We start from the raw sequence: 485,311 nt of genomic DNA, 5'->3' as shown, positions 1-485,311 counted from the left end.
TATATATATAGAAGAGTAGCAACTCTCATGTTCACTCCTGTAGTCGGTGTCTCTGAATAAACTGCTTCAGTACACCAGGTCTTTCAAATATCTGATAGAGATGTCACAAGCATAAATATGAATGTCACATTATTTTAAAATTTATTAAAACATTAAGCTCTTTTCCTTATTGTCACCAACACAATACAGTGTCACAAAGTGCCTCAACACACACATACCTATATGTGCAGTACCTTTAAGACATTATCTAAATATCCAAATTCCCTATCACAAACACAGGATTAAATTTTAGATCCCCTAAACCAGTCAATTTTATCACTATGAGTTTTGACTACAAACAACAAAACTTACCCTTGAATTACCATCTTAAAATCATCATTAAGGGCTCTCTGAAACCCCTTTTCTTCCCTGTCTTCCTCATAAGGCACTCCATGACAGTGGCCAAACCGACACATCAGAACATAACCAACACTTGCAAGTTTTCCTCTGTATAATGAACATTTGTATAATTTGGATAGTAGCCAAATTTGACTCCCTATTAGTCTTTTTAACAAGTCAAAGCAAAGAAAATGATGCCTTTATTTTTAAAGGAGAAGATGCACCTAGAAGGCTGAAAATAAAACCTGCATAAATCTGCAATGAGTCATTGATCCTTTTTTTAAATGTGTGGTGCTGTAACAAACCATTTACAATCTGATTTCACTAGAAATTTTTTTTAAGATGGATGTTAAACAATTTATACTTTCTTTTTGCCAAAATACTGACTGATAGACGCTTAACTTTCCTTTTTTATTTAACATTATCCTATATTTATCTACATGAAAAAGGAAATGTGAATCCCACCTCCTTTGGCCATTTAATAAAGATTAAAATAATGACAGAGGGATGTTTAAAGTAAGTTTCTGTCACCTGCATTTGCAAAGTTTCTTTTTGTTGTATAACAACAAATGGGTATACAAAACATGCAAGAATTCACCATACTATCCTGACTTACCAAAAGTGTTTTAAATTAGTTTTACTTACAACTGTGGGTAGGATTGTGGTACTTATAATACTTGCATTAAAAATTAACTGTACTTCAGAGAAATAGTATGTGGATACTTACTAGGCTTACACAGAGAAATTAAAGCAAATAATATCAATATATTTTCTTGTAATGGCAAAACTAATTTGTCTTAATTTTAAAAGGAACTCTAGTATAGCAAGTTGATCCATTTTCTATTTTTCATACTTCTGAAAAATGTACATCCACAGAGGAAAAAAAATAAAGTAGAGGTTCTGAGTGCAAGGGTACGCTCACTGAGAACACCCGAGTTTTAACACATTCCATCTCTCTCACAGGTCACTTCCCCTCTAGCATTCCATGGTACAGAGCTACCACTTGCACACTGCAGGGGTGTTCTGAAAACACATTGGCAACATTTGGAAACTGGAGGGACAAAAGCCTGTCAACATATTTTGTCTCTCTGCATTATCAGTTTTTAAATACTACTCATTTCAAGTATTATCGTCAATGTGCTTGAACTGAAATATCTTAAGCTTTGTGCCATTAATGATGTTAAGTATTGCTTAACTGGAATTCCACCAACAGTTACACCATGGCTATGTCTTGTGGTGTAACTACAGCTTGTGTAGACATAGCTGGATTGATTTTAATTAGCTACCTTGAGGACTGCTAGTACAGAGCTCTGCGACCTTCAATAGCCATCTGAGAATCTCAGCAGACATCAGGTGTTCTACAGTATTTTAGTGGGTAAATAAACTAGTTTAAATTTGCATCAGGAGTGCGTAAGGTAATCATGCCTTCAGTTCTACATCTCCTGGTTAATTCCCTCACAATTTCTTTTTTGATGTAGTATGAAGGAGTCAGGAAAGCACCACAGGTCTGAAACACATTTCTTTTCCCTGGGTCCTGTAACTGTACCAGGTGGCTATGTTTTATGTCACAATTCCTATTTGAGACTCTTCAGTGTTGGGGACAACCCAGCCCACGCCCACCCCCACAAAAACAAACAAACAAACAAAAAAAAAAAAAAAAAAAAGGAAAATATAGATTTTAAATCAGTGAGTACACTATACTAAATTCTGCAGATATTCTCAAATAAAAGATAAAGTGGACCAAGGTCATGGATCATGTGACATTAAGAATAAGTTAGTAAAAGAGTGATACACAAGGCTATTGTCAAACAGATTTGCAACTTAAAATGAAAAAGTAGCTATCCTGTCTCTTTACATGAAGACAGACAACAATACATTAATATATAAGTTCTTCCCACCCTATCTTCTATCATCCCATGTCTTCAGTTTTTGCTCATTTAAATGGCATTTAAACTGTGGCACTTTATACATCCCAGCTCCCCTGGGTCATGCCTGCTATACAGATTGTTACTCTGCCAAAGCCCACCAAAACATGATCCCCCTCCCAACTTCAGCTCTACACCTTTGCTGTGTCCTTTTCCCAGGCGTGCCCCAGAGCTATCAACTCTGACTCTCACATACGCCATCTTTTACAACTTGTAATTTCACCAGGAAATGAGAATGAAATGCTAAAAACAGTTCACTTATTCACTTTGAGGAGGGGAAAAAAAAAAAAGTAGTATCAAGCAAGTATTTCTTGTTAATATTCTGGTGGCTATAAAAAGTTCATTAAATTCAGATCTGAGGAAAAAAAATAGCATTACTTGAGGCTCATCATAAAATTGGGTGAAATAAGACAAAGGTCTTGTAGCTGTTATCACAAAAACCCTTCTCAGAAGCTTACATCTTCGTTCTACAGGTTCCTAAAATGAAAGGCTTCTATAAGAGAGAGGATATTTTGTTCTTTATGAAAAGAGTAAGCATGACACAAAAGATCCTATCCTGGGACCTTGAAATGTCTGCCTGGAGAAATTAGGTTTAAAAATCACAAATTCAAGGCAGTGAGTCCAAGAATATTGAATGGATATGATACTATAGCAATGGATTTGTGCTACAACATACTGTGGTGTGTTTTTTTAAACTACTGCACCATTTTCAGTTTTCAAGATGCAGTTATAAGTAAAAAAGACTGACAGTTTTGTATTTTTATTATACTCAGATCATCAAAAATGTAGTATACTTATGTAACTCTCACCTCATTAAAATTGTAAAGCTTTGCTTTTTTTCTGTTATCAGCATGATACCACTGCTTCATGCCATAGCTTTTTCTTGAATCCATGGTTTGTTTATGTAATTTCATACACATACTAGAAATGTAGGAAATCTCATGTTCCAACTGCCCTTTCACCATTTCGGTCTGACTGAGAAACACTGACCCAACAAAGGAAAAGAGATTAGAATAGGACTGGAGCATGTAATTTGATAGCTTTTTTAGAAAGCATATGTGGTACTTTGAACCACTATATAATGTTCTAGAAACTAAGCAAGTCAATGGCTTCAGGAATAGGACTGTAAGTAGCAAGAAAGGTAACTTAAGGTCAATGAAGATAAAGCCATGTATATGTTGTTAACAGACAAGAGCTTGCACAAACTTACCCAACCATCAATAACCACAGACAGGTGTGAATAAACAGACATTATAACTACTAAGAGGTTTAATTGCTATGTACAGTCTGAAGAAAGAGATGAAGTTACAGACACAGCATAAATAAGTTATCTCTACAGTATATGTAACTCCAAAGAATTGCCAACACAGACAGTATTTTTTACACATAGACAAGATAATTACATACTGTTTTTAATGCACAGGAGTCTTGAACATTTATTGAGAAACAAATACAACTAATTACTGGGGGGGCGGGGGGCATCCCCAAATTCAAACAAATGAAAAACAGTGTGTTTTAGGACTGGTAAAAGAAAATATATGGAAAAGAAGATCTAGTTAGAAACTGTAGGAGGTCTTTAAAGCAAAATGCCATGGTGAAATCCTAGTAGCTTTGACAAGGTATTAAAGCAGAATGGAACAAGACCAACCCCATCTAAGCACCTCCTTGAAGTCTGTTCTTACAGCCTTTAATCCTGTGAGCAAGGAAGGAAAGATGAAGCGATAAAGAGCTTTTAGGTTTTGCCTTGTATTAAGTAACACACCAGCGATTGGAAAACAAAATGCTCTTTACATAAAGAGGTGAAAGCAAACTACCAGAGCAGATTCAGTAGCCTGGTCAGAAGTCACATAGAAGCAGTATTTTTGCTGCTTTCAGGACAGGCTAACACGTCTTATTGCAGATACTTTGCTGTTAATGTTATATTATTCACTCATGATCAAACGCTCTCTTGCAACATATAACTGCCCCTGGGAAAACACCTTATTGTCTCATATCACAAATATATCCTAACCTTGTGTTTAGTCCTTGGACCTGTTAATGGTTAAAGGAGAGCACGTCTTAAACTTCTTATTGACACAAGCCCCGTGTGACCATCTTTAAATAGGGAAGCCAGCATGTATATTAATCTGGTTTTCAGCTAAACTGCCATCATTTGGCAATGCACTTCTGTGGAAAAACCTTGAAACCTTCCCCATTAAAACTTTTAGATCACCAAGTACAAGGTCTCCAGAAGATAAATTACAAATTGACGTAAACTGGTCACAACGTTACGTTTCAGTTTATACCCAGAAACACCAAACTGCGTAACTCTGGGGATGGTACAGAGGGACTGAGCAGCAGTATCTTTTGTACACTTACTGATAAATTCAGATTATGTTCCCTGACACAGCTATCAAATACTTTAAAAGGCATAATTCCTTAAATTCATACATACCACATTTTATTGACTGGAGTGATGTCTGTATTCAAATAGCAGCGTACAAAATGAATCCTCCCCTCCACCAACTCCCTTGAAGAACCCAGATCACTGGAATCATCATGATTGAGATTGGTAAACAGAACCTATATTTTAAAGAGATATCTTCTCACATTTTAAACTTCAGATTATCTGTCATCTCCAATACATAGACAGAGATATGATGCAGTTTCGCAAGCAGAGAAGCTAACATAAACGCTATGCTATCTCAAAAGGGTGATCTTGTTTCCCTTTTCAAATGTGGCTATATATTCTTGTGTCCTCTTTTCACATTGCCCTTAGCACATTTACACCCATGTGGCATGTTAGAGCAGATTATTCATCAAATGACTGGTGAGGTTTTCTTGGTGGAATTTTTTATCCCCCCCCTTTAATTCTTTAGCTGACTCAGCAAACCAGTGTGACACATTGCATAGCCTCACAAATCCTCCAGCCGTCACTAGAGAAGGAATAGGAACACAACCAAAACCGATGGGGAGTGCAGGATTAGCCATTTTGTTGCTAGATCTTTCTCAGATCAGATTAAGCTGATTATGAAACTGTACTTTTAGCAGCACTGCACAACCTCCTAGCAGGTTGAATGTGTGGGGGCCCTTTCAAGGAAAGAAGAAAATGCACAGAATGAACAGATATTTCTGAGTGTGCTCTGAAAAAGCAGTAGAGTGCACATCACAAAAGAAATGTTTTGGGAGAGAGACCTACATAATTAATTGAGCAGTCCGTGAGCTGTCACTTACAGGTGTTTTGGGGGTTTTTTTGTTTGTTTGGTTTTTGTTGGGGGTTTTTTTCTCCCCCAGAGAAGATACGTTATTAGGTTCCTGCCATCCATCCCTTTACTGCTAGATCTACCCATGTTAAAAGAAAGCTGAGATCATCTGCGTTATCAGAGTATCTGATAACATGCCACTAAACTATGCTTTATTGATTTAAAACAGCTATTTCAAAAGCGACAATCTACAATTCTCTTGATTAAGGTGGAATGAAGTGGATATTTAACAAGTGATTATGAGATGTTCCTGATAGAATGTTTGCCAAAACGAAGTGTAAAACAATATCCATTGCAATAAAAATCCATTGGAACAAAAGCATAAATGTGAGTAAGGAGTGTACATCTCACACCCTTCCAACAGATTTCGGGGAAAAAAACAAAACAAAACAAAACAAAACAAGTTGCTTGGAAAAGGACTATTCATTAACAGTGACAGGAAAAGAAATATACCAAACTATATATAGATGTTCTAGATCTCTCAAACCAATTTTTTTAAGGAATTAAAGATGACTAGGTGAGCATAAATTCTAGATCAAATTCTACACTTCTTCGAACAGAATCAGGCCCAAAGAGCACTGGCCCCTTCTCACACAAGGCTTGGCACCTTGGAAGGTACAAATCCACGAGGCATGAATGTACAGATTCAAAAAATGTACCTTGATGTTCTACTTGATGGCTGGTTTTGAACCTATTTAGGAATCTGTGAGGCTAAGTTAGAGTGCAAAAAAAAGACATTTACAAAATCATACCTGGAAATAGAAATTTAATTACAATTAAAAATCAGTGACAAAAGATAGACTTGTAGCCACTAGAAACATAATTGTAAAATCCATTAGAGCAATCCTGCTACCCAACACAAAACAAAGACAGCAGACAAGCCAAAAATAATTTAAAAGATAGTATTTGTCCCCCAGCTAGAAATAAGAATCTGAAAAGAGGAGATAATCTGACAAAAGCAGGAAAAGCAAGGGACACAAATGTTTGTTGGGTTTTTTTAAAAAACATGATTTGGTTCATGAGCTTCTAGGAGCAGTATGTTTTACAAAGCAAATCTATCAATATCAGACAGCACAGAAGAGACAGAAAGAGACTGGTAACTCTCAAAACTACTTATTAAAAGCTAGGTATATTTTTGTATAAATAAAAGGGGTTGTTTTTTCCATTTTCTCACTTTGCAAAAAGGAAGTTAAACTCTGTTCACATAAGTGCTTTATCTACTTCTGGATATGTCTGAAAAACAGCACCGATAATAAAAATAAAAACTCTAAATTGCTGTTCTGTAAGAACCCAATTGATCAATATTAATACTGTGTCACAGTTACAGGTTTCCAGGGATTTAGTGTTGTAAACCAGATGTAGTGGGAAACAGCCTCATCTGCTGGCTTGAGGAGATACTATCAGGTGTCTATGCATCGTTTAATACTTGCCCTTTTTTTTTCCCCCTCCACTTACATCTCCCATACCTCATACAGTAAAATCTACTGGACTGGGTTTTGAGGTTTTTCTGCTGTTGCATGATATTAGCAACAGCAAAAACATTTACACACACGCTCCTCAGATGACTGGAGATCCTAGATAATTTGTTAAAAGCAGAAGTTCTGAATCTGCTTTCCAGCTCCTGCCCATTAACATAGACAGTCACGTCTAAAGAGATTTCTCAAAGACTTCCTATTATTTAGTTTTAAGTTTCTTGTAATTTTACTGAAACTCCATAGTGTTTCTAATCAGCTATCCCATGGGACTCTTTCAAACATAAGCGTTTGATGGAGATTTTTTTGCTGTTCTTTTTTTTTTGTTGTTTAAAAAGTTAATTAAAAATACTTCTGAAAGAGGATTATTGGAAAATATGCTGGCTTATCTCATTAAACTTTTTATGAGGAAGCATTAGCATTGAAACAATCATGGATAATTTAGTGGGAAACAAAGTTAAGAATGTATATTTTGCTGTCTTTTTGTTTCAATGAGATTAATACACATGCAGTATTAATGTTGACATGTTCTGAGTGACTGATTTTGCAGTCTCAGTATTCTTACAATATTGACTTAAAAACAACCCCCACGCCCCCAATACATATATTCTTAAAGTGTTCCCTCCTCCTTATCTGCTCTTACAGATAAACTGCACTCAGGGCCCTGAGTGCATTAAGAGGCTGTAACAGCTCTGACCAGCCTCCATCCATCTTTCTCTGTAATGCTCCTCTGCAAGCTCTCCCTAGCCCCCCCGAAGTTTAGGTGCAGCTCTGATAGAGCACAGCTGCGTGGCCTTGGATCTGGTGGATAAGCCTGAGGAGGTGCAGCTGTAAGAAGCCACATTTGGACCTCTGCTGCTGGCTCGGGAGCTGCACATCAGCTCAGGTCCTTGCCCCTGCCCCAGCTGTACTCAGGGAGCAAGTGAGAGCGGCTGCTCTGCAAGGGAAGGCAGCAGGGCACAGCGCTAAGGGGTGCAGTCCTACAGTACCTGAGCAAGAGGAGCAGAGCAGGTCTGGTGACAGTCACCAGGGATGGCCCAGGCTGGTGAGTGCCAGGCCACCTGTAGTGAGAGGCAGTCCAAGGTCAAGCCAGGGAGCTAAGTCACCAAGGCAGGGTACAAGGCCAGGCACAAGTGTCTCTTCCTCCTGCAGACCGTCCTTCTTCTACCTTTCCAAACAACTGGTCATTACCTTTATTGCTGTACGTGTCTTACACACGGGTCTCTGTCCTTGCCAAGGCCAGGGGGTCCTACACATAAGTATTTTCCATATCCCTGTGTGGTCTGTTAGCCTCAGGATACTGGTCTAAAGTTAATATAATTTGGTATCCCAAAGTTAAAGCTATAATGACTCTCATTATTCCATTATCTTGATTGCAGAAAGTACTTTAAAGAACACGGGTCACTCAGGTTACTTAAATTACCTTGGCTTCACATTCTATACTTCCTTCAGACAAGACTGATCTCATTCATTTTCAAAGGGCCGATCAGTTCCAGTTCTCATTCAGATCAGAAGGCTCTGCATTCCTGAAAGTTGGGCCACTCTGTTTCAATGTCTATGTTCAGATGGAAGACCTTAGGTGCACAGGAAAAGGTTAAAAGCCAATGGAGACAAACAAAAGGAAAAACTTATAATGGGAATGAGCATACAGATGGCAGTTAAAGATGCACTTAAAAAGTCGAAGAAAGGAATCCAGAAGCAAATAAAACAAGAAACATTCAGAATATCGAAGGCCATAAGCCTGAACTGTTATTTCTGCACGCAAATTGCGTTTCAGAGATTAGTCCTAGAACCTAATTTATTATGATGTGAAAATCATACCATGACTAATTCGTTATCAAGGGCATGACTCTATTAAACACAGTTGTGTAAAGAGGCTTTACAGGAGTCTCTTCAGGAGACTACATATCCACACTGATTCAAAGGGAGAATTGCCATTTCAGGAATAACCCACAGTACCCATCAAAACCTAACTCACCAGAAGTTGCTCACAGCAATTACTCAAGAAAGGAACACAGTCTAACTAGTACTTATCTGTACTCTATATAGCTATATGAGCTATACATATATTAACCTTCTTGGACAACTCAGAATCCCTGAGAGGTGTAAAAACAATTTATTAGAAGATCCTTGTATAAGGATCACTCTCTGATCATTCAAAGTAAAAGGACAAACATACAGATCTTATCCTGTAAACTTTCAGCCTTCCCACGTGTATTCCTTCCAGTTCATGAACATTTCCCAGGAGTCCTTCTGAGTTTTGAGAAGAGTCTGAATTTTGTGGTTACTTTTAGTCTGCATCACCTCTATTGCCCACTCTCCCTCCCCTCATCTGCCTACAAGCACCATTGTACCACACTGAGCTCTTTCTGCAGGGAAAACTTCGCAAGATCAACAACACCATGTTTCAGCGGAATGCCAAGTAAATCCTGCTTATGCATTAGCACTTTACAGAAACAAGAGATCTTTGGAACACAATGAAAGAGCAAAGAGCTAACTGAAAAAATGCCCCACATACATAGACTGATCTAGCAGGAATTTCCTCTTACTAACAGTAGATTTTAGAAGTAATGCTTCATTTCATAACCAAAGATGCTGTGCTTAATGAGATATATTTTCCTGTCTGCTGAGTATTCTTGCTATATCATATTCTAGAAGGACATTATGGTGTAGCTTTGTTATTTTTTTATTATCCATGTACATAGACGAGCTTTACAAGATGTTGAGGATAGTCACAAGATCTTCAAAAGATAGGCAAGTCCAAATACATACTAGGAGTAAAATGAAATTATATCAAACTTTCACAAGCATCATACTGTTCTTTTAGAAAGTTGATTGTCCTTTTTTGCTCTCAAATTTTCAGGCCCACTCCTTCATATTACTGCTGAGATATGTTCACTCTAGCAGAAATGAAGAACTAGAATCTTTGGTTCTAAAAATATTTACCTTTACCAAAAGTAACCATTCTTCTGCCACCAATTTCCTAAAGCAATCAGTCCAAACATGATGTCTAAAGTAAAGGAAGTGTTACTGGGAAGTCTTTTAAATTAAAGCACATACGCAGGAACCCTTTTATATGAATGGGGAGTTTATATAATATGTGAGAGAAAGAACTTTAACCTACTGCTTTATTTATTATTATATTGAGATGTCCACAAAGGCATCTAGTAGACTACATAAAAATAATAAAGATAATCCCACTTCCGAAAAGTATAAACAAAAATGCAAACAGTAGCTCCATAAATAAAGCATGAAGGTAGAAAAAAATTTCCCCCCAGACTGTTAATCATTAAAGTAAGCTCAGCTTTGTCTTATTATAAAAGGGGCAACCACCTTTAGATTTTTTATACATGTTTTTCAGTTCCTCCATTTTTCTGCAGCGCAGTGAAATGTTTGTCAGAACACAAGTTTATACCTGTAAATGGTAACCCTTTACATGTTCTACATAATGAACACTCTCTCTTTAAGTGATAGGCCTCCCAGTCCTCCAAAATGGGGAAAACATTCAACAATTACTGAAAAATGTTGGTGGGACAAGGTGAGAGCCATCACTGACGTGACACACATAGGAAAGGAGAATACTGGAAAACCCAGAGACCAGTTTGATTACAACCACATGAATTCAGATATGAAAACAGCACTTACAAATTTTGGGGGGATAGAGGGAAAGTTAAGAGAAACTCAATGAATTTCAAACAAAAAGATAAATCAAATGCCAGTGAAAGACTTCAGCATGTCCTTGTAGAAAAATGTTAAAAATTGGAAATTAAGAATAAAACAGGAGACAACTGTATTATAAATGAGAAAGACTTACTGGGAAAAAGAGCAAAGGATATGTTTTAGGACTACTAATTCACTGGCAGTTTTAAGTAAGTATAAAATTAGCTAGAGATACAGGCATAAAGTTTAGATGCTGTTGCTGAGAAGGGAACTCCAGCTTTAATTTATTTAGTTAGATGTCTGAAGTATTGGAAATAAAATTCATTTCATCACAACAACATGTTAGATAATTAGTTTATAGGCAATGAACCACACCAGGAGATATGTTACTAGAAGAACAATAACCCAGCACTTCTACTTCAAAAAAGTCAGTCTTCAGAAATATTGAGTAATCATCATAGGAAACAACTTCTGTAAAATATGAAAACATTTTAAAACATATTAGCAGAAGGTATAGGAAAAAATGTGTGTGGCTTTTTAGGATCCTGTTTGATATGTTGGATGAATATGCTATAGCTAACTTTTTTCAAAGCATAATTGTTTGCTGCCCCCCCACCCCACCCCTTAGTTAACAAAGCTGATACCAGATCTCAGGAGTCTCAACTATAGATCCTTGTGAAGTGATACTGGAACAGATAATTCTCTTTGCAGAAATAACTTCCAGGTCATTTAAAATGCTATTGCCGCTAAGAACAGAATACAAAAGGTACATTGCAGTATAGTGTTACGCTTGCCAATCTGGTACAAAAACAAAGGAGCTGTAATAAGGCTGGAAAGAAATGCCTCATAAAAGCTCTGGATTAATCTTCTCTTTTTATTCCAGTGCCGGTTACTGTTCCAGTTCTTATGATTGTTTTCAAGACATGGTGTCTGCCAATAAAGCAAGCATTAATCTTCATTTCGTGTTGATGCAAAGGTTTAGAAAATTTAATGAGAAAAGATTATTTGAAGGACAGAGAAACCACTGAAAGGTGAGAAGGGAGGAGAAGGCAACAAGAAGTTGTCTTGTATGTGCTTTTCTTCTGATTCCTAGTCATGTAAATTGAGATAGATCCACAGCCTGCTCTGGATCAGAGCTAAAAAGCAGCTCTTTAACTTCAGCAAACTTTTGCTCCCAGACTTCAGTTTTCATTCCACGGAGCGTTCAGTGTTCAGTGTTTTAGAACATATTTACAAAAAGAATCAATCTTAAAGGCTTGTGGAAAAAAAAGTCAAATATCTGTTTACTTCAGAAAATACACACAGCTTTCCCAGAATATAACATCAAGATCTACGGTGCACACATACAGTTGTAAGACTATTCACACAGACAGACCAATTATTTTCTTTTCTGGTGAAGTGACTCCCAGAACAGTTAAGGTTTCAGCTATGATTAAATCTTCATTTGATACTTCAGAAACTAAAAGGAGCTCTATGAAGCAAACACACAGGACTCAGTTAAACAGTGCAAGTGCTTGAAATGTTCATCTAGGCCTGAGCCAAAAGGCTTTTAATGTTAAACATGGGAGTAATTCTACTGACTTCCATAGAAGCAACAACCTGCTCTTACTTCAAATATATAGCATTGAGTCATTGAAAAAAAAATCTGAAGATGTCATACTAGCTAAACATCATTTAGTGAAAAGACTAATGATAAAATCAAGTGTTCCATAAATACTGCAGTTCATGATTCTGAATTAAGTTTGTTCAGCAAAACCTCTATCCATCAAAATACTAATTCCACATTAAATGTTCAGCACTACTACTAAATTCAAGTACATATTTAATTACTCTTGACTGGTGTCTTAACATGCAAAGTTCAACCACTTGAAAAAACAGCTCACAAGCCACATCAAAATATTCAGTGCCTTTGGTTTCAGTATCAGCCCATCACACTGAGAGGCAAAAAGTACAAGACAACCCTCTCCCGATGTATTTGTACATCTGTTTCCTGCCCCGGAGGAGAATCCCTTTGACAAAATCCTTGTATCAACCTTTAACATTCAGTCAAGAAACATGTGCATGTGATGACCTCTGGTGTATCCAGAAAAAAAAACCCAAACTCAGCATAATTCCTGGAAGTATCCTGGATTTGGGTAAGTAACACATTATTCTGAGCACTAAATAAAATGTTATCTCATGATACAGATTAGAAGAATTCTGTTTTCATTTATATTTCTGCAACCTTAGAATTACAGTCTTCCTAACAACAAATGATGATCCAAATTCACAGAGTAAGAGAAGGCAAGTCTAAGGAATCAGCTTTTGTTATAATCCACTCCAAGAATATATAAAAGCATAAACAACTGTAGTTTATATTCTTCTCCATCACTCCTGCATGTACCTTTATACAAATCTAACCCTCAGGTTGCACATTTGCAACAGAAACATTCACATAACAGTGTTTTGATGCTAATGATGCTGTATAAATAATATGTAGGGGACTAGTGCAAACTGTCAATTGCATATTCATATCATACATATGTATGGTTGTTAAAATAGAATTGCACATAAAGATGTTGTACACTATGAATACTCATTAGTATTTTACTCACCTATATGTAGCATGTAAAATAAAGCTTAGGTCTTGCAAATAACATAATTTCTAAGTATTTATGAATATTTGTAAATATTTATAAATAATGGGCAACTTCCTTTCCTCCTCAGAGCCCCAGTGGAAAAAAGTGAGTTCTGCGTTGGCACTCAGCATAAAATGAAATAAGTTTAGTGGTCTGATGATACAACAACCTTGCTTCTGTGCAGCATCCTCCTCTGACCTCCTAGAACTACTGCAACAACTGGGGCTCTGTGTTCAGATAGTTTAAGGAGTATTTTATGGTACAACCTACCTTTTCCCTCAGTTTTCTTGTGTGTTAGTTCATTCTTTATTCACATAGCAGAGAGTCCTGGGAATGGCACACAGAAATAGTATCGGTCATCTGAGGTTAAAGTCACTTATGTCAGCTGTGTAAGATGATCGATTTAACAACAGTTTGCATGACTGGGCTCTACACTACATCATCCCAAACATCATACTGCAGTTTTGAAAGCTATATAGTAAAAATTGCCTTATGAAGTTGGTTGTACTTGCTACTACTGAACTACAAATAAAGTTTCTAAGAATCTGTGCTCTAGAAAGTTCATATTCAAAGCTGCTCCATGACAGCATCTACAAAGACTGTATTTATACTTTTATACATGCATTTTTCTTTTTAAAATGTCTTCCATTTCAAAGATGAACTTTCATACTTGGCATATTTCCAAGATTACAAACTTTTTTCGAAGTTGGGTATTTATTTAGCACAAGAGGTTTGCTTGAAACATTATAGAACCATTTTGTGATATAATTTTTCTTCTTCCTACTAAAGCACAACAGAATTATTTTATCAGGAGAGATATTTGCACCTCTGTCTTTCAGATTTGCTGTTTAATTTAACTGAACAGATGTTTATCTTCTTTTACAGTTTTTGTTTCTTTGGATTTTTAAGAACCACTGGGGAGAATAACATACTATATAGCTGCTTCTGCTAATGAGGCTGTACAAATACTGCCATCAATAATCTGGGGGGAAATTGTTTAAAACAATGATAAAATCAAGTTTGTCACAAATCACAATTTAATTTGCATTCTCATTGCTTCCTGACACTTTTTAGAGAACTATTAGTGATCCTGATTGCAAACAAGGGGCAGCTGAATCTCACAGTGCAAAGTGATTCTCCCAAGCAGATTAAAGGTTCTTTCATGCAACTCCATTTCAATTAAAATATATTGCCCCCCCAAGAAGTTACCCAAATTACAAGCTAAAATCAGCAGTTTACTTCTCAATAAAAATTTTACGTAGCCTTATAATGCAAAGCGGAATATCACTTGTTATTACTGGAATAAATTCAGTCCTCAGAAAGAAAACAATGAAAACAGCTGAGCCTATTACTCTTACAGTATAAAAATTATCAAGAATGATTACGGCACCACAAGAAAAAAAATTTAGAAAAAGTAATACGGTGACATTAAAAAGTATCAACCTTACTACTCAAGAGCCAGAATGCCTCTATTAAACCCAAGTCTTCCCACTCTGCCATGGCAATATGCAGCAGCCTGGAGGAATCTCACAAAGCCAAACTGATGACTGTGATGATGCTTACACGGATACAACATAAGGCAGAAATTAAAATGAGATCAAAGTTCTGAGTCACACCCCTTACCATACCAGTAAGAAGAAAGAAGAAAAAAGGTGAAACGAAAAAAAGCCAACATACATGGATTATTGCGAAGTACAAAAAATCTGAAGGTAGCTAAAAATGTGAAAGAAAAATCCATGGTTAAAATAGCTAAGAAAAACAGCTATGCAAAGGCAATGACCTTTTAAGATATATCAGCACGTAAATGAATTCTGGTACTGAAAAGATGAAGATGGTAAAATTGCTAATGTGAGGCAAAAAGCTGGAAGTGTTCAATAAATATCGCCTATCTGTATTTCATAATGGAGATAACTTTGTACTATATGAGGGAAATGAAATACTTTCAAAACACTCATGAGTAAAACAGATCATATCAAGATAATAATTTTTAAGATTTCAAAAGGAAAAAACATAACCACAATCTAGAAAAATGCCCAAGAGAACTGCCTTAGGATATCAGTGGGACCCTGATGTCTACTTTCAATGCATGCGGGAATAACTCGAAAATTTCTCCAGAGTAGGTGTCCCGATATAAAAAAGTAACAACTGATAATTGCAGGAGAGTTAGAACACTTTTAATCATGGATTAAATATAAAAAGGAGGTTAATTAATGAAATATTAATTCACTTCATAATAAGTGTAATTAAAAGGAGAACAACATCCTTAATGCCAGTCAACATGGTTTTATAGAAAAACTACCCCGTTAAACAAACCTGGGGTTTGTCCTTTGTGTGAGTAATTGCAGTAACACTATTTAGGCTTTTATAAGGCACTTCACCTAAAGCACGTGGCATTCTAGACAAAAATAACAGTGAAGAATGCATTACATAAATTAAAAATTAGTTAAGTGAAAGGCCTCATATTTAGCAATTATGTCAGTACTAGGTCTGAAGTAATTTTACATTGTTCTCAGTGAAGTGAAAATCACAGTACTGTCAGTGCTGGAGGAATGGCAAATAATGGTGGGAACGGTGTGATCCAGATCAGTTGGTTCACTGCACTCATTTCTTGAGAGCACATTCTCATGCACATATTAAAAAACTGAATGAGTGTTTGCATAAAGCATGTATGTAAATCCCAGTTAAAAGAAAATTATTTGTGCTCAAATTTAAAAAGCCTAATCATTTTAATCCTTTAAATAAAAAACAGACTTGATTGCAACATAAAGTGCACACAAGAGGCCATATTGAAAGGCTCTTTCATCTTGAGGATGAAAAAATAAAGACATCAATGTTTAGAAATCAAACTAAAACATAACAAATTCCATATTTGAACTTACCTAAGACTAAAGGTAATAGAGCCTCAAACAAATACAGACAATACCCTTACCTCTGGAAGGTTTCCAATCAAAATTATACACCTCTGTATTCTTAGGTGCGAATAATGAGTCAGGGGTGCAATATATAGGGATTGCAGCTCAAAAGCTGTCAGGGGCTATATAAACTAACAGGACCTTCTGTCTCACTTGGATTTTACAACTCAGAAAGACAAATATTACTTGTCTTTGCAGCAAGGCAACATTTCGGAGAAACAGGCAAATGTATGGTTTTTCCTCTATAAATGTTTCTTCCTTCAGCTTTACTTATACAACAGTTAACCCATCCTCATACAAACAGGCATGAGAACAAATATACCCTTCTTCCATGTATTTTTACTGCATCAACAAGGCTGGCATGTAATAATTAATTCTTCCTGTAGAAGAATCCTGTAGAAACCATTCTGTTCTAAATCATCACTGATCAGATGCTGTCAGTCTCGTGTGACAAGTACATAATTTTAAATACGTCAAGATTTTGGCTTGTTTGTTGCAACAGCAGAATGCAGAACTTGCACCTTTTAGGCAAAACACACAAAGTTAATTTTATTTACCTCCTCCAAATAACAGCCTCCCTGGCTTACTACCAAGAGCTCTGTTCCCTCAGAACAGTCTTTGTGCTGTTAGTAGGTCTTTGACATTTTTTTAAAGCAATGGAATGTAGTTCTAGATGTCACAGATACTACAGCGTATTTACTTGCAGCTCAAGTATTTTATTTGCTTCTGTGCGTTTTCTTGAAGCTCCCCAGTTTCCTCCACCTGCTTGTCTGCAGAGTAACTTAAACTCCATGCCTGTAGCTGAAGTATATGAAATTGAACTTGAATTACACTAACAAAAACGTACTGTTCACTGATAAATATCAAACTTGGAGAGAGCATAGGATACTTGAGACATTATACAACGTATGAAATAGCCCATTTAATATGGTAGGATTCATAGATAAGAAGCAATAGAATTCTCCATGGCTGGGAGTAATCCAGGCTCTTCTCTACTCTTACACCGAGACACACCAGGCAGGAACAGAACATCTGAAAAAACCGCTGCACCCTACTTCGTGTCAAACCACACCCAGTAGCTGGAAGTCATACCCTGTGTCCCAAGACATCTTTAATTTGACTTGGGAGTGTTTACTGCTATGTAAAATCCACTGTTAAACTAAAACCTTCATACTACATCTTTTCAGATAGGCTGTTAATATAATGTGCAGCAAGGCCAATTATCTTTCAAATGGAATTTAATCGAAGAGGGCATCTTATCCTTAGCACATTTAATGTTATTCTGTTCAATTACTGAGAAATGTGTCAAATATGCCCCTTAGAGGTCCTAAGGAAATAAATATGCAGTGCAGGTAATTCTATCAGGGAAAATTCTGTCAAGGAAAAAATACTATCTCCCCAAGAGAATAAAACAATGTCATGATAACTGATTTTCAATCTTGTATAATAAAAAGGCAATTTGCCACAAGACCTTTAAGACCCATCTGTTAAAGTAACCCAGAAACTTATTTACTGGAGTGATAGACTAGAATTACTGGAGTGATAGACTAGAAATAGATAATCAATTTTTACAAAGTTTTAATTATTAAGAAAATTGCACTATGCCTTTTATTCAGATTGAACAAATACTACTAGACAAGCCAGCCTCCAAGATAAGAAGTCAAACAGCAAGAAGTAAGCCACAGCTTTTTCTAACGTGAAGAAAAAACCTTTCTATGTGAGCTGGAGTTCTACCCTTTCCAGTTTGCCCAGACTTGCCCCCTCCTTTGCTGTATGTTTTACCATGTTGTTGACACAGTGCAAGTTTTGTTTTGTTTTTTTTCCGACATACTAACACTAGACAAAGCTCTCTTTCATCAAGTATTCAACTGTGCTTAAACACCAGGCTACCAGAAAACCAGCAATGCTAGACACTATGCAGTCTTCTATTGCTAAATTACAAGCCATTGCTTCTTCGAATAGGAATCACAGTATCTCCAAATTGGATCCTTTCCTGGAATATCAGTATGAAGATTCTCCACATAAACCAGCAACACAGAGCTGTGTTATTACATCAAATCCTCTGTATTTGATATTTCTAAACTTGCACCCAACTGGTATTAGAGACACTGACAAACTGAGAAGGAACTCAACATGATGCCAGAAATGGCAGGTTTTTACCTTCCATAAGTCACGGTAGTTACATAGTATTGATGATCAGAGTTTCACTATGGTTTCCTAGATGATTTTAAGTTGCAGTTTTAAATGCAAACTCAACTTCTCAATAAACTCAAGCATTTTTTGCAATAGATCAAATGTTAGAAGAGCACTTTTGCTTCCACTCAGTTTGATACAGCATACACTGAAAAAACCCCCACGCAGCTTTACAGACTACTCAGCTCTACTCAGACAAACAGCCAGCAAGCTTTCCGAAACTAAGCATTTTGTGGTGATCTGATATAAAGATGAATGTTCAGAGTTACACCTTGCTAACTGTGATGATTAGAAATAGCTAGAGAAAGCTTTGAGAGCAGTGTAAAAAGCCTGGGGGAAAAAAAACCAAACCAACAAGTCAAAAGCAGTTTGAGCAAGTCTTTATTGTTCTACTCCAATAACTAGAAATAACAAGACAAACAAATTCCCCAATTCTTTTTTTCAAAATGTTGGGGCATGATGGAATTTAGCCCTCAAATAAATGCATGCTTTGAAAAAGGAAAAATAGTTATTTTTGTGATTTGTGCCTCGCAGCCAAACTTGAATGACCCTGAGAGAAGTCTGTGCAGACAAATCACTGGAAAGATTTATGTGCCGCTTGTTAGATCTGTTTCCCACCCCCCTTCGTGTTATTGCTCTGCAAATTGAGGAATGTTTTAGCAAGTGTTAATCTTGACTAAAATCCATCATAAAGAGTGCTACAATATTGCTTTTTATTACAAATAGCCAAAACTTCTTTGAAAATATAAATGTGTAAAACAATCAACTGACTGTACAGTGCATTTACAGTACACAATCCAGAAAGTAACATGCAGTGTAAAGAACTGCTTTATACATTAGCCCTTGGCCACAAAGAACTTGGCAGTACTACTACAACTTCAATGACTATAGGGTGAAAAAAAAAAATTGAGAGTCTCAGTTACATCTAAGTTTACCACGAGATTGGGATACATACATCATTGTACAAGGAATTGTGATTTTTAACTAGAAACTGTCATCATGTTGTAATTCTTGGAAGGGCTGGATCTGCCAGTTCTCCACTCCTCCTTACAGCTGGTCCTGCTCTCCAGCGGTTTGGCCGCCTTCCCACCGGGCTGGGGACTTTCGTAAAGGACACAGATAGACCCATCTTCACCTATGCGATAGGACACTTCGAAAGGGTCGACCCAAAGAGTTAATTCGCTGGGTAAGAGCTGGAAGAGTCTCTCGTGGCTCAGTCCAATCATCCCCGCTGCCTTTCCTATCAAGGGGTCCATCTTATGGTTGATCCTAATGCACCGGTACCCGGAGCCCTTGGAGGGCACCAGGGGGAACCAGTGGTGCTTGTAGTGCTCTGCGGGAGGGAACAAAGAGGAGCTTTACCGCGGCCCCAGAGCCCCGCCGCCCTTCAGCCCCGCGGAGGCCGCGCTCCGCCGGACACCCCCCTCGCCTCCCTGCCCTCTCCGCGGGGCAGCGGCGGCGGCGACCGGCCGCGCCGAGGAGGCCCCCCCGCCCCCGCCGCGCGGGCTCCCGCCGCCCCCGCTCACCGCGCAGCGCCTCCTGCAGGCACTCCCGGAAGCACCGCAGCTGCTCCTCGCCGATACCGCCGGCGGCCCGCAGGAGGCGGGTGACGAACGCCGCCGCCGTGGAGATCTCGGTTCTCATGGCCGCCCCGGCCGGCGCGCACCTCCCCGCCGCTGCCGCCGCCGCCCCGGCCCACCGCCAGCGCCGCCGCGCCCGCCCCGGCCCGGCCCCCGCGCCTCCGGCCAATGGCAGCGCCGCGCAACAGCCGCGTCGCCCGGCGGCGCCCCGCCCCCGCTGGCAGGACGAGGCCCCATTGGCGGCGGCGGCCGCGGGGCGGGGCGGCCGCGGCGGCCGCGCGCGGTCATTGGGCCGCCGCACGGGCCGGGCCGTGTTTGTTTTGTTGGCGGAGGGGCGGGGCCTGCCCGCCGGGGGCCGGGCCGGGCCACGCCCCCTCCTCTCCCCCGCCCCGGCTCCGCGGCGGGGAGCGGCGAGGCGGGGCCGGGCCCGGGCCGGAGCCTTCCCCGCCGGGCGTCGCGGAAGGGGCAGGAGCAGCGTTTCGGCCGGCAGGAGCCACGCTCGGCCGCGCCGCCAGTGGGAGCGGGCCGGTGGGCGGCCCTGCGGCGCGTCCCGCCCTGCTCGTGCTTGTGTTCCGCCGCCGCAGACGGACCCCCCCCCTCCGGCAGCGGGCGGCCCCGGTGCCTGCGCCTCCGCTCCTGTTCACAGCCCGACGGCACCGACGAGTCACAGAACCATTCAGATTGGAAAAGCCCCTCGGGATCATCGAGTCCGACCCCCAGCCCGACTCTACAAGTCCTCCCCTACCCCACAGCCCCCCACAGCTCATCCAGACGGCCCTTAAAACCCCCCAGGGATGGTGACGCCACCCCCTCCCTGGACAGCCTGTTCCACTCTGACCACTCCTCCCGTGAAACATTTTCTCCTCATGCTCAGTCTGACCCTCCCCTGTTGCAGTTTCAAGCCGTTCCCTCTTGTTCTGTCACTAACTCCCTGTGAGACGAGACCAGCACCAACCTCTCTGCAATGTCCTTTCAGGTAGCTGTAGAGTGAGATCTCCCCTCAGCCTTCTCCCCCTCACACTAAACAGTCCCAGCTCCTCCAATCTCTCCTCACAGGATTTATTCTCCAGGCCCTTCCCCGCTTTCCTCCTCTGCACTCGCTCCAGCACCTCAATATCTCTCTCCTGTTGAGGTGCCCAAAACTGGACGCAATCTCAAGGTGTGGCCTCACCAGTGCAGAGCACAGGGGGACTGTCACCTCCCTACTTCTGCTGGTCACGCTATTTCTAATACAAGCCAGGATGCCGTTGGCTTTCTTGGCCACCCGGGCACACTGCCAGCTCATGTTTTGCTGCTTGTCAATGAGAACCCCCAGATCCTTCTCTTCCAGACAGCTCCAGCCACACCTCCCCGAGCCTGTGGCCATGCAGGGGGCTGTTGTGGCCCAAGGGCAGGACCTGGCACTTGGCCCTGTTGAAGCTCATCCCGTTAACATTGGCCACCAATCCAACCTATCCAAGTCTCTCTGCAGAGCCTCCCTGTCCTCATGCAGATCAACGCTCCCGCTTAACTTGGCTGAATGCTCATGTGCTGTCCTGACCGCACGGTGCTCCCCTGAATGCTGCTGCTCCCACCCATGCCACATGCCCACCCCAGGCTACCAGCAGCCTCGCACGGCCATTCCATTAGTCCTGACCACTCAGGACACCCGCTCCATCACTAACTCCAGTCCAGACAGCTGTCACCGTTATCTTGCCTTGTGCCCTTTTCACGCTTGTTTTTCAAGACCCAATACAAACAAAAGGTAAAAATCTCCCACCATCTCATTTCAGACAGTACAGCTCCAAGGCCAAGGTGCTCTCACATGGCAAAACAGCAAAGAAGTGTTAACAATACCCTAAGCACAAAACCAGTTTTCAGTAGGAGTGATGCAAGAAATTACAGGTTATTTTCAGGAAAAGACATGGTCCAGAAAGCATCAGTTTTGTTTTGAAAGCCTGTTTACCTGTTAGTGGCTAGGAATTTGGCACACCTGAAAAATACATGCAGGAGTTCACCGAATTCTGCTTAGTGCATGGACTACACAGTAAAATTTGTTGTCAAATGTATTTCAGTGAACAGATACGTCTTTGGCCTCAGTATTTAGAGTACTGAGCTACATCTTTTAAGTGAGATAGCAGCCTGAAAAGATTTTCATTGTTAGAAATAAATGCAAGCCTAATGCTCAGTTGAGCATAAAAAGAGCCGTACATACATCACAGCAAGTACCGAGCTTCTCCGCTGGCCCCACAGGTCCCACTGCAGACCTCACCAAGAGGAACACAAATGGCCAGGCTCTGAGCAGCGTTTCTGCAGGGCTATGGAAACGTTTGTGTTGGCACAAACTTTGTATTATTGTGATGAATAAAGGACATGGCTTGTTTGAGACAAGGAACTTTGCCGTTGACTCATTAGTGTCATCACTGCTGAGTTTGAGGAATAACTACAATTCATCTCTTTATGATAAGAGCGTTGTCTTGATGACACGTGTCAAGTGAGTTTCCCCAAGAGCTCCAAGCCAGTAATTCTGTCCATAACCCAAAAGACTCACTTCCTCCGCACAACTGCCAAGTGTCAGCTGAGTTTCACAAGAGTTTCAGGGATGTGGATGCTGACTCAGCCTGGACCTTCCCACCTTCAGTGCAGTGACAATAGTCTTCAGCTATTTTAAAGCTTTTAAAAAGTGGCTGTGCTAGGTATAGCCAAGATTCCTTGAGTTCACAAAAAGCTTCCACTCTAGTTCACAGACTAAACACAATTTTTTTCCCCAAAAAACCTTGAAGTTCTGTACACAAGCGATTCCTCCAATCACTTTTTTCAAGAACAGTGACTAAAGTCAGGAGTTCATCACGAGGACTGCCTGCAGTCATAACTGAACATACTTCTCAAAAAGCAGTCTTCCTTCAAAAGGTCATGCAATGTCCCAACCATTTTTTGTCTCCTTGCCTTATTTAAATACATCTCCTCTCTTCACTGGTTTTGTGTCTTAAACCCACTTTGGGGAAAAAAAAAAAGTTGATTTCCTTATACAGTTGGTTAGGTTCTAAGACTTTATATTCTCTTTTGTTAAAGAGAGCTAGCCGTTCCTTTATTCTTCTCAAGGACTGCCATGAACCAGAGGCCCCTTCTTCAGAGGGATCTCATCTTTGACAAAACTGAGCAATGTCTTGTTTTCCCTACTGCACATATTAATCCTTTTCCCTTTTCTTGCCTGTCAGTTTTAAGAACCTGACATCTACCTCTAGTTCATGAGCTGCAAAAGCCATAGCCAGGGAGTTAAGAGGAGAAAAAAGCCTTGCCTGCAAACTTTTAAAAATTAGATCCAATTTTACTGCTATTTAGAGACTACCAGATAATGTTCATTCATCAGTAGAACTGTGAAGAAAAAAACTCAGTCAGCTACTGTTTTAGCTGTTATTAGCAACCTGTTTAACACAGGCTGACAATTTACAGGAACTTTCCCCAAACCTCTGTTCCTTTAATCTAAGGGTCAAAAGTCATCAAGGCTGTAATTACAGGAGAACAGCTTGTCAGAACCAAACCTTACCCCACACAGAAAGAGTTCCCAGGGGAATGCCCAGTCATCTGCAATAGCAGGACACACAGTTTGTTCATTAACCTATTAGCAAACTGCAGTTCACTCCCAACAGTTTTATTTTTACTAGATTTTGCCATCTGATATGTTGAAACAGTCAAATAAAAATGTCATTACAAGAAGTTAAAGCTTCTTTGGACTCATTCTGTGTAGAAAAGTCTACTTCAAGAAAGCAAGTTCCTATCCAATTTGGACAAAATTATTTGTAACAGTATTAACAACATTAGAACTCATATAGTGCCTCCTTACTTGATGTTACTAAATTATTAATATTTCTTGTCCTCCCTTTCCTATAATAGTAAGCAACTGGAGCAAGACAGAAGGGCCAAGAACCTCAAATGACAAAACTATAGACATTTGTCCAAAACCCAGATACTATCACCTAGTTTGACGCTCCTGCTTCATTGCTTAGCTAAAGAATAATTGTGTGCCATTTTGTAGTCTAACCAAAGACATTTTTATCAAACAAGGAAAAAAAAATCTTAATTCACCTTTTCTTTAGGAAAAGAGGATATTTCTGTGATTTCTCTTACAGCTGTTAGCTCTAGACAACCTTCTCTCATAATCAAGTCGCAGGTCTAGATCACATTAGAACACATTTTCACTGAAGTCCAGTTTGCATTTCAGTACCTCGAACTTTTAAAATTAAGCTTTAAGTTAAAAAAACCCTCTGCTGGTATTTGGGCATGTAAGTAATCCAATTACTTCAGTCTTGTTTTATTCAGTGTTTTGAGAATCAGAACACAAACCCCAACTCTCCAGCCTTGGAGACTTCACTAGTAAAGCAACCCAGGTACACATGGGCTGTATCACCCTACATCTGAGCAGACACAATCATCACTTGCCAGTTGTCACAGAAATAGAAGAGAGTAAACCTGCATTTTCTTCTTTTTTTTAAACTTCATCTAGACTCTTGATCTATTCCTACACAACAAAATTTTACCATTGCTTTAAGCTCTAGGCTTGGTCTGCACATTTTCAGGTACTTATCCCAAACTCTTCATCTTATTCAACCCCTTCCCCTTCATCTGTGAAATACAGGGCTCCCCTACCATATCTACACTGCATCACTTCAAAGCCTCCAACACCCTTATAGCACTATCACAAATGCAGTAACACAGCTACTCATTTCCAGATTCATTAAAATAGCAGACAAAGAAGCACCACTTGCATTGAAGTTATGAAAGTCTTACTAATATTCAGAATAAACATAACATTACTGTTAACAGCACTAAGAACTGTACAAATCCAGAAATCAGATATTAAACTCCATGCTGTAGTGCTAGGGTCTGAATAATAGGTCCCGAAACAAAGTTGACTTCTAGATGAACCTCACACCAAACATTATCCATTATTAATATCTGCTAATTAGTAAAATCTGTATTACCATTAGTGTTAATTATTAGTATCTTATCATTAATGAAATATGTATACTCACTACTGAAAGATGTAGCTTAGACAAAATGTAATTAGTCATGAGGATGAAATGCTGTGAGAATGTGTATCCACCTTTCCTTGTTTAGCCTTGTTCAAGGCTGAGAACCCAAATGTTTGGCCCTGTTAGAAACTCCCTTGGCTCTTCCCCCTGAGCCCTGGCCAGGCTTTGGGTGGAATCCAACAGGAGGATGAAACCAGATGTTTCCACTCAAAACAAAGATGCAAGTTATTCTGGGTTGCTGATTTTTGGTATATAAGGCTGGACCCACTTGCTGCAACTTTAGATATCTCACCTATGGATGGGCATGTTGTGGAGAACTTGCCGCTTGCTGAGAAAGACTCTCCAAATCCTCGCTGCAACCAGGGCTCCCCAGCCACTGTGGGTCTGGATGTTGGCAATGTATGCAAGTGGTGACGTATCTTTGTTAAGCACTATTCTCCCTGTTGTGTAGTAATGATTAGGTGCATTACCTTGCTTAACTGTATGGAGCAATAAGTGTACTATTCTGTATTTTTCTTACTGCTTATTTTCTGTAGTACTTATATTCCTTGATTATTAACAGTAAAACCAGACTACTCTTTTCACTCTGGTGTCCGAGTTTAATTGGCATCCTCAATCAGCAGAACACATGCTTAATTATGCTAAAGAGCTTCCCCCTTCCAAGCTGCATGTGCCCATATGAATATACACACAAATTCCCCATTATACAGTCTGATTTTACTGCCAGTCAGACAAAGTTCTGCTAAAGCCAGGACAGATGTTAAGGGATCTGTTTTTAATTTATTTGTGAGAAACTTAATATTAGAATAGAAAAGCTCTCTAAGCAAGCAAATGAAAGGTAGTTAAAAATACTGCAAGAGTTAAAAGTTAATGTTGTAACACTGCCAGCACAGATCAACGCTTGCTGGATTGAGGTCTGGCACCTGGATCCACGAGTCCTAAGTAGAACATTCAACTGAAATAGGAAGGTAAGAAGGTCTGACTGTAAAAATAAAAAAAAAATGCCACGGTTGTCAAGTAGTGTTAAAAGTCACACTTTGATTTCTTGTGTTCTTGTTGAGTTTTACATTTAAGGCTCAAGGTAAGCAAGCTACAGAAAGACAAAAAGAAATCAATAGATGTATAATGGTTTGACTTTCATCCCCTGCCAGAAAAAGGTGCCACAGGCAGTAGTATTTAAAACTTGAGAAAGGTTTATCAAGAAACTAGTTATTTGCCAGTTATCAAGCCAAATATTTATATAAACAGGCTGTTTTAGGGAGTACTGTGTGTTCCAGTAACAGCACTGGAGGCAGTAACTAAACTATTTGGAAACATGTTAGCAGCACAATTCAGCAATAGCCTTTGAAATATGTTACTTTTCATTAGAAACAAGTTTTAAGTACTCATATACAGAGGGAAAAAACCACAATCTTCTAGGGTTTGTTTGGTTAGGTGTTTTTCATCTGCTGGAAGGTTTTTATGGCTTTGAGGGTTATGAAGCCTCATCACACAGACAGCAGAAACAGGTAAGTTACCACCACTGTTGAAAACCTTGCTTACCACTAGAAACCAAAGTAGTTGAAGCCTTATGCTGCAAAACCTGACCAAGAGTAAACTTTTTTTGATAGAACTAATGTTACAGATACAAAACTATTAGCTGAAACGAGCAGATGCATGCAGAATAATGAAAAGGACCAAGAAAACTGTTCCAAGGGAATAAAGTAACTTCAGAGGGCAGCCAGCCTAGTGGCCAAGAAAACTAGTAAAAAAAGACCACTGACCAGAATTATGTGAGTGGACTTGGGGATCAGGTGATGGACAGTACATTCCAGGAAATCTGACTGTAAGGATATAATTGGGGTGCACAACCTGCTGTAAGGGTCCCTCTTGAGGCACCCAGCTTGAGCTGCTCTGCTGTTGGCTAAATAAATCACTTATTTACTCAGCAGATTGGTGACCCCTCTTCAAGTGGGAACCTAGGGCTGAGCTCCATGGAGGTGGCATCTGTGCAATTCCTAACATGGACTGGGTGACAGCTACATAACTCCTGCCACAACCCACCATACATATAACCTTCTTTCACAGAGAATTTTATAGCTCATCGACGCAGACTTACTTTGTTGTTATTCTCTTCGTCTGCAAGCATCTTTAGCAGGAACACTCAGAGGAGAGGAAAACAGAGTCAGTATCTTGGTTTATCTTGTTTTAAAAAAAAAGCATGTGCGAGTATTCTATCATTCCATTTTTTCTTCAACTTCAGCTACAGAAAAAGGACAAAGTAAAGCTGCAGTTATATCACATATACAGTACATTGTTATTTTAAAAAGTGATAATAACAAAAAACCAGTAATAATAATGGGAGCACAAGCCTATTCATTTTTTTTTAGCATTAAGACCGAGTAAAGTCTAAATCAAATTCCTTGTCAATTACTTTAAGCCTTCAATACATGTCTCTGCAAACATAGACAGCTGAAACAGAGCACTAGAACCTGCAAGCCGAGGTTTTAAACAAAACAAGCAATTTTGGTTTTACTCTATCTCATAGAAGCATCTCTCTCAAAACATAATAAAACCATTCTTAAAAGCAAGAACTACCTTTTTCTTTTCTGACTACAAAGACAAGCATTACATTACCATTGCCACAACAAGGAGTAAAAGAATATTGCAGAACACAACTAATGATATAAGCATCAAATCACTCTATAATTTCCCCTTTTTGGTATACTAATGAATAAAACAGAACAAAATCTTAAGCCATTACCTCTGAAGTGATACACATGTTCTTCCCCTCCACGACTGCCCTGTCTAGATGCATCTGTGCCAACAAGATGCATCTGCACTGCCTGCTTAAGTTCAGAGAGATCACCTGCTCTTACCTTAGAGGATCTGGGATGAGACAGCAGAGCTGAGACCACCGACCCTCAGAGCTTTCTTTTGGCCTTACTGGCTGTTCATAGGCTACTGCTGCTTATGCCAGCACAGTGCATAGAAAAAGCAAATGACAATCGACTAAAACTTTTTTTTGCTGCACATAGAGAGAAACAGAGGAATGAGCAAGAGAAATCAGAATTCTCCAACAGAATTGGAAATATGTCATACTAACAGCACAGTGTTTGTCACTTTGTAAACTGATTTACAGCACTGAAAAATGTTACTAACCCTGCTTTAAAAGTGTGCTGTAAGACTATTGTCTAGTTTACACTTTAAAAGTTTATCGACATATCTGTGACCTCACACCCACCTAAGTTATACAGAGCTTACATCAGCTGGAAAGTACATTTTTCAATCCACTTTATACAGATTTTTAAAACAAACTAAGATATGATTACAAAAGCAAGTTAAGGCAGTAAATTAATAGCAGCTTTTTAGTAGAGAACTTCTACAAATATTGCACTTCCCTGTCACTATTATCTCTTACTTAACCCACTTCATTGGAAAAAAAACCCACAAAAATAACCTACTTAAGATCTCATTTTCTTTGCTAAAGCAACTAAAGTTTTAATCAATAAACAACATGGTTGCTGATGATTTAGCAGAGCAAGTGAAAAATTGCTCTGATCACTACCTTTGCAGCAATACTAATGAGGGCAAATATTACAGGACAAAGTGTCTTTTTTTTGTAATGGGCTGTTTTATAGAATTAAGTATTAGATTAGGACTGCAATTGATACCAAAACACCCGTGGAAAAAACTCTCTAAGGCTCATTTTTGAGTTTTAGAAAGCAGGCATTCTTTATTGCAGCGCTGGGTGCACACACAAATAATTTCACAAAGGTGAGCACACCGATTCTAACACTACACACCTTCTATTGAAAGCATTTCATCCATATTCATTAAATTTCCACTGATTCATTAACATATTCATACTTTTCCTAGAACTAGTAAACATATGCACTAGTACTTTGCACATGCTCACTTCTGTTGGTCTCAACGAGTCGGTGGTCCTCTGGTGGTCTCTAGTGGCAAATTATAGTCTTCCTCACTGGGTCCTTTGGATGAACCTTTACTCTGTGCATGCTCACTTTTCCTGGAGGCTGATTGCCAAAACAGAGTCTGGCCTGGACTTGTTCAAAGCCACAATTTTCTTTGTCCAGACACTGAAGCATCCTGTTATCTACTGTTGGGGAGTCTAAACTGAGAAGTGTACATTTTGTTATTTACAGATAAGCTAATTTGTCCCCTGGTATCAATCCCTCCTTTTCTTTTGAGGGTTATAGTACTTTTCAGCATTATCCCTCATCTTGTCATAGCGCATTTGTAAACAATAACTACACTGGATCATTATATGCGTAATTATACATATTGCAACAATAAATCAACATGAACAATTGTTTTAACCAGGACAAATTGGGTAATCATGAAGTTAGTTTATTCCAAATTTCTTCAAATCCCCATGAGGTATTATCCATGGAAATCCTGTGAAGTTGTTCAGTTTGTTTCCAAATCTCATTTAAGTCCGTGATTATCCTTCCTGACTGATCTATGTACATACAACAACTGGAGTTTATCACAGTGCAAGACTTCCCCTTGAGAGGTCAATAACAAATCAAGAGCCATTCTATTTTGCAAAACCATCTTGGACGAGCTGGTAATTTCAACTTGTTGAGCTTGTATTATATCTATCGCCCTATTTTCTATTTATTCTATTGTTGCTGAAATGTTTATTGTAGTCTTTTGTAGTTCACTTACTCCTAACTATGGGGGAAACCATCTAATAAAGCTGTGAAATATTGTGGGTCTATCCACAATTGCATTATGAGACGACTTAGTTCCTTTGAACAAAGTTCTAATCCACCCTTTTTGTTGATCCAAATTACTAACTATTGTTAGATTAGGAACTACAGCTCCCAAAGTACACATTTCTTGACAATCAGGGGGTAAAACTTTAAGAGCATTATTTCCACACAGCCAAAACCAGCCACTGCCAACTGGGACAGAAAGACCAGAATAATCTGGGACATGTGAAGTACCTGGATGTCAATATGACATTGTTCTATTGCAGCCAGGAAAGCAACCTATAAAAGTTCTCATTTCATTGATTTGTATAATTGCTACATCCATCAATTCTGCATTTGCAACCATCATAGCTAATAGACTTATACCTGGCCCATAAAGACATCAGGCTTTTCTGTAATGGACCTAACAATTTCCATCATAGTTTTGCTCATCATCATTTTCTAAAGGTGTTTCACCAAAGTCTCTGTTCCCCAATGCACTTTATTAGGTTCTTTCCGAGCAATTTCTTTTATCAAGGAGGGTGGAATAATTACTGTCCGGTGGTCATAATGGTCCACCCATTCACCTGCTCCTTGGGCTGTAATTTAATTATAAACTTACCATCCTTTTTATCATACTTGGGTGGTGTGTCTGGTAAAATTATTTATTAATCAGGTACCAGGGCTAGGATGCCTTCTTCTGCAGCCTCCTTTGGAGCTTTATCTGCCAATTGATTACCCAGTTCCAGTGCGGTTTTATCTGTCTGATGGGTTTTACAATGCATAACTGCAATTGTTGTTGGTTTTTGAATGCTTTCCAGTAGTTCTTGGATCTGGGGGACATGTTTAATCATAGTTCCTTGTGCCGATAACAACCTTCTTTCTTTCCAAATAACCTAGTGGGTGTGGATTACCCCAAAGGCATATTTCAAATCTGTCCATATGTTGGCTCCTTTTCCTTCACTCTGGTCTAGTGCTCTCCTGAGGGCTATTAATTCAGCTTCAAGGGTGGTTAGGGCATACCCAGACATTCACTTTCCATCTCAAACAAAGCTGCTTCCATCGGTGTAGAGCTCCCAATCCGGGTTCTCTAATGAGGTGTCCTTGAGGTCTGGTAGACTGGAGTAGACTTCCTCGATAGTCTGCAAACAGTCATGCCCTGATACTCCTTCTACTTGATCAGTCGAGAGAAACGCAGCAGGGTTAACAACTGAGGTAGTTTTAAGATGAACATCATCCTGTTCTAGCAACACCACTTGGTATTTTAACATGTGGCTGCGAGCCAGCCAATGCCTCCCTTTTTGTTCTAACACAGTAACCACCATGTGTGAGACACCTACAGTAATCTTTTGCCCCAGAGTAAACTTGCAGGGTTCCTGGATTAGCAGCACTGTTGCTGCTACTGCCTTAAGACAGCCAGGCCAACCCTGGCTTATATTACCCAATTGTTTGGAGAAATACACAACAGCTCCTTGCTGTGTCCCAAGGAACTGTTCCAGGACACCCAAGGCCATACCCTTTCTTTCACAGGTAAAAAGTTCAAAAGACTGTGTGAGATCTGGTAGTCCAAGGGCGGATGCTTCCTTCAAGGCCCACTTTATTTGCTTAAATGCAGTTCTGCCGTTATCAGTGCAATCAAGATACCCATTGTGGGAATCTTTTAACATCTCATATAGAGGTTTCACCTGTAATCCATAGTTAATGATCCATAGGCAGCACCATCCAACCATTCCCAAGAATGCCTGTAATTCTCTCAAAGTTTTGGGCTCAGGGAGGTGGCAGATGGCCTCTTTGCACTTGATACCAGCTGTCTCTGGCCTTTCAGGACTTTAAATCCCAAATATGTAACAGATTCTTGGGCAATTTGGGCCTTGTCCTTTGACACCCACTATCCACTGATGCCCAGGAAATTCAAAAGGTTTATGGTCAGGGCAAAACATTGTTCCTCAGTCTCTGCTGCAATCAAAATGTCATCAACATGCTGTAATACAGTTCTTTGGTGTTTTTCTTTCCTACAAATTTCCAACTCTTTTGCCCATTGATTTCCAAAGATCGTTGGGCTATTCTTAAAGCCTTGAGGTAAAACCGCCCAGGTATATTGTGTTTCTCTTCCTGTTTCTGGATTTTCCTACTTGAAAGCAAAGAGCTCCTGAATTTTACTGTCGAGCAGAACACAGAAATCTTTCAAGTCAAAGACTGTGAACAAATCCTGTTCCTCAGTGAGGGTTGTTAACAATGTATATGTATTTGCCACTGCAGGATGGATATCCTGTACAATTTGGTTGATTGCTCTTAAATCCTATACCAATTGACAACTTTTCCCATCTGCCTTTTTAACTGGCAAAATCAGGGTATTATATCTAGATTCATATTCCTTAAGTAACCCATATTTAAGAATTTTGTTGCATAATGGATAACAGCCCTTTTCTTGCTTCTAACATTAGGGGAAATTGTTTCAATTTTTCCACAGCTGATCCTGGTTTCGCATCCTCTATTTCAGGAAGATTTTTTCTTTCTCGACTGGTTTTCCTGTAACAATACTGATGCTTGGACAAATTTAAATTCAGGTACAAATATTTTTAACTCCCTATCTTTGAATTTTATTTCTGATTCAAGCCTCTCCAAAAGGTCTGGCCGCAACAGTGGTTTAGGTGCCCCTGGTAGATACAAAAATTGATGTGTCATCCATTGTTTCCCTATTTTAAATCTGAGGGGCTTAAAAAGAGGCCAAGTTTCTGACTTTTTGGTCACACCAATAATCTGGATTTTTTATCACTGAAGTCAAATTGTTTTGTATTTAAACCTGAGTATGTTGCCCCTGTATCATATGTCCCCCCCATATGTATATATGCCCCCTAGATACCCTAGGAATTTAACTGTCTCATTCCCCAGTGTGGTGGTTTAGGCCCTGCTGGGACCAGAGACCACATTGCCATTGTCCCTCCCCCACATACAGCCGGTCGGGGTTGGAAGTTAAGCACAAACCTCGGGGTTGAAATAAGGGAAGATTTAATACAACAGTGTAATAAAACAATCTGAACAACAACAACAATAAACAGTAATAATAGTAAACAAGACAAAAGATATACAGAGCAATACTGCAGTGAACACAGCCAGCCCGCTGCACCTGCTTCTGCGTGGGACCCGACCTCAGCATGGTATGAATAACCCGGCTGGAGATCCCTTCCCCCTGCTTGGGACAAACTTAACCCTATCCTAGCTGAACCAGGACACCCAGTTTAACTGAAACCAGGGGTTTGGCTGGGGAGTTTTAATTCCTCAACCCTCGGCCCCCATCAATCTGAGTTTTCCTACCAATCATAAGTAAGTCTGCCACTGGAATGGGTGCAGACAGGGATATCCAATTAACTGATTGTCTCTTTGGGCACTCATTTTTCTAATGTCCCTTTCCCTTGCAGATCACACACTGATCCCTTCCCAGGAGAATTCTATTTTCCATATTTCCTCCTGTTCTTCATCCTCTCAGGAAACCTCTTCCCCCAGAGGAGGTTTGTGCTTAAGCAGATGCGGTTGCTAAAACTGCAGCATTTTCTGTTAACTGAGATGTTGACATTCCAGACATGCCCTCTACTGTAATTTTCTTCTTACATCTGGTGCTGACTGACCCACAAACAAAGTAGTCAACTATTGATACTATTCATCAATCTACCTGCCCCTGTATTTAGATTCCAGTCTGGCTCTTGTGCTGGCATAAAACGATCTGGACCATCCCTTGTATTTAGCCTCTCTTCCTTCTCCTGAGCTTATTCCAGAACCATTCTCTTTTCCTCAGGCAGGACCCAGCAGACTCCTTCCAATTCATTAAATCTGATACTGAAAATGGCACCTTTATTCAACTGATCTATCCATTCCTACTGTTTGTCTGAGAGGTGCTTCTATGTTCTGAGCATTTCCCCGCCTAGTCCTACCCACCACTGGACTGAAACCTTCCTCCTCATTGAAACTATCCGAGTCACTGCCAATGCTATATGCTGAAAACAACACTTAGGCAATTTCTTATTTTATGCCTTTAGTGCAAATACACCACTTTCACTTAGTGAAAAAAACCTATATATATATATATAAAAATAAAAATATAAAAATATATATAAAAATTAAAAATGTAAAAATAAAAATATAAAGATATATTTATATTTTTATATAAAAAATCAAACCATATTTTTTATACATATCATAATTATCCCACAATGCAAAGAACAAATTCACATACGGCATCTCATTCCATTTTCCTTCACATCACAAAACATTAATTGCAATACAGTATTATAGTTTATATTTGTGTTCTTAGGCCATTTCTCCTGATCATCTAAAGTATGTAAGGGCCAGCAATGATTAAAGAATTCAATCAATTTCTTTCGGGTCCGTCCCCCCCAATCTTTCCAGTGTTTCAATATGCAGCCTAAAGGACCAGCCTTTAGAATTTTTCCATCCTGTGACTGGACAGAACTCATCACAAAAATAACACACAAACTAAAATAGTACAATAACAACACAAACCAATAACCTAACACAGAACTACAATACATAGCTTAGTGTATTGACCCAAAAGGGACTTGGCTATTTGTTTCCAGTTCCTTAAAATACATCCTAATGGACACTTTTTCAAAATATTATTTTTAGATTGTTTTGCACCCATCGCAGTTAAACCTTATTAATATACAAACCAAACAACTGTAATCCAATGCACAAAGTCAGAAACCATGATCCAGTGAACAATGCATGTAATCCAAAAACCATAATCCAACAGACAAAGCACGTAATTGAAAATTACCAAAACCAACAGGTTGGACTCAAACCCACAATATTTAGACAATCAGAACCAGACGGGGATTTGCACCCCTTCAGACAGGGAGATGAACCCTGACTTCCAGACCAACCCAGGTGCACACAACAAATACCCCAGGTCTGTGGGACTATTACATCTCCAACTTATGGGGAAGTACCTGATTTCCAGAAAGAATGCCTTATTTACACTTTTGCACGGGACTTGCTTGGAGCCGTTCGGTCCAGGGATCAGAGATCCTCCCCAAGAATCCCTCAGTGCGTGCTGGAGATTCTTCAATCCCATGGATCCGTCAGGTCTCACAGGCAGGGTCCCATCTGGGTCACCAAAATTATACTGAAAAGCTGGTGGAAGAAACTCTCTAAGGCTCATTTTGGAGTTTTAGAAAGCAGGCATTCTTTATTGCAGCGCTGGGTGCACACACAAATAATTTCACAAAGGTGAGCACACCGATTCTAACACTACACACCTTCTATTGAAAGCATTTCATCCATATTCATTAAATTTCCACTGATTCATTAACATATTCATACTTTTCCTAGAACTAGTAAACATATGCACTAGTACTTTGCACACGCTCACTTCTGTTGGTCTCAACGAGTCGGTGGTCCTCTGGTGGTCTCTAGTGGCAAATTATAGTCTTCCTCACTGGGTCCTTTGGATGAACCTTTACTCTGTGCATGATCACTTTTCCTGGAGGCTGATTGCCAAAACAGAGTCTGGCCTGAACTCGTTCAAAGCCACAATTTTCTTTGTCCAGACACTGAAGCATCCTGTTATCTACTGTTGGGGAGTCTAAACTGAGAAGCGTACATTTTGTTATTTACAGATAAGCTAATTTGTTTTGCAAATGAGTCCTTGGTTCCAGTCCCCTGGTATCACAAAAAAAAAGGACAAATTTTCAGGGCACAACACCCCTTTGAGTCTGCAACAGAAAACCAGAGTTAAGTGCTTTCTGGTCCTCACAAGCATTATGAGTTTACTGAGTAAAAATAATTTCCTTTCCTTACAGTCTTGTGTCTCATATTGCCATGAGCTACAAGCAAAACCACCATTGCATATTTGTAGTTTCATGTTCCTCTGCAGCTATCATGGGATGTCCTCGCAAAGAAAAGATGAAGAATACAAATGACCTCCTAGGACAACAGCCAGGATCCGGGGCTATCCAGGTAACTGGGTGGTTCTTCTGTGAGCCTGTGCCAGAGTACAGTGAAGAGCAGCAGAGCCGGGCGGGTCCAATGGCTGGCAGTGCCGTGGCCATGCAGGATGCACCACTGCCACCCTCCCAGCACGTCGCCTAGTGCCATCCTGCCACGGAAAAGCTCAGGGCAGTGTCAGGGCCGTGCCACGGGACAGGCCGGCAGCCTGGCTCCCAGCAGACCTGCCCTGCCCTGCCGGCCCCGCACACCGTGACACCCCCAGGTGATGCTCACGGCATCGCTAACCGGGCCAGCAGCCGTGCTGAGGCTGCCTCTGGGGCTACCACACGTACCAGGTGCCACCGCCGCCACTCCGCGGCCTAGAGCCCGTGTGCCACCGGCAGGCCGCCCCTCGCCACGACACGCCCTAACGCCACCCGCCGGCGGCGTGACGTCACCGCCCCTTCCCTCGAACCGCCGGCGGGACCAGCCTCCCCGCCGCCCTCCACCTCGGCCCGCACAGCCAATCAGCGAGGCGCTTGCAGCGCGGGTGCCCGAGGCCAATCGCGGGGACGCTTACAGCCAGCCGCTGCGCGCCGGCGCTGGGTTTGACCCTCGGGCGCTGCCGTAGGCCGGCGGCCGCCTCATTGGCCTGGGGCAAGGCCCGCCCGCTGGTGATTGGTGAGCGGCGCGGCGCGCGCGGGGCAGAGCGTGGGGGGGCCCGGCCGGCGGCGCGTGGGCGCGGCCGGGGTCCTCCCGCGGGGCCGTCAGCGGGGCCGGTGCCTCCCCCGAGCCCGCCAGCCCCCCCCGCCATGGCAGCGCAGCTCCCGCTCGGGCCGCGGAAGCGGAGCGGCCCGGTGCTGTGCGGGACGGGCTGGGCCGCCCCTCCGGTAGCGGCGGGCCGCGGCGGGGCCCTGGAGAACGGCTTCCCGCCTCACAAGCGCCCCAAGAGCTCGGGGGCGGCTGGGCCGGACGAGGGGCCGGGAGACCCCTTCGGGGACAACGACGACTTCACGGCGGACGACCTGGAGGAGATCGACATCCTGGCTTCGCAGGCGCTGTCGCAGGTGGCCGCCGCGCCGCGGGCGGGCCCCCCGAAACACGCGTGGGGCGCCGGGGGAGTGAGCAGCGCCGAGCGGCAGGCGGCCGCGGGGCCGCCCCGGGCCGGCGCCGCCGCTGCGGGCTGGAAGCTGGCAGGTGGGTGCGCTGCCGCGGGGCTGAGCGGGGCTCGGTGTAACGAGAGGGAGGCCGGAGGCTCCCCTGCACCGCACGAGGTGTGGGGCTCGCCCGGACTGTCGGGTCAAGGGTGACGTTGTTGCTGTCACCTGGGTTCCTGAAGCTGCCCTGCACTGTCAAGCTATTGAGGGAAATGTTTGTTATCTCTTGAGGCATCGCTCTGGGTTCTCCCACCTGGCCATAGAGCCTCACGGTGATATGCCAGGTGCTCAGAGAGCTACCTGAGAGTCGAAGCAACAAGTCTGAGCGGTCACGTAGCATTAAACCAGTGGTCCAGGGAACCTGTTCCCTGGCAATGTGCGTGGTAACGCGTACCCAAAACGGCGGAACTGCCCCTTAAACGTGTTCAATAAAACAAACGCCTTTCATAAACTTTTAATACGCTTTAAGTATGTTATAGTATCATGCATGTTGGCTTCCAGATTATTTTTTTTTTGCTAACCGTTAACTTTCACTAGTAAATGTGTAACGTATCTCATATTAATAGTAATTTTCAGAGTTACTTTGAAAAAGCATACAGGGTTTTGTTCGTTATTAGAGTACAAAGGGCTTAAATCTTTTAAGTATGTTTCAGCAATGCTAACATTTCTAATATCCAGGTCAAAAAGTTTTCAGTTAACCCTTATTTGTGCAGGGTGCGCTAACTAAAATTATCCTGGAGGAAATTCTGCATTTACTGTGGGTCACCTTACTGTTTTAGAAATGTTTGGGAGGCAGGTTTTCTTCTCTGTTTTGAGGATTGATGCATAAACTCTTAAGTTACTGTGGTGATCAGATGCGTGCAATTTACTTGCTTGTAGGGACAGTATAAATGTTAAGATACTCAGAGATATGTGATGGCAAATAACAGATTCTTGATGTTAAGTCATTTGTGATGTACATACATTATCCGTGCTTCAGAACAGATCTTGGCTTTTTTCTGCACCAGGAAGCAGTACGGAAGATAGTCTGATGAGGGATACGTTCCAGTTTGAAGTACTGCAAGCACAGCATGAAGAAATTAAACAGAAGGTTAGCAATATCTTCCCCTCCCCTCTAAATACCACGTTTTTGGATAGAGCTAACTGAAAGGTGTATAAATTCAGTTGCAAGTATCTCATTCTAATCAAGTTGATTAGTAATCTTTGAAATCCATGGATCTATTAAAAGCATCATGCTAGAAACCACTCTAGTAATATTAAGAGTGAGAGCAGTATTTCATTTCTTGGTCATTTCAGGTTAGCAAATGCTAATTTGTCAGTTTTACTTGTTTCTTATCAAATTGATTCTCCACTGTCCTATCATCTAGTCAGCAAAAGTTGTTTTGTGCAACTTAAAGATTGAGAAAGTAAAGTGACTTTTAAATTGTGTTATGTTACTTTACCTTGTAATAATCCCTTGTGGAAAGATACTGTGGGGAAGAAGTGGGTGCAGAAAAGAAGGTACAATTGCCTATACCAAGTCCATCCCATTTTGGCAGACAGTTTAGGAAGAATGTTAAGACTGGAGCAAGTTTATGGTGGTATTTCACCAGAATAACCTTCTAGCCTCTGGTAAAATTTAATATAGGTACTTGTATCTAATATTGTATAGTTATTTTTTTTAAATGTTTGTGTATTTAGTTTTGGAAACCTTTTAGCATGGAAGAGGCCTGCAGCTTAACAACACATTGTGTCAGGAAGTTTCTTTGATTTTATTTTGACCTTTGCACCTAGTGATTTTCAGAGGATGTGTTTTGTTGGTTGTGAGGGGTGGCAAACAAGGAATAACTTGGGCATAGCACTCACACCTCTATAGACCTTTGTCTCCTCTGTTGTGCTTTCTCCCAGATGGGAGGCTCCTACTCTATTTAGGTTTCTCTCATCACCCTTACCTCTGTTCTCTGAATCTTTCCTCCTGTATTGGGGAAGTTCCCACCTGAACACTGTGTTCAACATGGGGGTACATCATAATTTTACACAGTGGTATATAGGTGTCTTTCTGCGCTTTTTTTTCCATGCTTTTCTGAGTAACACATTTATTATCTCTCCAAGGTCTTGTCTCTGAGTGGTGATGGCTGTTCAGAGAGCGTTAGAGACTATGTATGTCGTGAAGATACTGTCTGGGGGCGGTAGCTTGTCTTAGGACAGTGTTGCTAGATGAAGTATTATAAGTAAATTATTGCTATAATCCAAACAATGAATAAATTATTGATGTGTGTGACTAGAATACTTTTTTTTTAAAAAAAAAAACATAATCACAGAGAAGGGGAAGGAGAAGAATGATCTCTGTCAGATACCAGGATGGTATATGAAGACATGCCTTTGCTGTCATTTCATAATTCTGTTAGAGAAAGCAGTAGCTGAGCCTGATTTAATGACAAAAGCATTAGAAGCAACATTGCAGAATTTCTGAACTGGGTTACAGGAGCATTTTTCTCCCTAGAAAGTATAAATATACCTAATTTTCAACCACATAGTGATATAAATGCATACTTTTGATTATATGCATCCTTTAATGGAATTCATCTATTTGCAGCTGAAAGACATGCAAGATGAAGTTCGTACTAAAAATGGAGAAATTAAAATCTTGCGTGACTCAATGCAGCAGATGGAGAATGCTATGGAGGAACAGAAAAGATCATACATGCTATTGGAACAGCAAAAATCTCAGACCTTAAGTGAAAAGGAAAAAGAGTTCTCCAAAAAGGTTTGTAAATATGAGTTACCTGCATGTCACATGCAGAAGCTAATTTTATGACTTAATGATGTCACAGACCATCTAGTCAAAGGAAGAACATTTGTGTGAAATTTCCAAACAATGTATGCTTTTATTTTCTTCTGTAGAAGAAAACATTTGTAAGAACTTGCTGAGGGTTTTCTTCTTCCAAAATACAAGTAAAATTCAAGTGGTAGAAGTTTTCATTTACTTATTACTGTTTTTTAAGCAATCCCAAGAACACTAAAATTTGCAATGTATTTTAAAATGGAAAAAAGCGACAGAGCAAGCTTTATGACTCTGATCAGATTGCTGTTCCTGTTGCCATCATCTTTCTGAAAGCCCTGAAGAGGACAGTGGCTGCTTTTGTCCGGTTTACTCTGCTGTTAGCAGCCTTGCTGTAGACATGTTCTGCATGGCACTCGGTCTGTCTTAACAAGTCATATGCTTCTTGCCTGAAATTTTCACACTTGGTTCTAAAGTAGTATTAATTGGACTAGCATATATAAAAATGGAGATGTTATGCAGTGTTCACAGTAAGTAGATGGTAATCTTGAAATCTTACGGTAATTCTAGTTGCTCTGCAGTTAAAACACCTCTAAATTATTCCATAACAGTAAAAGTGTCTGTTTAATTCCTCTTTCAGTTACTGTCATTACAGTCAGAGTTGCAGTTCAAAGACGCAGAAATGAATGAATTAAGAACGCGACTTCAGAACTGTGAAAGAAATAAACACGTTACTCAGACGGTTTTAACGCCAAGGTAGGGGTATGGGGAAATTAATTTGCATTCCTTTTTACAATATGTGTGCTTAAAGAGGTTTTTCCTTCTTTGTGTAACTCTTAGGTCTGTTGCCTTTAAAATATAAGTCTGTTGACCTCTGTGGAATTTGCTCAGAAAGATCTTTCTTTGTATCTGACAGAAATGCAAAGAGTTTAAACATTAATGTAAATAGATCCTTGTTTATTGTTTAATAAAATATTTACAAAAGTAGTATTGATTCATCTAAGTCTTTCATTTTTATTTTAGCCCTAAAAAGAATTTTGCAATACAAGTGAAATCAGAAGGATGTTCTCCACAGCCTGGAAAAAGATCTTTTCCTACAAAGGAATCCTTCAATGCTGAAACGTCCACTAGACCGTTGTGTTCTTCAGGAAATCTGGTTGCCCCGACTACTTCAATCAAAGAAGGTAAACCCATATATAGCTTTGCAGTATTTTTAGCTGCATATGAACATTCTGCCTCAGATAAAGATTTCTGTACTACCTGAACAGTTTCAGTAAGTTCACTGTAGAGAAAAACAAATATTTGTTTTATTTTGTTTTGCTTAAATTCCTTTCTGTTTTATACCAAATAGTTTTATACTAAATAGCTATGACTGAAATTTCAATCAGATCATTTTAATTCACAGTTTGGTAATGCCTGTATACCAGATGCCAAGATGTCAACAATGAAGTGGCTATTGGCTGTAATGAAAAACTTCCATTTATCATGTGATGAACTAAAATATCCAAATTTTTAATCTGCCTTTCTCATTGGATAAAGAAGAACGGCAAATAATTTGCTTATTTCTTGAATTGGTTTGCTAGTCAGCTAATGCATCTTTTGTATTCTTGTGGTTTGGGCTTTAAAGTGGACCTTTTGGGGGATTTTATTTTAAAGGGTACATATTTAGCTGTATTGAAAGAAATAACTGAAACAGTATACTTATTTCTTCTATGTGTAGGAGAGTAATTCTCACAAAACTGTATCTTGAAATTCAGTAAAGCTTAGGAAATTAATATATGCCTATATTTGAAGATTGCTACAATATGAAGCAAAAATGGTGTTTTTTTAATAGCAGCTCTGACTGCCATGTTTCCAACAGGAAACACTAAATGGAAGAAATTTGAACATCATTAACTAATCCTTACAGGAAGAGTCATGAAAAATTTGAGAGGTTACTGTCAGTCACAGTATTCAATCTGAAATTGTATGGGCATTATGAACTCCATCAAAAAGAAAAATACAGTAGCCTTAAAGCATTAGTATTGTTATTTTTTCAGCCTCCTGACTCTTCGTTATGATAAGAACATTCAATATGCCTATTTGTTTGAAAAACCCACTTCATTATTTGTCTTCTGAGCACTGCAAGGCTTTTGGCTTCAGTTTCACTAGTAACTGTGACATACATAGGTGACTGAAAGATTATGAAATGCTCAATTTTATTGATTTTTTTTTTTAAATTATTCTTTTATGTTTAACTAATGTAGTCATGTAAATCTCTGCTAGTAGTGGGAATTCAACTTAAGGTATTGGTTTTTTATAAAAGAAAAGTTGAGAGCAATAGCACTGAACAATCTGGAGCATCTGACAGTAAAGGTGAAATTATATTCACTTTTCTAAATCTGAGGAGTAATTCTACTTGCATCACAGCTCTTAACTATTGTTTGATATATCTGAGTTATATAAGGCATGATTTTTACTGGTCTACTCTGTTTGCTTACTATATAACAACTGGCTAACTGAATTTGTGTAAAGGATAGCTACAGAGATATAAGCAATGTAGTTCTTATATTAGACTCATAATTACTGTTTGCTTTAGACAGTAAGATAACCCATCCTGAAGTTGTATCTGTGAAGCACAAAGCAATGGGAAAAAACGGTTCCTACAACTCTGTACCTAAACGAAACGCACGAGGTAACTTTAATTCTGTTAATGCAGAAATAATGAGCATTTCTGAGGAACAGCTCAGATGCCTTTACTAGGCAGCATCATGCAAGGAGCCTGCCACGTACAGTGCCCCTGCAGAGGACAGTGGTGTTCAGCTAGTCGCTTTTTGCTTTGAGTATTCTGATTTTGCAGTAAACCAGTTCAGATTATATTATCATCTTGTATCCTAACAGCACTCTTGTGTTGTTACTCTAGTTAAGAAAAAAAGTTTGCCTGGGTTTTGCTTCATGTAAGGATACAAATCAAGAGGCATCTTATTACAAGGCTGGCTCTTTCAGTATTAATATATTATGCTTCTTATTGTAAACCAATATAGAAACAGGAAAATGTGTGGGATTTTTTTGTTAAAAAAACAATAAAGCAACGTTTACAACAGTCAACACCAAGAAGTCTTCAGGGTACTATTTTATTTCCAATTCAAAATAGAATCACATCACGTAACTTTAATGTCTGGACTGGAACATGGAGGGCAAGTCGCCAGCATAGTTGGGATATATGATCATTTGGCTTGAGCTATTTTGCTGTTATGGGATTGTAATTAAAATATTTCTAGATATAATTTGATTACTACTTAAATCGTATCAAGTTAATTTTTCTGAAAAAGTTATTTTACCATTTAGAGAAAGAAAATTTGTAATGAAAAAATATTTTGAGGTTGAGAGCATTATAAATAAGGCTAATCTTTTGAAATGTTAATTTTTTGTTGTTGTTGATGGTAAAGCTACTCCAAAGACAATTTTGTATCCTTTCAGGTTCTATCTTACTAAATGCACTGATGAAGCAGCCCATTGTCCCTGGGTCATTACTAGGACTCTGCCATCTTCTTAGCAGTAACTCTGAGCCTCCACCTGGAGTTGTATCGCAGCCTAACTATTTGGATACGTAAGTTTTTGTTAAACTGTGTCTGACAAGTTCTTAGTATAGTGGCATTCTCTATACTAAGAAATGCTTGCTCATGTAGGATAGCTTATTCCTTGTCTTAACTGCTGTTTTGCTTAGACTATTTAAAGCAAAATTTGGAACATCATTCTGCATCTTTGATTATCATAGATACTAAATAGTGGAACAAAACTAAGATATAAACTTGTATGTTAGGGGAAGGCACAAAAACATGTTTTATAAAACCTGGGAGTGACTGTTAGCTGCCATGGTTGGCCACTTAAGCACATAAAACTTGCATCGCAGTGAGGGAAGCATATAAATGTGATCATGAGTTAAGTGGGGAGAAAATGTTGAAAATATGATCAAAAGAACAGCAGGCTTTATACCTTTCAAGTCTAAACTACGTTAAATTTGTAATGTACAACATATGTGCAATTTTCTAAGATATATTTATAGTGATGGGTAAAGCATTTTAAATATGAATATTGGATATAAATTATAATAGTTTTTCAGGAGTTACAGTTTAATTCTTTTAATACCTTTTGCTTTTCTGATTTGTTATTTTATTAGTAGTTCTTGTGTTTTGTGAGTTCATAGCAAGGCTCGTGTCTCATGGCCCTTGCCATTTATGCAAGTAGAGGTGGTCCATTTGGCCTTGTAGCTGCAGTTTGACTAGTTAATAGCTAAACTCTTCCCCCCTCCTTCCTCTCTCTCTTTCCCCACCCCCCTCTCTGGCCAAGAAAATAATTTTTTATTGTCCTTGTAGTCCTTTAAAGGCCCCTACACATTACAGATCAGTAATGTACAGATATTTGTTCTTCCCAGAAGCTACCAAATAACATGAGGGGAAGATAATGACAGGTCATCAAAAGCATGAAACTGGAAAACCAAAGTTTCAAATGTAGTTTCAGACAATGGCTTATAGTGAGCTGCTGAAGTTACTCAGCTGTAAGCTCTGACTACTTTGACAGGGCCTAGGAATGCTTTGAAATTGCTCTTCTGTGCAGGTATCTAGGAGTAGGACGTTTTTTCCCCCCACAACTTACATTTTATTTTGGGAACAGACATCCCTTATTACTCTAGCCTTTCTATTAATTGATTCAGAATATAGATAACTCAAATTTCAATTATGTTCTCTGTCTTTTCTTCTGAAGTATTTTCCTTCTTTTAACTTTACTTGGCTAGGAAGTCCACACAACTACCCAGCAGCAGGACAACTCAAGAAGAAATTGCTCCTCTTGTATCCCTGCGAGAAGCTCAAGAACTTGCAGTAACAGGATTGAACTTCATCGCTATGGACGAAGGATTGTCTGAAGGAAGCCCAACAGAAAGCCAGGGAGAGTTCCTGCACCTCACACGCCACAACATCCGAGGTGCCATGCACCTCTTGCCCTTGGTAGAACACCATATTGGCGCATACTGTCAAGCGGTACAATTGGCAGACAAGTCACTAAATAGTTCTTGTGGAAACCATTCAGCTGTTTCTCCCAGAACCAACACAAATATGGTGTCAAGTAAGGAGGACTTCAGGTTGTCTCTTGAAGAAACTGCAGTTATATCACTGGGTATTCTTTATTATTTGGCATTTTATAGCTGGGATGTTGTCCACACGTTGCTATCTACTGAAGTGGAAAAAACTGCTGCTGGAGATGAACAGGTTTCCAAGATGGACAAAAATGTGTTTTGTGATAATAAAGAAGATACCAGGGCACAAGGAGGGCTGCCTGTAACCCCGCAGGATGCTCCCAGTAATGATCAAACTCAGCATTCTTTGTTTAAAAAGCTGCTTCAGGTTTTAGCTTTTTCTGCTACAAGAGGCTCCCAGACTGATAGGATACTGAACCAAAGCCTAAAAGTTTTGGTGAAATTAGCTGAAAATTCAACAATGGACTTGCTAATAAAGTAAGTCAGTAACAGCTTTAAAATTATTTCAGGCTCTGTTGTTTAGCAGTTTTCATCCTCTGTTGAAACAAATTTGTGCAGATGACAGTAGAAGTTTTGACATGTATGAGAATATCACATTTCTCAGATCACCTCTGAGAAACAGTTGGGCATCTTTCTACTGCCTTTGCTGCTAATGGATGTGATAACCACCCTGATCAGTAACAAGATTTGCTTATGATATTTATTTGAAGCAGATGCTGTTGCCTCATTGCATAGCTGTCACTTGAAAGTGAGAAAACTTCTTAAGGTCATATGCAGTTATCTGTAACATTTATTTTGGGTTTTTGCAATTGCTGGGAGATGCCTAAGGAGTGAAAGCAGAGAGTCTGATTCTGGTAGGTAGAATTTCATGCAGAAGTGAGGTATTTCATGTGCTAACAGTCCGATATACACAACCATAGTATGAATTGCACACGGAGTGTCAAATGTATGTTTTTCGGTACACTTTATACTTATGACATGTAAGTTGAGATCAGGCATGTTTTGAATGGCTAAAAAGGCACAAATTGTGATGCTGCGTACAAGAAATAGTGTATTTTCAACTTGCCAGTGCATTTCCCATTTCTAACTGAGTTTTCTTTGAAGTTTTCAGCACTTACTGCGTAGCCAGATACTGCTGCAGTGTCTGTGTCCAGAGACCCCTTTGCCTGCTGTCCTTTTGACCGTGAGACTGTTGTCTATTCTTGCTCAACACCGTATGTTGGTTGCTCAACTTTGTTCTCGTTCAGGTAAAAGACTGCATAACACAGAGAACTGTTATCAGTTGAACGTTAGCATGACTAAAAAGTAATGTAAATAGGCCTTGCTCCAAGGTGTTAAAACCCCAAAAGGCAAAAAGCCTGCTAAGTTACCTGAAAAATTGCTTTCTAGTGCAGAGTTTCATTTATTGTTTGAAGAGTATTTTGTCTTTGTGGTATCTGTCTACATACAGTGCTTTTGATACCCATGTGGATTTTTAAAACTACTTTCCAGATTAATGCTTATTATGTTAAAGGTAGATGAGGAAAAAAGGGCTTTTGAGGAGGTCTGAAGTTTAATTTTTCTGCACTCCTGACATTGTGGAGTTTAGGGATGCGTGACCAATAGTCTTTGTTCAGTTCCTTATGAGTGAAGTAAGACAGTATTACCACAAATGCATATATACAGTTTAGGGATACTAGTTTCTTCAGTGCTGCTTAAGATATCTGAAGTAAAGCAAGAAGTTGAGCCTGTCTCATGAGGCCCAGGATAGCATTCTGCCTATTTTCTGAAATGTTTTCTTGTGCAACAAAATTAATTTTTGTCATGAACAACTGACTAGTTGGGAAAAGAATGAAGTTATCTCTATTTCAGACACCTGCCTCCTTCTTGCACTGTACATGTATATTACATCAAGACCAGATAAATCAGCATCCGAAATGCTTTGGCTTCAGCTGGAACAAGAGGTAACCACAGCTTTGCTCATATGCTTTTTCCTGCTATTTCCAGTTGAGGGAGTAGGAGGAGCAGGGTAATGCACAAATTGTCTGAAAACAAGTTCGTTCTCCAGCTGAAATAAACACCACAAGTATTGGCTTGCAGTAAGGGATTACACTTTAAGAGTAGCAGCTTGAAACTGAATCAGTAATTATTCTTAAAGAGAATATCAGTCATAACAGTCATAGTTAAGGCTCAGGAAAAAAAATGGCAAGAAAGATCCCAGGATGGCTGTGAATTTTCAACGCTAAGCTTTCTTTTGCTTTTAGATTGAAAGTGGAGTGAAAGGCAGCAAGATCTAGGACTTATTTTGATTGTGTTAATTACTTTTGAACTGTACCTTATGAGTTACTATATATAAAAGGTGGTCTGTAGTGATTTAGGATTATATTCATTGTATTCAGTGTAAATCCTAGCTTGCTGTGTAATAATCATGATTATATATAGGAAGAATAGCTTTGGAACTTAATTTGTATTGGTTGTACTGACAGTGGTGACTTGAAGTTCTACTGTTTGTTCCACTTCTGCTTTCATTTGAAAGAATTTTGAACCATTTTCATTATCCCTCTACCTACATTGTCATATTAAATGTAAACATATTTGTATGCAGTGAATTAAGGCCCACTGCACCTCATTAGTCTTTCTCATCAGAAAGTTGAAAAGGTTTCTATGCAAGGCAAATTCTGTGTCTAAAGTTTTACAGGGAAAAAAGAATTTTTGGGGTAAAGAATGACCAACTGTTAAGAAAAAAAAATCAAGAATGTTTGAAACTAGTAATGAAATATCATTTCTACCTCCCTTTATTTGCAGTTTAGTTGTCTGATAATTCTGCAGGAGGCTAGTGCTCATTATAATGCAATCTGTGTTTTTGTAATAGACAGTTAGACTCCTGACATGGTGCATGCGGTGTTCCAGTCCCACGGTTTTATTGCCTGGTACAGACTGCCAATGTAATCTCGAGGTACGTCACTACAGTGGCTGAGTTTAATCTACTCAGAACTTAAAGTTACTCAATGCTGAAATAGCTTTTTTACTGCTTCTTTTTTTAGCTACAATGAAACAAGTGCACTGTAAAGGATCTCGCCTTCTAGGGAGCTTGCTTTTGCTTGCTAGAAAATATTCTGACATTTTTGAAGAGATTAATCAGTAAATTTCATAATGGAATAAGTTTTTCTGCTATAATTTTTGTGTATTGAGGCACTTTTTTCCTCCTGCAGGTGGTTAAAGCACTAATTACAATGCTACATAGACAGTGGATGAAGATTAGAAGATCTGAGAACAGCTTGTGTGTATACAAGGAACAAATTATCCAGTTTTTACGAGATGCTGTTTTACTCTTACACAGCCTTTCTCAGAAAGATAAACTCTTTCATGAACACTGTTTGGAAGTTCTCCATCACTATGATCAAGTCATGCCAGGCATCAGAGCCATTCTCAAAAAGACTCAAAAATTGAGTGCCTGTGAAGGTAAAACAAGTCAAATGATAATGTTGGCTTTTTCCCTGCTGTAGAAATAGAAATTCCACTTCTGTCCCTTTCCCCATTTAACAAGGGCTGTGTACCAAATACCATGGATCGCTGTTGCTCAGACCTCTGAAGGCAGTCCCTAATTGAGTGCTTCTCAATCTTCCTAATACTGAATCACAACTCTGCTGTTCTTTAGTAGTTCTTCTCTCCATAGAAATATGTCCCTACTACCTGATCAAACAAAATCCTATACTCCAGCTCTTTAAGTAGAACGAGCTGCACTATACATTAAAGAAAAAAATCATTATTCCAGTTTTCCAATTAGCATTACACCTTTTCTGCAATTGTTGTTTTTCCCCTGTATCCTTAACATCTCTCTCTATTCTTCCTCTTCTACCCCCAACCTTCCTTCATTACCCAAGAAGCTTCTCTAGCCCACGTCCACGAGGACCTCCCCCTTGCTTTGTGCACTTTTGGTGTCTGTTTCCTAGAGAGTGCTAATCTTGTGAAACTGCCTCTCCTCCTTGTACCTTGATGCCATTTCTTCATTCACTCACAGCATTATTTACGTGTTTGTTGTGGCTCCAACGTGAAGATGGTGCTCTAATGTTGGTAGGGCACTTGCTACAAAGTACCAGGCAAGGCATCTAGTCTTACTCAGAGCCAGAGTGCCAAGTCCTTCATTGCTGGCGTATGTATTGCATCAGTAAGGCAGATCATACAGATCATACAAGCATGCCATTAGAGCGTCCCAAAGTTTTCTAGAACTTTGACTAACACCTTGTCTAGTTGCTTGGGAACAGACCAGAACAGTGTAACAGCTTGTGGTGTTGGTGCACACGTGTGCTTGCAAACCTGCAGTTAGCATTCAGGTTTTTTCTTACTATAGTTTTGTTCTAGTGATTTTTTTTAAAACTAGCTAACAAAAATGAGGTTTTCAACTTAAGTAGTCAGAACTAGTTTCAAAATAAGTGCCCTTTATTGTTTTTCCACTAATAGTTAAATTTAATTGACTGCTGAAGATAGTTCTCTCCTCTAATACCTAAAAAGGCATTAAGAGGGGGAGAAGTTTGTATGACAAAATACATACCTGAAGACCTGTTTGCATGGAACCTTGGAAAAAAATATTTGCTGTAGCCTTCTACAGTCAGTATATTTTAAAATACAAACAGAAACTAGCTATAATTATATCAAGTAGAAAAATAAACATGATTTGTTTGTTGCAGAGCTGATTTTGGATGAATTGTATCCTCCAGAGGCAGAAGATCAAGGAATGGACTCCAGCTAGCCAACATCTAACGAATATCTCTGTCCTTCCTCATCTAAATCACAATAATCATTGCCGGTGTAAATTTGAAATTTAAATCATCTGTTAAATGATAATCTAAAGGTTGCACTCAAATGCAGCACAACTAAGACATTTCTTTGCTGTGATTAGGTGCCATCTAAATGTAGTTGAAAGCAGAGAAATTTTGATCTAAGAATGATACAGCAATGTACTGTTTTGCTGTGCAAAACCATGCAGTGGCTTATGACTGGTTCTGTTTATGAATTTTGTACTTTATGGAATTGCTGTGAATAGAATGGAAATTTCACTATTCTCCATTTTACTGTGACTACAGCTGAATTTATGGTGCTGAATGTGCTGAGATGTTTGGGATCCCTGTGTTCATATGAAAGTCTTTTAAAGATATGTTTGTAGCTGTAACACTTCCCTGCTTGACTTCTGGAATTTTCATGTTGATATTGGAAAACAGTTCACTGTGATTTTAAAAACCTTTCTAAAAAATAACTTTATAGTTGGCAGTTGTGAGCAAGAAATTCAAAGCTCTGTAATGATCACCTGAGCTCACTTATTTATCTCCCATTTCATAAATCTGCCAAAAGTGTAACTATTGAGTTGCCAACTCAAAAAATACTTTGGAAGAGTAAGATGGTAATGTTGAGGAGAGTGAGAGAAGGATATTTAAATGTGTGCAGAATGACTGGTTTTTTTGGTTGTAGTATCCAGATAGGATACACTAACTGCAGTGAAGATGAATGAGCATCTCATTCCTCAGATACAGCACTGAAGATTGAAGTAAGAACAATCCCCTTCACATGTCTGTGACTATCTGCTGTCACACTCAGCTGCAGGTATCAGCTGAACCTTAGACCCTAGAAAGGCAAGTGTGAGTGCTACTAAAATGAGCCTACAAAGTTTATTTCTAAATAATTTGGAAAGCTTTCTTCATTTTTTGACAGATACTTGATTCAGAACAAGCCTGGCTCCAGGAGGAGAGACAGTACTATAGTGGGAAGGAAGCCCTTGGAAAATTGGGAAACATCCAGTTTTCTGGTCACAACCCCCAGAGACTGTGTCCTGCCCTGATGTCCCTGGGCAGAGCGCCCCACTCCAGTGTGCTGAACAAGCTCTTGACTTGGCTTTCAGTTTTGAAGAGAACTTTCCCAGAAACCACCCTGGGAGTAACCAGTGTCATAATCCAGCATCTCCCTAGGTACGAAGCTTCACTCCTTCCTCCCACAACACAGCCTAGGGTTAAGCCTCCTCTTCAAGCAGCAGCTGGCAGAGCTCCACCAGGCATGGCCTGTTTGTTTCTGTAAAAAACAAGCTGCCAACTGCTCCTCTCAGTAACAGGTTTCAAGTCCCTTGTAGCAGCTGGAGAACTGCCATTTTCCTGCCTAAATGCAGCAAGGACACACAGGCACATACAGTATCTATGCTTGCATGGTCACAACCCTAGAACTGCCACCAGGGCACTGGACAAGACATGCTATGGAAGTTTCAGCATGACATAAAACCATTTGACTTGTCCACTTTAAAAAAAAACCCACCCCCCAAAAACCCCAAAATGCAAAACATGGCATTTCCTGGCCTTCATGCCTCAAGAGAAGAGCCCTTTCCTTACTCAAAACCAAAATAACCATTAAGATAATTCTTGAAAAACAGTCCAACAAGCATGAGCAGTGGTAAAGCAGTATCTGTCAGTTAACGTGCTCTGAGTCACTAACTTAGAGCTGTCCTAACAAAGATGTGACTCACAGTATCTCAAAATGCAGTGATCTGCCATCACTTTTCAACTGCTCTATGCCTGCTCTCACCACCTAATTTTTTTAAACATAGTTTGAGTTTATAGAGATAAGATGCATTGAAACCCCTTCTTTGGGTGAATAAGCCAAATGAACTGTTAAGAGGAGTTTGGATGAAAAACCAGTTAAGGAATCCTAAATTGTTGAAGCAATCTGGTTATAAAGACTTGTTTAAAAAATTCTTGGCCTCATTTAAAGGGTGTGTATATGGCAACTTGGTAGAAGTTACTGATAAACTTTATAAACACAGAAATATTATCTGTTGAAAAAATGCTAGGAAATCATCTCTAACTGTTCCCTTCTGGCACTGCATCCCCTCCCATCCACCCACTCTAACAGACAACACCCTAACATGTACATCTACACTCTGTTTTCTTCCTGCTTTTGACTTTAAAGGGGTATAGCCCAGGCTATATACAAACCAACCAGCCCCAGACCTTACACCTTCACTGGTAGAAATGACAGCAACATCATGGTGTTATGAAATTAAGCCATAGCATTTAACAGTGGGGGCATTTTCTGTAACTGAAAAGTTTACGCTTCTAAGGAAAAATGAGGCTGTACTAAAGAGAAGAGACAGACAGATATACTTACAAACTGCCATAATTCATTATTTGTTAAGCCATTTACAATGACCAATCTTCTGTCAGAATTATTGCAAGACTGTACTGACCTGTAACTCTCCTTTTCTTGGGATTAAAGAGATCCAATCATGTATGCAAGAACCAATCACCCCCTGAAAAAAAAACAAGCATTTTTACAGATTATGGGGCTACTGGTTTGCTATCTTCATGACCTAAAAATAACAGAACTCTAGACTGTTCTTATCAGACACTCCCTGAAGAATTCAGAGCATAGCAGCTTTTTTCAAGGCCAGTTTGCATTTTCCCAACATGTTGTAGATAAAATTCCTTTTTAATAGAGGCACAGTTTAATTGTGCAACAACAAAAACAACCACTCATCTTCTATACATGATTATCACATTCCTCAGCAGCAGCCACCCATCTGTTTTCTTGCCCATGGGGATGGCAACCAGGGTCCCCTTTGCTGAAAGCTGACCTAAGTATAGCTGGCTTTTTCCTTCCCAAAGAACTGTGCTGAGCAGACAGGACTAAAGCTAGGCAGGAGATGGATAAAGAAAGCAATCACCTCTACTAGTTTACCCATTACTCAGGCAACTCTATGCAAAAAGGAGGATGATAGCCTTGCTGACTTATATTTTAAGATGTACTGACCCTACCTCTTCAACAGTCACAGCACAAGAGGAGTTACTGTGGGGATTCAAGGACCTGAGGTACTGCATGGATTCAAACACACAGCAGTTTGTTTCTACTAAAGCTATGTACAGAGATAAATTAAATGATGCTTCACTGGCTAAAATATTGAGGGAATTTTCTACAACTTAGTGAATAGTTGAGGTTGGAAGGGGCCTCTGTAGGTCAGTCATCTAGCCTAACCCTGGATCAAAGCAAACTTCCACAGACAAGACAGAGAACTGTTTCGTGTCATGTCAGACCTCAAAGCACATTTTTAAAAACCAAGCTGTAATAGGTGAAAATGGCAAATACAAAATACCTCATCATGTAGCATGCAACATCTGACCTGAGTTTTTATTCATATTAATCCCACTGGTGTGAAGTACTGCTTAAGTTTAGCCTGTGCTAAACTATTAGAACAGTAAGTTATTTAACCACTGAAAAATGTTTTTATGTTAGTAATATTATTTACAGTTATATTAAGGTTAAATGCAGCAGTTCCAATCTGCCTGTAAAGACTCCGTATTATCTGCTGTGAATGTAATAGCAAATGCAAACTTACATTGACAGTGTAAATTGTTAAAGACTACACATAATTGATTATAATTTAGCAGACTGATAAGAAAAGGTGGTCCGTGATCTTTATGAAGACCAACAAACCCACAGTGGCTGAAGTTTATCAACATAATTCCAAGAGTGAGGGCCAACATGTTCAGCACAAAGTTTAACTGCAAACAGCTAGCAGTGTGCTGAGCACATTGTCCCTACAGCAGCTACATGTAAGTTCACCTTGGACTAATCTTAAAGGTTTTAGTCCTAAAGCTTCTACGTGAAATAGTGCTTAAGTGGTAACCTGCTTTTGAAAACATCTAGAGGAAACAGCTTGTTTATATTGTTATTATATTCCAAGCAGTCTCCTAAACAGTGATAATACAGAACAGTCACTTTTTCTGTCTATGCACTAGTCTCACTGGAGGTTGGTATTTTGAGAATGTAGCTGAACAAATTTGTTTTGCTGAAGACCTCCTTTACAGCACAGCTGTGCTGTAACACCTGTCCAGCAGTCTGTAAAGCAGATCCTACCTGATTCCAGGGTCTAACACTGGAGAGTGAACCAGGAAAACCAGCTGCAGGAACAACAAATGAAAAGTCTCCAGTAACTGATTTAAAAGCTATTTTGACTGCAGTAAGGGAAATGGAGTATCAGAGATTAATTTATACATATCTTGACCTGTTCTTCAACACTAGTGAAACAAAAAGTGAAAGGGCCACCTGACTTGTCAGTTTGCAGAAGGAGGGAGAGCACTGAGCCAGAAATGGCATCACTTCTGAACCTGCACAGCACGCTGCAGCCCCAGCACATCCAGAGAGGGCTCCTGCCTCACTGTGCCTGGCAGCGCCTCCCCGCCATCCAGTATTGACAAAAGTAGTTAGCAGTGTCTCCGCCCTAAAGAAATTGCAACAGAAGGACATCCTTTATAACATGGCTAACTCGCCCTTAGTGGAGACTGCCATAAAAAGGTGAAGCAGAGGAGACTATTCCATCAAGACAGATGCCTGAGCTCTTGAAAGGATAAAATAACTTATTTCTTCAGCTTTATCTCACCTCTTAACAGGTTTAACTTGTACACTTTTTCTCCCCTCCTATACAACTTAATTAAAAGCTGTATATCTGATCAGGTTCCTGTGATGCAGGCTATACTAACAAGTAGATGAGGACAAAAAGTAACCAGAGGGAGGAAAAATAGGCCCCAAACCACTGGCTAAAGCAAACCTGGCAAGTTAGCATACATGCCTAGATATGATACTAATTTTCCATACTTAAAAAAAAAAAAAAAAAAAAGGAGAGAATTGCTTGTTTGGCAATAATTGCTATTTTTCCCCTTTTGTGTCCAGCTCCTCCGTGCAACCCTGCCATGGGTTTTACGATGCGTGCCAAGTTCTGTTCTGGAAAGATAGACTCTACCATAAACAACTGCTGATTAAAACATTATGAAAACATAACCAGCAGTATTTCTCACCCAACCCCAAGCTCTCCACATTTTAGTTCATCGGTTTGATCTCCTATATGACATTTTGCTGCAGTTTTAGAATGAAAGTACCTTTGAAACGCTATGTGCTCATTAAAGGAAATCTGAAGGTTTTAAACACTAGGTTCCTCAGACCTGTGCGCAGAGGGAAGGGAAGGCACACAGCTTTTTCCTGAACAGAAGGAAGCTTCTCTGCATGTCACTTCTCAAATTCAGCCATATTGCACAGATGCACCTGCTAAAAAGTCATGGGAAAAGAGAGAGATGAACGAAAAAATAGTGGCAACAAAAACATCAGAAATAACTCTGCAATATCCTGGTATAATTTCTAGCCCACACATTAACTTTTCTAGATTTGGGTTTTTACGAGCATACATTTTGTCTGCTGTTTCCAGTTAACTAACAGGAATTCTGTGAGAAAATGTGAAATAAAATTGGAAGGATCTGTGTTTCACCTTCAACACATTATCAGCCTGCAGCTGAAACGCCAACAAATTCAAGAAGTAACACTACAAAACTACCTGATTATTCCGTGATAAACAACTCTTTCAGAACAAGTTTGGGTGGGGGGCTGAGCAGTTGGGCTTTTTTTTTTTTTTTTTGACAGCTCATTTCCCCCACTCCCCTTTTGTTTTAAATCCTAAATCAGAAATTTAGCTGGCAATTCAAGGTAATAACGATTATATACTGAACACTCTCAACCAATTCAGTACTACTTGGCATCTCACAAAAACCATTCTTGACCTGCCCAAAGAAAATATTTTCTAGTAAAAGACTAATGAGTTCGGGGCATAAACACACACACACACAAAAAAGCGCTTTTGAAAGTTTAACTATTGAAAGTACACAAAAATATCAGCAAAAATGTTTTCGCACAGAGTAGAAAGCATCACCACACACTGAATTGGACAAGTTGATAACTGAGGTATGATATTCAAGACACAAGTCAAAATACATGTTTAGAAGATACTAAACTTTAATTAAATTACAGATAACTTTGAAGTCTACCATCTTGTCTACACTAGACTTTTCAAATATCTTCGGATTTGTCAGCTAATAGATTCAAACTTCATGCATTTCATTTACTCCTTAGGCTAGACAAGGCCTTAGAAGCAATCCTTTTGGATTAGCTTTGAAGCACACTGTCAGAACATCATCCAGGAGCTTATGCTGTCCTTGCTTTACATTTTGACCTGTAATTTTGATTAGGCTTCAGTCTCCACTACCAAAAGTGATATTCATGATACAAGGTGACAAAGTATGCTTGGCAACACTAGCTGTCAAACACAATGAAGTAAAATGTAGCTTTGCAGATACACTCCTAAATACTCAAATTGAGGCTAAGAAAACAAAATCAATAGAATATACTTCAAACACTGCATTTATTACAAAGGTGCATAGAGTTTATGCCATTTCTTTTGAATACTTACATTTAAACTACAAACAACATACAAAGCTAGGTTACAATATGTAGTAAAATCAACAATGATTATCTAGTAAATTCAGTACAACAGAATATTCCACTGTATTTAATTTCACAAAACATTTCTGAAACAAAGGCACTTACAGAATTTTAAAAAATTAACATATACTCTTTCAACAGTTACAATTTTAATTCCATTCCCCCTCCCCTACAGCACTGTGGATAGTTTGACATGAAAGCAACAGCTACTTGGACTGATACATCAGCAGTGCTTAAACTAAATGTTTATGGATCAACTTCTCCATATTTTCTATAACTATCCCATTCTCTTAACTATATGCAAACAAGTTTCAACACACTGTTGGGCAACAACTAAATAAAACTTGGTCCTACACATTATTGTTAATGATGATTAATACACCAATAATGAAAAATCTGATTAAGTGCTCCAATTATGAAGCGAGTGGACCTTTTTCTCTTCCTTCAAGAAGTTTCTTAACTGAAGTAGTAATACTACTAATAAAGTAGTTCCTTGTATATTAATGATTCATCTCTTCATTTGTATACAGTTATCATTAGCATATGTTCACCAAAGGAAAGGTGTAAATTTTCAGGCTCCCTACATTTTCAGGTACCCTATCCCTCATCTCCTCCCACTGCTCCACATACAGTGGTGTTCTGGGCAATTTATTTGGTCTGCGTAACATCTACACCAAAAATTCAGATTTGAGGACTTCCACTATTGTTGCCACTTTACTTTGCTTCTATTTTTGCCTTAGGGATGATGGCAGATGACCGAGACGACTTCTCACAAAACTGCAAATCTTCCTTTCATGACCCAAACATAACCCTTCTAACACTGCCATGAACTGTATGCTTTATCCCCATCAGATGGAGGAAAGGAAAAGCAGTGCAGAGTAACAACCTCATGAAGCTCAGCACTAGAACACTGTACCTGTGCTCACCGGCTGCATCTCACTGGTCAGATTCCATCCAGGCAGCTGGCTAACAAAGGTGCTGGAATAGTCTCTGCCCTCCTTCTATATGAATAAACACAAGCCATAGGATCTATAGCAAGGGAATTATTTCCGCAGCTATTCAGTGCCCTCCCACACATGAAAATTCCAGATTTCTATTCATCCTCCATACAGGAGACACTCTCCATTTTTGGTTGTTCTCACATAACTCCTAACAGTGTAGTGAAGCATTGCCCAATTCTTTGGCTTACAAGGCAGGAAGGAGGAGGAACACACAGATGCAGGCCACACATGCTCTCTGAGTGCCTCTTGGCACCATTTCATGCTATTGACTTCAAGCCTCTTAGAGAGGTGTAACAGAGGGACAAGGTTGTCATGAATCTTAATGCTAAAAACTTCCTACAAGTTTCTTCTCAAATGCCCTGAAGAATATATTGGGGGAAAAAAATTGGAATAACCCGGAAGTAGACTCAAAAAAATCAGGAAAGAAATAAGGCTGCCTTTGACAGCAGCAGTTTCCATCCATCATATGAGGTAACACAATGCCACCATTAATGTTCTTCAAACAGTAACATGTTCCAAATGTAGAATCACAGGACAAATGGCTTAATGGCCTCTCTAAAAAAGTAATATCAGTGTGAAATATGTAAAAATTATTTCGATATTTATGTCACAGTAATACATACAACAGACTAGATAGCTCTACTGAGGAATAACAAATTGTATTCAATGTCAGAAAACATAAAATTGTAGAGGACACTAAAAAAAAAAAGTATCATGATTCATTCAATCAGTACAAGGTGTACAGAGCCAAAAGCCTTCTGAACACCGGTAACAGTCACGAGGATGTCTCAAGATGTTCCATAACTGCAAGCACTATCTTCTTGAAAACCCAGTACCTTACCATGACCAAGCCCCACCACTCTTCCCTGATTTCTCATTCTCTGCTCAGCTTTGTGGGAATGTTGAAGACAAAAGAGAGGTTTAATCTCTACTGTGTGTTGGGCTGGGATTTCTTATCTCCCCTGCATATTATTATTCAAATGCAGACTGAGTTTATAAAGATCTATCATTCCTAGGTTCCTGCCATCTACAGTTCCCACTACAATGACAAACCCTAAGCATTTAAAACCCACAATCTATTTCTGATATTCCATCACTCCTGTAAAATAAATTCCTTCCCTATGATGAGACAGGACTGAACACTGGCAGGTACTTCTGGTTAACATATGGTTAAGGTGCTAATTTTTCTTTCAAACTCATCAACAATATATGACTTCAGTAAGCTTGTCCAATAATACTTGGACAACAAATACTTGCCCAATAATTTTTATGAAGAATTCTCAGGTTTTCAGCTTTTGATCCATTTTGTTCTAGTAAGTGGCAGAGAGTTTGGGTTTGTTATTAATTTCTAGCTATAAATTAAAATGGCCTGAGAAAACACCCAATGAAGGCACAGTTTTTAAGCCTTAAAATTGGGAAAGACAACAAGGAAATTATCAACTCGTGCTATTTAGCACAGAAAAATGCAACTAGTCCAAAGACAACTAAACGTGGTTTGCTACCCCTTACTGAAGCAAATGTGCTTCAAAAAAGGAAAATTCCCTTTTGAAATGTATTACATTGTAGTTTACTTAACAATAGTAACTTCAAAACAAGCAGAACATACATAACGTATCAGGTAGTTTCTTAGAGATTAAGTTTTTATGTTTTAATACTGTGCAAAAAATTGCTACAGCTTTGGGTGTTTGATAATGCTCATATTGGACCATTCCTTTCAAAATTATTGCACAGCAAATATTATTGTGGTTCTTATTTCTGAAGTACTCCTTCTTCATGCTTTTCTCATTGTATGTAGAACAAAATCTCTTTTTGCTTGAGGTATAAATTAACAACTTTTGCAAGAAAAATACTCCTTCCTCGTACTCAAAGCATTTAAAAATGATAGTAACTTTCACTTTACTTGGACAAAAAGATTGCTGTCTTCCAGAAAAATATACTACAGTTGCACGGTGTAAACAGCACAAATCATACTTTAAAAAGTTTTGTATGCATAAGCACAGAAGATGATCTTTTTCAATAGGTGGGCTTCTGAGGATCCACATAAGCAGGGTTGTAAGGGGGCTGGCTGATTGGGTAAGGTGCTCCAGCACCAGCTGCAAAACACAAGAAAAAACAGATTTGTAAAATTTACATTCTGAATTCTGCATGTATAATGGCAACTTCTGTTTTGAGCACATGGTTAAGAGGATCAATTTACCTAGCACCTTAACTGGACTTGAGAACAGTTTGTGTTAACTCAAAGCACCCACATTTCAAAAATAAGATCACAAAAACCTGTTCTTGTGGTTTGGGTTTTTTTGGATGCTTAAGTGAACGTGTGTATTCTGGCAGCCATGAGGACACAGTTAGCCTTCAGAGGAGAACACTGTCTAAAGAAAAGGAACAGATCTGGTCCAAAAAATACAGCCAGTGGAAGTCAGAGATGCATAAACAACAGGATATACCTGATAGTATGCAGAGAAGTGAAACTAAACCACTGGGCAAAAGAAAAAGGGCTAGAGAAAGCATCTTAGGATTCCTTCAAGGAAAATGCTTTCCTGATAAGTGTCAGAGTTAATTAAAAAAATTAAAGGGAAAAAAGTATCCCACCGCTACCAAGCACATTAAAGAGTCTGACTTGCATACTAGAGGTCTATCACTCAGAAGATACTCTCATTTTCTAATATTCAGAAACAACCTGGTCTCAAGTGGCATCTTCATTTTCAGGTCTGCCAAACAGCACAAGTTAGTTCAAATAGCACAGCACCTGATCAGATTCCTGGAACGTGCAAGTGTGGTTATCTTTTGCTGATCTTGTAAAGTGAGTGGGTTTGGCTCTTGCGTGACAGAGCAGGTATTCTCTCCCTTGCATGGGACCTAATTAAGAGATTGCCCCTTGGTTAATAGGCAAGAGAAATAAAGAAGAGCTCTCGCTTTGAGGCATTCTAAACCGGCAACATGGGAAGTGCTTCAAGGTTTTCCCAGAAAACAAGATAAAAATTAAGAACTAACAAACCAGCAACAGTTTGAGAAACCAGAGAGTAGGAGAAACAAAATGACTAGTTTATTGGCTCCTTCACATGACAAAGATGAAGCCAAAGCACTTTGGGATAATCTCATAAAACCCATACCTTCTTCAGAATTTACAACAGAAAAATAAAGTCAACAGTGTTGCCAAGTCAGCGTTTATACACAGGGGGCTGGTTTGCACATTATTATTGTGCAATTTCTAACTGGTTTACAAATGCTTAAGACCATGAACAGCCATTTTATACTTGAGCTGTCATGAAAATCCAAGGGCATTATCTACTATTCAGAACTACATGTTGCTTGTTACTTAGAAGGATGAACAGTGTGGTTTGTAAGAGGGCTTGAAGATCCTAGGACTTTAGCCTCTCTGAACAGCCAGGAACCAATTGTTCAGAGAACAGCTATTATCAGTGGAAGTGGGAGCAATGGCAGCAATAAAGCTCAAGAAAACAGTGCTACAAAAAGAAAAGCAGAAGAAAAAAGATTCCAATAATTCTGTTAGTCATTGGTAAACTTGCCTGAAGTTGGTCAGAGACTCTGTATTCTATAAACATAGTGATGAACTACTAAGAAATGCCATCTGTGTGTAGACTGAAACATCTAGCAAGTATCAGATTAGCAAGAGTATGTAGAAACACCCAACTACTATACCTATGTTAACTGGACTTTGATTTTAATATGACATTTCAGCTGAATTAGTGAAACATTCTAGTGGATCCACTGACAGTCCCACATACCACCAAACTTTGCCAATACAGCTCCAGCTACATCTCCTCTTGCAATCTTTAACATAAAAATGGTGATGGGGAAATTTCAGCAAGAATGAATCACAGCATCCACCATAACTTGAGTTTTACAGAATCTGTTTACATTTACATTAATATAGTCATAGAAAATAATAAATGTAAATAATACAAGAACGGCTCCAAAGCAATTGTCTCTTTAGTTACTTAAGAGATGAAGACACACTGAGCGCTGCCTTACCTGCCATCGTTTCATGATAAGCTGGGGGTCCTGATGGCTGCATAGGGTAAGGGGGAGGATACTGTGCAGGGTACGGTGCTGCTGGCATTCCCGGTTGTGGTTGGATAGCCACAGGCTGATACCCTTGATATGGGGCTACTGGGTAGTTGGGTGGCACTCCCTGTTGTTGGGGATAGGGAGCGTGAACCACTGTAGTGGCAGTAGTGGTGGTCACAACAGCTGCGAGCAAGCAAAAGGAACACAGTTAGTGCTGGTGGTTCTAGGAGATCAGCTGGGACAGACACAACAGTAACGTAAAAAACATTCTCTCAAGATCAATTTCTCCCTTCAAAATCTGGGTAATTTCATTTTCTAAGTTCCACAAAAGATTTAGAAATGCATGCCTCTAAATACCTTTCCATTGATCTCAGTGGCAATGAGAGCCTTCACATACTGGGATAGCAGCCAACTTACCTCCTCCTTTCTCAACCACAAAGAGCAAAGAATTTTTTTCCTGGCCTCTTCAAAAACCAGGAACTCAAGCCTGCAGACAAGTTATCTATCATTTGGTATGAGAAAGGAAAAACTGCTCCTTTTTACATGTTATTTGCTTCTAAGGATTAAAAGCAGATGACTAGCTAAGGAGCTTCCTACCATGACTGCTCAAATCAGTTTCCCTTTATATGTTGTCTACACACTAATACCTCTGTGTGTCAGTAGGTCTTTCTCTAAATGACAGTCAGAAAGGCAAATACACATTAAATAATCAATTTTTGTAGGAGCTGATGTTGGATCATTGGTTCACATCTCTTATTGGAATAAGGGAGTATTAACACTTTCTAATAAACTGCAATAATCTGTTTTCAAGATCTCCTTCCCCTTTATGCCACAATTACAGACTTTGCTCAGGATTACACTGGTACAGTCCTGGGCCTTTGATGTATTCTTCAGGTATATTTTTAGGAGACTGGGAAAAATTTTACATTTCATCCTATCTATCCCCTGCTTACCTAAACAAATAAGCTACAAAAAAACCAACCCCCAACACCCCCCACCCCCAAAATCCACACAATGGGGTGCTGAGGAAAAAGAACTTCTAAATGCTTAGAAAATAGTCTAAAACATCTCTCTGCAACTTCACTTTCTGAAGTAGCTTAAATGCTTATTTTTAACATTTAGGTATTCCAACTTCTGTAGCAGAGAGGTAAGGCAAGATTATTTTCACCTTTTATAGGAACACAATTTTACGGGGCGGGGAGGGGACGGCAAACACCCCAAAACAGTAAGTCTTGTTCAAAGATGTGAAAAAGAAAATAAATATACAGGTACTTACGCCGTGGTCTTCGACATGCTTTATACAAACAGCAACACGAGCAGGTGAGGCACAGAATAATAGTAATTACAATCACTGCACACACAGTAACTCCAATCGCAACAAGGGTTCCAAAACTGCAAAAAAGATACCACCAGAATCAGTAGGAGTCTTTCCCACAAATTTGTTACTTTTTAACCTAACCTTCTGCAGCCAACACATTGCTCTTCCTCCGATTTTTTACTCTATTTCATGCATTTGAGTAAGAAACAAACTGTCAAATGCAGTGCTACATGACATCAAGTCTGCTAAATCAGTGGAAGCTGACCAGCCCCTCTCAAGAGCACGCTCCCCATACGTGAAAAGGACCCACCATGAGTCTTTGACCCCCTCAGTTTAATGTGACCGTGAGTCTTGTTATTTTAGGGCAACTGCATGTCCCTGTATGTATTCCAAAAGTTTAAAGCGATAAGGTTTCAAAACCACTAGTCTGATGACTTCATTTTTCAAGCATTACTTGACTGCTCTGAACACAGAGGTAGGCATGACTGAAATGGAGCACCCCAGACTTTGGGGTGACAGCAAGTTCTTTATATGTTTGTAAGACCTCCCAGGCCCAATCTTGGGACAACCATGGTACTGAGCAGACCTCTCCATGCTGCAGATTCTTGGCAGGCTCCTTGGCATTTGTAAACAGTTGTTTTAGCAGTCATGTTTCACATGGTTTGAAAGATCTTAACTTCTGCCACCTTTACTGCAACAAATAGTATGTTATGCTACGTTACGGGAGACAGAAAGACTGCCTAAACCACCAAAACCTAGTGTAGAAAGGCCAAAGATTACACCAACTTTAAACTCTGTAATGATTATCAAATAGAGGTAGATGTAAAGCTGCTGGAGATAGCTGTTTACCACACAGGGAAGAAAAGGTAACTCTGCAAAGCATTAAATATCCAGTGACAATTCCCTTTGAAGTGTTAATTTACAGGATTCGTTTCCTACAGCCTGCAAACAATAAAGCCCTTCTTCCCTAGAAGTCAAAGACTCCAGCATTTTTATTTCTTATAAAATGCACCACGCATCAGTTCTGGGAACAATTGCAGGAAGTAAGCTTTAATGAACAACATGCTCTCAAGTAACAACTAGAGAGCTGGCTTTATATCCATCCTGTTTTTGCTTCTTGAGAGATTTCAGCTATAGAACATTCTAGGTTTTTTCCTGTTCAGCTTTAAAAGAAGTGACACATCTCCTAAACCTCCAACAATTTTCGCTTGGCTATGAAACAGCCATCAAATGTGAAAATTGTTTTTGAGTATCAGGCTCTGAATGGTTAAATCACTGACATAAGAAAATGTAAATGTTCTACGCCTAGCCCAGAAAGACCTGTCTTCCAGAGGAACTTAACCCTCTAAGCTGGACACTGAACATAATCACTGACAACTAGAACAAGTTCAATTTAAAATGCATTTTTTCCCCCCCTAAGAGAGGATCCATCAATTTCATTCTGTTTCTGCAATAGCTAAAGGAAAAAACTTGGGTGAAATCTCTTTCAAGAATCTGAACACGGATTTTATCTAACTGTATCTAACTTGTGTATTGATTTTGTGAAGTACTAAATGTAATGCTATGGGTTTACTCCTGAAGTACTCTTCTGTGGATCGCCTGGGGTCACTGCACCAAAGCATTACATGTAGAACGGGAACAGGAACTGCTGCAGCCTCCTGAAGTCACAGAAGCCATGTCAGAAACGCTGCCGGGAAAGCAAACAGATGATTGCAACACAGCTGCAAAATGCAAAGATGCATGCGTGCTTTGTCACGTTGATTTGCACCTTTACTGAATGTTTCTCCCATGCTGACTTGCACACACAATGTATTCCTAACCACACGGCTTTTAAGTGCTCCCCCCACCCTCACCAGCATTAGTTTCACTTCAGCACAGTAAGTTCACAACCAGCTCATCTCCATCCAGAAATCCCATTTCTCTCAAGCATAGGATAAAAAAGGAAGATATAAATGCAATTTCAAGGGGTGGGGAGGTGGAAGAGAGATAAACGTGCACAATGATACCACATCCTGAAACACAGGCTGCCTCCTGTCCAAGAAGCCAACAGCAAACATACATCAAGTCAGTTTGAAAACACAAGCTGAATATTTATGTGGAAAGATTTAAGAGCAACCTGTAGAATTTAGATTAATTATACAGGGTCCTTACTAGATACTCACTATATACACTCATACATACACTTGGAGAAGAGAGAAGCGCGCACAATGGATTCATACATTAGACATAACCATCTTGATTGCAATGTTCACCAGGAACAGCATGTGACAAACTATGGACACCTCTAGGAGCTGCAGGACAACAAATGTTAACTACAATTACTACTTGTGGAGTGCCAACAGCATTTTCCTTGCTCTTGTTCCCACTTCTGTATCAACCCCAAGAAAGCTCTCTCACTAGGGAAGTTAACATTTCCATTACACACAATTATTACCAAGCAACATGAGCAGAGCCAACAAAAGAAAAGAGTCCTCTTGGTTCTTCCTCGGGCTTCTTCCCCAGTAAAAGGAGGAAAAAAATTGCTTGCTAGTGAACTATGCCAAATAAAAATATTCTTGTGTCAAGGAAAGAGACTAGGCCTGACAGAGACAACTAAAATTCTCCACTTCTACAATGAACCTCTTGGAACTTTAGGAAGGCTGGAGAAAATCAAATTAACCTAAGACATGGATAAAACAAAGTAGAAAAATGTCTACTCATCAAATACACTAGCACAGCAGGAAACTGGCAGAGAGCCCTTATCTTTCACAAACAAATTCAGTTCTGATATGACAGGAGAGAAAACAACACAAGTACATCTGCAGCCAAACTGGCCACCAACAGATAAACATTCATCTGTTTGAAGTATGGGCTCCATTTGCTTATTTGTAATAGTTTTCTGCTCCCTGTAACACATCTCATGTCACTTTTCTTATTAGAGATGGTAAATAATGGCAAAAGCAAAGCTCAGGAAAAAACCCCCCACCATATCCTTATTTTCACCAAGTTGTTAGAGACATCCTGGGCATTTTTGTAATTTGCCTGTGTGTTTGCTAAAATGACAGGACACATATTTAAAGTACAGGTGTGTCAGGTGTGGTTCTAGAGTGTGGTTTTGTGTTTGTGTGTGTGAACACTGTGATTCAGTTCTACCCACTGAAATACTGTGTGATTACTACAGACCAAAATTATAAGCTTTCAGAAACAGCCCAGTGAGTGAAACAACTGTCAGGAGTTGGTTCTTCCCAGAGTTTTCCAAGGAGTGTACACAACTGGATTACTGGAAGCATTTTTATCACCTACTTTACAGCAGAAGCATAATTTTCCTGCCAGTGCTTGGGCTCATGCAGACTAATGTCCTGAAACGGCAGAAGGTAGCATGACACAGAAAACAAAACAGTATGTGCTATCAACTTGCTGCATCAACACTTTCTCTCAACAGCAAAGGTCTTCAAAAATATTTTTTTTCATAACAATTTCTATTGATAATCAAAACTAGCAATACTCTTTTGGAACATCTGAATTGTCAGGCACTACCTTACTGTAATAATATCTGTTCTTTTACTGCCCAAAGTCTACTACACCCTGAGCACTTCCTGAACATTCAGTAATATCCCAGTAGAACTGCCGAAAAAATCCCGCCAGTAGAACTGCCGAAAAAATCCCGCCAGTAGAACTGCCGAAAAAATCCCGCCAGTAGAACTGCCGAAAAAATCCCGCCAGTAGAACTGCCGAAAAAATCCCGCCAGTAGAACTGCCGAAAAAATCCCGCCAGTAGAACTGCCGAAAAAATCCCGCCAGTAGAACTGCCGAAAAAATCCCGCCAGTAGAACTGCCGAAAAAATCCCGCCAGTAGAACTGCCGAAAAAGCACAGGAAGGCTACCAGGAATAGATGATGTTACTCAAGTGAGGCCAGAATGGTGCTTAGCATGCTTTACTCAGTGAAACAGCTAAGCTTCAGGAGATAAGATATCCCAGATACTATATAAAGGCTCTCTTGCAGTGTGCTAGCTCCAGAAAGCCTATACTCCTTTCTTAAACAATGGAAAGCAATAAAATTAAGCGAGAGTTTTGATGAATCTGTCTAAAAGGACTCAGAAAATATTTGTAAAAAAATATATTCACGAAGATAATTACTGTTAGCATTATACATAAATGAAAAACAACACATGAGGCATTATAGCTTAAGGATTATTCCACTGAATGGTTAACCAAGAAATAAAATAAAAAAAAAAAACAACCAAATTAAAAAACCCACATCTTATCCCCTGCATTCTGCAAACAATGTCAGAGTGCAGAAGTCAGGGTGGCCACAGCATCAGAATGCTCTACTGGCGTCACAGTTTAAACACGGGTTTCCAGACTCCCATGTTATATATACCATAGTCTCTAAATAAAGCACACTCTGTAATAAACAGCTTGAGCTCATTCACTGTCATTTCCTGCTTCCTTCTCTTCACATAAGAAGTAACTTTTGCCAATAATTCAATAGAAAACAAAATTAAGAACCAAAGCTAACAGCAGTTTTACTGCAGCAGTGATAAGCTGCAACTTACAAAATCCATGGGAAAGTAAATATGAAGAGAGAGCTCCCTGCCCTTTCCTACCCCCACCTCTCTCCTTCCTTGCCCTACTCCACTGCTACCCCCTATTCTCTCACCTTTGGAAAGCACTAAATGGCACACGTAAGGAGCATACCTCACAGACTCACCCTACCTTCAAAGTTTTCTAATTATTCAAAACATGTATCAGTTCACATAAAGGGACCTATGAGATTAGTGACTGTTTTACCTCTTTTGGTACTGAATGAGATGCAACAAACATATTAAAATGTGAGAATCAAACCTGGGATCTAAATAGTACTATTTGTAGAAGTTAATTCTTAAAGCAGTTGTTGTTCATATGGGAGATCTCAATCTTAAACACTGTCAAGTGGAAATAAAATGTAAAATGCTTTAAGTGTATTTAAGGCCTTTTAAAATATCCAAGTTCTAATTCCAGTAATATATTTTTAAACTTCCTTAATAGTTTGAATCACTTAAGTTGGCAACGTTTTGTAAACCCTGCTGTAAATAAAGTTTTTGCATATATATGCATTCGTGACAATGGGACACACTGCAAATTTTGTCTTTAAAAAAGAAAAAAATATCTAAATGAACAAGACCACTTAGTTCTGACAGATTAGTTTAAGCAGCCCATTTATTTCGCAAGTTTTAATCCAAGATTTGTTCCATGCTACAAGAAACATGTTGTCAGGGTCCTTTTCAAAAGCATGGCTGCTTTTAAAAACAAACATTTACAAATACAAAGTTGTGGCTGTAACACAGGGTGGTCTGGAAAGACCTCAGAAGATAATTAAGGCCATTCCTAAAAGTCCTTACAAAAATTGAATATATTCATATCATCTTTACTGCTCAAAAAAAGGATACAGTTCCCAAAAGTGTGACAGAATGGTAAATGTCCAGACTTGCCTTGACTGAGGTATAAGGCACTACCTAACAAGTCTCCAGGCTGAGATCCTTTCCTAAGCCCAACATTCTAGTTACAGCCATACAGTGCCACATACTGGCTCTAAAGCTTAGCAGGAAAATAAACAATATAATTTGTTGGGCTTTTTTTAAAAAAGGAAAAGCAATATGACTTCCCAAGCATCTTTCAGAGGGATTCGTTTTCACAGCTTTACAAACAACACACTTCCTCAGTTTACTATTCTAACATGAAGATTCAAAACATAAGAACCATTTTGCTAGATACTCAAAAAAGACATTTACCGTTACACAGAAAGCAAACTCCTGTGAGGTTAATACAGAAAAATATTAGCATGACTTTAACACTTGATAGACTGACCAGCCTATTTTAGCAGAGCTGGGTTTTGAGCCATGGGAGGTTCAGCACATGCAAATCGAATTATTCACCGCAGAGTTAAGTCCAGGTGCAATCACAGCTACTTGCTGGTACCAGCCATGGCCTGCTCCAGCCATTTTACCCAGGAGCCATCTCCCCAAAACGAGATCTTTACATGATCAAGAAGTGTCTAAGAATCGAGGGCCCAGTGATTCCCATGGTGGGCAACAGGAAGCTTAAGATGAGAGACAATATTAAAGCAACAACAAAAATGCCATGGTAAACTGCAAAAGTGTTCCAGAAAAAGAGAAGACTTTTGAGAAGTTTTCTAAATATGTACGGAATGGGTCCTTTTTCTATTTGTTCAAATAGGAAGCTCACGTGGGTTACTTTAAGCCCAAAATAATAAACTTGAATTTCATACACAAAGACCTCTTGAAATAAAGCTAATTACTGGGGTTTTTTAAAAGACACCAACTTCTCTTTTTTTTTTTCCAAGTAACACGTAACAGGTTTAACTCAACAAGTTCTCAAACAGCCTATATAAGAGCATGGCAGGGAGGGAACTTCCTGGAGTTTGTGGTTTTACTCAGACATATGACACCCAGATCCAACAGGTTATTATGGAAGATGTATACAAGCATCTCTTCTTCGTCTATAAACAGTTCACTAATACTAAATATGTCTTATTTACATAAATCCCTTTGTAATGCACACTAAAAACACAATTTTCCAGGAAATCTACACAGTTTGTAGACACTTGATAATAATAGCTACAGGTAACTGGTACATTAAAAATATGCATGTAACAAGGGGAGATGTCAGAGCCGCAGTCAGAGGGACTAAAGTCTTTCATCAACAGTGTAAGAATTAACACTGCAGCTTCATTCAAGTCACAAGACAATTTCAGACAAGTCCATTGGACTGTCAGCATAAAAACTGTCCTTAAACACAATATAAAGCATTTGCTTCTACAGGGAAAAAAAAAAAATGCTCCTTTACCAGCAAAAAGAGAATGTAGATTGATTAGAGGCACAGATATTTAAGGCAACCAAAGTGAGTCAGTTTCCCTCCAATGGTTAGGATCTCAGTTCAACAATGCAGGATGATAGCCCCCACGCTGATTAAAATTTGGGGCCAACTTAAAGGCAATGGGAGGGATTTTTCTGAAATGCTTAACTGAATAGTGATAACAGAATAAGTTTAACTGAAAAAAAATTAAGTACAACAGAAAATTTTCCCCACATAAACAACTGCAATACTATGAGAATTTGCCTCTGTCAATACCATACTAATTCTAAAAAGCAGATTTAAGCAACTGATTAGGAACTTGGCAAAACAGTTTTAACTTTAAAAAAAGATTTTTTTCTGGTAAACTGCAACCTGGTATATGACTTGCCAAAAACAATGAAACTGAAATCAAAGGAAGCTTAGACTAAGTTACACCCACCAACTCTGCTCACCATATAACCCAGCTATTATATGAAACACACCTCTTTCTTTCCCCACATTAATCATATGTGATCACATACATAAAAGTTAGAAACACCGTGTTCAGGCAGGAGCGAAGTTAAAACTAGGTAAATTAATTATCCTGTACTACTATGAACTGACACCCTGCCTCACTCTCCCTCTCTTCAGAAGTATTACTCATCCAGCACAATGAGGATCATCATGGAAAATCTTACTGCACAAGTAAGAACAGACCTCTGCAGTAGAGGCCACATCTGGCTGACCACTACTACTCTTTTTAAATGGCATTTGTCATTAACAAAATGAAAAATCAACAAAATCAACAAATAAACAAATTAACAAAAAAAAAATAATCATAAACCCTCACAAAAGTAACTGATGACTGGTTCCTTCCACAACCTAAAAAAAAAAAGGGGGTTTTAAGTTTACCTCTCAGTGGGATTGAGAACCAGAGATCATGCTAGTAAACAGAGAGGAATATCACATTAAAGATGAATTGTATTACATGTTTTAGTAAAAACAGACTGCCAAAAGACCAATCTTGAACAATGCTAACTTCCTGAAACTCATTTGTCCATTTCACAGAAGACCCCACAACTGCAGTTTCAAAACTGCATTTTCTCCCGTAAAGGAGAGAAATGTTCTTCTCGAAAAGGGTATTTTCCTCCTCCCATAACATATCTGCAACACAACCTATCACAAATACATCTTGCTACCTCTCAGGCCACAGCTATTTTATCGAAGTATATGAAATGGCAGACTTGGAGCTACCTTTAGAACCCACCTGCTCAAACTTTCATAGATCCTACTAAACAACAATCATGGTCTTTTAACCATGTTTTCAGAGAAGGATTCTCTGTTTCTTGGGCTATAGGGCCCTTCTCTAAGGGCTACCCTGCCTGTGGCTGTTTTGAGAAGCTCCATGCAGAGTCAATCTGTGTGTTAAAAACGTACTGGTTTTAGAGTTAACACTGTGTAGAGGCACAGCAAAGCCCACAGTGTTAGAAGAGGGAACACTCTAACCTAGTGAGTACATACAGTCACTGAAGTACACACTCAGAGAAAAAATAACTCCTGAACGTAATCCAGGCGATTAATCTTGCTGTCTCTTTGCATGCTTAGGCCAGGTTGTCTTGGTTTTTGCTGTGAAACAGCCTTTTCTAGTTAGAAGAGCTCTCTTACCCAACCATACACATCTGCCTCCTGAGCCAGGACAACATTTTCCAATCTCTCCTTCCATCTTGGTTTCAGAGTAAATGAACCTGCATATTAAGCCCACTGCCTGAAGCAGGGAGATGAGAAATCATTAATGGCACTCACAACTGCTTTGTCAGCTTTAAGTAGCTTCTTCACTGAGAATACAGTGAACACAAAATCAAATGCTTTATAATGCAAGTTACAATTACAAACTGTGTAAGCTTATATATATATTTACTTTTCAGGCTAGTAAAAAGTATAGTACTATTTTTTAAATAGCTTCAAATCCAAATCTCAATTGTTCCTCAACAAGAAGCAGACATTTCTTGGTGAGATTAGCCTGTGTCTGAATGCAAGCCTCATAGAACAGGCTCTGTATGCCGTTTAACTCACATATTATAGAAAATATTAAAGACCAGTACTGAAAGATAAATCCTTTACTCGTTAAATAGAGGCTGCTTACATTTCTAGAAGTTCTTTTCCAATTTCATAATTTATTTTCTCATCATTTAGCAACCTATTACAGATGCTGGAGCATCAAAATACACTTGTAAATTGAAGTCCCTAATAGTGACAGGGGAAGAGGAAGAGAAATGGGGTATAGTTCAATATCACAGTATTTTTACCTTGTCTGCGGAGAAAACAAATGCTTAGAAACACCTAAACTGAGAGACAACAAATTAGGATAATCACACCTTCCATAGTTAGAAATTCACTGTTTCTGACCACTTATGTATGTAGCAGTCTACTGCAGATGCTGCATTTGAATCAAAAGCAGGCACAAGGACATGGATTTTCTCCATTTCACAAAAAGAGAATGAAGTCACAAGACAACACATTGATCAGTCCATGACAAAACCCGAATAAGTGCATCCCCAATCTAACAAGAGCGTTCTGTCTCTGCCAACTGAAGCTTTCCAGGAAGACTGTCATTCTGCCTCCCTCTTCTCACCACGTAAGGATGAACAGCCTTTTCTCAAGCATTACTGTATCTGTTACACAATCCACTGTAACTTCAAGGCAGAAATGAATTCAGAAAGAGTCCAATTAACTGCATATAAAGACAGTTTGAAGGTTCATTCCCATTTAGAAAGACTGATATCAGCTGCCCCAACTATTTATTTTCTTCTGTAACTCTGATACAGATGTTCTGAATTGCTCCACCTCCTTAAACACTCAAATACTTCACAATTAGTTGAATTGTGTATATGACTCATCTAATTTCCTTTTCCAGTAAGGGTCACTATTGGAAAATTGGCATACCAAGGCTAAATAATCTCGTTACCAATGAAAATTATAACAACTGCTGTTCCAGTGAACCAGTGCTCTGCTTTTTGCAGTTTCTTAAAGCAATAATACTACGTACTGCAGAACAAAAGGGGGGGAAAAATTAAATTAACCTTACTCCTCACAATCCATCTCTGAAACCAAAACAAAGCAGGGGAAAATTCACTAATCTAATTAAAAGGGAAAAAAAAAAAAAAAAAAAGTGAAACAACTTCCAGTAGTAAATCCTTGCAACAACGCATTCGCTACCAGCAGAAATTGTAGAAATTGTGCACGGTCATCTTGCATGCAAGCAAAAGTGGTCACAAATTTAACATGTTTATGCCTACACTCTGACCTAAAAGCTGTGAATGATCTTTAAGGACTGATCAACAACAGAAAAATCCTGAATCTGAGTTAATGCTGACTTTGATAACTTTCGTTAAATGCTTACATTTGCTTCCAAAATGCAGTGTTCTGGGAAGCAAAATCCTTTCAAGTACTTGAAAGCACATTATTAAGACACTCCAAAAGAAATGTAATCTGTTGCTTTAAAATGGCCAAAACAAGAACTGCTTGCACTGTGAATTACACTTGATATGGTTGCCCAAAGTGCCTTGCACCCCTGCCTCAACAGCACTCAATAATCAATATTAATTACTGAAAAATATTAACATTAAAGGACACTAATAAAAAGAAACCTACTAAAACCTCGTGCTTTGCGCTTGCACTTCTGCAGAAGACCTCAGAACACAGCAAAGTAAGCACAAGCAAACTAAAAATTCCTCAGGTAGACACAAAGAAAAACATACACACCACCACTAACCCTTCCCTAACACTGTCCATAGAAACAGAGTGTAATGGTGGCAAGTTTTCCAAGCAGGGAGACACTCCAGCTCACTCAGCCTGGTGGAAAGTCCACATGCAGTTTTTGACAAACCCTCAGAGAGGTGAAAATCCTTTTTTTTCACCTCAGAGAGGTAAGCAGCCAGGACTGATGAGCTACGTGCCAGAGTGGTAACTTGCTCTAGGAATAAACCCAATGCAAGAATGAGGAATTAAATGCTTTCTGACCCTTAATGCCAGGAAACCATCATTTCCTCCTTTTGAAGAGCAGTGTCAAAGGTAGTATTTGAAACTCATGAGAAAGAACAGGGCACTAAATGAAGCTGCCCTTCGTTACCTCTCCTCCTGTTATAAACTGTTCAAAGACTATGCTCATCTTGCTGGGAGACACAGAAATACCTCAACAGACATCAACCCTCCCCTCCACACAGTAAGGTGTTAAATAAACACAGTCATCAAGAAACGATGTAAAAGTTGTCTTTGAAAAGAAGTAGCACGAAAGGGTGGAGTATACCCTGAAGGCAGAAACCAGGGACAACTCTTGCAGAAGGAATACAACTTAGTGCTTTGTTAAAACAACCAACCAACCGCCAAACCAATACCAATCCAAAAAGCAACACAAAAAACCCAACACATACCACACAAAAGCCTGGGCATGTCTGTAATGAAACAGAAACCTACCGGGTGGCCCACTGACTGCAGTCACAAAAGTCCTACTCACTTGCATTCCTGACGTTGAAACACCCTAAATCGAACACCTGAAGTCATTAGTCACTTTGGAAAGTTCTGGGGATCTGGAGTCACATCCGGGTGGCTTTTCAAGGGTGATATTTCTGTGAATAATTGCCATCTTTCTATTAACATTGCCTAACCAGCAAGTTAAGTTTGATGTTAAGTCTAGGCTTTTGCACAACACATTAATATTTCAAAGCTGTAATGTAATTGAATGGGAAAAGATAAATGACCCATTTTCTGAAGGTGAGTGATTTTCTCTTTTTAGACATTCCCTAGCTGAAAACAAAGATAATTAAACTAAAGCAACTTAACCGCTACTTCCCAAATGTTTTCTGCCATTTACAAAGGTACCTTTGTGGACAGTGGGCCTTGGTTGCAATTCCTTTAAGGACTGTGCAGGACCGTTGGTTTGTTTTTTAAAAGACTATATTCGTGCATTTGCTGTGCTTTTAATAACTACGTTTGCTAGCATGGAAAAAACATTTATTGCATTCTATATTTAACCCTTCTTACTCCAGTAGATTCAATATCTCCGCAGCCCCAAAGAGGTAGAAGGTTTTTTTCTCTCTCTTCACTAAAAATGCATCAGGAGTGGACGCCGATTGCGAGATGCGGCCGACGCGGGCTGTACTCCAACCACGCATCTGAAGATCCGTGGCAGCTCCACCAGCCTAGCAGAGAAGGGGCATCCCTCCTCGAAAATATTATCTGCACCAACCGTTTCCTCGTGGCGGACGGCTAGTTCGAACGAGACCCAGGCTCCAAGACGTTCATTTACCCCAGGGCAGCGCTGCCAGGGGGTCCCTCTAGCCACGCTGCCTCCCGGCGCGGGGCGCTCCGCGCAGCCCTCCCGGAGGACGAGCTCGGCCCCCAGTCCCCGGCGCGGGGGCCCTGCGCTCGCACGGCCCCGCTCGCCAAGGGCTACCGCGCCCGCCGAGCCCCCGCCAGCGCGCCGCGCCGCTTACCCCATGCTCGCCACCGCCGCGGGCCGCTCGCCCCGCCCCGCGCACGTCACGCCGCTCGCCCCGTCCCCTTAAGGGCGCCGCCGAGACGGCCGCGGGGTCCCGCGCACCTTCCGCGGGGGCGGGCGGGGCGCGCCGCGGCTCCGCCTGGGGCGGAATTCACCCTCGTCCTCCCCGCGCTGGGAGAGACTGCGGCGTTGTACAGCAGGGCTCGGGTGATCACCAGTATGGCACTGACCTAAAAGAATTTGTTTTGCCCGAGATTGAAACGGAGCAAGAAATATTGACGAAAACTACGTGCAAAAGATGCTAAAAAGACAGGAAGTACCCCAGACAGAAGCAGCTTGTTGTACTGAGCCACTGTGGAGTTAATCTGTCAGTGTGGAAGGGCCTAGAGCAAGCACTGTGCTAAGGCTCCAGAGGACAACCTCCCCTCCGGAGAGAAGAATCCCAGCTATGACTGTCCTGGTCTAAACGGCAGGATCTAACCTCTTCCTCATGTCCCCACATCTCCAGGTGTTCTGACATGTACACAGAGGTCGAGCGCTTCACGTTCTTCACACACAAATATGTTTTCACATTCTGTCGGCACGCACTGGTCACACAACAAAGAACCTCTAAATAAATAACCATTTTAAAAGCTGAGATTTTGCATGGCTTACCTGGGGCCGGAAGGAAAGTCATCATCAGGGTCCGAAAAAAACTGCATGTAATTTATGTTGCTTGAGTCAGACGTCCTGTAGTAAGAGAATTCATCTCAAAAATGGAATTTATGACTTATTCAAGTACCTAAATTCCAAATGCCTATGAAAGGTAATGTACAGTAAGAAGAGAGATTAATTTGTCATCCTCAGAAGAATAATTAAATAGGGTAAAATGATTTGAAAATGCTCAAGAAAACACACTAGTTCATGCATTGATTTGTCCACCTCATTCATTGTTCCCATTTACAGGTAAATTACACTAACACAGATCCCTGACAGAGCCAGATATAGAGCTGAAAGGTCCCTTTAACCATTAAACTGTGTAATTTTGTCATTTGATGACAGAATTATAATCTGCTGTATACATTGTTTGCCTCATACCTTCCATCAAGCAGATTACACTGAAATTGTTGTTCTTCACCAAATTTTAAGAACACATCTGAGCAACAGTATTGAAGCATGCAATCTCCACAGCAGAAGTCGGGACAGGATTTTGCAGGTTGTGCCTCGCCATGACGATCAATATATGCCTGACAGTCCTCACCCAAGACTGAAAAAAAGGCAAAATCCAATAATTGGTTACTAAAGAAATAAGCATATAAAGTCTCTTTCTCATACTGACCAGCTCACCTAGATTAGCATTAAAATATGTTTCAAGTATTTTGGCTGTGCCTTACAAATCAATTATTTCCTTTAGAGTAACGAAAGGCACACAAACTATCTCATCTTTGTTAAGCAGCTCTTCCCAGCTGTTCACACATACATGAAAGACTAAGCTGCATGCAAATATACTTAAAAGATGCCCTGTCTGGTGATACTCTCTTCACTACATCTGCTAGTGGCTACCAAATTACTTTTATAGACTCAAAAAGAAACATGACTACCCAGTTATGTTAAAAATCACACAGAAGCCCTAAAAACAGTTAGAAAAAAACATTAAATTTCTCATAGATATTTGACTTGATGCAAAAGATGCAACACAACAGCATTCACTGTAGATTTGGATTTCCATGTGACTGGGTTGTTTCTACCTTGTTGGTTTGTTAACTTCATGGAATATCCTGAATCTGTTAATCCATGGCATAAAACAGAGATATGTCATAAACCAGAGATTCGTAGGACTAAAATCAGTTGAGTGGCATCTTCCCATTGCAAGCATCAACCAGTGCAGCTACAATGGTAAGGAAATGGAGATGTTCATGTACTAGCATGGATTGCTTAGGGGACATCCTGGGTTTTTCAGCATTGCATTGGGCTGATACATTCCTTAACACCCTAGCTGTTTTCTCTCTCTCTTTGCCCTCTCAAGCTTGAATGACTGCAATGTGAGAATGGTGCATTAAAAGCTTCCAACCATCACATAAAAAATACTTCTCAAAGCTTAAGCAAAAAGCATTTCTCAAGAAGAATCTTTGGCAAGACTATTATTACATTTTTCAGTAAAAAATGCTGCAGTCAGCTGGTTTCTATTCCTCAGTTTCCTTCTTATCACATGATCACCTTAACAAGATAGACCCGGATATATTGCTCCTAAACCACACTCCACCCAACAAGCTCAAATTACTTCAGGTATAGCTGTTCAGAGAAAGCAAACAAGAAGAGGCAAAGACAACAAATCATGTTCCTTCAGAAGAAAAGTAAGGGCTATTTCCTAGAGTATTTAAACTGATTTTGCCATTTGAAAACTCAGTCTTGACCTTCTGGCACCAAGATATACCCGAATATTTCCACCAACATTAAAAAGAAAAAACAAATGTGCTTATGATTTAGATGTTCATTAAACACAAACAAAAAGGATCTTCTACCATACCAATACCACAGTACTTCTACTAATGTGTTAACACATGCTTGTGTCTGGTTCACCAAAGTTTTCCTCTGCAGACACACGTCACCTCTCTCCTTCCTGTATCACCAGTGAGGAAATAATAGGTAGCTAAACTGATTCAAAAATATCTTGTGAAATTACAAACAAAACAAGGCAACCAACAAAATCACTTCCTCCATCTCGCAATAGCGCTACTGCAGCACAATAAAATAACAGAAACCAAAGGTCTAGGGTAGTTCTCAGGAGGCTAAACTGACGCAATGAGGTCCAAGCACACCAAAAAAGAAGAATGTGGCTCATCTACTTTGTTCCTCTCTTCTTCCATCAGCTGTGGCACCCACAAGACTCTTCCAGAGCTCATTCAATTCACCAGCTGATCAGCAGATCAGCTAGGGGTTTGTGGGACTTTTTTTCCCCAGTTGGTTTTCTGCCAGGTTAATGATCCAAATTACCTCAGAGGAGGTCCAGTGTACACCTAACCCACAACAACACAAGGGCAAAGGCTCAGGGAGGCAGAAGTTACTTCCTCTTTTGGTATTCCTACTACTGAGGGGTTCATCCTATCCTGCAAACAGAAGCCCGATGATTTCACACAAGCAGTACTGTAAAAACCCTTTAACAAACTGATCGAGTTCCATCTCAAGAGCAGAGATGCTAAACTATTCCCACTGAAAGTCCCCAACCATTCCAAGAAGAAAACTTCCAACCCCATTTATTCAAGGCCAGCTTGCATACAGTTACTGCTTTAGCTCTGTCACTGTAAGCCAGCTTAAAGATTCCTTTTTCTAGTGCTCACCCTTCAAAGTACTTACACATAAAACTGACCCTTTCAGGCACACTTTAGCTCAGCCTCCAAAGTGTGAACCTTTACTACTCTGACCAAGTTAAATAGCCTCTTGCATATCCACTAAATATTGCACTCACCTTTCCTGCACATTTGTGCAGGATTTCATCCATCAAATGGATGATGCCACTGATGCAATACAATAACAAGAGAGCTTCTCCTTACTGATACTTCACCTGGTAATATCCTATGATTACATTTTCTTTTTCTCAACACATGACAAAGTTGGGAAAGACTAGATGCTCCATCCTTTAAGCACAGTAACAACACAGCTACAAAGAGAGCTGCTGAAAAAAGCCAGTTATCAATGTTAGCACCTGATTGCTCTGTATGGACTCAATTATCAAATCAGTTTATATAAGCAGTGCTGTTTATACAATATGATCACTTAACACCCAAGTATTTATCTTATCTTGCCATAAAAGGCTAAAACGTACTGTGTCAGGGGTGAAAAGGGGAAGGTTTTCAACGGGAGGCATCAAGAGCGCCTGGCAGCCACTCCGTGGTGTTCTCCCCCGAGAGCCCTCCCTCAGGTGTATCACAGCCCTCCTTGGGTGGGTCCACGCAGTCACTAGGGCAGTAAGTGCTGCTGTCTAGCAGCGCACACCGGCGTCACCCAACACCGACCTCCGCTCAGGGTGACTCTTCTCTCGGTGAGCCCCACTGCACCGAAGCCGCGGGCACCGCCCTCGGGCGGGCTGAGGGGCGCTGCCCCAGGCCAGGGGACTCCCCGTGCCGGGGGCCGCAGCGCCGGTGACGGAGGAGGGCGGCAGGAACCCCCAAACCCGCCTCAGAAAGAGACGCCGGACCCGGCCAACCCTCCATGAGGGCCGGACGCCCCCACCGGCCCCGCCCTGCTCGCAGCACCCGGCACCCCCCGCCCCTCAGCCGCCACCCCGCGCTCACCGGCCGCCGGCGGCAGCAGACAGAGGAGGCCGAAACAGAGGGCGCCCCGCCACGTCGCCATGAGGGCGGCCGCTTCCCCCTGGGCGGGAGGGAAAGCGCGGGACGACCCGCCGGGAGAGCGGCCCCGGGCAGCGCCGCCGCGCGGCGGAGGGAGGAGCGGGGAGCGCGGGGTGGAGCCGGCCCCGCGCAGGAGGAGCGGGGATGGAGCTCCGGCCGCAGGGCGAGAGCCAAGGATGCTCCCTCCCAGAGTGTGTTCTCAGGGCACCGCGGAGCTCACCGCCCCAGCACTAGTGGCCAGGCAGCGCCGGGGCCGTCACACGGCTCCCCGGGACCCGAGAGCAGCTGCCCAGCACCGGCCGCATGGTGGCATCGGGCCCTGCCACCAGACAGGCAGCATCGGGGCAATATCTCGTTTCTCCGGCACCAGAGACCAGCAGCCCTGGCACTGGCAGCACGGCAGCGTCAGGGTCCTCCTCTGGCTCTGTGGCACCAGGGACCGGCAGCCCCAGCACTAACAGCCAGGCAGCGGCGGGGCCATGCCATGGCTCCCCGGTGCCCGAGAGCAGCAACCCCAGCACCGCCAACCAGCTGCCATCAGGGTCTTCCTGCAGCTCTCCAGCTCTCGAGAGCAGCAGCTGCTCCAGCCTCAGTGGGCACGCACAGAGATGGGAGCGATCCCGCTTGCAGCGTCGAGCCCCAAATCCTCACAGCTGGCCCAGACACTGACGCGGGAGCAGCCGTGCACCATCCCCATGTGCTGGCCCTGATCCCTCTCCACTGGCACAATAAAGTTGGCCGTTCATCTCTGCCCTGGGAGATTCCATGCTCATTTGTTGTCTTCCTCCTCCCTTTCTCGAGGGGCAGTGTTACGGGCTGGGTCCAGAGGGTTGTCTCCTCCCCAGGCCTTGGCAGCATCTTGCCCAGGGAGCTCCTTGCGGGCTGGCCTTGGACGGCTGCCCAGAGCCATGGCCACATGCTTCGGGCCTTGCTGGCCCCGCAGCCGGCTCAGATTCCCTGGGGAAAGTTCACACAAGCGGCAAAGCTACGTTTCTTCACAAGTTCTGCTCAGTGTCACGTCTGGAGTTGTGACGTGAAGACTGCTGCAGATTGTCTTGCTATGGTAGCCAAAGGGCATTCCCATTGCCCAGTTCCAGGGCCTGTTGCCCACCATGATTGTGGCTGTACCAACTGAAGGCTTCCTTCTTGCAGTACAGGCCAAGAAATCCTTTCGTGTAGGGCTTGCAAACACCTGGTAAGGAATTTACTCCACAGAGCTGAGGGGAGCCAGAGCAGTACCTGTTACTGAGGGCCTGAGTCCCCTTGTACACCCCTGAGGACAAAAAAAATCACATGTGTGATATACGGGAGGGTAACAAGGGGCCGGGGCAATGGGTGTCATCCAAAAGGATTTCCCTCCTCTTGGAGACCAGCAAGTACCTTTCTAGTGCAGGGAGGAGAAAGGACTTGGCTGCAGAGTCACTGCTGAACAGCTCTGCGGAAGGTGGCGGCAAACCAGAAGGACGAATGAGAGAATAATGGTGACCAAAGCAGGAAGGAAATTCTGCCTGGTGACTGTACAGACTTGAACAACCCTCTGCTCTTCAGGCAAACTACTGGTGGTCTCGGGGTGTGTGCGTTAAGGGCCTTCCCGAGAGGCCCTGATGCAGTGTGCAAGTCGACTCCTTCCTGGAGGGAGCAGCTGTCCTCTCGGAGGCAGGCAGGGGAACCAGGGAGACCTGAGGGGCTTTTCTGCCACAGAGAGGCAACGAGGAAGGAAAGCAGGTAGAGAGGCTCCAAAAGAGAGCTCGGCGGCAGCGCTTTGTCCTTCTGTTCTTGACTGCTGTGACTGGGAAGACGCGAGGTGTGGACATGGCCAGAGCAGCTTGTGCTCTGCAGGGGGATAGCGATGGGCGCTCCGAGACACTCCCCAGCACTGGAGCTCCAGTGGAGCTGCCCAAAGAGCTGTGGGCATGCACAGCCCCGCTCTGAACCCAGGGGCTTGTTCCCTGGCACCCTTCACCTCTGTCGGCATCGAGCTCACGGAGCTCCGTAACGCCCAGGTGTCGGAAGGCCGAGCGAAATCTCAGCAAGCCTGGTGAGAAGGAAACCCCAAGCACCAGAGTTCTTCGACTTGGAAGGCGGCTGGTAGAAGAGGATGGCTGAGGCCACTGGGAAGCCTCCAGTCCCTCTCAGCAGTGTCAGCCTGCTAGTATCGTAGAAGGGCTTCTGGGGATGACAGGTTTCTCTCGGCCCTGAACTGAATTTGGCACCTGGATTCTCCAACACTGGACTTTGCATTCCTTTCTTCCTACTCTGGTTGTGCCTCAGGCACCATCTGTTTTCTGTCTGGCTGTCGCAGGTGAATTATTCAGAGAAGTAATCATTGTGGGGTTAACCAGAAGGCTTTTATTAGTGATTAAGCGATGGTCGAGTGGTAATTAATCGATGGTTGAACGAAAAGCAAATGGTAATCGAATGGTGATTAAGCACACATTGAACGGTAATGATTCGAATCATAGAATCATGAAGGTTGCAAAAGACCCTTGAGATCATCAAGCCCAACCATTAACCTAACGCTGCCAAGTCCACCACTAAAGCATGTCCCTAAGTGCCACGGCTACATGTGCTTTGAATACCTGCAGGGGTGGGGACTCAACACTCCCCTGGGCGGCCTGTTGCAGTGCTTGACAAAACTCAGCCCATCCACTCAGCCGGTGCAGATCCCTCTGCAGAGCCTCCTGACCCGCAAACGGGTCAACACTCCCACCCACCGCCTCCAAAGCTGCCCCACAGCCACTTGCACTTTCCTACCCCACCAAGGACAGGCTCACGCTGACTCTGAAAGGCGGTTTATTGCCATGGGAAAAGGCCGTTTCTGCCGTGACTCCCCAGCTTGCGGTCCCGCTGCTTTTTGCTCTGGAGGCAGCGCATCAAAGCTCTGAGGAGTTCAGGGGAAAGATGTCGGGCCACCTGCGACATTTTGGTGCCGGCCTGAGGCCCTGTGCTGTGCCCCGGCCACCCACCGCCTTGGAGCCCAAGCCAGGCTCAAAGGTCGCTTCTGCCCCTGTACCGGGGAGCCCAGAGCCAGTGTCGGGGCTGCAGATGCAGCCTCAGCGGGGCGGCGCGGAGAGGAAGGATCCCCTTCCCCGAGCCGCTGGCAGCGCTCCCGGGGCCGAGGGCAGGAGCAGAGGTTTCCCTTGGCCGGGGCTGGAGCCCTGGAGCCGCACGGCCCGAAGAGCAGCGTTCGGCCAGCAGTGCCCCCCTTGCCGGCTGCCCCGCGGGACCTGCCGTTTGGCTCCGCTCTTGCTGCAGGAGCAGCCGCCCCGGTTACGCGGGTGCCGAGGGCTCGGGCCCAGCCCCGGCACGTCGCACCCACCCCTGTGCGGCGGCGGCCGTCTCGGAGCGGGTGGAGGAGGCCCAACATCATGGCCGTGCGTGTCGGGCCTCGCTGGCCCCGCAGGCCCTTTTGTTTCCCCGAGGGAAGTTCACCCCCACCCCGGGAGCGGGGTCCCTGTCCCCGGGCGAACAGTCTGGCTCGGCACGGCCTGACCGCGGAGCGGGTTCCTCGCACGGCCGCCCGGCGCCGCCGCCCGTCTCCCGGCAACGCGGGCCGCGCCCGCCCGCCCGGCATGGCCCTCGCGGCTCGCCGTAGCGCGGCGGCGGTGGCGGCGGTGGAGCGGCCGGGCCGGCGGTGAGTGCGGCGGCTGCCGGGCCTGGGCCGCCCCGCGCTACCCCCTGCCCGGCCCTGGCAGTGCGGGGCCTCCGCTGGGCTCGGCCGGGGCTGACCCTGCTGCCGCGGGGCTGGCGGCCGGGCACGGGGTTCTCGGGGTTGCGGCCGCTCTCGGGGAGCGTCGTCCCGGTTTTGAGGGGGAGGCGCCCGATTGGGGGGTGCTCCCGCGGCTGGCCGGGCCTTCTGGGCTCTGGGGATTGGGGGCGTGTGTGAGCACGGAGGTGCCGCCGGGTTTGGGGTGTGGGGGAGTGTCTGTGGCTGCAGGGAGTGCTGCCCGGTTTGGGGGGTTTTCTGCGTTTGGGGGTGTCGCTGAGCTCGGGGCATGCCGGCAGCTTCGGGGGTGTTGCCGGCGTTGCTGGTTTTAGGCTCGGTTCCTGGATTTGTGCAGCGCTGCCCGGTATTTCTGGTTTGGGGGTGCTGCCAGGCTGGGGGGGGGCGCAGAGACCCACGGTTGTGATTAACGCCGAGCAGTTTTCCGAGCGGCGCGGGGGCCTGGTCTCCGGGCTGTCTCACTGCCGGCTTCATCCCCGCTGCCCTGGGGAGACTGGGGGGGGGCTTAATCGGAGTTGCCGGACAAAGCTGCGTTTGCTGGCCCAGCTCCTCAGCCCTCCTCGTCTGCCTCCAGTCGGCTCAATTTAAAATCTGGCTGCTGCTGTGTTGTTTATTCTGCCCTTCAGCTGGAAGCTGCGTGCAGTTGCCCAGAGAAAGGAGTTTAACCCGTGGCCAGGCTCAGAGCTGGGTGTTTTTGCCGAGGCCAGTTTTGTGAATCGTACCTGGGAGCAGTGAAGGGGCAGATGTGTGTCCCCTTGCTCTGCCCTTTCTCTGACCTGTTGAAAGCAGCATCTGCTCCAACCAAAAAAACCCTGACACTGCAGCTGTGCCAGCAGTGCACCTCGTACGGCGTCAGTGTGGCCAGGCTGGGCGCCTCGCCTGGGCAGCCTGAATGTGTGGGTACTGAGCTGGCCCCACCTTGGGAAGAGCTGGGGGCACCCCCCCCCCACCCTCGGGTTTTTTTAACTTTTCCTGACAGAGGTGAAATCATGTCTCGCAGAGTAATTTCAGGAGAGCACACGTTGTGCTGTCTGCTCAGCTTTGGTAGTAAATGATGTGTTTCTGTTTATAGTTTAATGGTTTTATTCCTTGTTTTGAGTCTCTGATGCAGATTGTTCAGAACCATTGATCCAGGCTGGTTTTTGTTTTGTTCCTGCGGTTTCACTTGGCGGTGTTGCAGAAGGGACACTGGGCCATGCTGCTCCACTGCTGTATGCTGGGGTGGCCCTGAGGAAAGAGGCTTTAGGAAATCCTTTCCCGAGTCTAGCTGAAGCTCAAGTGATCTTCTGCCACTGGAATTCCTGTGGCACTTGCATCACTTGGCAAGTTCACTCACTTTTCTTGAGTTCACCTTAGTTTCTGCTCAGTATGAGATTGCTGGCAAGCAATTCCCACAATCTGCTCCTGTTGCATCTTCCTGTTGCTCTGTGTGTCACAAAGCGGTTTGTCAGATGACTGTCTAGTGAATAGAGACTCCCAGTGATGGTCAGCTATTAAGGCAATCAAACAGAAGGATGTAACCTAACATTTTAAAGCTGGTTGAAACTAGCAACCTGGATTTATTCTTTTTGTACCTGCACATGTCAGATCCGCTCTGATAGCATCCTTTGCATTCTCCTGATACCAGGAAGGGTCATGAATCTTTAGTCTCATGGTAGGTTTTCACCTGTGAATGTTTCTGCATACTTCTACCTGTGTCTGCTTTTGTCCCTATAAAACTGTCAGTGGAGTCTTTTGCTTTGTAGTCAATGATATTCTTTTGTAGTCCAGTTCATCTGCATTTGTCTCATTCCTTCTCTCAGTCTCTCTGGTTTAGGTAGCAGAATAACCTAATAACCTGTTAAACAGAAGATTAACCAGGTGTATATTCCTATTTTAAAGAATACAGTGTGGGAGAGAAAGGCAGAAGTGTCTCATCAGGACATGAGTGGAAGTGTGATGCAGTTGCCAGTTTTGGTGGTGTTTGGCAGTGATGGTAGCTGCAGCCCTATTCTGGCTCAGGGCTTCTGGCTCGAACTTGGTGCAGAGGTTGCCTGTGTTTCTGGCTTGTTTCTGCTTGCGCCTTTGGTTGGAGTGGGGTCTGTGTGGTTGTCTGGAGTGTGGCATAATGCCTTGTCTGCTTTGGGAAGATTTTGAGCTGTTGGACGGGTGGGACTGAGAGCAGCGTTGGCAGTTAGTTGACTTTTGGCTCCTGTATGAAGTTGTTAGTGCAAGGACTCTGGCTATTTTTTGCTTATCCCTCTTGTTCAATCCAGGTACATCAGTCTCCAAGAAAGGAAGAAGTCTAAAGGCAGCATCCTCCCCAGCAAGTTCTGTTCTAGGCATCTGTCTGTCTTATGTCCACTCTGGAAGTGGTGCCTGTGAAGAATGACGTCGAGAGGTGCTGGGACTGCTTTCTCGAGGAAGAACTACAGGCTGAGCACTGAGCCAGAGAAGTCCAAGGTCACAGGTATGGGCCTGTACGTGCCATGTGAAAGCAGGACCACTGTGGATGGGGTGAGCACCCCTTGCCTCACTTGAGATTAGCTGCCTTCCAGTTGAAGTTACCTTGCTGATGTAAGGTGTGGTGGGGCTGAAGCTGGGTAAATCCCTGAACTGAGATGAGACTTCGTCACACAGCCCTTCCTTATGAGGCTGGAGAAAGTTATGTTGCCTGCCTTTGTCCTGTCTGATTCAGGGACTTCCCCTTCCAGGATTAACAGTTTGTCAAATTCTCAGATTAATCATTTTCTGGGAAATTTTGGTACCTGCTGGACAGTCTGTTTTTTCTTGGACTCGTCAATCCAGCAGAAGGGTGCTTATGAGACCACAGATCTAGCATTTGAGGGCACTCTCGCACCCAGAAATAAAACATGCTGCATCAATGTGACGCAAGGGATTGTTTTGCACAATGAAAGCTAAAGTGAGGCATACATCATTAAAGAGGGCTGTGGGTTAGATGAGATGAGCTGCATTTGCAAGCCTTTCTATGTCAACATCTAGTGCAGGTAGGAGATGTAGGTACTTAAAATGTCCTAGGTATGAATAGGATGTCAGGAATTGCAATAGGGATAAAATTTTTATTTTTATTTTTTGGAAATGAAATTGAATTCCCACTTCTAGCTTTTGAAGTTAGTTTATCTGGAAGCAGCGCAGCAGGATTCCTGAGGATGTAGTTCCAGCTGTGGGGACCAATTTATAACCTCCCATTTGCTATCGTCGAGCAGCTCAGGTTGGAAAGACCCCTTGTTGTGGAGATGCACCCCGTAATGCTGGACTCTAGGGCTCCTAGTGAAGACAGTAAGATGATGAATGGCTTCTTGAAGCTGTGTTTTGCACTGTGTTGATCTGCAAACTTGAACATCATTTTCCCATAGTTACCAGTTTCTTGCTTGTACATGAAATTAGTGTTTGAGTTTACCTCCCGACTCCCTAAGCTTATTTCCTTTCTGTTTTTCACAAGGGATTGTGAACAGCAGGCTGCTGAATGATTATCTGCATCGGGTCTTTACCAATGCTGATGGGAACCAGCCTGCAGCTGCTTACAGGTATCAGACTTCTTCTCATTCACTAGATGGCAAACGATGCTGTATCAGTCCCCAGATATACAGCACTGCGGTGAAAGGAAAGATCTTTTAGTGCCACACAGTGATCTTTGTTAAAAGCACAGCAGCACCGTGTTATAGAGATTACTCTTAACTCGTAGGTCTTGTCCTTTAATGGCTTTTTTAAATTTCAGGGCTTGCTGAGAAGGATTCTTCAGATTTTTTTACATGAAAAACTCCATATACGAAATCACTAGGCAATATTTCTGAAATAGATAAGCAAGTAGGCGTTCACCTTATTGTTCCTGTTCCCTCTTTACTTGTAAGGAAGTGCAAAATACACAGGTTTTAAGTACAGGAAAGAAAAATAGGTCATCAGTGCACTGTAAACTAAAGGCAAGGCTATTACTGGTATATGGAATGCCATACACTTCTCAGGCTGTGGAACTGTTAGTACTTTTATTATTAGGAGTCATGAAATGAGAAGAAACACAAAATTCCTGTTTAGTGTCCATTTTCTTCTATTTGTTTTCAGTTCTCCTTCACCCTGTAGCCTAGAAGATTGTAGCTTTGGATGAGAAAAATTTCCCTTGCACTTAGCTCTTGTGCCAGAGGCAAGTTAGACAGGTTCAGGGCAGGTACAAGTATGGTAGAGTGAGGCAGGCGTGTAGCTCCTGCTGGTTGGTGGTGCTACAGAGTGGCTGGGGTCACATTCCTGGGCTATACTTAGTACTGCCAGCTCAAATGTGAGCTCAGAGGTGCTAAAAATAGCTCTTGGCCCTCTCTGCTCTTGGTGAGCTAGAGTTATGGCAGAGGGGGGAGGCAAAGTGGGTCATGTTACTTTGCCATGAGCTCTCCTGCCAGTGTGCCTTGGAATATTCCATCTGGCTGAGCATTTTGGTTTTCAGTATTTCTAATTTCTTTGCCTGGTGATTAATGACTTGAAAGCAGAGAACTGATAGTTTGTTGGACTGATCTGTCTCTTTCTTCCCTGCCTTCCACCCTTTTCCTTTGACTTGACTATTTGGTAAAAAGCCCAGTAGCAGTCAAATAGGTCTTGAAAATAACATTTGCCATATGAGAGCAACTTTATGGTATGACATTTTCTATTCAGAGGCCTAAATTCCTCACAGAGGAACTCACTGCAGTCATCTCTCTGTCTGTCTGTCTCATACTCTTCTAACCTCCTTCTAGAACTCCTCCTCCATGGTAGCTGCTTGAACTGCTTTGCTGAAGCCACCTTCTGTCATGCCAAGCAAAACCAATTTCTTGATTCCACTTCTGTGCATCTTCACATCCATCAGGCTTTCAAGAGGTCTTTCACCACAGTCTTAGGGAAACCCCTAGTCCTGGGAAGTGGGAAATTGTTCCACAGATGGCTTTGGAAATGGGAAGCAGGGATAGGAGCAACTAGTGACTCTCACAGTAAAAGGAGGCCCTGCTGGGGTCCCTCAAAGACCTGCAACACAACCTGTGTTATTCCGTATATCCTTAGGAGACTTGGAAAGGGAGAGAGAGCATGAGGTGGGAAAGTTCGCTGCTGTTACAAAGCTATTTAGAGCAATGTAAAGGTAAGGTGGCTGTCATAGTGACTGGACAGTGAAATGATCTATGAAACCATGCAAGGAAATGAAAAGTGAAAGTATTGAAAGGGAAACAGCCTCAACGTTGTGCACAAAATGGTGGGCCCTGTGCTGATTTTTACTGTGTAGGAATGAGATTGGGGTAGGGATACTAAGTCAGAAAAAGAAAGTAAGAATTTAGGAATTACTAGGAAAGAAAGGGATGTAGGATAAGGAAGATCGTTATGCCACTGAATAAATTTGTGGTTTACCCTCATTTCGATTATCATGTTTTTCTGGTCTCACCAACTCCAAAAGGGTGTTTTAGAGCTGCAGAGGTTTTGAGGAAGGGTAAGAACAAGTCAGTTATCTGGAATGTCTTTGTACAAGAAACAGCTAAGTAAACTAGCCTTGAAGAAAGAGAACCAGGGGAGGGCAGTATGAGAAAGTTCTCTAAAATAGTGGCCCAAAGGGAGCACATAAGAGACTTCTCCTCCGTATGAAAACAAAATGGTTTTGTCTGTTGTCAGAGAGAGGATGCTGGGCTAGCCTGACCTTTGTCTGAACTGCTTCAGCTGCTGGTGTGGTCTTCTGTTTTGTATTACAAAATACTTGGGGGAAGAAAACTTTGCCAGGTTTGTATGATGTTGACTGCAGCAAAGTTGTGGTCCACAGTTCTTGGTAGTACAGCTGGTTTCTTACTGCCACTGTACCACAGTATAGTTTTCTTACCGCCATAAAATACTCCTGAGCAGACTGAAGACTTTTAAGATCCCTCGTTCACGCTATTTTTGGTCTTTGGTTCAGTCATTGCCCCAACGCAGCAGAAAAATCCTCAGATTCATGACAAGAAACACAGATAGACAGAAATTCCTGGTTCGTGTCTCACAGTGCAGGACTGTGTGGACACATGTGTCTGGGCTGAAACTCTTTAAGACTTGGAGACAAGAGTTTTCTGAATTGCTTCTGTGCATGTTTATTTCCTAGAAAGCACCTGACGTTCCAGAACCTGCAGGAACACCTTGACCGGTTGCTGGCAGAGGAGAGTGGCTCTGAAGACAGTCGAGGTAGGAAACACTGAATATTTGTCCAATTTGTGCTTCTGCTTGTGCTGCTTAATTGGGAGGACAAGTTATATCACGAAAGATAGTTCCCTGAGTGAGTGTTGTTCTGCCCCCTGTGCTCTAATTTATTGTACCTTCAAATCCTGCCTATGAGGGGCTCACCAGATAGCCCTGGAGCAGGTCTGCTTGCAGGTGGAGGCAGCATATTTCTGTGTGAAAATGCCTGGGAAAGCAGTTTTAAAGCACTGATAATGATATGCAGAGCCATTGCTATGACCAGCAGTGTGCAGTGCTATCCTCAGTGGGAAATGCAGAGGCTTGTTGACAGTTTTCACATATTGGTCTCCCCTAGGTACTCACTTTGGGCCTCAGGCTGTTGCCTGTATCCTTGCTAGCCTCTGTTTCCCTGAATGAGTCAGGATGTGGCAGGATACAACCTGGCTCCTCTCCTAAAAAGAAGAATTTTTCTTGCTGTCTGCAGTCAAAGTGTGATACATTGGCCAAACATTTGGCTTATAGTTTGGTGTTTGAATCCTGCTGAAGTAAAATTTTCAAGCAATGTGGAAAACTTAACATATGACCTGAATGCTGCATAGCTAAGACCTTGTGTGTTGCTGTGAAAACTTCCTTTTAAATCTCACTGGTGTCTCCTTTCCTGAGGTTCTCATGGTCTAACATGGGTAACACTATTTTAGTCTTCCTCCACTGTAGCAGAATCCAGGTGCTGTTGTAGTCTAGCTGGAGGCACTCATTGGGTGTACTGTTAAATCCTGCACACCTTTCCCTAACAGGTTTTCTGCAACTCTTGTTTCAGATCAGGTAGCAGAGGGCCGGCTTGGTCCCTCTACTGTGGTGTTGGACCACACAAGCGGTTTTGAGGGGCTCCTCCTGGTCGATGATGACTTACTTGGGGTGAGTGTGATGCTGGGTGCAGCACAAAATGGTCTCCTGGGACTAAAAGCACTCTGGGCTTCTTGGTTTGTTCTTCATAACAGATCCCTGTCACTGGCTTTGTAGCGTGTTGTAAACGGAGTCTACCCCGAAAGCTGCAGGATCCTGGAGGAAATGAGCTCTCCTGGGAAAATGTCTAGCAGTACCCCTAAGTCTCAGCAAGTTCTGAGTAGAACTGTGAGGAAGTAAAAGGATCACCCTGACCCAGGGGTTCACTGAAGAGCTTGGCTAAGCAGAGGAGAGGCCAGCAGCCAGCTTTCCTGTCCCTCCCTCCAGCAGACTGCCTCTTCCTTCCTTCCTTCTGGTCTTCTTTAATGGTGGCAAGAGGCTGAAGCTGAGGCTTTTCTTTCTCCTTTGTTTCCACTAGCTCCCTGCTTGCTCCTTAGCTGATATTCCTCATGCAGAAAATCAGCTGAAAGAATCCACTGGAATTTAATCCTTTCCTACTTTCTGCACTTTCAGCCTTTCACTGTGCACACATGTCCCATGCTCCTGTACTCCTCATTCCCTCCTTTGTGTATCCTTTTTTACCTCTACCAGAGGAGGCTGCCCTGGTCTCCCCTTTGCCATTACCCACATGCTGTAGCTTACCTTGGCTGTACCTAGAACTTACCCTCATATCGGATCAGACTGACGTGCCTGTGAATTCCTTGTTGCTACCTTCATCTCTTCTTCGTGGTCTGTCCAGAGATTGGGAGAGTCAGGAGTTAACAGGATTCAGTTTCTGGGCAGCATGTTATCTGCTAGTCCTGGGCTTTTATCTGGACACCCTGAATCTATACTTTTGTTCTAACTTGTCCAGGATTCAGATGTCTTTCCTGTATAATAGTCACTTTTGTATACCTGTCACAATTCGCTGGGAATGTGTCTGTCACCATGTTGCCCTTGCACTGCTGCCATGCTGCATGCTTCACTGGGGCTCATCAAGTACAGATGAGTTGTGGGGAGGACCTGGATGATTCTCCAGGGCCTGTCAGCTCCAAGAACAGCTGCTGGGATGGGGAGGATGTCCGGTCTCTTCCCTACACTGTGCTTGTGAATAGCTCTCCATGTCACTTTGGTTTTGAGGGCTAGGACAGAGGGAATGAGTAGGGCTGAGCAAAACTGTCTTTTGTCTGACTTTAAAATATCTTTTATTTGTTGGTCCAGGTGATTGGCCACAGTAACTTTGGCTCCATCAGGGCCACCACCTGTGTGTATAAAGGTAAGGAGAAAAGCAGGCGATGCTTTGAGAAGAGACCCCAGGAGGAGTGTGTGAAAGGTTACACAACTAGAAAACTCTTGAATCTAGATCTTGAGCCCCTTCTTCCCCAGTTCATCCACTGTCTTTTCCAGGAAGTCATGATGGAGGGTTGTGTGATGTTGGTGTGAAGAGGTGGGAAGGGAATGCTGGGGCTGTTCCAAAGCTCCTTTGTGTGCCACATTCTTTTCTGTGGGAGCAATCTCAGGTTCTGCTTCTCTAGCCATGAGCCAGGCGACAGGGATTTACTGTGTGGCATCTCTTTTTTGTTCAGGGAAATGGATTTACGAGGTGCTCATCTCCTCCCAGGGACTCATGCAGATTGGCTGGTGTACTCTCAACTGCAGATTTAATCAGGAGGTAGTGTAACTGCTGCACATGGCACAGGGCTGCTCTGTGTTCCTCCACTGCTTTTTAGGTCAGTGTGGAGCATTGCATTGGTGCTGTGCTCCTGTTCGCTGGCGTTTTGTCCCCAGCGCACACACACACGAAACACCAGGTCTTCTGTTTTAAATATATTTACTAGACTCTGGTTTGTGTTCACAGAATGGTGCAAGGTGTGAAAGCCTTGCATGCTGGGTGTGTTGCTGTGCTCCTGCTGCACATAGCCACTGCTGTGTGTTCGTTTTCAGCTGGCTTCTTCTCCAGAGAGTGTGTGGGTCTGCAGTGCTGGCAGCCTGTCTCTCAGGATGGCCCTCAGCAGCTGATACTATGGGGCTTTTTTACCCAGGAGAGGCAGGCTCAGGCCAGCTCTTCTCAGGCACCGGGTGGGATGTTTGATGCTGGGAAGGGCTGTCAGCTGCAGAGTTTCACTAACCTGCCACTGCAACATGTGAGAGGGGAGGTGGTGGGCATCCTGGGGGGCAGCTTTGACAGAAGTTGGAAGTCTAGGATGTGATGCCAGTACTCTTCTGACCCAAAAAATGAGTTGGGAGTGGTGTATTTCTCTGAATCAAAGATCACAGGCCACTGGATTCATTTCTAGAGTGAGGGCTTTTCCCAGGCAGAGCATGTGTGCTGTCAGCTGCTCTCCCTGTCTGGTGGTCTCTCCCTTAAAGCCACTCTTGCAGTGAGAGGCATCCTCTATGCTTGATCTGGTCTAAGTCTCCTCTTTTATACTTTGGTGCAGGAAGGAGTTGGAGATACGCCAGATTCATATGCGTATGATGGAAACAGGGTGCGCAAGTGGAATGTGACTACTACCAACTATGGCAAAGTGAGTAGCTGTCCTCCCAGGAATGGGATGTAGAGTAAGGAGAAGAAAGCAGGTGGCTCCTTCTGCTTGCTGGATTCTGCTGGGCCTTGTGAAATGCCCTCAAGCTGTCCTCACTGCTTCAGTCTGCTCTTGGGGAGGCTGTGTATCAGCAGTTGTTTGTGCTTTAGGGGTGCTATGTGGGTGCTTTGTTTAGCAGCCCTAGCAGACCGATTCCCAGCATAGAGCTGCTGCTGTTGGTCTCTGGAAGGTTCTGGCTCTCAGTAGCACGTCAGAGGATAATGCAGTGTTGGGATAAATGCACGTTTGATCCTGTGCATGTTCCTAGTGCTGGAGGGGAAAAAAGATCCCGATCAGTGGCTTATGTGCAGCTTCCAGAAGTGTCTGAAAATGCAATGTGAGCTGCTGTGAGAAGGAACTCTCTCTTCTTCAACCCTGAATCACGAGGGATTGGCTGGGTTGAAGTCTTTCTTCTGATGTGGGAACATCCTGGATATAAGTTTAACCTTTTCTCTCCCTTTACTGCAGTCTTGGGCAGCAGGAGACATCGTCAGCTGTCTGATAGACCTTGATGAGGGCACCATTGCTTTCTGCTTGTAAGCATCTTTGCCCAGTTCCCTGATTTGTTGATGTCTGTGTGTAACATAAAGGTTTCCTCACTGCTCAGCAGGTGGCTGAGCCCTATTTTTGCACTCTCCCTTTTAAGTTCCTTGGTAGTTCCAGCCTTTGCTTTTTTGCTTTGTGTTCAGAAACCATCTAAATGGGCTGTTGAGTCTCCCAAATTCAGGTGAGAGCATTTGACAGAAAGATGTTCAAGCTACAAAGTCTGGGTAAAGTTTGCTAGGATTTTGGAGGGGAGGGCATCTCTCATGATGCTTCATACTACAGTTGGCTGAGCCACACTGATTGCTTTTGCGGTCAGTGTAGACCTTGCCTGTCCTGGATTCACAGGGAGCTGTGGAAAGGCTGATAAATCTCCAGCCTCCAACTCCCATGAGTTTGAGTAGAGGCCAGCCTGAATAAGAATTGTTCCCTGGCCCTAAACTACAGCCTGCGACAAGTCAGCCAGAATTAAGAGCTGTTAGATGCTCCATGCCATCTTTTAGAGAAAAGTAGATTGAGAGCATTATCCTTCCATTTCCACCAACATCAAATGAATGAGGCCAGAAATGTCATCTGCCTTCAAAACGTCCTGCTGGTTAGTGATCTCGTAAGGATTTGGGTTGCCCTTGAAACCGAGTGAGCTCTGCATGTTGTGCAGACTCCAGTGTCTTGCTGTGCTGTTGAATGGAAATGGGAGTGCTTCCCATGGCTGTTACTCAGCAAAGCTGTGACGTTTGCATGTGTGCCACGTTATGAGTGGCAGGAGGCATGACTGACTGGTGTGTCCATGTGGGCAAGTTGCTGGGAGGGGAATGCAGATACCTGGATTGCCCAGTTGACCTCAAAACCTTCCTACTGTGACTAAAATCTTGTGGGTTGTCTTTCTTTCAGGAATGGCATATCTCTGGGAACCGCCTTTGATAACATCACGAGGGGTGCTGGAATGGCTTACTTCCCTGCCATCAGCCTCTCGTTCAAAGAGTCTGTTGCATTTAACTTTGGAAGCCGTCCACTCCGATATCCTTTAGGTGTGGGAAGAGGAGATCTAAAGGGAGAAGAGCCTGCCCTGAGACCATCTTTGGAAGCTGTAGAATATACATACCTAACTGCAGTTCACTTTCTTCTGTTGGCACTTGTGCAGAGCAGGGCCAAGGAGAGAAGAGCCAGATATCCCCTCAGCTGGATCAGAACTGCAGGGCACACAGACATCAGTGCTGGTCCCCGACAAGTTTCTGAAATGAGATTTGCTTTCAGCTCTGAATCAGCAGCTACTGCTGCAGCTGGAGGCTGCCTGTTCCCAGGCATTGAGATCTTGCAAAGATTTCACTATCTTGTGATATTGTAATCACAGTATATTGTGACTTGTAATGCCGCTGTGCTGCTGAGCCTCTTGGCCACTGGTTTCTACCTCCCAACTGCATGGGACCTCCTGGCATGGTGTTAGCATTGCCTGCTGCCTTCCTGTGCCAGTGCTGAAACCTGCAGCTCCTGTCACAGCAGTCCTGGGTGTGCCTGTTGATAGCTCTAGTGGGGGCTCCTGTTGGTCTTCCTATTGAGAGCAGAAGTGTGGTGTGAAATACTTGCTGCTTGCAATATTAAGGAAGTGGGGATAAGAGCTTGTGGCTTGTTGTCCATTTAGAAGGCACCGTGGTTTGAACTGTGACTGAGGTGTGCGTGGGTATAAAGTAGAATGGAGACATAGTCTTTTCCTTGCACAAAAAAAAAGAAGTCATGAAAGGATCAGATTGCATTTTACCTTAACACTTGCCTACTTATCCAGTGGAAGGTTACCGCCCCTTGCAAGATCCTCCTGTTGCAGACCTAGTGAAGGCTCGCAAGCTGTTAGGCTACTTGAAGAACGTGATCCATATTGGAATAGATGTGACGGTAGGCTGACGTCACTGGGTGGGTCTGCAGGGCACCATGCTGGGAAATGTGGTTCTGCCCTTCTCAGGACATGCTGGCAGCTCAGATGTTTCCATACACCTGAGAGTCTAAATGCTTGTATGCTTTTGCATGGGGCATGCATGTCCCTGGAGCTCTTTGGCTTGCAAAATGGATTCCTGATAGTTCCAGGACTTAACTTTAATCATGCTGGGCTTTTTTGTTCTCAGTTCTGTTAAGTTTCATTCCCAGTATGGGAATGAAATTTGTAAGGGCCAAAACTGCTGGATTTGATTTTTCAGCCTTGAAAGAAGCTTGTTCATGTCCTGAACATTTTCCTGATGTCCTGGTGCAGTGATGTGACATTCTGGCAGGTCTGCCTTGAGAACTGTTTTGGCTGTGGTGCTGTTCGCTAGAAACCATTTTTTTCTGCTAGGGTGAGAGGTGATCTGTTTATCCCCAAAGCATAGGGAACTCTGTCTTGGCTTAAATGGAGGCCTGCTTTACTAGTTTGCCTCCTCTGTAAGGATTCACATTTACAAATTACCATGTACACTTGAACCGTTTTGGAAAAACATTGTCAAGGTGCATGTGTGTGGCTGATAGTAGCTGCCATCTGGACTGCATTACAGCTCTCCAGAGGTGTGGGCCTGGCTGCTTTGCCATCCTAAATTCCATGTTCAAGGTCTTTACTGCAATCAGTCATGGAACAGCAAACAGTGGCTGCTGCAGGCCTCCGGGTCATTCAGTCATTGGTGTATGGGTGGATTGTGCTGGACCCAAGTCATGTGTTTTTCTGGGTTTGTCTTTGCAGGAGGGGAAGCTGGTGGAGAAGGACACATCCATGTGGCAGCTACAGGGAGAACCCACAGTGTTGATTACATTAGCCCACATCTTCAATTATTTCTCACCTCTTATGGTGAGTTTTGCCTGCCCATTGCAAGCTTCTGTAGGTGCCTGGTATTGTGCTTGCAGGGGGAGGTGAATCTCAGCTTTTGCTGGCAAGTGACTGTGCCTTGGAGGACTGTTGACCTGGCTTTCTGTCTGCAGTGCAAGGTGTACCTGGTGGAAGATGTGCTCATGACCTTCCTGTTGAGCATCCTTGAGCGAGGAGGGGCAGTGGAGGCCCATCCACTTATTCAGCAGCTGCTGGATCTCATGTGGCTTCTTATGGAGGTGAGTTGCTTGGGTGCTGGTTCCTCCCCAGGGATCACAGGGAGACTCTGGGAGGTGCTGAGGACAGGAGCCTTCCCTAGAAAATGCTGGTAGTGATCAGCTTCTTTCTCTTCCTGGTGACAAGATCACTTTTTTTATGGTAGACCACCATCTTACCTAGCTCATCTGGCTGCTGCTTCACACCCAGGGAATGAGGGTTGAATGCAGAGTAATTGGTAACGGTGACACTGGCAATGAGCTAACAAGGCATTTCTAAGCTTCTCCCACTGCTAAAGGAACTGGTGATGCTGAATAACTTCCTGCTTCTGAGAACATCAACTTATCAGTAAGAAAGACTTGGTCTCTTGGATGTTGTTAATGCTTATGTGACTGTGGAAGTCTTAAATGCCACCATGTGCTGCAAGCAGTCGATGAGAGTGTGTAGGATGGGGGTGGAAATGGGCACTGCACTCTCACCACCTCCAGCACTGATGGGGAAAATCATCCTCCAACTTTTCATGACCCTTCCTGTCCAAGCTGGATGAGGTCACTCCTTCCTGGGACACTAGTTTGAGGCAGCCTTTGCTAGCCACCGGGAAGCTGGTGCTGCTGGAGCACTGGGGTGGTTACACAGAGCTGATCACTGCTGGGGATCTGCTTGGAGACGGCACAGGGGCGCTGGCGCAGCCAGCTGTCATGAAAAGTTTAATTTAATAATGCCATGACCCCCTCAGGCCCATAATTTTGGAAGTGAATCTGAACACCCTGGTAGGGCTGCTGTGTTTGTAGAAGAGTTGGCTCTCATCCTGCTGCGAGTTGGATTCAAGAAGAGAACCCTTCCATCATCACATTTACCCAAGAGTAGCTTCTTTCCTTTCTGGGCTGGTTCTGCCAACACTGTGTTGGTTAGGTGCAGGGGATATGAGGATGGGTGACTCAGACCAACTGAATAGGACCAGAACTTTGGCTTTTTGTAGATGACTTTCGGGTTGGTGTTACTAGTGCAGGAATTGTTTCACTGTGGCAAAATAATGGCACCAACTTCTGCTTGGGCTCTCTCCTGATGGACAAACACTGGAGGTTCAGAGCACCTGCTTTTTCAGTTCAGAAATGAATGCTTCCTTCCAAGGTCACACTCTGGGAACTATAGGTGTTCCTGACTCCGTGCTGTTGCTGTTCAATGTGTTTCTTATTTTCTCAGGAGTATGAAGTGCATGAGTGCCTCAAGCAGCTGCTGATGTCCCTGCTGCGGGCTTACAGGTTCTCCCCCATCATTCCAGACCTGGGATTACAAGTGAGTTGCACTTCTGAATGCTCAGGAATCTGTGACTAACCAGTTTCTGTTATGTCCCCTTGTCCAGGGTACATGATGTTTTGGATTTTGCAGTTGTTTGATCCAGAGATGGCAGTTCTGTCACGTTGTACCTATTGAAGAGTCATATCCTCTTCTGTAGATGGAGTCACTTTTGCTTCTGCTGTTTCCCTAGATTCACTACCTCCGGCTCACCATTGCAGTCCTGAAGCATGAGAAATCCAGGAAATACCTACTCAGCAATGTTCTGTATCCTTTGTGCCTCTAAGTATCAGTTACCCATGCCCTCAATAATGCAGCCAAGGAGACTTCAAGGATCTGCAGGTTCTGGGAGGCAGAAGCCACCCTGTCTTTGAGAGATCATTTCTAATTTCACATGTCTCCTCTGTCTGTCTGACACCATTCTCTACAAAGTCCTTCTTTGAGGATGGGAAGTAGGGTCATATAGTTCACATCCTACTAACACAGAGGACTTAATTTCTACCTGACTCTGCTCTCTAATGTCCCTAGAGCAAAACCACTTCCAGAGCAGTCCATCTGCCATGTTAGCATTTGGGTAGCTGCTGTGATAACTGTGTGGGGCTTCTCCCATGAAAAGAGGGCTCTGGATATTTCAGAGCTTTGAGTGGTTGTTTGGAAAGGGGTCTCTCACTACAACTCTGAAATGCCCTGTACCTTCTCCCGACATAGCTTCTGTGCTTGCTTTAACTTGGCCACAGCTTCGATGTGCTCCGTTCAGTTGTGTTCTTCTACATTAAGAGCCCGCTGCGTGTGGAGGAGGCTGGTTTGCAGGAGCTCATTCCCACCACGTGGTGGCCAAATCGCTTCACCAAGGAGGTGAGTAAATGCACATCCACTAAGGAAACTGAAGAAATTTTGTGGTCTGCTGTCCCTGTTATTTTCTGGCTGAAGAAATTGGTTGGCCCATGATTCCAGCTGCATTAGTGCTGGTGGGCCCTGCAGAGCTGTGTGAGAGCTGTAGCCTCTCCATTGCCCTATCATCTTTATTGTCTCCTTAGAGGGAATGTCTGGGGTGTGTTGCTCAGGACAGGGCATGAGGACAGTTTTTGATGACAACAGATTTGGAAGGGAACTTCGCAGCATCTAAGGAATTACAGGTTGACTTGGGTGCCCTCAAAAGATCTCCTGCCCTTCTTACAAGGCCAAGGAAGCACTGTTTAGGTGTTCTTCCAGCTGCAGTCACACACTGGCATGTTGTTTCAGGGAGTTTCTGCTCCATTTGACAAGACATTTTCGTCGTACAGTGATCTCCTCCTGATCAGTGTCTGTTCTCCAACCAGGGCAAGGAGAGTAAGGAGGTGAAGGAGGAGAGTGCTGAGGAGAGACTGAGGCGGCGGGCATATGAAAGAGGCTGCCAGCGGCTCAAGAAACGCATTGAAGGTCTGTGAGGAAGGAGGGAAATTGCCAAGATCCCGTATCTTCTGTGCAGCCAGGGGGACCAACCATGGAGCTGTCTCCAAATCCCTTTCACAATCTGAAGTCCAGCTGTGTTCCTGCCAGGCCAGGCTGTGCTGCAGAGGCAGGGGCCAGCCATGACGTTATCTGGTGGAGGGTTATGAGTGCTGGGACCCCTCTGCACAGACCTGCAGCATCCCACCCTGGGGCATGAGCAAACTGAAACGCCCCTTTAGGGGCATTGTTTATCAGCTGTGGATGAGTTTATTGCTAGGTGACAGAGGACAGAATTCTCAGTGATGGGATTGGCTTTTTGCTGTTACTGGTTCTTCCTGGGCCCCCTCTGCTGAGGAGGTGGCCTTTGTCCTGCGGACAGGGTACTGCAGTTGGGGTTAATACGAGTAGTTGCTCTCCCATGCTTGTTTTCTGATGGCAGACATGTGTCCCCATTTTAGTGGTGGAAGGTCTCCAGGTTCAGATTCTGAAGCTGCTGCTGAACAACAAGGACAGAGGAGGGGTAAGTGCTCTGTAGATCTTCTCCACATCACGGGACTTATAAGGCATAGATTTACCACCTGCTTTTCCTCCTGCTAGGGGGAAGCCTCCAGATACATCTTCCTAAACAAATTCCGCAAGTTTCTTCAGGAAAATGCTAGCAACAGAGGGGTAAGTCAGAGGGACAGCCTTCCTGCAATCCTTACAGAGAGCTCTTTGTCACCTTCAGGCTTGCAGCGTTGCCCTTCTTGCTGGGCTTCTTCTAGCAGTTGATGAATTGAGGTCTAGATATGGTGGGGAGTGAGCAGGAGGGAAAAGACCTGAGGCTAGAAACCAGACATCTTATCCACCTTCTATGCAGTGATTTATAGGAGAGCAGTCCTTGGAAACAGCCTTAGGTGGGAGCTGAATGTCCTCCTAAAAGCTCTTGGGGAGCGTGGCTGTGGAGTGCTCTGCCACAGCTGGCCTCTTGGCTTTGGCACCCTTTTCACTGCCCAGGGGAAGACTGTTCCTCTGGCCCTGGGTCAGGTATTGGCCTGCACCTTTAGGAGGTAGGCATCTGCTGTTGCAGTAAACCCTTTCTGCACCTGCACCTCTGTGTTTATGATCAGCCTCACCTTTTGTGGTGGAGCACGTGCTATCTATCCTCCTCTAGGCTTTCTAGAGGTGGAAACTGCTGCCTACTGTCAGGGCTGGGTGCTCTAGCAGTGCTGGAAGCTAGAGATACTTGCAAGACTGAGAACACAAAGTTTCCTCCTGCTCCGTGTGGCCACTGGGACTAAGATGCACTTTCACACCTGCCCTGATGGCTGAACTCTCATTCTTGCCCTAGAACTTGACTGTGTTGTGCCCACCAGAGTACATGGTGTGCTTCCTGCACCGGCTTATTGCAGCCCTGCGTTTCTTCTGGGATGGCCACAAGGCAAAGACCCCTGCTGCACTGAGCAGTGAAGGTAAGGCCTGGAGGAGAAGCTTTGAAGGCATTTCTATGGTTAGGACAAGGTTTGTCTCTTGGCAGTGCTCTCCAGGATGCTGGAAATTTTGTGTTTCTCATGGTGCTTGAGTCTTCTGTCACCGTGTGTCTGTAGTTCCCAGTTGCCCTGGGAAATTCCTGTGTGTGGCTCTATACCAGTTAACATCCAGACCTGGGACTTCCAAAGAGTCACCTGTACTGTTTGCTAGTTCCCCCTGTGTGCTCTGGAGCAGAGTCCAGTATTGGTTATGGATCTGTGGAAGAGCAGCTCAGATCCCATAGTCAAAGTTTAGGGGAAGATAGGTGTCTGGTTTTGTGGTTTCCCAGACTGTGGGATAAAGGGGAAATCAAGTCAGTCCCACCCTCAAACGCTGCCTTGCCTGACTTGCCATGATCTGCTTGACACTCTCGTTTTTACTTTAGGCTGACCCTTTCTCTAGACTTAGTAAGTGCCTTACGATCCCTGTGGGACTAAGTGACAGAGCTGGAGTAGCCAAGTGACGAGCTTTCCCCCAGTGACTGTGGCTGGGAGGGTGGTAGTTCTGGGAGGTTTGTTGTTGATGGCCATCGATTGCTTCTGTTTCTGCATGGATCTAATGCTTAATTGTGGAAATCAGCTCTGCCTTAATGGCTTGTGTTTTTATGACAAGAGTTGTTACTAAATTGTTACACTGGGCCCTGGGGTCTGTCACTAAATGTTAGTCCAGGCTGGGACCTGGGGTCTGTCTTAGGAGGGCTTACATTTCTGCTTGGATTCTGTGCATGGGACTCATGGAAAAAAACAAATTTCCTTCTCTGCTTTAGAAGCGTATGTCCCTCCTCAACTCTTCTATAATGGGAAGGTGGATTATTTTGACCTTCAGCGACTTGGAGGTCTCCTGTCTCATCTTAAGAAGACTCTGAAGGGTAAGTGCTCTCATTTTCAGTGACTGCATCCAGGTCTTGGCTGGAGTTCACCCAAGAGACATCCCAGGAAGGGAGCCGTGGGTAATGAATTGTGATTAAATTTAAGGAGAGGAGACTTGAATTTTAATGAAATGCAAGTTATGCTGAAAAAGACACCATTCCTCTTGCCTGGAGTGTCCTTTAAGTTAACAGTTTACTGTTTATATCGCTGAATGGGGCCTGTGGCTGGTGGAGGGCAGGGGCTACTCTGGGAATATCCTCTGGTGTGATGCTCTTGCTGCACCACAGCCAAGGGCTGGGAACTGTCAAAGCGCTGACCGTCAGCTTGGCTCTGCTGGTTGTGAAGGATGTCCAGGATTTACTTGTTGTACCACTCTGGGCAAGCCATAGCAGCCCTACGTATGTACTGTGTGTTTGTATGCAGCGTGCTACTCTGGCAGTAGACTCAAAGCCTCTGTTTTGGAAGGGTTCAAAAGCCCTTGCTGTTCTGTCAGACTTGGTTGTTCAGGCTTTGTACAGCGTAGCCATCAGCACAGCCTTCCTCTGAGCTGAGAATGGTTTCTGGTCTGAGTCTCAGCCCTAGTGACTAGCACTGAAAAGCTGTCCCATGCTTAAAAAATAGTTTCAGGCCCTGAGTTTCCTTCTCTATGCTAGTCCTGGTTGGCCCTGGTGGTTGTCTTGCAGTTCCTCGGTTTATTCTATTTGTTGCGGGTAGGACCAGGAACAGAAACAGGTCCTGGGTGAGCAGCACCCATCGCTGCTTGGTCTCTGCTGTGTTAGCAAGGGCAGACCTATTCCATGTAAGGAAGCTGAGGGGAAGATGAGCTTGTTCTGATGCAGCATCCAACTTGGCTGGCTGCTTCCCTACTGCTGAGAAGCAGGACAGAGGGTGAGCCTAGGGCTGCATCATGGGAAGCGAAGGGTGACTTCTGCATTCACAGCAGCTTTGGTGTTCTCTGTGTAGATGACCTGGCTGCAAAAGCCAATGTCCTGATCGACCCTGCAGAGCTGCAGGCAGTGACTATGGATGATCTCGATGAAGATGAGGAATCAGCAACATCAGCATCACAGGTGAGCTGTGTACTGTTATTCACCTGCAGGAACCCTGGTGCCAGGGCACCAAGCTCAGCCTCTGGCTAGAAGAGCTTTGCTTTAGATGAAAGTCTGGGTCAGGACTGTAACCAGTCTGTGGGCAACCAGATAAACAGCTACACTTGCATGAAGATCACTGGAAATCAGCAAGATCATGGATGCACCAAGTTTGAGCAGCAACATTTTCTTTGCTCTGCTCTCTCACTGCCCACTGATCTGAATATGCCCTCTCCACTCCATGGCAGCTCTCGGTGCTTGCCTTTGAAAGAGTGCAAGGCAACTGCCAACAGAGCAGCTTCTTGCTGTGCAGATCTGCTGCTCGTATCTGGCATGTATCCTTAGAGGGAGGAATATTCATTTTCTAACCTGGCACTGCTGGCCCAGCCATGATAGGAAGGATATCTGCTTGCCTTCCAGTGGCCACTGCATCCATACCAACATCCTTGCAGGAGCAAGGGAGGAACAACTGACAGCCAAACAGCTAGAAATGTTTTTCTCTTAATTTCCTTTCAGTCTCAGCGTCCCTCTGCTGCCCTGGCCATTGGCGGAGCTCTTGCCAGACCTGGCTGGCTCAGCTCTCCAACCCTGGGCCGTGCCAACCGCTTCCTCAGCACAGCGGCTGTCAGCCTGATGAACCCACGGCGGCCTCTTGGCACCCTGGAGAAGATCAAAGTGCGCACACTAAGTGTGGAGCAGCGGACAGAGGAGGACAGTGAGTACTTCTGCTGTGTGCTAGCGTGGCCCAGGTGGTCCCTGGGAGACTGGCATCTTCCAGCTCCCAGTACTGTCAAGAGGATACTGCCAGCTTTGCTCCTTCCTATTCCCAGGGCATGCTGACACCCACAGGTCCACAGTTAATCACTTTGCCATCCTGAACATGACAGTAGTGATGCTGTCACTCTCTGCCTGTAAGGAGATGCTGCCTCGGTTCCTGCAAGTGCAGTGAGGCTTTGCAGCGAGGTAGTTCAGAGGCAGTTTTAGCCACACTTGCTCTGAACACAGATCAGCTGGAGGATGACATGCACTGTAGCAACACCGTCACTGCTGGACTGGGCCAGACAGGCCTCTGAAGCATGTGCAGGGCTCGAGGAAGCGGGACTTGCATGGCCCGGATCTGTTTGAACAGATCTGGCAGGTCAACCTAATGCAGGCAGTGAATGGTGTGTTAGTGTATCTGGTGACTCACATGGGCTGAGAAGGAGCACTGTGTTACAGAGGCACAGCAGGGCTTTGGCTTCAGAGAGGTGCAGGCAGAAGCTGAGGTGACAAAATGCCTTGTTGAGAACTTCTCTCCTGTGTTGGGGATGCATTGCAGTTGAAGGCAGCCATGGAAACGAGGGTCTCTTACTGGGCAGACCCCCAGAGGAGCCAGACCAGCCCATCACAGAGAACTCCCTGCTGGAAGTCCTGGATGGGATAGTGATGATGTACAACCTCAGTGTTCACCAGCAGCTTGGGAAGGTAAGTGGCACGTGCTACACAGGAATCTGTTCCCCCAATGCCCATGCTTCTATAGTGACTCCCTGTTTTCTTCTTATTTAGTGACTGTGTCCTTTTCCTCTCCCGAACCTGGTGGGGGCTCTGGTTGCATGCTTGTATGTCTAGGGAGAAAAATACCCTCGTTTATTGTTGGAATATGCTGGTTTTCAGATGGTTGGTGTGTCAGATGATGTTAATGAATACGCCATGGCACTGAAAGACACAGAGGAAAAAATCAGCCGCTGTCCAAAGAGGGTAAGTGTCTTTTGGACTCCCAGCTTCCCTCTCTGGTAGACCCTTAGTATCTGGCAGAAAGGATGAAGCACAGTGGGTGATGTCTAGCCTTGGAGCAACCAGTGTCTTGGGTGGGGTAGTAACCCATGCCTGGAGCTGGCAGCTGCATTTCATACTGTGCCAACCCATTGTACCGCTGTCTCAAGGAACAGAGGGACTGAAGCAACCACTTCAACTTCTCCCAGACAAGCTGTTGCAGCTTGCAAACCTCCATATGCTGCTGACACCTTGGAGCCAGTCTCCTGGGGTGGGAACTCTCGAATGCTGGACTGGGGACACATCTGTCCCATTCCAGCTGCTGGAGACTGGGTGTATCTGATGATGCATTAAAAAAGTGTCTGACAGTAGTTGACTCTAAAGCTTCTGCCCGCATTGGACCAGCATCTGCATCAAGCCTCATAGACTGCAGCTGAGACTGATAAGAGCTCTTTATAACACTGATTCCCACTCCCTCCACAGAAAGGCTGCTGACCCCTTTCCCTTCTGCCAGGACTCCCTAGCTAGCCGCAGGGTGGTATTTGCTTTTGCATTGTTTGTCCACAGCTCCGAAAAAGGATGCTATAAATGGCAGTGACATCTGCCCTCACATCTCTGCACTCTTTTTCAGAGAAGAGACATCCACGAGGAACTGCTGAAGAGCCAAAAGGTCTTCTCTGAGAAGCTCAATCACCTAAGCCGACGCCTCGCTTGGATAAATGTCACCATTTATTCAAAGGTGGGCAGGAGCATAATGTGAGGCAGCTCAGAGAAGACTGAGCAAGTGTGCCTCTGTACCTGTGCGGCTTGGCTTAAGTGTCACAGGGGTTGTTTTCCCTGGTGTTGGAACAATATTGGTAATCCTTGGGGCTCATTTTTCCCTTCTCATGCATCAGAGACTCCTTCCTAGGCCTGAATTCCCTCCTGTCCCAGGCTTGGTCCCGTAGTGTTTGTTAGGACACAGCCCAGTCCGTTCTGAGCTGTGCATGGTGCTGTAGGCTTTCCCTTGGGGCATCAGGCCTCTGCAGCTCGGGCATAAGCGTGCATGTCAAAGGGAGATTCAATTCTTAGGGCATATTTAGAGGATAGAGGCTACTGTAAACCATTTCCCTGAGCTGTGCTGTGCGTCACAGGGGGGTCTCACTAGTGCTGTTCTTCCTGAAATCTGCAGGATCCAAGCCTAGGGGTTTTTGTTCAAGTGTTCTCCCCTTCTTCTCTTGGTTCCCATGTAGAGAGAATGAATTCTGCATTTAGTAATGCAGTGACTGTTTGCACAGGTTGTCCCTTTTTCCCTACATTCACCATTTTCCAGGATGAAGTCTCTGATCTGTTTGCTCATGATCAGTTCCACTGTTACGCTCTGCTGATCTCCTCTTCCTGACTTCCCTTGCACATTGCCTTGCCCCATCTCTGCGTTTTTGTACTGGGGAAGACATGTTTCCCTGAACATAGGGTGGCAGCAGGGTCTCTGCATGTGTCCCAGGGTGTAAACAAGGAGGGGAAGAATGGTAGGTCCTATGAGCACGGCTGGTGGAGCTGCAGTGGCTCTGCTCATGAGCGCTTTGCTCGTCCCCTCCTTCACTCCCAGAGCAGGACTGCAAGACACAGTGCTGCGCTGTAGCTCTCCAGATGCATTAGCAAAGCCTCTGCTTGCCAGAAAATAAACCTTTCTTCCCGGGCTGCTCTTGAAAGGCTGAGGGGCATTGCCAGTGTGCATTTCAGGTATCTCTGCCGTGGGCCATGCAGAAACACTAGATGATCTATTAAATGCAGGTACCCACCTCCCATCGGGAGTGTGGTGTCACCTTTCTGAATGAATCAGCAGCATCTGGGAGGGAAGGTTAGAGCCTTCCCTGCCTGTGCTCCTGTCCTGGCCTGCATGGCCCGCAGGGAGAGCAGTTGGCTAGCTGGCTGGGGCTGTGAAATGTGCCCCAGGAGCCGAGCAAGCTTGCTCTGGAGGAGAATGGGCTGCACAGAGGAGCTTGTCTGTACTGCCTGTACCTGCAGGGCTCCGTCTCACAGCCATCACAGGTCCCTGCTGTTTCCCAGTGGAGATGTCCACCCCACGGGCTCCTGCGTCCCTGGGACTTGGGTGTAATGGAGGGACGTATCCGTGTGAGTGTTGCAGGCACTGCTGATGCTGATGGAGAGAAAGAGACTGTTTCTGTCTAGAGGTGAGGTCCTGATCTGTGCTGAGGGTCAGAGCGCAGGAGAGGCTGCTCCTTCCTCAGGGGAATTAGTCACTAGTTTATTCTGAGCTGAGGGAATCAAGGTTGGACGAAAGGGAGCGCTGCATCTTAAAAACACTCTAGTTTTAAAGGAGTTAACCCTGCCTTCAAAACATCCCTGTGGGAAGACCATTTCAGCTTATTTTATTACAACAGTGTATTTATTCATCACGCTGTGGGTAATCGCATCTTTGTACCTTCTTGGTGTAGGCTTTCTTCTAGCTTGGCAGTACCTGAAATGACATTTTGAGGTTATCAGGTCTTAATAAACCTAAATGCAGCTTTCTTTAATGTTGTTTGTACAATTGGTTTTTATCCTGAAAGCAAGAGTTGAGCTGAGATCTGTGTCGGTGTTGAGATAAAGGTGCCTTTCAGTCAGTTTGGTTGATCTGCACTAGTTCAGTCTAATTTACAGAACAAACCCATGTAAATCTCCCAAAGATGGTAGCCACATACTTTAGAAAAGCCACTAAGCAAATGAAATCACTTATCTGCACCTCTGATTTTAATTTCTTTTTTTTTTTAATTAGAAGTGTAACCCTCCTCCGTCTATTTTTATGCAAACTGCTGTTGCTTATGATATTTCTTGATTGTAGGATACAAAATAATATTTCCTCTTTTTGTGGCTTTGCTGGTGCTGATTTTTATAGCTTAAAGTTATGTAGATGCCCTTCAATTTCCTGTTTTTAATTTAGGACCCCCTGAGTTTTGCTTAGAGAACCAAGAGGCCGATGTTCCTCAGGACAGTATATCTGGTTGAATGGCTGGCACAGAATCTGAAAGGCTGTGGCTGTCTATTGCAAAGATCTGAGTTGGTATGAGCTTTCAGACTGTTTGTGTTTAATTCCTACAAAGGACCAGCTTTCTTTCCAGCATTTATGCTGGGTTTGCTAGTGCCTGCCTGCCTTCCTTCAGCCAGTGCAGTCGGAATAAAAACTAGCACACCTTTTTTTGCAGTGAGGCTTCTGTGGTCAGATGTGCCCTACCTTGGTAGTCCTTGAGGGATTTCAAGGCTTGGTGAGACAAAGTCACAGTTGATCTGATGTCACACTGGTGACGGTTGTGCTCTGAGCTTGAGGTTGGTGTAGAGATCTCTGATTGTTCCTTCTACCTGACACTTCTGTGGCTTTATGAAAAGACTGAATGGCAGAGATCTGGTTAATGAATTTAGGGCAGTGGTCTGAGAAATGTCTCAGCCGTGGAGATGTTTCTGAGGTCTGTGTGGTGCTGATTGTTATGTTTTCCCAAAGATAAAACATAACAAAACTGAATGGGGATTGTTGTGTTCTCTCTGGCCAGGAGAAGATGCAGGATGTCTACTGGCTGCTGCGAGTGTGCATCCGCACTATTGAGCATGGTGACAGGACTGGCTCACTTTTTGCTTTCATGCCTGAGTTCTACCTCAGCGTGGCTATGAACAGCTACAGCGCACTCAAGAACTACTTCAGCCCTGTAAACAGCATGGAGGAACTTCCAGGTAAGGGATGGGGAGGCCTTGCTAATTTTGGCCTGATAAAGTCTAGAGCAAGCCACCTCCTTATGTGTGAAGTAATGGTAGCTGGGCATCATCCCTTCTGTGTCCTTTCCTGGTTGTGATGTGCTGCACCAGGATATTGTCTGTGTGCTGTGGGGCAGGCACTGTAGGTACCCATGGGTGGGCCGTGGCCGTTGCTGTGCTCAGGCAGGAAGCCCATGCCTTGCCCAAAGCTGTTGCAGTGTTGGCTGTAGTGGAAATCACTGGCAGCTATGGATTTTGTTTCCAAGGCAGTACCAGGAATGGGCTGGGATGCTGGAAGATGTGATTGCTCCAGCAGTGCGTGCCACTGTCTGCTGGTTTCTGGGTGGGAGGAGATGTGTAGTGAGTGCAGGAATTGGGACTGCTTTTAAATCTGCCTGGGATTTGGATACATTCCGATAGAGATGGCCACCCACTTGATGCCAAGAGTCTGTGTTTAGATGAATTCCCTCTGTGCACGTTCTGTGCTTTTCCTGGCTAAGAGATCTCCCTGAGCTCCTAGCAAGTAGTTCTGTGCTTTCCAGAACCCGCAAAGATAAGAAGAGCTTCTGTTCCCACCAACGAGACATAGCTAGTGTTCACATCATTAAGTGGAGGCTGTGTCTGCTGTTCAGGGAGCAGCAGAATTGAGCAGTAGCAGATTTCTTCAGGGTCTGTAGGCTGGACATGGCTTTTCTGCATAGATCTAGGGTGTTATTTGTGTTGTTCAGCCTCTTCTGCACTGGGCATCTCTCCCTTGCTGTCTCACTCAATTGCATGGTTTTATCTTTCTCTGATTGTTTCAGACTCTGCAGACTGAGGTGAGAGGCTCTGCTGGAGATGAATGTGTTTTCCCAGCTGTCTGTTTTGACAACTAGACACACGACAAAGCTGCAGTTAGATGTAGCAGAAATGAATTCCATGGCCTGCACTGTGTCCACAGGAATGCTGGGACCACAGGGCGGCCCATCAGGCTGTTGGTGTGACCCCTGCTTCCTCCTTCTCTTTGCAGGCTACGAAGAGACCCTGATGCGCCTCGCTGCCATCCTGGCCAAGCATTTTGCTGACTCGAGAATCGTGGGCACGGGTAAAGCTGCACTCCTCTGCTTTGGGGTGATGGTGTTGCAGGTCTGGCCAGTCCCACTGCCAGTGGCTCACCAGACTTCTGCTGGGATCTGTCTGCTCAATCTGTTGAGTGCTTTATGCCTCCATGTACAAAGAGAGGCTGGGCACTGCCCTTGTCTGGTGTGTCTTGCTTATTCCAGGGTTAGGTACATGACCTAGGATACCCTTTTGAGACCAGAACTCATGTCCCAGATACTTCTGTGTCCGATCTGGGGTTATTCCTTAGCTGTCTGAGCATAAGCACGCTCTCACATCAGCTGGGACAGTGTGCCTCCCAAAGTGAGGGTCAGTCCCTCCCAGCCGCTGGTGTTGAGATGCTCCCTGGTTTGCTGCATGTCCTTGGATGCCTGCCCTAATCCCTTCTCATTCCTCCTCAGACATCCGGGACTCCCTGATGCAGGCGTTGGCCAGCTACGTCTGCTACCCCCACTCGCTGCGTGCTGTAGAGAGGATCCCAGAAGAGCAGTAAGTGCTGCCCTGCCTGTTCCCGGGGAGCTGTGGCAGGGCTGGGGTGGTGACAGTGCTGGGTAGGGGAGCAGGTGGGCTGCCAAGCACCGCTGCGGGTCCAGGAGCTGCAGCAGGGTGCTGGAGTTGATTTGGGAGCCTTCTATCACCCTTATACCTGTGGCTTTGTTCTGCCCCGGCTCCGTGGGTCCAACTGTGTGTCCTATTTAATCCCCTGTCCTCAAACCCTTTGGGCTGATCTATGTCCTTGCCTGGCAGGCGGATCTCCATGATGAAGAACCTCCTGGCTCCTTATGAGCAGCGACCCTGGGCACAGACCAACTGGATTCTCGTCAGGCTGTGGCGGGTGAGCAACCTGCATCCCTGCCCCTCTCAATGGCTGGGGCTGGTTGGACACTGAGCATTTCACTTTCCAGTAGCAGCAAAACCCAACTGTTTTTCAGCCTCTAAGATCTTTCCTTATCTCTTTTACCAGGGCTGTGGCTTTGGGTACAGATACACACGGCTCCCACACCTGCTGAAAACCAAGCCTGAGGATGCCAGCCTCCCCAGCCTGCAGAGTGAGTGGGGCAGGGGGTGGGCATTCAGGATTATGATGGGTGGTGAGGGAGGACCAGCCTCTTCCCTAGCAGCTGTCCCTACTATGGGTGAGGCCAGCTGGTGAGATGGCTGCTGAAGTAGAGGGATCTTGGCCAAATATCCAGGCCTGATCTTTGTAGCCAGCATTACCTTTCCTGGACATCCTCAGCCTCTCTGCATTGGCTGGTGACTCTTTTGCATGCTGGAGTGGTGGGTTAGATCCATCACAAGGAGGGATTCTGCCCTTCAAGGGAGAGGAGCGAGGTGCCAGAGCTTTACCCCAAACTGAAAGCCTGGGAGAAGGCTCTCTGATGTCTGCAGCAAGAAGCTGCTGTGGGGAAGAGTTGGCAAGTGTGCCAAGCAGTAGGTACCCTGAGGTACCCAGAGGGAGTGAGTGCCCAGGGAGGCAGGACACTGGACAAGTTGGCAAGGAGGGAGTGTTTTAACCAGGCATATCTCTCAGAGCCTGTCCTGTGTTTGGCACTACAGTTTGATTCTCAGCACTGTTACTGAACCCAGGGGCTCCTTGGCTCTATTGTGGCTGAGAAGGACAGGGGGAGGAGAAAGTTCCTTTCTTGAGCTGAAGAACATGTCCCCAGCTTCACCTTTGCAGGATCTGGGCCTGCCTGGACACATTCCTGACCCCCCTGTCTGCTATGGAGAAAGCTTTGTGCCAGACCTTGCTCCTGGAGAGGGGATGGGGGACAGAGGGTGCTGCAGCCTGACATGGGCAGGTGGCATGTGGAGATGCATACTAAGTCCCGTCTGGTGGGGAGAGCTGCCTGTCTCTGTTTTAACGGCACTCTTGTTCTCTTTCTCTCTCCTGCCTGTGGGTGCCCAGGAGATCTCTCTGTTGCTAGTTTCCAGAGTAAGTTTGTTGTGTGACCCTCTTTTGTCTGGTGAAGTAGCTTTAGAGAGCTCCCTCCTTCCCCTCTTCTGTCTAGAGAGACTTTTCTTCCAGGGGCAAAGGGCTTCACACAATGGTTGTTTTTCTTAGTTACATCCCTGGGCAATGCCAGGCAGGCTGGTACCCACTTGGCAGTCTCTGAGGCTGCATCATGTACCTGCTCTTTCAGCTGTTTTATCAGTGTTACCTCTGGGGTCAGAGCCCTGCCTCAGGCTGTGCCAACCTTGGGTTCCTCTCATCCTTGGAGGGCAATGGGGAAGGCTTGGGACACATGACTGTCCCTGCGCCCTCCTACTACACAAGCCAGCCCTGGAGTGGCTGCCACCAGTCCTGTGGGGCGGTGACCAAGCTGCCCCCATCCTAGGAGCTCTGGATCAGGAGCAGAGTCCCTCAGCTTTCAAGGCCTCTCCCCATCCATCTTCAGGTGGCTCCGCACAGTCTGAGCCTGGAGTGGGCTGGGCTGGCTACTGGGGACTTCCTCCTGGGATTGCTATTTTAAGGCGCAACCAAATCAATAATGAATGCTGATTTAATTGAAGAGGAACAGGGGACTCAGAGGTGTCCTTGAGATGCTGCCCAGGGAAGGAGGAGGAGACGACCCCCCCCACCTTCCCACCAATCAGTCTTCTTCACCTTGTTGGAATTTGAGCCTTGTCAGGGACAATGGGACAAACTGCTGACCTGAAGGAAATCTCTGTTTGTCTGGCTCTGCTTCTGCAGGCCAGTCTGAATAGAGCTTGGGCAAATGGCTCTTGTGTGGTGCTCCAGCCTTATCCTGCTTTGAGGATGCTTCCTTGGAGGACTGTACAGCTGGGGAAGGTGTGCTGGCACTGCCCTGCAATATCCATGAAACACAGAGCACAGACCACCTCATCTCCTACGCTGCCTTTTGCCTGTGCTCACTGATGGTGAGCAATGAGATGGCTGCCTGGCTTAGCCCAGGGAGGGGGAGAGGCTCAGAAAGGCTGTGTGTGTTCCTGCTTGCTTCTGAAGTTGTTCCTTAGCCCTGCTGGCACAGGACAGCTCTCATGCAGGCACGGCTCTGCCTCCATTTTGGCTCCTGAGAGCAGACGGGGGCTCTGCTCAGAGGTGGGGGCAGTTCCGGTCGGTGGCTGCTGTAGGAACTTGTTTTGCTTTCATCATGGCTTGTAGGCAAGGCCAGATGCTGTTACAGCACGCACACGGTGAGCAGCAGCGGTGGCACGGTGCCAGGCCCAGCCTGTCTTGCTTTTACCGAGCTACAGGGTGGTTTCAGATTGCAGCACAGGGCTCCTCTGCCCCAGGCCTTCTGCCCACGCATCCATCAAGCGTTGGAGGGTAGGTAGGTGGGACCATGAGATCATCTAGCTGAGCTGTTATGCAATGTGTGTGAGAGAATTCACCCACATCCCTTTCCTAAGTCCAGCAAATTGCCTAAGCTAAAGAGGTCTTTCAGGAAGAAATCCCATCTAGATTTGACAACACCAGAAGCTTCAGCTGGCATCAGTTGAACTGTCCAAGCCCTTCTGATGGTTCTTCACCCTCAGAAATACATCCATCACTTTTTCTTGATGGAGATGTACCTAACCTGATCTTCTGTCTTCCACTGCTGCTGCTCTGCCTTTCTCTGCTGGGTTAAACTCTGTGCATTACAACATTTTATTCAAAAGTTCTTGTGTACCAGAGTAAACTCACTTCTTGGTCCTTTTTAATGATGAAAAGAAAGTGCAGCCTCTGTGTCTTATTCAGGAAGGGGTTTTGCTTTTTTGAGAGTCCCGGTGTTCACCCTTCCCATGTTTTTAGCAGCCTGGAGGTGCCAGTGTCATGCTGGCTGGAATGCCTCCCTGATCTGCTGGTTACAGAGCCAAAACTTGCATTAGCCTGTTTGCTAGCACTTTGCTTTGGAGGCATGCGAGAGTCCCAGGTGTGCACTGGGGTGTCCTGATGCCTTGCACTCGACCTTATTGATATCCCTTGAATGCAGCTTGCTTTCCTTCTGCCTCACCCTGCAACGTTCCCTTTGGTCCTCTCTAAACACATCTTTGACCAGGAGCAGTTTACCGGTGACGTGAATCACTGCATCCCCAGCCCCATCCCAACAGCCACAGCCACTGAGCAACAGCTGTTCCACATCTACATCTAGATCCTTTCAAAAACCTCACATCAGCATTGGGTGAAACTGCTGTACTTCTGAATCTAGTCTATTTGGGGCTTTCCTCCTCTGTGCTCTCAGCTCTACTCTAAATGCTGCAGCACCCAGAGAACCCCACTGGGCTGCTGACCAAGAAGTCTCACAAGTAGCCCTGTTATAAATCTTCCTGGGTCATTAGCAAACTATAAAGTGCATAATTATCTTCCTGTGATGAAAGTATATGACCCTGCTTCTTTACAATTATCTAGTAGGAGCACTTATAGAAGGCTTCCACTTTGTCTGCTTTATTAATTTTTAACTCTGTCTATTAATGAGCCTCTGCTACTGTTAGACTTTCTCCCATTACTACTTCTTTTAATAATTCTGCTAGAATTTTTTCCTATAGTTGAAGAAACTTTGCATATAGCATGGTTAATCATGGATGTTTCTTCTATGTCTTCTCCTTCTATTACCCCCTTTCTCCTTGTTTCATCAGCTGGTTATATTTATGTTCACTTTACCTTTTACATTTTAACATGTCTTTGCTTCATCCTGGTCTCAGTGAACCTTTTAACCCAAGCACTTGCTGTAGCATTGGGGCTTTCTGGCTGCCTAATAATCTTCTTAAAGAACTCTGTGTTTTTATTCACTATTTCTCTCTCACCTAGATTTTTTTTTCCCCTCTGACTATTTTGCTTACATTTTTGTGGGGAAGTTTCTGTTGTGGAAAGATCGGATATATCTATAACCGCTTGGGGCCATGCTCTGTTGCCCACATTAAATGTATTGAGGTCATAATTTCTGGCCTTGGAAAACCACTGATTTCTGTTCCAAAGACTGATCTTTATCTGCCATAATGAAGGCTAAGCCAAGACTGAGTGGCTTTTGTATTGGGGAGTTACAGGTTCTGGAAATACTAATGGCATGTTATTGCCAGGATCAAGAAAGTGACCACATCAGTGAGTATGTACAGACTCACTATGAAGTGATGTTCCTGCCTGAAATGGCACATGTAGGGTTGTGTCCTTACCCAGGAGGGCAGTGGTAACTGAGACATGAAGGAGGTGGGTGGAAATGCCTCAGCAAAGATGACTATCTTGCAAATGAAGATAAACACAGCACCAGGGCTAGGTTTCTGCATACCACTGATGATTGCCCCATGGAGAACCTCGTCTGGAAACTCATACAAGGGATGAAGCTGCTCTTGCTGTATTCCAGGGCTGGTTGCTTATGTTGCTTTCAAAGAACAGCAGTGATTGCAGCGTCTTTAGATTCAGAATCCTCTTGGGAGCAACAAAAGCTGAGGAACTCCAGCTTTTGTTTCCTGGTGTTAGCTTAAAACCTTAAAAAAAACTACATATCTGTGGAGAAGTTTGACCAGTGGCACCGCTTTTCAATGCTGTTACAAACTGGCACAGTCTTTGCCAGCAGCAGGGAAAGCATTTACGAGCATAGAATTGGAGGTTTGGAGCAAATTCACATCACTTATTGGAAGAAGACCATGAGGAAATAGTCATTGACTAAAAATCAGGCAAAATCAAGTGCTTACAAGCATAAGAGCATCCTTCAAAAAGCCAAATCTGCCTTCAAATGAGGTAAACTTTGGCTGGGAGATTCATGTTGAGATCTGTCCTGACTTGAAATGTTGGTAAAAGAGGCTTTGGCGATGGACCAACAGCACAACCCTCAGAGCTCATCTGTGAAGAGTGGCAGGTGAGCCTTGCCTAGAACTGCTTCAGCACTCAAACACTGGAGGGAAAAGAGAACACAAAAGCTCAAACCTGCAAAAGGACCTTCTAATTCTCTGACTGGGAGAGAAAAAGTAGATTAATTCAGTGTTGCCAGATGTAGATTGGTGAACAGAAGGGAAAATGAGATTAAAAATCAGAGGGCTGTGAACTGAGCATAACCCTTAGATACAGGATTGCAGGATAGGCTCCCTCAGATCTGTCTATGTACCCTCCTGAGAAAAGAGCCACAATATTTCAGGTGTGACCTCCTGTTTTGCCAATTATTAGGCCTAGCATAAAGGACACAGCCAGCATAAAGATGAACCAATAACCAAATTGTATTTGATACAAAAGGGGTCAGTACCTGGGTGAGCGCTGGGGGTACAAACAAGTCAGTCAGATTATACATAATTGACATCAATCCCACTGACCCGAACAACGACACCGCATGACCAACAACGGGTGGAATAAATGGTGACACGCAGTCTCCCATAGAAGGGATGGGAGGCAACCAATTCAACAAGCCAAACACATAAGACCAAGGAAGCCACACACTGAATCTCTACACAGCCCGCATTTACAAAAGCCAGAGCTGACTGGAGCCCAGTCCCAGGGAGGCGGGAGGTCCTTCCCCAGCAGGGAACTCTGCACAGGGCATCCCCCTCACACACAGACACTGCCCCTCCTGCAAGGGGTCCCAGCTTTATCCCTCAGTGGGACACCTGACCTTTGTTACTGACTGCGGGACCCCTGGGGCTCCTTTACCCAATGGCTCTGTCTGCCAGGCCGGCCCACCCTGGGGGGAAGCCTAAAGGGAAACTCACCCCCCCTTTGGGAAGGGCTGTGGGAATCACCCATATGTCAACTTTAATTTGGGGCTTGGGGTTAAACCCCAGCATTTCACTCCCCAGGGCCAAGCAAAGGGGTGACACCTCCCCTTGATCTGCACCTACCTCTTTGTTGTAGCAGGACCCTCATCTGTCCCCTGTTCAAGCTGTAATCCTACAAAACCTGTTCATGGGATGGTGCCCAGACTGTTATTTCCCAGCCAGGACTGATATTTGTGATTATTCTTCCACAGGTGCAGAAGTTTATTCTTGTTGAATATGATTTTTTTCCCCAATCCTCAAGTTTCTCAGGGTGCCTGTGGCACATCGGACAAAGCCTCTTGTTTAGTGTCATCTGCAAATTTGGTAAGGGTGTGCTGTGTCCCATTGTCCATCACTGACAGACAAGACAACAAGATGGGCTCCAGTGTTGACTCCTGGGCATCTCCACTTGTGCCTTGCATCCGGCATGTTCCTGAGGATTTTGAACTATAATTCTTGCAAAAGGGTTATCCGGGAACTGTCATCCTATGGAAATCCTATATCCATCTTGTGGAAAATATCAACTTGATGCCTGCTCAAAGGAACAAATTACACAGCAGCAATTATGAGGAAAGGCAAACAAAACAAAACCAAACCACATTATGCCTTTGTGCAAATCTGCCACGTGCTTGTGGTTTGGATGCTGCATGTGCTTCTGATTCCACCAAAGAAAATCTGGGAGAACCAACAAGGCTCAGGGAGGGATGGCAAAGGGAACAAAGATGTGACAGTTTCTGTATGAGAAGCTGTACAGGCTGAAGCTGTTCTGTTCAAAAGACTATCATAAAGGTGTGAAATCATGGCTATCTGGAGGAATTGACTGGAGAGCAGCATCTAGCTGTTTCTCCCAACAGAAGGAGGGGATTGCAGAGAATAAATCTTATCAAATAAAGCAAGAACAAGCCAAGCTCAAATCCGAATTCCTCCTGCCTCATACAATTGAACTGTGAAATGTTATTCCAGGACACATTCAGTGCTAAAGGGTTACATGGTTTCAGGGGACACTGGGCAAGAAATCTACTGAGGACCACTAAAGACATAAAAAGGACGTCTGGCTTGGACAGTCCCTAAGCACGTGTGGCCAAGGGCTGGGAAAGTACTTTCAGGTGGGAGTAGGACATCAGAGATGTTTGTTGTGATGAAAACTCTCCCAAAGATGTGTTTTTAGGCAGGATCAAAGCCAGGGCAATGGCCTGCCTGGAGTGATTATGCACTGTGAGACGTCAGCGCTTGTCCTCCATAACAACAGAAGCTCATTGCACTTGCTAGTGGGTATTTACAGAATAATTTATCCTGTTCCCGTTTGAGCTGACAGTCTCCTGCCATCCCTCTCTGGCTTTGCTAGCAATGTGCCTGTAGTTGTGCCTTGTTTCTCAATCCCTAGGGATGTGATGGAGGTCACCCTGTGTTTTCTTTGCTCATGCTGGCCTTTTGAGCAGGCTGTGACCCCAAAGACCTTCTGGAGTCACAGCACGGCTTGTTCCTTCTGGGTGCTGCAGTGCTGGTGGTGCCAGAGTTTCTGCCTGCTCTTACTAAGTAATAGCTTCTAGTAGAGGGAAAAGTAGTTACACTGGGTTTTTTCTCCTATATTTGTTAAACCTGCTCAAGTGTCTTTCTCCAAGCCCTGAATTTTAGCCTGTGGTTTGAACTCTAGTACCCTTCCCTTGTAGTGTTGAATGCTTTTGTGAGCCTTTAGCTGACAGTGGGTCCTTCTGCTGGTGAGCAGCATCCATCCTGTTAGTGCCCCTTCCTTCCCCTGCCCATCCATGGGGAATAGTGCCCCACACAGCCCTGACTGTGTTTCCCAGTAGCTGGGTCTGACCCCGTCTGCCCTCTTGATAGTGAAGAAGCCCAGAGGTGAGATGCCACATACCACAGGGCTGTGTCTGTGCTCAGGCTGAACCTAGCCAGGGAGGCTCTCTGCCTGAGCCTGCCGAGGGCAGAGCAAGCCCCAGCTCTGTGCAGAAACCTCTCAGAAGTGGGATTTGTGAGGTACCTTCCTTCCCAGACACAGGCAGACAGGCACGGCCATGTGAGGCCAGGGGTGGCCATGCTGGCTCTGGGCAGCTGCTGCCACACTGGTATCGGGAACAATTAATGCTGAGCTGACCGTGGGCCTCTGCAGAGCTGAGTGGAAGGGCTGCTGAGCTGCAGGGCAGTGTTCCTCTGCATGTGGGCTCTTCCCTGGTTAATTCAGGCTGGCATTGCAAAAAAGTGCTTGGAGGTGTGAGAGGCAAGATCGCTGCTTAGAATAGTCCTTGTACCCCGGCTCCCAGTGCCCTGCCATCTCTGCTTACTGTAAAACAAGCCAGCATTTACCAAGCCCAGGACTGGGCTCCTCACCTGCTCTTGCCCCGTACCCATGGCCGCTGTGGGACCAGGCTGCTGAAGCTGTCGCTGTCTGGTTTCAGAGCCATGTCCCTCCACCTTGCTGCAGCAGCACATGGCAGACCTGCTCCGCAGCGACCGCGACCTGGCCCCCAGCTTCCTCAACAGCGTCCTCAACCAGCTGAACTGGGCTTTCTCTGAGTTCATCGGCATGATTCAAGAGGTGAGTGTGCTGCCCAGGGCTGCAGTGTCCAGCACTCAGTGGGTGCCCATGTCCTACAGGCAGCAAGGTCCAAGACACAACTCTTGGGGTCGAGCTGGGTGGGGGTCATGGCCCTCCTTTTGGGAAGAGGCACCTTGTTAAGCTGTCTCCATTGCTTGGCAGATCCAGCAGGCAGCGGAGCGCTTGGAGAGGAACTTCGTGGACAGTCGCCAGCTGAAAGTGTGTGCCACCTGCTTTGACCTGTCGGTGAGCTTGCTCAGGGTGCTGGAAATGACTGTCACGCTGGCACCGGAGATCTTTCTGGACTGGAATCGCCCATCATCAGAGCTGTTGCTTCGGAGGCTTGCCCAGGTATCATCCTTTAGCGGGGTATGAAGAAGCATCCTCTGAAGGGTCATGGCGGCCCCTCTGCCCTCTCTTCAGATGTGCTGTGAAGTAGCTCCTGCTGCAAATGCTGTAGTACTTAAAACTGCTACAGCAAACTCAGCTGCTACAGAACAGGCGGTGCTCCCTAAAATCTACTGCTCCCCTCTGCGACTAGTCTGGCCACAGCTGATCTCCACCTTTACTGGGAGGGAGGATGACAGCTACTTAAATCTTCCTTCAGAGGGGCTATGGCCAGTTTCTGCCACAGAAAATGCTGAATTCTCCTGTGACTAGCAATGCCATGAAATCTGAACAGGAGGTGTGGTACATCTGAGCAAAGAGCTGTGGAGAGTATAGCAGGCTTCAGAGGAAACATGCCCCTTGGGCCGGCATCTTGGTCCTTTATCCCTCAGTCCTAGAATATGGTACCAAACGCTTCCCTGCTGGGGTGACTGGGACAGCCCTATTCCAACACACAGCACCCTTAGACTCCAGTAAATTAGTTTCTGTTCTGAAGTATGATCAACCCTGGATATCTCTGAGGACAGGCTGCACTTGTACGAGCCAGCCTGGGGGGAAGCAGTCGTATATCTCTTACCTATACTTCAAGGGTGTTGATGCAAGGGTTGAGGCTCAGGGCTCTGAGCAGATGAGTTAAAGCATAGTGGGGTCTGGTACAGCAGTCGTGAGGGAAGTGCTCAGCCTGGGATCCTGGGGTTTCTGTAGGGATCACCGTGTGAGGAGGAAAGTGAGGGGCCCTTAGCAGGTGGTTTTGGCAAGCTGGGGAATAGGCAGCAGAGACCTGCGTGCTGTAGCATCCCCCTCGCGTTCTGGTGCTGCTACGAAGCTATGTCCCAGTGCTGAACGTGCCCACAGAAGGGAGCAGTGTTCTGCTGTTCGTGCATGAGGGCGGCAGAAGAGAGATGCTGCATCTGAGAGACGGTGCTCAGCTTGCAGCGGTGGTGTCAAACCTGGAGTGGTCCCTGCTCGTCCCACTGGGGGGTTGGGTTAGAGCTAATGGTGGCTAATTAAGTGTCTTCACAGTTGATTCCTTCTGTGCTGGTCATAGGCAGAAATCTCTGCCTGTGGCGATGTTCTGTCAAGCAGAGCAGCAGATTGCTCTCTGCGCTCATCCCGTGCTTCAGGGCTGGTAGGTCTGTCCTGCTGCCAGCTCGCTCTTCACAGGCTGTGGCTGTCCTAGGGACTGTAGATTCTGCTTGCCAAGAGCTTTTATCCACAGAAGTAGCTTGGCTTCTGTAGGTGGGATTTGGATTTAGGTGGAAGATGCTGAGATTCAGGTGTCTTGGCCTCAGACTGACTCTTCCGTGGGAGGTTTGGGTCTGGTACAACCACTGTGGTGTGGTGCCACCTCCTTATGTGCCAAGGCCAAGGTAGGTCTGTGCTGTGAGCCTTCCTCTGTGCATCCACCAGCTCCCAGGCACTGAACCCAAGCTGTAAGGACATGCTGCCCCAAAACATGCTCTTTGGATGCTCCTCACAGGAAGGCCCATCCAGAAAATACAAACTCTCTCTGCTTTTCCCTACACAGCTCTTGAACCAGGTGCTGAACCGTGTGACAGCTGAAAGAAACTTGTTTGACAGGGTGGTCAACCTCCGTCTGCCAGGTGAGTCCCTCCATTAACTCTGTCCCGCTGCCTTAAAAACCTGCTGGAGGCCTGCCGTTGGGAAGCAAGGGGTGGCTTGTGCTGGAGGTTGGCACAGGGATGGATAGGATCAGATCTCGTGGCTGGGAAGCCTGTCTTGTCCTGCAGACTGCCACAGAAGTGCTGTCTTCAGAAGACATGTAAATCCTCCAGACGGACGTGAGCATTAGTGCTCTCCCTAGGCCCTTAGCCTCTCTCTGCCCAGCAGCTCTGCTTCCCTCCAGGATCTGTCCTCACAAGGCAGCTGATGCACAGACTTGGCTGTCCATGGTTTTAGTGGCAGCTGTGCTGTGCCTGGGCAGGGAGGGGCCTTGCTAGACACTGCTCTGATGCAGGTTAGGTGGGAGCTGTTTGAAAGGCTCAAAGCCTCAGACAGATTGCAGTTCAGGTGTCGGGCTTGGTTGCTGTGCTCTACATTGAGTAAAGGTGCGCTGACTTGCTGGGGGAAGCCATTCTCAGCAACATCAGGCCTCTTCTTCACAGAGGTGACTGTGGGCAGCTGAGTGGGCCTGTTAGCAGAGACTAGCTCCAGGTGTTGTGTTATGGGCATCCTGTATTTCCCGTATAGCAGCTGGACTTTCCTGCCTGCTAAGGAGGGGACAAACCACCTACTCCTCTTGAGGTCTGGAAGAGCCAGGGGTGCTCCATCGTGAGAGCAGTGCCTGTGGCTGGGGTTTGCATTAGTGGGGAAAACTCCTCTGTCCTTGATGAAACCCATGGCCCCACTGGAGAGCCCAAGTCACAGTTCCTACTTCCTGGACTGCTCCACCAGCAAGTCTGGAAGCAGCGGTACAGCCCTGCTCTGCCTGTCGTGCAGTGGCAGCAGCTCTATCTTTCTCTTTTGCCTCTGCAGGGCTGGAGAGCGTGGACCACTACCCAATCCTTGTGGCCGTGACAGGGATACTGGTCCGGCTGCTTGTGGACACTGATGTTCAGGGGTGAGTGGCTTTTGACTTCCAAAGCATGAAGTCACTGCGTGTGGCATGGCTTCAGGCGCTGCAGTAGTCAGTGCCGTGGGGTGTTGCAGGAGTGATGTGGGTGTGTGGGGACCAAAGGGCAACGAGGCAGATGTGCATGGAGCAAGCAGAAGCCAAAGAGCTGCACCCCCCTGCAACAGCTGCATCCCAGTGCTACTGCTGGGTCCAAAACTCCTTCTTGTGGTGCAGGAAAGCCCTCGTGAGAGGTAGCTATGAGGTGCTGTTCTGACAGCACATGTGCATCCTCCTCCTTGGGATGGGGTCTGGCAGGACAGCTGCTGTTGGAGGTTGTGAGCGCCGCATGTAAAAGCTGTGCTGATGTGGTGACGCAGGCAAAGTGCTGCAGCACAGCGATGGGTGGAAGGGAGTTGGTTCATTAAAGCTTCTTCGCTCTGGACCCATCTCAGAAAGGCATCAAAATGTGTGCAGAGTGCTCTGGCTGCCCAGACCTGTGATGCAAGGTAATGCTGTTTTTCAGATGAAGCAAATCTTGTCTTTATGGTCACCAGCTATTCAGAGAGACAGCACTGAGGGAGTGATGTGGCTGGACAAAGCCACAGCTGACCTGGTGGTTTATGTGTGTCTGTGCCTGCTTTTGCAGAGTTCTGTAAATAGGCTTATTCTGATACCCTCTGCAGCCTTGCCTCTGCTCTCTCCCACTGTCATTTATGGGTGTCTCGCCTGGCCACTGTGCCCCGTAGGGTGCTGCACATTCTGCTTGTTTTCACATTTGGAGAATATGATAGTGTCTGGCTTTGCAGAGCGCAGAGCCCCATCTGGCCAAGCAGCTCAGCCCTGCAGCCAGTCTTTCAGTTGCTTCTTTCAAGGACTCAAAGATGTACACAAATATATCTAATTATATCCTGCCTCCTGTGGCTGCTGCACCAGTCTCACAGCCCCAAGTGTGACAGTGCCAAGAGCTTAGCACAAGGTCATTGATCAGTGGCTGTTCTGGACTGTGAACAGGGGTGGATTTTGCTCGCCCTCAGAATCCTGCTCTGTGGAAAGGGCAAGCATTGTGGATTTGACACGACAACTAGACACTTCTTCCTGGAGGGAAGTGGGGAGCTAATAAAGCAGTTCCCTGCATGCCAGGCAGGATGAGAAGTCCTTTCCTGGCTCCCTGTCCCTTGAATATCTGTCCCAGGCCAGGTCATTTGTAGAGTCAAAGAGAGGGAGGGATAAAGCTCTTTCTCTGGCCCTCAGTTTTGTAAAATCCAAAGAGCACTAGGAAGATGGTAGTGTGATGACAATCACATCCTTCCTAGCCTTCAAGGAGTCCTGACGAGACAAAAAGCTTCCCGACTGTGTCTCCTTTACCTGAAAAGCCAGTTGTGCTTTGGGTTAGTGAAGCCCGGGCAGGTGGTGTCAGAGGGGCTGTACGTTGCTAAGTGTCACCGTCCCCCATCTGCCAGCAGCATCCGCCATGCCACGGGCAGCGGTGGGCTGCGCCGTCACAAACCAGAGGTGCCGTATCCTGTGCTGTGCGGCTGGAGAGTGGCAAGTCTCTGACTGATCTTCAAGGGCTTTGTAGTCACCTCTTTGGGCAGTGGAAAGTACAAATAAATACAGAATGGGGAACGCTGCGGCAAAAGTGTCATGTCCTTATGGTGGACCTAGCTGAGCAGGAGAAGTACAAGGTGGAACAGGGAAAGACATCTATAAAATGCTTTTATGTGATTTTGCAAAGACCTGCACTAAATCTGAGGTTTGATACGTCACTGATCTATAAAAGGCAAGCAAGCGTTGCAGGGGAGTCATTGAGGTCAATCAAGACAAAAGAACTGAGGCTGGTGGCTTGGAGACCCTCTACCACTACCCAAGCAGAGCGGGTGGGCAGCCTGATGGTAGAGGTCAGCATGGCCACAGGCAGAGTACCTCGCTTGGGAGGGAAAACTGAGCCACCCGCCTTCTTTGCAGCACTCTGAATGGAGGACTGGGGTGTGAATGTTGTACTCTGCTTACAGAGTGGTTCTGCTCCATGCAGGTGTGTTGAAAAATAGCAATCAGAGACAGGATGGAGAAAAACAGTAGGTATGAGAGGAAATGCAGAGGCTTTTCTGCTGCCTTTGCATTTGTTGAGGGTTCAGTCCTGGTTTGATCCTGTGTGCAAGTCTCTTGGCACCATCGCCACAGGGTGCTGAAGACTGGGAGGTGCAGCTGGGGTGAGCAGAGCACCACAGGGATGTCCTCCCCACAGTTGCCCAAAAAACAGGGAGATGGTACAGGTCAACAATGGCTGGCTTAGGGCAGGGCGGTGGGAAGTGTCTGTCTCCAGGCACATGAGTAAGAAGATGGTCTGTGGAATGGAAAAGGGGAATTTAAACCTTCCTCAGGTCTGTACACTCCCATGGGAGATGATTGGCATGGGTCGTGTTGCTGCAAGGGTAACTGAAGAGATCTAAAGGATTCTGTAAACGATCCCATCGTGGTTAAAGAAACCAGGCTCTCCAGAGCAGACCATTTATATGAACTCAAGAGAAGACAGCTTTTCTTTTTCCTTTTTTCCTTCCTCTCAGTGCAGCGAGCAGCATAACAGTACGGGCTTTTTCTTTTCCTCAGAAGCACTCTGCCTGGGTATGCTGGAAGCAGGTGGAAGTGTCTTCCAGGTCCCATTTGGTAACTCTGAGATTGCCAGAAATCATTAACAGAGAGAGATTATCCAACCCACATTCGCACATAGGAATTTCTCTGTGGGAATTACCTGGGACACTAGCTGTTACTCTGACTGGTTCCCCATGAGGAGGCTGTGCCCCAAAGGATGAGGACAGGGGACAGGACCTCAAGTGACTTCCTTGGCTTAGCTGTGGTTTTTCTGGTTGCCTCTAACCCATCAAGCTGATGCTGTGCCAGGCACTTCCTTGGAAAGTGCTGCAAGCTTTGCCCTGGGACAGAGGGTACAGGTTCATCTGGGAGCGGAGCAGTGATATCCCATTTATGGGGCCAAAACATTCCAGTGGGGAAGGGTGGGAGTAAGGAGAGCCAGGGCCCTGCCGACTCATCCAACCGCATATCAGGATGCAGTCAGATGCCTCAGCTGCTCCTTCCCCAGCATGGGATGCTCAGCCAGGCATCAAGTCCTCTTGCTACAGACTCCTGGCATCAAACAGAGCCATTAAGTACGAGAAAAGGGAACATTGCCCAGGCAGGGATGTGATGAGACAGTTGATACATCATACACCTTAGTCCCTGGATGGAGCAGGGGACTCTGCTCTTCTCTGTTTTTGAGAGAAGAAATGCATTTCCTCGTCAAGTCCAGCAGGATGGGCAGTGTTGCTCGTGGTGAACCAAAGCTTCAGTCCCCACCTCGTCTGGGCTTATTGACCTTTGCAGCAGGGCCTGGGTATTTCATGGCTTGGCTCCCTCCCTGGGTGTAATGAACTTTGCAAACAGGGGCAGAGGAGATTTAGTTCAGGGCACAGATAGGGAGTTGCTAGCTCAAGCAAGAGACCCTCAGCAGAGTCTTCTAGGTCCCAGGCAGGAGCATGGCAGCTGCCCTGTTTCCCAGCAGAGCAGCTGCCTCTCCCTCAAGGACTTGCCAGGAGGGAGCCAAACCTCAGCAGCAGGCAAGAGCAGGACAGCCTGATGCTGGGGGCTGGGCTTTCTCACCAACAGGCAACAGCTGCTTGGTTTAAAACTATTTTGGCCTCTGCAGTGTTGTTGTGGGACTGCTGGGGCCTCTTGATGTGCTGCCCCCTCCCAGCCCTCGGGTCTGACAGCAGCTGGGCAGCACCTTTGTTGCGTGGAGTCTCAGTGCGTGGCAGCGCCGAGGAGGCAGGGATGCCCGTGTGCTGCCTGTTTGCCAGTCCCTAATGACTGAGCCTTGGTTTTACAGGGAGGAGAGGGAAGGCAGGATCTGCCAGGCTGAGCCAGGAATTGGGCTGAATCATTGGGTCTGCGCCAGAGGCCCTCAGCTGGTATCATCCCCCCGTTTGTCTGCTAAATAATTGAGTGTGTTTTCTATTAAGCCTCCTTTGGAGTGAGCTAATGGAGCGGCATTAGAGCTTGTGTAAGGATCCTGGTGAGAGTGAGCAGCAGGGGAAGGGGTGAGGCCCAAAGGTGAGGTTGTTGGTTCCCTGCTTGTCAGGACACATTGTAATTAGGACTGGGCATATAAATTGGAACAGGTTTTGTGGAAAATGAGTGGCCATCCCCAAGCAGAGATTAGCCATATTATGCTGGGGCTCGGCCACCGCTCCGCTCCTCCAGTGCCTTCCCCAGCCCTGCCCATGGCTGATGCTCTCAGTGTGAGTCTGGAGGGTTAGGGCACGTGCAAGGAGCCAGTGAACTTGTCTGCAGTGCAACCGTACAAGAAAAGATCTAAGCAGTCTTCAAGGTGTATCTTGCAGGGACTTATGCCCAAAAGATAGAGAAGACAGAGGGAAGAGTACTGTGGTCACAGGAACATGGTGGTACCAGTTAGCAGAGCACAGAATGGGGATCCCGGGCCAGAAACAACCACACTGTGCCAGTGGGATGCTGAGCACAAGCCAGCAGAACTGCCAGGCGGACTGGCACTGGGCTGACATGATGTTGGGGTAATTCTGGCTGCATCTCTGCACTGTTCTCCTTTGCACAGCACAGATGGGTGCAGAGGGGCAGACTGGCAGGAGGGAGGAGATGGAGAAGTTCCCTGGGCAGAAGTAACATGTTGATGAGCAGACAGGTGAGGAGGCATGAGGCCAGGTGGAGGAGGCAGGCTAAACAGACACTGTTCAATTGCTAGATGGTTTTGGGGTCACCTCCACTGGAAAAGTCACAGAATATCCCACTCTGCAGGTTCTTAAACTCAACCTGGCCACCCACCTGCATGCTCGAGCACTGCTGGGACCCTGGGGACTGGTCTGGTCCCTGCTGGACATGGTAGTTCTCTGCAGTCCTGTAGGACACTAATTACTTAATCACTTAAACACTAGTGCTCCTTCAGCACATATCGATGAGTGAGCTGTGGTGGAAGGAGGTGCAGGAGTAGAGATTTCACAGACCACTCAGTCTGAAGGAGTCCTTGCTACTTCGCTCTAAAAGCTCAGAAAATGAGTGGTACTCAAGTCTTGCAGTGTGTAATGTATTAGAGTGAGTGTGAGCCAGAGCAGAGAGGAATGACTAGCTCAAATCTAGGTTTCACAGGTAAAAAAGGAGTCTGGCCTTACTGATCTTACAGTTTTTACAAGCTGCTGGCTACAAATGCTATGTCCTGAGGAACAGGACTGCCAAGGCTGGGATCTCCTAGCTATCGGGTACACGCTGGGAAGCAGGAGCAGGCATCGTGCTGGCCAGCACCAGGCTTTGCTGCATCGAGCTCTTTGGAAAACTGTGAGCATCATAAGTAAAGGATCCAGGTCCAAACATATATGTCGTGTGTCCAGCCCCAGCAGAAGGGAACAGAAAGGGACTGGCATGTGAAGTGCCAGGGAGACAGGAGTCAGCATTATCCCCACGTAGGCAGGCACGGGTTCCTGCATGCTGGGAGGCCGTGCTTTGTGCTGACCCATTGCACATTTGTGCAGGAGGCCGGTTTGGCAGCGAGCCGGGGCTGTAATGGTGCAGATGGCTGCCGAGAGAGGACGATGTATTCCTCGGGGACCATCCATTACGTTCCCCACCTCCTGCCTGTCAGGAAGGCTGTGCTCCTGCCTATGATTTTCCTTGCTGAGATGATTTGCCTATCAGGCTGCTTAAAAAACTGTTTCAACAATTCAAACTGCCTTGCCTTGCTCCTTGGAGCAGCAGTGTGGTACAGGGTCCTTTCCAAGCATCAGCAAGGTGTGGAACACAGCAGCAAGATTTTTCCTGGGTAAAGGCAGTGGGGAGCCCTTGGGAGCAGCACTGATACAGACCTCAGATATGCTGTCCCTGGCATAGTGGGACTCAGCCTTCCTGCAAGGATAGAATTGCAGCCAGCCCTAGAAGAGCTCTCCTGGGCTTCTCCAGGCTGGTGTGTCCCCTGAGAGGCCCTCGGGAGCTTTTCTTACACTCTAGTTGGCCTGAGCTTTCCCTGAGCTTCAGTCATTAGCCTCAGCTGAAGCTGCAGGCTTGCAGGAGCACTAATGCCTGGGAAGCTCATGTTGGCACCAGGGAGGGGGAAGGTTTGAGAGGAGACCCACAAGGATGCCGACAGAAGAGCAGCGGGAGGGTAATGCCCACTCCGGGTGCTGGAGCCTGGAGCAGCACTTCACCTTTCCTTTTGGAGAAGGATGTGGTGCTTAGATGTGACACGTGCTCCAGCATGGGCTCGGCACCACCTCAGCAGGCGCAGGCAATGCTTGAGGTGGTGTCTTCAGCGGGTTTGGACATGGGCCCACTCAGCTGGGTCTCTTCTCTTTCCCAGACATTCCCAGGGCGAATTCAAACCATCCTTCCCATGGGGTCCTTGTCTGGGTGCAAAGCCAGGGGATGGCATCGCCTCAGCTCCACCCTCAAGGGGCAGGGTGCCACTCACCTATCAGCGTGACATCGAAGCACCTCATCACCCCCGGGCAGCACCTCAGCATGGCCGGCTCGGCATCCCGGGCTCATCAGGAGCGTTGTGCTAACGCGAGGTGGCAGGGCCAGCAGCCGTGGGTGCGCGGGGAGCAAGGATGCAGGCCATCGGGGCCTGTTGCTCTGCATCCCGTCGCCTTCACCAGCCACTGATCAGCAGCTGCAGGGCACGGGGCAGGGGGGCACGTATCACATGAAGCCGTGCACAAGGTTGGTGTCAGGAGGGGTGCTGGGAGGAGGCGGTTGTCTCAGGATAGCAGGTCTCCCAGACGCTCTCCCCCCCCTTGGATGGGTGGGGGGTTTCTAACAAGTGCTTTGGGCATGGTTGACTTTTTTATGGGAAAAAAGCTACTTGTTTCCTGGCTGAAAAAGTTGAAGGGCAGGTTCTAGCACTGTCCCAATGCCACGGGGCCCTTCCTTTCCCTCTGGTCACAGGGCTGCCAGCAGCTCTTGGGGCTGTGGCAGGGATGCAGATTGGGGAAGGTCTACAAAGGGTCCTACTCACCGTTTGCACTGCCTGGGTTGTGTCTGAGCTGTGCTCCTGCCAGCAGGCTGGCCCCGACATCCCCTGTGCTGCAGGTGACAGCCACATGCTCCTGCTCTGTCTGTGGACAGGACAATGGCTGGCAGATGGGGAAACACCATTTTCCCTCTGTGGGGTCAAGCAGGAGTTATGGGGGGGGCAGAGCTGCTCCCCATGCCGGGGCAATGCAAGGCTGGGTGCTGGGGAGAGCAGTGCAGGCATCCAGTGAGGTGGGGGCCTCCGAGCGCAGGGGGCACCGGGGCTCAGCCAAAGACAGGGACAGTCCGATCCCGGGCAGGTCTCCCCAGAGTGCCTCTGCCCTGCATCTAAAGCCTGCTCGTCCCTTTTGGGGTCTGGATGTGCCCTTGTGTCAGTTGGTGCTGCTCCCTCCCCAGCTCCCAGACCCGCCATCCCAGGGACAAGCCACTGGCTGCTCCTCTCACAGCAGCCCCAGGTCACCAGCTCTGTCTGGGCACATTAACCCCCTTGTCGAGGCCACCCTAATGCGGCTTCATGGAAGCAGAGGCTGTGAGCCTGGTGGGAATCGCCTGGCTCCATCTGCTGTGCCAGTGGGAATTTGGGGCTCCCTCAGACTCCCACTGCTGTGCCCATGGTTTGCAGGGTGGCTGCATGCCGCTGTCCTGCAAGGGCAAAGAGACACTCAGCCCAGCGTGAGCTTAAAAAAATAGGCACTTTTATTCCAATATAACTAGAGAATTACGACCCAAGAGAGGAGAGGATTACTCACATTTATCGATAGGCTTATTAGATTACTGCCTAAATAGCTGTGCTTTAGCAGCGCGTTTGTTTGCCTCAAGGAGAAGCAGCGAAGGAGGGTGGTGCATCCAAGACCTCATCGTCCTTGGTGGCACGGGGAGTTCTGAGCAATGCGGGCCGGGGTTCTGTATCGCGTCACCTAATCCTGCCTTAACTATTTACAGCTTCTCAGGAAGCAAAAGCTTATAACGTTTGCTTGGCTGCATGGCTGGGCAGGTGCTGAGCTCCATCCCTCCTGCGTGGCCATGTTTGGGGAGTGGGCACACACCCCCCCCGTGATGGGGCTGTGCTCCCTGCAGCTCCCAACCAGGGCATGCTGATGGGGACCGGCACAGGCAGGGACAGGACGGTGGCACCACTATCCCTGGGGGCCCTGGCATGAGCAAGAACAGTGCCCCACTTGTCACAGGTATTCCTCAGCCTGGGCGTCCGTGGTGGTGGCATCAGGTCAGGTCTCGTGTGCCCGGGGATGTGGCAGACCTCCAGCCCCAGTGTCACTGTTAGGGAGCTTGGCTGCCCACATGAAGTGGAGGTTTCTCAGGTGTGCTGGGTTCATCAGTGTTACCCTTGTGCTAACGAGGCCGTTGCCAGTGGCTTACGCAAGGAGCACTGATGTGCCCCAGGCCCAAAACCCACCAGGAGCTCATGGTTGAAGCAGTTGTGGGTGATGCCAATCACCCTCATGGGTCGCGGTCAAGCCGGGAATTCGGGGTGCCCGATAATCCTGCTTCTAGCAGTGATGGAGGAGAACAGCTCTGGGGAGGCCCCGGCTCTGCTGCCAGCTCTACCCTGCTACGACACGATGGGGGTGTCTGAAAAGACGGAGCTGATGGATTCCGAGTCTGACTTGAGCTGCAGGACCTTGGGGTGCTTGGGGTCGGGGAAATCCTCGCTGAGGGCCAGGTGGATCTTGCCATTCTGCGTCTCCCGGACGGGCTCGAGGAAGACCACGTGCTTGTTGGCGCTGACCTTGCGGTTCGGCCCATCGGTGGCGGGAGGGGTGGTGCTGAGGATGGAGGACTGGGCGCTGCACTCCTGTGGAGGGCTGAGAGGAGCTGGCTTCTTGCAGCAGCTCAGGCAGCGGCAGGGCGTGAGGTACAAGTACATGAGCACGAGCAGCAGGCTCACGATGCACCCCAGCAGGGTCGTGAGGCCGGTGCTGAAGGTCTCCCCCTCCGGCTTGGGGTAGTGGACCGTCACGTTGACTTCGCACAGCCTGCTGAAGTTGCGGGGGCTGTTGATGGCCAAGCCCACGTAGACCCCAGAGTGCCAGGGCTTGGCCGCCGCGATCCTCAGGCTGCCGTTGCGGTAGACCTCCAGGGAGTGGTTGCTGTTCCCCGGGTGCTTGATGGGCTCGTGGTGAGGGGAGATCCACATGTAGGTGGTGGCCCCGGGTGGCAGGCTGGTGTTGCAGGTGAGCAGGAGGGCCTGGCCCACCATCACAGGGAAGGGCACGGGGTGCACGTCTTCGGGGCCCGCCGAGCAGTTCTCAAACATGTGACTGTATTTGAGGAACTTGATCAGGGACCGGGGCACGTTGTCAGACACCTTGCAGGTGTGTTCCTCGAAGAAATCCTTCACGGAGTTGAAACCTCTCTGCTTCCAGCGCTGGAGCATCAGGTAGAGCGGGCAGCTGCACCTGACGGGGTTGTTGTGCAGGTACAAGCCGTTCCTGATGTTTTCAGGCAGAGCTGCCAGCTCCTCCACGGGGATGCTGCTCAGGCTGTTGGAGGAGAGGTCCAGTGTGCGGAGGCTGTAGTTTCCCAACCCCTGCACTGCGTGGAAGGGGAAGGTGGTCAGGTTGTTCCAGCTCAGGTAGACTTTCCGCAGGCCGCTCAGCTTGGCGAAGGCGTTTTCATCCACTCGCGTAATGCGGTTGTTGTAGAGCAGCAGCTCCTCCAAGCTCACCAGCGCGTCGAAGTAGTGAGTCTCGACAGCGTGCAGGTGGTTGGAGGACATGTCGAGGTGCCGCAGGTAGGAGGCATTGTGGAAAGCCTGCGGAGAAATGTCCTTAATCTGGTTGTGGCTGATGTGGAGAGCCTCGAGGTGCGGGAGGGCAGCCAGCCAGTGGTCGCGGAGCTGCGTGAGGGCGTTGTGGCTGAGGTCCAGTGTGGTGGCGGTGGGCGGCAGCGCCCGGGGAACGCGCTGCAGCGTCTGCCGGCTGCAGCTCAGCAGGTCCGAGGTGCAGATGCAGGCGGCGGGGCAGCTGCGGGGCAGCGGGGTGGCGCGGGGAGCGCGGCCGGGGCCGCACAGCACCAGCAGCACCAGTACCGGCAGCTTTGCAACCTGCGACCAGAGCGGGTCTGCGGCCACCCGCAGGGACATGGCGGGCAGGAGCCCCTGCGCAGCCCGGCCAGGCTCCGCAGGACGCGAGAGGAGGAAAACGTGCCGCGGCCCCCCCCCCCTCCGGCGTCGTCCCGGCGGGGGCTCTACCGAGCATCCACAGACGGCCCTTGGCACTCCGCAGAGGATCCCGACTCCAGCCGCGGGGCTCGAAAAGAGTTAAAGGGCGGCGTCGCCGCGTACCTGCACTCCGGCCGGCCGGGGGCTGCCCGGCCCCCGGGGGCGGCGGGGCGGGGGGCAGCCGGGGCTGGGCATCGGGGGGGCTGAGCGGCTCCGGCGGGTCAGGGCTCTGGTTCGGGCTGGGCGAACGCCTCGCTGCCTCCCGGAGCCGCGCGTCCCTGGAGCGCCAAGTTTCTCGGGGCTCAGCGCCGCCGCGGCACCTCCCCACATGCTCCGGCCGCTGGCGGGGCCCCCGCCTCCCTCCGGCCCCGGCACCCCGCGGCCGGCGCCTCCCGGGAGCCGGGCTCGCTGCCGCCCCGCCGGTCGCTCCCGCCCCTATTTAGCGGCCGGCGGGTGGGCCGGGCGGGAGCCCATTGGTCCCGGCGCGGGGAGTGGTGGCCGCGGCGGTGGCCGTGGCCGTGGCCCTCCCTCGCCGTCCTGCGAGGGGGCAGGGCGAGGCGCAGCCGGCCCCAGCTCTGCGCGGCCGCTCGTCCCCGGGGGCACCCGGAGCCACCCCCCGCCGCCGCCACCCCGGCCTTACCGGTGCGCAGCCGCCGACCCTCCCGCTGGAGAACCGCAACCTCAGCCCTGCGGGGCGGCCGCTGCTCCTTGCCCAGCCTCCGGGAGGACGCTGGAATAAACCCGCCCCATCGGCACCTCTGCGAGCCCTTGGCGGCCCATCCCGCACCCGGGCTGGGAGCGGGATGGCGGTCGTCGTCATCATCTTCTCCCACGCCCCTCTCCGCTCAGCACCCGGTCACAGCCCTTCCCGCCGCTCTCATCCTCACCCCCCACACCGCATGAACTGTCAGGGACCCCCCCCCAGCCCCCCCGGCAATGGGGTGAGCCCAGTGGGGTCCCCACGGCAGAAGGGGTGCCGCAGGCTGCCGGTGAGGAGGGGGCAGCTACGGGGTGAAGGACGCACAGGAATGTCATTGCCCAGAGCCCAGACGCCTTAGTGGGAAGTGGCAAGCGGGGCTGGGGGATTGGTTTCCATTAGGGCAGCAAAAAGCTAATTTGGCGGCTGCGGCTGCCGTGCTCAGGGGGCTGTTAACCGGCTGTGCCCCGGCCCAGGCCCAGCCTCCGCTGCTGGGCTCCCCGCAGCCTGCCCCCGGGGCCACAGAGCCAGCGCTGCTCCTTGCCAAGGGCCACGAACAGGCCACAGACCCGGTGCCTGATGGAGATGCTTGTTAAGGTGCCCTTCATCTGTCCTACCTGTCCCCACTCACGCTTGAAGCCACGGAGAGTCATGCCTGCTCCCTCCTGCCTGCTGTGGGGGCACCTTGAGCCGTCCCCTTGGTGCAGGGCGGGAGGCTGCAGCCCCTGGCAGGAGGCTGCTGCATGGTCTTTCACATTTTACCCTTGTGGTGCTGTGAGGCAGGGTGGTGGGGGCTGCCTTGGCCGCCCTGCAGCTCCCCAGGCTCAGCCGGGCACCGGTGCGCGAGGGCTGCAGCCTCAGCAAGTGCTAATGCACCATATCGATCCTCCGAGCCGCTGAGGGGGCTGGCAGAGGAGGAGGAGGAAGGCTGCTGCCCTTCAGCTGCATTCCAGCACATTTCCCCGTGCTGCCAGGCGTTGGGGAGGGGAGGTCACTGGCTGGGGATGCAGCTGGGTGGCCTTATGACCACAGGGTGGCTTGTACCTAGGGCAAAGGCCTGACTGTGTCCCCTTGCAGGGCCGAGCGTGCGACGGCGGTGCTGCTGGCGGACCCCTGCTTCCAGCTGCGCTCCATCCAGTACCTGCTGGGCCACGCTGAGCCCTCGGCCCTGGCGGCTGCTGCCCCGGCCACGGACAAGCGCCATTTCTCCCTGCACACCTGTAAGTGTTGGCACCGTGCTGGGAGCTGGGCTGTGCTCATCACGCAGCCATGGCTGCGACGGGGGGGACAGGGATGCAGGTGTCTGTGTCCCCTGTGACATGTCCCAGCCCCCCTCAGCCCTGGGGACAGGCATCCGTGGTTCCCACACTGTCTCCCAGCGGTGGCACCTGGGATGGGGCTGTGTCCAGCGCCTGCTTTTGGCAGCAGTTTTTAACACCAGGCTTGCTGCCCTCAGCATGGGGATCCCTGTCCCTGGCACCAGGGCCCCTGTCCTGGCTGGTCCCCAAGGGCCACATTCACCCCACGCACACCTGGTTTGTCCCCACAGACACGGAATACATCAGTGCCGAGGAGCTGGTGAAGGTGGACAAGATGCTGAGCCACTTGAGCGAGGAGTCCAAGCAGGCGGCTGCCACCACGCTGGTGAGTGCCCCCAGCCCGGTCCCCACGCTTGGCAGCAGCCCTGGCTGCCGGCACAGCTGCCCTGGGACACGGGGCTGTCACTGCCAGTGCTAACAGCTCGGTGCCCTCACAGCCCACCAGCGAGGAGGACCTGTGCCCTATCTGCTATGCACACCCCATCTCAGCCATCTTCAGACCCTGCTCCCACAAGTCGTGCAAGTGAGTAACCGTGCAACCCCCACCGGGGCGACTGCCTGCCCCTGGCCCCCCCGTGCCATGCAGGGGGAGCTCATGCTCTTTCCTCCTCTGTCCCAGAGCCTGCATCAACCAGCACCTGATGAACAACAAGGACTGCTTCTTCTGCAAGGCCACCATCACGGGGGTGGACGACTTCACCAAGCCAGCCAGCTCGTAGCGTCCAGCCCCACGCCACGGGCTCCCCCAGCTGAGGGGCCGGCCCCCCCCCACGCTGCCCGGGGCCACGGGGCCCTTGTCCGCAGGGCCAGGACCCAGCGCAGGGCAGGGGGGCTGCAGGGAGGGAGAGGCCCGATGCCAGGCTTCGGGGCCAGCATCCCCCTCGCCCAGCGCCTGGGCCGCAGCAGCCTCTGCCCCACGGGCTGTTCTCAGGGAGGGGCGCCCGAGGCTTTGGCTCCGCAGCAGCCCTGGGGCCGGGGCAGGGGGGGCCGGGCTGGGCGTTCGGGCTGTTAACTTGCCCCTGGCTGGGGGCTGACTTCATGAAATGCAGCATTAAATTATTCTTCCTTATGTGGTGCCCTGAGACATGGGGAGGGGAAGCCAGGCCAGCCCTGGTGAGTGACCCAGTGCTCAGGCCATGCTCAGATGACACTCAGCAGTGGATGTAAATATAAATATTTAATCCAAGAGAGCCGGGAGTGCAGGGCCCACCAGGGGCTGCTACATGATGATCCGTGGCTCTGGCACAGACTCGGCGATGGACTTGTGTGGCAGCACGTTGGCCCCATTGAGGTAGAGCTCGTCGTTGACGATGACATCCTCGCCCAGCACTGTCACGTTCTCCATGCGCACCTGCCCCAGAGAGGCCCTGTCAGCACATGCCCCGGCTCAGGGCTCAGTGCCGCGCTCCTGCCTGCAGGCACCGGCGCATCCCTCCGGCCACAGCCCGAGGAGGCGGGAGGGCAAGAGCTGAGCCCTGATGCCCCGCAGAGGCACCCACGTCCTCACCCACTGCCCCACGGAGCAGCTCCAGCCCACGATGCAGGACTCCAGCCAGGAGTGGGAGCGGATGCGGGCCCCCTTCAGCACAGTGCAGCGTTTGATGCGCACCCCGTCCTCCACCACCACACCGGCCCCGATTGTCACGTTGGGGCCAATGACGCAGTTTGCCCCAATCTTGGCGCTGGGGTCCTGGAAGGAAGAGGGGCTGCGCCGGGGCCAGGAGGGCAGCCAGAGCTCTCGGCACGGCCCATGCCGCTCGGCCAGTGCGGGGACAGGAGGGCACAGCTCGAGGACAGCAGCGAGGACAGCAGTGGGAGGACGTGGAGAGCCCGTGACACGTGCCTGGGGCCGGCGTGCTGGGGGATGGCACTTACCACCAGCACGTTCCCTACGACACCGGGCCCCGAGTGCAGCTTCTCGGGGTGCTGAGCCCGCAGCGCCTGCAGGTACATGCACATGCCCGTAAGGAAGTCCTTCGGCTGCCCGATGTCCATCCAGAAGCCTGTGGGGACAGAGCCGCGGTGACAGCCCCCAGCACGGGGGTGGCAGTGCAGGCAAGACCCCCCCCGCCATGCTGCCTGCACCGTGGGCAGGGCCTTACCCTGCAGCTCCATGGCGTAGAGCTGCCCCTCCTGCGCCATGGCCGGGAAGATCTCCTTCTCGATGGAGGTGGGGCGCAGCTGCGGAGATGGGGCACGGGGCTGAAGCAGGGGGCCCAGCCCCCCAGCCCGGCCCAGCCCGGCCCCCCGGCCAGTACCTGGATGCGTTGCAGGATGCCGGGGTTGAAGATGTAGAGCCCGGCGTTGATCTTGTTGGACACGAAGACACGCGGCTTCTCCACGAAGCGGCAGATGCGGCCGGTGTCAGCCTCACTCACCACCACGCCGTACTTGGCTGGCTCCTCCACGCGGGTCACCACCAGCGAGCCCTCACCGCCGTGCTGCCGGTGGAAATGGGCCAGCGCCGCGAAGGGGAACTCGCAGATCACGTCGCTGTTGAGGACAAAGAAGGGCTCCCCGCCCTCGGCCAGCAGGTCCCGCGCCAGTGCCAGCGGCCCCGCTGCCCGGCCGTGAGTGACGCCGCAGGGACGGGGTAAGCCCAGTGCCGGGGTCCTCCCGGCCCCACCTGTGCCCGTCCCAGCGCCCCTGCTGCTGCCCCCCCCCGGCCCTCACCCAGCCCTGCTGTCCCCGCTCCTTCCTGTGCCTGTCCTGATGTCCCTGGCTCCTCATCCCACCCACCCTGGTGTACTGATCCTGTGGCCCCCAGCCCTACCCACGCCCACCCCGCTGCCCACAGTGTCCCTCAGCCCTGTCCATATCCACACTGTTGGTCATGGCGGTGGCCTCCCTCGTGCCCCCCATGTCCCCCAGCTCTACCCATGTCCCCCACATGTCCCCTCAGCCCTACCCACGCCCACCCTTCTGCCCACGGTGTCCCCCAGCCTTGCCCATACCCACGCTGCTGGCCACGGTGGTGGCCTCCCGCGTGTCCCCATCCCTACCCCACGCGTCAACCTCCCCCCGCAGCCCGCCCCTCTGCCCCCGGTCCCCCTCCGTCCTGCCCACACCCTACCTGTGCCCAGCGGCTCCTTCTCGTGGGACAGGGAGATGCGGATGCCGAGCTGCGGGCACAGGGTGAGCGGCGGGTGTGGGAGGCGGGCGGGGTGGGGTGCGGGGGGCGACAGGGGGACGCGGCCCTTACCCGCTGCTCCTGCTCCCGCATGGCAGCCCCCAGCGCCTCCGACATGTAGCTCACCGCCAGCACCACATGGCTGACGCCGGCCTGCGGGAGCGCGGGTCAGCCGGCGGCGGGGGGGGGGTGCGGGGATGCCCAGCACCGCCCCCCCCGCCGCCCCCCACCTGCCGCAGGGCCTCCAGCTGGTGCAGCAGCAGCGCCTTGTTGCAGAACTCCACCAGCGGCTTCGGCCGGCTCAGGGTCAGCGGCCGCAGCCGCGTCCCGAAGCCGCCCACCAGGATCAGCGCCCGCATCCCCCCGCCGCGCCGCGACACGTCAGCGCCGCGCGCGCCTTCCGCGTCACCGCCGCCACGCCCACACCCGGCTCCGCCACGCCCCCTCCGCGCCCCGACGCCACGCCCACACCCGGCTCCGCCACGCCCCCTCCGCATCCCGCCGCCACGCCCACACCCGGCTCCGCCACGCCCCCTCCGCGGCCCGCCGCCCGCCCCGGGTCCTACCGCCCGCCGCTGCCCCCGCGGCACCGACACCCGCGGCCGGTTTCTCCGGAAAACGCAAGCCCCGGGGCGGCCGTGATGAGGGAAGGGGCAGGGCTGTACCGGAGCACCGCAGCACGGGGCAGGGCTGTACCGCAGCACCGGGCAGGGCTGTACCGCAGCAGACGCCACCCGCGTTCAGATCCTGCCCCAGCCCCCCCCAGCCCCGTCCCCGGGCGCAGAGGCAGGCACGGCACACCACGGACAAAAACAGATCCTTTAATGGTTTTTGGTTCTCTGTGAAGCACAAACAAGGTGATTATTCATGTAAAAACAAACGGGGGCCAAGGCTATGTACAAGCTGTGGAGTCCCGCCGCGGTGGGCCGAAGGGCAGGGGAGAGCCGGCTCCCGGGGAGCCCCGGCCCCGGCCCGGCGAGGAAGAGCGGGAGGCGGCGCTGGGGGGGCCGCAGCGCTCCCCGGGGAAGGGCCCTGCGCTGCGCCCGCCCGGCCAAGGCCAGGCCCAGAGCGGGCTGTGCCGCGGCTGCTCCCGGTCGGTACCTGGGGCTCCCTCCGAACACGTGAGCCCGGCGCCGGGCTTTGACAGAGCTCCTGGCCAGAGAGCCGGTGGGGGGAAGCGGGGGGCTCGGGCGAGCTTCTGAGCGCGGTTCAGGACAAAGCTGGCACTGCCCCAGCCCCCTCCACACCCCTCGGCCGGCCGCTAGCCGAGCACGAACACTTTCCAAGCAGACCGTGCACACACAGAGTCGGCACACATGCTACATGCGAGAATTCCCCAAACAAGCTTTCCTGAAGTAAAAATAAAAATTAAAAAAAAAAAAAGAAGAGCCAAAACAAAAAACGAACTAGCCCGACCCTGGCCTTGCAGGTACCCAGGCAGTTTCTCAGGCAGCCAGGGCAAGGGTGATGCCATGGAACAAGGCAGTGACACAGGGGAGGGAGCAACCGGGGGTCCCACCACAGAAACACAGGGTGATGCAGAGGGGGTACGGTCCGGTACCACCAGGCCACGGTATCAAACATTAATGCCCTCATCAAGGGAAGCCACCGGTAAAGCACAGGCTCAGGGAAGGAGTGCGGGCAGCAGAGCAGGGCCTGGCTGGCTCTTTCACCCACAAACTGGTCATTTATTTCAGGAAAGATGGACTCCGTGAAGCGAAGTTGAACAGTCAGGCAGTGGCACTCCCTGCTCGGCCAGATCCCCCCGCCCCTGCAAAGCCCAGGGAGGAGAAGGGGGGTGATCAGCCCTAACCCCTGCCTCTCCTTCCACCACCCCTGTGCCCGGACCCGCCGGAGGAGTGTGGGCTGGGGGGCCGAGGCCCAGCGGGGGGAAGAGGGCAGCCCTGGGCTGGAGGGACACGCTCACCTGCAACCTGTGGGACCAACATGACGTGAGGGGAAGGGTTGAAATGGTCCAAAAGGCCCCGCTGCAGAGCCGGGGTCACATTAACTGCTACAGATACTATTGCTAGCCCATGAGCTGAGTTCTTGCTTGGTCAGTGGTCCAGGGCTGAGTTACTCTTGCAGATCCCCGTGCCTGCCCAGGCCACCCCCTCAGGTGGGGAGCAGGCCCCAGGCCTGAGCACAACTCCAGGGGTGTGGTGTTCCCTCCTGGGCACAGCTCTGCCAGGGATTGCATTTGGTCATGTTATTTCTGTGTTTGGGTTGGTTATTCACAGTGCCCAAACAGCAGAAAAAGGCAGCATCAAAAGCAAAGCCCCGTTGGCAATACCTGGGGCAGAGCTAGCGACGCCAAACGCAGGGACCAGCAGCTGTGCTGCTCACCATCAGCGCCACAGAGCCTACCGACTGGTCGAGCACCCTTTCCAAATAACTCAGGAGAATTTCAAAGGGAAGGCTCTCCCGGGGGCTCCTGAGGCAGACGGGCTCCTCACGCCACAGCCCTAGCCCCCTCCAAAGAGCCCCGAGCTCTCCTGCTTGCTCTTCCCTACAACCAGGTCCTCCCTCCAGAACGCACACGCGATGAGCAAAGAACCGGGACACCCAACCCCTAGCAGGCATCGAGGGAGCCTCCTCCAGAAGGCAGAGCTAGCGCGGTCAGAACCATCTGGTTGGCATGAGGAGCTCTTCCATCCTGCCTCCCCTCAGCTCTTCTATCCAAGTACATTTAAAAACAATGGAGCAATACAATTGTTTAAAACCAAAGTTGTCCGCTTTTTTCCTGTGGTAGTAGGTGGTCTTGTCTGCTCCTGCCACCAGGACAAGAATAAGAGGCTGTAGCCCAGGGCTACTGGTTTTCCTCACGCATCTGTTCCATGATGTTGATGAGGCTTTCCAGCCCGAATACGTAACCCATGTCGGGTCCGTCATGCACAGTGGGGTCATCGCGGAAGCCCTTGAAGGTGCTGTGAGCAAAGTCAATCATACGCACGTCCACCTTGGGCTGGGCCGAGCAGCCAGGCTCCGTGCCGCCGCCATCCTGAAGGCTCTCCGGGAGAGCGCTGTCCACCCGCTTCAGGCGTGTCTCCGCCCGGCGCTCCACAAACATCCCCGCCCTGCTGTCCTTCCCATCGTAAATGATGAGAAGGGAGCTGGAGTAGAAGCGGTAGGAGGCCTGTCTCTCCAAAACCGCCTTCAGGCTCCGCAGTTTGGCGAGGACAGGCTCAAAGAGGTCCTTGCGCAGCTCAATGCCGTTGTGGAGATACTGGTAGAGGGCATTGCGGAAGCCCTCGATGGAAAGACCGCGTCCATAGTATTTATTCCTGCATAAGTAATGCCCTGTGTCCAGCTGATAGACCTAGAACACCAAAGGAAACGCACATCAAGTGGGAGCAACAGGTGAAGGACAGGCACAGAGCCCCTGGAGCTGACCTGCCCTGACAGGGCAGAGGGAACTCATTCTGACCCCACCACACCCAGGAGGGAGCAAGAAAAACAGCTCTGCCTGCTCCCCAAATCCCAGAGCAGCTCGTGGGTGCATCCCACAGGCACAGGCAGGGTGCCCAAGCACTGGTTCTCTCCCAGGACACCGAAAAGGTGGCTCATCAGTCCGAGCATCCCCAAGAGGTATGGCACAACAGACCCCGAGGCTTGAAAAGCAACGTCTTACAGCAACTCAGACAACCCTCCAGCAGCGGGAGCTGCTGGCACGTACTGTTGTTATTATGTGGCATGTGATTAGTAAGGAGCCCTCATTGCTTCAGAGGCTGTGGGCAGAGATCTGGATTACAAGATCCTTCCATGGGTAGAAAAAAAAAGGAACAACTATTGCCCAACAGCACCAGCAGCAAATCCTTGGGTGCAAGGCCTAGCCACAAGAGGAGAGCAACTTTCTGACTCTCAATACCGTACCAGAAGCAAATGTCAGCTGATGCTGGGACAGAGGGACACCTCCCTCTCTGGGCACCATGACTCCAGCTGAACCCTACCCCACAAAAACAAGGTTATTAGAAAATCCCCTAGTTATCTGTGAACAAAACAGCTCAGATAAAGCAGGCCATCTCAGGAGAAGCAGGTTCCTTTGCTCTAGGCTTAGAAATGAAGTCAAAAACCACGTACCATGAACTCTGGTGTACCCACCTGAAGTGGGAGACTGTAACTCAGTGCTCAGAAGAAAACACTAACTGGGAGGTCTCATGGGGCTGCGGAAAGGAACGGGCAGCACTTGCACTTTGGGATCCCTACCTGCATCCCACACACACGCACGCCCAGGGTGGCAGAAGTGCTCTGTTCACACTTCTTCATCTGCCGAGCAGCCTTCTCCTCAGACGCATCGTCTCCGTGCTGCCTGGTCCCCATCTTCAGATCAAGCACGCAGGGAAGCTTGAAGTGATGCACCACATTCTCCAGCAAAAGGAACTCTGGGAGAGGCGTCAAGGAGAGCTCAGCTGGCAGAGACACCACTCCCCATGGCCACCACAGGCAGGGACTTGGGCCAGCATAAGATAGGGTCAGGCAACAAACAGCAACCAAAGAACAGACAGAACGAACTGTTGGGGAGGTGAAGAAAAAGGACAAAACCCCAAAAGTGGCTCCCAGGCTTTGACAGCTGGTAGAAGAAATGAGCCTGGAAAGTGGAACAGCCAACGGTAAGCAAGGAGATCACATGCAGACGTACTGGAAACTCAGCAGGAGGGAACCGAAGAGCAAAATGCCAGTGTCAGGAAAGACACAGTATGCCAGTAAGAACTGCTGATGCATTAAAGGAGAGCTTGAAGTCTAATCAAATTACCCATTTAACCATATGGACAAACAATACAATCCCCACGGACCAAAAACTCAAGGCTCAAGTGACAGCACAGTGCTGTTGCTATTGGGCTGAACAGCAACACTGCCTGACACACAGGGGGAAACCGGGGAGGCTACAAAGGCAGGAAACGGAGCAGTAAGGGGAACCTCCAATTAGCAGCATGCACAATGGTCAAACCCTCCATCTGAGCACAGCGCCGAGAACAAACCTGAAACAATCAGTGCAGCAGCTTGTCCCAAGCAGGAAAAACCAACCCTGAAGTTTGCCCTAAGCTGCCCTGCAGGGCATGGTTGACCATGTTACACTGAAATGGCAATCAGAGCACAGCTAGATTGAACCTACAAGGAAGTTCAACATTTAGAAAAAAAAAAAAAAAATCAGCTATGTTTGATTTTGAAAGAGGAACTTCATAAAAATAAGGAAGTGTGATTAAAAAGTGTAGGACAGCCAAAGAGAATTACTTCTCTGCAAGCAATTCAGGCTATTTAAAAATAAATGCTGGAAGCTCAAAGCACCCATTTGAGAATAGAAAAAGGAAGCCCACACAGTTAGAATGGTGAAGAATATAGCTATTAAAAGTAAGTTTGTTTCTATGTGAGGAAAACAGCTCCATCAGGTGAAACAAAAAACCCCACAAGCTGGCAAGATCAAGACAAAAGCATGAGGAGTCACTTCCACAGAAAATAACAAATCCATCTTCAGCCATATGAAGAAGCCAGTCAGACCGCTTCAAGAGTTTAAAGACAAAAGTATGAAAGGAGCTACAGGGGAGGGGGGTGAGGTGGGGGTGTGTGAAGAGACCCCCCTAAAAAGAGAAATAAGATTAATATTTTGCTTGTTTGCTGGGAAAGAGCTTAGGGGATTCCCAAGACAAAACTCTCTTTCAGAGTTCAGAGAGTTCTCAACTGAAGTGCCAAGAGAAGAGATTGCATGTCGAACAGAAAATAAAGAGATGTGCAACTCATTCAACACTGCCTTAATACCAGGGGCTACCACAACGCTTATTTACAGAGATCTGGGGAACAAACAGCGCCTGCCTGGTCTTACAGCCAGTTGCCAGCAGGTTCTTCATGTGCAGAGCCATGCTGTTCAAAAAGTGATTCAGAGAAGTGAACACGGAGATGACAAATTTGCTCAAAGTACTAAGTTACTCAAGGTTGCAAAAATGAGGAACAGTTGTGAAAAACTCCACAAGGATCTTATGAGACTGACTTGGCCGTTAAACAGGCAGGCAAAATTCACTAAAGTTTACAGGCAAGATGATAAACATAAGGAGAAAAAGATTCTTAATGTATAAAGCAATGTGTTTTGAGACAACTATTACCAGTCAGGAATGGGATCTTGGGGTAACAAAACAGCATCTAGAACAAGAGAGTATGTTAGGAATTAGGAGGGAGAGGAGAGACAACAGCATTAAACACCAGTGGAAATCTCTGGTTCACCTGCATCTTCCATATTTTGTGCAGTTCTGGTCACTGTCTCCAGAAGGATATAGTAGAACTGGAGGAGGCTCAAGAAAGGTGACAAGGACAAACACAGCTCCCTTCCAAGGGACTACTGGGCAGGTGCATCTGCTGCCAGGCAAAGCCTGACATGAAAAAATACTGTTCAAAACACAAGCCAACGGACAGAAGGCCCAGAGAAGAAAGAAAACGTGGGATCTAGTCAGAAACACGACTCCTGTGTGTCAAACATTGGTGTCACTGCATGGGAAGCTGGAAAGATCAGTAAAAAGAAACATGTAATACAGCTTTGGTTGTGTGAAGGATAGAAAGCCAAAAGGAAATGCAGGCCTAAGCTGCCTCAGGCACAGACGGGTGAGGCCTGGGCAGCAGCAGCAACCTGACACACAGGGTTCTGCTTCCCAAAGGATACTGTAGAGTTTTCGGTCCTTGGACTCCGACCGCATGCGGCTCAGCTGCTGCTTATGACAGCGCAGGCTCCAGGGGTTATAGCTGATCTTTTCAGAGCTCAGACCACTGTTCCCATCCAACATCTGAAATGGAACATCTGAATGGATGTGCAAGTCCACCCTGGGACTCTTCGTTTCCTGGATGCTGCTGTTATAAAGACAGAACAAATGTGCCTGTTAGAATCCACGCATTCTCCAGATACTTACGAAGTCACATCCTCCCCTTGCACACAACTATCTCCTGCTCCTTCCCCTGCTGCACACTTCACACAATACAAACCTTAACAGCAAATCCTCGCTAATACGCTGGGCTACGGACCCACGCTCAAGGATCTGGTCTATCTGACATCTCTGCTGGGTTGTATGGTAATTGACAGAGTAAACAGGAACAGTTGTTTCTCCGGGAGCTCTGGCTGGCATGAGGAGGCAGAGACCCGTGTTCAAAGCACCCTTGGAAGAAACACCTGGATTAATAACCAGGTGGACTGAAGAGTGTTCGAATCTGTTCCACATGCTTTCGTTCCACATCCAATAAGCTGCCAAGGGTTATCGTCTGTGAGAAGCACTTCGCATGGATGAGTTCATCCTGAACACAGTAGAATTTCTGACACAGTTTACAGTGCCACAGTGTGCCGGGCTAGTAAGTGCGAGACAGCCTGGCCACTCCGTGGAAGTGCAAAATTCCCTCAGCAAAAGGAGCACCAGAGCTTAAAGGGGAAGAGAGATTTCCCATTCATCATGCCACCAGCCCTCAGAGCTTTACCTCTCAGTGCTGTCACTGGCCAGGCCAGGTTTTTCCTCCTTGTGCTCAGTGCCGCTGCTTGATCTGTGAAGGCTCCGACGCGAGTGCTTGCGTCGTGGCTGGTCCCTCTCTGGCATGTCATCCTGCTCCAGAGCCTCATTCTCCACGTAGGGATAGGCCACCAGGTTAATGTAGCCATCGCTGTCTCCCTCAAAACAGACAGACACCACACCTGCCAGAGAAACGACATGTCAGCTGTTTCCCAGGGGAGGGAATACACAGCCACGAGCACCCAAATGTTCAACTGGGGAGAGGAAAACATAGCTCAGAGCAACAAAGCAAATCCAGAGCAATGAAAGGAGGTTTAAGAGTACAAGAACCCAACTGTTAGCACAGCACAGAGAAGAAATCCCCCAAACAGTGCTCTGTGTCACTACCTGAGCAAACAGCCAGAAGCAGCGGGGGAAGCTCTGCCACCCACAGGAAATTAAGGACAAAAGTGCAGCTGGTAGGCTGAGGGGAGTGATTATTTCCTTCCAGTCAGTCCTGCAGCAAATGGAGAAAGTCAAGCATGGCCTACCAAGCTGATGAGGGGGGCAAAGTATACAAAAATACATATCTAGCTCATCTGGGTAAGTATCTATGTCCTGCAGAAGCATTCCCGCTGCCGACAAGGACATCACTGGCCAAGGAGGAGTGTGCTTTCTCTGCCAGAGGAGCTCTCCAGCACGTGAGCTATGAAGTAGACAGCTCTGAGGCTGAGGCAACACCTGACACTCTTAGCACAACTCAACCAGTCTCACAAAAGAGATCTGTAATGTCCCGGGGCTTCCTAGCAATAAAACCAGGGGGCCCTGGGAGCAGAACTACCTCAGCCAGGTGCAGAAAGCAGGACCATTTGTGTCCTGTCCAGTTTTACCTTCTGAAGGCTCCTGTAAAGCACCATAGTCCAAGGGAAGGTACAGATCTTTCACAGCACAGACTCTGAATATATCTAGCTGGCCAGCCACAGAGCAGGACAGCTGACACTTCTAGTTAAGGCTGACATCTTCAACTCTGTGACTCCCTCAGCCCTGAAAATGAGGTTATCAGCTCAACTCCTAACTTGCAAGGACAAAAATCTTTCATTGGTTTGTCACCAGTACTGATCATCAACTGAACACCGCAAGGTTTCCTCATGTTTCTGATGAATCATTTGATTCATATATATAGCTGCCAGGAGGATCAGAAGCCAGATGCACCAAATCAAATGATTGATCACAAACGTGAGGAAACCTTGCACTGCTCAGTTGATGCAGGCCATCATGTTACCGTCCTTCATTTTTCCTTATCTGCACTAACAATGCTAACAAGGCTCAGGCAGCTCAACACAACATCACAGCATTTCAGGACTCCAGTATGTCACTACATAAATGCCACTCCAAGGGCTTTGGCTGCCTGGACATGCGCCTCAAGATATCTCTGTGAAAGGGCAATCTTAAAGTAACATCTGAGTGCTCAGACAGGAAACATCGTCCCCAGTATTCCTCTGCCCCACATCAGCAGGAACAATTTCCGGCACTATCAGGAAACTGCGCAAGGCTCTCAGATGAAATCCCACACTGGGGTGGAAGTGCACGTCCTATGCCTTTAGGCTACCAGGAAGTATCCGACTTCAAGAAGACACGTCTACATCTGGACTATCAGCTTCATCAGTTTTAAACCCATCTCCCAAGAAAAGCCTGACATCATACAGACTCTAGTAACTACAGAGGCTTCAGCTGAGATTTCTGATGGGTCGCTAGAACACTGTATGGCCCCAGAGCGGCTTGAGGGTAACAAGAGGAGCAGCCTTTTGGAGACACTATTTTTCATTCATGACCTGCACAGACACAGGTAGGTAAGCTGACACTGCTTCGAGACCTTTCAGCTGCAACCAGATCAAATGGCAAGATCGTGAACAGATGGTGGTCCCAGCTGTCCCTGAAGCACCATCTTCCCAGTGCCAGGCAGTGACAAAGCAGCAGAGGCAACAGGAACGCAGAGTCCCCCAGAAGGCTACCTGCCAGCGTCACCATCCTAATACAGACACACAGAGCTGAAAGCGTATCGAGCTTCTGAAAGATACGGATGAGCTGCTAAACTTCCTACACCAATATAGACACTGGAAAATTCCATTCCTTCAAAGCAGCTGGGGACAAGGCTTCACCTTAGCACTGGGAAAGCAATGCTTCCTGCTTCAGCAGCTTTCTGATACGGGTCCATAAAGGAGATGGGGTGAGGAAGCAATAAATTATGGGACTGGAATGTGCAAATGCTCAGTATGTGATCTAACTTCATTCGCTCAAGGTCAGAGCTGTAATTGACAATAACTTGGTAGTCAGATTACTTCAGTTACACATCCATAACCTTAAAGTTCAAACAAAGTGTCACACTGCTTATTTTTTGTCTAGAAAGAGGAGCACATTAAACTCCTCATGCCTACAAAGAAAAGCTCCCTCCTTTCCAAGTGCTCCTACCAAACTGCTAGCCTGCAAAAGAGAATTAAAAACAACAAATAAAATGACACCAAAAGACAGCAAGCGATCAAAGCTGAAAGAAAAGGAGAGGGCAGGTTCCTCACACATGTCAGTGCATTCTGAAATGACGACAGGCCTCACCTTTGTACTCAGGTGTGAACTCCTTCATTTCTGGGGGCAGTGATTCATAGAATCGCTGTTCTCTGGTAATGAGGGGCTTGCAGACAGTATGGTCGTCGTAGCGCATCATGCTGCTGTGGCCGCCCACCTGGTGAATGAAAGGCTCCAGCAGGACCCCCCGGTCTCCGGATCGAGTGGCGTTCTTGCCATACTTGCCCACTTCCATGGTTTGACAAACACACATTGCGTTGGGCACCAGTTGCACTCTTGGAGCATGGGGAGAGCCACATGGGCTGGGAGGGGCTCAGCAGTGGTCAGGCAGCCACAGGGGGGAAATCCTGGCAATCTGCTTCCTTACAGTGATCTGAAAAAGCAAAGGAGACTCCTGTGAATGGAGGACCACTTGCATTCACTCCCTGTTGGCTCAGAGAAGTCTTTGGTATTTATTTGTATTCATAACTGTTCCTCTTCTGTTCTCTGTTTACATAGCACTTGTTCCAGCATGCTCCTCACCACCTCTTTCATCCTGCAGGTAAACACACCCTATCTCCGAGGCAGTCTCATCTACAGCTTCTCCAATAGCGTTGACAGGGGAAGGAGGAGATATATTTTGAGCCTCCCAACTTTAGAAAGTACTATTTCTTCCCTTTAGTTCATTTTATCAGTAAGACAACATGATAATGGAGCAGTAACTGTGAACTACAGCACAATTAAAACCAAGCCCACACCTGCCTATCAGTAACAGTGACTGACATAAGCAGAACAATCATTTCAAGAATCTCAATTCCACTCCTTATGTCTCTGCATTTTTAACATCTAAACAACTAAATAATTCCTGTTCATCTCCTACTCTAAGACCGTTTCCTCCTTTACTGACTCACTTCTCTTCAAGCTACGACATGAAAGACTCTCGGCTTAAGACAGTCGTTCTGTTGCTGTGCGTATGCTGTAACTGAATGGATCCCACTCGGATTCTCTCCTTTATTACTCTAAGCCCTTCAGGACAACTATTATTTCCTAATGCTTCCACAGCACCTACATGCACAACAGTTCCCTGATCTCTAGAGATAGGCAAGAGAGATCACTAAATCCAAATGAGATTAGAAGTGCTTTGGAGAAGACAGATGCTCTTTTAACATTTGCAGAGTGCCTGGCGCAGCCACAGGACAATAGAAAAGTAAACCATCCAAATTCTCTCCAGATGCTTTGCCCTTTCCAGCTTAGATCACAGCTGCTCCTGAGGCTACTGGGGAAAACACCACAGGATTTCCTCACAGCGATGAGTTACCCAAAGTCTTTGGTACAAGAACCATATGGCGACTAGTTTCTGAGTTCATCAAATTTCCGATTTCTTAGCACAGCCACAGCCAAGGGCAACAATTTAAGAACCGAGGGATCTTGGAGGCCTGAACAAGGGACACAGTTCAAGCTGTTCCTCATCTGGCCACGGGATGTCTCTGCAGTTACACAACACTGCCGAGCTAGGGAAGTTCTGGGTGAACATGAGCTCTTCTCCCTCCCCTCCAATTCAATCATGGAAGAGATGCAGCCCAAGAGATTCAAAAGGAGGGGCAACACTTCATAACACGTTTAACCCAGTCTAACCCCACAGCTCCCCGCAACAGGGCAACGCTTCCCTCCCTGTCTGCACATTCCTGCTCGCTCCCTCGCACTGGATTTTGGGACAGTACGAGTGTATGTACATTTGAGTTGAATCATCTCACTGATCCCATGGAAAACGTTTCCTTTTGCGGTTACATGACCACACAACTACAGCCAGTGTAAGGGGAACAATGTGACTATTTAGCTGGCTTTTAAGGAGGGGGCTGGGGAATAGAAGGAAAAAAAACCAACAAAAAACAACACAGATGGTTCCTCTCTATAGCAATTCATATCAAACTCTCTTCAAGGTATCCTTCAAAGTCTGTCTCCTAAACTCACTCAGAACCTAAGTCATATGACAAAGACAAAAACATGCTGTGGATTTCTCTCCTCCCTCTTATTTGCTTCATCAACAAGAAGAAATTTCAGCAGCAGAGGCTCACTTACGTCATATGTTTTAGTTTGGTTTAATGGCAGTTAATAGCCAAGAACAAGCAATGTGCCAGCATCTGCAAGAGATCAGCACTTCACAGATTTCAGATGAATGCTTTACAGATTTAAGTCTCCCCTTGCTGATGCAGCTTCATCTTGGATTCGGTTTCTTTTATTTTGCCAATGACTAAAGCAGAGCTTTCAGTTATTCCAAACAATGTAGGGGACAAGTTCACACCTTCCTGTAGTTTAAACTTCATGGGACAAGAATCTGTGTGATAACAGTAGTTGCCATACTCAGGAGACACGGATATGACGCTCAGGTCTGGCACTAGTCCCCGTTTTCACTGAAAGCCAATTACAAAACGTCTCAGGGTCTCATGTTTTGCCAGTGACAGAAGGAAGTCCTATTATCTATAGTTTACAGAGGGAGATTATCTAAGCCAACCCATTAGCTTCACACACCTTCACTCGCTTCAGATGGCAATCACAAACACCCAGACAGACACACCCCCGCCCTGCAAGGCCCACACAGACTGTTCCAGCAGTGAGGAGTGCATCACCTATGGGCTACAGGCAGATTTTGGCCATCAGAGCAAGATATCTGGACCCTTTACCTACTTCCAGAAGCTTTCTTTCCTAAAGGTGAGCAACAACAAAGCATATGCCACCTGCATTATTCTGAGGACAGCAGCCACCTGCTCTGCGGAGTCCCTCAAGCCTTCTCCAATGCATGGCCTAGAGAGCCATGAGGTGACTGCAATTGTCCACAAGGCTCTTGGGAAGGCAGCAATGAAAACAGGCTGCAGCCATCAAGAAGTGGCCCAGGCTCACTGCCAAGTACCCCACCACCCCCAAGAAAACCTAACATGACAAGTTTCAGATGTGCAGGCACACTGGGAAGGAGTGACAGCCACAAAAAACATATTCCGTGGCCGTGATGCAAGAGGAGCCAGGCACCAGGTGGGGAGAGAGCCCGAACCCAGGTACAACTACTCATGTACTCATCCACGTGCTCTAAAGAAAACTGTGATATAGACAATATTTTTCCACGTATGAGTGAATGTGAGGAAAAAATACTTTGTGGCAAGTAGCATTGAGACAACATTTTTAAAGAGGAAGCTATCTACAGGACTTGCAAAAAAACACTTTATAGCTCAGATACAGCTTAGTGTTTTCCAGGAGACTAACTCAAAGTAAAGGGTTATTACTAAATATGGACACTATCCACAAATAAAGACAGAAGAAACCCAGCAGTTTCAAACAAATATAAAGCAGAAAACTATTTGAAGGCCTAAATATTACTCACCCTTCCTTTTTAAACAAAGGCATGGGTTCAACTATTTTAGCTGGCTTATAAAACTCACAAGTCCTTCCAATTATACTGTAAAATGCAGTGCACAATCCACAAAACAGCTTGAAGGAGACCAGTTCATCCAAGCAGATCCTTTGGTATCCTTCAACACCACCACTATAGCTCAAACAGCAGTAAGATGTTCAGGCTAGTTTAGCGTCCCTCCTTCCAACAGACTGATCAAGACAGTCAATCCATCAAGGCAGACTCACGAGAGGTAGGAGGTGAGGTTCAGGAGCAGAGTTATTGGTGACTAGAAGGACACACCACATCCCATATTCCATTATCCTCCCCAGTAAAAAACTTCTACTGGAAAATCATTTGCTTTACAATATTTAAGTCTAGATGCCTGCCTGTCAGTGTATCTGCTCCAAATCTGAATGGCACACCTACTGTTCCAACACTTTTTAGCAGGATAGTCATAAAGAAGAGCAGTAAGCTGTACTTTCTTGTAGTAACACACCAGGTATTTCCAAACAAAAGTCAGGAAGACACACAAGGTGATTCTGCTCTTCCTGAGTAAACCCTGCCCTCAATATCAACATTACCCTCCAGGAGGGAATATGCCCCTCCACGAAAACAAATAGTGCTGTGCTCTTGGAGACCCAGAGTACTCTTAAACATTACTGAACCCCGGCTGAAGACTACCGATGTCATACAAGACCACCACCAGCATCAAGGACATGTCTGTTCCTGACAGCCCCAGAGCACCGCCATCCCAGGATGCCAGCACAGCAACAAGGGAGCGGGAAGAGCAGGGATGTCCTCTTTGATGGTGTAACTCAAGGTGACAGGAAAACTAGCCTCAGAGGTCACCATGCACTTGAGAGGTAGGGGCAGAGAGCTGCACTGCAAAGGGTGTGAGAATTACTGCAGACTGCACCATGATGCTGATGTTCCCACTCTTTATAAGCTGTATTGTACAGGAACACTGGCAATGCTTCATGACTCACTAGTAAAGCTATTTTCCAAAATAAAAAAGAACAAACATTTAAAATTGTAATGTATTACACAGTGAGAAAGCTGACTGCATTAAGCACTGTTGATTCATGCCTTCGTTGTAAGCAGCTTGCATGTTCATCTTTCCAGCATCGCCTTGCTGCGGTTCCTCGGATTGTTGCCAGCCCTCAGGACCTGTGGTGCTGAAGGCTAAGGCAGATGGCCACTGACGATTCTGGAGATGGGCCACAGGCAAGGGATAAATACTGACCTCAAGGTCATGAGAAGTTGGACTTTCCCTTAGCAACCCCAAAGCAGTCAGGAGCAGAACACAAGAATACAAAATACCAGTATACCAGGCAAGAGGACTACAGCATTTGGCCAGTGGGTACCTGGTGACTGCTTCTTGTGAGCTAGACTCGTGAGCAGAGAGAAGCAGCAGCAAGAAGCAGCAGCTTGCACCCATGCTGAAAAGCATGGTGTTTTCTAGTCATGCTGGATTAGGTGACCCAGCTTCTACAGAATAAATCCCAGCCTAAGGAAAAAAAAAAAAAAAAAAGCATCTCCTACTGCGCTATGAGATCAGCTTCCCAGCACGAAAGCTGACCCACAGGCCTGAGACATGACTGTCTAGTCAACAGAAAACAGAGATGACCCCTGGGACCTGGGCAGAGAACACAACTCTGCAAGAACCTGCAGCAACATTTAGGACCTAACCAGAAACATTTTGCCAGCCTGATACCCAGGAAGCTAAACACTCTCCTAGCCTACCTGACCACACAACTCTGAATCCCGAGCCTTCCCCTGCATCTTGTCCAATGCTTGAACTGTGACCTCCAAATACACACAGTGTCCTCAGCAAGGCAAATGTGGGTCTTCAGATTGAGGCCAAATAGTAGAATACAAACCGTATGTATGCACCAAAAGCGAAACAAAAGTCTTAGGAAAAGCTGAAGAAAGCCAACTGAGGAAGAGAACACCAGCAGTGAGGCTGGTGGAGGAATGCAATAAACAAGGCCACGGAAAGGACAACAGTCACAAATAGACTTGTTCCACCCTGCACCACAAGCTGAACAAAAGCATGCTTCCTTCACCAGTATTTTTCCTGCCTCAACAACTGCTGAAGTGTGCACAAGGAAAGAGCCTAATCTACTTCAAGATAGAGCTTGATTGAACTTACAGAAAGGACCACATGGAAACTAAAATTAGGCATACCCTATGTTTCTGTTTCCTAGAGATCTGAAGGAAGATATTGTGCTGTACTAATCACAAAGCTTCAGCACTTTTGCCAGTAGCCTGTGAGACCAAGAATCTTCTCCTCTTCCTAAGAAAGGAGCGGAAGTTAAGCCTTTTCAGAGCCTTTTGAAGAAAAAGGCTGAGCTATGCACTTTTAACTGGCTGGAATGCCAGTTTTAATGCCTAGATTAAAACCAGTGCCTAGATCTGGGGTTAAAGAAGGCTTTTTTCTTGGAGTGCAGATTAGCAGAAATTGCAAAGGGCCTTCTGCTGTCATCTATGCATAAAGCATGGCATGCTCTCAAGGAACAACAGGGTACCTGAAGCCCTTGCTGGGGATCTAGACTCAGGGCATAGACAATACCCATTTTCTCATGCTGGCACACTGCAGTGGTAGCTTTTTTTTTTTTTAAGCCAACCCTTAGCACACAACAGTGCATAGGGAATGTCAGTCATGTTTACCAACATATGGAGCAGGTGCTCTGCAACTCTTTGTGAACATCTGTCATGCAGCTGTCTGCGAGTGAGGGTAACCAAAGCTGGGACTCAAATGGCCTCTTCCAGCTTGTATTCCTGTTTGGCCTGATGCTGGAAAAGCTGGCACTACTGCGATAACATCAGGCTGGGGAGCAGGAGAGAACGGCACATAACAGGGATGATATAAGCCGATTTTAATTCCCTTGCTGCTCTTTTCTCTGGGTTTCCACTTCCTCACTGAAGAAATGCAGCCCATTGGCAGGAGGGCACAGGCTGCCTGGGGACCTGCCAGTCCTTGTCACAATATCAGTGCCACTGCAAAGGCGAGGATGGAGGAAGGCCCAACCATCGCCACTCTTTCCTCTCCAGCAGGCAGGGAGGATGAGCAAGAGAGGGGGAGCTGAGCTGCTGAATCCTGCTGCACCTCACCACAAATATACCCTGCCCCAGTAGTAAAGGGCACCTTCCCTCTCTGTTCTGAAGCACTGGCTTCAGACCAAGCCCGAGAGTTTCCATAGCAGCAAGACCTGATCGAATATGTACGTTAACAAAAGGCTGTTTTATCAGTACCAGCCCAGAAGATTTTGGAGAGAGCAGGGTCATCCAATATCAGCTATGCATTTTACAGGAGAGATGGGAGTATGACACATGGTTTCTAGAGAAGAGCTTAGGGAAGATCAATGCTTGTGAGGCCTCATTGCTCAGCTTTCTGTGGGCTAATTTCTGGCTTCTCTTCATCTCATTTACAAAGAGGAAAAAAGTCTCCGCTGGATACAGGTTATTTTTAAACTATTCCAACGCAAACACTGCCATTCAGCACAGCTCTCAGATTCAACAGAGACAGTTAGAAAGGAACTTATTTTCAATCACAAACCAAGAAAGGAACTCATTTTCAGTCACAAACCATAAGGAATCAACCCAACCAACGAAGAAAAGACACTTTGTCAATTCACATTAGTGAAGGGCCTCAGAAAGCTCACCAACAGGATCACTAGCAGAAAACTGCAATCCCTGCATCCATAGAGGGGGGCAAGAAGAAAAAAAATTCACATCAATTCCATTGAAGATTTTTTACTCAAAAACTAACTTGGAAAGAATTTGTAACTCAACTTATAGACTGAATAAGCAGAGGGAACAATTTCACCTCCTGTCTCAAAAATGTTTTGTTTCAAGTTTTCATCAATGCCAGCAATAAAGCATACCTGCTCTTCAGTCAGAGATCTTGGCCTCCTCCCCAACAGGGAGGCTTAAATAAACAGCCACATCCCTGAGGAAGTCCTGAAGGACTGCACAATTATCCAGGTAACTCCACCCAAACACCTCCCCAGTAGGAAGACGATGGAATGACTATGCTGAGTTCAGCATGAGGAGTATGTTCAGGAACACTGCACTTTCATGTCAGCTGTGGGTGCCAAATTCCACCACCTCAACAGCATCAGAAAGCAGGACAGATGAGCAGGTAAACGCACCACGCTCATCTGCTGACACTAAGAGAATGAGTCAGAGCTGGTGATGCCTGTGCTGAACCAAACACACCACGCAGCAATCCACTGCTGGCAGAGAAAAGGAAGGTGCAATTTTGTGGCAACGTGCACAGAGCTTAGCCAGATAGATTGCACTGGGGAGGATGCTCAGAGTCAGAAGAGCAGCCCCACCTAACAGACCAGAATCTGCAACAGTCAGGTGAGTGGCAGTCTCAGGTCTGCACCACAAGAGCGAAGAGAACTGGCACCTCCTAAATTCTTACCTCATCTGCTCCTGGTTAAAAATGCCCCAGAAGTCCTTGCAGGTATCAAGGTTGGAGCCAAGGAAGTCAGTTTGGCCTAATCACCTACACAGAGTACAGCTGGCCCCTGAGCTGGGAAGACGCTGTTGTCATACACGTGTGCAAACACCTCTGGAGCTTGAGCTCCTACTCACACCTCCACACAGACACAACAAGCAGAAATGGCTGTACACCTCAGGCTTGTGTCCCTCAGCTCCTAGCCAGTACAGACACCTGGAAGACTGGTGGGAAGATGGGACAAGATTCTCTCAGCTTGGGTAAGAACCAGAGGAAACCTCCAGCAAAAGCACCAAAATGGCAGAAAAGGAAAGTACTTGTGCAGCAATAAAATCAGGCTTGAGAGGGTGGTTGACAGGAACTGAACAGTCGATGTGCTGCATCTTACACCTGCCACACACAGAAAGCAAAGCACAGAGGCCCAAGCAAGGATTCTACAAGAGGAAAACCAGTCAACTCCCCTGACTCAAGAGCAAGAGCACACGTATACTCCACTTTCAGACCATTATGTGGGCTGCCAAGAAAGAGACAGAAGGGGTGTTTTCTGGCTTTTTGCCCTCCACTATCTCATAAGTTATCCCAAGAAGACAAGGGAAAAACAAAAGAACAAAACCAAGACCTACCCAGAAAAATTAAGTATAAGATCTATTTCAAATTAAAAGTAAAGCAAAAAATTTCCATCTACCTGCACTTCATAATTTGTTTCTGCTTCCAGAATGTATAAAAACATCGAATTAAGGAAGAAAACCTGGGTGAACAGCTAAGCCTCCAGCTCCCTCAGAGAAATGGTAGTCAAAAAGCATACATCAAAAGCTTGGTCTGCACAAGGAAAAAATGCATGCTGATAATTTATCCATTCACCAGGTTCTCTCCAGTTCAGTAAAACAGGGCAGACTGTGGTGGAGACAACTGTTTGTCTTGGTTGTGATCATCCACAATGAAACCAACTCCATCCAAACACCTAACTTAAAAAAAAAAACCAAAAACCAACCTAATATTATTTCTTTTGGCACTGCTGGAGCCCAATCAGTTTCCAATTCATCCTTCAGTTATTTCTTCAGACCACGGTTACACAGGAAATCCTCCGACAGCTGCACCAGCATGAACAGCACCCTCCCACTCAACTCTGCTGTGCTGGTACAACTGTCTGTAGCCTCACCACGACTCAAATTAGGGAACTGATCACAGTTAAAAATAAACCAGCACTTTGTTTTGTTTCTTTTAAGGATTACTTTTCAACCCAGGTCAGATATCCAATCTATTGTGCAGCTGCACAAACAGTTGTATCAGCACAAGGTGCCTGAATTGCTGATGGTTATCCTTGTGCTTAAAGCCAACGTTTGCATTCCCAGCTCACCTCTTATTTCATGGCTGCTGTAGAACAGGATTACTTACTACACTGAACACGTAGGGTACTTTATTGCTGCAGCTTGCAACTGCGTGGAGGGTCTCTTTAATGAGACAAAATGAGGTCACACTGATGTGTATCCTACAAGTAAGGCATGGCTACTGAGCTCCCTTGAGCTGTGTTGCTTGTCCTAAATTATATGTCATTTTTGCAGTCTGCATGCTGGAATAAATATAAAAACATGACTAACAAAGTCACTGATGCGAATGAACAGCTTTGGGCCAAGTTCTAAAACAAAACTCTCCTAGAAGTTGCATAACCATTAACTATCTCGGTGATCTTCCACTCAAACTCAAGCCTATGTAATGTGCAGATTCCCATTGATTTCAAGACTGACATTCAAGGAGTGGGGAATGTATCTGCAGTTTTGGCAACTCTTCAATGGCAGCTGAATTTTAACATGGAAATAATAAAAGAAAGGTGAAAAAACAAAATAAGCACCAAGGAACGATGATATACTAACATGCTGTAGAAATGACCACAAGAGAAACAGACTAAAGGTTCTTTTCACAAATTACCAGCTCAAGTACTGCTTGAAACAAAATCAACTGAAAATACTTCCAAATTTGATGGCTGCCTGGCAACCTACCCGAAAGGACCTGGTTCTCGGCTCTCTGCTTTCAGCTGGTGACAGGTATCCACATCAGACACGCACCATTATGTAAGGCCGTCGCATTGAAAACAAGGCACAAAAGATTGAATAACCATTAAGATTTGACTTCTAGAACAGGGTAGGGGGCATGTTACTGAAACAGCTTCAAGAAATAAGATTTCTATAGTTTGTTGTGTCTGCTCTAGAAGGCAAGAATCAGTCTCTAAGTTGTTCAGCAGCCTTGTTTTGTAGATGTCTTCAAGTAAGTCCATGAGTACGCAGAGATCTAACAAAATCGGTATTTGGCAAATCTTATCCTTTTGCTCTTTAACATGCATCTCAGGGTATAGTTCCCTGACAGCTAAAATAAATCAAAGTCAGCACTCTTCAAACCCATCTTCCCTCCTGAGTCAGCACTGGCACTCACCTGATCCTGCTCAGAAACTAGCCTGGCAAAAAAGTTAAGCCGGAAAAAAAAAAAGTTGTTTTTGCCAATGTGGCTTCCTGAACTGGTTTAGTGCCAGTGCCCAATGAAAGTAAAAGGAGAGAATCATCCAGCAGGGGAAGGGCAGACAGAAAAGCAGCAGTGCCAATTGCATCCAGCTTCCACTGACCTGCAACCACATGCTCAGAGAACAGTCTCACCCTGACTTTGGAGACATGAGTTGCTGCTCCCAGCAGAAAGATCGTTCAACTTTTTCACCTCTCTCCTGACATCATCTTGACACTGGCACCAGCATTCTCGCAGACAGCTAGATTAAGTACTTGATCTGGTCAGAAACTAAAACACCAATACATGAAACAAAAAGCCTTTAGTTTTCAGCTGGATCAGGTCCCTAACAGATATGACCATGAGGTTCAACAATCCCCCTACCACCAAAAGAAGTGAGAAAGCAGGAATCTGTGACTAAAGGCAAGGAAAGAAAAAAGCTAAAGTTCAACATAAGCAACCACAAAGCTGCACTCTTACTCAACATAGACAAAATATCACAACAGGACTATGTAATATTTATGCAAAAAATTTTTTGTACAGAAGATTTAAATTGTACGTTAAAAATCAGCAATCTAATCCTTCATGTTTTAATTTTCCAAAACATACCATTAATACTTAAAAGTGTCCTATTTCCTAAAAATTAAATCTTTAATTCATTTGTTATCAGAATTATTTTCAGAGCAAGAGAGCTACTAAAAATACATAGAGGAGAGTGAGAAACAGCCTGTTGTGATTAACTAGGGCATGACAAACAGCAGCAGCATGTGCAAGCAGTACCGGGGAGCAAAGCCAGGAGGAACAGTGACAACAACATTATACAAACAACACTGATTCATGAACAACAAAGAATTCTTAGAAACTGCTGCCTGGGTTACATCCAAGGCTCTCTTTACCTTGATTAAACTATTAAGAAAGTCATTTCAAAAAGCTGACCACTTTTGCACAACCAACCTTTTTTGGAAGGAAGAGCTGATCCATGTAAAGGGCTTTCTGTAAGAAACCACTGCAGCAGGTACCGTGAAGTGATCCATAATCAAACTGGTTTCAGCAATAACGTATGTAACTTAAGTGCAGGTACTACCCTGAGTAGTTGTCGATCAATATACCAGAGCTCCCTGTGTGCTGTCATACTTGGAAAGGTGAAAGCCTCACCAGATATGTTGCAGTGACACTAAAGGTGACATGAAGCTAGAACTAGTGATTTGTCCCCTGCCTCAGCAGGAAAGAGCTTGTGCCACCACAGCTCCAAAAGCTGCAGGTATGTACATACCCCTCATCTGCTGCAGAGCAAACACTTTGCCATTCACTGGGCACTGCAGTGTGGTGTGAGTTTAATTTAGTGTGAGTGACACTACAGGGTCTTCTCAGAAGAATTTCACTTATTCGTAAGGTACATTTCATGACTTTAGCCTGACGCCTATTTCCTCATGATCAACATCTGTTTTAGCTAGCTCTTGCCATTGCTTGTAGCACCTAACTCTGAATAAAGCGCTGATCAAATAGGGGATTCCTGGAAGACTAGTTTTGCCTTAGAGATGCAGCAAATTCAATTTCTACTTGTCATTTTGCTGCCACTTGAAGGACAGGACACTCCAAGAACAGTCTGGGCTACTTCCATACGCAATTCACTCCTCCAAAATTCAGAGTTAAAGCTGTGGCTGCCTCCTGAACAAGCAAGAAGTTTCCAGCACTACTGTATTTGGACAATCTTGCAAAAAAAGTAGGTGTTTTCAAAGAAAACAGCATGTTCACGGGCAAATGCTACAACAATTCTGTTGCAACAGATCAGAAGCAAGAAGTTTACCTTAATACATACCTGACTCCTGACAATTAGTCACTAACATTTAAATAAATACTTCCAATATCAAATACACACATTAAAGGATATTAAAACATTAAGAAAATTCAGTAAAGCCATCATTTAGGACTGCATTTAGACATTCTCACAATTTTCCAATACAAATAAAATACAGGTGCAACAAACTAAGGCAAAGGTAAAACTGCGGTGAAGCTGCAGAGTGCTAAGCAGAAGCACGTGGTCCCGTTTAGATCAAAGCATGCTCTAAGTGTCTCATGAGTAACAGACTGTATCTCTATAGAGTAAGAATTCATAACGCTGTCACATAAGATTATCAACCCACAGACACACAGCTGTCTTCCGGCAGGTAGTCTCTGCTTCTGCAAACCTGAGGCAGCAGAAGTTTTACAAAGGTCAGGACTCTTGTGGATTCATCTAGATCTATTTTCCACTGCTGTGAGATGAAATATGAAAAAGGGATAGAAATTGATCACAAAGCAGCAGAGCTTCACACAGGGATTGTTTCTCACCCTGCAAAAGGTGACCTCCCAAAGCCTCTGAGTCTCCTCTCCTCTAAGAGGATTATGAATCCTACCCTTGGCAGACCTCTGCCCAGCTACTGGCCCACTTACATTACACATTCATACTATGTCTTGTCTCTTCATTCTTATCAGCACAGAGATATTACAAGAATTTATAAGGTCACTGCTCAAAGATCAGGACTTTAAATGGAACCTCTAATGCAAGCAGGGAAAGCTACAGCCAGTCACATTTGGTGGAGACTCTCCTTTATGGCTGCCACATGCCCAGCCGCAGGTCTGCTTAGTGCAGACCAGTTCAAGCCTATTTGCACATGCAGGCTATCGACTGCCCTTGGAAGCATTTCATCAAGGAACAACCAAAACCAGATCGTCACATGCTAAAAAAACTGGGCAAGTCTAGTAAATGCAGTTCACTGCACCACAGCTCATGCACCAAATCAAAAAGTCTCAGTGAGCACGAAGTCCAGGTGTATTTTCAAGAAGCGAGGAGCAGCAATGCACTGCAAGTACACGTTGGCATCTCAAATGGAAAGCCAAGGAGTAGACTGCAGCAAATTCAATTACATAAATCTTTTTTCACAAACACTAGGAAGCAAGAATTTGAGGACAATTTTTCCGCCATTCTTTTGGTTTTTGCACCTTCTAAGATGACACCATTTGGGAACTTCTGAATGGAATCTATGAAGCAAGTCCTGAATGACCAATCCCTAAACAACAGTAATCAGGAATCATTTCACTTGCCACTTAATAGCACACAGATGTGAAGCAATCTATGCTGTCACACAGGTGAAACCATGCAGTTTTTCTTTCATAAAGTAATCAAGTTAAAATGCATTATGAATTCCATAGTTATGAGAACTGTGAAGACTATACAGAAAGAGAAACCTTAACAGGTTGGAAAACATTGCCAGCAAGGATGCAGAATCTCTGTGGATGGAGATTTAGGATGAGATAAGGCACATACAAGCTAATCCCAATGGACTCAGTCAGTTCTCATTTGTGACAAATGTAAGATTTTCTCAGAAGGGGAAAAAGTATGAGGCTAACACAACAGAAGATCTTCTCACATGCGTCTCTAAGAACACCACATTTCTGGCTGTTACAGACTATGCAGTGCAACAACTAAGTGAAGCCAAGAGTTAAGAGTATTAAACAATAACTGTATAGAGAAGCTACAGGGTTAACCACAGAAGCACAAAAGCCACAAGGAGATAAACCTATGAAGAGTTATTACAAAAAACTGTAAACGCGGAGGAGCTCAAATTATATTCCTTAAGTAGTTTTGATAAAATAAGAATGATCTACAGCTTTCAAAGAGATCACTAACTGAAAGACAAATGTAAGCAGCTTGTGGTGAACTTGGATTTTTAGTATCTGTTCTTAACTTCTGAATTATGATGCTTTTAAACCAGAAAAAAACAGCTTTGATTATTAAAGTCAGTTGTTGCAGATAATTGATTTCCACAGAAAAATCCACAACTAGGACAAAACAGAACTTAATTGCTATTTTTAATTCTGCAGTGACAAAAAACCTCAAGACAAACGTTATGTAAGACCATTAACCTCTTTGCTCATAACTGGCACCTTAATTTAGCACACTACCACACTAGATAGCTTAAACTGAATTCTTAATGCCAAAGCGTACCACTGGCTGCAGCAAGGCAATAATAGCGATAATGGAGACGAAAAAAATTCCAGAGCAAGCATCATACACTGAATTTTGCAATTACAGTTCCTTGGGCACAAGCAGATATACCTGAGCCTGCCCAGCTTTAAAGAAACAGTATTCTTTCCAGATTGATAATACCGAAAAGATTATCAGATGCTCCCTAGTATTTTAGGAACACTGAAAAGAAATCAAAGTACACAGCAGATCTGGACTGACGGAAAACCTCTAGCTCACCTTTTATACTAGAAACTTTTCTTTATACTAGAAAGTAGGTCAATCCCAAAGAGGCTGTAACCTGCTAAAAAGGAAATTACATTTTGAGTGACTGATTTTCTTCCTTACAAACTAACCTCTCAGCTATCACATATACACATACGAGTCAGGGAAACACAAAACAAGGTAATCTTGAAGAACATTCATGTCAATCCTGGCTCCAACCCCCCCCCCCAAACCTTACCCCCAAGACAGATTAATCTTCTACACTGATAATAAGCAAGACTGATGAATTTCAAGCAGACAGCCTCTTAAATACCATCTTCCACCCATCCTTATCGCATTGTGGCAAAGAATGACATTCAGGACAGACTGATTAAGAACCTACTTTCAGAAGCTATTTTCCTGATGTATGGGAAGAGGTCTCTCTATGAATCACCAGTCCATCCTCCTCAGACTCCATTTACTCTTCCAAATTCCCTGATGTGCTTGAATTCATGCTCTCCCCATCCAGACCGTAACATCCCAACTTGCATACAAGAATATTGTGGGAGACAGCATCAAAACACTCAGTAAACTTAAGCTAAACAGCCTCTAGTGCTCTTCCTCATCCACAATCCGATTATTTTATCACAGAAGACAATGAGATGGGTCAGACACGACTTATCTTTGGTAAATCCATACTGACTGTGCCCAGTCATATTCCTTTACATGCCCAGTAAGGTGCACCCAATGGTCCTGACCAACAACTGTCCCTGTGACTGAAGTGAGGCTGACCAGCTTGTAGGTCCTTGGACTATCCTTTGGGTTTATTTTAAAGACAAGTGCAACATTTGCCTTTGTCAAGTGATCTGAGATGTTCCAGCACCTCCATGACTTTTCAAAGATGGCCAAGACTGGCATCACTATGACACAGTCAGCTCAGCACCTTTGGGTGCAGACTATCAGGTCTCATGGACTCACATGGCTCAAATTCTCTCAAGTAATCCCTCACTCTGTTTTCATTTGCTTCTGATCCTGTTTCCTCTTTGATCCCTGCCTCTAAACACAGGGGCCCAGGAGACATTACTACTGAAGACTTACACATAAAAAGCACTGAATATCTCAAGCAAGTTTGTGCCAACCATCACTCATTCAGCAGAGTCTTTGTTTAGCCTTTTTCTGCTGATGTAGAGGTAGAAGTTACCTCATAATTATCAGGGATGTTGTAATAAGTACTGTCCTGAGAGAAAGTAGCTGTTTCCACAATTCAAAGACAGAAATGCAGACTAACATAGCTGAGTTTGTTCTGTCTGTATTCCAGGTTGTCAAAGAAACCACAGGTCTCTCTGCAGGATGTAAAAGCAACTTGCTGGAGAGTTGCATGACCCCATTTTTAAAACGTCTGGCAAAAAAGCCTCCCTCTCACTGTCGGCCAGGCTGAGTGAATTTAGCAAAGGAAGTCGGCTCTGTAAAGAGCAAACTCTAGGTCCTCCTGAAAATCCCTAAGAAACTTTCACGGAGAAGCTTCTTTTCAGCTTTAATCAAGAAGAAAAAGGAACTAAGATGCCAACTAGCAAGACTGCTCTAGGTATAGAAAAGGAGATTCTTTACAATAACTCCATACTCTCATGGTTTTTATATGAGTAATATTCTCAGTGTATCAGATGAGGGGGAACAGCAGGATAAAACTCAAAGCGGCTCTAATGCACCCCAAGAGAAAGGGGAGCCAAAGAACACAAAACGCTTGCAGCCTAGGTCACTGCTGCAGGCTTCTGGCATTGAGCAGGCATCTCATTGTGCCATGCTCACACTGCCAAAGCGATGGCAGTGCCTGCTGTGTCTGAAAGCTAGCACGGAAGTGTAACACAAACAAATAAAAGTACATTTTATCAGACTCCAGAACTCACAAGTCTCCCCTGCCCCCTTCTGGGAACAAGGTGGATTTGAAAGCTTCCAATATCTACTTCCAATGATAAAATTGTTTACTTGGGCAAACAACCAGAAGAAAACCAGAAAGAGCTTTTGCCTCAAGCAAGAGTCCCTTCAGCAAAGACATGGATATTATTAAGTACATCTGCTTCAGCAGCGCAGACAAACTGGATTTTCTTTACCTGTACAGTGAAGCCACTGAATGAAACACATGCCTGCCAGAAAACGGTCTGACAATTCACTACAGCTCAACAGTTATGACTAAGCCAATTCATTTCCCAGATGAGCAATGCAGACTCCCTGTCCTTTATCCCAATATCTCCACTACTTACTTCCCCCTCCTCAAAAAAACAGAAAATATAGCAACTACAGCAAAACTTGCATGATATGCATTAACTGCTCATATACCTTCTCCACAAGTTACAGAAACCACATTCTATTAAACTGCTGAGACGTGACTTAAGCAAAAATCCCTTTGCAGTGACTTGCCATCCCATGTATTTATGTTGTGATCTTAAATGCAAAAGACAAAAAGACCACATTAGGGCCAGAGAAGAAAAACTCTCACCTGCCTCTTCCTACCACTGCTAAGAAATTGTGTTACTGTTTGTCCATGCATTTTTGCATCTCAGTGTGTTAAAAAATTTGCACTTTCCTCTTCACCTCCAGAGCGCAGTCCTGCAATACTCTGCTACTCAGAAAACTTAAGCAGATATTCAGACACTTTTCCCTTGTTTCTGCTTTGCATGTGGGCTATGAGGAGGAAACCTAAGCAAAGACCCCAATCCCACTCCCAGCTGTGACAACGAGAAAAGAATTTCCATAGGAATGGAGCACCACCACTGTTAAGCAGCCATTTAGGATCTGGGAAGAGATATGTTTCTCATTTTGAAGAGACTGACCCTGCAGTAGAGATCCAGGAACTCTATCCAAAGAGCACATTGTGAGCAACAACACGTTCCATGCTCTCCCCTCCCTTTGCAAAGTCAGCTGGTAAGGAGCAGAAGCTGGCTCCAGTACTCAGGAAGCAGCACAAATGTTTTGTTTCCTAGGAATTAGGACAACATCTAGATTTAAACCTATCAAGTCTGAGAGTTATGCATCAAAGCCAAACACAAACTTGCCACGAAGAAACGTCACAAGCAAGTTAATCTCACCCTTAAGGCCTTTCAAAACCAGCATTTTAATTTGGTTCGCTTCAAGCTCACTGTAAAGCAGCTTTACAATTCCTACGATATGCTGTGGGCTGTGACACCACTCTGATCAATCTCCTCCTCAGATCTATACATTGCCCTTTTTCTGAGCTGAGAATTAATTATATGGAAATGAACAGTGTTAGATAAGGGGATTCCAATCAATTGGCTCTCTTAAAGGAACCGAGGACTACAGGATCTCTGCCTTCAAGAAAACTGTAGCAATGACCATTCAGTAGAAAGAAAATGAGCTTGAGTTGTAAAAGCACAAGATCCAAAGAAGCAAACCTCAGTACTACGCCCATCTTTTTCACTTGTGGCCAGAAACAAACACATGCTTAGCCATGGCGTGGGTTCTACCTCAGCCTCTTGTCACCACTAGACCACATCAGAATAGCACCCTGACCTGAGGACATTCTGCCAAGACTGCAGGTGATATACACAAACAGCAGCTTTGAACAAAAAAATTAATACTCTGACTTTAAGACATTGTCTGCATAAGCTCCACCTACCCCTTCATGTAAAGCAAGGCAGTAAGAATAAGCTTCACAGCCTCACGTGATCTGAAATTTCACTACCCAAGAGGACTTTAATCTCACATAACACCAGGCAGAGATATACCACAGCACTTCAGCAGTCAGAACTGAATGTGAGAGCAAATGGAGGGGCACAAGCATTAGAATTTTCTCCTTCTCTGTCTTAAAGTTAAGATAAAGCTGAATAAATATTTTGCTTCAGCTACACTTGTCTTTTTCTACAAGGGGGAAGTTGACAACACCTACATTTGGTGGGCACCAAATGGCATCACACAGTTTTACCAGACAGCCCAGCTTTTGTCTGAACACTGTTAAAACATTTAAAGTCAGGAGAAATACAGCAATTCTTACATCCCTTTGCTGAAGTTTAACAGGTCAAAGTGCTCAGCTGATCTGGTTAAGAGATTATTTAGATGATAATAATAATCTATCTGAGGTCATCCAAATGGAAAGAAAAGAACTAGGAACAGGCTGCTGGTTTTGGTGCTTCCACTGAATGTTTCAATGATCTTGGTCAAACCACTGAGTCCTGCTGTACTTCAGCCACCAGCAAAACAGCATTTCAGAAAGGAACAGCAGGACAGTCAAGTAAACTATCTGTATACTGTTTTGAAGAGACCAGTTTTGGTGATCATTTTATTTTCCATGATCCCCTTGCACTCCATTTCAACTTAGGCTTACCCAATAATTAAATTCTCAATATTTTAAGAATTTGTGGCCTAGTCCATCAACAACTGAATTAATAAAGACTCAAATTAGGACACATCTTTTAAGTGAACGTGGTGCTCCATGGCTGAAGAACCAAACCCTTTAGCAATTTTTCTGCTCAAAAGGCAGAAACAGAAAAGGACAACATAGGAGCACATCAGTTCCACAGAAAGACTTAAGAGCATAAAAGCAAAATTATCCAAACAAATTCACTTCACCCTGGTAAACAAATTCTTGTGCCAAAAGCACAAGGAGCAGCTGTTATCTAGTGGTTTCTTCTGCTAATGTAGTTCTGAGACACTGATATTAAACAAAATTTGGGACTTTCTTAAGCATCTGAAAAAGGTAAGAGAGGCAGAGAAATCCAAGGCAGTCAGATGTACTCCAGATTATACCAATACTCAGGACAGAGTTTAATTTGTGTGAGAAAACTGCAGGTTGCCCTGTGATGCCACATGGACACTCATTTTGGAATAAATATAGCAAGGCTTGTAGAGATAGGTAAAATCTTTTACTAGACCAACTGACAGAGGATGTCCTCCACTCCTGCTGCAACCCCTTCTATTTTTACACTGCTGATGAAAAAAATTAATTCAGCTGGAAAAAGACATATTTTGGGGCGCTACTTTTCTACCTAATCCTTCTTTCCTTGGAAAAAGTGCTGACAGTTCACATGCTAGTCACAATGACAAAAAAGCACTCACATCACTGTCTACCTTATTAATACCACCACCAAAACAAGCTTTATTTTAAAAGTGCGGTTTTACCGCTGTAACTGTATCTACATTAAGGGATTCCACTGGCAGAGCTGCACTAGATAAGGATGAACATGCTGATTAATGCAGCTGTCCCAAGCATTTGTAGCAGAAATGACCTTATAAGCATGTCCACAGGGAGTTAAAGCCACATAATCACGTTGCAAATCCATGCCCCTTACTTGATATGTTTAATTTTCCTAAGCAGATGACTCTTAAGGGTCAGAGGCAAGAAAACACAAGCTATAACTTCCCAACTTGACACTTCTTTATTGTGATTTTTTTCAGTGAGGAAGTACCAAACGAAGGTACACTCATACACAGTACATTCTCTTGTACGGTCAATCCACTAAAAACAGGAAAAAAAGAAAAAAACCAAAAAAACAGAGGAGAAGGAAAGAGCAAAATCTGAGCTCCGTGTTAGGGAAAAAAACCCAGACAACTCAACGTGCTGCAAGAAAGTAAACAATGTCATGGAAATACAGGGGTAAAATGCAACATTCTGGTTTTGAGTTTCTGAACAGGAAATAACGTTTATGTCATAACAAACATATTTTAGACAAAGACAGTGCACTAAAGCTAGTACACAACTTAAGTAAAACATACAATACAGTATCTAATGCCCTTAAAGCTAAGGTAGCAGATTTTGTTTGAAACTAGCTACAACTCTTAAGAAAATTTCATATAAGGATACTCTCACATCCCTTGTGACATTAAAAAAAATCCAATATGGCAAAACATACATGACACACAACTCAGGGTCACAGAGGGGATTCTGATCTGGGCCTCTTGATATCCTCTTACTCTTCTAGGGATCAGCATAATCTGCAAGACTGTCAATCACTCATATTGAAAAATCTTAAAGCTGTTAACATATGTCAGGGTTTGTTTTGTGGCTTGCAGTACGCTCTGGAACATAAAGGGCAAAGAATTAAGAGACACCCCCATAACTGAAAATGAAAGGCAGTCCGAACCTGAGGCTCTCTTCTCAGAAGATACATGAATTGGATGGCCAGTCACAGCTTCAAGCTTGGCAAGATGCTATACATTTTGAAGGGCAAACCCCAAAACTTAGCATTTAAAAATGTCTGCAAAATCATTTTACCAGACCAGGAGCCAGCACTGTCATCCTCTTGTGCCACCTTCTAGCAAACCTCACACTTCCAAGGGATCCAATGTAACTCTGGCTTTGTAATTTAAAAAAAATAAAAAAACAAGAAGGGAGCTCCTAGATGGCAAAGCAGGAGTTCCTGAACACAATTTACCCTACAATATTTCTTAAGCTCCTTCTAAAGGAAAGGGACCTTTAATACTCAAAATCTTTATTATTACTCTCCTACATTATTACTGACACTGGGCAGGAGGCCTCTTGGAATACTCTACCACACCAGCCAGTTCTGTTCTGAAGATTTGAAACAAGAAACTCCTCCTTTTCAAATGAAGAATCAAACAAGTGAAGCCTATATTTAACTTCCTATTCACTGCAGCAGTTGCAAACAAGCTCTTGTAAACACTCTACAGGTCACAAATTTCCAGTATCTTATCTCAATGTTAAGCTGCTGAAGTAGAGCTCAAAGCTCTTTCCAACAGGCTTTCTAGAGTGCCACTTACAACAACTGAGGCCACTGGCTAAATAACAAAGCTCTAAAGCCAAAGCAAAATGAAAATAATTTGTTAAACCTGGTCTATTGTTAGATTGGCTTGAGTCTAATTATTAAATGCAACACAGGCACATATATATATGTATAAAAAATAAGTAAATTACTTTTGCCCCATATGCTAAAAAAGTACAGCACACACTCCTTTAGAAGATAGACAGTCTGTATGTAGCAAGTTTGTTTCTAATAGCAGGTCTGTCTCAAGTGTATAAAAACTACCTTGACTTTTCACACCTTTAATTCTTCTAAAGATATTGCAAGTTCTACAAAATACCAGTCTGCTAAATCAGATGTATTCCCCCACGCCATCCGGGTTACAATACATCATGGGCCATATATAGCTAGGGAAAGCAAATTTACTCTTTTTCTTCTCCAGTTCAACAAAGTGTGGTAACAGGTGCCACAAGAATACCCTCGCATACTGAAAGACACAAACTAACAAGCACTATGGGTAGAAAATAACATGCACTTCTCTTCTTTGAAGGTCATATGAAAACTGAAAATGACAGCAAACCTGAAACAACAGAAACCGCTTTGCGCTCACAGAAGAGTTAACCTGCCAAGCTCACTACTGCAAGACACAGACATTATCAGAACTTTTAAAAGGTTTTGAATTTTCTTCTGGTTGTCATGCCACAACAGGATGAAGTACAAAAGCCTCAAAGTCTGGAAACACTTTACAATCGAACTTGTAACCTTTAATCGCCAGGGTATAGGACAGTATTTTAATCACAGTGAATCAAGAGTTTGGTCTGCTTTTAACTGGTGAATGATACAATACCCTTAACTATTTTAACTAGAAGTATTTGAGTCGAGCTGCATTTACAAATCAGAGTTCATTTTAAAACGACTGGGTTTTGTGATTAGGTGAACCAAGTTGTCAACAGATTCACTGTATTCTCAACCGCTGAAATACATACAGAAGTGTCAGTCCTAAGGATGCTACATTGTAGACTAACAAACAGACCACAGGAACAGAAATACCTGTGATCTTACTTACCTAAAGCTGAGATTAAGGAGAAAAACAGAAACCCTGAGTGCTGCTATTACAGGAAAAAAATACCTGCGTGCATAGAACCTGAAGAAGAGAGTGAAAACTATTCAGATTCCACGTGGTGCAAACCAGTGGTACTTTTTCAGTTTGACTAATGGGAGTTAGAGGTTTTCTCTCAGTTCTGTAAAAGTAAAATATACGTAAAACATGCCTGATAACCCTTATTAGTTCAGACATAGCTTACCTTCAAATGTTAATAAGTGTATTCAGGTCATCACTTGTAAGAACTGTGAAATATTTAAGACCTCAATTACATAAAGAAAATGTCACTTGTACAGCATAAGAACAAACACTTAGAATATTTGGTCCAAATGTGAAATAAAACAAACCATTCCAGTATTTGCAAAAGTAAGGGCATCCATAATCATTTTGTATATGGTCACACTTAATCTAAGCAAATTCTGCCCAGACAAGATTAACCGGATGTGGGTTTTATTGTGGAAGGTGTGGGGGCGTTTATGAAACTATCTAAAAAAACCTGCATATGTAGTGTTTCAACATAAACTAAGCTTCAGGCTGCTTTAACAATCCTTTTTGGACAGACTCAAAAGACTGAAGTTAAAAGGTCTTTTTTGGCCTTTACATTTGTGGAATGAGAGCACCAGCCCCCATGAATCTGACAAGCATATCTTCCTCAGATCTGCCACGTAGCTTTACACACAGATCACAGTTTGGAAAAGTGAACTATACCTTCCCCTAGGCAGCAAGTGTTCTGAGGGTCTTCCAAAGCTCCAGGACTTTACCAGTTTTATTTATAGTCCACAACAGCACTCAAACCAACACAAGAGCACAATTATACCTCATCTTCTGCAATAGCTCCAACATTTTCACTGAAGTTACTCTTTGGTTTGATTCAGCCACTGACTAAGACACAGGACTACGCAGCCCCCTAGGCTTCTCTCCCAAATCCTTCCTTAAATAACTCACTGACATCTGCATTCACTGGTGCACTGATTTTGGTGCTCGAAGCCACTTATCGCCTATAGTTAGCTGTAATGAGATCATGACTGCCTCCCCACACATGCTTAAGCTGCTTAGACAGTACTATCAAAGGACACGGAACAAACAGCCAGCCCTATTTTCTTTGCCTCTCTAGGATTTCTAAACTCACTTTTTGAAATGCTTGACAATACTCTGATACCAACAGTGGACAATGCTAATCAGAATTAAAGATTACATGTATTTTTCATAAATCCACCCAGGCAGTTTAAAAAATGGGGAAAATGCAGCTCAGCACAGAACTATGGGGCAGGGGGAAAAGAAATGTCACAGCCGAACAGGCACTATAAAATAGTTCACCTTTAGATCAGCACTTAAGTCAGCTGTGACAAAGAAACAGGAGCATCCCCTGCAGAGAAGGCACAGCATGTCTCCTCTCCCTACCCCGGAAGGCAGCTGTGGAGCTTGGCATCTTTGGTCATTACCTGTTGCACTTCAAACTAACACAGACCGTTAAGTCACACAGGTCAGGGGCTTCCCACCAAAGTGAACTGTGCGACACAGTCACTGTTTCAACACATGCTGTCTCAAGAAAACAAGGTCATTCGAGTCTGCTGGCAAACAAATACTTATACCACAGCTACTGAGTCATATCTTTGTTGATAAAGAACTGGGGTAAAACAGGTATGCTAGACTTTCTTCCAAATTTAGAACAGCACGAAATAATCCCTTTCAGCCTGGAAGACTATCAAGCCAGCCTATCATCTTTCAGCAAACTAACCTCAGAATAGAAATTAAAAAAAAATACAGTGATAGAGTTCTGAAATCATTGTAAGATAATTCAGTTGCAATTCAACCACCTAAACAGCCAGAACTGCTAGAGCATAAGAGTTAGCCTCCAAATCTTGGAAGCTTAGTCCTTATTACAAAGAACAGACACCAATTTGATTAAAATTTAACAAATATAAAACAGGACTGAGCTTTTCACCGTACTAGTGCACTTACCTGGGTGCTCCTATAGCATCCTCCAAAGATGAGAGCATACCTCCCACAAACCATATCTACATATATTTCTTGAAGGGTAAAATTTCAAAGAAAGAGGAAAAAAGCAAGCAGCTTATTCCTCTTTGCATGGTATTTAAGGTGGCTGCGTATGTACTGTGGGCAAATCAGAAAAAAGTTACCTTAGAGATGTCAGCCAAGCTCTTTCTGTTGAACAGTCACTGGAATATGGAGCCAACCTCTCACAATCAAGAGGGAACAGGACGCCAGAAGCAAGTCAGCCTGGAAGATGTTGTATGGAAACGAGTTAGCAAGTGCTAAATTAGCTTTTATTTAGATCTTTGCCTGCTCATCAATTCAGAGTGTTTGAGAGCATGCTCTCCCTTGAGTCTGGGACCAGAATTCACAGCGAGCTCCTTTCAGGACGCAAATGCTCTCACTCACTCCTCTGGGCCCTGACAGATGCTCTTTACCAACTGTACCACTGGGGTAGAGGGGATCACTGCCCTCAGCTGCCTCCTCCATCCCTCAGCTGAAGGCTGCCAACCGGCAGGTGGAGCAAAACAGGATGCACGCCTGTTCTGGTCCACGAGACACTGATGGGTATTAATGGAGAAAGATTGAAGCGTAGTATTTAAACTGTAGCAACAGAGCAGGCTCTGCTGTAGGCCCTAATACAAGGGAGGTAGCATTTGGCAAAGAAACAGGACAGCTGGTGGAGGAGATAACCTTTCTAACTACAAAAGCTACATCAGAGACAGCTTATCTACCGGAGTGCTCAACCACGTGTAGTAACATCCTACCAGGATAGGCACATTACATCTCATAACCTTTTTTACTGCTTTTATCAGATATGGTTGACACAGATCTTCTACTAATATAATTATGGCAGCTACGCCCATGTTATTTTTGAACAGAAGCAATTGCACCAACGTTAACTACCATGGATAGCGTTATACAGCTAGAGAGGCACCCTATAACAGCAAAGCATATTCCTTTACCCCCAGAGAAGGGGATAAAATCATTTGTTGTGAACGGAACCGACCACATCTTGACAATGGTTATGCAAAATAAAAGCAAGCTTAAAGAAGACTGTCTTTTATACACAGTTAATGCTACTTAAAATGCATATAGATAAGCCTACAGAAATAAAAGAAGGCAAGTGACTTGCACCTTAGTACTATCTGCAGAGTAGTTCTCACCAGTGGGGACTATATAGGAAGCACAGGCACACCAACACACCAATTAAGAGACCTGCATCTACTGAAAAGTACATCTACCCGAAGAGCACACTGGGAAAGCCAGAAATAACAGCTGCTGCCACATCAGAACAGCACAAGCACTGCGTACAGGCGATGCCGGCAAAACGGAAACTAAGCAGCCATGCACAAACACTTCCTCTTCCTCCCCCACCCCCGCTACGACAGCAGCAACAAACCTGAGATTAAACACTCGCCAGCATCCTGCTCTGCATTCCTGTCACGTCAGGAATACAGAAGAGGGAGACTGCTAGCTGCTCCTCTATATAACTGAATGGTTCCTTCAGTTTACAGAAAGTAATATACATACTTGACATGATTCTTGCAGAGATTTCTGTTCCATTTTCTTCTTGTCTTTCACTTCTTTTCTCTATCTCACCCATCTCAGAGCTCACTAGGGACCCCTTGTATTTACTAGCCTTGTTTTTGACAGATTCCTTCTCAAAGACTGAGAAGTCAGAAAAAACAGTTCCTCCTAGGCAAGTCACATTATATAAACAAGCAAGCACAGAGCCACAGCTCTACTGAGTTGCCACGCACAAACTCTGGAAGTCAAGTTCAAATCTAAACCCTGCCCAGCACCAAGACTGATGGTGTGACACTGTCAAACATAAGAGTAAACAAATCAGGCTGCAGTTTTCTGTCAGTACTCACTTTCAAGACTGTAAATCTCAGCATCAACACTCAACTGTGATGCACACGTCTCAAACACATTACAAGCAAATTCTTGAGGGGCAAATTGGGGGAATTTGATGGCAGCAAGTGAAGTGCCTGGGTTACAATGCAATGCCCAAGTAACGGACCAAACAAGGCCTCTGTCAGATTTACAATGGTGTCAGTACCTGCATGTCAACCACAGATGGAAGAAACATACCTCCTTCTAGAGCACAGGCTGTGGATGTTCAAACTTACCACCTACATTTTGTTATTCCAATGGAAACCACACAACAGTGCCACCTCGTACCCCAGGGTGCCAGTCAGAACTCACCAGATACATGACAACCTTTAGACACAGAAGACACAGAGAAATCAACTAAAAACTGAAACCTGACAAGGCAAGTGATCAAACCTTTTTACAAACATTTGGTGATCCACTGAACCAAAGAGACTGTGTCCTGTAAGCAGATGGTCAACAAAGACTCCAACCTTGGACAGGGCTCCTCATCTCACACTAGTCAAGCTCAACAAGGTCACATTTTCAGAGTTTGATAATTTTAACTGAAATGAATAAGCTCCACATATGGGGGAGGGAAGGAGAGAAAAAACTAGGCAGGTCAGATAGGATGAGAACAGCATGCAACTGCATGATTAAGAAGAAATCACAATGCCTGTTCAGAGGGCTAATCAGCTGATTAAGAGTACAGGTACTACTTCAGCCTGGGTATTTTTTGACATTTGAGTGCTTGCTATTCTAAACCTGACTTCTCACTACGTGCAATGCAATACAGAATAACTTGCAGGTCAGTTGACTAACACAATCTACCACAAAAGGGGATCCCAAAACACATCTTTGCTTTCTAGAATATTTTTATAAGGAGGAGATACCCAACGTTATCACCCTGATGAACCACACAATGACACTATTCACAAAAGTAGTATGAAAGAAGCACGGATGCTACTGTTCCAATTAATTTTAAAATATATGTAAATATGTATTTTTAAATTATATTTTTATATAACAATATATAAAAACACATTGTTACAGCATTTCATAATCACAGTGCAGGTTACCACGAACAAGAATAAGACTCCATTCCACCACCAGCCCCACGTTCCCCCAACTGCCCTTGCAACAGCAAAATCATTTAAACACCCTCAAAGCTGGGGAGGAAAAAATAGTCAGTTTGTCTTCAGTTTGATCAGCCCGTAAGTCAGGGAACTCTGATTCCCACCTCTACAAACAGCCCAGCTAGCACCAGTGACAGGACAAGAACCTCCTGTTGGTTGCAGTCTACGCTTACATGAGCTTAAAGTGACTGCAAAGCTACTCATGGAAGGTGGCACAACCAAAACTTCCAGTGACTAGAATTGGATCCTAGAAACTGGCCCCCTTCTCATCTGAACAGTGAATCATGCTAACTTGCTCTTTTTCTATGTAAGAAACACACAAAACTGCCCCAAGGCACCTACTGGATAACCAGAGTAGAAACTAACCTAGGAAAGTCACATGCACTGTTCCAAAGAGGGTCCTACCACATATCTTACTCTTTCCAACACTGTGGTCAGAAATTCCTATGGTAATGATCCCGAATATATCAACATATCATCTACATATACACTCAATGAGCCAAAGATCACTTCCTCTGCTTTCCCAAAAGTCCTTATCAGACAGGAAACAAAGGCAACACCATGAATAGGACACTCAGATCTGCCTAACAGGCTTTAACCAGGATGGCACAGGCTGTTCATCCATGCACCTGGATATGGCTGTGCTGAAAAAGCTGCAGAAGGTATGAAACACTCTCTGATGCTATCAGAAGAAAAATTACCATTAGGACAATCCAGAGCATTGACAAGAGTTTTATGCAGTTGAAACAACAACCCAGTGTTATCTTGCTATATACAGGGTTCAGACTTAAATCTTTTCACAACCTACCACTCTCCTTCCAGCTCCAAAACAAAGCACCTACCTTAGGTCAGTGCTAAACTAACCAAGCCACAGAAAGATATTTCTCAATTGCAATAATAAAGAACTGTTATACAGGATTAGGATGTCTCTAATAGACCTATTTAGGGTTACAATGACAACATCTAATAACCAATATAATTAATTCTAAAACACTTCCGAGGTCCTGACAGAATCTCTGTAAACAGGAAACGAAAGTCTCAGTTCAGTGATATATAACAAGAATACAATGTTTTCTCTGCTGAAAATCTGACTATATGCACGTACGTCAGTCTATCAGCTGCAAATGACAGTTCAATACAAAGAGACTTGCACAAGACATTATAGCATATTATTTTGTGAGACAAGTTACCAGCTAAGTTTACACAAATAGGCCTACCAACTATAGGAATATTACATTAAGAATGAGCAGAGACCCAACCCCACACTGTTCTGGCACCATTCAGTACTTCGTTAGTAAAGGCCAATCTTGGAATTCAGCTTTAGTTAAGGCAGGTGAACCTGAAGGGAGGAAAAGCAGATGAAGCAGAAACAGAGTTTTCTGAAGTGAAAAAGGCAGCACATACTAAAGCATATTGCTGGAACGAAAAATGAGGGCCTTGCTGATTCAGAGCTTTAAGATGGAGGAACATGGAGCGTGGCGCCAGCTTAAATTCAGAGTAGCTGAAGACTGAACAGAGTCAGTACCACCTCTCCTAACCCAAGTCCCACTTGGAAAACCCAGGGAAGGTTGGTTACGGTCCAGGTCTGCAGACCCATGAGCACATCAGCCTCTGAGGACAGCCAGGCGCCTCCCGGTACCCACTGGGGCCACCAGCGTTAGCAGAACCTGCCCACATCCCCTCCTCTGCAGGGACGGCAGCACGCTGGGACGCAGAAAGGGCCCCCAACCCCACCAGCTTCCTCACCATGTTGGTTTCATGTTACCACCGTGGTTTGCCGAGCTCCTTCCTGCACGCAGCTTCTGTGGAAGGGAAAGGCACAAAGGGAGGGGACGCTAGATCTGTTTGCCGGGCAGGGCCTCCGGCGGGGGCAGCACGGCCCTGCCCTGGCATCGTGCTGCCCTCGCTGAGCCCAGCTCCCAGAGCCCTCCCCACGCTGGGAACGACCCTCCCGCCCCAGCTGTGCCCCGTACGAGCCTCGCACGGGGAAGCACCTAGGTCTTCCTCCCCGACAAACACGAGGGCGCGCCGGGCTCCCCCCTTCCCCACCTCACGGGATCGCGCCGGGATTGTCCCCACCACGGGTCCGTCCCTGGCTCCCCCCCGCCCCGGGGCTCGGCCCCCCACCTCAGCCCGACTCTTCACGGGGCCGCGTCCGTGTATTCCCCCCACTCCCCGCGGGGCCGCACTGGGCTCCATCCCCCCCATCGGACCGCACCGGGCTCTTCCATCTCCCTTCGCGGGGCCGCGCCCGGTTCTCCCCTCCCTCCCCTCACGGCAGCGCGCCCGGTTCTCCCCTCCCTCCCCTCACGGCAGCGCGCCCGGTTCTCCCTTCCCTCCCCCACGGCAGCGCGCTCGGCTCAGCCGTGCCGCCCCCTCAGCCTGCTTGGGCCCTCGCTCGCTGCGGCTCACCGGGGCCGGCCCTGCCTGCCCAGCCGGGGGCTGGCGACACCGAGCCCCCCCCGCCGCCCGCTCCCCGCCGTTCGAATCAACAACAAGATGGCGGCGGCCGAGGGGGCGGAGCGCCGATGCCTGGCCGTCATAGCAACCGCGCCATTCAAAGCCCGCCTCCCCACCTCTTGCGGCCATCCAACGCCGTTCCCCGCCCACCGAGGCGATATGAAAACGATAATAGGCCAGAATATCCGTTACTCAAGCGCAGGGCCGCCCCGCCCCTTTCGTTGCGCGACCTGCGTCTGGATGGCCGCGCACGTTAGGCACACGTGACGCTCCGCAGCACCCCGCCTCCTCGCGGGCTGCGCCGTCTCATTGGCTACCCATGGGGGGGCGCTCGGCCAATGGGCGCGGGCCGCGGGCCCTGCTCTGCCGGCTGTGTGAGGCGCGGCCGGCGCCGCTCTTCCCGGCGCCTCCCGCCGCACTTCCCGGGCGCCTCCCGCCGCTCTTCCCCGGCGCCTCCCGCCGCTCTTCCCGGGCGCCTCCCGCCGCTCTTCCCCGGGGCCTCCCGCCGCTCTTCCCGGGCGCCTCCCGCCGCTCTTCCCGGCGCCTCCCGCCGCTCTTCCCCGGGGCCTCCCGCCGCTCTCCCGGGCCGCAGGCCGGGCTCGGGGACCGGCCTCACACCTCAGCCCGGCCGATCTGGCTTCTCGGGGCCTTGGACGAGTGGGGCGGCCCCGGCGGGGCGGCGCTGCCCGCTTGGCGCGATGCATCGTGCGGAGTCAGCCGGGCTAAACTCCGCTTCCCCCGCTGCGGCCTGGCCTCCAGCAGCTCCTCACGCCAGGCTGGCTCCTCAGAGCAGCGAGTGGAATGTGTTTGTGCACCGATCCGGTACAATAAAAGGTTTAATTTCCAAACGGTCACAGTCCCTGTGGGCTCAGGGCAAGGGGACCCCCAGAGTCACAGCGGTAACCCCTCTTCACTGTGACATTTCACAGCTGGCTCCTGCCCTCCTCTTCCTCCTTTTTAGCCACCTACTCCTCCAATTAGTCCCTTTCCCTTTAACCAGCCAGCGCTTCATTTCCCTGGGAGCTGCCAGGGAGATGTCCCATGGAGTGCTCCTTTGAAATTCAAGTAACCCATTTCCCACCTCCCAGGCTGCCTGACTCCTTCAAAGCGCTCCCCCGTTCGCCAGGCCCTGCTAACAATCCTGCAGCATGTTGTGCTTACCTGCGCACATGCTAATTCACTTTTTCTCCCAATTAAGAAACCTGGCCCCTCTGCTGTCCAGCTGCTTGTCCCACCCATTTGCACCTGGGAGTGCTTGAGCAAGGGAGAGCTTGAGGGGGACATGGGACAAAAGTTTCTCAGAATTACCCATGATTGAGTTTTCTTGTCCCAGATCATGTCTCCGCAGAGGACTGTCCTGGCTGGGTCACATCCAGGGGCTTTGGAGATGCTGCTGTGACCAGAGCTCAGCACATTTTTCACAGTGTCAACCCCAGCCTGGGGCTGGTGCTGCCATAACTGCCATCCTGGTTCTGGGTCAGGCCACCCACATACCAAACTGGAGACTGCGCTAATGACAGCCACAGCAGGACAGCCACCAGGACAGCCACTGGCAGGACTGCCTGGCCACAGCACTCCCTACGGCAATCACGGCAGGGGGTGCAATCTTTGCCAACATTTATTGGGTCTGTGCCAGCTGGGGCAGCTCAGGGGCTGTCTGCACCCTGTGGGAGGCGGGTTTGGTCACAGAGGAGGGAACCCCTCCTCCTCCCAGGCCCGAGGGTCACGCCGAGTGTCTGCCAGACCTGGTGTTCTGCCTGGCACGGTCTGCAGGGAGCTGTGGGTCACAGGGAGCTCCTCACCAAGTCACATCACTCAGATCCAGCGCCGTGCCCCAGTCACGCTGTTGAAGAGATAGTCCCTGCCGGTGCCTGGGATGGGAAGCGAAGCAGCAGTCAGCCATTCCCCCTCAGCGCTGCCCAGCGCCCGTCTCTCCTGTCCCCCAGGCCCCTCTGCTCCAAGGGACACAGCCTGAGGCTGCTGAGCCCACAAAAGAGAGCACTCACATGGGTCCTGGGCACGGCCGTCAAACTGCCCCTGTGTGGAGGAGAGGCAGGAGAGGGTGTTGAGAGCCCCAGGGCTCCCACCCACCCTCTCAGCAGGGCACACGCCCTTGCCATCATGGCACACACTTACTGGGCTGCCAGCATGGAGGTGGCCCTGATCCTTCTCATCTCCTCTCTGCTCCACCACATCCCAGGAGCTGCAGAGAGAAGAGGGGGGGTGAGGGGAGGGCATGCTGTCAGTGATGGGCTCCCAACTTCGACCCTGAGGGATACTGCCAGGAGCGGGTTGCTAGCCAGGCTTTGCACTGCCAGCTGTGCCCCATTGAGCTTATCATCCACCTACCTGATCGTCCCCTTACCCAGCCCGTGTGTCCCCTGGCCACTGAAGGGGCCTGCAGCAGAGGCCCTGCTCCCCCAGGCACCACCATCTTTCAGCAATGTCTGATAGTGGCAAGCTGGCCTGCCACCACGTCCACTTGTTTCCCCACATGCCAGCACACACCGTTCTTATGCTTGGAGGATGCTTTGCTGGGCGACCTGCAGCCCAGAGCCTCCCTGCTGCCAGGGCCACCTAGAAGGGCTGAGCCTGAATCTTCTCCCTTACATGGTCACTACAGCCCCAGTGCCACCAAGCACTGTTTCCCCAACCTCACCAGTGGATGCATGGATGCACGGATCCAGCCATGCATCATCACCCCGAGGTGGTTATGCCACTGGAGGTGGCTGTTATCCTGCTTGTGGGCTTGCACATCTCCTCCTCGCCGTGCAGACGCCCGGTGCAGGCTGTGCTGGCTCCAGTGCCTCCTAGGACCCTCCCCTTCACCGTCTGTCACCTCTCATTCATTCTCCAGGTGTGTGCAGCCTGCTCACCTCCTCCCAGGGAGCTTTCCCTGTCAAGTCACGGCTCCCCTGGTGAGCTGCAGTGGCCCCAGCCCTGGTGCTGGGTCCCAGCCCTGTGGCAGGCAGCAGTGCCAGCGCTGTGCCATCCCACCCTGCCCACTGCAGAGTCTGTGCCCCAGCCCGGCCACCACCATGCCTGTCCCCCAGACAAATTGCTGTCTCTGCACCCATGGCTCCCATCAGCACTACACCCTTGCCCTGGGTCAGAGACAGCTCCCCAGCACAGCAGCGCACGAACCACAGCCAAACACAGGGTACATTAAACACCCCCAACACGCTGCATCTCCCGGCTGCCTGTGAGGACACTGTGGGAGCCTGCGCCAACATGCATGGCTGCCCTTTGCCACTGATCCAACCGCCCCGGCCATGCAGCACCCACCTCTTGCCCAGGACCAGCTTGCCAGGGTCTTGGTTACTGCAGGAGGAGAAGGAAGCCATGAGCCCTTGGCCTTGCTTGCGGTGCTATGCCATGCCATGCCATGCCATGCCATGGGGCTCACCTGCACAGCAGGCTCCATGCTGTGCAGCCCAGGGTGGCCAGCAGCAGGATGCCAGAGACAGTCAGCACGGCCACAAACCAGGCCGGCGGGTGCCACACCGACTCTGTCCACGTGACAACCAGCGGCTCCTTCTGCAGTGTCTACAGAAGCGGTGGTTTGAGGAGGCGTACGAGGGTGGGGGTCCTGATAGACCCGGGAGCGCTGCCTGGGCAGCAGGGTCTGCTCACCGTGCGCTGGGTGGTGGTGGTGGGTGGCACCAGGGTGCTCCGGGGGGTGACATGCACCACCAGTGCCACCATGGTGCTGCGGCGGGGGGTACTGGAGCTGACCCACACCTCCACCAGCAGCACAAAGGTGCGGGGCTCAGCCAGGTCATCGGGGAGGTAGAAGAGAGTGTTCCCCTCCAGCCGAAAGCTTCCGTCCTTGTTGCCTGGACAGGAGTGTTTTCTCAGTGCCACATCACGGTGAGGGGCTGAGTTGTGCTGTGGCTTGTCCACTCCTCACCTCCAGTGATGGTGTATGCCAGCACAGCGCTGTCAGGGCTGCCCTGGCATGCCAGGCGGGTGATGGGCTGGCGGCCACCCGACCCAGCCGTGATCCGCAGCTCCTGCACCTCGGGACTGCACACCGGCGGCTGGTCCGGCACTGCCTGTCGGGAGTGGGGGGAGGTGGTATGGCACCTGCGGGGGCTTGCACCCACCACGGTTCACCCAACGGGCTCGCACTTGCACCTGCAGGTGCACGGCCACGTTGCACAGGCGGCTCCGACGCTTTGCCAGGTCCAGGTCGTTGTGGGTATCTGTCAGCCGCACCGTCAGCCTGTAGCTCTTGTGCTGCTGGGAGTCGAGGGGTCCCACCACGCGGATCTCACCTAAGGAATGGTGTGAGCTGCTGGGCACCCGTGGGTGCCACGGGGTGCAGCGGGGGCTGGGGAAGGGGACAGATGCTCACCAGTGCATGTGTCAATGGAGAAAGGCTGCGCCGGACCAGGGCCCCCCTCCAGGCTGTACTCGAGGCTGTCTGGCGGGTAGTCATGGTCGGTGCCAGCCACGCGCCCCACAACGCTGCCGAAAGCCGCTGTCTCCGGCACGGTGAAGGCAGTACCGTTAGGGCACACCGGTGTGAATTCGTTGACGGGCGTCACTGTCACGAGCACGGGCACGCGGGCTGCGTGGCACACAGTGGCTCAGCGTGATGGCACCGCCCTGCACGCTGCAGCCCACACCGGGCTGGGCGTGCTCCCCCTGTGTCAGGCTGGGGGATGCAGGGATGGTGGCACCACCCCTGGGGCCAAGTGTCTCTGGTGCAACAAGGGAGGAACGTTTCCTCAGTGATCTGCTGGTTTTGGGGCTGGGAAGGGGCTTTTCCTACCTCTTCCATGACCTCCCCCATTGCACCCCCCAGGGACACAGGCACTCACTACTCCGTGGGGGCTGTCCTCCCGCCGTCACCACAACGGTGGCCGTGAACTGGAACCCCACAGCAGCCACGGCCTCTGAGTCATAGTCCAGGGTGGCATTGACCTGCCAAGACAGGGTGGGGGGGTCAGGCAGAGTCAAGGTGCTCTGCAAAGCTGGGGTGTCCCACAAAGCCAGGGTATCCCTCAAAGCTGTGGTGCTGGGGGACCAGGAGGGAGCAAGGCTGGGGAGTGGTCAGGCCTTGGGAAGAGTCCCGGGGAGCCCTGGGGTGGGATCCAGCGTGATGGCACATCAGAGGGTCCCCAGTGTCCCACTGGGCTCCCCCAGGTCCAGGCTCACCAGCCACCTGGGCGTTACCTGTGGCTGCTCACCTGTAGCTGTGGCCCCTCCATGCGGAAGCGGGAGTGGGAGGCAGGGGACCCCTCAAGGGCATAGTGCAGAGACGCCTCAGTGCCAGAGGAGTCGGTGCACCTCAGTGTCACGAGGGTGCTGCCAGGGGACACTGTCTCGGGCACCTGGGACCTGTGGCAGGGCAGCCAGCAGCTCAGCTCCCATCCCCCCTGTCCTGGACACGGCAGAGCATCCCCCACACCTCACTCTCCCCCTGAACCGTACACAGAGATGGCTGGGATGCAGCTCGGCGCCTGCCGGTCTATCCCTTGCACTGTGATGTTGAGCGTGGTGGTGGCCTGGTCGGAGGGGCGCAGTGCGTTGTAAGCCCGGACAAGGAGGCGTGTGTGGGCCACTGCCAGCCGGCGGGTGCTGCGGATCTCACCCGTCACTGCGGGAGGAGGCACGGCCTCACACAGGGCACGGCCGCAGGGACAGGGTGGCCCTGGGGAACCATGCTGCCCTGCTCACCCTCGTTGATGGTGAAGAGTGCAGGCGCCACAGGAGCAAGGATGGCATAACGGACATTGTCACCACTAGCACGAACCTGAGTGACCAACTCCAAGGGTCCGGTGCTCTCCAGCACTGTCACGTCCCGCTCTGGCTCACTACAGGCAAAGCAGGCAGCATGTCATGGCCTGCTGCCACCAGCACCCTCTGCCCAGCCAAGCCTCACTCACAGGAAGGTGACACGAGGACGGCGCGATGGCAGCACCTCCACCCTCACGGCCCCACTGCAGTTGTGCCCATGGCGGTCCGTCACCTCGATCTCCAGCCTGAATGTCTGCGGGGCAGCGTCGGGGCGGCCATGGGACAGCCCCGAGTGGCAGCAGGGATGGGGATGGGGATAAGGATAGTAATAAAGATAACAACAGGATGGGGACAGGAACAAGGACAGAGACAGGAAAGGGGAGGGGAGGGAGACAGGGACAAGAATGGGGCTTGGAGCAGGAACAGGGATGGGAGGAGGGATGAAGATGGCGCTGAGGATGAGCTAGAGACCGGAATGGGGATGGGAATAGGGCAGGGATGAGGACTGGGACAGGACTCGAGATGCAGAAGGGGATGGAGCTGGGTATAGGGCAGGGCTGGAGCACTCCTGGGACTGGGGGGAGACGAGACGGGAGCCCTAAGGGAGGAGCAGGATGCAGAGACCTGCTGCCAGTGCCAGCAAGGGCCTAAGCCCAGGTGGGCTGAGAGGAGGCTGTGACAGCCTGGGGACACTGGTGCCCACCTGGTTGTCCTTGCTGGGGTCAAAGCCACTGGCAGGCGCCAGCACCAAGCCCCTGCGAGTGAGCCTGAGTGGTGTGTCGTGGTTTTGGAGCCTGAACTGCAGAGAGATGAGTGGTGGAAGGAGGGTGAACCCCTGCTCCCCGCCTCCCCACCTGGGGTTCAGCCGTCCCCGAGACTGCTCCTGCCTGTGCGGCCTGTGAGCCTGGGGGCAGCTGCCACTCACCGTCAGCCCACCAAGCGTCTGCGGCAGCACCGCGTACAGGGGTGTCCAGGGTGCCACGTCCGCCAGCACCTGCACCACATCTCCCCCTGTGGCACAGCATGGCTGTGGGTGCCCAGTGCCAGCCGGCACCCACGGCCCCTGCTCCTCACGCTTCCCCCGGCTCCTACCCGCGCTGGTGAAGGGGGTGTCACAGCGCAGCGCCAGTTCTGCCGTCACCCGGACAAAGAGCCGCTCTTCCACCTCATCCTCACCGGGACAAGCAGCCCGCAGGATCAGGGTGTACTGGTTCACCCGACGGGCATCAAGCTCTGCACCGGCACGCAGTGTCACCTGCCATGGGGACACGGCACTCAGCAGGGCGCCCACGGGCTCCTGCCCTGCTCCCCGTCCCCCAGCCTCACCTCTGCATGAAACGTGGTGGCGGCCACAGGGTCAGCGCTGATGGCGATGGGGTTGAAGGGGTGGCCAGGCTCGATGCTGTGCAGGGTGACATTGGGGCTGCCGCTCACGTTGCTGCAGGACACGGTCACCTCAGCCACGCGGGTGCCCGGTGCCGCATCCTCGCTGAGGGCCACCACACGTGGCAGGTCGGGCAGGGCTGGCGGGAGACCCCAGGGACCGACCTCGCATCTGGCCAACGCCACTGACAGCTCGCCCAGCCGCGCTTAGGGAGCTCTGCTCCCGCACCCAGGCACCCACGTGGGCACGGGTGTCCCTGCCGGGTGCAGCAGGGCCCAGGGGCACGCCACCCTTACCTGCTGCTCTGACGAAAGTCCCTGCAAAGAGACAAGTGTCACCCCAGCCTGCCGGGTGTCTCCCAGCAATGCCCTGGGGAGCCCCCAGAGATGTCCCTGTGATGCTCCAGGGTTGCACCACTGGTGTCTGGATATGCCCCAACGATGCCCTCAATAACGCCCTGAGGATGCCCCAGCAATGCCCCCTCCCTGCCTGAACCCAAGCAGGCAGGTGCCAGCCCCTCTGCCCATCCTGGGTGCAGCTCCACACACATGGGGACAAATGAGGGGCGTCTGTTCCCTGTCCCCCTCCTCTTCGTCCCCCACCCAGGGTCTGGCAAAAGGGTACCCCCAACGCTGTGAGCCTCAAGTGCCTACCTGAGGCACGGAGGCTGAGGAGGAGGAAGGTGAGGCGTCCGTGCATGTCCATGGCTCGCTGGCTGTTTGGGACAAGCTGGAGCCCGTTGCCAGGGGTGCTGGGCACCACCCCGGCCCAGCGTCACACTGGCCAGCCCCGACTGCCAGCCCGGCCCCAGGGCAGGGACAGGGCACGGCCCCGGTGCCCCCAGGTCCCTCAGCCTCTGCTCCCCGCCTCCCGCCATCCCCTGGCTGGCGCGGGGCAAGCGGGCAGCGATGCTCCGTGGGGTTTCGCCGCCACACCACGCTGCCTGGCCACGCGGCACGCTCGGGAACTGGGAAAATTAGCTGGGAGGTAATTTTTGGCCGTGTTCTCCTTCATTTGCAAGCCAGAGCCGCTTCTCCAGGAATTCCTATTAAGTGCTATTAGCGCCCAATTAATAGGCGCTGGCGGAGCGTGGCCTGGGTGGCCGGGGTCACCTGTCCCTCCTCCAGCACTTGAACTTATTCTGGCAGCCCGGTGGCGGCGGGTGCCTCCGCCGGGACCCTGGCACTGGGCTGCCCTCCCTCCCGCCAAGGCTTCCCGACCCCGGGACCCCCGGTGCCTGCGGGGCGGGGTGCTGCCCACCGGTGCCGCGGGTCCTGCCCTCCCCAGCCGGTGCCCCGGGCCCAGCCTCGCCCAGCGGTGCCCGGGTGGTGCCCGGCGCGGGGCCCCGGGGCGGCGGGGCGGGGCGGGGCGGGGCCGCGGGGCGGCGGTGCCGGTGCCGGTGCGGGCCGGGCTCACGTTACGGCGGCCCCATTGGCTGCGGCGGGGCGGGGCGGTGCCGCCCAGGCAGCGCCGGGAGCGGGCGGGCACGGCCGGGCGCTCTGTCGCGCTCCGCTGCTGCTCTGCCACCGGCACCGCCACCGCCACCGCTACCGGCACCGGCGGGACCGGGCGCGGGACCGGGCCGGGCATGCAGAGCGCCCGCCCGGACGCCTGCCCGGGCCAGCTCGGCGCCGAGCGGGTGAGTGCCGCCACGGACACCGGGAGGGAACGGGGGCCACCCTGCCCGCGCCCCGCCCGGGCATTGCCGTGATGTCAGGGCGCTGGCCGTGACATCAGCGCCGTGACATCACGCGCAAGGCCAAGGCGGCGAGGGGGACGTGGACGTCCGGTGGGACACGGGACACCGGTGGGACGCGGGTGGCGGTGAGGGCACGGCTGACCGTGGGACGCGGGTGGCCAGGGGCCACAGTGCCCAGCCGTCAGGGCGCCAGCGGCACCGCCACCCCGGACCTGCCACCCTGCCACCCGCCTGGGCTGCCCGAGGGGGCTGGCGGTGACAGGGTGGCCCAGCCGGCTCCCCCGGGCCTGCCGCACGCCTACCCAGCTGCCCGCACCGGGTGTGCCGGCGTCCCCGGTACGCACGGAGCGGTGGCACGTTGCCAGCAGGGCTGGCCGAGGGGGTCCCAGCCAGCGGGGACCGGGTTGGGGACCGGGATGGGGACAGAGACAGCCCGGCCAGCAGCTCTGTTGGGGCCAGCCGAAGGGGGCTGGTTAACCAGGACGGGGAGCGATCCCTCCTGCTCGCTCAGCTTCCCGCGGCTCCAGCGCGGAAAGGAAAGCGGACGTAACACCCTGCTTTTGGGTTCAGACAATAGGAATTCAAGAGCGAGGAGCGGCCCAGCTGCGGGAGCCAGCCATCCCTTCCAGCACCCGCCCGGCCACGCTCTGTTCGGCCCCGGCCCCCCACGCTCCCTGGCGCTTCGGGGGGCCTCTGGCCCTGGGCGCAGGCCTGGCTGTACCCTGACGTCACCCGGGGTGTCCCGGCTGGAGGGCACGGGGTGGGTGAGGTGGCCCTGCCAAGGCATGGGGGGAGCGCCCCGCCCCAGCACCCGCGGGTGCCCTGGGGCTCCAGCTGGCCCTGCGCCACCAGCAGGGTCCTGCCGGTGGGGTGTCCCGGCTGCCGTCCCACCGGGGCCAGGGGAATTGAGGGGCTGGCGGGGGGGCAGCGGGGCGCCCGGCTCCTACGTGCCGTGGCCCTGTGTCATTTCCCGCAGGCACGGCCAGGGCTGGGTGCCTGCTTGCTCACCCGACATGCCGCTGCACGCCAGCCGGCTCGGCGCAGGAGCCGCAGGAAAGCGGGGCCCGGGGCTGCAGGCAAGCCAAGACCTGCGCCCCACTCCCCGTTGCATGCCCGGCTCTGCGAGCGAAGCCCCCCCCCGAGCCGGGACTGGGGGGCATGGGGTGGCCAGGGGGTGCGATGGGGGGTGCATAGTGCTAGAAGGGGGAAGCGGGGACGACAGCGCTGACCTGCCCTTTCCTTACAGTGGTGCCGGCGGGAGGCAGGGGCGGCATCGTGGGCGCACATGCCCGGCACGCGGCAGGCGCCACAGCACCCTGGAGGGGCGCTGGGGCCGGCCCCCCGCCCGCCGCGCCCCGGCTCGGCAGCGGACTCGGCCTGCAGCCTGGAGCCGGGGGGCGAGGAGGAGGATGGGGTGTGCTTGGCTGCCCGCTCCCCCCCAGCCAGCGAGCGCAGCCTGGAGTTCGACTCGGGGTACTCAGAGGCGTCGGGGGGCACGTGGCGGGAGGAGGAGGCACCCGTGAGGCGCCGGCACCCGCCGCCCTGCCAGCGGGCGCACCGGCTCTCCGCCGGCCCCGCCGCCCCGCCACCTGCCCCCGCCCGCCGCACCCGCCCTAAATCCACCTCAGACGCCTGCCTGGAGCAGTGGCGGGTGCTGGAGCCCACCGACACGCGGGACTGGACCGTGGCACTGCTGTCACAGAGCCGGAACCGACAGCCCCTGGTGCTGGGTGACAACTGCTTCGCTGACCTGGTGGAGAACTGGATGGACCTGCCCGAGGTGGGTGCCGAACCCCGGCGCCGAAGCCCTGCCGAGCCCTCCCGCCGGCTGGCCAAGCCCCCCGCCTTCCTGCTCAGCCTCTCAGGCAACGTACGCCGTAAGCTGGCCAACATGGCCCGGCCTCGGGGGGCCGAGAGTGCCCGGCCAGGTAGCCGTGAAGCCACCAAGCGTTTCTCCTGCCCGCTGGGGCTCGGGGGGCAGCCCAAGGGCGCCTGCTTCCACCAGTCCCACAGCAACATTGCTCAGCTGGCCACGGACTTCCACCGCTTCACTGCCCTCATGAACAGCCGCAGCCGCCAGCCCATCATCTGCAACGACGTTATTGGCTACATTTAGCCCTGCTCGCCCCTGCCCGCACCCTCCTCCGCTGTAAATAAACCCCGGTTTTGTACGGTACGGGCGCAGCGATGTTTATCGAGGGGGGCTGCCTGCACCCTGGCCAGGCAGGGGCTTTTTGCAACAAGGGCCAATGCATCCTGCTTTTATTGCATGGGGTGGGGTGTGCCAGCTCCTTATTCAGGGTAGGGAGCAGAGGAGAGGGGGACAGGTATCTTCATCCTCAGAATCCTCTCCCTCGCACACATACAGCAGCTCCAGCTCCCGCCATGGTGGCTCCCCAGCATCCTTCAGGTTCTCCGATAACCTGTAGCAGGGAAAAGGAGATTTTGGGAACACAGGCTTGTCCCCCGAGGCTGGCCAGGAGCCCTGGCAGGGCATTAGGCCCCTCTGGGGCGCCTGGCTAGGATGGGGGATGTAGGGGCCAGCCGAGAGGGGCCGGGCAGGGGTCCTGCCACGGGAAGCGCTGCCGGCAGGATGTTTATCCAGCAGCTGGCTGGGAGCTGTGCTGCAGCTGGAGCAGCTCAGGGTGGAAGGAGAGCAGTCTGGCAGCCCATCCTGGGGCAGGATTGGGCCTCAGAGCTGAGGACCTACCTCTGCACTCGCTGCCGGGCCCGTGTCTCTTCATCCCCCTCACTGTTATAGAGCACGGTGCAGCCGTGCAGGAGCATGGTCACGGTCCAGCCATATGTTCTCTGCAAGAGGGGGGGTGTCAGCATCCAGCCCTGCATCCCCCAGGGTGATCCGGCTGGGTGCTGCCTGCACCAGGCTCACCTGCAGCCAGTCCAGCACCTCCTGCACTGTCATGTCCTGCCCGTCTGCACCAACTGCCCGCAGCTCCAGCCGGTCCCAGCAGCTCCACTCTCGCCCACCATACTGCAAGGAGGAGCATGGGGTAGCAGCCGGCACTGGCACCCCACATCCCCACATCCCGGCTGCCCAGCCCCATGAGGCAGGGACTGCCAGGGCATGAGGGCTGGGGGACAGCAGGACAGGAAAAGGGACAAGTCTGGGGGCAGAGGGACAGCAGTACCGCAGGGGGACGGGGGCACTGGGGAGCACAGCCATTCCCCCGGCACTGCAGGGGCCAAGGCTGGTGTGGGGCCGGCGCTGCCCCCAGCCCCGGGCCAGGAAGGGCACACAAAGGGCCATTGAAGTGTTGCCCAGCTCCACACAATCGCCTCTTCTCGTGCCCGTGGCCCCCTGACCCCAGCTCCCGCCCGAGGGGACCGGCGAGGCACCAACCTCATGGCCGAGGGCTGGATGCGGCCCCGCGCCGTCTGGCACGGCTGCCCTGCCATCTGCCCTCGCCGCAGGCAGCGCCTGGTGCTGGCCCCGGCCCTGCTCGGGAAGGGGTGTTCGCACCTGGCTGCTCTCCCCTCCTGCCTTCTGCTCCCTTCTCACCTCCTGCCTTCTGCTGCCTGCAGTTATCCCACCGGGATGGAAAGGGCTTAACCCCATCCTCACCAGGGCAGCAACTACCCAGCGCAGAGGGAATGGCACTGCCCACCCCAGCGCCCCAGAAAGAGGCTGCCCCCATGGTGGGCTCCCCAGGCCCCCCAGGTCACGCCAAGTGGGCCTGAGGGACACATGCTCCCACCACAGCCAAGTGGCCAGGTGCAAAATGTCACACGGGCACCGTCGCCGTGGGATGTGGAGGTGCTGGGCGCTGCTGTGGGGACCGGAGGGCACGGCCAGCCCCAGCAGCATCCTCCACCTGAGGACGGTGCCAACCCGAGGGCACGGTGGCTGGGACGGCACGGGGCTGGGCACCCGCAGGCTGTGGGGGGGCCGTGGGGCAGCCAGGCAGGCCGAAGCGGTGCTGGAGCCGGCGCAAGAGGTGGAGGAGCCTCCCTCCCCCTCTTCCTGCCCCCGGCCCTGGGCCCCCCGGGCCAATCTGGTTCCAATCGGCGCTTCCTGCCGCGCCGGAAGGGCTGCCTCGCACGCCATAAACCCCCAGACAAAGGGGCCTCTATCGCCCAGACGGTCCCAATCTGGGCCTGCCCCCACCCCCGCTCTCCCTCCCCGGCAGAGCGGCTGCAGCCCGGCCCCCCACCGCCACCGGGACCCCCGGCCCCGCTCCCCCCGGGCAGCCCTTCCCGGCCTGGTGCCAGCTGCTCTCCGGCTGCTGCAGCTGGTTTCCATAAGCCAGATGTGCGTGGCTGCCGCAGCCCCCCACACCCTGGCCATGCGGCTCGCCGTGGGGCCCGCTGTGGGGTGGCGGAGCTGCCTCAGCCCCACAGATGCCCCAGAACATCCCGGTTGGGCCCAAACCCAGGGTGAGCTGGACGGCGGTAGCGGCTCGGTGCCAGGGGGGCAGCTGCAGGAAGGAGCGTGTTCCTCGCTGCCTGGCGGCATGCCTGGCCCGCCGTGGCACCCAGCCCCGCTTCCTGAGCCCCATGGCCAGGGCTGCCCCTCCTGCACGGCCACCTCCTTTCCGAGCCCCACAGCAGCTGCTGCTGGGAGCCAGGACACCCCAAGACTCCTGGGCGTCCCCCAGCTGCTCTGCCCCAGGTGAGAGGGTCCTACCCGGTAGGTGTGGGGCGGCAGGGGCTGAATGCGGAGCAGCAGGCAGTCAGACAGGCAGAGGTTGCTGTTGCGGTAGCAGCTGATGTCCTGGCACCCCCACACCAGCTTGTAGACCTCCAGGCACACCAGCCCGGCCACAGCTGCTGTGGTGGTGATGATGGCGGGCACGATCCGCCCTGCGATCCGCTTGCTCTGAGGACAGGAAGGGTGTCACCGGCAGCCTCGCATGGGACAGGGACCCCTGACCCTGTGGGCTGCACCCCTCACCGTCAGCCAGTCGGCAGGGGGGATGCCATAGTTCTCTGCACGCAGGTTGGATGCTGCCGTGATGAAGTCCATGTGGATGTTGTTGTCCTGCAGGGAAAAGCATAGGCACATCAACTTCCTATGGGGACACTGGTGCCCTGTGGGGACAGGCAGCCACCAACCCCCCAAAGCTGAGCAGGGCCGCCTGCCCCGCCCCGGGTACCTTCTCAAAGTGGATGGGCTCCATCAGGGGCACCTGAACCTCCTCACTCCCAACCAGCTCCTGTCGCCGCTGCACCAGGTCCTGGGTGAGGTCTGCCAGCCGCCTGTGGTCTGGGGGCACAGGGACCACTGGGGTAGTACCCAGCACAGCGCCCCCCGTCTCAGTCCAGGTCCTCCTGGGTGCTGGGGCAGGGACGAGCAGCACTGCAGCCCCACTGCCACCAGGCTGGACCTGGGGACATGCCCCAGGGGACTCAGGGGCGTGGGGAGCCTCACCCACAGGCACCTGTGCCTCCTCCTGCTCATCCGTGAGGGGGATCTGGAGCCCCTCTTGGGGCTCAAAGGGCGGCAGGACCACGCTGTGGAGGATGGTCTGGGCGGCCGCCCGGTCACTGCACGGTGGCACCTTGTGTGCTTGGGCAAAGAGGTGGGCAGCAGCCAGGATGTACTCCAGGTGGGTGTCCTGCGGGGGCAGAGTGCCTGGGCAGCCGGGGCGAGCCGCAGGCCCACGGGCCAAAGGCTGCCTGCATTGCCCCGAGGTGGAGATGGAGGTGCCTCTCCTCCTACTCCTCCTCCTGCAGCAGAGCACATGTGGGCTGCCCCCAGCAGCACACTGGCTGACCGAGGGATAGGGACAGACCCAGCCCAGGACCTGGTAGCCCTGGACAGACAATGGCAGATGGAACATGACTATGGTCTGGCATCCACTGTACCCCTGGCACAGGCTCAGCTCTGTCCCCCCAGCACTGTCCCTGGCGGGAGCCCCTGCAACTCTCCCCTGCACTCACATTGTTGGGGTTGAACGTCAGCGGATGGGGACAGCTCCTGTTCCCTGTCCAGAAGGGGACACCTGGGCTGGCTTCCTGGCACAGGGAGAGCACAGTCAGATTTGGGGACACTGTTCCCCTGGCTGCGGTGGCGTGGCCGGCAGAGGGGAGAGGGTTTGGGGAGTGCCAGCCCCATGGGTGTCAAGCTCACGTGGTCTGGGGGTAAGGTGTGCAGCAGCTGGGCGATGGCATTGTGGTAGCGGCTCTGCCAGTGCCGGCGGGCCCAGCGCACACAGTCCTGCCAGTCCCGTGGCCACTCCCACAGGCTGCCCCGTACTTGCTCCACGACCTCCAGGGCCTTCTTGGCCGGCAGCTGCTCCAGAAAACCCGGGTCTCTGCAAAAAAAAAAAAAAAAAGGCACTGCTGCTACTGGCCTGGGAGCAATCCTGTGGGACACCCTGGGTGGGATGTGTTGGTCTGATCTTCCTCTCCCCAGCCCTGGCAGCAGAAAGCAGTGCCCCAGCAGGGCTGGCAGCTGCTTCCCTAGTGCCACCCTCTCAAGCCCACTCACTCCATGAATCGGTTGATGTGTTCTGCAGGCAGCTGGAAGAGTCCCTCAAACTCATCGCGGGCCCACTGCAGAGGGAAAGTGGGAGTTCAGCACTGGGACAGCCCCACCTTGTGCCCCCTGGGACCCCCAGCCCAAGCCCAGGGGCTGGCAGCAGAGCTCGGGCTGCCAGCAGGAAGCAGCTGGGGCTGTACCCTGCCTGCAGCCCGCTGCCAGGCCATGGCCAGAGGGGGAAACGGGAAAGGAAGACAAAGGTGCCAGGACTTCCTTGCTGGGTGCTGGGCCAGTGCAGCACAGCCTACCTGCAGCGTGTGCTGGATGGTGGTGGGGAAGTACCGCAGAGTGCAGAGGGGGAAGGTGCTGTCCTCGGGGGTACCAGCCGGCCCCAGTGGCTTAGTCACAGGGGGCACCATGGCCAGCACATTCCCCCGTGGCCCCTCTGTGCCTGAGTCCAGCAGCGGCGTGAGGCAGCGGTGGCAGCGGCTCTCCAAGTAGGCACCTGTGGGGAGCCAGGGGTGCTGGGGAGCCAGAGGACACGTTCGAGGGTTTGGCCCCTTCCCCCTCACCAGCACTCACGGGCCTCCAGCGTGTCCAGGGCACTGGCAACGCCATCCAGGCACCGGAAGAAGCTGTCCCCGTAGAGCGACTCAGTGGCAGGTCCCACCTCGTACTGGTGAGCCGTCACCCTGACATCGGGGTTCATGCGCCGCACAGCTGTCGCAGCCACCACTGACTTCGGCTTCTGTCAGGGCAGAGAGGGGATGGGCAGCTCACCCCTGCCCCACAGCCCTGGGGAGCCCCCAGAACAGCCAAGACTTTTGGGGGAGCTCATCCCCTGCCTCGTGGTGCCTCACCGATATATCTGCCGAGCGGTAGAGGAGCTGCCGATGGAGGTTGGAGAGGGCAACAGTGTCCATGTCGGTGATGGTGAGGTCCCCACCCGGCCCCGCTGCCAGCCCCATCATGGCAAAGTTTTTCAGCAGCTCGCAGCCGATGGCGCCGGCTCCCACCTGCCGGGGCAGAGCTGCTGCAGCTCCCTCTGCACTGGCCAGCTGCTTCACAGCCTCTCCCAGAGCCGCAGCACCCACCCCGGCTCACCACCAAGAACTTCTGGCAGCCCAGCTGCTCCTGGAAAGTGGCCCCGAAGACGGCGATCTGGCCATCGTAGCGAGAGCCCCTCTGCCAGGACAGAGGAGCCGTGTGAGGGCAGGTGGCCATGGTACCCCGGTGCCCAGGAGGGGCTCGGCTCACGCTCTCACCGGGGCACAGTCCTCCTCCGTCAGCTGTGCAGCCCCCTCCATGGCCAGGCACTCCAGGGCGTCGAAGTACAACCACTGGTCCAGGGGTAGGAACTTCCTCGTGATGGCCTGGGGCGAACGGGCCCGTTGGTTCTGCAGCCAGCGGGGTCCCCCCATACCCCAACCCAGTCCTGCTGCCTGGCCCAGCATCCCCAGGCGGACAGCAAGTGCCCTCTCGTGGTCACCAAACGCCGCCGTACAGCCGTGCAGAGCATGACCGCCGGGACCCCCGGGCCGGGACCCCACCCCACTCACCTTCAGCACCTCCTGGGCTGCCAGAGCCCCGACGATGGCAGCCACGGGGCACAGGTCCCCAGCGCTCACACTGGCGAAGGCTCGCACCATGTCCTCGTCCAGGGGACCCTGCTGCACCCCCAGGCTCCGTGCCAGTTCCAGCACACGCTCGGCGTCCACCTGTGGGCAGAGGGGTGAGGGCAACCCCGGGCAGGGTGGCGAGAGGCCGGGGGTGGCCGGGCAGGGGCAGGACGGGGACTCACCTGTGCCCTGGGCCGGGGCAGGCGGCCCTGCTCCCCGCAGAAAGCGTGCAGGGCCTGGAAGGCAGCGTGCAGGCTGCGGCTGCGTGGCAGCTCCTCAGGAGTCGCCACACGGATCTTGGGCTTTGCCAGCGCCCGGCGCAGGGGCTCCTGCCAGCACAGTGCCAGGGCTCAGGCGAGTGTTTCCCCGGGGCTGGGGCCTGGCACGGTGTGGTGGTGTCCCAGCTTGTGTGACAGCACCGTGGAGCCAAGGGGGGACTTACATAGGAGTGCACCTGAGGCAGCCGAACCTGTGAAACCAGGCCCCCGCAGAGGTAGGGCGAGAAGGAGCTGGTGTCACCAATCTCCAGCCTTGAGGCATCTGGGGATGAGAGGGGGACAGACATCACGGTCACTGCCAAGGACCTGACGAGTTCCCCAACCCTGGGCCGGGGCAGCCGGGACACCCTGGGGGCTCACCCAGCACGCGCACGGGGACAGGCTCCTGGCTGTTCAGCTCCACCATCCCCTCCACGCCAGAAAACGTCACCAGGTCACCATCGCAGAAGAGGTGGCTGCGGCTGTCCTCTGTCCTCGTGTATGTCACCACACCTGGGTTGCCCTGAGGAAGGGAAGGGACATGAGGGTGAGAGACAGGACCCGGGTGGCATAAAGCCACCGGAGGAGGCAGTGGCGGTTCAGGAGAGTCTGCTGAGGCTGCCCTCCTACCTGGGAGATGTGCTGTACGGCAGCACACACCGGGTCCCCTTCTGCTGGGTCATCAACAACAAAGCGCTCCCCAAAGTCGCAGAACAGCTGCCTGGAGAGGACCGATGGGGGTTTTGCTGGAGGAGCCCCGCCAGTGGGATGGAGACACGGGCTGAAGAGCAGGGCTGGGGGCTCCGAGGACAAGGTGACCTGGAGCCAGTGGCAGGACCCTGCGGCAGAGACGCCTTACCCCGCCAGCCCCTTGGCGTCGGCCACAATGAAGCAGATGCCCCGGGCATGGCAGAAGTCCCCAACACGGAGCTGCTCCTCCAGCGGGGCCTCGGTCAGCACCACCACCTGTGCCAGGGCCGTCAGTGGGTGCCACTGTCCCGGGCGTCCCCGAGGCACAGGGGTGTGGGCTTACCTGGAAGGAGGCGAGGAAGGCCTCCGACAGCTCCCCGCTGTGAGCTGTCACCACCACGCCAGGGTTCAGCTCGGCCAGGGCCCGCTGGGATGCCTCGGCACGATTCTGGCCTACATCACCCTCCCCCAGGAGGAACTGTGGGGTGAGCACATGGCAGGGTACCCCGCAGGTTTGGAGGTGCTGCTCACCACAGCAGAGACCTTCATAAGGCCCTGTCCACACTGGTGGGGGCCCTCTGCTGAGGACCATGACATGGGACACCCCATGGGCCCTCCCTGTGACGATGAGGGACACCCAGGCCACACCAGGGACCTCCCACTCCACTCCTTACCAGGACTCCCAACCTGTACCCATTACTGGGACCCCCCCACCCTGTACCCATACCTATATCAGGGATCCCCCAGCTGCACCCACACCCATTACCACGACCTCCACCCTCACCTGTACCCAGTACTGGGACCCCCACCGGTACCTGTTCCCATCACCGAGACCCCTGTCTGTGCCCATACTCATTATAGGGACCCCCATTCATACCCACACCCATTACTGGGAACCCCATATGCACCTGTACCAGGACCTCTACCCATACCCGTACCCAGTACCGGGACCCCAGTCTGTACCTGTCACCTGCATCCGCACCCACTCCCGCCGTCCCCACCCGAACCCATTACAGAGACCGCCGCCCGTGCCCGTATCCGTGCCTGTGCCCGCCGCTGGGCCCCCCGCCCGGCCCAGCCCTTACCTGGTGGGCGCGGTCGGTGGTGGAGGCGGCGCCGCAGTCGTGCAGAACGACGCGACCGGTCCCCGCCAGCACCAGCGCCGCCGCCGCCGCCTGCGCTCCCAGGCCGCGCAGACCCGACACCAGCACCGCCGCCCCGGCCAGCCGCCGCGCGCCGCCGCCCAGCACGTACCTACGGGGCAGGGACCATCAGCAGAGCCCGGGGACCTGCCGCCGGCCCCGGCCCCGGCCCCGGCCCCGGTCCCCGCACGCACAGCTGCCGCGAGTACAGCCCCTCGTCGCCGCTTCCCGCCATGGCGGCCACGCCCCCCGACGAGGCCCCGCCTCTAGACCCTCCTCTGGGAAGAGCCCGTCCGGGAAGGCTCCGCCCCCCGTTCAGGCCCCGCCCCAGGAAGTCGATTCCCGAAGGCTCCGCCCACCGCTCAGGCCCCGCCCCAACCCCGTGCCCGGAAAGAGCCTATTCCTGAAGGCCCCGCCCATCACTGAATCCACGCCCCTGGCCCCGCCCCAGCCCGCCCGCAGCGCACCCGCGAAGGGCTCTGCCCGCCAGGACGGCCCCGCCCCGCGGAGGCCCCGCCCCGGCGCAGCCATGGCGGCGGCGGGCTGGCAGGCCCCGTGGCGGGCGCTGGCCGCGCTGGGCCGGGAGCTGGTGGCCGAGTGGGCGGCGCAGGACGTGCGGGCCGCGCTGTGCCTGGCGCTGCTGCTCTGGCTGGGCCTCAGCCTGCTGGGCGTGCACCTGGCCTGGCGCGCCTACGGTGGGGCGGTGGCCGCGCTCTGCTACCGGACGGGGCCCGTCGCCCGCCGGCCCCCCGGCCCCGGCCTGAGCCCCGGCACCGCCTCCGGGACCGGCCCCGCGCCAGCTCGGCCCCGCGCGCATTCCCTCTCCCCCGCCGGCCCGGCCGGACGCAACGGCGCCGCCGAGCGGCACTGCCCGCCCCGGTGAGTCCCGACCGCTACCGGGCCCGCCGTCGCCACCCCCGCCGCGGCCTTGCCGGCCCCGGCCGTGCCCGCGCCCTCCCGCCTGCACTCCCGGCCCGGTGCGCCCCAGTGAGCGCTCCCCCCCGCCCCGCCCCGCCCCAGCCCAGCGAGCACTCTCCGGGCTGTGCCCCCGGGCCGGTACGGCCCAGCGAGCGGCTCCCCAGCCCCGCGCATCCCGGAGAGTGACCTCCGGGTTGTGCCACCGGCCCAGCGCACCCCAGTGAGGGCCCCCCGGGCCACACCCCCAGACCAGTGCACCCCAGCAGGTGCCTGCCTGCTTGCACCCCTGGACCAGCACACCCCAGTGAACACCCTTCCCACCCATGCCCCCAGACCAGTATACCCCAGTAAGGGCAGCCCCACCCAGGCGGGTGGGTGCCCTCCTCCCGTGCCGGGGTGCTCCCCCAGCCCCGCTCACGCCGCCCCTCTCTTGCAGGGAGGGCCCAGCAGAGCCAGTGAAGACACACCGGGAGTGAGCAGCACCAGGACCGCCGGGCACTGCCCGCGCCATTAAAGCTCTGTGCCCCACCCGCCGCCCCTTGCTTTGGCACCCGCCGCTGTCACCAGAGAGGAGGCCAGGAGAGCGGGGCAGGGGCGTTTATTGGGGCCAGGGTGGGCGCTGGCCTCACTTGGCCATGTAGTACTGGGTGGGCACAAAGGGCATCTTGGTGACGAGGGCTGGATGCTGCTTCTTCCGCACCTCAACCGTGAGTGTGGTGCCGGCCCGGCTGTGCACTGCCTCCACGTAGCCCATGGCGATGTTCTTACCCAGGGAGGGTGAGGGGCAGCCGCTGGTCACCGTGCCTGGGGACGTGGGGAGGTGAGTGGGGGGCTCGCAGCTCCAGCCCCCTCCCCTACCATGGGTGCAGCTCGGGGCTGTCCCCACGCCAGCCCCCACCTACCCACAGGCGTGCCCTCAGGGCCCAGGATGGCTGTGTGGGGACGGATGGGGGGTCCCACTGATGTCAGTCCCACACGCTTGCGCTTCGGCTTCTCTTTCACTTGCGCCATGATGATAGCTGCGCCGGGGAAGTCCATGGCCGTGCGCCGGCGCTTCCCTACAGGGCCAAGATGGGCGAGGGCTGGCGATGCCCACCTGGTCCCCTTACTTGCACCACCCTGCCCACCCTGAGGAGGAGGTGGGGGCAGACATGGCCCCAACATACCCAAGGTCCACAGCAGCCCGGCCTCAGCAGGCGTGGTGGTCTCGTCGATGTCGTTCCCGTAGAGGCAGAGCCCGGCCTCCAGGCGCAGGCTATCCCTGGCCGCCAGCCCCGCCGGCCACACCTCAGGGACACCTAGCAGCTGCTCAGCCAGCTCCACCGCCTGCCCCGCGGGCACTGAGATCTGCGGGGGGACAGGGAAGGGGCAGCAGGGCATGGCCTTCCCCTCCCTTGGTACTGTAGGTGAGGGGGTGCCGGCACAGCTTCCCAGGGTACCTCTACACCATCCTCGCCCGTGTAGCCACAGCGCGTGACCCGGCAGCCTGGCACACCGAAGACCATCGTGGTGATGCTATTCATAAAGGATAGCTTGGCTAGGTCGTCCGACAGCCCTGCCTGCAGCACCCGTGCCATGGAGGGACCTGGGGAGGCAGGTGGCTCTGGGGGATGGCAGCATCTGGGGAAGCGGGGGGATGTGGGGAGGGCACTGACATCCATCGGGGGAGGGCAGGCCCTTGTGGAGCCCCCTGCTACCTTGCAGAGCCAGCAGCGCGTTGTCCAACACCTCCAGGTGGACGTCAGCACCAGTGGCCCGCAGCTCTGCCGCTCTGTCCTGCCAGGGGACAGTGGGCTGCTAGTGTGGGGGCCGAGCTGGTGCCAGCCCCGCACATGGCCACGGCCACCTTGCCTCACGCAGCCACAGACGTCACCAAAAGGTGGGAGGACTCCTTCCCACCGCGCGTCCCCACCTCCCGCGGGGCTCGGGCGGCCCCGTACCCTCATGATGGCCAAGTCCTTGTCGGCGCAGCCAGCGTTGGACACCACGTAGAGGTGATCTTCTGAGGTGTTGGTGACGATGAGGTCGTCCACGATGCCGCCTCTCTCGTTGGTGAGCAGTGTCAGGGTGCCCTGCGGGATATGGCCCTCGGGAGTGCGGGCAGGCTGCCTGTGTCCCCCCCCCCGCCCGGCCCCCCCCGGGATCTCCGACCCGGTCAGACACCCGGTGCCCCCCCGGTGCCCCGTACCTGTCCCAGTTTCAGCTCGGCGATGTCCCCCACCACCAGGCTCTCCATGAACCTGACGCGGTCCCGGCCGTACACCCGGGTCTGGAAGGGGCCGGTGGGGGTGTGAGGCGGTGCGGGTGCCCCCCCCCGGCCCCGGCCCCCATCCCGCCCCGGCTACCTGCGGCATGTGGGAGACGTCGAAGAGGGAGCAGCAGCGGCGGGTGTGCAGGTGGGACTGGAGGTGGCCCTGCCCGTAGTGCAGCGGCAGGCTCCAGCCGGCGAACGGCACCATCCGCCCGCCGCGGGAACGGTGCAGGGCGTCCAGCGGCGTCCGCTTCAACCCCTCCTCGGTCCCCCCGGCCCCGCTCAGTGGCGCGGAGCCCGGGGGGCGGCGGAGCAGCGCGGCCCGGCAGCCCGCCCGCAGCATCCTCCCTCCCTCCCTCTCCCTCCGCTTCGCTTCGCTTCGCTTCGCTTCGCTTCCCTTCCCGGCACGGCCCGGCCCGCCCCGGGGCCCCTGGGACATGGAGTCCGGCCGGCCCCCGCCCCGCCCCCGGCCCCGCCTCCCCCACCGCCCCGTTCCGGGGGGATGCTGGGTGCGGGTCCTGCCGGCCGCTGCCCCTGCCCCCCCCACAAAGACACAGGCAGACACAGGCAGGGCCAACGTAGCAGCTTTTAGTCGTGACCGAGGCTCTCCTCGCCCCCCCGCGGCACCTCCTCGCCCCCCCCGAGCACCCCCTTGTCTTGCCGGCAGGGCCAGGGGCCGCTCCCCAGGGCGAAGGTTGGCGGGGGGAAGCCGGGCTCTGCCCGCGGCAGCAGCGCGGGATGTGCCAAGAGCAGAACAACTGCAGCTGGAGGGCACTGGCCTGGGAGAGGCTCGGGGGCGGGCTCCGGGGCGGCAGCGCTGCCCCCCCCCCCAGCCAGCGCTGGAGGAGTCGGGGAAGGGGCACAGGGAGGGCCTGGAAGCCCCCCGGGGCCGCAGGGACAAAGGTCGATGCGGGAGCGCAGGAGTCCGCCTGGGCCCAGGGAGCGCGGAGGAGCCGGCTCTGCGTGGCAGCGCCGCCGGGACTCACGTGTAGGAAAGCAGGTTGATATCGTAGCAGCCGTCCACCTGGAACAGAGAACAACCGTCGGGCCCCGCACAGCACCGTGACTCTGCTGGGACACCCCACCTCACCCCGCTGGGCCCAGCCCCTCCAGGAGGCCGCAGCCCCCGCCAGCGGGGTGCCGGGACTCACATCGAAGCGCCCGATGCGGGCAGCTGCCTGGCGAGCCCGGATCACCTCCGTCAGCACCCACATTTGCTGCACCTCCGTCGACACCTTCTCCGGGTCGGGAAGCTCCTGGAAAGAAGCGAGCACGATGCTGTGGAGCGGGGATGGCCCGGATGGATGGCCCCGGGCTTGGGCAGCGGTGTGGCCGCATGGCTGTGCCCCCCCGCGGAGCCATGACGGTGCCCACACTGCCGACCTGCTGGTGGTTCCCCAAGGCAGGGGGAGCAGGGCCCTGCTCTAGGAAAACAGGCAACCGGGGGAATGGGTGACCCTGAGCCACAGGTACCGCAGCGCCGGCACAGCCCATCTCTGCTGGCAGGCGTCCAGGGCCAGGACAGAAAGCAGATCGCTGGCTAATCATTAAAAACCTAATCGCACAGTCCAGAGTTTCCCAACAGCCTCCCTGCGCGGCGCTCCCGGGGCCTGGCGACAGAAACCCCGCTGCAGGTGCCGGTTCCCTGGGACCTTTAGCCAAGCGGGACTCGTTGGCCCAGCAGCAGCTCCCCAGGCCAGGGCAAAGCTCTGCGCCACTTCTCCCCTGCCTGGCCCTGCCCGCGGCACCGGGCTGCTGGTGGGTGCCTCGTGGTGATAATGGGAACAGCCAAGCCCCGAGCGACACCCAGCATCGCCCCTGGAGCACCCCTTGCCAAGGGGGATGTGATCCCAGCGATCAGCAAGGGACTAGGGTGTCCCCCCCAGCCTGCCGGGCAGGGACCAGAGCTCCCCCTTGCTGCCAACGCGGCAGAAGCTCCGTAGCACCAAAGCCCGGCGGCAGAAGAGCCCCGGAGGTGCTGGGCAGCGTGGCATGGCTCCCGGCCCAGCCTGCTCCTGCTGGCAGCGGCTGACTCGGCAGGTTCCGTGGGTGAGCTGCCTGCCCACCCCTGCCCTGCTGGGCCCGGACTTTGCTCACCAAAGGCCGCCGGCCAGGCAGATATGGCTTGCAAGCTGTAAACATGCGCCGTGGCTGCGGCCACCCTCCACCTGTGTGCCGCCCCGGCCGGGTAACGTGCTCCCCAGGGCGCCCCCTCTGCAAAGCGCTGGGGAGCAGCCAGGGCGCCCCATCCCCACACGTCCCACCTGCCGGCTGGGCGACACTGTGTACCCACTGCTCCCACGGGGACGTTCCTGTCCCCAGAGCAGAGGGCAGGGAGACATTAAGTGTCACCTCAAATTGCACATCCCCATGGAGATACTTTGCTTCTGAACGCTGCAAGCTACTTCCAGCACAAGGCAGGTTATTTTGGGGCTCCACAGCTATTCCTGGTGGGGTGGAGCTGATGGGGCAGGGATGGAGCTGGCAGCCTCACAAGGGACGCTTGCACCCATGACTGGCACCCCACATAGGTCCCTCCTTCTCCCCAGGACCTCAGCCAGGATCACTCACCCTGTGTAGGCTGGCTGGCTGCTCCGGAGGGGTCAACTGCGAGAGCCAGGAGGGGAAATCCTTCTGCGGGCTCTGAAACAGATCCAGAGGGTCATACCAGGTTGTTCCCGATCCCACCTCCACTCTCACACCACGCAGCATGCTGTGGTTTGGAGCCCACATTATATTGCTATGGATATGTGTCACTTTACTGTCATTAAAGGGAATTTTGAGTTTTGAGCGGTTGTTTGCAACTGGTAATTCGCTGCAGCAATCTCCAGCTCCATCCCATTGCCCAGACAAACATCCACCTCTGGAATGGGCAGGGTTAGGCCTGGCTGGAGCAGTCCCTCCCCCAGCCCCCAGCACACAAGGGGACCCCAAGTGCCCCAGCAAAGGATAAGGACTTGGACCCACCCCTACGTGTCCTCTGGAGGGAGCCTGAAGCCCCCAGAGCTGTGGGGAGCAATGCCAGGATGGTGGCCTGTCCTGGACCCCTGCCCATGCCTGGCAGGGAGGGTAGCACCGGCACCCACTCACCTTCTGTCCGGGAGGGAAAATCTGCAGCTCCTCGATGGTGAAGTGGAGCCAGACCGGGGAGGGCTGCCGCAGGATGAACCGCACTGCCGTCACCTGGTCCACGTCACACAGCATCTGCTGGGGCGAGGATGGGGAGGGGGGGCTGTCAGTGCAGGGGCTGGCCAGGCTGCCGCTGTTCCAGGACAATTTTGGGGATTTTCTCTCAAAAAACCCCAAGCCACCCCAGATGGAAGGAGCCTGAGGGAAATGTCACCTCATGGTGGCTGTCTGGGCAGAGCAGGGCATGGGCCAGACCAGCATGGGGACCCTCACTGCTGAGAAGCGCGGGCAGGGGCCAGCTGGCACGGCGCCGCTGTGGGGCACGGTGGGGCATCAGCACAGGGCCCCAGGGACTGAGGGCCTCCCGGGGGGTGGGCAAAGAGGGGTGAGCCCCAGGGGTGCGGGTGATGTCCCGGACATGCCGACCTGGTGGCGGCGGAGGGAGAAGTAGTCCTGGGAGCCCTCCTCGGTGTGCGGGCAGGGCATCAGGCAGTAGTCCCGCAGGCAGGTCACCCAGCGCCGGGAGCCGGGGGGGCCGGGGCGCTGCACCCGCACGCTCAGGAACGCCGTGTAGAAGTTCCTGAAGACGATCTCCTGCACCTGCGGGACCAGCGGCCTCAGCCCCAAAACTGGCGTCCCGCCCCCCATACCGGTACCGGCATCCCACCCCCACAACCCCCCCATCGGTACTGGCACCGGCATCTCCCCATCCCCACCCCGGTACCGGCACCAGCATCCCCCCCATACTTGGTACCAGCAGCGGCACGACCGCCCTGCTACTGGGACGGGCCCCGGCAGCCCCCCGCCATACCGGCACCGGGGCCGCCCCCGGCATCCTGCCCAACACCGGGGCGGGTGCTGCCCCTGACGATACCCCGCCCTCGGCATCCCCCATACCGGGGCCGCCCCCGGCATCCCCCCGCCCTGGCACCACCCTCAGCATCCCCCCCCTCCCCCATACTGGGACCGTTGCCGCCCCCGGCATCCCCCCTCCCGCACCGGGACCGGCACCACGTGCCCCACAGGGGCTGTCCCCAGCATCACCCTTGGCGCCCCCCCGGTATCCCCCCCCCTCCCCATACCGGTACCGCCCTCAGCACCCCTGGGCCGGGCCGGGCCGCACTCACGTCGGCGGCGGCGCCGCGGGGGAAGCGGAGGTCGATGACGGCGACGCCGGGCCGCGGCGGCTCGGCCCCCCCGCCCAGCTGGAGCGCGGCGGCGGGGCGGGGGGCGCAGGGCAGCGGGGAGCGGCCCTGCCCCGCGGGCGGCCCCGGCCCCGGCCCCGCCGCTCCCGACATGGCGGCGCCGCGCGGCCGCCGCTCCTGGGCGGGGCCGGGCCGCGCGGGGGCGTCGCGCGCCGGCAGGAAGCGGGGAGCTCCGCCGCCGCCAGGGGGCGCCGCCCGCCCGGTCCCGCGGCGGAGAGGCGCGGCGGTACGAAGCACACGGTTTATTGACTCGGACGTTTCTTTACACAACGCGGACACCGCCCCCGCCACGCCGAAAGCAGAGCGGGAGGGCCCGGCAGAGCCCCCCGCCAGCGGGGGCGGGGCCCGCGCCCACCCAGCCGCTCGCCCGGGCCGCGGCACCGCGGGAGGGGCCGGCCTGGCGCGGGTGTGCGCCGGACCCCCCCCCCCCTCCACGGGGGTTATTTCTCCTCCCTCCCCATCGTACCCCAAAGAACGCTCCGGGAAAACACAAAAGTAAATCCATGCTTAAAATGATTTAGCGCGACGGAGACGAAAATCAGTATCTATAATGTGAAGGAAGAGGCGGCCGAGGGGCAGGAGGGGGCCGGGGGGGCCCCCGCGGCTCAGACAAGCTCGGCCTGCGCAGGGCGGTGGGTCCCAGAGCCGGCACGAGGAAGCTAAGCTCGTACAAACTGCTGGCAGCGGTACACCGGTTTTTAAATCTTTTTTTAATAAAACAATTTGAGGCTGTATCAAAAATTTAGTAAAAAATTAGATTTGAGAGTTCACTGATTTTTTTTGACTATTAACTATTCTGGCTTGGTTTTTTTTTTTTTCTTTTTTTTTTTTCAGTTTTCCTTTTTTTTTTCCCTTTTTAAAAACTTTTTATCTTTTCTAACAGCGTCCGGGCACGGAGCAGCCAGCAGGACGCGTGCATCCCGGAGCCGTCGAGGCCATTCTGGTTCTGGCACCGCTCTCAGAGTCGTTGAGGCAGAGACAGGCACTGCATTATGGAGAAAACACCCCACCATTGCCAAAACACCTCGCAGGGAGGGGGTTTTGCTTAAAAAAAGATCACCCCAACCTCAGTGCTTGCCCTCGCAGCGTGGGGCCTGGCTCGCCCTCCTGCGAGCCCCCTGGCACTGCGCTGCACCCTGAGGTGCGGGCGGCTGCCTCCGCGCTCAGCCAGAGGTACCCCAAGCCAGTCTGACTCAACTGATGACTATTTTATGATGCGTGATAAAAATAGGATTTCTTTGATTTAAAAGAAATAAAAAATAAAAGAATCAAACCCCAAACCAAGAAGCCAATCCCCCCAAGGAGGAGGAGGCGGCGGCTGGCTGTCCTGAGGGCCTCCCTCTGACCAGCCCGAATCGCCCCTGGAGCTCGCCTGCAGCACTGTCCTCCCCCGCCCCAAAACTACACATCCCCGTTTAGGTAAACAGCGGATTAAATGTAAAAACTTAAAACATCCGACTTCAGAAAGTCCCTTGAATTTAATTATTTTTAGGCTACCTTTCATGTTACGTCCTGTAGCTAGACACACGTGAATAGAAAAAACAGTACAGTTAGTGTTAAAGGCAAACAGCGGAGACCCAGAGTGCTACCCCAGTGCTGCCTGCTCCTCCCGTCCCGACCCGACCCGTCCCGTCCCCCCTCCCTGCCCACCACCCCGGCTCTGGCCAGAAGCCCAGTCGCCGGGAAGGCGTGTTTGAGCCGAGAATTTTTTCTATGAATAAAATAAAACCAAAGCTTGTTAGGCAAAAATAAAACAAGTGTCCCCCCGAGTCCCGCGAGCACTCCGGTGCGACGGGCGCAGCCGGGGAGGGCCTGCTGGGGAGCGGGCTGGGGTTTCGGGTTCCCGGCTGGCGAGGGGGCTGCCGGCCCACAGACAGCACTGGCGTGGAGCTGGAGGCCCCTTCTCCCCCGAGAGCCTCCCATTCGTTAAGGGGGGACGTAGGGCGGCGGGGACCTGTACGGGGTCATGTTCTTCGGGCGGGAGCCTTTCCCCTCCATGGGTGCGGTGAAGGGGGGGGGAGGCTGGTAGGGCGGCGCGTTGGGGTCCTCGTCCCGCAGCGGCGTGTACTCCCCGATGGTGTCCTGGTTGAGCGGCGTGGTCTCCGGCATGCTCTGGTTGGGGTACTCCGGGGGGGGCAGCGGGGCTTTCTCCTCCTGGAGGATGAGGGGCATGCTGGAGGATGGCGGAGGCTTGGAGTCGTCCAGCTCGTCGGCAAAAATGATGGGCACGCCCTTCTTTATGAAGGTGGCCTGGTCTTCAATGGTCAGCTTCCCTTTCCTCTTCTTGCGGTAGCAGATCATGGCGATGATGCCAGCCACGAGGAGGATGGCAGCCACCACCACGGCAGGGATGACGGTGTGCAGGTACACGTCGTCCTCACTGCTCTTCTCGGGGTCTTTGCCCGCCACCACTGTTGGCGTCGCCTCCGAGATCACCCTTCCATCCTTCATCACAGGGATGAACTGGATGTGCCTGCAGCTGCCAGAGCCGACCACTGACACATTCAGAGGCTTGAACTCGGGCTGCAAGACATTGGAGAAAGCTGGGCTCGGCCCGCCAGAGTCATCCGCAATTTTTTTGCTCAAAGTCCGGATCTGCTCCCGGGGGCAGGGCTCCAGGGGAAGCGTGTTGTTCGTCCACTCCACTACGATGGAGCCTTTGGCGATGTCCTGCACTGTGATGGTGCTGCTGTTCCTGTCGCCAAAGGCCAGAGCCAGCTTCTTCACCAGCATGATCTTCTTATTGATGTCGTTCACCACTGCATTGTGGTCCCCTTCCAGCCTGGCCTTGAACTTCACCGGAGACTTGTCCCCGTGCGGGCGTTTGTGGACGTGGATTTCAAAAGCATCCACAGCGAACAGCCCACCTTTGTCAGTCGCGTACATGAAGTACTCGTGCTTCCCGATGTGGTTATGGTCCGGCATGCCATACATGAGCTGGCTGGTGCTGTTGAACTGCACCCACGAATTCTCCTCTATCATCTGCTGCTCCTTCAGCTTCAAGGTCAGCTGCAATTTGTCAGTGGTGGTATCTTCCTTGTCGTAGAAGGTATCTGATGGTATTTTCACCTCGAAGTAGGTGCCCTCCCATGCGTCAACCCTGTCAATGTGGTTCGTCAGCTTGGGTGGCTCATTTGGCTCCCATGGCCGGGGGATCCCGCTAGCTGTGGTGCGTACACGGGTCGGCGGGGAGGCCGTTGTCAGCTTGGAGATGGGGGATCTGGTCGTGCTGGGAGGCTTCGTCGGACGGGGCGTTTTGGGTCTTCGAGTAGGCCTTCGTGTCGTTGCCGTGGAGGAATCTGTCGTGGATGGTGTGGCTGGCTTCAGAGTGGAGACTCTTGGCTTCTTGGTGGTGGTTGTGGGCGGCGTGATCACCGCTGTGGGCTCTACATACCCGGGCATCGTGGGACGAATTGGCACGGAGGCCGTGCCAGTGCCTTCTGCTACCCTGGTTGGCTGGATCGGTCCCAGAGTGGGCGTCTGGACGATGGGGCCCCTCGTTCTGATGGTGACGGTAGGCTTCCTTGGCAGTGGTATGGGCTCCCGGACGGGGGGTGCTGTCGTCTCCGTGGGAGGTGCGATGGCGGGTGACGTTGGGGTGGGGACGATCCTGGTCGGCGGCTCTTGCGCGGCAGTGGTGGGCGGCCCGATGGCGGTCAGAGGCGTAGGAGTGGCGTTGATCTGCCGCCGCATCCTCTTTGGAAGGTGAGGTTTCTTGTTCGCAATGTGCCAACCAACAACAGGGTAGCCAAGGCGGGCAGACATGGTTCCTTCCTTAGCTGGAGCCTCCACCTTGCTGATGTTGGGGACACTGTTTTGGCTCAGAGAACATCCCAGTTTCCATGAGAGTAAGGCCCCATTTTCCACCACCTTCTTCGCATTTCCCGGTCCAGCCATGAAGGCTGACATGTCAAAGAGTCTGTTATTTACAACAGGAACCAACTTCATGTTATGAAGTTCTACCTCCGAGAAGCTTCTCATTCTATTTAAGAGTTCAATCCTCTGCTTTGGTGTCATTTTTGTTAAGTCGGCATCCAAAATGACAGTCAGGATAGTGACAGGCTCTTCTGAGCCACACACGAATGGCGCTGTGTCACCCGTGTCTTGGACGGCCGCTCGCACTGACTGAGGCTCGTTGTGGTCTTCTTGGTGGACCTCAACAGAAAAGACATTTGCAGTCTGTGGCACATAGCTCCCGTTTGGGAAGGGCTGCAGTGTGGTCACCGAGATGTAGTGGACGCCCTTGTCCGTGTCAAGGGGCAGCCCTTCCAGGGAGCTGCTCTCTGCGTTCCAGTGTAACCAAGAAGGCAAGGAGTCCTTCCCAGCTTCGGAGATCTACCAAACAAAAAAGAAGGAAGTGCTTTTAAAAGTACAGCATTAGGTTCTAGTAGCAGTAATGCTTAATTTAAAGGGTTAAAGAAAAAAATCTGAAGGATGACAACTGGGGAAGGGACATCCTGGCCAGAGCAGGGTGGCCTGTGTCTCCTCCACATGGTGGCAAGGACAAGCTCTGCAGGGTGCACTGGACCTTAACGAGCCATGGGAAGTCGTCAAGTCCTGCAAAGGTCCCTCACCTGAAGGCACCAGCTCTCTGGCACTCGCTGTGCAACTATTAAGCACGAGTGGTTCATTTTCTCTGAGGGCAAAAGGGGAGTTTAAGTCATGGGGATGGCTACAAAGCTGAGGGTGAGGTTACACCATACAGCAGAGCTGATCCAACAACTGCCCTCTTCCTGCTCCTTCCTCTCCCATCCCTGCTGTCTCCTCCTTTCCTCACCCAAACACACCCTGCACAAGCCCTTTGCTCCAGCCGTGCAGCAGAACATACATTTTCTCTATTAATGTTCAGCTTCATCTTGCTGCACCCAGCAGCCAGGCTGAGCCAGAGGGACTAGAAGCTGGCAAACTACAGCTCAGAGTCCTCTACCTCATTAGAGCACATCAGCTCTCAACAAGCAGCAGCAAATCCTGAGAGCTATGCAGCTGCTTAAAACACAGGATCCTCCTGCACTGCCAGAGGAACAGCAAGCTGGGGATGAAGGAGGGGAGCCAACTCGACATCTGGCCAGCACAGCACTGCGATGGCCAGTGCAGGCAGGCAGGGACATGGCACAGGGGCTGGGGCACTGCTGGACATCATACAGGATGGCACGCCAGGCGCCTGGCTTTATAATCAGTTAGCTTAAAATGAAGGATTTCACTTTCATATAACTCACTTCTGCAGACTACAGGCAGCAGGTGGCTTTGGCCCAGACCGCAGGCATCTCAGGACTCCAACACGCTATTTACTACCTCTTTTAGGTCAACGGTAACACTTTTTTTTTTTTTTTTTTACATGACTTGTGGCACATATTAGCGAGAAACAGTTCGTGAGCACAAGCCTCCCCTTCAAACTACCCAGCCCAACAGGAGGAGCAATGCCCGCAACAATGGGATTCCCATATGCTCCAGAGGAGGGAGCTGGTGGTAACCTCACCGGCTGCCTCCTCTTCCCAATTTATCCATTTGTGCCTTTCTAAGCCCACCCTCCTCCTACAACTTCAGGTCTCCTTCCCAGCCAGCTCAGGTCCAGACCCCGAGGGTCTCCTGGCCACTTTTCTTACGTGGAAAAGACCCCAGATGTCTCCGAAATGTCAGCAGCACAGCTAACACCCTGCCAAGGTGCTCCCCACCCCGGGCAGGGGAAAGCCGCACATGTCAAGGCCCTGGGGACTCCTGCCTCCTGGCCTGGGCTGTAGCCAAGGGTGGCTGCAAAGCCCCAAACCCCCCATTCCCAGCAGCCCACGTCCGTCTGTCTGCACTGTAGCCGCTCACCAATCACAAGACACAGCGGAGCCACTCGGGCTGCACAGTGGAAGGGGTGACACTGCCAGCTCTGTGGGCCGTGACATTTCCCAGGGCTGTACATACCCGAGGGCGAGGAACATGAGCTTCACCACCTCCCCGGCTCAAGGCATTTGGAAAGTGCCCTGGCTGGGCTTTCCAGAGCCCCACACACTCAAGAGGAAAGAGGACCTTCTGGGTGGGGCCCACAGAGACACATTTAGCAGCCTGGTTGAGGCTCTGGGCTTGCTGCAGTCCCAACACAGAGCTATGCTCCAGATCTCCTCCTGAAAGGGTGCTTTGGTAAAGCTCATACATATTTCATAATTTATCCAAACGCAAAGCTGGCTGAGGAGCTTCACAAGGAAACCCACTGGAAGGAGTGCCCCCACATCCGCGCCTGGCAGCGGGTGCAGAGGTGGGGCTGGACTCGCCCAGCCTGCCCGACTGCAGGCCCTGCTGGGGAAAGCCCCTAGGACGGCACAGGGATGCCCGGTGCCGCAGGGCATCAAAGGCCGAGAGTCCTGGGCAGCTCTCCTACCCCTCTGGCCACAGGCAGGTTTCAGGCAGCGGAGCTCACAGCCCCCTGCCATGCTGCGGGTTTTGGCACACTGAAGGGTCTGGATGCACAGCTCTGCAAGGAGAATGTAGGACCCGAAAGACTCTTGGCGAGAGCAGCATCAGAAAGCTTTTGTGCAAGAGCCACAGAGGGTTTCGGCCACGACCACAGGGGCAACACCCTCATTCCTCTCCTCTGCAAAGGATCAGCCCTGCTTTTGGCCAGCCTGGACAAGCTGGAGAGCGCATCATGAGACACACACTGGGTACAGTTTATAGAGCAGAGTTTAAAGCTGTTAGCACAGCTGTTAGTTAACTCCTCAGCAACTATATCTGAGAGCAGGAAATTGAGATTCATGCTTACACCAGCTGGAGAAAGCCACCCCACAGGCCCTATACCCCCATGTGTCCCATCCGAACCGAGGGGCTGAGATGTGAACATCCTTCTACTGGGCCTTGCTGTTTACCCGTGTGTCAGGCAGAAAACAGTGGGTTTTGTCAGGGTTGCTGCATGCACTTGCCCCCCACCCCAGCAAGAACAGGAGCTGCTTTTACCCCAGTCAGCCTGAAGGAAAAGCAGCCCTTCACCTGAGACAGGCACGGGTAGCCAAGCCTCCCTCCTGCGGGAACAAAGCACCAAATTGTCCTTCCTTGGCATCTCTTCTGCGAAGAGAGGACAAAGGCAGGGTCTGCTCCTGCCCAGCCAGAAGGGCTGACATGCACTTGTGTTCCTTTAAAAAGGTGTAATTTCATCACACCCTCTAAAAACTGAGATGCTAGGACAGTGTCCACTGCAATCCAGCATTTACATTAGCAGGAGCTGGATGGTGCCCCTCTTTTATCCCCTTGTGCCAAAATTAGCCACTAACCTGCCCGGTGGGGAGGAGGAAGGGCAGGGTGGGGCGAACGTTAGGAACAAAAACGTAAGGAGCCAGGACAAAGCTACAGAGTTATTGAGGCTTACACAATCAAGAAGAATAAAATGTTTAATAGTCAGTGGTTAAATGCATGCTGAATGTGTAATTTCAGGAAACATTTGGAGTAAATCTTTCCCTGCCGTGCACTCTGCGAAAGCCCTTAATTACAGGATCACACACTCCACAGAGCTTTTCTGCAAGCTGGGGTTTTCTGCTGCTCTGTCCTCTCTAGGCACAGCGCATGACTTGTGGAGGAGACGTGCAACAAGCGTTACCTTTGATCTCAAGTCACAAGGTGATTCTCCAATCATGTGTGCTCCTATGTTTGATAGCCAAACTCACTTAGGGAAAGCGGCCAACCCCATGTGCAAAAAGGACAATGAGGGACACACAGGCCAGTCTGAATAATTCCTGCCTGGAAAACTATTTTTAACCTACAGTTTACATGTGAGCTCACATTCTTAAGGGTCCACACTAGAAAATGAAACTGCAGCTAGACAGATTCACACCGAAAACTAGGCTCTCCTGAAAAACAAAAACAGGCCAGGCAATCACCTACTGGGACAACTTGTTCTAGCAGGGATGCCACGGCTGCAAAACATTTATAAACCCACTTAAACTTGATTTAAAAAGAGCTGAGCTAGTTCAGCTGAATGCAACCTGCAAGGAGATGCAGACTGTTTCTAAGGGCTCTGCAAGAGGTGATTAACAAAATCAAATTTATGTGTATTACGCCTATGAAACCCATGAAGATGCCTGTGCCTCCCCGGGGAAATCTTTGGGAACGTAACAAGTCACAAGCATTCAACACCACAGCTCTGCTTTAAAACACAGCTACTAGCCTGGCAGCAGAATTCATCCATGTTGGCATGACAAAGGAAGAACCCATCAAGATTAGAGTAGATAACCAAAGCAGTTATCAGGCTTAATAAAAATAATTGTTCCTAAATGAATGCTAACCAGCGGAGCCCTCAGTGTGGGTCTGTCCTGATCACTGTCACTGCTGCATTCATGGTAGCATAAAAAAAGAGAGCTGGGAGCCCTGGACTCTGTTCTAGAAACATTTCCTTCAAATACTGCTTCAAAGGGTATTTGTTAAGGCTATGCACAGTTAATGATTTGGGATCTCTAGTTTTCATGTAAAGTTTCCCAGTTTACTATGTAGGCAATAAATATCAGCCTTAAGCTCTGCCATTTCCCTCAAGGGGTCTGGTTTCAAAATAACTCTTCCGTTGCTCAAGAGAAAAAAAGCTGTCTTTGTTTTCCTATTATTTGAGATAATTATAAATGAATGCTTATCAGCTAAAGATTACACAAGCCTGGCAGTGTACTGAAGACCATTAAAAATTTATCCATGTTTGCCATTTTAAACACGCACAGTGGTCCGGCTGGTTTTGAAACCCTGTTCACAAAGTCCTTTCAAATATACATGGCCTGTTATTTTTCGGCCAGCCAAGAGCAGTCAGCTCATGAAAGAAGATAGCTCAGTTTGATTTGTTTTTTTAAACTTAGATCTTAAAGCCCTGTAGCCCACAAGACAGAGATAAGCAAACCAGTAAGCAAAACTGCTGCCTCTGAGGGAATTCAGGCAAAAACCGCATTCTTGCCTACAAGAGTGCCCTCTAACCTTCCAAGTATTTAGTGTTCCACCTCCTGATGAATCCTCCAAAAAAGGAGGCAGCGTGTCCTTTGCCAGGAGACAGGTACTGTAGGACCCTGCCACAGGTCTCCCTTTGGCACACCACTATGTCCTCCTCCCAGCCCTGGATCTCATGGGATCTCCCTGGTCTCTGCTGCCAGACCTTCCTGTGGGCAGTGGCAGCAGCCACCAGGGACACCGCTCCTTCATGCACCCTTTCAAATCAGGCATAAAAAAATCCCTGACCGCTTTTGGGCAGGGGTGAGCATGGATACTCCTGCAGCTCTGCCAGATCTCCCACTGCCCCCTTCCCCTTCCAGTGTCCAGCTGTTGCTGAAAGACAGACCCCATGCCAGGGATTTCATCTGGAGAATAATTACTGATGACAATTTACTGTACCACAGACTCCCCTTCTGGGCTGCTCCTTCAGCATCACCCTATCACGGATGGCCCATCAGGAAAAACACCCTGGCCAAGCCCTCTCTACATATGAACAGAAGGCAAACTGAACTGTGCTCAAGCCGACTGACCTAACCCATGTTAAACAAAGTCTGAAGCGCTAGGGCTTCTGCAAGCAATTATCCATCGGGCAAGGGAAAGAAAATGGAAATTCAAATGCAATTCAAATGCAAATATAACTGCAGAGAGAGTCAAACCTAAGCTGTTTGCCTAAGCCCAAGCTTCATCTTAACCCCCTGCTAGCGGGCAGTTTTGTCAGCAGAAGCAACAGGCAGTCTCAGCCCCAAATCAGATATGCAGGTAGGCAGATTTCAGGCTGCCTTGCTCCACACAGGCCAAACAAGTGGTGGCAGAGACATCGGTTTCATATCTACCCCAGTGCTGCTGGAACCACAGGCACTGTAGTGATTTCATGGTGTCGTACGGCCGACCTGAAGCCAGGAGGAGTGATGAGAAGATGGGGCCTGCAGGTTGCCAGCCAGAGGATGGAATCCTCCCTTTGGGAGGCAGGCTCTGCCTGTGAGTCCATTGGGTGTGTTCTTCACTGACACAAAGATGGAGCCAGTGACTGCAGGCATGTGGTGTGCATGTGGCCAAGCCGTGCAGGTACCACTGCCCTGGGCAGGTCCTAGAGTAGCAGAGGCTCTGAACTGTGTCAGGGTACAGGATGGCTCAAGGCAGGAGCTGAACAATCTTCAGACCACAACAGCCATGGGTCTTTGGCTCCACGGAACAGCCCTGACAGGGAAGCTTGCCTGTATGCAACCAGATGACGACACAAGGAAGGAGCCTCCAATCTTACATTCTCCCTCCTTTTCTCAAATATATCAGAACTGCAAACAAGGACACCAGAGAGATCTTGCCTAGAAACACAAGCCTCAGAAAACAGCAGTTAAAGCAGGATGGGCACTTCTCAGAGCCTGGGCATAGCAATGGTGCCACCACATAGTGCTGTGCTATGGGAAAGTTCATTCTGAAGAAAGGAAAGTTGCGTTTACTTGGCAGAGCAAGCAGGGAGGAATCGCAGCACATGTGCTTCCCTGGAGAGGGGACTGTGATACCTGCCAGAGCTTTTGGGTATCCTCAGCAGACAGTGCTCTTCTGAGCTGCTGCATGCCTTGGACAAAAGGCGCAGGAACTCACCGACAAAACTAAGCTGCTTCAGGACATTTCATGCAGATCCATCTGCCCCTGAAAGTCTAAAAACAGCCCAGAGACTTCACTGGCTCTCAGAAGTACGTCAGCCTCGGTGACCCGAGTCTTCATTACCAGCAGGAGCTCACCACCTCTGTTCGGAGACTGAAAGCTATATGGGAACAGCTGGTAATTGGTGCTTCCTTTGTGCACAGAGGAGGTCAGGATGGTTAAACTAATTCTGCATTTCAGCTGGTCCCAGCGAAAGCCCTGCAAAGCTTTTCCTCCATGTCTCTGTGCACTGAAGCTGTTGCCTGAGAAAAATCAAACCTTTCAGAACTCAGAAAGCTGAGCTATGGGACAGCAAGGCTGCAGAGGCTCTATTACAGGTCCTGGCCCTCAACTTTCAAGTTTGAACTTCGGTCCCTGAAGAACTAGGCAGCGAAGCTCTACTTTTACGTGCTCATGAAAACCCAAATGAGAAGTTTATATGTCTGCTGCTAATCTGCATTTTCCAGCCATCAAACTGGCAAGCAAAGCCTCACGCACACCAAGCAACCCCCCTGCTTTGCAGATGCAAGCGTGGGGCTGTGCTGCACGGACGAAGCCTGCCTGCCCGAAAAGCAGTGCTTTGTCTCGCCAACTTCTTTACGATCAGTAAAATGGCTTCGCAACAGTGCAGGCTGAGCGGCTACGCCCAGCTCATGCCATCCTCGCATACTCCTACCATGACGGCTTCTTTTCCAGATGCGCCTCTGTGTTTGCTATAAGGGCACTATTCAGCGTCCCACTCTGCCTGGGCAAGGGAACACAACAGCTGTTTCACTGGGAGGTCACTACAAAACATTGAGTGTCCCAAGAAATCCTCCTTTCATCGGTCCATGCAAGCAGCTTGGAAGGATTTGTTTAGCCTTATTGTTGGAGCAGGAAGGCGCAGCCCGCCTGCGCCAGGGCTGGGGTCAGCACGGGCTGCCCACACCCCGCTTTCTCCCTTGTTTGGGGGGTGAGTGCAGGGCAGGAAAAGCCTCAAACAGCTTAAAAAAAGTTCAGTCGGGTTCTTCTTTCAGCCTGACTTTTTATAAGCTAAAGGCCAAAGAGAAGCAAAAATACCACACAGCGGGGATGCCAAGTGCTGGGGGTTTAGTGCCGCCGCCGCACAGCTAACCAGCCCTGGCAATTTATTCCTGCCATCAGCAGATTGCTGGAAAGCTGGCATTCAAGAGCACAGCAAGGAAAGGCTAGCTGGATCCCGCAATCTCAGGTCGGCTCCTTTGCAGGATTCTCCCTACTGTCGCACTCCTTAGTCTCCCCAGATGCTCAGAGCAACAACCCATAAGAGCAGGACAAAACAAGGAACTTCCCAGCCCATCTGAACACTAGTTTATAATTAGATTGAGTCACATTTTCCACTCCTCCAAATTCAGAGCTTGTTACTTAAGCGCACGCTGAAAATGCCAAATTCCCCGACTCAGTCTCGCTGCAGGAAAAAGATAAGCAGCCCCCTTGCCCCCCCCAGCTGAAATCTTATCAGCTCATCTTATCGCTAAGATTGTGGCATGGCAGCTAAGCAAAGCCCTGCCCAAGTTGTCCTTTGCCTGGACCTGTTCCAGGCGCTGCCATTTATCTCCACACGCTCCCCTGTAAACAGTGGCTGTTGCTACACATTCTGGTTAGTCCAAGTCCAAGAAATCTGGGGACCCGGATGAGATAAAGCTCAAATGCTTTGACACAGAAATCCTTTTAAGATACCCAACTTGATGACACAGCCCCTCAGAAGCACTCTTTGCTTGTTCTCCTCCTTTGAGAAATGCCACTTTAATAAAATTCACATTCAGTTAGAACTCTTTGAAATAAGGATCATTGCAAGAGAGGAAAAAATAACTCAACCCAACCCTGTATTTTGTGTTTTCTTCCCTGAAACAGTGTGTTGGGGTACTGCAGGCTGGTTGTCGACATCCAGCCCTTTGCTTCGGGGTCAGAGCAGGGCTGAGGCGTGCAGCACAACCCTGACAGAAGGTACTCAATGTCAGGACTCCTGCAACCCAACCTCTGCAGATCCTTTTTATGAAACAAGGTCCCTGAAGTCAGATGAGAGTAAAGCTGTTCAATAAAAGCTGCTTCAACAGACAGCAAATAGAACAACCACTGGAAAAATCAGGCTCCTGCTTGGAAAGCAAGACTCCTTTTTGCCCAGATTAATATCCAATGCTCCGATAACCCCACAAACCCACTGTGCATCTGCACTGCGTAAATCAGCCCTGTGAGTTAATTCAGTTTTTCTAATCACTTTGACACCAGCTATGTTTACGTGCAGTGACAGCTTCTCAGGGCCCCCACTGCGTGTTTTATCTGTGTTCCCAACAAAACCCTGGAGAGACCGTGCACTTCAAAACCAAAAAATAATCAGGAGCCAAGGCACAGCCAAGAACATTAAGACTTAGCTGTGCTCAACTTTTCCTTAGCATCGGCTAATGAACCTCCAGCAGATCTGCTCCGTAGGGTCCATCCCATACCCAACCCTACCAGGATGAAGGCAAGTCAGCAGCTTTACAGACACAGCAAATCACCTGCTCACACAGGGATGTGCCTTGGGAAGCAGTGAGCACCAGGAGTTTCTCTCCTTCCACCACAGTTTATAGAGCCACCTTTAAACAAAAGCCGTTAAATTGCATGTCTTTATGTACTGTGGGCATGTGCATCTATAATACTAGACTGCATAAGGGCTCAAATACCTTGTGGGTATCCTTGTGTTGAATAGAGGGAACTGCATTTACCCCTACATCCCAAGGGAAGAGCAGGTATTGCCACAGCAATGCCACTTCATGACTGTATTTAATACTCGGACCCAAGTGCAGTGCCTGCACTTTCTGGAAAGGCGCCTGCAGCCCAGATATCTCCTGTTCACTGCACCCAGCCTAGAGAAACACAGCCTCTGGCCCACAGCTCGGGGTCAGAAAGCGCTTCTCACAGACTGAGAGACGTCAGATGCTTTCTACAACAGTTCCTGTACCAAGTCAGATCAACCTCCTGCTTGCAGGATGGAGGTAATCACCACGTAAATGCCCTCCTTTGTGTGGTTCTTCCTTCGTGGGCCAAGGCCAGTGTCAGCTTTCCCAGCCTGCGGGAGGGTATCATTGCTGGGGGGATGCGCGGAGAGCCACGCTTACTGCGACAGCCACCGTCGCAAACGCTCACAGAGCTTCTATCAGCGTAGTGTCGCTGTCCTCACCTGATTATGTGTCAGCTATGGGAGGCTTAGGTTTTAATACAAGAAAGATGGGACAACCTTGGAGACAGGACTAGCAGACCTCACTGAGGCAAAGATCAGCACTACAAAATCAATGATCTTGCATTGGGGTAAACGAGAACTATGCATTGGGGTATTTTAGCTGATGGCAAGACATCTGAGCCAAAGGCAGGCAGACATGGAAAAGCAAACAATCGTAGGATATATCAAACAAGGTTATTTATAGAAGAGAAAAGGAAGTTTTGATGCCTTTATATGAGGTTCTGGTAAAATTTCATCTCAAGCATATTAAATATCTGTGGACATGCAAACATAAGAAAAATAAACTCAAGCTGAAATGGGTGCAGAAGACAGCTGCAAAGACAAGGAGAGGAAAGGAAAGCTTATTTTATGAAAAAGACTAAAGAGGCTGGCTTGCTTAACCTAATAAAATCAAGACAGGGAAATATGCCTGTCACTTATAAATACATAAAGGAAGTAAATATTATGAAGGTAGAATTGATTTAAGCTAAAGGGCAGCACATATAAATATTTCTGGCCATCTCTAAATTTAGGCTTGAAGCTGCATTTTTAATCAGAGCGGCCAAATTCTGGAGCAGCTTCAAATAGAAGTGGCAGGAACAGGAAATCCACCTGGTCTGCAGTCCAAGCATGATCTGTTCTTCAACAACAGAACACAGCTGAGAGGTAATGGGTCAGACTCTACAGAATCTTCAGTGGAAATGGGGTAAGGATGTCACCACCCAATCATTGTGAGGGTACCAACACCCACAGTTATCCTTGCTCCCAGCCAGTGTCTGCCAGGAGCCAGTGGGAACCTGCACACCCTCACATGACCTGTCTGCGCAGCAACAGGGTTGTACGATATGCAGAGATCAGATGTTTTAACCCAACTCTTGAATAAATGCCAAGGTTTTGGTATCAAATGCGGCAGGAAGGTCTGCAAGGTGCCAAGCTTCTGTTAACTCTTTTGGGAAGGTGCAGCAAAGTTTTCATTTCCAAGACACCTTCAGATACCAGAAGAGCAATCTAGCAGCCAGAAGCCTTACTTGTAGTGAGGAAGCTAGAGGACAGAACCTGGACTGAACTGCCAAATTCAACAGCTGAAATACCTGCAAGCTGCAGCTGCCCTTTCAGAGGGCACATTATGCTTGACCAAGGCACCCAACTCAGAAAGACAAGGCACAGGGAAAAGGGGTTTCTAATTGCCAGCAGTCAGTTACAACAGCAAGAGCCTTGCTGGCAGCTGGCTCTGAGCAATGTGAGAACAAGACTCTAATATTAAGACACAAGGTAGTTTTTTTTAACTTCTTTTCTGTCGACCTTTGCATCTTGAGCACGTAAGAATAAACTTGCTTTTGTACTTAGCCAGAAAAATCTCACCTGTTCTTAAGCAGCTTGGGGGTGGCAGGGAAACACTGGCAACTGCTCCCAGGAGCACATACCTGATTACGCACAGAGCCCACATATCTGTGCAGGAGTGCGTGCCTGCGAGGCACTCCTCCACCACGCTGCAGATGCCTGGCGTTGTTTCCATCCCACAACCAAGTTTGCAGAGAAAAGTATTTTGTCTACAGCTGGCTGGAATCTGCTAACAAGCAGGGAGAGGGATCTGAGAAGCAGCTTCAAGGCGATCCCCACCACAATACAAACTGAGCCTAGATATAATCAGCAGGAATAATCTAGAAATGAAGCAATCACACCTTCTTCAGGCTCCAGATGGGAAGCTCCTGGGAGTTTGGGGACATCACCTGTCAGCTTTTTGGAAAAAAAAAAAAAAAAAAAAAAAAAAAAAAAAAAAATTTCTTCAAAATTTAAGGCACTAAGTATAAGCAACCACATCTCATTGCAAACTCTGACCCACTGTTTCATCACAAAGGGCACAGCCTTTATTCTTTCTTATTAGGGTTTAAGTACACCCGTTAGCAAGATCCAGAAGTATTACGCTTTTACTGCTCCAGCTGAGAAGTGCAAGGCAGCCTGAGAAAAAGACCAAGAACAACTTGCCCTGAAACTTTCCAGTAAAACAAAAATGCACCCTAGCACTCAAAATTGCCTACGCAGTTCTCACTAACCAGGAACCAAATCCCCGTAGCAAGGGTCAGCTGTACTCAGCAGCCAACATGCACTCTCTGCAAGGGAGAGACCTGCCAGATACACCAGCTAAGTGAGGCTGCTAAGGGTGCCCTAGAGTCTGTTGCACTTCTAAAATCAATTTCAAGGTGAAGAGATGCAACACACACTCGGACAAGCCCATGGACAAGCATGAAAATTGCTCACAGCATTTGCTGAGCTACACACACCAGCAACTGTTAGGTCCCACTCCAGTCCAGTCCAGTCCATGTGAGGCTCTTCAGGCATCTTTTGGTGTTAGCAAACATGCCTCAAAGTCAAAGCAGCGGAGGTATTGTTTGAAGCTATCAGGTGGGGTGGAAATAATCTATTAGGATTTTCCTGCAGCTACTGGAGCTATCACAGATGACTTCTGTGCCAGGAGAAGGAGACAGAGGAAGCTGTGGTTATACAAACACTGAAAATAATTCTTGCCATCAGAGTAGCTATTAGACAACACTAGAACAAGCCACTCTGATGCAAAATCCCAAACCAAAGTTATTTTTTCTGTAACATAAGATCTTGGGCTTACCCCATCTGTCTGGACTCTTGCAGCCCAGTACTATACAGGTGCCCCACACTCAGAAAACAGGCTGTGGTTAAAGTAGGGCAGGCACAGCCAGCCTCTCATCCAAGCCAGTCCCCTCAGTCACAGGCAATTAAATGTCACAGCCATTGCTTTGAAACCAGCCCCTTCTCCAGCTCCTCTAGCCAGAGGCTCACCCACCACCTTCCTCCTCCCCATTTGATGGTCTGTCGATAACAGATGAATTCTTCAGATTTTCTATTACTGGCACATCGTGGTCCCAGCACCCTCACTGGATCCAGCGAGATCACGTATCTGGATTGAGATAATTGCGTGACAGTACACAGAGCTAAAGCAAACGTGCCTTCGAGGAGAATCTGAGATGTCAGACTTTCTCCTGACTCGCTCTCCATCTCCCTCTAATCTTTTGAGACACACCAGAAGGTTGTCTTTTTATAATGTTTCCTAAAAATGGATTTTAAAAACTATTCTTCAGTTTTGCTCTCTGAAAAAAAAAATCCAAGATTGGAAGGTAATTCTGTTTTCTTCTAAAACCCAGAATTTTCTGAACTCTCCATGATCCAAGCAAGCAGATGCTAAGAAGCCGATTTCTCAGCATCTTCCCAGGAAAGGACTAAAGATGAGCAAGTGTGTGTTTGGCAGTGTGCCTACCTCCTCTGGGCTATTCTGACACTTTCTTGCCCTCAGGACCAATTCCACAACTGAGCTTTCAGGTGTCTGCAGTGCCTGTGGCATGAGGGTAAGGCAAATAAAGAGAAAGGCTCCCATCTTTCCCAAGAGGACTTTGGGACGAGGTCAGGAGAGACTGTGTCAAAGGCAGCCCAGAGCCCTGCTGGCAGAACAAGGTCTATTTGTCTAGCAATGTTTTGTTACCACAGTGAAGCAAACTCCTGGATCCTCAGAACTGCAGTCCCCTGGAACCCGTGGGTCCCCAGATCCTGAGGCAACACCTCCTTATGAGTGTGCCCATCGTTCCAGGGCAGAGTATCTCACAGTTTAAATACAGCCTGATCAGTCACCCCCAAGGAGAGAAGTCTCCTCTCTTCATTACAGAAGAAAGGAACTTTGCAATGAGGTGAAAACGTTAATTATTCAGTTTAAAAAAAATAATAATCTTTCTCCCATAGTCCTACAAAACCTTAAGGTTGCTTCACAGCAATCTTCATGACCCAGCCTATTAGTAGGGTGAGTAGCTCAAACATAACTGAAAACAAGCCTCAGGGAATGACATTTCTCACCTGGACAATTTCTCCATTGGAAGCAATTAAATCCGTGGGGATGGAGACTCTGAAGAAGCGTCCCACCACAGCAGAGCTGTCTGGTATGCCCACCACAGCCGGCACAGTCTCCCGGAGGTCTGAGAGCACAGAGTGCATGGAGGCCTCCAGCTGGTTCTCCCAGTCCCGAACCACTTCTGCCGGCTCGCTGGGCCAGTGGCAGTGAGCAGAGGCTGCCAGCAGCAGCACGGGGAGCCAAGTCCTCCCCAGGAAAGGGGGCTGCAGTAGGCATCCAACAGTCATTCTTCTCAGCAGCCTCGGTGACAGTGCTCGGGCTGGAAAGGGGACCACAGGGAATCTGCAGGCACTGCAGCACAGGCAGGGGATCCACCAGTCCTTCACAGCAGCCTCATCCTAGGTGTCCTGGGAACCTGGTCAAACATAGGAAACCCAGTCAGCACATTAATCACAATATCCAAGCCAGCCAGCTAACACACACAGATCTCCCTGCAATGGACAGAGGGCTACCTGCCATGCTACCCTCCTCGTTTCAGCTTTTAGATTTAACTGCAAGAGTTATCACAACCATTAAAGAGAGCTAGAGCTTTCCAGCTCCTCTTCTGACAGCATCTCTAGAGAAACAAGATGCTCCTGCTTTTCCATGAACATAACCATGTTTCTGCTGCTCTGGAGCCACAGCACCCTGAGAAAGCCACAGGTAGGGAGACAGGGCAGATACAACTGAAGCTGAGATAGACCACAGCAGTAATATGTGACCTTTCAAGGCAAGCTGAAGTCAGGCTGGGGCATCAGTGGATTTAAATGCCAGTTACCCAATATGAAGGTCCCAAGGAACCTTTGGTACTCCAAAGCTGCCATCTTGACAGCTTGATGCACGACAGATGCTTCTGCTCCTGACCCATGAGCCCGACTTTCAAGCCAAGTCTCCTCTCAGTTCCAGATTTTGGTATTAGTGTGTTTAGACTTGATGAGGGGGGCAGCAATACACACCCCAAAATCAAACTGGAGTAGGATATGCACACACTGTGTCCCCCACTACTGCCCGCTGTCCAGCTCCCGCCCGTCCCCACACTCTGCCAAGAAACATCTCCAAGCTCTCCCTTACTTTGTTGTTTTCTTCTTTCACTTGCTTCCTCCCCATCCTCACCCTCTCTCTGATCTCCTGGATCACAGCTCTCCTTTCTCTCCCCTGTTTCTTTGGTGCAGTATTTCCTTTGCTTCTCCAGCTGCTTCTGCCTCCAGACCGCATTCAGCTGTGGCACACAGAAGTCACGGATCTGTACACACCCCCATGTTCCTCTCTCACAGCCTGTTTGCAGAAGAGCAGGTGGGTTCAGGAAAGAGGACAGAGCCTTTTGGGGCCCCAGGGGAAGCCATTACTGCCAACTCTGGCATCTTGGTTTGCAGCTAGCACAGCCTTCTATAACTAGTCTCAGGTAACAAGTGAGGCAGTGGGTTTTGCAGAACTGTAGGACAGACACACAGACCAAGGGGGTGTTGCTCAGCCCCCAGGAGCACACAGGACTGGGCTCCCTCAGGCCATGCACTCTCATGTCTTGAACCAACTCCTTTTTTTCCATGATGAGAGAGAAGTGGCTCCAAATTCCCAAGCAAACCCAGTCCCACTTCTAACCACTGGTTCCCAGTCCTTGGAGCACAGTTTTGATTTATTTTAGCCTGTTCCAGCTGCATCATGTGATGCACATCAGGCCATCCCAAGAGACCCTGGAGCCTGACCAGGTGGAAAGGGAAATCCCACTGCTTCTTGCCCTTGCACGGCTCCCAGGGCAACACGACAGCAGGACCAGCCAACCCGCTGTGCTGTGGCCAGGCAAGTGCATATTGCTCACCATGGGCTTGCAGAAGCAGGAAGAGGGCCTGTCCACGCAGGCAACCAAGCCCAAAGTTACCACAGCGAGCTCTAGGAATACAGAAGAGATAAGATTTGGTTGCTCAGCCTAAAACCTGCACTCTAAAGCTGAGAGGCAGTACCTAAGGACTAGCACATCCTCACCCCTTGATGGGCCTGTGCTGCTTCTCCAGAGGTTATCATCGTGAAAGATAATGTGGCTGAGCGGGTAAGGATAAGTCACACTTCCTACAGGTCACACCTCTCCTACCAGCTCCCAGCCTGGTCCAAGAGCCAGTGGATTTTGGATGAACCTAGTGTCACCTCAGCAAGTAAATGACTACCACAGTAGATGTCTGGTGGAGAATATCCAACAGGCTGTGTGAATGAGCTACAGAGATGGAGCAGATATCTGCAGGAGATCCCAAGGAGGCCACTGATCAACACTGTGTTGATCAGGGAAACTGGAGGACTCTCACCCCTGCACAGTGCCTTAAAAAATGCAGAAAGAAGAACCACCTTCACACTCCATGAAGCCTGGGCTATGGACACTGCAGTGATGACGCCTTGTCTGTGAGCTACTTCTCCTGACACCTGCTCATTGGAAAGTCCTGCTGTGTGAGGGACTAGAAAGCAACTCACACAGCAAGTACAGGCAGGGTCAGAGACATGGAGTTGGGGGAGGAATGCGGCAGCAGCAGCACCCGGCAGCCCCGTGGCTACTGCGGGGCCAAGATGCTATCAGGATGGAAACATGGCTGCCTCTCACGGCTGCAGTGAGCCTCCTCCACACTGGAGCAGAGGAGAAACGTCCCAGACAACCAGCCAGTTAGCTAGTGTACAACCGCATGGAGCTTTAAAGACACCTAGAGAGGTTTGGCACCACATCTTCAGGTCAACCCCTGCCCCTGGCCTGTCATGGCTGCAGTAGAGCTCATGCATAAGCATGGTCCAGCTCGGCAGTGGTCAGCCAAATGATGTGATCTGGCCTGGGGTGTTTTTGTTGGATGGAGAGGAGTATTTGGGCACAAAGGAGCTGGTTCTTGATATCTGTGGCAAGCAGGAAAGAAAGATGAAGTCATCACCCATTTCAGAAACAATTACCGGAACAAGCAACAAACACTGCCCGTCTGATATGTGCCCCTCAGCCAAGCAACTCACATACTGACCATTAAGATCTCATGTGACACTTGCAGGTCACACAAATTCAGAATTTCATTTTAGAAGAAGTACATAAGAACAGTGTCAGCACATGGAAATGGAGCACACAGGAAGTATATGAGGAATTCAACAGCTGATAACAAAAAAACACCCAAAACACCACACCAAAACAACAGAAGAGCCTAGAACAAAGTCCAAAAAAATCTCTTAACATAGCTCCACCTCACCAAACAATGGACAGAAGCTGAAATTGTGCCAGCCTCTGACACTGTGTGCTAAGGAGGAAAGGCAGGGTGCTACAGCTCTAGAGATAGCTGGAAGAAGGAATTGCCCTGCAATGCTGAAGTCCACGTGGACTACCACTTCAAGGCAAAATGCTTTTTTGGGATAGGAAGTCCTCTCTGCCTAAAAGCCAGCATTCCTGCTCAGGAAGTCTGCCAGCCACCAGCACTGCAGGTCTCAATGCAGCTGCAGAACAGAGCAAATGTTACCTGCTGCAAGGCGGGAACCTGCGTGGTGCCTCTGTCAAGTTCAAGAGCCCACACCATTTCACATGGTACTACCATGGGCAAAACCCAGACTCGCTTGTTTGAGACATCACCCCAGCTGTATGCGGAAAAAGTCGTGTTCTGGATCATCGTCTGTGACCAGCGAGTGGCACAGAGCTGGAGCTCTCTGGGAGCAAAAATCTCAATGCTTCACAGCTTCCTACAAGCTCAAAACAGTGCCAAAACCCAACTGCAGGTGGCATTCTGCAGGTGGTCTTCTGCTGATCTCTGGGAAGCATCAGGCTGTAGAGCCAACTGACTTAGCACTCTCAGGTTACAAGGGAAGGCTAGACCACCCCAGCTTCTTTACACAGCACAGTGCTCCTTCTTCCAGCAGGATCTGTACTGCCCAGTTTTGCAGAACAAACACAAAGGTACAGGTTAGTCCTGAATTTCAGGATGTTTTGTTCCGTCTGATCTTCTGAAAGAACTGACTTTTTCTTTATCCTCCTGCTTCTGAGAGAGCTCTTTTGGTCTCAACTTTGAGCCTCCAGAGTGTTGGATGAAACATCAAAGTCAGTATCAACATCTGCTTCAGTCCTAGTGCTCGGTGCACATGCCAATGTTGATGCCTGATCTCCAGTGCCAAACCCCCCATCTCAGAGACACGGAACTAGGCCTGCTTGCTGTTGATATGATGCTGCACTTGATATGATGCTGACTTGTCAAGACAATGCTGGAGCTTGCTCCTTTCTCCATGCAGCTACAAGGCCCACTGACATGTTAAGGACAAGCTCTACCTTCATTATTCAGGAAGGCAGAGCAGTGCAGACAGAAGATGGGGCTGAAAGGAAGTACTGAGAGCAGCACAAAGTAGCTACTCCCAGCCACACATCTCAGAGACCTTTCCTTCTGCCCACCACAGAATCAGGAGCATGGGGCCAGGGGAAGTGTCCCAGCAGCAGGAGTGTGACTGTCCTAGAAACCACTCTTCCTCTGTGGCCGATTACCCCACCGCTGCTAATCCAATTGCTCAAACACACAATCACATCACTGGACTGTGGTAATTAATCACTGCCAGCATATTAATGCCACTGATCCTAGCATGCAGAAAGCTCAGGTAACTGCCGTGCAATTCTCTACTCCAGATAAGAAGGTATTTAGGAGAGTTAGGAGGAATCCCACTTACTTGATTGCTTATTTACCAATAATCCTCATTAAAGAAAGCGTTAAACAAGTGGCCTTTCTTTAAGGAAGCAAACTCAGATTCCACTAAAACAGGCCAGTGCAACTTTCCAGAACAGAGCTATTGTCTCTGCAAAGATCTCTCGTGCGTGTTTCCACAGGAGGATCTCTGGGCAAGTCCCGTCAGCTACTGCGTGTCTGCATGTCAAGGCAGCAAGCAGGAGGAATGATGAAATCCAACGTCACCAGCCAGGCACATAAAGATGGCACTCTGCCGTACATGCTCCCTGGCCCAAAACACGACAGCAGGCACCAACGGTACCAACCCCGCAGCACGGTCCCGGCAGAGGCGGCTGGCGTTCCGTGCACATCTGTGCTGTGCTAAAGGGGTCTGAGAAGGGGGGCAGGAGAGAAAAACAGCCCAGAGGCAGCACGTCTGGGCAGAGCAGCTCATCACCAAGTTTATGAACTAATAGATACAGTCTCCTCAAGACTAAGAGCGTGCCAGTCTGCAAGCCTGACACATTAGATGCACAAAGAACACTCTAGAGCGTGAAATTTAGGAAACATATTTTACTGCACTTTCCCAGCTCCAGATGTACCCTGAAGCAAAGGCAGCAGCCCCTCCAACAGCCCATGCTATAAGCTATGGGAACGTAGTGAGTGACTCGGGGGGTTATTTCCACCCTCGATGGCTTCAGCCACATACGTCCTCAGAAGATGACCCAGGCTCCAGATGCTGCTGCACCCAAGTTACAGAAAGGGACATACAGGAGGGCAACTGCACACAGGCTAACCACCACACAGCTGCTGCGAGGGAACGGGCAAGGCAGGGGAAGGAAGATTCACCACGAGCTGTAGCTCCCCACTCAGCTGTGCTCAGAACGACAGCATCCTGTCCCACAGCACTAAGTAGGCAACCTGCGGGGACAGTGGCTTTACACCAAGACTGGATGTCTCTCTAAAAGACAAGTTAATTCACAAATTTTTGGCTTAACACTGCAATCACAGCTGTCTGCTTATAGCCACGCATACATCAAAACCAAAGTAGCAGGCAGCTTGGCATCAGAGATCAAACTGCAAGAAAAAGCTGCCTTAGAGCAGAGCCCCAGATAAGCACTCCTGAAGCTACAGGAGCCCCTTCCCCCTCTGCCCCCCACAGCCAGCTGACAAGCTTGCCATCATTACCTGGTCATCCCAGTCGCCATCGGCCCAGGTGGTAGTCACGGTTTAACCCCAGGACAGGTACAAACCAGGCTGTACTTGATTCTTCGCTCTAAAATTGCATTTCAACATGCTCTTCTGCAGCTATGCCCACCTTGTATTGTCACCAAGTTAAACGCCTTAAATGCCCAACAGAACAGACAACTAGCTCAAAGGACGTATGTACAAAAAAGATGCTTTTTTCAGTCTTGTCCCTTCTTGTATTTCTGCACTGCTCATCTCCAGCACATCTGGTGTCAGTAACAGGAAACCCTGACACTGAAAAACAATCTAGGGGAAAAAACCAAAACCAAACAAACCCAAAACAGCAGTGCAGGGAAATAAGCAGCACCCTCCTGGTGATGGGGAACTCGGCTGCAAACTGTCGCTGACTTGTTGCTTCGAGTCACACATGCTGCAAGCAGCTTGGTGAAGCTTGCACGGGAAGTGGTCACAGCAATTGACTCCTCACAGTGGGTTTTATTCTGCTAGAGTAAGCACCAAGATATTTAGTTTTCCTCTAGCTAAGAGGAAGCTTTCTACTATCTTCCATTACGTTTTGTTTGAAAACTACAGTTTTGTGCCACCAAGAAGGGGTGAAGCCTTCCCACAGCCCTCTCATTTGCATCTCATGTCTTCCCTTAGCCAACAAAACCTGCTTCTGGTTCTCCCCCAGCCTGGGACCAGAGACACTGACTGGTGCCTCTGCTCTGACTGACAGATAACAAGTGCTGAGCAAGCAGCTTGGGGAAGCTGGACCACTCGAGACATCACACAGGTTTTGTGTTCATTAGGATGTGTGATCTCTGGCATCTTCTGCAGAGGCAGCTCTGAGATAGAGAGAAAAGATGCAAAAAGCAGAATTTCCATTTTTTCCCCTGTATTGCACCTGCCTGTCTAGAAGCTGGGTCACTATGCTGCCCTTCCCAGTGCAGACTCTGCTCCTGGGAAGACTTCTTGCCCCGGAAAAGGTAAGCATTGAGAATACCTCCCAGTAGCACCCCCTCCAGCAAGAGCTGTGGAGGGGAGGAAGCAGCCCCAGCAGCCTCCACCTGATCCCCCAGGCCAGGGGCACTCCTGCAAGTTACATGCAAGGGGCACTGCAGAGCAGCAGCAGAAGCACGAAGGACACCAGAGCCCTTCTGCCAGCTGGAAGCGTGTTTTTCTTTCCCTGCAGAGTACATCTCCCCTGCAAGGTGCAGCGATAAGATCTCTTCCCGAGGCAAGCACCTTCCCCATCCTCCTGCAGCCCTGGGAAGGCAGGAGGGGATGAATATGGTACCCACAAGCACCTCTCAACTATGCACTTGAACACTGACCTGGCCCATTTGCTGGAAGACCATATAGAAGTTCCCTCGCTTGTCAATCCTGCTCGAGTGGCCCCTTGCAGCCCGTCTGCACTACTTGTTTTGTGCTCGAGCTATGACTCAAACGGCCGCTGCGCCTGACCCGCGGCAGGGACCAGCAGTGCAGATTTTGGCTAGGTGAGACTTCTGACTCTCTGATTAAACTCTCAGCAACCACAATCAATCCCTTCCTCCCACTTTGTTATTCCCAGACAGCCAACTCAGATCGTATCTTCAAGTGCATGCAGTTGAAAGGAAACTCAGATATTATCTTCCCAAGTATTTAGAAGGCCTCAGAGATAATTTTTTCCCTGTCATTACAAACATTGCAGCCAGGTAGAACTGCCATTTTCCTGGCAGCAAACAAATTGGGATATAAACATCTACAAACAAGCCCCATCCCGAGGAAGGGCTGGCGGAGAAAGGTGATGGGGATCAAAGGTACAAAATAGATCCTTCCTGGAGTCAGAAGAGAACAACGTGGAATGCACTGGGGCATGAGGGCAATAGGAAACAAGAGCCCACGCTCTCCTCTCATAAAAGAACCAGAAGCCAAACTAACCTGAATCAGGCTCAAACCCAAACAAAATGTTTTTTCTCAAGGACCCAATGGGGTTGAGAACATGAATGTTAAAACTTCATGTGGGTTAAAAACAAAAGGGTGGGATAGGACAACTTCACAGAAGACAGTTACCAAGGCAGTGTTTCTGGCTCAAGCAGCACTTCGTGACAGATAGCAGGATCCCGGGACCGCGTTCAGGGAAACGATGACTCGCATTCCTCTCCACACATCTTTTCCCAGCTGTTATTGGAAAGGGCATATAGGCTAAATATACAGCCATAGCGGGGAAGAGCAAGGGTCTGATTGCCTAAGGGCGTGCAGTTTAACACGGCTTTGGCTTCACTTGTGTTTCCAGTGCATGGCCAGCTAGAGCAGGCCCCTCAAAACTCTACTTGTAATTCATGGTTTTGTCTAGAAACAGAATGAGAAAGTGTAAAAATCCTAATATTTAATTCTATTTTTAAGGGAAGGTAAGCTAAAGCTAGTATTAAAACCCACAGGAAATTAAACTACAGAAGGTTAAAAGAAAAAAGATAGACCTAAGAACTTCTTCTATACAAATACCATAAAAATGCTTATTTTAAAGATAAATACAATAGATGTGTGTATATATACATGCACACAAACACTTTGTTTCCAAGATTTAGTAAAACCAGAACTCAAGGCATCAAGATAAAACAGGTATTTTTGACTTTAAATTTCGCTTTTGTAAGGAAAGCTTCGTATCTTGCTCAATTTGTTTGACATTAATTCTGAAATTAAGTCCATGGTGTTACAGAAAAGCATTTTACCAGAAGGCAACCTGCGGGAGAGCCTGGAACAGAGGACACCCAGGCTGGCAGAAGGGCCTGGGCAGGGAGCAGAGAGAGGCAGTTGAGAGAGATGAGACCAGATCACCACACTGAAAAATTAAGAGCAATTTTAATTTGGACCACAAAAGAGTTATCTTCGTGGTTAGCATACACAAGGTGGCAGACCAGTCCCCATGACAGTGCACTCAGATTTGAGGGGCACTAATTGCTAGAAATATTGGAAGTAGAAGATATAGCACTTGAGATAAATTCCCTGGCCCTCCACAGCAGCTTGTGTTCACTGAAGTCTGATTCTGGACTCTCTATAAACAATTTACATGGGGGGTTCAGCTGGTTTACAAGTGAATTTAAACTTTGTTTAAAAGGCAGTCTACTGACATATCTAGAGCACCCCTCACAGCAGCTCTAGCCAGAAAGTACAACTGAGGCACACGTTGACAAGAAAGCACACAAAAACAGGCAGCAAAGATGCAAGACGCTGCTTTTTAAATGTGAGGACTATGAGGCATCAGAGCCTGATCTTGTATTTCTCAACAGGCAAGTTGTTCCCCAGCTAGTGCTAAAGGACATGTGCAAGAGCAGCCGGCGTGACAGTCACCACTGTGTGTCCTGTCCCCTGGTATCACTCACCATCCACCAGCTGTTTCAAGTCTAATTCACACCAGCTAACGACCTTTGATAGAAGTCACCCGGCTGGAAAGAAGGTGCTGCTTCAGAAAACAGGGTTTAAACTGTCACCAACAGGTCACCAGTCTTTGCTCCACCTCAGGCACCAAAGGGACAAAATCACCCACAAGCATCCAGCAACACCTGAAATCTCAGCTGAAGCCCAGAAAAATACTTCCCTGCTAAGCTGCCCTGCTGTACTATGCAGGAGACGTTCTCTTCAGATGTCGTCATGAGCACTGAAACCAATGAGGCTAAAATGATTTGCATCTCTTGCTTGATTTCTTAATTGAATTGAAGGTTGAACAAAACCCCTTATGAGGGTTCAGAGAATCCACACAGAAGAGAAACGATGAATATCCTAATCAGAGAGGAAGCTTCCACTGGACATTGTCTTATTAAGTACTAAAGAGTCCACACAAAAAGATAAAGACCCTGCGGGATAAATTCCTAAGTCTAGCAAGGCGGGAAATCTCGCTGAAGTTTCTGGCACTGGCTTTTGGAACACGTTACACAAGTCAGAGGAGTGCTGTAAGCTTTGGTGTGTTCTTTTAGCTGGCTGCCTATTTTTTTTTTTTTTTTAATAAAAAAAGGTATAGAGCTCTTCCTCTCAAATTAGCAAGCAGAAGTTATTAGAGGGGTGATGGACAGACTGATGGGGAGGACAGTCCTGCAAATCCTCTCCTTGGGAAATCTGATCATAGTTCCAAATCCTGTTTGAAGGAAACCCTTCTGAGGCTCCAGCTCTGGCAGTACACCTGAGCCTGGCCAGAGGGCGTGCGGCAGGACCCTTACCCATGTCTCAACCACGCAATGGCAGAGTACTTTTTCCTTTTTTCATCACCAGAACAGCATTCCCTAGGCTTCCCTAGGACACACTGACACTGCAGCCACCAGACAAACACAATGGTACTGAAGAAAGCAGCCAAGTGCAGTAACAGTGGAGAGCGGGCAGCTTGGGCAGCTCCTCCAGTGCAAGGAACAAACAGCTCGAGGGCTTCAGGCACCAAACCCAAATCTGAAAATAAGAAAACCTTGATGGAAGTTTCATACTTAGGAGTTGCCTCAAAATGCTGTTTGGCTGGACTGCTGCATGGAGAGGCAGTCACATTCCAAGGGTTTATAATCACCTTCTGGGTATTCCACAAAATTCCTCAGATAATGAAATATTTCAAGCAGGTCCTTGAAACTGTTTAAGCACCATAATTTCCTATAGGCTGATGTGATGGCACCAGGGCTTCAGCACTAAGCACAGGACTGGAAGGCAAGGCTTAGGATCTCTGCCATACCTGCCAGGGACCTGACTGCTGGGCATAAGATGTGCTGCTGCTACCAAAGGGAAGTAAAGCACAAACAGCTGACATTAAGTGGACACTCGAAACAAGGCAAGCAACACCAACAAAAAGCCATTTTCAGCACTTCAGTTACGTATGCAGCATCATTTATATTCTTTGTGGCAGCGTAACTAAGGGCAGGCACATTCTGTTTAGAAACATCCCGCCGTTCCATCAGCTTTACCACCCTACCCTACAACTCCAAGCCAAGGCATTAAGATTCAACTTTATGGAGTTGCTCAACCCTGATTTATTACTCAGCCAGCAAGACTGCCATAGCTCCTCATTTAAATATATTTACCACACAGTGATTTATGCAGAGCAGCCAGGGCATCAGCCGTGGACCTGCAGCTTTCAATGTTTCTCATGAAAACTATTCTAAACACTTCTTGGCAGAATGAGATATAAATGTTCCAACTTTAACCATCAAGCATAAAATGGGAAAGCTGCAAAGTGAAGCAGCATTGCTCCCATGCCACAGAGGCAAAGAAAGCTGCTGGAAGAGGAATTAACTCCCAGAAGACCAGCAGCTTCCAGCTAGGCAGCATGTTGCTTTAAACCCACAGAATTCAGGAGTCATCAAAAACTACCAAACTGATAACCTCTTCCTGCAGGTGCACATTTTTATAGGTGCCTTCTCCTCTTGCTAGAGACCACGGAGCAAAGGGCTGGACTGCTTCAGTAAAACTGTCTGCTCTTCACAATAACCTCTGGTCCAAGCTGGCCAGCCTTTCGTTCACATAATAAGTCCAAAAGCAACAGATTACTGACGGCACAAGCTCACCAAGGCAGAAAGTGCATGACTTCACAGGTCCAGCTGCTTCCCAGCTGCTCTGGTGCAAGAAGATTGATTTAAATGAAAAAGCAAAGATGAGCACCTTAAAAGACAAGACAGTAACAGAGTCTGCATTGTTCCTGCAGCATTAATTTCACTGCATTATCTTTCAGCTAAATTATCTTGTTTACCTGCACTACATATTTAAAACAATAACCTTCATCTGGTTTTGACCATGGCCTTAATGGCTTCAGCCAGGACTGGGGAAGGCTGGAGCCGCTCGTCACAGGTCCAATGCAGAGATAGCGCCAGCTTTTCTCCCCACCCTGCTCTGGTATTAAGAAATCAAGTGACAAGTTGAATTTTTTCAAAGCAACACCAGACTGCTTCACTGTAAGGAGTATCAGAGGGATTTAGGGTTTTTTTAAACACTAACATTCTGCCCCATCCATAAGGATACAGGACTCATTCAGTCACAGTGCCCAAGCTCATTCCTTACACCAGCACTCACGCATTCAGTCTGGCCAAAAAGGGCCAGAGAAACAACCCCAACACACACAAAGCCAGCACGATCGACTAAATACATTGCAGGACAACACGCCCATCTCTGCAAGCAGCATAGCACTGCACCTGACACATCAAAGAAGTTTCAAGGGTTGCTCCAAGCAATCCCCCTGCAGCAATTCCAATACAAACATCCTGCCATTCCTAGTATCCCATTTTCACAAACAAGAAAGTCCAAAAGCCTTAAAAATAGGACCAAACTGTCCTGCTTAGCCACCAGACAAGTTATTTAAAATTGGGACCCAAGGACAAACTGGACAAAAGCAGAGTGTTCACAGGACAAGAGGGAAGCAAAAAGACAGCAAGGACAAGACAAGGAAAACTGGTGTTTTTCTTCCGTATGCAGCCACAGAGTTACACAGCCATAATGTAACATATTTGCAACTGTTAACTACTGGCATGGAATCTGTTATCAGTCCTCAAAAGTGATCCTGATGTTTTGCAACAGCAGAAAAAGCCAGTAATTTCTCCCTTCCTCACAGGAAATCAATCTTGTATGGGTCAGAGAGGTTGGAAACAAGACCTGCATGTTTTTGAGGAAAAAAACCCCAAATTACAGTGTATTTCAAATACTGTGAGGACAGGCTGCATCCCTCTATTTTGACTTGCCATTGCAGTTTTTCACTGAAGAGTGTGCCCTGCCTTCCCAGCACGCTGTGTCCCACTGCTTCCTAGGTGACGGTACAGACGGCTGTGAAAGGACAGCAGCGTGGACTCGCAGCTGCACGCAGACGTGGAAGACGGCAACAGCTGTGTCCTCCTCCTGAATCAAGTGGGCAGATTACAATTTAAATTCATGTTTAAAAGAGAAAAAAAAATGGAATAAGAAGATGAGACAGATCCTGTACTGACTTCCCAGTGCAAAGTAACACAGTGGAGCATGTGGTGACTACCTACTCCCTCTGCAAGAATCCTAGGAATGGGTGCAAAGTCATCACACCTCCAATGTATACCACAGGAAAAGAAAGTCCACACCTCCAACATATGCCCCAGGAAAGCAGTCAGATGCCATTCTGAGGCAACAAGGAATATTAAATCAGCACTCATCTGGATTTTGTAGCAGTTCGAGCCTCTCCAAGCCAAGCATCATTTCTTGCTTACTACATGTGCTTTGGACACCCAAAAATCACTCTCCCCTTCATGCCTGCATTTCTTAGTCAACTTAGGCATAGTAATCCTCTGCAATAGCAGTGCCTTTATGTTCCTATGTTCATTACTTCCAGCTCTGCTCCCACACAGAGCCACCTTCTCTGCCTTGCGGCACCCAGAACAGAGCAGAGCCCAGCCCTAGGCACGGTCTGTGCTGACCCTGGGAGAGAAATGAGGACAACTCCACTTCCCAGCCCAACAACCACCCACAACAGTCCTAAGTGTTCCTGAGAGCCTATAACAGCGAATACGTTTGTCCTTAATCACTCTGAGCCTTTTCTTCTGAATCCACCCCCAAGTCACTCTTGCTTTGATTTCTGCTCAGCACTCGCCTGATCTTCATTATTAATGCCCAAATCCCAGTAATTAGTTTAAGAGGGCATCCTATTACTAGCACTCACTGGACTCTCCTTGCTGCTCAGACAGTCACATTCCTATGGCTGTTCTTATATCTAAGTAAATCTGAAACACTTCCCAGAAAAACCTGATGGCTCATTGCTATCAAACAGCACAGGAGAACATAAACTGTTTAGCGAGAGCATAAGGGCTGTATGAAGAGATGCTCAAGCGCCACAGGAAAAATGCAGTCTCGGAGTTGCAGAGAGGCCGTTAAGCTCTGAAGGTGTGTTCAGCTTGCTTTCGCTTTACAGCGCTGCCACAGATGCGGGGAAACAATTAAACTGCTTATCACAGTATGTCCCATTCAGACTCCAGAGCGGGAGAGCAATTCCAATCCCCAGGTGGCAAGCACAGCAATTAGGTACCCAATTACGTGCACCAAAGCTTCGCTTTGCTTATGTTATTTTACTTCAATAGTTACATAGTATTTCCTTGGCTTACTGTCATTAAAAGATTGTAGTTTCAGAGACGACCTGTAACGTCTCAGCTGAGATCGGGTCCGACCCGCAGGACCTAGTTGCACACTGTTCAGCATTTGGAGGATGCAGAACAATCCAGATGCGGGCAGGTGACTTAGCAGTCATTCAGCAGAGCCAGTTACAAAGCCTGATCACAACCTGTTTCCTCACCTGGAGGGACTAGGCTTAAAGTTTAAAAATAAAAACACAATTACACCACACTCAGGATCAGCCTCCAGCTCCACAACAGCCCAGCTCTGAAGAGCAACTCTGGATTGGAGCTTGAGCCTCTTCTGGGCTTAATAACGGGTTGCAGGGGAAAAAATGTGGTTTTAGCAGCTCAGTCCATCTCTTGTAAAGCAGACATGCTATGCCAAAAATAACCTGGCTTACTAGTTACAGTCACCAAGCATTCACACTTTGCAGGTCTCTGATCAGGGACCACAATGCCCTGCACCACAGAATCACCACCAACACCAGCTGAGCGCTGGACAGATGATGCCCTCCTCAACACCACCAAGGTGTTTCACGTAACAGTTATAAGTTTTTAAAACATTAGATAGCCAGGACTCATTTGCCAGCCACCACAAAGGAAAACATTTTCTTCCAGCTCAGATGAGGTCTCTAGTGCAGCTTTGTTGCACCTTCAGCCTTTCTGCTGGAGAGGCTGGGCTTCTCAGGCCGTTCTGCACCTGGCACTTCCCAGAGTCATGTATGACAACAGCTACAACTGCTAGTCCACGGCGAGAAGTACACGATCAACAATGATGCAGTTTTGGGACTTCTCAAATATAATAATAGATTCAGAGCTGTCTTCCAAAGGCCTCTGCTATCCTACTGCAGCAAAGTCCAAACAAAAACAGGTTACAGAACTGAAGCACCTTCCACAAAAAAAGAGACAGAAATGTTCAAAGATAACAGCAGTGCCTCCCACTGCAGGGCAGCAGAAGACAGACTGCTTCTCATTTATTCCTCAGGACCTTATGCCAGCCAAGAATTTAGCTCACTGCTGTAGGCTGAGCCTAAACCCCCACCCCCACTCCCCCAAAAAAGCATGTGATGTTGCTCTAGGTAACAGAAACAATACCTAAAACCCAAGGTTGCAAATAATGATCTAAAAAAAAAAATCAGAATACCTGAGAATTAAGGTTGTCCATGAGCTGGTCACAGCAAGCACCACAATTTATTCTCCACCCCTACGCCAGCTTTTTGTTCTCTCTCCCTCTGAGGCAGGCAAGCCCTTCACCCATCCATGGCTGTCAGCAAGTAGCCCAGGAGAGACAAGGTCCTGGTCCCAAGGCTGGGGACAGCCGGCGGCAGTACCTTCCTCCCACCCCGGCAATGATTCAGCCCCTCCGGGCCCTGTAGGACAGGATCTTTGAAAGCCTTAACTTGGCAGATCAAGTCTACAAAGCACTGGTGAACTGGAAGCCTTTCAGACGCCTGTAACCTGATAAGGTATATAAGATACAGAGCATTTTTGCTGGGAGAGGAGATGGCACATCCTTCCTTTGCCATGAGATCAGGGCGCTGCCAACCTTCCAGCCATTGTGCCAGACCAAGTACCTCTCAATGCAAGCAGTTAGGTGCTGGTTTGTTTTTTAGATACTGCCAACCTAAAGCTTTTTTTAATTCTTTAACTCTTGGAAATGGCTGAACTGCTTTTGCTGAAAACCTGAAGTAAAGCCTGAGGCAAGAGCACAGCATGGGAAATACCAATGCAAGCAAAACTGGTGTCACTGAGATACTTGCTGCTCCTCCACGAAGGCCTGTGGAGTACAAATGGCCAGAGCAGCTAAAGCAGGCTACCCCACACCCAGAGTCTGAGACTGAATCCACTCCAAAGGGGAATTAATTCGGGAACTAATAAGTCCTGCAAAAGGGAGCTCCAGCCAAATCACTGCAACTGGGAGGCAACTTCTGGAGAATGTGCTAAGGGGCTTACAGCATCTGGACATGTGTGCTCCCTGGTTACTGCCGCTACGCCCTGCTCCATCCCAGGCCCTGCTTGCTCATTCCCCTTGGATGCAGCTCCACGGGAGCATTACTCACCGGCTGACCCGCCGGACAGGACGGCAGAGCTGCGTGGAGGGCGGTGGGGTGCAGTCCTGGTCTGGCCTCCAGCCGAAGCCATGGGCGAGGTGCTACGCTGAATGCAGCGGGGTAGCAACGCGATGAGCCTCACGGCTTAAATTGCCGCCTTTGCTCCAGAAACTAAACTAGTTTAAAACCTGAAGGAAGCACTGCCCGAGTACAAGCCCTGTTTAGGCAAGGTGGTGCTGTCTGAGCAGAGTTTGAAAATAATCACTTAACTGCTGCAAAAAGTTATGTTCCTGAAGTATTTATTCTGTGCCACAGTAATGCCTGCTCCCTTACTTTCTTTGCTTTTCTTCCTTGAGAAAGCTGTTCTTTCTTCCACTGCTCTTTCACAAAACCAAGAAACAATCTGAAGAAAAACTGTTAAGACAACTTGGGGCAGATATGCCTTTTTTTTTTTTTTTTTTTTTTTTTTAAAGATATCAACTATCTACATCATCAGTGTCCCTATAAAGGCAAATCACCCGAGTCTGGAGACGGGTGCCCTGAAGCACTGACGACAACAGCATTATGTAGCTAGCAAAACACCCCACAAGTCATTGAAGGAGAGGTCTAATCACATCACTTACAAGCCTACAGCTTATTCTGGGTTTTGCAAGCACACAGAACTGGAGCAGATCAGAAGCACTGGAATAACAGGTATTCTGACACAGGCACATCAGCCAGAGTGAAAGCTTAGAGGCTGGGAAAAAAATCCATAATGTCATTTGTGACAGCAGGTTTGCTATGCTTGTAACATACACTGCCAACACACCCAGGAAAGCTGCTTAGAGATCACCAGATAAAGGCTTTTCACCATTCAGCCTGTTATTTCATGTAAATTGGGTTGTCCTTGCTACAAAAAGGTATCTCCATATGAAGCATAAGGTGCTCAAAGGATCAGGAATGGCTGCTTACAGCAATAAACAAGAAGTATTCACACCATGGCTGAATCCCTTCAGCCCCTCCCTGAAACCTGAGGGTCCTGCTCACTTTTCTACAAGGTGCAGTTCTGCAATCCAGAGCTGCACAGGCTTCTCGCTTGTCAATGCAGGTGATCTCCTCAAAATATCACCACCTTAAAATAGGGTTTTGTCCGCAGAAATAACTCCAGACTCCTCTGAGATATGAAGTCATGTTTTGAAAAGCAACAGTGCAGCAAATTCAATTAACTAACAGAGCCTGCCTTCTACTTGGACAACATGGAAGCAAGATTTCCCAAAGCCCATCCCCAAGATGTAGCATGCCATTTACTAGGTATGCTGCTGCAACCCTGCCAGCATGATCTAGAGGGTCTGCTTCCAGCCCCCTCCTCTTCTGGCCTCCCGGAGCAGGGAGTCCTGCACAGAGCATGCCATGCCCCAGAAAAAAATGGTAAAACTACCCTGCTCTTATCTTGAACCCTGGTAGAAGCTGGAGGCGGCTGGAGAGGACACGAGCAAACCAAGCCAGAGGCAAACAGTAGCTCTTTAGAGGGATAAACCACTCGTCAGCCTGTCGTGATTGATAAGTACATCTGCCAGTCCCCACCTGCTGTTCACATTCCTGGCATTTCTTTCTGCAGCATTTTCTCCCGAGAAGGGACCGGCTGCTTATCAACTGCTGCAGGAGATTTAAAGGAAGTGAAACAGGTCCCAGTTTAAACAAAATGAAGAGATTTCAGGCCCTGAGCAAGTCAGTTTTCTTGCATCAGACTGGGGAACTTGCTGAAGGGGTCTATTCCAGGAGCCCTTGCAGGTTCAGAACAGGGGAACTTGTAATGGGTGTTAAGCACTGCCCCCCCTTTGCTCATTCCTACCATCAGACCTTTGTTAAACTGGCAGATAAAGCAGGCGACTCCAGAAAAGTCTCTGTAGCCTCCAGTCACTCACACCAAAGTAGTTTTCTGCACCGGTCAACCACTCCCTAGAATAAAAGGGAGGGAAGGGTGAAAACACTCCAGCCTCCCCAAAAGGGCAAGGGCTTTGCTGCCGCATGGGAGGGCTGATGAGCAGCGACAGCCGGGAGACCGGCCAGGACAGCTGTTCAGAGCAGCAACAGATATTTCTGGGAGTGAAGGAGCAGCAGTTCAGCCCTGGACACAGGCTGGAAGTTCCTCCTTTTCTTTAGGTTAGTTTTAATAAGTCAAGAAGGTGAAGGAAAACTGGTACAATTAAAGCCTTGAAGCAGAGGGGTGGAACATGAGCCTGCTTGTTGTCAGAAGAAAAAGCAGCTCCGAGGAGCTCTCAAGAGCTCAGTGTCTTTAAGATCCCAACCCCTCTGTCAAACTAGATCAAAATTAGCTATTAGGATCAAATTTATTAGAGCATGTACCCATACTGAAATTCTATCGGCCTGGTTGCTGCAGGGAGTCAAGGCAAAGCAGGGTTTCTGGAGTTCGGGTGCCCCAACACCCATCTAAAAGTGACTTTCTTTCAGTGAAGATGAACACACACAACTACGAACAAGTCTACGAGGTTTTTTTGCTTATTTGCAGTCTTTGGGGAAGGAGGGAGGAGACAGCAGGAAATAAATGCAGCTTTCCCCATGCCTAGAAGAGGAGCAAAATGCAAACCAGGTTTTTATTTCAGACTAGGGTGGTTATTTCCATCAACAGGCAGTACCACTCCTTAAGACAGACAGTACAGCAGTGCTTTTATAAACCTGGGTGAATGCAATACGAAGTCTGATTTATCCCAGACACTCCTGGGGAGGAACCCAGCCCTGAGAGCTGTGGCTCAGTAAGCAGGACACCCCAAACACCGTGAGCACTGGCCAGCCACCCCTCTCTGCAGAGCAGCTTCCCTATCACTTTTTGAGGGTTATTTCCCAAAGCTGCCACACTTGCTCTTAGGAAAGAGCCAAAAGTTAGCAGCAGTGAGGGGAAGGGGAGGGCAAGCCAGGTGTGAGCAGCATTTGATTAGCTGGCTAATGGGTGCAGCTGTCCTCCGGTTTTACAGCTCTTGGAGGAAATTTAAACAGGAACTTTCTATAAATTAACTGCCCATAAAACGAGAATGTTTTCTCAACGCACCAGAAGGTCAGGAAAGGTCTGCTCAGCCCCCCATTCCCAGGACATGGCAAACAGCCTCTGCAGTTGCAGTTTCTCCTTCCAAAGCAGGAGAGCGAGGATTTAGCCTGGGCAGTAGCGAGCTGGTGAAAGCACGCTCGCACAGCAATCAAAGTCATTCTCGATTCACAGCAAACTAATAATTTGTGTTTCCCCTAAAATCCCCAGTGCAATCCAGATGTCTAAGTAGCCTTTGTCCCAGAAGGCAAACTATGTAACAGCCTCAGAAAGACGGCTACAGCTCCACTTGCCGAAGTCCTCACAAGGCTGTTTGTTCTGTGGGAGCAACAAACACTGATTTCAACTCCTTCCAGGTCTGGGAGCTGCAAGAGATAAGGTGGTTATAGACACTCTCCCCCAACCTTTCTGGCTTCCTCTTCCTTAAGAGGATCATTTGAGGTAAGAGTTCCCCATTAGGGATATTCCATTGACAAAAATGCACCTGAGAGGTTCTCAGTTTTGTGGGAAACAGAAGGATGGGAAAAAGCCAGGGTGAGGCCAGTACAGCAAACATGGGAAATAAAAGAAATAAAGCAAATTGTTTGGGATGCATTAGGAGGACGAGTGTGTGTCATGGGGTGGCTCATTCCCTGCAGTTACCCTGACCCATGGGAGCAGAGCCCCTGGCAGCAAGGACCACAGGAAGGGTCATTTCACCAGGGGACAGGCTGGCTGGTCCCAGGAAAGGGGGAGCGAGTCATTTGGCTGAAGGGCTGAATTCCTCTGGCAGCACAAGGAGGGCAAGTCCACAGCTGTCCCAGGGGAATGGACACAGGCCAGCTGGGGAGGGGACTCACAGTCCCCCAAGCACCCTGCTGTGGGACCGCCATGCATGAGCAGCGGGTTTCCCATGCTGGGGGGTTCAGCCCTCCTGGCACACCGGCTCTCCCAGCCTGCTAGCAGCAGCCTAGGGGTACAGCACGCCAGGGAAAAGCTGCCCAAAAGACCTGTGGAAATGTTTGGAAAAGCTGAAAATACAGTTTGGGAAACAAGCACTGACCAGCCATACAACTCTTCCAGGGATATTTTAAGCATTAGTATAGTTGTATTCCAGACTCTGAGTATATTTTTTATAAATATTTGTTTCAAAACTTATTATATTCTTAAAGTGCAGTGCAGTGTTTCAAATTTTAGACCTGCAGGCTGTCAGCCAAATTTGCTGCTGATTTTAAAAGCTGTTTCGTGCAGGTGTTTTTCTACACAGACATTTATTCTGTGTTATAACATTAGGTCTCTACTGATACATCAAGCCCTGTGGATTAACACATCTTTATTCAGAAATCAACAACAGTGGGTTTATTTTCAAATTCTTTTTTTCCCCCCTTTTTTTACAAGCCATTAAGCAAAAGAAAATACACCAGTAATTCTGCATGCAAAGTAACTCTCTGTAGGACTAGGTATTTTTGTCATTGACAAAGCCACAGCACATACAACTGGCAGCAATTTCTGGGAGCTCCGTTTGAGCAGTGCGCAAGGCTGCCAGGACACAAGTACAGCACGTAACAAGCCAACTACACTGCAGACATGCCAAAGCTCCCCAAAGGCCCTTCTCCTCTAAAGACACAGCAAAGCAGCGTGCAGAGGGAACACAGATCATCCTGCATCCTAACCCGGATACCCTGCCTGCAAATAGGTCTAGACCCATACACTTCTTCAGCCCAAACACGCTGCATTCACAGTATTGAACCCTCTTGCCTGACAGGCAAACATGGAAAACCCAGACATGGCAGTTGTGCTTTTGGAAGGTCCAAAGCACTAGCAAACAGCAGGGTATGGCTAAGGGCAGATCCTGCACCCCAGCTCTGTTGGTCACTCTGCCACTCCAAGCTCCCAGCCCATCAGAGATACAGGTTCTTGCACACCAGAGATACCAACAAAACACAGCTCAACCTTCAGAGCACAGATTTCCACCGGCGCTTTACAGTACACAAATATTAATATTTGCAAATAAATCTATGCCTGCTTAATCCAGAAAACACACAGCTGTGGCCAAGCATGTGTTTTCTTTGGAGAACAGACCAGACACTCCAAGCCTGGTTGCCTTACCTATTTTTCAAAGCCAGATTTAAGTCAGCCGAATAGATAACAACCAAGCTAGAAACACCAACCCTCACCACAAACCCTCCTGCTCCTCAAGCTCTTGGTTGCTACTGAAAGGGGGAAAACACCCCCAAGGTACTTCAATCATCTCTACCAGCGCTGCTGGGGAGATGGGGAGACTGCATGCCTGCTGGGTCAGGGCAGGTAGCTGCCTGCCAGCGTGCCTCACGAGTTATCAGCTAAATCAGGTTAGAGGAGCTCCATGACGGTTCAGCAGGAACAGGGCTAGATGACCCCTCTATCTCTTTTTCCATCCTTACAGCTTAGGCTGTAAATTCTTCAGGGGCAGCTGCAAGCCAGAGGTCCTGGTGGAACACTGCAGGCCACAGCTAGCTGGGACCTCCACAGGGAGCCATGGCAGCAGTTCCCAACAGCTCCAGGGTAGCGATGCTGGATGAACCTAAAAACTGTGAAAAAAATCTTAATTTGTTGCACTGGTACACAACCTGCACCTAAGAAACTGCATAACTGGACACAGGTAAAGGAATCGAAGCTGAAATCTCTTAGGGTGTAGGGTACTCAACATGCACCACATAACAGTAGGGGAGCTTTGCAGTGCAGGGACTTACAAGGCCACCTGTACTGAGATGACCATAGCAGCTATATAAGGTTGAGATTGCTAAGTAACAAGAACGCCAGATTTGGATATGGATGTAGCAGAGTTGAAACCAACCAGCAAAAAGTACTAAGGGGCTGTTATTTGGGAGTCTGGGCAGAGGAAGGGAGGGCCAGGGGCAACGAAGAGACAGCTCCTGAAATAGAAAAAAAAAAAGGCGAATAAGGTGTAATATAAAGAACAAAGGAGGGTCAGTCTTTCTGTGTAAGGAGTAGGGGCACCTAGGGACAGCCATGACCCCAGTGTGCAGACTGAAACCCCCCAGGATGCCAGGGAATCCCCCCGGACAACCTGCTGGACTCTCCACCCAATCTGCATCCAAAATGCTTGCTGTGGGAAGGCAAATCAGGACAGACTTGCACCCTAACACAAAGTGGCATGGGAGTGAAGGGTGACAGATCTGCAGTTCAGCCGTAGTGCAACTTGTCAGATTTAGCAGTAATATTTACTAGCTTTAGAGTTGTAAGCATGCAAAATGCTCTATCTGTAAATTACTATCAGTGGTGTTTATTAGTGAATCAAATAGTCAATAACTTGACTAGTTTCTCAGGAAAGTATTGCTTCATAATAAACATCATCGTCTCTCAGATCAGCCACATCTCCACCCGCACCCCAAAGAGGCTGCATCAGACCAGGGGCTCAGATGGAATCTCCCAGCCTGGAGGTCTGGCTAGCTGCTGTCTGGGTATCTCGGTTAAGCAAAGGAGCTGGGTTAAGCCTGCATGGGCAGATGCAACCTGGGCTGCTTGTGTTACAAGTTTGTACAATGCCTGACACGAAGAAGCTGTGACCCACCGCTGAAAACTGTGCATGCCACCACCACAGTGTGAACACACCACTGGCCACACTTTTAACAGCTTCTAATAATAAACTGGGATAAAGTTTGAAGTGCCTGCATAAAGCACACTTGCAATTAAAGAGACACTCCTCAGCCACGCCACATCAGCAAAACCAGAGAACAGGCCACACAGGGTTGGGGACAGGACACACCTCAGGTCCTCCCACTCTTCGAGCAGGACTGACCTAAATCCTCCTGCTTTCAGACTCCTGTGGCAGCAGGGAAATGAGCCAGTCTCATTAATTTCACCTCCCACTGCCTGGTGAACTTCTCTGCAGCAGAAAAGAAATGATTCAAAGCTATGCTGGTGACCTGGCAACTCGCATCTTCTCTGGAACAGGAGATGGCAAACAACCTGCTGCAGCATCGCTCACCTAATGGCCAAGCTCTGCTCTTGCTCCCCAGAGCTCCTCAAGTTATTCAGCTGAGGACTTCTTAAAAATTCAGTTAGGACACCCAGCAAGGCAACCATTTCTCTGCAGGGCAGTTTATGCAATAGAAGGGTACACAGTCCATCGTCAGCTGGTGGCTCAGCAAAGACTCCTCTGATATGCATGAGACCTCAAGACTAGCACGCTGCACAACACCGGCGACACCAACCCCTCCCTGCCACTTCCTCGGAGCCTCACCAGAGCCAAGTACAGCAGGGCACCCCATTTTCCTGTGATTTCCAGAGTCCAAGTTTATTTTTTAATCTGATAGCAACAGTAGAAGACTATAAAAAAACCTCACACTGGCCTGAGCGGCTCCGGAGTCTAAAATAAACATGCCAAGCCCTATTTGTGATGGTGTAAAAATAGCTTCTTTCTCATCCCTTCCCAGGACCTCTGCTTCGTACACAAAAACTTCACAGGTTAACTATAAAAATACCAGACGTGCAAGGAATGTCTTGATTTAAGCTTTGCACTGTTTGGAGGAGTTCAGAAACCCACCTTGGCCCCGTAGCGAAGGGACGCACCCTCAAAGCTCATATCCTGCCCAGAGCTAAAGGCCAGGAACTGTCAATTCCCTTTAATAGAAACTACCATCCTAAAAAAACCCAAACTTTACTGGAGTTACATCTTGTGCTCTTTCTTGGCTGGATACTTTTTAAATGACACTTATTCCAAAGAGCATTAACTATAAAATCTAGTGCAAAGCTGTGCTGCAGCCAGGACAGGCTCCCCGGGAAGCGGAGCACGCACAATCAGCATCTTCATCAAAAGGAGAAGAGAGGCTGTGGCTAGTCTGGCTCACTGTAAGAAACATCACTTCACAGCAAGTACTGCTAAATTAACTTTTTTCCAGGGCCTAAATGTATCTCACCTGTCACCTGCGATGCTCAGGCCTGAAGATTACACAAAAACAAGACTTAGGAGAGCTGCACCACAGGAAAGCCATCATGAAGCTGAGTTTAATCATTACATCATTTCTAATGACAGATCAGCTGGACCCACAAACGAGCACCAACCTATTTATTACTCAGGCTTAAAAAAGGACCAGAGGAGAATCTGCAATGCATCTGAAACCTGCTGGTATTTATACACGCACTAAATGGCACCCAGGGGAAAACGCCAGGCGTACGTGTCCCCAGCCCCATGGGCAAAGCCTGCAGGAGCCACCAGGCTCAGGAGCTTTCCCAGAAATGGCCGGGAGCCGGCACATCTCCCTACAAGGCAGTCCTGACAGCGGCACAAGCAGCCGTCCATTTGCTGCCACGCTCTCCCGCCTCACCACAGCCCGAGAGCGCACACCCGCCTTTCACCCGCCCCAGATAACACATGGCAGGCACCCATTTTGGGGCACCCCCAGAGACCACCTTCACCAGCAAACCCATCTACAAACACTATGGTCCAGCACCAGTTTCGTGTTAGTCATTAAAATTCATCTCCAGAAACCTGGACTTAAATTGAGGCAGCATAAATTAAGCAGCAATCTGGGGCTTTGGGTGAGATGCAGCAACATCTCAGAAGAGCTCTTAGCACAGCCACACTCATTTTAAGTGACAGGGATAAGAAAAACAAATTTGCTTGCTAAATACACATTTAGTTTAAGCTGGTCATATTGAAAAGCACAACATTTTTATTTTAGGTTATGTTCTTAAACATGTCCACACCACATTCAAGGCTAGCATCTAGTGAGTTCTGTTATATGGGTCCCTAAAATTTCCTCCACATCATTAAAGCAAATCTTCAGTCAAAGACTTCAAGAGATGGGAAAGTCAGTCTCCCCACAGCTATTTCTTCCCATCAAGCACCCTAGCAAATGAATGAGAGAAAAAGTGCACCTTTTCCAGGTTTTACTTTGTCTGGCTTCCTCCTACTCTTGTTATACACAACTTTCATAATTTATGATCAAAACTGTTTCAGAGAACAAGGAGAGTGATCTGGAACTTTCCAGCTCTCTTGTACCACCTGCCTACACACTACCACTGAAGAGTCACCTCACCAGATGCTCCAAGGTAAAAATCACAGCTTGTCTTATTTACATTAATATTTTGTGTTAGCTGTTACATAAATACTGCTGCTCTTAAAGGAAGCTTCTCTCAAGTCCCCTGCTCTCCTCACCTGCCATCAGCTCCTGTTCTTCTAGCTTATTCTGAAAGGGCAGGACTCCTGGAAATAAAATTTTCTTCTTATCTGATAGGCACTGGTATAACAGCCCAGCCATCAAACAAGCACCAAATAACTGTGACACTCCAATAATCTCAACCCGTATGTGCAACCCAGGATTTCAGCTCATACTCCCACCCCCCAATGCCTGCGTTACAGTGATGCTCCTGTCCCTGATGCAAGGCAATGCAGTGCATCATGCTTCCTTCCTACTCCAGCACACTTTTCCTCCTATTCAATGGCCCACATAGATCTCAAGAGATCACGCAACACAGGGCCCACAAGCAGCACGCATTCTTCCCTGTTGGCAAACACCTGGAAACTCAACAAAGGAATGGCTGAACCTCCCCCTGTCTCTTCCTCACAGGGCAAATGTGCCCTGGCCTGTCTGAAGGCTCACAGCAGCGCCACAGCCAGCTTCATGGTCATTTTAAACTGGTGTTACTTCCAGGGGAAGCATTTCCATCTCTCCCATCCCTCTTCTCTTTCCCCTTTGTGCTGGTACAAGCATTACCACCAGAGAAGTAGATGAGGGAACTGACACACATTAAAGAAATCCAGCAACAGACAAACAAGAGCCCTGTTTCCACCTGGCTCAGCTTCCTGGCTGGATGTGGGGTCTTCAAGACCACTTCTCTTTGCCCTTGCACCAGCACAAGTGGAAGGCAGAATCTCTTCTGCCAGCAGCACCAACTCAAACCAAGCGAGAAGCTGAGCACGTCAAGTCTGGACCCTGTGAAAAACCATGCCATGCAACAGCACTGCACAAAGTCACCAAGGAAAACCAAGCAATTCCAAAAGATAAAGGGAAAAAGAAATTAAACTGGTTTCAGCTGGACATCTCCTATTTATTTCACACTATTGTCCTAACCAGCATCTAAGCAACCATACTGATAGCAAGGGCCACCTCCCACAGCCAGCTGCATCCTGATAGCAGGCAGCACAATTCCCTTACAGCAGAAGTCTCCAACTGGATGTATTCTGCATTAATAGTCCACTCGAGCACTTCTGGGCAAACTGCAGCAAGCAGGCAAGTGACCTGACACAGGTTTCTTTTCAGCCACTAAGCCACTTTAAAAGACATCTAAAAATACATTAAATGCTTTTCTCATGTGACTTTTCTATGCAAGGGACTACTCTAAAGCCTGCCAACAGCAAATGGAACGAGACACTGCTGCAAGACCTCTTTCCTGCATGAACAGCCTCTGCATCATCAACTTGTTTGAGTACAGGACACCAGCCTAAGATAAAAACCTGGAGCAATTTGCAGTCTGCTTGGCAGCATCAGCTACTGATGTAGCACCATTTTCCCCAAAGGGCTGTGCTTCTGTTCAGGATTACCACCCAGATGGGGAGCTGCAATGTTTTGCTTGGTTTCTGCTCCAGAAGGATCTTTAACTAGTTACACCCAGAAGAGTTCATACATATACTCCTTCCAACCAAGCCTAAAGAAGCAAAGTAACTTTTCAGCTTTGCTGACACAGGTAATTTCTCTCCATCGAGGAGTCGAGGTAAATAGGACAACTGTTTGCCTCAAAAATGCTGTGCAAATCAACTCAGCTGGCTGCTACCACAAAGCCCAAGCAGGATGACACTGGCCACTTCAGTTACTCCAGCTGATCCTCAAGCCCACCTCCTTAGAGCAGATTTACATCACCAAGTTCACCATCAAGATTATTCTTCCACTCCCAGGGGAGAGCAGACAGCTCTTCTGCTCTTTTGAGATGTGGACCTGTGTGCTTACAAGCTTCTTGTATGTGCCTGGGTCTGCCTCGAACAGGAGCAGACACTGACACACTAGGAAATGAAAGGTGTCTGCTCCTGGATCAGTTCAGGCTGCAGAGCCAAGCCATCTGCTTCTACTGATACTGAAGGTGGCTTTTCCTGGCTCCAAAGCAGACACCTAGCCGTGTGCCCAGGCAGGTCCTAGCTTCAGCTGACCTTTTCCAGCTGGCACAGCCTACGACTGCTGGTCCCAAACAGGGCTTAGAGTCAGCTGCACAGAATTCACTAAGAATCATCATCTTAAGTCGCTGCTTAAAGAAGAATCTCACCCCTAAACACTGACACAGGGAGTCAGCTTAGCCAGCCTGAATTCCCATATATGACCAGAAAACAGGACTTCGGCACATGAAGCACTCTCTTCTCAGGCTCTCAGCTGGAGTGACCAAGCCATATACTCCACCAGGCCAGAAGACACAGGGAAGAGCTCTGCACCCAACCTTGCTCTCCGTCACCTCCCTCATGCTCGTGGTGGACTGCTTGTCCAGCAGGATCCGAGTTGACCAACCCATCACAAAACACAGGTATATGTGGCCAAGGCACAAAGGGCAGAGGGCAAAACTGTCCCTATTTGCAGTACTGTGATTTCATCTTATCAAAATCAAATCCTAAATCTCACTGCCCCCCCTGTTCCCTGTTCATGGAGCAGGGGAGAAGCTGCCTCAAACGATCTCCTGAAGCATCTATATCAAGGCAATGGTTTTTCAACCAGCATGTGAACAGACTATAAGAAAACCATAAAAGGTGCAAAAAGGCTTACCTGAAGTCAGCAGGATTAAGTTCGCTATACAAAGTTATGCACCTCCAGGGGAAGCTTTAGGAGTCTGCAATTCAGGGAAGAGCAAACGGCTGGAGGCTGCTGAGCTGGGTCAGGCTGGAGCAAAGCGCACAGCACGAGGATGCAGAGCGGAGGTCTGCAGGAAACAGCTTCTTCCTGTGATGGCAGGACAGTACCACGACCCCTCTCCCCCGGGACGATCACGGGCCAGGCTCGGTCGACTGCCAGACCAAGCTGAGCTCACAGAGCCACATCCAGTATACAGATCAAAAGTCACCGAGGTGCCAGCGAGCGATGCACAGCTCTACCTGTCCCAGCAGGTCCTGGCTCCAACCCACCACTGCCAGGGCAGGGGGAAAGCAGGAGCTGGAGGCAAGCAACAGTTGCACCGTTTCCACTTGACCCAAAGAATAAGGCATTTCAGGAGCATGGCAGGCCTAGCAGCACAGAACCAGTGTGGTGGGGAGAAGGAAGACGAGGGTCAGGATTCCAGTTTCCAGGAATAAGGGGCATGCAATACTATGGCACCAGCACTGTGACTCTGGTTTGAGGGGAGGGTGGTGACTGAACCACATCACAGGTTTGGAGTACTGCTTCTAGACTCCAGGAGCTCATCCACCTCCAGTTGAGGCTTTTAAGCAAACCTTCTCACGCCTAAATTAGCCATGGTAATCATAGAGTACTTCGCTCTGCCACGTTCTGCAGACAGAATTGCACACAACTTTTATCCCAGCTTATCACCATTACCACACAGGGGAACACTGCTGCCTTCTCAATGGTTTAAGTCCACAATATACAATTTAACCTCTTTGCCAGTAGCAAATGAAGCCCTTTTTTATGTTAGCTTCAATTACAAAGTTTTCATGAGGCTATAAAGCCCTAGTCTTATACTTTTTTTACAGTTTACTACCAATGGTCCATAGGGTTTTGCACGCAGTACTGTTACATGTTGCTTTAGCTTTCTCAGTACATTTCTGAAGATCTGTACTTATTCTCAGCAATTGTTACTCTCACAAGATCAAACTTCTTACCTCCCTAAAGGCTGACCCCTGATATTCAAACAAAATTTTATTCTAAGGTGTGATAAAGTGTTTCCTGAAAGAGCAACCAGCACAAGGCTGCTGGCATATGGATAAACATAAAGCATCAGCTTCACAAACACCACTGAAAGCACAAAACTCTCCACACAGAGGACATGAAGTTCCACATTCTGGCCAAACAGCTCACTCTGGGGGAACTGAATTGATACTGTGCAAACACGCACAGCTCCATGGCACAGACCTTTACGTTAGATTACATGAGATTGTTAGTCCAAATTACTTCTGTATTACTGCCACCAACAAAAACATTAGCGCCCAGCCTGAAATCACCCAATCTGATCTGTAAAATAAGGTTTACTGCCCCATTCCTGATGCTTTATCCCACACAGGATGGACAGACTGTGTTGTGACCACACTCTAAAACCTGCAGGACCACTTATTCATCCCATACAACAGCTATTCTGTGCACAAATACCACATAGCAGAAGCTGTAGATGAACTCAACACAAGAACACAGTGATACAAGTTTTTTTCACCTATTAAATTCAGTTGTTGCCAGTACTACTGAAATTATACTTTCCAACATGTCTTAAAACGTGCTACAGTACAAACATCCAGGAGAAAGGAAAGATGCTGAGGATTTTTGGGAGCAGGTAGGCAAGCGGTTTTTGAATTTTAGGATAAATACTAGAGGAATAGTCTCCCTTTGAAACAGCAGAGTCCCACCCTCGTCTCCACCCAGTCTTTTCCCTGCATCTGTAGAGGTAGAAGCCTAATTTTTAGAGAGACACAGCTACACCAAATTTGTGTATCTTCCCAATAGGATCCTGAAAGTTTAACTCAGAGAAGGTTTTAGAATAACCACCTTTTATTCTCTAATGCAGGCCCCAGGCACTATCATAAAAATTCCACTAGAAATATTTCCTTTGGGGTGGGAAAACACCATGCATGGTCTGTCATGAAAGAATCAGCTCCTACAGCAGAGAGCTTACACTCCACAGATGTCAAGACCTAAGTAGAAAGCCTAAGGGACCCGAACATGGACTCACTGCAGTCTCAAATATTCGTATCATTGCAATCCCAATGTCAAAATCATCCTGCCAGATTTTCCACTAACATCAGGTTCTGTATTTGTAAATGACTGCAAGGCCATTTTATTAGAAAAACCTCTTACTTTGGGAAAAGCAAAGCACTCATCCTCAGAGAAAGCAGGTCTAGAGGGATGGTCTTTTCCTTAGGGGAAAAAGAGAGTCCCAAAATGGGGCGCACGCTCATATTTTTTTCTGTCTCCTGGGTCAAAATGCCTCTCACTACCCACCTAGAAGCCCACACCTGTGGAAGGCCTTCCTGCAGGAATCCCAAGAGCTACAGCACAAAGACAACAAAAGATGTCACCTTACATTTCCACATGTTATTTCAGCAATATTTAGAGAAGGCCTGATGAAACTTTTCCTCACTGTAGAGGAAGCTCTCAGCTGGAAACCAGTACTGAAGGGCTGCTTTAGAGAGTAAGTTTACAGGAGAGGCATAAAGGCCATACTGGAAAAACTCAGCAACTATTTCCATTCTGATTAAAGCGGTATCTGAACAGCAACCTGGAGTGCTGAATAACTGAGCTGCAGAGACTCAGTTTTATCGACCACTCTTGGTCCCTCTCCCCTATAATCAAAAAGTCCCAAAGCAGCCAGACACACAAGGAAATCCTTTTGAGGCTCATCGGACCTCTGGGAAGAGATGCATCTCCCAAAAAGCCTGGAAGAGTCCATTTGAGGGCTGACCTTGCACAAGAAAGAGGGAAGAAGCCTACGTGACAAGAAGCAAGCAGTGCCACCACAGCCAGGGACCAACAGCATAGACAGCCCCCACACCACAATCTGAAGTTGTGACAGTGGAACGAGGTTTTCACATCACCTGTTGTAATTCAACACTCAAGTGGAAAACTGAGGGTTCAAACTATCATCCAGCCTCTTCTTACTCAAGCTCATCCAAAAATCAATCCCTAGCCCTTGGGACTGATATAAAGTGATCGGTATCTGCCACTGAAAACTCTCATCAAAATTACTGAATGCTAATCCCCACCCTTAAGGAACACACTTCACAGAAGATTAAGCTTTCTGAAGTCTAAATGTACAATCTAGTTCAAAAAAAGAAAAGACCCAGTGTGAATTCACTGCCTATATGCATTCAGCACTTTCGTGACCTGTAACTATGCTAGAGTAAACTGAAACCTCTCCCATAATCACTTTTTCAGCCCCTGAGGAGGGAGGGGAGGAATGCCACCTGTCAGGTCCTTACCAAGGAGTATTTGCAACATCAAATATTGCAGGAAGAGGCTTCTAAGCCAATTTGCTGGAAAACTCTGAGGAGTATCCAAAATATTTCTGAAGCTGCCCATGTAAGCCTCTACAAGTTGAGCCCTTCTCAGAAAGCACAGTAGAAAATACACAGCATACCCTTACTCGGGGTTGCAACAATGGCAAACGCCATAGCTGAGCACTGCGGTGAGACCACAACACAAGGAAAGGGGAAGAAAGGAGAATTCATCTGTGGAAACCTTCACTCAAATGTATCTTCACAGGCCAGATGAGGCCAGGAGCTTGTTTTTCTAAAGAAAACCAGAACCAAAGCTGAACACTGTACACCTGCGGGGCTGGGACAAGTTCTACTGCTGTTTCCAAGCCCCACCCTCTCAGGTGAAGGTCTGCCAGAGATAATGTACTTTGAGTCCCACCAAGAATTACTCTCTAGGCCAAGAGAATACCTGCGGGACAGTGGAACTAGGGGGACACCTCAACCCTGAAGAAGAAAATATCTGTTACAGCTAAGAGCACCATCCCAAGGGGTGATGCTGATACAACAGCTCCCCGCCTCCAAGGATGGTCTGACTGCCCTCTTGGCCACTTTGCTAAGCCAGTGAAAAAGGGTCTAGCGGAAAAAAAAGAAAAATTTTATGCCAAGTCAGCAGGATCAGTTGATCAGTGCATCAGGTCAGCCACACAGCTGGCACATAGAAGGAGGCAAGAGGGCACAGAGAGCAAGAAAAGGGCCCTTTTAAGAGCATCAAACCATGAGGCTGGCCAAGGCAACCACTTGTCCTGAGCTAACCCACCACTCTCCAGTACAGGGACCATGCCCTCCTCCTCCAGGCTGGGCCTTGCTTCCTCTCCATCTGCACTGCCGGGGTGTTGACAAGCTCCTTCTGGCTAGGGCATTTACAAGCTCCTTCCATGGACAATCCAGGTTACTGAGTTGCAGAAAGCTAACCCAGGAAAAGACAAAGATCAGCCCAGCAAGATGACTGCTAACACCACAACTGCACGTCTGGGGGTCAGACCTCTCCTTGCTGAAAGCAGCAAGCCTTACACCAGCTCAGCCATCCCACACAACTTCACCCTCTGCTGCTCACTGCACCGACCCCAGGACAACCGCTGCGGCACCAGGACAGACATGGCCCAGCAGTGACACAGCCCAGGGGGCCACGTGGCAGAACACCACTTGTGTTAGGGTCTGTGGGGCCACTGTGAGCTCTCCACAGTTAAGACATATACAAGGGCCACAGTAAGGAGCCCTGGGAGCATATGGTATCCAGTGGCTCCCTCCGGCTCTCGGGTCCCAGCATGTTGCCCAGGGACAGAATCCTGGACATGGAAAAACCATGAGGCTGCACCGCTGCCATCAGCAGCAATTCCGGGGAATTTCCTAGCATGCATCAAACCTGGCTCCCAGAAACCAGCACTACCAGGCTGAGGTGACCTTGAGCAGGACACAGCATTTGGGAAAACAGGGTGCATTCCTAGGGTGACTTACATTGCTTGCACCCCAATTAATAACTTAGACAGAAGCTACCATCAGGCAAGAAGCTCCAGCTTTGATTCAGGCCGTGGTTTCAAGGCACATCTACCCATCTGAGCAGGGCACCACTGACAGAAGAGGGAGGCCCCCACTGCCTCCTCACACACCAAAGCCACGCCACTCACCTTGCCCTGTTTCATCCTCATCAGACACCCAGGACATCTCACAAACCATGCACAAGAGCCCAGGAGCTTTCTGCTGGTCCCCAGGTGATCAGTTCACAGGTGCAGCAGACACTCCCAAGAGGAAGGGAGCAGGCCAGCCTGGCCAGGGGACTTGGACCATCTCCATTGGACAATGCTGCAACAGCAGATCAGCTCAGATGCTCATGAAAAATGCAATGGCAAAGAAAGCAGTAACACCAAATATATACAACCATCTTTCCCACTGGCAAGCTAAAATTTTATCCCAGAAAAGGTGAAGACGACACAGTTTAAGCCAATGGATAAGTGCAAAGAGATACCCTGACGGAAAAAGACACTAGACTAGGAAGTGCACCTACCTAGTGTATTCACACAGGTTAATATATTAACTTTCCATCCAGCAGCACCTTAGTAGTTTGCTCAAACTTATTTAATCTCACAGAAGTAGTCCTAAACGCACAGGTTCTTCAGGGCGATCTTTTATTTTTCATGGCTTAAGCACGGTCACAGTCCTCTGCAAATCGGGTTTAAGGTACAGAGCTCTCAGACTGCACAAACATCCTAAGAACAAACATTTTCAGCATACCAAGAGCTCAGATACACTAGGTCAATCCAACTGTGTTTATTTGTATTTCGCCTAAATCACTGCTGAAGTACTTGGAGCTCAAGGAGCAACAGCCTCCCACTGATTCAGCAAGAGACTAGAAGTAATTGGTAGACAGCCTACAAGCACCACAAAGAATGCCAGAGGCATTTATTTACATGACCCCCGTTTGCCCAAGGAGAATTCAGAGTTTGCATTTTCTTCACTCAAATTAATCATTACTAGAATTAAATCCTCCATACTACTCCTCAGCTAACAGGAGTAAAGGCACAAACTGTCCAAAATCATCCCCACAATGAAACTTTTCAGATGGCTGTCATTGCTGAAATGAGACAGACTATTTCACTCCCATCAGCTGGAGTTCCTCCCCAAGCTGGCACATCACCCTGGTACCTCTCCAGGACAATCTCTCTTGTTATCTCTCCAAGGGACATAGAAAAGGCAAGGAAATACTGTTCCCACTGTTGAGCAACTCCCCTCCTGCCAGGGCAGGACCATCACACCTTCTCTGTCAGACTGACAACATGCTGCATCACAGGCCTGTGCTGCAGACCTGGCTGCTGCAACCACAGAGTCCTCTTCTCCATCAGACCCGAGCTGGACTGCTGGGCTTCAGTGCAAAGCACCAAATCACCTCTCAGTCTTGTCAGCTGGCATGCTCGCACAAGCCAGGACACAGCAGCACTCCCTCTGATGTTACCCCCTCACTGCCAGAGTACAGCTGGACCGACAAGAGACACGCAATAATTCCTCCAGACCAGCCGTCCATGGAAGACAAGTTACGGTCAGAGATTTGAGCCAATTCTAACCACGCACTTTGCAGCTGAAGCTGGCAAAAGGTCTCACTCTACCTGTCACACATCCTCCTTCCTGTCTTGCAGCAGCCGAGCCCAGCACACCAGGCAAAGAGGTGAGAGGAGAAAGAAGTAGATAAGCAGCGCTTGAGCTAGGGCTGAGTACCAGCCATTTCTAAAAGCAGAGAAGTGCTCAGGGTTAACAAATCCCATACAAAACCTACTGGTACGCAGCGAGGTGCAGAACATCTTTACTGATACAAGCATCACAGCTTTTGCCAATTCTCCAGGCCCAATATCAGCATTTAAGCAAAATTTACTACTCAGTTTACACAATGCTGAAAGAAATGGGTATTTTTAAGCTAGCATGTGCTGTCAACAACATCTTCTAGTTATTCAAGAATTCGTGCCAGCTCCCAAGGAAGTGAGCACAAACTCCTGCAGCAAGAAGACGGCACGACCTGGAATCAGCCAGGCTCTTTGCTCATTACTCCTTTGAGTAAACAGTGGTGTTCCCAGCACTTCAGCTTGCTCTCAAGCTTCTCCTGTTGGCATACTACCCTATATTTAGGATAGAAGAGCGCAATGACAAGCATCGTGAAGAATGAATAAGTGGTTTAGGTTGCTTGGTACAGCAGCAGAGACTGTGCAAAGAAACCTATGAATTAGAAACTCTTAAAGAGAGAAAAGGAATCTGTAAAGCTAAAGATGGGAAGAGACAGCATTCCACATAAAAAGTTAAATAAACTTCGGTGGGAACAGTATTCCCAAGGCAAGAGACTCTAGTAGCCATCGCATAACAGCAGTGGGCAGTGGAAAGAAGCCCCTGCCTGGAGAGGCTGAGAGAAGATAAGTGAACGCTTGTTTTTTTCATGCAAAAAGAGGATTTTAAAACTCTTTTTGGACATATAAACAATGTCAGTGCCATCTTCCCCAGCCTCAGAGCCCAAAGCTTCAGGACCAAAGGAGGCACAGCACCTCAGGGAATGCCCATGCACTCTGCTGCCCAGCTCCCAGGTCCCCCAGCCTGCACCTTCCCACCCTGAGCAGAGAAGCCAGGTTAAGCTCTAAAAAGACAGACTGAGAGTTTGCAACCTGCAAACCTGTGGCAAAACTTGCTAAATTCACACCCACTGACTTGATGGGTGCTGGAGACTCGGGAGAAGCCGCTCCGCAGCCTGTTGCTTCTGAGGAGCCAAGGAGGCCACAAGGAATATTCTGCACTTACGCCTTTTTGTGCGGCACAACTATTTACTTGCATTTAGTCACCCACACCGCTGACTAAAGATAAAAGTTTGACTGCGGGTCTGTTAAGCTCGGAACAGCCTCTGCTGTTAGTCAGGCTCGCAGCGCCCAGACCCAAGGTCAGCCCGCGGAGCCCCCGGGGCCGCTGCCGGGTCGGCCTGTCCCGCAGCGTGGCTGCACTGCCACCCCCGCCCGGGGCTGCGAGGGAGCGTACCCGGAACACACTGAACTCCGCCGGGCTACCTGGAAACCCACCTGCGCTCCCGTGGAGCCAAGCCGGTCCCGGTAAGCGGGGAGAGGCACTGGGCCGGGCCCGGGAAGCTCACAGGGGCTCCGGCACCGACGGCCAGGAACCACGGCACGGTCTGGGACCGGCTGACGCCACCTCCAGAACCCGGGCCGCTCCCACCGCCCCCGCCAGCGACTGTAGCGAAGCCCCACGCCTCGCCCGGTCCAGCCCAACCCGGTTAAGCCGCTCGGTGCCCGGGACTGGGTCCGCTCCGCCTCCCGCCCGCCGGCAGGGCCGGCCCCGCCGGGCACCCCTGGGCGCGGCGCCCACCCAGGCCCCAGGGAGACCCGGACGGCGCCCGAGAGGCAGCCCCGTGGTTCGGGGGGGGAGCTGGGCACAGGGTGGCGGGAAAAGGACGAGGAGGAGGGAAGCGCGGCACGACGAGGGCAGCGGCGCCGGGGCCGGACCCCACAGCCAGCCCGGGCCGCCGCCCGCAGGCCGCGGAGGGCGCGCCGGGGCTGAGGCGACGGCGCCGGGCCGGGCCGAGCGGCTGCCCGCGCACCGGGAGGCCCCGGCCCGCCGCGCCTCTGCTCAGGCCGCGCCGCCGCTCCCCGCCCCGCTCCCGGCCCCAGCCCGCCCGGTAGGCCAAGGGCAGGGCGGCCCGGCAGGTGCCGCCGTAGCCGCGCGCCACCGCCACCGGGCGGAGGCCAGGCCCCCGTCCCCGCGGTCCCTCACCGTGCGACGGCCGGGCCCGGAGGCCGCTCCCCGCCGGCTCTCGCCGCCAGCGGCCCCGACGCACCGAGCGGGCGGCGCGGCGCGAGCGCGACCCCGCGCGGGCACGTACCTGGGGGCGGGGCGCGCGGCGCCTAGCAACCGGCGGCACGAGAGCGCCGCGGCCAATCGGCGCTCGGTGCCCGCGCTCGCCCCGCCCCCTCCGCCCCGCCCCACCTGCCCGCGCGCGGTCCCGCCTCCCGCGCCCGCAGGCCGGTCCCGCGCGGCCCCGCCCCGCCCCACCGCCCCGGCCCCGCCCCTTTGGCCCCGCGCCAAGCCCCGCCCCGCGCCTCCCGCAGGCCCCGCCCCGCCCGCCGCAGGCCCCGCCCCGCGCCCCACGTGCGGCCCCGCCGCGGGGTGACCCCGGCCCCGCCTGGCCCCGGGCCCACCGGCAAATATTTGCTTGGGGCCGGCCCGGCGCTCCGGCAGCCCGGGGACGCGGGGCCGCCGCCATGCAGCCCGTGCTGGGGGTCCTGCTCGCCCTGGCCGCGGCCCTTGGCTCAGGTAGGGCCCCGGGCTGGGCCGCCGTGGGGCCACCGTGGGGCCACCGTGGGGCCACCGTGGGGCTGGCGGGCGTGGGGCATCGCGGGGCCTAGACAGGCCCAGGGGCCAGGCCAGGAGCCTGCAGGCCACTGCCCTGACCCGCGGCAGAGGGGGGGTAGCGGGAACTATGGGGCCGACGCGGGTGCTGAGGGACCCTCCTGCTCCACGGGACACGGGTCCCGCTGCTCCGTGGGGCAGGACACCGCGCTCCACGGGGCCCGGGTGTCCGTGCCGTGACCCCACGGCCACGCTGAGCCCCTGCCGCGCTCCCCAGGCCACCGCTCGCCCCTCAATGACTTCCAGCGCCTGCGAGCCACCGAGCTGCTGCTGGTGCCGGCGGACCCAGCGCCGCCGCTGCCAGAGCGGGGCTCAGCGGAGCAGTGTGCCCATCGCTGTGCCGCCAGCCTGGCTTGCCGGTGAGCAGGACGCGGCGCCGTCGCGGGGTGGGTGGGAGTGCAAGGGCCCGTGACATCGGGGTCACTCTGTGCACTTGGATGCTGGGTGCCACCTGTGTGCCCCCGGGTCCGGTGGGTCCTGGCCCGGCAGGATGCCACGCCAGGCTCCCGCTGTGCCTCCCAGGGCTTTCCACCACGACCAGCAGAGCCAGCTGTGCCAGCTGCTGTCCTGGACCCAGCACTCGCCTCATGTCCAGCTGCAGAAAAACATCCACTACGACCTGTACCAGAAAAAAGGTGGGCTGGTGTCATGGGTGGGTGTGGGGACACCACAGACCGGGCACAGGCCACCTGGCACAGGGCTCCCCACTGCCTGCGTGCCCTGGGTTCGCCCCGGGGCTCTGATACAGTGCCCGGCTGTGCTCAGACTACCTGCGGGACTGCATCGTGGCTGATGGTTCCAGCTACCGCGGCACGCGGGCCATGACAGAGAAGGGTCTGCGCTGCCAGCACTGGCAAGCCACAACGCCCCATGACCACAGGTGGCCCTGTGTCTCTGGCTGCCCCGTGACACCCGCTGGTGGCCCTGGGCAGTGTGGGGCAACAGGGAATGGGCTGGGGCCAGTGTGGGGGCAATAGGGACAGTGTGGGGGCAATGGGGACAGCATGGGGACAGGGGCACCGACGAGGGGTGGCACACAGCCCCGAGGCAAGGGGCTCCCTGGAAGCCCTCCTACCCACCCTGCTATCAGCAGGTTCCTGCCATCCTCCCGCAATGGGCTGGAGGAGAATTACTGCCGAAACCCCGACCAGGACAAACGGGGCCCATGGTGTTACACTGTCGACCCCAACGTCCGGCACCAGAGCTGTGGCATCAAGAAGTGTGAGGACGGTGAGTGCCACATCCTGGGGGTGCCCTGTGCCATGTGTGTCCCCTGCACTGAGCCCCCTTGGCTGTTGGCAGCCGTCTGCATGACCTGCAACGGGGAGGAGTACCGTGGCACCGTGGACCACACCGAGTCGGGGACGGAGTGCCAGCGCTGGGACCAGCAGCACCCACACAAGCACCCCTACCACCCCAACAAGTACCAGCCCCTCACCCCCAGCAGCGCACAGCCACCCCGACCATGCCGGGTGTCAGGGGGGTGGTACCACCCTCAGCTGCCGCTCCCTGTCTCTGGCCTAGGTACCCCGACAAGGGCCTGGACGACAACTACTGCCGCAACCCCGACAGCTCCGAGCGGCCCTGGTGCTACACCACCGACCCCGAGCGGGAGCGCGAATACTGCCGCATCCGCCTCTGCAGTAAGTCCCTGCTGGTGTCACTGCACAGCTGGGACCGGGGTGTCCCGGGTGCTGCCCTAACCCTGCCACTATGCCCTTCTCCGGCCACGCAAAGCAGAGAAACGCCCACGGCCCCGCAATGTCACCACCAGCTGCTTCAGGGGGAAGGGCGAAGGCTACCGGGGCCGGGTGAACGTCACCGTGTCCGGGATCCCCTGCCAGCGCTGGGATGCTCAGACGCCCCATCGGCACCACTTCACTCCTGACAAGTATCTGTGCAAGTAAGGGGGCAGGGGGGATGTGCTCAGGGAGGGCAGCAGTGCGCAGCACCCATGGATGCCAGGTTGGCGGGGGACACACACCCCCCCCGTGGCCCCGCCACCAGGGACCTACAGGAGAACTACTGCCGCAACCCTGACGGCTCGGAGGCCCCGTGGTGCTTCACCTCCCGCTCCACCATCCGCATCGCCTTCTGCTTCCACATCCGCCGCTGCCCCGATGAGCTGGGCACCCAAGGTGAGCCGTCCCCAGGCACCCTCCCCCGGAATGCCTGCCGGGGGTGCCAGCCCTCCCTGCCTGTCCCCAGAGTGCTACCACGGCCACGGCGAGAGCTACCGCGGCCACGTCAGCAAGACACGCAAAGGCATCACCTGCCAGCCGTGGGCTGCCCAGGTGCCCCACGTGCCCCAGTGAGTGTGCGAGGGAGCGTCGCGTGTGGGGATGGGGATGGGGACGGGGATGGTGACAGGGATGGTGACTTCCTCCCCGCAGGATCTCGCCTGTCACCCACCCTGAGGCACACCTGGAGGAGAACTACTGCCGCAACCCCGACAACGACAGCCATGGCCCCTGGTGCTACACCATGGACCCCCGCACCCCCTTCGACTACTGCGCCATCAAGCCCTGCTGTGAGCCCCTACCCACAGCCCTGCAGAGCCAGGGGTGTTCCTGGCCACCCCCTGGCTGGGTCCCACCTGATGCCACCCCGCTCTGCCTTCTTTCCGCAGCCGGTAGCATGGTGCCCTCCATCCTGGAGAACACAGGTGGGGGCCCTCAGGTGCTGGGTGGGTGCCGTGGGGTGGGTGCCAGTGGCACGGCCCCAGCTGATGCCCACCCTGCCCGCAGACGCGGTGGCATTTGAGCAGTGTGGCCGGCGAGACGAGAGGCTGCAGTGGAAAGGACGCATTGTTGGTGGCCAGCCTGGCAACTCGCCCTGGACCGTCAGCATCCGCAACCGGTGAGAGGGTGCCCCACCTGCACCACCATGCAGCCAGCATCCCCCTGCCCCGGGAGCTCACCCCCCCATCCCCTCAGGGCCGGGGTGCACTTCTGCGGGGGGTCCCTGGTGAAGGAGCAGTGGGTGATCAGCACGCGCCAGTGTTTCTCCTCTTGGTAAGGCCGGGGCCAGGATGTGGGGTGCTGGGACCCCCCCTGTGCCCTCACATCCCTGTCCCACAGTGATGCCGACCTGGCAGGCTACGAGGTGCAGCTGGGGACGCTCTTCAAGGACCCTGCCCCTGGGGACCCCGACCAGCAGACCATTCCCATCACGCGGATTGTCTGCGGCCCCTCCGAGTCCCAGCTGGTGATGCTGAAGCTGGCAAGGTGAGCAGCCACGCCCTGGCCCCCGCCTTGTCCCTCTGCCGGCTGGGCTGACACCGCGTCCCGCTGCTCCTCTCGCCGCAGGCCGGCTGCTCTGAACAGGCGTGTGGCCCTGATCTGCCTGCCCCCCGAGCGCTTTGTTGTGCCCGCGGGCACCGTCTGTGAGATTGCCGGCTGGGGGGAAACCAGAGGTACCCGCGCTGAGCAGCCCCTGCCAGGCTGTCCCCCTGCAACAGCATCTCCTGCCCATCATGTCCACTGCCACAGCATCCCCCTGCCCAGAGCAACGCCCTGCCCACAGCATCCTCCTGCCTGCAGCATCCCGTGCCCCACAGCCTCCCCTGTTTGAACTATCCCCTTGTCTGTGGCATCCCCCTGCCCGCAGTATCTCCATGTCCCTGGCATCTCCGTGTTCACAGCATCCCCCTTCCATGGCATCCTCCTGCCTGTGCCATTCCCCAGCAACACCATCCCCCTGCCCATGATACTCCTGCCTGCAGTACCCCCTTTGGTGGCACTCTCCCTGTGAAGGTGTCCCTGTGCATCCAATGTGCCCCTACCCATGGCATCCATCCACCCGTGGCACCTCCTGCCACAGCACTGCCCTGGCCACGGCATCCCCCGGCCGTGCGTCCACTGCCCCGCGCACTCGCTGCCCGCAGGCTCGGCGGACGGCAGCGTGCTGAACGTGGCGCAGCTGCCCGTGCTGGCCCACGGCGAGTGCAACGCGGCGCTGCGCGGGCGCCTGAAGGAGAGCGAGCTGTGCACCGCCCCGCTGCGCGCCGGCGTGGGGGCCTGCGAGGTGAGCCGGGATGGGGACCCCTGCCTCGGGGAGCCTGTGAGTGCTGGCGCCAGGGTGACACTGCTCTCTGGGTGCCGCAGGGAGACTATGGGGGCCCGCTGGCCTGCCTCACCGCCGACTGCTGGGTGCTGGAGGGAGTGATCACCCCCTCCCGCATCTGCGCCCGCACCGACCAGCCTGCCCTCTTCATCCGCATCTCCCTCTACGTCGACTGGATCCACAAGGTGATGAAGATGGGCTGAGCTGGCTCCACGCAATAAAGGCCCAGCCGTGGCCGTGGGGGTTGGTACTGCACAGGGTCTCACACATTTATTTAGCCCCAAACCCCAGCCCACGTCCCATCCTGTCGCTGGCTATGCTTGCTCCATCCACCTCTGGGCCTGGGGTGGTCCCAGGGCCAGTGGTCACCCTGGGGCTGGCACAGCCACCGGGCCACCGCGGGTGCTAGGAAATGTGCTGGCCCGTCACACCCCACTGGGGCTGCCCCAGGTGCCGGAGGAGCCAGCGGGCGCAGTTCACGAAGACGTTGACCTCTGTCTCCACACCAGCCAGCGCATGGCCACCCTCCGGGTACCACAGCAGCCTGTAGGTGGGATGGGATGGGGGGATGCTCAGCTGGCACCCCGAGGTTCCCTCCCTGCTCCCACCCCCCTCCACCCCACTCACCGCGCCGGCACCCCCCTGGCCCGCAGCACACGGTACAGCTCCAGCGCCTGCGTGGGGCTGACGCGCCGGTCCCGGGCGCCCACGCACAGCAGCACTGGTGTCCGCACCTGCGGCACAGCCGGTGGTGGGTGCCTAGCGCCCTGCGCCCAACATCCCGCACCCATCCTGCCCCTGCCTTACCTGGGCCGCCTGGGAGATGGGCGAGCGCAGCAGCATGGTGGCCACCTCCTCGGCGCGAGGCACCCGCTCGAAGGAGTAGGGCAGCCCCAGAGAGGCGTAGCGCCTGCGGCACGGAGGCGCTGGTGGGTGCCGTGGGGATGTGGCACAGCACAGCTCGTGGTGGGGACGGGGCACTCACCAGTCGGGGATGTCAGAGGTGCCCAGCAGTGCCAGCAGGTTGGAAACGGGGCTGCGCAGGGCGCAGGCTTGGTAGCGGTCAGGCTCACGGGTGAGGAAGTGGAGGGCGATGAAGGCTCCGTGGGAGCCAGCCAGCAGGGCTAGGCGGTGCGGGTCCAGGGGCTCACTGCGCAGCACCTGCTCCACCGCTAGCTGCATCCATGGGGCACCCACCATCAGCACCCCACCATCAGCATTCCCCCGGCACCTCCCAGCCCAGCACCCCTCACCTGGGTGTCCACCACGTCCTGCTCACCCACGCGGGAGAGCAGAGAGCTGATGCTGGCCTGGCCGAAGCCCAGGGAGCCGCGGTAGTTCACTGGGGAGATGGGGGCCGTGGGTGCCATGTCTCCTGTGGGACACAGGGGCCACACATCCCCGGGCTCCCCAGCACTCACCCAGGAGCACGGCGAAGCCCAGGCGGCACAGCGCAGCCATGCTCGGGCGCCAGCGGGCATCAAAAACGGCGTGGGGGCCACCTGGAGCCAGCAGAGTTGTCACTTGGGGTGCCAAAAGTGCTGCCAGGGTGTCCCCACCATCCCCTTGCTCACCGTGAGGACACACGACGAGAGGGTGCGGTGCGGTGCTGTCCGGCGGGCTCAGCAGCAGGGCCTCAAAGGCCTGGGCTCCTGTGCCAGGGAAAGGGTCCTGCTCAGCACCCACCACCCCAGGCACCCAGCACCCTGACCACCCCCTGCACCCAAGAGCCCCTGGCACCCAGGTGTGACGGGGGCCCCCGGATGCTCACCATGTGCGGCGGGGCTCTGCCCGCTGCAGGGCGGCCAGACTGTCAGGGTCTTCCAGGTGACACCGGGCAGCACTGGGGTGTCCTCCACCAGCACCCAGCAGAGGGGCAGCTCCCGGCCGGCCGGCGGCAGCACCGACACCACCTGGGAACGGGCAGGGGGTGGCACCGGGGCACCCAACCCAGGGCAGCTGGTCCCTGCCATGGTGTAATTAGCCCCAGTGTGCCCATGGTCCCAGTGCTCTGTGGTGTCATCCTGAGCTGTGCCACACCATGCCATGCCACACCATCCCGTCCCGTGCCATGCTGTGCTGTGCTTGGCCATGCCACACTGTACCTGGCCCTGGCGTGCTGTGCCTGGCCGTGCCATGCCATGCTGCACTGCGCCTGGCCTTGCCAAGCTCTGTGGTGCCTTGCCACACTATGCCATGTAATGCCATGCTGGATCTGGCTGTGCCACACCATGCTGTGCTGCCAGACCACGCATCACCATGCCATGCCACCATGCCATGCTGTGCCTGGTCATGCTGTGCCATGCCAGGCCACACATTGCCATGCCATCTCACTCTGTGCTGTATGGTGCCAGGGCTCTGCTCACCAGGATTGGGGGGCGATGCGGGGCCGAGCAGGTGGCCACCAGCAAGTCCCACTGGAGGGTGAGCAGCTCCCAGCACCCTTCAGGTGACCCTGGGGACAGAAAGCACGATGGCACTTGTGGATGCTCGACGGGGCACTGCGGGTGGCCCAGCACCACATACCTGCCGTCAGGTTGGTTACAGTGGTCGCGTCCGTGTCCACAAGCAGCAGGTCCTGCAAGTGGCAGAGGACAGGCAGCCACATCCATGGGGCGCAGGGGCCACTTCCCTGTCCCCCCACCCCTGTCCCCAGGGCTCACCGTGCGGCTCCGCTGCGGGGTGCTCAGCACGGCTCGTCGGCTGTCGGCTGCCCAGCACCGCAGCGGCAGTGCCTCCCCGTAGAGCCCGGCAAAGGCTGGGAACAGGACAGAGTGCTGGTGAGCAGGGGCCATGGGCACCTGGCACAGGGGGAGGTCCCGGCCCCCCAACAGCACCCAGCCCTGCCCACCATGCTGCGCTCACCCTCTGTGGGCTCCTGAACCACGTCAAGCACCGTCACCGTCTGCCTTGTCAGCCAGGTGAGCTGGGGAGAGTTGGTGGTTGGGGACAGGCCCCCACCAGGGAAACTGAGGCAGGGGGACTGGGAACTGAGCCCACTCCCTGCCCTGCTGGGCACTGCAAGCGGTTGTGACACTCCGGGTTGGGTCCTGTGCCGGTCGCACAGCTGTGCCCGGCACCCACAGGTCTCCCGCTCACCATGCGCAGGCGCAGGCACTGCCGGTGGGGCTCCCCCAGGCACCCCTCCAGGTAGAGCAGGCGCCGGCCATCGGGGCTCAGCCGGGGGGAGCAGGCGGCAGCGTGCTCAGCCGACAGCAGCTCTGCGGGCAGCAGGGGGTCAGCACCCTGGGGACCCCCTGGAGCCACTGCACCCTCCACATCCCCGGTGCTCACCACAGTGCCCGCTGGCCAGGTCCAAGTGGAAAATCCCTGACCTGGGGAGGAGGCATGGGTCAGGCTGGAGCCCTGTGGCTGACCCAGCACAGGGTGGGTGTCCTGACACGGTGCTGGGTGCTGGGGGGACCCACCTCCTGTTGGAGCAGGCACTCAGCCCCAGGCGGAAGGGCTCATGCCACCAGCCCACGAACACCACGCCACGATCATCCGGGGACCACAGGGCCTGTGCAACAGCCAGGCTCATCCCACAGCCCCAGGATGACCCCCCCTGGGGCTCCCCAGGGCCCCCCATCCTGACCTGGCCAGGGGAGAGGTGCTCTGGGATGCCCTCCAGCACCGAGACGCTGCTGCCCTCCATGTCCAGGATGCAGAGGACGGGCACGCTGCGGGTGCTCAGCGCCTCCCCCCAGTTATCGCAGTACACGAACTGCTCACCCTGTGCACATGTCCCGTCAGCCCTATGGCCGGTGGCCCCAGACATGGGGCTCTGTGCATGGCACGCTCGTGGGGTGCATGGCACACTTATGGGGTGCATGGCAGGCTCACGGAGCATGGCACCCACCTCCTCATCCTTGTCCTCCTCTGCTAGCCTGGTGGCTCCTGGCACATCCCAGGGGCAGGGGGGCCGTGGTTTGGGCCGACTCTTCTCAGCCACGTAGAGCAGCTGCGTCTCTGCGTGGGACCAGGCCAGGCAGGCGAAGGGCCCTGGTAGGGTAAGAGGGTGCCAAAGCCCAGCCTGGCGCAGGCGCAGCTGGGCACCAGGCAGGCACTCGCCTGTGTTGCAGGCAGGGGGCAGGGGCCCTACCCTCTGTGTAGACCTCCCCGTGCTTCCCCAGCGCCGTGAGGTCCACGCTGTGGCTGCGCCCGCTGCTGCCCCACACCTGGGGGGATGAGGGTCAGCACCGGCACACCACGGCCACGGCACCCCCTGCCCGGCGCCGGCACCGCAGCTGAGCCCCGAGGCTGCTGTGACGGGGGCAGCCGCGTTACCTCCAGCAGCTCGTGGCCCTGCCACGGGCAGCGGCTGAGCACGGCACGGTGCTGCCCCGTGGGCGAGTCCTGGCTGAGGAGTCTGTGGGTGGGAGGGACGGAGGCTGTGGTGGGCGGCACGCTGCGGGCACCAGCCATACCACCGGCACCAGCCACACCATGGGCACCAGCCACGCTGCCCCACCCCGCAGCCCACCCATGCCGTACTGGTGGTGAATCTCTGCGCTGAGGCCTGTCCGGCTGACGGCAAGGCCACGGCCGTCTGTGTGCCGCAGGCTGTAGTGGCGGCTGAAACGCAGGAGCCGGCGGCGGGGCAGGTCGGGGCGGCTGCACTCTGCGGGAGGGGGCCGTCAGCACCCACCCGCACTGGTCCTACGGGCCAAAAGCGCCTTGGGAGCCGAGCCCATGACTCACCAGTGTAGAGCAGGAAGGTCTGTCCCCCCGCGGTGGCCCCGAGGGCGGCACGGGTGATGGTGGGGAAGCGGCTCAGCTCCCGGTAGCAGGCGGCGGGGCCGCCGGCTGCCTGGGAAAGGGAAGAGGCACTCTGGTGGGGGGTGAGCTCGTCCCTCTGCTCATGCCCACCCCCCCGAAACGGGGCTGTGCCTGCCCACGCAGCCCCCCGGGGCCCCTTCGCCCACCTCTGCGCCCCGCTCGGTCCCCTCGGCCATGGGCCCTTCCTCCGCCATGCTGGACTGCCGGCGGCTGCCGCTCGGCAGCAGGCAGGCTGCCAGGGCGTGTGTGAGCAGCCGGGCGCGGGCGGCCTGGCCGGCGCCAGCCCTCCAGCTGCCCCATGCTGCCCCCCGCGCTGGGGGTGGCTGGGCAGGGGCCACCCTCTGCTGTGACACACCACATCCCTGGCGGCACAAACGCCGACTCCTGTGGGAGAAGGGTCCTGTGGCCACGAGACACTGGGGCACCGGGAGCGGAGGCAACGCTGGTGCCGGCACCACCATCAGAGACGCCGGGGTGCTGAACTACATCGTTTATTGGGGGGTGGCAGTGGCGGGGGGCTGTTAGCACTGCAGGTGCTTGAGCAGCCACAACGCCATGTTCATGAAGCCGTCGGCTTCGGCCTCGACGCCAGCCAGTGCATGGTTGTTCCCTGGGTACCAGAGCAGCCTGGAGGGAAGAGAGGGGGATTAGCACCATGCTTGCCCGCCCCAGCAGGGCACCCAGCACCCCACTCACCGTGTGGGGATCCCCCGGGCCTTAAGGGCATGGTAGTACTCCAGCCCCTGCTTGGGGGGCACACGCCGGTCGTCCTCCCCCAGCATCAGCAGCACGGGTGCACGGACCTGTGGGAGGAGCACAGCCTCAGTGCCAGCACTGCAGGCAGGGACAGGGACAGAGATGGGGACGTACCCGGTCGACGTAGTGCATAGGCGACTTGTGCAGCATCTCTGTCCACTGGGCCGGGTCCGGCAGGGTGTCGGGCGCGTAGGGCAGCCCCGTCTCTGTCAGGCACCTGTGGGCGAGAGGGATGGGGGCACGTGCAGGGCCAGGGTGACGGGAGCTGGGGGCTGGGGTACTCACCAGTCAGGGATGTCAGTGGTGGCCACCATGGAGGCGATGTTCACTACGGGGTTGCGAACCACGCAGGCGTGGTAGGTGTCAGGGAACTGGCCGAGGAGATGGCATGCCAGGAAGCCCCCATGCGAGCCGCCCACCAGTGCCACCCGGCCAGCATCCAGCGATTCCTCCTGCAGCACCCGCTCCACACAGATCTGCCACCACCGGGGACACCGGCTGAGGCAGGCGGCCCCGCTTTCCCTCTTTGGGGGTACCCACGGGGGTAGAGCGTGCCCCAGGACCGCGTGTCAGGGCCCTACCTGCACATCGCGTACATCCTGCGTGCCCACGTTGCCCGGCAGAGAGGCCACGCTGTCCTGGCCGAAGCCCAGCGAGCCGCGGTAATTCACTGTGAGCGGGGGGCAGCGTCAGAGCCCTTCCTCCCTCCCGGCCCCGCCGCGGGCACCATGCCACCCAGCAGCCCTGGCCCCTGGCATCACTCACCCAGCAGCACGGCGAAGCCCATGCGGCACAGCGCCGCTGGGTACAGCATCCACCCGGCCATGAAGACGGAGTGGGGACCCCCTGTGAAAGGCAGAGGCAAAGAGGGGGTGACGCTGCCAGGCTGGGGCAGGGGTACGGTAGTGGAGGGCACGCTCTTACCATGGGGCATCACAACCAGGGGGTGCTTCTGGGTGGCGGGGCGCTCACTCGGGCGCAGCAGGATGGCATCGAAGTCCAGGCCCTCTGCAGAGGAGGGGTGGGGGGTGTCAGAGCTTGGCGGGGCAGCAGAGCCTGGCCCAGTCCCCCCCAGTCACTCACCATATTGGGGGTGCTCCTGCTCCGGCGGGGGCTGCAGGGTGCGGATGCCCCAGCTGATGCCAGGCACGGGGGGTGCATCCTGCAGGCAGACCCACCGCACCTGCGCCTCCCAGCCAGTGCCAGGCAAAACGGCCACTCTCTGCACGGGGAGAAGCGTCAATGCTGGCACCGAGAGGGGCTGGTGGGTGCTGGGGAGGGGGGTGTCACCTTACTAGTGTTGGGGGGCAGCTAGGGGTGGAGAACCTGGCCACCAAGAGGTCCCGGTTGATGGTGAGGACAGACCAGCTTCCCTGGGGGCCATCTGGGGAGGAGGTGGGGGGTCAGACCTGCAGGCGTGAGCCCCTCCTCAGCCCTGGCACCGGCATGGACCCGCCGGCCTGGCACTCACCGGCTGTCAGCGAGGTCGTGGCACCTGTCACCGTGTCCACCACGAACACATCCTAGGGGCACGAAAGCAGAGTACAGCGAAACCCTGACCCGTCCTGGCCCCCACGCATGCCCCCCACCATTCCATCCCGTCCCGTCCCGTCCCAGCAGCACTGACCTGCTGGCTGCGCTGGGCCGTATCCAGAACAAGCCTGCGGCTGTCGGCTGCCCAGCACAGCCCTGGCAGAGCACTGCAGTAGATGCCCGGGAAGGTGCCTGTAATTAATGACAGTGGTGGTGCTCAGCAACCCTCTGTGCCCCCCCTGGCACCCCCAGGGCTGTACTCACCCCACACCTGACGCGGCACGGCCTCCAGCACCGTGCTGGTGTGCTCGGTGTACCAGTTGTACTGTGGGAGACATGGCATGGGGTGAGTTTTGCAGGGTCTCAGCCAGCCTGTCCCTGCTGCATCCCAGGGCGGGGGCACCACCACCCTCCTGCCAGCCCCCGCCCTGGCACAGGCACCCCGCCACCTCCCCGGTGTCCTGCCGGTGCCCTCCCCCTGGCGCTGCTCACCATGCGGAGGCGGCTGCACTGCTGGTGGGGGCCCAGGACATCATTCTCCAAGTAGACGATGCAGCAGTGGTCGGGGCTGAGCCGCGGGGACCACACGGCCTTGGTGTCCTCGGAGAGCAGCTCTGCACAGGCACGAGGGGACGATGAGGGGCTGCGGAGAGCTGGGGCACTGGCAGGGTTGGGGTGCACGCCGCTCACCGCAGCTCCCGCCTGTCAGGTCCACATAGAAGAGCGCTGACCTGCCGGCAGAGATGAGTGTCACCGTGGGGCTGGGAGGCCCGGCTGTGGGGTGGGGGGCCCCACCGGGAACTCACCGGCGGTTGGTGCAGTGCCGCAGCCCCAGGCGAAAGGGCTCATGCCACCAGCCCACGAACACCACGCCGGTGTCACCGGGGGACCAGAAAGCCTGCAGGGAGAGGCAGAATGTGGGCTCAGCCCCCCACTGCCCCCCTAAAGCTCCCTTCTCTGGTTCCCCAGGGCACCCCGTCCTGACCTGGCCAGGGGAGAGATGCTCCGGGACGCCCTCCAGCACCGAGATGCTGCTGCTCTCGATGTCCAGGATGCAGAGAACAGGCACGCTGCGGGTGCTCAGCGCCTCCCCCCAGTTATCGCAGTACACAAATTGCTCGCCCTGTGGCACAAGCCCTGTCAGCCCCACGGCCTCCCCCACCAGCACCCACTGGCCCAGGGCAGGGGGATCCCACCTTGAGGGGTGCATCATCCTTCTCGGGGCATCCTACATCCTCATCAGAAGCGCCCACCTCGGGGGCTTTGCTCCGGAAGAAGGACTCGGCCTTGGGACGCTTCTTCTCCGCCACGTAGAGCAGGTGGGTCTCCGAGTGTGACCAGGCCAGGCAGCCAAACTGGTCTGCAGGGGCGGGTCAGGCACCGTCCCCGCCATCCCCCCAGGACCCCACATCCCCTGCTATCCCCTGGTCCCTCACCATCGTCGTAGACGCTGCCGTGCTTCTCCAGCGCCGTCAGATCGATGCTTTTCACCTTACGGTTCTGATCCCAGACCTGGGGGCAGAGATGCCGGGGCGGCCCCGAGCCGCAGCGTGGATCCCGCCCCGAGCCCCAGCGCACATCCAGCCCCCCTCCAGCCCCCTCCTCACCTCCAGGAACTGCTTCTCCTTCTCCTTGACGAGGACTTTGCGCAGCACGGCCTTCAGCGCCCCGCTGGGGGACTCCTGGCTCAGTAGCCTGCGGGAGGGCAAGTGCCCGTCAGCCCCCCACCACCCGCACCCCGCGGGGATGCCAACACAAGGGGACAGGACGGGATGGGACTCACTCATCCTTGATCTCGGAGCAGGTGCCGGCGGGCCCCGAGTAGACGATGGAGGCCCCGTCATGGAAAATCAGGTACTGGCGGCAAAACTTGACGTTCTCAGCCCGCGCCAGGTCCCGCTGCGACCACTCTGCGAGGAGCGGGGTGAGGACACCCGCTGCGTCCCCGCCGGGCGGCGGAGAACCCCCAGACACCCCCTGGCTCCTTGGGGGGCCACCCTGTCCCCGTACCGGTGTAGAGGCTGCAGTACTTGCCCCCGTACTGGGTGGTGACGTCAGGGCCGAGGCAGGCAGCGCTGAGCCCCGGGTGCCGGCTCAGCTCCCGGTACAGCTCCACTGTCTCCTCCAGGTTTGACAGCACCTGCGGGACCCGCGGGGGTGGCTGGGGGTGCCGGGCTGTGTCAGGGGGGGTGTGTGTGTGTGAGAGAACCGGGCAGTGGCGGGGCACAGGGGGCAGTTACTGGGGCACCAGGGTCAGGGGAGGGGATTAGGAGGGTACTGGGGACAGTTACTGCAGTACCAGAGGTGCAGAACTGGGGCAGTTATTGGGGTACAGGTGGGGTACAGGGGTACTAGGGCAGTTACTGCAGTGTCTGGGCAGTACTGGGGTGCACAGGTGGGGCAGCTACGGGGGTATCGGTGGGTACGGGGATACGTGGGGACAGTCACTGGGGAACACAGGGCGGATTAGGAGGGTACTGGGGCAGTTCCTGGTGCACACGGGGGCACTGGGAGGTGCCGGGGCACTGGGCACCGACTGTGGTACGGGGGGTCTGAGAGTGTGGGGGCAGTACCGGGGGTGCAGAGCCGGGGCAGCGACTGGGGTACAGAAGGGGGATTAGGAGGGTGCCGAGGGCAGTTACTGGGACACGGGGGGCAGCCCCGGGGGTGCAGGGGGGGGCCGTCACCGGAGCACCGGGGCTCACCGGGCGGGACGGGGGCAGCGCCCGGGACGGGGCTGCGGGGGGATGCAGGGCTGGGGCGGGGGGAGGGGGCGGCGGGGCCGCGGTCCCGGGGCGGGGCGGGGTCCCGGGGCAGTGACGTCACCACCCCCCTCCCGCCCCCCCGCAGCCCCTCACCGGCGGCTCCATGTCGTGGCGGCGGGGCGGGGGCGGGGCCAACGCGGCACTTCCGGGACGGGGGGCGGGGCCGGCGGCGCGCGGCACCTCCCATTGGCTGAGGCGATCGGGCCGCCGCGCGCGCGGCGGCGCCCCCTGGCGGGCTGGGGCGGCGCCGCTGCCGGAGGCCTCACGGGCCGGGTCCCCCCCGCGCCGGCGGCCGCCCCAGCCCGCGGGCACCGGCTCCTCCGCCCGCCCCGTCCGAAGGCGCAGCCGGGGGCCAGGGCGCGGCGCCGCAGCCCCTGGGCCGCCCCGGGGCGGTTTCCCGGGCAGGGGGCCGCAGCACAGGGGCTCCGTGCGCAGGCTGCGGGCAGGCGATCGGGCCCTTGGGGCCCGCAGGGACACCGCAGCCCCCGGTGTGGGCCGCAGAGCCCGAGCAGGCCCACGGGGCTCCCAGCCCGGCCACCCCCGGCATGCCGTCCAGGCCCCCCCGCGCCCCCTCGCCGCAGGCAGGCAGGAATCGGGGCCAGTCCGTGGTTTGTGTCAAGTCCTTTTTATTCTGTTCCCACAGAAACACCTGGTGAGGGGGCAGCTTCTGGGAGGGAGTCACGACACAGCGGCGGGGGCGGTACGGCACGGTACGGCACGGTACGGCACGGTACGGGGTCACTACGGGTGGCACAGAGCACAGCAGACACGCACACCGTCACAATGTTCAGAGGGAGCGCACCCGGCATCGCACTTACCGCTGGAAACGGCGCCCGGCCGCGCCCGGCCCCTCCGCTTCGCACCCTCCGCCCCCCCGCCCCGGGCAGCAGACTCCCGCAACTCGGGCTGCGGGCCCGGCCCCGCGGGGTGGGCGACATGCCCCCGGTCCCGGCGGGTGTGGAGGAGAGGTGGCGGATGTGCTCGGGCGGCGAGACGGGGGGGGTCTCGGTCCCACGTGCGATTTACACACTGTACAAGTATTTACAGCGCGAGGAGCGGTGGGGGCCGGGGGCCCAGAGGAGGCACCCTCAGGCTACGCACTTGTCATCGGCGGGGAGAGGCGACGGGTGTGCGCAGGGCCCGGGCTCTCCTCCGTGGGGCTGCGCCACAGGAGCGCTGCGCTCCCCGCCCCATCCCACAGCCACCGGCCTCTCCCCCAGCCTTGTGCACGGGCAGAGCCCCCTGCGAGGGACCTGCCACGGAGGTGGGCTTCCCACGGCGACCGGGTCCTCGATAACAAGTGCATCGATCTCCTAAGAGCTTTCAGTACAGCGATGGACTGATGGAAAAGAAAAAAAGAAAAGTCCAGGCAAAGAACAGCAAGCACTGAAAGGCCGGTGGAACCGTGCAGAGAAGTAGCAAGCCATGCTCTAGGACGGGACAGACAGTCACAGGCGCTAGGGCTGCCCTTTGGCAAAGTGGCCCTCCGTGGGTCGAACATGCCACGAATTCACACGCACGGGTGTTCCATAAAGAGTAGTTATCGGGTCGCTCGGCGGCACGCTTTGCGATGAAACCCTTAGGCGCGACATTGAACTGATTAGCTATTCACAGGTCTTGTTCTGGAGTCGTGTTATTTCGTTGCATAGAACATCAGGCGGGTGAGCGGGCGGCTGCCACCCGCCGTGGGGGGCACCGGGGGGTTGTCGCCGGCGCGGGGAGGCGGCGGGGCACGGGCAGCGTGCGGCTGTATGCCGGTGAGCCCCCTCCTTGGGCTGCCTCCCCCCCGGGGAACCCCCTCCTGGCAGGGCGAGTGGGTTTTTGCTGCCGGCCGCTGCACCGGCCGTCCCTGTGTCCCCGCGAAATGGCTTGAGAAGGACTTGGATTGCACAGTAAGAGGAAGGATACTGCTGGAGGCAAAGCTCTCCTGATCTTGTTCCACGGGATTTGTGCTCTTTTGTAGCCTCCTGCACTCTATTGCTTCTACAGACGACAGCCCGTGTGCTAACTCATCGCACAAAGCAAAGAGGGAAGAGGATTTGGTATAAAGTTTAGGGAAAAAAAACAAATTCAAAACAAAAAAAAAACGAACCCAAAGAAACTGAGAAAAAAAGACACCCCCCCCGACGCCGCCCCGTGCCCCCCCCCCCCGGTGCGGATGAGGTATACACAGAAATCAAAGTGGGATGATTAAGGCTGTTCTTGAAAGAAAAGGGGTGCCCGGCGGCAGGCGCGCTGGCTGCGTGGCGAGGGCGAGCGCGGCCCTTTCAATGCTTCCAATGGCTTCGGGGCGGCACCGCGTGCTGGGACACGCGCCCAGCTGGCGGCTGCGTCGGCAAAGGCCGGCTGCACCGCCTGTCAGAGTCCTATGGCCTCATATTTCGGTAGTGAAACAGTGTTAGGTCCTAGCTGACGCGCTCCGGGGGGTCCCCGGCGGGGCCGGGAGCGGGCCGCAGTGCAGGGGGCACGGGGACGGCCCCGGAGGGGCAGACAGGGTTGGGAAGGAGGAGCGGCGCCCGTGGCGCCCAGCCCTCAGCTCATGGTGGGGGGAAAAACCTATGAAGAGGCCAGAGCTGGGGTTTGGAGGGAGCAACTCTGCGTATAATCTTGAGAAAGGGCCGTGGCCCACCTACGGGGCCTGACCCGATGGTCCGGATCAGGCCCATCCCCTCAGGGCGGCTGCCAAGGCTTGCCGTGTGCCGTGACGGAGCTGCTTGCCAGGTGTGGAGGGCGCCTGCCCCAGGGCGTCCACCGGGCCCCCACTCGGCCGCCGTTTGGTCCAAGATCCAGCGATCGCCCTGCTTTCAAAAGCTTGCGGGAGAGAAAAGAGAGAGGCATTAGTCTGAGTGGCGACGTGCCCGCGGAGGCGATCCCGCCGAGCGGCAGCACCGGCCCGAGCGAACGGGTGGTGGTGAGCCAAGAGGCGCTGCTGGCAGAGCAGCTGCTGCCGCCCCCCTGCTGGACGGGCTCCCGACACAGAGCTCGGGCTGCCCAAACCTTCCTCGCAAACCCGGGGTCTGCACCAGCATCCACAGGGCATCAGCCCACGTGGTGCTGCTGAGACCAGGGAACAAGACCGAGCCCCCACGCCTTGGCCTGGGGCCGGCGTTCAGGGATGGGGATGGGGATGAGTGGCCCAGCACGAAGGGGACGGGGCTGCACCGTGTCTTTCTTGGGGGCTGAGGGTGTGCCAGGGCAGGGCTCAGCGGGTGCTGGGGTGACAGTGATGCTGTGGGAGCCCCGGGGACAGCACAGCGGAGGGGACCGGTGTGATGGAGAGGACTGATGTGACAGAGGGGACCGGTGTGAGGCTGTGCCCCGGACACTCACTGTTATACTCAGAGTCCGTCGCCGCGCACTGAATTCACTGGCTTCTTCATAGGTTTTTCCACTGCAACGACTCGATCTCCACTCACTTCCCAAACTCCTGCGGTGAGAGGGAGTGGGAGGGAGCAGGAGGGCATCAGGCACGGCTGGGGCAGGGGGAGCCGTGGCGCAGTGTCTGGCACTGGCTGCACTCACCTTGTGCCGTTCTCTCACCAGAACGAAGTGAACTTCTTGCCAAAAGCCGACACCGCTGTGGGGAAGCCGGTAGAGGCATCAGCACAGTGCAGCTGCCCTGGCCTCCCACCTCCCTGGCCCCCCGCCTCCCCAGGCCCCAAACCATGGGAGCACTGCACCCTGCTGGCTGCACCCAGCCACCCTCCCGGCTCCTGACCCCAGCTCAGTGCAGGAGAGCATCACGAGCCCCGGGAGCCGCCCTCACCTTCAGTCAGTTTGCCTGCTTGTTCCGCTGCCCCCCCCGGCAGGATTTTGGAGAAAACGCTCTCTCCTTCCCCCCCGGGCTGCCCCGTGGCCATGCTGGTGGGACCACGCAGTCCGGCCGCCCTCGGACCGGCCTTGCTGTCTGCTGGGGGACAAACGGAGTCACTGTTAGCAGGGGATGGGCCTGGCTGGGGGATCTCAGCTGAGCCCCCGGGGTACCAGGCAGCGGGCATCAGGGGGAGACAGCACCATGCTGCTGGGCTCACTGACCTGCTGCGCCCAGGGGCTGCGCCGCGGGCACTCTCCCTGGCTGCTGTGGCACTTTTGCTGCGGGTTTGGATGTGTCTGTCTGCTCCGCTTTCGGCTGGAAGGGGGAGAACAGCTCTCAGGGGTCACCCTCCTGGCAGAGAATCCTCTGGGGGCAGCCCAGACTGGGAGGTGATACTGAAACCTCCCAAACACTGCTCCACAGCCCCAAAAGAGCAAGAAAGGGATCCAGGGCACAGGGATGTCCCCTCCTCAGTCTCCTCAAGGGGATGGCTACTCCCATGGCACCCAGGGGTGGCCGTGCTGGGCACATGGGTGGGATGCGCCTTGCCCCATGGCTCCTGTCCCCAACGTTTCCCCTGGCCACAGCCAGCTGGGCTGGTACCAGGCAGAGCTGTGGGGTGAGAAGGCAGCAGAGCCAGACAAGCCCATACTTACCGCCGGCGCTGGGTGCCCACCCGGTTGTGCATGGAGCGTGGCCGGTGCCTTCCCCGCCGCCTGGGCGGGCCCCAGCTGCTGCTGCTGCGGTGGCCGAGACGAGGGGGGTCCCTGCGTTCTGCCCCTGGTCTCAGGCTGCGCCGAGCCCGCCGGCTGGGCAGCCTGCCGTGCTGCTGGCTGCTGCCGCGCTGCCTGCTGCCCTGCCTGCTGCTGCCTGGCCGATGGCTGCTGTGGGTGTGCAAGGGGCTCCGGCTTCGGTGCTGGGGTGGCCGACCCGTGTGGCTGGGGAGGCTTCTGCACCTTGGGGGTCTCGGCGCCATGGTGGTGAGCAGCGGGGCGGGATGGCGGGGCATACTCAGCGGAGCCGGGGCTGTAGGGCACGGGCGCGCGGGCCTCGGGCTGCTGCGCTTTCTTGGGGGCAGCTGGTGGCCCGTGGCCACGGGGCTCGTGGCGACCGGGCTCTCGTGGGTGCTGCTTGGCCGAGCGGCGCGGGGGCTCGTCGCCGGCGTGCCGGGAGGTGCCGGCGTGGCGGCCGTACTCCCCATGGTGCCGGTGCTCACGGTGCTGGGGGTAGTCGTCGTGCTGCCACGGGTCCTCGTCGGGGGGCTCGTCATAGTCGTGGTAGGTGTGCTTAACTGGGGGTCTCTTCTGTGAGGAAGAGTGGCCACCGTAGTGCCTGACCCTCTCCGCCCGTGCCTCCCTGGGCTTATCAAACCAGTCTGTCTCCTCCTGACCCAAATGATAGGCTTCGGAAACCAAAAACAAACCACAGTCAATCTTTCACTCGAGGCTGCCCGGGTGGAAGCCATGCAATGAGGCGGGAGAGGCAAGCAGCGGGCACGCGCGCGGGGGACAGCCCGTGCCGGCAGGGACGGGACGCGGCGCGGCACGGCGTGGCAGGGCACCGCGCGGGACCAGCTAACACCGAACACGCGGGGCAGGGGGAGGAAGGCACGTGTCAAGCAAACTGAGGCGGTGAGAGTGTCTCTGCATACGAGCGGACAGGCATGCCCCGGGGAAGTGCCATGCTCTGGGGTGGTCACCACGGGGAGCCGTTACCTTCGCTGTCCGAGACAACGCAATGGGCATCGTCCATGCCGTAGCCCTCCTCGTGCTTGTACGAGTGACTCCTTGGCACGTCTTTGATGTGCTTTTGCACATCAGGCAACGAGTGGCTGGAGCAGAACTGGGAGCAGGGGTCCCCCGCCGACTGTGGGCCAGGCCCCCCTGCGGCACGCGACCCCCCCACTGCCTTCCCCAGGGGGCTGACGGGGCTCTCCTCCTCCGAGGGCTGTGTGCGGATGGGTGCCCGCCCGCGGCTCTGACTCATGCTGAGGGACGAGGGCTTGGAGCCACCTTTCTGGGAGCGCTCCACACCCTCCCGCTCATAGGACTTGCTCCGACTGCCCGCCTCCCGGCCAGAGGGCTTTTCCACCCCGTAGCCAGAGGAGCGGGTTCTGCTGCTGCCAGAGTAGACCCGCTCCTCCTCATCCACCAGATCCCGGCTGGAGACTCCGTAGTACTTCTGCTGCTCATAGACATTCTTCTTCAGGCCGTAGGTGATCTCTTCCTGTAGCTTCTTGGCCCTGGAGGCCACGTTGCTGCTGCCAACTGAGGTCGTGGCTGCATAGGAGGCCAGGTCTGACTCCACGTCTTTGGCTTCTTCAATGGGGGAGAACTTGGAGATCTTCTGCTCCATGCCCTGCTTCCTGTGCTTGCTGCGCTTTGAGGAGACGACGGCAGGCGCCAGGTTTTTGGACGAATGCTTCGGTAGCGCCATGCCGGAGCTGTGCTTGTCCACCCGTGAGGAGTGCCGGTACTCGCTGTCCCCATAGTAGTAGGATGAGCCACTGGAGCTCCCTGACACCCTGCCATTGCTCTCCATGCCCCGGTGGTAGCTGTTCTTCCCTCGATGGTCAGGGCCATGGTGGTCATAGACATCTTCCTCAGACTCCTCCTCAGCTTTGGTGTAGCAGCAGGGCCGGTTGGAGCCCTCAGTGTCCCCCAGGTCACTCTTCTCTCTGCTGTGGCGGCTGTCAGTGCCTGTGCCCACCAGCTCTGCTTTCGGCCCCTCCACCGCTGGGCTGTCCTTGGTAAGCTCGCTGATGTCCTCGATCATCACATAGTTACGGGGGATGTTCTGCTCCAGGCTGGTGTAGAGGGACTCGGAAGAGAAGCTGGCTGAGGGGCCCTGTGCCACGCTGACTCTCTCGGCCGGCCGGGCCTCGGGTGCCTTGTACTGCTCGTAGCCGCCGCTTGCCGGCACGGTGCTGAAGGTGACATCGGGAACGGCAGAGGAGCTGGTGGCCACACCGATGACCTCGTAGTTGGTGGGGATCTTCTGCTCCAGGTCGGCCAGCGAGGTCTGCCGCGGCTTCTGGTGCCCACCAGCTATGTCTGCCGGGCTCTGGAAGAGGGCAGGCTGTGCCGCCGGCATGGTAGCCACCCCGGCGAAGGCGCTCGGGGCTTGGTAAGGGTTTTGGGGCCGGAAGCCCGGCTGGCTTGGAGTGCCCAGCTCCGGGTATGGGGCACCGGGGGCTTGGAAGGTGCCGGGTGAGGCAAAGGCGGGCAGCGGGGCCGCCGGCAAGTCATCCTGGGAGGTGCTGGCTGCAGGGTACTGGGGGGGCTGCAGGCGTGCTGGCGGGAAGGCGGCAGGGCCCTGCGGGGTGGGGTACGGGTAGGCGCCATAGGAGGCGGCGGTGGCGGCGAAGTCGGGGTACTGCCTGGCGGGTGCGGGGCGCAGGCTGGCACTGTCGTAGGCGGCGAGGCGCAGGCTGTGCAGCTCGCTGTCGGACAGGTAGTCGCGGCGGTCCCCGGCACAGCGCAGGTAGGGGTGGTCCCGCCCGCTCCCCCGCTCCTTCAGCAGCGACTCCTTGCGCTGGGTGATGCCCAGCTCCAGGTACTTCAGCTTGGCATCGATCTCTTTCTCCTCCTCGTCCAGCTCTGCCTGCTTCTTCCGCAGCTTGGTGGCCTCATGCTCCACCAGCCTCAGGTCGCGGTCCAGCTCCTTCAGCAGGCTGGCCTTGGTGACCGGCGCAGTGGCCTTGGGGGCCAGGCTGCTCAGGTAGAGCTGGGGGGTGGCTGGGCTGGCCAGGGGGACGTGGGGCTCCTCGGGTGGAGGGCTGGGCAGAGTCCGCTTCACCTTGCGCGCCAGCGGGCTTGACTGCAGCCCCCCCACCTGCAAAGCCAAGGGATACCTGGTCAGGGGTGCGGGCGGGTGTCCCCCCATGTTTCCCCCCAGCATCATGGATTTCCTCCCATGCCCCGGGCTTGCAGCGAGGTGGCTCACTGTGCACGTGTTCCCCCATGCACCTAGGAAGCAGCATTTATGTAAAAGCACAATAAATAGGATGGAAGTAACAGGCAGGGCACTTTCCGTGAGTAATTACCAGGGATGGCAGCTGGCCAAGCGTTGGGCCGGCTGCGTGCGTGCGGCCGCATGCCACAAAAACGGCTCTCTGTCCTCGGGCACTTGGCAGCGGGGCTCGAGGGAGCGGCTGGGGACTGCTGCTGTCCTGGGAATTGTCCCAGGGCTCTTTGCTGGGCGCTTGGCAGCCCAAAGCAACCTCGGTGTGTGGGGGCAAAGGTGGGAGCAAGGGCTGCCACAACCATGCATGGCAGCTGCTCTTTGGGAGGGGTGAGGGACCTGGCTGGGGCAGGGGACAGTCCTGATCCTGCCACCTAGCAGCAGCTCCTGCACAGCTTGTGCAGCCAGTGGAGCTCCAGGGCCTCCCTCCGGCTGCCGACTTCGGTGCATGTGTCTGTGCTCACTGGCTGCCATCCGCTGCTGCGGGAAGCCAGCCTTTTAAAATATTAATTGTCACATCGCTAATGAAACTGAAATGTCCTGGGGTGCCTCCCGGGGCTGTTCCCCGAGGGAAAGGTTGTTCCCCGCGCTGACCTACCTGGGCGCCAGGGAGCAGTGGGTGCTGGTAGAGGGAGAACCTGTCCTTGCCGGCCTCCTCGGCAGTGGGGCTGATTGGCTTGGGGTCAGAGAGGGAGCGCTGCATGGTCTTGATGGGACGCGGCAGTGTCTGCTGGCGCTGGGCCGAGTCGGTGGTGAAGTGCTTCTGTGGGGGGACGTGAGCCTTGTTCAGCCGCTCACTGGTGGCGAAGGAGGACTCCAGGAGGCGGTGGGGGGACAGGGGGGAGACGGGCGAGTAGAGGACCTGAGGAGAGCGGGGCGGCTGGCGAGTCACCAGCTGGGAGAGGGACTCAGCTGGCAGATGGGACTGGTAGCCGATTTCCAGGGGATCCGGCTTCTTCTTCTCAAACTTGCCCAGGGTCTGCTGCCGGACGGCGTGGGGGTCCAGAGGGCCCGTGCTCACCATTTGGATGTTGGTGGAGTAGGGCGGGATGGTGGTGGGCACCGTCAGCTGGGGGACCACGACACCGGGCTGAGGGGCTGGCTCTGGCTCCGTCTGGCAGGCCAGGCTCTCGCCCCGCTGCGTCTTCTCTGGGGCCGAGATGTACTTCACGATTTCCACCCGGGGGTCATGGGTGGTGATGTGGATGGAGGGGGAGACGCGAAGGAGCTGGTCGGGTTCCGTCTGCACCGAGCAGTCGCTGATGGTCTGGATGCCCACGCTAGCCGTGCCGCGGGCCATCCCCTCCGGCTTGCCCTCAGCACCGGCCTCGGCATGCCGCGAGGTCCGGGAGCGCCGGCGGCGCACGGGCTGCTCCCACTCCCCGCTGTCCTCCTCATCTGTCTGCACGCTGCAGTCGGTGCTGCGCCGAGCCCGCCGCCGCCGCGACAGCAGGTACCGCTCCTCACCGTCCTCCTCGTCCGTCTGCACGCTGCTGTCCGCCGTCTTCCTCACCGTGAAGGCTTCCCGTGCCACCTCCTTCTCGTAGGTGTCCCGCAGCCGTGGCATCGAGTTCCTCTTCTTGATGCCCCGGCCAGGCTCCCAGGGCTCCTCAGCTTGCAGCGACATGTCTGAGGCCGAGCTGCTGAGCGGCCGCTGTGGCAGGGGGTAGCGGGGCCCAGCGGGCCCCTCCGGCGGGACCTGGCTGGGCGGGGGCCATGCCTGCCCGTTGTGCGGCAGGCCTCGCGGTGCCTCGGCGGGCCCCTCGGGCGGGCGGGCGGGGGGCTCGGCGGGCGCAGGGAAGACGCTCTTCTGCCGCTTCTGCTCCTCCAGCTGCTGCTGCAGCTGGTGCTGGAGCTGGTGGATGTGCTCGAGCTGGAGGCGCTGCTGGGCGAGCTGCTCGCGCTGCAGCGCCAGCTGTGCGTGCCGCTCCTCCTGCTGCTGCTGCAGCACCTGCTGCTTGATGCACTGCAGCTCCTGCAGCTCCCGCTGCACCAGCAGCTGCTCTTTCTCCCGGTGCCGCTGCAGCTCCGCACGCTCCCGCTCCAGCTCCTCCTGCAGCCGCAGCTGCCGCAGCTTCTCCAGCTCCACGCGCTCCCGCTCCAGCTGCAGCACGTGCTCCTGCTGCTTGCGCTGCCGCTCCTCCTCCCGCTCCCGCTCCTCCCGCTGAGCCCCGTCCAGCGGCGGCTTGGGCACCGTGGCCGCCTGCCCGGGCTCCTTGCCCGTCGCCGGTGCTGTCGGCCCCTCGGCACGGGGAGCAGCCCCCGTCGGTTCCGCTCTCTGCAAGCCACCAGTGGGGGCGGTGGGGGCTTTGGAAGCGGGACCAGCACCTGCTGCCACTGGTGCTGTGCTGACAGGCTTGCCCAGGTAAACGGGTGTCTCTATCAGCGAGGCCGCTGGGGCTGGCCGGCTGGGAGCTGGGTAGCGGTAGAGGCCCTGCGCTGCCAGTGGGACACGGGGGGTGACGACTGGCAGCCTGGCCAGGCTGGCCAGCGGGACTGCTGCCACGCCGCCCGGGCCATAGGGTCTGTAGAGCCCGCGCAGCATGGGCCGCAGCACCGAGGCTGGCTGGGTGGTGATGGGCAGCGTGGAGGCGATGGGCGTGTTGATGGTGGAGTAGATCATGCCGTCGGCGGCCCGCACAGTGGCGGTGGAAGGGAACATCTGCCGGACGGCGCCCAGGCGGACACTGGGGACGTTGTACTGCGCCAGGCTGCCGAAGCCCTGCCGTGCCTCAGGGAAGGTGGGGTTGTACATCCCACCAGGTTTAGGGGGTGCGGGGCCTTGCTGCTGACTCGCCAGCCCCCCCGCACCCCCTGGTGCTGCGCTGGGGCCGTAAGGCAGCAGGTCGGGGCCGTTGGCGTGCCGGCCACCATACTGGTCCATGGAGTTGAGGGCGGCGCACATGCGGCTGATCTCTCGCGCCGTGGTGGCACTGTAGTGGGCCAGGCTGGACTCCTGGAAGCTGGCCAGGTCCCCCCGGGGCGAGAAGCGGTAGTCGGAATAGATATTGGAGGCCGAGCTGTACCTCCGCATGGGGAGCGGGTGGCCCAGCATCTCTGCTGGCTGGCGGAGGTCAGAGAAGGAGCCGTACTGCAGCCCCTGGCCCAGGTAACCACCCTCGGCAAAGCCCACGCTGTAGGAGTGCTTCATGGTGCTGAGGTCCACGGCGGCGTCGCCTGCCGGGGAGGGGAAGGGCTGATCCCCCTTCATGGGGTAGTAGTTCATCCCGATTTCAGAGAGGTTCGTGTCTGACATTGAGGAGTAGAGGCGGCCAAAGGCGCCGGAGGGGTAAAACTTCTGCTCCTCGTAGAGCGCAGGCGCTGGGGCTGGCTGCTCCCGGTAGGGAAAGGTCTCCGGCAGCTCTGGCTCTCTGTTGCCATAGAGGGGTCCACTGGCTTTCCGTCCAGGTGCCCCCACCTCCCCGGCTTTCTTCTCCGGCATCTTGGAGGTGGGATTGAAAGCACCGGTGCAGCTGCTGCCGAAGGGGAACTTGTAGACCACGTCGCAGCAGGCCACTTGGCTCTCCGGCTTCACGCCCGTGAGGTCCAGCACATTGGCCGGCGGCTCCTCCTTCAGTACTTTGGTCACTGGGCCAGCCACCGCCTCCTCCATCTGCACCATCATCACCTGGGACTTCTTGCCACCCAGGGCAAGGAGAGGGCTCTGGCTCTTCAGCTCCACTGGCACTGCACGGTACAGCTCTGAGCCCGGCTCTGGCGGGAAGGGCTGTGGGAGGCTGCCGACGTTCTGTGCCCCACCAGTCTGTGTGATGAGCACGTCCTTCTTCACAATCTGGCCTGGCATGCCATACCTTGCAAACTTGGTCTGAGGGGCTGCGGCGGGCTCGGGCTTGCCGCTGGCCACCCCGCTGGCTCTGACAGCGGCTGTCTGGACACCCTGCTCCATCTGCTTCACCTGCGCCAAGCACACCGGGCTCCCGCTCCCCTGCCCGAAGTCCACCCGGCTCTGGAAAGGGTCTCCGTAGACCACGGGCTGCTTGGGCTGTGAGAGCAGCATGGGGGAGGCAATGGCCAGGCCAGCAGTGCTGGCTGCTGCGATGATGGCGTGGGGCTGCTCCTGGGCATTGAGGTTGATGATCAAGGGCTGGATGGCTGTGGACTGCCGGCTCGGGATGTGGTCCAAGGTCAGGCAGTACTTCCTGGCCTCAGTGGCCAAAGAGGTGAGATCCATGCCTTGGTCCGTTATGATGATGGGGGCAGACTTCAGCGCAGTCCGTAAGTCCACGGCGTTAGTGCTCGGCACCTTGGGCCCTGGCTCCACCCGGGATGTGCCAGGGACGGAGGAGATACGGCAGAGGGAGATGTTTTCTGCAGGGAGTGCTCCCCAGCCATACAGTCCTGCAATGCTGTCAGCGGCTGAAGTCACGGCGGGTGCCTTCTGGGCGTGCTCCTTCACTGGCTGTGCCCTGATGTAGGCACCTTGTGGCTGCTCTGGCTCCGGTGCCTGGCTGTAGCCATGTGCCGGCAGCTGCCGGCTCGGCCTGGTGGGAGATGAGGTGGGGGATGTCGAGGAGCCGGAGCTGGCTGGCTTGGTTTGGCTGGCTGCGTCGGCTGCCAGCGTGATCAGCATGAAGGGGGAATCCTGTGAGGGCTGCCGGGCCAGGCGTGGTGAGCCCGCCCGGTGTGGCGTCTGTGTCCCCTGTGCCACCAGAGAAGAGGCGACGGGGCCAGCAGAGGTGGCAGTGGGACCCTCATAGGGGAGGATGGGGCTCTGTGTCTGCGTGGAAAACTCTGCCGTGGCCTTTGTGGTGCGGGTGGGACTCTGCGTGGGGGAGGTGGGTGAGAGCGGAGGGCTGGAGCTCTTAAAGAAGGGGTACATCTTGGGCGGCGGGGGCTTGCTGTCGCTCACGGCCGGGAGCTTCTCCCTGGCAGTCTGCACGCTGATTTCCACTGCTGCCTTGCTTCTGCCAGTGTCCTCTGTCTGTGAGCCGTAGCTGATGGTGCTCTTCACCGGACTGTAGCTTCTGCTGGCTATGGATGGGGCCTCTGGAGCTGGGGAGCTGTAGCTCCGCAGTGCACTCCCAGGGCTGCCCGCTGCTGTCGTCACTGTGCTGGCACCTTTGCCATAGGTGTAAGGAGTGGTGGCAGCCTTGGACACCGGGCTGGGTGCTACTGGGGCGCTCTGGAGCTTGGCTATGTCTTGCCCCTCTTTTGCAAAATGCTGGGTGACCCGGACGTCAGGAATGGGCTTGCCTGTGCTGCTGTCGGAGGTGGCAAAGGAGACGGGAGCGGAGAGCTGTGTGGGGCTGGTGCCAGGGGTGAGCGGGCCACCATTCTGCTTCATCAGGTCGGCATAGGCGCTCTCAGCATTGAGGAAGTGCTTCTCCTGGTATGTCTCCTCCTGCCCCTTCACCTTCTCTCCCTGCTCAAGGGCCAGGTCGAAGGAGGAGGACTGGTGCATCCTGGAGATGCTCTGTGAGGTCTGCAGGATCTCCTCATACACGGCCCCCGCCTTCGGCAGGGCACTGGGATAGCTGGGCTGGGAAGGGCGTGCAGGGCCACCGTCATACCGGTACTCCTCGGCATACTGGTACTCGAATCCGTTCTGGCCCTCGGTGCCGCGGTAGCCAACCTGCTGGTAGGCGCCGCTGTAGGAAACAGCCGGCTGGGCCTGCTGGACCTGCTGCTTCTGCATCATCTCTGCCTTCCTCATCATCTCCTCATAGGCTTCTTCAGCGCTCTTGAGGGGCTTGCTGGCAGGCTGGCTGGGGCTGCTCTCCCCCTTCTCCGTCGGGGAGTACAGCGACATGAAAGTGGGCAGGTTGTACTCGCTGCCCGACTTGTAGAGCTTGGAGGCCACGGCGTCAAAGCTCTCAGCCTCTGAGTCGATGGAGGGTGAGTACTCGGAGCAGGAGGAGCGGTGCAGCTCCTCCATCTCTGCTGCCTGCCGCAGCTCCTCAGTGGGGGAGGCGTCTTCGATGGGGGAGAGGTTGCTGGGGGGGGTTTTGGAGCGCTCCCTCCTCCGCTGAGCCCTCAGCTCCTCCTTGTCACGCTTAGTCTTGCGCGCAGTGCTCCGGATGCGCTGCTGCTCCACCTCCCGCATCTTCTCCTGCTCCCTCAGCAGCTCCTCTTCCTCCCGCAGCTCCTCCTCCTCAGATGAGTCCTCGATGGTGGGCAGCAAAGGGCCATGTGAGCGGTGGCGAGCCTTTCTCTGCTGCTTCACCTCCTCTAGACGCTGCCGGCGGCTGGGGCTGCTGTCGCTGTCCTCCTCCAGGGAGGAGATGGAGGTGGGTGAGGTGCCCGAGGTGTAGCTGGGTGTTGTGGCCGGCAGGGTGGAGGAGTACTCACCACGGGAGCGCTCCTCGGGAGAGCCTGTCAGGCTCTCCATCTCCAGCTCAGGCTCCCGGTCCAGGCTGGTGTCTGCCTCCTGGCCCATCTCCATCTCCCGCCCGTAGCCAGTCGTGCTGTTCAGCTCGATGGTCTTGAAGCGCCGCAGCCCACCCTGGGCCGTGCTCAAGTCATCGCCCTCCACCGCCTCCAGCTCCTGCCTCTCCTCCTTGTACAGGCTGCTGGAGCTGTGTGGCAGGCGCCGCTTAGCCGATGCCGGCTCTTTGCCCTTCTCCACCTCGGCCTTCTGCCCGGCTTTGGGGACGCTGCACTTGGCACGTCTGTAGCCCTCCTCCTCCTCCTCCAGGTTGTCCTCCTCCGCACTCATCTCCAGGATCTGCCTCCGCATGAACTCCTCGTCGCTCATCTCTGCCTCTCGGCCCTTTGGCCGGGGGGGCACCGGGGAGAAGCCCCCCTCGCTGCTGTCTTCCACGTAGTCGTGCCGCAGCTTGCTGCCAAACTCATCCGAGGACTCTGCGCTCTCCCGCCTCTCCCGCTGGTTCTCCCACTCCATTGAGTCCTCATCCTCCTCCAGGATGTCCTCCAGCTCCTCATCCGAGTCAAAGGCTTCAGGGGTGATGGAGAGGTACCGTGGCCGCTGCCGCTGCCGCTGCTCCTCCCGCGGCTCCGGGCAGCTCTTGCCCTGCTCGGTGGGCTCCGGCGGGGCACCCCGGCCTTCCAGGAGGGGCCGCATGCTGCTCTCCAGCTTGGTGAGCTCAGAGGGGCTGGGGGGGCTCTGCCCAGCCAGCCCGGTGCCGCTCAGCTTCTCCTCCTCCTGCTGCACCAGGCCGGTGATCTCGCTCTGCGAGCTGGAGATGCCGTCAGAGGAGTAGCCGGTGTCGCTGAGGCTCTGGGGGCTGCGGGACAGGTCCGGGGGGTAAGGCTTGCTCCCATCCTGTGGGAGAGGGAGAGCACAGCATCAGACCTGGGCAGCTCTGGAGCTGCTCCCCCCTCTCCCCGCAAAAACACTGGGGAGCCCATGGAAGGTCTGGGAAGCGCTGAGAGCCAGCCCAGCATGAAGGCTGGGGGTTGCCCCATGTCCCCCCCTCAGTGGCTTGTCAGCAATTTGTCTGCGTGCTCACGAAAGCAGGTGACAGGGCACGCTGCAGGCAGGGGATGGCACAGCACATGTCCCCAGGGCCAAAGGCATTGCGGGACTCATAAATATGTTTAGAAAACTGGCCCTGTCAGCGTTATCTCCCTGGATAACTAACACGAGAAGGCTGTCCAATGGCAACATCGATTTTTTTTTTACTTAGAGAGATGGTGGTGGCTGAGCCCTGTCTGTAAGGCTCGGGGTACAGATGGCCACACACCCTTCCCTGGGGAAAGGATGCGAGGGCAGAGCTGCCTGCTGCTCTCCCCAGACAAACAGGCAGCTGCCTACCACTCTCCCCAGGCAGGCAGGCAGCTGCCTGCATGGGGAGAAGCCCAAGCACTTGTAATTGGGGGGTGTCTTGCGAGGGGGCAGCCCTTGCCCCCCAGTGCTCAGCCAGGCTGGCACGGCAGCACTGAGAGGACAGGAGCTTTACTGGTGGCAGCCATGGGGAACAGCTGCCTTTTAATGAACTCTAATTGCCCTGACTGACAGCCCTGCAAAGCAGCTTTCAGAAGCAGGGCGGCCTCCAGGATCCTCCTTAGATGCCAGCAGAAATAAACAGGCCCTTTTAATTGATGTTACAAATAGGCAGCATCGGGGCAAGCCTCTGAGCTGTGGGGCAAGTGCTGCCATGCCCAGCCTTTGTGCCACCCACAGGGCCTGTCATCCCCACAGGGGCACCATGGACCTTACTGGATTTTGGAAGCACCAGCAGTCAGGGATGCGAGGAGCCTCTTCCCTGGGGGCAGCCGTCCCTTCCCAGCTTTTGGGAGACTTCCCACTGCATCCCCTCCCCACGGTGGCTGTGCTGGCTGATGCTGGGATGGTTGCTCATGGGGCAAAACCATACCAACACAGCCAAATGTTTCCCCAAACTGTATTGAATTTTTAAAAAGGTGGGATGAGGAGCTTGAAAAATGCCCACTGCTGCAACGAGTGAAACGAGTTTTCCATTTAATGACAAATTCAGCTGTCCTCATGTTATTTTAAAACAAATCCACAGGACAAAGATGAGCTGAACTATTGCATTATGCTCAAACTGATGTAATCATAATAAAGAGAAAGCAAATACCAGCATGCTGCTACAGAGCCTGCAAAGTTCCTAAGTGGTTTGGAAGGGCTGAGACAGCAATGTTTTGAGCTCATCACTTCCCAAAAGGCCATTTCCTGAGGCAAATGGCCTCAACGACACAGTTTCTGCTCTGACTTGGAATAAAACCCTGTTTCTGAGCACAGCCACGGCAGAGGCATGGCTCAGTGCCACGCTGGCCCTGGGTGGGATGCGGTCCACAGGGATGCTCAGAGCTGGAAGCACCCTGACAACTCACCTCCTGCTCCTTTGCCCGCGGCGCCTCGGGGGGTGCCCGGCTCTCCTTGCTCTCCACCTCTGGTTTGGGGGTTGTGCTCTTCCCCTTCGGCATGGCACTCTCAGGAGCTCTGGAAGGCTCTGGGACAGCTTTGGGCAGCGGCTTTTCCTCTGCTGGAGCTGGGGGCTTCTTCTCGGCTGGGGCAGGGCTCGGGGTCCTGCTCTGCTCGGCAGCCCGGAGGCTCCTCGCGGGGGAGGGCTGCTGCTCAGGGGGTGCTGCCGGCTCGGTGGGTGCCGGCACGGGTGCTCTCTGCTGCTGGCCAGCGGCTGGTGGCTGGTGCCGCGGGGAGCCGGTGGGCGGTTGCTTTGGGGCAGGCAGTGGCATCGGGGCAGGGTCGCCGAGGCTGCCTTCGAGCAGCCGCTGAGTTTGGCAGTTCAAGCACAGCCATTCGTTCTTCTGCAAAACAGAGGAAGGAAAAGTTCTGTTCAAACCCTGGGAGCTTCATCTCAGCAGAGACCTGGCTGAGAAGTTCAGCTGATGGGACACGTGGTGACGGTGCAAAGGACTCAGTGCACCCAAACCAGAAAACCAGCTTCAGAGAGGCCAGGCTGCGAGCAGGCAACTGCCGAAACACCCGTGTGGGCTGCAGAGGGGCATGTACCCCACAAACCATCTAAGAGAGACCATCTGCCTTAAACTACCCCTACCCTTGTTCAGACCTCAGTGGTGTTCAGTCAGAGGGACCGTGGCCACAACACAGGCGTTTCACACTCCCCCCATGACACCTCAGTATCACCAGCTCTTTTCATGTCCAGTCTTGCTGGTATTTTGGTTTTAAGTGAAATGAAACAATGAAAGCAGATTACTACTGTAGCTTAACACTTCTTGAGCTCCATACAGCTTCTCTCTCACTCTGATTTGTTTTCCTCGATAGAATAAAGGTTTAATAGCATAATCATAATACTTAAGAATCTTTTTTTTCTAGGTTATCAGAAAATACTGGCTACACAAGTACGCAAAAATTTCCCAAAGATATTACCCAAAGTACACGCTGTGCAGGAAAAGAACAAGACAATCTCGTCTAGTGAAATTCTCAGCAAGAGCCGTTGTTTTATGGCCTGGAAAAAGCTGCTTGCAAGCAGGGCTGTGAGTGGCAGAGAGCCTGCGGGGCTACGGCAGGGGCTCTGCATTAAGGGATCAGAAGTACTTTTCTGCCCCCAGGTCGTCCAAGGGCTATTTTTACCCACCCAGGAATGTCCAGGAATAGGGGCCTGACATTTACTTCCCTTTTGATGTTTCACCATCTCAAATCTATTTGGTTTTGTTGCTAACAGACTGATATGCTCTAAGTCCTTTCCCCAGACTCCTCTTTTGCTGATCCATTGCTCCCAAAGCTTGGGGTGGCCAACCTTGGGGGGCAGCTGGCCCCAGAGGAGCTGTCCTGCTGTTAGAGAGGTGGTCTTAGTCTTCAGCTGGACCAGCCTGGGGCCGGGGCTGCAAGCCAGCTGTGTCTCCTGGGGCCACAGCAGCCATGGCCTCCATGTAGAAGATGAGGTTCACCAAAATGGCCTTGAGGAAACAGCCTCAAGTTGCACCTGGAGAGGTTTAGATTGAATATTAGGAAAAAATTCTTCACTAAAAGGGTTGTTAAGCACTAGAACAGGCTGCCCAGGGGAGTGTTGAGTCCCCACCCCTGCAGGTATTCAAAGCACATGTAGCCGTGGCACTTAGGGACATGCTTTAGTGGTGGACTTGGCAGTGTTAGGTTAATGGTTGGGCTTGATGATCTCAAGGGTCTTTTGCAACCTTCATGATTCTATTCTATGACTCTAAAAAGCATACCTATGGGATGGCAGCAGCAAAACGAGCTTGGCACCTGCATCCAGCCAGGAGTCCCCAAGTTTTGACAAGATGCTGGAGATGCTTTGCAGTTGGTGGTGGCCAGGAGTAATGGGCTTCCCCACAGACACTTCTTCACTCATACAGCAACCTAGACCAGGAGCAGCCATCCAGCTCACGCTCTCCGGGGAGCAGAGGGGCAGGAGGGCTTCTTCTGCGGCATGCAATGTCCTCCTTCCCACCCCCACCACCTCACAGCAGCCCCTGCTCTTCACACAAACATCTTAAGAATACATTAGGGCTTTGGAAGGCCATAAAAAAATCCCTTTCAGCACGGTAATATTTAATTACTGCTTAATCAAAGAGAAAGTCTAATTAAGGGGCAAGTGCAGCCTATTGTATCTTAATGATTGCATTTGTCTTCTTTTATTTCAGAGCTCGCTCTTGTCCCTGTGCCTCTGAATCAGATCTCGCCCTGCTCTGCTGTGTAATTATTTCAGACTGCAGAAGGAAATGTGATTGCGTGACACAAATTGAATCCCTGCCTCATGGAAATATGCGGCCTTTCATTTTTCTTTCAGGAATCCCATTTTTCTTCACCAGAGCTCCCTCTCCAATGCTAGCAGTGAGGGGGAGGCGCGATGCAGACTGGATGGGCTGGCTGTGCCAGCGTAGAGCTCAGCTCAGCTCCTGCCCATTGCTCTCTGCCATGCCATCGTGCCAATCCTGCAGGAACCGGAGATCAGCCCGCCTTGAACTACCCCCTTAATACACCCCCTGGATGGGACATTGCTTGTGCTTGTGCTGTCCCACCCTGCCACACCGTGGTGGCTGGGAAGCTCTGGACAATGGTATGGGCACAGCTGCTTTTGCCCTTCCAGTGCAAAATTCAAGCCAAGGATGGCCATGGAAGGCCAACGCTGGTCACCGGGTGCCAAATGCAGGCATTGAGTGCCAATCAGGTCCCATCCAAGGAGGTGGCTCCTGTGCCCATGGAGAGGCAGGAGTCACACATGCTCTGGCCAGTGCCCTGCTGGGACAGCCACCATGGCAGAACACTCTCCAAAGTGTGTAACCTCTCAGATCAGTGTACTCCTTCTGTCTAGGCTTGACTGGGTATAGATGCACGTGCTTTGCAAAAGCAAATGTTCAGGGTGAACATTAGGAAAAGCCCCTTTTCTGAGGCAGCAGTGCAGACTGGGACAGTCACTGTGGGGTCTCCATGCTTGGATGGAGTTCAAGGCTTTGCTAGACAAAGTCCCCTGTGTTGGTGGCGGTCCTGCTCTGTGTGGGAGGCTGGACTGGAGACCTCACACTCCCCCACCAGCACCTTCCTGAGTCCATGCTGGCAAGGAACACCACCATGGTGCAAGGCAAGCATGAGTGGAGAGGATCTGCTGGTGTCATCTCATCAGGATAAGGTTTAGGGGTCCTCCAAGACCAGGCGAGCACAGGACTGATCCATACCATGGGGATCTGATGGCTCCACAGATTGCTCTGAGCATCCTCCCTCAGGTTCCTCCCAGCTGTGGCTCTGCAGCTATTTCTCTTGGCAGCTGCCCCAGTTTGAGCAGGTCGCCCTACCATCCTGCTCTCGCAGATGTGACAGCTTGACTCTTCACGGGACTGCACTGGGAAGTGGATAAGGGAACGCTCTCTGGTAAAAATAGCCCTGCCAAAAAGATTGTGGAGCTCCACTCTGAAATGTCCCTTGCCTTTCACAGCAGGCAGAAAGGCATGGGTACAGAGGGAAGGTGGAAACCAGGGAAAGTCGCAGGCGGAGCTGGCCCTTAAGCCTTCGCCAGCCGTGAGAGATGTCAGTCAAGCCCCGGCAGATGCCCAAGATGAGAGAGTGGTATACACTGAGTTTGCATTTTCTCCTCCTGGCTTTTCTTTTGACACCTCTGGGGTCTCCTGTGCTAGGGAGACTCTTCCAACAGTCCAGCACCCCACACTTTAGTCTGAACCTCTGTGGAAAATCACTATGTGGTTACAGCCTTGGGTTGCAGAAAACCAGGGAAGGGATAACTGAATTTTTCTGAGGGGTGGGAGACCTGCTGGCCCTGTCAGCAGCCAGCGCCATGCCAAGCCGTGTGTAAACTGTGAGCACAGACTGTGCCGCAGCAGCCAGCACACCGTTTGCCATCGCATCCCGGCACTTGCTGCAGTGAATACCTCCAGCAGCAGGAGCTGCAAGCTGCCTGGCTCCTACACACGCGCGGGGGGGCAAGAAATCCTGCCTGTGGCAGTTACAGGGAGATGGGAGGTGAGCAAAACTGCCCGTACCCATCAGGAATATCTCTGGCAAACCTCTCCAAGCTCTCAGTCCCTGTCTTTAAAAGACCTCTGCAGCCCCACCAACACCCGGCACTGACACCCATCATGCGGCTGGATGCTAAAAACCCAGAGGCTCAGTGCAGATGTTGGGTCTGAGGCATCCCACAGCCCCACGCCAGTGCCCCATGCTCTGCTGTGACAAATGACCTGTCCCTCTCCCACAGCCCTGCAGCCTTGTCGGCTCAGTGTTTGGTTATCCCGCAGCACCTCCGCTCCCTCTCAGAGGGATCGGCTCCGGAGCAGCTCGCCAGTACGTATGGCTTGGCTGCAGGCACTTCCCAGCTAATGCACCCGGCAGGATTAAGCTGCCCCTGAGAAAAATGCAAACATTCAACGACCGGCTGATTTGCTAACAGCTTGTAAATCCCCATCGAGATTAACCAGATCCCATGAAGATAATAATAATTAGGCTGTATTTAGCGCTTTGCACGTCCAAACTGTTGGATGCCCAGGAAGGCGGGGTGCTCCTCTCTGGGGCGGTAAGTGGGTAAGGAGTTTACAGCAAAGGCATGCCCGTGTCTGTCTGAGTCTCTGTGCTTAAAGATACTGGAAAGCTTGACCCCATAAGGATGGGGATGGGGGCTTGCTTGACACCAAGGTTTGCTGCCTTAGGATGCACCGTGGTGGCGGGCACAGGGGGTTTAACTGTGCGGAGAGCAGGCAATGGGAGCCGGGGCTGGTAAAAACCGTAGCACACGGTGAAGACAGGCAGTGCATGGGCAACATTGCTGGGATGCAGAGCGGGCTCCAGGTGGAGGAAAGCATCAATAATTAAAGAGAAGGATGAAACCAAAGTGCACCTGAGATGCCATCTTAAATGAAGAGGTGCTGGCAGGACAGGGAGTGCTGGAAACTGGCCAGCCAGGCAAGCAGGGGGGTGAGGGTGTTGGGGGGCTGCCCAGCCCAACCGGGTTATCAGCTTACACCCCTGGAGAGTCACTGCCCTGACCCCTCGGGCTCACAACCTTCCTCACCCCCAAACCACTGGGATTTGCAGAGGAGTTATGGAAAAAGTAGGTTTCCAGAGAGAGAAAGGGAGCTCCTGTGGTCTTTTGGGGCAGGACAGAGCCCCGGGTGCAAGACAGCCCTGGCCAGCAAGAGAGAGTGGGTGGCTTCGTTCAAGGCATCACATCTGAGCTGTAACGACTATCCCGATTTTTAATTGCGCGCCACGGGAGCGGCACTGGGAAATGCAGCATGCGGCCACAATTCCTGCTGGCTCGGCTGAAGGGGCGGCGATTGCTGTGCTGACGGCTGCCTGCGCTCCCTCCCGGGGGCCAGGGGGGATTTGCCACAGCCCTGCTGGCACGGGAGCCCCTGGGTCTGCCGCTGCAATGCCCCAGGGTGATACACGGGGAAGGGGTGCAGGGTCGGCATGCATCGGGGGTCTGTGTGTGGGGGGTGCCCCTGGCTCCCCCTGAGCTCTGGCGTCTGCTGGCAGGTGGCCACAGCCGCGCTCGCCAACCTCTGCTGGGTTTTACCCTGCTATTGTTTTAATTTACTAATGGGCGACAACAAAACCATAATTAACTAAAGTAGAAGTCTTCCCGCGTAATTCTGGTCAATGTTACCGCCTGGCAAGTTAATTAAATGCTGAATCCCCCAGCACCACTGTTGTGTTTTTTTTAACAACGGAGCCAGTGAGCTACAGCATCATGGTTGCACATGAACCCCCTGTTCAGAGACTCAGAGGTCTGAGAGCCTCCGTGGGAGCTGGCAGTGCCAGAGGCTTCCCAGGCTTCTCTGGACACTTCTTGGCTTCCCTGGTCAGCTCCTGGCTGCCAGTCCCACCATCCCCGTCACCCCTGAGACCCTCACTGCAACCTCTCCAGCTTCTGGGAGATGCACAGTCGTGATTTCCATCCCAGCACAAACCGCTCCCCACAATATCATCCCTAGGACTCTGCCCAGTTATTTATGTTCAAGAGTATTATTTTACACAATCAAAACAGCATCTATTAAAATACCAGGACAAAATTCTGTACAAAATTAGATAAGCAGCATGAGGTATAAGTATCTCGCAAGCCAGATCTCATCTCCCAGCATTAAATGCAGTGAATCTCACAAGAATATTTCATTTATTTGCTGACAAGTACTGTGCAGGGCTCATCACTGTGACAGATGGGTGCCTGGAATATATGGAAAACACTTCTGGTATCTGAAGCAAGATCCAAATTAACCACAAGAACCTCATAAAATCACTTCTCAAGCACTCCTCTCAGTCCCGCTTGCAGGAAACTTCCCGCTTAGGAGGGCTCCTGACATCCAGACACCTTCTACACACCCTCCTGCAGCAGAAATGGGGATACCTCACTGTACGATCCCATCTCCCAAGCACTCAGCATCCTTGTGCTATGAGCACCACAGCTCTGTTCTGTACTGTGGATGGTTTTTAGCAGTTTTAAAGGCAAGGGACTGAGTCATGCTTGATCACTGGATGCCTGGGCTGTTTCATACCCATCTCAGTCAGTGCCTGGGGTCTGGCTGGAAGGTTCTCCATCCTCTAAGCACTCCTGTGCCCTTCCCTCCCCCCAGCAAAGATGCTGTCTGCCAGCAGCCTCCCCAGGCAAACCCCAGCGCTCATTCATTTTGGATGCTGCTGATGCTTTCTCCCCCTTGATTTCAACCCATTCTCACAGCTGAACTCTTCCAACTCTCTCTCCAAAACACCTCCCCGCGGTTGGAGGCACCTCCCACCTCTGCCAAACCCCTTCAACTGAGCTGCTGCAGTTTGAGGAGGTGAGGGGGAGCGTGCCAACCGCTGCTTCTCCAGGATGCTTGCCTATGGAGGTGAGGATGCACATCACGGTCCTGACCACAGCACATTCCAAAGGGTGTTTTTAACCTCGTGTGCTATCAGCAAATAACCATGGGCCTAGTTTTACCTCTGCCTCAGTCCTTATCTCTCCTAGGAGGCTGAGGCAGTGATGGGATTTGAAATGAGGGCGAGGAAACGTGCTGCGATGGTGGAAGCACCAGAGACCAGGAGGCGAGATGGAGCAAATGCAGGAGATGCTTGTCAGAGCTGCGCCTGTGATGGGAAGAAACTGGAGAGGATTCAGGTGGCCCTGGCACCAGGAGGGGACCGAGACCAAGGAGGACCAGAGGCAGTGGGCAGCCCTGGGGAGGCAGGGGGACAGGCAGAGCTGGCTGTGCACAGCCGGTGGTGCACACATGTGTGTTCACACACCACCATGGGACAGCTGCCTCTGGGATGGGGCAGAAAGCATAGCGTGTTCTATTGCCCTGATTATGTCTTTTTTCCCCTAACAACACTCTCAAAATCCCACTCAAGCTTGATACAGAGCTGCTTGTGCTTGCTAACTACATTTATGCTGGCGTGTCCTTGCTACTTCTGAAGTTTAGGCATGCAGGTATACATATATATAAAAAAATCTGTTGCACTGAATGCAACTCTCGGACGCTGTTCAGCGGAGGAGGCCATGTTTCTGGAGGCCAGCTGGCCATGCACTAATGCTGCCCAGATCGGGGAGCAAGAGGGGCTGGCAGGCTCCCCAGGGGGTGGCTGTGCATCCCCCTCATGGCCCCGCAGAAAGGCTGTTGCAGGCAGCGCAGCAAAGACCCAGCACTCCCCCAGCTCATGGCCTCAGGGAGAAGTGGTGAGGGGACCACTCACACCTCCCACAGCCCGAGTCTCCTCAGCTACCAACTGCTCCACACTAATTGACTTCATTACCATCAACTGGGCAAGTATTAGTGCAACCAGGGTTCACAGATTAGCCCAGATGAAAACCACCACAGTTATTTCAATCCCTTGCTAAATATAGCATTTGACTAAGCAACCCAGTGATGTGTTTTCCAGCATCAGCCTATTCTTATCTGTTCCTGTGGCCTCTCTCAGGCTGATGGAGCTGACAGTCCCTCCCCAGCTCTATTTTAGATGTGTGCGATGTATTGGTGGCCTTTCCACTGCAATAATGTGATTAAAAGCAGTGCAGGGTAATGAGCTCTGTGTTGCAGAGCTTGTTTTCTGCCTCCCATCTGCTTTGCTCCATCTCTCTTCCTTCTCTGTGCCGGGACCTCTCCCAGTTGGAAAAAAGACAACAGAAATAGAAGATGGTAGAACCTGCACATGATGGCTGAGTGCTGGGACTGCCATGAGCTGTGCCGAGAGGGAAGGGAAGGACATGGGCAGCAGCAGCTCCCAGCCCTGGCTCCACGGCAGCCACAGTGTCTCACACCAACACTCTCTCCCTTTGCACCCTGCTGTTGGTCAAAACTAACGGGAGGGGACCTGGAGCAGGAACAGCAGTGTCTGCCCTACCACCCATCCCCTTTACCCGTGCCATGGAGGGATGAAGGTACAGAGGAGATGGGGAGCTGGACAACAGCCAGGTGCCAAAGTGGCCATCGCATCCTCCTTCCTCAGCTCTCCCTTCTTCTTCGTCCTTTACATGCCTCATGCTGGGGATTTTTTTCCTCCTCTGCTCCTGACCGGAGGAGGGATGGATCAGACCTTCATGACACAGCCCAAGGGTCAGAGAAAAAGCACCTGAGGCATTCACAGCCTCCCACCCTGCAGTTCGATACACTGCATAGGCAGTGGAGGATTATTCCAGCTGAAAGTCTTTGACTGATGAGTAATAGCAATTCTCCCCTCCACTCGCCTTCGAGGAATAGCTGTGCTCTTGCCAAGCCCAGCTTATTCCATTGCAGCAGCTGATGGACAGGCCAATGAACGCTGCCACAGCAAGGAGAAAGCGGCGTGAGCCTCTGTGGCCATAGGAGAGCTGCAAACGTGGTTTCTACCTGCATGGCCAGCCTGGACCACATGCAGCTTCTTGACTAGCTGCAGACTCCAGCGGTCATGTCCCCAGGCCAGGGCATCGCCGTCCTGGGCAGCCCCTCCTGAGGCACAAGTGGAGATCTGCAGAAAACTGATAGGCTTTCTGGGGCACTGATCTGCTGAAAGGGGCATACACTGCTCTGCTGTCTCCTGAGCTGCCCCGGGGCTCCCAGCAAGGGTCCCTCTCAAATTTGGCTTGACAGAGTCTAGAGAAAAAGGCTACCAACTCTTTCATGTTATTAGAACTGCAGCATTAGAGCCAAGCTTAGACTACTTTTTGATATTGTTATTTCACTGTCAGGCCCCAATAATTTTATTCCATGGAGCTGGGAAGGAAACACCTTGGCTGACTGGAATGCCAAGGGGAGAGTTGGACAACCTGTTTGGATTGTTCAGCTCGGAGCCCAAATAAATTCCTCCTGGCTCTGGCATCCAGCCAAAGCACCCACAGCCAGCAGCTCCCAGCAGAGCCCAGCTCTAGAGCATCTCAGCACCCGCATCCTTGTACGGCCGCAGCCATGAGCCAGGCTCCCCCAGCTCGTCTCTGCCCCCTGCCCATCTTCCACCACCTCCAAAATTAGGGCAGCTACTGCGGCAGGAAGCACCTTCTATATTTTTGGAGCTTAAAAAAATCTTTCTGAATGGCAAGAATGTTTCTAAGTCAAAGGATTGAAACTATTTTGCAATCAAGGAAGTGTATTTCCAAACGAGCCCTATTGCGAGAGCCTGGGTGCTGTGTGGGCTGTGTGAAGGGGCTGCTAAAAAAGGGTACACAGCTGTCCAAAATTTTGAAATGGGTGCTTTTGCAGAATATATATAGACATCGCTCCCCACTCAACATATTTCCTTCCAGTTCATTAGATAAAAAAACATTTTAAAAAATCAGTAGGATATTGAGGAGAGAACTTTGATGCTTGTGGCTTGTCTAAAAGCCACGGGGCCAATTCTCAGGGCTATAGGTGAGCATCCATTGCCCTCAGAATGGTCTGTTGAACATCAGAGCATCGGTGTCATTGCCACACTTCTGCAATAACACAGACATCCAGCAATAAACCAGCTGGCATCAGGAACGGGAAGCAGAGACGCCAGCTCCCAGCATGACAATGGTGGTGAAGATGAATACAAGCAGGTTTGCCTCAAGATGGTGGTGAGGTGAGACACAGAGGCAAACCACCTCTAGCTGGGACATGGGACATCCTCTGCATTACTATCTGAAGAAAAGAAGACTAGTTTTGAGGCCAGACATGACCACCAGAAATGCCCATCCTCACTCTGACCCAACAAGTTCACCTGCCACATTCTGCACCAGATCACCCCTCAGCACTTTGGTTCAGATAAAATACACCCTTGATTTCACATGGTTGCCATCACTGGGCAACAGCTTTAATACTCATTTATCTCTGTTGTTATTTCCAATCTAGATGTGCTTCCTTTTTTTCCTGGCCACTGGCTACCACCATTTTTCTCCTCCTACCTTGACCATTACCCAGTGTCCCCTTTTCCAGTGAGCAGGTGGAGATAAAGGTGCCCTGGCCTGGGACAGAGAATCTTTTCAAAGAAGTGAGAGTAACAACACATCCAGGCTGGGTACCCAAAGGTGCCATCACAGGAGGAAATGCATGAGCACAGTGCTGCATATTTAAGAAAAAGGAAAATCACAAAAAGTAAGAAAAATAGGAGGAACAAGAAGGCAAGTTTCAGATGCTGAAAGTGCTTTTCGTTTTCCTTTTCATTGAGCTTTACTATTAATATTTCTCTCTGTTTTATCTCGGAGAAAGAGCTAAATTAACTACCAGCTCAATTCCGAGAGACTGGATCCAAATGGATGAAGAATTAAGAAGATTTTCTGTTCACAATAAAATCCAGCCAACGGTATTAAAGCAGCAGAGGGTTTGGTCTGGTTTTCAAAGATTAGCTATGGCTGTCCCAAGGAAGAGAAGCTCTGATTTTCCCATTTTGCTCCAATGTGACGTTTATAAAGCTGTCTGGATCATTACAGTCATTCCAGACTGAGATGACCATCATTATAACAACGTAGAAGAGAGGAACATGGCTCTTGTCCTCCATCATGTCCCAGTTCCCTATGCCCTCTCCCCCACACACAGACCAGTTGCTCCCAGTGCACCCTCCTCGAGGACCCTGCTGGGTTCCTGCTCCGGCGCTGCCAGGGTGGCACCCACTGAGAAACTGCATTTTCTCAGCAAGCCCTGCCACTAACATCACGACTCAGCTCCGGATCCAGCACTAAAACCCACCAGCACAGGGGCAGGAGTCTATTTCTCCCCTACCGATAAAGAAGTAATATATTGTTCATTTTTGTTTGAATCGATCTGGCCATGCATTGTAATTTACTCCGTGATGTAGTACTCCTTAACGAGATTTATCAGCCTGCCAGCCAGCCTTATCTTTAACAGTCCCCATTATCAGGATGTATTTCTCAGCCAAGGTTAACAGCAGCAGGAGGATCTCCAAACGCTGGCTGCATGATAATAATCCTGCAATAACGCCCAGGAGATGTACACTGGGTCTAGCAGAGCCCATACCTTGGTCACCACGGATCCTAACTCCCTCCGGCACCCTGGCATGGTGTAGATGAAAGGTGTTTTTTGTGGCCAGGCTGCTATTTCACACATACATTTGATGAAATAACTGTGTCTCTTCAGGAAATGTTTGAATCTGTATGCAGAAGATTTCAAATATGTAGCAAAATAATGCCTGCAAAGAGAAACATGGCCAAACTGTGCAGAAAACAAATACAATATTCTATTCGTTTTTCCAACCAGAATGGCAGAAAATCCAAGAAAAGCTAAGTTTATCAGAGAAGTCTTATTTAATCAAAACTTTGGTTTTTCATAGGCACTAGTGTTGACTAAAATATCCAGCCATCCAACTAGTAATTTTCTGCATCTGATAAAAGCAGATTCAAGCTGTCTGATTGCTCTCTTTTAAATTGCAAAGAGCCCCAAGTGTCTATCAGGCAGCAGCCTCACACTTCCAAACCAGAAGAAAATCTGCGTCTTTAAGAGCTTCAGCTTCCTTCCCATTGCAAGCTGTTCCATCCCCAGCCCCCCCCCATCCCCAAAGAAGTCTAGCAGCGACAAACAGGGTTTGAACCTATTTCATGATCACGATGGACTGTTTTCAAAGTGTGTTGGCGAGCCATTGGTTATAAGGGGTGGAAGCTGAGGACATCACAAACTGATGTCCTCTGGTACCTGCCTTCCCAGGAGACAATCCTGCATTGGCAGAGACCGAAAACCCCACATGGAGGTGGCTGAGGGTACTCAGGGCTCCACCACTGAGACCTACCAAGTCCACCTTCCCACAGCCCTTGCACGTTGGGTAGATACACCACTGGAGGAGACATCCACTAACAGCTGACCTCAGCTCTCCTCTCTCCCTGCCTGAGAGCAGAAGGTCACCTCCAGGCTTTCCTGGCTGTTTAACACTTAGAAAATAGGATGACAAAGGCCAAAGGCTTCACCTTTGGGTGGAGAGCAGCCAGTGCTGCACAAACACAGGCAGACGTCTCGGGGTAACCCATGACCCCTCTGATTGCAGCCCTTTGCCTTCCTCTCTTTCTATTTCTATGGCCCCTGCCAGGACTTTTTCCCTGAAATATGTGTATTCCTAGAGAACTGGAAGCTGTGGGCAAAGATGTTTGGCCCCACTCAAGGACTGCTGCTTCAAAAAAGCCCATATACCCTGTTCTAGGCCTCAAGATTGTGAGTCCTGATTTCAGCAGCAGAAATATTTTAATTAAATGAACTACCTTCATGGAATAAATCAAGTGATAAGCTTGAAAAATTAACTCTCATAATCTTTCATGCTTCTGTGCAGGTCAATAAACTATTACAGTAAAAGGCTGGGAAACGTTCTAGAAACATGGGTTGTTACAATGGAGATGGATGAGCCATTTTACTCCCCAAATTATACACATCAGCATCTTTCCACTCTTGAGCCCTGCACACCCTCTTCCACCCCCTTGCCTGCTGCCCACAGCAAAGCTGGAACAGCACAGCCAGTGTCTCCCACCCACTCAGATCCGCATCCCAGCCCTCCTCATCAGGAGAGCATCTCCCGCCCTTTCATCACCAGCTCTGCTCATCCCATGCAATTCCTGACTCCACCAAAATGTCTAAAAACTGGACTGTAAGGGCACACTTGGGGAACCCACAAGTTGCCTACAGAGGGGGTACATGTCTTGGTGGGTCCAATATAATTTCCATCACCTTGAAAATTTATTTTAAAACTTATTTTCAGATATCCCCTTATTTTAACTTAACTTTAACTTGTTTTAAAAATAGCTGATAGTCCCCCAGCCGCTAGGTGCTGATTTGATGGTGACCCTGACTTGGATGGATGTTCCCACCAGTGGTGCCAGGTCTCTCTGTAGCTGGGAGGTAGGAACCGGCTAGAGACACTGGGGTGGAAGTGCTGAGATTTTCCATCTCAAGAGTAAATGCAGCAAGAATGAACCTAAGAAGCCAAACCAAAATGAACTGGTGAAGTCCATATAAAATGGTTGCTTTGAAAAAAAAATTTAACATCACTTTGCTCAGTGAAAGCATTTCCTTCCCCAACTGCCCTGTTTGCAAAAACAAACAGATGCATGTGGGACCTCTTGGCTCCCTGAAGCCACAGGAGGAGCCACCTCATATAAACCCCTTAAGTAATTTAAGAAGCTCCACTTTAAGAGTAGATCAGGGCCACTGCAGAAACCTGCTCCTCTGAAGGCTGGAACACTCATCTGACTTCCAGACTGAAGAAAAACCCAGACTTGTTAAAAATATTGCTGCCTAGCTCTGGTTTGTGCTTCTTTTCCTGATGTCCTATTTGCTCTCAGCAAACAGATGACTGTTGGTCATACTTAACAGCTCCGAGTAAATCAGGAAATTATGTAAAGCTGGGAATTTCACAGCTCCTTTGCAGACAGCAAGCCCTTTCCATGCGGCGCGGGTGTTCGTTGCCGGCAGCCAGCAGGATCTGCTGCTGCAGCCCCCTCGCCCCAGACTGTGGAAGCCAGGGAGCGCCGGGCTGGCACTCGGTCACACTCACCCCAGGCAGTCCAGCTCCAGAGCCTTGATGTGGCCCCGGCTAGGACGGAGCCCAAACCGGCCGAGCCACAGGCAAACCCACAGCACAGGTCCTATCCTTACGCCCACATTCATGTTTTCAGGGGTTATTCCCAACACAATACCTCATTTCTTTCCCAAACTTGAGGTTTTTTTGAGAACATTTGTTTTCCAAGTCAACTGAACCCCACTGAAATCAATGCTTTTCTGCTTCAAGAGGCTTGGGAACCAGGTACTCTTTGTGCTCCAAACATTAAAAAATATCATAACCAAAAAAATACCAACCAAACTCAAGTCAGAGATCAGAAACTGCCTGCTAGTTATCTCCCAATCAAGGCACAAATTAGGGCCAAAAGCTTCTAGCCGTGGCATGGGAAAATGCAAAGCATTCAGAGATGCAGTCTGAAGATCCCAAAGCAGATCTCTAAATTAAAAAAGCCTTCTTATCACTCCCAAAGGTGTCTTCATTTTCCCCAAATCTTCCCTCCGGGTTCCAGCATTTTGTTGTACTTTTTGCTTCAAGTAACTCAGGGCAGCGAGGTCTCCAGGATAACTCTGCAAAATATCTTCTCCCCACTTCCCAACCTTTCTTCTTGGTTTTGTGTTGTGAAAAACATAAAAGCCAATGCAGGACCTTGCTCTGCTGTGCCACTTCTGCTGCGAGGCACCGAGCAACTCCTGTGCCACCCTATCCTGGGCATTCACTTCGTCGGGTGCAAAGGGGCTCTCAGAAAATCTACCTTTGAGATGTTTCATCACGCCAAGGAAGAAGATGCTGAAGGTGGTCCTGGGTCCATTCCCCTATGGTCACTCCTCTGCAAGGAGAGCATGAGACAGGGTACTGAGGGATGAGAAAGGCATGAAGGCCTTGGGCTGGTCTCTATTTAAGGTCTCTTAAGGTTCATTTCATCTTACTGTCTAAAACTTGGGCAGCTGGTCTCAGCAAATTATCTGCCCCAGGTGTTAGACAAGAGTGTCCAGGGCATGGAGTCATTCTCTGTGGGTACCACTCTCTCCATCAGTGTGGAGAGGTGCCTCTGTTGCCAGCTAAGCTTGGGTACTAGACCTGCAGACACCTAAAATCAGAGGAGACAAACCCTACCCTCAGCAGCAGCTTAGAATAATAGAGTGGTTTGGGTTGGAAGCAACCTTTAAAGGTCATCTAGTCGTGCCCCCCTGCAAGGAGCTACATCAGGTTGCTCAGAGCCCTGTTCAACCTAACTTTGAACGTTTGCAGGGATGGGGCATCTACCACCTCTCTGGGCAACCTGTGCCAGGGTTTCATCACCCTCATTGTAAAAAATAATAAAAAAATGTCTTTCCATCTAGTCTAAATCCACCCTCTTTTAGTTTAAAACCTTGTCCTGTTGTAACAGGCTCTGCTAAAAAGTCTGTCCTCACCTTTCCTGTAGCCCCTTTAAGCACTGGAAGGCCACTAAGGTCTCCCAGGAGCCTTCCCTTCTCCAGGCTGAACACCCCCAGCTCTTTCAGCCTGTCCTCATACAGGAGGTGCTCCAGCCCCCTGAGCATATTTGACCATTTTTGAGGCCCTCCTCTGGACCCGCTCCAACAGGTCCAGTGTCCCCTAGACCACCTGTGGCAGAAGATGCCCAGTGGAGGGTCCCCATGTGCCGAGCCACCGCGCCGAGCCGGTGCTGGGGCAGCCTGGGCAGGGCAGCGCAGGGCTCCCTGAGCACAGCACGCCTCATCCGCAGCACGCTGCCTTATTTTAGCAGGCAGAGCAGATGGCAGTGGGATGATAAGAAGGCAAGGCAGAAGCGAAGAGAAGCCTTTCGAAATAAAGCCCCATGCTCTGCTGAGAGGGTTTGGTGCATTTTGATGGTGGTAGCCAGGATGAGCTTTGAGACAGCTCAAGGGTTTGCTGGTGGGGGACCTACAGCCACAGAGAGCAGAGATGGGGAGAAGCCTGCCCTGGTTCCCAAATACTGCTTGGCAGGGACGGCTGGTGTTGGCTCAGCATGGCCTCGGAGAGGCACAAACAGAACTGAAATAATCCTCAGCAAAGGGAGGCGGAGCCCTTGCAGAAGCTTTCAGCTCTGGCAAGAAGTTGCCTGGGCTCCACCACCTCCTGCCCACAGGACTGGGGGGAGCTGGGACCGTTCCATTCCCCAATGCCACCGTGGGTTTCTGCATGGCTGAGCCTGAACATCTCTCAGGGCTGCCACCCAGGATCTTCCCTGCCTGAAACACAGAGTGCCCTGGTTTCTCCTCCTCTCTGAGCCCCCGTATAGCCAGGGACCATGACAGCAGCATGCAGGAACTGGTCTAGCAGTGGTTGTCTTGAGCTCAGACTCCACGGCACGTTGAGAAGATGGTTTGTGCAGCCCCATGCTCAGTGCCAGGCAGCAGCACAGCCCCCTTGCACCCCAGAAACCACACTTCGTCAGCCTGGCTACCAGGATGCTCGGGGAGATGGTGCCAAAGGCTTTGCAAGGCTTTGCCCAGTTCCATGTTCACCATGACCGGCAGGATAAAGCACTGTGGGGCAGGGCAGTGGAGCCCGCAATAACCATGGCCGTATCCTCCCGGATCTCAGCATCTGCCTTGCCCTCCCACACAGAAAATATAACTCCAGCAGCTGCGTCTTTAAAATTGTTTCTCTTCCAAACGCCCTGGAAAGTTGTTTAAGTTGCAAAGTATTACCTGGGGCTTTCGCATCAGGTTCTTAATTAGCTGAAACGATTTGCTTTGTCGGGGAATGTTTCCAGGAGCTCCTAAACAGCTTTTAGTATCAGCTCTAGGAACAGCCTCAGAAAGGAAAAGCATTTCTTCTGGGTGGTGAGTCGAGCACTGGGCTACACCTCTGCCTGCCTCCAGCGAATTTCTTTCCACCACACAAAGAAGTTAGGCAATTTTTAACAGTAAGTTTCATGTTCCGTTCCACAAGTGCAGAAGAGTCCCCAGGCTGAGCTTTGCAAGCTGCTATTTCCCTGGGTGCCCAAAGCACAGGCAGTGGGATGTTTTACTCTTGGCTCCCCAGCATCGCCCTTACTGGGAATTTCAGCTCCCCGCTGCAGGCAGGTGCTTGCAGGGGGAAGAGCACCTGTGTTTGGCTGTGACTGCACCTGAAAGAGCAGGTGACTTCGGATCACACTGGGAATACAAAACAAACACCACTTAGTTTGCAAACAATCTTTTTACCTACCCAAAAGGAGGACTTTTTGGTGCAGTGAAGAGCACTTTGGGTTGCTTACTTATAATTGCTCATTTTGCATACTTTCTAGATCTCACTTCTCTAGATGCCATTTCAGGCAACATATTTAGAAACTCTTGGCAAAGTACAAAATAATAAATAATCTTGGATGTCCTTTTCTGAGAGTGCAGGCACATCAGCTCCCGTTCAGAGAAGCGAATCAGTCTCCTGAGGGTACAGCAAAGCTGAGGCTACACTTCCTCTTCAAACTTTCATTTTGAGTCCCATTTCTCATCCAGTTTCTTATGCCTGGCTGGGATCACCTTTAAAATTTGGGGGATTTTAAACTAAAATTAATTGGGTGGCAGAGCAGCCACATTGTTGCCACTTGCAGGCGGCACCCCTTGTCATTGCCCCATGATGCTGGAGGCAAGAGACCCCAAGCAGAGGTGTAGGGGGCACAGGACAAAGAAAGGTGCTGGCATCCCCTCTGCACCCGTGCTGGGAGATGGAGAAGTTTCCCAGCTATAACCAGATCTAGCTGAATTAGGGAGAAAAGGATAACGGGGTAAGATCAAGGAACTCCAGAAAAATTATTCTAGCAAATTGCCAAATAACCCCACAGATAATTTGGATGTGACAAAACCTTGAATCTGCTGTTTCATCAACAAACAGTCCACAATGCACCAAACACTGAAGGAGAATGTTACCCAAATGTACATATGTTAGCCCATTATATAGCTAGCAGGCCTAAGAGAAGCCAAACAATGGCAAAAGCTCTCCCCAGGGTGGTTATTTTCTGCTCTTTGGTGCTGGTGTTTGCACAACAGGAAAATTTTACAAAAATACCGTTTGTAATAGAGCAATCAATATCCTTAGAGGCAAGCTTCTGGAGGCACAGGAGCCCTCCTCAGCCCAGCCCCCAGCACCCTCCTCCTCTTTGTGAGCTTCCTAAAGGACATTTCCCCAAAATTCCCCATTTTCTCAGCGAATGATCGCACCTTTGATGGAACGTTTTATCCCCTGGGGCTTCTAAATATTGCCTACACAATCAGACTCTTCTCCAATGTACCCTGGGTTAACTTCATTTATTTATGCCTAAGGCCAGCGCAGGGGCAAGGTGAGCGTGCGGGAAGGAAGAGCAGCTGCTCGTCCCCACAGAGTCACATTTCGGCCTAGGGGGAGGTGGGACATGCCCCTTGTGCCGGGAGCAGCCATGCCCACGAGGCCATTGCAGGTGCCAGCAACGCGGCTCTGCGCCCAGCGCAGCTCCTGGCAGGGCTCCCCGAGCTCCAGCACGGCCACCACAGTAGAGATGTCACCACCGTTTTGAGCATCGGTCCTCATGGTGCCAGAAATAACTGGTAGCAAAGGCAGAGGCAAGAGAAGAGATGGGGACTCCCCTGGCCCCAAAGACAGGCACTGGCTTGCAAGTCACGAAGCACTTCAAACACACAGCAGCGCAAGCTCTGGACAAACCCTTCCACCTGCTTGTGGGAACAGAAAGTGGATAAAAATCAAAGATGGAAAAGAGTGTAATTGTTGCTGGATCAAGCATGAGCATCTATGTTAATGCCTCGGCTTATAATTACAATCACTTACGTTAATAACTGCACCTCCTAGCTAATCCTCCTACACTTCTGATTATTGGAAAGAAGCTGGTTTACAGCCTTACATGAAAAATGAGACTATGGAAGCATCAGGCTTTATAAGAAATCGTGTATCAGCACCAAGGAAGCTGCAGCATGGCTTTCGGTCTGCCCAACAGAGCAGCTGCTGCTAGGCACATTTTATAGTAAAAAAGAGACACGTAGGAAAACGAAGCTGTTTCAATTTAAAGGTCAGGGGCAGAGATGATGTTCTGCACTGAACACGTTCACTGAAAAGAATGGGGAGTGGAAAATACAGGGACGTGTCTTTCCCTCTTCCGTTCTGTGAATAAAACACACGCATTGGAAGGCAGGGTCCACAAGACTGAGGAACCCAGATGCTGTGACGGCAGGCAAGCAAAGGCTTTTAAGGAGAGATGAAGAGGCAGATGAACCCTGTGGGGGTTCAAAGCACCTGTAAAGGTTTGGTACCCAACTCCTCTGCACATCAGGATGCAGGTCCCTGGGAGCCATCCCAAAAAAGGTCCTTTGGGAGAGCAGAAAATAAGTGTAAATAAATATTAAAACCACAACAGTTTCTAGTGTCTGGGGTTTTGCCAGTCAGCACCTGCTCTGAGGGGCCACATGGGCACCCGGCTTCTGCAAGGATCTCACATCTCCAGAAATCAAACTGTCCCTGTGAAACATTTCCCTCTCAAGTTAAGTGGCAAATGTCAACCAAAAAGGCGTTTAACCATGTTTTTTCAGTCAGTTCCTGACCCTTCCATCTGCAAAATCATTCAAAAGGTGGCTGTGAGGTGACCATGCACCACGCTAATATGTCCACCACCAAGACTAAAAATCAGCCTGCATAATATAGGAATGAAACATCGCTCAAAATCTACATTCAGAGACCTGCACGAGCTCAGAGTCTCAAGGAAAGAGCTTGGTTTTATTTTCTATTTCACTTTTGCATTTATTTTTGCTGAAGGCTGGTACTATTCACCTTCCCCAGCTCATCAGCCCAGCAACCAGGCCAGGAGGAAGAGGAAGCAGACAGCCACTTGGTGCACCCCTTGATCCATTCAGCTCTTTGGCTTTTAACATGCTGTGAGGTTTTTTTTTTTGAAATAAAAGGTTGAAGTGCCCTGGTTCATCACTGTTTTCTCCTTGCTGCTGCCTGCATTGCCTGGTGAGAGGATCACCATGTGCAGGGCACATTGCACCAGAGCTCTGGTGGCAGCGCAGAACCCCAGTTCCCCAACAATATTAATTATACAAGGCTTCCCTTTCAATTGGGGAGAAAAGCCTTGTTTCAGCTTTTCTCCCAGACCAAAGTTTACACTGTGATGCAGGGAGACTCAAGGAGAGGGATGGTGCTGGCGAGGGCTCAGCTATTCATCCTGCACCTCAAGGCAGTACCACCACCCTGACAGGCTCAGGCTGCAGCCCTTCTGCAAAGCCCCATGGCCATTTAATGGAGAAAGAAAATGAGCATCCTGCTGGCTGACTCCCAAGCGTTCACTTGTAACCATGCTGATAGTGCCATTTCTTTGCATAGTGCCATTTCTTTGCATAGATTCTCTTCTTTGCCCAGCAGCGTTTTCAACAGAACTCCCTGTACTTCTCTGGAGATAGGATTTTACAGTCCTTACCTCGCGTGGCTCACCCCAACACATGTGGAAAAATAGGGCACCCCAGCACACAGCAAGGACTGAATGCTGAACTACACAGTATGTGAAACATTATTAAACCAGGGTGAAACTCCACAGTGGTTGAGTTGTAGATACCATAAAAATGTCTTTCAGGTCCTGTTGGCCCTTGGAGAAGGGTGTCGCCTTCAGTGACAAGCACGTGCTGATGAAGGCTTGGGCTCACTTCAGCAGCACAGTATCAACATGCCTCCAGTGCCAGGAGGCTGCACGTGGGCTTGCCCTGACCTTGGGCTTTACCCACAACGGGTTTGACATGGAAGGAGGGAATTGATACAAGAGCCTGGCCTGAGCTAGCAATGCCCACCCCAACACATGCACATCCAGCTGGCAATCCATCAGCATCCCCACTGGCTTCTTCCCCAGCATGCCCACACACTTCATCAGCAGCTCCTTTCCTCACACTAATTTTGTTCCGTGGACCTTTACAGATGTTAAAGACTGTGGGAGATGACTGCAAAATGCCACTGGGTTCACTAGGAGAAGCAGTGCTGCTTTGGAAGGCAGATCAACACCAACAAAGTCAGTCTGAGAAGTTCCCATCACAGCTGGAAAATCATCTCCATTGCAGCCCAGCCCTGAAGCTGCCTCCCCCTCAACCCACTCACTAAGTCAGTGTTACAAAGCCAATTAAATGCTCGATTAAGTGTCCCAACATGTTCCCAAATAAAGTACTAACATGGCATGTTATAAGAAAAAAAAAAAAAAGAAGAAAGCTCCAGGTTGTATAATGGCTTGTGAGCACACCAGAATAATCTGTGCCTGCTCCCAGCGGATGGAAAAAGGAGCTGAACAGCCAAATCCCCTCACCATCTCCAACAAAGAGCTGTTTCTCTCTCTGCCCACCACACCTTCAGACCAAGGCTCTGATTTACATGGTCCTACCATCCTTGCTGTCTGTGGCTGGCACCGGGATGGTGTGACTCCACTGTCAGTCCGCACGGTGCTGCTCAGAGCATGCTGCTCCAAAGGTCCCCTCCAACCTGATCCCCTTCACAGACATCTTGTCCTCATAAGAGCAGTGTCTGCCACATGTAGATGTACTCCATCTCCACCAGCAGGCCCCGCTGTGGGCAGGGGAGAGATCTCATGACACAGGAGCCAATGCACCCATGGAGCAGCCTGGATTCAGGAGTCAGGGCCTTTGGCCCGTCCTACCACATCCTACCAGCCCCCAACAAGTCATCCCACCAAGCTGAGCATCACAGACGCGATCCAAGTGACACCACCCCTAAAGCAGTAGTCTCTAATCCTATATAGCATGTTTGGAGGCCACTGAGCATCCCCAGCCTGCTTTGATCTCACCACCACCTCTCCTGTGGCAGAGACGATGATAACCTACAATGATGGGTGCCGGTTACTGTGCTGGGGATTGATCCTGAGGGTCTTTATCCACTGATCATTCAATACAAGATGCAGCAGGAGCAAGAACAAGGATCCAGGCTGAGATCCCTCCTGCTGAGAGCCCCCACACCTCCCCTCTAATGTCACACTTCTCCCCTGCTTTCCTCCAGCATCTCAGGATCTTTACTGCATCTGGCATACTTTTGGGAAGATGCCACAGGAACCTCTTGCTTTGCCCCCATGCCAGCTGTGTGCCTGAACAAGGTGTCCACTGAGGTCTGCATCAACCCCCTGCAAGAGGGGCTCATCTGACGAGTTACAAGGGCATCTCTTGGGTTGGTCCTGCAGTGGATGTCAGTGACACTGCTCAAATCAGCAGAGGCACACAGGGCTCCTTGAGGCACAGGGCTCCACAGCTGCCCCACCAGCACAGCTGCTGGGTCTCACTTGAAGAGCAAGAGCAGAAAAATCCTGTGCTAGAACCAGGTATACTTGAATGAACTGGGTTGTTGGGTTGTTTGGGTTTTTTTATTGCTCTCCAGCACTTATTTATAAAGCCCTTTCTGAAATCCATAAAACACTATGGCAGCTTTAGCTTGTCCTGCTTCCTCTCTGTGCTTCTACTTTGCCTATTTTTGCTGCCTTCAACCTTTCATGTGTACAACAGTAACACTTTTCAAAGGTGCTCAAGGTCAAGAAAGTCCCTAACAAGGTGTGTTAGGGCAGTTATTGATCTTACCTCAGTGTTTCCCAGAGCAGCTCTGAACTGTGAAACCTCAGTCAGGAGATGGAAAGATACTCAGGCCCTTCCCAGGCTGGTGAATTTTAAAATTCATGACACCCAACTCGTAAGAATATCAAAACCTCTTGCAGCGATAGCCCTATATGTCTGTCTGCACGTCCCTGCTGCAAGGTCGCAGTCCCCTCTATCTACTCGAGGACAGCTCGGGCAGGTCTCTAAAGGATGAGTCTGTTCTACAAAAGTTTCATGAACAGAATACTATCATCCCTTAGAAGCATATTTGTAACACCTATCGAAATAAATGCTGAAAAAAGCAAAGCTTAGCAGGTGACGAGCTGGCATGAAGACCTATCCACGTTATACGGGCAAAAAGTGTTTCCCTAAACTATTCTTTAGCGCTTCCTAGGAAACAGCATGATAAATACTGGAGAGATGAAGTTTCACCATCAGCGGAGCCAGAGCAGCCCCCGGCTTCCCCAGGACTTGCAGGCACCACCTCGTGCCCTCCCCCCCCGCACTGCTCACTACCTTCTGCAGGAGCAACAAGCAGTGGTAATGGCAGTGAGCAATGCTGCTATAATTCATGGCAAAACACTGGGTCTTGCAGATTTGCTCGCAGCACCCTCTTAGAGAATATTGGCCCGTGGGTGTTGTTCACCCCAGCTGGTTGTTGGGAGCAGACTGGGCAGCAGCTGGCACATGGGGGCTGTAAGACGATGCAGCGGTGTGGGCAGGCACCCAGCCTGCAGCGAGGTGGTGGCTCCTGTACTTACGGGCTCTTGAGGAGGACACCTATGGTGGAGACTCAGGTATGACGTCTGCCCTCATACCCACCTGACATCCAGCACCACGGGCTGGCCCACAGCAGCAATACTGACACCCTGAAAGCTAAAGGGCTGCCTGACTTAAGCCCAAATCATCTTTGCACTGCCTGCTCCATGGTAAGCACTCAGGCTTTGCTCTTGACATACCCTCTGGCCTTCCCAGCAAAGTAGCTCAGGAGAACATGTTGGCACTGCCAGCCCAGGCAGCTTGCTAGCCCAGGAGCACAGCAATATGACAGTCAGTGGCTCCAAGTCCTAAGGCACAGCAAATACGCTCTGGAAAGCCAGCCTGGCATCAGGGAAGCATCATTCATTTCAAATACATCTTCATTTAGAAATGAGGAAGGCAGAAATCCCTTACCTCGCTCAGCCACTGTCACCCCTCTGAATATATAGTTTGGTTTTATGAACCATTGAAAACAATCTGCAGGCACGGGCAGCAGCTTCCTCCAAAGCATTAATCAGCAGGGTTCACACAGGGCCAACATTTGTCCGTTAATAATATAATTGCATCTAAAGGAGGAAAGGAATCTGGAGCTCTGGGGTTTTTTTCTGATTAAAGAAAGGAACAGCAGTTCTTAAGATAATTTTCTAAGTGGCCAGAAGCTGAGAGCAGGCTCAGCAAGGCAAAGCCCAGCATCTGGACTAGTCCTAGAACCCCCCAAAGACATGACCAGCAGAAGACAAGGGTCTACAGCAGACACAGAGGTAACATCTAATGGGGTTCTGCAGAAAAAACAGCAGCGGGGTCCAGAGGGGCTGCCACAGCAACAGAAATCACCTGGGTGGGACACGTGTGCATAGTGTGCCTCACCCACCTGGTGGGACTCCACTCTTAACTCTGACTATTCTGTCGGGTTACACATCACCGCTGACCCCCAGCCCCACTTCAGCCCCCTGTGGTTGCAGGAGCAGCCAGCGGGGAGCCCGGCACTGCCCAGCCCAGCAGCAGTAGCTGGCTTAATTACAGCAGGTTAAGCAGCACAAAAAACTCCTGAGTCACAGCAAGATGTTAATTACCAATCCATAAAGGGATTTGAGGGCTCAGGCTGGCAAAGTTGACTTCATCTTGCGCTGTCATAAGCTGCGCTCTCCATTTGACTTAAGTTTATGTGACTGACCTGAATATTTATACCCCTGGGGCTGGGGTACTTAAACATCATGATTTCTACACAAAAAATTCAGGAGAAACTTAGCAATTGCTGCACTCCATGGCCTGCATCTCTGGCTACCTCTTCCTCTTGCACAGAACTCCAGGGTTTAACCCCTTGCCCACTCTTCAGCGGGGCATCTCACTGCTCCTCCTGTACCTGGAGCAGGGACCTGGTCGTCTCAGCATCCCGACAAGCCCTGGGGACCCTGCCAAGCTGTCATCTCAGGATGCCCAATTCCAGGGAAAACAGCCTTAAAGGGGTGACTGGCAACAGCTGCTCACTGCTACATCAGGGGCCACAGAGTGTGTCTGTTGCTACTCTTCAGCCCTCTGAGCATGGTAGGAATAACAGGACCCAGATTCCTATGGAAAAATGATTCGTGCAAACTTTAAGTGCCTGTCCCTGCTTGTCACCTGCCCGCCCCATGACCACATGCAGGTAGGTGGCTCTTTGGGAAGGGTTTCAAGCATCACCAGAGGAAGGACACAGGGCTCTCTGGGGCAGCAAGCTGCTGGACCCCCAACACAGGCACTGCCTGCACTCCAGAGGGCAGGAGGCAGGTGTTTAAGGCACCTATATCCTGCTTTTCCCCCTGGAAGGAGGTGGTGAGGGTCTCCAAGAGCCATGCATGGCCCCTGATGCCAGACCGGGGCTCAGATTTCTGCCCAGGACAGCACTGAGCTGGAGGCACTCTCTTAACCCAGTTAATCCTCTTTGGCCAGGAGCTACTGGCTAATTATATTCCCAGCAAGAGCACGGACCCTCGGGAAGGGGACAGGGAGGCATGGCACACCAGGCTCAAACAAGGCCTCGTGGCTGCCAGCTCCCACCTGCAGTGAGGGCAGGCGAGGCTGGAGCCCAATGCTCCTCTCTGATCACTTTTTCCCTAATCTATGTGCTGACATCAAAATAATTCCATCACAAAACCTTTCTTCAGCCCCACTTCTCTAACCCATCCTCTGGTTGCCAGCAGCGACACCGTGATCTTTACAAAGCCTGACCTCACAGGGTTTTTTTCCATCTAATTGAACTCCCTTTTTCACAGCCGTTCCTTCCTGCAACCAAGCACAGGAACCACCGCAGTTGCTTCTGCAAGTAGGACAGGCTCGGCCCCTTCCTTAGCGTCAGCACCGAGAACCCGAGCAGTGCAGCATCATACCCTGAGGAGATGTTCCGCTCGGGGCCCAATTTTGCCCAGCAGGAGGGCTTAGAGCGTGATGGAAAGAGAAGCCCAGGGCTTTCCAGACAATACTTGATGCGGTGATTCACAAGCTCTTTGCAAGAAATCAATCTGAACAGGCTTGTTTGTACCTGGCTGCAGGTACAAGGGGAGCACCAGAAGGGGAACATGTCCCACGAAGGACTCAAGTGAACGCCGCTCCTGCATTTTGCTGACTTGCAATATTGCATCCAGGATAATGGATGATATGCATATAATAAGGAACCTAACATCATTGACTAGTGAGACCAGAGAGATGCAGCAGCATGCCAATGACAATACGAGTGTTATAAAGAGAAGGATGCTTTTTACAATGTGTGGGGAAAGCAAGAAAACAAATGCAATTTTAGGATCTGGATGTGGTATGGCGAGTACCACAAAACAGTAAGAGGACCCTCCTGAGGGTAAGGCACCCGTTGGAGGTCACGGCCTGGCACCCAGGGGTCAGCAGTGTTCTTCAATGAAACTTGTCACCACTCCTGTTTCAGGCTGGTTAATTAGGCAAAGGGGCATCCTGCCATGCTTATTTAGTAACACAACATGCATAGTTCATTTGTTCCTTAATACAAAACCTCTGGAGTCAATTGGGGTCAATCAGGGTTACCGGGAGAGCATTCTGCAAGCACAGGGCAATCACGCTGCAAGCCAGCTCTTGCCAGATCACTTGCTCTCACAGCAAACTGCCATAAACTGGTGTGATTTCTGAAAGCCCCAGTGAAACAGCCCAGCACTTGCTCTTCCTGCAACAGAAACCTCTTTCCTGCCTACATGTCACCAGGCTGAGGCTGTAGGGAATTTGGGAGAGCCCCAAAGTGCCAACTCTGACTTGGTGGGAACAGCTCATGGTGCTGTTCCCAGGAGCCAGCTCCTGGAGGAGGTGTGATGAGGTGGGAGGAAGCTCCAGGCACCTGTACTTCTGGTAATTCACATAAACAACTTATTTAAAGCTGGGTAACATGTATCATGGCAAGAAAGTAAAAGAAGCGGAGGTCAGGCACACTTTTGGGCTTCCTCTCTCTGCTGGTCATCCACCGCTTCCAGAGCCATGGGTCACCACAACCCACACACTTCTGGGATGTGCTGCCAAAATGCCACGCTTATACCTGAACTCTTCAAGTGCCCTAGTCTTCTAGTACTCACCATCACCTTCTGACCATGCCCGCCAAGACCCAGGGCCAAAGGAAAGCCAAGCCTTGACGGTGGATCTCGTGGGAGCTCTAGGCTTGGAGGCACTACTGCTCATAGGTGGGATGCTCTTGATTCACCTGGACCGGACTACATGAACACTCAGCCCACGGCAGTGCAAAGACAATGAGGGAAGTGCAAGTCTCACTTTTCTTTTTGGTGGCTTGGCACCTACGCAACTCAGCCGGTGAGTCCACAGAAGAAGAACACTTTTAGTATTTTCTTCCCTTTTGATAGGTTTGAGTGCACTTGGCTGAATGAAGTGCTGGGGAGGAGGCAGCTACTTGGATATGTCCCCAGGCGGCTGCACAGGGTGGGAGGGGACGGCAGGGACCCAGAGCCTCTAACTCCATCTTTAGATCAGGAGTGGGATGGGGATGAAAATACCATGGGTAAATAATAACACATCTTTCCAAGGAAATCAGAAGTTTCAGGGGGCTGCAATAGGGGCAAAAGCCTTCCCTGCTTTCTGCATTTCACTCTCAATTTTCTTCTCCCCATAACAGTGATCATCAGAAAGCAACACCTCCTGTAACCCCCGCTGCTGCTGAGAGTGGCTCAGAGGTTTGCCCAGTTGCCCCTCCCGATACTGTGTGTCCAGCTAGTTGAGACCTGTCACATCCCACTGGCCGCCCATTCACACGGCAGAAACACACACAGATGTGCAGCAGGAGGTCTGCTTCCAGCAGCGTGCAACAGCCTAACACGGTCTCACCTCCGCCAGCAGGCTAGTACATCTCATGGGGTCCTGCCCTCCCTGCAGAAGGATGCACCTTCTCCATAACTCCCCAACTCCTTCCCAAAGATCTGCTTTGGACACATCCTCCCTCCAAGATCCACCTCAGCCACTTGCAGGGCCTATTCCTCAACAGCCATGATGAATTTGGAAGTCAGCACATGCTAAAGCACTAGGTTTAGTAGGTGTTAGGATGATCTCCACCCTCCGCATTATGCATGATGCCACCAAGGAGCCAGGGTTCCCAGGGAAGCAGTGCTGCCAATGTGCCCTCTGGCTGCCATCGTACTACTGGGCTCATCCAGCCCCCCAACAAATACCAGTTTTGGTTTGACTGGTGCTTCCCATCGAACTGCGACAGCCCACACCAATATAGGGAGAGCAGTCTGCCTCAGCACAAGTTCATTTGTTCCTTCCTGCCAGTGGAGATGACCTAGGTGTCCTGCTTAAGGATGTAAACATTACTTAGGGATTTTTCCCCTCCCGGGATGGTTACATAATTTTGCTATGGAACTATAATCATGTGCAGTCCATCAACAACACTGTGACAGAGCCTCAACAGCTTGCAACTTTATTTGCAGAAAATGCATTCTATCAGCACTGTTTTGCTGCAAAACTCCATCCTTCTTCCAAAAACCAGGCCACTGTGGCCCAAGCCCTCTCCCTCCCTGTGACTCACACCACTTGAAGCTGGGGGTGAAGGCTTTGTCCAGGCTCCAGTGGCACATGCAGAGTGTTCTGCCTGTCTCACCTGCAGCTCACACTGCTCTGCACATACCAGACCAGGGCTCAGATCTCCTTATTAGTCTTCACACAACTTCCAAGGGGAGCTTACAATCGAGGTCCTAATTCATAAAGCAATTAATGGATCAAGCCTCACTACTTCAAAGAGTGAGTTCTGGTATTTGCCTGAATCTCAGGGCTTGGGACAAGCTCATGTGAGCTGCAGGCAAAAAGAGGATCAGACTACAGACTAATTTCCTCAGAAGATCAAGCAAAACTAAAGTCCGACTGTGTTAACAGATCTTGCAATGTTTTCCTTTCCTCAGAAAGTTTTTGTTAAGAACATTCACAGCTCAAGTGCTGCATTTCTTCCTCAACTCTTAAAACAATTAAATCCCATAAATCAACCCATCCATTCCAAGCCAGATAATGATTCTGTGTAAAGGGAAACAAAACCCAAGACACCACAAAACCCAGGTGAGACCTTGCTGTGGGTCTTCACTCTGTGAGAAGGCATGTGGGTATCACAGTAACGAGCAGCAGCAAGAAACCCTAAGACTGGCATACGTGCAAGGGTGAGCTTGCCAAGGGTGTCTGAAGGCATTTACTCAAAGCTGAGGGAGTCAAGACAGAGCCCATCCTTCAAAATCTGAAATTTAATGCCAGGTGTCAGCTGGTGACCCTGGAAACAAGCACTGGGGAGAGGTCACCTTTCCGTGGTACCTGCAGAGCACACCACATTATCAGGTACAACCAACCCCAAATTAATTCTCTAATTAATTATTTAACAATCCAAGGCCACGGGGAGCACATTAAAGCCATTTCACCAACCCACAAGCTTTCTGAAGTCTGGAAACACATTGTTGCCCAAGGGCAGACCAATATGGGGCTTCAGCCCTACCGAAGGGACTAAACAACCTGGACACCTTTTTTTCTCACCCAAGCACTCAGGGTAGGACAGAAGCAGCAGTAGGAGCAACAAGAAGAGCATTTCCGTTGAAAATAGCATTATGTACCAGGAGGCAGCTATCTAACCTCCAATGCATGCTGAGCACCGCCCCAGCAGAGCGGTTCTCCTCCACCATGAACGTGACCATGAACAGCAGCAGCTTCAGGAAGAGAATTACTGGGTGTAATTGAAACTGCAGGGAGGAGCTAGGGATATAAAATGTAATTATGTGCCATGGAACGAAGCCAGGATTAGCAATCTTACTTCTAGTCATTTAAAGTTCCCATTAACTTTTCCATGCGCTGATGATATCATTTTGTGTCTTACTGGCTGTGAGACACAGCACTTCCAGAAGAAAGCCCTGGGCCTCCTCTTGTAAGGGTCTCAAATCAGGTGTAGAGGAGGGGGTGAGGGTCTAGACTTCAACAGAGGCCTTCTCCAAGGGTCTGGTATGTTTCTCTCCCTAGCTACCAAAACAGAAGGGGTGGGAGGATGCTCTAGCTGAGCCCTAGTTGCACCACTCTCCTCTCCAGGTGTCAGTCGCTAGAGTTGGCTAAGGTCCCTTTCTGGTGCTTGGGAAGATGATCTGGGTGGGCATCACAACAATTCAGAGACCTTCTCAGCTACAGCTAGTGAGACTGGGTGAACTTCAGACCACCTCAATCTCCCTTCTCCTCTCCTTACACTCCATCTCAGCAGGCTGCAAGACACCCAGCCAATTCACACCCAAACAGCATTGTGGATGTCTCCACACCCATCCTGTGCTCAGCCCATTCCCCTTCCCTGCACCCAGGCACAATGGAGCAGAGCCCCTGCTATCTGGAGAGGGCAGCAAACTCCAACGGGCTATTGCATGCCCTCAGCTGGTTTGAAATCCTCTTGCTGAGGTTCCACCACTTTCCCACCCCTACCATTTTCCTTGCACCCTCACCATCGGAGGATACAGGAGCTGCAGAAGGTCCTTCACTAGCCTCATCCCAAGCTTGGCCAAGGTGTCCATCCAAGGCACCAGGAGGATGATGCGTGTTGGTGACTCCAGCACCCGTACGACCTGTTTCTATTCCCTAACCCTTGGACACCTTTGGGGAGCAGTGGACACTGCTGGGGGTGCCCTGAACAACAGTCACGCCTTGCATGAAACCAGCATGAAATCGGTGTACACATATGAAATCCATGTCTTTGTCAAGAGGCGGAGGACCGTGGCCTCCAGCCTTCAGGCTTCTCCCAGCAGGTACTTGGATTCAACAGCTTCTTAAAGGCTTTTTTTAAACCTTTGAAGGGAAAAGCACAATCTTGTCTCCATTTTAAGTGAGGAGAGAGGACTGACCCTTGGGTCAGAAGGCACCCACCCCTGCCAGCCACCTTACCTCCACCAGGTGAGGCGTGGGGTTGAAGCCACACATGTTGCAGACCTGCTGCTGGCAGGTTGTGCAGGTGTTGTAGTTGGGGGGCTCACTGGAGCCCACGTTGATCTCCGCCTTGCAGAGGGGGCACAAGACCCTTGCTTTCGGCACTTCCTTTGGCTTGACGCCCTGCTCCGGCTTGCCTGGCTTCACGCCTGGTGCAGCACCAGCCCGGCCCTGTGCCCCCGGGGCTTTAGGACCAGCTTCTTTGCTGGCATCACTGAAGACGATTTTTGGAGGCACTTTGCCAGGAGACGGCTGGCTCGGAGTGGGAGCCTCTGGCTGGACAGACATGAGAGTGCTCGCCTGGGTCAGGAGAGATGCCCCAAAGCCAAAGAGTTTCCCTGTGAGCCCCTCCTGGGGCTGCTCTTGTGCTCCAGCCCCAGGGGCCGGGGCAGCAGGCTTTGCCCCAGCATCTCCTGTTGTCTTTCTCTGCTCAGAGGGGGAAGGCTTGGCTTGCTGATGCTGCGGGGAGGACCTGGCCGCCTCCTGAGGTTTTGGCTGGCCTTGGCTGTGCGGTTCCTTCTGCGGTGTCGCGGGGTGAGGTTTGGGTGGCTCGGACGGCAGGGTGCGGGGGGCTGGTGGGGATTTATCTGCACCTGGGGCCGGTGGGTGCTTGGCTGGGGAGTGTGAGGGGGATGGTGAAGGAGAGTGGAGCTGCTGCTGACTCTTGGAGCGAGGAGCAGTCGTCATGTCCATCCCCAGTGCCCGCTGCATCTGGCAGTTCAAGCACAACCATTCCTTCACCTGTAAGACAAAGAGAAGACATGGCCAGTGAGCAAACTACAGCCACCCACAGGCAGCCCCAGCACACCCTTAGGTTCCCCTAAACAAACCCTATGTAACTACAGCAACAAGCCACCAGTCCCTGAAAAACATTTTGGTACCACATTCTTCATGAAAAGCATCTCACAGTCAGGGTGAACAGACCCCATCTGTCACAGGTACCCATGGCACAACACGCCAGTGCATAAGCAAGCTTTAATTAGCATTGGTTGGCTTCCAAGGCTTCTGCTGTAAAGCTCCTGCTAGCCACAAGGCTCTGCCTGCAGGCAGCACTTTCTGTGCCTCTCCCAGCAGAGAGGGGGCCTTTCCAAGGTCTCCCAGCCTCACCACCTCCCTAAAGCCCATATTTTTTCCTCCTGCTTGGTGACCAGAGCTAGCATGGAAAGCAACCAGTGCCCCTCAGCCAGGAGCAGAGAGCTGGCAGGAGGTCCAGCACAGCTCTACGGAGCAATGCCACTACAATGCATGTGTACAACTGCAATGCTCCCCAGCACCGGCATACTGCCTGCTGCCACCAGGCACCTCCCAGAGGAAAAGCTGCCGTGACATGCCTGATGCTTCCCTGGAGCCAGCAGAGATGGATTTTCTGGAATTGATGTGACGGTTGTGATATCCCACCCAAAAATTGGGGACTGCAGCCCATAAGGGACAGCAGGGAGTGGGTTCTCCTCACACAATGCATCTGTGCTGCTGGGCAGGCAAAGCACTGGCTGGGGAGTAAATGGTTAATTTTCACTCTTGTCATGATGAACTTTTGGATGCAAATGAAAAATATAAAATGCTCCCTTGCTAAGTGGTGATAAATGAAAGACTTCCCCCCTCGAGAGATGTTCCTTGTGACACGCTAATGTCTGAATTAAGTTAATTAAAGAGGCTGTAGGAAAGCTGTGAGCTTTCCCATACGAGGAATCCCCAGGATGCTCAGCGGCTGTGCAAATATTAATATTTAGTATAGTCAGCAGGACAACCAGGTCTGCCTGCAAATGATTTTTCTGAGACAAGCAACTAAGGTGGCAAAAAGGACCAGAGCATTCCCAAAAACCAGAGCGGCCTCCAGGACAGGCAGTCCCAGAGCCCAGCATGGGCCACTGCAGGCGCAGCACCCAACAGGTCCCAGCGCCCGCGCTCTCCTGGGGCTGCGTGCACTGCATGAGACATGGATTTTCCTGTCTTTTGTTTCAGAAGCAGCCTCCTCATCCCCGTGTTAAGGGTCACCTCTAAGGCTCAGCTTAACCCCCACTGCAAAGACATTAAATGCCCCATTGTGTCACCCAGCCCAAGGTCTCGAGGTCTGTGTGGCCTTTTGGTCCTGCAACTGGAGGCACGGGTGCTACACAACTGATTCATAACTTGGCCATAGGGTTTTTCCCCCCTACACTCTAACCACAGCAACATTTTAACATTTTTCTGCTCACAGAAGCTGCCCACAGAGATGCAGTAGGGTGTTTCGGCAGGTGCTGTGATTGAACAGGATGGCAAGTCCCCGAGGGGGGAGGCAGATGTGCCCTGAGCCTCTCTTTACAGATCCCTTCCCCAGGACTCTCATAAAGCCTGGCTTTCAAATAATAAACTTTTTAAAATAGAGAAAATTCAGATCAATTGGGAAACATGGATTAAAATTAACAAAGGAGTGCATGAATAAACCTCCACGTGCCCACTATGCCCCTTCCATTCTCCACCCAGCATCTGGCTGGCTCAGCAGGTTGCAGAAAGCTCTGCATTGCCTTAGTCCCCAAAGCTCTTCCCATCACCTTACAAGGCTGGTTGCATGCCAGCTCTGTGCTCTTCTCAGCCTTCACTGTGCTTTGCGGAGCTCCCACGCCACTATCCTCACTAGCCTCTGCTTGGGTATTTCACTCAGAGCTGAGTGAAAAACAGCCTCAATTTTTGCCCAGCAATTTTGTGTTATATCGTTGTTTCTCCAAATGGGCCACATTATATTTAGTTCCTGAAAATATTGCTTTAGTTTTTATAATTTCTTATGGTCCTGCTGTCTCTCTTCTGACATACAGAATTCCTCACGTTATTTTTGCTTTCACACCCCCTGGAATTTCTTCCCACTATTCTATTTCAGGAGAGCATCTCCCAAAATCCTGTCAGCTTTGCCTGCCATCCCCATCAGCTTAAATTAAGGGAAAACCAATCCTTTCTATTCAGGTTCTCTCTCCCCACAAAGTTCCCCAGTATCTGAGAAATGCCAAGTCTTCCCTCTCCGCTTAATCTCCTGTCTCACACTTTAAGACCCTCGAGGTGAGGTGAAAACTGGGGCAAGAAATCTTCCCAGACCTGCCGTCAGTGCTGTTTGCATATTGATTTTAAGGGTCCATGACCACAAGGTACACAGCAAAGGACATGCTCCAAACTCCTGGTTTTGTATAGTCTGTATTTAATATAGCCTGGCACAAGATTTAGCTTATTTTCTGGAATAGGAAAAATACTTTGCCACTCTCCTGCATAAACTTCCAAACAATCAAACAAAATATTGAGGGAATTCAATTGATTGCTCTCAACTGTCTGCCAGCTTTAACGAGGAGCAAGCGTTGCTGGTGAATACTGAACAGCTCACAGCTCCAGCTTTGCTGGTTCACCCCCTGCCCGCACCACGCACAGTGCCTGCTTTGTCCCTGGCCAAGGCTCGTGCAGAAGAGCTGCTCCCCGGGCACCAGGAGGTGCCATCCCCGGGTCCCGCAGCCATGCAAGCTGCATGTGGCTCGTGGACAACCCTAACAGGATCTTCCTGAGCTCAGGGGCTGGGGAATACTGACTGAAGCTTTCTCACTTTCAACAATAAACCTGACTTATGCAGCCAAGCCAGAAAAAAGCCAGGGGGCTTTCAGATGGGGCAGAAACCATCAAATTGGACTCTGTGACTTGGTAAGCAACTGCTGAAGAACGTCTGTCCTGAGGAGCAGGAAAAGGCTGCAGGGAATATAGCGGGGTGGTGTGCTCCCAGAGTAAGCATTTGAAATGTAAATTTAGTTGGGATTATCACAAATTGCCTGACCAGCCTCTACAGATGCAACTGATGACACAATGTGGATTACACAGATCAAAGATGATTTAAAGGGTCCTGGAGGGAAAATAGTAAAGAGGAAGGTCCAAGTCATCTTGCCAAACATTCTTCCCCTAAGAAAGAGAAAGGAGGATGGAAAAGCCTGGGCGCAAATCTTTACTAATCTAAACCCTGAAAGTTTTGATGTGTTGGAGAACTGGGCAAATAAGACACAGAAATAGATGAAACAGTGGGGCTATTCAGTTGGCTTGCATTGCTGTCCTCTAAACGCTCTCATTTCTCGCCTGCAGACTCATCATGCAGGGGGAAGATACTCGGAAAACAGGAGAGAAATAGGGGGCAAGAATATGAAAAGAATAATTTATCCTACTACTTCTTCACCACTGCTAACAGCCTGGGTAACTAGCAGAATGAAATGTCTGTCAGTGAGAAAAGCCCAAGATTATTAAAAACTCTAGTTTCAGCTCACTTTGTAGGAATGCTGAAGTCACCATTATACCCTAAAATCAGGGGAAGTAAAACTGCACTGTCTTGAATAGCCTGAGACCAGCTGCTCAGAGCACGCTAACCTCCTTCACCCCAGAAAATCTGACCGGCAGAAATACTGAAAAATACAAAGAAAACGGCAATGTAGATAATAGCTCTGAAACCAAGCTGATGCCTCAATGAAGAGCAAATGAGGCTGGCTAAAAGCAAAGGTAGTTGCTGTGCAAAACAAAGGGCACCATTAGAAATATAAAATCAGCACACCAATGTGCTGAAATCTTCCAGAGCTTCAGCTCTTCAGAGCTCAGCAGACCAATGTCAACCAAGAAGCTGTGAAGTGCTTAAACAGTATGAAAACAAAGGAGCTTCGGGAAGTCTCTTGGGGAGCAGTAGGAAGGATTGATGAAGGGCATTAGGGACAAAGATCACATTAGAAAGGACAGGGGTCCATCACTGGGTGGAGATGGTAAAGCTGTTAATGAGACAGATATGGCAGACATGCTGTAATTACTGTCACTGAACATTTGGGAAGAAGCAGGATAACACTAATTATGAGGATGAAGCATTTCCAACCTATTAGCAATCGAGAAGAACATTCAACAACATCTACCAGCAGCAGAAGATATTTAAATTTGGCAGATATGAATAATTTTGCAGCCAAGAGATCTAAGAGAACTAAGAAAACTGCTGTGTGCTGATGTTCATTTTTAAGAGGAAATTTTAGAAGACTGGAAGAGTCTTCTGCTTGAATATCCAAGAAGGCACAGGTATGGCCTGAAGGGGACAGCTAGCCAGATGTCTGTCCAAGACAGAAAGACAGCACTGGATTCAGGCAGCAGAGAACCAAGGGGCATGCATATATGCCATCAACATGGTTTTAGGAAAAACAGGTCGTGGCAAGCAAACCTGGTTTTATTCTCTACACATTTGATATTAGTAATGCACAGAAGCAATATCCTTGGTGTCCAAAAGGTGTTTTGACCTCATAATGCATGACATGTTGACAAAAAAAAAAGGCACTATAAAATATCAATAGTGAATATGCTAAATGGATTTCAGACTAGTTACCCAGTTGGTCTAGGAGACAACAAAGATTCACCACTGCTGAAGTATCTCTCTAGTAAGGACTTCATCTCACTGTGGCTAACACCACTCACACACAGCAGATTTAGATAAAGTGATAAATATTGATGAAGACGAGTTTCTGCTTCCTAGCAAACCTGTGCTCACCCCATGCGGGAAGCCCGGAGCTAGAGGTAGGAGTGAGGAGATGGCTCAGCCTCCTCTTCCAGCACCAAGGGACTTCTTCCAGAGCCCTCAACAGTTCCACACCGACATTTCAAGGAAATTAGTAAAACACTGCAGGAGATATAGACCGGATCTGTAAGAGTGATTTCTAGGGATGCAGAAAATGTCTGAAATGAGAGAATTAAAGAGGTTGATCTTTTTCGTTTATCAAAGAAAAGATTAAGAAGTGACTTGATTACGATACAGCAGCACATTCAGGGGAAACAGTATCAGGTACTAAAAGGTTCTTAATTAGGCAGAAAAAGGCATAAAAAGAACTAATGACTGGAAATGGAAGCCAAATATATTAAGCATCACTTTTAACAGCAGATGTTTCTAACCATTAAAGCAAATTATATACATGCTGTTGGGCTCAGCAGAAGACTCAGAGAGGTAATGCTTGCAGGTCTTTCATCTATAGGGCATTTCATACCCACACTGATCTCAAAACCTTTGCAAGTTTGAACCATCCTGTCTTAACTGACATTTGGTAAGTCTGCATCCAACACCTGACTTGTCTCTGCCCCACATGCAGTGCCCAATGCACCCATGACCACCAGTCTTGCCCTTCCCACTGCAGACCTCTGCAATGTCACAGAATATTCCTCTAAATCCTCTCCCAAATGTGGTTATTCCCCAGTGCGTGGACGGGTCTGCAACTTGCAGCACTTGCGGGGTCACTGTTGCCAGATGTGCCTCCTCCTCTCAATGCTACCCTGCAGCTGTGAGCACTGACTATTTGCAACTCCTGTTAGGAATGAAAACTTTCCAATCAGTATTTCCTTAAAAAAATTGTAGGCAGGAACATACAAAGCATATGCTAGCTGCACTCAGGGCAGATTTAAACACCAATAAGAATTACAGATGAGCACATGCATGGCAGGCCAGATCCTGACCCTCTGCAGAGGAATGCAGTACAGGAGAGCAGTGGTTTGCACAGGTATATACGGGGGACTAAAAAGCATCCCTGGGTGCTGCAGCTTACCAATCCCTCAGGAAAAACACCAAGAAAAGCACACAGTTAAAAGTGATCTAAAACAATAGAGACAGCTTGAGCTTATAAGGCTTCTAAAGTTATTCTAACACCACCTATTTTAAGAAACAATGTGGAAACAGCCCATCCCCTGGATTTGTACCAGGAGATACAAGGGAGCACTGGTAATGTGCAGGTTGTTTTGTTCTCCTGAGGTAAGACAATACAGCTCTAAAAGTATCCTAGGTATAGAATTCAGCCTTTGTGGTAGACAGGAGAAGCTTTAAAATGAGCTGTAAGCAGAAAAACTTCTTAACTGAACATCCAAGAGCTCTTCAAGCCAGAATTTAGGATTATAATGAACTACTCTGTCTTTGCTGAGGGTTGGTTATTTTGGACCACTTGGAGGTCACCCAGCATGCTATCCTACCTCATAAAAATAATAAACCCCAAAAGAATAGAAGAGCATTAGATGAGCATATTTAAGACTTTGGAGACTTGAGACTGAATGGTTCCTCAGCAGCCCTACGTTTCAACACTTTACTACAGCCACAGCCATCTGACCATGCCAGCTATACGACCCTGTATCGGAGGAGGAGGAGGCCATTGGGCACTTCAGGGGCACAGTCCATCTGACTTGTTTTAAATTATTATTTTAGGCTGGGAAGAACAGCTCCCAAGCCATCTCGAGTCAAGTGTGGTCGATCCCACCCAAAGTTGACCGCTTTGAACAGGATGGAGCAAAGGAGCTTTGTTCAGCAGAAGATACAACCCATCCTCCTTCTCCTTTGGCATGAGACAACAGAGTGCACAGGTAGATGAAAAACAAGAAGCCAAGTTCATAGGAAATCAGAGGAGAAGAGGAGCATGGGTTTTCTTAGAGTTTCCCAAAATATGTGTATTTAATATTCTACAAAACTGGAAATCCCCCCAAAAAACATGTTTCAGAAGAGCAAGAGAGCAAGCCTTCGGCAGGAGCTCTTCAAGAGCTCCAAGCAGGCACCTGTCCTAGAGCCACCACTCATGAAGCCAACCTCCAGCAGATACACCCCAAGGCCACGGTCACAGCTCCACCCTCTGCCTTTTGCAGGCACCAGTACAGCCAGAACTAGATAAGTATAAAAATAACCAAAGCTAGAGTTGGGTTACAAAGGCACTGTGTTAATCAGGCTAATAGGGAGGCTCAACGCCAAGGATTGCTGACTGCACGAAGAAGAGCTTCATTAATGGGTGCTACTGGCTCATCCTGGAGGAACACTGCAACAGCCTGGCCTCTCCCTAGAGCTGTGAGAGCTGCCAGTGACCTGCCTGAGAGTGTCCTTACGTGCCTTCAATTCATCAGCTCTGCCTGCAGATGAAGAATCGTCGTCTCATGAAATCGGCCAGTCAGCGAAATGTCCCTTCCCCTCCATGCCTCCCGGATCTGCTCTAGAGGAGCTCTCTGGGGGGCACGTCGTGCATTTTACATTGTCATGCTAAAATCTGCCAAAGCCATGTACCCTGCAATTAAAGCAACATCCTGATCCAAGAGAAGAGGCAGTGCTAGCAGGCAGCCCTCGGCTAGAGAACAGAGGGAACAGCAAGCTGCGGCGGGGAGCTGGGATGATGCTAGGGGGGGCAGGAGGTGGGAATGGCTGTCGGAGAGCAGGGAAAGCTCAGTAAATCCTGGAAGAGCTGCTGATGGATGGAAAAAGCTAAAGGTACCATGTGGAGAAGGCTTCCCACACCATCTCAGGCTTACTGGTGGAGCATACAACAAATACAAACGTACGTCTTATTCTGAAGTTTTGGGGTTGTTTTTTTAAGCAGCACTATTGCTGCTTTTTCCTACGGCCACACAGGGACAGCACACCCTGGAGCTCACACGCTGAGGGTAGGGAAAGCAGCCCCTGTTGTTGGATCAGTGCACAGCCTGCATGCAAATGAAACGAGAAGCCTGCAAAACATCCCGTGGGAGGGCGCAATGGGGTGAACCAGCAGGGTCTGATCTAGGGCGAACAGATAACATCAGGGGATGAAGTCTCCTAAGGCACTCTGAAGGACCGCAAGCAGCCCAGTGTGCAGGAGCTGTCATGTGTCCGTGGCCATGCTGCATGTCAAGACATCACCAAAATTCAGGCGTGCATCCAGGTGGAGAGGAGGCGGATGCAAACACACAGGCAGCGTGGGCTGGAGCTTCCTGGTCCAAATTGAATGCACAGTTTGAGGAGAACCCAGGCTCCAGAGGGACTGTGCAATTAGGAGTGCTTTGGCACTTAATTGACAGGGGAATTGGTCACTGAGGCACTTCTGAAAAAGGCCACCTTATGCTCATCTTTATCTTCAAACATCTCCATATAAATAAAATCTAGTCCTTAGCACTCCTGCCCAGAAGGGGAAGCCACTGAAGCTGTCAGTAATCATCCTGCTAATGCCTGCCAGAAAATAATCAACTTGCTCGCTTGCTGGCGAGCAAGAGGAACCAACCCCCAAACTCATCTCCTTCGCTGCAAATAACAGATGGGAAACCACGTTTGTCCAGAGAAGATCGAGCTGCAGAATACGACAGTGCCATTTCATCCTATTAGTCACTTCTTAACTAGTTTCCTTTTTGCTAGTTAGCACTCCCTGAACTAACCGAAGGCTGCTAAAGCAAGTCCTGTCCTCTCCCCCAAGGCCATCAGGAGGCAATCACTCACAGGAGGGTCTGCAGACCGTCTAACAGCAACCTCCAGCTCCCGTACCTCGCTGTTCGGATGATCTCTACCCACACCACGCAGCCACCGACGCAGAGATAAAGCAAACGTTCAGTGAAAATTGCACGCTGAACAGCTTTGCAACTAACCTTGATCTGCCATCACACGCAGGACGGTGCTCCTCCAGTAGCATCCCCCATGGCTAAGGCGGCGATCAAGCCGCTAGCTCCTTGGTAAGCACAATCACCCCGTCCTCTGCTACTCGCCCTTGCTGGTGGAGAGAAGCAGACGAGCGGGAGGAAACCTTTCCAGAGCCTGACCCAGCGCTGCTCCTCTGCTCCCCCCGCCACGCAGGTCCCCCCACCAAAGCAAGGCGATGCCTAGCTAAGCATGCTTGCAGTGCCACCGCCTGAGGCAAAGGGACAAGTCCTTCCAGTTCATTAGGGAAGGTTTCTTGTGCGATTTGCTGCCTCACTAGCTCCTGTTTAGACAGCCTTTGTTCCCTCTTCGAAGGAGAGTATGAAAGGTTTGGACGTCTGTACGTGCTCAGAGGATGCTGTCCCCTGGGCCTGGTCAGGAAGGACGGCAAAGAGCTCACCCCAGGTTTTAATCTCTTGAGCTTTGCACGCCGATGTGCTCTAAGTGCAGCCCCAGGTCCCCTCCCACTCTGTAATGCGGGACTTCCACAGGAGCCCTTGCGGTCCAGGAAACCTAACGGCTTGCTTTGCCTTTTTCTGCTGCTGTTCCTGTACCCTGCCGCCAGCCGAAGGACGAATGTCCAGAGTAACAGGAGCCTCTGGTCCTGCTCACTGATTGTCTTCTGCAGAACTAAAATAGCAGCCTGGGAGGGAGCAGGGATGCTTAAAACTTTCCACTCACCGGCATCTCTTGCCCAAAGCAGAGAAATACATGAGGCCAAGGGGTTTCTCTGGGTGAAAAGTGGCTACCATGTACAGCAGGGATGCAATTCATAGCTATAATGCTATAAAAGGGCATAGACTGCTTTCGATAAATGGACTTATAACAGATTAATTTAGAAGCAGCCCAGTTTCCTATTGGTAACACAGAATAAAATCATTATTCACTTACTGCATGGCTCCACATTTATTCAGTTATGAGTGATTCCTGTTGCAGCCTTGCCCACAAGTTTCTGGCTCCTTTGGGAATACTCCTGGACAATTACAGCAATAAGAGATAATGGCTGTAGCTCAGGGACTGAACTAAACATGCTTGAATATTTTTGAAGGTCCTTTTACACCCCAAACTTTGCATTACCTTGGCAGCATGAGCATCTGAGCACGGTACAGTAGCAGTCAGGGCAGAGAGGATCATGATCCTCTGACCCAGTAGTAAGCATCTGGGACAGAAGTTTTTAAATAATAAAGACAATCCTAGTGCTAGCGTAAATAGTACAGAGTATTTTCAGAGACAGAATCACAGACCAGGTGTTACGGCCTTACATTTTCTCTGGGGAGCCAAGGAGCCAAGTTAGGTCTCATTTACGCTCAGCCAACACGTATTTATGAGTGAAGCTGCTGGAATGAACAACTTCTGCAAATGAACATACCAGAGCGGATCGATGCATTGAAGCAGAATGTATTTTCTGCCTTTCTTTTCTTTATATTCTAGATTAAATATGTAATAAATGCCTTTGCAGAATTTAAGGCCTGAAGATAGACAAGACATTGCACAATCTTTTTACATACCTAAACAGATTTAATTGCTCAGTTATTCCAGATAAACATGATAAATTCCCTGCCATGAATAATTTATAATCCAGCTAGCCACACAATCTATGAAGCACAAATCTATGGCTGCAACAAAGGGAAAGTAAGCAGATACCATGATCCTGAGACACTCCAGCTTGTTACCAAATGCTGGCCAAAGGAGCAATAGCGTAGGCTGCCCACGGTGGGTCTGAGCTTGCCTGAAATCATTCGGACAGCACGTACCTTCATTTGGGTTATTGTGTTGCACACAGGATGCAAGTATTGAAAAAATTAAACAGGCCCAAAGTTTGGATGTGCACCTGGGAGGAGATAGGCACAGCACATATTCCCCTCTGTTCGTGGTCTGGACATTGCTGGCTGTCCCATGCAGCCCTCCTCAGGAGCTGGCTGTACTGGTTTCTCCAGGAATTTCATTAGATGTTTGTGACAGAGTGTAAGAGCTGCAGTGAAGCACAGCAGGATGCAGTGCACTGGTGGATGGAGGCCTGACAGGGCTATCATGAGGGATGATGGCACTCAGGACCTCGTGGAGGCAGCAGGGGAAAGACATCCCATCCAGCCAGGACTTACCACACTCAGACAGGAGAGACCTGGGAGGGGGCCTGAAAGGTGTCCAGGAGGAGGGTTAATCCTAAACCCATGACAAAGCCATCCCAGGCAGTCCCCTTCCCATGGCAGAGGGGAAACGAACTGCAACACTGAGCACAGCTGTAGGAAAACTGTTGTACAAACCACACATTGACCAGTAAGAGGGGCAGGTACCACCTCCAGTGGCCCCGGATGAATGCAGAAGGTTTTCCCACAGGGCTTGGAGCCCTGTCATAAACCTTGAGCATTTTTATGCCTCTCCAAGAAGCAGACAAGAGGTGCTGGTGGGTTTCCTCCATCCTGGGCACCCAGCACTGCCTCTCCCTGCCCCACTCTCTGCTTTTCCAGTAGATGCTCCTGTGTCTGAATTTTATTTATGCTGCTGCCTTTAATGTGTGTTTGTTGGAACAAAGCTTCAGGATTCCACCCTGGTGTTCAGCAGCAGCAAGAAGAGAGAGCTATAAGGGCCTCTGAAAGGTTTTGGCTCTATCCTCTGCCCCCAAGCAGGACCAAACAAGCCTGCATCACTGCTGACAGATGTTTGTCTAATTTGGGCTTTAAAACTTCCCATCAGTTGTGGATTTACTGAGTGGGCAAGCAAAAGGGGGAATAAAGGGGCTTTGGCTTAACCATCCTCATGGCTAGAAAACATTCCCAAAATATTAACCTAAATCTTCCTTGCAGTCTAATTCCATTACTTGCCATCCTACAGACCACAAACACTGAACAGCAGCTATTTTGTTCAGTAAAAACAGTCTGACAACAGCTTCTCTGCTGAAAGCATCCACTGGGAGAAGCACATGCTAGCATCAAGGCCACAACATGCAAAATGTCTCCTAGAGGTGACTGGCCACCACCTTCAGGCTGCAGAACTCCTTGTCTTGATCTCCTTGGGGCTCCACAGCACCTCCATGGCCTTCAGATCCAATTAATGTTTTTCTGCATTTCCAGGTACAGTTTCTGTACATTTTTAGGAGCTGCTCAAGCAGCTTTGAAGGACTACATGCTATGAACGGAGCTCAGCCATGCACAGTCCAATGAAAGGAGCCAACAGACCACCTGCCTCCAGACCCACCTCCTGTCTCACCTTCTTCTGGAGACACCCACTTGGGTAGCCCTGGTGTCTCAAACAGGCTTACAAGTACAACCATAAACACCAGAAACAGCTTGTCCAGTCACCAGCTACCTATTTTAATAAAATAGAATAGGCTTTCTATGTTGGAATTCCTATCCCCATCCAAATGCACCTGGACTCAGCTCATAAGTCATCATCTACTAAGTAAAATATACCAATTCTAACACAAAAATAGGCAAACAGTTAGAATTTGAACAGATACCTGTAAATCCACATCACTGTTAACTGTGTTTTTATAGCCATTACATATCCTCTAAGGAGATAGTTAATTGCAAGCCAGTCTACAATAGCAATCACCCTGTCTTCAAAAAAGAAAAGCTAATTGCAAAGCAAGATTAAAATTGGTCATTCAAATCACGATTTTTGCTTGCTGATTTAAAGTTATTATCGCCATGGAGCTCTAAACTGATACACCCCAGAAAGGTGAATAAACTCTTAATCAGAAAGAATCCTGCTGCCTCTTCTATCATGCCTCAGCCAAAATATGAAGTTACCCAATTAGGGGAGCTCTCTGCTGCCCTCCTGATGGGGGGCTCAAAGGATCACCATTGAGCAACCTGCCTGGGACCTCTCAAGCCCAACTTAAAACCCTGGGCAAGCTTACAATGAGAGCTAGTTTCGGTCTGCTCAAACGAGGGGCAAAGTCCTTGATTGCAAAAGTAGAAAGCATTACAGAAGAGGGAAAAAAAAAAATCAAATAGAATTGTTCCATTTAAAAAAATGAAACAAAAAAAAAAAATCACAGAAGCAAATCTTTTCTCCACCTTTTCGGGCTTCTTAGCTTTTCTTTGAAAGACTTCCGAACAGCAGCAGCTTTGGGTCAACACAAAAAAATACAACCAACAAAGAACACCAAACTCACCACGAGAATTGTCTCATGAACACCCTTTTTATGCAAACACAGCATCAGCAACTGCTAACGTTGCCTTTAGCCCCTTACTGCCCGTGCAGCTGGCTATTGCACCCGGTGGTGCACGGGGAGCATTCCCCTTGCTAGGACAGATCTCCCACTGCTGAGCTACAGCAGCATTTCTAGCACTGGTGACTGCAAAGAGAAGACAGAAAGAGAATGGAGATGTATTGGACACAGTGGTGCATGCAACACAAGCAATAAATACCAGAGGAATAAATCAGGTCGCTCATTTGAAAAAAGTATTTAAGAGCTCCTCAATGAGGGCATCTGTCCACAGCATCACAGTTGACAACCCCATCTGAAGGAGCGGGCCAGTATTTAATGAAATCTCAAATTAACTTGTCAGGCCAAGGGAAAAGAAAAAAAAAAGCTTCTCTTACTTGTAAATAGTGCATTTTTGATGAAAGCATTGCAGCTGTGACAGACAGCTATCTCTGGGCAGCCATTCCATGCCTTTGGCATGACATTACTGAAAAGGTGCACGGCTTCTATAAAAGCATTTCTTAGTCAAGCCCTGTAGCTCAATACATTGTGTGTAGGTGTTGAATGTGCCCGCGCCTCCATGCCAGGTCCCCTCCACCGGTGCTGCTGCTGCAGGCACGAAGCACGTTGGATGGGGTGATAGGCAACACAAGCTGCAGTGCTCCGGGAACGGCACTGCTCCGGGAACGGCACTGCTCCACGCTCACCCAGACAGAAAGGAAAATACAGAGGAGCAAACCGCACAGTTCAAGCTGATTTCATCCCTCTTTGATTTGCTCCAATGCCAATTAGAAACCACTTTTGGAGAGAAACAATAAATCTCGTCACACTCCCCGACCTCAAACCCAGGCAACTCAAGTGTAATTACCAGCCAGGGGACTGACTGATCTACAGCACATTTCTCACAGGCGAGATAGTGGGAGCGATCGCTGCTCCCTCCATTTTCAGGTGTTCAGCTGAAGAGGTCTCACTCATAATTTTCAAGTGTTGTGCATCAAAACCTCCAGCTGAACAGTGGAAGCCGTGCTGACCACAAGTAATCAGACCTGAACTGCCTTAAATTGAGCAGATAAGGGATGGATTGGCCAGCAAGAGGGAAGCAGCAGGACCTGTGCACCAGGGCAGGGAAAGCATTTTGCATCCAAATAAATACTACCTTCCCATAAGCTTTTATCTGCCCACAGCCTTGTCTGTTGGTGTTAACCCCCTGCCTGGCTTGCCTGGCACTCTGCAGAGAAAGGAAAGGAGGAGAAGCAGGTCTGAACCATGGCATTAGGATGCAAAATAGCACACCATGCATGACTAACACCACCTTGGGGGATCCTGCTCATCAGTGCACAGTAACCCACTCACTCAGGGAGAGGATCTCAGAGGATCTCACCACGCTGAGACCTTTGCTCCCCAGTGGGATGCAGGCTGGGCGGCATGGGGCAACTGCCTGCAGCTGGAGGACGTGGGAAAAGGGGTTGACTGGAGCAGAAGGGGGACTTGGGGCAAGAGCTTGAGCTGGCCAAAACCATCGGGGGGTAATGAAGCCTTCACTTTTTAGAAAAAGTAATGTAGTGGTCAATGTTGGCTCTTGGTTGGGGTGGCATGGCTTTGAGATCACTTAATGCAGTGGTGCTGGAGCTTCAGAGCCCTCCAAGTGACACATCCTTCAAAACTATCAGATCATGGGGCTTTTCTGGGCAAACCTGTAAAAAACTTATGCTCAGGATCTGCATAAAACATTTCAACATGTCCCCTGGGTCTCAGCACCTGGAATTAGTTATGGAAAACAATATTTCAGAAGTTGCTGGATTTTTGTTCTTCCTAATTCAATAAAGCAATAACGATCGTCTGCTAAGAGCAAGTAATGGGATCCCAGAAGCAGCTCAAAGACAGATGGCAGCAGCAGCATGGCCCTTTGGTGATATTTCTCAAAGCGGTCTCCAATTTGAAAGCCACAATCATATCATCTGGAAAATGAATATGGCAGGTCAGAACATAAGTTAGAGTTTGTAAAAACGAATTTCAGGGCATTAGCTGGCCTAGCCCAGCATCTCAGTACTGACCTGGGTCTCCTCAAAACGTCAAGATTCATGCCTCAGTCTGACAAGGTCCCTTGGGCAGGTTGCTCAGGACTACATGAAAGCAGCACATCTAGGTACAAGGGCTCAGTATAACTGGGCTTCACCTTTTGGGGAGGACCCCTCCTCTGCCCCAGCACTGTTGGTCTTGTATTAGCACACTGTGTTCCATCAAAAACCAAGGGTATTTGCTTTTCTCAAAGCTCAAAAGGTTGTGCAATATGTAGAATATGTCCTGCCCATCACAGGCAAAATGGAGGCAGGTGTGCTCAAGGACAAGCCTCTCCCCACAATAAATACGGTCATTATTTCTGAGGAATCCAGAAATTCAGGTAATTCAACCCTTCCTCAGGTCCCCAGAGTAATTTTAGCACCGACCACTAGTTTTCAGCCAGACCTTTCCACTAGTCCTGGTATTTTATCTACCAGACATCATACTCTGTTCACAGGTGGGAGGGGCAGCAAGCAGTGCCTTCCAAGGAGATCAGGAGAAACATGGGGTGTCTCCCAGGGAAGAAAGAAGACGTGGTACATCTGAGAGCACAGGAAGGGCTCAGCAGAACCAGTGTGAATCCCAAAGCCACGATGAAGCTAGTTTTGGAGGAACTCCACACTCAAGGCATTGCAGGGACACAGCCTTTCCAGCTTCCCCCCCACCGTGTACATCTTTAGGCACCGGGGTACTCTGCAATTGAGAGAAGGGAAAAAAAACAAAAGCAAAATCTCAAGGGGAGTTCCCATTCCTAGAGCTAAGACTAGCAGTGCCCCCACTCTGGCACGCCCAGCTGGTTGTTGCACTACACCTTGCACCCCTAAACGTCTGCATCCTTAGCAGACTTTTAACAGGGAATGCTTGCTGAGCCCGTGTTTCTCACAAAACTGAGTTACATGCAGTGACAAGCTCATTCGCTCTTTGGGGACAGGGCTTCAAATAGCTGCTCGCTTGTGGCAATTAAAACAGGCACAGCGCTGCCACCAACTCCGCTAGCCTGTGCTGTGACTGATGCAAGCACTGTCTGTAGAGCTCTGATAAGAATATTGGATGATTCAGAATAATCTAGGCTTTGCTGAACATACGAGTCCAAGTGTTTGTGCTTCTGTTTCTGTCTAACAGGAATACTGTGTCATGCTTATTAGAAGGGGGAGAGGGCCACTGGAGATAGGTGGGCACCAAAACTTCCCCTCCATAAGACTGATGGGCACATCTGTCCTGCCTACCACTTGGGTCTCTTCCATGGATCTCAAGGGTCTGGCCAGTCTAATTCTACGACTTGGACATAGCAAGAGCGTGACAGACCAGGTGAGGAGGGAGCAAAAAGTCAATGTTAAGTCTTCTTTCCTTCTCGGGGTTTTTCTGTGAGCTGCAACCCAGCAGCAGGGCTGCTGCACAAGCAGCTGGGACTTCATTAAGATGCAGGAGCAGAACAGGGCATCAAAGTGGGCAGGGCAGTGAAGCAAGGGAGGAAGGGGCGGGACACACTGGCTCTTCAATCTTCAAAACCGACTTGCAGCTGGTTTAGTGCCATGCTATGTCCATGCCTTAACTCCTTTAATCCCACAGACCTGCTGCACAGTCTACTCCCATGCCATTAAGATCACATCTCGCTCTCTGGATTTCCCTATTGAGCCACTCCAACAACTTGGCTTTGATTTCATTCAGAGCAGAAAGCCAAGCCAACGGCACAGCCTATTTACAACATGAACCGAATCCAGAACTGAAACATCCCACCCTTCAGCTGTCCTTGATCAAAAGGTTTACAGCCTAAATAAACCAGCATTTTAATCAGAATTTAAATAATCAGCTTTCATAGTCCAATTAGCACCATACCCCCCTCAGATAAGGGCTGCCCAGGAGCACGGCTGCATATTACATCTCTGAGATAAGGAGCTGGGTACAACAGGAGGGAGAGGTCTGGAAGCAAAACTGTACGAGTTTGAATTAAGGTGGTGAGGTGAGGAACACCTCTGCAGGCACAAACTTCTGTCCCACAAACACCTTACTCCATTCACAGGGCTGTTTTCAGAAGTCTCTGATACTTTTCAGTCCCCTTACATTACATAAATCCCTTTTTAGCACCTAATCATGGCCATGGTCAAGAGACAGACCAAAGACAGCATTAGAAAGAAGCAAGTTGGGTTCTGGTGATGGGGGCCCATGCAGCTCTATAAATAGAAACAGTGATCAGTAAAATTCAGGCCAAAAGACACTGTCGAGATGTCACCACCTCTGCCAAGCACCACTGTCTTTAAGGACCAGACAGACCTCATATGTCGCTACCAGCCAGGGTGGGAAGAGTGAGACTGCGGCATCTCCTGCGCTGGGGCTCTCCTGCCAGGCTCCCCTCTGCTGCACCAGAGATGTGGCCCCCAAGACAGTGCAGTAGCGGGTGCGGAGTGGGTGCTAGCAGAGAGCGGCTGACACCCCCCATTATAACCACCCTGCTCTCTGCCGCTCGTAGAAAGATGGTAAACAGGATTTCATTCAGCTGGGATTCACTCAATCCCTGTCAGGCACTGAAAGCACTTGAAGTTTCCTCCTAAGCACTCCCCAAAGGCAGCCCAGCGTTTTACCACCAAACACGCACTGCAAACACGACCGTAAAAGCGAGGGCTATAAAGCCCTGTGCAACTGCTGCTCTCTGGGATATTTTGTGTGTAGTGAGTGGGATGCAGAGGGACACTCAACCATGTGTGAGATTTCACTTGCTTGACTGGTAGGAAAACCTTGAGCAGCATCCGCATGAGCAAAATAGCTCCATCCACCACCACAGGCCGTAAATGATCTTATTCCTCTGTCTGGGGACATCCAGGGGAGGGAACTGGAAGCAAGCAGCAGACACAGGGGAGCTTTCAAAAACACGGGGAGCCTCTAACTCGGTGCCCCACTCTGCTTAGGAGAGCTTGACAGCCATTTCTGATCCCCAGCTTGCTTTTATTTTTAATGATAAACTAACATGCGAGTTGAAAGCCAGAGGAAAACCATGTCTCATCCAAGCAAACAGCTTGCTGTAACTGAATGTACCGAGGGAAGGACGACGCCGGGCGGTGGTGGCTCAGTGCGTGCGGCTTGCTGGGCTTGGTATTTATCAACTGACAGAAGATGCCAAGAAGAAAGCAGGACACTTCCCATCCCAGGAGTATTCATCTTTACCTGCAGTTGTTTTTATTACCCCTCTCCACTGCAGCATTGCTCCAGTGTGCAGGAACCCACACTCTCCCATCCCCTCTGAACAATTTAACACGTCACCACAGACCCTTATGTGTCGCCGCAGCCGGGTCCCTGTTGCCACGGCTCATCAGAGCCAGTCATCAGCAGAGGGGAGCCACCGTGAGCAACACCAGCCCCATTAGTCACCGGGAACCGTTCAGCCAAGATATTTTTTTGACATTTTCCGCAAGTGAATTTTGCATTATTTGAATCATCTACGCAAAGCGCAGCGAAAGGCGGCACACTGGGAGGAACAGCCAGAATTACTCATGAGCTTTTTCTTTTTTTTTGTTGGCTCTAACTGAAATTGTGATCTATCGAACAGACAAGTCGCACGTCACTGCAGACGGCTGTGAGAAGCCCCTGCTCGGGCTGCAGCAGGGGCCAAAAAGGCAAACGAGTCATTTATATGTAGAAAGGCTCAGCAAGTACAAGTATGCTACTCTCCAGCTTGGTATTAGTTGCCTTATTCAGTGGTAATCACCCCATTAAAAAAACAATAGAGCAGAAATAAATAAAGCCCAACCAAGAGATAACAGAAGCACCCTTCACTGCACCAGTGCAGGTACAGGATAAAATGAAGGCTGGGATACTTGGTGTAGGGGTAAGGGGATTAAGTGGTGAAGAAGCACTAAAATGTGGGATATACACACACAGCCTGTTGGTACAGGGTGATAAATTCAAGGTTCCTATCAATATTTTTCTCACCATAAAAAAAATACAGAATATTCACTGCAATCACAAAGAGCCTGTTTTTAGTGTCTTGGTCATAAGGTGCTCTTGAAGAGAGCTGTAGGGCTTCTCCAAGGGGGCCCATCCCTCCTGAGTGCTGGTCCCAGCCAGCCTACGGTGGAGATGCTAACCCCAAGTACTGGGGAGGAGAGCTGCCGCGCAGGAGCAGACCAGGCCAAGCATCCCTGCCTGGGCAGGTGCTTCTCAGCACAAACACATCCCAAAACTGATCCTTTATGAGAAGGCAGCAGCCACGATGAGCCCTGGCTCCTGCAAACAGCATCACACTCTGCACGTATAGGTCACTGCTGGCTGAAGCTCTCCTAAAAACAAACAACAAATCGGAATAAAACTCTCATTTCTCTCCTATTGTGCAGCCTGATCCAATGGAAAATTTCTCCCGGATCTGCAACGTAACGCTAACGACAGATTTATTTTTACAGCTATATCATGAAGAAGGATGATCTCGAAAGAGAAATCATCCTGAAATGGGCAACTTGACTCAGCAACTCGGCAATGTTGATGGATATGGGGTGCAACATTGCCATATACAGACGCAAAGAGCTGCCTAACACCACAGCAGCACAAAAATCCTGCCTGCCCAAAGGCACCCTGGGTTTTGACCTGATCACAGGGGGGAAAAAATACTCCTGAACTTGCTGAAAGGTGCAGAAGGGAGGACCACTGCTTACACAGCCAGCCCGACAGCCTTACCTCCCCAGCTACTCACTCCTCTACCACAGCCATTATCAGGGCAACACCTGGGGGTGAAATCCCCCAAGGAATGCCAGATCAGACAAACACTTATTGTTAAATATTATCCCACTGTATAATCTGCTTTTTGAGATTCAGCATTTCCCAGATCCAGCACCTATTCTTTAAGGGGCCGGAGAACTAGAATCTCTGAATACAACATCACATTTCTGCACAAGCACAACACACCTTCAAAATGTGGTGCTGCACACATGCCAACAGCTGGGGCTGGAGGCTGCTTCACAGTCAGGAAAATGAATAGCCAGCGAGGTCCCAAGGGCAGGAGAAAACCTTGTTGGCTTCGCCGTTCAGTAAGAGAAGAGACTGTGTAAATGTAATCCCACAGCTTCTCCTCTGCCATCACTTCCATTGCAAAGAGCTAAACCAAACACAGAGCTGCTGCACCCAGAGAAAACTTGGAAATTGGGGAGATGCCACACTGGCATCACCTTGCAGCTTCTCAATGAAGAGCCAAGAAGAAGGACCGCTTTGGTTGTTTGAACAGGCAGAGAGAGACAGGGGAGATTAAAACTCTCCTAAAAATCATGTTTAATTATCTATTGGCAAGTAAATACCCTTTTTATCCAGTCCTCCAGTGCTCACCCCTTGGCGCTCTCTGAGCTTGCTGGACACAGCCAAGAGTCCCAGAAACCACCACATTAACACTGAGGAACAACAGGGGAGCGTGTCAGAGCACAACATATTGTAAAACATGGCTTCAAGCCACATAAATTACAGAAACATAAATTAGTCGTGCTCCAATGACTTCAGGCCTATCCAGACTGCAAGGGACCTGCACCCAGCTACTCCCTACCAAATTGTTTTAGCATCTATTAGACCCCAGGGTAAAATCACTGACGCCAACAGGGATTTTGCCCACGCTTACACAGCAGGCATCAGAGACCTGTAAGTGTTTGGATGTTCAATGAATGACAGGCAGGAGATGAGATGGATGAGAGGAAGAGATTGGGGATTTACTGCTATTAATAACGGCCATCATTTTAATGTAGAATTAATAGCCTCCCTGGCACCCCTAAGCACAGCCCCTTTGCCTGTGGGGCCGCTGAAGCAGTGGTCATGAGTCAAGCCAAAACCTCCTGAAGTGTAAATACTTCAGATTGGGCTCTTAATTCACAAAAATAGTAGGTTTTACTGAAAACTGGGCACTAACATGTTGCAAGGTATGAAATTAAGACAATCAAATAAACGAGAAACAGGCTTTTAGGGAAAGCAGGATATGAACACCTTCACAATTTCAGTGACATTCAGTTTTGTTTTTTAATTTGCTAAATTTGCTAATTGAACAAGATCATGCTGCAGGCAGGCACAGCTCTTGCTGGCAAGGCTGGGCTGGAGAAGGCTTTGGACTAAGGCCATCCCTCCAGCACTGACAAACCTCACTCCTACTATCAGAGATGCTCTGTTGGGTACTTCGTCATCCCTCTCCTTTCCCCAACTCCTTCTTTGCTTCACTTTACCCAATTTTTCTTACATTATTGAGCAGAAAACCATCTACTGTTACATTACGATAGGATGAATGCAGCCCTACGCTATACATTCATACTTAAACTATCTCATTCTCATCTCCTCAACCTATAGTCTTTTTTTTTATTATTACAATTCAAACATTTACCTAAAACTTTAAATGAGTTTTGTGGATATCTCCTCCCACTACAGATAACTCAAGAGGGTTTCCTCTCCTGACAAATGACCCTGACCACTGTTGGGAAACCAACCAGCAAGATTTTAATCATCCCTGAGACTTTTATGTTCCACTTGCTGAAGGTCCATGATCAAAGGTTGGTGATGATCTTACATGGCACAGAGCACGTAGGGAACAGATTTATTCTCAAACATTTTATATTACATTATATTCATAGTGCAAAAAGTACAAAGAATGTCTTCAACCTCCCTAAGTAGAGCTAAAAACTTGGGCCAGAACTGAAGTTTAACAAGTATGACCCCTTCATACAGTCACAAATGCAACAGATACATTCAAAATGGCTCAGGGACTTGAAAAAGAAAGTAATTTGCTGAAGAACATACATGTATAAATATGTTCCCTTTATTCAGGGTGGCAAAAAAAAATTATCTATTGCATGCATCTGAATACTTATGAAACTGCATATGATGAACACAATTCCAAATTGAAAAAAGCACATAGGAAACTTAAGGAGGAACACAAAGATTTTCTATAATCCCAAATGGGTCCAAGCAAACCTATTAGGCAGCCAGACATTTTGAGTTTTCATTTCAGCACTAAAACAGATATCTTAATGCTGTGTTGCTGCTCTTCATTAAAATCAAAACCAAGTTCTACATTTTTTTAGTTTAGCACTTAGGATAGGGAGAAAATGAATTAAAAGCAACCCACACAGATTTTAAGAGAATACTGAAGAAGAAATTAATTTATCAAATTAGCAATATGCAGTGGCACTTCAAAACCCCAGAGAAACAGAAAGGATGCCTGCAGGTTACTCCTTATGATACCAAACAGAGCAAATCCAATCAGATGAACATGCTGCAGGATCAGTCAGACGAAAGCCACAGGAGCAGCATTACAAAGTGAAAGATGTATAAAAAGAGGATTTTCTAAACCTATTGTACTGGCTCGAAACCGAGCTATTCCCCCCAGAGGAGATGACAGCATTGCTAGTATGGTCCTGAAGAACAAGCTGTCCAAAAAACTCCTCAAAGACAACTCAGAGGAAAACTAAAAAAAAGTTTTAATGAGAAATTAAAAATACTACTAGAATGTTAGGTCTGCAATATTGCTTTTAAAAATAACACATCTCCATTCAAAAACCTATTTCCTACACAGCATAAGCAAACTGTTACATTCTACCATGCTATTTCATAACTTCTAGGTTTTAATGGTGCCATCATAGCTCCCTGCTTCACATTTTCCTTTGCTTAAAATAAACTGTCTATGGCAAGAGCACTGACCTTCAGGAATAAGTGAATGAATGAGAAAGCTGGCACGCCAGCACGCGACCAAATTGAAAACGATGACAGCAGTTATTTCAGAGCACGGAGATGAACAGAGGGAAGAATACAATTATCTACATGTAAAATATTGAGTGACACCGGCAGCAGACAGGAACTTCTGTTTGCCCAGTCTTGTGAAACAAGAATGAGCTGGTGCTCAAAGGAATAAAAGGACAGTGAATAACACCCCCCCCCCAAAAAAAAGTTTTTTTTTTCCTCAGACAGCAATCAACTCAAGATGCTACAGAGGCCAACTGCTTCATCATGATGGAAACTCATTACTTGCTTTTAAGATAAAATGACCATCAATCCACATGAAAAGGAATAAAATAGAAAATACAAAGAAAAATATTTCAAAGGAAAAATAATATGTTAAAAATATTTCAAAGGAAAAATAATATGTTAAAAATATTTCAAAGGAAAAATAGTATTTTTAATACTTCAAAGAAATTTTAAAAATATTAAAAAATATTTCAATATTACATGCTTGAGCAGAAGGTATCATCTAATTATCAAGTTACAGTGTTTTGCTAGGAGGTACAGTTAACCCTCCTCTGAGAAATCTGCTCTTGGTATTTGTAAGTAGTAGGATGGAGTGTGATGGACTACAGCTCATACACTGTTGTTATTTTATTTATATATATAGGTTTATATATATAAAAGCTATTTTATAGTATGCATATATATATAAGACACATCAAGCTTATATAAACATTTTATTTTCAAAACCAGGCTCTCAAAACTGTTACAGAAATCATCATGCCAAACAAGTACCTCACCACACCTGCGGTTTCTGGCAGTCCCACAGATTGTGCAGGACAGGATGTACCAAATAAAACATAATTTTGGTTTTCTTGGGTTTGTTTTTTCTTAGAAAATGTGATATTTTTGACAATTTAATCTTGCTAAAGAGCCTTGAAAGCTGAAAGAGAAATTCAAATCTGTATCTACTGCAGCACAAAGTAGAAACATCGACTATTCACATGAAAACATACTCATAAGGAAATGCAGATGGAAAATGCAACCCCACAAATCACCTCATTAGCAATACTGTGCAGCCACCCTGCAGCATCTGCTGGGTGTGAGGGACCAGACTCGATGGGTGTTTTTCCCTGGGAAGACATTGAAGCAGTGGAGCAGGTGGGACCGGCACGTCCATCCTTGGGAGTTTCTGAAGCCCAATGGGATGAAGCTCGGCGCTCCCTCACCTGATCTCTGCTTTGAGCAGAGGTTGGACTAGGTGACCTCTGGAGGTCTGTCCTTTCCAACCAGGATCCTACTATCAAGAAAGACAGCAACCTGCGAGCTGCCTCCTGTTAACCTTTTAATGCCACTAGACTGCTTCAGACACCTTGCTATGTGACACTGGAATAGCAGCACAAGTAATTATGCTGAGGAAAGCGAGTCACACTTCAACGAGGCAGTAACCACCACTGCTCCCCCAGCCAGCCTGTCACACAGGCTGCCAACACACAAGCTGCAAACACTTCTCTTGGACAACAGTTTTCATTCCCCAGCTCCCTCAGCGACCTACTTACAAGTCCTAAGGTTGTTTGCTGTTGAAATGCATATTAAACTCAGAACAAACAAATTTAAAAATGCATCTTTTTTCATCCCAGGTCCAATTTTTTTTGATTTGATGTTTAAAAACGCTCCACAGTCAATCACATTTCAGAGGGCAAAGAGGCCTAGAGATGCTAAACAGAAACTCTGTGCACACACACACATTTTAATGTGGGTATCTGGAAGAAAGACTCGGAAAGTCTCCCGCAGAGCCCACTGTGGGAAAGCTCTTGGGACAAGGCAGAGGAGACAAGGTCCAAGTTGACCAAAAACCAAGCAATTGGTGCTTTTTGTTTGTTTATTTGCTGGTTAGTTCATACTGTTCAGAGTAGTCAACTAACAATGCAATGCTTGGACAACAAAATAAATGTTTGGCAAATCTATTTAAAAGTAAACCAGAGAAGTGACCCATGGCATTTCCTTGCAGGAGCCTGAATTTCCACCATAGGACCCTTCATTAAGATCTGACACCTTATACTGAACTTCACAGTTGTAAATACCTCTTTACACAGGCACAAAAGCAGTACCCAGCTAACTACATCTCACTATACCAGGGGTATTAGCTATCCCAACTCTCCCTCTGCCAGGAAAAGGGACTGGAAGGCAGCAGTCTCTCTCAAAGAAGGGTGTTTAGAAACTGCTATGTCTGGTGTCAAGAGCAAGCATTACGTGCTTACCAGAAACAGCTACTGGCAATAAAATGTGGGTATTCTGGGGACTTCAGTGCCTGAATCATGTTACCTCACATAAGAGAGTGGCACAGTGGCTTTCCAAATCGTGACTTAAAGTTCCTGTTATTAAGCCTGAGAGGAGGAATCCCCATGGTTTGGCTCCTAACAGCTGCAAAAAGCATCCACGTCGCTTCCCACCCTGTGTGGAGGTATCTGACCTGACAGATTGGCACGGGGAGCCCCAAGCCTGAGCCAGCCCCAGCACCCCCTACTTGCCGCCACTGCCAGATCCACCTCCGGGAACCCTGCGCATCCATTTCACACATCCCACAAAACACTCCCCCAGAGAGGCATCATCTTGTGCACGACTCTTCACACTTCTCTCCTGCCGCCAGGCATGATGCTGTCTGAAACTCATCTGCCACCAAAACATCATCACCTGGGATGAGTCAGGATCCAAGATCCTCAGCACCTTGGGGTTGCCACCAACCCCTCTGCTTCCCTCCTGCTGTTGAGTCCTTTGACTTCAGGACAATTTTGTGTACGTAGACCTCACCTCAGCCAAGTGCTCTGAGGTCTCAGCAACAGAGACTGAACCTCTCTAGTGCTCTGCCATTTCACTTTAACTAATTCCCCTTCCTCATCTCGTTAAAACTCATGTTGTTGCAATTATTCCCTGAGTAGCCAGCAGAGTCCTCGCTCTTGGCCAATGCTTTACAGCTGTCAAAAGCAAAGATGCAACTTCTGTGCTTGGGGAAAGCAAGAATGTCTCCTTGCAAACCTTGGCAGTGTCCACCCCACCACCCAGCCAAACCAGCCAGGAAGGCTACCCAAGGAAGAGGTGTTACCTGGGTGAGGTGCGGGTTGGGGTTGAAGCCGCACTGGTTGCAGACTTTGCTGTGACACTGGGTGCAGGCGTTGAAGTTCGGCTGGCCAGGGGAAGAGGTGAGCTCTGTCGTCTTGCATATGGGACAGAGTGTGCTGCTGGGGAGGGGGGCGATCTGCGGGAGTGAGTAGGGAGAGGTAGGGGTGCTGCCCCGGTCTGGTGACACCGAGGGAGACCTCCCCGAGCCCTGGCTCCTGGCGTCCACCTGCAACATCCTCCGCGGTCCCTCTGCCGGCGGTCCGGGCTGGCCTCGGCCCCTCATCTCCCGCGGGCTCTGGGAGCTGGGTGCAGTCTGTGCGAGGGAGGGGGATGCTGACCGCTGGCCCGGGGCCTGATCCAGCTGCTCCGGTCTCCTCAGTGTGCTGAAACACCATTAAAAACACACATAATAAGCCCAGGTTTAGGACATTCAAAAGATGCCAGTCAATGTAGAAAATACCCAAAGGACCCTCTCCACCCTCAAAGCCCCAGCTCAGCCGAGGGGGCACAGCAAAACCACACTGTGAACTGGGGAAACTGTTGAGATCAGCAGAAGGATACGCTTTACCTTATGAAATGAGGGGCAATTTCAGCTTTCTCTTATATAACCCAGCAGCAGAGACATAATTGAATTATTCAGTGTATTCCAAGTTGAACTTTAGTCAGAAAGTTGCACATAAAATGTAAATGAGAAGTTTGGGGTAGCTCAGCCTCCTGCCAGCCAAGAGCTAGCTCCCCATTAGCACTTCTCCAGCACAAACTGGTGCTCAAAGAGGCAGCAGCAACTCTGGTTTGTAGACTGCAGGGCCTCTTCTGCAGGGAGCCAGCCAACGTGTGCTAAACTATCTTCTCACAACCTACTTTTATGAGTTGCTGTGAAACAAAAAACTGCAAGGAGGCCTATTTATTGAAGGAAAACCCCTACAGAAGCCCAAAGGGGGAAGGAGAACTACTTATACTTTCTTGACTGTCAAGCTGCCTCTGTGCAAGTCACAGGTGAAAGCAACTGAGGGCTTGTTTCCCAGGGGCCACAGCAGTGGGAAATTAAGAAAGAGGGCATCAGCTCTGCTTTAGTAGTCATTACTAAAATGAAAAGTGTGGGGAACTGGGGTTTGTGTGGGCTGGCTTTCTCCCAGCTGAACCCTCTTCTGGGTGGTGTGAGTCTTTGCTGGGCAGAAAACCAGATGGGATGCATCAAGTTGCCAGGACAGGTCTATGAAACCTCCCTGTGAAACCCCAGCTACCCAGAAGGAGCAATCCTGAGGTTGGCATCGCACCCGCTGATGGTCAGGCAGTAGTCCCACAGTCTGGGTAGGGTACTCTGCAGCGTGTGCTACCTGCCACCCCAGAGCTCAGGGAGAGGGTACAGTGGCCCCAAGCAGCTCTGGGCAGCCTCAGCTGAAAGATCTTTGAGTCCTTGTGTTGGAGAGCATGGCACAAGATCCTGCACAGCCCATCTCCCATGTTATTTCAGTGCGGGGACCCTGCAGTGTGCTGCTGACTGACCACAAGTGCATGAGAATGAATCTGCAACGGAAGATGTTTCTGTAATTACAGAATAATTTGGTGCACGTGGTGATCAGTAATGCCCACAAATATTCTCAAAAAAGCAGAAGCCCTAATGCCCTTACTACTTTTGATCTACAGCTGTTTAAGAAAAAAAATATTACTCAGAAACTCAAATTTAATAAATTGTTGATTTACCCAAGCAGGGTCTGACCTTATAAAGGTTTAAAAAGGAAACTTAAATGCATAAAACTAATGAAATTCAAAGTGCATGTTGCCACAGTAATAGGAAGTCGGATGAAAATAAATATTAAAATAGCACTTTGGGAATATTTTTCAGCTACAGATTGAAACCCACTTCTCTGAAGGAGGAGTTGCACCATAATAATAATGCAAAGCAATAAGGAATAACTGATCTGCTCCAGACTAAAGAGCAAACTGCTCCTCGCTGTGCAGCACAACACCTGCAATGTCTCATTTGCACACCTTGCTCCTCCATCACAAATACTGATGCCTTTGAGTTCAGAAATGGGATTTGCCTCCTGATGCTGAGGGCTGCAAAGCTGCTGCCCCATATGAAAAAACATGTGGCATCTGTACCTGGTGGAGAGGGGAGAGGTCAGTCCCAGACACCAGCAGAAAGTACTGCTGGAAAGCAAAATGCATTTTTGCTCCTTAAGTTTAATTCTTATAAAAACAGCATTTATGTATTCGAAGACATCTATCTTAATGGTGTATTAAACAACATTGAAATAATATTATTTGAAAAGACCAATGTATATATGGTCAAATAACTTTTTTGGAACAAGAGAATGGTTATTCCATTGCAAATTTCAAAGTTCAATTTTATTTTTCCCATTTGATATGCAAAAAATGTTTTCCACCAAGTGGGAATTCTGACTCCAAATTGGCTCTGACCACAGAAATACCACTCAACTATGGTTTCGCTTCCCAGCAACGGAAAAAATTTACAGCAGCTACACACAGTATAAGTGTTTAGGAGTATATTAGTAGTTACCACCTATTTTTGCAGCTGGTATTAGTAGTACTAGCAGTCTGGCTTACTTACTTCAAGTACCTTAAATAAAGAGTGAATTTTTTGCTTAGTGTATTTTTTGCAGCAAATCAATGTGAGGAGTGCCGTACCTCTGAAGCTGTGCTCCATTAAGAGGAGCTGTCACACAAGGCACAGACAAGTTCACTATGTTTCCTACCCAAAACAGAGTCTGTGGCTCTCTTGAAAAAGCAAAGACCCACGAGAAAAAATACACAAGGTGCTGTTATTTTGCCTTGAACATCATTCGTGATGCAGAAGACGGAGGAGGGCAGTTGGGCACTTGCTGCCCAGTGGGACAGTGCTGCTTCTAGAGATGCTCGCCCAGCCCAGGATGGAGTTCACTCCCAGCTCCCTCCACCTTTCCATGTGCAAATAAATACCCTGCACCATGTCCATCCTGCTCCCAGCCATGTTTTCACTCTGCACTTATATAATCACTACATTTATTTATTTTATAGTTATCCAAGATGCCTCGGCCATCTCGAGAGACAGTCTGGACTGTCTCTCACTTTCATCAGTTGAACATGTCCATGAAATTCTAAGACCAGAAGGAATCATCAGGTCTGTCAAATACATTTACTAAATGCAGGAGAAAGGGCCCAGGAAAGAACAAGGGATCAGTGATACTGAGTCAGGCACAGGCCCACACTCGCCCCTTTTGCAGGGATGCTCCAAAGTTTGTATGTCTCGCATCCATCTATGAACCCTTTTGTTGTTGTTACACAAGTCCAAACTGTTGCTCATCTACTTTTTTCCATGCAGCCTTCTTTATCACTGATAAAAATATTAACTAGGATCGGCCTGCTAACCAGTCACAAAAATTTTCCCCAATGCCATTAGATCGCTCATTAACAATTAGATTGAGCTGTCTTGATAAGGCAGGATTTCACCCATTTGATGGGGGCCGTATTGATTTTGTACTGCCCTAATTGTTGAATTAGAAATATTGGGTGATGCTCAAACATCTCTGCAGGGTCCAAATTCAGTAGTGCTCTCACAGTTACCAACAGAGTTGTAATTTTGTCCAAGTAAAGAATATCAAGTGTGTTTGACTAAGTTTATTAACAATTATACTGTCAAGGTTTCCATTTATTATATTCTGCCTATTAATGCTTTATCAACAGAAGGTCAGGCAGGGAGCTCTATTAATCTGCCCACAATCACCAGCACATTTGGCAGCTGGGAAGATGCCATTTTCTTTCTCTTATTTTAAAATTGAAAATGATGGCTTTCTTCTTGCTTTCTAAGACTCCCTCCATTTTCCACATAAAGCCAACATGGTATCAAACCGAGCCACAACCAGCCTCCTGCCCTGGTGCAGCCCAGCCAGCCTAATCAATGCCCACCATCAGCCCTCTGCTCCTCCACCTCTTCCCCAACCTTCTCCAAGTTTGCTGGAGCTTGGCTCTGACTGTCCTCTGAACACAGGGCATCGAACCAGCCACATCAGCTCACAGCACCAGCCTCTGCTTTCTGCAGGGAGGAATATGGCATTTCACCATCAAGAAATATGTGGGGTAGTTGCATGTCCACAACATTGGAAGCCTAGGTTTCACTCCCAGCCCTGCAGTGTATCCCTGCCACGTCTCTCACCTTGCCTACACAGTGAAAGAAGCATCTGCCCATCTCCCAATGTGAAGCATTGCAAAACACCCACAAAAATTAACCCTCAGCTCCATGCAAAAGAGGCAGTTAAACTGCAAGGTTGCTTGCCAGGTAGCCCAGAGATAAAAATCACCCTGAGAGATTAATGTGTACCCAGGCCTGCTGCTCCGTCAGATACTTCTCAAGATTAAAAAGGCACAGAACTTCCCTTGTTCCACTTGGGAACAGGCATGGATATGAAACCAGCCTTTCTATTTAGGGCTGGTGCTTACGTCCTGGCAGGCTGGGCGGAGATGGAGAAGGACTAGAAGGGAAAAGCTCACTGAGATGATCAGAAACATGAACAGCATAATGAAGACCAATGGTCAAAGCCACAAAATTGAGCTCAGCAGTGTAGGATGTCACAAGCACTACTGATTTTTTAATTTTTTCCCTTACGTAAAAATAACAGTCTTTCATTGAAATAACAAGAATTGGGAAGCTTTAAAACCAAAATCCTATTTATAGGCAAAACAAATGTTAGCCTGGTTAATGTTTAATTTCAGAAAAAAAAATTATTTGTCCTAAACCCAACTTCTGATGGCATTGGCAGTGCCAGTGAAAAGATGTCAGCAGCTTTAGGAAAGCTGAAAGCAATACAGTGACGCAATACCAGTTTCCAATCCTCTTCCAGTAAACTGGTACAGCCTTCTTATTTGGGAATTCCTAGGTAAAGTCAAGGCCTGTAGAAAGGTACTGATCTAATTTAACTCAAGTAGGTTCATTGATGTCCCTAAATTTTACAGACAAGACCCAAGCTTGGAGCCAGCCTCCCAACAGATGTCAATGGGTCTTTTTTCACACAAGATGCTAATTTGGGAGCAATAACCATTGCAAGGTAAAGGCCAACACCGTTAATATCTTTGCTATAAAATCAAGTAATAATGATAGTACACAAAATCTACTTGCATGCATTGGTCTTGTTCAAGGTATGGTGTGTGGAAAAGTTCAAGAGAGAGCATGTGCATTGGTTTTCTCCTAATTTATTGGTTTTCTCCTAATTTCACATTCCTCCCTTAAACACACTGGCCACATCCATCTGCTCAGCTGCTGCCAAACCCCCAGCAGCGCTCATATCCACAGGGGCTTGGGATTTCTGGTCCAAGTAAATCCTTCAGGAGCTGCAGCCCTTTTATGCAACTGGAAACATGGATTGCATCCCTTTCTCTGTCTGGTGCCAACTGAAATGGGTCCCTGCTCGCTGGGCAACTGATATAATTACTGCATTATAGTATATAAAAAGAACATGAAAATAAATGGCGCTATCACCATCATTTTACAAAGAGCACGCCCTGCTCTGGCTTTCCAAAGAAGAGCTGGGTTTGTCCATGGAAAGGAGCTCCTAGCTTCACATCCATCTCAAAAATAAGCAAAATGAGGACAAGCAAGTATTTTCTATTAGTAGAAAAAGAGGGAGAACAAATGACTAGTTACCTGCAGTAAAACCAAGGGTATGAGAAGCAAACAAATCAAGATAAAGCATGAAAAGAGAGAAAATGTGTAGATGTTCACACCCAGAAGAGGGAGGCTGGGTTAATGAACAAGAACTAGAGCCGCCCAGCTATGAACAGAGATTTGACCTATTTGGTTCAACTGAAACCCGATGTGAACATCCCCATGACTGATTTTCAGAATCACTGAATATAACTTATTTAGAAAAAAACAGATAGCTAAGCAAATGGGCAGTTGCACTCTAGGTCAAAATGGCACTGGGTTTGACTCAGAAAAACATAATTCCTAGTGTTTATGGGTCAGCATAGGAACTGCGTGGGATAATACCAAATATTAGCTGGTACATGCTGCCTATCAGCAAGTCAGACTAGAAAATAGGGCATGCAACCTTTTAATAAATAAACAGAAAAAGAAGTGTCTGATGTGGAGGGCCTCCGGTTTCAGCTACATGCACTGCAAATCTCACACTAGCCATGTGAAAACATCCACCAAGCCTGGGAGTTTTATTGGTGGCAGCTTTGTAGCTCTAAAAGTGCTACATCCAACACAGGGAATCCATATCAGACTGCAACACGGGGAATCCATATCAGACTGCTCTGACAAAAAAAAAGAAGCAGTTACAGAATTCAAAATCAGCACCTACTTAAATCCAAGTGCCCCTAACTTAATTAAATTTATGTCCATGCAGGAAGAAGTTCATGCTGGAAATGTGTGTACAGGGTGGGTTAAAAACAGCAAATGTCACAAAGCTGAAAACAAAATAAAAAATATGACATGGTGACTAGAAACTGTCAGGGAGTATTTTATTAGACAGCAACACAAGCACTCTTGTGAAAGGCCATGGGGTATTAATGACTTGCTTTTGTGAGCAGTGGAAAAACCCTGTTCTCCTGCAGCTTTGTGCTCCAGGGTTGTTTCATCCCTGTCAAATAGGATGCAGCTTCTGTCGGGCATTTTCCCTGTCACCAAAATGACCCTAATGTGCATCTCCTGATGCTGGGTAGTATCCCTCAGCTCCTCAAGGCTTTTACCCAGTCTGGGCAATCATTTGGGTCCCTAACTCCATCCACATACCTGTTCTCACAAAGGAACATGATATCCTCGAGTCCTCTGCCTCCCCATTAAACCCCACTCGGGCTGGGGTTCAAGGAGGGGCTGCCAGGCAGGCGGTGGCACAAGCCACCTGCACGTAAGCCACCAGACTAACGACCTTCCCCAGAGGAACCGTGTCCTGGCAGGATGCTGCCACATGGCAAACAGGACTGCGATGCATGGCATGCCACCTTCCTCCTCTGGCCCCTGGTTTTGCAGAAGATAACACACAGGACTCTTGCCAGCCTTCCCTTAGTTTAAAATGCAAAGTTCTATGCAATCCATGAAAAGGTAACAAGAACCAGAAATTTTCCAGTTTACATCCACATTATAGGTGCGTGACTCGTTATACTGCAAAGTTAAGATTAAAAGCCTCAGTCCACCACAAACCAGTTATTCTTCATCTTCTTAGCATCGTGTCTAGTTTGGCTGAGAATTAGCAACAGGCTAACACATCAATGTCACTCAAACTGCCGTATGAAGCACGGCTGTTGTGAAGCATCTGCCATCTTATTAGCTGAATCCTACGTACCAAAAGAGGGTTTTATGACCAATTTAAGCTCTAAATAATCATTTACTTGCTTATTTTCATTCCCATGCACTGCCTTTTTGAATTTGTGAGTCATTAACAATTGCAGTTGGACTAGATGATTGTTCCAGGTCCCTTCCAACGGAACTTTATTCTATTCTATTCTATTCTATTCTATTCTATTCTATTCTATTCTATTCTATTCTATTCTATTCTATTCTATAATTTTGCTATGTGACAAATAAATACTTAATTTGCACCTAACTTGGCCCTGGTTGAACTGAGAGCAATTTCGCTTAGGGTGCTTTGCAACATAAAATGAGAGCAAGGGCCGCTTACACCCACCAGCCCAGCATCCCCAAACTTCTCTCCAGAGAATCCCAAGGTCTGACATCTACTAGTCACACTATGTAGACCATGATGAACATCTACAACTGAATGCAAGGCAACAGATCACCATAGAGTCCAGAGTAGCCTCTATGAACCCCAAGACCTGAACTGGAGTCAGGGGAGACTTTTGCATTTCTCCCACGAGCCCTTGCAAGCCAGAAAGTCTCCAAGCGACCTGCAGACCACAACATGCTGCTCTGGGGAGCTGCTCTTTCAGCTTCCGATGCCTGAAATGCGCAGTCACCGCTGTCAGGATCTTGGCCAAGCCCCTCAGAGCCACCAGCAACTGGCATGACAGAAGAGCCTGCAGGTAATGAACTCAGTCCAATATATATCAAAGAGATTTCTTCTGAGATAGCTTTACAGGAGCTGGCACACCGAAGGTTGAAAGATTTGAACAGGTCTCCTTTTCAAGTGATATAACCGTTGCTGAGAACATTTATGATCTTGAACTTCAAAGCATTAAAATCTCTCGGGGATAAGTGGGGTGTCCAATACCCATTCTGCCTCAGTGTCAGGAAAAATCTGTTTCCTCTGTGATAGCAGAAAACTACATGTAAATCTTCCAGAGACAGAGTGGAAGCCACTTCTTGATCGTGATGCAATTAGTGGCACAGCGTAAGAGGAGCGCTACAGCTAGCTGCTGAGAGCCAGGAGGGCGCAGATGCAAAGTGGGAGCCCTGGCTCTGCTGTGTCTGCAGAAGCACCATCCCTGGGGTGAACGTGGAGCTACCAGAAAGGTCCATGGGATTTCTGATACAGCTTCTGTTATCTCTCTGGGCACTTAATAAGTACCCGGAAGATATAAAGCAAGGAGGAACAGTAGCTCTTCCAGTGAATGGGTGCAGACAGTAGGTCAGCTTTGGACCATAGGTGAAGACCAGGCTTGGAGGGAAATGGAAGAAGAGGAGGCAGCAGGCACCCCAGCTGCTGGCTGCAAGGACATTGCTGAAAGGCAGGATGCTCAGCACACCTGCCCAACTGCAGGACTCCTTAAGTCCCCCCAGCCGAGTCAAGCACACCAAATACCACATTAATTTGGATGAACGCTGGGGGTGGCCATGCTCAGGGAATGATGCGGGCTGGACAGTAATGTGGGCTGCTGCCTGCAGAGCTCCTCTCCTCTTTATTGCGGGACTTGGAAGGTCTGCAAGAAATGGTGAAGAGCCCTGCCACAGAGATATGGCTCTGCAACCAACGCCTGGGAGCATGTAGAGAAAGGGCGGCTGATATGGGGCTAAATATCCCCAGATGTCACAGTGAGGTGTGGAGCTGTCTCTTCAACCTGATTTCCACTTAGCTATTCAGTGTGTGGCCTCCATATCCTTCCCCAGTCCAACTGACAGCTGTGAGCAAGTCCCTTCTGTATGTTAAAAATTATAGAATTTATGAAGGATTGTGATATTCTTGAAAATACTGTGGGCCAGAAAGGACATTTACAATGGGCAGAGTACCCCAGCCAAGGAGCAACTGATTCCTTCGGCCTCCATCCACTTACATCTTAGAACTGAGCTCCAGCAATTAAACGGTAAAAGCTGATTGCCACAGTCACATTTAACTAAAGACCTTTTGTCCCAGTAAAGCTAACAGTTTGAATTACTGTGCTGTATTTATGAAATGCCAGAAAAGCCGAAAGATAAACCATGAAGCTAAGGAATTTTTATGGCACATGGTTCATGAAAGCTTATCTCGTAAATCTATGATTATAAACCCCCCCTTGAGAGCCTCTCTGATTTTAATTGGCAGCAACACAATTTTTTGTTTGGGTTGTTAACTACTGCCTAAAGCAATGCAGAATAAAGCTACCTGCTCTCAACTTAGTCCTGCTACATGCACAGCACCTGCTTTGAGATACCAAAATTAATGACAAACTTTCATTAACAGTGACTGTAATAGACTCAGCTTCAATCTATTGTGGGACTGGAAAAAACACAGAAATACATGACTGTTATAATACTTAGATTTAAATGGGGGGAAAAGATCAGAAAAAAAGTGAGAAAGTTTGTTAAAAAGAAAGTAAAAGCAGCAGGTGGAAGGGTAAGAAAGGGAAGTTTCCATGGCACCTGTTAGTATATTAGGGCCTCAGGCAAAATGTACTATCAAGAAAGGGTTTAAGACATGGCCATAACAAGGCAACATAATTAAAGAGTGGAGCAAATAAGGCTACGGGAATAAAATGAAATCCTTCAAAAAGTAAAAATTCTATCTAGATGAGGAAAAACCAAACAAACAAAATTTTCGCAAATTAAATTTAAAGACCTAATGAAGCATACAAAAAAGATCCCTGAAGGAACAACTTATAAATAGGGGGAAAAAATAAATTCTAAAACTTTACAAATAGGAAATCTGCCAAAGAATCTGCAAAACTGAAAGAAGACTGAAATGCAACAGAAATATTTAAGGAATGCGAGACTGTAAAAGAAAAGATAAATTGAACCTTTGCCATGTTTGCTAAGGAGAAATTTATGAAGGTTCCCACACCAGAATCACTTCATATACAGGGTTAGTCTGAAAAATTGTCTCAGTAGGAGAAATGTTAGGTTAAAAATCTAAAAAGAAAGAAGGGAAAAAAGAACTAAAAGATGGTGAAATGAGGGGAAGCCTTCTTGTGGGTTAATAACTGAACACAATTTAGGACACCAAGGATAGAGGTAGCTGGTCAGGTTTTCACAAGCAGAGTTGCAAGACCCTCCCATGGGATAAATGGGATATTTTCATAAATGGCCTGGGAAGGAGAGGAATAATGAAGGGACAAGTTTTCTGAGCCACTCAAATTTATTCAGAGTATTCAAAGCTAAAACTGAACGCAAAGAGCTTTGGAAGGCTCTCCTGAAATGGGTGTCTTGAAATGCCATGGCAGGTGAAATCCAAGGTCAAGAAATGCAGAGTAATGCAGAGAAGATAAGACAACCATAGCCATGCTTAGTGATGGGCTCTAAATGAGATACTGCTGCTCTGCAAAGAGTTCTTCAAGCCATTTTGGACAGTTCTCAGAAAATGTCAATTTAATGCTCATCAACAAATATAGAACGATCTACAAAAAAACAGACAATTAAGTTATTTTGGGAAAAATGCATTCTGGAAAGCAATTCAAAGAGAAGAGCAGAGACAGCCCATTCCCTTGACTTGCTTCTGGCTTTTTTCCCCCTCCCAGAGAGTGGCACAAAGGTCTGGTATTGCAAGGCTCCCTTTTGAGTTTCAGGCTTGATTCAGTCCAGTAGCTGGAGGGATTTCTGCAGCTGTTGGCCCACTGCGGGTAAGGGCTCCGATGCTGAGCAGTTTGCTGCTGGCAGGTAAAAAGGGTCAATCCCAGGGATCTGGCTCCTCCAGGACAGCGTTCACAGTCTTGTCCACATCACCCATGGGTCCCTGTGCTTCAACAAGACTTCCACCAGCAAGAAGTTGGTATTTGACCATTAAGAAGCTTGGGAAGACTGCAGGGCCATTTTTTTGGGATGAGTTCCACCCATGCTCCAAAGTTAAAAGCAATGCAAAAAAATGTATCATTATCCATCTCCGTGACAGCTTGAGTCAACCAAACTCAGCCCAAAACGAGGAGCAATTCCAGGCATAAAAAATAGGAAGATCCATCAGAAAGAGAAGTGCTGTTAAAAAGGACAAGTAATGACATACCAGAAAGAAACCAGCTTGTATTTTTAGAAAAAGGAAAGAAAAACCCAGTTAAAACAGCAATTTCCAGGAGAGGAAATCAGACTACCGTACTGCGGAGAGACTAACAGGTCCTGGTGAATGCAGTGAGAGGCAACAGAAAAATCCTGACTTTGCACCCCTATTTGTTTGAGCCTGGGCAAGTGAAATGTGAGACCTAATATATTTTTGTGTGTGAAAAATTGTAGTATTTTTATCCATCCTATAATTGCACCTCACAGCATTTTGGCCATCTCACTAATTATCCCCCTAACTCTTCCCCAGGCTATTTAGGTCCTTTTTTTTTTTTTTTTTTTTTTTTCCTCCTTCTTGTTGCCTCAGGTTACTAGGAGAGCTGACATCTAAGGTATGGAAGAGCAATCAAGAGAAGATCATTTGGGCAGAGACTGAGGAAACAGCAATCAACTCATGTCCTCCCCGAAGAGCTCCAAACACTTGCATGTAGAGGGGTACCTGGCAAAACTGATGAGCCCACACTTTCCTGCAAGGAGGACAGCTTTATGTTCAACACGGTCAGACACCATTTAACGAAAACTTCACATCAGGTTGTGTTTGTCAGAAACGCTTCTCAGTTGCAAAAGTTTCTCCACCCTTGACATTTTCCACACCAGCACACATGGTCCAATAATGTCTATTATTGGAGACAAGACCATGGTTGCAAGTGCCTGCTGAGGGCAGGGCTGGGGGCTGCCAGCCAACTGCCTTGCACAAGACAGGGTCAATATAGTTTTTAGTGTGTCTTAGATTTGCACTTTCTGGTTTTCAGAGATTTGAATTGGAAGCTCAAATGCAAATGGCAAACCAAACTTGGAATTAATTACATTTTTGTGTGTAAAGCTTGTTATTCACAACAGGAAAGATAAAGCAAACCCAAAGAATGATACATTATCAGTACTGTCAGAGACACCGTCAACTTCAATATTTCAAGCTGTTCAGTTTAAATGTACTTTTGAAATAGGAGAGTCTGAAATTCCCCTGCCAAATTCTTTATAAGATCAAAGGAAAACACTTCTCCAGTGTCTGCAATTCTTTGAGGCACCTTGTCCCTGCATGCATTTCCCTGCCACACATACCTCAGACCAGAACATCTGTCCCCAAAGAGAGTGACGCATCTGCATATTTGATGTATCTGTCCTCATGGTCCCGTCAAAAGGAAGCAGGTGAAATTTAAGGCTGAGAAGTTTACTGGATAAATGAACCAAATTTTAGATATGTTGTTAAGTAGACAGCATTTTATTACTACCCAAAGCAGCTAGTTGATTTTCTTTGCGTATTTCGAAGAAAAAGAAAGGCATGATCATTTGTTAATTCAGAGTGTTTGCAACTGTATTTTTAGTTAATAATACATCAAAATTAAGTTGGTAATTACCAACATGGGTTGGTTGAAATTGAGCTGTATAGCCAACAGAAACCATATCCTAACCCCTTAACCAGTGCAGCTAGGAGATAGATCAGGATGAGAAAGGCAGATAAAATCAAGTACAAAAGGGATGCCTAAGGAGATATTTCTTTAGAGTTTTCTCCCTGAGTGATGTTTCTGGGTGCCAGGTTAAGGTAGTTGATGGCATGTAACATAGTGATATGGACCATCTTTTCCACTCAAACAAGAACTGAGGTTCTGTCATAATTGTAGTGTAACCAGTCAAAGCCTAGTCTAATAAAGTGGTAAACTGGTTTTACCTGCTCTAAAATTCACCCCCCTAAAAGGTTCAGACGACAGCAAAGGACCACATGCCCCCTCTGCTGCTGTTCTGCCGCTAAGGCCTAGGTGGTAGGATCTCACCCAGAGGGAGGAGGGCAGGCTGCCCGTGGGCCTGCAGGACCAGCTGACTCCAAGAGCTCCACTCCATAATAAATGGAAACAACCTCTTCTCCTTGTGTGCTCCCCAGCTACAGGATTCCCAAGCAAAACATCCACAACAACCTGCAGACAGGGGGGAAAAGGAGGCGGCTTGGAAATTTCTGCTTCTTGGGACTACAGAGCTGCTCAAAATACAAAGGGACAGTCGGGACAGAGGCTGAGCAGCAGGGACTGATTTACAGCAATGTGAGCAGAGCCCAGTCTCACCTCCTCACGTACACCAGTGTCGGGAGTATCTATAGAAAGTACTGATGCCTCCTGGCCCTGACACAATGTGCTCCAGCACTATCTCCTGCAGACATCTCGCAAGTTCATATTGGAGCAGACTCAGCCCACGGATGTGTTTTTTGACAGCAGTTTCTCTGTCCTCCTAAAAGCCATTCCCAGCAGAGAAGTGGAGGAGAGTGGAGAAGCTCTGCAAGGGCAGCGGTCCAAAGAATTCCTACCAACACCTGCCCAGTCCGTCGAGAAATCTTGCAAGAACGGTTAAAAATAAACTCAGAATAGGGTGGCTTACCATTGGTAGGCAGAAAACAACAAAGCTGATGCAATTCAGAGGAAATATAGGAATGATCTGCACACTTCAAGGACAACATGTGGTTTGCTGCGTCCTATGGCTGGCCCTACAAGACCTGCATTAATGGGTCTCAAACTTGGAGCCCTACAAGTCCCAAACTTGAAATCAATAACATAACAAAAGTTAACGTAGCCAAGCTACTGAAAAAGCATACTGCAAAATTAAAATGGAAGACAACGTATTACTCCATTCTGTAGACTTGGAGGTTGTTGCCAAGCATGATGAGAATGGTTTAGGTTGTTACCACCTCGGATGCTTAAGCCAACTAGATCAAACCCAGCCTGGCCAGGGCAACATATGCTAGCATCACATTGCCCAACTGCAGTGCACATGCACCTGGAAAGGCTTCAAACCATCACTGTTTACTCTGACAGTTAACTGAGAGTTAGTGTTTAAAAGAAAAAAAAAAAGGAAGAAAAAACCCAACTAAACAACAGTTTGTCTCCCTAAGAAGATTAATAGGTGCATTTAAAGAAATCAGTCTGTAGGCTTAATGAGAAAGAGACAGCAAAATCCTAAATGTGAAACCTCCTACAGTTCTTCAGTCCAGCTGTACAATCAAATAATAGTTTATGTAACTAGGATTGGAACAAAATAAATTAAAAGTAATTTCATGTTTCATCAAAGAAAAAAGTACAGTTCGAGTCAATGTGGAAAAAGATCTAGTTCAGCACTGCATTTTCCCCAAGCCTTTCATAACCTCTGTATTATCAGCTGATTTGTTTTTTTCACAAGAGGAAGGCAAATTACCAAGTCCCTTAAGAACTTATTATACATTTCCAAATTTCAACTATTCCTATTTTATAACTCATAACTTCACATTTCTGTAACTGAAATGTTTTCTTTAGGAGATGAAGTAAAAAAAACCCACGCTGTTTTTCCCAGGCTGCAATCTGTTTTTTCTGGTTAAAAAAAAAAAAAAAGTGGTTAACCACTACAACATGTCAATCTTTGAAAGTAATTCCCACACACAATTTCATCCTTTCACAGACATTAAATATGGCAAAATCTCTTCATACTCCTCATGTCTAGACTGCTGAAGGAAGGACGCAAGCTACCAACAAACTCTTTCTCATACTGGGGAGTCCATGGCAGACCCAGCTGGGTCTCACACAGATTGGTGAGAGGGGCAGGACCCCTCTGAATCCATTTAATAGCTGAAGAAGACACATCTAACATTGACTTCATGCCCATGTACAACTTCCAAAGATAGAGACCCTGAGAAGGAGCACCCAGTGACCAACCATATCAGAGGAGGTCACGTACTCAAGATTTCTCCTAAGAGAGCTCAAAATCCATAAATAAAGCCAAATTCCAAAATAAATCCCCACATTCATGATGCTATGATCCTCAAGAGAGCACCAGTCCTGCAAAGGGATGTCCACTGAAGCCAGGCTCTGAGCTCGGTGTCAGCCTCATGTCCCTCTCAGCAACTGAAGAAACCTGTGAGCCTCCATTGCCAGGAAAGATTCAAAACAGGCTAAAAAGCATTATTCTACTGGCAAGCAAGAAAAAAAAAAAAAAGAAAAAGGCTCAAAGGCTGCTCTCAGTTATTGACATCTGGCCTCTGAAAGTCTCCCTGTGCTGTAAAACCTCCATAGATGTCTCTGCCTCCGGCACACTGGGCCGGATGAAGGAGGGCATGCCAACCCCAAACACTGGCTGAAACACTGAATTCTGTCACATCTGCACTGAGCACCATTTTTGTCCACAGTGATTTTTTTTCTGCGGCCTTCAGAGGAGCTGTCAAATCCTCATCTGAAAGCTACTCAGCGTGAGAAACTGCTTTGTCACGTCTGAAAGACTGTGGTCCCTGGCAGGTCCCAGAGCCAAGTGAAGAGCAGTTAGTCATACCTGCTCAAAAATATGCAAAATTCAGCAACATTTCTCAAGCAGCATGGATGCATTTTCCATACAGCATCTGCTTGCTCTAGGTTGTGTTAGAGCTGTCAAAAAAGGGGGAAACCCTCCAAGAGGAGGGCAGGAGATGCTTTTCTTGTGAGAAGCAGCTAAGCACACCCAGGCAGCAGAGGTTCAGATGACTGTGGGTGTGATGGGCAGCAAGTGACAGCAGGAGATGGCAGCCTGCACCTCACACGGGGGTTTGGAAGCTGCAGGACATCCTGTGCAGAAGTCATAGCACAGCACTGAAGCCTGCTGACAGAGAATGAGAAAACACTGAGAAACATAGGGATGGCCTCAACAGTCTTCAGGGAGGAGAGGAAGCTTCCCATGGGTCAGAGGAGCCTGTGCAGAACTTGCTGCAACTGAGGAAGTCACTGAATAACTGCGACACAGCAAGAAGACTTGGTGTCCATAAAAAGTCCCTTACCTCCTGTACCGCCTGCTGCCTGGCTGTGAACACAGAGGAGCTGGGCATGGTGGACAAGGGTAGGACCATCACATCATCTCCAAAGGCTCAGCTTCAAGTCCTGACCCACATGCTGTCTCACCACGTCCCAGCAATGGAACATGCCCCATCATCTGGCTGCAGAACCAAAAACGGGTGAACATCCCAGTCACCATTGCTCCCTGCTGTGAAACCACCTGGCCAAGATGGCGCAAGTCCAAGTCTTCGAACACATCTGAGCTTGAAGGTGTCGTTATCCCTCAGGAAAGCATATGGAAATTAAACTACATCTGCATGTCTCAAACACATGAATTACCGCAGGCAAATCAAAGCTGCTTTTTGATCTTGCCAAGAAGAGTATCTCATTTAAGATCTTAGTTGCCACCTTGACAGTGGGACTATACGATGGGGTGACTAATGGTGCCTACCAGTGGGTAATGGCCCAGAGGTCCCCTCGGGTCCTGTGCTCCTACCTTTGCCCACCGGTGCCTTACACACCCTGTTACAGACACTTGGCTCGTGGAGAACTGTGCGCATCATCAGCAAGCACTAGTGCTCTGGGAGTGGAGATGTTCCTCTTGGTTGCTCTAGGGTAAAGGTGTAAAGGCTCTTCCTAACATCAGGAAGTGAGAGGCGGAGAAGGGCAGGCTGCTGAGGCGACCTGTGAGCAGTGGCTTTTCAAGAAGGACTACTGCTGCAGAAGACGCTAATGACAGAAATGGGAGAAAGATCTGGGGACAGATTGGGCAGAAGAGGGTGGGGGGTTTTTTGTTGTAGCTCTTCTTCGAAGATGCCTAATACACTTTACTGCATTAAATATACATGCCTTTTTCTTTTATAAACCATGACCTAGAAACACAACTAAATCATTTTTGACAACAGAGAATGCACCAAACTATTTAATCACATCTTCAGGGGGAATAAAGCCAATATGAACGGCTAATCTTCTGTACATCACAGAAACTGTAGTTTTGGACTGAGGGAGACTGTGTATTTTACAAGGTGAGCTTTTATTCAAGCCTTCTGTGATCATATATCCCATTACACCCTCTGGTACACTATTTCTACACTTATTTATGCTGTTTACACACATTTTCTTGCCATTTGGCTAGGTTGGACCTCTAAACTCCAGATTTTGCTTTGCCTTTGTTAACTATCGTAACGATCTTACCACCCAGTACCAGAAGTCAGGCTGGATGGCATAGCATCTCAAGACAACCACAACACTTTAAAAAAAAAATTTAAAAAATTACATTCAGATGTGGATTTTCTTGACTTGGTGGATGATGTTCCTCTGCCTCTGAGGAGCCTCAGCATGGGCAGGGAGCTGCTGTTTCCTGCCCCATCCTGTCCCCAGACTGTTAATGGGGCCAGGGTCGATCTTCAATATCAAACACACACTAGTAAGCTATAAAGAAGCTAAGAGTCAGCAAGATACCATCACCAGTGTACTTAAGTCATCTTTGACATTAAATATGAGCAGAGTATGGATGAGGCGTCCCCCAGGAACATGCCTTCCAGCCTCGCTGTAAAGCACAGGCCAGCATTAATAGGATGCAACAATATTGCGCTCTCTTGTAGGCTCCTAAATAGGCGCTGGGTGATCCCAGCAAGGAGCCAGCTCACTGTATTTATAAAAACTTTTCAGCGTCAGTGACATGGAAAGTGTCATGGCAAGCCCAGCGATGACTGACAGGCTGCACAGCAGCGCTTCAGGGTCACACCGAAGCTCAGCACCTTCAGGCACTAAAAAAGACAAAAAAAAACCCTTCGTAAGAACAGTCGTGCCCATAGACTGATGCAAAAATAACAAATCTGTCATTCAAACAGACATTTGAAAACACAGCGACGGCTCAACAGCAACGATCTCAATCTCAAGAAAATACGTGCAACACTTGTAACCGTTTACAATGTGTGGGACTGGGATGACCATCGGCACTTGCTGCCACTCACCAGCTGAAAAAAACTCGAGCAGCATCCAGGAGCAGTGGCGCTCATCAGCAAAGACGATGTGATAACCTTATTTCCACATTTAGTGAAAAACCAGAATGCCTTTCCCACAGAGCCCATTTCACCCTACGGAGCTACCTGCTTTTAGGAAATGCTGTTTGCACCCTGACTGCCTGTCACGTCCTTCCAAAGGTGCATCTCACACGCTAGGGAAATGAGTTTGATATTGCAACAGGATTACTAGAAAAACACCCTCGGCCGATGGTAAGCCACAGTGCCAGCCCCAGCCGGGGAATCAGGGAAGGCAGCTGCACAGAGAGGCAGGGTTTGCGGCAGGCAGGCTGCATTTTTCCGGCAGATAGGTGTTCAGATGCCCATCGAGTATTTCCCAAACTGGTATAAACTGCAGGAATATACCACAGCACAGAATACCTGTTTGCACTGAATTGGAAACACGATGGGAAGCATCAAATATGTGCTCAATTCAGACAGCAGAGAAAAGAAACAGTTTTATTCAGGCGCACTGGAGAAGCAGAAGCCAGCTCATCGTGCCGCTCGACATGACCCGCGTTGCAGAGGGACTCACCGGTCCCAACGGATGCAGCCACTCGAGCTGCAGCTCCTAAGCATCAGCAGAAGAGGCTGGCCACCAGTACTTGGGATTTCAGTGCTCAGAAAGTGGCCCTACCATAGCTGAAAACTGTGCCAGGAGCCAGAGTCCTCCAGCATTTCAACCAGCACAAGCCAACAGAGCGAAGGAAATCAACCCTTCCAAATTCTTTCACACCTTCCTTTCTGAGCAGAAGTGGGATGCTGTAGGTACATCCAGGAGCCCCTCACACAGCAAAAGTGAAGGGTAAAGACATGTGCCTTCACCATAACATCCAGGTTGGTTTCAGCAGTAAGAAACCCCAACCCGTGAAGCAGATTGCAAATCTGTGTATTTGTTTTGGAAATAAAGGCATTAATATTTGATGCCAAACATTTTGAATATTGATGAGCACGTTCACAGAAGAGGTTTTGGAGTTACTTAAGTACCCAGAATTGTGCCATCTAAATTCAGTGGCCTAATGGCTGCTGTCAGAGCTATCAAAAGTATGTAAAACACCGCTTGCTAAAGGGAAGACACGTTGCAGCTGACACTGCCTGCCCATCACAGGAGAGGAGATGAACTGAAGCCCACTGGGTTTTTAACACAGCAAATATTTTGACTTGATCCTTCAAGTAAGCCATTTTGTACTCCTCCATTTACCTTTTATTTTGCTCACACAAAGTTTTTGATCTTGAAGCATTGCTTATCTGATCTTCCCTTCCTCACTTAAAGCCAGCCTCAGCTCTCTCCTGACCTTCCAAATGTCTTATAGCAAACAAACTAATACTTACTAAGCGCGGGTGCATGGCAGGCTTTTCCAGAATGCCAGTCGCAGTTCAGCAAAAGACCAGGAAAAACCTGTTTTAATATTTGAGGAAAAGGTTTTCCAGAAATGCCTCCGGCAGTAACGTCTCTGGATGGTCCTGCTCAGGGGTCAGACTCTCTGGGAACAGCAGCACATGGAAACAAATACAGCGCTGACTCTCCAGACCAGTGTGAGCCCTGTCCATATCCTGGTTTTCCACCACACAGCCTTGTTTTATTTCTAGCACAGTCATAGGAAAATGGACATCAACTGCAAGCTTGTAAAAGTGCCCATTTAAAAAGAAATGGGGAAACTTGCTTTTTTAAATTGCTTTTATGTGTATACTTATTGCCTATTATTGCTATGGTACTTATGCGAGAAAACAAACCTATACCCAGAAAATGCAAGTGAGCTACCAAAACGGAGCACTGAACTGCACTAACGTTTTTTTCCAAAGTTGAGCTATTTTCTCTAATCTGGAGGGTTGCTTCCTTCAGTCCCATTTCTGCTATACTCTTTCCTATCACCTAATTTTTTACTTCAGGCTCCACCACCTGCCGAACAGACTGAGGCTAAATGTATAGCAGGGTAGACAGGATCAACACTTGACTTGTGAAGGCTTCGGGGAAGTGCTCGTAGCACACACAGGAGGTGCTGCTACTCAGTACTGGAAACTTCCCTTCTCGGTCACTTCAAGACCTTCAACTTGCAGCAAGCCTACCTTGAAGCTTGAGAAATTCTGGGACATGCACTAAAGCGGCTTCTTTATCACAGAAAACAAAGGTCCCAGCGGTCTCTGCCAGTGTGCCATGGGAGAAAGCTTCCTCCCGACACTGAAGCCCATCAGCCAGCCCAGCTGTTCGCAACATGCATCTCCCAGCTCCGGAGAAACGGTGATGCTAAAAGCACCTCTGCTCCCACTGACAGACCGGGTACTTGTGGCTGGTCCTCAACGCTTCCCAGGAGACTGACCCTCTTCCATCCTTCAGCCTCAGCTTATGCATCCAGGCATCAAAAAAAATCTTTTACAAGCTCCACGGCTGAGCAATACACAGACCGAAAACCTGAATGAACTGGGCATAAATCACGCACAGACAAATACGATCAGAAACAACAATAAAGTCTCTCTTCAGGCTACCAGGAAAACCGTCCACCTAAAGCACCGTGCCCCAAGCCACGTTTCTAAACTTGGGATCGTCCAGGATTCCACTGTCAGGCAGCTGGAAAGTTTTCAATCTGTATGCATCTGCCATCAATTTGTGTTCCTTTAATCCTACGCTCCATCTTTCCATCTTCTCTCAGGCAACAGAGGCTCCGTTTGTCCAGGCAGACCAGCAGCACCCTTCCCTCCCTCCTATGATTCAGCATCACCTTGCCTGAGTACCAGAGCTGGGCACAACCCCTCTACGTGTGCGCCTTGCACAAGGGTAAGGTCTTCTCATCTGCGCTGAAAATGTCTTGCCTGATGCAATCCTGCATGGCGTTTGCCTTTTGCCGAGCTGCACGCCACTGGCAGAGCCTAACCACCTCACAGCCGAGCCCTGCATCCATCCTCCCTCCATCGCCCAGCACCGCCGCTCCCCGGCTCCGTTGCACTGCACCCAAAGCATGCAAGCAAAAATCAGAGTTTATAACTAGTGGTAGAAGTTACAACCCAGTGAGAAGACGTTACTTCTACAGGACATTTCTACTCTCTGAAGTCTCTCCCTAGTGTATGCACAGTTTCTTGAAACAATTATGAATTTAAACAGAAGAGCCTGAAATCCAGTGTACCACATATAAGGTATTCAACTATTTCCCTGTATAACACAAAGCAAGTTGTGAAAAATTACACAGAAAAGTAACACTACTATGGTTTTCATCGGTTTGCATACAGATTTAGGTTACTTAACTCAGAGAAAATAATTGCCCAGATACAGAGAGAAATTCACTTTCCTTTCCCCTGTCACTTGGGATTTGTGGAGCAGCACTTTCTGCACCTCACATTCGCTGCTTGGTCAGCATGAGCCATGCTTTGCTAAACTTTTTACAACATCTAGTCTATCTTATGTGCCCACTCCTGCATCTCATAAAGATGACTTTCTTCTTGAGGCCTGTTTTTTTCCTTCATTTCCACTTTGTTACCTTGAATTAAAATCTCTCAGCATTATCTCAGCTGCCCACACCCCTCCCACACTCAGTTTTTAACACTGGTACACATCAGCATCTTCCCCATCCCAGCGCCACTCCACAGCAGCCTTCACCACCAGCCCGCAGAGCCCCACATAGCCCACCTCTTTAATTGTGTTAATTAATTGCAAGGGAGGGCAGCTCCCCAGCAGCAGCTCCCCAGGAGGGGCAGGAGCATCAGCTCAGCGTGCGAGGGCTCAAGCGTGGCCGGCAAAACCAACCCGGTGTTTCTGGAAGAAGAGTGAGGATGGTCAGCGCTGCAGGACTGCGCTCCTCCAGTTCCGTGTGCTCTGGGACCCCCAAGGCCCCTGGGACCCCCAGCCCCGGTACAAGAGCAAACGCAGACCCGGGGCAGTAACGGGAGAGCCCGCCGGCAGCGCCAATAATGGACAGAGACGGCACATCTGCACAGCTCCCTCGGCTGATGTTGTTACACCGGCCTAAATAGCCCTGCAGGTATTTAATTTTAAATTGTTACAAGCAGCCTACAAACAACTTCTCACTGGCACAGTCTGAAGCAGGGGAGGTTGGTGACTCTTTAGCAAGGGGAACTGGAAAAAACGTACAGGAAAGCAAGCACGGTTTCACTCAGGGGCATTTTTTCATGCTCCTTGTGTAAAAGCTAATGGAGATTTTTACAAAGAGAAGCTTGCCCACAGCTTGGCCACCCTGTAGGATCCCTGAATTCCATCTGGATGCTGAGGTGCAGCCTGCAAGCAGCGATTGCAGCCTGCCGGCTGGGAGCAAGAGGGAAGCACCGCCAGGCGAGCCCACAGCCTCCCGTTCGGGGTCCCACTTGCATTTTCCCCGTTTGAAGTAACGCGAAGAGCAGCACAAGCAGAGCTCAGCACTGCACGGGCGGGGCAGCGAGCCCGAAACGCCGCCGCCTCGGCCACGCGCCGTAGGCAAACCGCCTGCCGAGTTCCCCACACCCCTCCGTGCAACTTTCTGCTCCTCGCATTTATTTTTCCAGATAGGATGATATTTTAGGGCCAGCTTTTTTTTTTTGCTTTTTTTTTTTTTTTTTAAAGGAGTATCTCCAACCCCACACCCGCTTCCGAAGCATCTCCCTCCCGGCTGGCGCTGCCTGGCAGCGGGAGAGCGGCTCGGCGTGGTTCCCCGCCAGGTTTTGCACCGCTGACTCCTGGCAGGGCTGCACGTCCCTCCTGTTACATAACGACCTTTCCCATTTGGTGCCGACTCCACTTGGGGTGGCCGTGTTTGGTTGGGGTGGCCGTGTTTGGGGCGCTCGCACGCCCCAGTGCTGTGAGCCACCTGCCGCCAGGCAGCAGCCCCCCAACCCCAAGCCACCATCCCTCCCTCCCCCTAAGCCCGATCCCCCCTCTGGCCGCCCCTGCCCTCGCTGCTGGACCTCTGCCCACCGGGCAGCACCCATCTTTCTCCAGCCCTCCACCACACCGCGCTCCTCGCCGAGGACACTCTGTCCCTCTCCCGCACCCAGCCCCAAACCACACCCTTGCCTTCCCCCAGCACCCACGGGTGTGCCCGAGCTGCCAGCTCCCCCGGGGCTGCGCCCTTCGGCCGTGACCTGCCTCGGGTGCCCCTGTCTTCTCCCTAAGCCCCACGGCACCTCCCCTGCCCGCCCGCCCGCCCCCCGCAGGGCTGCACCCTGCTCTCCCGTCGGTTCGCACCCCTCACGCACCCCTCCCTTATCCCGCCCGCCTGCATCTGCCTGCCCGCACCCCCTGCACCCCCACCCGCACCCACCAACCTGCACCCACCGCGCCCCGAACCCCCACGCCCACCGCACCGGCGCCCAGCTCTGCCCCGCACACCCGCACCTGCCCGCGCCCCCCGCGCCCTGCCAGCACCCACGGCCCGACCCCGCGCCCCCCCACGGCCCCGCAGCCCCCCCCGCGCCCCCCGCCCGCCCCTGCCCCTGCCCACGCCCCCCCCGCGCTCTGACCTGGGCCCGGGCGCGCTGCCCGGGAGCTGTCCGCCGCCGCCCGGTGCTGAAGGCGGCTTGGCGGCGGCGGGCAGCGGCGGCGGCGGGGCCCCTGCGGCGGCGGCGGCGGCGGGCGGCAGCTGCCCGTCGTCGCCGCCGCCCTCCAGGCTGGCCTCGTTGCCCATGGCGGGCCGGGCGGGACCGCTCCCTCAGCGCAGCGCCGCCTCCGCCGCCGCCATCAGCCCCGCGCCGCCATCGCCGCCTTGCCCCGCCGGTCCCGCGCATGCGCCGCCCCGCGCCCGCCCGCCCGCCGCGCGCCGCGGGCACGCGCCCCGCCCGGCCAATCGCCACCCGCCGCCCAGCCCCTCTCGTCCCGCCCCCTGCCCCCCGCCGGCACGTGCCCCCCGCCCCGCGGGGCCTGCGCCGCCGCAGCCAATGGCGGCGCGAGGCGGGGGAGGGGGAGGGGGGCGACCCGCCCCGCCCCGCCCAGCCCACCGGCCAATCGACGCTCTGCAGCGCCCGCGCCCGCCAGGCGGCGCCCCGCGGTCCCGCACCCGGACGGCCAATAAGCATCCGGCCTCCCGCGAGGTCACGCCCCTACGGCCAATGAGCGCTCGCTCCCACATGAGGTTACACCCTGATAGCCAATGGGCGCCCGCTCGGCCATGAGGTCACGCGCTGCTGCAGGACGTCACACACGGCGTCCAGTGAGCCCCCCCGCCCTGCCAGAGGAGGGCACGGCCTGCCGCGAGCGCCCTCCTCCGCCGTGAGGCCGTGGGTTGCCACGGGCGCCACATCCTGCGGGGCGATGAGTGTCCCACGCTGTGGTAAGGTCATGGGCTGCTTTATGATGTCACAGCGCTACAGGACTGGGGAGGAGTGGCTGGGGAGCTGCCAGTCAGGGAGGGGCCTGGGGGGGGATTGATAATGAGCCAGCAGTGTGCTCAGGGGGCCAAGAAGGCCAATGGCATCCTGGCTTGTGTCAGCAATAGCATGGCCAGCAGGGACAGGGAAGGGATCTGACCCCTGTGCCGGCACTGGGGAGGCCGCACCTCGATTACTGGGTTCAGTTTTGGGCCCCTCACTACAAAAACGACATTGAATGAATTGAGCGTGTCCAGAGAACGGCAACGAAGCTGGGGCAGGGTCTGGAGCACAGGTCGTACGAGGAGAGGCTGAGGGAACTGGGGTTGTTCAGTCTGGAGAAGAGGAGGCTGAGGGGAGACCTCATCGCCCTCTACAGCTACCTGAGAGGAGGGTGCAGAGAGATGGGGATGAGCCTCTTTAACCAAGTAACAAGTGATAGGACAAGAGGGAATGGCCTTGAAATGCACCAGGGAAGGTTTAGACTAGATATTAGGAAGTATTTCTTTGCAGAAGGGGCTGTTTGGCGTTGGAATGGGCTGCCCAGGGAGGTGGCGGAGTCCCCATCCCTGGAAGGGTTTAAGAGTTGGGTTGACCCAGCGCTGAGGGATCTGGTGGAGTTGAGAACTGTCAGTGTTGGGTTGATGGTTGGCTGGATGATCTTCAAGGTCTTTTCCAACCTAGACGATTCTGTGATTCTGTGACAATCATTGTCCTGCTCTCTGTAAGGTCACAGGCAGCCCTGGGGTGTCACACACTACTGACCCATGAGCACCCTGCTACCTCATGGGTTGTCCCGGGAGGTCTCTCACTGCCATGAGCATGCAGCTCCCTGTGACGTCACAGTGCCCAGCAGGTAAGCATGCTGGCTCTGATGTGAGGTCATGGGCTCCCTGAGGAGGCGGTAGAGCTCTCAGCCAACAAGCACCCTGTCCCTCATGAGGTCACACAGCGCTCAGCCCATGCTCTTCGTTGCTCTTCCATGATGTCACAGGGCCCAACCAGTCACCTCACAGGCTCTCCCTCAGGTCCAGGCTCAGCCGGTGAGCACCCAGCTTCCCCGGGGAGGTCACAGGGAGCCCAGCCAAGCAGCACTCCTGTTCCCCATTAGGTCCCACAGTGCTCAGCCAACAGGCGTGTCCTCTCTGTGTGAGGTCACAGGCTGCCTGATGATGTCAGAGAGCACAGGTGCCTGCAGGAGAGCACCCAGCCCAACTGGGGCCTCCCGCCATGCACCAGGATGGCACAATTACACCTCACCCAGATCTTGCCGTAGTTAATGAGAGGAAGCGATAATTAACACTGCCAGCAGTAACGGGACACAGCTCCTGCGAGAGGCAGGCGGGGGGATGGGCAGGTGCCTCCTGCCACCCCCAGTGCCGTGGGGCGCTGGAGGGAAATAGGCTGCTGCCCAGAGGCCACCAAGGGGCTCAGCACCCCCTGCCTGGCCCCTGCTGCCACCCTGTGGCCTCACACCCTGTCTCCTGCTGCAGCCCAGCCCCTGCTCTGCTGCCAGAATCGGGACCCCAGGGGAGCAGAGGAAGGACCCCGCCCCAGGGACCTGCTGGATCCACGTCAGGGACTGTGAGCTGCCTCCCCTGGGAGGTTCAGCCCCGCCGGGGATGCTGCTGCTCCCAGTAGCTGACACCAGCCCAAGACCTGCCAGCAACTTCTTTTTATGGGCTGTGAGTCAACACACACATGCTACGCTAAATCCTAAAATAAATGTGAAACTGGGTCCGATCTCACCTCTGATTCCACAGAAATAGAAACCGTCTCCAATGAGCCCCTGGGAGTCAGTACCTCTGCCCCTTCCCCACCGTGCAACCCTCTGGCTGAGGAGCAGCCCTGCCCACAGCAGGGGCTCGCTGCTGTCTTGCTTGGAGGCAGGTGTAGGGTGTATAGGGTGTAGTATAAGGAGGAAAATGGCTTTTGGTGAGCTAAAATCATCACAAGCAAGAGTAAAAAGTCTCCAGTTCTAGCAGGGGCAACGTGTAAATGCAGCAAAGCAGAACAAAACCACACCCGACGGAACTTTCAAAAAGCAGCAAGTGTATGGAAAGTTGGAGAGTGCAGGAATGGATGGAAGGGGATCAGGACTGACAAGATGGCCAGACCAGAAAAAAAAAAAAAAAAGCTGGTTTGTTTTGGGGTTTTCTGTTAGGTTTTCCGTTTGGTTTGGGTGGGGACTTTTTCCTCCCAAACACAGGAAACTCGAAACATCCACCTTAAGCTCAGCAGAGTTTGAGCAGCCCCAGTTCAGGTAGTGCACAGCAGCTGACTGCCCAGCCAAGGCACTCGAGCTCTGCTTTAATTGTGCCTTGGTACCAGAACCCAGCAAAGCAGTCTGTGCGATGCCAGCTTAGGGGAGGATGGGGGACAGAGGAGGATGCTGCCCAGGCACACAGCAGGCAGAGCCAACACCAAAATGAAGATCCCTTGTTCACCACAGTCAGAGCAGAAGGCTTTTTTGGCCCAGGGTGAGTTTATTTTGAAATAGAAAAGTAATGGGGGTAACAGACCCAGCAGAAGTCAAAGATGGGGTTGCCAGCTCACGCAGGCACTGCTGTCCCTGACAGAGGGGACACTGGGCTACACAGCCCATGGGGATGAGCTTTGGGGGCGGGTTGGACCCCCAGGCCTGCCTACAGGGTGGTCCTGGAGCCAGTGCTGAGCAAGGGACAGGGCTGGCTTGATCAGATGCAAACATCCTTCCCCCCCGTGGTTCTGAGAGGTCCCCAAAGCAGGGCTAGAGCAGGACAGCCGCAAAGCCCTTCTCAGTCCCTCCGCTGCAGGATGGGAGCAGCTCTGCCTTCATGGGCACTGACACACGCCCAGCTCTCCAGCACACCAACATGGAAGCCCACTTCCCTCACCAGCCACATACCAAGACTTTTTCTGCCACCTTCTTAGAAGGGTGTCCCCAAACTCCCCAAACTTGCTTCAGGCCAGAGATCTAGAGCATATGTCACTTTTTTTTTTTTTTTTTTTTTTTTTTTTTACACACATGCAGGTACCTACCTTGAAGAGGTGAGTGCCCCATGCAGGAGGGTCCGTAAAAGGCTCCCTGCAGTCTCTCCCAGGCTCCTCTTTCCAGAATTAACTCTGCTTGATTAGGTCCCCCCTCCCTTCCCCCCAAGGCTTGTTCCCCACCTCTCTGAAGACTCTTCTCATGCTCCTCCAGACCCTCCACCCATTCCACACCATTCAGCAGTCAACCCCAGCTGATGCTGGCAAGACACAGTTCATGCTCTGTGGGAATTGGCCTTGCTCACTGCCCTGGAGATGGGCATCACTTTCACCTCACCACAGCCTTTCCTGGAGTGGGGGCCTGTCTCCCAAGAGCTGACACAAAGGTTCCAGAAGGGTCAGGCACATCCATTACCCCACACTCAGCACCTGAGCTCCCCCCTCCACCCCAAACTGCAATAGGGAAGAAAACACTCAGAAGGCAGTTGTGTTAACAAGTGTGCACAACAGTATATTTTATTCCTTAAATACTGAGGGTTCCAGTTTGAAGCAGCTGGAAGCAGGAAACATCACAGATTTGTACAGTTGAATGGCTGTAGCAAGGTACCTCTGTAAGTCTGTTCCTTGCAGCTTGAAGAGCCCTGCTTCAGCCATGGGGCAAGAGCAGAGCTACTGTCCCATGTCTCCAAGCTGAACAACTCCAGACAGGTTCAGCCCCATCAGTCTCCCCCTCCCCTGAAGGGAGCTGTTCCCTAATACTCCTTCAGGCCATTTCAAACCCTCAAAAAAATTGCTAGGCAGATCAGTTACAAAAGAAGAAAACCCCTAGTTTCATTTAAAAAATACAGAATTTCACAAACAAGTTTCACAAACAAGTTTCACACCAGCACATGCCACAAACAGAGGTCACATCAGTGCACTGACCTCCCCATTCCCAAGCAGGGCAAGGGGTCACCCCCAGCACCCTTCTCCCCAGGTCAGCAATTCTAGTGCCAGGTCTGAAAAAAAATCCACTGAGCTTCATGGCCTAAACAGGGCAAGGCAGCACATCCCCCAGGCTTGCCCATGGGTCTCCCCAACCCACACAGGCCTTCGGCATAGGGAAGTTGTTTCATCTGATGAACACACACCCACCCTGCAGCAACACAGGCCAGCGCTGATCTGCCCTCTGCACTCTTCTTCCTCCAGGAAACTTTTTAGAGCTATTTACACCAGGCAGAGCTGGTCCAGGTCCCTTCTCCCTGCTCTTACTGCAGCCTGGAATCCCAGATACCCTTCCTGCACCTCTGGCTTGCTGCTGCATCCAAGAAGTGCAGTTCCACCTGATGTCAGAGCCCAATAGCAGCAGCAACTGTAGAGCTCTGAACAGGCCAGAAGATAAGAAAACCTGGTTTATTCATGAAAATACGAGTAAGGTGGTGTAAAATGAGGGGTGTAAATCAGTCCAAGCGTGACCCAGAGGCTTGGTCTCCTGTCAGCTTGCTTCAAGGCCAGGATTCCCCCCAGGGCAGCTTGTCTCACCCACAAGGCAGGATCAGTGCTTTGCAAATAGCCCCCCCCCCCCCCCCCCCCCCCAATGGCTGGACATTGCTTCGTACCAGGCTCTGGGCAAGTGCACTCTGCCCTGCGGCTGCCCTGCCCAGCTGCTTCCCAGGAAAGTGAGGGCTCTCACTGCAGGAAACTGTCCAGTCTGGCTTGGCTGCTGCTGGAGGAAGAAGCAGAAGGAGCTGTAGATGCTGGCTTGGAGACGTTCTTCTTCTTCTTCCTCACTGCTAACGGATGGATTTCTGCCAGGTTTGTCTGGAGGTAAAACTGTCACGGAAAGTACAGACCAAGGCCCTGGGGACACAAGTGACCCAGTACCTGCTGCAGACTATCCTGAACCACAGACCTGGGACCCAGCCATGCAATTGCACCCGAAGAAAAACTCCCTGCAGAACAGGCTGGGCTTTGTTCTCTACTCACAGAGCTCAGTCATGGTCCTATCTCGTGAGCCAAAGAATGCTTCCCACTTCCATGCTACCCCCCTGCACACAAAACAGCATTTAAGCATATCCATCAGAGCTTCAAGATCTACCCTGCAGGTCAGAGCCAGGACACCGTGCAGGGAAAGGCACAGCAAGCAGAGCCTGCAGCCTCCCAAGGCAGAGCAACAAAGGAATAGCCCTTAGGGCAGCAAGTCCCTTTTAACTCTTAGGCCAGAGACACAGAAGCATCAAAAACTAAGCCTGCAGCACTGAAAGGCAGGTGCAGCCCATGCTATGAGAACTGGAGGGTTACACAAACCAGCACACCTGCAGCACTCAGGCTTGGAGAAGTGAGCTGCTCCTCCATGATCCATTGTGTGAGGGACAGCTGCCGCCCTTCTCCATTCACCTCAGGCCAGCAGTATGGGCACATCTGGCCCCAGAGATCAGGCTCAGGCATCTTCCTGTCTTTGGGTACCTCCACCCTTACCACAGTGAGACCACAGGAGCAGCCACCCAAGGATTCCCAGCAGGTCACACCTTCCAGCTGATCTCTCCTTCAGCCACCTGGTTTTCTACAAAGAGCAAAACCCCCTCAAAACCAGCACCAGGAGCTAGAGCAGAGTCGGAGCCATAGATGTGCCACCACCCTTCTCTGACAGCACTGCCTAGGGAAGGCAGGTGAGGGGCAGCCTCTGCAGAGGAGCTCCCCATCTGCTGGGTGAGCTCAGCCCAGGGACAGGCATGGCAGAGCAGCAGCATCCTGCAGGAACGAAGGCTTCGGCTGCACGGGCTGGCAGGCACATGGCCAAGAAGAGGCTGCACAACGCTGCTGCTCAGAGATCCCAAGGGCATAGGCAGCCCCTGCAAATTGTACTGATTTCTAGTTGATATGCTCCTCTGAATGAGCCACCTCTGACAATACTGTCAGCAAGTTCAGATCCTTGATGCCTTTGCTGAGCTCAGACTTGTTAGATAGAGTCAGATAGGGAAAAATCTTATAGCTCCTTCAGGATCCCGGTCCATTTCTGGTTGACTAGGGAACAGGACTACTGAGACTGAAGAGGAGGAACAGAGAACAGGTCCCCACAGCATCACTACTGACATGTGAACTGCAGGAAAGGATACAGGCTGTATGAACTTTGTTCTGCCGCCCAAGCCGTCATATCCCATTCTCACCTGGGAGAGAGAAAGAAATGAGCCTGGAGCAGCAGCACAGAGCCTTGGCTACCTCCTTGTCTTGGTTATGGGGAAGAGGAAGCCTTGCAGGCCACAGGTTCTAGGGAAGGGTGACAAGCACCTGGAAACACTCTGCACTTGTGCTAAGCTCTCACCTTTGGAAAAACAGAGCCAAGAGTAGTAGTAAAGTTTGGATACTTTGGGCACTTCCTGCAACAAGCTGAGCTTTTCAAGCAGCAGCGAAGTTTAGGATTTTGTCATTGGGACTGAGGAACACACAGAAAACAGCCCAAGCTCCAATGAGGTGGAGGAATGGGACATGGAGGGCCATTTAGTCTGCTGCCAGGAAGGGAATGAGCATCTGCCATCCCTGAAGCTCTGCAGGACTGGGAAGGAGCCAGGTTGTGCTCCTTCCACATGCTCTGTGTGGCAAGGTAAAAGCCTCCTTCGCTTCCTCCTACAGGGTCACTTCAGGACAGCGGTGTGCAGTGCCAGCCCTTGACATGCTCACCAACTGGACAGTCATACTTACAGTGCCCACATTCTTGTGGGGACCCAGCAAGCTACCCAAAGATGGCTTCTTGGAGAGAACAGAGTTCCTGATGAATGCTGGCAAGAGTCCTTTAAGAGCATCATCCTCCAGATCATCTGCCCAGTTCTGTCCCACAAAATAATGAGAAAAGCCCTTTAATCAGCATGATCTGCTGGAGTTAGTCCACCTACAGGGAGCACTAACAACACAGACAGCTATTTAGGGTAATAGATACTGCTATACCACACGTCAGGCCAAAGAACAGTAGCCTCAAACCTCCCACTAGGGCTCATGTGGAAGAGCATCTGGGAGACAGGACACAGCACCCAGCAAGGCTGGGATTAGAGCCCCCTTAGCTGAGTCCACAGCCCTCGTGGTCAGCCCCACGTCGTGTCTGTAAAGCATATCTGAGGCAGGATAATCGGCAAGAAGCATGTGGGTCCTCACCCTCCATCGCCTGCCCAATTGCAGGAGGCCTGAGGCAGCAATACAGTGTTTCTAGGAGACTGTCAAGCAAAGCACTTTGAAGCACATACTGTGGTTCTGTAGATGAGTTGGTCTACAGTCACAGCGTTTCCTACATGGACAAAATGGGTCCTTTATCCCAAGCTTATTAACAGCAGAATCAAAGAGGTGATACAGAAATCAAGATTAGTCTTTTTACCTCCACTGTTTCCTTCAGAAGTTTCTTCGCCAGATTTACCACGGGAGGCCTGTAAGAAGCCCAAGGAGTAAATCAGCAGAGATTTATTGTTCAAGTGCAGCTGGCAAGGACAGACAAGGCCAAGCCAATGACGACAAAACTTGCAGCACGACATCAGGCAGCTGGAGAGCTATCTGATCTCACACAGCAACTTCCAAAGAATTGAGACTTTGATCTCTTTTAGAAGCAGAAAGAAGAGGGAAAACTCACGGCTTTTTATCCAGCTTCTGCCTTTTTGCAGGGCTGAAGGGAGATCTGCAGGACTGGTGTTCAGGGGTGTCCACATCAAAAGTAGCATCTAGATTGATCTCATCGCTGTGGGCCGGGCGGTGGAGCTTCGGGTGCCGCAGTTCCACGGGAGTGGGGCTGTGAGGCCACGCAAGGCATCAGCTACCGGGAGGCCACTGCGTGCCACCCAGCAGACGAGGGGAAGACAGAGCTGCATGCTACGTGACTGAGTTGCAAGACAGCAGTGGGACCTGATCAGAGCCCCGTTCTGCTTACAAGTCACAGAAAGGACAATCTGAATCCCGGAGTTTATAGTCAACGTCCCAAACTACCATTCACCCTTAAATAGCCTGTGCTGTAACAGCAGCACCCAGAGCCCAGGGAAACACACAGGCACACTGCTGCTGTGTGTACATAACCAAGCTTGCTGAACTGGGGTAATAGCACAGGCCCCTCACAAGAAAGGGTTTGATAAAAATGCAAAAGATTTTTCAGGCTAGGTTTCTCTGCCTGGCTAAGATCTCTGGTCTCCATAAACCAGGGCACGCTCACTGGAAGGCTAACTCTGAGGCAACCAGAAGAGCAGCTTTAGGGATATTTCTCTGGCAGGACATAGTGACAAAGAGTTTGTCAAAACTTAGCCCATTCCTCCATCCCATCCTGACTCAAACCCTTCAAAACACAGAATTTTTCCATGTAAACCAAACACCACTTTGCCAGCAACGAGAAAAAAAAAAGGATACAAGGAGCAAAATGACCGTGCTACTGTGATGCCTGCCAGACTACCACGTCTCCACCTCCCCAGCTAGTTAAACTGCCAACTCTTACTTTGGACTCACTATCCCCACCCTTGGCCTGTATCTGAGGATGCTCTTCACTAACCTTTCCAAGACTAGCCGACTGAATGTCTCTCTGGTTACAGATGGGACCTTCAGAGTATCCTGCAGGATGTCTATCTTCTTCTTCAAACTCTGGAGGGAAAAGGGAAAGCAGACAATGAGATAACAAAAGATTATAGCAGCAGATACTCTGCCCCTCTTCCATAAATCAGCATCAGGTGGAGCAAATTAGAGAGGTAAGGTGGGCTGGGTAACCTAGTCACTGAGCAAAAGTCAGCATAACTCCTGGCTTTGCAGCTGCAGGCCATGGCCAGCTGCCAGTTACTGCAGGCTGAGGAAAGATATTCTTACCAAGATCTCCTTGTCCGCATTCTTCAGATCCTTCTGGGTGCTTTTTAACTCCTCCTTTGTCATCTCCAACTCTGAAACAGTTTTCTGCAGCTGCAGAATAACCCCCCGCCCCCAAACAGCAGTGCTGGTTACAACACACAGGTAAGGCAGACCGCAGATCCCGTGACAGCAGTACGCTCTGCAGTACAAGCTACTTGCCCCTGTTTAAGGGCTCAGATATCCTGTGGCAGTCTAACCAATCTCTCCTGTATCAGAGCAACCAAATGCCTGCCTACTTCCTCAAGCTGCCTGCAGAGGGATCTCCAGGGCTGCCTGCCCAACACAAACCTTCCTATAAACATTTCCTGAGCATTTATGCATAATGGTTCCCTGCTCTAACACTTGGTGGCTGTATTCTGAATTCCTGCAGGACTTTGGACACACCAGGACACAGGAATTACAAACCACAGGCTGGAGGACGGTTGTGCATCAGCAGTACTGGCAGACAGACAAGCCTGATTCAACAGGGAAGCACACCAGAAGCAGGGGTCAAGAAGTGGACTGCTACCACATCAGAGACTTTTGTGGGTTCAGGAGTCTGGGCCAGCCCACAGAGTACAGTCACCTCTCCGTCAGCCCAGCCCGGAGCCCTGAGTGCACTGACTCGCATCCTCCTGACTCAAGCCAGTGATTGCAGCTTGTCACTGACTCAGCCAGAAGCAGCCTGATTCCAGCAGCAGCACCTCATGTAGAGGGTTAACTCCCTTGGGGAGCAACACAGCAACCTGAGAACCTCCTTCTCCATTTGGGGGGACCACAACAGCTATGGCTGACTAACAAAACCAGGACAAATCCACCCACCGTCTCTCACTTTGTGAGCTTGGACATGGGGATGCCCCAGGGAACACCTGCACCTTGGTGAGCAGGGCTACACACACACAGTTTTCATGGGGACTCACTACTAGAACTGACCAAGCACAAGCCCATCCAGGCCTGGAGCAGGGGGAGCACAGCAGTAGAGGCACATCAGCAGCTCCAAGCTCTGCACCAGGCCAGGACTAGCCCAGGCAGGCTCTGTGCAGAGCCACCTGCACGTCCTCACCGCACTTTGGGAACCTCTCCTGCCTGGGCACAGCATCATGTGGGAGTCCTGGCCCAGTTCAGTCAGCTGAAGGCAGAAGGCTGGGCACAGCTGTGGTTGTACCAAGCCAGGGCTAAGCCCTGCTCAACTGATGCTGGCTCCAAACCCCTTCCCACCTTTCCTAGGGGCCTGATTCTGCTGGCAGCTGAGCGAGCTCACACTCGGCAGTGTGGCAGGATGAAGGTAGTGCTGCTTCCAGAACCCAGCGGAAGCAGCAGAGCACCTGTGTGCTGCTGCCTTTTAGTCCAGGCTCCCTGCCAAACTGGCTGGCTGTGCACATGCTGCCCCACCACTGTCCCCAGAGACTGCACTCCTGACAACAGCCTGTGAGCCACTCGCTCACCGCAGCATCACCCCCTGACCCAGAAACCCCAGCCTGACACTTCCACACCACCCGTACCACTCAAGCAGTGCTCAGTGTGGGAGTGGGTCATTGCAGAGGGCTTGGGCCAGTTATTCACAGGATCTACAGATCAAATGTCAGACCCTTTACCTTGTTGTTGGCAGAAAACACCTCCTTCTTCAGCTTCTCTGTCATCTCATTAGAGATCTTCCGAGCCTCCTTCAAGTTTTCATATTCCCTGCAAAGAACCCAGAAGAGTCATACTGTGTACAAGAGGACTGAGCTAGTGTGGGAGATATGGACCAACAAGCTAGAACTTCTTAGAGATGCGCCAAGACCTTTAATCTGAAGCTCTGCAACTGCAGAGCCACCAGAGAAAACCTGGGAGACACAGAGCCCTTTAGGGAACAGAGCTGAGTGTACCAACACTGACCAACAGCATGTCAAATATACTGCTACACCATGGGGGAGAACAGAGCTGCATGGGATACCATGCCTGAGAACAGGGCCTGAAGAGATTTCACCAGCAGAATGGAAACCTGATCCAGAGACATTTCAGTTGCCAGTGGAAAAGACAGACAACAGAGCAGCCTCCATGCTGGCAGCAAATAGGGGACTTTGCTTTAAGTGACTTTTCAGAGACTTCCCACTATTGGCCATGTACATTCATCCCAATTACACCACAGGGACACTTGCCTCATTACAGTTTTGTATCAAAGCTGCAATTATTCAGCTGCCATCAGAATGGACCCAAAAAAAGCTGTGGTTTTGCCCAGCAGGACCAGATGGATTTGCAGGTAGGGGAGGGCAGCACTGCAGATTTGCCTTGCCAGAGAGCGCTTGAGGCCACAGCTGCATGGTGCAATGCAGCAGAGGGTACAACCCGGAGCCCCTTATCCACTCATTTCCCCCCAGGCACAAGAGGGGAACAGAGGGAATAATAATCACCACCTCACAGGTGCACTGACAACTCTGGAGACAGTTCCCATGGTGACACGCATGTCACTACAGTGACAATAGGAATTGTTCAGTGTGACAGACCCCAATCTAGGTCCCCAGGATCTACCAGTGAAAACCCAGTGGAGGCCCAAACAGGCGGCAAGAGCTGCACAGAGCCTGTGTGTCTGCTGGTTCTTGGCAGAGGATTGTCCCTGGGCACACCCAGGACAGCACAAGCCGGCTATGCCAAGCCCACAGCACCTACTTTTTCAGCGAGACACAGTAGATGGCAAGCTGTTCCACCGCTGCCTGCCCAACTCCCATCTCTCTGATCATCTCCTCCACTTCGGGGCGCTGGCTCTGAAGCAACAGCTCAATCCTGCACACAAAAAAGAAAGGTACCTTCAGCACCTGAGTCACAAACAGAGGTGGGAAAGAGACTGGAGCCCTGATTCCTCCCAGGCAGCTGGTGCAGCCTAAGCTCCTGCTGCAGGCACCCTGGATGGCGTGGGGAAGACACAGCTGCCCCACCACAAGCAGGGCTTTTTGCTAGGGAAGGGTAGCACTGTGTGGACAGACTAGAGAAGGGGCAGCTGTACACACATACTGCATATGGGGCCGACATCCCAGCTCTCGGGCCTTACAGCCCCATGGCTGACTGTGTTCCTGGGCTGGGATTCTTCCCCAACACCCTCTGATAACAGGAATGGCACAGAGCCATGCTCGGAGCACCAGAGGTGAAGCCAGCCTGCACACAGTGCCATGCCTTGCTGCTGCTTCGGGAGAGCAGCCCTCTGGAAACATAGGAGGGGCAAGAGCAGGCTTGCTAATGCAGCAGTTGCCAGCCTTATGGGGTAAGGTGACCCAAATGTGGAGGTGGACGTTGCAGCGGGCACAGCAGAACCCCTCCCTCCCTCTCCGAGAAGGGGAGAGGCATGCAGCCCCGCCTGTGAGGCCCAGGGAGAGCCCGGGATCTCACCGCTCCATGGTTCTCAGCTTGTTCCGCAGACGGCGGGCCTCCTCCTTTGAACTTCTGTTATCTTCCTGCTGCTGCTCCAGGAATTTCATCTGCTTCTGCAGAGAAGCAAACACACACAGACCGTTAGGAAGGCTCCAGGGATTGTTAGAGAAACATCCTGGCTTATGCGCACTGCGGGCAGCTGGGAGCATACATTGGCTCTTAATGCTATCACCACCTCAGCAGCCCAGGATTACAGAGAGTTTAGCTCCCTCCCCGCTGCACCCCTAGCTCTGCTCCTTGCAAGCGCAGCAGGGTCTCAGTGCTAATCGCAAGACGAGCCTGGTGCTGAAACTGCATCACAGCCTCATTTCTGCTGGGAGGGTTTGCAGGGCTGCACAGTATTCTGTACACAGCGACAATTTGTTTTTCAAAAGGAAAGCAGTCCACAGCAAGGAAACCTTGCTATTGCTTTCTCCTCCACGCACAGCTGATCCTTTTGCTTTAGCCTCCCAGTTCTCCTTGTCGTTAGCTAGCTCAGAGCATAAACAGGAATGCTGAGTGGGTCTCTTCAGGGAAGCTTCAGCCAAACCAGACACCCACCCAGGTGCTTCTCTCACCTGCCCGGAGAGGCTGCAAGCTTACTGCAGCCAACACCTTTCCAGGCTCTCCAGAAGCGGGCAGCAGTAACGAAGAACCTCAGCTGAGCTGAAAAAAGCACAGATCTGCAGTGTGGCAGGGGACAGGGGGAAGCTGGCCTGAATTAGCACCATTCCAATGCGTCTGTGTTGTCTCGGTTTGTGGGTGTCTGGGCACCTCACACAGCACCTTCAAAAGACTCTGGGCCTGGTTTCAGCACAGTGCTGACTCCAGGGAGAGGCCTGGCAAAAGACCACTGCCTCGTAAAGCTCCCTTCCACACAGAAGTTAACGGATTTTAGCTGCTTTCTGCCATGGAGACCAACAGCTGTGGAACTGCTGGGACTTTGCAGAGGGGATAGTGTTGCAGGCTCACATGTTGCTCTTGCTTAAGCAGAGCCCATCTTTGGCTCTTCCTAAGCAGAGCTCTCTATACTTCAGATCCCCAAAGCAGTGTTTTGTGCCAGGCTGGAGCAGAGCCCCTAGCCTCAGACAGTCTGAAACAGCAGCAGACTCTCACACAGAGGTTCAGCAGCAGCTAACAGTGCTAGCAGAAGACAGGAAAGGCGTCACAGCTAGTTAAGCCTGTATTTTCAATATTTAATGATAAAGTATAAGGCAGTGCTTGGGATTTAGCTGGGAAACCCCATACACCACAGAAAAGATATCTCCAGGTTCCTAATCCTTCTGCCCTGCCTTCATTAAAAGGACTTAAGGACACACAGAGTGTTATGCAACAGGCAAGATAACCGCTGAGTCTCCTCCTGAGGTGCCAAGGCAGGAAAGCCAAGCATAGAGATGTTGAGTTGAGCAGCAAGCACCAGCTCCCACTGTCACAATTGTTTCTGCAGGAGTATGGAGCATCACAAGTATCCTGCCACTGGTATGCAGGGATCCCAGGAAAATCTCTGGCATGGCACAGACCCAGGCTGCCAAGCAGATCAGATATAATCCCACGATCAGGCAAAAAAAAGTTGTGCTGGCTCATGGCAAGGTCTGTCTGGCATTAATTCCTTACTGTATACCTCCTCCTGCCCTGTGACAGCACCACATTCCTAGTGTCAGGCAGACCTCGGGAAGAGCCCAGCTGCAGGTGGCACACATCACGATGACCCTGTAGCCCCTTCGGCAAGCTCTCCTTGGGCCACTTGGCCTTGCAGGTCAAGGAACACGATGCAGTTTAGGCTATTGTGTCAGGCCTATACTCCGAGGAGCAGAGATCCTGGAAAGTGCAGCTGACCCCCACCCAGCCTTTCAGCCTGCAGCTCACAACCCCACCTGCCTGAACCCCATCTTCTTGTGACAGATACATCATCTTCACAGTGGGGACAGCCCATCCCAGCCCACTGCCAAGGCAAAGTCGCTCTGCTGGCTACAAGACATCTCAACAAAGCTGCTCCTGCTCTTACCCTCTTCCACTCGCTGTTTACGCACAGTACATGACTACACCCTGAGTCACTGCATGCTGAAACACAACAGGAATATTTGATCCCTGGACTTCACACATTACTTACCTAACCAGAGGAAAGCCCTGGCAACAGAAGAGAGACAGGAGAGTTAGCTGGATCAAATCCCGCTCAGCTGAAGCTTGCAACTCCCCCTCCATATATTTCAGTTTGATTTCTCCTCCAATCAAACTAAGAAACTAATTTTCCTTGAATCCCGCCTGGCCTAAATCCATTTCAGAAGAACATTCTACCGCTGGGAGCCAGTGTTTCAGCAATGGGGCGCTGGGGCCAGTTCCCACCGCCGGTTCATGCTGCTACCTTTATCATCAGCACTGCCATTTCATTAGTAAGGCTCAGCCAGCATACCCCAGGCTGGGCTGGTGTCTCTCCCCCACTCTGGCCACCTCTGCCTTGAGCATGCAGCCATGTCTACAAAAACCACTGGCCTGCCTATTATGCCTCTGAATCACTCCTGAGCGGAGCGCACTCAGGACCTCAAGACCAGCAACACTACTCGCTTCATATTAATAAAACCAAAAAGAAAACCCAGCTCCACCATCCTCCTGTCATTCAGAGATCAAGGGGACAGGGTTCTCAAGGCACTAGATCGAAAATCCCACCAGAAATCTCTTTATTAGCAGGGCCTGCAGAGATCTTCAACAAAACTAGCACTGACCATGCAACAGTTAGTGCTGAAGTCCTGCTGGGGACGGGAAAGGTACCTTAAGAGAGGAGCACAACATCTCTGTCTCTCCCAGCACCTTCTGGAGCGACTCTATTGTGGCATTGCGCACATCCAGAGTGTCCCTCAGCCCATCCACCAGGGCCTGGCATTCCCGCTTTTCTTTCTCTGGAAAAGAAAAAGGAAAAAGGTCATGGCCTGGTAATGCAGACTTCAGCTGCCCCACAGCAGCAGGAGCACAAGACACTGCTTGCAGTCTCAGGCTGCAGGCTGCTAGGAGCTGGCCGTTTCTGTCGAGCCATTTCCCTAAGTGCTGCCTGCACCAGGGTCTGTACTGAGCAATTGCTTCTCCCAGTGCCAGCAGGCTTCGAGATTTTCTTTACTAAAGATAACAAGTTCCTTTTAATAGCTTTCCAGTGCCAGCCCTGCTAGCATTAAGCTGATGCATTTTAACTCTTGCATGCTCTCACAGCCAGGCTTGCACAGGGAAAACTGTTCTAGAGTTACACTGAGCTGTCAGAGAGCTGAGTCCCAAGCCCATCCTCTCCACATGGAGCCTTACGTGCGGGAAAGCCCTTCAGGGGCTGTCGAGCAGCTGCGTACAGCGATCCACCACGCTGCTGCGTCACCACTCTGCTGCAGGTACCCTCACCGCAGCACCTACATCGAAGGGCAAGGGGCAGTAAAGCAGAGCTCTGCTGGGCACTGGGTGCTTCACAGGACACGCAATAGCTTAAGCAGGTTCCCCAGAGCACCCACTTCTTGCAGGTGACAAAACCTGTAAGTCCTGCTGTCTCTCCCCACACAGGCAATCCATGAACAAAGCACATGCCTCTGACCACCAGAGAGAAGGTAGTGGAAAACAACACTAAATTTCAAATTGTTTTTTTGAGACAAGGGAAGAATAGCTCACAAAGCAATAATCACCATCAGGAGCTGACAGACCTAAGCAGGGAACAGTCAGCATCACTGGAAAGCTCAAAGCAGTTGGGCAATGAGGGAAAGCAGCAACCCCTCCATCTAACCCTGCTGAGAGCAGGGTAAAGTCTGCAGCTCAGCATCTTCTGTCTTTGCTAAAATCCATGGCTCCAGCCTGACAACAGCAGAGACCCGATCTGTACCTTTCCAAAAAGCTTTTTCTCCTTGTGAGCAATCCAGTTTCAAATTGTGCTACCACATCCCACGGAAGCATGACCTGCAGTGCAGCTTCATTGCTTGCTCAGACAGTAAGAGCCACGTGGGACTGGTGAAGGAGAGGAACATATCCCAGCAGAAGCATGCAGGTGGTTAGGGAAACACATTTTTCTTGGCAAAGCATTTTTTCTCCATTGATCTGAATAACCCTTCCTCACCAGAGGCAGCACAGCCTGGAGACGCTCCCCTGCATTTGCAGGGACTCCACATCCACCAAAAGAGTTAGGGTTTCCCCCTCCTCCGTTCCCAGCTGCCCAGAGGCAGATGGCAGAAGTCAAACCTCCTCATGCTGCAGGAATGAGTTTTCAGCTCATTCAGAGTGCCTCCCACAGTGCCTGCTGGCTCTGCTCGGAGCTCAGCACCTCTAGAGCCATTTGCAAGCTGATCAGAGACTGGCAATTACACAGCTCCTCTACAGCGCACAGCACAGAGCACATCTTTAAGTGAAGAATTTATACACAAGAACCACCAGAGAGCAGAGTGCCCACAGCAAAGGAGGCAGGAGGTGGGAAGGAGCTGCTCATTTCCAATATGAAAAGAGAATGGGACAGGGAATGTCAAATCCAAACTCTACTCACCAGAAGCCGAGAAGATGAGCAGGCCTTCGAGCAGTTTTTCTTGGATAACATCCTAGCAAGAATCCCAGCCACCTTCCCCAGAAGATCTGGCTCTCTACCAAGTCCCTAAACTCAACCAAGCTGGCAAGAGAACAGGCCTCAGAATAGAGACGTGCAGACCACCCCATTCTGCTCTCAGGCTAAGGACTGAATCCTCAATCTACTGGCTATTCATGTCTGTCTCGTGCACGCAGGGAAGGCAGAGGAAAGACGACTCTCAGGGCGTGGGTGAGCCCCCAGCATTTTTTAAAGATTTTTTTTTCCCCTTCTGCTAGTGTGTCTTTGGATTTCTGTCACTCAGACTGACATTTTCCTTTCGCTGCTCATGACTCATGTTCTGATGACAGCCTGCCTACAGATGATGCTTAAAACCCATCGACAAGTCTCCAGGGCTTTTGCTTTTCCTACCTCCCTCAAACATCCTCTAAAATTAAAGATGGGAAAATGGAAGCGCGCACACTGAACTCCGTCTGCTCTTCGCGCGACACATGTGGCACTGCAGCAGCCAAACAAATCCAAAGCTTTCCCACTGCTGCTTAGGCACCACTTTTACCCCCTCATCTGTTAGAGGGAACAAGCCTTTGCCATATGCAGCTGTGTTTCCCAGTGAGCAAACCAAGGGTTTTGCTTCCAGCATGCCTGCTCCCAATATAGCTGTGCTGCACTTCTGTAGCTTGTGATTAGGAAGAGGGGCAAAAAAATTGCATTTATGTCTCTAAACTTGCAGAGAGCTCCCCAGTTACAGCAGAGCTGGGCCAGGCTGTGGACCTCAGCTCCATCATACAAGCTTTGTACAGCTGTAGGTGGTCTCACCTCACAAAAACCTCTGAAGAAGCTCCTCCAGCAAAACAGTTTGCAGCCTGCACCACACCCTCAGCTTCAGAGAGGGGTGGGCACTGCATGGGGGTTCCTCAGGCCTACCACTGACAGAGCCCAGGACCCACGGACCGTGGGCTACCGATCCCCCGCAGGCAGCTGGAACTCACCTTTCATGGAGAGCTGAGCCTTCACCTTGTCCAGTTCATTCTGAAACACAACACAACACAGAAAACCCAATTAGGCAACACCCTGCAGAGGAGCTTCCACCAGATCTTAAAAGGACCCAAGAGGTTTCTCAGCAGGACATTTGCACCAGCCAGGTGCAAAAGAGGGAACATGGTAACAGCAAGCACCAAGTTGCAAGCAAGTACTATCACAGGGAACGCAAAGAGCACCTCCAACTGGCATTCTTCAGGGGGAGAAGAGAAGATCCCAGTTTCGTCTTAGCCTTGTCAACCTTGTGTTTCTCACACTGTCAGTCATCTTGTTTTAGCTGAATAATTTTGGAAGGCTCTCAGGGAAACACAGGAAATCAGACAGGAACAATTTTTATAATGTTTTACCTAAACAAGGCAATAAGGCAGGATGTTGCCAGACTAACTGGATTGAGAGTTGCCCTGAACTGAAGTGAACTTTAATCAGGTGCAGGTGGGAGACAGGAGGGCATGTCCAAACATCTGAAAAGGTAACCAAGCACACAATCAAAAGGCACCAGCTAGCATTCTGACAGACACTCAAGTCACTGCAGTTCAGGATGCTGATATGAACTAACAGCTCAGTCAATCAGCCATAAAGAGATCACCAGTGAACAAATCCACACCAAACTGAGGGCGGGTAATGTCTCCTGGGTGCTACAAGGGTCTGGGGAAGGTCAAACATTTCTAATGCCTTCATTAAGGATCAGAAAGAGGGAGCAAATGCCCCATTGTTTAAATTATAGACAATGAAGTGATATGACTTATGAACACTAGCAAATAGCCAGAGGAAATGTAGAGAGGTTACAAGGAGAAACTATCTATCTATATTTTTTAAAAAAACAGAGCAAGAGAAATATATACAGGAAAGAGTCAACAGAAGATGACTTAAAAAGCTGTGTTAGAGAACTGCAGAGGAAAGCACATAACAAGTCAGGCAGGAACTGCAGTGGAATAAAACCACAATAAAATGCCAACACAGTACTGAAGCAGAGCACACAAATCTGTGCAACCCGGAATGCTACATGCAAATCTGAGCTGAGAATAGCACTACCAGTGACCACGGATCTGACGGGGCCAGAGCAAAGCTCTGCTAGTGACAATAAAGACAGGAAAGAGAATATGGGATGCAAAGCTCCGTAAGCAAAAGGGACTAAATGCAAAGCCTAGCAGAGCTGACTTGGATTTGCCCCTGGGGGGACAACAGCTGGAGGGTTGACATGGAATTAACTCTGCTGCAGGAACTATTCTGGAGTAGCTTCCTCAGAGTCCTATTCAGGAACGATTAGTGAGCTCACAAGATGTGCTAATTAGCATGATAGCAAAGAAATCCTGGGCTACTGCGGGCAGCTTTGCAACATTACCTCATTCATCAACTTAATCTGAAATCCCTCATCCTCCACCACAGCTCCTAAAGGCTGCTCCCAGTTTTCGCTCCTCTGATAGAAGCTCTCCTCTCTCTGCCAGCCCCCAGTTACACTTTCTCCAAGATCAAACGAGTATATCCTGACCACAAACAGACAGCTGTCCTACCAGGTTTCCACCCTCCCCAGCAGGTTTACTGGCAGGAATCCTCCTCCTCCTCCTTTTTTTGCCAAGCTGAACAAGCCAAAGTCTCCTAGTTTCCTTTGGAAGAAGGGCTCTCTGCTTCCCAGATCACAAACAACTGGAAGCGTCAGGTTCCAGACAATGTCACCAAGGTGTTACACCCCAAAACTCACACTTTTCCTGCTCTAGGAACAGCCACATAGAGACTGTTCTGATCACTGAGGACAATCTTTAAGAGACATACAGGATAAACCCAGGCTCAGCACCCAAAACCATCTGGCCGTGTCACAGCGTTCAGCCTGTGGTTTGCAGCTACTCCAGGCAACCAAGTTCCCTCCAATCAATGTTTCAGTTGTAGCTGATGCCCAGTGGTGGGGAAGCAAAGCAGCCCTGGCAGTCCTTTGACTGTAAACATTTCAGAGCAGAGGAGTGAGGAACAGCACCAAAGACAACTATTATCCAGAAGGTAATTTGGACAATTCTGCAACAGGAAGAGGTTTTAGATTATGAGGGAGCTCTTCTGACCACTTATAACAGGGTGCATAAAGCTGGTTCTCAGAAGAACATCCCCATCTTGTCTCCCCAAGGCAACAAGCAGACCACAGCTACACACTCTGCTTTCTAGCATTTTGAAGCACATTCCCTTGCCCCAGTCTAACCTTTTCATGGCAGGAAGCCAAACGCTCATTTCAGGACATCTGTGGGCTGCAGAGATACAGCTCCAGTTGATTATGAAGCTGAGTACCACTCTACGCCCAGGGTCTCGGAGGGACAGGCAATGATTGGCAACAAACCCTGAATGTGGGGGCTTTTTCAGGTGAAATCACTTCTGGCTGAGGATGTCAGCAATCCTCAGCCTCTAAAGAGTCTGGGGACAGCCCACCATGTGTTTGCTTTGCTGAACTGCTGCCCAGGCCAGAATCAGATAGGCCATCACAGACAAATCCTGCCTAGATGGACATTAAATCCCACCCATGATGGTCTCCCATGTTCTTAAGGTGGTCCATGTCCTCCAGAAACAAGGCAGCACACAATACGGAATGGTGACAAACCATCATCAGCCCAACAGCAGCTTCAATCAGTGCATGCGGCAGTAAATACCCACACAAACTAACTATGCTAATCTGCACAGAAAATGTTTGGTTCTTTCCCATTACACGGTGACCTCAGCACTCTCATTAGGAAAGCTGCACACTCAGGACCAGGTATTGCTCTGACAGCTACACAACAAACTTTGCGCATGATGAGTTACCATCAAGCTTGTTGAGCAGGAGCAGCTCCACAGTCCTGCCCTGGGCAAGGATGCAGCTCTTCAGCACAGCCTGCCTGGAGGGGAAGGCTGGGGGAACCCACCTTAGATCCTGGGATGGCAGGGAAAGAACAGAAAGATTTTCTAGGGCAATTTCCTCCAGTCAACCCATTTCTGAGTCACTCATCTATTTACACTTGTGAGAACAGATCTGAATATGTACTAAAGGCAATGTTTATCCGCTCCAAGCCATTGCTTTGCTTCTAGGGCACACAGCTTCAAGTGCCCAGAGATGCGTTTTCATTTCCTCAGCACACATACTTTAGCCTTCAGTTTCTTTATTAGCAGTCTTTGAAAATTTCAGTGCTACTGACATTATAGTCTAGCTGGCTTTATTTTAAAAACATACAATATACATATAGCAATTGTCATGGCAACTGCTAATTATGGTAATTGCTGCACATGCTGATTCTAAACACAAGAGGGTACAAGCGTCCCATTATACCAAGGTCAAACTATGACTTTTTTTTGGAACAGATAACTCCAAGACATAAGGAGCCACGCTTCATCCATGCTAAACAAAGGAGAACATGGAACAGCCATTCCACATTCACCCCCGCTCACCCTCAGCTCTCTGCACGTAGGGTTGGCACCCGGAGAACATCACCCAGACCCCCAGCTCCAGCCAAGTTTTCCCCCATGGACCCAGCCTCAGCACTGTCCACCACTGCTGGTGCAGCTTCAAGCAGTCCTTCTCCTAATTTCTCTTGGGGAACCACAACTTCATCACCTCCCTGCCCCACTTCCTTATAGTCCGTGCGAACAAACCTACCTGCACAGGAGTGAGGAGGTGGCACTTCCTCCAACAGCCCCTTCTTTCTAGAGGGGCTAGCAGGGCTTGCACGCAGCCGAGCCACAGGCACCAGCAGCAATTCATTGCATTTGGGATTTTCCTTTTCCTGCCTTTCTGAAAAGCTCTGTAGCCTCTGCCCCAATGTTTTGAGACCCAAGGGAGAAGCAGCAGTTGGATGTTTATTAGATGCTGCTTCAGAAGGTTTCCAGGTAAGAGAGAACCAGAAGAACAGTAAAGTAGGGGATGCTTCTTAAGTCGCCACACAGGATTTGGTCAGGGGGGGCTCTAAGCCATCACATGGAGACTTCCTTACAACAGAGCTGAGATTGGGTGAGGACCAAGAGGGACAACAGAGACAGGCAGGAGGCACCGATGTGCTCCAGGTCTGAAACACAAGCACAGCACAGCGAGCACCAGCTCAGGAAGCAGCTGTTGGCAGAAGACTGGCAGCCCAGGCTGCAGTTCCAAGATGCCGAAGCATCACACAAGAGAAGAACCACCCAGTCAAATTACCTGCAAGGTCTCTGCATCCGGTGCTGTCTGCTCCTCCACGGCAACATCAAAAAACAGCTTATGGATGATGTGTCTTTTGCTGACCTAAACACAGGAGACAGAAGAAGTTGATGGGCACAGACATGGAAACACAACAGGTACTGAAGACAGAATGGGGGGGGTGAGAAGGTACCACCCTGTCACAAGGCCATGAGAGGCAAGTCAGATCACGTGCCCGACGCCAGGAGCAACGATGCCCTGCTCTGGCTCATCGGCACAGCAGCAGACCCCCCACTCAGTTCTGGGAGCGCGACTCCAGCCAAGCTCCTGAGCCGCAGCAGAAAGATTCAGGCATTTCTGAATCAAGCGCAGTCTGTTCTCTGGCAGCGAAGGCCCAAGCAGCTGACGCTGAGCGAACACGATGCCAAATCCTAAGACAGAAGTACGTGCTGCTTTCTGCAGGCAGAAGGTGCTGTAATTGAATTTGATAGCTCTCCACACCTCCCCCATGCAGCTACAGCTTTGTGTTTTAAGTATTATATACAGTCATGACACCAGCTAATTGCATAGTTACTGCTACATAAGATGTTATTTCGCGATAACTCCATGGTAACCCAGAGATGTAAGAGGCAGCGAAGAACAGAGGGAATCAACAAGTCAGGGAAGGAACAAGGGCCAAGACCTTGAGAGGAAGAAAGAAGCACGAACACAGAACAAGCCCAAGCTGCAGCTGGCTAAAAACCTACATCTGAACATGAGGCAGTATCTCCTGCGGCTACTACACACCAAGACCTACTGGTGGCATCAAGTCTGGTGACACAGGGACTTCAAAGAAGTTCAGGTCCCGATTAAGCCACTGGATCCCCAAGCCTTGGCTTTCCATCTCAGAAGCAGAGCACATCCTTCCCTCCCTCCTCAGCCTTTGCTTTTCTCAATGAAGGGCCAAGTGCTGCAGAGCAAGGACTCAATTATAAGGACCATGTGCAGCAGAATGGGCTGCTTACCTGATGGCATGAGTCAGGTGTCCTGATTAACCCCTTCCAGCCCTTTCTAGCATTATGCCAGAACTTACTCAGCCTATATAAAAGCCATGAAAACCTAGAGACCCCTTCTAGAGAAGGTACAATAGGGACAGCAGCAAGGCACCCTCAGGCCACCCCTTTGATCAGAAGGGTTGCTAAGGGGAGTTCACCCTCTTAAGCCTTTGGGGAGAGCCTCAAGTGACAGAAAACTCTACTTCATACCATGAGCCTCTTCCTCATATCGCCATAGGCCTTGGCCACAGCTCCTCGGTGCTCTTTGCAGAGCATCATGGTGTAGAAATATGGATGTGTAAGAGGCGATGGGTTTACCTGGATTCTGCACTGTGGGCAAGTCCGGTTTGGTGCTGTGTCAAACCACTGGATGAGACTGAGAAAGGAAAAGAAAACATACAATAAATCCTTAAAATGCTGTTGCCAGAGGCCACCCCCCACTCACCAGGAGACAGCAGGATGCAACTCCTTTTTACAAACTAAAACCAGAAATGCAAACGTTTAGTCCAGAGGTTGTTGTGGTTTAACCCTGGCCAGCAACTAAGCAGCTAACAGAACGCCATGTTCCAGCACACACACTCTACCTTCGCCTCGGAGACAATTCCCTGCTGAATTTAGCGCGTGAGCTTATCTTTACCAGGGCAGATTTTTTACAGAGCTCAGATCTCTCTGGGAGAGAGCCTTTGAACAACTGCGGTTTTGCAGGAGTGAACAGATCTGGCACAAGAGCTGCTCTATCAGGATATGACAGTCGAGAGATCCCCAGTTTGGTCAGCTCCAAAGGGTGCCACTGACACTGAACATGCATCTGCAGAGTGAGGGAGACCAGGTCAGTCTCTGCTCCGAGATGATGAATGCAAACCTGCAGGACTCCCCAGGAGAGCTACTAAATGCATTTTGCAACCAAGCCATCACGTCATACTCGGAACGGTTTATTTTTGGAGCACGGTAACAATCTGGAGCTGGCGGGTTACCTTCAGAAGCTCTCCCTCCTCCACTGGTTGTTAGAGCGAGCCCGAGGTGTGCTGCTGGTTAAGAGGTGACCATCGCACCTGTGAGCAGTTGTCCCTCTCCAAGTTAGTCAGCCAGAAAAACAAATGTCCGCTCCCTCCACACACACAGAATTTATTTCCTCAGAAGAACCATTTCCTCCCAACACAAACACTTGCAAAACAGCTCCAGCAAGAGCATGAAATTGCCTGGGAGGCTTCACTCATAATCTAACACCACTCCTTCCAGATAAACACCCTGTGTAGGAGCAATCTGATGGCACGGACCGGCCCTCCTGGAGAAGGGAGGCCACAGGCAGAGGAGCGACACCACAGCCGAGGCTCCTGCCGCGGCTTCGTGTGCTCCTCTAAGCCTCCGCAAAGCGGCATCGCCGCCGCCCCGGCGGCCGGGCCCTCCGCCGAGCAGAGAGACGGCGCAGCGCCCGCAGCAGCCTCGAGCGAGCCGGGGGGCGTTGGGGGGTCGCAGCAGGCACTAGAAGCGCAGCGAGCACCCACAGCCCCCCGGAGCGGAGCGGCCCGGGCGGGGCCGCCGGGGGAAGGGGCTGCCGGGCGAGACGGCTCGCCCAGGCGGGGGGAACCCGCAGCCCTATGGGGCCGACACCCCACGCCGGCCCCGGCCACAGCACCCGCCCCGCTGCCCCGCCGCCGGCCCGGCCCCGCGGGGCGCTCACCAGGTGCGGTGGAAGGTGTGACCGCAGGGCACGGCCGCCACGTCCCGCTCGTTGTCGAAGAAGTCGGAGCAAATGGTGCAGTGGGCGCGGATGGGCATGGCCGGGCCGGCGGGCGGAGCCGGACGCGGCCCCGAGCCCGGAGCGGCCGCGCGGCGCTGCGCGATTCGAATCCGGCCGCGCGCCCGCCAATTCCGGCCCGCACCGGAAGTGACCTCACGGGGCGAGCGCGGGCCCCGCGACCCCGCGGCCAAGGCGGGGGGGCGGAGCCGGGGGGGCGTGTCCTACGGGAGGGGCGGGGCTTCGCCCCTGGGCGGCCCGCCCGCCGCGCCCGTGTATCCTGAAGCCTAACGATGGCCGCTGGGCCACGAAGCTCCTTCCCGGGGGGTGACTGGGACGAGCCACCCGAGGGCCTCGCCGCCCTTACTGCCTGGGCAGTACCGTCGCTTCCGGGCCGCCCCGCCTCACTCAGCCCCGGCAGGAGCCGCCCCATGTGCTGCCTGCTCGCGAAGCCAATACCGGCACCCCGGGCCCCACAGAGAGACAGGGCAGGCGGCGCTGGTGCTGTCTCAGTTTGTCCTCAGCGGGGTCTTTATTTGCCAGAGATACAGCGCGGGGGGCACGGGGGGGCGCGGGCACGCGGTGGGCTGGCGGCAGCCGCAGGCAGAGCCGGCCCTGCAGACATGCAGCGGCGGGGGAGGGAAGCGGGGACCGGGGAGGGGAGGCCACGGGGGGGCCATTTGGGATCCTCCAGACACGACGCGTGGGGGGGCCGTGTGTCTTGCCCCCGGGAGGGGCGGCCCCGTGCTCCCTCACCACCTGCAACGTGCCCCCCCCCACTCCCCCACCCCCCCCGGGGTCGGAGAGGGCGTACCAGGCGCTGTGCCCGCTGGGCCCCCCCCCTCCATCCCGCACGGCCCCCCCCCCGCGGTCCCGCACATGCACGCGTGTCCCGGGGGACTCCGCACGACACCCTCCAGCCCTGCGGGGCGTGAGGCCGGGGGGGCTGCCCCGTATCTCTGGGCATCCCCGGGGCGGGGACGGTGGCGGGGGACAGACTGAGAGAGCAGGAGGGGGACAGACCGACCGGCAAAGCCACCGAGGGGGCCAGGAGGGGCTTGGCGGGAGGGGGAGGAGGGGGGGGGAGGACGGGCTCCATGCAGGGCTCTGCCCCGCGGCCGGCTCTCCGTCGGGGCACGTAGAAAAGGGGGTGCAGGCAGGGGCGCGGGGGGGACCATGCCGGGGCTATGTACAGAGAGGGGGGCGCGGGAGCCGCCGCCGCTCAGCCGGTCTGCTCACTGGGGGCCTCGGTGGTGCCGGTGGTGGCAGCGGTGGCAGCCCCGTCCCCGTTACACGTGGTGGCGGGCGGCGTGCCCGGGGCCGGGGGCTGCTCGGCGGCGGGCGGCGTGCTGGGGGCCGCGGGCGCCGCAGTGTCCGTGGCGGCAGTGGCAGCGGTGGCAGCGGGGGCCGGGGCCGGGGCCGCGGCGGGGGCCGGGGCCGTCTCCGTCTGCTCGGGCGCCCGCAGGCGTTTCATGAGCGTGGTCACTCGCACGGCTTTCTGCGGGGGGAGAGGCGGGACGCCGTGAGGCATGGGGGCTCCCCTGCACCCGGAGCCCTCACCGGGGCGTCGGGACCCCCACCGGGGCTGCCTGCTAGGGCTGGCGTGGTCGCAGGGGCTGGCAGCTTCCCCCCCCCGCCCCAAGACTGGCAGCTCTGTGACGGGGGAATGGACTCGGCTGAGCGGGGAAACAGACCCAGGGCACCCCCACCCACCTTCCACTTGGCCCGGGCGAAGTTCTTCTCGATCTGGGCACAGACGCCATCCTTGATGTTCTTGTCAGATGCGGCGTTGCCAGAGATCCTGGGGATGGGGGGGGGAAGGGTGAGTGGCCCCCACCAGCCCCCCTCAGCCCCCCGCCCACCCCCGCTGCCCCTCACCACTCGTGGGAGATGGCCTCCTCTGCCGTGATCCGCTGGTCCTGCTCCACCTCCATCAGGCGCGTCACCAGCTCCTTGGCTGGGGGCACAGTGGGGGAAAGTCAGCGCCGGGGTGGACAACATGGGACCCTGTGTGTCCCCCTGCGGCATGGGGCTCACCCGCCTGCGAGATGTCGTCCCAGTACGGTGGGTCGAACTCATAGTCCCCAGCCAGGATTTTGCGGAAGAGGTTCTTGTCGTGGTTCTCATAGTCATCCTCGTCTGCCTCCTCATAGAAGGGGGGGTTCCCCGAGAGGCTGAGGGACAGGGCAGGGGGCTCAGCCTGGCCCCCCAGGCCTCTGCCCCCCACAGCTGCCCCGGCCCTTGCCCCGCACTCACAGGATGTACATGATGACGCCGATGGCCCAGCAGTCCACTGGCCGCCCGTACCGCTGCCGTCCCACCACCTCCGGAGCTGCGAGGGACAGGAGAGCGGCCCTGCCCTGGGGTCCTCAACCCCTGTCCCCTTGCCCCCAGGGTGATGGGGAGCAGGAGGGACCCACCGGGAGAAGCCGGGATCAGCCCCGGGGTGATGGGGAGTAGGAGGGACCCACTGGGAGAACCCAGGATCAGGTCTGGGGTGATGGTGAGTGAGAGGGACCTATCGGGAGCACCCACAATCAGTCCCCAGTGTGACAGGGAGCATCAGGAACCCATGGGGAGCACCCAGGATGAGTCCCTGGGGTGATGGGAAGTGAGAAGGACCCACTGGGAGCACCCAGGATCAGCCCTGGGGTCATGGGGAGCACCAGGAACCCACCAGGAGCACCCAGAATCAGTCCATGAGGTGATGGGGAGCGGGAGGGACCTGCCAGAAGCATCTGTGCCCATCAGGAGGGACCAGATGGGACCCCCAGGACTGGTCCCCGGGGTGGTGGGGAGCATCAGGGACCTGCTGGACCCCCAGCAGTGCCACCCACCCCTGTGCGCCCACCCAGCTGGCTCTCACCCACCCAGGTACTCGGGGGTGCCACAGGGCTCCTTGATGAGCCCATTCTCCAGCTTGGCCAGGTGGAAGTCGCTGATGACAATCTTGGAGTTCTTCAGGCGGTTATAGTACACCAGGTTCTCCAGCTGCCAGCACAGGGGCCGTCAGTGCCAGGGCAGGGGGCACACCAGCACCCATGGGTGCTCCCACCCCCCCGTCACCCACCTTGAGGTTCCTGTGGACGATCTTGAGTGAGTGCAGGTAGGCGACGGCCTCCAGCACCTGTCGGATGACATTGCTGGTGTCCCTCTCCGAGTAGTAGCCCTGGTCCAGGATCCAGTCGAAGACCTCCCGGCCAGTGGCCCTGCCAACAGCAGCTCTGCTGAGATCCCCCCGCGGTGGGAGCACCCACAGCCAGCCCCCCTGCACCCCCCAAACTTACAGCTCCAGGAAGATGAAATACTCCTTGCGGGTGATGTAGACGTCCACCAGCTGCAGGATGTTGGGGTGCTTCACCCTACAGAGAGACAGGGGCATGGGTGGGGGTCCCTGCTTTGCCTGGCAGGATGGGACCCCACCTCATCCCTGGAGCTCACATTTTCAGGATGATGATCTCGTTTTTGGCTGCCTTCCGCACCTTCCGCCCGTCCCGCTTCAGAAACTTCTTGCAGGTGTACAGCTTCCCCGTTGTCTTCTCCTTGGCCCGGAAGATTTCGCAGAACTCCTCCCTGCAAGGGTGCATGCAGCCGTCACCCCCCCGGGGACCACCGAGCTTGGGGTGCTTGGGTGGTCCCTGGGCCCACCAGCAAGGGGAGACGCCATAGGGATGGAAGGAAGCTGCAGCTAAAAAAACCCCTCCAGAGCAGAGGGAGGTGGAAAAAAAGGGCAGTGAGAAGAAACTGATACGGAATAAACAAATAGATAAGGAAAGGGGAAACTGCTGCTTAAAAAGCCCCTTCCCCATGGCAGCCAGAGTAAGATCCACTGCGAAGCTGCCCATGTCGAGGCAGAACAGCAGCACGCCCTGACATCAATGCGGGCGCTGCAGTCGGGAAGAAAGAAGGGGAGATGTGCTGGTTGCCTGGGGATGCTGCAATATTTCTGTTCTATTATTAATGGTGCTCGAGCCCATCGGCCGGGCCGGAGCCATGGGAGAGCCTGCAGGGAGCACCCAGCACTGCTCCAGCAAAGCCTTTGGCTTTCCAACCCCCCTGGCTGCACCAGAATCCTCATGGCTGCTACCCTGGGTGCGAGGGAACCGGGACCCATGGGCTTTGGGACAGGCTGCCCGGAGGATGGAACAAAACTTTGAGAGCACCCAAAGAGGTCCCCACCGCCACCCAGCATAACCTCACCAGGCGGGCATGACCCACGGCCAAGCAGTCCCAGCATTTTGCAGGCCAGTGGAAAAATTTCTGGTGCATATTTTAGAGTCAAACTGCTCTTAACAGGTCTGAGGGCTTCATTTTGTAGGGTGCTTCTGAAAGGGTTCCCCAACACGGCAATAAAAGTTGTGGAGAAGCAGCAGCACTCTGCTCCCCCGCAGATGACATCTGCCCTTTCCTCTGCTGAAGCAGAGCCCTCCTGCTTCCCGCGGCACTCAGGGGAGCCAGGATCATGCGGAATTACTGCAATTCCCGCAGATCCTGGCGGGAAGAGGGAGGGATACAAGAAGCCACCTGGCTGCAGCCACCAGCAGCAGGGAAACCTCGCTGCCCTCCTCGGAGCCGGTGGTGAATACCCTCATGCGCCCACCAGCCTTAGGGACTAATTAGGGGATGACCACCCCAAAATGCACCATGTCCATCCCAGCTGGGGACTGGCACCCCAAAAGCCTCCGTGAGCAGTGCCATGCCACTCCTCAGCCCAGGGCATGCAGGAAGTTGTGGTCCCCAGGGCACCCCCGGACCCAGGGAGGGACTAACTCACGTTTTGATGACCTGGCCCAGGTCATATCTGTCGGTCACCTCGGACGGCTGGTTATAATCTTTCTTGTCTCCCAGCGTCACGCAGCCAAACGGCATCGCAGGGCCCGGTGCTGGCAGGGCAGGGAGAGGCGGTGAGTGCCCTGGCACCGCCAGCCCCCTGGAGCTGCGCCAGGCCCCCCCGAGCCGTGCTAATTAACGTCAAACCTGACGAAGCGCAGCGGCTGCTCGTGCTCCCCGGCTGCTGCAAGCCGCCACGTGCCCAGCCTCACCGATGTGTGTCCATCCCCGTGGCATCTGGCCACTCTGCCTGGGCTCAGGCTGCTGGCATGGCTGCAAGCTGACCCCTCTGCTCTCGTTTGCAGATCATTAATAATTTATTAAGTAGCTGGGACTAGCACAGAGCCCAGAACACCCGCTGGGGAGGCAACCGGAGGCAAATGGACCCTTTCCCGCTTTCTCAGCCTAGTTTTGCCTCACGGTGACATTTCTGCAGCCAAGGCTTCCCCAGTAGGAGCATCATCACACACCATCACATGTGCAGCAAGTTACACCAGCCTCAGCTCCCCGTCTGCTACCAACCCCAGCAGCCCCACCGCAGCACCAGGCAGGCAAACACCACAGTTCAGTGGTGCCGGCCCTCCCGCTGCTGGCAGCAAGCAGGACACCATCCCAGCACACACCGGCTCCTCCGGCCCTTTAGGAATGACATTTTGCCCCTGGCTTTCCTGCCAGGAACCCTCTGAAACCAGACCCTGCTTGGAAGCTTCCCAGCAAAATATTGGTTCAATGAAGTGTTTTTTTTCCCTTTCTCACCCCATTACCAGGAGGAAGTTTCAACTGACATTATTTTCTAATGGCTCAGAAAGAGACAGGGCTCCCTGGGCCCCCCCAGTCCTCATAGAGGATGGGCCCGAGCGGGACCCAGTGGCAGGATGCTGGCACAACGCTGGAGGCACACATTGCCCAGCGCTAAAGCTCCTGAAACACCACGCTGCAATGTGCCAGCCTCGCCGTGCCGTGCCAGCAGCACCCGGGGCCCGGCAGCGAGGGCCGCGGGCAGGATGGCAGCGCGGGATGCGGGAGCCGGCATCGCGGGTACCCAAGCTCTGAGCCTGTTGCTATGGCAATGGGAGCTGGAGATGCAGAAAGCGGCACATCCTTCGGAGGGGGCAGGGACGGGCAGCACCCGGCAGCACCCGACCCACCTGCGGGTGCATAGCCCCAGCCCTGCCGCACGGGCAGGCCCCGGGAGGAAGGTGGTCCTGTCCACAGCCCCCAGGACATGCCCCTAAGTGCTCCCTGGGGTGTCTGACCCCAAATCTGGGTGGGACATGGGTGAAGCGAGCTGGGAAACGGGGGATGCTCCTTCCTGCCTCCATCCCTCGGGGCTGACCTGCCTCTGTGCCTGCAGGATGGGTGGTCCCAGCTCGCATGACACCTGGGCACCCTCCTGCTGGGAAAGCCACACTGGGCAAGACAGCTCCTGTCCCCATCCTGCACTGGTGCACCCAGTCCCAAAAGAGAAGCAGAGCACCCATGGGACATTCTTCCCCACGCCACAGACTGGGCAAGGCTTTCCAGCCCACGCTCAGCTCATCCCAACAGCTTCCCTGGCAAACGTGTCCTGCCTGGCACCTCGGTGTCCCCACGCCACACGATGCTGGCTCTGCCGTGCCACTGTGCCTGGCCGAGGGGGACAAGGGCTGTCCTGGCAGCCACTGGCATGGCGACGGGCTCGGTGCCAGGGTCCGGCAGGGGTAAAGCTGGCCTGTGGGCAGGCGGGAATGCTGCCAGTGCCGGTGGCGTGGTGCCAGGATTAGCTGGGAAGGGGACCCGGGTGGGATGATATATCGGGATTTTATTGCTGTCTCTGCGAGCACTCAGCTAATCTGCGCTCATAAAATTAGTTCCTGTTGGTTTAGTGGGGACCCATCCTGATAGGGCTGAGCACCGGCACCCTCCCCTGCCCCGGGCTGGCTCGGGGGGACTCAACACACCCGGGGTACCCCACAAGGGAGGCTGGCACCCAGCCCCACATCGGGGCCAGCACCTGCGCCCCACAGGTGAGAGCACCCTCACCCTGGCAGGGGCACCCGGGCAAGGGGTGGGCAAAGGGGTGAGCGCTCCCTTCACGGGGTGCCGGGGGGGAGGGTGGGTGCCGCGCCGGCACCTGCACACAGCCAGCACACACCACCAACCCCCCCCCAAGCGTCTAATTTAGGAGCAGAAGCAACAGCGGGTGTAAGACAATAGCGGGGAAGTGGGTGGCCGGGTGCGGACGGCACGGAGGGATGACGCAGCCGTGCAGCCCTCGCCAGCGGGCCCCCCCAGCCCCCCGAGCCCCGGCTCTGCCCCACGGCGTGGGGTGCCACCGGCCGGTGCTCTGCCTCCGGCCCCGCTTCCACCTGCAGTCACTCTGGACGTGTCCGGAGGGGGGAGATGGGGGGGTCCCCGCTGCCATCCCGTCCCCCCACATCCCGAGGGAAGGATGTACCGGGGAGAGGGACAAACGCAGCCCGGCCGAGACGGACCGAAATGTTGCTAGTGCAGGCAGCAGGCAGGCAGCGGGGAGGCGGAGGGGCTGCGCCAGCCCCGCGCTGCCCGCAGGAGCTCGTGGACTGAGGCAGAGGCAGGGCTGGGGGAGCCCCAGCACCCCGCGGGGCCGGGCCGGAGGCCACCGCTCCCCAGCCCCGGGAGAGGGTGCGGAGGTGCAGCCCGGGCCGCGCAGCGCAGGAGAGGTCTCGGCCGTGGCCGGTTCGGAGCGATGCGGCAGCGGGAAGGGAGCGGAGCTGCGGGAGAGGGGGGCAGGGGGCCCGGAAAGGGGCTGCTCGGCGGCGGGGGCGCGGGTCCCCGAGAGCACCGCCCGCTGCGGGGCCGGCCCGGCACTCCGGGCTCCGCGCTGGACGCGGGGGCGGCGCCGGGGCAGGAGCGGCCCGGGGCGGCGGCGGGGGGGGGAAAGGCGGGCGGTGCGGGGGGAGCCGGGCTCCGGCAGCTCGCCGTACTCGCGGCGCCCGTCGGGGCTCGGGGACCGCGGGACGCGGGGCGCCGGCGGGGGCGGTGCGGCAGCGGGCAGCCGTCGGGGCGCGCACGGACCGGCACGGCCCCGCCGGGGTGTCCTGGGCCGCCGGAGCGGGGCGGGAGCGAGTAGGGGGGCAGCCCCGGGCCAACAAGTGCCAAATCCCACCAGCACCCCCACCCCGGGCCCGGCCCCCCCAGCCCGCGGCACGGACCGGCACGGCTCGGCTCGGGGCTGTCCCGGCGCGGCGCTCACCTGCACGCCTCTCCGACCGCAAAGGGGGGCCGCGGCCCGGGCCGCCGCTCGGGGGGGGCCGCACGCCCCTCCCTCCCTCCCTCCCTGCGAGCCGAGCCGAGCCGAGCCGAGCCGAGCCGAGCCGAGCCGAGCCGTCGGTCCGTCGCGGCGCGGCCCCGCGCGCCCGGCGCGGCAAGTTGGGGGGGCGGGGCCTCGGGGCCCCGCCCCTCCACGGGCGCCCCGCCCCGCCCCGCCCCTGACGTCACCGCCGAACTTCGCGCCCCGCCCGTCGGGCGCGGGAGAGGCACGCGCGGGAGAGGCACCCGCGGGCACTGGTCACGCGTGGCCCCGGGGCGCGCCCTGCTACCGCGGCGGACGGGGCGGCCGTGTCCCCCGGGGCCACCCCCGCGCCGAAGTGACCGAAACGGGGCTGGGACGCTGCCACGCCTCGGGGACCCTACGGGCCCCCCGGGGACCCCACGCCGTCAACCACGTGGCAGCAGCCCGAGGGGCAGAGAAACGCTCGTGGTCCCCGCGGCTTGCTCCGGTCCGTCTGGGCCGGGCCGGGTGAGGTGGAGCTGCTCAGCCCACGTCCCCCCAGGCCATCCCCACTGTCCCCGTAGGAGCTCCTCACCCCAGGAGGTGGCCTGGCCGCCTGGGGGGGGCTGTGCCTCACCGGCCCTGTCCTGCCCAGCCTCGAGAGCCGGGGCAGCCCGGGTGTCCCAGCACACCTTACTGGGGGGTGAGGACCGAAAGGACTGGGGTGAGCTGGGCCATGGCCACCAGCCCTGGACGGGCCGGGATGAGGTGGAATGGGGTGGAACGGGAACAGGTTATTAGCAGTGCTGAGTGTGGGCTCAGTGTCACGAGTGTCTGTCCCCTGAGGGCACCAAGAGGCGCCATGAAGACAAAGGTGGACACACGGTCCTGCTTCCACGTCGTGATCCTGCGGGAACCAGGTGACTTCCCTCATCCTCCTTCCCCAGCCGTGGGGCCAAAGGCCTTGCTCACTCCCCCTCATGCAGGGATTGTCTGTGCCCCACGCCCTGGGCCAAGGGGCAAAAAAGGGGCAACAAATTGGCCACCCTGATACCTTAACTTTGCTCACAGTCCAGGGATGGTGCCCAGCCTGGGGTGGGCAACACGGCCCCAAGGCCCAGCAGGACCCCAGCTCCTTCCTCCAGGCTACAGAGCCCCTCACTCCTCATGCAGCGCAGCCGCGTGTGCCGAGCCTCCCGCACTGCTGCGTGCTGTGCGCTGGCATTTGCGGTCCATATGGTGCCGCTTCCGAGCTGCACCCCCTCCCCTTCCCTCTTCTCCCCTCCCCTCGTCTCTCCTCCCCTCTCCTCCCCTCCCCTCCCCCCTGCCCTGCACCTGACAAACCTCAGCTCCCCAAAACCCCCGGGCCCACGCTGTCCTGAGCTGCTGCGGGCACGTGGCCATCCTCTCCCATGACCCACAGCCCCCCGAGCCCAGGTCGGGCAGGCCCATCGACAGGGGACACCAGGCTCCTGTCCCCAAAGCCAGCGTTTCCGCTCTGCGCACAGGGAGACCAGCCAGCATGCAGAGGCAGCCCGGGGCACCCTCTGCAGCCATCGCCTGCACGGCACCGAGCCACACAAGCCCGGGGCCCACCACCACCTGCGCTGGGTAATTAACGGTGCATGAGAGCAGGGAATTAACAGGGCACTGTAGTTTGAGCTTCTAATCAAGAGTTTAATCATACTGTCTGGCAGCAGCGCGGCACAGTTATTAATCTTTGCACCTCGTGGGAACCTGGACCGTAACTCACAATTATCCGGCCAGTGCCTGGCATGGCTCGGGGCTGCCCAGTGGTGGCTTGCAGTGCAAGGGACAGGCCGGTGGTCCTCCAGCGCCCCTCGGCCTGACTTGCACCCATTGCCTCCTGGCACCAGCCTCCTACCCGTGGCAGAACTGCCCCGGGGTCCTGTCACTGCCCCCTGGTCCCCTCCTGGCTCTGTCTCTCGTTCAGATCTTGCTTCATTTGGGGGTGATCGGCTCTGCTGAGACCAGTGGCATTTGTCCCTACTGTGCCCTGTCCCACCTCCCTGTGCACCCCCACACTGTGCATCCACTGCCCTGTCACCCACTACCCTGTACACCCACTGCCTCCGGTACCCACCACCCCATACACCCAGTGCGCCGTGCACACACCGCCCTTCCCACTGCCCCACGGTGACACGGCTGGTCAGGGTGACATTTCCCGCAGGAACCCTCGAGTGAGCGAGCCCAGGTTGCCTGAGGTGGGACTGCCAGGGTTGGGGGCATCCAGCCTTCCCCCTCCGCCTCTGGTGGGGGGACATGGGGTGGGGGACAGCCGGCTGTACCCCTCTGCCCCGGGTGGGGAGGAGGGGGAGCAGGGCCAGCCTGGCCTGGCAGCTCAGTGCCAGAGGGTGCACAGTGGGGTGCAGTGGGGCGCAGCGGGGGGGGCGCAGCGTGTCCGTGACTCAAGCGCCACGCGGCACCGCATCCCTGCGTGCTCACCATCGCCATGGCAACCGCCAGGCAATCAGCGATAATTGCGCGCGTCGGCCTGGCAACGGGGCCAAATAAACCCCATCCCTCCTTTTGGGGGGCTGGGTAGAGGCGGGGGGGGGGGAGAAAAAACGGGGCACAGCCACCGATTGCCACTCCTGGCCCTTTATTGGGGTCAGCAGCAGGGGCCGTGCACGGCGGCAGGGCCACACTCACTCCCTGTGGGTGTCCCATGGCACCCATGTACCCTGGAAGGTGTCAAGGGAGGCGGCCAGTGAGCCACCCAGCCAGGTGGCCACGCAGTGGTGGGGGGCAGCCTCACTGGGGATTCCCAGCTCGGTGGCCAGGCACTGGGGGAACCTGTGCAGCAGCATGGTGCTCCCCAGCAGCAGCAGGCGAGGCAGGGGGGTAGCTGGAGGGGCCCCTGCAGTGGCACAGGCTGCAGGCCACCTGCCCCAGCAGTCCCAGCCCCAGCAGCCCCAGGGTGGTGGGGGGCCGCGGAACTGCCCATCCCCCAGGAGCAGCCCCGAGGCGATGGGCAGGGTGAGGGTCAGGCGCCCCCCAGCAGGATGCATCAGCAGGTCTCCTTCAAGCAGCGTAGGGGCACAGTGCCCAGGTGGACCCCACAGGACCCCAGCAGCCGGCCCAGGTAGAGGGTGAGGGCATCCCTGACCACGTCCAGGAGGAAGGTGGCATGGGGGCAGTGCGTAGCCCTCCCGCACCCCTGCCATATAGGAGGAGCCAGCACCGGAGCCCACCAGCACGCCGGCAGTACGGCTGTAGGAGCAGGGAGCGAGCAGGGAGCGGTGCAGCATCAGCACAGCCAGCAACCTGAAGCCCTCGTAGAGCAGCTCGGGCATCTTCTCCCCCCAGTTGGCAATGGGGGGAGTGGGTTGTCTGTGGCCAGCACTGCCACCTCCTTGGGGCAGGTGCCCAGCTCCTGCTAGAGGACATGGTACCACAACTCCTCCAGCCTGTCCCAGTTGGTGACCACGTCGTGGGTGAGGACAGGGCTGCTCCCCACCTATCTGGGCACCACCGACTGCGACTGCTTGTCCCTGGCCAGCCCACTCCTGGTGTGACCTGTCCCCATGTCAGTAATGACGGTGCACAAAGCCTTGTACCTCTCCACTGGCTTGGCCCCCATCGCATCCAGGGCTGGCTCTGGACCCCAGAGCCTGCCTGTGGGATGGGGCTCGATCACCATAGCAGCTGCCTGCATCACGGTGGTGACATCACCCATGACATCAAGATTTGGTTCCCCTTCCCACTGAAGACCATTGGGAGTGCTCCAAGTCTCCCTGGGGCAGTATCTGCAGCTGTAGGGACTAGGGTGTGGGGAGACTCCTGAGGGCAAGGAGTTTCATGTGCAAATCGAGGTGGGCTCCTTGCTGGGAGATAACTGGTCCCCAGGGAGAGGACTGGGACCAGGCATGGGACTGGAACGAGGACGTGGCTGGCACAGGTCCTGATGGGGTGCTGAGATGGGGTGCGCCTCCCTGGCTGAGGTGGGCGCTGTCTCAGGGGCAGAAAAAGAATAAGGAAATGTGCCTTACAGGCTGGAAGTCTTCAGGGCAAAGAAAAGCTCCCTGGTGGCCAGCCGAACCATCAGGGGACCAGCAGAGCTCCCCAGGGGCTACCAAAGCTCCCCAGAGGCCAGCAAAGTTCTGCAAGTTCTACCAAAGCTCCCCAAGAACTACTGAAGCTCCTGAGAGAGCAGCAGAGATCCCCAGGGTCCACCAAAGCTTCCCAAGAGTTACCAAAGCTCCCCAGGGGCCAGCAAAGCTCCCTGGGGGCCAGCAGAGCCCCAGATGGGTGCAGGGGTACCCCCAGGTGCGGGTGCCAGAACCAGGTGGGGAGGAAAGGAGGACAGGGCTGGCTGCCGGGGCTGGGCATGCAGCCTGTTCGGGGTATGGACAGCGGGGGCCGGGGGGGGGGCCGGGGTGCGGGCAGCCCTCCCCCACACTCACAAGCATCATTAGCAAAACTTGCCAGTTTCTAAAAATGGCGCCGCGGCAGCCGCTCTTCACGCCCGCTCCCCAGCGCGCCGGCAGCCGCTAAAAACAGCTCGGTGCTGCCTGCTGCCTCCTGCCACCTCGCCCGGCCGGCTGACGCCAGAGACCACCGCTCTGCTCAAACACTGACTTGCCACAATTTTGCCCATTTCCAATCCAGCTCCCACCCCTGGCTGCCTGGTGGGCTGTGGCGGAGGTAAAAGCGGGGCAGGTTGCCCACCCGGGGGGCACCCGTCGCCCGCACCCGGCCTTTGTACCCGCTTTGCCACAAGAAGCCCAAACCCGCCGCTGGCGCGAGGAGCCGTTGCGGCAGCACCGTCAGTCGCCGTCGCAGTATGTCCCCTGGCGCTGCTGGCAGCGGGACCGTGCCCAGCTCTGCCTGTGCGCCCGCAGCCCCGCACACGGCCACTCATGTTTTATAGATGGCTCTGATTTTAATAATTAATCCCTGCTAACGACAGCACTTTCCCCAAATAAAACATTTAAAGTGCTGTGTGTGCAAGGCGCGCTGCCGGGGCGGGACGCTGGCTGCTCTGCCGCAGCCCGTGGGCACGGCACGGCACGGCACGGCACGGCATGGCATGGCTTGTCACAGCATGGCACGGCTGCACAAGCCTGCAGATCAACCAGGTGCTCCACCAACCGTGCTCAGCACCTCAGGGTGCCACTTACCCAGCACCCATCCTTGGGTGCCCACCCGTGCCCCGGCAGCACATCTAAGACCCCCCCAGCTGGAGCAGGGGTGCTGGGTGCCGTGCGAGATGCCACCCTGCAAGGTCCCCCTGCCCGTCCCCTGTGCCGTGGCACTGTGTGTGGCACCAACGCCGATCCTGGCTGGCAGCAGCAGACAGGGGCAGGCAGGGGCACGCATTGAAGGCCGGGCACTCACTCCTCACCTCCTGCAGCGTAATTAGGGCAGGATAAATGTGTATTAGCATGAAATCTGTCATCTCCGCAAGTGCATTTGCGGGGAGGGGGGGACAGTCTAAGGCAGGGGCCCTCCTCACCCACGTCACCATAGCCATGCAAACCTCATTAGCTAACAAGCAGTTCTCTGTGCCGCCCCACCGTGGGGCACTAACAGTCCTGCTCACGTGGGGTGTCTCCAGGGCTGCCCCCCGTGTTGCAGGACAGTGAGCCTGGCACCCATCTGTCACCCAGACACAGCCCTGGGCACCCACCCTGCCCTGTGCTGAGGAGGGCAACACCCAGGGTGCCTATCCATCCGTCCATCCATCCATTCATCCATCCCTGCGTCCTGGCTGCTGGTGGTGTCCCAGCCACCCCGGCTGCACCCCCAGCACCCAGCATCCCCCAGCACCTCCCATTTCTGATCCAGCCCTAATAATCATGCGGTGCTGAGCCCTTCCTGTTGCCACAGCAACTTGGCAGCGTAGCCGAAAAGGCACTGCTTGGCCTCCTGCGGGCAGGGCCGGCACCCGCACAGGGGGGCACGGCCACCCCAAAACCTGGGCCAGGGGAGCAGCGTGGCCCCACCGTGGGGAAACCGAGGCACTGTCCCAGCAGATCCCCTGACTGCGGGGTGCCAGGACCGAGCTGCACTAAAAATATCCTCCCGCAAGCGGCGGCAGAGCCGTGCAGGTGCGAGGTGCTGGTGGAGATGGACAGCTTGGCTGATGGGAGCTGACGCGGCCCCGGGCTCCGGCGCTCCTTAATGAGCAGCCAAGGAGGTTTTATTTAAAGCTGGCGCTGGCTGCAGGACCCTCGTGGCCAGCCACGGACCAGGGAGCAGAGCTGCCTGTGGCCACAGGGCCAGGACATGTTTCAGCATCCCCTGCTGGACTCACCCTGAGCATCCGCTGACCACCGACCCATCCCCAAACCCTGCCCTCACCCCACCACAAATTCTGGACATGCACCCAGGGGTGACATCCATCACCGGCCTCCTCCTCTTTTCCAGTGCCTTGTTCCAGGGGATTTTTGCCTTAAAATTGGGGCAGAGGGGACCTCCTCCTCGGGATGAGCTCCTTGCAGATGTGACATTTGCCACCACTGCCAGCAAAAGGAGTGGTGAAAGCTGGTGCATCCTGCAGTGAGCATCAGCGGGGGGCTCAGCTGCTCTGTCCCGCTCCTGGGCAGCCCCAGTGCCAGCCTCAGGCACGAGCTGCACTGTCCCCTGCACAGGCAGTGGCTGAAGCAATTAGGGTGTAATTAAGTGAGGCTGGTAACAATGCTTGGTCACCACGCAGCAGCCCCAAGCCCCGTCCAGCATGCTCCACACCAGGACCCTGTGCTGTCAGGCAGGGTGGGTAGCAGTGCTCAAAACCAGGCGCTGGCGGGTACCGTGGGCTGGGTGCCACCGTGTCTGCCACTGTCATTGCATGTCCTGGGCACCGTGGTCTCATGGGCACCTGTGTCAGGGACACTGTAATCCCATGCCCTGGGCTCCGTGACACCAGCAGCACTGTGATCCCACCAGCACCCTGATCCCATGCCCAGGCACCCATCATCCCAGGACCACCGTGATCCCAGGGGCACCGTGATCCCAGGGGCACCGTGATCCCAGGCCCTGGGCACTGTCATCCCGTGACCCACACCCCCAGCAGCAGGATCCCAGGGGCAGCAGGATCCCAGGGGCACCATCACCTCCTGCCCAAGAGCACGACACCCCCCATGCCATCTTACGCCCCACGGCCCACCCTAGCCATGCAGCCAGGTGGGTGCCTCGAGCCCACCTGGCTGGCAGAGCCCACCCGGCTGGCAGAGCCCACCCTGACTGGCAGAGCTGGCGGCAGAGCTGCTGGGGCTATATTTAGCCACAGCTGAAGAGGGTGGAAAGGGCTGTAACCAGCGAGATATCACCTCCCTGCCATGGCCCCCAACTGCCCAGGTAAGGGGGCAGAGGCAGGGGGCACGGCTTGGCACCCGCTGCTGTTTGGGATCACTGGTGAGCAGGGCTGTGTGCTCTGGCTGGAGGCAGCCAGGAGGGGGATTTTTAGAAAAATCCTTTTGCCTGGTGCCGACATCACCTCCTAGACGCCTGTGTCCCCCCCCCGAGCACAGGGGTGGGACCCAGGGCACGTAGGTTGTCCTGGTGTGGCGGGCACTGGGAGATGGTGCTCGAGGTGGCCACGCCAGCACCGGTGTGCAGGTGCCCTCCCGTGGCTGGCACGGGAACGGTGGGTGCACCCTCACCCGCGCCCCCCACGAGGTGGGTGCCCCCGGAGGGGGTGGGGAGCCGGAACAGGGAGCTCCCCCCACGCAGGGGGACAGGGGTGCTGCCAATCCAGGGCATGGCTCCCCTTGAAGACCCAGCCTCAGCCTGGGAAAAAATATAATTAGGTTTTAATAAGCGATTTGAGCAGTCGAGGGATTGGAAACCCCATGGGACTCGTGGGTGGGTCAGGCCACCCCATGGCACTCACTGGGGCTGAGCTGGGGCCCCACAGCACAGCCTCAGGGCCAGGGGGCTGAGCTTGGGGCCCCTGGCACCCTGCTGCTGTGGGCTGAGCCCCAGACCCCACAGCACAGCCTCACCACTGTGGGGCTGAGCCTCCCAGCACCCTGCCAGTGCAGGACTGAGCCCCACGGCACCCGTGGTGTGGGACCAAGCCTGGGGAGCACCCAGCAGAGTCTGGGTGTGTGCTGTGGGAGAGCACCCACAGCACCCAGCTGCCTCCCAGCACCCATCCCATAGGGAGGGTGCCCCATAGCACCTGCTGCACGCTGCATCCCTCCTAGGGCGAGTGTCCCCACAGTGTATGGGGGTCCAGGAGCCCCCACAGTGCAGGGCACCCCATCAACACATGGCTGCATCCTTCTCCTCTTCTTCCTTTTCCTCCTCTTCCTCCTCGTGGTTGTTATCCTCATCCTCATCCTCACCATCGGGCAGCTGCCCCAGGGGCGCAGGAGGGAAGGGGGGGCCACGCTCCAGGTTGACATAGGTGACAGCCAGATTGACGTAGTGCTCGCCCTCCAGCGTGGCCAGGACACGCTCCAGTTCGCCCACCAGCTCCGTGAAGGATGGCCTCTCCTCAGGTGCTGGCGCCCAGCAGTTCAGCATCACCCCGTACCTGCCCGGACACCCCCGTCAGTGCTGGTGGCCCCCGGGGACCCATCCTGCCCACCCCCCAGCCCCACTCACAGGGTGTCAGGGCAGTGGCAGGGCTGTGGCAAGCGTCTCCCCCGCAGCAGGTAGCGGGCCATGTCGTAGGGGTCCACTCCAGGGTACGGCGATGCCCCCCGCGTCAGCAGCTCCCACATGAGCACCCCAAAGGACCACTGTGGAGCAGAGAGTCACTACGGCGGGGCAGGATGGAGATGGGGGTCAGGGGGTGGGGATGGGGGTTGTGCTTACCACATCTGACTTGGTGGTGAATTTTTGGGTCTGGAGGCTCTCCAGTGCCATCCACTTGACGGGCAGCTTGGCGTGGCGGTGCTGCCGGACACTGTAGTACTCCTTGCCGAACACATCCCGTGCCAGCCCGAAGTCGGCCACCTTCACCGTCAGCGTCTCATCCAGCCTGTGGGATACATTTTGGGGAGGGAGGCCACCAGGCAGCAGCCCCCATGCCCAGCCCTGGGCCCACGGGGTGACCCCATGGGGGGGCTCTGGTGGGCATGGCCGCACTCACATGCAGTTCCTGGCTGCCAGGTCCCGATGCACAAACTTCTTCTGGGCCAGGTACTCCATGCCCAGGGCCACCTGCAGCCCGAATCCAATGAGGTCCTTCACCGTGGGGCTCTGCAGGGTGGGAGCAGTGAGCGGGGAGACCTTGGCCTCCCGCTGCCCGCCCCCCCCTCCTCCAGGGTACCCCCTACCCTCTCCTGGGCGCGGATGAAGTGGCGCAGGTCCCCGTGGCGCATGTAGGGCAGGACGACGAGGGGCAGCCCGTGGCGGGGCAGGCACACCCCCAGCAGCGAGAGAACCTGGGGGTGGTGGAAGCTCTTCATCAGGATGCCTTCACGCAGGAACTCCTCCACCTCCTCCACGTCCGTGATGCCTGCCGAGAGCCGACCCGTGGAGCGCCCTGCTGCCATGCCCTGCCGCAGGACAGTGCTGCAAGTCGGCACCACAGGACCGTGCCGTGGGAGCGGGTGCTACTCACGGTGCAGCGACTTGACGGCACAGTGGAGGTCCCCCAGCAGTGGGTCCATGTAGGTGCCGTGGTAGACGCTGCCAAAGTGCCCTGTGGGGACAGGTGGCATGAAGCTGTCACCCCACATAGTGAGCAGGTGGTGCCACAACCAAATCGGGGTGTGGTGTCACCTTTGCCGATGACCTGGTGGCGGTGGGTGACGAGCCGCTCCTCGGGGATGAGGATGTCCTTCACCTCCTCCAGCAGCTCTGGCCGCAGGTCCTCCAGGCAGCAGGATGTGGTCCTGAGCAGGGGCATGGGGGAGCCGCCGCCCACCACACCGGCACCAGCACCGGCACCAGCACCGGCACCAGCACCAGTGAAGTGTGCCCAGGGCCTCGCTGGGCCGGGACTGCCCGCTGTGGGCAGCACTGCCGGGACAAGCAGAGGCAGGGTGAGGGTTGGGCAGGCACCCAGCATCCCACCACCTGCCGGTGACACCCACTTACCCAGCACCTCCCTGTAGTCGACGCCGGGGCGCTGGGTGGTGGCGGGAGGGTTGCTGCGTCCGGGCTGCACCAGCAGCTCCAGGTTCTCTGTCCCTGCAGGCAGCAGCGGGATGGGCAGGGGGTGGGGTGGTGTGGCGGGGGGCTGGGGGGCAGCGGGGCATCCAGTGAGCACAGCACTCACCCCTCTTCTTCCTCCAGCGCCAGCGGAGCAGCACGGCGGCCAGGATGCAGCACACCAGGAAGGTGACGCTGGTGCCCAGGGCCAGGCTGGCGGCCAGGTCCAGCGAGGCGGCGGTGGGCAGCACCCAGCCCTGCGCCTCACGGGCGCCATTCACGCAGATCTGGGAAAGCGAGGACTCGGTTTGGATGGGGTGGGGGACACCGTGGGGGGGGGCTGCCCACTCGGGGTGTGCCTACCTCCACGGGGGCCCCGGCAGGGGGCAGGCGCAGGTCGCGGGGCAGGCGGCACGTCACCTCATTCTTCAGCACATTAGGGTGGCAGTCCCGGCCCCCCACCATCATGGTGATGTTCATGCAGGAGGCCACGGTGTCCAGCCCTAATTGCTGCCCAGACACAGTGCCCTGAGCCCGGGGGTCCCAGTGGTAGGACCCCCTACCCTGGCTCACCCCGCTGCCCCACGTACTTGCACCTTGATCTCATCGTCGCCAGGCTTGAGGCGGAGGCGCCCGCCCTCTGTCGCTGAGGGGAAGAAGAACTTGGGCTTGGGGTAGTAGCGGAGACGGAAGAGCTGGTGGCCAGTGTTGCCATCCAGCAGCACGCTCAGGTTCCCCAGCGCTGTCTCCACCTTGCCCTCGAAGGGGAAGCTTGGGCTGCGGCACAGCAGCTGCTCCGGCACCTGCGGGCCCTCGCACTCCTGCGGACAGGGGGATGCTGGGTGCCGGCACGGCACAGCACGCAGGGAAATGGGGGGGGGCAGGACAGGGATAGGGGTTGACGGCATCCTGCCCCAGTGCTTACTGTGGCTTCAGTCTTCACGCCGCTGGCTTCAAAGCGGATCTTGGTGCGATACACCGAGTCCAGATGGGTGCCGATGATTGTGAGCATCGAGCCCCTGTGGCGGGAAGGGATCAGGGCCCCAGGATGCACGTGGTCCCCAGCCCCTCATCCAGCCCAGCCAGGGGCAGTGGGGAGGTCAGGGCTCTCCCCCTCTAGAGTAAGGGAGCCCATGCACTCACTCATAGCTGCAGCGGGGGATGATGGACAAAATGAAGGGGTCTGGGCGGTACTGGAAGGGCAGGGGTGCCAGGAACTCCTCCCCGTCGATCCACAGGGACACCCAGGCTGCACCCAGGCCACCAGCAGTGGGAGCTGTGCACTGAATTGCCCTGTCACCTTGGCTGGAGACACAGCAGCCATGGCTGGAGGGGACAGTGGGACCATGGGGGGTCCCCATGCCCATCTCCATGCCAGAGACCTTGGTGTGTCTGGCAGGGGCAGGGCAGGGGTGTACCTGGGCTGCATGGCCAGTGGGCACTCGGAGCCGTTGACCATCACTCTCCAGCTGCTCCCCGCTGAGAGGTGGGTGCCATGGAGCAAGAGGTGAGTGCCACCCGCCCGGGGACCAAATTGGGGGTGCAGGGCTCTGATGTGGGGTTCCTGGGCAGAGACAGGGTCAGTGGGATGGGTGGGTGAGCCAAGCTCTCCCCCCAGACCCCACCAGGGGTGACCACCAGTGTGGGTCCATACCACAAAGACAAAGCCGCCGAGGGTGGCTGATCCATGGACGTGGAAGCCAGAGGGTCTGGTGGGTTCCTCCACAGTGAGCACCACGTCGGCTGGGCCCCCCACTGCCATCGGGCTTCCCGGCTCCAGCTCACACACCAGCACGTCCACAAAGTCCTTGCGGCGGGAGGTGGGCAGGGGCCTGCGGAACGGTGATGGGGGGTCAGCTCTGGGCTGGGGGGGCAGTTCTAGACTCCTCTCTGCTGCTGTTCCCCCCCATGGCACCACCACACACCTGTGGCTCCTGGTCTCCTCTGGCAGCACAGCGCAGTCTCGCCGTCCCACTGTCACCCGGTAGGTACCAGGGGGGCTGTGGCGGGGGTCGGGGTCCAAGTGGGAGCGGAAGGTCATGCCGCAGAGTGTCACCCGTGTCCGGCCCCGCAGTGGGGCACTCCGGGGGTGGAACTGCGGGAGAGGCACCTGTGTCGCCCCGAGTCTCGAAAGCCCAGTGGTGGTTGCCTTCCCCTGGGAGCATGACACCCATCCCAGGGAGAAGGTCTCCGGATGGACCAAAGGTGCCACCACACGCCACCCCATTTGCCACCTCCCTCCCCATCTGAGTGCCCGGGAGATGTGGGGAGCAGGGGGGAACAGCAGCGCAGACCTACATCAGTGAGGACAGGCGGGCAGCTGTCCTGGACCCAGGGGCCCGCGCACTCATGGTGGCGTGTGCACCCATCCCCGCACCAGCCGCAGCCCATGAAGCGCTCGGCCCGCAGGCACCGCTGGCACGTGGAGAAGTGGCGGCAGCCGGGGCCCGTGACATTCAGGCGCCATACCTGGGGACAGAGAGTGGAGGCGAGTGGGGCACTTGGAGCTCAGTGCCTGCCCCAGGCCCCCAGGGCCCCCCACTCACCTTGGTGCCAGCAGTGAAGAACAGCGAGTGGCTCTGCAATCCCATGGCTCCCCGCACCGGCCCCGGCTCCCCCAGGGAGAAGTTGGCCAAGGTGAGGAGGTAGGAGCTAGAGCGCTGGAGCACCATCTGCAGCAGGGCAAAGTGGGGGGCTGAGTGCACCCCACACGCTGCTGGGAGCACCCCAACCCACCCAGCCCCCTGTCACACCTGGAAGACGCGTCCCTTCACTGTGCCCATGTGGGCCACGGTGACGTCTCCCAGGGCGGTGACAAAGATGGAGGTGAGGAGGATGCCGGCCAGCTGCCCGTTGAACAGGTCCACCTTATGGGAGGCAGCAGGGACAAGGGTGGGCTGGTCCCAGCAGCTGGTGTTGGTCACTGGAGCCGAGAGGTTCACCTGTGGCCGAGCATGGGGTGGGCACCTTGAAGCCAGCCCCGGCACCCCAACCCCTCCATACCCTCACAGGCGGGCACCAGCTCCAGCTGCAAGATATTTTGGGGAGCAGCTGGCTGCCCAAGCTCCCCAGCAGGCTAGGAAAATTTTTTGGGAAAACCATATCTGTGGCCCCTCCCGCAGCCCCCGCATGGCGTCAGATCCTGCCCTCCCCTTCCACCCCATCTGGATGTGGTTATCAGTGCCGGCACCGCAGGGCGGGCACCCCAAAATCAGCCCCCCCCAACCCCTGGAGCTCGGTGGAGGGCTGGGGTTGAAGAGGGACACCAGGACCCAAGGGGTCCCCACTGAGCCCGCTGTGATGTGTGGGGCCGGGGATCCCCTCCTGGCTTGCCGTGCCTGCAGCGTGAGTCAGCGTCAGTGAGCTGTCTGCTCCGTGCATGGGAAGAGGAGGGGATTTGGCTGCACCTTGCCCTGTGTCTGGCTGAGAACACCAAAACTTGTGTCGTGGGTTCTTGCTGGGACCCTGTCTGCAGAGGGGGACCTGCCGGGGTGTTTGCCTGTCCCCGTCCCGGCCATGCTGGGGCTTGTCCCTGGGACACGGTGTTCCTGCCCCACAGCTGTGGCAGACGAGAAACCCCGGTGACTAATTGTGCTTCCGCCTGTGGTTTATTTGCCCAGAGAAGGCGGCGGCTGGGGGTGAAAGGCGGGGGCGGCCTGGGGAGCACTGACGCCCTGCCGCTTCCCTGTCCCCCCCCAACATAAGCGATCTGAAGAGTGTGGCCATTCACAACCCGGCGCTGGGGACAGTCACCACAGGGGCTGGAGCCGGTGCTCCCAGCGGAAGCCACACCGAGGAGAGGGACTTTTGGGCTAATGCATGGCAAGTGGCGGTGTGGCCGCGTGCCAGGACACGTGTCTACAGCACCCAGCCCGGCTGAGCACGGGGTGCCCAGGGTGGGGAACACAACTGGATCCCCGCAGCACCCTGCCTCCTCGGTGCAGCCGGGGCCGGCAGAGCACAGCGGCCCCTGCGACGGGCGGTGGGTGCCCGGTGGGGCTGACTCACACCTGGGCGACACTGCTCTCCTCCTGCCCAACCCTCCTCCCCGATCCGCCACATTTTACCGGCTCTTCCCAGCGTCCTGGATTCACCTCCTCGTGTCCCAGCCGACCCCCAAGCCCCCCCGGGACAGATGCGGGGTGGAGGGACTCACGTTGTGTGGGCAGTACTGCACCGGCTGGAAGAAGCTGAGCCCCCGCAGCAGCGGCTGGTGTCCGGTGCTGCAGCACTTCTCCATGCCCTCCTCCATGGCCTGGTTGAGGAGGCGGAGGGGGAAGGCGCAGACGGCCGAGTTCTCCCGTGGCACCCGGCTCTCCGGTCGGCTCTCGGCAAAGGCACCGAAGAGCACCACGTCGGTGTCGTTGATGCCAAGGTCACGGGCCAGGCGGGTGCCGGGCCTGGCAGCATGGGCTGCCTGCAACACATTGTAGGCGACGTCCCACTCAGCATCCTCCTCGCTGCTGCGCCGCCGCCGCCGCCGCTTGGACTCAAAGCGGCAGTCGAGGACAAGCTCACGGTAGCGGCGGAGGTCGCGCTCCTGGGTACTGAGCCGTGCCAGGCGCGTGTGGTACGCCGCTGAGCCCGGCCGCTCCGGCTGCACTGTCAGGAAGTAGACGTGGTCCCCATCGGTGAAGGAGTGCACGTAATGGATGATGTAGTTGTCCCGGTGTTGCGGCAGCACCGTCAGCCACTGGAAGTCATCTGAAAAGCCGTCCAAGGTGCCCTTCAGCCTGCGGATGGACACCGACTGTGGGCTGTACCGCGCCGCCACACTGCTGTTGATGGTGGAGCCGAGGTAGAATAAAGAGGCGTAGGAGGTGGCCACCACGGTGGCACTGGTCCCCAGGGGGCTGGCCACACAGTCAGGGCAGGTTGCAGGGCTGTTGCCCATGGCCGAGTACAGGCAGTGTGTGGTCGTGATGGCCACCTGGCCATCCTGCACCTCCAGCTGGTGTTGGTAGCACAGCCCGTGCTGCGCTGTGCCGCAGCTGTACAGCCATGGCTCCAGCGGGTCCAGCAGCAGCAGGACATTGTCCGTGTCCTCGGGGCCGTCTGTGGTGTCTGGGCACAGGCGGCAGATCTCGCACTCAGCGCTGCCCACCGGGCCGGTGATGAGGACAGAGAGGAGGCGCAGCTCGGGGCTGGCCAGCAGGATGCGGTTGCGGACGGCCACAAAGATGGCAGCCGGGCCGGCGGAGTTGGCGAAGACAGCAACATTCTGCACGGGGCTGTCGGCGTCGAGGCCGGGCAACGTGTAGGCGACGGAGAAGTTCCTGGTAGAGCTGTAAGGGATGCGGGGACACTGCCAGGCGCTGGTGCCCAGCGAGACCAGAGCGAGCACCAGCAAGAGGCCCACAGGGCACGACAGCCCCATGCTGCGCGGTGCCACTGGCGCGGGGATATCAATGGTGCTCAGCACCGAGCGGGGTCAGGACACACAGAGGAGGGGTCACCATTGCATCTGTCAAAATAAAGGAGAAAGGGGTTTACCTGCTGTGGTTCGGTGAGGACCCTGGGGCACTGCTGCAGCTGTGTGGGGGGCTGGGGGTGTTGGGGTCCCCCAGGGCCCGATGGTGACAGGTGCTGCTGGGGGAGGATGGACCACACCAAATCTCTTCCTAAATACCACAGGCGGGAGGTGAAGCCAAGCTGACCGCGGGAGGGGGGAGGAATCCTGCCTGCTGCCACCTCAGACCCTCGCTGTCCCCCGGAGGCAGGGACAAGACCCCCACCCGGGACTGTAATGGGGACCCTGCCAGCCCCCTGGGGACAAGATGCCCGAGAGCCCCCTGGGGCCAGGCTGTGGGCCCCTGCCAGCCCCCCGGGACAGCAATGGGGACAGGGGATCCCCACGGGACTGGGACAAGTCCCCTGCCAGCGCCCAGGGACAGGGACCCCGACATAGCCCCGGGGTCGCCCTTCCCCCCGCAGCTCACCGGGGCCGGGAGCGGTCCCCAGCCGGGGTCCCCGTCGGGTCTGGCTGCCCCCACTCGCCCCTTCCCGGGGCCGCCCCGTCCCGTCCAGTTCCGTCCGGGCCGGGCCGGGCACTCACCTGGGCGCTGCCGGGCCGTGCCGTTGCCGTGCCGTGCCGGGGCGGGGCCGTGCCGGAGCGGCCGGGGCGGGCCGGGGCGGGCCGGGGCGGGCGGGCCCTGCCCCCGGGCCGCGCGGGGCTCCCCGAGGGCCGGCACCAGCACACGCAGCCCGGGGCGACGGGGGTGCTCTGGGAGGGAGACCAGGGAGCCCGGGGGGAGCCGGGGGGCAAACCCTCCCGAGGTGCCCGGAGGGTCGCTGGGCACCCCGGGGCGGGGGGCGACAAGTTTAGGTGGGCACGGTGCCCCAAAGGGACACGGGTGAGAGCCGGGGCCCCCTGGTCAGGACAGGGGGAGCAGGGCTGGCACGATGGCTCGGGTGGGTGCCGTCGGAGGGTGCCCGTGGCTGGGAGGCGGCTGCCAGCCCCCCGGGGTGCGTGTGGGGTCCGGGCACGTCGGCACCCGTTAGCCCCTCCGCCGCTGCCACCGGCGGCTGTCGACACCCTGACCCGCAACACCCCACTGCCCCGAAGCTGCCCCTGCCGGCAACGCCCTGCCAGGCCTTCCGGGGGGGCGGCAGGCTCAGCACGGGGGCTTTTATCTGAGGGGCGCAAGAGCGGGGCCAGGGCAGCCGCAGCTTTGCGAGGAGCGCCGTGGGGGTTATTTCTGCTTTGCCTATTCTTTCTTGTGTCCCTTTTTGCCCGGCCAGCGAGAGCTGCCTGCGGTGGCAAGGAGGTGCCAACGCTGCCGGGACTTGCTGCTGTTCGCAGGGATGAAGGAAGACGTTTTACACCCTGATATGCCCCACCAAGGACTCCAAGTGTCCCATTGCCCTCGGGCGGTGGGGCTGTGGGTCCCAGCTGCACACACAGACTCTTCCTCCAGCTGGGCAGGACGCTGCCTTGTGCTGCCAGGGGGACTTCGGTCCCAGAAAGGGCTGAACACCCCGAAAATGGGTTCCCCTGCCCTCGCCACTGGGCCAGCCTCAGCCCTCCCAGGCTCCCACCCGGCACTGTGTGGTGTTGTGCAAGGCCCGGTGGTTACGCTGGCCCCGTGCCTTACCCAACAGCTCCTTCCTCCGGCTGCACGTCTCCCGCTCAGTTTCGACATTAGCTGGCCCTGGCCGGCTCGTCCCGGGGTTTTCACCACTCCCACCCTCCGGCCGATGCTGACTCCTGCCAGCACAGCCCTGGCTGCCCTGCGCCGCTCCCTGGCAGCTTTCCCGGCCCCCAGCGGGTTCCCGGGGCTGGACTGCACCGTACCCAAACTCGGACCAAACTTCCCCCCCCCCGCCCCAGCTTGGCAAGTTGCCCCCCCCCCACCAAGCAGACACACATGAACGTGACGAGACTTGACTTAGGGTCCAGGTAATGTTTATGAGCAAAGACAAGCGATTACACTCTGGCAGGAGCATAAATACAGGAGCAGAGTCCCTGTGCTAGCCCTGCCGGGTCCTTCCCAGCTCCCTCGGTGCCACCGTGGTGGCTCTGTCCCTCCATGAACACCCGTCCCAGCGCTCAGCTGACAGCCCCAAAATGCATGGTCGGGCCATGCCTGGGTGCTGCAGCGTTCATGGGCCCTCAGCCCCACATCAGTGCCTGGGGACAGCCGGGGAGATGGCCCCCATGCAGCAAGCTCAGCAGAGCTGGCTCTAGGGACTGGATTTGGGGGGCAGGTGCCCCTGTGCCAAGGAGAAGACCCTCCTTGGGCTGGGGGGGGGGGAGGGGGCACCAGGGCCCAGAGGCAGCAGGGGCTCCCAGGGGCTGCACCTGAGCTGCCCCTTTACGGTCTGCTGCGCAGGAGCCAGCACCACAAGCCCTCAAGCACCCCAACAGGTGCCCCGAGTCTCTCTGGGGCTGCTCTGTGTCCCCGTGGGAAGGTGGACGGGACCCCACCAGTGTCCCCAGGGACATCCTCACAGCCATGGTGGGAAGGGTCCGGGCTCACACAGATGCCAAGGGGGCAAACCTGCCGGGGCAGGGCTCTGAGACTGCCAGAGGCTGCCTGGCACTTGGGGGGCCCTGCTCTCCCAGGGCAGAGAGAATAGCAGTGCATGCCCCAGGCCATCCCTGTCCCCCACCTGGGTGGTGTCACCCACTGTCTGTGGGCACAGCAGCACAGGGGTCCCCCACATGTTGCTACATTCTCCCCCAGGACCTCCACCCTTGGCACAGCCACAGGATGGCAGAGAAAGGAAGGTGCCAGGCACAGGGAGCAGGACCCAGCGGTTCAGCTCCCCTCCAGCAACCTGGGGTATCAGTAGCCCCATTCCAGGAACCCCACAACAAGGGATGGAGTCTGGGGGCTGCAGAGGAAGGGCAGGCCCCACAGCTGGGGGCATTGCCTGCGGATGAAAGTCCTGCTCACCCCTTCCCCTGGCTGCTGTGCACCCTATCTCTAACCCCCAGGTTGGACAGTCCCATGGGTGGGTCTCCCCATGCTCCGGGGTCCCACCACACCCTCTCCCCTGGACTCATGGCCCAGGCTTCCCCAGGGAACGGGCTCCCCAGCACAGCGGGGGCTCCCCCGGCTGGCACCATGCCCTGGGCGGTGTCTGTCAGTATGTCTGGGGCGTGAGGATGAAGAGTCGGTCTTCCTCCTTCCGTATCCACTTCATGAGCTTGTTGACAGCATTGATGGCACTGGCCTTGGTCCCCAGGGGACTGTAGCATATGTAGAGCTCAAAGGCGCTGGTTACCTGCATGAAGAAACAGGGTACACGCTGGGAACACGTCTGCACCCCACTTGGGACTGGCACAGCATCTTCCCTCCACAGGCTATCGGGAATGGGCACAGGGGCTCCAGTGCAGGGACAGGAGGTGGCAGTGGGGTAACCGAAATGGGTGGCATCTGGTTTGCTCACAAGTGGGAGGACCATACCCCACAGTTTGCCCCGAGTGCATCTTCTCCAGGTACTGGGGAGTTCACAACAGCACATGGCACAACCCTTGGTGCAGGAGCTCTCTGGCCCCCGCTGCTATCCCTGCCCACCTTTCCCTGGCACAGGGGTGCAGGCTGACCCCCAAAAGGACCGTGCATGGGCTGGGGGCCACCCCAGGGTTGCCCCACCCCCCCCGACTGCTCTGCCATGCAGAAACAGAGAAGACGGGCTCACTCAAACTATGCAGACAGCCCTTACCCAAGCCAGGAGGTTCTCACGGGGGCCCGTGAAGTAGATGTTCTTCAGGGGGCGTGAAGAGTTGTGAGCCCGGCTGTGGAGGTATTGGTAGAGCCCCAAGAGCCTCTCCTTCTCCTCCTCCTGCACATAGGGTGCCTCAATTTCAGGGCTGCAGGAACACAGCACCCTGTTAGCCCCCTTGGAGAGGGGGATTCTCAGAGAAGGCTTGCCCCGTGCCCCACACCACAGCCTTGGCCAGATGGTTCCCTGGGACCTCACCTGGTGAAGAGCCCAGAGCTCTTGGACTTGTAGATGAAGTGCCGGAGGTCAGGGATGCCCACCTGGGCGACGCTGTAGAAGGGAGTGCGCAGGGCCTCCTGCAGAGTGTGGTGCACCCCCCGCCGCCGCAGGCGCTCCTGGAAGCGCCGCTTGCAGTCGGAGACAGTGAAGAAGTCCTCACGGTCTGTGGAGACCAGGAGGAGGCACAGGTCCATCTCCTGCTCCAAGTAGGAGATGTGGGCATGGAAGAAGCCGCTGGAGTTGAACTTGGGGAGGCAAATGGGAGTCCAGGCTTCACCCTCCCGGAAGGAGGAAGAAGAGCTGATGAGGTTGAAGAGCAGATGGAGGTCAATGGGGTGGAGGAACTGATCCTTCTTCCTCACAAGAGACACCAGCTGGTTCCCTGACAGGAGAATGGAGAAGACCAGGCTCTTGGCCTTAGCCTGCTGGAGGCTGGTGCTGACAGCGTCCCGGACACTGGCGGCCAGGGGCAGGCAGCGCACGGCGCCCATGAGGAAGCTGGGGTCGTGGGCCATGAGGTCCAGCAGGTTGTCAGTGATGCGCTCGGAGCCAGCCAGGAGCCTGCGCAGATCATAGTTCTGCTTCTGCTGGAAGATGTGGTTGAGCTGCGTCCACGTGAGCAGGCTCAGGATCTGGTAGTAGATGTAGAGCAGCTCGTGGGCGATCTCCTGCTCCGACTGCCGAGTCCGTGCCACTGCCACCAGCACCAGTGGGCTCCTCCGCACAAAGACCACCTTGTAGCCATCTGTTCGGGAGGGAGTCCCCAGGGGGACCGGGAACAGAGCTGTAAGCCTGGCTCCCCTGGGCTGCAAGGGGGAGCCAGGCTGCAGCCTCTCCCCCCAGCAACCAATCTGCCCCTGAGGACAGCTAATGTGGCCTGCAGTGGCAGAGCACAGGCAGGCAGGCCGTGACACCCCCCAGTCCCACTCCCCCCCAGGGCAGTACCTGCGTGGATGGAGCGGATGGCATTTTTCTCAGCCTCCAGGAAGGACACTAGGGCCATCATGACACCCATGGTGCTGGAGAGGGCCTCCTCAGAGCCGTAGCGGGAGTACACGGGCTTGCCCGCCTCGCTCAGCACGAAGACGTGCTTCCGGTGCATGCGCCAGGCATCCATGGTCACGTCCTCCTCCTCCTTGCCCGACAGCACCGAGTCACGGCGGGTGGTCTGCGGGGATGGCTCCAGCTTCCCCTCCTTGCTCTGCCTCATCTCCTCCTCCAGGTCGAGGGCCATGCCCGTGAGCTGCGTGCTCAGCTCACTGAAGTCCTTGCTGATCTGCTCCATGCTGGTCAGCTCGGCCGGCTCCCCCCGCCTCTCCTCCGGGCTCCGTGCTGCGGCCACCCCGTCCTCGGGACTCGTCAAGTCCTCGTAGGAGCGGGTGTGCACGAACATGGCTCCCTCCTGGCCCGCCCCTGGAAACAACGGGCCATGTAGGTTCCGTTCACCTGTCCCCCACACTGAGGCAGCGGGCGGACAGGGGGTGCACATGGGACAGGGAGTTGCAGGGAGGGACCTGCCCTCCTCTCCCCATCCCTGGCACCCAGGGCGCAGGTCCTGCTGCTTGGGAGTTGCCAGCTGTGGAGGACTCAGGCTACATAAACAAGGAGCTGCTTTTTCTTTTTTTCCCCTTGCTTACCCCCGTGGTGAACTCTGCCCCGTACCTGGCTCCGTCCCCTGCGCCAGACCCGGCGTGGGGCTCTCGGACCGCTCCGTGTGCTGCCCATCTCCCGGTGCCAGAGACCCGTTGTGCACTTCCCAGCCTTTCTTCTTGTGGACATCCGCAGCCATTCCTCAGGGCCCGACCTACATGTGACCCAGAGCGTCACCCCTCTGTTCCCTCACACACAAAATGAGTCCCGAAATGCTCTGCTCTCAAACGGGGCTGCGCCAGCATCCTCGGCCTGATCCTGCTGGCTCAGCAGGCAGCACTGAGCCCTGGTGAGATGTCAGGAAAGCTGCTCTAATCCAGCAGGATTTCCTCCCTCCCATGGCCCCAGTTGTCTCCAGTCCCCTGGCCCCAGCACCTTTCATCCAGGCTTGGCCCCGATTTCCCCAGAGCGCTGGGAAAGCGGCTCAGCCTCCCTCTGCCGTGTCCTGGCATCAAGGGGGAAGGGAGACCGTCCCGAATGGGGCTGGTCCCACACACCAACGATCCCAGAGGCCTCATGTTTGCAAAGGGCGGGTTTTATGGCCCTCCTTGGCCTGAATTAGGTGGCTGAGATGAGACCAGGCTGGTGACACTCCTCTTGAGGCCACAGACACTCAGATGGTGGGACCCCCTGCGAGGAGGGTGCCCTCTCAAGCCCCTGCTTTGGGGGGTCTGCCCTCATGGGCACAGCCCAGCGTGTCCCCAGCCCTCCCTTTCCTGCGGGGAAACCGGCTCAAAATCGAACATGCACACGCGACCACAAGCGAAAGCAACAGGAGGAAGGCAGGCTGGCCCGGGACCCTGCGCCTCCAAAACCAGCTGGTGGGGAAGATCACGGAGCCCCAGCTTCACTCTGTGCTTCATGACACCTCCTACCCCCCAGGCACCCAGACCCAACCCAGCGGGTAACGCTGCACCTGGGGGACCTGGAAGCCAACCCCAAAAAACTAAGACACCCCATCAGCCCTAGACGGTGCCGGGCTACGGATTAGGGCCCCGTCCTCGCCTGGCCTTTCCCCTCCTGGCTGCACCCTGCCAGCCCGCTGCCCTTCCCCGCAGACTTCCGAGGACAAGGGTCTCCCCGGGACCCCCGCAGCTCAGTGCGGGTCCGTCCGGGTCCCTCTCCCACCGGGCGCGGGGGGCTGTCACCGTTCCCGGAGCACCGACGGGCTCCGGGGAAGCGCCAGGCCCGGGACCCCCCACAACCCCAAAGGACAACGCGCAGGGACCGACCTTCGCGGCTCTTCCCGTCGGCGCCGGAGGCCCGGGCAAGCAGCGCTGCGGGCGTAGCTACGGCGGGGGGCTCCCCCGGCAGCCCCCGGCACGGCCTAGGCAGGGCGGGGGGGACGACGCCGGCGGAGGGCGGCCACCTCCCGCCCTGCCACTGGCCGCCGCGGCGCCCCCGGCATCGCGGCACCCCGCCCCGGCGGGAACCGCCCCCGCGGCCTGGCCGGGCCTGGCCCCGCCGCCCCAAGGTCGGTCTGCGGCCCCGCGGAGCCCCGGGAGCTGTAGGCAGCGCCCGCTCCCCGCCACCGCCGCCCCCCCGCGACTACAAGTCCTGGCAGGCGCCGCGCGGGGCACGCGGGGAAATGGAGTCCGGCGGCGGCGGGGCGGCGCGGGGCATGGCGGGAGCGGGACTGCGCTTCCCAGGGTGCCGCGGGGCGGCGGAACTTCCGGCTTCTCGCCGCGGGTGCGCTGGGCCTGGCGCGGCGGGAGCGGCGGCGGCGGCGGCGGAGGTGAGGGGCGGCCCCTTCCCCGCCGGCCTAGCCGCGGCCCCGCTGGAGGAGAGGCGGGGGGGCCGCCGCCCGGTGTGGCGGAACCGGGCGAGGCTCGTGGGCTTCGCCGGGGGAGGGGCGCGGGGTCTGTCGTGGGGCTGCCGCGGCGGCGGAGCGGGGGCGGCTCCCGGTGTACAGGAGCGGGGCAGAGTCTCCTGTACGGCCGCCCTGCACAGGGAAACGGGCGGGGCAGGGGACGGGGCGTTTCTGGGGTGTCCGCCGGGGTAAAGGGGGGTCTCCTGTGAGAGGGGCGGGGGCCTCCTGAGGGCCTGCCCGCATGGGGAAGTGTCTTCCCGTGGGGCTCTGGGGTAGAGGAGTGCGCGGGGGGGCCCTTTCCTAGGGGCCACATGGGGTGGAGGAGTAGGGGTTTCCCCTGTGGGGTCTGCCAGGATAGAGGGGGGGGGTGTGTTTCTATTTTTGGGGCCACCCGTGATGGGGGATATTCCGAGTTGGCGGCTGCCGGTACAGGTGTACAACGGGGTGTCCTGCACGGCTGTGCCGAGTGCTGGGGCCTGTTGTCTTAGTCGTTGTCGGTGGCTGTGGTGTTTTGGGGTATTCTGAGGCCCTGCAAAATAAGGGCTTTTTTTCACGCCACGTGATATGCGTTTCCGTGAAAAGTGTCTCGGAACACTTGTGTTTTTAGAAAGGGTGGACAAAAGGCAGTCTGGATTCATGGTGGGATGTAGAGAAGGGTGATCGGGCCAGTCACTGGGAGTGTGTTAGAAGACAGTAATCCCCAGTGATGGGCTAAATGGGATTTTGGACTGTAAATAAAGGCTTAGGTGGAGGCAGGATGTGGCCTGGCTGGTGAAGGCCGGGTAATTTGGTGGCTGTGAACTACTGGGAGTAGTAATGGTGACCTGTTACATTTTGTTTTTTAAAATAATTTGCACCACAAGAGTTTGGTGGTTTTGCTGGTGTGTGGTATTAATTTCGGAAATACTGCTGGAGGTGGAATCCACTTTCCCATCCCAGCCAGGTGTTGGTGGTGTGAATCTGGGAATGTGCTTGTGAAGTCCTTTGGGACAGGCAAGGTTGGGATAGTAATGGGGATGATTTAGAAATTCACCTAGTTGTTTCTGATACATGTTTTTAAAAGTGTCATACAGCTGAAAAGCACACACGTTCCCTTTTTTAAAGTGAAAACCTCTAGCCTGACACCCAGAAAAGATGAAATGGTTCTCTCTCCCTTTGCTTTCAAATTTCAATGACATGCTTTTGATATTTCTTATGGATTAGACATCTTCAGCTTTAACATCAGAAGTAACAGGCTTCCTTGGTTGCTTGCAGTTTCTGTAGCTTGGGGAGATATTTTCTTTTGTACCTCCTGTAGTACTTGAATTTCACAGAGGCTTTTTCCTTTCTTCAGCCTTACAAAAACTTTGCTGGGTGCAGAAAGTTGTTCTGCAGCAAGTCACTTCCTCTGTTCTTTGAGCATAGTCTTGTGTGTAGTTGTGTGTTTGATTTCCTCATGCTCTATAAATACCCAGTCTGACAGCCTTGCCAAATTCTGTTTGGAGAGAAGTTGTGAATATCAGAGTATTTTTCTCAAAATAGTGTCACTTTGAAGCTTCACCTTGCCTATTCCATCACCAGTTTCTTCTCTCTCCCCCCAGATTTGGAAAACAAGGTGCAAAGTTGGGTGTTAAGTTGGTGAGGAGATGCTTGATGGCTGTGCTGGCGTTCCTCACTCTGCCCCTTGTGAGAAGTCTAATTATTACTGGAGAAGGCCAGCTTCTTAGTCTGGCTCAGTTGCATGATTTTTCATGTACAATGCCGTTATTTTACCATAGTGTGATGTAAACTGAAGTAAGAGATCCAGAAGAGTCTGCTGTCAGGCTTGACACGTGTGGTTTGGAAAGTGGAATCCGGAGCATCCCCTGAGCGGCAGTGCGGTGCTGAGCTGTCTGGGGGTGTGCTGGGGAGGGCAGGGGCGCCGTCCCGAGGAGGTCCTTGGCTGTAATTGCCAGGGAGCATCTGGAGCTCCATCAGTCTCTCCTGTCTGCTGGGAGGGCTGTGGGACCACTGATCATTGGAGGGAGTGAAACCATAAAAGAGCTTCCCCTCCTCTGAGCCTCACCGTCTGTATCTTCACTGGAGCCGAGGCATTGTCAGCAGGAAATAGAGCTGCTGGGAGAGGGAAATGCATAGTTTCAGGATGCATATCAGCTCTCCTGAATATTCGGTGTAATTGTAACAGCTAATTGTTGTCTTAGAAGAACTCTAAATCTGGGCTGTGTGAGTAACTGGAACTCTTGTGTGTTTGTGTGTTCTGCGGCTGCGTTATTGCATCACTCTGAAATGTCCTTTGTTGCCATCTCCTTCATGTGCGTGGTTGTGACTTTACAGTGGCAAAAGTAATTGATGAACAATTCCTAGCACTTGAGGGTGGATTTTTGTTGCGCTCTGCTGCTGGCCTGGCCCCAGCCCCGGGCTCTGTCAGTGTGTCTTTGGCAAGCAGCCTTACTCACACTGACCTGTCTCCCAGCATTTCCCTGTGAGCAGAGGGAGGTAGGAGCTGAGCTGGCAATTACCTGCTTGCGCAGGAGGGTGAATCCTGATGGTGTCTCGTCACAGCATACATCTTTTGGAGCAGTTGCAGCAGGGCGTACCTTCAAGAGATCTTGGCGTTGGTGGAAGCCAGTCTTAAGAAGTTTCTGTACCTGTCCAGCAGTTTGTTGTCACCTTGTTTTGTGGGGCTGTGCAGTAAACTGTATTGCTGAAATGACCTGGGTTAAATGTAACTTTTTTTTCTGGAGAGTTGTCTGTGGTGCAGGCCCGGAAAAGCACAAGCTGACACTACTAACACGTTGTGCATTGCCAAAGGCAGAGCGGAGGGAGCAAATTGTATCAGGCTGAACAGAGGACTGTCAGAGCCAGTGCTGCTGCCTCTGTTACTGAACCATGACCTCATACTCATGGATGGTGCTGCATGGTTCAGCTGATCTATGCCAGGCCTGATATCAGTCCAATGGTATATTTTTTCCCTGCATGATAATTTGAATATTATGTCCAAACAGTTCCCAGCTGGTAAGGTGGTGGGGTTTTAGGGGTTTTTTTAAGCATTGGTAAGCTTGTTGACTTAATGAGAACTGGAGTGGTGGAGGAAATCCAAAAGGGAAAAACAAGAAACACCAGGTCTGTAGATGTCTGCAGGCTGTAAAAGATCATAGATAAAAGGTCTGGCGGATGACAGCCAACCCTAAAGATAGATGATAGATGCTATAACCATCTCCATTCACCTCTCCTCTGTGTGGAGGATGCAGTGTCAGTTCTCTTAGACTGACCTCTGAGAAATTATAAAAAAAAGATTTCCTCCATCTTGTGGAGGACGTCCTTGGGACCAGGGAGGTGATTGTTGCATCAAGAGCAATGTAAAACTTGAGCTTGAGACCAGTGCTCTCAGCCTTGAGTTGCCAATTGAATGAACCTCTTTCTTTAGAAATGATGTTGCGGTGGATGGATCAGCTGTGGTTGTACAGGTTGCCTTCACCAGCCATCACATCCTTGCATACCGAGCAAGCCCTGCCCTTCCTGGCTCTCACGTGAGCGTTTGCTGGCCAGTGATGGATGCCGGTGGGAGCGGGTATTCCTTCTTGGCAGGGCAGCTCCCTTGAGCTCCTTGGCAGAGGTGGCTGCTGGCAGCAGCATCTGGACTCGCTCCCTGGTTTAAGGCCTGTCTTGACCTGCTCTGTCGACCTGCCACCCGTACGGCAGCACTGACCGCTGGAAGTGAGAAGAAACAGGATCTTGTGTGCTTTTCTTCAACATCAGTTGCTCCAGCCAGGCCTGGCGGTGGCTGGCTGTACTGTCTTCTGTTCCACCTCGCCACTGCAATTAGTTTAATCCTGCTTTTGAGCTGCTTTATAGCAGCATACGAGCCCCAGGTCTCCTAACCATGGTCTGGTGGCACGACAGGCCTTCTGGACCTCTGCAGCTGGATTAGCCAGAGCAGGTTTGAGACCATCAGGTTACTAGCTACCTCATTTTGCTCTGTGCTCTGCTGCAATTTTTTTTTTTTTTGAGAAAGACGGAAGCACTTCCCATTTCAAGTTCTGGCCTTGGCAATTGCCAGGAAATCCTCACCTTCTCCGCTGGTGGGAGGAAGTGGATGAAATTTTAGATCTCTGTTGAGGCAAGTGTTATTTGCAGCACTTGGCTTGATGAGGGCAGTGTTGGGAGAACAGTGCCTGTAATGATTTATTGGCAAAGCCTACTCTGTTATCTACATACTTTTGAGGGCAGAGTAATGTAGTAGACCAATAATAGTGATCGTTTCCTTGAGCAAAGAGCTTTTGGCAGAAATAGTTTGGATTAAACATTAATTGCAAACTGTTGTTCAGCAGTGGTCCTTGTTGTTTATAGATTGTGGTGTTCTCACATTTCTAGTTGCACTCTGAGTAGTGTCAGACAGCACAGTATGTTGTAAAGCTTGATGTTAATCAAAGCAGATATCAAATTGTTTGCCCACCCATATTGACAGTTTGATTTCAGAAGTCGCTTGACACTTGCAAATTTGAATGTGGGGAAATACAACAATTAAATTCATTCATGCCTCAGTGTGGTCTTGTATATTTGTGATCAGATGTTCCACACACCCCTTTTCCTAACCAGCAGTGTTTTTCTTATGTGAGATGTGTTCTTTGCATTGTGGTTTATTATCATGTTATTTATTCAACAGGTTGTGCTGTCTTGGTGTTCTTAGAGTGAATTAACCATTTCTGGAAACCTACCAGACAAGATCAAAATGTGGGGAGACCATCGACAAGGCAACAGAATGGGGTCTTTTCGGTAAGCATCTGAATGGACAATTTGTTTCAGCAACATTCTTAAATACAGTAAACCATAGCAACTTCTGTTTGTCAATATTTCTGCGCATCCTCCTCTAAGCAGACTATTTTGGTAAAAGTTCTGAGGTTCACATGGAGCTAGGTGCAATTGCCAAAGAATAGGCAAGTTAAGTGACAGGGTAACTTTCTGCATTTCTGTGAAGTGTTTTCAGTTCTTTTTTTTTTTTTCTTTTAACAACAGCTGCTTTTAGTATTCGTATTCCTTCTCCACACCACCTTTCTAGCAATACGTACTTTAGCTGTTGTAAGGTAAGGTGACGATATGCCATACAGATTTTGGCGCTGTGCGCTGTTAAGACCTAGAAGAGAAGTGTCTAATAGTGTGATGTTGATTCTCTTCTGCCGTGGTGCTTGCCTTAACTTCAGAAATACTGGCACTGTCATTGCACATAGGATTCTATGAAAACTTTCATCAGAGTTTAATGCTCTCCATGAGGTTAAGTAGACCGTTTATTATCCCCATTTCTTGGTCATGCTCCTTCATAAGATATTTTTGAATGTCACTGGAACTCTTTTAAAGATTCATGTGCAATGGGACCTGCGCAGCAGTTTCTGTTCCTCTGGTTATTACTAGGCTCTGCATTTGCAAGAGGGCTCTGGGCATAAAATATATAAATAAAAGTGGAGGCACCAAGAGCTAGGGTTTTCCTCTGTTGTGCATAATTTTTTCATCCTTTGCTCATGTGTCCACCTCAGTTACTTGAATATCAGTGTGATAAAGGTACTTCCTCATGGCATACTTTAGGTTTCTGCAGTAAGAATACTTCAAATAATTGTCCATCTGTAATGTGCTGAGAAAGCTGATGGCATTTGAGCTATGAAAACCAGTATCCTCCAGAACTTGTCTTAACGGTATTGATAGGAGTGTGATTGTGTTTTGTGATGATGACAGTAGTGCTGTTCTGCTGACTTTAAGTGAATTTTGTTGGCATCATTCTTTACTGTATTGGGTGGGGAATTCTAACCTTGAACCAAGTTTTAACTACTGTTCTATATGGTGGTGAAACAGGGGCACGTAGCTTAGGATATCTTTATATGACTTGACTAACTGTGCAGATGTCACCTTGCATTCTGTTGGTGAGTGATTCTGTAGTGAGACTCGAAGAAGAACATGACTTGCTGTAGTTGCTAAGGAAATGTCCACTGATTTGTGTAGCATTTGGTGTTATTTTAAAATGTGTTGATATTTTAATTCTATTTTAAAAAAATGTATCGGAGCCTCGCTTAGATGAAAAATCAGGTAGCTCCATCTCAAAAAAAACCTCACTGGGTTTTGAAAACCTGTCTTAAGGAGAAACCTCTTCCTGAGTAGTTTTATGCAGATATCAGGAGAGTTCATAGCTATAATGGTGCAAACTCAGTGTAAGACAGCCAGTCTGGAGGCACGAGCACAGAATCATCTTGAACACTGGTTGTTGGCATATTCCTGTGAGGCATCCTCAAAGTCTGCACTGATAGCTTTCAGCATTTTGCCAGTTTAGACTCCAGAACAAAGAAGCATAAATGAGTGTCTGTAGTATGTTAATAGAGCATGTTTGGTAACCTCTGCTTTTATGTGCCTCAGGATGACGTGTTAAGTTAGACATTTGTAATACCGCCTGGAGAGCTTAAGCTCAAGTGGTTCCTCACAGGCATGTGCTGGTGATGCTAATGAACAAACACCAGCTGGTGGAACCTCGAACAGCTGCAGAGCTGTGTGCAGTGCAGGACTATGTGGATTGCTACCATCATTAACCCATTAATATTGCAGGTATTCCCTGTTGAGTGCTTCTGGAAATTGTGCTGAAATGGGAGCACCCAAGTTTACTTTCTCACATCTGTCGTATGCTGCCTCATCTTAAACTGCCAAACATCAATATCTTCTGCGGATCTTAGACTGTTACACAACTCTATAAAAGTTTAGAGAAGAATGTGCTGCTGTGTAGATTTCAGACTCTAAGCACGTTATGAATAATACTGTCTTTATTTCTACAGTGGGAGCCAAGAAGAAAGGTTTGCTCCCGGGTGGAACAGGGAATATCCTCCTTCCCTTGATAGTCTTGCTCAAGAAAGACACTCTGGCAACTTCTCTGGCAGAGAATCACTTCCTTTTGATATCCAGGCACTCACAGGCCTCCTCAATCCTCAGTTTGCCAACAGAGAGGAATCTTCTTTCAGCTTTGGAGCTAGAGATGGACCACGTAGTGACTTCAGAGGTGGGGAGGGGCACCATGATTTTAGGGGCAGAGATTTCCCCCCATCTGACTTCCAGGGCAGAGATGAGTCTCAGATGGATTTCAGAGGTAGGGAGCCACCCTGTTCTGAGTATAGGGGCAGGGATATGTACTCTGGAGACTTCCGGGAGAGAGAAGGGCCACCTATGGACTTCAGAGGTGGGGACGTTCCTTCAGTGGACTACAGGAACAGAGAGACCTTCCGTATGAACTACAGGGATAGGGAAGCACATAATATGGATTACAGGGGCAGAGATGAACCTCCATCAGACTTCAGGGGAAGGGGGTCTTTTGATCTAGACTTCAGAGGTCGAGATGGATCTCATTCAGACTTCAGGGCAAGAGACGTGCCTGAGTTAGACTACAGGGGCAGAGAGCATTCCTATCCAGACTTCAGAAATAGGGATGTACCTGATTTGGACTTCAGGGGTGTGGGCACCTCTGATTTGGACTTCAGAAACAGAAATGCACCATCGTCAGACTTCAGAAATAGGCACAGGTCCCGGTCTGATCAGGATTTTAGGAGCAGAGATGTGGCTCCTCCTATGGACTTTTCAGACAGGGAAATGCCTCCAGTGGATCAAAGCCTCGTAGATTTTAGGCACAACCAATCTACTGTACCTTTAGCAGAAAGAGAGGGCTCTGGTTTAAACACCAGCAAGAGAGAGGAGTCTGCACTTGGCCTAGATAGAACTCCCTTTGGTAGCCAAAAAGGAGAATTTCAACATTCAGAAGCACCACCCAGAGAAGAGGAATCCCTCGGATTGAGCCTTGAAGATGACACTTCACACAATTTCCAAAATAGCAGTGGACCTCTTCCTACTCTTCAGGACCAAGAGGAGCAACCTCAGACCTTTGCTAACAAGCAGCAACAGCAGCAGCTTTCTGGGGGGGAGCAGCAGACATCCGATTCTGATCTTGGGTTAAAGGGTGAAGGTGGCCTGGACTTCCTTGGAAGGCAAGATACTGACTACCGAAACATTGAGTATCGCGATGTGGATCACCGGCTGCCAGGGCACCAGATGTTTGATTATGAACATGGCAAGTCCTTTTCAGAAGGAAAACCCAGCAAAGATTCTAGGCCCTATAAGAGCCTTCAGGTAGGTGGTTTTTGTCAGTTGATGTTTCTATTAAATGCGTGTTGGCCAAAGAATGGAAGGAGCTGGGAAGGAGTCTTCTGTTCATGTCCCACCACTTCAGTTCTATCCTAATTCACTGTCCTTCTCTGAGATCATGCTCATGCTCTAGGTTGTTTTGGTGGGCACCCTTTCTAACTCAGAAATACTTTATTCTCAAGAGAAATGCAATTTACACTTGGGAATTGCTAAATACGTAGACCAAATTTGGTTCAGAAAGTCCCCAAGTTGACAATGACCAGACAGAGGGAGGGTGTGGGGGAGGAAGTAGTGTATAGAAGAACTTACTTCAGCTTTTTCTCCTGGACATTGCTGATGAGCACTAACCAGAGAGAAGCTTCTGGCTTGGGTGAACTTGTGTAGAACAGTACAGCTGTTTTCATGCATGCTTTGTTTTTCTTCAGAGTTAGCTTTGAAATCTGAAGGAAATACTAACTACTGCATTAATAACTACTATTGAGTTTGAATCTCCCACTGCTGGAAATCGGAGAGAGGTGGTTTGCCTGTTTTATTTTCCTGGTCCTAGATCTCATTGTACAGCTCAATGAACATATGAAGCTAGCAATACTAGTCCTCCAGAGCACTCTTAAATGGTGGTGTGGTTAAAGATTTGAGCCAGTCTGCTGATGGGCCTTTGCTTTTGAATTACTTTGTTGCTGTTTGTGTATCTTGTGAGATAGCTTCTCTCATTTGTAAACACTGTCTTGATTGTGTGAACTCAAGGACCAAGATTACCGGACCTGTCCCAAATATGTGAAGCCCAGCAAGCTCATTCGGCTAGGAGGAGTGCCTGAAACTGCCACAAAGGATGATGTAAGTGGGAGGTTTTTAATCCAAAAACTTCTATCAAGGATTTCTAAAAGTACCATTTTTAAGCCTGGTTAATGTAGTTCTGATAATGTGTCATTTTTGCCGGGGAAAATCCAGATTTAGAAGTCTTGCAATGTTATCTTCTTTCTGATTGTTCTGGGTTTTGGGGAATCTGGAAGTGATAAGTTTTTTCTGCAGTCACACGTAGGGTGTTGGTGGCTAAAAGCCTTGACTCTGGACTCTTTTTAACATGCCTTACTTCCATCATTGCTTTATATATACCAAATACTGTTATTACTTTGTTGTTATATTTTGGGCTCAGAATATGAGTAGTATTTAAGTGAACTTGTTCGTTCTTTGTTACTTGAAATTGCTTAAGTGAGATCTTATAAAGATGGAAAAGATGTCTGCTGCTACTGCTAATTTTAGTAAAAAGTGAAAAAATGATCTAGGCTACAAGCTCCTTTTCCAAAAGCTTCTACTTTCAATTAGGACTTTTTTTTTTTTGTTGACAGTTTCAGACATGGGAGCCCCTACATGCAGCAGTTTTTGCTAGGGTTAGCTGCGATGATCAGAGCTTCTGAGGCTTGATACTGCATGACTCAGGGCAGAAACTTTGTCTGTCAGAGGGTGATAAGACTTGGAACAACCACCCCATGTCCCTTGATTTTCTTAAAGGCAATAAGATATCTCTGACCTTAAATAAGGGTCATAGGTGAACTGTCTGTTTGAAACCAGTGTAATAAACCTTTGCACAGTTGAATGTGGTGTAAATGTAAATGGTGCTCTCTTACTTGAACAAAACCCAAAAATACTTCCCAAAAATAAACAGTTCTCAGGTACTGTTGGAACTCAATCAGGAAACAGTGTCAGTTTGTAACAGAGTTAACCTAGAAAGAATTCTCAGGGAGAACAAAATGTACAGTAGGAAGCGCTTCACTTTCTGAGGTTTGATTTTGGAGATTGAAGTGGATCTTGATTTTTCCTGTAGATTCTCAACGCTTTCCGAGGGCCTGATGGGACACCCGTGAAGGACTTGCGACTCAAAGATTACAGTTCAGGTGAGAATGCTTTTCCAGTGTTTCTAGTTTCAGGTTTACAAAAGGGTATTTTTCACACTGATACTCACTTAGGCAGTTTGGTTTAAAGTATTTGGTGACATAATTGCAGGTATTTTTGAATGAAGATGCCCAGTGAGTTTTATAGTTTGTCCTCTTTTCTTCAAAACCGATGGCTGTGCTCACTGCTATTTCAGAGGTGACACGTGTGTTCTGGTGCCTCTAGAAAGATGTAGGAGCAGCAGGAAAAACAGTAAGGCTGTTCTAATAGCCATCAAATGTAAAGCCAATACTGACATGGGACAGCAGGTTAATTCCTCAATAGATTTAAAAAAAAAATGTATTAAATCCATTTCGATTGGTCTACATCTTGTTTCTGAGCTGGTTTTACTGTGGAACATGTCCTGCACAAATAGTGTCCTCAGGGAAACCTGATACATCCTAACATTTCTCCTTCAGTAACATGAAACTCTCACCCTTCTTAGACACGAAGACAGGTTAAAAAAGGATAAAGTAAGTTTTATAAGCAAATATCCAAATACTTGATCTGAATGCTCTTCCTTATTCAAAGAATGAAGTTTTGCTGTACTTCTGATCAGTATGTATAGGATTCTGAAGAAAGAAATATTTTACAAGGCTGCTTTGTGAGAAAGTTGTACTGGAACAAAGATGTGCAATGGTAGGAAATGCAGGGTGAGTCCTGGGAATTGATTTGGATAATACTGGTAGGAAATACCTGGAAACTGGTATTTTTTATTTTAAACCTAGGAAAGCAGAGGCTTCTACTTTCATCAGTGCCTTTTCTCATTACCATATGGGTTGCATGTAAAGTATCTGGAATTCTTGGTGTCGATACATTATATAAAGGCTTCCTATGTAGTAGCTGGGGAGAGAATCTGGGGCAGTTGGGTATTTCTCAAGTATATTTTTGTTTCTGGAAGCTGTCAAAGGAGATTTCACAACCTTCTCTTGAACCTTTGAACTAAAGAACACCCATGTGTCACGTAATCTGGTCTGGCCCAACAAGCAGGGTTTAAGGGGCACAGTCAGTCCTTCTTGCTTCCTCTCCTCTTCTCTAAGCATAGTACAGCGTGGTTGTCGTCACCTGCACAACACTGACTGCAACCCAGTAATTGCAACATACTCTGTATTTCCCTGTGCTGATGCGATTTGTCAGGCTTTTTTCTGATACTCATCACTTTTCAGTAATAAAGCAATTTGAACTGGGAATCTCTTTGTAAGTCTCCTCTCGTGTGTGTTACTGGACTTACTGCACTCATCAGAGAACTGTTGTCTCCTCCTTCCTATTCCCCATTTCAAAGGCTACTCAGGATGAGACACAGTGTCTGGAGTTACGTGCAGAATCCCTGGTATCTGTTGGTGGTCACATGTGATATGAGGGTTGCAGTTTTCTGTCGTCTCTCTAAAAGCTGTGTTCTGTTTCAGTCTGTCTCCTCAGCTGCAAAGTTGTTTTTTTAAGTTTTTCTGGCAATTGCGGGGAGGGAAAGAATAAAGTTAAAATTAGCTCATATTTTATGAGCTATTTAAAGCTGTTGTTTAATCCTGTCCAGTCAACATCAGTAATTTAGTGTAGCATTATTCTAGGTTATGTGGATGCTCCAAAGACTTTGTTTTGCATTATGTCCTGAAGCTGCAAATGCAGCTGCTAATTTAAATAGCTTTCTGATCCTCCTTACACAAGATGGGTATGTCTAGGACAATAAAAGCTTCCTGAATTGTGAAAACTTCTTGAAATTGGGTAACTAGAAGCTGTAGTGAATTTAATCCATCTTTTCACATTAGGTCATCCTGTAGAGAAGTGTGTGAAATTGCATTCACATTAACTTCTGAAAAGCTAAGCGTGTTTAATACTGGAGGCCAGTGATGGGCCAAACAGTGCTTTCAGAGTGATGTGTGTATGTAAATATTCATAAGAATTAAAAGCAAACTTTCTGGATTACTAATGTCTCTGGATACACCTGGGCTCACGGGCTGCATTGCTGTACTGGCTCAATGGGATGGCGGCAGCCTGGCTCAGAAGAGCGTATGCGAAGCCTGTCTGAGTGGGCTGTGTATTCTTGAGTGCTGTCCAGAAATGTTAAAAATAACATTAATCATGAGTATGCATGTTGGGTGTATTTGAGAGAAGAATGCCTGCAGCTGTTGGAGAACAATAACAGCCATAACAAATAACACGCAATTAACTCAAAATAAGTGAAGTTTCACAAAAAGATAATGCTTATCATAAAGCTTATCTCAGCAGCTTCAACATGATGATTCCACTGTATGATCTTTCACAAAACTCTTTCTGTTTTGGAAGAAAATGTATGGTTGATTTTTCTTTGGAAAAGCAGCTCAACTTCTTTATAAAGCCATTTCTTTTTGCATACTGTGTATGTACTAAGGGAAGAGTATTTTCACTGAAGGTTGTGCTGAACATGGAACACTGTTCTTAATATATCTTATGTGATTTTGGTACACATTCAAGCTGTTTATTCCTTAGATTATTTTGTCTCTGAAGCCCACAGACTGAAATGGTAGCTAGATTTAAAACAAGGTAGTGCAAGGAGAGACCTTAAGAAGTGGCATAGTAATTCTATTTAAAACAAAAAGGCAGCTATTTACAGACAGTGATAAAATGTCAGTCAGACTTTATAGTATTACCCTACACAACATTAACTTGTTATTTCCATCAGTTAGATTTTTGAATTGATGCCTGTATGTTCAGACATCAGATCCATTTGTGAGGGGAGGAGGACTTCTTCCAATGTAATGTGTAAGCTTTGGCAGAAATAACTGTATTAGATTGTTGGCTTATCGTTCAGCTTGCCTTTTCAAGTGTGTTTGGTCATGTCTGTTCGATTAATCATTACAAAATATAAATCCTGAGGTGATTGTGGAGTCTTCTGAAAGACCACCAGCTGCTTTAGTCTGCAGTATCTCCCGGTGGCTCTTGCTGCCTTGCGTGGAGGCAGTGCCGTGGCTATACTGCTGTTTGGGTAGATACTAGCCGTGGTGACTTGTCGTCAGGAGCTCTCTGACAAGAGATTGTCAGTAATGGCTTGTGAGCACCCCCTGTCCCACCTGAAGGTACTTGTCTCTGCTCACTGGGGTCAAGGCTTGCATGTGGCTTTACCGGGTGGGCCTCCCTCTGCGGAGCTGTGAGTGCAGCATGTAACAGCACCAGGCTACTTGGGGCACGGTGTCTGTCATTCTCCTGTTACTTACTGTCTGTGCACTCTTATTGGTGCTGACCGCCAGGAATGTGAAACCAATACCTTTTGACCATTGAGGACTCTTAACAGGAGCACACCTTGTCCTGACTTTGATTTTGATCAGATTTTAAACTTATCTCCTGCCTGATTCTCATCAAGCTTTATTTCTACTCACCTGACTAATGTCAAATATAAGTGAAGTCTGAGATATCATCTTGAATATTTGATGTGCACAGAACTCTTTGACTAAACACACACGTATGCCCTAGAGAAGAAAACACACAGAACTGTCTTTATCTTAAAAGTCTGCTTATCATGAGTTGTTCATTCTTAAAAGATGCTGCAGCGGTGTCCAAGTAATAAGTGAAAATGTGAAGCATACTGAACTTTCTGTTCAGATTGTTCTGGATGCAGTCTGTGGTGGGACAAGCTTGGAACGTGTGTTTTCCAATCAGGATTCATGTTAGGCTTAGTACCAGCAGTTGGGAAAAGCTGCTCAGGGAAAGCGAGCATGAAAAATTGCTGGCAGCCCATGAGGCTTTTCTAGCTTACTCTACAAGCCCATCTGGGGAACCAAGAGGAGTTTTTGCTGAGCTGGGAGAGCCTGGTGGAGAGCGGACGCACTGACCGAGATGGAGAGCAGCAGGTGCAGAGAGGAGCTCTGTGAAGTGGACCTGGAGGGACCAGGTGAGATGTATTACAATCAGGAGGAGCAGTGAGGTCTACCCCAGCCCCTTTATGTACCCTCTAAATTAGTACAGCACTTCAGAAATTGGGAGATTTGGGTTTGTTAACCCCCTTCTGAATACTCACTTTTGAACCCTGAGTGGGGATGCAGGAGCACAATGCTGCACCCCTGAGGAGCAAAGCACCCATGGAAATGGGGTGATTGGAGCAGGGAGGAGCTCTCTGAACAGCAGTAATGCTTGAGGCCTGAGGGATTTCTACATGGGCACAGGTGCCTGATGCTAAAGGGCAGGCATCCTCCTGTGGTGGAGGTACATGCAGGCAATGTAGTGTAACCTGAAAATGTGCCTAACCTAGCAGCTACTTAATGGTAGCTGCCTGCTCCATTTTGAAAAGCTTTTGTTTTAGCAAGTACTATTGGCACTAAGCATACTTTATTGCTTGCTTAGCCACCTTCTTGCACTAGCATTTATTTTTTTTGTTTCATTTCTCCAGACCTGGCCCTTATGTGGTGCTTGGAACAGCCCCCCTTATCCCTCCCTTTGTTAAACTCAAACTGCCTTGGCCAAGTCCTAGAAGAAACTGGATTATCTTGCTTGTTCTCACTAATCTCTATCACATTGGTGCCCTGTTAAATATTAATAAGGCCCTTAGATAAACCTTAAAATGATGCCTTTATTCCCCTCCAAGTGCAGTCTATCTTGTATATCAGAACAGTGAATTGGTGGTTTCAGGAATATTTCAGGAAGCCTCTGAAATTTAAAATTGTATTCTTCAGTGTTGTATTTTACTAAAACGCATAATCTAATGTCCAGAAGTTTACACTTTGTGATGGAAAAATTGGTACAGATTTTTGAGTGGTGCACTGCTCCATACTAGGGTTAAGTTCTCCATTTTCAATGGCTGGAATGTGTCCCAAGGCAGTGAGATCTCTCCCTTAAAACAGAGTCCTGTTGCGGTAGCAGGCGTGGCTCCGCGTTTGTCTGACCCACCTGTAACTGAGCCTTAGCTCCCTCGCTGTAGCTGTGTGTGTGGCAGGGTTTGTGTTAGTGATGCTCCCGGAGGTCACAAGCACTGGTGGAACACTGCACTCGCCCCCAGCTCTTGCATGCCACAGGTGCTGGCATGCTGCAGCTTCTAGCCTTAGGGAGGGCTGGACAGCTGAGCTGCTGCTCTGCGTGGGGATGGGATCTTTCTGGGAGTCTGCAGCAAAACTGTGCTAAACTGAGACTTTTCGTTTCCTTTCAGGACTGATGCAGTGCCCCTGGGGAAACCCCTCTGAAGGGTGGATTTGTGGCCAGCTAGTGGCTTCCTTGTGAAGAGGGCTTGGCACTAACTTTGTGGAGTGATTAGGGGTAGATCCCACAAGGACTTCCATTCTTTGGTACAAAGAGCATGCTGTGGTTGATGTGAGATGTCTCTAATACATGCTGGGTCACAAGAGGTGCGTCTTGCCTGTTGTGCTGATTATACAGAAGATAACCTGGCTCACCATCAAAGCTGGTGCTAATGCACAACAGGAAGAATCATCTCCTGTGGCTATGTCTAGTGTTTTGCACAGTGAAAATTGTGTGGCCCACTCTACTGCATCAGCCACGAATAAGGGCATGCAGGTCTCTGGTGCTTGCTGAGAGCTGAAGTGATCATCCATGAGCTCACAAGATGCACACGTGGAGTTTCCTCCTGAGGCATGACCAGATCACCCGCTCATCAGCAGAGTTCTTTAGTCTGCAGGGGCTCACCTTTCAGAAGCTGGGGAAACATCTTCAGCACTGATCTGTGTGAAGCAATTGATTCTTGTTTGTAGCCAGAATAGCCTGGCAAGGACTAAAATAGCACTTAGTTGGAATCAGTCCATGGTCATCAATACCAGTCCTTGCCAGTTTTCCCAGCTGTGTGGGCAGTAGGCCTTCAGCTGGTCTTGCTTGATTTCAGGGCAGTAGTGCATTGTCTTTTGGAAGCAAAAGGCATTCTTGCCCATCTTTTCTCATCTGTGATGTGATGGCTGAGGAAATAAGTACAAATCTGGTTTAAGTCTGTGTTAGTGATCAACCTTGGTTCAGGGTTATAAAGCCTGTTCAACAGAAAAGGCAACAAACACATACATCCACAAAACATACAGACTTTTGACATGCAGGATCCTTCTCTCTGTAACCATTTTTACGAATATACTCGCACTTTTCTCACCATTTTTGCATCTCCAGCACAAAACTTCAAGTCTTTGCAATAATGTCAGGACACTACACTGTATTGATTGCTTTCCTGAGTCATTTGTGCTCAGTGACAGATCATACATCCTGAAGACCAGGTTCACATTAGCAGCACTTTAAAGCCAACTTCTTGTCTGCAACACCTTCCCAGGTATGCAGCTTCCAGTCCTCTCGTGGCCCCAGCCTTCCTTGGATTCCAGGTTCCTGTACAAATCTAATGTAATGCTTTGTCTTTAATAAAGACACAGTGTGTACAATCTTAGTGTTGTGGGTTTTTCCTGCCTCTCCTCTGTGCTGGTGTACAAATTACCCTCCTTCTGGGACAAGAAGAGTTGACAGTCATTTGGGGCTCTGACTGTTTTAGTTCGTGTAGTTTATGGGACTGCTTGTGTCTGCCTTTGAGGACATCTCAGGCAGGTCCTTTCTGGGTCTTGTCCTCCTGGAGGGAGGGAGGATGATGGACTCTAGTGCTCTACCTTTCAGAATATAGCTGCGTTTCATATCCTGTGGTTTCAGTGCTGTTCTCTTGTGCAGTGCTGTCATGAATGAGTGCCTAAGAGTGTACTTGTTTTGTACAGAGGGACAGTATGAAGTGACAGGCCTTCTCCCAGCAGCCAGGTGTGACTTGTAAATGCTCAGCCTTTGAAAGGCATTGGGGATACAGCTTGTTGCAGATCATCCTGTTTAGTATTCAACAGCAAGCTTTTCTGGTACAACTCTTCAGCTTTAGTAGCTCTGAAGACCAATTTATCTGTGCAGTAAAGAGATCTGACAAATTTATGGATGCTCAGAATCCACCAGCTGGTATCAAGAGAGCTCTTGGTTTTGGCTTCTGAGCTTGTGTTAGCATAGATAGATTGCTGCCATTCCCTGCTGTGCTGTGGGGGTGCCCTCCAAGTTTTCAGACTGTGTGGACAGCTTTATTTTCTCTGCTCACCATGGAAGGCACCGTGCTGTTGCCTGTCCTCACTGCAATGGCAGGACTCGCTGCATAAGCACAGATACAGTCACTACTGTGCATGTTCAGGAGCTCCTGGCTTCTTGGAAGCGTCGAGTGTGTTATGCCTGCTAATAATAGTACCCATATTAGTGTAGATGTAGCACTAGCTCTGCGTTTTCCAGTGTTTTCCTGTGATGAGGTATTCATTCTTTAGTATGGATGACCTACATCTGTGTTTTTCCTTGGAGGAAATGACAAAACTTGTTCATGGGTTTATGGGCGTATTGCCAAAATCTCCCACAGATGAGGTAGCTCTTCCTGTCAACCAAGGAATAGCAGATTCTCCAAGAACGGTATGCAAAATCTTGTCTTCACTACCTGAGCTGTGTGAAGATCAGTGTGTGAGACTGCAGATTCCTTCAAGGGATGTGGAAGTCCTTCATATTCACTCAATACTTTATGGCGTAGTTGCCTTTCAAGCAATAAAACTTTCTCTAACGTGGATGAAGCTCTGTAGAGGATTTTCCCACCTGCAGTCTGCTCTGCCACGCTGTCTCTGGAGAGAGCATGCAGGAAGAATGTCCTTGCTTCAGCAGGCTGACCATGTCTCTGAGTCTTAGAAGTGCCTAAACTGCAAGTGCAGTGGTAGTTCTGTCTCATCCTACAGGAGAACACACAAGTGGAGTGGTGGGATGGTTGAGAAGCTCTCTGCCTATGGAGACTTCATTATTATCATCTTCTGCCCTCAGGCTGTGTGGCCCCATCTGGCATATGCAGGGGCCTCCACCACATTCACAGTTGGCCCAGCTGTCCAGTTTAGCATAGTGTTTTTTGACAACCTGTTATACAGAGTTACTTTCATACCAGGCCATCTTCTTACCTTCCAGGCTGGAGGAGAGAGAATATGTTCATATTGCACCACAGCAGACGGGTTTTGTAGCAGTTGTTTCTGAGAAGGCAGGTGACGGTTCATTGCGGACTTAAAGACGTGTAGATGTGGCACTTAGGGACATGGTTTAGTGGTGCAGTTGGCAGTGCTCGGTTAATGGTTGGACTCGATGATCTTAAAGGTCTTTTCCAACCTAAATGGCTCTATGATTCTGTGATAAGATTACCTAATGTCTTAAGCTTGTAGGGGTGTGCAGTAACGTGACTGACTTCATGCTCACTCCTAGAATCCAGGAGCTGGATCACCTCTCGAGTTGGATGCCTTTGCTATGTTGCCATCATGCCTTTTTTTCAAAAGTGTCTTTGGTTTGGCACAGACAGGGCTGCTGTCATTATGTGATCTTTTCATTCGGCCTCCTAAAACTCCTGAGATTTTTTTTTTTATGTCTTCACACTGCTTTACAGCCCCTATCAGAACAACATTATGGTTTTCCTTTATTTAGATCTTTGACATAACAAACTATCATGAAGCAACACATTACTATGTGTCAGTTGTTCAGTAGAAACTGTGTGTATATAGAAACAAGTCTTATTTTAAATCTTAAGTCTTTGATCTTTTCTGAAGCCAAAGAACAGTAGTTTTAACTTAGGCTTTCAGAATTTTTAGCCAAACCATGGCATGCTAACAGGGACCTGTTATTTGTTGTCAAAATTCTCTTCACTAAAACACATCTGTTTCAGTGGCAAAATATTCCTTATTCAAATGTTTGCAGAGCAGCTTTCTGGAGCTATAAATGTGTCCTTACTCCGAAGTATTAAGCGATCGTGCCCATTTTTAGTGCAGAAAACAACTGAGCGTGATTTGGGAACATCAGTAAAGGATTGTGTATGCATTGAAGCACTTAAAACAGAAGTTCTCTACATTGTATGTGCACGCTCTCCTTGCGTTCTCCTTTCACCCATTGTATACAGCCTGTGGTACTATAAACTTGTGCAGCTTAGATGAAGTAGTTAAATAAGGTGCAAAATTCCTTTTACATAGTTGACCTAAACCATGGGGGAAGGTGAGGACATGCATGTTTTATGGCTAGGCTAGGGCCAAAATCTGGATGAGTTCAAGTGTTGGAGGTCTGTTCCTCTTGGAAAGTTCATTTGGACAGTGTAACTATGCTGCAGGATGCTCAGAGGTTGCGTGGGGGGAAATACTGATTTCTTTCATTTTTGACAGAGTCTGTGTTGATCACACACTTCTGCCAAAACATAAAGAACTTCTTTAAGAAGATACCAGGATTTATATCTTCATGTGAAACCTTGTATATGAATTTAGGCTACCTTGAGTCAAAAAAGCCAGACTGTAGTCTTCAGTAGTGATTTTGCTTTGCTGGTTTATCACTTCGGTTTTACTGTCATGACAAGAATACCAGGGGGTGTCCAAGAGCTCTGATTCAGAGGGGAGGACAGCTTATCTTGGGATGCATGTTGTGCCAGTTGCTGCCATTAGGTGCCTGGCCCCCATGCCTTGGTCAAAATCTCCTGCCCTTCTTCTGGTAGCAGCAGCTGAACTGCTACATTCTGACAGGCAAACTGTGTGAAGGCTTCGGAAATAAAAGCGTGCAAGCTCAGCAGCTGACACGAAGAGCTGAACCAGCCCTACAGAGGAGGCAGGGAAGGGGTGCAACAATTTGTAGCAGGAGCCTCTATAGCTGCTCCTCCCCTAAGACCCAACCTCAAGTCACTTGGTTTTGTTTCAAGAGTTGTCCTCTGGGTGCTGTGATTATTGCACATCATGAAAAAATCAGCAAACATTGTGTTTGGAAGGCAGCACTGACATTCCACAGGCAGCTGTAGCAGCACTGTTGTTCCACGGGCCTCCATTTCAGTGGCCTTTCCATCACGATCTAAAATGGGAGGATACTGTGTTGGAGCTGGGGGCAGGAGGACAGAGCAGGGCTGCCGTACTGTCCAAGGCTGATGTTACTCTGTAGTTCTCATGTACTGACTGTGCTTGTCAGTCCCTGCAAAGGGCTGGACCTGAGGGCGGGGGAAAGTGTCAAGCCCCGGCAGATCTTCATCAGCAGTTTGGAGTGGAGCAGCAGCTCCAGGCTGCTCTCTCCTTGCGTCGCTGCTTTGGTGCCGTCTGTGCTAAGACAACTCGTAGTGAATTGCAGAATGCTGCATCCCTCTGCAACCTGACCACAAAAGCTGAACATCTGGCCTGAAGCTGCTTTTTGGCAGGATATGGGGTCACAGTTTCTGGTTTTGGTTCTCATTGTACATGTTACTGAAGCTATGCCTATTGGGGAGCGTTGAGTTTGGTGGGGGAGGACAGAGGTAAAGTGCAGAAGGAGAAATGTGCGGGTCTTCCCCTTAACTGTCTCCTTGTAATGCTTGGAACGATCTTCTAGTGTACATTCTTCCTCCAAGCATCTTGCCTTTTGTATCTACATATAACATTCAGCGTTGCACTCTCAGTTGTGTCATGCTGGATTACATCCATGTCTAAACCACTCATTCACTTCACAAGGACTGGGATGTGAGCTGCATCTCATTGTAGAGCAAATAGAGTGAAAACTTCTGCAATCTTGCTCTCTGTCAGGAGACCCCCTACTTCATATGCACATGGAAATAAGATAACACTCTGATCCTTGCTTGCTGATTATAGCAGCTTTCAAAAATCCTCTCCATGAAGGGAAATGAGGCGCCTTACAGGCTGGCAAATATCATTCATGCAGCCCTTTTCTAAACAGGAGGGAAAGAAGTGGCTCTGGAGTTCTGGATTTGAGTAAGATTTAAAAATGTACCATGTGAGCCTGCACGCTGTGCCATGAAGTAGCAGAAGTGTCTGCCCAGAATGCAAAACAGTCTCCCAGCAAGGGGCAGCACTGCTCCTGGAGAGCAACTCTCCTCTGCAGAGAGGAGAACTGCTTCATTTTAAAAATGTGATCTAGTGTGGCTGGAGCTGCAGAGCAGAATGGATGCTATGGGAACAACTGGGTGAATTTGGTTCTGCAGTCGATCCTGCCAGCCGAAACTGTACCTCTAGCTCCAGGTGCCCACTTCATGTAAGAATAGCAAGTGGCTTTAGTTGCGTTCCACCACAGGTGGCGTGCTGCTGGCCCGCATCTTTCACTGAGCTGAAAAGCACCCAGATTGGTAAATTTCCCTCTAGTGTAATTATATTGACTAAAATAATATGGGGAAGGGGAGTAAATTCCTATGTGATGTAGAGGTGGAGCAGGGTTAAAATTGGAGTCTTGCTATAAAGGTAAATGTGCAAAGTCAGGGTTGTGTTGTTAGAACACCGCAAAGAGCTGTCAGGAAAAAAAAAAAACCCAACATAGTGAGGTTTGATGATGAAACAATTTTGTACGGCCTTGTCTCTGATGTGATAGTACAAAGTACAAAGATAGTAAAGAAACAGAGAACGAAAAGTTGAAGAGTGCAGCAAATGTTCTTTGGCATAGGCTTGGGGGAGATGGGTCTGTTCTCCAGCAGACTGGAATGCCTTGCCTGAAAGAAGTGTGGGTGGAGTCACCTTCCCGTGAAAGGTGAGGGGCTGAAGCAATAGGAACCAGATACCTATCGGGCTTAACACTGGAGGTACCAGTGTTAACATGTGCATCTTTAGAAGTGGAGACAAGCTCTTCACCAGGACAGCTGGGTGCCTAAAATGGTACAGTCCACACGCAGACTAGCTTTCCTCACGCCTAACCAGTCAAAAGTGCATCAGGAGGAGGGAACAAAGCCTTTCCTCTTGCTGTTTTTCTGTGTAGAAACATCTCAGCCGTGGTCATCTGGAAAGCACTGTTTTGCAAGTGAGGTGGCTTTGGCATGTAAAGGGTGAGGCTGTGACTTTAGGTGTTCCTCAGCACCTCAGTTCTTGGAGATAGTTTCAACATCAAGGCTGGCTCTTAGGATGGTCTTAGCTTCTGTAGGGTTCACTCTGCACTTTACTGTGGGACATAACATTTCAGTGCACATAACTGGAGTACACAGTTGAATCAGTGGGTCCCTTCTGCCACTGGCTGTCAGCTTTCCAAGGAGTGAGAAAAGTAAAGGCTCTCTAGTTTCTTGCGTCTAAAGCTCCCACACCTGCTTTGTTACATGTGCAATAGCATCTATACCAAAATGAGAAGATTGGAGTTGAATTCCTGCTCCGCTGTAATTTTTCATAATACAAGGGATTGAACTTCAAAAGTAAGCAGATGTTGAAGGAAAAAAGCAAAGGCAAATGAATCATGTTAGTTTTTTTTCTGAAATATTGTACAATTAAAATGCTGGCTGTTTGTTAAAATACGTTTGCGGCAAGGTACTTCAAAATGACTTACGAACGCTTGCTCTGGAGAGCACTGCCTCCAAGGTAGCACAAAATGTGAAACTAGCAATGGAAAATCACTATGCTTTAAAAAAAAAACAACCAGAAAGCAATTATTTCTTGCCCTAAGGAAGGGTGTGCCTGTCACTGGGTTGTGTAAGGGGAAGTGGAAACACTGTACTGTTAACATTCATGATAAACTGCACAGTTAATCATCATCCAGCTAGTCCCTGATTTCTCTCCTTTTCATTCTGGAGTAGAGGGGTGGTGGTTAGAGGGTTTGTCATTGAAGGGAAAGGGAAATTGAATATTTAATGTGGCTTTCTTTATGACAAGGCACTAACATGACTCCCGTCTGTATTTAAATGCTGTCCCCAGGTTACGACTATGGCTATGTCTGCGTGGAGTTTTCACTCTTGGAAGAGGCCATCGGATGCATGGAAGCCAACCAGGTTGCTTTACACTTCGGTCAATGCTGCTAGAAGATTTAAAAAATTTTTTTTGGTGGGGTGGTGGAAAGCCAATGAGGTTTTTTTGAACCATTCAAAGGAAGATCTGTTCTTGTATAATACGCAACACTGCGGTTTAAATGTTGTTTCCAGAAACTTGTAAAAGGCTTAGAAATGCCAGTGTGAAAGAGCTGCTGGTCACCAAATGGTCTGCCCTCCTCCCTAGTGTATGTCAGCACACTGGCTAGAGTCAGAGACTGGTGGCTGACAGACTCCTAATGCAGGTTTTGGCCCTGATGCTTTTGTACTCACACTGAAATCCAGTTAGAAAGAGCTCTGCTAGCATTAAATGCTTCCCTCGGCTGTGTGTGCACACACACATACACATGTGACTGTAGGTGAGGCCTCTGGTATGCAGCTCTGAGTCAGCTATGACTTGCATGCTCCACTTTTCCATATGCCTTGTGTGTGGGAGAGATTCTTAATTGTACATCTCCCCCATATTTACCCTGTCCTTTGGCAAGCTGGAGCTGCAGACATGAGGACTACCCTACGTGCAGTTGCGCCTGGTAAATCTGAACATTTCCAGCCCTTAAAAGTGCAAAATGGCTTAAATCCCCAGTGAATAAGTTCCCAAGGGGAGCCTTTACTCTCATGCGGGTTTTGAGGCTAGAGCTGTTGTCTGCTGTACATGAGCAAGATACGAAAAATTTGTTAAATAAAACAGATTCCCATCTTGCACCACCCTCTCCATGCCTTGGAACTGAAGAGGATAGTTCACTCAGGAAGAAACACTAATGATTGATCCCCCTTGCTTCACTACATCCCTTAAGTCTCCTATCTGCTGCCTTCTTCCTCCTAATTTTTCTGAGTAAGAATCTGTATCAATTATCTAAAGCCTTTTTACCTGAATCCCAAGTCTCGCTGTCATGGGAGGAGAGTCATGAGTCAGATTCAGATCATCTGCAAAAATGTACTTACAGTTAATGAGTCTTCACAGCTGGGGTTTCAAAGGTCCCACTAAGCTCTCGCATTTGCCTCTATTTTCAGTTACAGAGGTATTGCAACTTACAGAAATGTTTTACAGAAATAATTGTTGCTTGGAAGGAGCCTGGTGCATTCCCACCGGGGTGGTGGTGGTGATCATAGAGAGAGAAGGCTCCAGAATTAATTATTACTTTTACCATCAGTGACAACTTTTATTTCCCCTTCAGTGTTGCTACAATTCCCAATTTATTTTGTTGTCACTGAGGAATCTGCAGTTATGTATGACACTCCTTTTAACCAAATGCCTCTCCATATTCTCTCCACAATTACGCTCACAGGAAATAATGTCTCCCTATGCGAGAGCAATTTCCAAATACCTGGGAATTTGGGAATTCCTCTTTTTCCTGTTGTTGATGCCTGCTCTGCCCCTTTTTCCATTTAGAGCATCCCTTTGTACTTGGACAGGTGTTTCACTTGATCAGATTTGGTCCATTGCTACAGCAAAGAGCCTGAAAGCACCAGTCCTTAAACTGAACTGTGTGCCTAGAGGTGCCCAGTAAATCACTGTACACCATGCACTTGAAGAAGTTCTGGCTGGCGTTCAGCTGCTGCTTACATTGACCCTCCACAGCAACAGTTACAGCAGGCTGGATAATTTTTTATGGTGTTTCCCTTTCAACATTCAGGCAGGGTGCTGCCAGAGCCCTGCTAACGGTGGGGGTAATGGTCCCAGCCGTGCACTCTACCTGGGATATGCTAAAACCAGATAGGGTATGATGTCTTCCAGTTTTTCTTACTACTGTATGTGGCTCTGTGTGTGTGCAGAGGAAACCTGGAAGATGGAGTGGTTTGAGGGGATCGTCTCCAAAGCATGCATTTGCCAATCTTTACTGTGTGTTAGTAGAGCTACAGTAGTTTGTAATTAGTGATGCAAGAAATGTGCTTTTTGGAGTGACCCAAGCTATATGGATTTGCTCAGGAGAGTTGTAGTCTTTGGATTGCCCCACATAGGTTAACTTCTCTAATTTGCTCTTGACTAAACATGAAAAAAAAGTGCCTTCTAATTATTTAAATAAATAAATAAATAAAACAGTAGTAAGATTTGTATCTGACCTGCTGTAAGGGAGGAGCTGACTTAATCGCTCAGTTAAAGCCAAATAGAGATATTCAGAAGGGGAGTTGCAGTTCAGTTGTCCTTAGACAATAGATATCCAATTTTAATATCTTCCAGGGTAGAGTTAGAAGATCATCTTCTCAGAATGAGAATTAATCTGCATTTTTACAAGCTCCAAAAAACAAAACCTGTGTTATCTAAGATGCAGATTCTTTGATAGTTCAGTTATTTTCAGAAGGTTATCAGCTATCCCTGTCAAATTCAGTCTCTTGTGAGAGCATAAATTGCAAAACAGTGTCAGCCCACAGTGGCTTCCTAGTCTCTCACTAGTCAACCTGTCTTTCTCGGTCATCTGTAGGCTGGGAATAAATAGCTTTTGCAGAGACAGCATTTTTTGATGCTGTTTAATGCCTGTTTAACTGCCCCTGCCTGAAAAACAATTTGCTGCATCCCTACATTGTATAATTCCTATACTGTGAAATTCTTTTGTTTTACTCAGCACAGACCAGCACTCACTTAAGATCATTCCCAAATTTGCTAACTACAGATTTACCAGGTCCAACTCCCTCCATTCAGTAAGTCCAGCATGTGTATGTAACCGCTGAGGTTGGAGGGGGCTTTCTGTTAAGTACTGTGATAAGGAAACATCCATCTTCTACACTGTCCTAATTATGTAGGAGAGTTTCATTCCACTTGTATTAATTGCTGCGGCTAAAGTAATGAAAATTCCCCCCTTATTAATTGCTTTACCTGGTTGATTGTTGCGTTGGCAATTTATTACAGCTCAAGGGTCCCGTGTAACATATGTGGAACGTGATGGATTGTCATTATTGCTAGTGCAGAGGTGTTGGGTGGCAGGTTTGCCGGAGCGAGTCGCCGTCTGCCAGCTCTCCTGCTGTCTTTGGGAGGCTCTTTGCCCTGGTTGGGCAGATGGGCTGATGAGTTGTTTTGAAGAACCTGGGTGCAGCACTTGTTGCAGCCTGATGGTTGTGATGCGCCTCTTGGTCTCTTGTTACATGTTGGCTGTTTGACTTCTATGAGAGGAGAACTCTTTTCTGTCTGTGATGAGTTGCTTTTCCTTTGAGGAGGCACAGGTATTTCAGATAGAAAATGGGGTTTCTGTCTGCTAAGTCACATATTTTCTTCTAAATAATCTTTCCTTCCTTTTTTCTCATTTTGAAAGATTGTAGTGTGGTGTGCCATTTATCTTTCTGCATTTTATTTGCATTAAGTGTTGGCGTAGCCCATGGTGTAGTAGTGTTCCTGTCTGGGGCCACCAGGCTGGCTTCTTGGGAGTCAACTCGGGGAATACATCCCCAGCTCTTGTTTTCCAATTCTCTCTTGCACTCCTCCTTCATCTGTAGAAGAAACACAGCTTGGTTTTGAGTGCAAGAAAATCAGGTGGGAAATGAAGTACCCTTCTTGTGCTGTCATGTACTTATCATAAAGACAGGTGAAGGAGGAGAAATGGAGAGATCCTGTCTCTGCTGCCTGGTTATTTTACTGTTTTAGCTGAGGTGTGGGGCTGGCTGTTATACATATGGAAACAGAAGCAGCTTTTTTTAAGCTTAAAAGCAAATTATCAGTCGACTATGTAGTGTTGTCTCCAAATCCTCCCAGGCCTCGAACTTAGCAACACTGGCAGCGTGATTATTTCCTAGTTTTTGTTGCTAGTAACTAGCATCTTTGTAATCCTTTCATCCTCTTTCTTAAGGGGGCAAAAATGGGAGAGCTATGGCATGAACTTTTAAAAATACATACTTCGTGAATTATTGTGGAGGTCTCCAGGCACGTGCTTAGAGCAGTTGTTCCAAGACTTGCTCTTGCACCTTCCTGTACTGAGACGGGCACATTTTGGAGAGCAGTTTCCCCTGCAGTGCTGTGCGGTCCTGGTTCAGCTTGCTGAGCACAGCGATACCTCTGTTCCCTGCTTGTTTCTTGCTGGAGAGAGAGAGTAAGAGGGATGCTTACTGGGTTTTGTGGGTGCTCACTTTACTTGAGCACATCCCACCACCGTGCAACTGGAAGCATCAGCTGTGTGTTTCTCCTGCTCTGAGCCTGTCCTCTTTTATCCGTACACTGCAGTGCTTTTCTGCATTTAGTGTGAACATAGCTCCTGGTACAGATCAGACTTCACAGGCTTTTCGCTGTAGCTGTTGGTGTTAAAATCCGCAAGATGCTGTGACAAGCAGGCAAAGCCTAGGACTTTCTGTCCTGAAAACATTTGCAATAACCAGTCACAACTGTGTGTGGCTTCCCAGTTAAATACAGAAGGAGCTTGTGGTTATCCTGAGAATGCATTCACTCTGGTGGCCTGTAGCCTTGGAGTATTTATTGAAGCCTGTGGTGTAAGGAGCATGTTGCAATTTGTAAGAGAAAACGTATGTCCAAACATCAAAAATAATTGTTTTCCTTTTGGTAGGAAAGTTGTGGAGTTTAGCATTTTATCCTAGAATCTGCAAAATGCCCCCTGTAATGGAAGATGACACCTGCCTCGAGTGTATTTTCATGGGCTGTGGGGTATCCATCATTTAATTACTTGACAATGTCACTCCATCTCTTCAGCTTTAACCTTCATTTGAGGATGGTGGTGACAATGGAGTGTGTCCATGAATACACTGAACTTGATTTGCATGTTAGGCTAAGAGTGCTGGAGATGGCCTTGCTTTTGGATTATCAGCTGCACTTTGGATTATCTTCTGCTTTTCTTGTATATTAGGTGTAGGTGTGTGGGTTTTGATCAGGTTGTATCATTAGCAAACATCTTTTTTTTTTTTTTTTTTTTTTTTCCCCCTCTGTTAAACCTGTCCTGCTTTTGATTGTGTGGATTTCTAGAACTAACCTTTTGGAGTCTTACACTTTTGAGTGTGTGTATAAAGAAGACAAAGGCTTGTATATCTAGGCAGTGTTTCTTCTATAAACATCCTAGTGATTTGGGAAATAGGCACATTATGGAGTAATTGTGACCTATGGAAAGTTCTCTCCATAGTTACCTTGTAATCAGATCAGTGGATTTCCAGGCAGCAGAGCTGATTTGGTTGATTTTTTGTGTCTGATTCAGCGTGTGATCTTGTCATGAGCTCACCCTGGTCTTACATCACTGAGGCTTGACATGTTGAGTCAATCATTTGTTCATTCCCACTTGTGTCTCACTAATCACTGCATTTAACCATCATTTAACGGGAGTTATAAGCCTCTGAGATCTGTACGGAAGTCTGTGGTGGGAGGCTCCTAGTGCTGGGCAGGTGCTTGCCTGTGAATAAGCAGTCGGATGTGCCTGCGATGACCTGTGGTGAGGCTGGGCATGTGGGTGGACATGTGTATATCCTGCAGTGATGTTGTGATAAATGCACTGGCTGCTTTTCTGTTCAGAAGGACTGACTTAATCTCTGCATGCTAGAGACCTTTCTTGTGCAGAGAAGGGTGTCTTTTGTTCTAAAATGTAACTGCCAAAAAATTCTGGTACTGAAAATACTTTTCTGGACCTTCTTCTCTTTTGTCATCTCAACATCTTCTGTCATCTTAACTCTTCAAGCTGTGTGAATCCTCTTAGTCTTTCTTTCATTGGCACAGAAGGTCATAAGAAATCTTCTGCCAAAGACTTCACACACTCCTCCTTCAGCCAGTGGTAGCTGCCCATCAATGTGTTTTTTCTAGCCCTACCCAGATAAAAAAACTACAGCCACCTTCTTGGCAGCTCTGTCCTGCCTTGCCTCAGAAAGCAAACCATGCTCACCAACATATTTTAAAAGAAGTTCACTTTTAACTGGAAGAGTTGTGAAGCTGCGTCTTCTTGCTTTACTTGTGTGATCCCAGCTTGCCATGTTCCTCTTCCTCCCTGCTCTTATTCCAAAATCCTGTTCTTCTTTTTTCCTTCCTCCTTTTTTCCTTCAGCCTCACCTTACCCGTGTGATGAGAATTGTATGCGTTTGCTACTGTTGAACTGCTGCTCTGTAATGGGATTGTCCCGGAGGACAGCTTCTGGGTGAGCTGCTTAGGGCATGCAGCAGATGCTTAAGCAGGACTTCCTTAGTATCTCTGGTTGCTGCTGGGGACGTACGGCCCAGCAGGGTTATCTCAGGACTCAAATATTGCTGTATATTGCAGAATTATATATTCCGTGTGCTGAAGTTCACTTGGGGTGCTGTATAAATAGGTTGTTCTACGTAAAGCATCCCTCCCTACCCTTCTCTAAAATGAAACTGTTCTCTCTCCGGCCCCTGGGCATTTATGTTCTGTTTATGGGTTTGTTGGGATTTTTTGCCGATTGACATTAACAAATCTGTATGATGATGTATCTCTGAAATATCCATTCATTCCCTATAGATCTCAAATGCCTTGTTAATCAAATTTTTCTCTTTTGGGATAGATGTTCTAGTTACAATGCCAGGAGCTAAAGCTGGCAAATGTTAAAGAATAATTGTGATTTCCTGAAATTTGTTTAAATAACTTGATCCATGAGTGATTGCCAAGATACGTGTCCAGTTCTCTCTGACTGATTGATCATATGACGTGATATACCAGTACTTGCAGTGCATCCCTCACGCCTGCTGGGTACCGATTCTGCTGGGCAGCATCCAGTAGGGTGTGGATGCTCCCTACAGTGGTGGCTCAAAGTGAGGAACCACTGTTGGGCAGCTGAACCTCTGGTCATGCCCAGCCTGACTGTTGTAAAAACGGGGTGCTTGAAAACTTCTGCTTGTGAATATGAAGTGAAACATGTACCACAGATACGTCTTCTCTCTGCCCCTTCCATAGGGCTAAAGTTGTATTGTAGAGCACTCGGCAGAGCAGCACACAAGAAAAAGCTTTGTTTCAGTCACTGTCAACATGCAAAGCATTTTCCTGAGTGTTTGGCATGCTCATCCTTTGAATTTGTTTGTAGGTGGGACTTTGCCTTGAGGATTTGAAGTAGTCCTTGGATGCATATGCAGGATACCGATGCTAACCCAGTCTGTGTAGCTGTCAGGTCCTCTCCTCCTAATGTGTTAATAGAACAGCTGTGTGACAAGGAGGAGATCTTAGTCGCAGATGCTACGTATAGGTGCAGTTTCACCTTAAAATGAAGAGCAATGTTTTACTGCTGGCTGTTCTTATTCACAGATTTTATGTTTTTTATTGTGTTTACCTTCATGATTGGTTGATTTTCTATGAAGATCTGTAGAAACTCTGTTCTTGTGTAACCATTTGGAAGCTGTTTATCATTGTAGAGTGTCAGAGTGCTTCAAAGCAGCATGATAAATCAGCTGTAGATAGTGTGTTGCCACAGTTGGTAGATTGTGTACATGGTCAGAAAGTGATTTTGGATTAAGATGTAAGATCCCTTGATCAAGCTCCTCTATGAAAGTTAATAGGACTCATGCTATTAGTTTGCTTTAATGGTTTTGAAGTCATCCTTTAGGTAAGCTGGTGACTGACAAAACTGCAGATGCGGTATCAGAAATTCCTTTTGTATGCTTAGAAGTGGATGGTGCTGATAATATGATTGAAGTTACTTAAAGGAGACACAGAGGCAGTGAGAGGGAAATGTCTGTATGGGTTCAGTTTATATGAATAAAGGCATCTTGGGGAGCTCACCATAACTTTCATTTCCAGAGCAAGATAATTTTCTATCATGGTTTTGCCATAATGATTTGCACAAGACCTGCCACTGTGAATGAGAGGGCAGTCCTTCTCAGCCCAATCCCAGCAATGTTGAGGGGAATACCATATATGTTTTACAAGCATATGAGCCATATTATAGTTCTAAGACTCCATCTGGACTGTTGTGATAAGTGGGAGCACACCAAAATGTTGTTGCAATTTTCACTTGATGAGTCGTTTTTGTTAACTTCAGCATCAGAAGTGTTAGTTCATGCTTTTATGCTATCTCAGTGGTGGTTGCTTTTCCATTCCTTGGTGCACTGTTGGTGTTGGATTGCTGGAACAGGAAGGTAAAAGGTTGAGTCTAGAGGCTGAAAAAAAGTCGCACACTCCCTGAGGTTAAGGAAGGCAGAAGTGCTGTTTCCTTAGAAAAGTGATGGTCTGCCTGCTTTTCTGCAGAAACTCTGGGTTTTTTTTTTGCATAACTATGGTTATGATAGTGAGAGAAAGCTGAAATTCCCTTCAGATGTGGATTTTAGTCTGTTTTCTTCCCAGTTGAGTTTGTGTTGGACCTTTTCAATGTAAATCATGGAAGTCTGTCTATCTTAAATTGGGGTACGTTCAAAAAGAGTACCTCAAATTTTGCTGTTTTCTGCTCAGGTTATGAAACTCACACAAGGTTAAATTCAGATGTTTCAGGTTTGAAGATGCAAGATTAAAGCTATGGCAGCCAGAAACTTTTATTTCTGAATTTCTGTTTCCATTTGACTGTAACTGGGCTGTTAATGTTCTTGACTAGAAATGAAACATGATTACAGTGGAAAATGGGGGCTGGCATGTCTGAGTGGACTATTGTATCATTAGCCATCAATCACAGGCAACAGGGAAGCAGGTATTTAACACAGAAGGACACACAGTTATTATCCGTCCCATTCCCCTGCAAGCCACAGGGCACCTTAAAGACTCTTATTAAACCTTTAATACCTGCAGAGATCACAAGAAACACTGTATGCTACAGAGATTAGAGATCAGGAGCACTGCTGTCATTACATGACAAGGAAGCACGTTAGGTGGAAGAGCACTAAGGGTGCTGGCAGACAACAGCCCTCTGTGCTTGTGAGGAAAGACACAAACTTCCATCCTCTCTTGTTTCAGAGGGGGAGAATTTCTTCTTGCATCATGTGTGGCAACCTGTTTAACACAACATGTGTGAATGGGACAGCAACTGAGAGGCTCTCAGTACGGCTGTGTGACCAGCTTACTGAATCTTTGGCTACGATTGCACTCAGAAAGAACGGTGAGGGAAAATCCTGAAGCCATTTGTACAAGGAGACACGGGAAGGAGGTGGAAAGTTCTTCTTGGCTTCTGCAGTGGCCGAAGCTGATGTAAAGTAGCATTCTGCCTCGAGGTTTGTTTTACCATGCTGTTGCACTTTGTGTATGCCTTGACAACTACTAGATGTTGCACCCAAGCGTCCTCCTGCATCTCCATCACTTCAGGCCACCTATAAGTTCACTCAGTCATGTCTTCCACAGGATGAACAAACAACTTCCAGAAGTAGATCCCCCAAAGGACAGGGGTCTAAAATCAAGTGCGTCATGTAATGAATTACGTTTTCAATGAGGGTCAATGCTATAAAGCTGTAAACATGAGAATCAAGTATTTAAATCTCTGAAACTGTCTTCTTTAGAACAAGAGGATGAAAGTAATTATCTCCTGTTTTTGTAGACAGCAGGGGAAATCTTAGTTTTTGTGATGTACAGTCCATGTCTTAGCAGAAAATTAGCAATATTCAGATGGGCTTCATGTACCCGGTTTGAGCCAGGATGGCAGTAAAAGCCCAAGCAAACATTTGATGTACTTTTCCATCAAGGATCTCAGGAGCAGAGTTAACAGAGAAAGTAATTTTAAGTCCTCAGAATCCCAAGATATATTTTCATACACATAAAATCAGGCTGAGAAGTCTCACTAAGAAGCTGTCTCGTGGAACGAAGCTGTACAGTAATGATATGATGACTAAGGTATTTTACTGTTTATAGTCCTAGGTTTTTGAAAGCCTGATTGATTCTTCCCAACTTGTGATATCACTAGAGGAGAGAGCTGAGGTGGTCTGTGTTTTTTTTTTTCCCTGACAAAGTGTTCTTCTGTGCCTGGTCCATGTGAGATTGGTGTTTGTCCTCTACCACTGCCTGCTTCTCTGCCCATTGCACTAATTTAGCTTGTCTGGTTTTGTTCCTTCTGGTGTGTACTGGGCCCATCACTAAATGTAAGAAGTAAATTCCAGAATGTTTAGTAGACACCTCTTAGTGACAGGCAAATGATTGATCCATCTGATTCTAAGAGGAGCAGCTGAAAGCATCACCTCTCTGGTGCTCCAGTTCTTGCTGCTGAGAGGTGGAGCAGGTACTGAGAGGTACTGAGCCCCATGTTGCTGTGATATATCCCCAGGTATTACAGTTCCACAAGAGGTTCATGTGGCAATACCTGAGCCACCTGCTACTGTGCTGCCTCTCTGACAATTTAAGATGTCTGTGCATGCTCTTTCCTCCTCCCAATCCCTTAGGAATTCAACCAAGCTGGGGCACATCTGACCCAACAGGGAATTGTCACACGAGGTGTCAGGGTTATCTCCTGCACACTCACCTCTCTGGCTAGACTCTCCTGAAGAGCTACCAGAGCCTTGGAGCCTGGATATTCGCATAGGAGTGTTGCTTCTTCTGCCTCTTGCACCCTGACAAGGCACTAAGCTCCTTTCTTCAGCAGTTCTAAGAGTTGGCCAGGAAGGATTGCTCTGGATGTACCCCTGGATGTTGTGCAGTGCAGTTGCCTGCATGAACCTCTTAAACCTCAGTGCCCCTCTAAAGGAGGAGCTGCTGGGTCCTCTGGGGAGCTATGACACCCACTAGTGTTATGTTACACCCAAGCCAGGCAGGCAGGCAAAACTAATTTCCTTCCAAAGGGTTCAGATAGCTCTTGTTCTCACACTGTGCCAGCTTTCTTGGGCAAATACTGACCAAAGAGGTTAAAGCAGTGGTTTCCCAAATCACCTGAGAAGAGCTCTCTTAAGAGCTAGCACCTGCTCAGATGTACAAATTGGTACAGGCACCAGCCTGAAGATGCCTTGTGGTTCTGTCCAGATGTGGCTGTTAAGGATCTGAATTAGCTTTTGGACAGGCCACCTCAAGGTCATGGTGGCATGCTGAGAATCATCATTGAGATGGCACGGGTGGGCGTTGCACTGCTGGTGCATTACACCTGGCAGCTGGCAGGGTTCTTTCTCTTACCCTTTCGGAGTCAGTATCAGGTACCCACTTTTGCCATTAACTGGGAAACTGGGGATGTCAAGAAATGAAGTCTCCAAGGGTAAAACCCTCTTTTCATCCAGAGCTTCTCCCTCTTCCCAGGGTCTTTGGGTTTTTTCCTTTCAGCAGAGAGGCTGTCCTGCAGGGAGCTTGCCGGAGTGCTGGCTGCAGAGAAAGCATTGCCAGTGAAGGCTCCCAGTGCTCTAATTCAGTGGGTGCAGAAGTGAGTTTGGAGGCACATCTCTCTGGGGGAGCCTTGGGACTGCTCTCTTCCCCAGTTGCAGTTGGCATGTTCTTGGCAAACGTTTGCTCCTGTGCAAAACATCCTGCACTTTGTTCACCATGCAGGTCAAGACGTGTTGGAATTGGTGTGTAATCACATGGTTACATGCTTCTGCGAAAGGACACACTTTTATTTGCATGTGGGGTCTTTAAATGCTTGATCAAATAGGCTGAATTGTCTAGGAATAAATTTGCCCCTTTAAGGCAAAGCTTTCCAGCCTGACTTTTTTCCAGCATGATTTTGCATTGGGATTGCTCTTTAGTGTTTTGATATTGTGCTTTAAATCTATGAGTAAGGAACTGGGCCTTTCCTCATTGTTCTCCCAACTTCCTTATGGACATTGCTAATTGTAAAATATCCCTGGGGGAAATGCACAGGAAGGTCCTGGGGTGAATTAGTGCATTGTGCTAACCTGCTTAATCTCTATATTGTTAACAGCGTTATGGGATGAAATGACCTTTGAGGAAGAAGGTGGCTGTATAACAAAGTATTGAGAAATATGGCCAGGCACTAGACCAGCATTTTGGAGAGAGATAAATCCCTGTGATGGGACCAAAGGAGTCTTTGAAGCAGCTGTTGTTCAAACCCAGTGGCTAGCCAGTAGACCATGATGAATCAGGAAAGGAATATACATAAGACAGAGCCATGTGGACCCCTCCCTAGAGTCATCTGTGAACAATGATACTCAATATACTAAATATTTAAATACTCTTAAGTTTTGATAGTTTAAGTATACTTTTCTAATAGAGGATTTAACCCTATTCATACTTTTTCTGGGCATGGGAACAAGTGTTTGATATAGAATCATAGAATCATTTAAGTTGGAAAAGACCTTTCAGGTCATCGAGTCCAACCATTAAAGAAGGTCATATGCATGACCTTAGCTTTCCCTGTAATAAGTCCGTAACCATCCATGCTTCTCTTTAGCTGTGGAATGGGAGTGTGGCCAGTAACATCAGAGCGCAGAACTTGTCCCTGTTTGAGCTGTTATCTCCTGATGCCTCTAGACCCTCACTGTCTGGACTCTGGAAATTTCTTCTGATCCCTTTATATGGTATAGGAAAGGCTTTCATTTTAAAATTTCCACATTTTTCCAGTGATCCTATAATGCTGATCTGCAAAGGTGCCCTCTTCAGAGGGGTGAAGGAAGGTAGAGATTAGAATTAGCTGGGCAGGGAGATGTTAGGGCTTTCAGTGGCAGGTAAAAGGTCCACTTCACTGGATCAAAGAAAACTTTCAGATTTGTTGAAATCAGAAGCCATTCATATCACCTACCACCCAAAGCTGGCCCTGGAGCATGTGAAGTCCTAGGCACATTGCATGTTTTCTCAAGCTGTGACACAACGCTGTTATCCTTCCTGGAGCCGTAATTGGGAGCTTGCCTGTACCAACTGTTTTGGTGGTGTTCTCAGAGCAGGACTGAGTGTGCTGACAAGTGAAGCAAATGCTGTGTTTAAAAGATAAGCACTTTGAGAGTCCTAAATTGGAAGTGAATTGGAGTTCAAAATTCAGGCAATAAAATGTAGAGAGCTGGCATAGTCTGAAAGGCAATTTCTGTGTATATTTTCAAGAAGGATGTCAGTGGGGGGAGGTGAGTTGTAGAAAGATACTGGGACTTGCTTAAAAAGAACATGGCTGGTATCCAGGGAATTTAGAAACCGTAGGAAGAAAACTGGAGGTGTCTCAGCAGGCTAGATAGGGTGTCTGTGGAAATAAGGTACTTAAAGATGCAGACTGGCACCTCTGCTAAAGGGAAAACGACCTGGATAACCAGGCAGAAGGGAGGCCTGAGGAGGGCTGTCCAGGAGCAGGGAGAAATAGAAACTTGTGTGTCACAGTGGATGTCCCAGTGCAAGTGGGTAATGGGTTTTGTGTGAAAGGAGTTTGAAAAGAGGCACTGAGTGCTATCTGGGATAAAATAATCCTCATATAGCATCTTAATCTGTTATATTTAGCTGCTACATCTTTAGGATTCTCTAAGTTATCCTCCTAATGCCTCAGCTCTGTGTTAGTGCCAATCTTGTTTAACATGCCCATCAGTGATGTGCCTGAAGTTACGTTCTGTTAACTCAGTGTTGGTGATGACATCTTTGGACTCTCAGTCTTAGGCCTCCTTTGACCTTGAAGACCATAAGCCCTGGGCGTGCCCCGCTGGTTGGCATGAGATCACTGTTGAAATGAATGCATTACTGTTAAATGCTTCAAGGTGTTACCACATGCTCTTCAGCTGCACGGCATCACTGACACTCGAGCCAAACATCCTCCCTTCCAGGTGACCACTAACACAGTGTGTGCAAGATCCATCTCAGTCTAGACCTGTAATAACAATATACAGCAAGGTTATTTGGATCCACTTGGTGATGTAACCATTCCTCAGGGATCCACCACTTCTCAGACCAGCCTTTTCCCCTGTATATCTTGAATCTTCTACCTTGGCTGTCAGCTACTCAGCAGTAGAGTACTGGACACTGATAGATCAGGCCAGTAAAGAGAAGTCCCCGAGCTGCAGATGGCTTGGGGAGCTGGAGAAGGGGGCTGAGAGACTTAGGGAAAGTCCCACTATGCTAAGAATTTTCTTGTAGTTACTGTTTCTGTAGGAAATGCCAGATTGCTGCAGCACTCTGCAGCAGGCTGGATTGCTCTTGTTTCTTCATCTCTCCATGTCACGCTCTGTTTTCTAAATGTTTAATTACAGATAGATTGTGGTTTGTGGGTTCACAGCTTTTCTCATCTGCTTTTTGTCAAAGGTAAGCAGATGTACTGCCTGTTGCTCTGTAGAGTTGTGTTCCTTGTACAGCAGCTGCCAAGGAGCTTGGAGATAAAAACTTCAGCATATGGAAAAAATGGGATGAGAAGCCAGTTTCTGTGGCTGAGATGATCTTGTTTTGAAATATATCCAGCTGGTCTCTCATCCTCCCAAGTGTCTTGGTGTTGGCCTGCTGCTCTGTCCCAGGAAGCTGCTGCCTCCTGAATTCCATGAGCAGCTGGGGATGTGTGGGTTAGAGGGACCTTTGGTGCTTGACCCTGTCCGCCTGCTTTATCTGAAGATGAAAACCTTAAGGGAGAGAGCCTTGTGCTCTCCTTGCCAGCTTCCCTCAGCCTCTCTGCAGAGATGAGAACCGTGCCCGTGAAATAGGATGCGATTACGTAATTTACATTGTGTTGCAGTTGGGGGTTGTTAAATTTGCATTTATAATCCATACTCAAAAAGGAGAAAAACTCGAAAGCAGTCTGATTTGTGGTTACCATTAGATAACCTGACTTCTGCTGTCAGCCGCTTGTCTCCCTGTGTCGTGCCATCCGGTGCATGTGGAGGCCAGGACTGGAAAGTACCCTGAGGATGGTGAGAGCTCGCTGCTCTAGGAAGTGCTGCTGGGACTGTGGGCTCCCTCTGTATTCCCAGGCTGCCTCCTGGGGTGTTATCTGAGGCTCCCCAAGGCAATAAACACTAGTCATTAATGGGTTTAAATAATTTTTAAATGACAGATGTATAATGACTTTTGAATAACCATCCTAATTATAGTAAATATGCATAAGAGAGCTGAATTAACATCACGTAAATGAGGTTAATTCTGGTATTTAATGTGACTGCTTTGCTGGGTTGCCTGTAAGCATTCTTTTATCATAATCTTTGTATGCAATTATATATCTGTTTGCAAATGATATTTTTAGTTAATTTTTAACACATGAAACCATGTCAGTCTTCTGACTTGGTTATTACTCAGCAAGAAGTATACCAGAACCTTTCAGTTCATGGCACGGATATTTTCCATTTAATCAAAGTATGAACAATGTAAGGAAATAATTAGCTGAAGTGGTGTTTGGCTTTGTGCATGAGCCAGCCTCTGGAGGAGATCTGAATATGGTCTGCTTGTGGCACAGGCACCTCCTGTACTCCCTTGGTTGCTACTCTGTGGTTGTAGCAGAGAAGGAGAAAGGAGAAAAGGAGAAAGGAGCAAACATTGACTTACTAATCCTTGTGGATTTGGGGGCTCCAGAGCTCAGCCTCAGTTCTGTTCCAGAAATGATCTGTGCCGCTCCAGGTGTGTCATCTGTAAAGCTGAGACTGACAATTGCTATTCCACTGAGTCAGGTATCTGTGGCCTTATTGTGACAGAGGATGGTGGCTTGTGGTTACCATCCCACTGGAAGAGCCAGAGCACACTTCCTCCACAGCAATCCACAGCGGTGCTGGTTGCCACATCCACATCTCTCTGTGGTTTGGCAGCCCCTGTGGTAGCTGCTGAAGCGTGACCCATAGGGTGGAATACTTGGAGAGCTGTCAGCTTATTGTTAAGAGGCTCTGAAGTGAGATTTTACTGAAAGATTTAATGTTTGGCCAAATGCAGTTAAAGCAGAAGCATGGTTTGATTTCAGGGAGTGTGCCATTCTCCAAAAGCTCTCCACGTTTCAGATTTTCTAGGTCACTCTTGGATGCTCTGTATTTTTTTTCAGAGAAACATTTAGCAAAAACTTTGACATTGATGATTTGTATTCTTCTGTCATCTCGGTCTTGGAGAGCACAGAGATACTTTTTTGGCAAGTTCTCCCCCTCCTCAACCCCCAGTCATCATCATTAGAAGGCTGTCAAGCAGAATGAAAAATACCAGCATGCCAACTGTAAATGCTAATTGACAGATAAGCAGCTGAAGTGGGTGACTCGTGCCATGCCTGACCTGCAGCAGTCTGTCTCCTGGCCCTGTCAGTAGCTTTGCTGCTTCTCGAGGAAGCGTGATCAAAGCGATCTGTGCTCACATACCTGCACTACTCGGTAGCACGCACAACTCCTGCCCATGTGAGTTAGCTGTGCTCTGTTCGGAGCAGGAGGTGAGCTCTTTCCTTGTGAAAGTAGTACGACTGCAAAGAGGTTAAACTAGAGGTGAGTTAAAACCAACCTCATGAGTGGAGGTTATGTGTGCTAGGAGTGTGGTCTGTTTTTTTTCTTACAGTTAGGCTTAGCTTTACCATTCAGATCTTACTGATGCTTTTTTAATGCTTCTGGTTCAACTGCCTTTGGGGACAAAGAGCTTGGAAACTGCTCTAGTAAAACTGTGGATTTGTTGCCGAAGCCTTGTGCCCAGCTGACGCACAGTCTCAGAAGTGCTTTTGGAAGGTTTTCATCACCTGTGGATGTCATGGCTAAGGGATTTTCCCTTTTCCTTTCCTTCTGTTAAAGTAACCTGTTCTTGTGGGGTTTGTCTCTGCCTAATGAAGGGCTTTGAGGTGTTGCTACTTGCTGTGCGCACTTTCTGCAAACAGGTTTTATGGTCTCATGGCATCACTCTGATGATGGGATTGCTCAGTTAATCAGAGTCTACTGACAGTAATATTTATGTACTAGGCCACCAGCTATTATTCCATATAATGCAGATTTTTTAGTAGCTTTAGCGAAATGGCTTGTGCTGAATTGTATCACTTAGACTAGAATCCATTATTGCGTCTCCAACAGACCTGTAAGTGAAAAAACTGTGTTTGAAAGATATCAAACAGTAGCATAAATCATTGCTCCCAGCAGTAAAGTCCTGATGCTCTGTTTTGATGAATTCGGCAATTCAGAGAAAACAGTAGAATCTGCTCATGCCCTTGGAAATCTAGGCATTTCCATGGCTGAGAGCTCAGTGTTCTAGTACTGCAGAGCTGTGCTGCCTTTTAAACCCTTCACTGGTGAGTCAACTGTGTGTTTACTGCTAGTTTTGAGGGGGAGGTTCCTGACTGGGAGGACCAGAGAGACATTTCTGTACCATACTGATTTAGAAAGAAAAGGCCAAGCTGCTCAGAGGTACAGGATGTTGAAAATCCACAAGGAGAATTAACAGGCATAGTGCAGGTGAGTCAGTGAGAGAGCTACAGGATAAAATGCATGAATATGGAAGATTGTTACAGTCTGGGTACCAGGCAGTACATGTGGCATACCTTGGGCTTACCTTTTTTTTTTTTTCTTTTTTTTTACTCCTGAAATTATCAGAAATATTTCCTGCAATTATCAGAAAATCTTTGTGATTTCCCAAAGATCTGCTCAATCGAAAGTGGTGAACTGAAAATTAGAGCATCATCCAAAACATTTTGCAGAGAAAAGGAAGAAGATATAGGTGAAAAAGACTGAGCAGTAACAGGGACTAGAGAAGATAAAGGTTCTGAAAATATTTGGGATGGAATCTAGCAATAGAATGGAGGAATGAGGAATTTAAAGTCACTGAATCCTGACAATGTGTGCCCTGAAGAAAGGACTCATTTTGGAGTGTTAAATGATGATTGCAACCTTGAAAATGACTTTATCAAAAAGAAATCAGTAAGAGAGAGCTTGTTGAAAAAGTGAGCAGGCAATCAGCAGGGTGTTAAGGAAATTAAGGAGTAATTATGCAAGTGACACTTTCTGCAGTCTCCGAGAACTGAATTTGCGGTAGAGACCAGCACCACATGCGCTTAAAAACCATTTTCCATAAACCCAAAAATAATCTTAAGGTTTTCTGGCAAGCTTTATCCTCAGTGGCTGGTAGAAGGATGGGTGAGTTGCCCTACCAGAGGAGGTTGTCCTCAGATCCAGTGGTCCTTGTTTCCCGAGCTCATAGGCAGGGCTGCAACTGCCTGCTGGGGAGCTGCTCTGTTTCCAAGGACTTTCCTGGTCTCACGGAGTGGCCGCAGCTCTGCTCATGAGGATGTGCACCCTGCCTTCTCTCCCTGCCTGTGCTCGGTGGGTCCTGAGGCAGACACAGGTGTTTCTGGCCATCCCTTGAGTGTGCAATGTGATGTGATGTGATGGGTGCCCTGCCTAGGAGAGGGAGCGTGTTCATCTCAGAGGGACCTGTAGTCCCAGTGGCACAGCCTTGATTTTCGTTTCCCTGTCTTTCTCACTTTTGTTCCTTCATGTGCCTTAAGGTGCAGACCTTCTCCTAGACATGTACAGTAGGCAATACTCCACCCTGTGAATAGATCCCGAGGAGATTCCTTGCATCTGAGGTTGCAGCACTGTGCTGTGGGTGCTCATGCCAGCCCTCAGCAAGGTCTAGGAACGGCTCAGCTTTCTGTGAGACAAAGGCAAATCCATGCTGGAAAGCAGTGCTAGAACAGCTGTGTGGCAGAAAGGAAACCCCTGAAGTGTTCAACGCATATAGGCCTGGTAGGACAGGATGGCCTTGGTCCATAAAAGACAGGCTGTGTAGCGGGGAGGTGGTGGAACCTGACCTTACAGGGCAGTGTCTTTGGTCTCCAACTTTGTCTGCTGTGTTTTTTCATAGGGGTTAAAGTATTGTTGTTGTACCGCCGCTGAGTGATTCCCTCCCATGAACTCTTCCCTCCTACTTTACATATTCCCTAGTATCTCCCTCACGTTCTGCACAGCAATTTATGCATGGATGCATTATCGTGACTTGTGAATAATAACTCTGGGAACTTGTTTTCTCATGTTTATGGTTTGCTCTGGAGGCTCTTGCATGACTCTGCTACTGGGTCAGAGTACCTGGGAAGCTTCTGACTCACCAGAGGTCCCCAAAATAGCTTGGGGCCATTTACAGCTCCCTGACTTCTGTCTGTACGATCCAGCAGTGAGCCAGAAGAGCAGCTGCTCTCCTGGGGCTTGGGAGACCTGGGTCTGAGTCTCATTATTGCCACCAAGTCTTATACTATTGGGAAATACAGACTGCGTGGTCTGGCAGTATCTCCAGTGAGATGAGATGTCTCATGGCTCCATGCATTTGCAGCTCAGCCCGCATCCTGCATGCCCAGGCATGGTTTGTTGTCTGTGGTAGATGAGAGCCACCAGGAATCCTTGCTGCTCACTGCTTTTATAGGCTGCTCCAGGCAGGAGCTGGGGGACTTGCACCTATGACTTCATTTCACCCGTAAATCATCTGCATTTCAGCAAAGCTTGTGGATTTGTTGGGCTCCTGACATCTCTCCAAAGCATCATGCATGGAGCTGAAAGCAGTGTCTTTGCAGGCAGTGGAGCTCCTCTGCTGGGGCTGCAAGGTGGCGAGGCCAGCCCCACCAGGGACTACCAGCAGAGCAGCAGCTCTGCTGGCTGCGGAGCCAGTGGCTTTGCCATGAGCTGGCATACTTCTCTGAAGGAAAGCCAGGGTTTCCAGGGTTTCATGAGTGACGTGAAGACTAACCCAAGCATGAAAATTCTCTCACCTCAGTGGCATTTTCCCTCTTTAAGTAGCTGCCTTGAGGCCAGCCTGGTGGTGGCTGGTGTGAAGGAGGCTGTCCAGCTGCCCCTTTCTAGCATGTGGACAAAAGCAGGTGAAAGCAGTCTCTCTCTTATGCTCTTGTTACTCTGTCTCTGCTCTTCCTGGGAGGTGGCAAAGCCTCTTCTGCCTAGTTCCTCTGGAGCTAACACGCAGCTTTGTGGCCCCGTGCTAGAGTAAGGCACAGGCAGTTTCCCTTCCACTTCCGTGGCAAAGCTCCAGCTAACTGAACCAGGAGACTTTCTCCCCCTTTCACCCTGTTTCACTTGTAAAACCTTTAGGAACCAGAGCTTTAACCCCTTTCTTTGCCTCTGAGTAATCTGTGTGTGCTGGGTCCATTCGTCATTTACCCCCTTGTCTCAACAGGGAACTCTTTCGATTGGTGGCAAAGAAGTGACCCTTGAGTACACTCCGTGCCCAGAGTTTTGGCGCTGCAAACGTGTAAGTATGCAATCAGAGAGCTGTGTTGTGCTTCCCCTGCTGGCTCTCATGGCAGTGGCAGCAGAGAGGATTGCTAGGTAGTTGCTCAGTGGCTGAAGGTCCTTAAGAGTAATACCTGTCCTCAAGGTTTTACCTCTTCTGAACTTCTGTAGTTTTCCCTGCCTTGTTTTTGATACCATCTGTGAGTGCATGTTACTTTGGTACAGGTAGCTGGTGGTTTATGCACAAAGCAGTTAAGTCCCTATGCAGTGGTTCCCTTTTAATGTGGGGAAAATAGGTTGTGGAGCCTTTCTCCTTAAAAAACAAAATGAGGCAGTGATTCTTCCAACCAGAAAGGAACAGGCTTTCACTTTGGTTCACAGCTGTAACCTCAAGTGTTGTCACTGCCCAGGTAACCAGAGCTTTCACCACCCTAACAGCGCAAACCACCCCTCTGTCTCACGTGGGAACCTGTGATCTAGATTTGTGTGTAGTAAGCACAGCAGGGAAGGAAGCATGGAAACGAGTCCAAGTCCAGGCAGCGGTTAGTACAGACTGGAACTGGCCCATGTCTGGGGAGGCACAGTTGCCCAAGGGTTAGTTTTGTTCCCATGCCCTTCCCGCGGTTCCCCCAGAAGAGGCGCTTGCAGGAGGCTGGGGAGGAGTGCTGGAGCAGAGGGCAGGGTCGTTGCCTGCATTCCCACTGACTGCAGACCGGGAGCTTGCAGCGGGGCAGGAAGGGACCGGTTCTAGTTAGACTCCCACCTTGACCACTGGGCTACAAAGACCCTTATCCAGGCTAATGGGACGCACTCCAGCTGCCAGCAGAGCTGTTGTTTGGTGCCTTGTCTGTGCTTCCAACGCTCCAGAGATCAAGTGGAGACGGAAGTTTCAGGCAGTGGTTTCACAACAGCTCTCAGTACAATGAGAAGCAGCTGGAGTGTATGTCCCTACTGTTGCTGTGCATAAGCATGGCCTGAAAGAGCTTCCTTGTGCCCCAGAGCATTTGCAGAGCTTCAGTTAGAGGAAAAAAGAATGATGCGAAAGAGAAGCAATGCATTTACAAAGAGCTTGAAGAGGAAGTTAGGAATGCTGTGTTCAGAAAGAGCTGTGAAGACAGGGCACTTGGCTCTTTCCGTCGTGGTTCTGGGTGGAATAACCATCCAAGTCTGTACAGCTCTACCTCTTGGTTAGCAGACACCTCTTCACTGACTCTCCCTGTGCAACAAATTACATCAGTATCTACAGTTTAGCTCAGCTAAGGTCTTTGTCACTGCTTTGGGAGTGAGTTAAGATTAGAGAACACAAAGGTAACTTTGGATCCTTTGAAACAACATGGTGGCTAGCAGTATGGTGCTAACATGCATCCTTTTGGTCCAATGTCACTTGAGAGGAGGAAGGGTCCCATCTCAAGGACTTCTGAGGTACCTCCATGGTGGGAACAAATCTGTGCTCAGAAGTTGTGTGAAAATCCTTAAGGCAATCCCAGTTGTGAGCCATGTGAGCATTCCATTCCAGCCAGGGCTCCTGCGGCCATTACCCATCCTGTCTCAAGCTCTCGCTTCAACTTTTCTGTGGCTGTTACTTACCTCCTGAAAGCATTGCAAAGTCTGGCATTCTGGAGGAAGTTGTACTTCAAAACCATACAACAGCAGTTGTACACTGCCTTCAAAACATGACTTCCTCATGCTGTCCATCTTCCATTGCAGTGTAAGGTGTGTACTGTGGGCTACAGATCTTCCTGCTCCTATTGCAAGCTGCCCAGAGATGGTGAGTATATCTAGTCCTCTCTGCTTGATCAGTTAAAAGTTTCATCTGTCCTGACAAGTAAGTTTCTCTTCTGGCTTCCATGTGTCATCCCTCTTGGAGGACTAGCTGAGCACTGTGTAGGAGGATTATTAGTTTTGCTTCATTTAGACCCTTTTCCCTATCCACACTAAAGATGTTACATGTGGCTGTGTTGCTACCAGGTTCTCTGTTCTTGTGAGACTTGGTAGAGAGGTGTCTTACTGCACAAAGGCTTTCCTTCCTATTGCTCTGCCATTGTCCTTCATCCACAGAGTTACAGGTGGTGTGTCCTCCAGGACTGTGAGCTAGTACTGCTGGCCATAGGTGAGATGGCTTCCCCTCAACCCACTTTCCTAGGGAGATGCAGTTGCACATTTTTTAGTATTCTTTTAAGGCTCTCAGATTGGAGGTGAATCCAGGATTTGAATTGCTGAACTCACCTTGCTGACTGTAAGAAGTACATGGAAATGAGTTCTGCTCCTCCTGGAGCTTCTCCTCTGCTTTTTGGGTGGGAGGGCACGAGAGCCAAGACACCCTCCCTTGAGGAGCTGATTTCTTTGGGATGAGCAGGTATTCCAGGCACTCTGTAAGCTTTGTCTCCGTATCTTTGAGCAGACTTCGGATGTTTTGTATTTCTTACCTGCATACCCCAGACAGAAGGGCATTAAAATAAATGCTGATGCAGAGCTCTTTATTTACTGAAGCACTGTCCCTGTGGTTGTGCTTTCCTTGCACTGTGGCTCCTCCATCAGCATTATGAAGGCAGATTTCGCATAGCTGGCCCAACACAACTGTGGGTTGTCATAAAACTGCCGAGGAACAAATTAAACAGAGCCTGTAAGATGCTGTGAAGACAGATTGTGGTGTGTGCTTCTTACTGACCTGCTTCTGTTGATTGTAAAAACATGTAATAAGGTAACCTCTCTGTGACTGTCCTTTAATTGCTGGGTGAAACAAAGCAACTCTCTAGACATATACAGATGTTACTGCAGCTTTGCATGAGTTCTTGTGTGCTTTGTGACTGACGGTCTTGAAATGAACCTTATATGCCTCTCTTACAGGGAGCAGGGCAGGCCCAGAGTCCAGAGGTGGTTCTGAGGGAGAGGACACATCAGCTGAGCAAGAATTCAGTAAGAGAATTTCTCTCCCTATCTCTGGGGTTGTGCCTATGTCTGTGTGATTTGCATGGGCAGTTTTCACGGCTGCACATGCAGACTGGTTTCATATGCAAATTTTATGTGAGGTTCTGCTCATGAAGTGTAGCCAAAGCTCTGCAAGCTGCAAACTGCAGACAAATTAGTACAGGCCTGTCCAACATGAGCTATGCTAACAGCCAAGCTTAAGTCAGTGTGCAGCTTTCCCAGCGTTTATGTATAAAATCATTGTGTGTTCTGCCGTGTTGCCCACTGCCCAAACAGAACGAGAGCGGGGAAGTGCTCTGGGTGACACTGAAGAGTGAAGCTTCGCTGTGCCAAGTCTTGCACTCTCATTTTTCTCTTTGTGGGAAGAGGCTTCAGCAGCAGGTGCAGGGCTGGTGATGTCTGACTTCGCAGCCGCACAGCTTTGGCTTCCCTTTCCAACAGCTTTAGAAGCTCAGGTAGCGATCTCTTTTGAAGTGAAGCCAGATGCTTCAGAGGCCCTTCAAGCACAGAAACTCGATAGGATTTATCTTCTCTGTATTGCATAGCTAGGCTGAGGGACAGGGTATTTCCACATAATATCTGCCTCATCTGTGGTAAGTAGGCACCTGATCAAAATCAGGGATTATTTTGTGATGCATTCCACTTAGAGATCATAGGGGTCTGCACCCAGTTTTCCTGCAGTGTAAAGATAGGGTGACAGTTACTAGCTGATACTGCTCAGCTATGGGTGTTCAGGAATACATCAGACATAAGGATATCACTGCTATTGCGGGTTGTTCTGCGTGTGGGATGAACATATCACACTCGTCCTTGATTCATGTTTTCCCAGGCAAAAGCCTATCCTAAAAGGAGACCAGAAAGCCTCTTGTCTCTGACAGGAGAGGTCAGGTAAAGGAGCCCAACATGAAACAAGGCAGTGGAAGCGTGAGCAGTATCTAGCTTGTCTTTTACACGCTGTGTGTCTGCAGTGTGTTAAGACAGGGGGATATGGAAAGGGCAGAACAGGTTAGCCTTTTATAAGGCATGCTGCTGCAGTGGCCAAAAACCAGGAGAATACATGCTGAAACACTGTATGTGATACCATTCCATTTCTCCTCTCTGATAGCGGAGACAAAGCTTGAAAAACCTGAGCAGGAGTTATCAGGACAACCAGGATCTCCAAAGCAGCCTGTCCAGCCCTCTGTTCCTGCTCCACAGCAGGAGTGTCAGCCTCAGGAACAGGAGCCAAGGAAGAGAGATGAAGGGAGAGAGCGACGGCCCTCACAGGAGAAAAGAAGGGACATGGACCGGCACCAGGAGCTGCCTTCTCAGAGAGAAGCAGAGGAAGCCACACCACAGGATGGTGGAGGAAGCAGAAGTGAGTGACACAGGGCCCAATTTGGATTTCTCTTGCTTGCACTCTGTGAGGCCATCTGCAGAAAGGGCAGCATTTCACTAAAACCTCTGGAGGCTGTTTCTATGTTGTGCAAATCCATGGCATCAAGTAACGGTGGGCTGTCCAGCTCCAACAGTGCTGGTGAATTGCCTTTAGGAAAGTTAGTTCAGGGCAAGTGGCTTCAGGATGGTGCAGTTAACTTAGCACAGCATCAACAGTCTCTTTGGCCAGAAGGTACCCTGGGCTGAGCTCCTCTGTGGAGGGGTCCACCTTCTGCTGTTTTCTGGGAAGGAAAGGTTAGCAATTGGAGGCACTACTCTGAGGATCTTCCAAAGTGGAGAGAAAAAAGCGATGGCTTCCAGACTCAACCGCAGGAAGCCATGCTGTTGCTTTGAGTGGATTTAGTTTTACCTGTGCTGTCATAATAAACTTAGATTTGAATTATCTTTTTTTACTGCTTTTTCTTTCCTGGCCACTTCCCTCATTGTGCTGCACAGCAATTATGCTGAAGCGTATTACTCGATTCACCCCACCAGAAGTGATTGTGGGGCTCCTGGCCCCATACGTGCGTCTCTCCACATCCAGTGTGCGCATCATGAAGAACAAGGCTGGACGGATGGGGCAGACCTATGGCTTCATTGAACTGGATTCACATGCTGTAAGTAGTTTCCTGCTTTCGCATGCTCTCTCTGTTGGCATCTCTAGTCTGTAGAAGTAGAGAAACCACAGAAATAGAAGAAATAGCTGTACTTGTGAGGCAGCTGTCCTGGAGTGAGTCCTCTCTTCTGCTTGTCTGGCTAGGTACAGGGAATATCTGATACAGCTGTTGCTCTCTGGCTTTAGGAGCCAAGGACTGTCTGTTGTCACAAGCTGTGATGCTGAGTGAGTTTCTTGCCTCACTACATTTCTTTGTAGACCCTCTTAAACTTGAACACCTCTTGCACAGATATTTTGTTTGCAGGGAACTTGAATTCAATGGTTTCCGTCTGCAGAAGGCAAGAATCTTCATTAACAGGCAGTCCCACATTGGAGGGTTCACATTTTCTAGTTCTGGGTGACTCCCAGACCCCATAGCTATGCTTTGGCATTTGTCCAGAGGGTGTTCACCAAACGCCCTCTCTGGGGAACAGCAGCCACGGTGCTACATTGTCTAGCAGCCCTAGGGGAATATAGTCCCTAGGTGGCTGCTGAAAATGGTCATAGGACAAGCAGAGAACCTAACAATGCATTTATGCTTTGCGTTGCATCCTAAATACCTTTCATTAATATTTATACAAAGGTGGTGTTTTTCTTGTCCTACTGTGATCATCACGGAAGCACAAAGTCTTCTTTTCAGGCAGGCTGGAGTTGGGAAATGGGCTTATGTTTCCTTCTCATGGATGTGAAATTCTCATTTCTTTTACAGGAAGCGCTGAGGTTGCTAAAGATACTGCAGAATCTGGATCCCCCTATCTGCATTGATGGACGTACAGTGGAAGTGAATCTTGCTACAGGGAGGAGAAGGTATAGACAGATGAGGCAGTAGGCTTGTCCTTCATGCAGTGTGCTTCAAGGCTAGAGCTGTGTTGTCAGGCCAGGTGCTTAAAGGTTGGCACATGAATTATTACAGCCTAAAAATGTGTTGAAGAGGTGAAGGCATCAGAGCTAGAAGAAACTTTGGTGCTTGAGCAGTATGGGATTAATCATCATATTGCATGGCCTCTTGTTGTCCAGCCATCGCATCCCACTGTGAGGGAATTAATGGGTTTAGCTTTTCAAAAAGAGTTGAGAGATGCATTTTTGCGGACACAAGAGTGTGCTCATAACTCTTGTGGTGACAGTGATCTGCAAAGTCTCTGTCTCCTGGGACGGACACAATCCAGCATGTGGCTAACAAAGATGGTCTTTCTACCTTTATGGGTCCTGCTGATCATTTTGAATATACTGACGTTAATGTGAAGCCAGATTGACATTAACCTGCAACCTTTATCTCAACAGGAATGACTATGGGGAGCATGGTGACAATTCCTACTATGGCCCGGTAGGTCTGCACAGCTTCCCTGCAGGTCGCCAGAAAGGGAGGGAGCACTGGGGGTGATAGTCTTGGCCTTGTTAGGCTTTTTCCCTTTGGGCTGCTGAAAGTTCAACATGTTTGAAGACGGGATGGTAATGCTCAAGTATGCTCTTCACAGCTACTCTGCCCCTAACACTTATAATGTGCATAGAAGTGCAAGTCAGAGTGCAGATGCTGCTTGAGGGAGTTTGGGGCTGGATTACTCTCTACCATGCTTTTACAGAGTGATCTGATGACTGATCTCAGTTCCTGGTGTGAATGTCTCTTCTCCAGGGGTTGTTACTAGACTGCAGGGCTCTTTGTACTGAATGGGCTGGAGGCTTTGGTATGGATTGCCATGAGCACCTCATTTAAAGATTTATGGAAGCTACAGAGGTCTTGTGCTTAGCAACACTGTCCATTGCTCTGTATGTGAAAAGCTATGTCTGCTTGTGCTCTATTTAGGGTAGCTAAATAAGCTGTTTTCCTGAACTTTGGGCCTGTGAGAGGAAGGAGAAGCAATATGATGTTTGTCAAAGAGTCTCTGATCTGTTTGTGTTGTTCAATTACTCCAGGGCAGAAGGGGTATGAGAGACAGGAGGGGCGGCGAATCACAGAGACGCACCAGAGCACAGTGTAAGTTAAGCTCTGCCTCACTCCTACTGTGGAGACTTTTCTTCCTTAAAAGGGCACTGACATGTAGAAATCAGCCCAAAAATATTTTTAAAGGCTAGGAGTAGGTTTGTTTGCTACACCCACTTCTGAGTTCCTTTGCCAACTTTGTTTAGTCACATTTTCCTATCTGATGATGTGTTTCTCTCTTACTGTGCAAAACTACAGGCAGATAAAGGAAACTTGCTGCGTGCTTTTCCTTGTTGTGGTAAACTGGTGGGATAAAATCAGCCTGGCAATTACGAGATGAGACGGAAGAAAATACACTTTATGCAGCAGTGCCAGTAGCTGGAAGAACATTCCTGATTGTTTTACTAACTTACATGTAGTATCGCTGAGCTCTGTCTAATAACACTTTAGAAAGGAGAAGCATTCCTCGCATTATGGACGTACCCTTAAGGCCTTTGGCTTTTCCTGTAGAAACAGTTTGCTCCCCTTTTCCTTTCATGAACCCACGGGCGGAAGGGATGTGGGGAGTGCCATCACTTCAAGCAGCAGACTGTTTGAAAGAGCACAAACCTTCCTTGTTCACAGGGGTGGGTGGACAGAGAGCCTTTTACTCATTACCCCATTCTTAGGGAAATTACTGGATTTTGTGTCTTTGCCCGGGTCAACTGTTGTGGTCTGGTGATCTCAGCACAGCCCCTGTGAGTGTGTTTTGATATGGAATTTTGCCAGAGTCCCAAACCAGAAAAATTTGGTTTAGAAAGAGAATTTGAAAACCTATCTCCCTTCTTGCTCCTTAAAAGAAAAGAAGATGTAGATCAAGTGATACGAGGAGACTCATACCTCTCTTGCCAGGAGAGAAAAATTCTTCTTTCCCATGCTTGATCCTTCCACCAGTGTAATATTTGCTCATGCTTTTGTTGTAAAATGCAAGTTCTGCCTTTGGAAGATTCTGGTGTTAACTCTTGTCTCTCTGTTCAGCTCCATCAGATGTGTCCACATACATTTATGATCCGGAAACTGGGAATTACTATGATCCCATAGCTGGGACATACTATGACCCCAGAACTCAGGTGAGTGCGTAGAAAGGAAGCTTTACACACAGTCTGTTCTTGCAAACTGCCCTTCTCTGGAGAGATTTTGCAGCTAGATCCTGAAGACAGGCTAGCACAGGGCAGTATAGAGGTTTCTCTCACTCAGTCCTCTGACCTGTATGAAGGGATACACGTTCTAAAATATCAACTTAATGAGAGGCTAGGAACCCATTACCTGTGTGTTGAACCAGTTACTGTAGGTGCCTCTGGCCTCTGAAGCCCTGCCTCTGGAGGTCCCCTCTTCACTGAGTAGACATATGGGCAGAGCATCCTTGCTAGATTTTACTGAAGACATGTGATATGTGACTCTGTATTAAGAGATGGATAGCAGAGCTCAGTTTTCATCTGTGGTCTCTTTGCTCCCCGACCCCAGCCAACAACAGTTACAAGGATGCTAAAAAAGCGCCATCAGCAGATGTTCTCTGGGACTATCATCTTGGTTTTGTGATACTGGAGATGTTCATATTCTGGGCGAGCAGGGCAGTGCTCTGATGACCTGGCTGTGGTAGACTGTCTTCTGCCCCAGCTGAGTTCTGAAGCCTTTGTCCTCAGCTGCCTGAGGCTCTGCTGTCCCTTCTTACTGGGCTGGTCTCCCCAGCCTAAGGCCAATAAACCTCATAAGGAGATCGCAGGGGTTTGGCTAAGTCTGTTCTAAATGCCTCTTTCAGAGAGAAGTCACGATAGACCGAGAAGCCTGCTCATCACCTACAGAGAGCAGAAGGCGGCGGCATGGGAGCCAAGAACGGACAAATGAAAGGAAGGAGCCACACAGCAGGGACAATAGGGACAAAAAGGAGAAAGGGAAAAGTACTTCGGCTAAGGTAAATCCTTCAGGCATCAGAATGATCAGAGATCTGAGGCCAGGAGGCTGAGATAAGAGAGGTCAGAAAATAGAGAGTAATTTATAGAGAATTCGAAAAGGGAGAGACAGTGAGAGAAGACGATGAAATACGTGGGGTCAGCAGCAGGCCAGGAATGTGGTGGTTGTCCAGCCAGGTGGGAGTAAGTTCCTGAATTTTTTTCTCTTGTGACATTAAGTCAGGGCTTCTCATCCCTTCCTTATCATAAAGGATTCAGAAACATTCAGGTAACTGAGACATGCATTTCACTCCCACTGCTGAAAGCACACAGCTATTGTAATAGAGCCAACAATAAAATAGCTGAGAAGTTTAAACATACCAAATCAGATAATAACAGAGACTGAGCTCTCTCCTAACTGCAGTTTCTGCCCCCTGCAAACATCACAGACAGGCAGAAAGATGAGGCAGGCAGTGAAGATGGACTGCAAAGGTGAACTGAGCTCAAATGCAGATACAGCCTGTATGGTCCCCTCAGAGCTCCAGCTGTGGGACAGTGCCCTTCAGTGCTGCTGCCAGAGAGCAAACAGTGTCTCCCCAGTGTGGGAGCTGCTGGTTGGGAGTAGCTGCCCAAAGTGATGTTTGAGCATGGGTGTTTGAGCACAGCCCAGTGCTATGATACTGACTGGGCCTGAGGAATGCCTGGAGAGTTGGTAGAAGTGATTTAGCCATGAATGCAGAAACTTTGTTTTCTTCTATGCCTTTCGGTCTGGATATGCTCTGTGGCATGACCTGTCCTGGGCAGTTGGGACCCAAGGGGTGTAATTGTCCCAGAGGCCAGCCAAGGAGTCTCCATGGTATGGAGAATGCCTGCTTTCAGGGTCACTGACATAGGGGAAACACGGTCTTGTCTGAGTGGAGGATGGAAGCACCTCCAGTAGAATTCTTCCCATCATTTCTCCTGGCTGCCCAGTTTCTGTGGATGCTCAGAAGTAGCTTCTTGGTTGCTCTGTGCACTCTCTGACCCCTGTGCTGCTGATGGCCTAATGCCCCATCTTGTTTTTTTCAGAATGAGCCTGGAGAAGAGAGGTTCTTTGCAGAAGATGTCTTCAAAAAGCCATTGCCTCCCTCTGTGAAAAAGGATGAGAGTGCAGGCCCGGTAAGTTGTTGCACAGCTTACACTGTCTTACACTTCTTACACTGTCTTCCACAGTCAAATAGGAGTAGCTAACAAACTGCTTAATTAGAGCATGTCCAGGGCTTCAGACTAGTTCTCTGTAAAGCATGTGGATGTGAAGCCTCACCCCAGCCTACTCTGTGCTGCTGAGCATACAAGTGAGCATCGCAGGCTCATCCTGTTGCAGTATTGGGTGACTGTAGTCTCTGGTGTTCTGTGTCCAGTGTAAGGAAGATCCCGAAAACACCACCATCCTGGTTGAGCCTGACCATATATTGTGCCACAGACACAGCAGCGAAAACTGGTGTCGTCCTTTCCCATCCCCACCTATAGTACTTGTGCTTAGTCTCACCTCTCACAGGCAAGCAGGACTGTAACTCTTCCTGGAGTGGTGGGTTTCTCTGCTCCCATGCTGGCTGGCTATGGGGGTGGCTTTGTGCCTGGTCCCCATGTCCATTGTGCACACACAGATGTGTCCAAATGTGACCTGGCCCTGCCCCAGTTTCTTCACTGGTCTGAGGCACAGCTGGAGCTGGTGTCAGCACCACAGTCCAGCCACTTGGGACAGCACGGTGAGCTGCTGCAGCTGTCCCTGAAACCAAGGGCATTGCTCCAGGAGAGCTGTGAATTCCCCAGAACAGGAATGTCTCCCACCAAAAACACCACCTCATTTCTACCAACTGCCTGGTTTCCTTGGAGGCCTGTTTAAATGAGTGTTTAGCTGTTGTGTACACTGAGTCCACGCTATGGTGGTCTTAACACCTCATCTTGTTTCAGAATGAGACTGGAGAGGAGAAGTTCTCTGCAGAAGACGTCTTTAAAAAACCATTACCTCCCTCTGTGAAAAAGGATGAGAGTGCAGCCCCTGTAAGTGCCTTCATAAGATTTGGTTTTGCCTTGTTTGGGCCTGGGTACAGTGCTAGAGAGGCTCACCAGAACCTGACCATGACCTTGGATGGCAGAGCTGCCAGCTTCTCATGCCAGAGGAGGGACCATTGGAGATGGAATGGTGAAGGCAGTTCGGTTTATAACTCTGAGCTTGTTTGTGTGCTTCTAGCATGGGGAAATTTAATACCTACATTTAAGCCATGTCTCCTCACTCAAGCAGTCCTCAGGCAGAAAACTTCCAGCCGCCTCCAGACTGAGGAAGGCCAAACCTCACTGATCTCCATTGCTAGAGGAAGTGACTGACAGCAACTCCCTGCCAAATAGCTGCTGCTTCAGTCAGCTTGTGCTTAGGTGTGTGGCAGGTTGGGAAAGCCTGGCACCAAGGCACGGCCTGTCTAAAGAACAGAAAGGTTTCTGCCCTGTGGTGTTTAAGTGCTGGTCAGCCAGCTTCTTTCCATTCCCAGTCTGTGCTGCTGGGATGCTGCTCTCAAGCTCTTGGGAATGGAGACAAAAGTTGTGGGGAGATTGGTCGGGGAAGCAGATCCCCACATGACAGGGCAGGCTTGATGTTACAGATTGTCACACTTTTCTGCCCCTTCCCTCAGCCCAAGGTGGTGAACCCTCTGATAGGACTTCTGGGAGAGTATGGAGGAGACAGTGACAATGAAGAGGAGGAGGAAGAGGAGGAGCAGTCACAGGCTCAGTGGCTGCCACCTCCCCACCCCCCAGCACAACGCGAGGAGCAGCCGAGGAAGGCCAAGGCCAGTGACGACAAGCTGACCGACTGGAACAAGCTGGCCTGCTTGCTGTGCAGGAGGCAGTTTCCCAACAAGGAAGTACTCATCAAGCACCAGCAGCTTTCCAACCTGCACAAGGTGTGGGGGAGCTGGTGGCTGTGTGTGTGCTGCAAGCTGCCTTTGGCTGAACAGCTCTGGGATCTGCACGGGAGAAATGCAGCGGTTGGGTGGGAAGAGCAGTGATGGATTTGACACAGTAGCAGGCAAAGTGCCCATCCAAGCTGTGTTCAAAGCATTGTGTGAGCTGCTTGTTCCTACAACAGGAGTGCTGTAACATCAAGGTGTGACTTTCTAAGCTGTAGCGAGATAGCTAAGGCTTGGAGAGAGTGGGGTGCTGACACACACAAGTGTGGTAGCAGTAAGAACTTAGCACATCCCCCCCCCCCCCATGTTCTGTGCTGTCTTTGAGCTCTTGCTTCTAGGAGGCCCAAACTGCGTGCAGGTTAAAATAGGACTGGTTTTCTTCCTTACTGTGGAGAGGAAGGGCTCCTGGCCTCTGTGGGGGAGCAGGTAGTCTGGGCTGCAAGAGAAGCTGCTGCACCTGGTGTAGTGCAGGTGCAAGAGCGTGCTGCTTTATCTGTGCTCCTTATGGGTGGAGCAGCTGACCCTCACAGCTTGTATTCTTTGCTGACACTGGCCACTGTTTTCCTCCTTCCAGCAAAACCTGGAGATACATATGAAGATCAAACGATCTGAGCAGGAACTGGCGTATTTGGAGAAGAGAGAGCGTGAGGTGGGTCGGCGGTAGTGGGCAGATGTGTTTGTGGGTCTGCACTAGGGGGATGTTGGTTGCAGGCAGACCCTCCACCTATGCACCTGTATCTGCAGCCATTTCATGCCTCTCAAAGGGTCTTAGACTGAACTGTGGACACACTCTGCACTTGGACTTGTAGATAGTGCTGTGACTTCTAAGGTCTCCCTTTTCCCAGAAGCTCCCAGAGTGTGCTTCTGTTGTCCTGAAAGCCAGTGGTGGGCTCTGGGCTAAGTGGGACCCAAATTTCTGTCTAAAACTGGTGTGGTGTGTGGGTCTAGGAATGAGAGAGCTGTAACTGTCCGTTGTTTGGAAGGTAGCAGAGCTGCTCCGAGTGCCATAGCTGGAAGGCTGCAACCACAGGTCTGTGTCAGCCCAACAGATGCCGTCAGGACAGAATAAGTGGATTGTGGGTCCTAGAAATATTCAGTGTTTGTGGGTCCCTAGGACAGATTTCCAGCTAGCTGAGGATGAGATAGCCTTGGCTGCAGAGCAGTCTCCTGTGGAGTCTTGAATACTTCATAGCTCCTGTACTTACTTTATTCTTTCTGTTATGAAGGGGAGATATAAAGACAAAGGAAATGACCGGAGAGAGAAATTCCAGCAGATGGATTCACCAGAGAGGAAACGACTCCGATACGACCGGGACTCGGAGAGGTAATGGCTGCTCTTGGTTAGGTCTCTGGGGCTGCTGATGCCGGGATGGCGCGTGTGCTGCTGGTGCACCAGGGCCAGGAATCAGCCGGGGGTAGATCTGCAAGAGTAACAGCCAGACAGGCTGTGATTCTTATGGGTAGATTTCCCCAAAGTGTGAGCCTGTCATGCTGCAGGACATCTCAGAGAGGGCAAGAGAAGGCCAAGGGTGCAGGAAACCAGGGTTTAGGGGAGAGCAGAGAGAAGCTGCCTGGTGCTGGAGGGGTGAGATGGGAGTTTGAGAGTGTGCCTGGCCAGGCACAGGCAGTGGAATGCAGACTGTTCCCATCCACCCCGTCCTTAAGGCACTTGCTGTCCTCCTGTCCTGGCAACTAGCCACTGAAAGAAAGAGCAAAGCTGCGTTTCATCTGTTCCACTGACTCAGAGGAACACTAGGAGCTGTTTCCATCTCATTCAGAGTAGGTGGAGGAAGAAAGTGCGTGCTGTGCGGAGCTCTCGAAAGGCCTGCCTGCTGCAAGCTCGCGTGTTCCAGTGGGCTGAGGAGCTGCTAGGCATGTGTGGAAGACAACTGATTATGTGCCTGATCCCTTCTGGTCCAGCACCTCGGAAGGATACCTTTCCTCTGTTTTGCAGTTTAAAAATCCACATCTTCCCTTTCCTATGTTTTCCTGGAATAGCTGTGGATAAACTAAAGCAGTTTGTGTGCAGTGTCATCAGCAGCCAGAAAGTAGAACTTGCCTGAAGGAAGCTATTTTTTATGCTGAGCGGTTTTTCAAAACTATGGGGTTTGATTAATGATCTTGGATGTGTAATGACTAGGTGGGAGAAAGGGTGTCTGACATCTATTGAGCAAAATGACCACAGCACTGGGAGAAAACAAAGATCTAACAGAGCATCAGGGATTAGACTTCACTTTCTAGCTCTTGCTACAATTCGAATTGAGAAACACAAGCACAAAATACTCCTGGCTTGCTTATACCAGAAATGTTTTGGAGCCTGAGCTCATTTCCTGTGCCCTGGTGTATTTTCCCCTGAGGTGGGACAAGGATTTATGCAGTCAAAGGTGTCTGAGGCCTTCACACAGAATCCACAGAGTTGGTTTCCTTGGGCGGTGTGCTTCCTGCAAGCAGCTTGGATATCCCTCAGGAGAGGTTGGAATGTCAAGGAAGGTGCTGTTAGCAGAGCTAAAATCCGTGGTATGTGTTTGAAGCATTGCAAAACCAGACAATTGATTCTGCCTCTTCTGCAGTGACTATGACCCAAGGATTGATAGTAACAACAAAGGGAACCGAATGTTGCAGTCCACGGGATGGAAGAAGGGCTTTGGCCACAACCAGCAGGGCACAACATCACCAGTGGAGGTGAGTCTTCCCTTCCTTTCAAAACACATCCCTGTCCTGCAGCTGGTAATGTCCCCCAAGCCAGCTGGAACAAGAGTCAGGCTGCAAGTCTCGGCACCCACTTGATGAAATAATATGTGTGCGCTAATTAACTTTGTAGGCTGGGAGGGGCTGCAAGTATGTTGGTGGTGGAAAAAGGTTAGAATTTATATGGATCTGGAGGGGCTGAGAATAGAGTAGCAGTGAGTAGGGAGGGTGTGAGCGTCTGATTAGTACCTGCCCACTGGGGTTTGAGCAGGTCACCAGCTCAGTGCTGTGCAGCCATGTGAGCTGGGGGTAAAGGTGACCCTGCTCCGGAGAGGTGTGAGCGCAGCCAAAGCCGCGGGGCACGTGAGGCAGTTTGTCTGCTCTGCTTGTGAGGCTCTCGCTGCCGTTCTGGACTCTGGACTTCGGAAGGGAGTACTGGGGTAACTGTCTGATGAGGAGCGGAGTCCCCATCAGGGGGCTTCTGGGATAGGCAGGGTTGGGTAGATCCTGCCTTCTGGGACAGACTGATCTCCCAGTGACCTTAATTTGCTGCAGAGGGTTTATCTGACAAGCGGCCTGGGGCAGGGACAGCTCTCCCTTGTCCAGGGGCACGTGAGCAGCCGTGCCCTTGCGGCTGCCGTCACTTGGTCACTTGTGGTGCAGGTTTGTTGCCTGGCTGCCTGGTGTCGGTGCCTCGCCGAGGGGCGGGCGGCTTGCAGCGCAGCTCACGTTGTGACATTCAGCTTGCAGACGAGTATATCATTAAAGGCAAATATTTGAGGCTTTGTGACGTGTGTTTGCTTGAGCCCACACACACAAGACAAGATTTCCTCTTCAGTGCAGACAGCAGGAACCAGCCCCAGCTGTTGCTCAGTCCTCATGGAGAGTTTCTTGTGGCCATAAAACGAGCTTTGTCAAAGAGCCAGCTCCAGCCATGCGCTCTGGGAGGTCTGACCTCTGACCAGGGCTCCTTGGACTGGATGGGGGAGCTGACTGCAAAGCACAGCCCTTGCACAATTCCTATAAAGGCCTCACAGAAGAGCCCTAGAGATGGGCTTTCTTCTTGCTTCCAAGTCATGCTGGGCAAAGCCATGTGCCCACTTCAGTCCCACAGGACTTTGATCTCTCAGCCTAATTGATGACATCTCTGGTGTTCAGTAAGTCGGACTTAAAAGCAAGAGAAGCTTTCAGCCTTGGGCCTGCTCTCCTGGGCTAACTCTAGGTAGGTATTATTGAATAATTGAGATGCTGGCTGCAAAAGCCAGTCGTTAAAAACTGGTTGAAATTCAAAGTGAGCTACCAGAGCCCACGGGAACTCTATTAGAGGAGAGAACAGCTGAGCTTGTGCAAATGCAGGCTAACTGCAAACAGCTCCCCGGGAGCCCAGCTCTCTTGCTGGCACTTTCCTTTGCTGTGTTTCGATCCCCGCTCGCACACAGCTGCCTCTCGCCTGCCAGTGCTGCCTGTTTTGGCTGCCCGCTCCCAGCCCACCGTATGCTCGTGTTAGTCTGTGGTTTCATTCTCGCTGGGCATTTGCTGACTGTGTTTCCGTGGCCCACAAAGGGACAATAGTTTTTCCTGAACAGCTTTTGGAGAAACACAGTACACTTGCTGTTCCTTCTCTCCTGGATCCACACAGGAGCAGTCAGCTGTCCTGAAGCAACCCAGGGGAAGCTTTTTCTTTATGGGCAGCCAGCAAAGAGGAGAAATCACTAATACAAGCTGTGTCTGTTTTCAGGCAGAAAATAGGAAGAAGGGCCCTGGCCTGGGGGCCCAAGGGAAGCCCAGCAAGAGGCAGTCCAGCGAGACCTACCGTGATGCCGTCAGGAGGGTCATGTTTGCCCGCTATAAGGAACTTGAGTGAATGGTGGAGAAAACCCCAAGCTCGTCTCTCTCCATCTCTGTCTTTTTCTCTCTGTGTCATGTTCTTCTGGGGGTTTGGTCTTTTTTTTTTTTTTTTTTTTTTTTTTGAAGTTGTTACAGGTTTTGCTGCTAGAATTTTTTTAATAAAACTGAAAATTTGTCAGTGCTTGTCTCTTGCCTAAAATGGTATGTTTTAAAAGCATGTGATGCTTTGGAAGATTCCCATCATGTTTTGCTCTCTGCTGATGAGGTCCTTGGGAGTCATAGCCATGGCAGTGGGGCTGGGACAGGTTTAGTCACTTGGTGGCCCTGCCCAGCAGTGCCACTGTCCTGCAGTGTGTTCCCTGCCAGCTGAGGGATGGGTGCTCCTGGTGCTGTGTACTCACGGGCCAGAGTGTGAGCTGGGAGCAGGGGACGGCCCCGAGGCCTGGGGTGACCAGTGCGAGATTCATGCTGGCAGTTAGCAAGAGCTCAGTGGCTAAAGGTGTGGTCTCACTCGGTGGCATCTGGGCTTCCCAACCAGGGCAGAGCCGTCCCCTTCCTGCCCACAGAGCCCAGGGAGTGCTGGGTCATCAGACAGTGTTGGGGACCCTCATGGGGATGCGGCCATGCTGGGCCAGGGTGCCAGGGCTGTGTAGTGGCCTGCAAGGGACTCCCTCTGTCAGAGGAGAAGCCACGTTGAGCAAGTGCTGCCTGTGCAGCGCCTGGAGGTGCAGGGGTAGCTCCTAGGCAAGAATGTGGAATGGGGACGGGTTGGCTGAAGCACAGTGTGTGTGTGTGAGCATGGCAGGGACCGCGGGTGACAAGGCTGAGTGTGGCCTGTACGGAGAAGGATGATGATGATGGCGGCAGCCAGTGGGAGCAGGTTCTCTGCCTGCTGAGAGAGAGAACAGCAGGATTTGGAGATGAAGGGACCTGTCCAAGCTGCATTACCTGGTCTCCAACACAGGCAGCCCCAGAGGACTGGGGGGGCCTTGCTTGCTGGCACCCTAGTCCTCGGTGCTGCACCCAGCGATGGTGGAGGTGGGGACGACCATTGCAGTGCTGGTGAGTACATGGGTGTGAGGAGGAGGAACACCTGTGCCCAGGGCAAGTCGTATTGTTTAGCAAGGGTCTGTAACAGCCCCCTTCTGCCAGGGAGCCCCTCCGTGTCGGGTCTAGGGGCTCCTGTGCAAACTGGGGGAGAGGAGCTGCTCAAGAAACTTGCTTTAGAGAACCATGTGAAAGTTCAAATGGAGGAAGGGTCACTTCCATGCTTGTGAGTTGAAGCAAAGACACTTGGGGACCACATGGCACAACCAGTGGCCAGGAGCGGCTTGCCTGGGTCTGTAGATTGGGAAGCTCTGGGTAATGACAATAATGGTGCTTTTAATGGGCATATGGCCGATAACCCCGAAACCACAGAACCCCAATAGCTCTGTAAGAGTGGAAATAGTGAGGAATTATTGCAAACTAGAGCTTGAGTGAGTAATGCAAAAATC

General features: G+C 50.9%; 23 protein-coding genes and 1 long non-coding RNA gene across 50 annotated transcripts; 7 read left to right on the top strand and 17 right to left on the bottom strand.

Annotated features, from left to right (window-relative positions):
- Positions 1 to 18,764: 18,764 nt before the first annotated feature.
- LOC141964144 (protein BTG1-like) lies at positions 18,765 to 25,254 on the bottom strand. Of its 2 annotated transcripts, XM_074914165.1 has the most exons (3): positions 25,239 to 25,254; positions 19,927 to 20,052; positions 18,765 to 19,733 (listed from the first exon to the last, which is right to left on the bottom strand). In XM_074914165.1, exons 2-3 carry the CDS (start codon positions 20,042 to 20,044, stop codon positions 19,381 to 19,383), a joined length of 471 nt encoding a protein of 156 aa, XP_074770266.1. In that variant the 5' UTR covers positions 20,045 to 20,052; positions 25,239 to 25,254; the 3' UTR covers positions 18,765 to 19,380. The 2 variants fall into 2 exon arrangements, with proteins under 2 accessions (XP_074770266.1, XP_074770265.1); XM_074914164.1 differs by lacking the exon at positions 25,239 to 25,254 and having other exon boundaries at positions 19,927 to 20,107.
- An 11,087-nt stretch (positions 25,255 to 36,341) lies between these two features.
- Positions 36,342 to 52,368, top strand: ATRIP (ATR interacting protein). The gene is made up of 13 exons (XM_074914748.1): positions 36,342 to 36,829; positions 37,797 to 37,879; positions 39,365 to 39,535; positions 40,191 to 40,306; positions 40,574 to 40,734; positions 42,129 to 42,224; positions 43,010 to 43,139; positions 44,325 to 45,041; positions 45,669 to 45,811; positions 46,416 to 46,507; positions 47,416 to 47,499; positions 47,756 to 48,005; positions 49,232 to 52,368. Exons 1-13 carry the CDS (start codon positions 36,445 to 36,447, stop codon positions 49,291 to 49,293), a joined length of 2,490 nt encoding a protein of 829 aa, XP_074770849.1. The 5' UTR covers positions 36,342 to 36,444; the 3' UTR covers positions 49,294 to 52,368.
- Positions 52,369 to 55,747: 3,379 nt separating this feature from the next.
- On the bottom strand, positions 55,748 to 78,881 carry SHISA5 (shisa family member 5). The gene is made up of 6 exons (XM_074914749.1): positions 78,775 to 78,881; positions 75,581 to 75,749; positions 75,158 to 75,232; positions 62,151 to 62,266; positions 60,839 to 61,057; positions 55,748 to 58,938 (listed from the first exon to the last, which is right to left on the bottom strand). Exons 1-6 carry the CDS (start codon positions 78,833 to 78,835, stop codon positions 58,859 to 58,861), a joined length of 720 nt encoding a protein of 239 aa, XP_074770850.1. The 5' UTR covers positions 78,836 to 78,881; the 3' UTR covers positions 55,748 to 58,858.
- Positions 78,882 to 82,387: 3,506 nt separating this feature from the next.
- On the top strand, positions 82,388 to 134,025 carry RNF123 (ring finger protein 123). Of its 5 annotated transcripts, none has more exons than XM_074913995.1 (40): positions 82,388 to 82,465; positions 84,811 to 85,004; positions 85,998 to 86,082; positions 88,629 to 88,708; positions 89,520 to 89,617; positions 90,806 to 90,860; positions 91,171 to 91,256; positions 92,026 to 92,112; positions 92,638 to 92,705; positions 93,604 to 93,729; positions 94,485 to 94,599; positions 95,411 to 95,515; positions 95,647 to 95,772; positions 96,953 to 97,045; positions 97,239 to 97,312; positions 97,783 to 97,900; positions 98,365 to 98,464; positions 98,935 to 98,996; positions 99,074 to 99,145; positions 99,807 to 99,927; positions 100,752 to 100,853; positions 101,818 to 101,924; positions 102,459 to 102,657; positions 103,261 to 103,406; positions 103,596 to 103,679; positions 104,326 to 104,433; positions 107,222 to 107,399; positions 108,430 to 108,504; positions 108,920 to 109,007; positions 109,266 to 109,353; positions 109,483 to 109,567; positions 110,428 to 110,454; positions 117,614 to 117,753; positions 117,916 to 118,104; positions 119,669 to 119,744; positions 120,637 to 120,721; positions 132,718 to 132,860; positions 133,190 to 133,284; positions 133,397 to 133,482; positions 133,579 to 134,025. In XM_074913995.1, the coding sequence occupies exons 2-40, from the start codon at positions 84,923 to 84,925 to the stop codon at positions 133,676 to 133,678; spliced, it is 3,954 nt and encodes a 1,317-aa protein (XP_074770096.1). In that variant the 5' UTR covers positions 82,388 to 82,465; positions 84,811 to 84,922; the 3' UTR covers positions 133,679 to 134,025. The 5 variants fall into 5 exon arrangements, with proteins under 5 accessions (XP_074770096.1, XP_074770098.1, XP_074770097.1 ...); XM_074913996.1 differs by lacking the exon at positions 82,388 to 82,465 and adding an exon at positions 82,830 to 84,209; XM_074913997.1 differs by lacking the exon at positions 110,428 to 110,454.
- On the bottom strand, positions 128,458 to 132,325 carry AMIGO3 (adhesion molecule with Ig like domain 3). The gene has a single exon (XM_074914106.1). The coding sequence runs from the start codon at positions 130,863 to 130,865 to the stop codon at positions 129,333 to 129,335; it is 1,533 nt and encodes a 510-aa protein (XP_074770207.1). The 5' UTR covers positions 130,866 to 132,325; the 3' UTR covers positions 128,458 to 129,332.
- Positions 134,026 to 134,121: 96 nt separating the features above from the next.
- GMPPB (GDP-mannose pyrophosphorylase B) lies at positions 134,122 to 136,501 on the bottom strand. Its single transcript, XM_074914000.1, has 8 exons — positions 136,320 to 136,501; positions 136,162 to 136,242; positions 136,033 to 136,081; positions 135,218 to 135,519; positions 135,062 to 135,140; positions 134,835 to 134,962; positions 134,467 to 134,649; positions 134,122 to 134,310 (listed from the first exon to the last, which is right to left on the bottom strand). The coding sequence occupies exons 1-8, from the start codon at positions 136,446 to 136,448 to the stop codon at positions 134,179 to 134,181; spliced, it is 1,083 nt and encodes a 360-aa protein (XP_074770101.1). The 5' UTR covers positions 136,449 to 136,501; the 3' UTR covers positions 134,122 to 134,178.
- Positions 136,502 to 136,900: 399 nt separating this feature from the next.
- Positions 136,901 to 175,981, bottom strand: IP6K1 (inositol hexakisphosphate kinase 1). Of its 5 annotated transcripts, none has more exons than XM_074914682.1 (8): positions 175,886 to 175,981; positions 175,220 to 175,275; positions 170,609 to 170,708; positions 146,154 to 146,496; positions 143,536 to 143,746; positions 142,736 to 142,920; positions 140,296 to 140,471; positions 136,901 to 139,408 (listed from the first exon to the last, which is right to left on the bottom strand). In XM_074914682.1, the coding sequence occupies exons 4-8, from the start codon at positions 146,374 to 146,376 to the stop codon at positions 138,899 to 138,901; spliced, it is 1,305 nt and encodes a 434-aa protein (XP_074770783.1). In that variant the 5' UTR covers positions 146,377 to 146,496; positions 170,609 to 170,708; positions 175,220 to 175,275; positions 175,886 to 175,981; the 3' UTR covers positions 136,901 to 138,898. The 5 variants fall into 5 exon arrangements, with proteins under 5 accessions (XP_074770783.1, XP_074770787.1, XP_074770785.1 ...); XM_074914686.1 differs by having other exon boundaries at positions 142,736 to 142,917; XM_074914684.1 differs by lacking the exon at positions 170,609 to 170,708.
- A 1,728-nt stretch (positions 175,982 to 177,709) lies between these two features.
- Positions 177,710 to 183,767, bottom strand: CDHR4 (cadherin related family member 4). Its single transcript, XM_074914606.1, has 19 exons — positions 183,716 to 183,767; positions 183,359 to 183,379; positions 183,005 to 183,201; positions 182,771 to 182,933; positions 182,604 to 182,689; positions 182,382 to 182,477; positions 181,828 to 181,931; positions 181,619 to 181,755; positions 181,373 to 181,538; positions 181,129 to 181,279; positions 180,760 to 180,862; positions 180,291 to 180,506; positions 180,071 to 180,210; positions 179,844 to 179,988; positions 179,567 to 179,769; positions 179,340 to 179,479; positions 178,070 to 178,136; positions 177,940 to 177,970; positions 177,710 to 177,804 (listed from the first exon to the last, which is right to left on the bottom strand). The coding sequence occupies exons 1-19, from the start codon at positions 183,765 to 183,767 to the stop codon at positions 177,749 to 177,751; spliced, it is 2,274 nt and encodes a 757-aa protein (XP_074770707.1). The 3' UTR covers positions 177,710 to 177,748.
- An 821-nt stretch (positions 183,768 to 184,588) lies between these two features.
- On the top strand, positions 184,589 to 186,924 carry INKA1 (inka box actin regulator 1). The gene is made up of 2 exons (XM_074914159.1): positions 184,589 to 184,701; positions 186,008 to 186,924. Exons 1-2 carry the CDS (start codon positions 184,651 to 184,653, stop codon positions 186,875 to 186,877), a joined length of 921 nt encoding a protein of 306 aa, XP_074770260.1. The 5' UTR covers positions 184,589 to 184,650; the 3' UTR covers positions 186,878 to 186,924.
- Positions 186,925 to 186,977: 53 nt separating this feature from the next.
- Positions 186,978 to 195,170, bottom strand: UBA7 (ubiquitin like modifier activating enzyme 7). Of its 5 annotated transcripts, none has more exons than XM_074914158.1 (24): positions 195,106 to 195,170; positions 194,855 to 195,023; positions 194,113 to 194,247; positions 193,939 to 194,045; positions 193,710 to 193,800; positions 193,461 to 193,602; positions 193,265 to 193,362; positions 193,005 to 193,151; positions 192,763 to 192,921; positions 192,469 to 192,576; positions 192,308 to 192,388; positions 192,064 to 192,219; positions 191,786 to 191,951; positions 191,512 to 191,708; positions 191,213 to 191,277; positions 190,853 to 191,036; positions 190,663 to 190,737; positions 190,151 to 190,337; positions 189,876 to 189,985; positions 189,674 to 189,760; positions 189,407 to 189,598; positions 187,652 to 187,753; positions 187,472 to 187,572; positions 186,978 to 187,184 (listed from the first exon to the last, which is right to left on the bottom strand). In XM_074914158.1, exons 1-24 carry the CDS (start codon positions 195,144 to 195,146, stop codon positions 187,058 to 187,060), a joined length of 3,027 nt encoding a protein of 1,008 aa, XP_074770259.1. In that variant the 5' UTR covers positions 195,147 to 195,170; the 3' UTR covers positions 186,978 to 187,057. The 5 variants fall into 5 exon arrangements, 3 of the variants coding, with proteins under 3 accessions (XP_074770259.1, XP_074770257.1, XP_074770258.1); XM_074914156.1 differs by having other exon boundaries at positions 194,113 to 194,292; positions 195,106 to 195,147; XM_074914157.1 differs by lacking the exon at positions 193,005 to 193,151 and having other exon boundaries at positions 194,113 to 194,292; positions 195,106 to 195,147.
- Positions 195,171 to 195,419: 249 nt separating this feature from the next.
- On the top strand, positions 195,420 to 196,401 carry TCTA (T cell leukemia translocation altered). Its single transcript, XM_074914371.1, has 2 exons — positions 195,420 to 195,790; positions 196,266 to 196,401. Exons 1-2 carry the CDS (start codon positions 195,441 to 195,443, stop codon positions 196,303 to 196,305), a joined length of 390 nt encoding a protein of 129 aa, XP_074770472.1. The 5' UTR covers positions 195,420 to 195,440; the 3' UTR covers positions 196,306 to 196,401.
- AMT (aminomethyltransferase) lies at positions 196,398 to 198,528 on the bottom strand. Of its 2 annotated transcripts, XM_074914368.1 has the most exons (8): positions 198,175 to 198,528; positions 198,018 to 198,098; positions 197,770 to 197,901; positions 197,527 to 197,605; positions 197,269 to 197,414; positions 196,996 to 197,176; positions 196,732 to 196,887; positions 196,398 to 196,633 (listed from the first exon to the last, which is right to left on the bottom strand). In XM_074914368.1, the coding sequence occupies exons 1-8, from the start codon at positions 198,517 to 198,519 to the stop codon at positions 196,455 to 196,457; spliced, it is 1,299 nt and encodes a 432-aa protein (XP_074770469.1). In that variant the 5' UTR covers positions 198,520 to 198,528; the 3' UTR covers positions 196,398 to 196,454. The 2 variants fall into 2 exon arrangements, with proteins under 2 accessions (XP_074770469.1, XP_074770470.1); XM_074914369.1 differs by lacking the exon at positions 197,770 to 197,901.
- A 185-nt stretch (positions 198,529 to 198,713) lies between these two features.
- On the bottom strand, positions 198,714 to 202,507 carry NICN1 (nicolin 1, tubulin polyglutamylase complex subunit). Its single transcript, XM_074914370.1, has 6 exons — positions 202,337 to 202,507; positions 201,636 to 201,809; positions 201,171 to 201,284; positions 200,652 to 200,723; positions 199,232 to 199,336; positions 198,714 to 199,104 (listed from the first exon to the last, which is right to left on the bottom strand). Exons 1-6 carry the CDS (start codon positions 202,505 to 202,507, stop codon positions 199,063 to 199,065), a joined length of 678 nt encoding a protein of 225 aa, XP_074770471.1. The 3' UTR covers positions 198,714 to 199,062.
- Positions 202,508 to 203,105: 598 nt separating this feature from the next.
- DAG1 (dystroglycan 1) lies at positions 203,106 to 256,637 on the bottom strand. Of its 8 annotated transcripts, none has more exons than XM_074914626.1 (3): positions 256,621 to 256,637; positions 220,089 to 220,498; positions 203,106 to 206,749 (listed from the first exon to the last, which is right to left on the bottom strand). In XM_074914626.1, the coding sequence occupies exons 2-3, from the start codon at positions 220,368 to 220,370 to the stop codon at positions 204,341 to 204,343; spliced, it is 2,691 nt and encodes an 896-aa protein (XP_074770727.1). In that variant the 5' UTR covers positions 220,371 to 220,498; positions 256,621 to 256,637; the 3' UTR covers positions 203,106 to 204,340. The 8 variants fall into 8 exon arrangements, with proteins under 8 accessions (XP_074770727.1, XP_074770725.1, XP_074770726.1 ...); XM_074914624.1 differs by lacking the exon at positions 256,621 to 256,637 and adding an exon at positions 256,512 to 256,617; XM_074914625.1 differs by lacking the exon at positions 256,621 to 256,637 and adding an exon at positions 255,803 to 255,911.
- A 362-nt stretch (positions 256,638 to 256,999) lies between these two features.
- On the top strand, positions 257,000 to 261,530 carry MST1 (macrophage stimulating 1). 2 transcript variants are annotated; one of them, XM_074914635.1, is made up of 18 exons: positions 257,000 to 257,051; positions 257,365 to 257,506; positions 257,670 to 257,782; positions 257,913 to 258,027; positions 258,241 to 258,377; positions 258,450 to 258,570; positions 258,672 to 258,790; positions 258,888 to 259,050; positions 259,155 to 259,285; positions 259,356 to 259,458; positions 259,541 to 259,677; positions 259,777 to 259,812; positions 259,895 to 260,006; positions 260,084 to 260,161; positions 260,228 to 260,374; positions 260,456 to 260,562; positions 261,034 to 261,173; positions 261,254 to 261,530. In XM_074914635.1, the coding sequence occupies exons 1-18, from the start codon at positions 257,000 to 257,002 to the stop codon at positions 261,413 to 261,415; spliced, it is 2,115 nt and encodes a 704-aa protein (XP_074770736.1). In that variant the 3' UTR covers positions 261,416 to 261,530. The 2 variants fall into 2 exon arrangements, with proteins under 2 accessions (XP_074770736.1, XP_074770735.1); XM_074914634.1 differs by having other exon boundaries at positions 258,885 to 259,050.
- LOC141964355 (acylamino-acid-releasing enzyme-like) lies at positions 261,456 to 266,174 on the bottom strand. The gene is given in 23 exon segments (XM_074914632.1): positions 261,456 to 261,756; positions 261,840 to 261,946; positions 262,020 to 262,122; positions 262,198 to 262,388; positions 262,466 to 262,554; positions 262,634 to 262,714; positions 262,787 to 262,864; positions 262,984 to 263,125; positions 263,579 to 263,667; positions 263,739 to 263,790; positions 263,876 to 263,970; positions 264,069 to 264,141; positions 264,143 to 264,181; positions 264,312 to 264,433; positions 264,507 to 264,547; positions 264,641 to 264,732; positions 264,808 to 264,945; positions 265,072 to 265,214; positions 265,315 to 265,390; positions 265,500 to 265,581; positions 265,707 to 265,833; positions 265,914 to 266,043; positions 266,138 to 266,174. Coding segments are annotated over 23 exon segments (2,259 nt in total). The 5' UTR covers positions 266,168 to 266,174; the 3' UTR covers positions 261,456 to 261,617.
- A 292-nt stretch (positions 266,175 to 266,466) lies between these two features.
- On the bottom strand, positions 266,467 to 271,178 carry LOC141964357 (acylamino-acid-releasing enzyme-like). Its single transcript, XM_074914633.1, has 22 exons — positions 271,139 to 271,178; positions 270,291 to 270,420; positions 270,064 to 270,190; positions 269,888 to 269,975; positions 269,717 to 269,792; positions 269,477 to 269,640; positions 269,266 to 269,403; positions 269,087 to 269,178; positions 268,971 to 269,011; positions 268,773 to 268,894; positions 268,545 to 268,605; positions 268,375 to 268,472; positions 268,219 to 268,270; positions 268,043 to 268,131; positions 267,831 to 267,969; positions 267,672 to 267,755; positions 267,513 to 267,593; positions 267,329 to 267,417; positions 267,033 to 267,223; positions 266,862 to 266,964; positions 266,688 to 266,794; positions 266,467 to 266,618 (listed from the first exon to the last, which is right to left on the bottom strand). The coding sequence occupies exons 1-22, from the start codon at positions 271,148 to 271,150 to the stop codon at positions 266,513 to 266,515; spliced, it is 2,190 nt and encodes a 729-aa protein (XP_074770734.1). The 5' UTR covers positions 271,151 to 271,178; the 3' UTR covers positions 266,467 to 266,512.
- Positions 271,179 to 271,655: 477 nt separating this feature from the next.
- BSN (bassoon presynaptic cytomatrix protein) lies at positions 271,656 to 368,597 on the bottom strand. 3 transcript variants are annotated; one of them, XM_074914674.1, is made up of 13 exons: positions 368,356 to 368,597; positions 344,769 to 345,168; positions 318,333 to 319,115; positions 287,598 to 288,032; positions 283,261 to 286,065; positions 279,421 to 283,218; positions 276,575 to 278,693; positions 275,516 to 276,261; positions 275,077 to 275,174; positions 274,812 to 274,948; positions 274,568 to 274,622; positions 274,376 to 274,472; positions 271,656 to 273,856 (listed from the first exon to the last, which is right to left on the bottom strand). In XM_074914674.1, the coding sequence occupies exons 1-11, from the start codon at positions 368,517 to 368,519 to the stop codon at positions 274,582 to 274,584; spliced, it is 11,526 nt and encodes a 3,841-aa protein (XP_074770775.1). In that variant the 5' UTR covers positions 368,520 to 368,597; the 3' UTR covers positions 271,656 to 273,856; positions 274,376 to 274,472; positions 274,568 to 274,581. The 3 variants fall into 3 exon arrangements, with proteins under 3 accessions (XP_074770775.1, XP_074770773.1, XP_074770774.1); XM_074914672.1 differs by having other exon boundaries at positions 274,812 to 274,952; positions 275,081 to 275,174; positions 279,421 to 286,065; XM_074914673.1 differs by lacking the exons at positions 344,769 to 345,168; positions 368,356 to 368,597 and adding an exon at positions 327,738 to 327,843 and having other exon boundaries at positions 274,812 to 274,952; positions 275,081 to 275,174; positions 279,421 to 286,065.
- Positions 368,598 to 369,022: 425 nt separating this feature from the next.
- LOC141964389 (uncharacterized) lies at positions 369,023 to 370,907 on the top strand. Its single transcript, XR_012634319.1, has 3 exons — positions 369,023 to 369,161; positions 369,928 to 370,054; positions 370,692 to 370,907. It is a non-coding gene; the product is annotated as an uncharacterized LOC141964389 (long non-coding RNA).
- A 2,847-nt stretch (positions 370,908 to 373,754) lies between these two features.
- Positions 373,755 to 393,963, bottom strand: TRAIP (TRAF interacting protein). Of its 2 annotated transcripts, XM_074914267.1 has the most exons (15): positions 393,777 to 393,963; positions 392,414 to 392,471; positions 391,083 to 391,166; positions 386,893 to 386,932; positions 384,136 to 384,263; positions 381,349 to 381,443; positions 380,635 to 380,748; positions 379,581 to 379,668; positions 377,968 to 378,057; positions 377,660 to 377,748; positions 376,760 to 376,915; positions 376,511 to 376,559; positions 375,847 to 375,972; positions 375,264 to 375,314; positions 373,755 to 373,968 (listed from the first exon to the last, which is right to left on the bottom strand). In XM_074914267.1, exons 1-15 carry the CDS (start codon positions 393,872 to 393,874, stop codon positions 373,837 to 373,839), a joined length of 1,398 nt encoding a protein of 465 aa, XP_074770368.1. In that variant the 5' UTR covers positions 393,875 to 393,963; the 3' UTR covers positions 373,755 to 373,836. The 2 variants fall into 2 exon arrangements, with proteins under 2 accessions (XP_074770368.1, XP_074770369.1); XM_074914268.1 differs by lacking the exon at positions 377,968 to 378,057.
- A 395-nt stretch (positions 393,964 to 394,358) lies between these two features.
- On the bottom strand, positions 394,359 to 401,984 carry CAMKV (CaM kinase like vesicle associated). The gene is made up of 11 exons (XM_074914126.1): positions 401,878 to 401,984; positions 398,608 to 398,716; positions 397,275 to 397,406; positions 397,121 to 397,195; positions 396,904 to 397,042; positions 396,704 to 396,824; positions 396,090 to 396,165; positions 395,871 to 396,007; positions 395,712 to 395,790; positions 395,547 to 395,634; positions 394,359 to 395,331 (listed from the first exon to the last, which is right to left on the bottom strand). Exons 2-11 carry the CDS (start codon positions 398,700 to 398,702, stop codon positions 395,056 to 395,058), a joined length of 1,218 nt encoding a protein of 405 aa, XP_074770227.1. The 5' UTR covers positions 398,703 to 398,716; positions 401,878 to 401,984; the 3' UTR covers positions 394,359 to 395,055.
- Positions 401,985 to 409,931: 7,947 nt separating this feature from the next.
- On the bottom strand, positions 409,932 to 417,346 carry MST1R (macrophage stimulating 1 receptor). Its single transcript, XM_074914160.1, has 20 exons — positions 416,126 to 417,346; positions 414,723 to 414,911; positions 414,516 to 414,641; positions 414,268 to 414,438; positions 413,895 to 414,064; positions 413,624 to 413,801; positions 413,388 to 413,533; positions 413,113 to 413,274; positions 412,895 to 412,988; positions 412,560 to 412,790; positions 412,333 to 412,479; positions 412,097 to 412,256; positions 411,916 to 412,008; positions 411,598 to 411,837; positions 411,437 to 411,517; positions 411,150 to 411,331; positions 410,963 to 411,072; positions 410,686 to 410,851; positions 410,473 to 410,609; positions 409,932 to 410,401 (listed from the first exon to the last, which is right to left on the bottom strand). Exons 1-20 carry the CDS (start codon positions 417,344 to 417,346, stop codon positions 410,128 to 410,130), a joined length of 4,278 nt encoding a protein of 1,425 aa, XP_074770261.1. The 3' UTR covers positions 409,932 to 410,127.
- A 2,020-nt stretch (positions 417,347 to 419,366) lies between these two features.
- Positions 419,367 to 424,571, bottom strand: MON1A (MON1 homolog A, secretory trafficking associated). Of its 2 annotated transcripts, none has more exons than XM_074914488.1 (6): positions 424,302 to 424,568; positions 423,082 to 423,223; positions 422,365 to 422,832; positions 421,399 to 422,164; positions 421,141 to 421,288; positions 419,367 to 420,699 (listed from the first exon to the last, which is right to left on the bottom strand). In XM_074914488.1, exons 2-6 carry the CDS (start codon positions 423,206 to 423,208, stop codon positions 420,559 to 420,561), a joined length of 1,650 nt encoding a protein of 549 aa, XP_074770589.1. In that variant the 5' UTR covers positions 423,209 to 423,223; positions 424,302 to 424,568; the 3' UTR covers positions 419,367 to 420,558. The 2 variants fall into 2 exon arrangements, with proteins under 2 accessions (XP_074770589.1, XP_074770590.1); XM_074914489.1 differs by having other exon boundaries at positions 420,561 to 420,699; positions 421,141 to 421,260; positions 424,302 to 424,571.
- Positions 424,572 to 424,742: 171 nt separating this feature from the next.
- On the top strand, positions 424,743 to 484,193 carry RBM6 (RNA binding motif protein 6). The gene is made up of 23 exons (XM_074914293.1): positions 424,743 to 424,804; positions 429,525 to 429,634; positions 431,668 to 433,006; positions 433,766 to 433,855; positions 434,844 to 434,913; positions 447,544 to 447,617; positions 467,434 to 467,508; positions 469,197 to 469,257; positions 470,337 to 470,405; positions 471,523 to 471,774; positions 472,290 to 472,450; positions 473,198 to 473,295; positions 473,770 to 473,812; positions 474,400 to 474,460; positions 475,424 to 475,515; positions 476,205 to 476,357; positions 477,403 to 477,492; positions 478,288 to 478,377; positions 479,004 to 479,273; positions 479,854 to 479,928; positions 480,506 to 480,603; positions 481,850 to 481,961; positions 483,706 to 484,193. Exons 2-23 carry the CDS (start codon positions 429,591 to 429,593, stop codon positions 483,829 to 483,831), a joined length of 3,543 nt encoding a protein of 1,180 aa, XP_074770394.1. The 5' UTR covers positions 424,743 to 424,804; positions 429,525 to 429,590; the 3' UTR covers positions 483,832 to 484,193.
- Positions 484,194 to 485,311: the final 1,118 nt, after the last annotated feature.

This window comes from Athene noctua, chromosome 10, assembly GCF_965140245.1.
Source record: "Athene noctua chromosome 10, bAthNoc1.hap1.1, whole genome shotgun sequence".
In the NCBI taxonomy this organism is placed as follows: Eukaryota; Metazoa; Chordata; class Aves; order Strigiformes; family Strigidae; genus Athene; species Athene noctua.
This window is presented reverse-complemented; position numbering and strand designations above follow the sequence as displayed.

Coding starts and splice junctions, on each gene's coding strand:
- LOC141964144 (XM_074914165.1), bottom strand. CDS start 20,044: ATGAGAACCGAGATCTCCACGGCGGCGGCGTTCGTCACCCGCCTCCTG. Junction 19,734..19,926: donor CCTGCAGGAGGCGCTGCGCG/GTGAGCGGGGGC, acceptor TCCCTCCCGCAG/AGCACTACAAGCACCACTGG.
- ATRIP (XM_074914748.1), top strand. CDS start 36,445: ATGGCAGCGCAGCTCCCGCTCGGGCCGCGGAAGCGGAGCGGCCCGGTG. Junction 39,536..40,190: donor AAAAAGAGTTCTCCAAAAAG/GTTTGTAAATAT, acceptor TTCCTCTTTCAG/TTACTGTCATTACAGTCAGA. Junction 40,307..40,573: donor CAGACGGTTTTAACGCCAAG/GTAGGGGTATGG, acceptor TTTTTATTTTAG/CCCTAAAAAGAATTTTGCAA.
- SHISA5 (XM_074914749.1), bottom strand. CDS start 78,835: ATGGCGACGTGGCGGGGCGCCCTCTGTTTCGGCCTCCTCTGTCTGCTG. Junction 75,750..78,774: donor TCTGCTGCCGCCGGCGGCCG/GTGAGCGCGGGG, acceptor CCTTTTTTTCAG/TCTTGGGTGAGGACTGTCAG. Junction 61,058..62,150: donor AGCATGTCGAAGACCACGGC/GTAAGTACCTGT, acceptor GCTTGCTCGCAG/CTGTTGTGACCACCACTACT.
- RNF123 (XM_074913995.1), top strand. CDS start 84,923: ATGACGTCGAGAGGTGCTGGGACTGCTTTCTCGAGGAAGAACTACAGG. Junction 90,861..91,170: donor CACCACCTGTGTGTATAAAG/GTAAGGAGAAAA, acceptor TTTTTTGTTCAG/GGAAATGGATTTACGAGGTG. Junction 99,928..100,751: donor TGCTGCACTGAGCAGTGAAG/GTAAGGCCTGGA, acceptor TCTCTGCTTTAG/AAGCGTATGTCCCTCCTCAA.
- AMIGO3 (XM_074914106.1), bottom strand. CDS start 130,865: ATGTCCCTGCGGGTGGCCGCAGACCCGCTCTGGTCGCAGGTTGCAAAG.
- GMPPB (XM_074914000.1), bottom strand. CDS start 136,448: ATGCGGGCGCTGATCCTGGTGGGCGGCTTCGGGACGCGGCTGCGGCCG. Junction 136,082..136,161: donor TGCGGGAGCAGGAGCAGCGG/GTAAGGGCCGCG, acceptor CTGTGCCCGCAG/CTCGGCATCCGCATCTCCCT. Junction 134,311..134,466: donor GCTGCTCCGTGGGGCAGTGG/GTGAGGACGTGG, acceptor TCTCTGGGGCAG/GTGCGCATGGAGAACGTGAC.
- IP6K1 (XM_074914682.1), bottom strand. CDS start 146,376: ATGTGTGTTTGTCAAACCATGGAAGTGGGCAAGTATGGCAAGAACGCC. Junction 143,747..146,153: donor GTTCACACCTGAGTACAAAG/GTGAGGCCTGTC, acceptor TTTCTCTGGCAG/GTGTGGTGTCTGTCTGTTTT. Junction 139,409..140,295: donor TGCGTGTGTGTGGGATGCAG/GTAGGGATCCCA, acceptor TTGGTGTTCTAG/GTCTATCAGCTGGACACAGG.
- CDHR4 (XM_074914606.1), bottom strand. CDS start 183,767: ATGGACATGCACGGACGCCTCACCTTCCTCCTCCTCAGCCTCCGTGCC. Junction 180,211..180,290: donor CTCCATTGACACATGCACTG/GTGAGCATCTGT, acceptor ACCATTCCTTAG/GTGAGATCCGCGTGGTGGGA. Junction 179,989..180,070: donor ACGTGGCCGTGCACCTGCAG/GTGCAAGTGCGA, acceptor CACTCCCGACAG/GCAGTGCCGGACCAGCCGCC.
- INKA1 (XM_074914159.1), top strand. CDS start 184,651: ATGCAGAGCGCCCGCCCGGACGCCTGCCCGGGCCAGCTCGGCGCCGAG. Junction 184,702..186,007: donor GCCAGCTCGGCGCCGAGCGG/GTGAGTGCCGCC, acceptor CTTTCCTTACAG/TGGTGCCGGCGGGAGGCAGG.
- UBA7 (XM_074914156.1), bottom strand. CDS start 195,146: ATGGCGGGAAGCGGCGACGAGGGGCTGTACTCGCGGCAGCT. Junction 194,046..194,112: donor CCTTCCTCGCCTCCTTCCAG/GTAAGCCCACAC, acceptor GCCCTGGCACAG/GTGGTGGTGCTGACCGAGGC. Junction 191,952..192,063: donor ACCGCTCGGCAGATATATCG/GTGAGGCACCAC, acceptor CTGCCCTGACAG/AAGCCGAAGTCAGTGGTGGC.
- TCTA (XM_074914371.1), top strand. CDS start 195,441: ATGGCGGCGGCGGGCTGGCAGGCCCCGTGGCGGGCGCTGGCCGCGCTG. Junction 195,791..196,265: donor GAGCGGCACTGCCCGCCCCG/GTGAGTCCCGAC, acceptor CCTCTCTTGCAG/GGAGGGCCCAGCAGAGCCAG.
- AMT (XM_074914368.1), bottom strand. CDS start 198,519: ATGTCCCAGGGGCCCCGGGGCGGGCCGGGCCGTGCCGGGAAGGGAAGC. Junction 197,902..198,017: donor CCGAGCTGAAACTGGGACAG/GTACGGGGCACC, acceptor CATATCCCGCAG/GGCACCCTGACACTGCTCAC. Junction 196,888..196,995: donor CGGGCTGCTGTGGACCTTGG/GTATGTTGGGGC, acceptor TTGGCCCTGTAG/GGAAGCGCCGGCGCACGGCC.
- NICN1 (XM_074914370.1), bottom strand. CDS start 202,507: ATGTCGGGAGCGGCGGGGCCGGGGCCGGGGCCGCCCGCGGGGCAGGGC. Junction 201,285..201,635: donor TCTCCCTCCGCCGCCACCAG/GTCGGCATGTCC, acceptor TCGCCCCAGCAG/ATGCTGTGTGACGTGGACCA. Junction 199,337..200,651: donor AGCCAGCCAGCCTACACAGG/GTGAGTGATCCT, acceptor GCTTCTTTCCAG/GAGCTTCCCGACCCGGAGAA.
- DAG1 (XM_074914626.1), bottom strand. CDS start 220,370: ATGACTGTTGGATGCCTACTGCAGCCCCCTTTCCTGGGGAGGACTTGG. Junction 206,750..220,088: donor CCAATGGAGAAATTGTCCAG/GTGAGAAATGTC, acceptor TTTGTTTGGTAG/ATCTCCGAAGCTGGGAAGGA.
- MST1 (XM_074914634.1), top strand. CDS start 257,000: ATGCAGCCCGTGCTGGGGGTCCTGCTCGCCCTGGCCGCGGCCCTTGGC. Junction 257,783..257,912: donor CGACCTGTACCAGAAAAAAG/GTGGGCTGGTGT, acceptor GGCTGTGCTCAG/ACTACCTGCGGGACTGCATC. Junction 260,007..260,083: donor ACCGTCAGCATCCGCAACCG/GTGAGAGGGTGC, acceptor CCATCCCCTCAG/GGCCGGGGTGCACTTCTGCG.
- LOC141964357 (XM_074914633.1), bottom strand. Junction 269,793..269,887: donor AGGAGAAGCAGTTCCTGGAG/GTGAGGAGGGGG, acceptor CTCTGCCCCCAG/GTCTGGGATCAGAACCGTAA. Junction 267,594..267,671: donor CCTGGTTGTGATGCCCCATG/GTAAGAGCGTGC, acceptor TGCCTTTCACAG/GGGGTCCCCACTCCGTCTTC.
- BSN (XM_074914672.1), bottom strand. CDS start 368,519: ATGGGCAACGAGGCCAGCCTGGAGGGCGGCGGCGACGACGGGCAGCTG. Junction 275,175..275,515: donor GTGGGCACCCAGCGCCGGCG/GTAAGTATGGGC, acceptor TCCCCCTTCCAG/CCGAAAGCGGAGCAGACAGA. Junction 274,953..275,080: donor GCAGCCCCTGGGCGCAGCAG/GTCAGTGAGCCC, acceptor GTCCCCCAGCAG/ACAGCAAGGCCGGTCCGAGG.
- TRAIP (XM_074914267.1), bottom strand. CDS start 393,874: ATGCCCATCCGCGCCCACTGCACCATTTGCTCCGACTTCTTCGACAAC. Junction 378,058..379,580: donor TGTTTTCTGCCAACAACAAG/GTAAAGGGTCTG, acceptor GTTATTCTGCAG/CTGCAGAAAACTGTTTCAGA. Junction 373,969..375,263: donor GAACAAAGTTCATACAGCCT/GTATCCTTTCCT, acceptor TTTTACCTCCAG/ACAAACCTGGCAGAAATCCA.
- CAMKV (XM_074914126.1), bottom strand. CDS start 398,702: ATGCCGTTTGGCTGCGTGACGCTGGGAGACAAGAAAGATTATAACCAG. Junction 397,407..398,607: donor CTGGGCCAGGTCATCAAAAC/GTGAGTTAGTCC, acceptor GCACCCTTGCAG/GGAGGAGTTCTGCGAAATCT. Junction 397,196..397,274: donor GAGATCATCATCCTGAAAAT/GTGAGCTCCAGG, acceptor GTCTCTCTGTAG/GGTGAAGCACCCCAACATCC.
- MST1R (XM_074914160.1), bottom strand. CDS start 417,346: ATGGGGCTGTCGTGCCCTGTGGGCCTCTTGCTGGTGCTCGCTCTGGTC. Junction 413,534..413,623: donor TCGGCGGCTTTGTCTTTGTG/GTATGGACCCAC, acceptor GTCTCTGCCCAG/GAACCCCACATCAGAGCCCT. Junction 412,989..413,112: donor ATCCCCCGCTGCAGCTATGA/GTGAGTGCATGG, acceptor TTCCCGCCACAG/GGGCTCGATGCTCACAATCA.
- MON1A (XM_074914488.1), bottom strand. CDS start 423,208: ATGGCTGCGGATGTCCACAAGAAGAAAGGCTGGGAAGTGCACAACGGG. Junction 422,833..423,081: donor GGCGCAGGGGACGGAGCCAG/GTACGGGGCAGA, acceptor CGTTGTTTCCAG/GGGCGGGCCAGGAGGGAGCC. Junction 420,700..421,140: donor GTGAGAACCTCCTGGCTTGG/GTAAGGGCTGTC, acceptor TTCTTCATGCAG/GTAACCAGCGCCTTTGAGCT.
- RBM6 (XM_074914293.1), top strand. CDS start 429,591: ATGTGGGGAGACCATCGACAAGGCAACAGAATGGGGTCTTTTCG. Junction 447,618..467,433: donor GATGCATGGAAGCCAACCAG/GTTGCTTTACAC, acceptor TTGTCTCAACAG/GGAACTCTTTCGATTGGTGG. Junction 478,378..479,003: donor AGGATGAGAGTGCAGCCCCT/GTAAGTGCCTTC, acceptor CCCTTCCCTCAG/CCCAAGGTGGTGAACCCTCT.